The 450,944-nt window shown below is 37.7% G+C and overlaps 22 protein-coding genes and 3 non-coding genes across 40 annotated transcripts; 13 read left to right on the top strand and 12 right to left on the bottom strand.

The window, feature by feature from the left end:
* The first annotated feature begins 15,833 nt into the window (after window positions 1-15,833).
* On the top strand, window positions 15,834-31,666 carry plppr3a (phospholipid phosphatase related 3a). Its single transcript, XM_067453725.1, has 8 exons — window positions 15,834-16,292; window positions 20,396-20,499; window positions 23,563-23,748; window positions 24,033-24,162; window positions 25,211-25,406; window positions 25,867-25,924; window positions 27,718-27,891; window positions 29,652-31,666. The coding sequence occupies exons 1-8, from the start codon at window positions 16,265-16,267 to the stop codon at window positions 30,966-30,968; spliced, it is 2,193 nt and encodes a 730-aa protein (XP_067309826.1). The 5' UTR covers window positions 15,834-16,264; the 3' UTR covers window positions 30,969-31,666.
* A 16,492-nt stretch (window positions 31,667-48,158) lies between these two features.
* Window positions 48,159-68,284, top strand: palm1b (paralemmin 1b). 2 transcript variants are annotated; one of them, XM_067453724.1, is made up of 7 exons: window positions 48,159-48,571; window positions 55,303-55,348; window positions 57,110-57,190; window positions 66,191-66,312; window positions 66,401-66,473; window positions 66,590-66,611; window positions 66,931-68,284. In XM_067453724.1, exons 2-7 carry the CDS (start codon window positions 55,304-55,306, stop codon window positions 67,332-67,334), a joined length of 747 nt encoding a protein of 248 aa, XP_067309825.1. In that variant the 5' UTR covers window positions 48,159-48,571; window position 55,303; the 3' UTR covers window positions 67,335-68,284. The 2 variants fall into 2 exon arrangements, with proteins under 2 accessions (XP_067309825.1, XP_067309824.1); XM_067453723.1 differs by having other exon boundaries at window positions 48,160-48,571; window positions 66,928-68,283.
* A 2,118-nt stretch (window positions 68,285-70,402) lies between these two features.
* Window positions 70,403-81,324, top strand: ptbp1a (polypyrimidine tract binding protein 1a). Of its 2 annotated transcripts, none has more exons than XM_067453721.1 (16): window positions 70,403-70,488; window positions 71,979-72,032; window positions 73,061-73,091; window positions 74,793-74,859; window positions 76,885-77,057; window positions 77,154-77,300; window positions 77,413-77,568; window positions 77,673-77,783; window positions 77,875-78,055; window positions 78,152-78,232; window positions 78,330-78,484; window positions 79,430-79,463; window positions 80,074-80,166; window positions 80,239-80,455; window positions 80,534-80,611; window positions 80,693-81,324. In XM_067453721.1, the coding sequence occupies exons 1-16, from the start codon at window positions 70,481-70,483 to the stop codon at window positions 80,823-80,825; spliced, it is 1,719 nt and encodes a 572-aa protein (XP_067309822.1). In that variant the 5' UTR covers window positions 70,403-70,480; the 3' UTR covers window positions 80,826-81,324. The 2 variants fall into 2 exon arrangements, with proteins under 2 accessions (XP_067309822.1, XP_067309823.1); XM_067453722.1 differs by having other exon boundaries at window positions 70,449-70,488; window positions 73,064-73,091.
* A 3,371-nt stretch (window positions 81,325-84,695) lies between these two features.
* On the top strand, window positions 84,696-163,503 carry efna2a (ephrin-A2a). 2 transcript variants are annotated; one of them, XM_067453719.1, is made up of 4 exons: window positions 84,696-85,637; window positions 155,041-155,333; window positions 159,628-159,693; window positions 162,101-163,503. In XM_067453719.1, exons 1-4 carry the CDS (start codon window positions 85,528-85,530, stop codon window positions 162,220-162,222), a joined length of 591 nt encoding a protein of 196 aa, XP_067309820.1. In that variant the 5' UTR covers window positions 84,696-85,527; the 3' UTR covers window positions 162,223-163,503. The 2 variants fall into 2 exon arrangements, with proteins under 2 accessions (XP_067309820.1, XP_067309821.1); XM_067453720.1 differs by having other exon boundaries at window positions 84,697-85,637; window positions 159,628-159,695; window positions 162,106-163,503.
* Window positions 163,504-174,397: 10,894 nt separating this feature from the next.
* On the bottom strand, window positions 174,398-179,503 carry rabggtb (Rab geranylgeranyltransferase subunit beta). The gene is made up of 9 exons (XM_067453058.1): window positions 179,389-179,503; window positions 179,041-179,148; window positions 178,760-178,957; window positions 178,344-178,449; window positions 178,214-178,266; window positions 178,000-178,110; window positions 177,783-177,908; window positions 175,389-175,538; window positions 174,398-175,249 (listed from the first exon to the last, which is right to left on the bottom strand). Exons 1-9 carry the CDS (start codon window positions 179,389-179,391, stop codon window positions 175,109-175,111), a joined length of 996 nt encoding a protein of 331 aa, XP_067309159.1. The 5' UTR covers window positions 179,392-179,503; the 3' UTR covers window positions 174,398-175,108.
* Window positions 179,504-179,913: 410 nt separating this feature from the next.
* Window positions 179,914-188,510, bottom strand: acadm (acyl-CoA dehydrogenase medium chain). Its single transcript, XM_067453057.1, has 12 exons — window positions 188,378-188,510; window positions 183,162-183,273; window positions 182,956-183,053; window positions 182,800-182,869; window positions 181,991-182,091; window positions 181,668-181,748; window positions 181,428-181,558; window positions 181,250-181,358; window positions 180,993-181,133; window positions 180,801-180,896; window positions 180,426-180,674; window positions 179,914-180,346 (listed from the first exon to the last, which is right to left on the bottom strand). Exons 1-12 carry the CDS (start codon window positions 188,390-188,392, stop codon window positions 180,275-180,277), a joined length of 1,275 nt encoding a protein of 424 aa, XP_067309158.1. The 5' UTR covers window positions 188,393-188,510; the 3' UTR covers window positions 179,914-180,274.
* A 358-nt stretch (window positions 188,511-188,868) lies between these two features.
* Window positions 188,869-198,479, top strand: hectd3 (HECT domain containing 3). Of its 2 annotated transcripts, none has more exons than XM_067453056.1 (21): window positions 188,869-189,510; window positions 189,767-189,927; window positions 190,940-191,032; window positions 191,296-191,431; window positions 191,538-191,659; window positions 193,530-193,643; window positions 193,864-193,946; window positions 194,058-194,223; window positions 194,305-194,386; window positions 194,642-194,824; window positions 195,867-195,919; window positions 196,034-196,098; window positions 196,185-196,288; window positions 196,373-196,486; window positions 196,586-196,675; window positions 196,776-196,982; window positions 197,117-197,246; window positions 197,723-197,797; window positions 197,900-197,981; window positions 198,066-198,137; window positions 198,255-198,479. In XM_067453056.1, exons 1-21 carry the CDS (start codon window positions 189,163-189,165, stop codon window positions 198,337-198,339), a joined length of 2,565 nt encoding a protein of 854 aa, XP_067309157.1. In that variant the 5' UTR covers window positions 188,869-189,162; the 3' UTR covers window positions 198,340-198,479. The 2 variants fall into 2 exon arrangements, with proteins under 2 accessions (XP_067309157.1, XP_067309156.1); XM_067453055.1 differs by having other exon boundaries at window positions 196,361-196,486.
* A 1,781-nt stretch (window positions 198,480-200,260) lies between these two features.
* Window positions 200,261-202,707, top strand: rps8a (ribosomal protein S8a). Its single transcript, XM_067453718.1, has 6 exons — window positions 200,261-200,309; window positions 201,237-201,343; window positions 201,564-201,663; window positions 201,863-202,038; window positions 202,243-202,372; window positions 202,549-202,707. Exons 1-6 carry the CDS (start codon window positions 200,306-200,308, stop codon window positions 202,656-202,658), a joined length of 627 nt encoding a protein of 208 aa, XP_067309819.1. The 5' UTR covers window positions 200,261-200,305; the 3' UTR covers window positions 202,659-202,707.
* On the top strand, window positions 201,390-201,495 carry LOC137090415 (small nucleolar RNA SNORD46). Its single transcript, XR_010907852.1, has one exon. It is a non-coding gene; the product is annotated as a small nucleolar RNA SNORD46 (small nucleolar RNA).
* LOC137090414 (small nucleolar RNA SNORD38) lies at window positions 201,707-201,778 on the top strand. The gene has a single exon (XR_010907851.1). It is a non-coding gene; the product is annotated as a small nucleolar RNA SNORD38 (small nucleolar RNA).
* Window positions 202,091-202,158, top strand: LOC137090413 (small nucleolar RNA SNORD38). The gene has a single exon (XR_010907850.1). It is a non-coding gene; the product is annotated as a small nucleolar RNA SNORD38 (small nucleolar RNA).
* A 143-nt stretch (window positions 202,708-202,850) lies between the features above and the next one.
* On the bottom strand, window positions 202,851-208,676 carry best4 (bestrophin 4). Its single transcript, XM_067453717.1, has 10 exons — window positions 208,548-208,676; window positions 207,069-207,229; window positions 206,852-206,946; window positions 206,535-206,768; window positions 205,084-205,238; window positions 204,934-205,011; window positions 204,701-204,853; window positions 204,534-204,614; window positions 204,309-204,445; window positions 202,851-203,896 (listed from the first exon to the last, which is right to left on the bottom strand). Exons 1-10 carry the CDS (start codon window positions 208,551-208,553, stop codon window positions 203,617-203,619), a joined length of 1,380 nt encoding a protein of 459 aa, XP_067309818.1. The 5' UTR covers window positions 208,554-208,676; the 3' UTR covers window positions 202,851-203,616.
* A 3,836-nt stretch (window positions 208,677-212,512) lies between these two features.
* si:ch211-106k21.5 (leucine-rich repeat-containing protein 38) lies at window positions 212,513-217,071 on the bottom strand. Of its 2 annotated transcripts, none has more exons than XM_067453054.1 (2): window positions 216,888-217,071; window positions 212,513-214,170 (listed from the first exon to the last, which is right to left on the bottom strand). In XM_067453054.1, exon 2 carries the CDS (start codon window positions 214,133-214,135, stop codon window positions 212,975-212,977), a length of 1,161 nt encoding a protein of 386 aa, XP_067309155.1. In that variant the 5' UTR covers window positions 214,136-214,170; window positions 216,888-217,071; the 3' UTR covers window positions 212,513-212,974. The 2 variants fall into 2 exon arrangements, with proteins under 2 accessions (XP_067309155.1, XP_067309154.1); XM_067453053.1 differs by lacking the exon at window positions 216,888-217,071 and adding an exon at window positions 216,607-216,702.
* Window positions 217,072-218,883: 1,812 nt separating this feature from the next.
* On the bottom strand, window positions 218,884-265,264 carry LOC137090036 (zinc finger protein GLIS1). Its single transcript, XM_067453716.1, has 10 exons — window positions 265,222-265,264; window positions 239,192-239,295; window positions 238,024-239,108; window positions 234,576-234,737; window positions 231,582-231,692; window positions 230,709-230,853; window positions 224,032-224,167; window positions 219,985-220,124; window positions 219,264-219,371; window positions 218,884-219,186 (listed from the first exon to the last, which is right to left on the bottom strand). Exons 3-10 carry the CDS (start codon window positions 238,882-238,884, stop codon window positions 219,158-219,160), a joined length of 1,692 nt encoding a protein of 563 aa, XP_067309817.1. The 5' UTR covers window positions 238,885-239,108; window positions 239,192-239,295; window positions 265,222-265,264; the 3' UTR covers window positions 218,884-219,157.
* Window positions 265,265-266,168: 904 nt separating this feature from the next.
* On the bottom strand, window positions 266,169-274,447 carry ndc1 (NDC1 transmembrane nucleoporin). 2 transcript variants are annotated; one of them, XM_067453051.1, is made up of 18 exons: window positions 274,313-274,447; window positions 273,903-274,023; window positions 273,370-273,471; window positions 273,074-273,248; window positions 272,067-272,196; window positions 271,696-271,804; window positions 271,553-271,604; window positions 271,315-271,447; window positions 271,127-271,219; window positions 270,692-270,773; window positions 270,448-270,612; window positions 270,058-270,318; window positions 268,334-268,446; window positions 268,054-268,104; window positions 267,421-267,484; window positions 267,220-267,320; window positions 266,957-267,117; window positions 266,169-266,876 (listed from the first exon to the last, which is right to left on the bottom strand). In XM_067453051.1, exons 1-18 carry the CDS (start codon window positions 274,349-274,351, stop codon window positions 266,813-266,815), a joined length of 2,016 nt encoding a protein of 671 aa, XP_067309152.1. In that variant the 5' UTR covers window positions 274,352-274,447; the 3' UTR covers window positions 266,169-266,812. The 2 variants fall into 2 exon arrangements, with proteins under 2 accessions (XP_067309152.1, XP_067309153.1); XM_067453052.1 differs by lacking the exon at window positions 268,054-268,104.
* A 269-nt stretch (window positions 274,448-274,716) lies between these two features.
* zgc:113691 (uncharacterized protein LOC503529 homolog) lies at window positions 274,717-276,093 on the bottom strand. Its single transcript, XM_067453050.1, has one exon. It carries the CDS (start codon window positions 276,014-276,016, stop codon window positions 275,270-275,272), a length of 747 nt encoding a protein of 248 aa, XP_067309151.1. The 5' UTR covers window positions 276,017-276,093; the 3' UTR covers window positions 274,717-275,269.
* A 670-nt stretch (window positions 276,094-276,763) lies between these two features.
* Window positions 276,764-282,589, bottom strand: yipf1 (Yip1 domain family, member 1). The gene is made up of 10 exons (XM_067453049.1): window positions 282,465-282,589; window positions 282,300-282,355; window positions 281,916-281,965; window positions 281,595-281,749; window positions 281,435-281,515; window positions 281,060-281,147; window positions 280,870-280,986; window positions 278,642-278,808; window positions 278,320-278,502; window positions 276,764-277,661 (listed from the first exon to the last, which is right to left on the bottom strand). The coding sequence occupies exons 3-10, from the start codon at window positions 281,947-281,949 to the stop codon at window positions 277,575-277,577; spliced, it is 912 nt and encodes a 303-aa protein (XP_067309150.1). The 5' UTR covers window positions 281,950-281,965; window positions 282,300-282,355; window positions 282,465-282,589; the 3' UTR covers window positions 276,764-277,574.
* Window positions 282,590-282,983: 394 nt separating this feature from the next.
* On the top strand, window positions 282,984-286,703 carry lrrc42 (leucine rich repeat containing 42). Its single transcript, XM_067453048.1, has 7 exons — window positions 282,984-283,578; window positions 284,083-284,214; window positions 284,362-284,480; window positions 284,726-284,811; window positions 285,597-285,710; window positions 285,812-285,890; window positions 286,316-286,703. Exons 1-7 carry the CDS (start codon window positions 283,145-283,147, stop codon window positions 286,594-286,596), a joined length of 1,245 nt encoding a protein of 414 aa, XP_067309149.1. The 5' UTR covers window positions 282,984-283,144; the 3' UTR covers window positions 286,597-286,703.
* Window positions 286,704-292,393: 5,690 nt separating this feature from the next.
* Window positions 292,394-296,399, bottom strand: tmem59 (transmembrane protein 59). The gene is made up of 8 exons (XM_067453047.1): window positions 296,167-296,399; window positions 295,859-295,964; window positions 295,663-295,757; window positions 295,410-295,562; window positions 295,006-295,078; window positions 293,305-293,437; window positions 293,093-293,210; window positions 292,394-293,008 (listed from the first exon to the last, which is right to left on the bottom strand). The coding sequence occupies exons 1-8, from the start codon at window positions 296,320-296,322 to the stop codon at window positions 292,853-292,855; spliced, it is 990 nt and encodes a 329-aa protein (XP_067309148.1). The 5' UTR covers window positions 296,323-296,399; the 3' UTR covers window positions 292,394-292,852.
* Window positions 296,400-296,867: 468 nt separating this feature from the next.
* Window positions 296,868-314,993, bottom strand: u2surp (U2 snRNP-associated SURP domain containing). Of its 5 annotated transcripts, none has more exons than XM_067453711.1 (26): window positions 314,870-314,993; window positions 313,860-313,958; window positions 309,329-309,440; window positions 306,122-306,243; window positions 305,965-306,032; window positions 305,793-305,881; window positions 305,579-305,614; window positions 305,379-305,461; window positions 305,121-305,286; window positions 303,608-303,819; window positions 302,989-303,032; window positions 300,633-300,737; window positions 300,414-300,480; window positions 300,165-300,331; window positions 299,899-300,061; window positions 299,717-299,796; window positions 299,550-299,637; window positions 299,297-299,446; window positions 299,038-299,218; window positions 298,764-298,838; window positions 298,619-298,682; window positions 298,250-298,406; window positions 298,043-298,153; window positions 297,818-297,957; window positions 297,547-297,714; window positions 296,868-297,406 (listed from the first exon to the last, which is right to left on the bottom strand). In XM_067453711.1, exons 1-26 carry the CDS (start codon window positions 314,981-314,983, stop codon window positions 297,268-297,270), a joined length of 3,000 nt encoding a protein of 999 aa, XP_067309812.1. In that variant the 5' UTR covers window positions 314,984-314,993; the 3' UTR covers window positions 296,868-297,267. The 5 variants fall into 5 exon arrangements, with proteins under 5 accessions (XP_067309812.1, XP_067309813.1, XP_067309814.1 ...); XM_067453712.1 differs by having other exon boundaries at window positions 299,306-299,446; XM_067453713.1 differs by lacking the exon at window positions 305,579-305,614.
* Window positions 314,994-319,388: 4,395 nt separating this feature from the next.
* Window positions 319,389-323,623, top strand: ttpa (tocopherol (alpha) transfer protein). 2 transcript variants are annotated; one of them, XM_067453709.1, is made up of 6 exons: window positions 319,390-319,668; window positions 320,309-320,462; window positions 320,635-320,828; window positions 321,026-321,136; window positions 322,572-322,792; window positions 322,933-323,623. In XM_067453709.1, the coding sequence occupies exons 1-5, from the start codon at window positions 319,474-319,476 to the stop codon at window positions 322,779-322,781; spliced, it is 864 nt and encodes a 287-aa protein (XP_067309810.1). In that variant the 5' UTR covers window positions 319,390-319,473; the 3' UTR covers window positions 322,782-322,792; window positions 322,933-323,623. The 2 variants fall into 2 exon arrangements, with proteins under 2 accessions (XP_067309811.1, XP_067309810.1); XM_067453710.1 differs by having other exon boundaries at window positions 319,389-319,668; window positions 322,572-323,623.
* A 2,462-nt stretch (window positions 323,624-326,085) lies between these two features.
* Window positions 326,086-343,177, top strand: LOC137090033 (aspartyl/asparaginyl beta-hydroxylase-like). 3 transcript variants are annotated; one of them, XM_067453706.1, is made up of 10 exons: window positions 326,086-326,288; window positions 330,402-330,557; window positions 330,713-330,757; window positions 331,612-331,680; window positions 338,243-338,311; window positions 338,863-338,931; window positions 339,196-340,167; window positions 340,391-340,435; window positions 340,581-340,625; window positions 341,025-343,177. In XM_067453706.1, the coding sequence occupies exons 1-10, from the start codon at window positions 326,252-326,254 to the stop codon at window positions 341,030-341,032; spliced, it is 1,515 nt and encodes a 504-aa protein (XP_067309807.1). In that variant the 5' UTR covers window positions 326,086-326,251; the 3' UTR covers window positions 341,033-343,177. The 3 variants fall into 3 exon arrangements, with proteins under 3 accessions (XP_067309807.1, XP_067309808.1, XP_067309806.1); XM_067453705.1 differs by lacking the exon at window positions 326,086-326,288 and adding an exon at window positions 329,144-329,608; XM_067453707.1 differs by lacking the exons at window positions 326,086-326,288; window positions 330,713-330,757 and adding an exon at window positions 329,143-329,608.
* Window positions 343,178-347,510: 4,333 nt separating this feature from the next.
* impa1 (inositol monophosphatase 1) lies at window positions 347,511-351,059 on the top strand. 3 transcript variants are annotated; one of them, XM_067453045.1, is made up of 9 exons: window positions 347,511-347,735; window positions 348,409-348,496; window positions 348,571-348,704; window positions 348,822-348,926; window positions 349,294-349,339; window positions 349,525-349,633; window positions 349,736-349,844; window positions 349,944-350,095; window positions 350,557-351,059. In XM_067453045.1, the coding sequence occupies exons 2-9, from the start codon at window positions 348,434-348,436 to the stop codon at window positions 350,688-350,690; spliced, it is 852 nt and encodes a 283-aa protein (XP_067309146.1). In that variant the 5' UTR covers window positions 347,511-347,735; window positions 348,409-348,433; the 3' UTR covers window positions 350,691-351,059. The 3 variants fall into 3 exon arrangements, with proteins under 3 accessions (XP_067309146.1, XP_067309145.1, XP_067309147.1); XM_067453044.1 differs by having other exon boundaries at window positions 347,511-347,742; XM_067453046.1 differs by lacking the exon at window positions 347,511-347,735 and adding an exon at window positions 347,933-348,258.
* Window positions 351,060-351,317: 258 nt separating this feature from the next.
* On the bottom strand, window positions 351,318-363,481 carry LOC137090030 (E3 ubiquitin-protein ligase RNF31-like). Its single transcript, XM_067453703.1, has 14 exons — window positions 363,344-363,481; window positions 362,880-363,125; window positions 362,699-362,790; window positions 362,424-362,606; window positions 360,981-361,160; window positions 360,769-360,867; window positions 360,564-360,653; window positions 357,984-358,098; window positions 357,775-357,893; window positions 357,579-357,692; window positions 356,813-356,876; window positions 356,635-356,722; window positions 356,379-356,547; window positions 351,318-351,976 (listed from the first exon to the last, which is right to left on the bottom strand). The coding sequence occupies exons 1-14, from the start codon at window positions 363,405-363,407 to the stop codon at window positions 351,806-351,808; spliced, it is 1,794 nt and encodes a 597-aa protein (XP_067309804.1). The 5' UTR covers window positions 363,408-363,481; the 3' UTR covers window positions 351,318-351,805.
* On the bottom strand, window positions 363,427-368,637 carry LOC137089389 (tumor susceptibility gene 101 protein-like). Its single transcript, XM_067452969.1, has 8 exons — window positions 368,302-368,637; window positions 367,846-367,936; window positions 366,041-366,106; window positions 365,738-365,904; window positions 365,481-365,647; window positions 365,252-365,346; window positions 363,543-363,713; window positions 363,427-363,464 (listed from the first exon to the last, which is right to left on the bottom strand). Exons 1-8 carry the CDS (start codon window positions 368,344-368,346, stop codon window positions 363,427-363,429), a joined length of 840 nt encoding a protein of 279 aa, XP_067309070.1. The 5' UTR covers window positions 368,347-368,637.
* Window positions 368,638-450,944: the final 82,307 nt, after the last annotated feature.

Raw genomic sequence — 450,944 nt, 5'->3', positions numbered from 1 at the left:
CAGCAGAAGTCCGGGCTGGTCGTGTTAAGAGTTGATACAATGAGGAAGAACTAAACACTGGATTTGCCAAAGTTTTCAAGTTTAATAACACCAGTGTTTGACTTAAGCCAATTAGTAGCAAGTTAACTATATATACACATGAGCAGAACTATCCTTTTTGTAGGTGTTTTTTTGTGCAGCCATTGATGGAAATAGTCTGTAATAGTGCATCTGGTCGATTTCATTTTATGCAAGCGGTGGAAGTGATCTCTCGAGCGTATATCTGCACCAGATCGTTTTCGTGTTACCATTCACATGCGTTATACGACTGACAGACCTCAACGGTTGAAGTTAAAAATCTTCATTTGTGTGTTTTACTGAAGAAACAAAGTCACTTTTATCTTGGATGCCCTGGGGTAAGCAGCTAAACATCAGATTTTCATTTTTGGGGGAACTATCCCTTTAACAATTCGTTCTGACAAATTATGTTTTATTTCATTTTCTTGCCTTCTTTGTTACATGATACTCATTAGTTCCCTCATTTTAGTTCAAGTGTGGCCATGTAATTTGGCAAATTAATTAATACAACATAGCTACGATTTAAAGGTGGCGTAAGTGCTATCTGGTAACCGTTGTTGGTATTTCAAATCACCAAAATAAACACACCCCTACCCCCAAAAGGGTCTCGCCCCTATTTTGATAGCGCCGCCCCACATATACGTAACCCAGAGGCATCAACGGCTATGGCAGAATCTCTGTGTATCTAATCCAGGTCGAATATTCAATGAAAAAGTCATCCCTTCTATCACAAAAACACAAACCGTTTTCGTGAACAACTCGATAGTACACGAGCAAGACAGTGCAACTAAGGAACATATTACAATTATGACAAGATTAGAGTCATAGCGATCACAAAATCACAAACTGTTCTCATGAACAACTCGATAGTACACAAGCACACAGTCCAGCTAACGACATATTACAATTATGACCAGATTAGAGATAGCGATCAAACTGTTCTCATGAACAACTCTAACGTTATAGAACACGAGCAGGACAGTCCAGCTAACGACATATTACAGTTATGACCGGATAAGGGTTATATAGATCATGAAAAGAGTAAACAGACATATATTAGGAGTATCTTAATTGTCGGAGACTTTGTGTGCGCTGATGCTTGAAGCACACAGTGAGGAGATTCAGATGCTCCATACGGTGTGGAAATGAACGGGTCTTTATCATCGCTGAAGTGAGACACAATACGATCGCAAATGGACTAACAAGCGAACATGACACACGAGCATAGTGAAGCAGCAGATATTAGGCTAGTTCTCGGCTAATGTCCGTCATGTGTGACTCGTGTGTTTTGAATAATGACGTGCACAGAGGGAGCGCTCTTCTCACCATCAATAGTAGACACGCCCCTTACCTGCTGATTGGCTACAAGTTTGTTATTCCACTCTGTCCTTTTTCTAAAACAGTTTTGAAATAAGACTTACCCCACCTTTAACTAAAATTCTTGGCCACAATATCTTGTTTGTCCCCCTCTGCATGTCATTAGCAGAGCCTAAAAATGTTTCAGTCTTTTTATCACTATTATCATTTTCAGATAATCCTAGCCCTAAATGGCACAAAAAAACTAAAACAAACTGTGGTTGGTCACTTTAAACGTCAATCACCCGGCCTCTTCCTGTCTGAGTGGGCGGTTCTTTGCCAAAATAAGCTGCCATGGACCAAACTTTCAATCCAATTTTGATTAAGCCACTTCTTGTCTTGCTGTGGTTTACTTTTCCACACTTATAATGTTTGAATAAATATATTGTTTGCTTGTGTATTTTAATGGTGATAAAGTATGATTATGTTTGAGATGTTTGACCTTCAAATATCACAGGCCTCCTATATATATAATCTAAATGTTATAAAGTCTGAAAGAGTTATTGCATTTACTATTATTAATAAACACATTTTCAAATAATTACTTATGAGTACAATTTTATTTTTAACTGGTTGGTTCGGAAGAGAGTTATTATTTCTGCCAGATATGTGACTGTCGCATGATTAATAAACAATGTTAAACTAGGTTAGCAGTCGGTTGTAGCTGTCAAACTGTTCCACTGTTGCGAAGCGATGGTGTTCTCGCATTCGTTTTCAGAGCGAACTTCAAAGTCAGTTTTTAGAGCAAACTGTCAGAGGGAGAAACTGTCAGAGGGACTGAGGAGGAGACTGTCAGACTGATAGACAGTCAGCCTGTTTCCACTGGGAGGCTGGTGAACAATGGCCCTTATTTTGAGGGTGTTTTATTAATTATTGAATTTATTTTCAGAGAGAGTGCATGCTTGACTGAGCATTAATTGACCATCTTTAATAGTCTGCAGTTTGTTTCAGGTTAAATTATTTATTTGAATCAATAGCAGTCTTTAGTGAAAGCATTACAGAATCAGTGGTTAATTATTAACACGTTTAATTATTATGAGGAATCTGTACTTTAATAAAACAACTTAAATATTTTTGAGTAGGCTACTCAATTAATTGTTTCAATTTATTTAGACCTTCAGCTACACTGTAAAAAAATAGTTTGCAGTTGTTAATAATAAAAAAAAGATTATTGAATTACATTTTACAAGAAAATACTATTTCTCAGTACTACTAAGTTCTAAGTGAACATAGTTTTAAAATAAATCCACTATGTTGAGCTACCTTCAAAATGCTTTTCCCATAAAACAGCCAATTACATAAATGTTAGTGTACAATTGGTCAACACTATGGACATCTGTTGATGTGATCAGTGTGTCACAGATTTTGTCTTTGACCTAACCATTGTAGCGCTACAAAAATGGCACTTGTCTACAATTTTTCAGAAGTCCTCTTCTTTGGATTCAAAAAAATGTGCTGTTTATTATGTATTTTGATGTGCTGAATTCAAAAATGACAATTAAAACAACTAATATTAAATTATATTAATATAATCTAAAACAACTGGCTATATTTTCCAAGATATTTTACATTTTATGTTTATGTACACTGTCACTGGGGCGGTACCCTAAGAAGGTACTAATATGTATTAATTCACACTCTTTAAGTACTGATATGTACCTTTTAAAGGTACTAATATGTTCCATTTAGGGTTATATATGTACCAATTACGTGAAAGGTACAAAGATGTAGCCTACCTTTTCTCTATTGTACCGGCTTAGGGTACCGCCTGTATCTTTTTTTTTGAGAGTGTATAGCTTATGCTACCCGTCACCTGTCCTGTTTGTAACACACACACAAAAAAAATGGCAAAAGGGTTATAAACGAATGTATTATGAAAGAAAATGCAAAAATCTATCATGTCCTCAGTTTAGATTCAGTTTCTACTCTGTGCTTCTTGGCTTGTCTCTTGTACAACAGAGATGTGTCCCTTTGCAAAATCAAACTTACAAATAAGAGAGCATGGCATTGTATGAAGGGGGGCAAAACTCAGTTCCTGGAGGGCCACAGCCCTGCAGAGTTCATAAAACACACCTGATCTAGCTTGTCAAGTCATTCTGTCTTAAGTTGAAAACTCCAGGTGGGTTGGAACTAGGGCTGTGGCCCTTGAGTTTTGCACCCTGCCGATTTCTAGAGCTGATATAGGGCAACATGTTCAACAGGGTGATGTAAGCCTCATTATGACTGCATCATCCATAACTGCTAGGAATAACATGATGCAATTCATATCATCTATGACACAATACCAGCTTCAGATTTCCAACATTGTTTTTCCTAAAAACCAAGTAATGTCTGATCAGTCTTCAATCTGAGTAATTACTGTCTGGTTCATCTTTATCCCGACCTATATGCAGAAACTTCCAACCGTTAAGTAAATAAAGAGATGGACCAATGACGCAGAGGGGAACTGCAAGCCTGTTTCGAAGTTCACTGACTGCTGCCACCGATCTGAATGAGCTCACTGATTCTGTCACATCAGATTATGTGACGATATGCATTCCCACCAGGATCATTTAACATACAATAACGACCAACCGTGGTTCACAGCGAAAAGAAGATGCCTACAGGAATGGGGACAAAAATGTGTCAGATCTTCAGGATACAGAATACAAATAAAGCACATAGGGTGTTTCACAAGCCTGTCTAAAACCTGTGCTGTCCAGCTGGCCTTCATCTTCTCAAAGATCTTTAACAAATCACTGGAGCTGTGTGAAGTCTATTCCTGATTTAAACATTCCACACACACACACACAAATGCAGGACTTAATGACTACAGATCTGTTGCCCTTATGTCTCTGTGGTTATGAAGTCATTTGAGAGACTGGCACTGGCTTACCTGAGGGACATCACAGGACCCTTGCTGGACCCCATGCAGTTTGCTTATCGAGCGAACAGGTCAGTGGAGGATGCAGTCAACATGGAACTGCATTATATCCTGCAACATCTGAACAAACCAGGGACTTGTGTGAGGATCCTGTTCGTGGACAGTTCAGCTTTCAATACCATCATCCCTGCATTCATCTAGACTAAATCAGCCCAGCTCTGCTCTATCGGTCAATGGATCACCAGCTTTCTAAAAAAAATTTGCAACAGCTAGTAAGAATGGGGAAATTGTGGCGGGGCAGTGCATTTCCATAGATGCACTGGTGGGTTAGAAGGGATAGCTTATATTCAATCCTGGTGGAAACAGGAAGCCAGTGAAGTGAATAGAGAATGGATGTGATGTGATTGTATTTTCGAACTCTTAACAGGATCCTTGTTGCACTATTCTGAACACACTGTAGTCTCTGCAAGCTTTTGTTAGGGTTCCCGATGAGAAGTGCGTTACAGTAATCCAGTCTGGAGAAGACTAAGGCGTGGACCAGTTTTTCAGCATCTGCTAAGGTTAGTGTTGGATGGAGTTTTGCGATATTTCTGAGATGGTAGAAAAATCTTCCAGAGGTTTTTAACATAGGCTTCGAAGCTGAGTTGTGGGTCAAATCTTACACCAAGATTGGCGACAGTTGTGGAGAAGGGAATGTCCTGACCAGATATGGAGGAAGACATGTTTGATGTGGTGTGCCAACAAGTATTGTCTCAGTTTTAGAGCTGTTTAACTGGAGGAAGCTGTGCTTCATCCACACCCTTATCTTTTCCAGACAGGCAGTGAGTGTTGAAGACGGAGATGATGTTGGTGAAATTGCAGAGGTGTGTGTTTCTGATTTCATGTACAGTTGTGTGTCATTGGCATAGCAGTGAAATGAGACTCCATAGCGGCTAATGACATGGCCGAGGGAGATGATGTAAATGATGAAGAGAATGGGGCCAAGGACTGTACCCTGAGGGACCCCGCAGGTAACTGTAAATATGCGGACAACACCATCATCAACCTCATACACAATGGGGATGAGTCTTTATATAGGCAGGAGGTGTCTGATATAGTAATAACATATTAAAAATAGTGGATATGACAGTGAAACTCCCCAGCACTCCCCCCACTTACCAGTCAGTTTCCTGGGCTTTTCTCCTAGGCTTTTCTGGGTTTCTACCACCTCTCAGGACCTAAAGTGGGACAACCTAATTCTATTGTGACAAAGGCCCAGCAGTTCATTCATCAGCTGAAGAAGTTCAACTTGCCACGGGCTCTGCTGATGCACTCGGGCATCATTGAGTCTCTGTATTATTCTCTGCACTTCAATAACTGTCTAGTTCGGCTCAGCTACAAAATCAGACATCAGAAGACTTCAGAGGACGGCCCGGGCCGCTGAGAGGATTATTGGTGCTCCCCCGCCCTCCTTCCAAGAATTTATACATCTGGAGTGAGAAAAAGATCCCTCAGATCCAAGCCACCTTTTCTTTGAACATTTGCCGTCTGGTCGGCGCTACAGAGCGCAGAGCACCAGAACAGCCAAACACAAGAAAAGTTTCTTCCCTTCATTTGTATATAGCACAACTGTCCACAAAAATGTGTCTATTTTGTTTATTTAAATATATTTTTATATATTCTTATTATATCTTAGTCTTATTTAAATCTTTATTATACTGTTGTATCTGTGTAGTACCAGAAGCTTCTTCTGTCACCAAAAAAAAAAAAAGTATTTTGTATTGTGTATATAAACATACTGGCAAGCTCTCTCTGATTCTGTCCCTAACCCAGTCAGATGTATTCATAGATCCAGATAAAGATGCATTTTAGTTGGTTTCAATAAAGATCCCTTCCCTTTATTATTTACTTATCCTCCCCCATTATCAAGTCAAGGGTTGTATATAGACAACTGACCAAATACCATATCTTGAAAACTAGAGCCAATCATTAAGCATCATTCTTATTCTCTGTGAAATTTGACTACATTTCGAAGCATTTTGGCTGTGGAATCGTTGCTTGTTATTCTCACGAGCATCATGCGTTAGCCCTGAGCTGTAGTGCCACCCTGCAGCTACAGTTTACACAACGTGACCCGAGCAAGAACGGCCATATGTTGATGATTCAGACCTCAAGCAACCTGACACCGACTGCTTTCAGGAGAAAAATCTGTGTCTGTTATTAATAACCGTAGTTGCTATCTCAAATCTTAATGTACTGTCCTTAAAGGGTTACTTCAATGATTAGCATATGGCTTTATTAGTAGAAACCCTGGAGTATATTCAAATGATCATAATGATCAACTTATCATTAAAGCAGTTTTGATGCAATCACTCACATAGTGTGTGAGGTTTTTAATGTAAAAAACATTTCAAAAGTCTTCTTTATTTGATGGGAAGGGCTAGGCTCATGTTTGTGCTGATATCAGTCACATTACATCTAGGCCTACGACACTTATATATATATTTTTTCTTTTCAGAATGCATGCGGCTCCCCCAAATATTAATAGCCTAGCTAGGCCTACTTCATAAATCATAGTCTTTCGATGAAGACGGTTGCTATAAAAAAGCAACAACAAAAAAACAACGTTGCTATTGTCAGTAATTTTTTTTTTTTACTATTTGAGAATAGTAGGCTATTGTGACACTGACATTTCAACTCCAAATTTGCTTTGTAAAATGTAAATGCTGAACTAATTATTTTGTGCATGGGTCTACTAACAAGAAAAACAAATAAATAAACAGATAAAAATGCATGCAAGACAACAGAAAACGGAGGGATATCTAAACTTTATCTAACCTGTGTCACTGACGCCAAACCGCTCATAAAACAACTGGATTTTAGGCTTTGACAAATGTTTGTTAAGCGTGGCACTGCGGTAAGTTTGACATTAGGCATTTCATGTTTATATTCTAGCCCAAACAAATACATGAACAAACGCCCTTTGCATTGCACATGGCATATTCAGAAAAACATTTCATAGCACAAGACAAGATTTATGATCATTTTAAAACGTTAAATGTATGTAATATATACATTCAGTTCAGGAACACTGCATAACCGTCTTCATCAGGAACTTATGAAGTAGCTATGTCATCTATATTTGTGGGAGCAACATACATTTTGATGAGAAAAATAATATACGGCTCAGTTTTTGCTCTGTTACGCGACTGAAGTGATTCTATATAGGCTATACTGGGTTAAAGGGATAGTTCCCCCCTAAATAAAAATTTGATGATTATCTGCTTACCCACAGGGCATCCAAGATGTAGGGGACTTTGTTTTTTCAGTAGAACACAAATGAAGATTTATAACTCTAACCGTTGCAGTCTGTCAGTCGTATAATGCATGTGAATGGTAACACATAAGAGTACGAGAACTATAAGAGTAAAAAAACATGTACATACAAATCCATGGGGCTTGAATTGACACATTAATGTCTTAAGAGATCAAAACGATCCGTTCGTGTGAGAAACCAAACAGTATTTATATAAAATTTTCCCTCTAATACACCACTGTGTCCAACTGCCTTCAGTGTTCAATCACTTCCGGCTCTTGTGTAAACGTGTACAGACCTCACTTACCGGAAGTGATCATGCACTGCAACGGTAAAAATCTTCATTTGTGTTCTACTGAAGTAACAAACACACCTACATCTTGGATGCCCTGGAAGTAAGCAGATAAACATCAAATTTACATTTTTGGGTGAACTATCCTTTTAACACCATGCATTTCCAGTGTGGAGGAATGGACTCCGCCCCCACGCCACGCCCCCAGCTATGACAGGACACCAAAGTCGATATATTGGATCCGCAAATTAGGTCTTAGTGACAGCAGCCTCATAACCTACTGCTGTAAAACAACAAAGACAGAAAAATCACTCACTATTTCATATATTGAAAGCAATGGAGGGTTTTATTTAGCATTTGATTGCTTTATTAAATGTCTGCAGTTTTTTATATCATTGATCTAACAGATTTCTGTAACATTTAATGTTGCGTTGTTGGATTTACAAACACTGTTTAAAGTAGACTAAGTAGACAGGGGTTTTTCTTCTACTGCTACAGATGACATGCAGCTCTTTGTGTCGTTCTAGCTGGACAACCCCACAATGCACGGATCTCTGCTTACCTGGCAGAGTGAAAGAACACCAACTTCAACTCAACCTAGCGGAGACAGAGCTTGTCATCTTCTCAGCTATAGCTCAGTGATCCAACGTCACACAAAAGATACATAAAGGTCACACAAAAGAATGCTTTGAAAGCTTCTGCATGTGACTAGCAGCTGCATTTAGTTTTAAAATTATTTTAAAAACTACTATTTCACGGTGTCTATTCAATAACCATAAAAGAAGAGAGTAGAGCTTTTGATGTGAACCTATTATAGAGGACATTAAATATTCTTTATTCATTAAAGACATTTTTAAAAAGTTCATTGTAAATACACAAATTATTAGCCTGACAAGCCAGACCCACATCAAGATGTTTGGTCTGGAAACTCACTAGCCTGGATGCCAGCCGAACTTAGCCCCGCCCACAAATTTTTAGGTCTGGCAGTTCGGTCTGGCCTCGCTCCATAGAGGAGTAATTATCCCTGAACAGAAACTGTTTAGACCAATGAAATCATCAGGGCGGGCTTTAGACGATGATGGACAGATGATCAACAGTAACGTAATCATGCACGTCATCAAAGGGGCTTGGATTATATTTGTTTGAATCCTAAACAGAGAGATTGTTTGTATATGCATTCACCTTCACAATTTCTGTTGGGTAAGTAGTCTGTGTATCATTAAATTTTTTAAAAATTTTTACAACACCGGCAAAGATTGTGTTTTCCAGCCTGATTTCAGCGCACGTGCAGACAGGGTTGCCAAGTTTTAACAACAAAACCCAGCAACTACCTAAACAATAGAGGGAATGCATCGACGTCACTTTCCCGCCAGAACACGCCCCCTCAGCCGGGGCTGAGTGGCAGAAGAGCTGCTGTGTGACCGCAGTTAATAGAGGAAAACGCGAGGCAAGCAAACGATTATCATTTTAAATAAAGTTTGGGCTCGATATAGTGGACCTTACAACTTACCACAGATTCAGTGATCCATGGATAATGACATGCAGTTTTCCTGACATTTTTATGAGCCTGTTTTCAACATGATTATTTATAACTGATCAGTATATTTGGGGGGGGGGGGGGTAAAATGTATGTTATTTTGGCAAGGTTGGCTGCTAAAATTTGCACTCATGGGTCAATATATCACATAATAGTCTCTTCAACTCGCGGACATAGAAAACAACCCACGGAAAAAACGCGGACTTGGCAACACAGTGCAGTTGACATTTGACAATGTGTCGCTTCGTTGCTCTGATTGGTTGTAGGTCTATCCAATTGATGTCTTTCTTGGTTCAGTTGAAACACGCCCCATAATCACAGCCCAATGGAGCACTTTCAGATTCATATTCTGACTAGAATTGAGTATGACCACGTCAGGCTAGAAACTCACCATTGACAGGGCTCAATCCGAGGGGCGGATAAACGGTTGTCTTTCAACTCCCTCTGCACGCAATTGGATAGTGCTTCAATCAACCAGAGCAACGTGAAGCAGAGCTAGTTGACAGATTAAACTTTGGCCGTATTCGGTTGGCAAAACTCTGAACCCATCTTCCCTTTTTAAGAATGACTTCAGTGCCGATCTTTGTTCTTTTCTCAGCAAAAAGCTTAACTCCATGTCTTCCAGAGTCGAGGTCAAAGCTGATTCGACAGACCTCCGTTCGAGAGCTTCTGTATTTACTAGAAGCACGCAAGCGCAACTCGGCCGTCATTATGTTAAAGGTGCACTATGCAACTTTCCGTCCACTGGAGGGCGCCTATTCTAAACAAAGGCGTAGTTTGATGACACCAAGTTTGAGCACAGCATCTTGGGACATGTGGTCTTCACCTCACAGCCGGTGGAAAATAGGACTCAGGCAGAAATCACGTTCATGCATGCGGTATTTAACGTTACTGTAGTGTAAAGCAGAGCAGGACCGAGTGTTGTGGAGCTGAGCACGGCCGCTGGAGCGATTGGTAAACAAACACACAGCTCGCGAGCACCGGGACTTTTATTATGACGGGATGGGACACAGTCACTGGGCGCCCACACTTCCGCGTTTCCAGTCATGATAATAAGGTAAAGCAGCTCTGTTTATCATATTAGATAGATTTAAGTGTGTTTAAAATTATGTTGTGATGTTATGTGCGTTCGCTCGGCACTGCTGTGACATGTTCACACTGCTAAGAGAAAAGTGCTTCTGTCAAATAAAACTGAGGGTAACGCAGATTCAAACGCTATGCTGACACGTCCCGGGTCCTTGGTTAAAATAGCAATTTTCTCACAATTTACAAATAGTTGGAAACATTTGGGATATTGTAAGTACTCAACTGAACAAAATTTGCCTAGTGGTTTTTGGATATTTTACTGCAAAAATACTACATAGTGCACTTTTAAGCCCCACCCACTATTTCTATACACGATGTGATTGGCCTGACCAGAGTTTGGTTTTTACAGCTCAGAACTGTATTGAGAGTTGCTAGACGACACTCGCGGCAGATTAGAGCTGCGTCCGAAAACCAGGGTATTCTCACAAAAATGCGTATAAATAGTACGAGTGTGCAATGTCGTGGAATGTATACGCCAAAACTAATTTTGGCGTGTCTATGGCACGCTGTTTTTCGCGTGCATATGATACGCATTTTATGGCGTATTATACATGCGAACCCCCCCACCCCACCACCCTAAACCTACCCAAGCACGTGTCATATATACGCCCCACTACCCTAAACCTACCCAAGCGCGTGTCATATATACGGCATAAAGAGCGTATCATATACACGCGAAAAACAGCGTATCATATGCACGCCAAAATGAGTTTTGGCGTATACATTCCACGACATTGCACACTCGTACTATTTATACGCATGTATGTGTGATCGGGTTGCCGAAAACCTAGGCAGCTGACTCGTTGCCTCGCTGCCTCATCAGACAATAACTCTGCAGGCAGCATTTTGTGCATGAAGGCACCTCATAAAACTAATTTCTGACAGAGTTCTAAGGCAGTGTAACAGTTTAATGAGCTACAGCTAAATGAGAGAGCTTTGGTGAGAACTAAACAAATATTGAATTACTACAGTAGTGATTTCTCGCTAGAAATGACATCAGAAGTGTAATGTGTTGGTAAAAAACGTACATTTACACACAAACTGACCAGCAAACGCAAATTCTGGATGCCATCTTTTTTCCCCAGCTCAAATGTCACTGAATGGAAAGCACAGGATTGTGGGATATCAAAGGCAGCGAAGGACACATGTATGCTGCCTTCAAAAATTGATCAGATGAAGGTATCTCAGAAGACAGGAAGTGAAGCAAACATTAGATTCAGACGTGGCTTCAAATGTGTCCTCCGAAGGCAGCCTTTTATAGGTTTCGGACGCAGCCTAGATTTGCTGCCGCTAGGGTGCGTCTAACAAATTATAGTAGCATTCTATAATAAATTTCACATTGTGGCATAGAAATTTAACATCACATAATGTTCCTATTTCCAGCTTATTTCTGTAGTTCACTTTATAATTTTTTTGATTCTAAAATAATGTTGCACGCTCATCTTATCTATTTAAAACATTTGTTTGACTTTCAATAACAATAGCAGAGCATCTCTGGGGGAAAATATTAAATTATTATAATGTTGCAAATTATGATAATGGATGCAGCATGTTGCATTTGGTTTTCAGTTTTACAACTTATCTTCTCTGCTGTTAGTACGAAAACATTATGGAATGTTTGTTTTGGTTTCTCAATCACATTGACTGAATTGTTGCCTCCAGAAAACCATTTAAACGTAATTGCATCACTTCTGCATTCATCAAAAGGAAGGATTCCGCGTGAGACGAGCAGCTGTGATGGCAAGCTTGTGCCACAAGGGGTCTTCAGTGCTGTTTTGCAGTACTGTGACAAAACCCAGGAGCTTGTGAATGAAACCATTCCTTTCTTGTTTTTAGTATTTCCCAGACCAATCACAGGAATGAAGATTCAGAAGAAAACTTCTCTGTTACCTCCTGGTAATTGATAAAATGGTACTATATCTTCCATTCCAGAGACTTGTGCATGAGATGCAATAGGTCTCTTTTCCTTCCTTTTTAGTCTGTCTTCCTCAACTCAAATCTCTCCATAATCTTATCAGCAGTGGTGTCACTATGTTGTCATCCATTCTCCAAAACCGGAAACGTGCGATCTAGAAACAATTTCCACTTAGAAATTACAAAGAAACGGCAAATAACACCCTGAATTAAACATGACATTTTGAAGTAGAAACTGAGAACACACTTCAGTAATTTTTGCTTTAGTTTCAACTTGGAAAAATCATTTTTACAATGCACGGCCAGGGAGCCGTATACTCATGGAAAGAAATGGGAATGTCAGTGGACATATACCTTGATGAATGAGCTGGTCCCTCACCACACATTTAAACAGCAGTTCTTATTTCTTTTAAGTACTTGGCCATATGAGACGTGTTCTGAAGTGAGAGCTGGCAAAAATCAATCATGATACAATCATGCAACGCGAGTCCATAATGACTATGAACCTGCGAGGACCAGAGGAGCATATTTGGACACAATAATTCAGTCAGTTGTCTTAATACAAACTGATCCCAAAAGCATTCATTTGTGATTAATACACACATATCTATTAATACTCTTACACTTGAATACTGTGACTTGGAAAAGCTAGCAAGGTCTAGTAGTAACTCATTCTCCATTTTGAGTCGGCAGTGAGTGTGTATGAAATTGTTGAGAGCGTGAAACATGTTGTGAAGGCAGTCAAGCCACATAGTGTGTGCGACTAATTGGCCAGAGAGGACACGAAGAGTGAGGCTGAATGGCTGACTGATGATTTTATTAACTCCCTGCAGCTGGGCCCAATCCTGAGGTATAGGAGGGCTGCCCAAGAGGCCTCATGCAGTCTCCTGGGAAACCAACGGTAAGCGCAATGCTGAGAGGAGACCCCCCTATTCTTTTACTGTGGGAGAGGGTGGGAAATGTTTTTGCCCCTTGATTCAGTTCTCTCTGGTATGGAGAAATGTGTGCTGAGATTTTGCAGGAAAGCTTTGCATTTATATTTAGTGTCCTGCTTCTTGTCAGATAACATTGGATTTAAGTTATTCAAAAATAGATTAGATACATTTTAATTTCAAAAATAAATGTGTGTGTGTGTGTGTGTGTGTGTGTGTGTGTGTGTGTGTGTGTGTGTGTGTGTGTGTGTGTGTGTGTGTGTGTGTGTGTCCTGGTAAACCCTACATTATGAGGACAAAATGTCCCCTCAATGATGGCAATATCAGAAATCCTTTTTTAGAAAAACGGCTTATAAATCTGACTGAATTATGAAAAATATGTTTGTTTGTTTTTTTACATTTATTTATTTGAAAATACAAAGATGAAGAATGTTTTCTGTGATGGGAAGGGTTAGCTCAAGGGGATAGAATATACATTTTGTACAGTATTGTATTATTATGCCTATATGGAGAGTCCCCACAAAGATAGTGAAACTGTGTGTGTGTGTGTGTGTGTGTGTGTGTGTGTGTGTGTGTGTGTGTGTGTGTGTGTGTGTGTGTGTGTGTGTGTGTGTGTGTGTGTGTGTGTGTGTGTTCATGTTTTTCTTTCCCGGTGGTGGGGACTTCAACCTTACTCATGGAGCCTCGTGTTACTGTGGGGACCTCAAATGAATTCCCTATGATGAAACAAGCTTATAAATCATACAGGATGAGTTTTTTTGAAAATATAAAAATACATAAAGTTTTGTGTGATGGGTAGGTTTAGTGTAAGGGGACATACACAGTTTTACAGTATAAAAACTAGTCCACAAAGATAGCGAACCAGACGTGTGTGTGTGTTGCTTGTTGGCCAATACTTGTGAGGACACAAATGTCCTCACTTATATAGTGAAATATGAAAATGACTCACTAGTGAGGACATTTGACTGGTCCTCACTAGTTAAAAAGGCTTATAAATCGGCCAAAACAAGTTTTTATTTATATCTGTTGTTTTGCACGTTTCTGTGATGGGTATAGGATAGGGCTTGGGTTAGGGGATAGAAAGTATCATTAATCAGATATAAAATCAATGGAAGTCTATGTAATGTCCTCACTAATATAGTGAAACAAACGTGTGTGTGTGTGTGTGTGTGTGTGTGTGTGTGTGTGTGTGTGTGTGTGTGTGTGTGTGTGTGTGTGTGTGTGTGTGTGTGTGTGTGTGTCCGTGTGTCCGTGTGTCCGTGTGTCCGTGTGTCCGTCCAGACATAAGGTAAAGGTCACATTAGGGACCATAAGATACATTTTCCATAAAAGATACTGTTATTGTTATTTCTTTAAAATTAACTTATATAGTGAAATATTAATTATTTCTTTAAAACAACTAAAATATTAGGCTACAGTATTTACATTTTTAGTGTTTTTGTAGGTCAGTGTGGTGTCACGGAACAAGAAAATTTTAAAAGAGAAGGCCCCTTTAGGCATGTTTTGTTCAGGTCAAATAAGCAAATTGCTTGATATTCATGAATCATCATGAAATGATATTTGTAATATTGTTACCCTTGAGCATGTTGGAAATCGTTTTTGACAATAATTATTACGATTATAGCTATAGTCACCAAATCATTTCCCCAAGAAATGTATGAAACATTAACAAAGGTTATTTATTATTCATGTATTTCAAATTATGTTTTTGAAACCAGTTTATCATCTCAAACATCCTTATTTGTCATTGATTCATATTTTATTCACTACACAACAACGGATCTAATTGTGTGGCTTTACTACAGCCAAGCAGCGATTGAAAGCTCTATCAGAACACTTGCTATTTGGTTTATTCATTTTATTTACATATTCATTGAATATATAATTCAGCTCTTACGTTAACCTATTTTTATAAGATGGAGAGATGAGTAGCCTATGCTCTGTCATAGGCTACTTCAATTCTATATGTTCCATCATTCAAATAAAGACAAAGAATGGGTTTATAATGTTACAAATGAACAAAAATGCCACAGAGAACAAAAAATAACCAAATAGGCTACCAGAAACACTCATGGTCGCCTCGCCTGTGGTTCGAGGAAAATGCGAGATTCACTCAAGCGAGAAGCAGCGAGGAGCGAGCGTGCGCCTGCGATGACGCGCTGACATGTTCTCACTGGAGGCGTGCGGCGCCATGTGCTGCTGTCCGCTTGTGACGGAAACATACCTAGACACAAAGGAGCGCATGGTCTAAATGCAGCCCCACCCCGTAAAAATAAACAAAGACCCTAAGCTTCATTACTTGTCTAACGTGGGTCCACATAAGACATTCTCTCCGAGAAGATCATCTCTGTAGCCTATCTAAAAGTACAGATAACGTCCAGCATGATGGAGCAGTCGATGCACATGCACAAAGAGAGGAGCGCGCGACTTAACCCTTGCGGTCGTGAACAGAACTCTCGTCTTTATCTCATTTCTTGCACATTACGGGTTGATGACTGGAAATAAACGGGGGCTAAGATGCTCTCCGTGCGTTTGTATTAAAAAGTGAACCGCCTCCTCCCTCGTTTCTGTCCCCTCCCTCAAGAAACCCCCTTCTCAGCCTTTTGTGTTCACGGTGCCCTACACAGTCACTGCATTCCTGTTTCGATTACTATCCGCTCATCCGAGAGCTCTGTATTAGAGATCTCCATGAGAAAGTGGCCCAATTCCGAGGAAATTACTCGCATATACTTCTGGGACTTTGCGACGTTGAGGAAATACAAGTGGAGTGTCCAGTCCCATTCATACTTTTATCCGATCACTTACCTTCAGCGGACGGGGGGAAGTGAACACAAAGATATATTGTACAAGCGTGAAATGGATTAAGTCGCACCAAGGAAAGCTGGAGCACCACAGAAGAACGAAGCGACGGCGAAGGGGTCGGAGGGAGTCGATGAATTTCCAACATCAGCGAGAAAGAGGTGAGATATCAGTGTCTGTCGGATGGTGACCGAGCCTGTTCCCGGGAGCTCTTAAAGGCAGACATGCTGAAAGCTGACATATAGAATGGAGATTTCGGGTCTTGTTTGTATGTGTGTGGGTTTTTTTAAATGCACATTAAATATAAAAAGTTCCTAAGCATTACGTTGTGTGTTTCTATACAACATCCAGAATAATTAATGACACCATTTCAGGAAAGGAGATATGTGTAGCCTATGTGAGATGGTAACTGACCACGAGGACATTTTGAAATGCCAAATCAACGAAAATTGAATAAATTGTTAAATAATAATAATAATAATGAAGGAAAATCTACCTATAATTTACGTTAAATGGGTTTCACACACGATGCGCCAGCTATTATGTGCTAAAAGACAAATAGAAGATTGTCCCGTGAAATCGCTTATGATCCTTCAGCACTGATGATTCCCTTCATCTACACCTCCGGTCGCCATGTGTCAGAGCACTGCTCGGTCGGATCAGTTTCAGTACCATGTAGTGGACAGCGCAGCTGGTACAGTAGATCAGACATTCAAGGGTGGGAATTGTGGGGGGCGGGTGTGTTCGGCCAGAAGCTAACCTCACCCCGCCCCCCCACCCACACACACAACCACACAGGGGTCAAAACAAAACAAAAAGATGGACATTTTTGAAAAAAATGATAATTTTTATTAATAAGTGTAACCTACATTTAATGAGCATTTGGGTGATTCTAATTGCAGGTAAGCCTACATTTAGTGTCCAGTGTCCCTATATTTTCAATGTAAATAAATGTTTTGTTAAAAGTAAAAATAATCTTTATATATTTATTTAAAAATATAATATAATATAATATATATATATATATATATATATATATATATATATATATATATATATATATATATATATATATATATATAATAAAGTATGTAATGTGTTTGCCAAGCACTGAATTATTAAAATTGAACATGTTTTTAATAAGATATTGGAACAAATTTCTGTTAGTGAAGTTTTTTTACTTCTCCAATTATAAAATCCTTTATAAATGTTTCAGTGACCAAAAAGTCACATAAATGTAAAATCTGAGGTTCGGGATAAACGGTTGTCTTTCAAACTCCCTCTGCACACCATAGGATAGCGCTTCAACCAACCAGAGCAACGAAGGAGGTGAAGTGGAGCTAGTTTTCGCTGTATCCGGTCGGCAAAACTCCAAACACATCTTCCTTTCTTAAAAATGACTTCAGTGTCGTTCTTTGTTCTTTTCTCAAAGAAAAGCTTTACTCCAAGTCTTCCAGAGCCGTTTCTAAAGACTGCTGTTCGCCAGTTTCTTAGGGTGCTTTCACATCTCTAGTTCGGATCATTTGGTCTGAACCAAGGGCAAACAATTATAGATTGTTGCATTTTCAGGCTTTTTTGGTTCCTTTTTCACACCACACTGATTGCTTTGGTCCGAACCAGTTGAAACGAACCAAATTGCAGGCACATGACAACATCCACATGACTCATTGGCCTTTGCGTATTTCCTAAACTGCTTTTTGATTGGTCAGAATTTACGTGTGGGAAAATTCCAACAGAAGATGAAAAGCCAGCAAACTACACAACACTATGGAGAAACGACTGTGCAGGCTGGTTTTGTTCCTGGCCATAATCTACTACATTGTAGATGTCTATAATGAAGAGCGGATGCGGCTTGAAAACAATGTTCTAATACATTGCACGCTCGCCGTTTGCATCGCTCGTCACTTCAAGCGGAGGCGTGCATTAATTATCCTCAGCTCTGACATGCTCATTTTCCAAAAATATTGCCAACGATCTATCAGGTAATGTCATGCACATAATGCCAGCACAGCTGACTACGGAAGCTGGTTTAGTCCAAAAATGATTAGTACTTTTGCAGTTGGTTCTGTTCGAGGTCGGATCACGTTGTCACCACAAACAAACCGCTCCAGGGTTCGTTTGAAAGCGTACTGAGATCACCTCTTCAAGGAGTTCTTGGTACGCTTGTCTGGTCCGCTTTTGGTGCGCAAACGAGTGTGATTGCTGCTTTCACATCCGACCAAACGAACCGTACCAAAGAGGGAAATTAACTCTAGTACGATTCAGCCGAACTAAATGAGTCAGGTGTGAAAGCACCCTTAGTTTTCAAGTGCTTGCGGAAGTGTCACAACCCTGCCGTCATTGTGTTGACTCACCGACTCCCGATGTGATTGGCCTGACTAGAGTTTGGGTTTTCCAGCTCGCAAGACAACAGAGAGTTCTAGATGCCCTGGTTGCAAATTATATTTGCTGCCGGTAGGGTGCGTCTAGATTTCTATAGGCTACAGGAGTTTGCCTACGCCAGAGGAAGTAGCCATAAAAACCTACTTGTAGCCTGTCACAGGTTCGTCACATACTGGCCCATTCTCACCAGGGACTATGCCTACATTTTTAATAATCATTCTAATTGACAATAGTCGAATCCACACCAAAACGAATATTATGGTGCTAATTAGCAAATTAGTTTGTTCAAAGTATGATTTTGCTAACATTAGGCTTTGAGCAACCCTCTGGTAAATGGACTAAATGGACTGCATTTATATAGCGCTTTTATCCAAAGCGCTTTACATTTTTGCCTCACATTCACCCATTCATACACCGACGGCGATGTCAGCCATGTAAGGCGCCATCCAGCTCGTCGGGAGCAGCTGGGGTTAGGTGTCTTGCTCATGGACACTTCGACACTTGGTCAGGTGGAACCGGGGATTGAACCACCAACCTTTCGGTTTGTAGACAACCTACATGAACCACTGAGCCACTGCCGCTCTGAAGTCCCTTCTTTCACTGCAGACATTTTAGGTTATCTTAGATCTTGGGCATGGGCGCAGACTCTTGCTCAGGTTCTTTTCAAACATCTTTGTGTTGAGTAAAGCAATCAAAAAAAATGATTTAAATGATCATTCACTTTCTCTACGTTTAGCACGTATTTATTCAGTACCAACTTCCCACCAGCTCAGACATATTGCTGAAGAGGCTCACAGACCAACTTGATTGCTGCTTTATTGCTATGCTCTTTTTATTTGCAAGCCAATAGACTCCTTGACAGCACAGACTTGAGTCTGTTCATTCTCGGCCTTCTCCTTATCCCCCTCTCTCCTCAGAGACAAACAAAGTTGTGCAGGATAAATAGTCCCCTCTCCCCTGAAAAGAGCCTTCTTTGTTTGTGCAGTAAGAGGCGTGGAAGCCGATATGGTCACCATGTGTCACCCAACTTTCATTAGCTGTCCGCCTGAAGAGAGATGAGGCTATTCAGGCTTTTGCATGCTATGTCAATAGTGAATACCACAAGGCAACTTCAATAAGGGAAGCCTAACTAAGTCACTAATCAGCTGTGTGGGTGTATGCAGAACTGAGCATTTACAGTGCTAATATCGCTGTTTTAATCTAACACTAGCCAGTAGTATTAAATCCTGATATCGATTGGCTATGCAGTCTACCTCATCAAATCCCACCACAATGCTGTAATATCATCCAAAACCGTTAATGTTGCGCTGCAGTAATGTGTCTGGGTTTGAACCCCTTAAAAGTACCTTTGAATTTCATAAGATCTAGGACAGTTAAATTATGTTTTGCAGTACTGCGAAACACAAAGTACTCTCCAAGACTTTTTTTTTTTTGCCGCAAAAACCAGTGGATTTTATTACACGCATGAGGAAATGCTTGATGAGCCTTATATCACGGCATGGTTTGCTTCCTAATTGATTAGTATCCTCTCTGGAAAAAAAAAAATCCTATATCCCACAAAAATTATTCCGTTTTTCTTCCATGTAATGTTTTTTTTCTTGAGGCCAATCAAATGAAAATAAATTTACACTCTCTGAATGTGTCTACCCATTCGCATCATATTTGCATGCTTAGCAAGACAACTTGCAAACATGCCCAGTGATTCATTTACCAGACGGATTTAAACACTTAACTATTCCAAGACCATTTTATGTTGAGCCAAATAAAAGTTGCCGGCTATTTAATACCACAAGCATAGGCAAAGACGTACTTATCTTTCAGCAATGTGTATCTAAATGTCATGTGTTTGATCTTATTCTGTCTCCACTCTTTTCACTTTTAGATTTTACTCGGCCAACCCCCAAAATGATGTCTCCAAAAGACAAGCCCAAGAAGAAGCCTCCCAAAGACAGCATGACCTTACTGCCATGTTTCTATTTTGTGGAGGTATGAGACGTATTTTAGTTGCTGTGGTGAAGCTTTAACAATCTCTACAAGCCTTCTTCATCCTGCCCTTAAGCTGCCGGGAAAAAAAAAAATCGCATGACGTTACGCACCACTGCCTTATCCTGTGAGGAGAGTCATATGCATAGAATGCTATTTACACGTCACTTTGAGTTACAATATGATGATTTGATTAAACTTATGAGCATGTGCATCTTAGCTGTGCAATGAATGACATGGAATCACTTATAAATGTGAAGTTGATTTTTAAAACCATAGATGCCAATTATTTTACGTATAGTGAGTCATAAGCTGGACAAAAACTCAGCTTCTTACCATGCTAAATGAAGGCAATGTCAAATACATCTTTAACCAAGAGATTTTAACAGGATTATTTGGGCTTAAACTGCTTTATTCCTTTTTTAAGGATATAGTATTGATGTAAACATCTAAGAAAAACAATTGTGAAACATGAATGGAAAATGTAACTAGTTACTGCTAGACTTATTATTTGTCTTGGTTGATTTATTTGTCATTACAGTTGATTTAAACAAAAATCTAACCAAGTGGCATCTGCAAACAAGAGCCAGAGCTTTTCTCAGAACTAACATCACTCTTTTGCAATTAATTTAAAAGACTGGCCCCAAGTTAAGTTTTAGTGTTGTATAAAGTCAGTTTCTGTCCCACATAATGTTCATTGCATTACTGTAAACATCATTATTTGGCAGTCTGTCACGATGCAGTCTGCTGATGCAGATCTAAGAATGCAGTGTGAACTTTATTAAACAAAACAAAAGAATCCAACATGCAAACGCAACATAACGGTGTTCATGAAACACAAACAGCACCAGACAATGAACTGACAGAACTGAGGACATCATATACACAGAGAGTAATAGGGAACAGGTGTGTGTTATTAATGAACAATGAATAACCATAGCAACAAGCGTAAACATGAACACAGTATTTTCACGGGTGGATTTTGGCTTGTTACGTCAGAACCGGAACCGGAACCGGCCATTAATTTTTTCCTGGATTCTGATTGGCCAAGATGGGTTACGGTTAGGGTAATATTGCCACCTGTTTGTTTTTGCGTTTTCATGTGGAAGCATGTTTTTATTTTTTTTATTTTTTACAGATGTATGTATGGACTAGGCCTAAGAGCCTTTAAAAACAAAACAGAAAAACACAGATTTTGACAGTCCACAAGTGTTCAAATGCTTTTAGCTTAAAGGGACAGTTCATCAAAAAACTAAAATTCTGCCATCATTTACTCACCCTTAAAGCAGCACTTGGCTACTTTTGCTCTCGGGGTCCCCCTACAGTTTGGAAAAAATAATGTCCTCAACTACTGTCGTAAGATCTGTCATCCTACAACAGGGGATGCCATCGCGCGTGCATTTGTTGACATGACAACCCTGATAGCCCTGAACTAGTGATGCGTGGCTCGTCTCATAACCCGCGGACCCCGTATGTCTATTTAATGGTCGCGGGTGCGGGGCGGGTTGTAAAAATATATACAGTGGTGCGGTGCTGGCCAAATAACTTCATAAAAGTGGCGCCGTGGGTCAGTGCAGCACTAACAGTTAGCCAGAACACTCCAAGAGTTCACATGCAGGTGTTCTTCTGGCGGCGCGTGTGAAATGTCTTCATCCCAGGTAACGTTACAGTCAGTGGCATAAGTTATGTTTCAGCATGTCATATGAATATAATTTCATGGGTTTTATTTTTTTTCAAACGCCAAATAATCACCATGCTCACGTTTACAAGCCAGTGTCATTTTAGTAGTCTATTGGTTACCGTTTTACAGAATCTATATGATACTTCAGTTCAATGTTTGAGTGGTAGGTAATCACCGTAACAAGCATGACAGCATCGGTCGGGCACGCCTCCTTCAGCTCAAGCCGACGAGCAAACGCTGGTCACATGTTGCTCCTCGTGCTGGCTTTAATACTATCATTTTTTCGTTTCCTCTTATTGCTTTCCTCCAACAAAATCTTTTCTTTCTTATTTGTCTCTGCTGCTTCGGACATGACTATATTATCCGACGAACAAAGTTGGGCTCGCACATCCGAATTTAAGGAAGTGTGGGTGTTGGTGGAAGTGACGTATATGCCGTAAAGCAGTCGAATTTTGTAGTTCTTTTTGTTCTCGGGTTACTACCCGAAACCCGAAGTTTAAAAGTACGATTAAAACCGATACAGACCCCATCAAGCTATGGCAGACGTGTCATTCAACCTATTGTAAGTCGATTTATCATCACAAGAGTCTTAAAAAATATATTATGAAGGTTGAAAAGTTACCTAGTGCTGCTTTAAGTTGTTCCAAACCTGTATGCGTTTCTTTCGTCTGCTGAACACAAAAGAAGATATTTAGAAAAAAATATGGGTAACCACAGTTTGGGGCATCATTGACTTTCATGTATATATTTAAAAAAAATACTATTGAAGTGTCAATGGTGCCTCACAAACATTCTTCCTTTGTGTTAGGCTGATCAAGATTTTTTTTTTACAGGTTTGGAACAACTTGACTAAATGATGACAGAATTTACATTTATGGGTGAACTATCCTTTTGTATGAAAAATATCTACCGGTTTCACAGTCAAGGTTTAAGGTCTAATCTCAGACTAAACTGCATGTTTGATCTGTTTTAACTGAAAGCTTTAATCTTATCTTTAAATACGCCATTGTTTTGGCTCAAGATGCACACCAGTAATGTTTTGTTTTTTCTAAGGCACATTTATAAAAGCTATCTAAATGTCCTAATTCAACTAAGGCCTAATCCTGGCTTAATCTAAGCCCTGTCTGTGAAACAAGGCTTAATTTTTTAGAAAATATGCAAAGCAGATAAATAACGTGGTTTAATATTTCAAGAAATTCATAAATTTTTAAGTGTTTAAATGTTTTCGAGGCCACTGTATGCCTATTGCCTAATACTGTTGGTATTACTGCATGAATGATTCATGAATTTGTCCATGCAGTAAATTTTGACTGATTCCTCCCTCCATAATCCTCTCCTGTGCCACCTTTCCCATAACCCACCTATTCTTTCTCTATCCCTCTCAGCTGCCAATAGTGGCATCCTCCATGATCTCTCTTTACTTCTTGGAGCTGACAGACATATTACAGCCAGCCAAAGTTGGGTTCCGTTGCCATGACCGCACACTGAGCATGCCCTATGTGGAAACGGGAGACGAGCTCATCCCTCTGCTCATGCTGCTCAGCCTGGCCTTTGCTGGCCCTGCAGCGTCTGTGAGTGTTCATACTCTATTCATAAACGGCCTAACCTATTTATCTCAGTGTAGCTACTGTGAAAATGGTACAAAATCCTGTTACTCTATTCATTGATGCAATGTGGACAGTAACAGCTTACTCTATTCATTGATGCAATGTGGACAGTAACAGCATGGCCAGTGAATTGCATGATCAAGGACTGAGTTTTAGCATCTTGTGTAAAGCATAATTAAACACTTGACAGATTGCATTTCTAATGTTGCTTCAGGCAGCTCTCATTCTTCTGTGCATTTTTGGCTTAGATCATGCTGGGTGAAGCCTTGATGTACTGTATGCAGTCCAAACTGAAGGTTCGGTCTGGTTCAGAAGGGAGTATCAATGCAGGAGGCTGCAACTTCAACTCCTTCTTACGCAGAACAGTGCGTTTTGTGGGTATGTTAAAAGAAACCTCAGTCTTGTAATGGGAAACTACAATTAAACAATGTTTAGTTATGAAAAATGTTAATTTGCTGCATATTCAATATGTAACGAATGCAATTATTTAGCATAATATTTTTTTCAGGATTCTTTGATGAATAATGATAGTTCAAACGAACAGCATGTGCTTCACAAGTTCACACGTACATGAAATCATATATATATATATATATATATATATATATATATATATATATATATATATATATATATATATATATATATATATATATATATATATATAATCAATTAATATATAATATCATTATATATAATAGTAAATTATGCTTATTTGGTGTGCTGTCCACCAAGGGCTCCGAGCTGGAAAGGGTGAGGGACGGCTATATCCACCGGCTTCCTGAACGTGCTCCTCCCAAACTTTGATAAAGTAATTTAAATTAGAAATATTTTGTCCATAACCATGTATTCAAAAATGGGGTATTTTTATTTATATATTAATTGGTGGTTATGGCCCTGTTTTGACTATGAGTCAGGTATTTCTCTGTCCATCTGCATTTCTGATTTTATATCTAAGCTGGCCTGCAAATCAAGTCACAAATGACCAAATAAATATGTTCTATTGTTGTAGAAACATCTTGAAGTTGAGCTGACAACAACTGCCATAAACCAAGAAAATCTCACACAAATTTGTCAAATATACTCAACATTTGGAATAAGAAGATTAAGGGTACAGTTAAAATTAAATAATACACATTAGAATGGTACTTGTACACACAAACAGCTTTAAAGGAGAACTTGAGGAGAGCAATTTGACGGTCCACTAAATTTCTTATTCTTAGTTTTAATACTTGGGACTTGGGACCTCCTCTGACTTCTGTTCTGACATTCATTATTCATACACCCGAAAGCAGTCAGACATTTTTACAGGTTTGTCTATTTTGGAAGAAGCATATGGTCGAGTGTTGGCCATGTAAGACTCACACAGACAAACAAAAACAAGTCTGGCTCTGTTCCACACTGACAGTTTCTCTTCCCCTCACAGGTGTTCATGTGTTTGGGCTGTGCGCCACGGCATTGGTGACTGACGTTATCCAGCTGGCCACTGGCTATCATGCTCCCTTCTTCCTAACTGTGTGCAAACCTAACTACACGCTGCCGGGAGTGGCCTGCGATAAAAACCCCTACATTACCCAGGACATCTGCTCAGGCCGGGACCAGTATGCCATCCTGTCAGCAAGGTGAATGCAAAAACAACACCATTGCATTTAGGCTATTACCTGATTTGCATATTTGCATATACCTGCTAAAAAAACGCATTGCATATAAACAGCACTATCCACATGCGCAATTCCCTAGTGTTCCGCATCGAATGTGAATACTAAACAGGATGAAACATAGATATTCTTTATGTTTATTTCAAGGTTTCAGTTTCAATCCCCAATGCAATGTTTTCCAAAAAGGATTACGAATGTCAGGCGCCACATAGAACAAGGAAGATAGGGAACAGAAATGACACTGTGTTTTGCTCACTGAAGTGTGATACATTCCTCCTGCATCTCTTCCTTAGCTCATTTACATTTCTTCCTCACATGCTAAAACTCTTGGCTGTGCTATTTTTTTTTTTAAATTATTTTTTTTATTCATGTTACTGAAATCGCTGTATTTTTCCCCTCCTTTTTCTCTCTCTCGTGTTATCAGGAAAACTTTCCCCTCCCAGCACGCCACTCTGTCTGGGTTTGCAGCTGTCTATATCTCCGTAAGCATTTCTCTTTATTTCTCTCAGGGAACTTTGATTTAAAAAGGATCTGATGCAAAATACTTGTCATTTGGAAAATTGTGCCACTGTGATTATTGAGATAGCACTCCCAGCAAACAATTTTCCGTTTAAAAGACGTCTAATGGCCTTACAAATGCAGCCCTGGCATCAAGGATAAAACTAGGCAAAATTTAGGCTGTCAGTGAAAATTTAATAGACGTCTAAGAATAGACTAGTCGTCATTTGTGGCTTCACACAGGCCATGCATATTACATGTCAAATAAATTAAACCAAACACCTTGTAATCACTGCTGACTTTGCATTCATTAAGGAATATCATACATCTCGCAAGTTAGAATATCATACATCTCGCAAGTTATTTGCGACATGTAACCAATTAAAAAAGTGGATATTTTGGATAAAAGTGTGATAGTCATAACCAGACTAAATCAGGTCTATAGTTAACCAAAATGGGGAAATGACAATTGCTTGGTGAGCTGTTATTAGAAGGATCCCGCATCAGCATTAAGCAGCGTAGAACCGTGTCAACTGCTGAGTGACCTCTGATAGAGTGTAGAGTATATAGGCCACAGTCAGCTTGCTGTCTGCAGCTGTAGAGCTAGAGATGCTCATTAGTCTTCTTTTGTTAGCTATGCCTCGTTGAACTCAATGTGGGATTCCAACTGTTAATGAAGTCTCTTGACAGTAAAGAGAGACATTCAAGCTGCTGTAACTACACTTTATTTTAGTTAATTCTAATAGGAAATTAGTGTTATCCTGTAGAATCTAATTGGCTGACCATAGTTTAAAAGCATGAAAAATCGTTGTTGTAAAGAAAAAAAAATTAAAGGTCCCATTCTTCGCGTGTTTTCAAAGCTTTGATTATGTTTACAGTGTGCAATATAACGAGTTCATGTTTCGTGTGTAAAACAACTATATTTTTCACAAAATTTACTTATCTGCAGTGGCATAGCACCAAATTTTGGGCCCTGGGTACAAACCATCTTGCTGGGCCCCCGTACCATGTATGTGTATGTATAGAAAACGGACTTCCCTGCCTCGGGCCCTGGTTACTCAGTACCCTTTATCCCCCCAGTCCCACGCCCCTGCTTATCTGTACAGCGCTATTTCCTCTGTCCTAAAAACGGCCTGATGATTTCCTTGTTCTATGAAGTCCCTCCTTCAGAAATACGTAACGAGTTCTGATTGGGCCAGCGCTTCCCATGTTGTGATTGGACATCAGCTTAGCGCACTTTGCCCGGAAAGGTCCCGCCTCTTACCATAACGGGGAGATGCAAGCGCTGAATGCGCGCTCTTCTCCACGTGGGAGAGCAACAAGACCACGCCCCCTACGCCCCCTTTATTTATGCTCTAACAGCAACATTACACACTAACTAAAGTTTGAAAGATAGAATCGCGAAGAACGGGACCTTTAAATAAAACTCAGGCATTTGACTCAAGTGAAGTAGACTAGGAATTGCATGCTTCCCCGTGGAATTACAAATGTCTTCTCATTTAGCGGACTTAACCTTTTAAGGAAAATTAAGTATCTTGTAAAATCCATGATTGAAGTATCACTATTTTTCCTTATTTACTTATATTGAATTAGCTCTAAATATTATTAAAAATATAATATTATAACATATACTTTAGGGTTCACAATGTGAAAAAAACAAACTTTAAGTTAAAAAAAAAGTTTAATTTGAGAAAGTTGTTAGGGGTCATTTCATATTTTGGGGGGGTTTACTAGAGTAGTTGTCCTGTTGTTGTGACACTCATGTTTCTCTACTCAGATGTACTTCAATGCCACCATCTCAGACAGCACCAAGCTTCTGAAGCCCATGTTGGTGTTTGCTTTTGCCATAGCAGCAGCCCTGGCAAGTCTGACCCAAATCACCCAGTATCGAAGCCACCCGATTGACGTCTACGTGGGCTTTGTGATTGGGGCTGGTATCGCAGTTTATCTAGTGAGTCTTTAATTGTTTTGTAGTTTGCTTCTTTGAACAATTTTTGCTTTGACAGTTTCAATTTTAGGTTACCAGAGGATATCAAGGCTTATTTATCTTCCTTCTTTCACTCTTTTATAATCTGTCAACTGCAAGCTCTATATTTAGGATTTCTATTCTATTAGAGGAAGAGAAATCCTCCAGGATTCATCAGGGGCAATTTCACAGCTCCTTTTCACTCTCTCCATGTCATCTCTTTGCTTCGTCTCTTTCCTCTGATATGCTTTTGTGTTATAATCTCCATAACCACTCCATAAAGTGGGTTGAAACGATTTCTGAAAGTATCATTTACATTAAAATAGAACAGAAATAAAAGGAATAAATTAATAGGCAAAAAAATGAAGCATAAAACTTTAAAAGTCTTTAAACTCTGTATAACTGATGAACAGTAAGCGTTTTGTTTTTACACTACATGACCAAAAGTATGTGGATTTCTTTCTAATGGGTTTCATTTCAGCTACACCCTTTAAAAACAAATGCATAAAATCATAATACAGCCATAAAATCTTCTCAGACAAACATAGAATGGGGTACAAAGAAACTGAAAACAATACGTAGGAGTATGTGTGTGGAGTGATGAATCACAATGAAACACGAATTACACGGTGATGCTCCAGAACAATGGAGATTTCCTCAAATCTGGTGAGAAATACACTATATTGCCAAAAGTTTTGGGATGCCTGTGTTTACATGCACATGAATTTAATGTCCTCCCATTCTTAATCCATAGGGTTTCATATGGATTTGGTCGATTCGATTTGTTTAGCGACTTCTGCGCACCGTGTGCCTCAGCATGCACTGACCCCGCTCTGTGATTTTTACGTAGCCTGTTGCTGTTAAGTTGATGTTGTTCCCAATTGCTTCCACTTCGTTACAATACCACCAACAGTTGACAGTGGAATATTTAGTAGTGAGGACATTTCACAAATGGACTTCTCACCTCATCGGTGCTTGATTTTATGCACTTGTGGCTATGGAAGTGATTGGAACACCTGAATTCAATGATTTGGAGGGGTGTCCCAATACATTTGGCAATATAGTGTATAATAATAAATAGATCCTCTACCACAGTGAAGCATGAAGGAATTTAGGCTTTGGTCAGAGTCCAGATTTTAACCATATGATGAATATTTGGTCTCGCATTAAACTCAAATGAATGTGGAGACATTACTCATGAACTTTTTGAAGCCATTCAAATTGAGTAGAACAACCCTGACTGTTCTGTAAAAACCTGTCTGTAAGTTGGGGGAGGCTATTCTGTGTTAAGCTACAGTGTTTTTGTAAATCTTGCTAGTTTCCTGATCAGTGATTTGTGATTTAAAATGGTTAAGACCACTAATAGGCCGCTAAACATTTAGCCATTTTTGTCTTGGCCCTTTTTTATTTTCAATTCAGCTCTAACACACCTTTTTTTCCAGCAATCCGGAGCACCCTGATTGTCTAAATTAATCAGAAAGGTAGCAGTCTAGTAGCTGGGTTGGCTACCCCTACACTAAATATTAGGGAAACCTTCCCACAATAAAAGCTGTGATAGCAGCAACAACTAATGCCCAATGTTCTGAAATTAAATATTCAATAAGTACATATGGGTGTAGTGTTTAGGTGTCCACATATTTTGGGATATGTGCAATATAATTAATTTGTCTTCATGATGTAAAAATGTCTGATTAATTAGTGGACTCTCATTAATCTTGCAATAACAAGTGTATCTCAAATTCCAGGCACTATATGCGGTGGGGAACTTTAGGTCCAATGAAGAGGCCTCCCCTAGGCCATTGAAGCAACCCCATCCTCCACAAAAAGATCCTCTAAGAGAACTGACACAGCGTGGCCATGACTCGGTGTACCAAAAGGCCCATGCTTCTGAGAGCAACGATGAACTATCAGCTCCACCTCATGTTGCTGGTCTGAACCGTAAGGTGCGTCGAGAGAAAGCCTCAATGGGAAGCCTGAAGAGAGCTAGCGCAGATGTAGAGCTCTTGGCTCCTCGCAGCCCGATGGGGAAGGAGACCATGGTGACATTCAGTAACACACTACCCCGTGCTAACACCAACGCCATGGAGGAGCCTGCTCAACGTCACATGACATTCCACGTGCCAATGGACTCTCAGCGTTCAAAACAGCTGGTATCCGAGTGGAAGCAGAAATCAATGGAGATGCGCAGTCTCAGCCTTAGGGACGAGGAGGATGAAGAGGGAGAATCTGCTGATAGAGTTGAGGGAGTTGAGGAGGATGCTTCAGAGGAACTGGGAATGCCGTCCTCCCTTTATCCTACTGTGCAAGCCAACAGGGGGGCAACAACAGCAGCAGGTGGTGGCAGGGTGATGATGCCTCAGAGGACGGGTGCTCCGCAGCTGGTTCATATCCCAGAGGAAGCCACCAGACCACCACCAGTGTCACCTAAAAGCGCCATCACAAGGGCTAAATGGCTGTCCATGACAGAGAAAGGTGGTCCGGTACCAGCTGCCACGCCAGAGCCCCCACGGCTACCCAACCAACCAAGAGTCATGCAGGTCATTGCCATGTCAAAGCAACACGGTCCAGTAACCATTACCACACCAAAGTCCTCTGAGACTGCCTCATCCTGTGCTACCTCCAGCACTGGCTCAGAGTCTCCGTACTACCGCATCCCATCGGAGCAAGACAGAAGCAGCATTGTCACGGTAGACGCTCATGCTCCTCATCACCCAGTGGTCCGTCTGTCTTCAGGCAATGGGAACACCTGGGACTGGAGAAGCACCTCCAATGGCAGCACAGAGGTCCATGAGACTAGTCGGACACTGCCCAGGCAGGAATGTGTGCGTGATTATCGTCCCATGAAAACAGACTCCCTCTGTTCCTCTACCAGCGAGCCTGACCCAGGGATCCTGCCTCCACCTCCTCATCCAGACCTGCTCTTGGACAGCAGTCTCAGCCGAGATTCCTCACTTCACCGTAATTCCTCGATCTCAGCTAAAGACTGGGAGCCCGGACAGCCTCACCCAGAACCGGACCACTTCTTTAAAAACTTGCAAACAAACAGACAATTTAAAGACTGAGGAGATTTTTTTGGGAGGACTCCAATGTGAATATTTGTGTTTTCAGTGGATGGCGAGAGAAGACAGCCTTCTTAGCTATCTCACATTGAGCATCTGGGGTGGATTAGTGCAGTGGAGCACCAAGAGGATCACACAGACTTGAGGAGGCTGCTTGGTGTATATGCACAAACTGTGATTCACAAAATTCAGACAAATTAAATACAAAATCAAGTTGTAATTAATACATGCATTAAGGATTTCTACTCTTTTCCATGTTCACAATTTTGAATTGCAGAAATGTTATCCTCTTTCAAGCTAAATTCACATTAGCTAAGACAAAACAACCAACCATATTTACAATCTTATTTGAGGTTTCATTCATACAGAATGATTTAAATTGTATTTTACGGGAGGAAATCATGTTTCAGTTCTCTAATGACTCACTGGGGACAGATTTATTGTTGGAATAACAGGTAAGTCTAATCGCTTTGCTGTGTATGAAATCAGTTTTAAGTAGGCCTAGTCACTCTCCTTTTTATACTAAAATATGAAGTACTCTTGCTTGTTTGTGCGTGTTGCATGTGTGTTTATTTATGTGTTTTCCAGACCTTTGGATGGACTGTTACATATCAGCAGGGATGGCCTCTCATTTTGCTGCCCAATGTTAAGGTTTTTGTAACAAACTTTGAAAAATAAAATTGTAATAATATGTGCTTTTAGTCAGTGAATCTAGTGAATGCTGATAATTGTTTTGTGTCAAAATCTTTGATTCTCTCAGACATCAACTGTATGAAAAACAAGTGATTGTGTTTACTGCTTTTCTTATACACCTTCATAAATTTATATTCAGTCAGTTTTGATAAAGGGATTATAATAAACAATTAAGTTTTAAAATTGTTTCAGACCATCAACATCCCATGAATTTATGCCTTCCGCATACAGTAATGCATATAGTAATTCATGTGTGTGCAAGTACATCCAAAAAAAAAAAAAAAAAATCAAATATTTCATTCAAAAATTTGGTCTGAGAATTAAAATTTTGTGGACTCATATATACATAATGATTTTTATACTGTTTAAACTGTATATTCTATCTACTAATAAACATTAATCTATTTTTTAACAAATAATAAGATAGAACCTTTGAAAACACAAATATCATCTGGAGAAAGGATTGTCTTTATTAAACTAGTTGATGTGAACATGGTGTGAGTCAAGTGACATGCCTGTTCTAAAGACAGTGATCGAATCATATATACTCATTACAGAATAGTGCATTAAACATTCAGTGCCCTGGGCCAAGTCAGACTGTGACTCAATATTGCAGCTCTACAAGAAGAGTGAATGTTCCCTTAGTGGGTCATAAAAAGAGCTGCAGCCTAGGCTGTTCCAACAGCACAGATTTGACCTCCTTGTGGTGATTCAACATTACAAGAAGTAAAATACATTGATTGAGCTTCTGATGGCAATGGGGAAAGACATATTTCTTTTTCTATAAGGAGCTGTATGCTACGATGGAAGATTGGCAGCAAGATGACATCAAGGCTGCTGTGTTTGCCAATATCAAGTGATTGAGGAGACATATAGTATCCTAAGCATGTCAAGATCGCACTTGTTCTATCAAGAAACACCATAACTGTCCTACAGGACACACTTGTTTGGGGGTTCTGGACTAGAGATCAAGCAGCCATATCACCCTGTAGCCTAAGACCCACTGAAGCTAAGCAGGGTTGAGTCTGGTCAGCACCTAAATGTTGGACCTCCTGGGAAAACTAGGTTGCTACTGGAAAAGGTGTTATGCCAGACTGCACGATTTTCAAACTCGTCGGGTCACTCCTCTATTCACACTGCATGACTATCTGGTGTAGCATTCAGTCACTGCTGCGTTAACACTGCACGATGGATCGGTGACAGGAGGTTTCACACTGCATGACTATACAGGAGGAATGATCGCCAACAACTCTCTCTTCCCGGTGCGCAAACAACGTTTCCCAACATTCCCAACCAAACACACAAGCAAAGTAAACAGCGTGAGATTACACGTGCATCAGACTGTTCTCACACAAGACTGGAATTGTTATTAAAAATTATAAACTGCAAAAAGTTTGCAATCCAAATTGTCTGTGCACTAATTTGCAGCGAAAATTAGAAAAATAAAAATTACTATTTATGGAGGGCGCAAGGATTATGTTTTGCAAAGAGAGTTTGAGGTAAATAAATCATTTTGCAATGTATTGGTGCTGCGGCTAGACAAGCAAAAGTCTGTGCTTTGTTTCTGTTTAATAGAACTGTAAATATATCTATTAAAATACTGATATTCTGCACTATAACTCCCCCGTGGCCCTGTATCTTGCTCTTTCATTGGCTGTCGGTCATCGCCAATGTAATTTTCAGTCAGAACCAGGTCAGAACCATAGACAGTAAAAGAAATGGACACAGCGACCCCATTGACGTCAACGGCTAAATAATGAAGTCAACCTAGGGGCACTCACTTCCTGATGGCTGAGCGAACTGCGCAGGCTCAGACTGAGCTTGACGACGTAGATGTGACGTGAGCCTCCTGTCTGACAGCTGTAGGTCTTCTAGTAGATGTGGAAAGCGAAAGCTGAATCACGTTGTTTAAATATTTTCTCCCGTTGCTTTTGGCTCACTATGGGCTTCTCCCCATTCTTCCCCCTTGACTTTATCAGACTAGTCTCCAGGACATGTCTCCACGTCCCCCCGACTGTCTCATAGACAGTAAAAGATTGCCTGCGAGCGTCTCCTCAGGTCTATACGGTAATTTCTCAACTGTGCGACAGGGTCGCGTTGGTTATGACGCAATCATTAGCCTAATTTTACAAAAACAGCTTCTGCGGGGCGATAGTGTAAGATACAAGGTAATGGAGCCTTTTATACATTGTCGTGTTTCTTTAGAAATAAACAATGGACGAATGGAGTCTTTAAACGTCTCAGATGTAAAGTTATTCACTGTCAAAGTGACTCAAAAATGAATGGGAGTCAATGGGATGCTAACAGCAGGTGATGGCTTGGTTAGCAATGGCAGCCCCTAGGGGTGGTACGCTTTCCGAGCGCTAGATTACCCCCTTGGTCAGAACTCCTTTCACACAGCAGGAGTTTGAATCGCCGACAGGTCCAGATATTCAGCATGCCAAATATCTCACGGGCGTCGGTGACTCTGATCGTGTCTTTGATCGTTTACACTGCGTGAATGTCACTCACGTGCATGAGCACCGATTTGCCTATGATTTCGGGCATTTGTTCAGGCATTTGTGGGCATCAGCGAGTCAAAATTGGGGCTAAAATCGGGAAGTGTGAACTAGGTATTAGTGAGGCCAGCCGGGAGTGCTGATCCGGTGGTCTGTGAGGGTCATAACGACCCAGTATAGAGATGGGGAAACTACCGAAAAAAGTACCATCCTTCAGACGAGACATCACACCGAGGTTCTTACTCTAAGGGTTTAACCCTGGCATCCTGGCCAAATGTGCTCACTGGCCTCTGTCCATCATGGCCTCCTAATCACCCCCATATACTGACTGGCTTCATCACTCTGTCTCCTCTCCACCAATAAGCTGATGTGTGGTGGGCATTCTAGCGCAATACAGCTGCCGTCGTATCAACGAGTTGAAGGCTCCGAGTTGAGTCAGAGTTCAGAGAGGGTCGAGTCTGAGTCGAGACCGAGACCAGAGAGAGCCTGTGCAATCATAGATATATTTACATAGATTCCTTATTCGACCAATCCACGCAGGCACTAATGAGGAATGTGTATATATATATATATATATATATATATATATATATATATATATATATATATATATATATATATATATATATATAAAATCGCGCCAGGATTTTGACCTTCTTCGACGGAAACAAGCCAAAAGACACGAGCCAAAGGGTTTAATATGGGTTCGTATGTCTGTGTGTTAGAGATGTGTGCCGGAGGAAGAGAGGGCGGGCGACCTTAGACATTTTTGGTGGAGATGCTCATTTTAATATTAATTAAAATAAATATATTAAAAATAACAGTTGAGACAAATAATGTAGCAGCAATGTGACTTTCTGGAAAACAGGTGGACACAGTAAAATAGGCCTAGAAGCGTGAGCATGAGCGCGGGAGTAAAAAGTCAGACTTGCAGACTTCTACAAAGAACAAACTACTAAGCATTAGCTGTCAAAATGCTGAGATTTTATGCATATAGGTACATAAATTATTAGTTCTTAATCTTTGTGCTTTCACTCCACATGTCGATGAATATTGGACGTTGTTCCCTTTAACCGCAGAATTTACACATCGCAGTATGTTTTTGTTTTTTTAGAGTCTTACTACACATGAACTCTTTGTGGCTCTTATATGCAAACTGAATAACCGATGATGTAGCAGACATTTCCACACATAGTTGAAAGCTAGCTCACTGCACATGATCCTTCCTGACCAGTCCTGCTACCTTTGCTTTAGTCACGTGCAGTTGCGCTTAAGAAAACCACACATCATTGGAAGTGTCAAAGATCAATTATTATCTAGAAATATTAACATAGAGTAATAATCATGAATATTTTCAATGGGACTCGAGCGGACTAGGAAATGAGTCCATACATGTTCGAGTTCGAGTCAATTCCGAGTCCAAAAGCACACGAGTCCATGACGAGACAGAGACCATTAAAATATGGTCTCAAGACCAAGTCTGAGACCGAGTCGTGAGTACAAATCACTGTTTACATCCATTTCACAACCTAGGGGTAACACAACAGTTGCACTCACATGGCTGAATATTTTACTTAATTATGCCACAAAGTACCTCAAAGACACAGTATTCCTACAAGAAGAATCTCTAGAAGAAGATCATGCAGGTTGGGTTAACCACTAATCAGACAAACTGAAGCATAAGAGTTAAGAAACTGGACTTGTTAATCAACAGATTAATCCACAAATTGAAAAGCTGGCACAAATTGCATGCACACAGAAGGAAAGGCAAAAACAAGTTGTACTGTCCCTCATTCTGCTTCAATAACAAAAGCCCTCATTCAATGTTCACTATACTGGTGAATGCTAGCTTCTCAAATGCTTCCTCACATTCACTAGTACATCTTCTAACCTGATCAATTTCCTATTTCCAGAGATTGCATTGTGTGTGCATACTTCATATGAAAAGGTGATGAGAAACCTCACACTGTTTGCACTTATTCTTCAGAGCAAATAAATACAATTGTATTTAGGAGTGCCAAGCATACAACACAAAAATGAAATTACAGTGATTTGGAAAATGCAACATGACTTGGCTTACTCTCATTTACATGTGTGTGCTTACTTCCACTTCACACTTCACAGTCATAATTTGCAGTGTAGGCGATCTGAATGGTGATTTGAGCATGAGTGAAATGATTTGAATTTGCTTGCAGATGCATGACGATTCTAAAGGGTTAAGTTGCTGTGAGCATGTCCTGCAGGCTGATGCTCTGACACAGTTACACTGTTCTTAACAGATAATTGGGAAGTCTGTGTGCTTATGTGTTCATGTTGTGCGTTCACAGGCAGATATCAGCATGAATTGTTTGTTAATAGCCTAAACATCACTTGGATTACTGTCACTGCTCAAAGGCTGCCTCGATTGTCTCACCTGCAGTTCTTATTTCATTTAAATCAATCAGATTGTAAAGACTGAGGAATGTGGTCTCTACAGACTAATTTTATTGAACCGGCAAGCAGGGGAGAAAATGAGCCAGTGGGTTTCATCTATAACAATTGTGCATGGTTTTTTGTTCATTCAAAATTAGATTAAAGGTGGGGTAAGTGCTATCTGGTAACCGTTGTTGATATTTCAAATCATCGAAACAAACAAGGCCCTACCCCCAAAAAGGATCTCGCCCCTATTTTGATAGCTTCGCCCCACACATACATAACCCTTGGCAACGACTATGGCAGAATCTGTGTTACTAATCCAGGTTGAATATTCAATGAAAAAGTCACCCCTTCCATCACAAAAACACAAACCGTTCTCATGAACAATTCTATAGAATACAAGCAAAAAAGAATTTATTAGGCTAGTTCTCGGTTAATTACCATCATGTGTGACTCGTGTGTTTTGAATAATGACGTGCACAGAGCGAGGGCTCTTCTCACCCTAGACACGCCCCTTACCTGCTGATTGGCTTGAAATAACACTTACCCCACCTTTAAGTGAGTCATAACTAGCTGCCTGTGATTAAGAGCAAACACATTTTTATGCTGAAAAGGGTTAAAAAATGTATTTGCTTACATTAAAAAAAAAGCACTTTATCTATTTTTTCAGCATTTTTGTGTAGGGGCTTCAACACTACATTTAAAATGTAACAAATAGATTTTCCATTTTTCTATAACTGTATTTTTTTACATTCTCATTTAGTAGGCCTAAATTACTCTCTCATTTAGCAAATCACTTTCTCATTTAGTAAAAACTGGCTTATCTTAATTTCCCCTATGCATTGGATTGTTAAATATTATTCACACTTTTACACCTCTCTTAACCGCATGAATAAAAAAGAAAAAGAATAACGTAAATAACTATACTTCATGCAGTAAAATCTAAAATATTTTTTTCCCTCAAAATATTATTTTAAATTATTAAATAACCCAAAATGCATTAGGTTACACCAACAAAACTAAATGTAAGGGTTATTTTAGGAAGAAATACCTTTTACTGTCCTAAAATCTGCTGTTGGGTCTCCACTGAAGGATTCCTACACTCTCTTCTAACTCAGAACCCAGGTGATTAGTGTGGCACAGATGCTCTAAACGAAAATAGAAGGAAGTTGGTGAAAAAAAGTCCTACATAGGCCAACGGTTTGTGCTCTGCATGACACGCCACCTATTTTTCACAAGGAATACAGCAGCAAAGGATGTCAACTTTCATGTATCCTCTTATAGTCCAGTCTGAGTTAGAGAGAAGTGAACGCCTCCTGACTACATGATACCAAAACTTCTTAAATGACATTAATCTCTTCGTGCAGGACTTTCTGTTTTTATACAAAACAGCAGCTTCACTCACAATTACAATAACAGTAATACATCAATTATCAACCAAAATCACAATTCAATGCCCCAGAACATTTCCTTCAGCAGAAAACTCTCACATCTAAAAAGAAACCTTGAGCATTAGATTTAACTCAATTTATTCCAAAAGAAGTTAGCGTGATACTGCGCTTGTTTGATCTTTACGTGTGATAGCCCTTTGGCAAACCCCTGCTGCTGCTAACAGACTTAAGGTTGAATCTTCAGATCCTTTTTCTTCTGCCTCTACCCCTCCCATCTTAGAACGGAGACTAAATGAATTGGCCTTGTATAGTGGAGCTTGAGCATTGACCTTCAAATGCCAGAATCAGACTGGTTAAAATTGAAGTTATGACAGGGATAACTAACATCTTTATTTCCTCACATTTATGCTGGCTCATAAACACAAATATTCGTGCAGAACCAGTCAAAGGTTGCAACAGCTATGCCTTTATGAGTCATAGTCTCCCAGATGGACACATTTAAGGTGGTGTTCATTCACGTTTGGTTACATCTTCCAATGCTGCAAATACAATTTCATCAGCAGTGGCCAATGAAATGGTGTGCATTTACAAAACTGGTTTGGTCTACATGTGCAGACCATAGACGGTGCAGACAAAAGAAAATATAGTTGCGTAGGTAATTCATGTTTTTTAGAGGATGTAACAAATTGGATTTCCCCTGATGCAAGTCAAACAAATTGGTCAAGAGAGCCTTTGCCATACAAGATGGATTACATTTATGCTAATGTTCATTATTGCTTTTAATTTCACCACTGTGAACTCCTAGTTTAGGATGTATTCAACCCCAGCAAACATTGGTCCGACGGCAACGTCGTGTCCCTGGCCAAAAATAGTCGCGGTAGGACGGCATGAATCAGTAAAAATGTGTAATACAGAAACATTTCTTAAAAATGTATTCAGATACGTTTGTTCATGTCTACAGTTCTCTGGAGTTGTGTGTATAATTATTACTTTGACTTTTAGCTCCGTGTAGTTCAATATATACCCTGTTGTGATTCGGTTGTGAGAGGACGTCACCTGGCGACGTCTTTTACACGTGAAATTATAGTCCATCCTGACCCTTATGTTATGAAATCCTTGTGAAATATGCAAACGCTGTGCTTACCTTACACATTGGTTAATGCTGCAATAATTAATTTAAGTGCACCAAGTAGTTTTTAAGAGGTTGTGAATAAGACGTCCACTGACGTCAAGCGAGAAAAAAACAGGAATTATCTTTATGAAATACACAATTTGCATGCAAAATAAATATATTTACTTTATCTCATTTAATTAATTATAATCACAAAGTGCCCATGTGGTTAAGTGATTGTAAAGCTGCATTTAGTAATTTTTTCCCAATCTGTTTTAGGTATTTCGTTATTATTTTTATGTAAAACAGATACATTTCCATTCACCATTTAGGTCTGAGTTGGATGAAGATAGCCAAAACTGTGCTGCCAAGATGTAGTAACAATATATAGTAATAGTGCGTTATAAATAAAATCTATTATTATTAATACAGCCTGCGATATTACAAAATCCCGCGATAGGATATTATCTCGCGAGATATGCTCTCCCGGAAACCGGACGGGACCGTTGAACAACCACGAGGAGAGGAATTGGGGAGTTGTATCGATATATTATTAAAAATCTACTGTTGGGTAAGTACATTTTGTATTATTTGATTAAGATGCTTGAGTTTTACTTTTTTGACACGAATGAAATGGAAGAAATGATGCTACATTGTCAACTGAAATGTACTGAGTTTGGCCAAGTAGAAAAGTTATTTCGAACATATAAATAGAAAGTATGTTAAATGATACCGTCAAAATTATTACTGTAACTTATTAATGTATCCTTTATATGATGTAATTTGGGCCATATACCAATCAAAAAAATATATTGTTCCTTAATATACTTTTTATTGGTACCATTTATCTATTTAGGGGACATCTCAGCCCACCTGTCTTTCACTTTCTCACAGACACAAACCTAGTTAAGGGTCTTTCTCACAGACACACACCTAGTTAAGGGTCCTTCTCACAGACACACACCTAGTTAAGGGTCCTTCTCACAGACACACACCTAGTTACGTTTTTTTTTTTTTTTAGGGCAGCACAGTGTTATTGAAGAGGGAGCGGGCAGATGCTGATCCCCCAACTGATGGACCCATCTAACACCAATTTAAAGCAGAACATCTTTTATACAATAAAATAAAATGTAATTTTTTTATGTGTTGATTGTTTTTATTATTATATAATTGTAATATGTCATTTTTCCATGTAGCCCTTTTGAGATTCTTCGGAATGAAGTGCGTTATGAATAAAATGTATTATTATTATTATTATTATTATTATTATTATTATTATACATGTTGTTCTTCAATTTTTGTGATATCAACTTCAAATTTGGAACACAAATTAATTAGACATATGGCTTTGATTTGATAGTAATTTTAGAGTCCACATTATTTTGTAACATATATATTTTATATTAAATATTAAATATCTAGTACAGTATTTTTGATTTACAGTACATTTAAACTTCCATAACTTTTTTAAACTTAAATTTTTTGAAATGATTTCACTTGAGCAATACTCTGCTGACTGTCTTCTTTAAAATGAGACCAAACTTATGTCTATATTGCAAAGCATTCTTGAATTGCAACCATTTAAGTTTGGATAGTGAATTTTCATGTATATTTTCAAAAAGGGGGGTGACACTTAAGGGGTTAATATACTTTTTATTGGTACCATTTATCTATTTAGGGGACATCTCAGCCCACCTGTCTTTCACTTTCTCACAGACACAAACCTAGTTAAGGGTCTTTCTCACAGACACACACCTAGTTAAGGGTCCTTCTCACAGACACACACCTAGTTAAGGGTCCTTCTCACAGACACACACCTAGTTACGTTTTTTTTTTTTTTTAGGGCAGCACAGTGTTATTGAAGAGGGAGCGGGCAGATGCTGATCCCCCAACTGATGGACCCATCTAACACCAATTTAAAGCAGAACATCTTTTATACAATAAAATAAAATGTAATTTTTTTATGTGTTGATTGTTTTTATTATTATATAATTGTAATATGTCATTTTTCCATGTAGCCCTTTTGAGATTCTTCGGAATGAAGTGCGTTATGAATAAAATGTATTATTATTATTATTATTATTATTATTATTATTATTATACATGTTGTTCCATTGTTTTTAAATTTAGCTGTACTCCATTAAGCTATTTTGAGAATAAATGCATGTAATTTACCTCACATTTTCCCTTTTATTTATTAAAAATAAGATATATATTCTCTTCCCTCAGATGCTGTGAAGAGGTGGAACGCAGCGATGGAGGAACACCTGAAGCCCTATACAGGAAGAGCTGGGGTGGTGCTTACAAAAATGAGCCAAAACACTTTAATGTGTTTAAGCCAAGGATAGTTCACCCAAAAATGAAAATTCATTGTTATCCCTTTCAATGTTCTGCTGTACACAAATATATTTGGAAGCCAGTTTGTAACCAAGCAGATATAACCTCCCATTAACTAACATTATATTATTTGCCTATTTTAGTAGTTAATGTGTTTTGAGATCTCGTTCGCTTACAAACGTTCTTCCAAATATCTTTGTGTTCAGCAGAACATAGAAAGGTAAACAGGTTTGAAACATGACAGAATTTTCATTTTTGGGTGAACTATCCCTTTATATAGGCAGTAACACTTTACAATAAGGTTGTATCAGTTAACATTAGTTAATGCATTAGTTAACATGAAACGAGCAATGCATTTGTTACTGTGTATTTGTTCATCTTTGTTAACGTTAGTTAATAAAAATACAGCTGTTCATGTTAGTTCACAGTGCATTAACTAATGTTAACAAGATTTTAATAATGCATTAGTAAATGCTGAAATTAACATTAACAAAAATAAATAAATTCTTTATAAGTGCAGTTCATTATTAGTTAATGTTAACTTTGAACCTTATTGTAAAATGTTATCTTAAAGGCCAATAATTCAGTATTTTGAATTTGGTATTTTAGTTTGGTTAACAGATGTTAAACAATGATGCAAAATAAATAAAGAGGAAAAGTTGTGGCTGTTCAAAACAATAAAATGTGGTAAATCAGAACATGCTGTTTTTTTTGTTTTATGTCCACAATGTGTTCTTGTTTGTGATGCACGTGATTAAAACGTTGTATGGAGGTTCAGGTCTGACTGGACCTATTTTGGACCTTTTTTGAACCTTGTCAAGATGTGTTAAACCTCACGTCATAACTGATTGCCTTTCACGATGTTACTCAATGGGTGTGTAATTATTTTATATATGCAGGCTTATAAATACACGTAAATTATGTAGCAACACATTTAAACAGCCAGAAGACGTCGCATTTAGACGTCCAGGGACGCGCAGAAGAGACGTGCAGTTCACGGCCAGATGACGTCAAAGACGTCGGTTCAACTTTCATTTTGGAACTATTTTTCAACCGTGACGGGACGTGTAGGATTGACGTCTTTTCAACGGTCATTAAACGTCCAAATGTTTGCTGGGACATTGCAAAAAAATTACTACATTTAGTTAGCTACTCCGATATTCTCTTATTCGAAAGGGCTATATTTGAATGCACTCTTCCAGTTGAGAAAATAAGGGTTTCATGAATGGAGCCTTTACGCCCCCTACTGGAGATTTAGTCATTGTTAGCCTAGGACATTAACATATCTAAGATTCAAGATTGTTTTGAAGGATATAAAAAGAGGGAGAGATACATCAATGTTTTAGGCTACTTGAAAAAGAAATCACTAAATTGAAAAGTAGCCTACAACATTTGAATATTCTTCAGCAATGGTGTGTGTAATTTAGGCTAAACAGACAAACTTACAGGCATAGGCAAACAAGTACAATTTAAAAATACACTAAATTTGTTGTTGATTCAAACCAAATGTCACAAAATAAGCATATTTTATTTAGAAAACATGTTACCACAATTCCAGCGAAAATGGGACGTGACTCAACCAGCGTAAGAAGACATACCTTGACTTTCGAGAATCAACAAATGGCATAGGCCAACTTAAGGTTTTTTCAGGGAACGTGACGATTTGTCGTATGATATCCGATTCTAAACGCTAACAGTCACAAAAAAGCCACCGACAAAATGTGGCATCGACCATCGCCGCAGTTTTGATAAAAAATCGGGCAACTATCACATGACTTCAAATGATTATTAATCATAATTGAAAGCCCGAAATTGAAAGTAATATGTTATTACATATTTATGAATGTAGAGGTTTATAAATGTTTTATTGTCAATTGAGAAAAATGCTTGTTGCCCCAATGACAGTTCCGTATAACAGCAGGGTCTCTAAGCGGAACAACCAGCCTCACTTTGACCTCTTGTTTAAAAGTAAACACTTTCATCAGACAAAAAAAGTGTTGTGTTGCACTTTTACCTGCATATTTCTTCTGGTACTATTCATGACTAATACGATCTAACTTTTCATGTCGTTTTTGATTCCTCATTATGACCACTTTAGGGTTAGTTCACCCAAAAATGAAATTGATGACTCACCCTAATGTTGTTCCACACCTGTAAGACCTCCGTTCATCTTCGTGACACAGTTTAAGATATTTTATATTTAGTCTGACAGCGTATCTAAGTGTAGGCACCCTATAGCCTACTGTCCATGTCCAGAAAGGGAATAAAAACATCATCAAAGTAGAAGTAAAATAAAGGGTCTCAATGTGCAGTGTCACATGGTTAGTGCAAATTGTCACATGACCAGAGCAGTGTTCTTGTTTGTACCATCAGAAGATGATGGCTGCATCAAAGCTCCAAAACAAAAGGTTAGTAAATTATGTTAACATAAAGCTATGAGATAAAGTTTTTTGTACATTATCTAAGGTGAAAACAAATATTCTGCATTGTTTATCCTTTTGAGTTATCATTCAAAAAATTAGCAAAAATCTAACTTTTCATTGAAGTAAAATAATTGAAAGTGTGTGTGTTGGGGTTGGGGGAAATCACATTATGAAATAAATGTTTTTCTCCAAAACATGTTGGCCACAATTATTGGCACCCCTAGTATTTTTCTGAGTAAATTAACTCATAACAATTTCTTTGTTTTGTCTTGTTTCACAGGAATACAAATACGAGGAAACACAAAGTTCAAATTCCCTTAATCATCCATCACAATGATTAAAACCAAAGAATATAGTTCTGATGTGCAGCAAAAGATTCACAAGAGCTTCACAAAATAGAAAGTGGCTGTAAAAAATAGCCATTTTCACCATCAGGGCAATGATTAAGAAGTCCCAATCAACTAAAGACGCAACAGGTCTGCCTGGAAGAGGACTATATTGTCTACATTGTCTAAATGCACGGTGAGGAAGAAAGTTTCCGTGCCAAAGATTCCGAGGATCACAGATGGAGAATCACAGAGATTAGTTGACACAAAAAAACACACACATTTTTTTTCAAACAACCCCTATCTTCCATAAGGACAACAATCCAAAACAAACATCCAAATCAACACATAAATGTGTCACTGAGCACAAAATGAAGCTTCTATGGCCAGACCTGAACCGATAGAAAATGAGTTGGGTGAAGTGAAGAGAAGCAGCAGCAACATGGAGCTGGGAATCTGAGGGATCTGGAGAGATTCTGCATGAAGATGATCTGATGGTCTCTGATCTCTCCAAACTCATCAGGCATTATAGAACAATACTTAGAGCTGTTATCTTGGGAAAAGGAGATTGCAAAAAGTATTTAATAAAAGGATGCCAATCATTATGGCCAATGTGTTTTGGAGAAAAGCCAACCCGATCACACATAAATGCATATAAATAGTACGAGTGTGCAATGTCGTGGAATGTATACGCCAAAACTCATTTTGGCGTGCATATGATACGCTGTTTTTCGCGTGCATATGATACGCACTTTATGGCGTATATATGACACGCTCTTGGGTAGGTTTAGGGTGGTGGGGCGTAAAAATGACACGCGCTTGGGTAGGTTTAGGGTGGTGGGGTGGGGGGTTCGTATGTATAATACGCCATAAAATCCGTGTCAATGTGATCCCCCTCCCCCCCACACACACACTTCCAATTATTTTACTCCTGTCACCTGTCAAAACTTTCCATCTCTATCTTTAATCAGTCTAATCTGCTGCACATCCTTTCCATCTCTATCCCTCCGCCAACCGATACGCAACCCTCTCACCTTCCTTACTAATAACATTGCATACATGTCCTCATACGCTCTCTGTTTGGCCTTTGCCACCTCTATCTTAACCTCACGCTGCATCACCCTATATTTATGTCTACTTTCCTCTGTCCTCTCACTGTCCCACTTCTTCCTAGCTAACCTCTTTCTCTGGATACTCTCCTGGACTTCCTCATTTAGTCTCCTTGTCTTCTTTCCTCCTTCCAGATGACACACCTAGCACCTTTCTACCTGTCTCCCTGATTACTTTGGCTGTAGTAGTCATCTGGAAGCCCTTCCTGACCACCTAAAGCTTGTCTCAACTCCTCCCTGAAAACCAAACAGCACTCTTCCTTTTCCAACCTCCACCACTTTGTCTTCTGCTCTGCCTTTACTCTCTTCATCTTCCTCACCACCAGAGTCATCTTACACACCACCATCCTATGCTGTATAGCTACACTTTTTACCACTATTTTACAATCGCTAATTTCCATCAGATTACATAGTCCACTTGTGTGCTCCTGCCACCACTCTTATATGTCACCCTGTGTTCCTGCCTCTTGTGAAAGTACGTGTTCACCACAGCCATCTTCATATTTTTAGCAAAGTCTACCAACCTCTGTCCTTCTGGGTTCCTTTCCTGAAGACCAAACCTGCCCATCACTTCCTCGTCCCCACTATTCCCTTCCCCAACATGTCCATTCAAATCTGCCCCTATGATACCCTCTCACCTCTGGGACCAGTCTGCATCACTTCCTCCAACTCGCTCCAGAATCTGTCTTTCTCATTGTGCTTACAACCTTCTTGTGGAGCATAGGCACTAACAATATTCAACATCACACCTTCAATATCCAGCTTCAGACTCATCAACCTATCTGACACTCTCTTTACCTCCAGAACATTCTTCACAAACTCCTCCTTCAGCATCAATCCAACTCCATTTCTCTTTCTGTCCACACCATTATAAAACAATTTAAACCCTGCTCCAATGCTTCTAGCCTTGCTCCCTTTCCACCCGGTCTCCTGGACACACAGAATGTCAACTTTCCTCCTCTGCATCATATCTACCAGTTCTCTGCCTTTACCTGTCATTGTACCAACATTCAAAGTCCCTACTTTCAGTCCTAAACTCCTGCCCTTCCTCCTCTCCCTCTGCCTAAGGACACGTCTTCCTCCTCTAACACACTTTTCTCCTCTCCTCTTTGACTAACAGTAGCCCAATTTCCACCAGTGCCCTGAAGGTCAACGGCGGTTGTTGTTAACCCGGGACCCAACCGATCTGGTATGGAAGTCATATTCGTGATTCGCATAATGAATTTGGCAAAAAAATGTTTACGTCGGATGCCCTTCCCGACCAAGCCTGCAGCACTCCTCTCAGAAACTGAAGCTTTCGCGCCACGATCGCCCCCCGGTGGCCGGTCCCAGTATAGCCGCCTCTCTGTGTTTTCTAATGGACGCGAGGCAAACTAAACAATAAAATGACACTTCAAATATTTTTCCCCAAAATTAGTTTATGTCATTGAAGGCAGTTATCATCACAATGATATAATTTCAAGTGTTTGTTTTTAAAATAAAATTAGTTATAAGTTTAAAATAATTTCAAGTGTTCGTTTTTAAAATAAGTTTAGTTTTACTTAGTTATTTGATGTTATAAAAATGATGTCATGATTGACAGCTGAGATCAACAGCTTTTCTGATTGAAGTTGTCACTGAGGCACTAACAGACTTTTTTCAGGATTTTTGGGTGCAGATTGGAGCTTTAGCTTTGATTTCTACATTTTCATAACAGTTTATTTCACACCAACATAATTAATTGTTCTGCATCTGTGAGAATGTGGGCGGGTTTTTAATATTGCAGCTCTACTTCCTGCTCTCTACTGCACAACTCCGGTCCCGGAATCTCTACTGCACTGACCTGGTCACAAGATGTCAGCCCGGTGCAGGCCGTCTGAAAGCTTCAAATCTGCCAAGCGGAAACGGATGATTTTGCGTCGTCCATATTTTTTTACGGTTTATGTTCCTGACACAACCCTCTCTATTAATCCGGGTTTGGGACCTGGCACAAAAGGTAAACTTTTCAAAAGTACAACCTGAAATAGAAAGCTTTTGCAACATTGTACTACCGATAAAATGTTTTGGGTCATTAAGAATTTTTTATTGTTGTTTTTAGGAAAAAACTAAAAGAAATGAATGCATTTATTCAGCAAGGATGCATTCAATTGATCAAAAGGGACAGCAAAGACATTTATAATGTTACAAAGGATTCTATTCAACATATATGCTGTTCATTTGAGCTTTCTATTCATCAAAGAATCTTGAAAAAAAAATGACAGCTGCTTCCAACATTAATAATCATGTTTCTTGAGCAGCAAATCATCATATTAGAATGATTTCTGAAGGATCATGTGACACTGAAGACTGGAGTAATGATGCTGAAAATTCAGCTTTGATCACAGAAATAAATTATATTTTAAAATATATTAAAATAAGATAACAGTCATTTTACATAGGCCTAATAAAATAATTAAAATTAAATTAAATATATGCAGCCTTGGTGAGCATAAGAGACTATATATAATTATATTATATATGTGTGTGTGTGTGTGTGTGTGTGTGTGTGTGTGTGTGTGTGTGTGTGTGTGTGTGTGTGTGTGTGTGTGTGTGTGTGTGTGTGTGTGTGTGTGTGTGTGTGTCACTTATTTTATTCTTATTCTTCAAATCTTATCTTCAATCTTATATCTTATCAAATCTTAAGACTGTAGGCTATATTTTTCACACACTTTTCCTTAATTTTTTTTTCCCATAATAATTATTGATTATTTCAAGGGGTGGCTAATGACACAGCATTTTGGATATTTTCATGAACGGTAAAAGTTTGGGATCAAGGTTAATGCTAGATTAATGTTGTAAAACTACTATGTTTCGGGTCTGTGTTTACATCGTTTATACAGCCCCTCGGGTGTCCGGAGGGAGGCGTATCCAAGCATCTCTTCTCACTCTCACTAAGAGGAGGAGAAGCCAGACATTGCCCTTAACACGCTCGCGGAATAACTGTCGCGCGGGAAACAAAGGCTTGGCTGCTAGGGAGTCAGAAGTCGCGCGGCGCGCTCCATCCTGAAGCCCCATGTGAGACTGAGATCTGCTGCTGCAAAGAGACGCCAGAACACACTCACCGTCGGGTTGAGCGCCGCTCCCCGGAAAACAGACCCCACGTCTCCACCAACAGCCGTTTTTGCAACACGAGAGAATAACCGAATTAATGCCCATCACTAGATAGTAGTAGCTCAGTCATATTGATCGCCAGTATCGTTTACGCCTCCGAGCGGGGGTTTGTTTTTTTCTAAGCAGGCGCGAGAGACACATTCGCTATCGAAAGGCAACGGGTCTGACCACTGAGTAAGTATTCATTTCAGAACAATTGTTATTTTCCGGCGGGTTTTACTGTCTTTAGTTTCCTGACATCTCTGTTATGTTGTTATACTGTAGGCTTGGCATTGCAATGGCGCTTTAAATCGTCTGAATGTCTTGTATGGCTATCGTAATAACCGCGAAAATAACAGGATTGAAATGTAATGATGCAATGCGAAATAAGTGACATTTACCTCTTCGAAGAGAGTGCAGATTGTTTAATAAAATGGTTACGGTTTTCATCATTTGTTTACATAAATTATAAAGCAAGCCTTCTGTAATGGCTCAATAACACGCTGAGACATTTTGCAGCGCATCCCTTACAGCAGTACGTGCTCGGGTAAAGGAGAACCACATCTAGTAAAATACTGATGAAACTGGGTGGGATGATCCAATATGGCCGTGCAGACCTGCATTTAGCAGCATATGATGTTAAATATGTTGGTGTTTAATTGGATTTTGGTCATTTAATAGTTCGGAAATCTGAAAATAATTTCCCCGCGCGCGAAATCAAAATAGGCTTCTTCACTTCTGACAGGCTTCTGATGCGTTTTCCCTCCTGTCAAATCTCTCCACACCCACCGCGTCCATCGTGCGTTCATTCCCAGCTTGAAACGCTTTATTTTCGCCAAGGGCAAGATGAGGACCACGAAACGTTTTGTATTATACACATTTCGTAAATAGTTTGTAGTTTGTCTTTAATAACTGTGAATTGGAGAACCTCGCTTTGTGTTGAGAATAACAAGACGCACATGAAGGAGGAATGGGAGAGTGATGTCAACCCTATTACATATCCAATGCCAAAGCTTTGTCTGCCAAGTTTTCGCTTCCATGAACATTTAAGGCACTAGGTCATGGAAGCAACCAAAGCAGGATCCTGGAAAAAAAATCAATGAAGTGCTTCTGAAATTAGGGTAGGTGCTCTATAATGTGCATTATGAATTGTGCAAATAACATATGGAACATATGGAGCCTCTGTAGAAGGCTTTCTTTATTTTGTCCAGCTTTGGAAATAGAAAATTAGAATTCTGCTTGGAAGTGCTTGGAAATTTCTTATGAATAGTTTGAGAATAATTTAATTTATATATGTTTTATTAACAAATTTTAGGAGGAGCACATTCAGATAATTAACACGAGAGGAGCACATTCCGGTAATCAACCCAATTAATGAGATAAGAGGCACAGCAAACTTACCTGACAGTTTTCCAGCATCCCTCCACCTCCCCATCTCCTCAATTCCTATCCCAACCTGGGATGGGGGGATTACTCGGGGTTCGGGCCAAATTCTGAGCTTAGAGCCCTCCCCTTGGACAGCAGCACGCCAAATATGCATAAACTTTACCCTATGTAAGTGAGACCTCGTGAAAATTAAAACAAGGTCTGTTAATAACACTTGCTGAGGCATTCACATTTTTGTTTGTTGAGCAATTAAGTGTGAGAGGTATTGTTGTAATGTCTATATTGTCACGGCTAAAGGACTTCAGCGTTGCAACCTCTTGAAACTTACTCTTATCACATATTAAAAATGTTAAAGCTGACATGAAATGAAATTCCCATTTAAATCTATTGTGAATAATTCATCCATGCATATGTTTCATTTTAAAAAGCTTTTTTTGACCTTGTAATGTATAATCAGAATGCCATAAATGGACAATTTGGTGAAAATGACACGCTGAAATTTTCCCTTTTCCTTTTTCAATTTCCCCTGAAAGCTTGTGTATATTTTACTAACATCATCATTCATTCTGATTGCATTAATTCAGAAGCCAGGACAACATCTAGATGTTTTATAATGTCCAGCATAAATTGCATGTAGTCATACTTCAAACATGATTTTTGAAGCTGCTGATCTGGTTATAAAAATGCTTCTGACAGCTACTAAAACTTGCTCAAATTGTAAATGGTTCAATCAATAAGCTTCTAATAAGGGACACACAAAAATGTCTATGTCTGTTTTCCAAAACAGCAACCCTTATCTGCCTTGGCCCCCAGCCCACATTCCTTTTTAAGGAGCATTTATAATTTAAAATTAGAGACTATGTAAAATAGTATCTGATTCATTTAGATTTAGATTTAAAACCTGAGTAAACCTTTCCTTTAGCATACTCAGTGGCATGAGTGCATTAAAATATTTTGCATTGTTGCTTAAATATGGCATCTAGTATTATGCAAGTGGCTTTATGGTCACATGGGATCTGTCACTTCATGGGTGTGGCCATCTGGTCATCCAGCAGCATGGAGTCCTGACAGCTGCCCTGATCTGACACGGTTAAAACTGAACAGCTCTGGACTGTCACTGATGTTTTAACCTCTGACCTATATCTCATCCTTTCTCTATCAGAACTCTGTAGCAGATAATAGCCCATAACAGACTCTCCTCATTTACTCAAGCCCTTCCTGCTCACTCCAGCCGTTTTGAAAATATCTTAATGACTGCCACAAAACATGAGTGCACACTTAGTGACGCGCTTTTTCACAAATGGCCAATTTAGAGGAGACTTTTTACAACAGCTAATGTCCGTCTAAACATTTACGAAAGTGGTAAGTCATCTCTTACATCTCTCACTGTTAACCAGAAGGTCCAGTGAGAGAAATCATTGAAGTGTTTTGAACCAGCTATTAAGTGTGACCTACATTCTATATGCTTGAAATATATATGCATGAGCTAACATCTTTAGGAGGTATCCTCCCTTACTTTTCTTCTTCCCATGGTTGGTTGGGCTCTGGCTCATGGCATGTCTCAAGAAAAGGAGTGGATGAAACTATTGGTACCGTCCTTAACCGGCCAAGCTAGACCTTCTCAAAATCCTCATGTTGAAGTTTCTCAAGTCTCCCTCCCACATTCCTTGCAATCAAATAGCACTTAGTATGTAACACAGTCTGTGTTTCTGTCAGTCTGTGAGATGGTTTGGGTGGCCTTTTTGGCTCTTAGAGGATACGTTTTTTATAAAAAATTTAAAATTTTGTATCTTAACTGCCACTAGAAAGCTGCTAATATAGACTGTTTTCTTAAAGTGTTTTTTGCACTGCAACTGATTGAACGCCTTCCCCTTTATATGCACTGGTGGATGAAGTACAAGTCACATACCGGAGTAAAAGCACAGATACCCTAATAAAATATTACTCCAGTAAATGTATAAGTACTCATATCAGTTTCAGCACTATTCAGTAGTTAGCATTAAGAAAGATGTTCAATACATGATATAATCTATTTAAAAAATGTGGGAAAACAAAATTTGTGTAAATATGTGGCGACATTAATATATTATAAAAATACAATGTAGAGACATCACATGGGGCAAAATGTGTCAACATTTTGAGAGAAACATAGTACAAACATGCTAGTTCAATAATAATTGAAACTGCCTAATCAGAAACTGCTACATCAGGAAGATGCATATGCATTAATGTACGTCATATAACCTAAAATCACCTACCCCATACAGACAGTGATGCACAAATGTGGACAAGTACACATTTAAAGGGCACCTAAATGCCCCTTTTTACAAGATATAATATAAGGTTCAGGTGTCCTCAGAATGTATCTGCCAAGGTTCAGCTCAAATACTCCACAAATCGTTTATTATACCATGTTGTAAATGCCCATTTTTGAGTAGAAGGAAAATCATGCTGTTATGTGAAACATTGTGCTTAGTACGTTATTCGTCTTCTAACCAAACTTGGGTCTCCAGCCATCAAATCTTAAACTTGTCTGTCTAGCATGTTTACGCATTAGTTCAGTAGCCGGAGAGAAGCCGGTCTTTTGTGACTGTGCATGTCTACAAAACTAAAGCAACTAAAGCGGTCAAATGCGTTTTCACTTATCTCTGGAAGTGGTCGAAGGTGAACAAGCTCAAAATGTTTTATACCCTGTTTACATCTGTATTTAGCATCATGTGATCCAATCTACCACAATGCATCTTAATACCAGGTGTAAACAGGGCCAGTGAGTTGACTCAAGAACAGTTGCAATCGATCAGTCCAATTCGCAAATTAATTATTATTGTTAAATGTTATTTCTGATCCAATTCAGGAGGTTCAGTGTAAAGAAAAAGGACATCAATCTTTCATTTTAGGGGGGCGGCGATTTTATAATTTGAAATATGAGGAACGATATGCGTTTATAGAATGTAGAGAAGTAAAAAAGCGTGGTATTACGCTTAGGAATGAAGTTTAAAAAAAAGAAATGCTTTTTGTTCAGATGGTATGACTTGCTCAATGTTTTAGGCTATAAAATTGAGTTGTGTATCCTACTACATCCATTAAAATACCAAGAAATGACTCCCAGGAGAAATTCACATCACCATTCCTGCATTTGAGGAATGAATATGGGGTGTGTGTGTGTGTGTGTGTGATGGGTAGGTTTTGTAATTTTTTTGTAATTTGTAATTGGAACCCAATGCATAAATAGGACCTGACATTTGTCACAGCAACGTTTATTGCATATACACAAAAAGGAAGCCTTTGGTTGATGTTGTGGCATGTTTGTTATGCATTCGATTTACTCTGTAGAAATCTAGCCATGATTATCTATTGGCTGCTCTTTGTCACTTTTGGCATTTTAAACACTTTTGTTGGCTAGTCAGTGAACCAGTGAAAAGGTCACAGCATGGCTTCAGTGTGTTGCCCAGCAGTGGACTGGAGAGGGGAAACAAGCTGTTAGATAAGTGCACCCACACTGGAGAGTGGAGACTTCACAGATTGGATAAAGCTGGCCAGCGTTGTGTTTTTCCTGGATTCCCAAGTGCTTTTCCAATGCTGTCAATGAGATGTGGCGAAAGGAAATGGCTGCATGGTGTTGAAACTTTAAGTTTTTCCTCCTTCTTCCATTCCTAAAGCACTGATGCAGTGTTGTTTTAATTTGCATAGAGCTTTAGAACTAGTTAAATGTGTTGCCGATGAGTTGAAAAAATCCAGTAATGAAAGAGGATTATGAAACAATAATAACATTATCATGAGAATTATCTAAAGTGGCCAAGTTCAAAGGTGTCTGCTAGATGTTTAGTGTTAGTCATAAAAAAAATCTAGAAACATCATACAACAAGGAATTTTAACATTTGGATTTCCAGGGCTGGAAGAGTTATGGAATGTATTTCAAATATTGGTTAAAAAAAGGATTTTAACAGTAATCATTCCCTGGAAAATTAGTGGAATTTCATTGGTCAAATCGTGGGGCCCTGCTAGACCTTGAGCAAATGGTTATGCATGTTTTGTCAACTGTTATCGCTGAATCATTTGCTTATTGCTTTTGTTACAGTCCATGTTGCTCTACTTTTCATGAGTGGGCTTGCTCCATGAATCATCCTCGGCGTGATCTCAAGTGCTGCAATTGTGACTCTGCACTAGTGGTTTAAAATGCAGGTGTTAATGCAACATTGAGTGTTTCACACTGAGGAGTGGGCCTGGGGTGAGCTTGAGTTCAACAGTTATTTCATCATTCAACAGTTAATCCTTTGGTCTCAATGTACAGAAGTAAATCACTTAAGCTTTTGCTTAGATTTCATGTTCCATGTATGATCATTTCCATTGTGAGTGATTCTTTAGGTCTGTATTTAGAGAGAGATAACATATCGACAGACACTCCCTGTGAGTGAGCGAACATGTGACTGACTCTGCTCGGGTGGGCCATTGAGATCACTAATCAGCTGGATGACTCTCCCCTACAGCCATGTTCAGGAGAGAAGCTCTTTCTCTGTGGACCAGCGCAAAACCCTGCAGTAAAACAGGCTTTGACAAAAGACATCATTGTGCCAGGTTCAGCATGGCCTTCCACTGCCCATCTTCTCATTCCATGGTTGACCTCTTTTTTACCCATGTGTCCCTTTTCCTTTGATATTTTGTTCTAAGTTTCCTCAATCCTTGCATTGTATGCTTTGCCTCCCTCTCATAGGATGCCCATCAATGTAGAAAACAAGCATATAACCACCAAAATGGATGGTCATGTTTTGACTGCTTGTATTGATGTTTTTGCTCAACCTTGCAGCCATATTTTAAATGCAAAGAAGAGTTTTGGTTTCTCTTTTACAGTATTCATATACCCATATCAAAGTCATACTGAACTAGTGGAACCAATAGATTATAAAGCATTTTCTTTATAATCTCTCCAGCAACATTGGTCTTCCCTCAGCTTTATGTTAGAGTTCTGGAATCAATTTAGAGAGGAATGCAAAGGCCTGTTAACAGTTTTGAAATTTGCATGCCATTCATAACTTCTCCCTTCATCGCTGCTGGACTGGTGCGCTGGTCGCTGCTGTGAAAAAGATTTGCAATAAAAATCGTTGCATATCTGAAGTTTGATTTCTGAAAAGAGAAGAAGAGCTGCCCACTTCTTTCATCGATTCCTATCGATCTGATTTCCCTCGAAGGAGAGAAGTGCAAAGCACTATTGACAGGCTGAGGCTGCCCTCATATTTTACAGGAGCGCAGCATGTGTAGATATAAAACAGGGTCCATCTGTAATGCATTGTGAAAGTGTACAACATGTTAGTTCATTTGTGCAGGTAAAGGAACACAAAGTCTTCAATAAGAAATTATGATTGTGTGTGTCTAAAGATCAGGCAGGGTTCTGGCCATATATTATTGAACAAAAAAATATATATATTGAATGCTTTGAAGAACGGCTATGGTTTCAGGTTAATGGAAAGTGATCCTAATTACTCCATAACTTCTGTTGTGTCGTCTGGTTTATCAAAAATGTAATTTCTCTGCATTCTTTGCAGGATGTCGGAAGCTTTGTCACAGGAAGAAAGACTTCGGGCCATTTCTGTAAGTTACACTAATACACTAATTACACTAATTTGTATGTATTTATTTAAGGACAGCTATTATTATTAGAAGGAGTTATTAGGACAGCTAATTAAAAGTGATTGATGATTAAAAAAAAAAGAATTTCATTATTGATTAGTCTGTACACCAGGCATGGAAATAAGTAATAGCAGTTCTATCTGAAAATGCATTTAAAAATCACAGAACTGTGGGAAAAGTGCATGACCAAGGTTATAGTAAGTATTGGGACAGATGTGGAATAATGAATAATAATAATGAATTGAATATACACTACTATCTGATAAGTTTGATCAAAAAAGTTTTTTTCTTTTATTCGGCAAGGATGCATTAATTGTTCAAAAGTGACATTAAAGACATTTATAATGTTTCAAAAGATTTTTATTTTAAATAAATGCGTTAAAAATGCTTCAAAATTATCAATAGGATCCTGAAATCCTTTTTTTTTTTTGAATTTTAATATTTTAAATTGTAATAAGATTTCACAATATTACAATTTTATTGTATTTTGATCAAATAAATGCAGCATTGTTTAGCATAAGATACTTTTTATGCTAACGTAGGCAAACTTTGGTCTCTTTATTAGAATAAAAACATTTTGCCGACCCCAAATATTTAAACGGTAGTGTAGACCAAAAATATATCATAAAACCATCAAAATAAATTAATAAGCCTTATTACATATGATTAGCACTTTCAAAATTAAATTTTTGTGAAGAAAGTTCCTCATTATGCTGCTTGGTTGTAATAGTTCTATTATATATATTAATCGCACAGGATCAGCTTGTCAGGATACAGATCAGATGCATAGAAGGCCATAGAAGGCCTAAAGTGATGTTTGTCTCATGAGGCATTATGCTCCTACAGTATGTTAATGACCATCTATAACGGCTAATGCATGTCCAGCCATCAGCACTAAAGCACTTCTGTGTGTTAAATTATTGATGGGCTTAGCATCGTTTTCTGAACAGCCAGACTAATGTTGCCTTCAGCTGTTCCTCTTCATCCGTCTTCTGAGAAGTGAAGACTTCCTGAATGAATGTGCATGGTCAAGAGTTTTATTGGGAGTTGTGCTTTTTAGTTTAATAAAACTCTGGCCACAATATGTTCAGCAGAGAACAGCATTCTGTCCTGTTTTAAAGCTTGTCATTGGAAGGTTTTAGATCGAGTCAGTCAATGAGCTTCAGTCTTTGAGACTCTGAGCTTCACCTTTCAGTTTTGCATCACCCAAAAGCTGCACTATACATTAGTTTAAAAAACGTTCCTTGACTGGACCTGTTTATTAAATAACATTGTGATAAAGATAGAACTTTCTGGTGTTATGGAGGTCAGTATGTTTTATATTTACTTTAGTCACTGTCGCTATGGCACTATTACAGGTGTTATCTGCAGCTACTGTGAAAATAGATTATTTCAGCTAGTTGCCAAATTATTTTATGTACTAAAATAACAAAAAAATACATCTGAAAAAAAGAAAACTATATAGACATTAAAACAAATTAAAACTAATAAAAATGACAAAAGTACAACAAATGGTTAAAGCTTTAAATGAAATGGAAAACAAATTAACGTATTAATAATACTAATAATATCTCAACATAATTGTAACTATAATCCTATAATAATGGATTATTTATGTTTCTTTAAATCAGTTTTGTTAACTGAGATTTGCACAGAAGTTATTTGATTTTGTCAAGTGAAAAAATATATCTTTCAGCAGTTTCATATTCTGTCTGTTTTTAGGAGAAGAGAAAGAGGGATGCTGAGATTGAGAACAAAAGAAGACAACTGGAGGATGACCGTAGACAACTCCAGCATCTCAAGGTATTAATACATAACAGCTGATATGTTTTCAAGAGCAGAGCAGGTGTGTGTTTTCCACTGTCACTGTGCCATCATTCAGACTGCCGTCAGAAGCTTTCACCCAGAGGTTAAGGTTCAAGTTGCTGAAAGGAGAGGGGGAGTTTTAACAGCAGTTTCCTGTTGGAGGGGTCAAGGGAAAATATCTGTATCCTCCCTTTAAGTAAGGTTCTGCCTTGTTATGGCAAGTCAGGCCCTCTCACACATTTTCAGTTCATGTACATTCTCTGGAATCATGAGAGCCATTAACTTTTTATTACCATTTTTAATGAAAGCATTTAAATTAATCCTCAATCTATGTACAAGACAGTTGTCATAGCAACTGTTTGCCTTGGTAAAAAAACATTGTTAAAGCTGCAGTCTTCATTTTGTCAACCGCTATAAAGGTACCAAATGGAAGAGCATTTTTCATTGTTTCCAAAGCAAAAACACAGCTTCACTCCATTCTGTTTAGACCTAAATTTTAGTTGTCTCTGCACATTAAGCCTGAAACACATTGTAAACCCTAATTAGATGAGTCCAAGGGCGTAGGTTTGGTTTTGACATGGAGGGGACTTTAGGATGCTTTCACACTAGCACTTTTGTTTCGCACATGGGTTTGATTGACGTCAGAGTTCGGTTCGTTTGGATGATGTGAACACTGTCTTCCGAATTGGGGTGCGCACCCGCGAAACGTACCCGAGTCTGCTTAAAAAGGTGGTCTGGGGTTTGGCTAATGTGTAGTCTTGTATAGTTCGTTGCTGATGTGAATGCAATCGTACTAAATCGCGGAAGTGAACCACTATTAATGACGAATGATTTGATAAAAATGTGCATTTTGTGTGTGTTTCACTGATTTACCTGACGAGTGTCACTAACATACTGCAAACAGAGAGCTGTAGATCTAATTTCTGCTCGTCGTCTGCTTTCTTTAGAGCATTTGCACTACATTCGCAAGTACCGTATTAGGTACTGAAGCTCTGGTAACAAAACCAATGGTTTAAAAACAAAAATATAAAAGTGACGCGAGCAACGCTATGCATTTCGTCCTACGCTCGCTGTCGTTACTAAGCAAAACGGGTAAACAGCTGCTGCTTTGATGACACGAACGAACCCCGATTCTGATCCAAATAATATAATATGAACACAGTCCAGCTGGGGCAGGAGGAGGGGTGAGCGATCGAACTCGGGTTCAGTCCATGCAATTGAACCAAGTGTGAAAGCACCCTAAAAGTCCCATTCATAATAGACTTTTGACCACAATATCGTGTCATCTAAAAGCTTTATTTATATGGTAACCAACCCATTTAGTGTAATTTTGATTATGTAAACCAACAACATCACAATTTAGCTTTCTATTCTTCATGAGGGTATGTAAACAAGCATACATTCATAACTGACAAAAGTATTCAGCATTATTCAGGGATTGACATTCAAATTTTAGTAACACTTTAGAATAATGGTCATTAGTTAACATTAGTTAATGTATTAACTAACATGAACTAACCATGAGCAGTACATGTGTTACTGTATTTGTTCATCTTTGTTAACGTTACTTAAAAAAAAAAACAGCTGTACTTGGTTTGTTCATGTTAGTTCACGGTGCATTAACTAATGTTAACAAGATTTTAATAAGGTTTTAATAAAGATTTTAGTAAATGTTGAAATGAACATTAACAAAGATAAATAAATGCTTTATAAGTGCAGGTCATTATTAGTTCATGTTAAAGCGGGGGTGAAACATCCTGCCGTTTCATGCATACGGAGCTTTTTACACTGTTAAAGACTTGCATTCCCCTACTAAACATAGAAAAAGTTTCAAAAACTAAGTTGGATGTTTGATGGAGTATTTCTGTGTCAAAAATACTAGTTTCGATTTCTCACAAGTTTCAGAGAGTTTTTTTCGAGAATGAGTCCACTTGACGTCAACAGGGTGGAATGTTCTTGTATGGGCCGTACGCAGGGCCGTGTTAAGCCTTTGCGGGGCCCTGGGCTAAGCTTTTGCGGGGCCTTTGCCCCCCCCCCCCCCCCCCCCAATACACCCTTAAATGCCACAACACAATACACGTTTAAGCAACGTTTTATTCAATTAATCACTTTATATTTACTTATTATTTATTATATATTACGTTGCTCATGCAAGTGGCAAAATCAGTAAACAACACGATCGTGTATAGTTAATTTATTAATGGAGCATGCGATCTTTGGTGTGTGTTTAAATACATTTGTTTAGCTGACCTTATGTGTCTGTTTGTTTATTGAACCACACATAAACCATTTACTAAGCAAATGGGCTTTAAATACATACATACACTAAACGCATACACACAAAAATGTCAAAATGTCTTTTTGGAGAGTATTCACGTCAACACAGTGGGTTATGTCTTAAATAAATGTACACAGTTGAGAAAGAAAATGTGTGTGTAACAGTATATTGGATCCGTGCAATAGCTCTTAAAGGGACAGTACCTGCTGCAGTCATTCATGATAAAAAACAAATGACAAAGGAAAATCACTCACTGACCTTAACTGAATAACTTAAGCAGATTTAATAAGGTTAATCTATATTTAATGTGCACAGTAACTTAATTATTTTGAGGAACTTTTCTTACATTAGGTAACCTGGTATGAGTTTTTGCTGAAGATTCGATAATTGTGAAATTTCACTGATATTTAAAATGACTCATATCATGAAATAGGTTAATATCACCCACCAATAAGCTTGTTAAATAAAAATTATTTTAATATTGACCAACAATAATTGGGATTATGATTTTTGTCGTAATCGAGCCCTTTGCATCACTTTGTTTAATTTTTTTTAATGAATTGGACCAAACAAAGATGATTCTGAAAGAATACTATTATAAAATACTTCTGACATCGCTGACGAAAAATAATTAGCTGATGAAATGTGTTTACCTATTGTAGAATTAACAAATGTTACAGTCTTGATTCTTGAGTTACAGTCATGCAAACCTGATGCAAAAAAACACATGTTTTTTGCCATTTTTGAAATGTCACGGCTGGGATATAATGAAACAAAGTATGATAAAAAGTAAAACAATTTTTTACAACTAAACAACTAATAGACAACTAAACAACTAATAGACCTACCAGTCTCTGTGTAAGAATAAAATAATGATGCTTCCATCTTTCTAAAGTAATCTTTACACTCCACTAATTTGGCTCCAAATATCAGTTAAAAATGGTAATTTGACCCCCATCTACAAAATAGTGGATTATTCAGTAAATTTACATCTGTGACATTTAATATTTTGGCTTTCACTGCTATTTATGTGTGTCTTTGTATGGAAAAATCTTTAAGAAAATGAAAAATTTGAGCCGGAAAAGTTTCTAAAACTTTGACCCTATTGACTATGATAAGATTGCTTTATCAATAACAACATGGAGAAAGTATTAAAAAAAACTAATAATAATATACTATAATACTAATAAACACAAGTAGATAAATGTATTTTGACAGATCAGAACCTGCACACATCCATGAACTACAGACACTCATGCATATTTAATCATGGTCATAGATATTGTGCAATAATACATTATGTGTAATATTTATCATTTGACAGCAGCTAAACAATCAGCATGTTTTTATAAACAGTTCATTAATGAGTGTATATATAGCATATGTAATTCTTTTTATGATTATTACCATGGTTATTTTCATCATTTAGGCCAAAATATAAAAACTACTAAATTTATGCACATCCTAAAGTTCCCATGTCTGCTGCAGAGGACCCATGGTCAAAAATAGTTAGCCTGCGTGCCTATCCTCATCTCCCAAATATCCGGCAAGGCGATTGTTTCCCTTTTGTTATCTGCCACAACGTGATATTTTTTGTTTGTTAGTTTTATACCTGCTATTGTTTTTTTGCATAAGGGATTTTGCTCAATAGGGAACAATGGAACAGGCCTTAGTTTCCTACTGAGCGAGACTCAGATCCTTTGTCCTCCCCTCTGTGCTGGGATTGTATTGCGTGTGTGTGTGGATGGGTGTGAACATGTGGTGATGTCAGCATGTCTGTCACCACGCCAGAATTTGCGGTCACAAAGCCAGAGTGGAGGGTGGGGGCTGAGGGACGTGAAGGAGAGCAGCAGAGGGTCAGTTTGGACTGTTTTAAATGTGGACAGTTAAGTCACAAGATATTTTATGAAACTGAGTAACTTGCTGCCAATTCTGTGAGAAGGATTACGTTTGATACTGACTCAGTCTTTTAAGAAAGCAAAACAACTAATGTCAAAGAGTGTTTTTCCAGACTGCACACAAAAATGTCAGTAATTGCCTCGGTCTTTTTTAGTTCATGTGACTGTGCTTTTTTCAACACATGGCTCTTTTTGACATTCTGCGAATCAGTTTTTCTTGTGAATTTTTTTTTTTTTTTTTTTTGTGTGTGCATTCAGTAATATTTTTTTAGGTAATTTGCCTTTATAATAATTGCACAAATATTTTTTTTGCAACTATAATATCTTTGAGGATAGTAATGATAAAACAGGTTCCAGAAAGACTTGCTATAAGGAGCCATGTTATGTTTCCCAGTGCAATACAGTGATGGATCCTGTGCTGCTTGTGTGGGTCACTGTTACTGATCACTTCTGCTGTCTTCTTCTTTTTTTTCTTTTCTTTTTTTTACCATTCTCTTCCATCTTGTCTAGCTGATTAGGTCACTTGTTTGTCCATTGACCTTTTTCCTCATGCTTTTGTTATTTTCATGGTCTTGACCTCACCTTCCCCCTCTTTCTTTCATCCCACTCTAGTTTTTTTTCTTTCTTTTTATTTTCTCCTCCAGAGGTCTGTCTGAATTAATCTTTCAGATGTTCAGCCTTGCAGCGCTCAGACACTACTGTCTGTACAGTAGACAGTGTAAGAATGAAAGAAGGAAGAAAAAAGAACAACCTCATATAATTATACAAGTTTTTTGATCCATACTTATTGATTTATTTATTCTCATATAATGTCATTTCAACCTTCATCTCAGCCTCCTTATTTTGTTCTTTATGAAAAAACAAACAGGTGTTATCAAGCGCTCTGTGATGTTTCTCTTGGGGTTTGCTTTATCATGGGTCTTGAGTTCACTGTTTGATGTTCAGCAGATGTTGGTTTTTATCTGCTGCAGGTTTAACAGCCTCTTCTGTCTCTGCTGCACTAGAATAGAAACAGCACTGTTGGCAGTGTCAGTTTGTAATGCTAAACTAGTTTTTCTTAAATAAGTGTCTTATTCCATTGATGACTTGTGCTCAATGAGAGGGATGTTTTTGTTTTGTTTTTTACATTTTGCTTTCTTAATGTGACATTTCCTAATGAAACGTAGGGCAGTCTTTGTTTTTTATCTACAGTTACATTGAGAAATCAATGTTAAGTGGTCTCTTAAAAGGGGTGATGAATTGAGAAATCAACTTTCCCTTGAGCTTTTGTTATATAAAAGGTCATGGTAATATAAGAATATCCTGTAAGTTTCAGAGCTGAAAACTTCTTTGTTAGTAAAAGAAAAGCTTTTATAGACACCAGGCCCCGCAAACGATCAATTTCAGAATGTGCCTCATCCTTACGTAATCGTGTGGCGAAACTCCGCCTCTACAGAATAATAAGCGCGTCTAATTCAGTAGCCCCGCCCTCCGACTCATGGAGCCGTTCGGATTGCACAAGCCAGCAGCAATTAACATGCTGAAGATTACAAGATATTGTGCTATTCCTGGTTGTGGAAGAACACAGTCACTACATATAAGCTTCTTCGGATCCTTATATTAGGAATGTGCGGTTGAACTTGTTTTTAATGAAGTTCCAGCTGACGTGGGAAAGACATTATACGTGTTTTCGCTTCATTTCACTGCGGAATCATTTGTAAACATCTCAGGTCAACACTGGATTTGCAGACATATTGAGATTAAAGTACAATGCTGTTTCTTCTATATTGGATGTGACAGGAATGGCGCAGCAAACTTATGTGAGTGAAACGTGTTTTTTTATGTGATAGTATTGCATTGGTATTAGACTCGGACATGTAAGCCCGTCGGCAGGCGGTGATTCTTAAATAAGGAAATAACATTCCTTTCTTGATCTACGTACGTTGTTCACTCTCTTGACGTGATATATGAAGGGCGCACGTGTGTGTGTGTGTGTGTGTGTGTGTGTGTGTGTGTGTGTGTGTGTGTGTGTGTGTGTGTGTGTGTGTGTATCACGAACCATTCTGCTTACTACACCGCAATAAGATAATGGAATCTACAGCGCACATAATGAACGGATGCCCAGCGTTCAAAGGACTTTACATCGCGTGCCACGTTTGCATTGTAAACACAATGGCTCAAGAACTGCATAAAGTTTTTGGACAAAGTGTAATACATCCAAATAAGACTGTTCAAACCAGCTGGTTCTCAAATCTGAATGATAATAATATTAACTGTCTTCAAAGTGTCCTTAGGGAACACCCAAATACTCCAGACATTGTAGTCGTTAATGAACTTTCTAAAAACATTCTGATTCTCGAAGTGGGCTGTTGTTTTGATGCTTACATGGACTTGTGTTTTTCTGAGAAAATGTTAAAATACCAACCGTTAGCAAATGCTATGGCATTGTGTGGCTACAGGACCAAACTGTGGCTACAGGACCAAACTTATTTTGGGTAGTTTAGGACATGTGCATAGATTATGTGTCAGAGGCTTGCAGATTGCTGGACTGAGTAAAAAGAGCTCTAAGCAAATAGCCAGATATTGCTCTGTGTCAGTGATCATAGGCAGTCTGCATGTTTGGAGAAGACAATGTCATCTTTATCCATTAACTATTGATAAATTTTGCTTAGAAACGTGACTGTTTGCATTGTCTGTATTGTCAGGTTAAACATGATAAGCTCTTTGTCAATATTTGGATGCTGTGTTGGTTTAATCAGTGTTTGTCATTCCAAATAAAAAAAATAAAAGTGTGTGTGTGTGTGTGTGTGTGTGTGTGTGTGTGTGTGTGTGTGTGTGTGTGTGTGTGTGTGTGTGTGTGTGGCTGGTTCGTGCTTATATCCACCGATCAGGTGGGATAAAAATAATATTCCAATCAATTACGGCCCAGGTGGATAAGAAATAAATCATTGTGTTTGTTTGATAAAGACGTTTACGAGCCCCGTGATAGAGAGAATCATTCCGTTTGCTGCTTTCAAAACAATCCCTCCCTCGTGAACTGATGGGGGAGCAGAAACTTATTAAATATGCAAATCTTATCCAATCCTAGCCGTGGACATTTACTTTCAAGTCTCCAGTGCGGCACGCCCATCAAAACCTATCGTTCAGGAGAGAGCCTCAAAACCAGTGTAGAAAATAGCCTTAATAGCCTACTTATTATGATGTTTTTGAATGTAAAAGCCACACAAACGTCATTAGTTGACCTCAGACAACAGTATAATTTTTTTTTAGAAACCAGTTCATGACACCTTGAATTTTTTCCATTGACTGTATATGACAGGTGACTGGAATGGGTCGAGATTTCTAAGAACACACACACAATAGGCATCCAGTGTGCCAGGATGCCTTGCATTGCTAATTGTGGTCCAGTGCCATCTGTAGTGCCACCTATGCTTGTACCCGAAATATCTTCCATGCCTGTGCCAGAAAAGGTTCTTTTCAGACAGCAATGGTTTATACTGCTCCTGCCATTGTAACCCTGCTGTCTGTTTCTTACTAACTTGGGCTAGAAGCTCTGTCAGGAAGTCCTGTCTTAGCAGGCGCCTGTCAAAATGTTTCACTATCCAGAAATGTGCAGAGTGTGCATTAGCTGCCATGGAGAATGCCCTAAAGTGAAAAACTAATGGATAGATAATAGTCACGTGCTACACTAACCTTAATGGCCCAGATGTGTTTACGTGATCCGCACAATAAATCAGACTGCGATAATCTCATTTTCAAGAGCTCATTTTGTTAATATTCTGCAATCAGGAACCATTATATATATATATATATATATATATATATATATATATATATATATATATATATATATATATATATATATATATATATATATATATATATATATATATATATATATATATATATATATAATTTTTTTTTTTTACTGTTCAAAAGTTTTTACTGTTTGATAGTTTTGAAATAAGTCACTTATGCTAACCAGGGCTGCCTTTATTTGATCATAAATACAGTAAAACTGTCACTAGAAATCCTTAAGGACATCATCTATTTGAAACAAATCTTTTGTAGCAGTATAAATGTTTTACTGTTACTTTTGATTATTTAATGCGTCATTGACGATTTTTTTTATTTTTATGTTACTGACCTCAAACTTTTGAACAGTAGTATGATGTGTATCAGTAGGAAATATCAGTTTACATTTCCAAACATTCTTTTTTTGCCATTAATTGTAATAATCCAGTGAGATTGTTGTATGAACAAGGAGTCTGACAACAGCAGGTTATGCTCCACGGATTACATGAAAAAACAGAAAAGGACAGAAGAACTGCAGCAACATCTTTAAGATGTTTGAAGAAACCTGCCTGCAAAGCTCCAGTTCTGTGAAGATTTAGGCACTTGTTTAGAAATGCTGTAAAGAGAGGATGCTTTCAAAAATAGTTTTTTTATCAATAAACTTTTATTAACTAAATGAAATCAATATTTGCTGTGATCACACTTTGTGTTTAAAACAGCTTTTGTCCTAGGTACACTTGCATTTACAGTTTTTCAGGTAGCTTTGATCAGATCTCTGCGTGGATCATACCGACTGTTGTCAGACTTCATGTGCATACACAAATCTCACTGGATTATTAAAATTAATGGCAAAAGGAATGTTTGAAAATGTAAACTGATATTTCCTACTGGCACACTACAGCAAAATATATAAATTATTGGCTTAAACCCATTTTCTTGTGAGAATGCAAATGTGCCAAAGACGTTTGCAGATGTTTTGAGATTTTTTTGATGTTAGATGTTGTTTACGTGATGTTAACTTTTCTAAAAAGAAATCTGTTTTGACAGTCAAAGGCATTGAGAGAGAGATGGCTGTTGGATGGAGCGCCATCCAGTGGAGAGGACGAGGCACAGAAACAACTACAAGAGGATGAAGCCAAGACCAAACTTCTGGAACAGACCATCCTCAGGTTAAGACCAGACATTTAGCATTTTTATACTGCATGCATACATTGCTGCATATTGTTAATGTTAAGTTCTAAAATGTTTTATTAACAGACTAGAACAGGAGATTGATGAGCTTGAAAGTGGCGTTCCTTTGAATAAAGGAGATAAACAGGGCAATGAAAATGTAAGATATAAAGTTTGCTTACATTTTTTTAACTGTAACTGCATATCTGTTAAGTTTAATTAAGGTTTTAATGTCAATGATAATACTGACTTTCTATCATATGTCCTCCCTGCTAGGCACCTGATGGTCCAATGAAGGGTGAGTGTCAAAATACTTTTTATTTTAATATTTTGAGTTACACAAAATGGAGTATGAAATATGATTGCCTTGTTTCAAACAGTTCAGATCAGTTTGTTTGTAATTATGGTCACTGTGTAATTTTACTGTGGTCATGTAAAAGAGCCACCGGGTCAAACAGAATTCAGGAAACATTCATATTATAGGCTTATTAATAAATACTAAAGGGCAGCTTCTGAAAAATAAAAACTCGTATTAATTTAAACTGAATAACTGGTTATTCACACTTGGCATAAACATTAGTGAAAGCTAAATGAGTCTCGTTCTCTGTCCCCAGCAGTTGAGAATGGCATACAGCAGCCCAGCCCTAATGCAGATCAAAACAGCAAGAAACAGATCACAGGCATTGAGGCAAAGCTGCAGTGCACCAACCCTGATGTAGCCATTGAGAACGCCAGCGCAGAGCATCCCGTCACCATGGTGTTCATGGGCTACAAGAATGTAGAGGATGAGGCCGAGACCAAGAAGGCACTGGGCATAGAGGAGACAGTCAAAGCTGAATTTGTGGTCATTGAGGATGGCGAGAACAAATGTGGAAACGAAGGAGCCAAGGAGGACCAGGCCCCACCGAACGGCAGTGCCTCCAGTCCTGACAAAGCTCAGGACGAGGCCAAGAAGGAGGAATCGAAAGAAGAGGGCAATTCAAAAGAAAAGCAGCCGTGCAAGTGCTGCACGGTCATGTGAGCGCGACCGCTCACCCTGAAGTTTAGACTCTGGCAGAAAACTGACCCCCTGATCATAACGCAACAATGTATAAGTATACCCTGTATACTTTGAATTAACTTTTGTTGTCTAGTATGTATTTCTTTTTTTATTTCTATTAATATTTTTCTATATTTCTGTCTTGACATTTATATATCTATATATACATATATTTTCATTTTGTAATGAAGTCCAGTATTTTACTTGTTGAAGAACTGAAAAATGAGGACCACAACAGACTCCACTTTAGACAACGAGTTAAAAGCATATCTTTGTGGCCCTCAAGCTTATTTTGTTTTAAGAAAAAATAAGATGTACGTCTCAATATATGAACTAGCTATTTATCTTCTGTATACATTTGTGTTCCTAAGATATTACTTTATTACTGAGAAGAAATTATTATATTGATATTACAATGTTATGCTTGTAATATATATTTTAAGCATTTTGCTTTGTTTTTAATATTATTATAAAAATTGTATTTCTTTTTTTGCCAATCATCTCAGACCACTGTGAACACTGGTACATGGAGTGTAGTCTTCGTCCACAGTCATACATTCTGCATTACACCTCATAGTAGGCCAATATGTTTGTAAATATGATCCAGTTATTTATGACTCTTCATTCTATGATATAATACATTTAATAATTTTGTTTCAAATAGGCTGCTGTAATTATCCCCAAAGGCCAATTATAACCACAGCAGCTATCCGCTTTAACAGTAAATCACGTTTTATAGACCAAATACTATTTACAAGATAACCCATTTTAAACTCATTCTCTTTTCTACATGAAGGATGACATGGTTAGGTATAATTGTAATCATTTTTTTTTTTTTTTTTGAAAATGTAATAACATTGCAATGCCTCATATATGTAGTCCATACTATTAAAATGCATTCTTACAGTAAGTAAAATATATCTTAATACAATTATTTTCTTTTCTTTTGGGGGGGGGGGGGGGGGGGGGGTTGCATTGTTTGAAGTTGAGGGTTATTTGGTTAAATGGGTTTCTGTAAGTTGCCCTCAATTAAACAAGTATTTAACATCCATGTCTCAATGTTCAGGCAGATTATTCAAAATAATGAATCATTCATTGCTGTTAAATCATGCTCAATACTCTGGGGTCTAAAATTGTTTCTCATTCCAAGACCAACAGCTTTGTAAATGTAGTTTTGCCGTCTTAATGATATTTCGGTTTAATGAATTATTTCATTTCCTGTAAGACAGTATGTGTTGTGGATATCAGATAATGTCATGAGTTATAGGTGCTTTATTGATATGGCCAATGCCTGTTATGGTCCAAGTGTTTAAAACTGGAACAATGACAATAAAAAAAAAAAAAAATGTTTGTTAATAGTTATGTATTGGTAATTCTTTGGTAATTATATTTTACTCTCTTGAAAGCAATGAAGTCTGACATAGTTACAAATGTTAATCATTTGGAAAACAAATCGTTTAGACTTGCCAAGGGACATGATGACGATACTGTCAGTGATCTTTTCCAGACAAAGAGTTTCTGTGAAAAAAAGAACTCAATCCCCCAGTTTCACTGACAAGGCTTAGCCTCATCTCAGACTAAGTTTTAAATGTTGTTTTAACTGAAAGCCACATGCACTGACATATCTTAAAATATGCCATTGAGTTTTTTCACAAGATGCACACCAGTAATGTTTTTATTTATAAAAAAAATGTATAGTGTGTTTATAAAAGCTACTTAAATGTCCTGTTGAACTAAGGTCTAATCATGGCTCAATCTAAACTCTGTTTATGAAACCAGGCCAGTAAAGTTCAAATATTTGCTCTGACATTATTGCCATTGTTTACTGCCAGTGTAAAGACTTCAAATTCTGTATCAAAATCATGATTGTGCAGTATTCAATAGATATCCTACATTTCAAAGGGACCCATATGGGTCTCCAAAAAACGTTCTAATATGTAAAGGCTGCCATCTGCAGGCTGAAATCTAGTTGGGGGTGGGGACGTAACATTGTCCCAGGCCCTGTGATGAGGGGCCCCTACTGTGGTCTGGTATGGTATAGTCTATTTATTGGGGGGCTGAAGAAGGGGAGGCCCACCCATTAAACTTTTTCTAAGGCACATCAATTGTAGTGACAGTGCTGAGTATAGTAGCACTACACAAAGTTGTTAAGTGAATGACTCTGATTCTGACCTAAGTAACAGGAAAGTAACGACCTGTAATATGGTGAATTCGTCCAGGTACATTAGGCCACTTTTTGTCTCAATGACAAAAAGTAGCTTACTTTCACCCAAGAAAGAAATCATAATTTGCTCACCCTTTTGCCCTTCCTAAACAAGAAAGTGTTTTTTTTATTTTTATTTTTAAACAAATGTCATAAAGAGTTTTTATCTGAGTTTTTGTGTTTTATGTTAACACAAAATATTTGTTTTAATAAAGTTGGTAACCAAATGGTTTTGGTGACCATCAACTTCCATTATATGGACAAAACACTAAGAGGTTTCTCAAAATATTTCCTTTTGTGTTCATATTTTCATATTTGGGTGAGCTAATTAATTCACACTAAGTCATGCATAGAATAATATTTAAAGGTGCTAGATGTGGCCCAAGCTAATAAATGAATTTGCTCAGTGTATTTTAGTTTTTTACTAGTCATGTTTATGTCTTAGATTTAATAACAGCTGATATGTTTAACCATGTATAAACATCCTTGATACTTCCAAGACTACTCCACTCCACCCAACGCTTTAATTTCTCCAGACAACATTAGTTTCTACAGTTATTAGCCTATTAAATATCTTAGCAATGCGCCATGTAAAACAGTTTTTCTCTTTGGCTGAACACTGAATGGATTCGTCCTTGTCGTTGCTGATAAATGGGTTCAAGCACAGTTCACTCTTCAACTTCATTTCTCATGGTGGCAACAGGGAAAAGTTTTCGCAAACTTTTTCGACCGCCTTTCCAGACTGACAGCTCTTCTGTCCAATCCCGCTGGCCAAGAACACGTGAAGTCCCGCCCACACCCGGTGCTCCAGGGTCGATTGACTAATCAGAAAGCGGCAATCCCCCCTCCGCCATTTTGTAAGGATATAAGAAATACTAGCAGGTCTACCTCTCGTCTACGACAACCTGTAGTTTTGTGTAGTGCCATGGACGGGTAAGTTGAAAACTCCTTCATTCCTCGTATGATAACCCTTACAAACGTTGTTTTTTCTTCGGATGTTTGATTCATTTTGGTGACTTAATACGTTATGCACGTTTAAAGTGTGTTAAATGACGTAAAGTGAAGTGGAAATGGTGATTTTTGACTCGCCTCTGCCGCTCTTAATGTCTCCCGTGCCGGAAGAGCCCAAAAGTTGAACCAAACTGACCAGCAACCTGTTGCAAGTGGTCTAGTTGAGACAGCTTCACGAAACCTAAGCGAACTTAAACTAAAATGTTTTTTTAACTTAGCTGGCCAGGCGAAAAGCTCAAATGGACCTTTGTAACGTACAGAAGCGACAGCAACCACTATTTGGCAACCAACGTGTCTCAGTTTCCGCATTGTTGTTGGGTGGCTAGCTAATTACCTGCTAGCCTGCTAAACCGATATTAGTCCAACTTTATTGTAGCTTCATTCGTCGTTTGTATGTTCGATTCACGTTAAATGGTTTTTTAACGTCGTTAAGGAAGTTTGATCCACGTATAATGGTCCAATTACAGTTACTGTTTTAGATAGTGACGCGTTGAAGATATCAGCTGCGTTTACACTGGCACAGAAATCAGATTTTTTTTTGTGTCACATCTCTCACATCAGTCGAATCAAACAACAACAAACTTCGATCTGATTTTTTCCCTCCGGCGTCCTTTCTGAGCCACCAAATGCGTTTTTTAATCCGATACATTTAACAAACTATATCCGATTACCCTTGGAATTCCAAGCCACAAAATTTTTTGATTAAACGTGGTAACGTTATTATGAAGCTTCTTGTATGAGCTCGAACTATTGAAGTAGACTTTTTATTTTATTTTATAAGAGATTGCATTATATGAATATCAACAGCATTGCCACGGAAAACTACACATTTTCAGCAAGGTGATAACCTGTCTGTTTTTGTAATTAAACTCTCAGCTTCACAGTGCAAAATAATCTTTTTTTGGCGTAAATTAATATATAGACCGATGTTGTCTAAAGATCAGATCTGCATTTAGACTTGGAGTGTAAACAACACAGCCTCTTTACTCAGAATGTTAAAATATGTAACGTTTTATTGTTAAAGTATAATAATAAAATAAAAAGTTTGGTACTGAAACCTTTACATGCATTATAAATTTGCACATTATATCATCATTCCGCAAGGGATATTCCTCCTTAATGTAAACTGTCATTTGTAATAATAATAATACATTTTATTTGTAAATCCCTTTTCATAGTTAAAAACAATCCCAAAGTGCTAGTTATTTGTACTTGCTATGTTCCAAACCTGTAAGACTTTATTTTATTCCATAATGGTAGAATAGTGATGGAGGTTTTGGGCAGAATTACTCCCTACAATGAGAATGGTGACCGAGACCTGTCATTTAGCCTAATCTTGTTTAGTGAGAGAGAAAATCTTACAGGTTTAAAACATTATCGTAAATGAATAACTGTGTTTTTGTCTTCTGCAGCCGGTTAGAGACTGATCTGTATCCTCTGGGATCCAGTTACGTCACTGAAATAGAGTAAGTTTTGCATCTTTGCGTTTTTGTAATCATGAACTGGTTTTACAGCATTACCACTTAAATCAACCCAAACTAAGCATTCAAGATGTGTTCTCGAAGTTTGGAACAGATTGATGTCTTTGATAGACACCAGTGGCTTAACAGGCCAGCTTTGTTTTACTGTTTGCTTTTATATCAGGTTGCATCCTAGTAGGTGTGCCTGATTTGCAACTTTTTTTTTTGTACAAATGCAGTTGGTAGTTCCTGCTGGGCCCGTTTTCTGTCTTATAACTAATGCTGATTATTTTATTTACATGTCATTTTTGTACAACTCAGAAGTTGCACTTTCTGTACACCTATTGTTCTAAAGCCCTCTTCGTACAGAATCTCTAAATTGTTAGAGGATGTCAAGTCACTGTATCCAACTGTATCTGGCAACAGGCCACTATCTGCGCTCACACTGGTAGTTGCTGCATTGTTACTGCTTATTTGCAAGAACTTGACCTCTTGATTAGACTTCATTCATTTTCAATGAGTTACAGATTTTGTTGGCAATGCTGCAAATACGTTTATGAAATGAAGAAAATTGTTGAAATGAAACCCTAATCTATTTTCTAAATGCATGGTATATATCTTTAATCCACACACATTTCTTTGTTCTTTTATTAAATAAGTAATAAACTTAAATATTCAGATGAAATGAGACCTCTTTCTGATGATCTTTTTCTAAATTTCTACAATTGTTTAGTCTGCTGATAAACTGTCCTTTTTTAAAAATTGACCAAGCTCACATTCTGTTTTGCCTCCATCCCATCAACAATAAATTAGTAGAACTAACCTTCTGCTTTACTTTTGTTTCTTCAATAATCCGTTTCACTTGGATGCATTTCACAATACAGAAGAAAAGTCTCCGATACCATTACTTAGCAAATATACTTGAATTGTTGCATGGACATATCAGTGTCTGAATTCTCATCAAATGTGATTGGGCATATGATTTCTATTTTTTTTTTTTTTTATAATTTCTAATGCTGCTTTTTTTCTTGTAGCAGTGTCCATGATATAACGGTTGGCACAAAGGTATGTATTCTTATGTATTTTTTTTTTCTTTTCCTTTAACTTTTTACACCAGTGACCATGTCGGACTTGCAAATGTGGAGTTTTTTTCCTTTTTGGTGGTTTTGGGTGTTCTTATAGGTTGTATGAACGTTCCTCCTTCCTTTTTTTTCTTTCTAAATTGCTGAGACTGAGGGAACCGCTCTAAATTGCTGAGTCTGAAAGTTTTGTCCCGTCTGCATCTGCTCGTGCAACTGTAATTATTTCGGTCAAAGGGCACCTGCTGGTTAAACAATCATTGTGATAAGTGACCCAAAGGTGAAAAAAGTAGCCTTGGCTCACATCTTGATGCAGTTAACAAATGGCCACCTGGAGGATTTAGTGTTTTGCTTCTAAAATAGTCACACCATACAGTTATTTCTTTACAATATTGCTCTCTTCACACTCATTTGGATGTGTTTGTACATATAGAATGCCTGCTGTTTCCCCTGATGCCTTTCACACATGTGAGGAGGAGTAGAGATCTAGTAAATGAAGTTGCAGTCCTGTCGGAGTCTGAGCACTAATTACTGGGCTGGAATGTTGTGCTTGCATTCCTGTCTCCCTGACCCCCTTATTTAACACAGACTGTGCTCTCACCCAGGAGGCTTTGCACTTTGTCAATGGATGTAAACATGTTGGCACCTGCAAGTCTTGAGCTCCCAGAGACCAATGTAGGAGTCATGGTTCTCGGCTCCTTTCTTTCCCAAGCAAGCATTCAAGCTGCAATGCCCCGCAGTTAAAAATAGAGGAAGGAAATGCTGGAGTTGGGTGGATGTCTCGCTCAAACAATGGATTGTTCAACCAGAGAAGGCTTCCTGTCATAACTGTTTTATAAAAGCGACGTGTTGAAACCTGACTCCTGCAGGTTTTAGCTTGGAGGAATGTGGCGTTGTCTTTTTTGTTGTTGTTGAGGAAATGCAGTGCCACATAAACTCTTTCTGTGCAAAGTTATTGACTGCGTTTTATTGCTGTAGGCTGCTGCTTGAGCCCTTGGGCTGTATTTAAGGTAAACTTTATCCGGGGTGTGGTAAAGTGCCCTTGAGGCTGTTTGTAGTAGACCATAGGAGGGAAAATCAGCCCGAGGACCAGGCGTTCAGCTTTGTTAACAATACTTGCTTTTGGGTTGGAACAGAACACGCATTGTGGTAATGGAGTGAAAAGGCTTTGGCTTATCCAGTACATGTGACCACTTCAGCAGAGACTTGCTATTTGAAGTGGTTTATTAAGAGAGTGATGCTGAATGATTTGCTCATTGCTCCATTGGCCAGCCAAGTGGCTCCAGCTTGGCCTTGAGTGAGAGACTTTTGTGTTAGTGTTATGGCAGGACACAGCTGCCTCTGTTTGCATTTCTCTTTCTTTGTTCTGCTTTTACCAGAAGTAAATACTGTAGTGATCTCTTCATTTTTTTTTATATACAAATGCAGAGAATAGTCAATTTTTATTATTCTTTTTGGAAATGTCCCAATTGCATTTTAATGGTTGTGTTAACAGATTATGGTTTGGCGCATGCTGATCTTTCATATGACTTTCTATAACACTGTCATATTCCAATCTGTGACCTTTGTCATTCATGCGCTGATGTAGCTGATTCACATCTTGTCAGTGTTTAGGGTCTTCTGGTTTGTGTCCTATTTTGCAAACCCTGTAAATGTGTCCTGCTTAATGAAACCCTTTTCCTTTCAGAGGGGATCTGACGAACTCTTTTCCTCCTGCATAGCTAACGGACCTTATATAATGAGCTCTGGGGCAGGTAGGCATTTATGGCCATTTATACACTACTGTTCAAAAGTTTGGGGTCAGTGCGGTTTTTATTTTTTTTAGAGACAAAAGATTATAAAAAGAATATCAATATTTTATTTGGACTTAAAAATAATAGAATTTGCACAAATATTAAACTACAGCTGTTTAACATTAGTAATAAAGAATGTTTCTTGAGCACCAAATCTGTTAATGAAATGCATCCAAATTCATCTGCATGCGTAGTAGGGATGTCGACGTGTGACAACATAGATGGGGGCTTTTCAAATCACTGATTTTAAGACTAAAGTAAAATGCGCACAGACGCTCCGGCATTCATTTCTGCTAATTCGGGGCAGGTTGCTTGAGTTGTGGTTTCATTAGCCTATTATTTATTATCATTATTATTAATGAAAAATGCAACAACACCGTACTATGAAAAACTCACTTAAATGGGTGCTTTTACACTTCGCTTTGAAACAAAATCTTCCGCGATCATCTTGTCTGTCATATCTTCGCGCTTATGGTTAATGAAATCTGACTCCTGCATTTGTGCTGAGAGACTCGTTCTGCTCAGGCTATGTTGAGCAGACATGTTCGTTTTTTTTATTGTATTGTCTGTTCTAGGGATGTTAACCTATGACCGTTTGACTGATGGTTGACCGTATCAACGTTAACCGATCAAAATTGTCGGTTAAAAAAAAAGTGATCTCTAAATTAGGCTATTATAGACAGTGGACTAAACGCTACTACAGTTAGCAATCTCATTCTAAAATCTTTTTGTGTGAAGTGAACAAATTCCTCACACTCAATTTTTCATGACTCGCCTGTTTGTACTTAATAAACCAATAAAAACATTTGCCGTGAGGTCACAGTGTTTGGGTTTGCAAAAAGTAAACATACTAAAACACTCGAGGTTAGAGCCAGGGCAGACGACAGTATGAAGTGTGCATTCTGCATAAGATGGGCTTACATTTGGAAATATATTATATCTACATTTCAGTGGTAACACATGAGGTGTTGATCATCATTTTTTTTTTTTTAATTTTCTTTATTATTGTTAGCACTACCTCAAACTAAAGCGCTGTCTCTTCGGAGCTGTCTTTTTCCTAAATGAGCCGAGGCAATGTTTCAAATGAGCTGCTAACGCTAGACAAATGCCTTTATTTTCAACGCTATCACCATGTACCCGAGCCATTTGTCCTCCGTTTACAAACAAGCTCCTCCGCGCCATGTTTGCGGGACTCCTCTTTCGCGCTGTAGGGGATTTAAAAAAAAAAAAATTAACATGAGTGGAAGGGAGGCGGCGGCGCCAGGACGGTCTGTGTGTGAGCGGGAGGCAGAGCGGCAGAGATCAAAGAAAGATGCGACAGAGTTGCGAAATTGCAGGCGCGGCTCGCGGCTTTTATTTCAAATAGCGCAGCATATTTTAAACAAATAGTTTAACCAGTTTCAACCGGCTAATGAGGCTCTGTGGTTGGTCAAGAAAATGTTTAGTTTTCGCCATCCGTAGTCTGTTCCCTAACTGAACTAAATTATTTTATTACTATAAAAATCAAAACGATTGTGGGGAAAGTGTCGAGGTGGGCAAGTGATGTAACCGGTGTTTCGCCTTAACACGGGCAACACCAACTATCGCAGCAAGCCTAATAGTACATTCGCGTAAGTTAAAATATACTATAGAGTAAATCTTGGATTTTTATAATGCTGCAAAATATATGAATGTCTAATCTGCTCTAATGCATCTATAGGGGCATGAAATTATGACGGTTTTTTTGTAAAGCTGTTTGTAATATTAAAAAGTGCTTCACAAATAAAATTGACTTGAATTATCTACATTTTTAAATGGCTTTTTTTTTTAGATGGAAGTATTTAACAATCTTGCTGTTCTAACTTTTATGCTCATCAAGGAGACATTTGTGTTTTAAAAAAAGAGACTTCCTTCAAAAAAACAATCTTGTTGACCTCAAACCTTTGAAAGCTTATGTACTTCTATTTGGATTAAGTATAAAATCAAATTCTGCATTCTGTTTTTCAGCAAATGGTAATGATAGCAAGAAGTTCAAAGGGGACATCAGAAGCCCTGGCATTCCGTCAAGAGTCATACATGTACGCAAACTGCCAAATGACATAAATGAAGCAGAAGTTATTTCTTTGGGGCTTCCCTTTGGCAAAGTGACTAACCTTTTGATGCTAAAAGGAAAGAACCAGGTAAAGACCCGCTGCCTTTCATTTCCCTCAAAATATGATTACCCTGCTTTGAATGTGCATCATTGTGCCTTGCCTTATTGTGTTATCTCCTCACAGGCCTTCCTGGAGATGAACACTGAGGAGTCAGCACAGACCATGGTCAGCTACTACTCCTCTGTCACCCCTGTCATCCGCAACCATCCAATCTTCATGCAGTATTCCAATCACAAGGAGCTGAAGACTGACAACTCACCTAACCAAGTTGTAAGTACAAATTGCATAACATTAGGCATTTAAACAGGGTCACTACTCAATGTAAATAACTATTTCAAGAATATAATGCATACTTGTACTCTGCACCCTTTCTTTCCTATAGAGAGCACAGGCAGCACTGCAGGCCGTGAATGCAGTCCAGACAGGAAGCATGTCTTTGAGCGCTGTTGATGGTGGAGGCATGGGGGGCCAGAGCCCTGTGCTGAGAGTTATTGTTGAAAACCTCTTCTACCCGGTTACTCTAGATGTCCTTCACCAGGTATTGACTATCCTTCAAACTAAATAGAAAAGTGTTTATAGTCTTTTAAAAAATGTATTATTATTATTATTATTGCATTGCTTATTATTACCCCACCCTCCCAGATCTTCTCAAAGTTTGGCACAGTTTTGAAGATCATAACATTTACCAAAAACAACCAGTTCCAAGCACTGGTCCAGTACTCAGACGGAATGACTGCACAGCATGCAAAGCTGGTGAGTGGCATAGTGGATCAATATATTCATGGATGAATGGGCAGCTAAATCCCTTCTGAACCCTGTAATCATTTGGCTTAACATTCAACAGTCTTTAGATGGACAAAACATCTACAATGCCTGCTGTACCCTTCGCATCAGTTTCTCTAAACTCACCAGCCTGAATGTTAAGTACAACAATGATAAGAGTAGAGACTACACTCGTCCTGACCTACCTACGGGAGACAGTCATCCCTCCCTTGATGCACAGACGATGGCTGCAGCCGCCTTGTGTAAAACTTAATCAACTTAATTTTTTTATTTATTGCCGGTAATGCATGGTATTTACCAAATACATAATCACAAACTTTTTTTTCTTTTTTTTCCAGCTGCTCCTGGTATCATCTCTGCATCACCATATGCTGGGTCTCATGGTTTCCCACCAACATTTACCATTCAGCAGGCAGCAGGTCAGTCATATCCCTCATCATAACTCTGTGGTTTGAGCTGGCACAGTTTCCCAGCGCAGCATCCATGCTTTGTAGTAATAGCTTGTGCTTCCCACAGGTCTGTCTCTGCAGGGCATGCCTGCCAGTGCTCTCGCGTCGCTCGGTATCCCTGGCGCTGCTGCGGCCGCCGCCGCTGCTGCTGGACGCCTGAGCTTTTCCAGTCTCACTGCAGGAGGAAACAGTGTCTTGTTAGTCAGCAACCTTAACCCTGAGGTTAGTGCCTTTTTGCATAGTTTAGATTAATCCTTTAGTTCATTAGCCTGTGGTTCATGTTTCAACAAGTCAGACTCCATTTCGGAAGATAACTGTAAAAATAGAGAAATGTTGAAAGGATAAATTGGATGGCATCTGGTAAAGAATTTCCCAAATGCGTCATATGTTTGTGTAGCCCTTCAAATCATGTACTAGACGTTTATGGCAGTTTGGAGGCTCATTTGACTACTGTACAAACATGCATGTCAACCGTTTCTTAATATTTGTTGACTCTTGTCTAAAGCCATCTTAAACATTTCATTTCTAGTATTCTTTTAGAGCTATGAATATATATAGTCTCTATCTTTCCTGTATTTCATTGTTAATCTTTTCTCCTTTCTTTTTTTATGCCTTAGTGTTCCTATAGTGAAAGCATTTAATTTAGCAAGTTCTCCTGACTGGAACACTACATTTTTTTCTTTGTGTATACTGACCTTGTTTTTTACTTCCTTTTTCTTGTTTCTCTCCCTCCCCATTCCCCTTCCCCCTTTTATTATTTTAATACTTTGACCTGGAATCTTTTGCCAACTGACTGCACCACTTTTTTTTTTTTTTTTTCCTTTTTTTTTTTTGTGTGTATTGTTTGAAACTCTACCTACCCAAACAAATTGATTCCCTACACACCAATACTGGCTATATAAACAATTTGTTTTTCTACTGTGCAACCAACCAACACGCAACAACATCCCCAACCCACAACCACTACATTGTCGGATGTCCTCCTTTTACTTCTACCCCCCCCTCCCCCTCCATCATGAACAATATCACCCACCTTCATGATCCTACCACCGTTTTTCGCCATTCCTGTGGAACTGCCTCGCTGTGGACATGTTCAACCTCCACTGTCCTGCCTCCGATCTTTTCCTGTCCCTTCCTCCCTACGCTGCCTTCCTCTGCTGTCTTAAGAGCGTTACGCCCCAATGCCTCTTTATTCTTTTCGGTATGTTATCATTGGCATCTCCTTTTTTATTACCTTTTTGTTTTTCATATTTTAACTTCATCTAAGATGTGTACTTTGGTTTGTATATGTGACGTGGTGTTTTAAAGGAAATGGCAATTAGCTGTAACTTTTTGGGCTCCTTCATTTGGCGAATGCTAAAACTATTGCCAATGGGTTAATTGTTAAATATAGTAGTAATATCAGTTGTGTAGGTTAGACTTGATGACTTGCTTTTACAACTCAATTTGAGAGCCCATTTTGTTGCTGCTTTTTGATTATTTTAAATGTCATACCCTCACAATGAGCCATATTGAATACTGCATTTAATAACTTTTAGGAAGTTGTTGTATGTTTAATCAACAGTTGCAAAAATCCCAGAGTCCTTAGCGAAATTACTTCACGCAGTATGTAGCTTTTGGAAAGAGTTACTCAAAGTAATTGCACATTTATGATTGTAGAAATATAGTCGGTTTGCACCACTAATGCATGCCTTACTTATAAATTGTCTTTAGTGTATAATTATATCATTGAAACGCATTCTGCGTGTTGGATTTAGGTAATGGCAATCAATTGTCATGTCCTTATGTAGTTCCCGTTATCTTTTTGTTAGGTGTGTATGGTGACGTCATGAGAGTGAAGATCCTGTTTAACAAGAAGGAAAATGCACTGGTGCAGATGTCTGATGGAACCCAAGCCCAGCTAGGTATTTATAACTGTCTTTAACCTTTTAGCAATTCTCCCAAGAAGCAACACCAACCTCTCTTGCCCTTTTTAGCCATGAGCCACTTGAACGGCCAGAAACTGTATGGTAAGGCTTTGCGAGTCACACTATCCAAACACACCACGGTACAGCTGCCACGTGAAGGCCATGAGGATCAGGGGCTCACCAAGGATTACAGCAACTCTCCTCTTCACCGCTTCAAAAAGCCAGGCTCCAAGAACTACTCCAACATCTTCCCTCCTTCCTCTACTCTCCATCTCTCCAACATCCCGTGAGTCCACCAAACTAACACCAATATGTTTGGCTTCTTTAGTACTGCTTAATCAATGTTAATTTCTTCTCTTCTCAGTCCTGCTGTCACTGAGGATGATCTCAGGGGCTTGTTTCTAAGTTCAGGAGCTGTGGTTAAGGCCTTCAAGTTTTTCCAGTAAGACCTTTTTACTGATTTGATTTCTACAGATTGTCACAACATTTCCTGGAAGTCTTAAAATATTGTTAATCCTTTCAGGAAAGACCGTAAAATGGCACTCATCCAATTGGGCTCTGTGGACGAAGCAATCGAGTCCCTGATCAAATTTCACAATCACGACCTGGGAGAGAATCATCACCTCAGAGTGTCCTTCTCCAAGTCCACCATCTGATGGAGGTCGTTTTGTTTTAAAGAGGTTAAAAGGACTGTCACTTTAGACCAAACTTTAAGCCTTCCACAATTTATATCACTGTGGACAAATGTGTTCCACAACACACACTTCATCATTCCTTTAATTATATCTATATTCACATGTATGTCTATTTGTAATTCCACTTTAAACCAGTAGACCAGAGAAACTCTTCAACCCAATGTGATTTGGGTTTTAATAGTGCGTTGTCTCAGACGGTTTGTTTCATGATTTAGTTCATCGGTTTTGGATCATAGATGCTGCATGGTTTACACTTGTGCCTCTGCGGAAAGCCGCACCCTTTCAGGTTGCACACGCAAAGCCTTGTTTTGTTTGTTGAACATGTAATTAATCTTTTCGAGCATACTCCCCTATCTGCCTTCCCAAAAAACAACTGTGCCTTACATGGTGCTTAAAGTATATCTTCTTAATGGCCTTAGTAATATTCTGACGTTTTTGGCTTCTTTGCAGGAACTGTTAACCTCAAAAAGAGAAAAACCTGCCTTCTGTTTCCTGGTGGCCCCTGTTTAAATTTAATTAGTGAAAACACAATGTTTTCCTGTAAAAGGCAGCAATTACTTTATTAACAGGCTTTGTTTTTGTACCTGACTGTCACAGCTTATTTTGCATATAGTTGATCTGTTCCTTATATACCGTATGTAAGATATTCTATAATCTGTAGTTTCATTCCTTTTTATTTTATTTTAGTCACGCACATATTTCTATACTGTCAGCTATTTGGGCATTGGCCCTCTGTGTTCTCTGTGCCTAGACTGTTGTATTCTCAGTTTAGTTGGGGGAACAGTTTATAATTTCCCCATTTTACCCCATTGCCTTGCTTCTCTTGTGGGTTTTGTCAATCATGAAACCGCTTGGAACCAAACCAGAGCTCACCGATTTCTACATTTGATTTACGCTGCGTGAGGCAAAATAAGTCAGATTGTTTCTGTTTAATAGTTCACATGTGTTTTAATGAACATGTAAATTTGGACCTTCAGAAGCTTACGTTTTGAACTTTGTTCAAGATTTAAGCATTAGAGTCTTAAGTTCCTATGTGACGTGTGTGTGAACCGAGACACCTGTGACATGACTTCGGACTGTTTTTGGCACTTCTGTGTCGGGTGGGGGGAAAATGTAAAGGCCACGGCCTTTCCGACATTCATTTTATGTTTGTGGCAAGTTGATGCTCAGACATTCCCTTTTACCTTTGTACTATGGGGGAAATCTTTCCATTTCAGTTTTTATTTTTTTATTTTAAGCCTTTGCAATTTAGCAGAACATCTGTTTGGGTGGGTATTTTTGTTTAGTTTAGTTTCTTCCTGAAGAGTAGCATGATGGACCAAAGCATCTTCCCTGTACTGCCAGGCAGTTTTTGATATTTCTTATTGAAGTGTATCTTACTGTGCAGCAATATCTGTTTTATCAACAGCTTTGATTTCAGTAGGCAGAGGCAAGAAGTTTAGAGGCCTTATCTTTATATGATTGCCTTTTGTTTACAAGAAGCAATGGGAGACCTTGAAAAGAAAATACAAATTAGACAAAACATTGTGGGCTTTTTAAAGCATGGATCAAATCATTACTTCTGTTTTCAGAGAACAGAACCAAACGAAAGTCTTAGTAGCAGCAGAGTCATTTCTATTACGTTATATAGATACTATTTTCTATTGCGTATAGTTGTACTTGTTTTTCTCACTATGGATGTAATGTTGAGAAGCAGAGTGGGTGAGGGCTACTGTGTGTATATATATATTTTTTGTTTTGTACAAGTAATTGAAAATCAGCATCATTTGTCAAACATGTATATTTTGATATGGTAATAGCAGACATTCAGCTCATTATAGAGCTTTCCTTTTTTATTACACACTATTAAAGAGATTCCAACACGTGTCTGAACATGTACTTGCCCTCTTGAAAGCATAACCTTCTTTTGATATAGATGCCCATACTTTTCTGTCTTCAATAAATCTTTCTTTTTCTTGCTTTCATCTTTTTGTCTTTTTTAATTTCTGAAATTAAACATCTTGATCTTTTCACTTTCTACATCTGTTTGCTCTGTGAAGTCGTAGTTAACTATCTCTTTTCAGCCTTCCTATGTTTGGGAGACCTTTTAATGACTGACTGGTTTCACTAACTTGTTTCTTTCCATCTGTTTTGCAGTTAGAGGGTATAGAATGATAAATAAATGTATGAAACTATTTTATTTCTTGGAGCTGCTTTATGTGGCTCAATTAAACCATATTTTTTTTTTTTAGGATTTTAATATTGAAAAGGGAGTTATGTGAGAGAGCTGAAGATACAATCGGCCATCTAGAATGAAATAAGACAAAGAAATTTCCTGCATAAGCTGTTTCGCTACCATTGTCGCCAGAAATTGTCTTGGTATATATTTTGTTAGAATATTAATACAGATTCATATTTGGATCGCCTCAAAAGCTAGGTCTGTATGTGTGGGCTATCTTATCTATACAGTATGTATGAAAATAAGAGTGACAAACATTAATTTACATTTGATATACAGTGTGTAAAAATGTGAGGACTTAGCCTCATTTTAAAACTTTTGTACACTGGATGTCTCATGAATTAGTTATATTCTGCGCCTCATACAGCAGGTGGCGCACTAGCTTAAGAGTCAAAAGTGGGTCATTCCTACATTTTGGTGCGGAAAATATTCTTTTTATTTTTTTTATAAATGAAAATATGGCATTTTGTTTAGAAGTCATATAGGTCAAGCTCAATTATTTATAAATTGTAGATTTGGAGGGTTATGGCATTTATTTTATTTTACCTTTTTTGTAATGTTCACATGATTACACTCAGGGGTTGTTTTCTGATAAAATAGTGTCTCTCACTTTTTTCCCCCATACAGAATTTAATGTTCTTCTCTACAAATCTTTTTTCTTGCCAATCTGCCTATCTCTCCCCCATCTCTTTCCCATTTTCTAAAAGTATTGGCTCCTTTTCTCAGAGTCAGAATCCTTGGTACGTCTCTACTGCACATCTCTGCAATCAAGAAGATATACATAAAATATGCAAATGTATTTCATACCCAAATAAATAAATTCTGATCTAAAATTCAGATGTCCACCCTGCTTCACTGAGGCATCAGGACTATAAACAGACTGGGCATTGAGTGAGCAAAATTTTTAGTTAACCTTTAGATTCCATTTACATTTAAAAAAAAAAAAAAACCTTTACTAGGAACTCAGAAGTCACAGAATCATAGGAGTGTTAGTATGTTCATAGAATTTAGGGCAATAGGCAAACCATTTTTCATGCTTCAGAGGATTGCTTTATTGGATCAGGTGAAGCAGTTCCATTAAAGATGAGGCAATGCTTAGAAAGTTAGCCTAGCTAATAATCATAGGCTATACTGGTAACCAGACTCTGCTTTTCAGATATTTAAATTAATTTGCCTTGCAATTGCTATTTGCTGCTTGAAGTTTCAGTAAATTACTAGGGTAGGCTATAAGCAAGGGAAATGTAGCTCATTGAATCTTTTGAGGCATTTCAAATAGAATACAGCCTACTTCTACCAGCAAACTTTCAAGGGTGCTGAAAAGAGATGTAGGCTACAACATAAGTTGGCATTTCTTAAGTAGCCTAGTTTTTAATTGAAGGATCATATTAATCTATTTAGCCTGCAGCCTGCAGGCATATAGTTTTTAGTAACAAGTGGTAAATCTTGCAACTTTTAGGGGGCAATAATTGATTACTACTGTAATGAGACGGAAAGTATTTGATAAAAGGGCCTCTAAACTGTTTATAGACGCATATGAGCATTGCAATCTTGAGATGACAAATAGGCGAAATGGCAGAGGTGAGTTTGAAGAGAGCTCGTCCAGGCCCCGCCCCCTCCTGAAGGTACACTGATGATAACTGTCGCACACGAATCAGATTCAGGGTGAACCGATGAATTATGAAGAAGTGCGCGAGTCAAATGCATTTGGCAGCTTGCACGATTTAGTTGATCGGAACTAACGTATAGGCCTATCAGATCCGAAAAGCTGATGCAAAGTGTGAGCAAAGGCGAAGATAAGCCAGAATGGGGCAAATTGCCTTTGTTCCTCCAGGACAGAGAGGACTCGTGCAAACGGCTTGAGATGTGCGTAGGATCTCTGCTTTTCAACTGGAGCGAGCTAGAAACAACACGATTCCGCAAACAACTAACACATAAGTTGTGCGAATAAGATGGAGCACTGAAGAAACGCGAAGCAGAAAGGCGTGCGTTACAGACGGGGATGTGTTTCATGTGTGCTTCTCGTGTAGACCACATGGGGTAGAGGTATCTGGAAGTTGCAGCGCTGCAAACGGGGAGCATCACTGTAAGAGGCTCGAGAGAGACGCACATTACTGTCCCGCGTTCAGATGATGGACGGATTTCTGACAGAACGATAGAAAATGACCGTGGGCCACATTGGAGTCCTCTCGCAGTATAAGAACCTACTGTAATGGATTTTCCCATAAAAAAGCATCAACTGTGTGCCGTTTATGAAGTGAGCTACAGAAAGTGATGCTGCTGCTCTTTCTGTCTGAAGGAATGAAAATCGCTCTGGATTACCAGCCTAGTTATGATGTTCAAAACTGCGTACATACATTCACTCAAGCAAGCGGGTATTTGAAAATTTGTGTGAAATAAGCGATCGAGAATCTTCGGTTGGAGGTGAAGACTGGTATAACAACTCAAATGGAGTTGCCACTGGTGGTTTTTACGGTAGTGTGTTGGGTCTCCGTATGGTCGGACGACAGGATCATCTCAGACAGACATGCGGTCTACTGGAACAGTTCAAACTCCAGGTGAGTGTACGGCTTGCTATGGCAAGCTTTGTTAACATTTAGTCCTATAGTGTAGCATTTCCTTTACGTTAAGAGTTAGTATTTATTCACTTGCTTTTTATTTTACCATTGAATTCAAATCGGTATGTTTTTATACCTAGTCATTTTCGATTATTTCTTACTGATAGCCTACCTGTTTTTCTTTTAGCCTATTAGAGTAAAACATTTAAATATTTGAGGCAATATCTATCTCACATTGTTATAGTCACATTTTCTCACCAGCTATAATTTGCATTGTTATTCATATGTGATAACTAGTCAGAGTAGGCTGTCTGGCTAAAAAGGTTAAAACGGTAGGCTAACACTTTAGTATGGGAAGCATTCGCTATTAACTATGACTTTTGCCTTAAACTCCCAATGTACTGCTTATTACAATAGCTAGTAAGGTAGTTTTTTGTAGTGTGTATGTTTAGGTATTGAGTAGGATTAAGGGATGTAGAATAAGGTCATGCAGAATTAGGCATTAATATGTGCTTTAAAAGTACTAATAAACAGCCAATTTCCTAGTAATATGCATGCTAATAAGCAAGAATTGGACCCTAAATGAAAGTTTTACTGTTAAATCATACTAGCAAGTATTACAAAAAAGTAATGTAATGCATGTTATCATGAAAACTACTACAGTACACAAATACAAATTGTTGCCTAACCAGTAGAATAAGTAGCTAACTAAACAAGTTCTAGTACCTTTAAAAAAAACTGGAGGGCCAGCAATAATTGGAATACTCACTAATTGACATTGAATACCCTAGTTGATTTGATCCTATCCAATGGCACACCTTGCAATTAATTACTAGTAATATTGGGATAGTGACTAGTAGCAAATGACCACTAAGATCTGATAAATAAGCTTTAACAACTAATTGATTTGGTTCTAGTCATTACTGGTCATTAAAATAAGTACAACTTAGTTTTAAAGGTCCCATGGCGTGACATTTTCATTTTATGAGGTTTTTCAACATTAATATGAGTTCCCCTAGCCTGATTTTGTCCCCAAGTGGCTAGAAATTTTGATCGGTGTAAAACGAGTTCTGGCTGTCTTTCTCTGCCTTTGAGAAAATAAGAGCTCAGGTGAGCGATCTTGAATTTTCCTGTTATGACGTCATACCTGGAATGGTTACCTCTCTTTCCTCCGCCCATGCAAGCGCTATATTTGTCTGTCCTCGATAGCTCATGGCTTGTGAACAAGCAAAGCATGGCAGTTGCTCAGTTTTTGGATGTACAGATGAAAACAGAAGTCTTTTTTTCAGTTCCATCATCTGAGTCTCAGAAGAATCAGTGGGTAAATTCATTTTTCTCTGGAAATGTTCTGATCTGTGATTTCTGATATGTAACTAGTCATTCAAGTTCACACAGACTTTCTTTCTAAATCATTTAGTGCTGTTTATGCATCAGTCGATCAAGCCAGTGACTAAACTAACAACTTCACATTGTTTCTGTTATTAGCATGAAACAAATCTGTTATTTAAATTATTACCGAGAGCGATCAAAGAACACTCTCTTTATAATGTCTGAAGCTGTCAATCACACCTCGTGAGTGTATCTGCACACTTGTCCAAACTGCCGTTATAATGAATAAAGCTATTATGCCCAACAGAAGCTCTTACTGTTTTCATATTGATGCCGTGTTTGCTGTTAATTGTTGTCAAAGCATTTTGTAAGAGAAATAGTGTTGCAATGACGAGATCACTGCATTCATGCGATCAACAGACTGCCTGTGTAGGCTACTCAATGCTCAGAGGAAGAAGAATACAGGGTCGGCATGACTGGGACTTGTGTTTATCTCTCGGACACAAACAAAATAAACTTGCACTCACAGCGCTCTCAACAACTTGGTAGAATATTACTTTCTCAGCAATTTTTATCGTCTCCCTGGTCCACAAGTGCTCACAGTCCGCCTCTCTGGTTGGCAGCGCTTGCATGGAGAGGAGACCTTGCTAAATCACGCCCCCTCCACCACATATGGTAATCTAATGCTCATTTCAAATGCAAAGATGTCAGTCAATCACAACAGTGGACGTTTTCACTGAAGTCTCGCAGCAGACACACCTCTTAAAACAAAGCATTCAATCAGAGGGCTAATATCAGAAAAGAAAAATACATTTTATTTCTTAATTATGACATTCTATGATGTAAAAATCAGAAAACAGAAACATTATAAAATAATAACAAAATCCATGTTAAAATGGCTTGCCATGCTCTGTCCCCTGTTCCCCCCCCCCCCCCCCCCCCCCGGCCATGAATCATTACTGCTTTAAGGCACAGATGACTGAGATGGGCTTTTCTTTTGTTTGAAAAGTATTCCTTTCATCAATTACAAAGTTAAATTTACCAAGTAAGTTACATTTCTGTGTGTATTGTAGAATTTGCATCATCCGTAAAATATTTGTGACTAAGTATGAGTTTAACATGGCTTATCCTCTTAGAAAATTACTCAGTGTTGAAGAAAAAAGCAAGTAGGGATCATATATCTGCCAGGATTTGTTCACTACTGTTCATGCTGTCATTTTGTCATTTTCAAAATGAATAACAACAGAATAGCAAAACTGGTTAAATCTATATGATGTGGAGATGCCAAATGTAGTGAATTTCATGGTATTTATAGTCTGAACGAGCTGAATCAAAAAGTGCCCGATATTGTCATGTTGTAGGCTATTTTTGTCAATCAAGTGAGCAGCAACCCCAGACGCTTTCACAGGTTTGACAGGTTTTGAAATCATAAGTTTCATGTGAAGTTCCTTGACATTGCTCATTCCTCTTTATTTCAAGGGTATCTGTGAGCAGGGTTCTCTTGCTGGCTTGGAGGGTTTGCTCTAGGGATGTCAGCCTAATGGCTTTTGACATGCAGCTCCTCAGGTAGAGTTTGGCTAGATAAATAAACACGGCGAAGGTGCTCTCACGGCTGAATTAACAAAGTTAAGAGTGGCTGTCTTGCAGTACATCAGTAGTCTGCCGAGGTTTAAAATATTAAAGAGGCTCAGAGGAAGATTTCTTCTCGAGCTGGGTGCATGCTCTTCCACCTCAGTGAAATGTAGGGCTGGATTTGAATGTTTTGCATTGAATAAGCCACCCTGATGCATTCAATCTTCATTAATCCTTATTTAGCAGGATACGTTACCTTTTTCTACTCTTAAGACGATAAATATGCACTGTTAGAATCCATTTCCCCTGTTTATGATTTAGCTTGAATCGGCTTTGCTAACATTACGCTCTTAAAAATAAAGTATTTTGCAACCAAAATTTTGCACTTTTAGCTTTCTCTCCTTGGTGTGAAGGACTTTTATTTTATTTTTTTTTAAAAGTTTATAAAAGTAAAAAGCATATTGTTTTTTAGTATAAAGAGCTTTTGTGGAATGGAAATGTTCCATGGATATGAAAGGTTATTCATGGATGCCATTAAAAGCTTTTTTTCATATGCTATAATAGATTTCAGAACTGAAAGAAAAAGGCATTTCTTAGATGTGAATAGCCTGTAACCCTGTTGGTGCTCACAAAGAACATGTATTTCTCTTATTTTCCAGCTACACTATCAAAAAGGGCCGCATTTGCGCCCCACCAAGAGATTGTACGAGAAACAATCCCCCCAAAAAAAGAGATCTCAGGGGTCAGCTTTACTTTTTCTACCATCCTGACCTCCCTTCTAGTCCTCTTGCAGTATTGTAGTCACAATCGAGGTGGGCCTTTTGCAGGGCAATTCACCTTGAGCATTAAAAGCTTGCCATGAATCATATTTTCCCTCTCTTAAGCTCCCTGTCAGGGGTTTTCTATTGAAGCCCACACTGAAAAGAAGATGGACATCCCCTCAATGCCAATATGGTTGGCCTCTTGGGGGTCCAAATAAAAAAAGGGAAGATGCCCAGCTCTGTAACCCAAGAGGATGGACTAATCTAATCCTGTGGTTTATCCTTCAAAAGGCCCTCTCTTCTTGAAAGCTTTGAGGTTCTTAACAGAAGTCCCGGCTCATAGCCCCTCGCTCAAGTTTTGCTGCGGTTGGCTGGGGACAGCATCTCAGTGCTGGATGTTGTCTCTGCCTTCGCAAAGGAAAGAAGAAGAAAAAAAAAACAAGTGGAGCTGAGGAATCCAGTGCTCACAGTGATTCATAGATGGCTGCTGTCATTATTCCCTTGACAGCTCACACTGCTTTTTTTCTGAGACACTCTGCGGCTGCCTTTTGGGGCCTGCAGTAGTGCTTTCTGTTGAAGTCCTGGCACAGCAAAGCAACTGAGGGTTATTTGCATGCAGGTTCATCGCTAAATTGTTACCATTATGGAAACAATGAATATGTGAAAAGGTCTTTATGGCAACCACGGATAGCCCTGGCTCTGAGAAAGACTATGAATATATTAAAGTGTATTGCCCGTGCAACATACAATGTGTAGATGAGTCCAGTTTGCAAGTCATTATATGGGCTTATTGTTATTCGTGATTGAATTTAATTAAACATAACCTCTCGTCTGATTGTTTGCTGTTAGATGGAGTTGCACAACCATGTCTAATGATTTTGACGATCCACAGCTGTGTTGATGATGTAACGGCTTTGAAATACCCGTCTTTGAGCTATCCACATTGGGGAGAATCTCAAGCTCTCCGGCTCAGACGGCTCAGATGTATACGATACCCTTCAGTTGGGCTGTCATTTACATTTACATTTACATCGTTCTTAGGTGGAAATATTTTTTTTAAATGAAACTCGTTTGTATCTTCATTCTCATTTGTCCTTATACGCTGAGATTACACTCGGATACTCAGTCAGAAGTGCGTCAAATTTCCTCTCATCAGACAAAGCAGGTAGATCTCAAGTAGCTGTTCGCACAGAAACGAGGTCTCATGCTCATGTTCTGATTTTTTTTTTTTCATTAATGTCTATCTCAAGTTCACAACCTTTGTGGCTAAAAATGTATTTTCAAGATGTTTTCACCCAGCTGCTCTCTGCAGAGACTGAGCAGATGAATTACGTTTTAAAAACACAGCACAATCCTGTCAGGAAACGGGGCGTCTTTTGAAAACGGGAATGGTTGTTAAGTATTTGTAGTTTAGTGTTTTTCTTTCTCTCTCTCAGTTTGAACGTCTCTATCTGATTTTACTGCACTCACCAGGTGCTTCGCCAGTGAGTCATTGTCATATGGGAATATGTCTTGAAATATGTAGGTTCACTGGTTAAAGATTCATCCCCTTTGGTTTTATCATTTGGATGCAGCACATCAGAGTGCTCCGTTCTGTTTTTAGTTTTAGCCCTGATTATTCTGTCATTTTCATCCAATTAATTTAATATGAGCATTGATATTTATATTTGCATGATAAAAGTGTTCTAGTGCTTAAGTTTTCAAGTTCTTTTAGACCCACCTAATTAAATCTCAGTATCTGTTGTGTATTAATGTAGTTTTGTGCTTTTCCCAAGGCTTAAACAGTTCAGCGAGTGGAGCAACTGTGCATGTTTATCTGAGGAAAACAGAATAAATCATGTACTTTGAGATAGACATGGTCTAAATCATACTATTACATAAAAGTGATGCTCTTAAATGTTTAAAAATAGCACAAGGTGCAGTTTTAACCCTGGGGCTACAGTAAGACCTGTGGCAAACCACTGCATTAATGTGTGTTTTTCCACTTTCTACAAGCATTCTGGGGGGGAAAAGACTGTCCTTTTTCCAGTAAACTTTCATAAATCTTTCTCTTTAAATACACAGCTAGGGTTGTGGATGTTGCTTTTGCTGTATGTCTTGCTTTCAGTGCTTGCACAGTATGCTGTGTCTGTCTTGGGGATACAACTCAAGGAATTTTTCAAGCTGTCGGAGCACTTGCAGCACTGTGGAACAGAAGCTCTGCATTGTTTTAGGCTGTGCAGTTTCAGACCTGACACATGCTTGTTCAGCAGTCATTGAATAGACCAACTGGATGTGAAATGTGGAAATCAGATTGTAGGATTCTTGTGCTGATGGAATGAGATTTCTTTCTTTTGTGATTTAATTTTTTGTTAATTATCACTTCTCTTAGGCAGCTTTTACACCTCAGAGCACAAAAGCTAAAAAGGCAATGTACAAAACAAAAAGGTGCATTTCCTCAGTTTGTGCTGTACAAAGGATGCATGAATGCATTTGCACAGGAATCTGCAACAGCGGGATAATAATATTATAAAATATTGTTTTTCAAGTATTGAATTGTTAATGTAGAAACATGATTGGAAAAATATTAAATGAAATAAATTATACTCTTTCGTGCAATGACAAGTGGTGTAGTTTTAGGTATGATGTATCACTGATATGTAGGGTTGGGTATCTATCATTTAGCGATTCTGATTTAAATTCTGTGTCGATTCTGATTCTTAACGATTTCTTAGTTTTGATTCTAATAAGGTAAAAAAACACTTAGTTATTCTTACCATCAATATAAATCAACAGGGAACTTTGCAGGGAACTTTGAACTTATAACTAAATATTATACATTTCAAGCATTATCAAAAACAAGTAAACATGTAATTTAATAAGAACAAATACATATAACAATAAATACAATAACACAAATAAATACAATGGGGAAAAAAAGTTTGACATTTTGAATTTCACTATTTGATATTGATAGTGCTTACATGTAATTTTTTTAAAAATTTTATTTTAATGCCATATTTTGATATTAGTATTTACATGTTATGAAAAAGGCCCACTTGTTTTTGAATCAATGCCATATGTGACTCTGGACCACAAAACCAGTCATAAGGGTGTAAAAAAAAATTGAGATTCATACATCATCTGAAAGCTGATAAATAAGCTTTCCGTTGATGTATGGTTTGTTAGGATTTGACAATATTTGGCTGATATACAACTATTGAAAATCTGGAATCAGAGGGTGCAAAAAAATCTAAATATTGAGATTTTTTTTTTGCATATTTATGGTTGGATATTTACAAAATATCTTCATGGAACATGATCTTTACTTAATATTTAATGCTTTTGGCATAAAAGAAAATGTTGGCTATTGCCACAAATATACCTGTGCCACTTAAGTTCTGACTAGTTTGTGGTCCAAGGTCACATATAAGCTTGCATGATCTACTGCATTTTGTAAAACTACCTGCAACATGCAGTGGTTTGGGTGTAATTGAAATGAGATGAGTAGAACATTTTGGAAAATGTAGTTCATGAACTGTTTGTAACAAACCATGAAAGGTTTATGAAAGAAACGTGAGGGTGAAAAGAGGATGACAAAACAACAGGCTAAGATAAGCATGCTATGGCTAGAAACACAGGAGTAGGCATGTGACGATATCACACTTTTATGTTGCGATTAATTGCTAAAGCTTTTATCGTCGTATACGTTATTATCACGATATTGAAATAAGTTGCAAAAAAAGTGTTGTCATACTATAACAGGTTTAATAACTGTCTTATAACGAAAAGAACAGAACATTTAAATACTATATGAAAAAGAAGGTAACAATGTTACTTTGTATTATAACCAATAAAATAAGTATTTTTATTGTTACTATTGCTGTCTGTGAGACTTTACTTATAACTACAAATTGAGCCTAAAAAAACACTTCTATGTAATTCCAAATGTAAAATAACTACAATTTATAAATAAAATGTGCATTACAAATATAGTTACAAAAGTGATTTAGTCAAGATCAGTGAGTAGATTTTCTCTTTGTCTTTTGTTGTCTGATTAACGTTAATTACACAGACGGCAGCAGGATTATTAGGCTGCTGTCACTTTAAGAACGAATGCATGGATCCAATAAAGTTTTGCACATACGTTTTCTTTCTCAACTGTATACGTTGACTTAAGACAAACCAGACTGTGTTTACAAGGATATTTGATCGTTTTCCGTGTATTTGTCTGTTCAAGTGCAAGAAGACGCAAAAGAGAAGAGGCGGCTTTCTGTGCGCGCTTTGGATGCAAGTGCAGCAAAGAAAACAGCGCAAGTCTTCTTGCGCTTGAATGGTTTAAAATAACATTAAAATGCACACAAAGAAATCGATAAGAGGAATTTAATAAATTTTATAGCAAGAATCCTAGTCGTCGCTTTACAGTAGTGAATAACCCATTTCTAGGGACAAACAGCATATGAAAAATAGCGGAGGACACAGAGTCAGCTGCTGTGGAAAGGTACATGATCCATGTTGTCTAAAACATGAGAATGCTTTATATTTATAAGCACTTCAAACAAAGGATAAGCATTTGATGCATCTTGCCCTGTCGTGCTTTGACAGATGTGTGTGTGTGTGCTGTTTAATGCCTCTGACACGTGTTTTCCTCAGTGCATAACTTTTTACGGTTATATTCTAATCTGTAAATCTTAGAAAGTCCCGCGAGTATTTCCATTTAACATATTCTGACAACAAGCATCTTGTTAAACTTCAGCGTTCAATCAACGAGCACCGGTGGGCACGTTCACGCCAAACAGACAGAGCACAGTAGAATAGGAGTGCAATAATTCTGACTAAAATAGGCTACACATTTTGCATTTTTGTTAGAAAATAAGTGTAGGTTTAAAAATATATGTGACACAAGTAATCGTATTTATGAGAGCAGTAAGGCACTGTTAGAAAAGTAATATATTCAGAGATGAGTGTATGTGTGTTCTTCATACCTCATACAAGTTAAAAATTTGTGCTTTTGTTTATCATTTTTAATTTAATTGTTTTAATTTCTGCTTTAAAATAATAAGCAATCAGTTAATTTTAGGTTTAGAAGGTAATGTTTATATTCTTTTTTGCATATAATGTACAGCGTAGCCTACATATACACACGACATACTGATCGGTTATCAAAATAATTGTTAGTTGCAGTCCTAAAAGCATTACAATATACATAATTTGTTCCTCCAATCTAATACTTTCCCCTATCATCTTGTCAGTATAAGGCCCCATAGGGTCTTGTAGGTTTGACATCAGATGCACCTTCTTTATGACTCTTATGGTGCTTTTTTATTATTTCATTATATGCAAAAGCAGCAAGGATTTTCTTCAAAAATTCATGGTATGGAGAAAGTCATGCAGGATCGGAAGAACGACATAATGAGCATTTCGGCTGTAAGCTGAACAGTCTCTGTCTCTTTGCATTTCCAGCTAATTAAGTGCACTCAATAAATTGTGGTAATGTCCTTCACCTCGTTTTAGGTGAAGAGTGGAATTCCTGATAAGGGATCCAATCACTAAATCGGGGACTGAGTGTTTGCAGCTCATCAGACATCGCTGATTAATGACATCTTGACGACACTTTGCGCTATCTGCATCATATAATGAAGAGTCCCTATATTTCAGTAGATGCCCAGTTCTGCACTGCACACAGGAAGTGTACTTCCGTCCAGACAGTGTGTTACTTTACATGAATTAAGCAAGGTTACAACGCCGTTTTCATCCAAGAACATTTGTGATTTACAGTTTCCTGACACAGATGATCCGGTGTGAGTTAGGTAGCGTGAAGTTCTCATTTCTGTTGCCTTAAACCAAGCTATAACTCTCCATTGTGCTCAGCACCGGAAAGTGGTTGTCCTATATCAAGCCCATCGCTGTCTGTGTTTCTCAGCCCCCTCGCAGACATGCCCACAGTGGCTCTTAATTAAGAATGTTGTCACAGAATAAAACTTCAACAGATTGGTTATTGATTGAACCTCTTTTCTTGGCAACAGTCTCCAAATCCCCCATGACTTTTTGCCAGCGGCAGCTATTACACACAAGCAGTTAGGTACTGCATGTTTAACTCTACCATTATTCTCCAAAGCCGTTTTGCTTGCTATATCTCGGTTATGTGTGGTTATTTGTCAGTGCCTTCTAACTGAGGATTAAAATTGGTTGTAGCATAAATCCTAAATACATTACACACAGCTCTGCTTCGGTCTGTGCGTTTAAAGGCAGTTTAAGATATTAACTGAGATAAAAGCTAGATACTAAACCTGTTTGCAGTCCTTAGGCCTAGATTTCGGAATGTGGGATAAAATCCCTCCCTGAAGCTTGGTCTCACATATGATTAGGATATTACACTAGTGTGAGATAAGATATCATTTAACATTTGTGTTTTAGACCTCGGGTAACCCCAGATCACCTTAATGATTAGTACTTTTTGAGCAAAATTGCAAAAAAGCATAAAAGTATCATAAAAGGAGTATTTCTAACAATATTAAGTTCGATTTATATAGCGCTTTTCACACATTTATTTACTTATTTAGCTATTTATTTATGTGTATGTCTTCTGAAGCCAAACCATTTATTACTTTGATATTTTCATTACTGATTATTTTCAGTGAATAACAATTTACATTTCAGTCTGTTCCTCATACAAAACACATGGACCACTTTTATGATACTTTGTAGTAAGCTGCAGAATTTTGGATGAATTGAGAATCATTATTTATGATTCTATGGACCTGTCCCAAATGGCACCTTAAACCCTCACAGTCTTCCTCTGAGTCCGCACTTTCGTGACGTAGTAGGGTTAACGGTTGTCTTTCAAACTCCCTCTGCACGCAATTGTATAGCGCTACAACCAACCAGAGCAACGAAGGTGAAGCAGAGCTAGTTTACAGATTAAATTTTCGCCATATCCGGTCGGCAAAACTCTGAACACATCTTCCCTTCTTAAGAATGACTTCAGTGCCGTTCTTTGCTCTTTTCTCAGAGAAAAGCTTAACTCCAAGTCTTCCAGAGTCACGGTCAAAGCTGATTCGAAAGACCGCCGTTCGCCAGTTTCTGTGTTTACTAGAAGCACGCAAACGCAACTCGGCCATCATTATGATAAGCCCCGCCCCCTGACTCTATACACAGTGTGATTGGCCAGACCAGAGTTTGGCTTTTACAGCTCAGAAGTGTATTGAGAGTTGGGGTAGGGTAGTGTTTTTTTCTAGGGTAGTGTTTTTGAACAAATATCATGAATGAATGAATGAATGAATGAATGAATGAATGAATGAATGAATGAATGAATGAATTCTAATCACATTTTTATTAGTCACTTGTCGCTACCTACTGGTGTATTGATGTAATTTTTATAATCAATTATTTGACAAATTACTTTCAAAAGATGATTTACCATAGATATCAGTGTTTATCTGAAAACATTTCAATTTGAATTACTGTGACAGAAATAAAATTTAATAGAGAGGTGAATTATTCGGGAATAAGATTGTGTGGGTGTTTGAATCAACATCACCTTTTTACAATCAGTTCAGTCGTGTATTATGTTGAGGTTTTTTCACTTGTCACCAATAACCTTCATTATATGGAAACATTTATCTTTTATGTAACACAAAAGTCAGTAATGTGGGTATGTAACATGGCCAGAAATTGACTAAAGCTCAAGGTAAAATTTTCACCCAAAAAAATACAAAGACACCCCATATATCTGAAACTTGATTGTTACTTGTATTTAGAATGACTGATTTTTATCTGTTTTTTTAACATTCAATATTCAATGGGGACAGTGTTTATTTTATAATAAGAGTTTTTCTGTTGTTGGTAAATGCATTTAAAAAGACAACAGCTAAGTAAACTTTATAAAGTTTCCATGTGTGTGGGAGGAGAAACTAAAACCCGGAGCTTTCAGGCATTAAAGAAGGACAGTTTTTGGCCCCTTTTGCATCTCTTTACTATGTCATGCTCTTTTTGGTTTTAATGCCAAATGTACTGCTAGGAATATCAATGAAGTGGATGGCGTAGAGAGCGAGGGATGGCATCGCTAATTTTTAACGCCCTGAGGAATATTTTATGCATCATATCAGAAGAGCTGCATAGTACGATTGATTGGATACACTTCAAACATTACAGTGTAGAGGTTTCAAACAATGCAAGTTATGTTCATGGGTCTGTTGAAGTTTGAATCGATGTTTATTAATAGTTATTTTTGTATATTTATTATTATTAAGTCTTAGTGATTAAGGAACTAGTTCAGCAAGGAACTGTTAAGATCTCCAATTGTAGCCTGTGGTCAGAAGCGCAACGTTTTGCTGTAAAGCAACTGGACTAGAAGGTTCTCTCGGCCTCAATGCCACACAAGGTGCCAGACACATTTTCACCCATGGGACATCTTTGCCTGGGCAGATTAATGGTAGCGATGTTCTCTAATGGGCCACAAGAGCTGGTGCCTGTAATGCACTCAGTGACCAAGTAATAATTTATTCAACTTTTGCCAGACTGTTTTGAGCATTTCTCTAGCAATACATGACAACAACTCTGCAGCCATTTTTTAGGTTTCCCTCCACTAAGCATGTGTCTCTACACCCCCAGAGAACTAATTAATTTTCGGAAATCTTACTTATCTCAGTCTGCTTTCTAATATGAGGGAATAGGCGTAAGTGTGCTGTAGGAACTTTAGTAATTCTAAAATTGCTGACTTTTGAAACTGTTCTGCCAGATAGTGATTTTTAACTGTGCATCAATATTAGAATATTTATCAGTGGATTATTATTTATTTGTATCCATTTAGTTGTATCAAATGACCTATTAACCTTAAAGGGATAGTTCACCCTAAAATGAACATTCTGTCATCATTTACTCACCCTCAAGTTGTTCCAAAGCTGTATGAGTTTCTTTGTTCTGCTGAATACAAAGGAAGATAGCTGGAAGAATGTTTGTAACCAAGCAGATCTCCATTGACTACCATAGTGTGGGGGAAAGATCTGCTTGGTCAGATATCATCCTTTGTGTTCAGCAGAACGAAGAAATTCATACATGTTTGGAACAACTTGAGGGTGAGTAAATGATGACAGAAGGTTCATTTTTGGGTGAACTATCCCTTTAAGCCAAAGCATCATCCACCAATGGTTCCTGTTGTACAGTTAAGAATGCAGATTGTGTTATTTTTGTTGAGTGTATGGCATTACCAGTAATTAAAGTGCAGATGAAACCAATTAAATAGCCTTACTGGTCTCACTCAGAGGGTCGGTCAACAGCAATTAGTCAACAGCTTTTGTAAATAAACAGTTCCTGTCATTCTTTTTAGTTTTCAATGGCCTGAATCATGTTTGCTATCAAAACAGTATTCCCCTTGTGTTTTGCATCAATTTTATGTGTGTTTATGTATGTGTACCTGTGTTTGTCGCTCACAGTGTGTTGGCTCTGAGCTCCCTTGTCCCTTTCTGCTCACGTTGGGGGAGTCTCATGGTGCTCACTTTAATTCTGAAAGGCAGGCCATATAAATAATTCATTTCCCCCTTGCTTGCCTTATTTCTGCATGTGGTACAAGTGTTACTGCCAGTCTGCAGGGGAGGGTTTTGGGGAAATGCAAGAAAGCTACAAAGAAAGTAAAACAGGGGTTGGCAGTCACTTTTTTCCTCTCCTCCTGCTTCACTCTTTCTCTCTACTCCTCCTTTCTCTCGCTCCGTATGCATTTTCTTTTGTTTACACATTGTCTTTGTTCCACATATCATCAGCGTGCAGATTGTTTTTTTCCGGAGCCAAGAGCGATCAAACACTCAAATACTTTGACAAAAGAAATCATCAGAGCATTACAACCAGTGAACGTTTTAGAAACCCCATTTTTAAAGAATGCCAAGTTGACATTTCAGGAGCCATCGAGTTATTGTTGTCACACTTAGAGACTGCCCTCGACTCTTGTCCGCTTTGGTTGCCCGAAAAGTTGTGCATTAAAAAGGTCAGGAGAATTTCAGTTTAACCTTCCAGGAACAGTCCACCTAAAAATAAAAGTCATTTATTAATTCTCATGTCTGTCCAACCCTGTATGACTCTTTCTTCTGTGGAACACAAAAGGAGATACTTTGGAAAAATTGCCCGTGCTTTTTTTTTTTTTTTTTTTTTTTTTTGATTCAATGGGTTTCAATTGTTTTAGACTTCATTGACTTTCATTGAAGAGACAGTTGAAACAATCATCAAAATATCTTGTAAGTTTCACTGAAGAAAGAAAGTCATACAGGCTTTGAATTACATGATGATGCGTAATTGAAAGGAAACATTGTAAACTACTCCTTTAACAGAGAAAGTTAAATAGTTTTAATCTAAGTTTATTTTACAGAAATATCAAATTCCTTTGTATTAAATTTAGCATAACACAGCATTATGTTATGCTAGCTCTTATTGTCCCCATACAATTGTAATATTTTGAGTAGTTTTGCATGTGTTCCTGTAGCTCAGGAACTAGAAACACCAAGGTCAAGGGTTTGACTCCCAGGAAACATACGTACTGACAAAATGTATGCCCTGAATGCTCGACAAGTCACTTTGGATAAAAGCATCTGGCAGGCGAGGGAATACTGGCGCTCTTCCTCTATGGAAGGAAGCAGACACAAGTGTAGCCCCAGTCTATAAATGTCATCCCACACCTGCTTGTAAGGTTTAGTCCACCTCTGTTCCACCTCAACCTGAAATATCTCTGACAGAGAGCTCAGTTAGTACTGTACCTGCAGAAGTGTTGCTCAATACTTACTTTCCCTGTATGGGAATTGTAAAAGGCCTCTTTTTGAAAATGTATTCCCTTGAATTTTGCTTGCAGCAATATGTAATTGTAGTTTCTGTATTCTCTCTATTCTATGTCCATGCTGGCTGTTTAAAGCAGTGCTTCCCAAATGGTGGGTCACCGTGAAAAATTCTATTCTGTTATTATAGGGAAAAACTATGCATGGTAAACGCAAATAATAAAATGCAGCTAACAATATAATAGTTAAAAGGATTGGAGAACTAGCTTTCTATATCTTTTGGTGCCCAGCAAGCAATTTTGCGTTTAAAATACGTCTAACAGCCGTCGAAAATGCAGCCCTGACGTCTACGCTAAAACAAGGCCGAATTTTGGCTTTCAATGAAAATGTAAGCGATGTCTAACCATACTCCAAGAATAAACTACTCAGTGTATAGAACATGACAAATAAATAAATAAAATAAAAACACCTTGTAATCACTGTTGACTTTGCTTACATGATGGAATATCATACATTTCGCCATTTATTTAGGAAAAAACTACATGTAACCAAATTCAAGGTTATTTTGTTTGGAAGTGAGTTACTCATAGCCGGACAACATCGGGTCTATAGTTAGCTGAAATGATGTCTACTGTTTGCTGGGTGTTAACGTTATGCATCTATATTTTAAAATTTTCATCAAACTTTACGTTTATTCTCATGTAAATCCATTAGATAGTCTGCAAGTTAGACATACCAACATGGAGAGACTGTGACATGCACTCATCCTCAAAATCAACAAAATCCAAGGTAAAAAAAAATATATATATAGATATTACATTAGATAGGGGTTCACAGGAAAATCACACCTCTGCTGTTGTTTAGGCATTTATAAAATTGTCAGTTTTCCTGTTCAGCGTATGTTGGTGTGTATGGATTTGAACATTTGCAGTTAGCATTTGATTATAATAATTTTATTTGATAAACTTCATTACAGTATGAATGTTTGAGGTCAATAAAATGTTAGGGCTGTGTATTGCCAAGACTCTGGCGATACGATACGTATCACGATACAGGGGTTACGATACGATATATTGCAATATATTGCGATATTGTAAGAGAGGCAATATATTGCGATATTTCTTTTTTGTGTGTTTTTGTTTTTTATAATTTAAAAGAATAAAGAACACAACCATAAGCCTAAAACACGAGACAAAGTATTTTATTTAATTAATACAGTATAATTTATATCACTAATCATATGCAATGTGCAATCTAAGTTAAGAGGAATGTAAAGTGACTGCAGGATTATTTGTGTATATGTTTTAAAGGTTCACAGTATAGCAGTGGCTATTTAACAACAGAAAGTGCAGTCCATTTCATGACTGAATGACCGTTTGTTTTATATTTAACACAGCAGCACCGATCACACAGAATGCGTTTTTGCAGCGAGAAGCCTTTTTTCAATGGATTTCGGTTGGCAGAGAGCGTTATGCGCGCTGCTTATGCGCCCTGGGCGCCTCGCGTTTAAACCGCTTGCTGCCCCTCCCGTTTTTGAAGGAGCGCTGCGAGCGCATGAAGTTGAAAAAAAGTCAACTCTGAGCGGAAAAGCGTGCAACATCATCGCGCTTATGTTCTGTTGTCCAAACGAATGAATGAAGCGGCAGCCCTTCCGTTGTGTTGACCGTTACATTGATTTGACTGACAGTACAGGTGATTCGGGGGTTGCCTAGAAACATTAAAGCGCACTGCTCATTTTTGAATGAATAAACGCCGACCAAAAAAGGGAGTGCAGTGCGCCTAAAGCTGTTTTCTATAAAGCAGTCTATTGTATAAAGTGCTATTTCAAGTAACATCACTGAACTGCAGAGCTGGTGCATCCATATCCACATCGCTATTGTCTTTCGTTCTCCTGCCACCGCTGTCAGTTTTGGCGCGTGTTTATTTTGTTACTGAGAGGAAAGCGTGCAGTCTATTCTATCGAAATGCTTCTCAGCAGCGCGGGTGACATCAGGATGTTAAGCGAGCTCTGTTTCAGTGTGTTTCCCGAGTATTAGATTATAACTTCGCCTATTTTGCAAAAAAAAATGATTCTTGTCGATTTCCTTAGTGGCTTCTTTTTAGCTGAAGCCAACATGAGTCCTCACTTCAGCTCTGTATACTGCAGGAGCGGAATAATTCTATCCTCTTGAGAGCTGGGTTTGCTAATGTAAACACTAGCGATGCACTTTCACCTTGCGCTTCTCCGGCTCCGCGTCAGTTATACATTCTGAGATAACATTGCCATCTAGCGGTTGGGTGTTATACAGTCTGTGGTTTAAACCGAACACAAAGCCACGAATCTTGGATGTAAATAAATAAATATATAAATATCGATATGGCGTTTTTGAGAATCGATACAGTATTGCCAAACATAATATCGCGATATTCACGTGTATCGATATTTTCTTACACCCCTATAAAATGTATACTGTATTTAGCAAGAATCAATGCATAAAAAGTGACTTAAAGCTAGACTATGTAACTTTTCCGTCCGATAGAGGTCGCGGCTGGTCGCCTATTCAAAACAAAGGCGTAGCTTGATGTTTGAGCTCAGAATCTTTGGACATGTGGTCTTCACCTCACAGCCTGTGGAAAAGAATCGGGATAGGACTCGGGAAGGAAATCATGTTCATGGATGCGATTATTAACGTTACTGTAGTATAAAGCAGAGAAGACCTGAGTGTTGTGGAGCTGAGCAAGGCCGCTGGAGCGTTTATTGAGCAACACATGGCTCAAGAGCAGCAGGACTTTTATTATGACGGGACACAGTCGCCGGCGCATTTCCGCTTTTCCGGTCATGAGTATAAGGTAACGCAGCTCTGTTTATCATATTAGATACATTTAAGTGTGTTTAAAATTATGTTATTATGTTACTCTGTGCGCTTGCTCAGGGGCTGCTGTGACACTTGTTGTGCTAAGAGTAAAGCGTTTCTGGCAGATCATTTTTTTAAGGGAATTTAAGTTTATCTTGATCGTTATACCTTTGTGAGTACAGTGTATAGAGAGAAAAAAACGAACCGGATTGGTCCTTGCAACACGGAGCTATTACAGTTAAAGGTCCCGTTCTTCGTGATTCCATCTTTCAAACTTTAGTTAGTGTGTAATGTTGCTGTTAGAGCATAAATTATACCTGTAAAATTATAAAGCTCAAAGTTCAATGCCAAGCGAGATATTTAATTTAACAGAAGTTCCCTTTCAAAGCCTACAGCGAACAGCCGGTTTGGACTACAGCAGGAAGTGCAGGGATGTAATGACGTCACTCCGTCCACAAGAAAAGACACTATTGAAAGTGTCCGAAAGAAAAGGTTTTCGATTCTGTGCTGCTCATCCGAGAACATCAGCAAGTTCAATTACTCGCGCATGCTCAGTATCAGCTGCTCGTAAGTTCATCAGGTCTCTCAGCAAAACATGTCCCAGTTCAGTGAACGGTTGTAGTTACGACATATAATTCAAGATATTAGTGTATTTCTATTCGGAGGGACTGTCACTCATGTCAGAAAGTGAGCAACTAAAGTAAGTTGTGTGATCAGCGCTGATTTGAGACACGATCCGTTTAGAACGATTCAGTCTGATTTAGGGTTGGGAATCGTGAGAAATTTTCCGGTTCCGGTTCCGATTCCGGTTCCATTAAAATAATTAAACAAATAGTGGTAAAGGAAAAAGGCACAATACGCAACTTTAAACAATACTTTTTTGGGTTTATTACTTGCTCTCAAATGAATTTACAGGTTGGCAATGTCAAAAAAAAAAAGTCCTGTACTATACATATATTACAGGATTAATCGAGCCATATGGAATTTATGGAAATTAAAATAAACATGTTCAAATTTACACCTCTGAAATTGTCTTATTACATTTTCTCTCTCTGTTTTATGGATGTTAACCGATGACCGTTTGACCAATGGTTGACCGTCAACGTTAACCGATCAAAGTTGTCGGTTGTCGGTTAAAAAAAAAAAGTGATCTCTAAATTAGGCTATTATAGACAGTGGACTAAACACTACTACAGTTAGCCATCTCATTCCAAAATCTTTTTGTGTGAAGTGTACATATCCCTCGCGCTCAATTTTTCATAACCCTCCTGTTTGTACTTAATAAACCAATAAAAACATTTGGCGCGAGGTCACAGCGTTTGCGCGCTCACAAGGTTTGCAAAAAGTAAACAGTTAACTTAGAGCCAGAGCAGACAACAGTATGAAGTGTGCATTCCGCATAAGATGGGCTTACATTTGTATATATATATATATATATATATATATATATATATATATATATATATATATATATATATATATATATATATATACATTTCAGTGGTAACACATAAGGTGTTGATCGTCTTTCTTTATTATTGTTAGCACTAACTTACCTCGAACTAAAGCGGCGTCTCTTCAGAGCTGTCATTTTCTTAAATGAGCCGCGGCAATGTTTCAAATAAACTCATAACGCTAGACAAATGCCTTTATTTTCAACGCGATCACCATGTACCCAAACCATTTCGAAACTAATGAGCCATTGTCCTCGGATTACAAACAAGCTCCTCGGCGCCGCGTTTGCGGGACTCGCGCTGTGGGGGATTTTAAAAAAGTGACGTGAGGGGAAAGGAGGCGGCAGCGCTAGGACAGTGTGTGAGTGTGAGTGTGTGTGTGTGTGTGTGTGTGTGTGAGAGAGAGAGGGAGCGCGGCTCGCGGCTATGCTCCAAGCGCTTCGCACACACATTGCACCAGAACCGTTTTCGGAACCGACACTCAGGAATTTCGCGCGGTTCCGGTATTTTTCAAAAATCAGTATCGGTTCTGCATAAGAACCGGTTCTCGGTTCCCAACCCTAGTCTGATTTGGTGAACTGGTTCACCCGGTTCACTAAAAAGAACTGGTTAAAAAGAACGATTTGTTCGTGAACTGGACATCACTAGAGTTAAGAAATGGTTCACGTTTGTGCCTTTCTGAATTGTGGCAACAAAATGTGAAAATTTGCAGCGAGCACTTTGACAAGGATGACACAACACAGCGGGCCTGTTGAAGAAAAATGTAATTCTGTGGTCGAAGATGGGTCTACTGTGGAGGTAATGTAATCTTTATTTATCCTTCCATTTGGGCACACACGGCTTGAGGATGTGTAATAAAATAATCATGCTTTACACACACAACGCTCTTCCCAACTGGAGTATTTGCCTTTTTTCCGGCTACAACTGCGTTCCCACGGGACTTCAGCGCGAGATACAGCTAGCCGTCTAAAAAACAATTTAGGTGAATTTAAAGTGGCTAAACGCATCTCGTTGTCATGTAAGGGACCTGCTCATGTTGGACAGACATTTTAATTGCATTTTGAGTCAATCTGTTAAGAGGCACAAATACACCCTTTATGTTTATGCCCCCATAGCTACCGTTTTAGCTGAGGGAGGGCTCTGGTCATTAACTGTAATAGCTCTGTGTTGCAAGCACCAATCCGGTTCGTTTTTCTTTCTCTATAGACTGTTGTTGTCCTTTAAGGCGGCGCTGCGCAGACCGATGGGTGTATGACATCAAATACCACATGCAGACAGCATATTAAGTAACGCGCTTGCTTCATTTATCCATGTGTGTCTGCTGCACATTTGCTGTGTTTGCTGCATGCACCGACTTACACACTCTAATGATGACCTTCATGCACACTCATTGATTTATTTTTCCATTTGAAAACAGACATTGTAAATTTATTTTGCCTGTTGGTAATATAATGTTGTTGTAAATAAAAAGATGTAACAGCATTAATGCTAAAAAAGACTTGCACTGTATTAAAAATATTGCTCTCTTTCAGACTTTTTACTGATTTAGATGTTTGTGTTGTGTAAGAAGGGAGTGTTAGTTCAGTTCAGTTCAGTGCTGTATCTATAATTGTAAAAAACGGAAATAACAATAAATAATTATTTGTTGTATATATCGGTTATCGGATACATAAACATCCATTATAAAAAAATCAATATCTCTACTGTAAATGACAACTGCCATCGAGAAGTCACTTTCCCAAAAAACAGTCTTGGCATAGGCAATGGGATTGTTCTCTCTATGTAATGCATTTTTCCAGTGTGCTGTTTACAGCTTTTGACTTTCTAACCAAACCTCAGTTCCCTGGACACCCCTCTTTACAGACCCTGCAGTTCTTGAGGCTTGAAGAAAAGTGCTTTTTCCCCTTGAACCCACAAAATTACTGTCTCGTTATGGTCTATTTGTGTTGGATAGATTTCCTCAGCGCTAATCTCTGCCACAGAGGACATTGATGCAGCACAGTGATAGCGATGCATTATATCCTGACCCAATCCTGCACTACCTCATCTCCTTAGAGGGCTACTTCACTTGTACTACCCGAGTTTAATGTCGCTCCATACAATTACACAAGCCTCTCTCATGCACACAATGCTCTGCCCTGCAATTTCAGGCCCTTTTCTGATATGGGTTATTATGCAGGCTTAGAGGTGACTTGCAAAAATTTCTGCCGGTAAACAGGGCTTGAGAGGCAATACAACTCGCAGGTTCTTCAGTCAGCGTTGACATTCAAAAGTATAACAGGGAGTGTGGGTGGACCGCTGGGCCACAGGATATAGTTTCTATGACTGCTCAAGCTCACATTTCACAATTCAGATTTGGAAGCTGCTACATGACATGGCACTGTTTTCTCAAGCAGTGCTGCTGGGGGTTTTGATATGCGTGGGGACATCTTATGAACAAGGGTTATTGTAGAACATGGTTGTTCTGTTAGTCATCTTGAAGTTTTACAGAGCTCAAACATTCATCTTGATTACTGACTGCCACTGACTGACTTTATTGTGTTATGCTACCTGTTTCTCTTGATGTTGCAGACTGAGAGTGTGGAGAAGACCAATTAAATGTATTATTTCATTGTAATTTCGTTTGTTACAGGGGGGGTGAAATGCTGTTTCATGCATACTGAGCTTTTTACACTGTTAAAGACTTGGATTCTCATCCTAAACATAGACAAAGTTTCAAAAACTAAGTTGGACGTTTGATGGAGTATTTCTGTGTCAAAAATACTCCTCCGGTTTCTCACAAGTTTCGAAGAGTTTTTTTCCGAGTAAGAGTCCACTTGACGTCGACAGGGCGGAATGTCCTTGTATGGGCCGTACGAGCTCTTCTCCCGGTAGGGTGCGCGCGTGCGTGACTAGAGCGAGAGAGGAAATACATGCCCATTAACACTCGCTCTGAAGGTGAAGATCCACTCATCCGTGCAGATCCACTTCTGTTGCGCCGCATTCCACTTTATTCCTATGAGTGACGTCAAGCGACTTTAACGCGCCCGCATAGCATTCCGGGAAGGCAGCGCTGCATTTGAACCGATTTGAACGCAGAAATGACGGGAAGCGTCACATCACTCTTAAGTCGTGTCGCAAAAATGGATCTCCACGGTCACTGCTGTGCTGTCACAGGACTTTACAAAATCAACAATGTTACCAAAGAAGTGTGTTTTTGACGGGCCGGTCCCAGCGATAAAGGTTGACGGTTCTGCTTTGGAAGCAGCCGGGGAGTAAAACTGCTTCAAATGTCTATGTTGTTGGCTATCGTCGCGTGAGTAAACATCAGTAAACAACACGATTGTGTATAGTTAATTTATCAATGGAGCATGCGATCTATGGTGTGTGTTTAAATACATTTGTTTAGCTGACCAATATAGACCCTAGTGGACATTCACACAAAGCATGCTTCTTATTTCAAACGGTTACTCCATTGTTTTTCTATGTATAACGTTACACTAGTCTGACGTGCAAAACTGTTTTGCTTGCTACTGCTTAGGTTTAGTTACATACAATCGGCTAGTCCATAAACCAAATCATGTCCTCATAAACCACGATTAAACCCACACAAATTTTGACAGGCCACTAAATACAGTAACGTTACATACCACAGAGATGGACGTCCTGCTGTTACTGCTTCTCCTGTTCAATTTATTTCAGCCTCCAGATCTGATTCTGGATCCTATATGTATTAGTTGAATCTGATTGATAGCCATGGTTTATTAGGGTAACGTTTTCTATTCCACGCTTGAGGATGTCACAGACTTCAGTGCGCTCGTGGTTCTTTAGCTCCGCCCAAACGATACTCCAGCCGCTATACTTTTATAAATATAATAAAACTAAAGACTTTTCGGCAATATGAAGGATACAATACTACTAATCAACCACCCCTTAAATGAATACAAAGAAGTAGAAAAAAAGAAGAAAAAAAGAAAACGTATTTATATCTCGATGGCTGAAAATACAGCTTTGATATCAAAACAAATTGCATTTTGTTGAACATTTTCTACTTGTATACTAATATATATATATATATATATATATATATATATTAGTAAAATATATATAAAATTTTACTAATTTACTAATTTTACTAATTTATTTAGTTAAATGTAACAATAAAATAATATAATAATACATCAGTTTTTAACTTGACAATTAAACAAATGTTTTAAAAATTTGAATACGTTTTAAATTGTTTTAAATGTAATAAATAAATAAATTCATAAGCAAGTTTTAAAATGGAAAAATAGACTAAAATGTTTAGACAAAATGCTAGTTTTTAGTAAACTACATTTTTTAACATCAATTAAATAAGCAGTTCAAATGCGTGTATTGTTTATTGGTTTCTTGATTATTCTTCCATAATTGTATGTTCCACAACTAATTCTCCCTATACTGTAAGAGAGGTAAAATCATTTTCTACATTTTCTGTGGATAGACAGTGATTGATGATACCTCTGGATATTCAAGGTGCTTCTGGACTAACTATCTTGTCTTCAAGGATTTAAAGTTTTTTTGCACCACCTTAACAAGATCAATCCATTGCCATTTTTTCTGAAAATAAGTATTGACTCTTCTGAATTAAAGAAAGCACTCTAGTCAGCAGATTACAGGAGTCAAGTATGGTCAAGAAGGCTTGGAGAGGGTCTTTAAGGAGTGTGTATTTCAGTAGAGAATGAGCTTGATAAGTTCCTCCACTGATCTTTTTTTTTCTTTCTTTTTTTAGTGAAGGAAAAGGCAATCACTTTCTATTTGCAATGCATTCATTCTAACTGATTAAACATGAGAGGACTCACAACATCTGTCATTTCAACCAATCAGGATTTATGTTTATATAGTGTTTTTGATGTCTTTTGACAGAAAGACTGTTTGTCGTGAACCTTATTAAATCTTCTCAGCACCCTTTGCAAACGGAGCACGTTTGCCGAGTTTGTCAAAATGATCTGAGAAGATTTCAGACCACAGTGTTTGTGCTGATTCATGGCATTCATCAGTCAGCCACTGTAATGAGCTTCTCGAATCAATATCAATAAGCGGAGGATGAGAAATGTGATGAGGACGAGAAAGGCCGATTTAACACCGCCTCCTGCCTTCTCATCGCTCTCAGTCCTCCATTTATTGTATTGGATTGGAATCAGCTGTCCATCATGGCTTAGTGTATCAATGACACCAGCCTTAACGGACTCGTATCTTTTCCACAGATAAAGTAAACACGATTGAGTGTTCTTCAGCCTCATTAAATCTCCCAGAGTTTTCATACATATAAAGCAGGCGTGTTCTCTTAACAAAGACATCTCTCTGCGCTAGAAAATAGATTAAATACCCAGAATATAGAGGAGCTGATTTGTGGAAAAACTGACAAATATTTCTTCTTTCCTCTGGCCTGTCTTGCAAAATGCTGACCAATGACACTTGTGTATTATTAATAGAAAAGTAAATGTATTGATTAAAGGGCTGCGTGTGAATAATTGGCAAACGCCTCACAATATCGCTTTTCTGACATGGCCTTGATGATGATTTTTGAGTTATTTTAACCACAATTCGAGCATCGCATCACAGTTCCAAGGTTGTTTAAGTAAATGTCTGAAGTTGTTCTAGTAAAAGCAATGCTGTGTGGAAGAAGACAGCGCTACTCAACACATGGCCCTCGAGCCTTTGCTTTGGAGCCTGCTTCATGTCAACAGCAACGATCACAAACATGCCATCTTACCGTGTTAGTAAGCAGCAGGGCGGGATGACAAAATAAAAAATGGTAGATGTGTCAAGTGGCAGAGATTGTGTTGAACCATGTAATAAATTGTATTCTGCAAACTGTCGCAGGGCGAGCACTTCAAATGTAGACAGCTTTGTTTATTAGAATGGGAGCGATTTAGTTTTCACTTTCAGCCTGTGTCCAATGTAAACACAAAGAAAATGTAGGTTGTATACAGCAGGGGTTTTTAAGATGGGGTCCGCGGCCTGCTAGGGGGTACATACAAAATATTAGAGAAAAGAAAAATGTTTTACAGAATGTATTTTTGTAGGACTATCAAAGGGAACTGCATTTCTGCTCTAGGCTGATATTTATTTTGACAAGTGTTATACAAATCAATATCAAGCTTATAGGCTTTTCAAAAGTTTGGGGTCAGTCATTTATTTTAAATATTTTTTTCCAGGATGCATTAAATTGATCAACAGTGGCAGTAAAGAAGACATTTACAGAAGATGTATTTAAAATAAATGCTTTCTATTCATCTTTCTATTCTTCAATATTTTTCTACAAAAATATTAAGCAGCACAACTGTTTACAACATTCAGAAATATTTCTTGAGCATCAATTCATCAATATTAGAATGATTTCTGAAGGATCGTGATGCTGAAAATTCAGCTTTGCCATCATAGGAATAAATTAAATAAAAAAATATATAACTATTATTTCATAATATTACTGTTTTAATATATTTCTGATCAAATTAATGCAGCCTTGGTGAGCATAAGAGCATACATTCTTCCAAAAAAAAAAAAAAATGTAGCATACAATCCTTTTCAACTGTAGCATATATCTGACATTAGTGTAATAGTTGGTAGCAATAAATACATAATACACAAGTAAATGTTTCCTAGGTACAGTAACAATATAAAAATTATAAATGTTTTGTTATTCTTAAAAAAATATACGTTTTCATGTTTGAAAACCCTTGTTACAATTGCCAAGCAGTATTAGAACTTTGAGCACATATTATTTAATGATGTGCAGTTGTAGGTGTGTTTAAATATGCATTTTTGACTCACTTAATCAATGTTATAATGTATGCCACTTTTGAGTATGTTAAGTGCTACATGATGTGCATCTGTTTTTGCCCTGATGCCAAACTGTATCCATCAAGTGTATATAAAAAATGTCTCAAGATGAAGTACCATTTATATTGTGCTCCATTTAATTCCCTGGATAATCAAACAGTAGGCATTAATTAATGCTTTTATGTTTTTTGGATAAAGTCCGAGTTTTATACCTTAATATCCCTTTCAGGCAGCTTCCTCTTGCATCGACAGTTACTCCTGTTGGATGTGGTTCGTGGTGGTATGGCTACATTACCGTGGATGCCATAGCTCTCGATACACCACAAAGACTTGCTCTCCATAGTCACAGATGGAGACTCGCTCCAACAATTTGTCCTCTTTTGAACTCTGATATGTATACCTTCCATTATGTTGTGTGGATTGCAATAGTACTATTGCTCTCCTAATTCAGCCTTCACAATCTGCTCTTACTGATGGAATGTAAAATCAGTGAAGATTGACCACCAGGCCGCCTATATAGGCCTGAAACCTCCAACACTATATTGGCCAGTGTTTCAGTTTCATCAAGCATTTCTCGTCACTGGCATTAGCACAGTTACAGCACAGTCTAACCACAAGGTCTACACTTCACGCTAATGGTTAACTCAAAGAATCGACACAACATAACATTACTTTTAAATGTCAAATATAACTGTCAAATATAACATCAACCGTTAACAGGTCTTTCCCTTCACTAAAAAAAAAATTAAACAGCACTTAACTTCAGCATTTACTCTCCTGATCCATCCCTATGCAAAGCATGCTGGGAACTAGAAATACACTGCCTTGTTCAGTCAACGCAACATAAATGATTCATGTAGTCCCAATACAAATGGTTTAGGTTAACTTAACATTTTACAAATTCTCGTTCATTTATAATAATAAAATTGAGTAAAATGGCAATTAAGTAAAAAACGAAAGATTTGTGTTGTTTCAGCTTATTTAAATAAACTTAGCAAACAGCTACACTGTAAAAAAAAAAAAAATGGAAAATGTACTGGTAATTTTCTGCCAGTATTATCCGGTAATTTTACGGAAATTTCAGTTAACCCTTCAAACACAAACTAATGCAATGTGTAATTGAAAAAACAGGTAAAACACCTGTAAAAAAAAACAATATGGAAAATTCCTTCATATTTATACAGTACATTGTGCCCTATTTTTACGGACTTTGAATAATTTTTTTGACTTAATAAAAATGAGAAACTATAAAAATCAGAAGTGTGGCTCTTGAGGATAAAGACCTGCTTTTGTGGAGTTTTCCAAAGTTAAGTAACCCTGGAGTAAACTGGATATGCAAACATTTGTATTATTTTTTGGAAGGAAAGATGTTTTTCCTCCAAAGCAGGGGGCAGCAATAGTAAACACACCTCCTCTAAGCAGGCACGTGGAGGGGATCAGAGAGCACGCGGATTGCCCATTGGTGCATTGTGTGGCCAGTATATTCAGGGATCCAAAACTGGAACGAGTGGCCCCTCCTGGCGAATGGTAGGTCAGGTCCCAACAGAGACTGCTTTCCTTACTGAGTGGGCCTTGTTTCCCCTGGCAACATCACAATCCAGGAGGTCACAAAGGGCTGGGGGAAAGAGGCTTTAGGGTTCAGTTCTGATGGTTATTTCTCCCCTTGTCTGTCAGATGCTGAATGAGACAGGGAGCTGGGATTACACTGGACAATTCCTCCCTCTCTCACTCATTCCTCTTGTAATGTGCGTTAGAGCAGCACTGAGAGAAAACGTACACGATCTGCGCTTTTTGTTTCCGCCTTCTCGCTCCCTGCTGAGCATGGACCTCCACCAATTCTCAGAGCTGTTGTGTGGAAAGCGGGCGGGAGACTCTTCTGTTCTCACTCATTTCAATCCTCTCATTCACTAACACAAAATCAAATCGACACAGAACAAGATTTTATTGGCTATTAGAGGAGTTTGCATGACTCGAGACAAGATTGATGGATAAAACGATGGCAGACTGCGGAACTCCAATATAAAGTTCACCTGAAACTTTGAAGTTAAGTGAGCGTGAGCTAATGCGGCCTGAGAACAAAACAACAGATATAACAAATGATGCACCCTTTGAGGCTTTTCCGTTTGAATTCGGCAGCATGCAGGGGTGTTCATTAAGTGCAAATAAATGAAATCCTCTGAAATCTCCATCTCCGCTTTTGTGGAGACGACGAAACAGAAGCTAATGCTAAAAATTGAAAAGGAAAAATTGCAATAGAAGTTGACAATGAATAATTCATGAGACATAAAGTCACCATTTTGTGTTCCTGTTTATACTTGTTCCTCTAGAGAATGAGAAACAAACATGAATGCAAAATGCATGTCAGTTTGCTTATTGGAATCACTTACATTTATTGTTAGAGCGTTTGTTTTGGCATTTTATTTGACCTCCCTGGAGAGAGACGAGCTTGTAAATCTCTCATAACATATCACTGAACTTCACTCTCATGAGGTGTGCTCTCAATTTTCACAGTGAGCTTTTAGAGACCTTTGCATGGCAAATTAGTCATATAAAATAAAAGAATTTGATGTTTATTTGTACTGTTGTCTTGCTGACATACTTTAAGTTGACTGTGGTGTCCCTTCAGGCACTCCACACTATTTAACCATTGTTCTCAGCAAATGAAAATACTAATAATAATGATAATTGTCAAAACAGAAATGGTTGGTGGCCTGTGTAATGTTCTGTCTTAAACTAGGGCTGTGTTGAACCAGGGAAAAATTATTTAGGCGATTTAATCTCATTGTTCTGCTGATGTCTCCAGGAGGTATAGAAATAAAGCATGATGCCTGCAGGGAGAAACGACTAGAAGTTTTGGTCATAATTGTCCTTGCTTTAGATTAAAAGAGCTGCTTTTTGTAGATTTCCCACCAGCTTCTCTCTGTAGACGGGGTCTCTGTAGACATTCTTTGCTTATTGAACCATAGATCAGAGAGCTCAACCTGGATAGAGTGATGCAGTGCTGCTTTAAAACACACAACACAAACTGTGACCATTTACAAGGAAACATCAGATATAAATTGGAAATAATCCAATTTCCATAATATTACAAAATGTAACCCAACCATTTCTTTATGCTTTTTTCAGATAGATCTAAAGCTTACTGCAGGCTGTACTATTTATAATAGTCCTTTACAAATATTGCTTGTCAGACTGTACGAACATGATCCCTGCTGTAAGCCATGTCAAATTGTGGGATCTCAGTTGTCATTAATGTCAGACTGTACGGCAGTCCAAACATGTTATAAACGGACAAACACAAAAAGACTCGTCCAGAGTTTTACATCATCAATCCGTGAAACGTTTTGTGACGTGAGCTGAATTTACAGATAGTAATGATGGCTAGCAAAAGCAATCTCTAGCGTTCATTTTGGTCATCTTGAAAAGGAAACAAAGACGATGTGTGTGGAGCAAATGGTGGTTTTTTTGTTTCACTAATTGCATCATCAGGTTCAACGCTCTAATGGTTTTTGATTTGACAGTTATTGTAAGAGGTCACACTACAGGACTGTGTGTCATCTTCTGATTCTGTCTGAATTTCGCCTGAGGTAAAATTGTATTGCAATGGTCTTTAATCAGCGTATGGTGAATATGTTAATCTAAGGATCAGAGACTTCGGATTTTGGCGATGGGTCGTTGCTTGGTTGTTGATCACGCCTCTTGTGGTCTGATTGGTTGAAGGACTATCCAATTGCATACAGAGTCATTTGAATAATGCCAGTTGATCACGCCTCTTGTGCAGTAGAAAATACAGAGCAGAGTCCCCAGACCAAGGTTCAGTTTTAAATTGAGCTTGGTCTGATGATTGCCAGACAAGAAGATCTATTGACAGAAATGCAATATAAAATACATCCTTATCTAATCTAGACCTGTTGCTTTCAAAGGGGTCATATAATGCCATTTTTAATGGCAAGTTAATATGATTCTTTAGTCAAATGAAAACTTTGTAATATACTTTAATTACAAATTCTTATTAGTATTGCAAGAAAACACTAATTTTACCTGGTCAAAAACAGCTCTGTTTTCACCAAGCCATTTCAGTGAATATGGCTTTAAATGATAAATGACCCCGCCCCTCTGTTCTGTGGGCCGGCACATGGAGCTGTTGCCCTTGACAACAGTAGAGTAGAAAGAATGGCAACGAGAATCTCTGAGGACCGATCTGTGCAACTTTATCAATTTGAACCGGAGTCAGACCCGGGACAAGATGACAACAAAATTCGACAATTTAGGCTAAACAGGACGTTTCTGAATGGTAGGTTAATGTAATGTCACTTTAATCTATCTTTATGTACTGGTAGGGTAATGTTAGCATAGTGAGATACAAATGCTATGTGTTTACTGATTTAGATCATTGACAGATTAATGTTACACCTAATGCCAATTAAAAAAAAATCTGTTAATGTCGGTTTGTCAGTGATGCGTAACGTTATCTGTGCATTGTAATAAATGTTACAACACTATTTTTTTTTTACAGTAACAGACACCGTTATAAACCATCTACATAACTAAGCTTAGTGTAGTGTTACCACGTCCACGTTAAGTTTGTAATAACACAATGACCATAACGCGATGTTCATATAAACGTGGTATTATGAATTATATTGAGACCATCATACATAGAAAGCATGCCGTAGTTTAACTTGCCCACTTTAGCCGCATTCATCGTGAAGCGTTTCAAACTGTACACTCACTTCTGGAGGGGCTGCCGGAACACGAAGAGCTGGTACAGATCTGAATCCTCTATCCAGGAGCAGCTTCTTAGCAAAACCTGCTTTATAAGTTACTGACCCTCGGTTATAAAGCAGTCTGGTGAGAGATGCTTCACGGTGTGATGTCACACGGTCGAACAGCTCGATTTGAGACAGGGGAAAACATAAGGGGAAAAAAAAAACGCTTGATGGATTTTTATCATTATAGGATGGTTGTGTACAGGCACTGCCAACACACATTTCCATACAATTAGCTTGTAAAAGTGCATGTACCATTATAGGGGCTATAATGACGACGGCCGAGTTGCGTTTGCGTGCTTCTAGTAAACACAGAAACTGGCGAATGGCGGCGGTCTTTCGAATCAGCTTTGACCGCAACTCTGGAAGACTTGAGTTAAGCTTTTCTCTGAGAAAAGAACAAAGAACGGCACTGAAGTCATTCTTAAAAAGGAAAGATGTGTAGCCGACCGGATACGGTGAATGTTTAATTCACTCCGCTTTACCTTCGTTGCTCTGGTTGGTGTAGCGCTATCCTATCGCGTGCAGAGGGAGTGTGAAAGACAGCCGTTTATCCCGCCCCTCGGATTGAGCCGTCAATGGTGAGTTTCCAGACCAAACATCTTGATGTGGGTCTGGCTTGTCAGGCTACCATTTTCTAGCATGAAATGAAATTAGAGAAAAAAACGTAGGTAGCAAGACGTGACAATTATATTGCTAGATATACTGTATTTCACATGCAACTTTAAAAGTATTATGGTAATGTTAGCAATATTTATTACATGCCTTTCTGGAATATTTTATTCTGCTCGGTTCTGGCATTCTGTGGTCAAATGTTATTAAAACTGCAGATCTGTATATTTGACCATTATCTCTAGCAACCATGAAGTCTCCTAAAACTGCGCTAGTTTCATGTGTCTTGTATCACTCCACTGCCTCTTCTCATATGATGAAGTAATTGAAACTCAAATCAATATGTCATGTCCGTTTACTTATTTATTTATTTGGTAAGTAGCCATGTAAAAAGTGGGATAATGTGCATTCAGCTTGTCATGATCTCAAAATAAACCACTTCAGTATGATACAAGAACTCTCAGCTTTGTGTCAGGGTCATGGTCACCCTGTCAGGGTTTGTTTTGCGATAATGACCGGCGCACTGTACATTATCCCTTACATAACCGCTACGTGTTATGTGATCAAATTGCACGTCTTGTTGCATGAAATGTAAACTAAAGATAGACTCAACATTAAAATTCAACCGTCAATTGAAAAAAATCTCAGGGAACAAGAGTTATTATGCAGACTAGATATGTTGAATATGCTTTTTGAAAAAGTATGATAGTCGGGATTTTTTAGAAGCTAAGTGTAAACAGAAATAATACGCTTTACTAAGGATAAATAGTCTGAGCACTGTCAAACTAGTTGATCAAAATCGCCTTTAGCAACAAGGTCAGCTACTTGAACAGTGTAAATAGACTCTGCCCATTTTTTTTTAACCTTTTTGACACATTTTGCTAGGCTTATACGATGTAGCAGACATGTTCAGTCCACATGGCAGTGAGCCTGCTGGCAGAGACATATCAGAGTCTCCTGCATGGTGTTACCATCAATTGAGCTACAGTGTGTTTATCGACCAAAGATTCATGTTTTTGTATCGCAATCATCTGGACTTTTACACTTTAAAAAATGGTGTCAAGGTCACCTAAAATTCAAGTTTGACCTGATAAACGAAATGACATATTGATTTGTTTTGCATGCAACACCCGTTCTGTGCAAAACATCAGTTCTTGTGTGATTTCATCTACATTTGTTTGAGGGGCTGTCAGAAGCTTCCCACGAAGTATTTCATGTTTCTGTCGAGGGCATCAGCGCAGTGGTCTTCTAGACATGAAGTCTGACAGAATGCTGAATACCTCACATGAGTTACTGTGTCTCTCACTGATTTTATCTCACCATTACACTCTCATCCATTTTGTGGTGAAGGTTAGGGAGTTGGCTGTAGCCCCATAAAGCTGTACGGGAGCAAACAGCAATCTTTCCCGAGGCCTTTCAGACATAAAAAACAAAATGCCAGGAAGATTTGAACAGTTCTGTCAATAACCCAAGCTCCCTCTCAATTCTGTTTTGTCATTCTGCATCTACCCTTGTTCCATTACCATTAGTGCATTAAATGAGTGTGGTGTCACTTTATTGCTATTCCATTATTTTATTCGTTCAAGTGTAAAGACAAACAACACATGAACTGATACACTGAGCTGGTAATGGAAAAGAGGTCAATGCTCAATATGTTATTCTAGCATTCATAGCGCAGAAATCAGAGCCCCCGTTCAGCTTCTGCTGTTGACAGCATCCTACTTATGAGATGCAGTTGGTACAGTGACACCTGTTTGGAGTTTTCTCTCTCTCTCTCTCTCTCTCTCTCTCTCTCTCTCTCTCTCTCTCTCTCTCTCTCTCTCTCTCTCTCTCTCTCTCTCTCTCTCTCTCTCTCACTGCGTGTTTGTGTTCCCTTGAGCGTTCTAAGCCCCAGCTGGTGAGACTCTCTCATCTGAGAGATGATTAATGAACAGGCGTACAGAAGGCTGCCCAAAGAGCTCTTTAGGACCCCTCCAGACCGCACCACAGCTCTGCTTGTAAATCATCAGTTACCGGTAGCATCCTGCTGTCAGTGCTTTAGTTGTAATGTGTTTAATGTGTCATTCGTGCATGTGCATGGGGGAAATCATTGTTCGTGGAGGTGATGGATTTTTTCTGCCTTTTCAAATTATTGTTTAGAGTGATGGCTTGTGGAAGCCTGGTAAATGGATTGTTCTCCCAAAACGGATTTATTTTTTTAATGTTCAAGCTCATTTTCAATGCATGAAAGTGAATAGGGAAAGGATTTGAAACTTCAAAAATGACTAAAAAAGCCTTCATTAAATTATCTTTTGGTCCATTTTAGGGTTCAGGTTTTACTTCCTGACAGACCCTTTCCACTTTCATTATATAGAAGAAGGTAGAGCTTGGTGTTGACAAACTTTTGAATACATCAGATCTGATTGAAACTTCATTTCTGATTTGCAAGCTCTTTATCTAATTGAATTCTAATTTTAAAGGCACATTATGTAATTTTTTGCCACTAGAGGGCGCTTATTCAAAACAAAGGCATAGATTGATGACGCATTGATTTCGCAAAAATCAGGCGAGTTATCTTCACCTCAGCCGGTGGAAAAGAATCAGACGGGACTCGAGCAGAAATCATGGATGAGCTAATGTATTTAAAAAGTTGCCAGCCACCGCCAGAGTTTTTGACAATGTCCACAAAAATGTAATAGCCCATAGAATATTTAGTTTAATGAATATCTAAACATGCAATATATCAACATAAAGAGCTGATCCTCTTCTTTTACACAACAAAACATGTTTTATTCTAGCTCATGCATTCCTTTTTTATCAACACTTGAATATGGGTAAGTTTCATAAAAAAGCAACATTTTGAACAAAAAGTTTTTGTAAAAGAAGACGTTTTCCAGATCAGATTCCGAGTGATATTCAAACACAGATGGAGTAGATGGAGTCCATCAACACTCCTAATGCTTGCACAGTCCTGTAGCTCGTCCCGGGTCCACATTTTATTCACTAACATTAGATAGTTTTGATTTATATGCTGTTTAATGATGATGATCACGCTTTTTTCATATGCATATGATTACATGCGATCGCTTGTTTTACTGCGTCTTACTTGGGTGTGTTTTGATCAGGAGATTCAGTACTCATTCAAAAGATGCATAATAGGGCCCCCTAGTGTCCGACAGTGAAAACACGGACACCCGGAAAATTCTGTGTTTGGCCTTGATGCGTTTTCTCACAAATAACGGAAAATTCTGTGTTTGGCAGGGAAAGAGTTAAAGATTTATTAATGTTACTGTAGTATGAAGCAGGATGGAGCTGAAAGCTGTTGGAGCAGAACGAGGCCACTGGAGCGATTGCTAATGAGAGATAAATGTGACACGCGGCTCGAGCGCTGTGGAGCTTTTCTTATGCCTCAGACGGCCGCTTCCGCTTCTTCCGTTCATACGTATGTGGGGTAACACAGCGCTGTTTACCAAGTTTGATACACTTGAGTGTGTTGAAAGTTATGTTATAATGCCACTCTGTGCGTTTGCTCTGCGGCTACTATGAGACACTTGTTGCACACAGTAAGCTGGATTGATATTAGGCATGGTAAAACATGGTACTCACTGTAAATCAAGAAAACGAGATTTAGGCTAAACAAAAAGACTAACTGTGTTGAGCTGTATAACAATGATTCGTTTTCTGTCGATAAATGTATTCAAACAGTTACTCACCTGACTAATAAAACACATAATATATTAATGCATCTTTAGTGTTTCAAGGAAATCAAGGGTAACACGAGATGATGTCACTAAGTATTAAAATTGTTTATTTAAACATACTTGGAAACATTTGGGATAACGTAGCAACACAAGTCAACAAAATATACATTGTAGAACATTGTTCTAGTGGTTTTTGGATATTTTAATCCGAAATTCTTACATATTGTACCTTTAATTTGTTTCCATCACTAGAATAATGACTTGAAATTGATTCAGTATGTTCAATTAGTTAATGATTCGTCAGACTGATTAAAATAATAACTCTTAAGCTTGTGAGTCTTTGAATAATTCTTTAAATTCTCAAAACAGTCATTTGTTTGTGAATCGTACTACACTGATTATTTTAAAATCACTAAAAAGAACCAGTTAATAAAAGCCCATGCGTTTGTGAATCTGAAAATAAGGGTGATCTGAAATAAGAGTAAATGATGAGCCAAATTTCACTTTAGTTTGAGCTATTACTTTAAAAGTAACAGGTCTAGGTGAGATAAGGATGAAGCTCACACAGCTGGTGGAGGTGTACGCCAACAGAGACTGAGAAGCAGTGTGGATGTGCAAATAAAGTACTTGTCAGACATTCACTGTGCTAAACACAAATGTATGACTTATGCAATGACATAGTACAACATGTATTACTTAAAAGCATCCAGAATCTGCTGTCATAGATAGACTCACACATTTAACATGGTGGATTACTTTTTGAGAGCCGAATCAAGTATTATACTTGCAGAGTGCATAGAAAGAGCATAAAATGATTCTACAAAGGCAGAACAGTGAGAGCCATCCGGCAAATTCCCTCGATATAAAAGCATCTTGTTAGACATCATTAAGAGTATAAAGGTCTAAAAACATAAAAGGGCTGATATAATTCTGTATGAAGGAAGTTCAGGGGAAAGCTGGTTATGTTAACGTCATTATGCTATCCCAGTTTCATCAAATGACTACTTTGATGCATATGGTTCTTGCATAGAATCAATTTTACAGAGTTAATGCGCAAATATGAATCTGATATCTACAGTATTTATGTTTCAAACTGTTAGTGCATAGCATACAACACAAATACTGTACACATTAATCTTTTATAGGTTATGAGAAGTTGTGTACTGTGTATTGAGCATGAATATTATTTTGCCATTTATAAGCAGGTTGGCAAACTGCAGTTTCTTGGAAAAATTAAAAAGGGTAGACTATTACAAGATGTAAATTTCCGTGTGATTTGTTCACTCGCTTACTGTTTCTGTATTTCTCAAATGTTTTCCTGTGTTCTAGAGTGCAACTGTCCATCTGTTTGACTTGATCACGTGGGGGATTCAGTGAAACTCCTCTCATGCAATTTATTACAAGTGGCATTTAAAAAGCTAGAATTTAACTTGCAAGAATCCTATAAATGTTAACACAAAGTTGAGAAGAGTCACTAAAGATGCCCTACAGGAGTTATGTAAGACAGTCAAGTCCCTAATGACTCAGTAAAAGTCACTGAGTCATTGCGCATTACAATGTGTGGGTAAATGTTTAAGACCACAATGCATTCTGACTTGCAGATAGAGATTTTGTGCTTGAATATATTAGTGTGAAGGTAACTTTGTATTTAAAAGTTAGTTAATACATTTTTTAATGATATGCCTGTATGCCTGTTTTATTCTGTTTGTTTGAACAGTAGAAGACTAGAAAAGAACTTGAAACCCAAAAATTATGCTATTTTTAAGTTCAGATGTTATACAAAATTAGCTTGGTTGTTATAAACTGCATAGTTCCAGGCTGTTATATTCTGATTGGATGAACTGTATTTCAGAACTGTACAAATGTGACATTTGAATTTCTGCAAAATAATATGTTGCTTGCTTCACTTTCAAAGTGAAATATCCAGTACATGGTGCTAAAAGTATTTTATTCAAAATGAACGTAAATCTTTCAAAGTTTTATTATATTGGTTGTTTTATGTAATGCAGTAGTTTGAAAATAAAATATCCAGTGGTGCTGAAAGGTTAATAATAGGTTAATCGCATTTGAAAATAACGTACCGCTTACACTAAACCTAGCTGATACTGTTAACAAAAGCAAACTTGATTAAGAATGCATCTGAAGCAATTATGATATTTTAGAATGCTTTCAGCTCTTTTGCATGACTCGTACCCAAGTGCACCAAACTGAAGTGTAGTACTGGTATTTCAATACTACTTAGGACTAAATTGGCCCACATTTAAGTGTAACAGTAGTAAACTTTGAGTACTTAGTTTAAAGCTAAGTTTTTCATTGTACTGTGACTATGATTTAAGGTCGGGGACACACTGCAAGTGTGCCGTGAGCGTCTCGGCTGGGTGGCGTGTCCGTTTTTATTTCGGCTCCCATGTTAACCGGTTAGACCTTGCACACTGCCTCGTGACACGCACGAGCAGCGCGGAAAACGCGTGCATCAGAATCTCACCGGAAGAAGTAGGTCATTTGGGTACTTTTTACCTACTCTTTTATGAGTATTGTGAATTTGGACATACTTCTATTTTTACATGCTGCTTATTTCCTGTATAGTAGGGAAGTATTTGATTTCAGATGCAGTCAGTTGTTTCTGCTTCTTCTTCACCTATGCTTTGATCCAGGGATTCTGTACTATTTCAGAAGATGCGTAATACTGGATAGAGCTTACTGTATAACAATGAAAACTATTTCCTATTCCGGAAAATTCAGTCAATGACAAGGAAAGAGTACAATTTTCAAACAATTTAAGTTTATTAGACATCATGTAAAAATATGTGAAAAAAATTAAATAGGCTAATCAAATGAGTAAACACAACTACAAGCCAAATATACGTAGAATTCTTGATTATAATGTTAAGTATAGCTCGATCAAAAGAATGAGTACAAGCATACTCAGACTTTTCTCTCATCAATTATATTTAAGTGCACTTTTTAGTATATTTCTGAGAAGTAGCCTACATAAAGTTTATTTCCGAGAAGTACATAAAAACTAGACTTAAAGTGTACTTTCTTATTTTTAGTTTAAATTAAAGGGTTAGTTCACCCAAAAATGAAATTTCTTTCATTAATGACTCACCCTAATGTCGTTCCACACCCGTAAATTTAAGATATTTTGTATTTTAGTCCCAGAGCATATGCAGTCTATGCCCACTTTACTGTCCATGTCCAGAAAGGGAATAAAAACATCATCATAGTAGTCCATATGTGACATCAGTTAATTAGAATCTCTTGAAGCATCGAAAATACATTTTGGTCCGAAAATAACAAAAACTACGACTTTATTCAGCATTGTCTTCTCTTCTGTGTTCCTCAAAAAAAGATTCAAACGGCCATGAATCAATGAATCGATCAATGATTCGGATTGCCATTGTCTCGTGATTTCACCAGTTTGGATTGCGTGTCAAACTACTGAAATCACGTGACATTGGCGATCCGAATCATTGATCGATTCATTGATTCATGGCCGTTTAAATCTTAATTTAAAAACTACCTGTAATCATAATTTATGTATAAAGGAGTAAATGTTATTGACATTTTACCGCCCCTAGAGTTAATTTTAGCTAGAAACTGCAGTGAATTGTACTTATAAGTAGGAGGCAAATTTCCCCAATGAGCCTAGGTTGCATAAAATAGATGATGTAGTCAACTGTGACCATGCATATCCTATAGATTCTGCCACTTTTGTTGTTTTCACATTACCTGCTCTTAAATCAGTATAATGCATAGCCTTTTGTGGATTAGCGCTTTCATTAACATTCTTAAAAGAAAAAGTTACCAAGTCATGCATAGTTTAACATTTTGCCTTTATTTGAAATTCTAGTAGACCAACATACCTTTTGCCCAAAAGAACCATTAGACCATTATAGGGTGAGGCCCAAAATGGTGTCTTGGATCAGGATGACAGATTTGGTGTTACGTGCTAATGTGGAGCTCTTTGCCCCCAGCACTTAGCTCTATGAATGTGAACTCTTGGCAGCTGTTGCCAGTAATAACACTACACTCACACAACAGTAACGGGACAGTTCCCCCAAGCATAATGTCTGCAGGGGTAGAGATATATTACAGTATGTCTCATCAATGCTAATCAGGTCCAGAGGGGCTCTCAGTAACAATTAGTTTCATCATCTGATCCCTGAGCTCTGACACACTCATGAGAAACTTTGACATTGCCGTATGCCAACAACTACAGATGTGTGTGTGTGTGTGTGTGTGTGTGTGTGTGTGTGTGTGTGTGTGTGTGTGTGTGTGTGTGTGTGTGTGTGTGTATGATGTACTGGGTGAAATACCATGATCATTAGTTGGCATTAATGTTATTTTTCAGTGTCGGCAGGGTAATAAACAAGATTAATCTCATACATATTATGTGTAACCATGATGATCATTTACAGTTGTAGATAAACAACACAGTGAAGCAGAAAACATTGCATATACAATGGGGTCTAGAAGTGAGAAACCGCCAGTAAAATACTTCTATTGTGCATTTAATAAATTTGTATTACAAATATTATCAACATAACAGTCTGAGTGAAATGTTTAATCAAGCAATTGTATGGTATAATGATATTTAGTATTGTCCCTTTTTTGTTTTAATGACAACTGTGCAAAGCCTGTTTATCCGTTGTATCCAAGAATGTTTTGTGAATGGGGGGACCGACTGACTACACACACTCAGCCACAGGCCATCTCAAATGACTTCACCTTTCTGAGCAGCAGCAGGGTGAATTTTGGGTTGAAAAATCCTGCAGTTGTGTTGTGCTCCTCTGTGCTGTTGACAGGCTGGTCGGGTCTGGGAGGGTGGGAACTCTTGAGGGACAGTGCAGACACCCTGGATAACTCTAATTGGCCCCAGGTGAATAGATGTGTCAGCGGCGAAGGAGCGTGGGAGATGAAGAGGGCCTTATGGAAGATCTGCGCTGATCAGTAAAATCGAGAGAGGAGGATCGATCACAATTACAGATTCACTCGTATCCCAAGTGCTTGTTAATGTCCATGTGTGATTTTGATGGCTGAGAGGTGGATCGTAGGTGGAGAGGCTTTCAGTTACAGCCAATGATTAGTTTGACATGTCTCAGGCAATAATTCATCATGATGCAACTTCATAGGATGACTATGAGTTATGAATAGTGTGCACTGTCACAAATGAGGCATGTTTCACTCTGCATATACAATCAATGCGTAAGCAAAGCTGCAACCTAACTAGCGGCATCTTTGCTGCACAACAACAGTGCTGTGGCACCAGAGGTACCTTTACATTTACCTGAGTACTGTACTTAAGTACACTTTTTAAGTATCTGTACTTTACTTGAGTATTATTTTTTTCTGGAAACTTATGACTTTTACTTCACTACATTTGAAAGACAAATATCATACTTTTTACTCAACTACATTTCTATTTAGGTCGAAAGTAGTTTCTATAGCAGCTCTGAAAGTCGGAGGATGATTTTTTTCCTTTTTTAAAAGGTTTTTTGTTGTTGTTTCAGACAGTCTATCAGGAATAACTCTTATAGGGTCATATACATTTTCCCAACTTTTTCAAAAATAGAAAAAAATTAAAATATACACTGATCAGTTCATGCAAAATGGAAGAAGACGGCTCTTAGGCACAGTGTGTGCACCCATAGACATACTTTGAAAGTATTTTTCAGTAAAAAAAAAAAAAAAAATCAAGATTAGTTTAGTTGGCATACACTTGGCGCATGTCTTATAAAATATTAAAAATATAAACGTCTGGGAGAAAGAGAAGATTAAGTTGGGAGAATATCAGAAGTGTATCAGTGTATTGGATCCGTGCATTCGGCCTTAAAGTGACAGCAGCTTTATTAAGAGCTTTGTAACTTATATACAAGTATTTAAATGAGTTTAAGATAGTCGTATGGTAGTATGTCAGATGGAGCATCACTGACTGGCTTAAACCATGATGACAGTGTGCATTTATACAAAAATAATAAAATAATGCATTGGCATAAAAAAGGAATTTACTTTTATACTCAAGTTCTTTTGAAAACAAATACTTCTGTACTTTTACTTGAGGAAAAATCTGTTTTTACAACTTTCACTTGTAACGGAGTAATATTTGACCAGTAGTACTTTTACTTTTACTCAAGTAATAGAGTTGTGTACTTTGTCCACCTCTGTGTGGCACTAACATATCAGTTATTGGTCAAAAATGTCAACATTGATAATAAGATATTTTTCTTGAGGAGCAAATCAGCACGTTAGAATGATTTTGAAGGATCATGTGACACTGAAGACTGGAGTAATGATGCTGAAAATTCAGCTTTGCCATCACAGGAATAAATTACATTTTAAAGTATATTCAAATTAAAAACCTTTTTTTTTTTTTCCAATTGTGATATTTTACTGTTTCTACTTTATTTTCTATCAAAAAATTGCAGCTATGGTAAACATCAAACATAAAAAAAATCTTAAAGACACCAAAACTTTGAACATAAGAGTACATTATAATGTTGTGTTATTTATTTCAGATTGTAATGTCTCCCATTTTTTGTTTTACCAAATTTTCATGAAAGCATTTTGCAGGACATTGTTCATGAATAGTTTTGTAATGAATTTTCGACGTGTTTTCTCCAGGGTTTTTAGCAACGCAGAGTCACACTGCTTACGTGAACAGTGTGAAGACTGTGACCTGTTAATGTGGGTGCCAAAATGCATACACGCTGCTTATGTGTTGGTGTGAAACAGGCTTTAACCGGAGACGAGAATGAGCTTCTCGCTTGAGCATCGATTTTGGGGAGATAGTAAGCAAAATCAATTTTCCTTTTTTTCTTTTTTTTCCAAAGATCATTTATGTGCCAGAGGTGGAGTGTAAAGTTGTTAAAAGCTGTGAGAGGAGGAGGAAATGAGCAATATTGTCAAGCTGGAGGAACTTCCTGAAGGTTGGCTAAGATCAACTGACAAGTCTCGCAGGGGAATAAAATCAAAGCTCGGTTCAACATCAGCTTCAGTTAGCCTAATGTTCTTTAAAATGCGCAGAGCAGCCAGGCATCCCTTTTTTTGAGGAGAATAACCCTTCTATCTCTTTTATCAGCAAGTTTAACCTACACAACAATTAACATGCCACTTTCCTTATGATGACTAGCATCTCTGCCTGCTTTGATGTGGAAATGAGCGGAGGTCTTTTTTTTTCTTCTCTCCCCTCCTTCCCCATCGCAGAGTATGTTTACATAACGCAGAGCGCTGGGAGCCAATGAGAGGCAGCGTGCCAGTGCTGCCAAGAGGACCGATAGATCTCAGTGTCTGATCTCCGCTTAGCCATGGGCACTGAGAGGCGGTGGGAGAACCCGGGAATACATTATCCACTCAGGGAATTTTAAAGAGGGGGAGAAAGGTGGAGGATGGAAGAGAGTGAGAGATAGGTGGGGGGAGGGCGGCTGTTGGGATGGGAAGGAGAGGGAAGATTCCCACAGACCACTTGGCCGGATTCACCCACCCAACCCCCTCACTCTCCCTTTCCCTCTTCGCCTTTCACTTCCTCACTGTATGAATTGCTCCATCCAAGTGCTCACTAATGTACTGTACTTTTGTCCTCAGTCCGCAGTTTGCTTTTGCTTTTGCTTTATTTATTTACCCTAACAGGAACGCTGTTATCCGCTCAAGGTCAAACTCACTTAAGTACCTCCATCTGTATTACGTAACCCCAGTAAATATTCTCTTTGTTTCTCTTGCCTGACTCGAATACTAAAGCGTGTACTAAGTTGTGCATGCTGATTTGGAAAGTTAGGGTTGAATCTCATCTTGCACAGCTGATTGAAGTTTAGCATTGCATCTAATTAATTTGATTTAAATATTTCATAAACATAGTCTGATTACTGGTGCGGGTGAATACTTGCACAATTAGCCACAGCTTCATTAATTACCCTGCTGAGAAGACCAGCGTTCGTTTTCATTTGGCATAAGTTGGATGGTGCTGGTTTGGTGTTGGTTGTTAGTGTCTGTAGTTGTTGGCTAGTGACAATTCCTGCTTTGGTCAGGGTTTATTTGGTTAGCATAGCCAAGTTAGCCACTGGTTGTAGATCCCAACTAACATCTGGCTGCAAAAAACAAACAAACAAAAAAAAACATGTTTCTCCATTGAAGCCTACTAAGTCATGTATTCTGACAGAATATTGTATTTGCAAGCAACACATACATTTTTAATATTTCTTTCTTTCTTTCTTCTTCTTCTTCTTTTTTTTTTTTTTTTTTTTTTTGCTAGTGCATTTTTTTTCTTTTTAGTATGGTCCAGGATCAGAAATAGCACATTTTAAATCTCATACGTCCAGGGAGCTCTTTATCAGCTGAGAAACTGCCATTAAGATGAATGGGAGTGCTAACAGATAGCTTTCTTTTAGTATTATAGACCTCATTAGATAAGCTAGCATTGCATCTTGGAGAACAGTGTCCAATATAACATAAGCGGATGACCAGGGTTTTCAGTTTTATTTTTGATATGATAGTTGTTGGCTATATGAAAAGATGTTTTCATAATTTTTTTATGAAAACCTTGAGGGAATTTAGACCTTTTTCAGCCAGAAGTGTTATTTTTCATTCTTAGTTCAATACATAATATTCAGAGATTTGTGAGGAAAAGAGTTTAAAAAAAAAAATCATTAGACTGCATCCGTACACTTTAAAGGGGGGGTGAAACACTCAGTTTCAGTCAATCTCATGTCAATCTTGAGTACCTATAGAGTAGTATTGCATCCTTCATATCTCCGAAAAGTCTTTAGTTTTATCATATTTATAAAAGAAATATAGGCTGTACCGAGTCTTTCCGGAAAAAACCGAGCGCCTGGAGGCGTATCGTGTGGGCGGAGCTAAAGAATGACAAGCGCGCAAAGCGGTGACGTCCTCAAGCGTGGAGAAACCGGAGAAACCCATCTATCTCAGCTAATACAGATAATGATCCACAATCAAATCTGAGGGAGAAATAAATTGAACAGGATAAACGGCAACAGCAGGACGTCCGTCTCTGTGGTATGTAAGTTACTGTATTTAATGGCCTCTCCACATTTGTGTGTGTTTACTCGCAGTGTATGAGGACATGATTCGGTTTATGGACTATTGTATGCGACTAGACCTTAGAAGTAGCAAGCAAAACGGTTTTGCACGTCAGAGTCAGAATAGTGTAACGTTATACAGAACAATAATGGAGTAACCGTTAGCGCATTTGAATGACGAAGCACGCGATCGTGTCGTTTACTGATGTTTACTCATGCGACGGTAGCCAATAGCAGAGACATTTGAAGCAGTTTAAGTTAACTCACCGTCGAAGCTTTATCGCTGGGACCGCTCCGTCAGAAACACACTTCTTTGGTATGATTTGATAAAGTCCTGTGACAGCAGTGGCGTGTAAATCCATTTTGAGACGCGACTGAAGCGATGCCTTGAAGCTTCCCGTCATTTCTGCGTTCAAATTGGTTCAAATGGAGCGCTGCCTTCTCGGAATGCTGTGCTGAAGAGTTGAAGTCGCTTGATGTCACGCATAGGAATAAAGTGGAGCGCGGCGCCGTTCACGGACGACTGGATCTGCAGCTGAGAGACTGTTTACAGCGTGCTCTAGTCACGCGCGCGCGCACCCTACCGGGAGAAGAGCCCGTACGGCCCATACAAGGACCTTCCGCTCTTATTAACGTCAAATAGACCCATACTCGAAAAAAACTCGCCGAAACTTGTGAGAAACCGGAAGGAGTATTTTTGACACAGAAATACTCCATCAAACGTCGAACATTAGTTTTTGAAACTTTGTCTATGTTTAGGATGGGAATCCAAGTCTTTAACAGTGCAAAAAGCTCAGTATGCATGAAACAGCATTTCACCCCCCCTTTAAAAAGTATTCATAATAAAATATATATCAGCTGTAGTTTAGGCTATGACCTGGGGCCTATTGCACAAAACTAGGATAAGGGATTAAGCCAGGATATCTTGGTGATCCTGGCTCAATTTATCCGATAATATACAATTATCTTTCGTTATTGTTATCATTCGTTATGCCTTCAGGGTACGTCAGTACAGCGATGTACTAAATTTTGCATCCAGATGACAAAGATATCCCGGCTTAATCCCTTATCCTAGTTTTGTGCAATAGGCCCCTGTGGTTTACCTGTACATTGGTGTTGTTGTTTTGCACTCTTGTTGTTTGCTAAATCACTTGAAACACTGAAAAATCCTGGAGTGAGGATAGTGTGGCTAGAAAGTGCCATAGTGGGATGAAAATAAGTGGCTCAAAGTGCAATACTTATCCCAGACCCAGACCTCGATCATTTGCTGGACACAGACCAAACCTCAGACACAGCACAGTGCCAGGGACCTGGGAAATCAATCGCTGTGACAAACTGCTCGCCATCTGTTTAGAAGAGTCTTCCCCCTTTGAAACCACCTGCCGAGGGGGCGTTGATCTCAGAGACTTGGGAAGGATTATCATTAACATTATTTGTAGATTATGCAAAAAATTAGCATTATTCAAAAACATAGTCCTTTTTGGTTCTTTTCAAAGTGGGGTACCATGGTATTGTTGTATTATCATGTTTTTTTTTAAATATATACGTTTTGTTTTACCATATATAATTTAACATACACTAACAAAGAAGTATTGTGGCATTACTATGGTAAAGTGATTATTTTGTAATATATCATTGTGCTGAAATGCATACATTTTCAAAACACCATGCTAATACAATGTTATCATGTCCAAAAAATGAAACAGTTTTGGGTAATTTTTGTGAAAAGTGTGGTAAGATTTGTACAGTGATGTAACAAGCTAATACCATGGTACTTTGGTTAACACTTTATTTTACAGTGTCCTTAATACACGTTACATGTTGTTACTATAGTAATAACTAAAGTGTAACTACTTTCACTAGTTCACACTTACATCAAATTAAATAGAGTAAAGATTATGCGTATTTGGCATGCTGTCCGGGGGAGGGGCTCGGAATTTGGAATTAAGAGTTTGTTAGAATCAGAGGAGATGGGGTGGTGGAGGGATGCTAAAATGAAAATGGTCAACGAAAGAAGGTAAATCTGTTGTATATATACACACCGCTTATCGTTGATTAGCTTGATGTGCTCCACTTGTGTTTAATTAGGTTTAATTATCTGAGCGTGCTCCTCCCGAAATTTTGTTAATAAAAACTTCACTTAAAACATACCAAGCATACCTTGGTACCATATCCCAAAAAACTGATATATGCACTATATTGCCAAACGTTTTGGGACGTCTGCCTTTACATGCACATGAACTTTAATGACATCCCATTCTTAATCCATAGGGTTTCATATGGAGTTGGCCCACTCTTTGCAGCTATACAGTTTCAACTCTTCTGGGAAGGCTTTCCACAAGGTTTAGGAGTGTGCTTACATTCTCCTAGAAGTGCATTTTTGAGGTCAGGCACTGATGTTGGACGAGAAGGCCTGGCTCACAGTCTCCACTTATATTCATTCCAAAGCTGTCATCATGTTGGAACAGGAACGGGCCATCCCCAAACTGTTCCCACAAAGTTAGGAGCATGAAATTGGCAAGTCAGGCAAGTAACGTTCTCCTGGCAACTGCCAAACCCAGACTCTTCCATCGGATTGCCAGACATAGAAGTGTGATTCATCACTCCAGAGAACATGTCTCCACTCCTCTAGAGTCCATTTGTAGCGTGCTTTACACCACTGCATCCAACGCTTTGCATTGCACTTGGTGATGTAAGGCTTGGCTGCAGCTGCTCGACCATGGAAACCCATTCCGTGAAGCTTTCTACTCACTGTTCTTGAGCTAATCTGAAGACCACACAAAGAATAGAGGTCTGTAGCTATTGTCTCTGCAGAAAGTTGGTGACTTATGTGCCCTGTGCGCCTATGCATGCGCTGACCCCGCTCTGTGGTTTAACGTGGGCTGTTGTTCCAAATTTCTTCCACTTTGTTATAATGCCACTAACAGTTGACCGTGTAATATTTAGTAGTGAGGAAATTTCACAAATAGACTTATTGCACAACCTATCACGGTCCCACGCTTGAATTCACTGAGCTCCTGAGAGCGACCCATTCTTTCACAAATGTTTGTAGAAGCGTCTGGACACTAAGTGCTTGATTTTATACACCTGTGGCCATGGAAGTGATTGGAACACCTGAATTCAATGATTTAGAGGGGTGTCCCAATACTTTTGGCAAGTTATAGTATACATGGTAATGACATACCATGTCATTGCCATGATATTTTGGGAAGATTACTGTGGTATGATGATACCGTGGTAAATGTTTGTAAATCCCATCCTGCATTCCTTACCTCTAATGTAGCGGGACATACCATCAAGTTTTGACATTCTTTCAAACCAAACCAAAGCCAGTGTGTTTCTCAGTCATCTATCCATTGAGTGACAGAAGAAATGAAGAGTGAAGGAAAAGGAAACGAGCTCAGCGGGCATTATCAGAGTGTGTCGTAATTAAATCAGAGTTATTTAATGCTGTTCAGCTATCCTTCAGAGGCCACAGAGAAGTCCCGAGAATATATCAGCATTACAGTATTACCCGTCCTCCTTCCTGAGCTCTTATGCCTATCTGTCACTGTCCTGTTTTCAAGTAGCACACAGCAGCACTTCTTCCTCATAGGTGTGAGTTAGGAGATAGCAGGACACCACTTAATTCAGATGTTTCCCCTCACAGTTATCTTGCTGTGATCAATGCAACATGACAGTGCTGCTTTTATCAGGGGTATTTATAGGCCAGACCCTGGTGGTCCGTCCCTTCCCCTGACACTGCAAACTCATTAAGGGCCAATCAAAGAGCTTCCACACCTAAGATCGAGTCTCACGGTAAGTGAAAAACCGTGTCTGTATCTTTGCGAGCCTGTCTGTCACCTGACTGTCCTTCGCTGTGTGATCATGAGAAGGTTTTGGAAGGACTGAAAGGACTCAGTTCATACCCACAGAGTGTTAGTCAGGCATGAATTGCTTCGAACTGATTGAATGCTTCATTGAAGAAGATAATTTCTGACATGTCACTCTCACGGCTCATTCCTACAGAGTCAAATGTTTGTTGCTTAAACAGTTCCTGCTTTGTTTACTTAAGTCCTATTACAAATGCAGTTTTTAGAGACAACAGCTCATTCACAAACCAAGTCAACCGTTTAATTAAAAATCAACAAAAGACTGACAGTTTACATTTCGAGTTGCACGTAAAGTGCTAAACATTACATATGTTAGCTTCGGCTAATCCACACTGTACACTGAAGTGTCTGAGGGCTATTGCCACATATGTGGTTATCACAAATCGGTTGCGACGCTACTGTCACCGCATGCCAAACATCCCCTCTTTTTACGCTTCTCTTTATAGGCTGTTAAACGGGAGGAGAAGGATCGGCCCTTTTTTGAGTCTAATTAGCTAATGGCACAGAACAAGGGAGCGAGGGGCTAAAGGAAGGAAAATAGGATGAGGAAAACAGCAGAGCTAGCAGAGCTTAATTAATGAACTTCAAAAGAAAATATTAAAAAGTGAGTAAAACCAGGAGCAACAGTTTGATTAAGTGAATAATTTAGCAGGAGCTTACCCTGGTGCCTACGTTCTAATTTTCGGGGTGAAAAAAGGGAAATATATAAAGCACCAGGCTTTTTGTCTACATTGTGGTTAGCATCAGTTTTAGCCCGAGGGGCTCAATAGCCCGCAACACTCTTCTGACCGTTGGCTAAACTGTTGGGAGGGAAATTAAAATTCACACAAGCTCATGCTCGAAAGTATGTGTGCTAACTAATACAAAATTATGTTTGTCAAGCTTTATTTGAATGACTGTCTTTCGTTGACCTTGATAGAACTAGATATGAAAGTCAGCGGGTTCTTTTGTTGTTGAGTCACCTCTTTGACAGCTATTCCCCTGCGCTTGCGTGGGAAACATCAAAAATTGATGTTTGTAAGAGGACTCTTTTATTTTGAGCTGATGCCCCAAGACATAGCTCTTCATTCTGTACTTTTGGATTTCAGTAAGCAGTCCTCTCATTCAAACAAAAGGAAACAAAGCATTGAACCTTTAATGTAAGTCAAGAGGAAGCTGGTAGAGCCACTGTTAAGGTGACTGAGGTGAAGCTACTAAATGAAACTAAGAAGTGACTGATGCATTTTATTGAGGAACCTCAAAATGAAAAAAGATGTAGAGAAGATTGACAATTGAATCTTCATTACCAAATAGAACATGTAATGTAATAAAAAATAACATATAATGCATGACATAACTCTGAAAAATAGTACCTTTCAGTACATGCTGTTCATTTAGTTACGTAGTTACCTTTCTGTGTATTTTATGTTGTTTTATGTTATGTAAGGGATAATGTACTTCCAGCTGGTTGTAGAATCGCGGAAATAAACCCAGACAGGATGATCATGTCTTGCATCAACCTGAAGGGGTTTATTCTTCAATAACATTTCAGGGATACAGTACAGTCAAACCACTTATTACATAGTATTTCTCCACATAAATAATTACAAGGATAAGAGATATTGATTTGAGATGAAACATTTGAGATTTTAAAATCGTTACAAAATGGCACCAGCTGCGTTTGCATGATGCAAGAGAGCGAGTCCCAGATACCTGGATGACATAATTAAATAATTGCACACATAATATTGAGATTTGAGTTTTAATATTTGCTTTATTTACTTTACTTACCAAATGCAAAACTTCCACAAAGAAAAAAAAAATGTTTCTAGCAGTGTGGGTGAGCATGTTTTATCAGTTTTTATTGGTTGTTATCAGGGAATATCATTCCACTGCATGGCACAATTGACCAATCAGAATCAAGTATTCCACAGAGCTGTGTAGTAAATAATAATAGCATAACGTGACATAAACCTAAATGTATTCCTTCTGCTCAGAAGTACCTTTTAGCATTGGGGTAAGACAAAATATCATTAGGGCAGTTAATAAAATAAGGAGCTCTAAATAGATTTCCCTGCTCCCAGAGTCGCTACTTCATGGCTCCTCAAGGTGGCACTCAAAACATGAATGAGGGATGCATTAACATAAGTTAACTACACTGTAACTTTTTTTTTGTTGGTTTAACTTAAAAAAGTAAGTAACCTGGTTGCCTTAAAATTTTGAGTTTATTGAAATCAAAAATTTGAGTTGATACAATGAAGGAAATTAGTTTAATAAATAGAAACTCAAAATATTATTGTATCTGAACCACATAAAAAATGTGATAAATCATGAAAATAGCACTATTTGGCATGTTTTACTGCGTCATCACAAACAAAAGACACACAAGGATTTTCTAGCAATATATTGATTATCGCAGAATTGCTGTATCATGATATTATCGTATATCATGAGCAATGTATCATGTATTGTGTATATCGTATCATGAGGTACCCTGTGATTTCCACCCCTATTTTGCTTAGATTATGTCATGTTTTATGTTATGTAACATAATATAACTCTTTAGCTGTGAAACATCTTTCTGCTTAGATTATCTTGTATGTAAATAAATTATGTTATGTTTCGTAATGCTGCAATTCTCAATAATGTAGTTTTTGCATTCTGCTTGTATAAGGAGTACAAAATAAAACAAAGAAATACCATCTGGAGTCTCAAGGCAGCGATTTGTTCATTTACTTTAAAATTAGGCTGTTGCAAGAGCCTGTTTTTCCCTAGAGTTTGTACCTATTTCAAGAGCTCTACGAGGGTCAAGGTTTGGTCAGTGGAGGAGAAAAATAGCGTCCTCGTTTAAACAAGAGCAACTGCCACTTTAGAGCATTGTACTGGCAATTTAGAGATTAGTAAACCTCCCACAAACTGCTGTAGTTATTGCTCCAACACCCTAGAGACTGAGTCCCCATCTACAATAAACAGAGATAACTAGCAAAATTATTCATGCTTTAACAGGACTGTTGACATGACACGTTGCAGCAGAGTCCTGCAGTGTGACATGTTATACTTCATCTGAATCTATTTTAAACAGTACTTTTTCTTCAATTATGCCGGTTTGTGGCCTCATATTAATGCAGAGCCTACATGGAGTGTTTGTTTAGATATACTGTATATTAGGACTGTCGATTAAATGTGTTAATTTAATAAATTTGTTATGAAAAACTAATGTGTTAAGTAAGGGATAATAGCAGAATAAACCCTGACAAGGTAATTAGAGACCCAACACGGCTTAAAAACAGGACATTAAGAAAACGACCTTAAAAGGACACTTTTAAGAAAAAAGCTGTGTGGTTGGGGGGGGGGGGGGATACGGTTTGTACAGTATAAAATCCGATACGCCTATGGAAAGTCCCCATAAAACATGGAAACACTACGTGTGTGTGTCCTTGTTTATATTGCATTGTGGGGACCAAATGTCGCCATGAGGATAGTAAAACCTGACCTTACCTACTTTCCAAAAGGCTTATAAATCATACAGGATGATGTATTTTGAAAATGTAAAAATGCAGAAAGTTTCCTGTGATGGGTATATTTAGGGGCAGTGTAGGGGGATAGAATGTACGGTTTGTACGGTATAAAAATCATTACGTCTATGGAGAGTCCCTACAAAGATAGTGAACCAGATGTTTGTGTGTGTATGTGTGCGTGTGTGTGTGTGTGTGCGCACGCATATGTACACACTAAAAATGATATATAAAATTTGCATTTAAAAATGTTAAACAAAGTTATCATTATATTTTATTATATTATAGGTCCTTTATATTTGTCAACAGTGATTTAAGCTATGTTTTGTGTGTGCTTTTTGCTATTGTTGCTGCAGCAGTTGAAGGACTCTATAGGTTTAATTTAGCTGCTTAGGTCCTTAAAGCACTCAGTATTCCGATCACTTTCTATACCACCTCTCAAATTTGTAGCCCTGTGCCTCTGTGTTAAATTGACCGTTCTGTCTCAGACCAGTCATGCATTTCAGTAGTGAGGACAGCTTTCCACAGGAGCCCTCCTGATTAGAGCCAGTCAAAGGAGAGTCGATGGAGGGTGAAAGCAGAGCAAAGTACTGTTTAGAGCGTATACACATTCATCTGGATTTTTTTTTTGAAGCTGTTCGAACCGTGCCGTATGGTCGCTCTTTTATGTGTGCAGCCAGCCCGTGTTCAGCACACTCTCATTCGCTGCAGAAGGGGGGCTGGTCTGGTCAGTTGTCTCGCAAGAGATGGATCTCCCAAGAGCCCTGGTCTGAAACCGATTTTTCAGCTATGTTTATGGGACAAAAAAGAGAAATGGGGAAAGCGGTGAATTGTGTCTAACTGGCAGGACTGCTGAACACATGCTGTATTTGTTGATTAATTCTCTGAAAAGGCAACAGATGGTAATGTTTTGCATCTGTCAGAGCAATTACAGAATCAATCAACCTACCACGACCTTCACTTCAAATAGTCCTAATTTATTTATCATCAGTGGCATAGGGGTTGCATATCAAAATTTGTTATATTTATTGAAGTACATTTGCCTCATGCGAGTGATAAAGGTCTGTGTTTAGCAGATATAGCCATATCGCAGATATAGCCATATTAACTTTGTATCTCATTATCTCACCTATAAAAGGGGTTTCTGGCCATATACATTTTCAATGTTTTCAAGATAAGGTGCAAGGCAGTTACTAAATCATCTGATAGATAGTGCTGCTTTATACAATCACGCTTCAGCTGGCACATGAACTTGCACGTTTGGTCGGCTCCAGAATTCATAGCACACGTCAATTTCTGGACTTTTTTCATGCATAATTTCAGGTTTGTGTTGAATTTTGGTCTTATCATATCTTTAAAATACACTCCTGAACAAAATCTTAAGACCAGGGGATTCATTACAAGTTTTACACATTTCGCACTGGTGGATCATAACCGGGTTGTAAGTGCTGCTTCAGAAGACAAAAAATAGACAGTATAGGCAATTTATTGAAAATTGCATTTAAACTCAAACAGGCCGTTCATCAGCTGATCAAAAGTTTGAGACCATAGCCCAAAATAAACGCACAACAGTACTAAAAGTGTCAAAAAAGGACTCAGTAGTGAGTAGCCCCACCGTTCTTGTTGATCACTTCAAAAACTTGTTTCGGCATGCTTGATGCGACTGTTTCCAGGAGGCTGGTGGAAACGTTGCTCCATGTGAGATGGCTTCACCAAGGGCATCCACGGTCTGGAATTGACATCCATTTTTGTAAACTTCCCTTGCCATCCATCCCCAAATGTTCTCAATGGGATTTAGATCAGGGGAACATGCAGGATGGTCCAAAAGAGCAACGTTATTCTCCTGGAAGAAGTCCTTCGTCAGGCGGGCTTTGTGAATTGCAGCGTTGTCCTGTTGAAAGACCCAGTCATTACCGCACAGACGGGGGCCCTCGGTCAAGAGGGATGCCCGCTGCAACAGATCCACATAGCCAGTCGCCGTTTGACGCCCCTGCACAACCTGAAGCTCCATTTTCCCATTGAAGGAAAAAGCACCCCAGATCATGATGGAGCCTCCTCCACTGTGCCGTGTAGAAAACATCTCAGGTGAGATCTCCTTGTCATGCCAGTAACGTTGGAAGCCATCAGGACCGTCCAGGTTAAATTTTTTCTCGTCAGAGAATAAAACTTTCTTCCACTTTTCAGTGTCCCATGTTTGGTGCTCCCTTGCAAATTCTAAACGGGCAAGTTTGTGCCGTGGGAGGAGACGTGGCCTTTGAAGACGTTTTTTGTTCTTGAAGCCCTTCTCTAGCAGATGACATCTTATGGTTATTGGGCAGCAGTCAGTATCAGTAAGGGCCTTAATTTGGGTTGAGGATCGACCTGTGTCTTCACGGACAACCCGTCGGATCCTGCGGCTCAGTGCAGGTGAAATCTTTTTGGGTCTACCACTTGACTTTTTTGTCCCATAACTCTCAGGATTTTTTAAGAAATGTAAAATGACTGTCTTACTGCGTCCAACCTCAGCAGCGATGGCATGTTGTGAAAGGCCTTGCTTGTGCAGCTCAACAATCCTGCCACGTTCAAAGAGAGAAAGCCTTTTTGCCTTTGCCATCAGGAGATCTTGACAGTATGACTGCTTGAAGGACAATTACATGAAAGCAATATTTTTGTGCAGATTTGATGTTTTTATGGCTATGGTCTTAAACTTTTGATCAGCTGATGAACGGCCTGTTTGAGTTTAAATGCAGTTTTCAATAAATTGCCTACTCTCTATTTTTTGTCTCTTGCTCCTGTTTCTTCTTTTGGCATTTTGAAGCAGCGCTTACAACCCGGTTATGATCCACAAGTGCGAAATGTGTAAAACTTGCAATGAATCCCCTGGTCTTAAGATTTTGTTCAGGAGTGATTGTTAATAAGAAAAAATCGATTAATCGCATCTAACATAAAAGTTTTTGTTTACATAATACATCTGTATGTATTATGTACTATATGTTATATATATTTCAAATTCTGTATGTACTATATATTATATATATTTCAAACACAGACATATATTACCTTATGGGCGGGGCTTAGCGACCCAAACTTCATCTAGATTGATCTGGTATGTTGGATATATATATATATATAGTCAAACCAAATGTATTCAAACATCAGATATTTTACTAGTGGGTTCTGGACACTATAGTTGATTAAAGGGGGGGTGAAACACTCAGTTTCAGTCAGTGTCATGTCAATCTTGAGTACCTATAGAGTAGCATTGCATCCTGCATATCTCCGAAAAGTCTTTATTTTTTTAATAATTATATAAGAAAGATGCGCTGTTCCGAGTCTTTCCGAAAAAAGCCGAGCGGGTGGGGGCGTGTCGTGTGATCGGAGCTAAATAATGACGTGTGCAGCAGCGCGCTGTGTGTTGAGTCGAGTGCGTCGTAAAGCTGTCTCATCCCTAACAGCGGGAAAAAAACTTTATTCAAAATAAAAATATGGCTTTTAATCAGATACAGCCATACATCTATGATCCGGAATCAGACCCAGAGGCTGAAGTTGAACAGGAGCAGCAGCAAAAACGACTAGAGCAGGACGTCTCTATGTGGTACAAGTTATACACTAACTATATAATATGCTTAGCGGCTTGTGTTATTTACATATTTATACTTGAATTATATCGTCGTATTTTTGTCTTTGAAGGTGTACATGTGGGAAGTGCAGTTGTGCACGTGTGTTTGTGTGTTTACGCGTGGTTTGTGTAGACAGTAAGCGGACTAAAAAAAACACAGACATTTAAAGCAGTCTCACTCACCCTTCTAACGTTGGGACTGCTCCATCATTCAGCATTAGGCGATTGGGAAAAGCCGGCGTCGAGCTGGGCCTTGTTTATGAAACAGTCGGCACCGAAATGCAGCGAACAGATATAAACATTCGCGCAACTCAGTTGCTGATCCGGAAAAGCAAATTACATCCACTGTTGCCTTAACGCGGGGTTTTGGGGAATCTGTGCAGGACTGTCTTGGTCTGGCAACCAAAAACGCACTTTTTTGGTGACATTGTTATGTGCACATCACCTGTCCAGCATCCTACAAGCCAGCGCTTTGATGGGCGTAGGCTGTTGCTTTCGCTCTCTCCCTCGCTCTCTCTCACGCGCTTCCGGTAGAATTGTCCGTAAGGCCCATACAAGGAAATTCCGCCCCCATTAACGTCAAAGGGGACGCATGATCTCAAAAAACTTGCCGAAACTTATGACTAACCGGAAGTAGTATTTTTGACAAAGAAATACTCCCATCAAACGTCCACCTTAACTTTTGAAACTTTGTCTATGTTTAGTATGGGATTCCAAGTCTTTAACAGTGTAAAAAGATCAGTATGCATGAAACAGCATTTCACCCCCCCTTTAATGAGCAATAAATACGCTAAATTAAGTAAACTAGGACATATTATATCCAACAATTCTTCATACACGGTGGACTACAAACCAAAATTATTCAGACACTTTGACCTGACCATGTTTTGCTTTAAGGGATACTTCACCATTTTTTCATATTAAACTATGTTATTCCCTCACCTAAAATGAGTTGTTACATACCTCTCTCGTCTCAGTGCGTGCACTTAAATCGCTCTGACGCGCGGTGACGATCTGATAGCATTTAGCTCAGCCCACTAAGCCCAGTTCATTCACTATGGAACCAAACAGAGATCAAGTTAGAAGCGACCACACACCTCCACGTTTTCCCTATTTAAATACAGTTACACGAATGTTGTGCTGCTTTTCTAAGCGGATTTAAAAGGAGAACTATAATGTATGGCGGAATAGCACTTCTGAGAGTACTTGGACTCGGCGCAGTAAAAAGTCCCGGCTGAAAAATCCTCCCTCACATCTCCCTCTCCCTCTCTCATTTCTGTCAATAAGGGGGAGGGGGAGATGTAGAGAGCCATGTGGACCCAGTTTCTTTACGCAATATAAATTGCTATACAATGTGTGAATTGATAACCTGTTTTACCAAAAATATTGCATATTTTATTTCAGATTTGTTATTACTCTTACGTTGATTTCTGTGATTATTTCATGATTTTTACTAATTAAATTCCTCAGAAATCTTGAAAAGAGAATAATTTAGAATCACTGTATTCCTTTACAATTTCCCTCCTGCATCTCTGCATCTGGGTTTATCTTTAGAAATTTCGGAGTAATTTCGGATTCAATCTTAAAATTTGCCAGCAACAGTTTGGTCAGGTCGAGTCACTGCAGGATCTGCTTTATTGGCCATGTTCGGGCTTCAGCTCATCTGTGTGGATCAGTGCAGACTATTCAGCAGCAGTCACCTTCACAGAGCCTTCTGCGTGTAAAAGCAATCAGGATAGTCATTCTCTCTCCATCCGCACAGTCACAATCATGTTGTAAAGTGGGTGATGATGGCTGTCGGGTGAGCTGCGTGTGGGGGCACGGCCTCATTGGAGTCCTGTCAGTGGAGAGAAGAGACCCTTTCACTCAGTTTTCATCCACTGTGGGAATTCAAGAGTCTTGTCTAGTTTCAGGCACAAGTGTAAAATCCACTCCACGACAGCTCTGAGCCCAGCTCCATCTGTAGGACTCTCACGCACAGGATGAGTGTCTCCTCTGCGGACAGCTGTCCAGCATCATTAGGCTTCCTCCATCAGGGAGACACGTGCCCACTGTGGCTCACCTCTGCAGGTGAAGTGAAACGAGACTCAAAACCTCTCAGTTCCCTTCAGCAGAAAGCCTTTGTTCACACTGCACCCAAATCCGATTTGGTTTACAAATCTGATCTGATCTGTCCGCACTGTCGTTTAGCAAGTGATAAAATCTGCTTCGTTTGTTCAGACCGTGTAGTCAATATCCACTGCATCTGTCTGCTACATGTAAGCATCAGAACAAATCTAAGATTAAAGCGAGTAAAAGGAAGAGGACGTAAAACTAGAAACTGTACATCTGCTCATGCCGATCATGACATATTCCTGTGATGCTGAACTCATGAGGCACATCAGAGAGCATAAGCCATAAAAGTGTTTTATGCATATCGTGTGCCTAAAACTGCTGACTCTATTGCTTATTCACTGTTCACTACATAATGAATGTCACACAGTTCGATATATGATGAAACAGTGAGCAAAATGAGAGTGTTTTAGCTCCAGTAGTGTGTACTTTGTATTCTGTTACATGCATACTGAATAAGGAAGAAAAAAACGACTTGACACCCGATCTGACCATTGAGACCAAATTACCTAGAATCAGATTGCAAAAAATAAAAATAAAACAAAATCACATTTTAATCGGGTTTCAAACCACATATGGATCAGGTTTGTAAACATCGATTCAGAACTGGGTTTGCAAACACATTTCATATTTTGTTTCATATTTAGTTTGTATTTTTAATGCAGATCAGACTACAAAACACTAATTGACTTTATTAATAATAAAAGCATGGGCGTTGGAAGCAAATAAAAAGTGGGTGGGATTTTTTTTTTTTTTTACTGGAGTGGCATTAGGTCCCATTTACATTAAATAAAAATATACCGCTGTTTACTAAACGATTGATTGGGCCAGACAAAAGTATAGAAATTTACAGTGGCCATAGTGTAGGGGTAAGACTAGGGATGTCCCGATCAGGTTTTTTTGCCCTCGAGTCCGAGTCCGAGTCATTTGATTTTGAGTATCTGCCGATACCGAGTCCCGATCCGATACTTCTATAATACATAAAAAAAGAATAAAGAAGAGCGAAAAAACGAACCAGGATGTTCCTTATTTTTTATTTTATTCACCTTATTTTAACACTCAACAACTCTAACAAACAGCAGGGCCGTGCACAGACATTTTGAGGGGCAGTGGCCCAAACTAAAAAAGGGGCATTAAGGGGATTGAGTATCATCTTAATGTAGAGAATGAATAACAAACCTTTTACAATCATACTGTAAATACATTTGTTAGGCATTAGAGCTAATTACATTTATGTTGTTCTAATTATTCTTCCAAAAAAAAAATGATTCTAGGCTAATTTGATCTCTTTTCTATTTTACATTTTTGTTGGAGGTTTAAGTAGCAAATGAGAATCACTAAAATTATTGAATATATTTTGAGACAAAGGTATTGTTTATGGTATTTGGTGTAAAAGGCATATTTAACATGATGATAAACAGCTGACACTGACTTCCATTTGTTGACATGACATGGTTAAGATTCAGCTGGTAAGTATCTTAAGTTGGGTATCTATCTTAGAGGTAATATCCTATTTATAATAAAAATATGATAATAATCATATAATACAAATATATTTAGTTGTTACAATGATAAAACTTTATTAAATTATTATGGGATCTCAGTGTTTTCAGATTATTTACTTAAAAATTAGTTTCTGTATTTTAAAAATATTTTTATATTAACATTTTAATATTTACTGAACAATGGTTGATTATTTTATTAATCAAAATAAACAGAAAATACTGCAAGCGTTGCTAGAGATTTTTTTGAAAGCATGGACGTTTTTGAAAAATGAGCACATTTTTCTTAGGGTGTGCTTGTACCCTGATACAACTTATTTATATTTATAATAGCCTTTATTACCTTTTTTTAATTTGTGTATACAATTAATATGGTCTAACAAACAAACTACGAATTCGCGGATCAACCGCTGTCTGTATGTGGATTGTAGTTTGTAATATTCTTCGACATTCTTTAACTGCCGTCTCCACAGAGAGCGGACACCGGCAGACTTTGAGCGATGCTGCGGAGCGAGCGGGAAAACACGGAACGGATTCGCGGAATTAGTGGATTTTTAGCGGAACCGAACGCTTTTATGGGAATCCTCTGAGGGTGAGGGAGGGAAGAGGGGAAGAGGGCAAGAGGGCAAGAGGGGCACCTTAGCCAATGAGGGCAAAGGGGCAGTGGCTCTAGCCACCGGGCCACCCCCCTGTACACGGCCCTGACAAACAGAGTACTTCTGTGAGGTAGCTTGAACAATCAAGTAATAAATAAACATAAATTCTTCACTTTTGGATTTTAGTGCAACAGTAAATATAAAAAAGTCTGGGACCGGAGTTGCGCAGAGCAGGAAGTACAACGGCGATATCAAAAGCACACCCATACTCTCATAGATGCAGAACAATTAATTATGTTGGTGTGAAATAAACAGTTATGGAAATTAAATTAAATTAAATAATATGCTCCCAAAAATCCTAAAAAAATCTGTTAGTGCCTCAGTGACAACTTCACTCAGAGAAGACGTCGATCTCAGCTGTCAATCATGACATCACACAGCCGTTTTTATAGCATCAGATAACTAACTAAAACTAAACTTATTTAAAAAACAAACACTTTAAATGAAATAATTGTGATGATAACTGCCTACAATGACATAAATCAACTTTGGGGAAAAAATATTTGAAGTGTAATTTGACTGAAGTGTAATTAACAATGCTTTTCAGGTTTTTATAGGTCTAACATTAGTTTTTAGGTAGAGAAATTGAATAAAGTAGGCTAATGAAATGTAAAATAACTGCATATTTAACTGTTTAAATTAGGGCCGGGACTTTAACGCGTTAATTAAGATTAATTAATTACGTGACTTTAACGCGTTAATTAATTACGCCAAAAAAAAAAAAAAAAAATTAACCACACGCGGAACGTTTTTCAATGAATGAGTTTCGACGGACCGATTATACTGGAACACCAACTAGCGCTCCGGAGTCACGATAACAACAAACCATGGGTGCGTCTCAATCAGCTCCCTAGTTCAGTAGTCAGGGCACTGATCAGGGAGTCAGCCCATTGACTTATGTCCTGATCAGTGCCCTGACTAGTGAACTAGGGAGCTGATTGAGACGCAGGGCATGAGTGAACATGAACGAAGAAGCTGATGAGACTGCTTTGCTTGGCCCCGTGGATGGGAAATTTTGTTTTAAAAAACGAAAGAATGGAAGCGTCGCCAAGAGCATGGTTGTGTGCAAGCTAAGTTATACAACAAGGAATTTGCGTATCACCACAGCACATCGAGCCTCAAATATCACAAATATGCTATTGCTAAACATAATGGCAAACATTGCGCTGGTCTGCTGGACTGAAATAAATAAACGATATTTTGTGGATTAAGCTTATGTATTCAGTCATTATTCACTGGTATACTAAAAATACATGTGAAAAATTACTTCTCATTGTTCTCAGGTCAAATATTTATATGCAATTAAAATGTGATTAATTTCGATTAATTAATTACAAAGCCTCTAATTAATTAGATTAATTTTTTTTATCGAGTCCCGGCCCTAGTTTAAATTAAAGAATAATCCTTACAAAAGCTATTTAATCAAGAGCAGTGAGTGATTCCTTATCTTTTGTTTGACATTAAACAGACAGCAGTAAAGGCTACTGCCCCTTTTAGACCTGAAGGAAGGCTCTGCGTCGTCTTTCTCGACTGTATAAAGTCCTCTTAAGGCATATTCAGACTATATGTCTGCTTGGATACTCATCAAGATGGACATGCTGAAATACTTCTTGTGTGAGTTGGTCCGTTTAAGCGCAAGTCTTGAAAGAGAACTCAATATTTGCGCGCTGTGAGACGAGTGCGCACTTTCGATGATGCACAGAGACAGATCAGCGCGCGCACTCTCATTCGCGTCTTCTGGCGAATATACACGGGTGATATTAGCGCTGTTGTAATGTATCACCGAGGAGCCAGCACGTGTATCCATCTACAGAAACATACATAAAGCATTATTTTCAAGTTACAACCCATATTATTGATGCGTCATCATGCTCAGCTCACCCCAGAATATACATTATATCCGAGTCCTGACCGGGATGTAACGTCCGATTCCGATCGAGTCTGAAATCACGTGATCGGGCCCGATTTCCGATCATGTGATCGGATCGGGACATCCCTAGGTAAGACACATGGCATCAAGTTTTGACGCAAATCAATCAGAGGTTCGAATCTGCCTTTTGCCAAACTCGCTCTATTCCCTTTTCGCATCACATTTCAGATCGGAAAGGCATTTATTTTTAATAAAAAATATTAGAAAAGTGTAAATAAAGCATCTAACATGCTTAATAATACGTGTTTATAGGTTAGGGGATAGGTAAACAGACATGTGCTGAATTAGAGACGATAAAATTGAGTGGGTCCAATATCATCCAATATTTCTTTTCAGTCTTTTTTCGCAAATAGAAAGTTCAAAAAACAACTTCAATTTAAAAACCGGTATAAAGCTTTTGTAACAATCATAGATGTAGTGTCTCCGTGACGTCACCTATAGGTTTCTGAAGAGAGTTGGCATCACCATCTTGGCAGGGCGTCACCGCAGGTCACTCCCGGATAACTGAAAATGGGCAAAGAGGCGGGAAGGGGGGCGGAGCTGAGGTGACGTGAGGAGTAACAGACAAGCGGCAATCCATCTGTCACTGAAAGTGGCCACGCCCTTAATTATGCAGAATTTTAAGGCTTTATATAATATAAACGAATGAGTTATAAAAAAAATCACCCCCACACAGTTGTCATGAAGGGCAAAATTAGCCGTATAAACCAAAAGCACAATTTGTACCAGGCTGTAAACATGTTTTTTTTTCTGCTGTAAAGCTGGCCATTTTAACATGTGGGAGATACAGATTTGACTCCCTTTCGGAGCCTGTCTCTAGCGGCCAGTTGATGAATTGCAGTTAAGTCACTTAAACTGTCACCGTAAGTCACCGTGGCGTTGAGTCACCGTATTGGCTTCAAGAGAAACTGGGGGAGGTCTTTCCTGTCACTTTTGATCAATTTAATGAATCCTTGCTGAATAAAACAAACAAACAAAACATCTTACTGACAGCAAACATTTAAATAATAGTGTATAAAACATAGACATAGCTTTGGATGGCAGTAATTTGCTTTGTTCTATTTTTCCGTTGATGGACATTCTTATCCATTATTACTGTATCCTCTTAAAGTGTTCACCATTAATGACCCAAATAACTCTTGGTAATTTACAGACAAAAAGTACTATAATTGTCACTCTTCATGTCATAATCCATTTTGTAGTCTAACAATAAGACACTCTTGGACTGCTTCTGTTTGACTTGATGCTCTAAAATTCCTTCCAGTAGAAAATAATTTGAAAAAAAAAATGCATTTTTCATGTCCTGCCCTCTGTAATAAGTCACAAAGGAGCCAAAGCTTCGGGTCCTGCCTCCAGTATCATGCAAAAGAGCGGACAAATCTCCTCGTTGTGACTTCCATACGTGAAAGCTCATAATTTCACGTTTAAAATGATTACGGCCCCTGCGAGGCTGCACAGGCTCCCCGCTGGCATGTCACTCCCCTATTCGGTGCAGTAGCTAGCCGTGCAAACTGAGCTGCTTAACAATGAGTCAGATATTAGGACCGACACTGCCTGTGGTATGATGCCATACTCCCGATCCGGTAATTGTATCCAAAAGTATTATTTCTTCCCATGGAGATGCTGCAGTATCCCTGCTGTGTTTCTGTCTGAGCGGAGGGGAATAATGAGGCTGGCTGTATGCTGCAAGGAGGCTGTGGACGGCCTTCATCATCAGGATGGGTCGCTCCCTCCAGAGCCCAGGAGCCTGGCTGCAGATCTCTGCCATTGTGTCCAGAGGCAGAGTTACGATCCAGACGCCATTTATCATACAGCAGCTTGCTAAAGCAGTCAATGGCCCTGATTAATCACCTCGGCCGAACATTGCTATAGGAGGACTGATTGAGTCTGGATATTAGGGCTTTATTTTTTCTTGTCTTTTTTTACGCCCTCCATCACTGCCACGTAATAGATTAGATTGCATAGTGCCTGAATTCAGTCACTCGCTGCTGTGATGTGTGTTGCAAAGTCATTGAGAATCGTGCTAGAAAATGTCAGAATTTGGCCAATGAAATATTAAGTGTCCACAATGAAATAAATTAAAAATTAATAAATTAAAAATCTTAATGCACACTTGCCAAGTTCGTTGAAATGCTCACTATGTGTTCATGTTGGTTTCGCAAACTTTTGAAAAGCATTTACACCATTTTCTAGAAAAGCATCAATTAACGACTTTAAATAATGGTGTGATCAACTAAAGACAAGAGTAATAGCATATTTTCCTTAAACCTTGAGTACATGACACATTTTAAAGACTATTGAAAAAAAAAAAAAAAAAAAAAAAAAAATATATATATATATATATATATATATATATATATATATATATATATATATATATATATATGTATATTATATATATATATATATATATATATATATATATATATATATATATATTAATATTAAATATATAAATCTTTGTTTTTAATTATTTTATATTTGAAAGTATTTTTTTCTTTACAAATGTCATTACCTATTCATAAATATAATTTAGCCTTTGCCTTGTCATATTAGGTCAAAAGATTGATGATTTTTTTTTTTTTAATCATTGAAGCAGTTTTGTTAAAATATTTTTTCTAAGAAATAATAATAAAATATTATGCCAAACCACTTAATTTACTTTTCAAGAATTTCCTTCTTTTGAGACTTCTTTTTCATACTGAAGAAAGCATTTCTTTTTCTTCATTCTTCATCATCTCAGTGGTGTACGAAAGTCAGTGTGTATGATTTGACATTCAATTGTTCAGTCAGTCAGTGTTTTGACTGTGCAGATTTAAAATGATGTATCAACCTTATGAAGTACCCTTGAAACAGCAGCCGTGTTGACATCATGAAGGCTAGATTTGGCTCGTTCATCCAGCATGGCTGTCATTTGGGGAAACTTGTTAAGAATGGCAGCACTCTCTCTCTCTCTCGCTGTCCCTTTCTTTTTCTCTTTTGGCAGCGTCGGTACATCCTCGCTCCTCTTGACATAACAAGGTCCGGTTCCCAAGCCCCTGCATCAGATGCGGGCAGCAGATAGCCCCAGCGATAAGTGGCTTTTCTCCTCTCTTTTATCTTGCATGGAAGAGCTTTGCCTTGGAGCTTTGCATTCACAACATTGTGGCAGCCCTTTGCTTTTCCATATCATTAAAAGCCCCCAGTGTCTAGCAGGGCTGGCATGATGGCAAAAGGCCTGCTTGTGGCAAGAACACAATAAGTGGGGCTGGAAAGCCTCCAGAATCACATCGTACCGAGCCGCGGCAATGCCTCACAATGTGTAACGCAAGTGTGTGTAATGCCAGAGTTTCCGATCCACCACCTTTGGATTTACAGCAGTGTGTGCGTGCATGTGCCTAAAGTGATCCTTTGGTACAAAGACTCGGGGAAAAAAATATGCAAGACTTCCTGTGAGGCTTAAAGAAATGCTCACATGCTGCCATCTTGACTATTAATAGCAAAATCTGCAAATGTACTGAACTCTGCCATAGAAAATATGCATTTGTATTTGTGTGTGTGTGTGTGTGTGTGTGTGTGTTCATGTTTTTCTATCCCAATGAGGACTTCAACCTGAATGCACAGTCACACCGACTTATGAGGATACACTGACACACTGACTTATGTCACTGTGGGGACATAAATTGAGGCCCCAGTGAGAAAACAAACTTATAATTCATACAGAATGGAGTGTGTGTGTGTGTGTGTGTGTGTGTGTGTGTGTGTGTGTGTGTGTGTGTGTGTGTGTGTGTGTGTGTGTGTGTGTGTGTGTGTGTGTGTGTGTGTGTGTGTGTGTGTGTGTGTGTGTGTGTGTGTGTGTGTGTGTGTGTGTGTGTCTGCATATATGAAATGTTTATAGAAATACATTCTTTCTGTTTTATTTTGACCAAACAAAATTGCTTTGAGTTGTCAAATGTAATTTACATAGAAATATATCATGCCTGGAGTCTACTTTTGTGGAAATCATTCATGTGCAAACCACCATAGATGATGACCTTTGGCCCTTTCCTATAACTCTATGGGCCCTAACAATCTTAAGCGCATGCAAGTCTAAAACAGGGCACTTAGACCACCGCATGGTCTAAAAGGTTGGTCCCGATTGTCTTAATAACATTCTCTGAGTGTGCTTACATTAAGGACCCACCTATAGCCACAAATTACTAAAGTGCTCTTTAAATAACATGACTTTAGACCAGGTTTAAGTTGGTCAGTGGCGCTGCCTATTTCATTTGCCTCAAAATAACACACTTCGTTTTCAGACCAGCATGGGTGCGCATGCAAATGCATTTACTATTTAAACAACGTGGGCGTGGCACAGGTCCTGAAAATGATAAGTACTTCAGACTTAAACAAACAAAACACACTTGTGTTGTGCCGAGTGTGTGATCGGGCCCTATGTGTCTGTCTGTCTTTATGTCATTTTGTATTGGCAGCAACTTAAATTCAGCAGGATTGATGAAAGTGGTGAAGTACCTCAAAAACCAAAAATAATTTATAAAATCTTCTATTACACTGAAATCTCTCAAAACACGTTATATTGATAAAAGAAGAAGAAATTTGAGAATAATTTTCATGTTTTGAAATAAAAAGAACAATCAAGATGTTCCTTTGGGATTTAATTATTTATCCATTAGAGGGTGTGTTTTTTTTTTTGTGTTTTTTTGCATTTATGTCCTTCACAAAGCTTGTGTGCAACGTTTCAAATTTTCTCAAATGATGTTTCCCAGAATATCAATGTTCTGCTCCGGTATTGTTGCCTATTTTCTTCAGTTATGACAGTTTAGATCCATCGAGTTCTCTACATTCAAAGATGCTTGAATGTGAAGATCTTCTGAATATCAAAGTTGTAAGAGACAAAGGGAAGACGACAGCAGGTGGATGAGGAGCGGCATGCTGTGAGGAACTAAAGGGTGTTTGTTTAGAATTCTCCATGATGCTCCGCCTATTTGGGAAAGCAGGAAGGTGTGCGTGAGTGCGTGTATGTATTTACATGAGAGAGAGAGATCTTTTGATATTTCTGAGCACGAGCGTCAGTCTGTTTATGATTCAGCTGTCTCCTCATCATGTCTGTTAACACTCGCACCGCCACCCACCCGAACCACCGTCAGAAAGAAAAAAAATCCCTTTATTGTGCAATCTCGTGTTTGGCATTGGAACCAATCAGCGGTTATTTTTAATGAGGTTATGGAAGCCACTGTAAATTCACAGATCGATATTTCACCATGAACCATAAACAAGTTCCTGATGTGCTTTGGGAGAGTTTGAGAAGGTCAGACTCAACAGGAGAAATGTGTTCCCGGAAAGATAGTGAAGGATGGGTTTCACGCACACACACACAAGGTTGTGATCCCTCAACATATGCTGGGATGTTCTGCTCAAACTGATATATGTCCCCTCTGTAATCTGTTCATGCTTGATTAGAAAGAAATATCTCCACAGCGTTTACGTTGAAGGTCAGGAGCTCCAAACTTTCAGGAGATTTATTCCTTTTGATAGTATAAACAAGTGATTAGACAAACAAGTCGCTTGGACTTGTTTGAAAGGCCCTAAAATACATTTGTCCGCTTAATGTAAACGTGGCTGTAGAGAGATGGAATTGAGGTAACAGTTTGGGAGTGTGGCTAATCTACAACAGGTGGACCCGATTTAGACTGTGAGAGCTGAATTACAGTAACATATCCAGAGATGTTCCGCAGCATGGAAGTAATTTACGGCACGTTTTATGGTGCATGGGTATTTGTGTGTGTGTGAATGCGACTGCAAACATCTGAAAGAGCCATTAACCGAGGGCAAAACAAGCAGGCTTTAAGAAAGCACTTGATGTGGGCTCCACTGTGAGGAAACCACCGTGCCAATAGTTTGTCTAGTTAAAGGACAGACAGGCAGGTGCTGGAGAGGGCAGCTTGTCTAGATGAGAGGACAGGACCTCATTCTGAACACTGAAGGCTTACATAGGTGTGAGTGCTTTCTGCTATTTTCACTTAGATGCATGTTGTTCTATAAACTAAAGGAAAGTTTATAGAGCAGTTCACGTATGGCACAAGGACGCTTTAAAACAAATTGTATGCTGTTATGTTATTCAATGCAGTTTGAAATTTAGATTTTCTTACAAAAACGCATCGCTTAGTTTCAGAAGGCCTTTATTAACCCCCTGGAGCCGTGTGGAGTACTTTTAGAATGGATGGATGTGCTTTTTTGACCTTTCAAATCAAATATACCATTCACTGACATTTTAAAGCTTGGAAGAGCCAGGGCATTTTTTATATAACTCTGATTTTGTTTATCTGAAAAAAGAAAGTCATATACACCTAGGATGGCTTAAGGATGGGTAAATTATGGGTTCATTTTTGGGTGAACTATCCCTTAAAAGCTACACTATGTAACTTTTCCGTCCGCTAGAGGTCGCCTATTCAAAACAAAGGCGTAGCTTGATGTTGCCAAGTTTGAGCTCAGAAACTTGGGACATGTGGTCTTAAACTCACAGCCTGTGGAAAAGAATCGGGATAGGACTCGGGAAGAAATCATGTTCATGAATGTGATTATTAACGTTACTGTAGTATAAAGCAGAACAGAACCGAGTGTTGTCGGGGCTGAGCAAAGCCGCTGGAGCGATTGTTAGAAAATGTACGGCTCACGAGCAGCAGGACTTTTATTATGAAGGGACACAGTCGCCGGCGCCATTTACGCTTTTTCGGTCATGAGTATGAGGTAACGCAGCTCTGTTTATCATATTAGATACATTTAAGAGTGTTGAAAATTATGTAATGACGTTACTCTGTGCGTTCGCTCAGCGGCTGCTGTGACACTTGTTGTGCTAAGAGTAAAATAAAACCGGAAACCGAGTAACGCAGATATGACACAATTGACAGTTGACTCCCTCAGACGTCCCGGCGTATAAGTTCCATTTTAAAGTAAAAACAAAATCCTTTCTTGTTTATTTCCATTTCAATATAAAAGTCTTTGCTACTCACTACAGACAGTCTTTGCTGCCATAATGGTGTAAAAATGTAGCAAACATTCACTGGTCAATAGCAAATATGGCATGTTATTCATATAAAAGATTAATTATTGATCAATAATGCTTAAACAAAATTAGCCACTATAAAAGTATAAGTTTGTACAATAGAAAATAAACACAAACTTTTTTTTTTTCACAAACTTTTCGTTTTATATTGGCTAATATTGTTTATAATAAGACCAAATAAGACCAAAATATCAACCAGTATAAGACCAAAATATAAGAAGACCAAAGAGTTCTCATTTGATATACCCTAATTTAATGATCTCATGTTCTCATGTTCAGCAGAAAATCCCGAAGGACTGGCCGAGATGAAGCTTGTTCTCCATGGGTGCATGAGCGTTGTTGAATGGCCGGTGGCGGTCGGGAGCCGTATATGTGAAAGTGTCTAAACAAATTATAAAATAGGCGCTATTTATACGAGTCAAAGGACTAAACCAAATTCTCACCTAAAAAAGTCTTAAAAACTACATTACGTGGCACAACAACAGCTGTATATATATCATTGCATTAATGAAATGTGTTACATTATAATAATAATAATGTAATAATTCTTGATGGTACAATAATTTCTATTGTTTTTATCGTTTTTATCATGCTAATTTCTTTTCTATTTTTCCCCCGATAAAAATGACCCTAACATATCCTTGACAGGCTTTCTGAGATTCACCCACAAATATGCCAAACAAAAGTGCTTTAAGGCAGTGAGACATGTTTTTAGAAAATATATCTTTTCAAGTGTCTTATCTTATTCCGGTTGGCACATTTGCTGCTTGTTTTAAACATAACAGCCTCAATACATTTATTATTTCATTTTTTATTTCGTCAACAGCCATTTGTTTTACAGTCAAAGTCATATACTCACAGGACTCTGACAACACCGTACTGTCACACATATTTGCAGCCTCTGTAGGTCAAACTGACTTTCAAACTGATTCACTCATGCTATCTTTTGCCTCTTCTCTCTCTCCCTCTCCCTTTCCTTTTCTTATGCTCTGAGAGCTGCATTCTCATGAAACGCACACTATATAGAGAGAAAATCAAATGCGAAGCATGAAAAATTCTTTTATGGTTCCAGTGGTTCAAAGCTTGGATTAAGGGTGGAATTTAATATGAAGTTGATGATTTATATGACAAGCTCACTGGAATCATCTCACTGACTACATTTGTGTTTTTTTGTGAACATAATCAAAATTTTCATTGATAAATGTTGCTACTGCACTAATCCAAAGAAATGAACAAAGGCAAAACTAAATTGTTTTTAAGAGATCTATTAAGTCAAAGATTTTAATTTTTTTCTCAAACATTCCCCTTCTCATCACAGTATTACAGTGAGAGTTTGGTTTTCCGTGTGTTCTGGTTTGCCATTCTCTCTCTGCATAATGGTGACCTAGATAGAAAATATGCATTGTGGTTATTCATTTCAGCTTATTCTGTTGTGTTCCCTGTGATTTTCTGCCCAACAGATTTAGCCTTTGTGTGTTTAACAACGTTCTTTGCTGATGTATGGTTTGAATGGAGGCCAAATAAAAAAAACTGGACTAAAGAATATTTCAATTGTCACTCTTACATGAGTTATGTCAGTCATTCCCAATCTAATTCTCTGACTCTCCGATGCAGGTTCTGGCAGGGCGAATACACGGTGGCCGTGAGCATCAACGACTACCTGGACGTGTACTGTCCGTACTACGAGAGCCCCCAGCCTCACAGTCGCATGGAGCGCTACATCCTTTTCATGGTGAACCATGATGGTTACCTCACCTGTGAACACCGCATGAGAGGCTTCAAACGGTGGGAGTGTAACCGGCCCCAGAGTCCTGACGGACCCCTGCGCTTCTCTGAGAAGTTTCAGCTCTTTACCCCCTTCTCACTTGGTTTTGAGTTCCGACCTGGACACGAGTACTATTACATATGTAAGTGTGTGCATTTTCTCATTGGGTGAACCGTTTCAGAAGTGGCATGTGGTAAACTTATAAAATGAGAAGTCAAAGTCGACTCAATGTTGCAGTGGTTCTCAACCTTTTTGACTCCCCATTGACCACAACAGTATTTAAAGGCCTAACACTTCATTTCATTTTAGGATTCCAGAAAAACGAAATGCTCTCCAAGGATCCTACTTTTTTTTAAACCAATGAAACCATGAAGGTTCACTGGATAAGACTAAGCATAAGGATTTTTCTACTCCCAATTTCTACACTTACGTGACTAAATCCATGTCTATAAATCTTTTAAAATTAGGCCACCACATATCAGTTATTTTAGTACTAATTTAACTTTTAATTTGTAATCATTTTAAGTGCTTTGCTAATTTTTATTAGTTTTTATTTACTTATTTTCAATTTGTTTAATTTCACTTAGTTACTTATTTCAGTTATTTTCCCAGGCAACATTTCTAGTTATCTAATATTTTTGTTTTATTTTATAAAAAAACAAAAAAACATTTTAATAGTTTTACTTTTAATTCATTATTAAAACAATGCCTCATATATCCAAGTTTCCCAAGACAGTGAGAGCCTTGGTTCTTCAAAGAGGCAGTAGAGGAAGTGAATCAAAATAAGAAATAGCTTGATTTTCAGTTGTTTATGCTCTTGTTTGTGCATGTTTTGTCTTATTTTAAATAATTTAGTCATCATGAAACACTTTTGACGTTTTCTGTGGGTCCCTGGTTGAGAACCACTGCTCTGGGACTTATTTGTTTAGTACAATAAAGCTCCATTTACATTCGATGTTTACACAGTTTTGAGGTTAAAGGCATATGAAACAACTTCATATTATACATTTTATACAATGCTATTATAATTTGTATTGATATCATAATAATACATAAAATATCACTCATAAAGTTTATGAATTAAAAATGAATCAACACAACAAAACATAAGCATATTTGGCTTCATCTTGCTGTTATTTATTATTTATATACATTTTTCGGACCAATAGTCAACAAAGGCTTGGTAAATAGGTTTAATTATGGTCTCATCTGAGTGGCTACTATACGTCAATTCGAATTTATTTTGATTCGAGTTGTTTTCTTTGTAATTATTTTGTTTCCACCCATTCATGGTGATTTGTGGACCAGCTGTGAACATGACAGGCAGGCATTATCGCATCGACAGGGTCAAGCAGCCAATCACAGAGGCTTTCTGTGACTTTTCAGACTCTTTTCACATTCCGCACTCTTTAGAATCTTTAAGAACACAATGAGCTGCAGGGAAGCAACAGAGACACTGGCGAACTCTGAAATCTCATCCGCTGGTGGACCTGAAATAAATGAGTGTTTTACACACAGTTTGAGCTTGTATTTCACACTATTTGTTTTGTTGTTTCTTTTATGTCATTTGTATTTTTTCTTGCGTCCTCTGGCAAAATGCCCCAGAGTTACAGGACATTTAAAAAGACGCAGATGGTTTGTGAGAGAAATAGAAATGGAGAAATAGAGATGCTTTAATCTCAAATGAGATCCTAAATGAGAAACATCCAATAGCTCATTCCCATTATCCTCAAAGCTTTAAACTGGTGTGTTCAAATGGAAAACTTGTCCTTCAAGTATTTGTTTTACTGTCCTCCAGTGAGGACATTTTGGTATGGCTAAACCAAATTAAAAATAGACATTAAACAAAAAAAAAATCTTTTTTTTACTTAAACCGCCTCGCTGTTTTAATAAGATAACATGAAAGACTTGTATCAGGAAGATGCCGGGAGAAAACAGGGAGCGGCAAGCAAATCAATAATTTATATGGTAATTACAATTCCTGACATGGGAGGCTGTGGCGTGGGCAGATGTGGCTGGGCCGGGAGCCACCTGTGTACAGTACAGAGAGCACGGTGACTTTGAGCTCTCGTCGGCTTTGTGTCGCAGAGCCGCGCTGTTCATCAGCAGCCATACGCACAGCGGCCGGGCGGCCCTTTCTTTCTCCCATGGAGATTGCCACAGATCCTACATGCTTTTCATTTGACTGCTGATTATTCCCTGATTGACAGCTCAGACTGAAAGAGAGCGAAGCAGCCGCGGAGGGGGCGTCGTTCTGAGTCAACATCCCCTCCACCCAAGCCCCCCTAAATCAGCAGGGCGTAGCGCTGCTTATCATACACGCCGCAGCGTTGTCTCCGTGCGCGGGAGAGAGAGGGAGAGATGCCACAATAAGCAGGCAAAAAAGTTCAAAGATACCCTTCAACTCTGTGTTTCTGCCCCCAAACTGATTTTTTATGCATCTGGCTCACAGCTCCCAGCCAGGTCTTGCATTGTGACGGCTTTTGTTTCAGGCTGAAGGGGGAGGACTGGAAAAGGCCTTCGGACACCCCCGCTCCCCCACCAAGACGGCCCCATTCAGCACCCGAGCCGCTCCCTGAGAGGATTGTGTGGATGCCGGCAGCTCTATGGGCGTCACGGTCCCTTGGGGGATTGATGCTTTGAGGCAGGGTCGGTGGGGTCAGCGATGAGAGATGGATCTGAGAGGTTATCACGGAGGAAGTGGGGGCTGATCTCGATTGTCTGCTGGTAAAAGAACACGTCCATCAGACCTGGTCAGACTTAACCCCCGGACTTCCATCTCTCCGCCCGTATTGATCGGCTGTGATGACATCTTGACAGGCGTCTTCTACACAGCTGCCGGCGGTTGAGGTTGGGTGCTCTCCAATGAACCTGGGATCCGGTGTAGTGGACATGCCAAAAGAATACACAATGACCTGAGCTGGGCCATGGGGTAGCGGAGCGGGGGGAGGGTTGTTCAGGTTGAAGATGACAAACTCTAGACCAGGGTTGGATTTTTTTCAGGGATCCACAGAAAATTTGAATGGAAATCCAACAGACATCTAGAAACTAATCTAGAAATCCAAAAAACTAATCGTTTTTAGACAAAGAAAATACATACATATTTTGTACACATAAAATATAGGATTTTCCAGATAATATTTTAATACTTTTTAATGAGGTTTCGGCTTTAATATGGTGATAAAGCTAATAATATGCTAAATAAAAAGCCATGCAGTTTCTCTATCACATTTAATTAGTTATAGTATGTATGTGTGTGTGTATATATATATATATATATATATATATATATATATATATATATATATATATATATATATATATATATATATATATATATATATATATATATATATACATACATACAGAGAGAGAGAGTGTGTTTGGGGTCAGTAAGATTTTTTCCTGTTTTGGAAAGTCTTTCACTAAGGCTGTATTTATTTTATCAAAAATACTAATATAAAAATTTAAAACTTTTTACACGCATGCAAATGAATTGTATCATCAGAAGAGTAAACGCGCACATGCGTTTGCAGTATTTACATGGGTTGTAACTCATTTTGTGGCGAAAGATTGCTCAAAACTGCGCATGTGTTGAACACCTGTGTACACGTACAGCTCAAAAGAAGCATACTTTGCAAGGCTGTGTGTTTGATTGTGCGCATATGCTTGCGTACACGTAAAAAAAAAATATATATATATATATATATATATATATATATATATATATATATATATATATATATATATATATATATATATATATTGACAGCTCAGATATATATATACTTTTGGCATTTCTTGTCTGTATTCAGACTGTGACTCGTACCACAGCAGGTTAAGCCTGACATTAAATATATGCTGTTTTCTTCGTGTGCTTGGTTCTCTTTGTGGACATTAGATTGGCTGCCCAAGTTCAAATAAATGTTTTCACTCCCCCATTCTTTCACACAAGACCCTTATAAGGAAATAAGTTGGAGATGTGTTGTGTCTGGAGTACAGAGATGAATGAAGTAATCTGTCAGTAAAGCTTGTGTCTGGGGAGCAGAGATGAACGGTGTTGCTGATGTTCTGGTGGAGCTGATCTGATGGTAGACTGCTGGCTGACTCAATTGTGACTCTTTGCTCTCAGGTCACTGAGTGCTATGTGGGGTAATTTGCTATGGGAACACTGTGTGTCGCAGGCCATTGTATGTGACGACGCCAAGCTGGTGAAGGTCATAGCAATTTCCCAGAAATGAAGCAAATCTCAGACTTTGTTCTTGATTTGGTTCTCAAGGGGTTAACCTCACTCTCAGGCTTGAGAGACAGTCACAAGTGTCACCTCACAACAGCAGGAAGGTCTTAAAACAAAATCATTCAGCGAGCAAATAACTCAATCTGTTTGTCACAAGCACATTTAGCTCATTATTTCTCTTCTACTTCCTTTTCAACAGCCTCTCCTCATCCTAACCACGCTGGCAAGCCGTGTTTAAAGTTGAAGGTGTACGTGAAGCCTACAAGTAAGTCATGCTCTAACTGTTTCGCCCTGTCGCTGTAGAAAATAATATCCCTTCATGTCTACTGGCCAGCCTTCTGTTAGGCATAACAGGAATGCAAATAAGCAGTTGACACATTTTCCAGGAACATTTAGTTAATGAGATGTCATATTTATTTTCAAGCTGTGAGAATGTATTCAAATGCAGTCTACATCCATCCAAACAGCAGCTGAGGTCTAATGGGAACGATTAGGACTATTGTGGATTATTTGTTCTCAGGTTTTTACCTTCATCACTCACCAATGAAAATTCAATATTAAAGGGACAGTTCTCCCAATATTTTAAATTCAGTCATTTACATATGATGTATGACTTTCTTTTTTATGTGGAACAGAGAGTAAAATAAGTTATTTTGAGATGTCTCAGTGGGTTTGTTGTTTATTTTTGTTCATACGATGCAAGTCATTGGTCACCAAAGCCAAAGTCTAGTTACCAACATTATTCTAAAGAAATTATTTTGTGTAATGCAGAAGAAAGAAAATCATACTATCCCATTTATTTTTCAGCAAATGCAAAGTTCAAGGGTATCAGATATTGATATTGCATTCATAGTCTAACCTTTATTGGTTTTACTCTTTTAAAAATAACAGATCAAATAACATTTTAACTTGTCAGGGTTGTTCACACTCATAATCGCTGGTGGTCAGTTGCTGTACTGTTGATATAGGGATTTTTACCCGACTATAGTACATAGTATAATTCTATAGTGAGACTACAGTATACAGTAAAAATGAAATCAAATAAAGTATGATGGAAACACATTTACTAAATTCTTAGATATACATAGAAAAAGACTGAATAATTGACTGAATAAATCACTGTTTTTCCATTTTTTGTGTCTGCCAATTTCCCCAGATATGACACATTTGTTCTTTTGAACACTAGATAAAAACACTGCCTTGTTCTTAAATATTTTTTTATGAAATTCTGGATTTGCAGTTTGCATCAAAATATACACTACTGATTAAAGTGTTAGTTCACCCAAAGTTTTTCGTTTCACGAGAGCACCATGAAGTATGCGTGTTGTGAGAGCAGATATTATTGCGTGGACACACGTTGCAGAGTAATATTTTGTAAAAAAAAAAAAAAAAGTGGTAAATGGTGTGTTTTTGCGCAAATAAATCACTCGCACCACTGGAGTTACATGGATTTCTTGTCTTTACTATACCTCTCTGGGGCTTGAAAGTGGTAGTTGCGTAGCTGTCAATGGAAGGACAGAAAGAGATCTTTCTTTAAAAAGATGTTTATTTGTGTTCTAAAGATGAACGAAAGTCTTATGGGTTATGGAATGACATGAGGGTGACTAAATGATTACAGAATTTTGGGGTATGCTATCCCTAACTATTTTAAAAGTTCAGTCAGTCGTTTTTTAAAAGAAATTAAATAGTTTTATTCAGCAAGGACATGTTAAATTAGTACGGTAAAAAATTTTTTTTACATTGTTTAAAAAATCTGTTTTAACCCTTGTACAGCTTTCAAATTCACTACCCTTCCGTTACCCTCGTGCCACTAAATTTATTAAACTGCTGTAAAAATGTATCAGATTATTTATTTTTATTTTTTGCATAAGTCTATTAATCAACCTCAAAAAAATTATCCTGAAAAAAATATTGTATCACATTTTCCACTAAAATATTTGGCAAAACAACTGTTTTCAACACTGATAATAATAAGAACATTTTCTTGTGCACAAAATCTACATATTAAAATAATTTTCTGAAGGATCATGTGACGTTGAAGACTGGAGTAATTTGTCATCACAGGTATAAATTTACATTTACATAATACATAAAAGACATTTAAACAGAAAACAGTTATTTTAAATGGCAATCATTTCACAACATTACTGTTTTTACTGTATGTTCAATCAATAAATGTAGCCTTGGTGAGCATAAGAGACTTCTTTTAGAAACCTTTGAAAACAATCTAACCGACCCCAAACTTTTGAACAGTATTCCGGAGGTCCTGGAGGGCCACTGTCCTGCAGAGTTTAGCTCCGACTTGCCTCACCACACCTGCCTGGAAGTTTCTAGCATGTCTAGCAAGACCGTGATTAGCTGCTTCAGGTGTGTTTAGAGCTAAACTCTGCTAGACAGTGGCCCTCCAGGAGCAGGATTGGACACCCGTGGTTTAAAACAACAGCGTTCAAGCTCCAATAGGAAATCCAGTGTTTATTTGAAATTCATTGGCACAGATATGTCAGTTTCATGTAATCTATGAAAACCGTGTGTGAAATGTGAACCAGAACCTCTGCCTCAGTAATTAAACTCTAATTAGGTCAGTGCTGTGGGCCCCTGCTGCTTTGAGTAAAGGTATGCATTTCCTAGCGCTTCCTCTCCGTGTGCTGTCTCTCTGTGTTTGTGTGTTTCAGATGGTTCGGGCTACGAGTCTCCAGAGCCCTTCCTGACTGATCAGAGCCAGCGCTGCAGGGCCGACGGCCCGTGCCTAGCTGTGCTGCTGCTGCTGCTGGCCTTTCTCCTGGCCCGCGTTTAAGAAGCTCCGCCGCTGCCCAGACTGCCTACCGCTCTCCCTCCATCCATACTCCCTCAGGGAAGCCCTCTCATCCAGCTCCCCAGGCCCACCGGCTAGCGCGCAGTCATCCTCTTTTTTTACCGAACGAGATCCTCGCAGCTGATCCGAGGACAGAGACGTTCGCCCTGCTTAGCGGCTGATGTAAAGCAATTGTGAGACTTAAACACCTGGAGTCTGTCGTGGAATGTGACTTTTTATATATATGCTGTCATGTAATCGAGGCTTGTATTCATGTGCCATTTTGTCACATTTCAGGACATTGCGGTTTACAAAAGATTTCAGACACTTATTTGGTAAGCTATAATACCCCCCACATCATCTTTACACCCTACTCAGCCCCTGTTTACCCAGAAATAAAGGGACCCCCCCCCCCCCCCCCCCCAATAACAAATGACACCAAAGGACTCTCTTCAGAGTTTTAGTTTTATTTTCCTTTTGAAGGGAGAGAAAAAACGTGTTTTGTGGTAGCCAGCAGCTAGGGACTTAGTTTTAGACATTCACATGCATGTGAAACACTGTGAATCAGAAACTGATCTTCTTACAATAGTAACGATATATTTTTATTAGCAAAAACGAAAAAAAACGTAGACCTTCAAGCCACTCTTCTAGTGTACGGCTCAGCTGGTGGAGTTTGGAGATGCAGCCAAATGTCAGTGCTCACTGCTGGCCCTCGCCTCAAAATTATGTGTCTACTGGCCGGACAAGGACACGGAATCTCCGAGATGAGAAGAATTGCTTTGGTGCAAACCCAAATGCCGCTTAATAAAACTGCATTGGTTTTTCTTTCCAGCTCTGTGGGACAAACAAGCAATGAAACGCAGTGTGTGTTTCAAAAAATGATCTGTGAGGATCAGGGACTAGCCACTTTTAATTCACCAACGCACACACTGCGGGCATGGACAAAAAGGAAATGGATTTTTTGTATTCTATTTCATGTTATTTTTGTAGCATTTAAAAGCAACATTAATTATTCATGTGATATGAGGATTGGTTTTAGTGGCGATACAGTGTGAGTCAGCAGTCGGACGTATTCAGATGGGCCCACTCTCTCACTCTTACTGTTGTTATTGTGATCTTGTCAAACTGTATTCAGTATTTAAAGAGACAGAAAGCATTTCTTTCCATCTGATTTGATTGTGTCCTCTTTTTCATGTGACGTTTTGTACAGCCAACATGTTCTGTCGAACTGAAGAAACATGCAGAAATGAAAAACAAAAAATAAAGCATTTTTTGTCTACGAGATGCACCAATGTGAGAAAAGATGCATTGTCTGGAGTTGACAAGTGACATTTTGACTCAGCTTTCTAGAGCATAGATGTTATATGAAATATTTTAGAATGAGATGATCTCTGCAGACATTAATCCTAAAATATTTTTTTATTTTTTCTCCTCCCAAAACTAAATGAAGACAAAAGCCACTTACCTAAAAACATTTTTGTTTCTCTGTACACTGCTAAATTGTCCTGATCCGTAAAGTTTCTTTATGTACACTATGTAAAGATTGATTTTCAAGTAACTTTATGTAATTAAATTGTGCAACATTATGTGCTTATGAGAATACTTGATATTATGACATATATTTTGAGATAAAAAAAACTACTTTAGACACCTTGTGTATGATTTTCACATTTGTTGGTGTTTAAATCTGCAAATTATCAGTAGCAAATTATAAGAAACAAATACTTTTATTAAACAAGAATGCATTTAATCAATCAAAAGTGACATACATTTATAATTTTACAAAAGAATTCTGTTTCAAATAAATGCTTTTCTTTTTATTAATAAAAATTAATCACAAAAATAGTAAGAAACTGTTTAAAAATAATAATAAGAAGAAGAAATGTTTCTTGAGAATGATTTCTGATGGATCATGTGACTGAAGACGAGTAATCATGCTGAAAATTACATTTTACAGTTTTAAATTTTAAATAGTATTACTATTTCACAATATTCCTGTTTTACTGTATTTTTTTGTTTAACTGTATTTATTATAACATTTATTTTGGTGACTTGTGTTTTAGTCATTCATAAACTAAATAAATATAGATTTTACTATTATAAATCTAATTAAACATATAATAATAATAATGATAAGAGATACATCAAATAAATTCTGCCTCCGTGAGCATAAGAGACTTCTTTCAAAAACAAAAGTGTTACAGCCTTATTCCAAAATGGTTTCAAATCAATATTTTCCGCAAAATTCTACAAAAAATACCCCATTAATGGCATTTTAGCACATTAATGAAGTTTGTTAAATTGTATTAAAAATAAAAAAGCGAAAAAATCACTTGTATATTATGTATTCACAGCCTTTGTCATCATAATCAAAATTTAGCTCAGGTGCATCCTGTTTCCACTGATCACTCTGACAGAGCTCCAGCATTTCACTGTGTATAGAGGAGAACCTTCTAGAAAAAGGCAGCACTCCACCAATCAGGCCTGTATGGTAGAGTGGTCAGATGGAGGCCACTCAGTGAAAGGCACATCATAGCCCATTTTAATACTCCACCAGAACAGAGAAAAAAGTTCTCGCTCCCAGAGCTGCAAGAACAAAAAGATGACATTTTGTTCTCGCAGCCCTGGTTTGGGAGTTCTCACAGCTTGTTCTCGACACATTGCCTAAGCAGAACTTTTTTCTTGCAGTGTCCGAGAACTATTGTGTGACTGGTCATACATTTAAAGTGAGTGTAGTTAATGCGGAAAAAAGCAGATGTTCGGCACCTGCTTTTCTCCGGACGTATGGAATGTAATGGCCATAACGAACTTTGTTCTTGTTCTTGCCACCTCGAGAAAACAAACAAATGTATTTGTTCCTGCAGAGTATGCCCCAAGCTTAAAAATAAAAATAAGCCTTTTTTTTTTTTTTTTTTTACAATTTTTAATAAGCTTAAAAATAAAAATAATACTGTCATTAATTACCTACCTCGTTCGACACCCGTAAGATCTCTGTTCATCTTCGGAACACAAATGAAGATATTTTTTGTTGAAATCCGATGCTCAGAAAGACATTCATTGGCGCTAATGTCATTTCCGCTCTCAAGACCCATAAAAGGCACTAAAGACGTCGTTACAAAGTCTATCTCACTGCAGTGATTCTACAATCATTTGAAGAAACAATGAGAATAGTTTTTGTGTGCAAAAACAACAACTAAATTAAAGCTGCGAGCAGCGATGACGGGCCCAAGCCGGTGGCACCGCCACCCCGGCGGCATCAGCTTAACTGTGCGCAGCAGGCCAATAGGCATTTAATATGGGAAAAAATAAATAAAGGGACTATGTCAAAGTCATTTGAATTCACCTCATTAACTGCAGCAACTGGTGCTGCTATGACCAGGAACCACAACACTCACATCTCTGAGATCAATTACATTTTATTCATTAATTTTATGTCAGATGATTTCAAATGTCAATTTCAAATGAGTGCAGAATACTGTCCAAATGCTGAAGTTGTATTATCCTTACACTTCTCTTAAAAATAAATTAAGCCAAATCACAGAGACCGTAACAATGATTTTAATATCAGTGTCAGGTAGAGTAATATGCGTGCATATAATTTATGGAAGTTTATTATAAACAGCCACTTTTATAAATTAATGTGAAATTAAATTTGTTTAATCCATTTGAATTTTATCAATAAATAATTAGTTTAAAGAGGTGTCATACGTGATCGTTGCAAACACAGCACATGACCTTCTTTAAAGCCCATGTTACAGAAAACAATTAAAAGAATTTTCAATTATGTGCAAATGTATTTTTTGCAGCTCAAAATTTTGTAAGTTCAGAAGACCAGTATTTAATTAAAGATATAATATATGTTTTAGTTTTTTACTTATTTTTCACAATAAAGTGATAGATATTTGTGATAGCCTATGATATGAAAGGGTTAAATTATGAAAAAACAAGAGACAAGATGACACACAGAGTGAGAGAGACCCCCTCCACACACACACACACACACACACACACACACACACACACACACACACACACACACACACACACACACACACACACACACACACACACACACACACACACACACAGAGTGATCCTGAGAGAGGGAGAGTGAGGGGGGAGGGGAATGACAGACACAAAATCTAAACAGTGAGAGATCATTGTTTTTATTTCACTGTCTGAAAACACTGTTTTGCAATAACAACAATAGTTTTATCTTCAAAACAGTGTTCCCTAGGACATATCCAACCTGGTTACTAAATAAGGCTACACTTCCACCTTCTGGTTATTCTATATACCGGTAGCTCATTGGTTCTCATTTTTGTCCTTAAACAAAAGGCATTAATCTTCTCATTGTTTAAGTTACACACACTACTTATTTTTATTTTATTTTTTTAAAGACAATAAAATGTGTTTTTTCTTTTGTTAGTAATGTTTTTTTTATATTTATATATTTTTATTAATAATTATTTGTATTAACACAATTATTTAACTAATTATATAAAACAATATTGTCAATGCCCTACAAATAAACTGGTTTTACACATTAATTTTTTTATTCAAACCCAGAATAATATGTTTAATCCTTTAATGCAGGCCAAAGCACAGTATTGAGAGGTAATCTTTTTAGACAGAAGAGTGGCTCACACACACACACACACTGTAGAAATCAGTGACACGTGTCCCCATGAGTCTGTGTGCATTCAGGTTGAAGTCCCCACCAGGCTAAAAAGAACACACACACACACACACACACACACACACACACACAGTAGTAATGCTGAAGTATGCTACAGGCAACTCTTATCAGTTAAGCCAATCCACCATCCCCCATCCACAACACAGACACACACACACACACACAAACCCACCCCCCCACACACACATACACACACACTCATGTCTGGTTCACTATCTTTTTGGGGACTCACCATAGACGTAATGGTTTTTATGCTGTACAAACCATATATTCTGTCCTCCTACACTGCTCCTACCCCTAAACCAACCCATCACACAAAACTTTCTGCATTTTCACATTTTCAAAGTAACTCATTCTGTATGATTTATAAGCTTTTGTACCCATTAGGAAGTCCCCATGAGTCTGTGTGCATTCAGGTTTAAGTCCCCACCAGGCTAGAAAACCATTCACACACACACACAGAGGCAAGGTTTTTTGCTTGAAAACTTATACAATATTGCCCTCTACTGGTCATTTAAGGGAGAGCATAAGTATTGAAAAAAAAAAAAAAAAAAACACAGTGTGAATATAAAGAATAACCAGCAGGTGGGAGTATAGCCTTATTTATGAACCATTACTAGTGTCCCAATTTGGTCTTTTTTAGGCTTTTACTAAGGGAAAACCGTTTGAGATATCCAATATCCGTTCGCATTTTAGCATCTTCTGTATATTTACTTCATGTTGTCTGAGTTTGGAGGAGATTGAATGAATCGCTTTTGAGGAGAAGGTAAAAACTCAGAGCTCGCTTTCCACTTTGTGTTATCTTCCAACCAAATTATCTGACTTCCTGTTGGTCAGAGCTAATGACTGTAAATTAGAAAGTTGTCCGGCTCGAAAAGTACAATATATATTCCGAGTTTGGTGACTGCAGATAAAACTAACCCCCCACTTTGGACAAAAGTGACACTTCCTGCTGCCAGTTGGTGGCGCTATAACTTTGACTCACAAAAGTCATATCCATGTGATCGTCCTCTTACAACGAACACACAGCTGAAGTTTCATCAAAATGAATTAATGTATGCAAAAGTTATAACACACTTCCTGTTTCCTTTTTCTCGCTATAAATTCGTCTCTTCGCCACGGCCAAACCGTTTGAGAAATCAGAAAGTTGCTCGCAATTTAGCATCCTCAGTGTCTTGACTTCATGCTGACCGAGTTTGGTGCTGATCGGGTGAATCGTCTAGGAGGAGTATCGCAAATTCCACAGCATGCGTTTTCCGAACAACCCATAATAGCTCACTTCCTGTTGGGCTGACACATAACTTAGAGCACGAAAGTTGTTCGGCCCGATGAGTTCTATATGTGTACCGAGTTTCATATATGTACGTGCAAGTGTGTTTGATTTATAGACCCCGTTTTCAGACCCCACTTTAGGGGGCGCTGTCGAGCCCCCCTGCCACGCCCGGGTCCCAGCCTCAGCCCGGCCCTGATGGCCGCGCATTCTGATGCGTGTGCAAAGTTTCAAGAGTTTTCGAGCATGGGAAGGGCCCCAAAAATGCCCAAATAGTCGGGTTAAAATAATAATAATAATAATAATAATCCTTAGAAGAACAATAGGGCTCTGCGCCCTTTCAGGGCTTGGGCCCTAATAACAACTTATATAGTGATGGGCCGATTTCAAAACAAGTTTCGAACGGTTATGAATCCACGTATCGATTCATGATTCGCATCGTGTGTCAAACGACTGAAATCATGTGACATTAGCGATCCGAATCAGAAATCGATACGCTGATTCATAACAGTTCAAATCTTTTTGATTTTTTTAATTTTTGATTTCAACAAAAATATCTTCATTTGTGTTCGGAAGATAAACTGACGTCTTACGGGTGTCGAACGACATTAGGGTAAGTAATTATTGACAGAATTTTCATTTTTGGGTGAACTAACCCTTTAAAGGACTCTCAGACCACGAGAAACAAAATTGAACTGATGAAACAAAGATTGAACACTTTGGCCTCAGTAGCAAGCATCATGTCTGGAGGAAACTAGGCCAATACCATCCCTACACTGGTGGTGGTGGCAGCATCATGCTGTGGGGATGTTTTTCAGTGTCAGGAACTAAGAGACTAGTTAGGATCGAGGGAAAGATAAATGCAGCAATTTACCGAGACATCCTTGATGAAAATCTGCTCCAGAGCACTCTGTACCTCAGATTGAGGTGAAGGTTCATCACAACGACCCTAAGCACACAGCCAAGATAAAAAAGAAATGGCTACGGGACAACTCGGTGAATCTCCTTGAGTGGCCCAGCCCAAGCCCAGACTTAAAGACAATTGAACATTTAAATCATTAAGCGCTGTGAATACTTTCCGGATGCACTCTATTATCAACCCCAGACTTATGAAAAGTAATAAATGTCATATTGTAGGCTACTAAAACCACAATAATGTTGGCTATTAGATTTTAAAATAAATAAATACTTAATGTTATGAAAGTAGATAAAACAGAAACTTGTAATTCCAGTATTATTATCGGAAGCTTTTAGCCCTGCTGTACCCTGCACATTTTTATTATTTTGTTTAATGCCCTGAAAAAGCAGCCTCGAGAAGTCTCTTACTTAAACCATGAAAAATGGTGAAACATGTTTAATACTTTAGCAGCAGCGATTCAGCTTATTTTTACAGAGACATTTAGAGATATGATTGCTTTGACGTTGTGTTTTCGGAATGCGGGACGGCTGGAATAAGTCACGGTCATATATGACTTGACATTCAGGCGGGTGTCTGCTCATATTGGCTCGAGGCTTTGGCCTGGATGCTCATCCAACTATTAGGTGAGGGATCAGTAGCCTGACTGGGCTCAGAAAAGTGAATGTCCTATCTGAATATTTTATGCAATGTAGACTATGATAAAAAATACATGCGCTAGAAAAGCATCAGTGCAGGATCTGCAGACTTGGAGATGGCAATGCAGATGCAAACCAAAGTGCCAGTTAGAGGCGCATATTAGAGGCATTGAGAATGATTACCAATGATTAAAATGGCTAGTATAAACGGTGAGCCAAAGATTTATGTCTTACATCTTCGGTCTGTGTCACAGCATGATACGCCTTATGCTGTCATTTGTACTTAAAATTTTACATAATTTTAATGAAATGTTAGACTCAATATAAGTAACACAGCATGCGTTACTTGCTGATTTCCCCAAGAAAAATAGACGTTTGCTGCCCCCTTGTGAATGAGACCATTAGTACCATCTGTTTATTGTTTTTTTTCCATATTTGCCTTTTCATCAATTATTTTATGCCACATAATAGCGTCACACTAATATCTCACAGATCTTTACTTTTGATTCATATTTAAACATATATAGTCCACTCCTGTCAATGTAAATATTGTCGTAATTTACTCATCATCATTAGCATGCCTTTTCAAACCTGTTTGCATTCTAGTGAACACAAAAAAGATATTCTGAAGGAACAGTTTCAGTTCCCATTGACTTATGTTGCCATTTTTGTCCATATAATAGAAGTCAATTGGATCTAAAATTTGTAGAATCAACATTTTTCTAAATATCTGTCATAATTTAATCATAGGGTTTACATTTTATTTTTGATTGGACTGGGCCCATTTCCTTTTAACCAATGCCTCTATCTCTGCAGCACAAACAGCCTCCAACAGTTCCCTGAGGTAAACCTGAGGTACAAACACACGTCTCATAGGGCTCCGTTCATTACATGTTGAATCTATTTGACATGAGCTCTTTGAAAGCAAGAAAAGCGAGCACATTGAGAGTTGAATATCTACAGAGAGCACACTTCAAAAACTATTATGAAATGAAAAGGTTTGTGGATGAGCAGGATATTCTGTGCAGAGATCACAGGAGATCGATGTTTTTGATCAACAAAGAAATACAAGAGCTTCAAAAGACCTTGATGGACATAAACGTGATAAGCGGATATTGTCATGAAGCCTACGCTGCTCATGTGAGATCGGTGAGTATTGCCTTTTCAACTTGTAAAGAATCCAAGAAAGAAAACACACATGGTAATATTGACATCAGTGTTGAAAGCGGTGACTCAGTGAAGTCCAAACACACGTTCAGCCAGAAGCATGATGGTTTGGGTGATGAAACCTCTGATGATTGTGAGAGGGATCTGTTAGAAGTCAAACAGCATACACTGACTCTACAAACGTATAAAAAATGCAGCACTAATACTTACATTTCACCACATAAGGATGTAGAAAACAATAAGGTTTACTTGAAAGCCTCGTCGTTTCAGGAGTTATTCTCAAGGGAATGCAATGAAAAAGCTAGGGATAAAAGTGATGGATGTCCTCAGAAGACTTTGACCAAGAGCCCTTCATACATCGCAAAGACAGATCTGAAGAACAGTTCCTCGACTCCTAGACATTTCAGAGCAAAACAAGCGCATCAAAGACGACAAAAAGCCACTCTTCATAAGAGTCCTGCTCCAGGAATGAGGAACCCTTTGCATGAACAGGATTGTTGTTATTATATGGGTATACAGCAGCAAGACCAAGACAGCAAGACATTGTCAAAATACTTACAAAATAAAGACGGTATGGACAAAAGCAGAAGTCACATATCTAAAGCAGCCATTAAACACAGCCTTGATCTGCTTATCAAAGAATACAAACATTCTCAAAATGCTGACGTAGTGAACAACAAGCAGAGGGGTTTGCAGGAAAAGGTGTCTAACTTTGTGTCAGAGCTTTCAGAGTTCAGTTGTGATGATCAGTAGTTTGGTTCTTCTGTTTGGACTTATACACAAACATTTTAATGTTTTATTTTAATATTAGAGGATACTCAAAAGTACATAAAGACCCACTTAATGTCATATAACGATGAAAACCATCATGCTAAAGTAGAATAATCCATTCCTTGTTTAATTTGTTATAGCGTCTTGAATTTTAATTGATTGGTAGAGCTTTATTATATGAAACTAATCATCCTCCGAGGGATTCGATTCCTTTCTATCTGAGTCACAGTTCATGCACAGCTAGACATACTGCCCTACTTTCAGTTCATCAATATACAGACATCAATATCATTCTGCAATGTTTCCAGGCTTGAAAAAGTTGCACAGACATGGAAAAGATTGTTTTATCTACTTCAACAAGGTGTCGTGTGGAGGGAGGCACGCTAATGGGATGTCTTTTAATGTGGCTTGCTTTTCTTATTTTGTTAAAAAAGTGTGAGTGCAGAGCTGTTTTTTTTTCTTTTTCTAGATGAACAAAATGGTTCAAAGAAAAGACTGTGTTTGAAGATAATGTAGCTAGTGTACTGATTTCACCATGTTTTATGAATTTATCATAAATCTCGTATTCTTATAAAGCAAGCCAAATATTTACAGGCGAGTAAACATTAGCTATGAATTACCTCCAGTGCAAACTTATTTCCAAACAGATGAAATCTTGGCTAATGCATTTTAAGCACATCTTTGTATCCCTGTCACATAACCCAGACCAAAGTCTTTTTCCAAGACAATATTTGAAGGTTCTCCTATCTAAGCAGATTTGTATCTCAGGTAAAAAATAAACTCAAAAATAAAATGTCAGTTTAATGTAATCTTTATTTATAGTGTACATTTCTCTAATCATCCTTTACATTTATAAAACAAAAACTTTATGAATGTACCTAAGCAAATGAGAAATTGCTTTTATGATGTGCACGAGTGAAGATAGGTGATGTGAAGGCTGAACAAGCAGAGAATGTGAAGCAGAGAATGGCACATCTAAAAAATGTGCCAGTGCAACTGAGAGAAACTGTGATATAACTTGATATGCCCCCCTGGAAGTTTGCTGAGGCCCCTCTGGATGAAAAATACTATTCCAAATCTTTGATCTAATGTCTTATGAGCAAATGCATAAAAAAACACCTTGGAATTATAAGGTTCTATTGAGCTTCAAAATGTTTGTATTCCATTGAGCAAAGATTATATGGGGAACAAGTCTCTTTATACATGAAAATGAAAGAGACCCTAAATGTATTCTAAATATACAATATCAAAATATTGAAAATATATCAAAATCCTCTCAAATTTGTAAACAGGGATTGTCAGAACAGATCAAATGCAGATGGGATCTTCTAATTCTTTTTTTTAAGTTAACATTGAAATTTAATTCATATTTTAGGATGAATACTTATTTTCTTATGCATAAAAAGAAGTGCTAAATATTTTTTCCAGTGCAAATGTTAATTTTAGGCATAAAAATATGGTGGGTAATTAAACACATCATTGCAGGAACCGTTGGTTTAAGTTTCTTTTGGTTTAGACAGAAAGCAGCTACTGTAATACACATGAACAGCACTTTATTCCACAGAAAGTGGGGCAGGTAAAATGGATCTCTCGAGAGATCAGTATGGATTGAACACGGCTCGTAGACAAACTTTGATGTTGGCTTGAGAAAGCCTAGCCAGGAAGTTTGAAGAAGTTTTAACAGCTTTAAGTGTAAAGGTTTTAAGTTTTAAATAGTTTTAAGTTTTAAAAGGATGGATGGATGGATGGATGGATGGATGGATGGATGGATGGATGGAAAAACAAACATTACATGATGTAAATGAGTTTTCACATAAGAACGTGAATTACTCAATTTTGACAAAAATATCAGATAGAGCCTTGTAATTCCAAGGTTATAAAATGTATATTGTGCCTGTCTTACTTTTTTACAAAGTAAAAATGTTAATCACACATTTTGAATGAGTCGAACTGGCTAGTGAAGATATAAAGCAACCAATACATGCAAAAGATATTTGACTAGAATAAATACCTAATTTTTGTTACTAAGAACAAAAACTTACAAAAATCCCTTTAACTTCATATTTTTGCCACAAAAAAAAAGATTACATTTACATTGGTTTATGCTGTTTTATGTGTTAAGTTTCTTATGTTAAAACTGATCCTAATGTCTTTAAAAAACTAACAGGGGCAGTAGATGGTGTTGTGTAACAACGACATGAGTGCCAGGAAACAGCGGTGACATGTGGCCCATCTCTGGCACTCTGAACGGGTTGTAATGAGAACCAGTGGGGTTTCAGCGTAGCTTAACAACCCTTGTGTTTGTTTCTGCAGATCAGTCAGGGGTCTGTAGATTGCTGCTCTCCTGATGAATTCACACACTCGGAATTGATTGCCTTTTCACTTTTCCAACTACATGCTCATATACTTAAACGTTTTACAGATTTTTTTTATACTAATAGCAGAAATTTAGTAAACAAATTGTCTTAAGACATTCAAAGCTTGATTAAATAAAACTAGTAATCAGTTCAGCTCAATGGTTTTTATATATGACACACATTTCTAGCCTACAGTGTGTGAAGAAATGTACGAGCACTACCGAGGAACATCACGTATAACAGCAAGCCCCCGAAATCTCATCACAATCAGTGTCAGAAGCTCTAGGGGTGATGAACGTCAACAGATTAACACCTGACAATGATTTATCCAAATTACACTAATGAAGGAAAATCACTTGGGTTTTTGATATTAACATCACTTTTATTCCATCCCACACCACAGGCATGTTCACACACTGGTATCAGTGCCAGAATGAAAGAATAATTCATTACTCATACCATAACAGCAAAATTATCTCCTAAAACTCGCTGATAACAGCAGCTGCGAAACAAACATGACTTTTAAAAAAGTTCAAGAATGCTTTGAAAATGCTTAACAAAACTTTGACGTTTGATGTGAGTAAACTAGAGAATTTGGGCACAAAATTATTCTCATGCATGAAAAGAGTGATGTAACATGTAAATGTTAGTCTTGCATACTCACTTTGGAAAAGCCATCAGAGATGAGTGAGTGATCTCTCCCCTCATTGACTAAATGTTCTTGGTTGATACCAAAAAGTGACCTGCTGAATTAGTCAATATATATAAAGGTTTTTTTTTTTTTTCAGTGAAAGCTGTAGTAATACCAGTTGTACCTCTTTGACCAGCATCTTTAAAGAAAGAAAGCCAACTAACAAAAGAAAGTTGTGTAATATTGTGCCTACATGATGACCGGAACAAATCTCTGAACAAAAGCACACAATGTCTTTCTAAAGTCCTTGGTCCCTCTAAGCGGTATGCCGATCGTTATTTGAAACTGACAGCTCTCCACGGTTTGCTAGTTTCAAAACTGGGCTGGCTGGCTGTGCAGGTGAAGTAGAAGAGTAAAATGGCCATGCTGAAAATTTGAACTCAGCTCAGCAAGTCTGGTTGGAGGCCAATTCTCTGAAGCACATCCTCGGGCATGCAAAACACAGGGTTCACCGGTTTGATCTGCTCATCTCCCAGCAAAGACAGACCAGCTACACCAAACAGAGTGTGGAAAGGATCCACCTGGACAGAAAGACAAAAGAAAAATATATATTAAACTCATAACAATGAACTGCAGAGACTGATAAGATCTTTTTGAAGAATGGTAAGTCCTATAGAAATAACATGCAAAATATTTATGCATATGTAAAATTTAGCTTACCATGTCTCCAGGCCTGTCAGCGAAGCCTCCGGTCTCTTCATCCTGGCAAGCAAGAATAAAATTGCGCAGTTTTGCTTTGTCAATCCAGTGAATTCTGCCAATGATCTTCAAAGATGCAAGAACCCACCAGGAATAGCAGACATCAGGCAGCTGAAATCACAAAAAAAATCATCCAGTTTTCTCTTTTAGATATAAAAAACAGTATCTTGACTTGAACATAGTTGAAGAAATTACATATACAGGACCTTCTCAAAAAATTAGCATATTGTGATAAAGTTCATTATTTTCCATAATGTAAGGATACAAATTAAACTTTCATATATTTTAGATTCATTGCACACCAACTGAAATATTTCAGGTCTTTTATTGTTTTAATACTGATGATTTTGGCATACAGCTCATGAAAAACCCAATCTTCCTCAGGGTCCGGTCACCTCTTCTCATTGTGCAGTGTTTTTTGCCACACTTCCCACAGACTTCCCACTGAGGTGTCTTGATACAGCACTCTGGGAACAGCCTATTCGTTCAGAAATTTCTTTCTGTATCTTACCCTCTCGCTTGAGGGTGTCAATGATGGCCTTCTGGACAGCAGTCAGGTCGGCAGTCTTACCCATGATTGCGGTTTTGAGTATTGAACCAGGCTGGGAGTTTTTAAAAGCCTCAGGAATCTTTTGCAGGTGTTTAGAGTGAATTAGTTGATTCAGATGATTAGGTTAATATCTCACTTAGAGAACCTTTTCATGATATGCTAATTTTTTGAGATAGGAATTTGGGGATTTCATGAGCTGTATGCCAAAATCATCAGTTTTAAAACAATAAAAGACATGAAATATTTCAGTTGGTGTGCAATGAATCTAAAATATATGAAAGTTTAATTTTTATCATTACATTATAGAAAATAATGAACTTTATCACTATGCAAATTTTCTTAGATGGACCCGTATATATAGTTTCACTAGGCTATCCACCTTACTCCTACACCCCATGACGCTTTGCGCAAATTATGGGTGTAACTTCTGTTATGTTGTAAACAATCAGTGTAAGGCTTGCTCTATGAATGCAGTAATAAACTGGGTACAATGAAATTACATTATTTAATTCTTGCATTATTCTTCTCACCCTTCAACCATTGAATATTAAAAACACATTTAAAAGTGTAAAAGCCTCAACAAGGTACTTCTAAAAGTCCATGAATAACCCCCAAAACACGATTCTTTCTACAGCAATAATGGACAGGATCAATATAACTCTAATAATATATATATATATATATATGTATTGTGTAACATACGTTGCCTTAGTCAAAAATGTTCATTTAAATGTGTATTGTAATACTAGTTCAAAGTGATTTCCATCATTTTGACAGATAATACATGTTATTTACCTGTGAAAACAAAACGGAAAAGAGACTTGAGGATTTGAGGGGAAAAAAAAGATTCTTTGTTCATTCCAGTGAATTATTAATGGGATATTTTGTAAATTACCTTAGGAGGATGCACCAAAAATGTGCTGTATCCTTTTTCATACTGTTACAGCGGAATACAAAGGGGAAATAATCACGAGGAAAAGAATGCAGCGGCTGAAAAGAGCTCTTTCCATAGATATTCTCGTTATAACATCAAGTTCAAATAGCAAGCTATTCTCATGATGTCTGAAAATAAAGCATAAAGGAAAACTGACAGCTAATTCAGTCAAACTGTTGGATCAGCTTTATTTGTAGGGCAACCTCATGATTTGAAATGATTCATAAGTCTTTTTGAATGGAAATTCCCCAAACTGGAAGTGCCACCCATATTATATATTAATTCTAAAGTGCTACTATAAAAAGGTAATGTTTAAATGTTAGTTCAATTCAAATATATGTATTTATTTATAATCATGTTACACATGGATCTGCATTCAATTAATTAGCATCAAACAAACATATGAGATGACTTACTAAACCAAAAGATTGAAAATATTATTGCACAGCCACCAAATAGGTGGCGATAAGTAGATTATGCAAATCAAACAAAAGAATGACACGCTTTTTTGTAGTGTCTGTTTCCATAGGGAATCATAATTGTGTGTTAACTGGAAGTGTGTATACTTGAGTTGTCTGAACTTGCCATAACCAGTTGTCTGGAACCAGCATACCTTAAATAAGTAAGGTTTGGGTTAATCAATCAGTTCAAGGTATATATGAGGGTAAATTAACCTTTCTTTCTGGAATACACCCATGATGTTCTCTTCCTGAACAGGATGCACTAATAGTCAAAAGTCAGACTTGAGATACAATTAAATCCTTCTATCCAGTACTGATTGAAAATAAGAGAACTAATGTCATCTGTAATACCATTTAGATTTTAATACTTTTATTTTTCATTAATACCCATGATCTACAAGACATCTTACCTTCTCTGGTCTTCCATTCAGGCCTCCCGATGGCAACTGTCTTTCACAGAGCCACCAGCCCAACAGATCTGCATTTACTTGATGAAGCTGCCCGGTGACGGACAAGAAACCTGTGCAGCAGTAAATCTGGAGACAGGATGAAAAAAACATTACTGAGAGACAGAGCACCACTTACGAAATACACTAAAAGGGCATTAAAAAAGCTCAAATATCTCACCTGACCAGCGTGGGACTCTGAACCAGGCCTACAACCAAACCCACCATCAAAGTTCATACAGGACAGCACAAACTCAACAGCCTTGTCCATGTTTATCGCATCCAACTTGCCCTACACAGAATATTTGTTTTATGTATTAAAACCTTCACAGACTGCAGGGAACACACTAAAAGTATATAAATATATATAATATTGAACGCAAAAGAATTCAGACCAGTAGTGCCAACGTTGCAACCGCACAAAAGGAGAATCGTGTATCTATTTCACCTGTTAAGGAAAAAAAGAAGCCTTTATGTAGTCATGTATCATTTAAATGTTTACAAAAAAATAAAAAATAAACATACCCCATTTGTCCCCGGCGAATGAGCCGTCCTCCTGCTGCAGTCCTCTAACATAGTCCACCACTTTGTCCACATCAATGACATTAATGCTATCATACAAGGACAGGATCTAAAGGGGGTAACAACCGTTTTTTCCCAATGAATTTCCACTTCTGTGTAGTAATTTTAAACAGCATTATGGTCACCTTGTATGGAATATTGCAGCATTTATTAGAAATTATCTGTGCACTTCATTTTTATTTTTTTATTTTTTATGTATGTGCTCTAATAATCATAAATAAAAATAACTCCCCCTCCCTCTTGCAGGAAAATCTCTTCTCTGGTGACGTGTTTACTGGGACAACCTGTCACTCACATGAGAGCGAAACGCAGCAAACCAGTAATGAAAAAAATTCCCTTTCATGCCGATTCCTACTGACCTGTACAGCACTGAGGGTGTAGAGGAGATGAGGGTCGTGTCCGATGCTGGCGCTGATGCCTCCACAGTCATGCTGGCAGGACTTGATGAAGTCTATGATCTCCTCACGGTTCATTCGAGAGAGCTGACCCATCAGGTCCATCACTGTCAGACCCCAGTAGATGCCACTCATTCTCAAGTACTCTGACAGCGTGTACTCCTGCAAAACACATTAGGAATTAGCTTTCAATATAATGTACTTATTAAAGGCCATTTTTGCATTTTTATTAGCCATCAACTTACATAATCATCCTTCTTGGTGCCATAGGCTGCAATATAGTCTGCATGCTTGTCTAGGAGGAGAGTGTTTGGAGCATCAGGTTTAATGATCACGTCTTTAACCTGGGTTCCCTGCGAAATAAAGTAGGTTTCAGTACTTTCTGAAAATAGGCTCAAAGGCTACAGTCTGATACATTTATTTGAGCTAAAACTGTGCTGAATTGACTGGGCGGATGACATGACATGTTGCAATCGTTCTCCTCTTTTAATCTGCGTGGTTTCCTCACAATCGCATGCCGTTTCTTTATGGGTAAATCTTATTTGATACATAATTAAATAACTATAAAAGCAAAGTACTGTGTTTTACATTACCATCCTGGCGGAGAAGCAAGAGTGGACTACAGGCTTACTTCAGCAGTCACATACATTTTACATCATCACGTTATTCGTCATTCCTACGGGTCCTCGTGAAGGACAAAACGCATTTAATGGTGGGCGTTGTGCGATTCTGTATTCACATCTAATCTAGACGTACTGTATTTTTTTTTTCACTTGTCACAAAGAAAGCAGAGAAAACATGATATGTCGTGTTTATAATGTCTCCCACACCCACATTATTGTCACGATCGAGAGAGAGAGAGAGAGAGAGAGAGAGAGAGAGATAGAGAGATAGATTTAGGTATTTGTGGTCCATTCATTTTCTTAGGGGGTTGCAATGCCGTTTGTGGATTTTTTTTTTTTTTTTGCAGAATGTAGATTTTGGGGGGATTACAAAATGTATTTAACAAAAAAAGTTTGTAAAAATATGTTACATTCTTACTTGTTTATCCAGCATTACTTCTTGAGTATCACAACATTTAACGGGCAAATCCATGGTCACATAGTCAGGGTCACGGATACAGTAAAATATAGTTTTTATTAATTAAATATCAAAAATACAGTTTCTACCACTGGCAAGAAAATGACTAACAATTTTGTCAAAGCTGATTATTTTTATTTTGAGCACATAATCAGTTAAAAAAAATAATGAGAAAGAGCACTGTGGTAACAATTTTGTTCAACTTAACATTTGATCAACTTAGATGTTCAGCACTACAAACACAAAGGTGGCAAGGCATGCAGATATGACATAAGGCAACTGACAATTTACAATCTGTTAGATACAATCCTGAGTTCTATTGATCAAATACATTATTGTGTACAGAAGACGCTAAATCAAATGATTAGCTCTTGGCATGGAAGTCCTGGGTTTAGAGGTTCACTGTTTGAATCTTCCAAGATGTTCTCTTGAGATGATGAGCCTTTGGATTTGAGCAGTCCCTTCATAAATCTGTGGATTCACATAAGCCATTAATCAGATTTGAGTGTCTTTAAAAATGAACAAATCAGTAAAGGTCTACAATCAGTACCTGGTAAATTTTAGCGTCTCTCATCAGCTTCTCCACAGGATATTCACTATTGAAACCATTCCCACCAAAGATCTGGACGGCATCAGTGGCACACTGGTTTGCAATGTCTCCAGCAAAGGCTTTGGCAATCGAAGCATAGTAGGTGTTCCTGCGGCCCTCATCCACTTCCCAAGCTGCTCTCTGATAGGCCATCCTGGCAAGCTCCACTTTCATGGCCATTTCAGCCAGAAGGAATGACACTGCCTGGTGCTGAAGGTCAGAAAAAAGAAGCAGCGTATTCATTATTTATACTGTAGAATTACATTTATTTTAGAATTGACTGTATTAACTTCATAGTATCAGTTTAGGTTGTCAGACATGTCTTTTGAAACTTACCTCTGCAATAAACTTGCCAAAAGTCTTTCTTTCCAAAGCATACTTTGTGGCCTCTTCCAGTGCTCTCTGTGCAAGTCCCACTGCACCAGCAGCCACCTGAAAAGCATCAAGATATTGTTGACAAGTCATGAAACTATGACTTAGACAACTGCAATTTGTTAGCAGCAGTAATAACTGCAAATGGACACTTACTGGTGGTCTGGTCTTGTCAAATGCACCCATGGCAATCTTAAAGCCAGCTCCTTCTCCAATCAAAACATTCTCCTTCGGGATTCTTACATCCTCAAAGGTGATGCCCCTGGTGTCTGAGCATCTCTGGCCCATGTTAATTTCCTGTCAGACAGGAGAATTGTAGACCTAAGCAAATAGTGCAGAATCTCATAGCGGTATTAATATAGTGCTTAAGTATCGTCTGAGTGCATCAGACTGCGGTTGTCAGCAGCTCTTACCTTTCTTCCAGGCTGGAGTCCTGGGGTGTCAGCTTCAACAATAAAGCCTGTGAAAGCCTTACTGGCAGGACATTTGGGATCGGAATCTGTGCGGGCCAGCAGGAAGTACCTTTAAATGCAAACAAAGAGGTTTATAATCTCCCCCAAAACAGTTATGAATCTGAAGCCGTTCACCTACCAGTTTGCTTTTCCTCCATTGGTGATCCACATTTTCTGACCGTTGACTACATACTCATCTCCTTTCTTCACAGCTCGGGTCTTTATCGCAGCCACGTCAGAGCCTGCTCCCGGCTCGGTTACACAGTATGCCTGTCAACATGGTCACATGCAAAAGCGTGTGTCTGTGTACTTATTACTGCTTTGGGAAGGATTCATAACTCATAAATATTGATGGTTAGAAAAATGATGGCACACTTACACACATTAGTGGTTCTTCCGTCATTCTGCCCAAATATTTCTTCTTCTGGGCATCATTACCAGCAATAATGACTGGCATTTGCTACAAGGAAAAAAAAAACGTTTTTAAACTTGCTACAGCACGTATTGCCATTTTATAATAGCTGTTAATTTAAAAAGGCAAAAAAATAAATAAACACAAACAAAAACTATTTATTGACCAAGAACCCTCTGTTCAAACTAACAAATGAGTCATGTGAACATGAGTCCTATGCACAAATTATCATTTAATATAATTATTAAATGAATCACACTCAAAAAATAAGATCATAAAACTCCACTTACTCCCAGAGAGTTTGCCTCAATGGCTGTCTGTACACCAGTGCAGCCAAAGGCTAGCTCCTCTGTGATAAGACAGGCATCAAATATGCCCAAACCCATTCCACCTGGAACATATTGCAATATCCAACATGGTCAGAATTAAATAAATATTTGTCTTCATGTTGATTCAAACTCCTATTGCTTAATTTCCTCCATGGAACATTTCCCCCCACAGAATATCCTGGGTACTTATACAGGCCTGAGGCTGCCAAGCTCTAAAACGACATTAAAAAAGTACTATAAAAACTGGGGTCTTCAATCTTTTAGATGCCACTTACCCGCAAACATTGTCATCGTGTCAAGCAAGGGACCCCCATCCTAGGATTTAAAAGGCATCTATAAAGTTTCTTGACTCTAAGACTATATTACATATATTTAAAATATTTTGTTTTTATTAAGTTACAGTACTAGATTTTAAATACTCATAGTACTGTAATGTTATATTTATTTTTTTATTCAATCATTTACTTATTTTAAAATTTCACAGACCTCACTTTGAAAACCCCTGCGATAAAAGTATCATAAAAGGATTCCATATGACTTTTGTGCAGCATTTCAGCTAATTTCATCTTAAATGTCAGGATGTTCTTTACACAAAGCTTTCGTATGGCTCCACAAATATCTATGTTTATGGTGATTTTATGGTATAACTGCATGGAAATGAGCAATCTGTAGATTATTAAAATATCTCCTATGTTTACTGGGAAAATTACTGTTTGGATTTGGAATGACATGAAGGTCACAGAATAAGGCTAGAACCTTAAATTACCTACCACAGTCCTCTGGAATATGTCCATTCATTAGACCCAGCTCCCATGCTCTCTTAATGAGAGGAAATGGATACTGCCAGGAAGAAAATCACAGATTATTAAAAATATTGCTAATCAAAAATATGTTATATTGTGGACAGGTAGATTTAAATAACTTACTTCACCGCTCCTGTCATACGATGAGGCAGCTGGGACAATCTCCTCTCGTGCAAACTTCCTTGCCACCTCCTGGAATTCTTTCTGCTGGTCAGTTAATTCTGTTCAATTTGAGGAATAGTGTGTTGAAATGGTGTAATGGTGCCTTGGAATTTCTGAAAACACAGTGAGCATAATCAACACTATACTCAGAGGATGATCATACATACCAAAGCTGAAGCCTCCATGAGCTCCTTTCAAGGTGGCAGTCGCTGCTTTGGCACTAGCTTGAGGGCCAGAACTTTGAAACCTGAGTCCAGCCTGAACACCTGCCCTTAAAACCTGTTGGACAATCATTAAATACTGAGCATTACACATTTCTGTACCGAACATACAATTTTAAAGATTTCGTTACCACAGTCAAATTAGCAGTATAACATTAAAATACATGGCATCTGACGCACAGAAGCCAAATGGCGCAGGATGTCACTATGCGTATTTGCACATCCGGTCTTCATTGGCATGTGCCAGGCATGTCACTGACATTGACAGCTAGTTAGTGACACACTGACACACTTGACGGACAGAGTCGCGGAACATGTCGCCGTGAGTTCACCTCCAGTAGTGACTGACAGATTAATCGAGCAGATATTGACGTAATTGTGACAAAATCCTAAATAAATAGCATACTTTTGTGATATTTTAAGTATCAATTAAAGTCAGTAATATTTTTTTAACTTGTTTGTATCAGGTGTGTATTTGATTGGCATTTTTGAGTGCCACTGAATGATTTGTAATAAGTCACAAACTGCCAATTCGAGGAAAGACACGACATAAATCAATAATGGTCCGTTACTGTAAACGTCTCTCCGTTTATTTTTGCGTGATGCTACACGGACACACACCAACAGGTGTCGGAATTAAGTGTGTGTAACACTGCCCAGCGCAAGATTTTTATCTGGCTTTAGTGTCATGTCAGTGTGTCGCGATAATGTCACTACTGATCTACTGGCACATGCCAAAGAAGACTGTCCCGAATTTCGACCCCCCGCCAAATTATTACCCCCTCGTTTAAATCACTACCTGGTTGTCTAATCCTAACCCCACCCCTAAGCCATGGATGACGTCCCATTGGCGTCTGTGCGTCAGATGCCATAATGTAAATATTACTGCGTTAATGTTGTTCGACATTAAGGAGAGTTACGTGCCAACGATTCGAATAATGCACAAATTAACCAATATACAATATCATTGCATTTAATCACAATTATCTTAATGCGATACATTCCAATTAAATTAATTATAATATATGTAGCATGGCGGCTCGATTGTAACGACTACGCCACCCCGTATTAATGGGGAAAACCTTCGAAATAAAGCACGCAAGTGCGTTCCACCAAGAGAGGCAAGAGGCATGGGTTCCGTACAAAATATAATTTATTTATTTCTAAGAAAGTTGGCCAACAATTATTTAAAACTAAAAGGACAAGTGTCATGGACTGAAAGTAAGGAAACAGAAGAAATTAAGTCACAATAAATCTTAACGGGCTGAGGCTTCCTCTGGAGAGCAGGCTCGTGTAACCGCAACAGGCATACAATGGAAACCACGCCAATCAGAATCACACCCACCAAGTTCACTGTAAAGACACAACACTAGTGACACTGCAATAAAGGACACAGCAAGAATGACACCCTTTAGTGATGTAAAGCCTGTAATGCCCTAAAGAACCTGCCCGCTCCAGGAAGCCCACAGCTCCTAAAGAAGAAAATACAAAAGTAAAATTAATAAATTATACAATTGTAAAGAAAACAATCAATTTACAAAATCAAATGACCAAAAGAAAGGAAGCAACGGGTTACAATACACTCAGAATAAACCAAGTATAAATACCGACAGCTCACATTAAAGAAAGAAAACTAATGTACCAAACCGTTGCAGTTAAACTCAGAATAACTCATACAAACAAATCTACAAAGAAAAACAAGAATATTAACACTAAACAAATACATAAAACATCCAGCCCACTTAATGGTAAGTATGCTTGACACAGATGTACCCGGACGCCAAAAGCAGCAGCGTGGCTCAGAGCCAAAGGTGAAGAAAAAGACTGTTGAGGGGAAACATCAAGAAACCTGCTTAACGTCCACAAACAGACTCAATGATCCAGTGAAGTAATACTTTGACGGCATCTACAAGTCACTCAATATCCTTATTAAACAGCAACAGCTGGCACTCCAATCAGGGTTACGTTAAGCAGCAATGCCATACCAATGGGAGCCCTGAAGGCACACCGCACTGGAAGTAAGCAGGACATCGCACACTCAAATTTACAATTACTCATCACCCTCCATAGTCTGTGACAACACAAAAGGGGCGGGGTTGACCATGATGCCCTACAGGAGGCATGGACCACAAGTTTATATATGCCCATGGGGCAATAACTGATTGGCCACATCTTAACTGATAGTGTATTAATTAACCAGTCACCTGATCTCACTACATTCTACCCCCCACTTTTGTGTCGTCGTCCCGACGATAACCCCACAATACGACCTCCTCATGCCACCTGGGAATATGACATGGTCTACAACCTCAGCCTATGAAGACTGGTCACTCTTTCAATACACTGGTTCCTCATGCCACCTGGGAATATGACACGGTCTGCAACCTCAGCCTACCATGACTCATGAAGACTGGTCACTCATTCAATACACTGGTTCCTCATGCCACCTGGGAATATGACACGGTCTGCAACCTCAGCCTACCATGACTCATGAAGACTGGTCACTCATTCAATACACTGGTTCCTCATGCCACCTGGGAATATGACACGGTCTGCAACCTCAGCCTACCATGACTCATGAAGACTGGTTACTCATTCAATACACTGGTTCCTCATGCCACCTGGGAATATGACACGGTCTGCAACCTCAGCCTACCATGACTCATGAAGACTGGTCACTCATTCAATACACTGGTTCCTCATGCCACCTGGGAATATGACACGGTCTGAAACCTCGGCCTACCATGACTCATGAAGACTGGTCACTCATTCAATACACTGGTTCCTCATGCCACCTGGGAATATGACACGGTCTGAAACCTCGGCCTACCATGACTCATGAAGACTGGTCACTCATTCAATACACTGGTTCCTCATGCCACCTGGGAATATGACACGGTCTGAAACCTCGGCCTACCATGACTCATGAAGACTGGTCACTCATTCAATACACTGGTTCCTCATGCCACCTGGGAATATGACACGGTCTGCAACCTCAGCCTACCATGACTCATGAAGACTGGTCACTCTCTGGCATCCCCCCTCAAGCACCCATTGAAGAGCTTTGCTCCGCACGTCTAAATATGGAATTGAACTGTCGGCACACCAGCTGTTTAAGCTCTCATCTCCAATACTATAATTAATATATTTGACAAATTAATCATGTAACATTTCATTGTTTTCCATCGTATCAGACAACTGCCACTCAACCTTCTCCAGGAGGCTCATTAAGGTGAGGGAAAACTCCAAAAGGATTCCCCCCCCCCCTCTTGCCACCTCCTGGAAAAGAAAGCTTCCTGTAAGGCTATAGACGAGCATCCCCGCAACCTACATAATGGTTTAACTCTCCCCTTTCGTGTCGACTCTAAATTGAGCAACAAGCTCTAAATTCCTGTCATTCTCTCCCCCTTATTAAGAAATATATATACCTTATTTTTTTATACTTGACACAATGGACGTCACCTAAGGGAGTCAAACAAGAACACGTCAGTCTCCAGAACACACGCTGCTGCTTTTGTTTCCTAAAAAGAAAAAAATAAACCACGACACAAACATTAAAAATATATATGTACACACACGGTCCCACACCTCTGCCAAATATCCTGTGGACCCTGCCGACTACGCCACGTGTAGCATGGCGGCTCGATTGTAACGACTACGCCACCCCGTATTAATGGGGAAAACCTTCGAAATAAAGCACGCAAGTGCGTTCCACCAAGAGAGGCAAGAGGCATGGGTTCCGTACAAAATATAATTTATTTATTTCTAAGAAAGTTGGCCAACAATTATTTAAAACTAAAAGGACAAGTGTCATGGACTGAAAGTAAGGAAACAGAAGAAATTAAGTCACAATAAATCTTAACGGGCTGAGGCTTCCTCTGGAGAGCAGGCTCGTGTAACCGCAACAGGCATACAATGGAAACCACGCCAATCAGAATCACACCCACCAAGTTCACTGTAAAGACACAACACTAGTGACACTGCAATAAAGGACACAGCAAGAATGACACCCTTTAGTGATGTAAAGCCTGTAATGCCCTAAAGAACCTGCCCGCTCCAGGAAGCCCACAGCTCCTAAAGAAGAAAATACAAAAGTAAAATTAATAAATTATACAATTGTAAAGAAAACAATCAATTTACAAAATCAAATGACCAAAAGAAAGGAAGCAACGGGTTACAATACACTCAGAATAAACCAAGTATAAATACCGACAGCTCACATTAAAGAAAGAAAACTAATGTACCAAACCGTTGCAGTTAAACTCAGAATAACTCATACAAACAAATCTACAAAGAAAAACAAGAATATTAACACTAAACAAATACATAAAACATCCAGCCCACTTAATGGTAAGTATGCTTGACACAGATGTACCCGGACGCCAAAAGCAGCAGCGTGGCTCAGAGCCAAAGGTGAAGAAAAAGACTGTTGAGGGGAAACATCAAGAAACCTGCTTAACGTCCACAAACAGACTCAATGATCCAGTGAAGTAATACTTTGACGGCATCTACAAGTCACTCAATATCCTTATTAAACAGCAACAGCTGGCACTCCAATCAGGGTTACGTTAAGCAGCAATGCCATACCAATGGGAGCCCTGAAGGCACACCGCACTGGAAGTAAGCAGGACATCGCACACTCAAATTTACAATTACTCATCACCCTCCATAGTCTGTGACAACACAAAAGGGGCGGGGTTGACCATGATGCACTACAGGAGGCATGGACCACAAGTTTATATATGCCCATGGGGCAATAACTGATTGGCCACATCTTAACTGATAGTGTATTAATTAACCAGTCACCTGATCTCACTACATATAGAATGAGTAAGGCTACAGTATGGCAAGATAAGGTTACCCTGCCAGGCACTTTGTTTATAGGCAGGGTTACAAAGGTCAACGTGAAACTACGAGTAGAAGAGCAGAAACTTCACTACATTAATCAATAAATATGAGATTTGTGAGACCTTCACGATCCAAGATGTAACGTTAATTATATTATCTCTAAATGTGTAACTAGGAATTCAGTTAATCAAACTGCCTAGCGATGGGCTAACGAAGCTATCTCTCAAATTCACCAGATTTTAGACTTAAAACAAACAAACCGGCATGCAAAATAGTTACTTTTCGCAAATACGTCAAGAGAAATGCGTATATACCTTATTAAAAAGCATCGCTATTTCTCAGTGGCAGCGCTCAGATCCTTCAATGCCCTCACAGATATGTGTTCACCACACAGAAGTAAAGTGCGACCAATCAAGGACCTGTTTTATCACGTGATTAAGCACCGTCGCTCCAGTGACTTTTGCCCTACTTTTATTATATAACCCCCATACAAAATATTGGATTCATTTATCAAGATTTGTTTTTTAAAATGCCCAAGACCATTAGTAAAATTGAGGAAAATCGTGTCCTCAATCATTTGATTAATATTATGTAAAATGAATAACTTAAGTCATCAATTAATTTATTCATATGCTTTATTTATATACAACGTATAGAGGAATTTAAAAGTATGAGACTTACATTAATTGTATGATCTTTATCCTAATTCTTATTTTAAATAAATAAAATAAAATCAATTACATAAAATATAAAAATAATTGAGGGGAGTGTTGCAGGCAGTGTATCCGGTAGGGGGAATGAGTAAACACCATAGACTGTACATGATGGGCGGGTCGCCCTTTAGACCGGTGAAGACTCATAGCTGTCTTGACAGATGCCAGTATCCGTGAGAAGGAAAGCTTTGGCGGTAGTAAAAATGCTTAACTGTATCTAGTCTTTTGTCATACTGGTCGTTTATTATATCGGATCTCAATAAAAGCGGACAAACAGGTAAATAAATGAAACGCATGTGTGAGTGGAATGCTTGCTGACGGCCGAACTGCTCAGTTTTGACACATCCTCAGCTAGCGCCCCTGCTAGCGCTCTCTAACTTGAGGAGATGTCTCCGGACGTCAATCCCAACACCCTCCTGGGGAGAATACGCTTTTTAAACAAGTGTATTGAATGCTTCCGAAAAAGCGAGCCTCTGCCGGAGTCCTTGTGTTACGTGCCGAAAGAGGTTTGCTACAAAATCTGTAAGGATTCGTCGTCGGGCTCCGTTTCCGCGTCCTCGTCAACAGCTGGCAACTCGGGTGGCAAAAGCGTGGTGTCGGTATGGGAGAGTCCTCATCAGGCGCCACACAAGAAATCATGCAAGTGTAACATCGAGCCCAAGAAATGGACATGTATACGGACAACAGGGGAGGAGTACTGCAACAGCCATGGCCTGTGGGTCAAAATAAGCAAGGTAGAACATATATGTGCATGATGTGTTGTCTGGAACTGCTGTGAGACTATTCTGATTAATCTGCTGTATCATTATGGATCTGCTGTATCATTATTGATATCAGAATACATGGGACTTCCTGGTTCATGACGTCACTGCATGTGATGTGTTGGTGTGGCTCCTAGAATCTTCCACTTTTCAGCTCAGTGGACATTCAAATGAGAGTCAGCCTATTTTGTTTGTCACTTTGATTGTTTGAGTGCTCTGCCCATCACAGGAGCAGCTGGAGGACTATCGTGCTGGTCTGGACATTGAGGAGGGCTGGATCCTGGTGTGTAAACACACAGAAGGTGGAGACAGACTTGTGCCGGTGGAATCTCCCGACACTATCAGCCGCCAACAGCAGCTGTTTGGCTATGACCACAAGCCTTGTAGCAGGTTTGTGGCTTTTTAAATGTCCACTGTTTACTATTTCCCTTTCGACTCGAGGTTGCCAGATAGGCTGCAGGATCAGCAGGAACTGCTGACTTCGTGATTGGTAGATAAGTAGAGGGCAGAGCTTCAGGCCAAAACATCAACATCAGTTGAGGGCTGCAACAACAACTTTTAAATGACAATATCCTGGCCGGACTACTGTTGTCAGTGATATAAGCATTTGAAATTAACATGATTTCTTAATGTCTAGTGACATATCAGGACCATTTTTTGATTAATTGAAATACATTTTTTACATACAGTTGCTTTAAAATTGTGAGCAAAATTTTGACATTTAAAAGTTTGGGGTCAATAAATGTATTTAAAGATAAACACTTGTATTCAGCAATGATGGAGACACTGAGCAAACGTGAGAGTATATAAGACTTTTTTTTTATGATACTTTTTTCAGGAATATTTGATGAAAAGAAAGTTTATTAGAACATTTAAAGATGGAACTCTTTTGTTATATTATAATATAATAATATAACAAACGAGTTCAATTTTTAAATGTTTTAATAAACTTTCTTTTCATCAAATATTCCTGAAAAAAGTATCATATAAAAAAAGTATATGATATAAGTATCATTATAAAAGTAAATTATTAAACTCTTTACAACATAGATAATATGAAATGTTTCTTGAGCAGCAAAATCATCATATTAGAATGATTTCTGAAGGATCATGTGACACTGAAGAGTGGAGTAATGATGCTGAAAAACATAAATCTTACCAACTTTTGAACGGTACTATGGTTGGTTTATTTTATTTTTTAATAGCATAAAATGTTTTTTGCTCTCAGAGTAACACCTCAGTCAACTATTATAAAATAAGCTTCCATTAACGGTTCAGTACTTAAATTAACTGTCAATATGAAACCCACATATTAACATATAAAACTGTTTATAGTAAATGCATGCATCCTGACAATTCAATGGATATAAATTACCAAAAATTTTCCTAAATGGCTTTGTAGGTGGGAACAGGTGGTGGATGTGGAAAACTCCTTACACATGGGTGCCAAACCCAAGGTGGCAGAGCCGGACGAGACTGCTGTACGAAAGCTGAGGTGAATGGATGCTCTGACACACAAAAAAAATCTCTATTATATAATTAAAGAAAACTCTGCCATATCTTGTTTTATGTTATTTTTTTCTACAAGTTAGCACCATGTGGTGTCAGTTTAATTAATATTTTCTATGTACTGAAAATCATATGTACTGTTTTAATTACATTTTTTAAATAAATCAATAGATCCAGAAAAAAGCATCATGTTATTGACCCAGATCTGCCTAATTCTGTGAGGGCCTGCATGCAATCGTTGTCTTCCAGGTATGTCCCACCTACGTGGACGTTTGAATGTGATGAGGACCTCGTACACTACTTTTACGACCACATTGGGAAGGAAGATGAAAATCTTGGCAGCGTGAAGCAATGCGTGACGAGCATTGATGTGTCTTCTAGTTCGGTATGTGAGGGCTTTGTACAATTTTGTGTAATAGTGAAGGGCAGAGGGCTGTGAGTGTGAACATGTCAGATGTTCTAGACTAGTAAGTCAGTTTTCATGATTGAAGGAGGACCCCAGTGGTGGTGCAAGCTGCCTGACAGATGGAGACACGGAGACATTCTGGGAGAGCGATGGCATGCAGGGACAGCACTGGATCCGTCTGCACATGAAGAGAGGCACCGTGGTCAAGTAAGGACAACTGATTTGCTACTCTAATTATCAGAGACTTTGTTCACAATGCATTTAAATCTGATTTGGTTATCAAATCCAAATGTTTGAGACTGACTGTCTGTCAGATCAGGTTGTTCAGAGATTGTTGCCAATGTTTGGTGTGTGATCATTAAGACTAGGACGCATCAAGGTTATTTTCGTAAACGAAAACTGAAACTAAGACTAAAACTATTGGTCAAAAAACATTTTCGTAAACTGAAATAAAATTAAAAAATCTGAATAAATAAAAAACTAAAACTAAACGAAACTAACTACTCTTACTAAAAAACTAACTGAAATAAAATAATAATTAGCAAAAATAAATATTCGTTTTCGTTATTAATAAGCTTTCTTTAATGTGGTGGAAAATCTGACTGTGGCGGTTGAGGGAGTGTCTGCATATTGCGCAACTGCGCATGAAGTGATCTGAGGAAATTAACCGCTGCCCTGACGGACGCGTGCAGACAGTCAACACATCGCTAGTCCTAAACGGGAGTTCACAAAGAATCAATGCGTCCGTGGCAGTGAAATGGGAAATAACACGAGGTAATGAGATGCACGTTGAACTTCTTTTAACTTAAGCTCACTGTTTTAGAATGCCGTTTCTTACACGACGAGAGACGCAGGCACAAATGTCAGCAACTAGTAGCAAGTACTAGCCTACAGTGCGTTTGAGATTTCATGTTTGCATAATATTGACAGGCTCAAAGGTGTTATCATAATCATTTACTACTAATAATATTATTATCTGTGTGGAGACATTTCCCCACAAAGTAGGGAATACCAGGACACACACACACACACACACACGTTTGTTTCACTATATAAGTGAGGACATTGCGTGGACTTCCATTGATTTTATATCAGGTTAATGATATTTTATATCCCCTAACCCAATCCCTATCCCTAAACCTACCCATCCCAAGAACGTGCAAAACAATAGATTTAAATAAAAACATGTTTTGGCCGATTTATAAGCCTTTTTAACTAGTGAGGACCAGTCAAATGTCCTTACTAGTCAGTTATCATAATATTTTACTAGATAAGTGAAGACATTGGTCCCCTTTACAATTATAGCACAACACACACACACACCAGTGTGTGTTGGCTGTATTCAGATGACTTTAGCTGTGGTCTTACACTGCTAGCCTACATTGTACTACTGAAGAAATTAAAATAAGCTTTTAATTGTTTAACAATATTTCATCTTTGTTATGAATGAGTTTGTCTGGAATTTATAATTTTTACTTTTATATTTTACGTTGCATTTATTTTTTTGCATAGGTCATAGTTTGCCTCAAGCTTTTTTGCTCAAAGGTGAAGACCCAACTTTATGCATGTTTTGTAAGACCGTCCTGGGTTTAAACAATAATGCTCGTTTATCAAGTTATTTCACTTAAGGATGTTTAGCAAGATTAAACTCTAATCTGTGCAAACATTAAACTTTGCTGAAATTAAAAACCTTGATTTGGTCTCTACACTTCATTATGGTAACTCTGCTAAACTATAATTACTAAAACTAAAACTGAAACTAAATAAATAAAAACTAAATAGAAATGTATTTGCAAAATAAAAACTAAACTAAAACTAGCAAAACCATTTGTAAAACTAACTAAAACTAAACTGAAATTTGTAGCAAAATTGAAAACGATAATAAAATAAAAACTAATTTCAAAAAGCAAAACTATAATAACCTTGGGACGCATACCAAAAAAATCTGATCTTTATTGGGTTAAAACATCATGTGTTTGTAAGCATCATATTTTATCTGTTTTTTCTGCTCCCCAGATTTCAGGAAACAAATTGTATTTGAGTCAGATTAAAAACTTTTCTTTTTCTCTTCCTTTAGCAAACTGATATTAACAGTGGACTCAACAGATGACAACTACATGCCCAAAAGAGTGACTGTATATGGTGGGGAGGGAGATAATCTCAAGAAATACAGTGATGTTACAATAGACGAGTAAGTCATTATTTAAAGTCCAACTACTTTCTTTGGTGCAAATTGTAGTTTGGAAAGTTTATTATTGGCGCAATAACTCATACATTCTAAGTGGGGTTTAAAAGTCCTATTTTGGGGGGCCAATATAATTTTATATGTAGAAGCTATATAGCACTATTTTCAGTTTCTAAATATGTAAAAGATTTTGAATATTGAATAAATGGCTTAATTTCTCTTATAGCAACTTAATAGGAGAGGTTTGTGTTCTGGAGGACATGACATCACATTTGCCTGTTATAGAGGTCAGGATTGAGGAATGCAGAGGTAAGATTCATCTGATATGACATGTGCTGTCATCTGAAAGAGAAAGCCAGACTAGTGACTGTTCATCTCGATTCATAAGATTTATTTCTTGTCATTTTTATTCTGCTGTAGATGAGGGAATCGATGTACGGATCAGGGGTCTAAAAATCAAATCGTCCTGTGAGCGGGACTTGGGCCTCAACGCAGACGTGTTCCAGTCTCCCAACCTAGTGCGGTACCCGAGATTGGAGGGCACACCTCCAGATGTCCTTTATCGCCGTGCTCTGGTGATTCAGAGGTAACACGCAGCAATATAAGACTTGGTAAGGCCTGTATGTGAGGGTTTGTCAACTCTCAGCATTGTGTTTTGTGTCTTTAGGTTCATCACACTCCTGGACAGTCTATTGCCACATATGGTGCCTGCATGGGACTACAGCCTTGGAACATTCAACCAGATCAAAGTTTGTACTCTTACCTAGGACAAGTGTGTCTTGTTTGTATATTAGAAGTTTAAACTGGCAAGGCTTTAAATTGCATGCGAATAATAAACTTTCGTGATGACAAAAAACATCACAGGAGATTAGCCACGATAATCATAAAAACTCTAACTAATGTGTAGCATAAGGCAGATCGTGGAGACATTTGAATCATTCACAGTCTAATATTGTTATATCACACACCCCATACCTTTTTTTCTCTTTTGTGCTGCTCTGTAGAGCATAAAACAGTTCCTTCTGTTGTCCAAGCGTCGCTCTGCCCTCATCACCCAGTGCCTGAAGGACTCTGAGACCAGTAAGCCTAACTTCATGCCCCGCCTTTACATCAACCGTCGCCTTGCCATGGAGCACCGTGACAGCCCCACTCTGGACCCCACGTGTAAAAATGCAGTCTTCACTCAGGTAGTCCACAAAACAAGTGCCAAATACATTTAAAAGATATTTCTTCTGTGTTTGCGTAAAACATACACTACCGTCTAAAAGTTTTGAACTTTTTTTGGGAAAGAAATTAATGCTGCATTTAGCAAAACTGCAAAATGCAAAATGCAAAAATTTAGCAAAAAAAAAAAGTAGAGTAATGGCATTTTAAAATGTTACAAACGATTTCTATTTCAAATAAATGCTGTGCATTTTAACTTTCTATTCGTCATGTAATCATGAAAAATTGTTTAAAAAATATTAAACGCAGTTCATAGACAGTGTTGGAAACTCAGAAGTGAAGACCAGGAGAACTTGGGTATACCTTTCGGGCAGGCGTTGCTCTTTATTGAGAAACACACGTGCTGTCTGTGGCTGCAGTCGTCCAAGTCTAATTCTAAACAGTACACATTGTACTTTATCCACATTTCAGGGGGAGGGATTTACACAATAGAGTAGGAGGCAATCTAAACAAAGAAATGCAAATGTTGATAGGTAAAAGAGACACACCCCATACAGTTCAGTGTCACCAGTCCTAATCCTATCTGCGTAACAGTGCCAATCAGACCATCAGTCCAAATTCTATCAGCGTAACAGTGCCAATCAGACGCATAGATGCAAATCGAATCACTCAACCTGTACCTCCAAACTGTAAAGCATTATGCACAAAACAAACTGTTTGTATACTATTACATTTGAACCTTATAACAATTTATAATTTTGTAATTACAAAACAGTAATCAGAAATGTCTTGAACAGCAAATCAGTATATCAGAATGATTTCTGAAGGGTCATGCAACTCTGAATTTTCAGCATTATTATGCCAGTCTTCAGTTTTGCTATCACATGAAGATATTCCTTTTTTAAAATACAGTTATTTTAAATTGTAATATTATATTTCAATATTTTTTTTATCAAATAAATTCAGCCTTGGTGATACTTTTAAAGAGATTTTGATCTTACAGAGATCAAAAGTCCACAGTCTTTTGAATGCTAGTGTTAGTGAATACTGTTTATTGTTATGTAGGTGTATGAGGGTCTGAAGCCGTCTGACAAGTATGAAAAAACTCTGGACTACAGGTAGTCTCTCTATTGTACTTAATGTTTTAAAATAGTCACAACAAACTAGTTATGATAAACTATCACTTTATTATACTTTATACACACAAATATACATTTTTGTCTGTCTTGCAGGTGGCCAGCACGATATGACCAGTGGTGGGAGTGTAAATTCATTGCAGAAGGCATCATCGATCAAGGTCATGTAGTGATAAGCTTCCTCACACTCACAATAATTCACGTCTGAAATAAAACCGTATCCTCATCTGAGATTTCTTTCTTGCAGGCGGTGGATTTCGAGACAGCCTGGCAGATATGTCTGAAGAGCTTTGTCCCAGCTCATCAGAGTGCACTATGCCACTTCCATTCTTCACTCGAACCTCTAACCAGGTTACAACCAAGTTATTGCATGTATAACTGACATGGTATTTATGAATCTCTCATTATATAAATATTAAACAGTTTTTGTATCAGGGAGCTGGAGAGGCCAGAGACTTCTATGTGCCAAACCCTTCATGCAGAGAATTCCACAAGTTTGAGTGGATTGGACAACTAATGGGCGCAGCTCTTCGCGGAAAAGACTTTCTGGTCAGTTTTGTTGTGTCCGTGCATTGGGACCTTGTCTGGCTTGCAAGATCAATTTGAGATAAAAGTAGAAAATGGAATTTCATAATATTTATCCTTTAGGTTCTGGCTTTGCCAGGGCTGGTGTGGAAGCAGATGATTGGAGAAACGGTCAGCTGGACGAAAGATTTTCCTGCAGTAGATTCAGTACTGGTAAGAAGCCAATATATCTCTCCCTCAGTCTTTTACCTTACTTTCCTAACCATCATGGAATCAGTGGAACAGATGGAACATGTTTGGTGTAATTCCTTAGGTGAAGTTGTTGGAGGCTATGGAGCATATGGACAAGGACACGTTTGACTTTAAGTTTGGCCAGGAGCTTGTGTACACCACTCCTCTGAGTGACGGGAGGCTGGTGGAGCTGATTCCAGGAGGAAGTGGAGTGGTGGTCCGATATGAAGATCGCATGGAATTCATACGCCTGGTTCAGAAATCGAGACTAGAAGAGAGCCGAGAACAGGTAAAAGAAAAAGTCTATTAGACTATTTGGAATAAACAGAAAGAACAACATCCTTTTTGAGGACATACTAAACATATATTTCTTGATGAGTCCATGAAATCTTACTTGATCCAAGTTTTGTTCCTGCACTACAGATAGCTGCCATGCAGGCAGGACTGGTGAAAGTGGTGCCGCAAGCTGTGCTTGATCTCCTAACGTGGCAGGAAGTGGAGAAGAAAGTGTGTGGAGACCCAGAGATCACAGTGGAGGCCCTTAAACGCCTCAGTGAGTCATACAGCAGCTGACATGGACATTCAATAATTGATATTCTCTGCCTTGGCATGGATTCCTGAAGGCGCTGAAGCAAATAGTGGATAAAAATATTTCAGCTCTGTACAGCAGTCACTCTCAACTGGTTTTATTTTCAATTCACATTTATTTGTATAGCGCATTTCACGTTTCAAAGCAGCTTTTCAGAAAATGCATGTGTCTACATTACAATTTAGAGTGATGTGTTATCAGAGGTGGCTGTCCAAGAATTCTACTTCAGAAATGTACGTGTACAAATGATGCAGTTAGCTAACAATGTATTAATTTATGGCAGAAACAATGAGGAACCAAGTTTTATATAGAAAGTGGCATAATAACAAAATTGTTTGTTTTTCTAGAATTATATCTGAATATTTGTTAATATAATGGGAATTTTCATGTTATATTACATTACAATACTTACATTATAGATTTTATTTACTTTCTATCAGCACGCTATGAAGACTTGGAACAAACAGATGTCAGAGTACAGTACTTATGGGAAGCCCTGATGAACTTCACCAATGGTTAGTAAGATTTCTTATTGTACGTGAAACAACGATTTCTAGTAATAGCAAAAGGAAGTATCTGCATTTCTAATTTTGTTGCTTTATTTACACTTTTACCAGAGGATCGTAGCAGGTTTTTGAGATTTGTGACTGGCAGAAGTCGTCTTCCTGCTCCAATTTACATCTTCCCAGACAAGCAAGGGTAAGTTGTAAAGAAAATAACAAGAGATCATGTTCATTTAGGTAGTTATCTAAATAAACATTGAATACAATTTTTTTTTTCTAGGTCTGAAACCACAGATGCGCTTCCTCAATCTTCCACATGTTCCAGCACCCTTTATCTACCCAAATACCCAAGGTGTGTTTATGTAAAATAATATATGGATGATGTTTTGTTTTGTTTTTTAATAATAAATAAAAATCTTTATATAATAAAAATATTTTTGACTGCATTTTAAATGTGTTTAATCTGCAGTGCTAAAGTTTGTGAAGAGAAGCTTCGCTATGCTGCATATAACTGTGTGGCCATCGACACAGACATGAGTCCTTGGGAGGAGTGACCTGATTTTGCCATGTTTACGAATTTTACACAGCAGGGTTTTGGCATAAATGAACTGTAGCCTTCAGCACCGTGCACATGACCATGTCTACACTATTGCCAATTACATCTGTATATTATAAATAAATGTTATAAACCATACCTGGTTTGCAGTTCTTATTCATTATATCAGCTTATTGATTAAACTGTTTAGAAATTGTGAGGAAATAATTAAAGACCACTCATGACTCATTTTCTGTTTTGTATTTTGTAATTTTATTTAAAAAAAAAAAAATTACAAAATATATTACTGAAAAAACAAAAACAAACATTGGACTTCAAGAACACCATAATCCAACAGAACAGCTTGTGCTTCAATTAGAGTCAGAACATCTGACATGCTCGCAAGAGTGAGGTCACATTTGACTGGTAAAATTGTACAGAATTGAATTTCCTAGCTTCACACACTTGAAATACCTAAAATGTTGCATAGTACTTTATTAAAAATCAGATTTTTGACTCTATTTTGTTCATTAGTTCTGTGCCCCCCCCCCCCCCCCCATTAAAATATGTACTTAAAGTCCCCAGTGCTTAAAGTTAAAGCCATAAATGTTTATAAAAATGAATTCTGTTTCTTCAAGGCCTGATATCAGTTAATTGACATACTTTTATGTAGGCTACTTTTCTCAAAAGAACCACAATGAGTTTTTTCCTCTACATAATAAATTATGCAATACAACTATTTGTCAGAAGAATATAATTTACAAAGAAGTTGTAATGCAAAACGATACTATTGTTGCCAGGTTGTACGTGTTAAATAAAATTGAATGTATACTACAAGTACAGTACAGTACATTACACCATGTCGCACACCTGATTCACTGCGTAAGTTCATAAATTAGTTCGAAAACTAAATATGTTGTGCAGGGTTGCCAGGTTTTCGCAACAAAACCAGCCCAATGGCCAATCAAAAATAGCCCAAAAGTAGCCCAATTGCCAATCCAACTAGCACAAAACTAGCCCAATACCAAAAAAATCTAAATATAACACTCCAATACACATTTTATGGTAGTGTTATGCACTACACACCATTTATACTAAAATATAATTGTATAAGTATAAGTAAGTAACTGTATAAGTAATTATAAACAGTCTATTTTCATAAATAAAATCATCTCACCTTAAGATTGACAGCTGATGAACGTAATGATGAGCTGATGAGCTTAAAAACGTAATGGATGCGGGCGGGAAAATGCAGAATTACAACTCCAGTGGAAGTGAACCACAAACTTGTGAAATTCATTTCAAATTAAAAATAATGTAAAATAAACATTGCAAGATATTCCTCATTATTAAATGTTAATTTACAGAAAATTCTTCTGTGTATGACATTTATTTTTTAAATGATTCTTTACCAGCAACAACCCTGGAGCATTCGGTTACCATGGAAACGAAAACAGCCGGTGCGCGCAGCGCGCCGCAGCACACACACACACACATTAGCGAACAAGCCCAGCAGTGGTACCTCACAAAGTGTGCGCTTATCAGCACAGTTATGGTGATACGATATTGCTTATGTCATCATCCTAGAATCCTTGTTATCATTGGTGGAATATGAATTGGCTAAAGTAAAATATTTATTTCAACACAACCATTTCAGCTAAATATAACTGATGCAATATGTTAAACCTTTAACCCGCGGAATAAAAAATCAACCCGCGGCAAGTGGTTAAAAGTAGCCCAATTCCGCGGGAAAACCGCGGACTTGGCAACACTGATGTTGTGTGTGGTATAAATTACTTTTTCTTTGACTGAAACACAGGAAGTGCTTGGAGTTATGACCTACCAACGCGTGGTGGCAGTCAAATGTTTTCGCATTGAACTCGAAGGGCTACTCTCGCGAGTTCTCCAGGTATTATCGCGATATGTGGTTGCTTGAAACCCGCCCATGAGCATTTGCTAGCCCTCTTTCTAGCCGGCGCCTGAGAATGGGTACGTGTTTTCAGATTCTCATCGCTGGGACAATCCGTCATCATCTGCTCTATCCGAGAACGCGCTTGTTTAAATTTGTTGTGTGCTATATCACAAAGGTAGATTTCAAGCAATATAGGCGTAAATTAGACGATCCAATGCAATTTCAGATATTTTGACGAGAAAAGATGTAAAAGTGGCTAGAGCAGTTACCCAAGATGGCCGCGCTCATTCAGTATATGCTCTCAAACAGCCTTTACAGTGCAGTTAGGACTGTACTTGTATTCCGAGACGTGTACAAGGTGGGTTTATTCTTAGATAAAGCATTTTTGTGTTTAAGAAATCCATCTTAAACAAGAAACCAGTTAGCACGACAGGCTAAACGGCAGGAGATGCATGTGTCAACCGCTGGAGGCTGCATGGCCATCTAACGTGAGCTGAGGTCGTTTGTAAATGTTAACTAGCTATCGTTTGCTTCATATTTCTCGTCATAAACGGGGTGCACCTTTTACCAGTGTGTTATTCGGGAGGTTAGAGCTAGAGACGTTCAAACTGTTAGCATAGTGCCAATGTGACTTGACTGCAGTTTATGTGAGACCAGACTTCGTTCTTCGAGAGCACACTTAAACGAAAAATAAACATGTCTAATACTAACGTTACATGTCGTTACAAGCCTGTATGACTTTCTTCCATAGAGCACGAAAGGAGAATTTAGGCAGGATGGCTGAGTTGTGTTCTGTGTAGAAAGTCATACAGGCGTGGAACGACACGAGGGTGCGTAAATCACTTTTCTTTTCCTCTTTGAGTGTACATGATGAATCCAATAGCGGAATCCGATTTTTCATGCGGATAAACACCTTGGAGAACTGAACACTCAAGCGTGCAATAGAAGTGAATGCTCCGTTATTGGTTTGTTTGTAATGCATCTCAATCTCATTTACTCTTAAGGTATCTCAAGGGACAACTGGCACAAACGCCGCAAGACCGGTGGCAAACGCAAGCCCGTCCACAAGAAAAGGAAATATGAGCTCGGGCGTCCTCCCGCAAACACCAAGGTGAACCCATCCTAAATTTGTTGCTATCAGAAAGTATCACTTTGCCAATGTGGGTGATGAAAACACTTCCTTAGGTTGGTCATTTTTGGCCGTTTTGGTCAAAATCTTTGACCTTCCAATGTTAGGATTCGTCATAGTTACACTGACACATGGCTTAGCTCAAAGTATGCATTCATTGGCCTTTGTCAGTTTATATTAACACATTTCTTTTTCTCTATAGATTGGACCTCGCCGCATTCACACAATAAGAGTCCGTGGTGGAAACAAGAAATACCGTGCCTTGAGGCTTGACGTGGGCAACTTCTCATGGGGCTCAGAATGTGAGTTTATTAATGTTTAGTGCTGCGTATACAGGTGTAACACTTTCAATGAAGATAATCTGTCCAGTTCTGCTACTGAATGTTTGTGATGGATAACATTTTTAACTCTGAGAAAGACCCATTCAACCTGATATTTTGTGTATTTTGAGCTTTTGTTGGGTGTTTATTTTTATGTATTAATGTTTTAATGACATTTCAGGCTGTACCCGCAAGACCAGGATCATTGATGTGGTCTACAATGCCTCTAACAATGAGCTGGTGAGAACCAAGACCCTGGTGAAGAACTGCGTGGTCCTTGTGGACAGCACTCCTTACAGACAGTGGTACGAGTCTCACTACGCTCTCCCACTTGGCAGGAAGAAGGGTGCCAAGCTGGTAAGTCCAATCAATTTTCCTAATTCAGAGGGTTTCAAGTTAAGTGATGGTCTTTCTTTGATGATAACATTGTCCAGTTCTGCTACTGAATTAGTGATGCAGTTTAAGACTCTGAGGAAGGCTTGTAGCAAATAAACCCTCTTAAATATAAAAGGAATTCACGTCATATCAGCGTATTGCTAATTGTTTGATTTGTCGATCCAGACCCCCGAGGAAGAAGAGATCCTGAATAAAAAGAGGTCGAAAAAGGTCCAAAAGAAGTTTGATGTGCGCAGAAAGAACAGCAAAATCAGTCCACTGTTGGAGGAGCAGTTCCTGCAGGGGAAGCTTCTTGGTAAGTTGTGTTGAGACGCCTAAAGTTATACTGATGTGATCATGATGAAACTTTAACCAGTTCTGCTACTGATAAAACAGTGCTGATGTTTATACCATTTCTGATATCCACTGAAGTGTTTGAAGCAACACTACCTTTCAGTTCAAGTGTTTAATCTATGGGTTGTTTCTCTCCAGCCTGCATTGCCTCCAGACCAGGACAGTGTGGCAGGGCCGATGGCTATGTCCTTGAGGGCAAAGAACTGGAGTTTTACCTGAGGAAGATTAAAGCCAAGAAAGGCAAATAAATGTACAGCTCTCTTTGATACGACCATTAAAGAAAAATTCCCCAACTCAGCATGTTGCAGCCGTTCTCATTTCACACAACACGATTAGTTGCCTTTGCCAAAAGGAGACTTATGATGTATTGCAATATTTCTGGTGCAAGTTGACATGGCTCAGATCTTACATCACGTTACACATTTTATTAAAAGGAGTATTGAGAAAGTTAAGCAGCTGGTCTTGTACTGCATTAACTGGTTGTAAACTCCTAGAAAAACCACAAGTGTTGAAGTGCTCTTTTAGTTTACTGTATTAAAGTAGTCATTTGCAATACTTGTGTACATTTCTTATTCTTCATTAAATCTTAAAGTGTGATTGTGTCTAACAAGTTATCAGAGTCATGAAACTTATATAAATTAATTTTATAATAACTTGTAATATTGGGAAGATTTTTTTTAAATATTTGCTTAAATATTCTTATCTCCAAGAACTGCACAACCTATTTGCTTTGAAATGACAGCATTTATATTAAATCATTTTATAATTTGTTAAAGCCATTTTAAACCTTATTTACAAATTAATCTTTAGATACTTTCATCACTGGAAAAGTTGACGCACATTACTGTTTTTGTAGTCACATGCTCACTGTAAGAATGATCATACATTTTCTAAATGTAATTTGCCTGTGCTGACACTGAATTTCCAGCATCATTACTGGTGCTCAATATGGAAAGACTTGTGCTGCTTGATACTTTTGTAAAACTTTTTCCCAGGATTCTTTCATTAATAGGCAACATTTCTATGAAAACCAATTTAATGCATCCTTGAATTGAATTTCATAATTTTAGCCCAAACTTTTGAGCAGTAGTTTACATTTGTCAAGAAATGATGAGGGTTCAAATATTGCAGCAAGTACACAATCAAATACATAAATGCATGATTAATAAAATCTGAGGGGAAGGAGTTTTTCCCCCTTTTAACTATCTATGGGTCTTGGTTTGCTTGTCCAGTAGTATCAGGTGACTCCAAGAGTTTTTCCTGGCAGATGTGTTGAATGATCGTATGTTGCTGTGGTGGTGATGGGATGCTCTTGGAAGGCTGTTCTAGACTAGAGCGCTTGCATTTAGCTCTGCAGCAAAGACAAAACTGCTGCAAGCTCTTGCTCTTCTGCCTTTTTACTTTGTGTGTAGTCGGCCACACATTGATGGCAAGCATTTGTGTCTTGGGGGTTGGTACCGATTCCTCATTATCATCCTCGAGTATCCTAATAAATACAGAATTACAACCGTCAATAATGTAAGAAAACTTTGAGAGTAAATTGTGTTTTCAAGGATTAAATGCATAAATACTGACAACATACACATTTCAAATATATCAGTTTCCGGTTGCTAAGAGCTGCTCAGCATCTGTTTCTGTAACTATTTGAACACCAATAACTTGTTAATTAATTGTGTTTGATAACAGGTAGCATTCACATTTAAACAAGAATTGCATACATGGCCAATGCATTCCATAGTTAAGTGATTAAATGAGTTCACATGATTGAATAATGATATTTTTGTGTGTTGGGAGTAATAAGTTAGGCTTTTGTGGGCAAAAAGAACTATCGTCTCTCCTTACGTATAATTCTGCCCCTTTGATATTTATAAATTTCAAGTAGGTGTTTCAGTTTTCACCTCATGTCATGTGTAGAACCCATGAAGACAGGTTTCATAGAAGCTGATGGATATGTAAGACCTTTATCGACCCAATATTTGTCCTTCTCAAGGGGAGGAAGATTTTGATGCATGTCATCTACAGCTAGCATAGAAACCTAGATACAAATAAAAACATTGCCATAAGTTGTTATGCTCAAACATGTGTCCTTTGAAATGCGGTAGAGTATTTATCAATTTACTGACCTGAATGTTTCGATCTATGAGTTGGTTGGTTTCAAAATCATCATCGTCTTCTCCAAATGGGTTGATAATAAGTTCGCCTACCTTTAAGAATGAATACACCCTTGATTTTAGAGAAATAGAATCAATTTTGTAGAATAAAATGTGTTGTTGCAGGCTACCCATAGTACCTTTAACCAGCCAGCGTAAAAGAAGAACTCCAGTAGAGTGAAAATCGGGATATACAGGTCCAGAAACTTTTCCTCCTCAGATTTCTCAGGTTTCACAAACTGCCGCCCAATTAAGCAAAATGTAAAGAAGGAATACACGGCCACGGTCACTACCTGCATCCAAACAGAAGTGAGATGGCCTGAAGTACATACTGTGAGCTACACCAATGAAAGATCAGTTAGATGAGCTTCACCTGTGTGTAGACCAAGGGAATGCTGATCCAGTCATAGTGAAAAAGCATGCTGCATTTGGACCTATAGTTATTCAGCTCCTAACAAAAGGAAGGAATTGGTGTGCTTTTATTGTGCCTATGTATTATCTTGACATGTTTAAACGCACTTACATCCATAAGCAGTCGCAAGGCAATATCATCTTTCACACGCCCTTCTTTTCTCGCTTGTGATGCCAGGTTTGCAAACCATGCGAGTGGCATCCAGTATTTGTTAAAGTCGGAGTACAGATGGTTTAGTTTTTTGAGCTCCTCTGCGGTCATGAATCCTGCAAAATAAAAGAAAATAAGGGGATTTCAATCTTAGAGGCCATGGAGCAAGAAATAAAAAGCAAGTATACATATTTTTTAAGACCGATTTAAAGTATTATCTAGAAAATATTTAGTATCTATTGAGGAAAAAAAAATCTCACTAGTTTTGTACTGTTAAATATATTTTTATTTATTTTATCAACATTTTTATATTAAATTCATTTAATCATCCATTCAATATTAATCTAATATGTATTATTAAAATATTGTCTAATTAATTTTAAATAAATTCTGTATTTTAACCATTTTAATTATTATTTAAAATCTTTTTATACATTTTTACACAGTTTTTCTCCCAAAAAATGTACCTGTGGGTCCCCCGACCCCAGTCTGAAAACCCCTGTGCCATAGGAAACAACTCAGTAGATGTTTACTTCATTAGATATAATGAAGATATGGAAAACACCTTAAAATCAGAGGTGGAAAGTAACTTAGTACATTTACTTAAGTACACTTTTTGAGTATCTGTACTTTACTTTAATATTATTATTTTTTATGGAAACTTATGACTTTAAGTTCACTACATTTGAAAGACAAATATCATTACATTTTACTACCTCTACATTTTTATCAAGGTCCTCAAAGTCAAAAATTATAATACCCGCAAAAAAAGTTATAAGTAATTTCTATAGCAGCTTTAAAAGTCAGTGGACAATTTTTTTCTTCTGCTTTAAAAGGTGTTTGGGTTTTTGCAGCAAGCTTATCAGGAATCACTCTTGTAGGGTCATGGGAAGTTCAATGATTTCCCAGAATATAGCAAAATGGAAGAAGACTAATGTCAAAATGTTCATTTGTATAACATGATTATGTCTTTAGTGAACGTAAACAGTTGGGAAAATATCAGATGTGTATCAGTTTATAGGATCCGTGCATTCAGCCTTAAAGTGACAGCAGCCTTGTTGAGGGCTTTTTAACTTTTATACAATTATTTAAATTAGTCTAATGCAGTATGTCGGATTGGAGCATCACTGACTGGCTTAAACTAATAATGGCATAGTGTGCATTTGTACAACAATAATAAAATAATGTGTTGGCATAAAAAGGGAAATTTACTTTTGAAAACAAATACCTGTACTTCTGTACATTTACTTAAGTAAAAATCTGTTTTTACAACTTTCACTTAAAACGGAGTAACATTTGACCAGTAGTACTTTTACTCAAGTAATGAAGTTGTGTACTTTGTCCACTTCTGCTTAAAAGTACTTCTATTCATATTCCTCCAAAACATTATCAGATGCAAATGTAGATCTTACCTGCCTCAACAATGTCATCCAGAGCTGGGAATCTCTTGCGTACTCGTGTACTGATGGAGCGCAGGATGAGGACCGATGATAGGTTTGCGTATCTCATCAGAGTTCTCCTCAGCAGACGGCCTCTTTCATCTGTGCCATGAACATTCCCAGACACGACCATCATCAGGTTATCTGGCAGGGGAAAGCTTGTATATTGACCCCACCATCGTTGAAATGCCTGTGTGACATAGAACCCTAACAAGGACCCCAGAGCGGTTTAATTTATTACAAGGAATACAAGAGGTAGCAAGTGCAATGGTCAGAACATTTATGCTCACCAAGAACAAATGACATAGGGATGAGTTTAGCAAACTTGTTGCAATGACGTGCAAGTCGCTCAAACATCTGCTGTTGTTCGATATTGAGGACACACCTGTAAGATGCAATATGGATTGTACTAATGCTTATTTGTTATTTGCTTTAGATAACAGCACCTTCTTAACGATCGATAATTGTAAATATGGATTATTAGAATGTTTGGAAATGTCACAATACCTGTATATAACACTGATGAAGCTGTACAGTAAGCAGAAGACCAGGAATTCTCTGTATAGAAGCTTGTAAATGCTTCCTTTCCATCGGAAGAGCAACTTTGTGAAGCCTCCAAACTTAGCATTGGCCACCTTGAGTGTGTAGGACACCGTCATGGTGAAATACTAGGAAAAACCCAAGGACTTTAGCAATTATCACAATTCTGTCACTGGAACAGTATTGTTTTAGTTCTTACCTCAAGCTTGTTTCAAGCCCGTCTTCTTTTAGAGAGAAAACACACCTCTTTCTTTCACCTTTATATCTGACTTTAACGTGGACCTATCAATCCATCTTGAGATTTATGGTTTGGGAACCCAGTTTAAAAGAACATGTTTGTGGTCAAAGTCAGTTTTACACAGGTCTCATCATTATGAATGATTACCATGGAAAACAGTCTAATTTATGACTAGCTACATGTATTACTTGATCATGCATTTGCTGAATTATCTTTTGATCAAGATTTAGCTTTTTGTTTATAATAGTGTTATATGCATTATATATATATATATATATATATATATATATATATATATATATATATATATATATATATATATATATATATATATATATATATATATATATGAAGAACAATGACAAAAGTTAGAAAAGCCTTAAACTCCATTAATGGTTGGGAATCCAATCCAGTTCTCTGATGCATTCTAATATTAATTTTAAATAGCAGCAAGTATAAAAGATGTAGTAATTCTTAGTTACAGCATATGTAATTAAAACCTGAATTCCCTGAAAGGTCTTAGTAATATTTACATAAGTTATAAATCCTCTTTCATGTCACTGCTGTAAAGCCATTCTCGTGTGAACTGCTCATCGACAAACACACCCAAAAGAACAGCAATTTTAAAACCACTTAATGCTTTATATCCAAACAATCTAAATAAGGAGAGAGAAGTATTGTTAACACGGAATGCGGTTATTGGGTTATATCCTATTTCTGCTTTTGTGGTCTTTATTAGACCTTTCTCATGATTATAAAGTTCAAGATATTCTTGAACATGCTTCAAAAGGCTTAAAATTAAGAATTAAACCTAAAAGCCTAGAAAGTCTGTTGTTCGTGTCCATATATTTTTAGTCATTTATTTAGGCTAAACATTAATAGTTACACAGATTTTCATCCAAGGAGCATATGCAGTCTTTTTCATGCAGATGGCAATCTCACAATGTAAAAACTAAGCATAATAATAATACAACAATTATTTCAAACTATATCGCCAGAGAGGGAGCTTATCTTTTGGCTATCAGCTCGTGCACTGGGTGTGAGGGGTGAACACTAGGGGGTGGTATATACTAAGAAATAAAATACACTTACTGAGCTACACCAGTTATCTCCAACAAAGCACAGTTCACAGTTCACTTCATTCAAGCAGAACAGCCATTTCACCCAAAAATGTAAAAAAATATATATATATATTATGAATTAATCACCCTCATGTCGTTCCAAACCGGTGAGACCGTTCAACTTCGTAACATAAATAAAGATCATTTTGATGAAGTCCGAGAGCTCTCGCATCTGTTGTGCTCACATGAACAACATCAGCCAACAGTGAGCCGGCGGTCTGCCGTAGAACCCGGAAGCGATGAACTGTGTTTACTACATGAACAGCATAGGCTAACATGAAAGAGAAGAAATGGATGAATAAAGCACTTGTGTTGTTTTTTGCGCACAAAAAGTTATTGTCTCTTCATAACATTGAGGTTGAAGCACTGGTCACATGGACTATTTTAACGATGTCTTTACCTTTCTGGACCTTGAAAGTGGTAATTACGTTACAGTCTATTGAGGATCAGAAAGCACTAAAAAATCTTTATTTGTGTTCCGAAGATGAACGAATATCTTACAAGTTTGGAGCTACATGAAGGTGAGCAATTAAGGACAGAAATGTAATTTTGGGGTGAACTAACCCTTTTATACACCAAAAGCTTGAACTTGGGTTTTTTCTAAGGCAGGAAGAAGTAGGCCAACATTATTCCTTTTTTAAATAATAAATGAATTTGTTAAAAAAAATATTGTTGAAAAATGTTTTCTCTTAAATAAACATTACATGCATTTTCATTATTAAAAAATCTCAGTTGTAGGGCATCTTATTCAGCTGTGTGTGTGTGCGTGTGCGTGTGCGTGTGTGTGTGAGCCTGTTTATGTGGTTTATGAGGACACAAATTTGTATAACTACATGGGTATTACACTGGTATTACTCTATAAATGTGGTTTATTAAATATCAAATGTCCTCATAATTCAAATGGCCTTAAAAACATACTAAATTATGTTTTTTTTTTTGAGAAAGTAAAAATGCAGAATGTTTCCTGTGATGAAACAGGAACCTAAAAAAATCAATCTATGTATGTATTATACTCCTAAAATCCATTAGGAGTATAATACATACATAGATTGATTTTTTTAGGTCTCATAAAACGTTGATAATATTTGGGGGTTCTTGGCATAGTTTGAAAACCCCTGACTTAGCAAATAGCATTATGTATAATGTAAGCAGCCAGTGTGCGAGATAAAGGGGACTATGGTGAGAAAAAACTCACTAGAAAGATACAAAGCAAAATTCTGTAATGTAATATACAGCAAGAAAGTAGACTTTAACCATTTTTTCTTTGTCTTTGTATTCTCAGGAATTTTCCGGGGACTCCTTTGAACCCCTGGGGGTCCGCGGACCCTAGTTTGAAAACCCCCATGCTAAGCAATACTATGGCAATAATGTGATGAATTGTATAATAGTATGTTCATTTGCAATATAATTGCACTGTAAAATGATGCTTCTAAATAAAAGAACACACTTTTCTTCTGGGAGCTATAATCTTGAGTGCTTAAAAATAAAGATTCACACACAGAGCCCACAAAATAACACTCTCTCCGGCAGCAGGGCAGGTATAGGTGCCATTAGAGCGCTGCAGGTTTTACTGGGACTGAGTAACCCAATGCTATAATTACAAACTCCCACACAGGAGGAAATCAGAGCTAGCTTTTTATTACTGCTGAGTGATTTCAGCCACTAATGAATGGGCTGGGTCATTATGGGGATACAGAAGCAGGTAAATGGCATATTGTGAAGGCCAATGCGAGAGTCTGATGGGCTATATTCATTTCTTACTTGCTCCCTTAGGACTATATATATATAATTAACACATTTCAATTAAATTCAAATTAAAAAACGTTCACCATTTCAGTTAAACAGCCAAATTAACAGAAAAAGTCAACAATAGAGCATTTATTTGAAGCCAAGAAAGAAATATAATTTCCAATTTTCAGGAATCTTTGTTAAAGCCACAAGCTCTCATTAAAAACATACAGAATGTCATATCCAGTGTAACTCATGCACACAAGATTACAAAAACTGTGATTTGTTCAGTTTTGTCAACATCTATGTGTTGTTGCACCTTCACTCGTTAGAGATTTTTTCTGCCATTTTGTCGAGATTGGCAGTGTAATTATAATATATATATATATATATATATATATATATATATATATATATATATATATATATATATATATATATATATACATATATATATATATATACATTTACATCAAATTGAAAAGTCCATACATATTATTTATTTTATGAATTAAATGTAAAAATAAAATAATAAAATAGAGCTTAGTAAAATATTTTGTATAAAAATGAATGTCACTCAGAGTGACTTCTGCAGGATCATGTAACACTTGTGCAGCTCGTGAGCAAGGGAATGGACCATTTCAGTTTATGCAATTCATATTCATAAATGTAAAATATGATTATGAATCACACACACTAAAATTGTGCATTCCTTTGTTCCATTAGGATTTATACCAAATATTTGTCCCCACTTTATATTTGGTGGCCTTAAGTACTATGTACTTACATCAAAAAATAAGTACAATGTACTTACGATGCCCATATTGTATTGCAAAGCACCTTTGCTGATATTGAGGTGGGATACGGGTAGGGTTAGGGACAGGTGTGGTGGTGTGGGTCAATTTAAGGGAAGGGTAAGGTGTAAGGGAAGTGTCAACTGTGTACTTACAAATGTAACTACAAAAATTAATTACAGATGTAATTACATGCAGGTATTTTTAAAAATGTAAGTACAATGTAAAAACATGTACACTGTAAAAAAAATTGTTGATTTTTGTTGGTTTAACTGATAAAAGTAAGTAACCTGGTTGCCTTAAAACGTCGTGTTTATCGAACTTAAAAATGTGAGTTGATACAATGAAGGAAATTTGTTCAATAAATAGAAACTCAAAATATTTTGGTATCTGAACCACATAAAAAATGTGATAAATCATGAAAAAGCACTATTTGGCATGCTTCACTGCGTCATCGGAAATAAAACACACACAATTACCCAATATGCTTACAAAATCTTTTAATAATATTTTAATAAAGGTTGTCAAATCTCCAAAAATGTTCATTGTATTAACTCAAAATTTTGAGTTCATTATAATTAAAATTTTAAGGCAACCAGGTAACTTTTTTCTAAATAATTTTTTACAGTGTATGTACACAATAAGTGCATTGTATCAAATGATTAATTACAATGTTAGTACATAGTAGTTAAGGCCACCTAATATAAAGCGGGTCCAAATATTTTACTATGCTCTTTAAAAATTCTTAATTCATAACATTTAAGGATTATTTGAAATTTGAGAAGTTTGAAATCACTATCATTTTTATATTTTAATTTCAATTTTAGTTTGTTTTTTATATTTGCTTTGTACTTTTTTTTCACATTTTATTTTGTTTTCTCTCATTTAATTAAAATTTTCATCAGATTTTTTTCTTCATATCAATTACCGAATACTATCGCAATGTGTAATGTTTTAGTTTTAGTTAACAATAACAACACTGGGCAAAAGTTGAGTGTTTTTTGTTCTGTATGGTGTACATACTCGACCTCTTGCTTTTAGTTTTTCCATTGAAATCTGCTTATGTTACATTTTACTCTCTGAGTCAGCCTGATATTATCTGAAAGCCACTTCATTTGACTAGCTGTTTCTGTTGATTTGATTATGCACATTTTAAAGAGTAAATTAATTATTAACAAGGCTGAAAATAATGATTATATTAGCTGTGGCCAAATGTGGTGCAGATGCAGGATAAATATTAAATAAATGGTCATGTTTTCAACATATATAGTTACACAAAAAAAAAACAACAACAGTGAGTCTCCATACTTCTCCATACTTTTAGCAAAGCACTGTTTTCAATTATAGTTACAATAGCAGATTTAGTTGCAAATGATACATTCTAAAAAATGCTGGGTTAAAAACAACTCAAGTTGGGTTGAAAATGGACAAACCCAGAAACTGGGTTGTTTGAATGGGTCCATGGGTTCAAACAACCCAATTTCTGGGTTTGTCCATTTTCAACCCAGCATTTTTTTTAGCGTGTAAGGATCAGAGGCTTGACTGTGGTTCTGACTAATGTTCTCTTCATAATATGACACATAAATTACATGCGACATCAAATACATTGTACATTGACACTAAACACTAACTGAATTTAACACAGTAATATTACAGTAATAAAAAACTTCCCATCTAAATTACAGTAGAAGACAAAGATATAATAAACTCTCAATATAATGAAAATATCCAGGCGACAGCTATATGATAGCTTATCTTGACACCAGACTGATTGAGTCTGCAAACAGCTTCGTTTGACACTTTATCAGTGCAGTAATTCATTCACGTTGTATTCAAAAGTTATGGTTTTGCACTGGCACAACGACTTCCTTTATCACCAACATCATGGATAACGTAATGACCAGTGATCCAAATCATTTCATAGACACAAAACTCCAGTGTACTTAATAGGATCTCTGAGTATTTCAACCTAATGCAGCATGTCCTGTTATGTCACGAGAGGTCCACACTTTCATACTCTCCATGATCTGAGTCTTCGATTTCTATCCCAGGGACCAGGCTGTAGTATTCAGTGGACTGGGTCAAGTACGCCTTCTCCCGATCGGCCGAGTCCTTCATCACCTCGCTCACACTCACCGTATCCAGGTCCGGCTTTCCTGTGGTCGCTTCTGTGGAGCAAGTGGACGGCGGAGGAGCCAGCGAGTCCACTGAACCCAGTTTGATCTCCACCTCCTCATAAATATCCCGAGTGCTGCCTAACAGGGTGGATGAGGGCTGAAGCATCAGCTGGTTCCTAAGAATGACCTCTTTTCCGCCATCGACCGACACTGCCGACTCCACGGTGGGCAGTTTGGCATGTGGCCACCGTCCATTGCAATGGGAGGTGCTGGCCCTTTTGCGATTTGGGCTGAACGAGGGGGTCTTTTTCCTTTTCTTCTTTCTGCCACAGCACCAGCACAGCACCAAAATAAGGAGGAAGAGCAGGGGGAGCAGGATAAAGAGAGCAGTCAGGTTGGCCAAATGACACACCTCATTGTTCTGCAAAGACCAAAGCGTCTGTCCAGCAAGACTTTGAGGCGAGGCACAGGTCAGATTACCTACGAGGTCCTGAAGGCTGCTGGAGTTGTCATGCAGGCCACCTTGAAGCCCCTCCCACAGCGAGCATGTACAGTCCCAGGCGTTTCCAATGAGCTCCAGACGCTGTAGCGAAGGCTGAAGCGCTGAATGAGGCAGAGCGCTCAGCTGGTTCCATCCCAGGATCAGCACTCGCAGTTTGTCCGAGTTCTGCAGAAATCGCTCGGGCAGATCCTTCAGATGATTCTCTCCCAAATCCAGCACTTCCAAACTATAAGCTTTAGCGAGGAAGTCCGTTGGGAGAGATGTCAGTCTGTTCTGGCTGAGATACAGCTCTCTCAGTGCACTTACAGCATCACCGACTTCACTGTGACTAATGTGACTGATATTACAGTTAGTTAGGTCCAAAACCCGCAGGTGTGTATGTGACAAAAAAGCCGGCCAGGACACCTGGTTAAATGTGGATCCTGAATAGTTCAAGCAGCATGTGTCATTGGGTACCTTAGATGGAAAGTCCGACAAAATGCTGGCCGCTGGACACCCACATTCCCCAGTGCTTCCTTCAGTCACACGCAGCATTTGAAGAATCCCAAACCCGCATAAAAAGACAAGCCCTACAACAACAAAAACTTCAAGGATTAGACAAAACTTCAAAACGTATAATATTTAAAAAGTGAAGTATGCAGTTTCTTTACCATGTGTGACACCAAATGGAATGACAAAAATAATGATCGTTTCCAAAGGGGTTTCCTAAACACTCCTAACACTGAAACATATTAATCTAAAGACAGCATTAAAAAAAAACTTTTAGAGATGTACAAATGCTCATGAAATACTGAACTAACAGGATGATTTTGTCATATTATTATATCACAATGAATTATTGCATTCATTGTATTTAATTATATATATATATATATATATATATATATATATATATATATATATATATATATATATTTGAATTTGAATAAAATGACAACTGTACCTACGAATATTAACGAAACCCCGCCGGATCACTAAAACAAACACCTTTGAAAGTGCTACAGCACAACAACTTTGCAGTCAATCAAAAAAATGACAGTATAATGCTTTCTGATTCTAGATGAGTGAAATATCACGATTGCCGATTCTCTCTTTCTGTTATGTTCTAGCTTGACCCCCAGGGATCTGCTTGCTCAGGTTGAGCAGAGAGGATCCCATGTGCATAGCAACACTGCAGGGCTTCAGCACTGTTGTCATTAGTGTGGGAGTTGGCATGGTGATGAGGTGAGTCTGGGATCAGGAGTCCACGCTTCAGAGAAACATCTTATCTGGCAACCATGCAGCTCACGGTCGGTTGGGAACCGAACAAATATATCACACACACATCCTTTGATGGCTGAGGTGCAAGACAATAAGCTTTCCTGTTCACGTTCATTAAACAAAAGTGTGTAATATAATTTCCTAAGCTATGAAAACTTAAATTGCTTGCATGTGATTTATTGACAGTGATCACTGCATATAACAGTATGCAAATGTTTATTTTATAAGTGAAAACAAAATGAGTAATATGAGTTTTTTATGAGTAGTTTTATTTTCAGTTCTTCTCTTATCTTTAAGAAAACTTTACTCCAGTATCTTTTTCCCTGCTGTGCAGAGGACTGTACATGTTTTTTGCTCTCCCACAAGTATAGGCCTGGCATCAGACTTTCCTGATGTAAACAATGGGAGTGGAATGTGCAAACCCCCTGACAACACAGGCTATCCACATCAGGAACGAGGGGTGAGGAACCCGGCCAATCCAGCCTTGCATTGACTACTGCTGTGCTGAATCACTCTTTTTAGTTTAGATATCATCAACAGATATTTGTTTACCCAACACCAGCCCAGGATTTTCTGTCTCACTGAAACGATAAGGCTGTCATCTGAACAAACGTCATACATCAGAAAATCAACTAATACTATTAATTTGTATAATGAAGTAATAATAGGTACTAGATTGGCACAATTTCGATTTTGCAGATTTAAGATGTCCAAACCCACATTAAGTCCTCTAAATTATTTATTTAAGCGCTTATTGGAGAGAATCAATCTAGGCTTAAGTTCAGCAAGCAAGCCCAACAAAACAATCACTTAAATTTTGATCTAAGCAGCAGATAAGTGCTGATCTCTCATGCACACAGGTTTGGTTTTCCTCATGGCCGAGACTTTCCATTGACTATTGTTTTATACTGACCTAATGATATTTTATATCCTGTAAGCCTAAACCGTCTGTCTTGTGGTGGTTTCCAATTTTTTCCAATTTCCAAAAACTACATCCAAACAAACAACTAGATCCTTTCAGCTATAACTGTTTATTTGATGGTTTAACTAAATTTTAATATAACAAATCCGGTCTTTGTTTTCCCCAATTTCCTTGGGTGTAACTGTCCTCATAATATGAGCTCACTTAGAAATAGAAATGAATATTTAGGCCAGCAAAAAGGAGACAACTTATATTAAAGAAACATTGACGGCCTTTCTTTAAAATCATGACAGTTATTGTGACTGATTGAGTTATCAATACATTGTGCAAGGAAGATCAATTCTGTGAGGTTAAAGGTAGGCTACAAGTATTCTGAGCGCACGGTTTGTTAACTAAACATTAAGGAACTAGGTACATTTTGCAAATGACATGCATACTAAAAAGTTTTCTTCCTAATGTAGTATATTCCTACCTATCCCTACATGATCTCATGGCAGAACAATGCGCGCTGTTACACCCTGTCCAGCACTTTCCTCTCAGATAGCGGATCTTTTATTTTACTCAAGCGTAACTTCACAGTGCGTCTGTTTAACACTGATAAAACAGTAACAAATCAATACAAAGCACAACCCGCTTAAATCTGCAAAGCTGAAACTGTCAATATAAAACGTTTCTAATTAATATATGAACTTATTTTACTGGCCAAAACCACTGTCTCTATATCCATTGCATATTATCGGAGCAATTCTAACTTTACTAAACAAATACGGGAAAATACGTGTGTGCGTAACAGAGCAAGTGTTAAAAAAGACGCTTAACTTACCTTCACGTGTCATTATTGTGAGTTGTTGGTATAACTGTCATTCATTCAGATGACCGCAACACAAAGCGCTAGAGCAGCCGTCCCATCGCGTCTCTACTGTACAGTGTGTGTGTGTGTGTGTGTGTGTGTGTGTGTGTGTGTGTGTGTGTGTGAGAGAGAGAGAGAGCGCTGGGTGTGTCCTGATCTACACAACACCGGCTGGAATGTGGAAATTCTGCTTCCTGTGTGTGTGATGCGGAGGAAGTGTGTGAGTGAGTGAACACAGCGAGAGGGAAACTTACCTGGCAGGGCAGAAATCCCTCATCTGCGAATTTCAGTCTGTCTGAGTTTGTGGTGGGTTTGTATGAGGCTCTTAAATAGCCTTATTTTTCTAACATGAAACTATTCGTTTAAAGAGCATTTTCAAACAACGTTTCAGTAATCCCAAGAGTTGGGTAAAAGTACACAAACCATAAAAGACCATTAAAAAACAGAAGCTCTCAATCAATTGCGTTCGCCTGAGGTGGTAACCATAGCAACAACACACGCCGCTCGCGCTCTTTCAGTTAACACAGAATAGTACATTGCTAAAAAAAAAAAAAAAATACTGTCAATATTTATTACTTTACATTTGATTTTCATATCGAAAATATACAGGCTATTTGTATGTTAGTTAACGTTAACTCTCTGGTTGACGTTTATCCACTGCGCCGAAACTTGCTTTTCATAATCCTTGAATAGCAACTTTACAGAAAATATTGCATAATTATTTTTAAAATGCTGATAATCAACGTTAGAATAATATAAATAAGAGCTAGGGAAGGGTGATCATACGTCTGTTTTCCGGGACAATTACGTTATTTTTTATTTATTTATTGAGTTTAGTCTCCGAGAGATCGCGCTGTCCACGAAAATGTCTCTGTTTTACAAAATAACTCGAAAATACATGTAAAAGCCCGACCAACAGTCACTCAATGATTATTTTCGCCAACAGGGGCTGCAAGTTACACTGCTGATCACACTGGCACCAATACTTTAGCAATCAAGAATTTACGACGAGACATGAGCAATCAGTGTTATCATTAGCAGAGACAACGTTATCGGTTGCAAGGTAGTCAAATTCACATAGACTATAACAGGGTCTGAACATGGCGTGGTATTTATAGCTTATAGTTCGCCAAAGTTTCGTAGTCATAATGCAGTAATTCCTGAACACATCTTAAATATAGCACGTGGGTGAAAATACACTCCGATAGAAAAAAATGACTATAACCATTTAACCACCAAAAAAATTAAATAAATACCACCCCGTATCCCCTCACCCTACCCCCAAATGTATTTTCCCCGGGTTTTAATTAATAATACATTTTAATTAGCTCTATATATTTTGACCACTTAACTAGAAAATTTCCCCAGTTTTCATTTCAGAAAACTGATCCTCTTATTAGCTGAACATTAAACTACAGTTCGAGTAAAAGGAGAACAACCTTTTAGGCGTTATATTCAAGTTAACCGCAAGATGGAAGCATTCTATTTGGTAATAGGCTACCTCCTTCTGTTAGCCTGCAGACGAGCATTTCATGGTCAAACTGAAACAATCAGGATAAACTGATTTCAGAACTCAGACAAATAGACGGATATACTGACTGACAGACAGACAGACAGACAGACAGACAGAGATAGATAGATAGATAGATAGATAGATAGATAGATAGATAGATAGATAGATAGATAGATAGATAGATAGATAGATAGATAGATAGATAGATAGATAGATAGATAGATAGATAGATAGATAGATAGATAGATAGATAGATAGATGGACGGACGGACGGACGGATGGACTGATAGTCACAGAAAGAGACAGACAGGTAGACAGACAGACTGATAGATGGACAGATAGTTACATACAGATAGACAGACAGACTGATAGATGGACAGTTAGTCACAGACAGGCAGGCAGACAGATATAGGCTATATATTTTTTTTATCTGTAATTTATTTCAGAAAGAAGGCATTTGATACACCATATGATGTAATACTGGCATCACAAAACTAATGTTTGAAAATACAACAAAACATTATATAAAGAATTGTTATGCCAACAACTCAATGTAAACAGCATATCTCCTAACATTCTCTGTGCACACTCAAACAAAAAATTACAGTGTCTATTCAGCATCAAAGCATAAGGCTGCATCATCATCTCTCATCACCATCCTCATCATCATCCATCATCATCATCATCATCATCATCATCATCATCATCATCATCATCATCATCATCATGTGTCATCATCATCATCATCATCATCATCATCATCATCATCATGTGTCATCATTGCCCAAGCCAAGGAGTTTCTCTTTTCTTTAACACAATCCTCAAGGAAGCTCACATGGACTGTTGCTCCACATGCTCAAAACCCATGCTTGTCTTGTTCTTACGCAGCTGCTCTCACGTGCAGTGGGCCAAAGATGTGTATCAAGTCTACAGAGCACAGATCTGACTGAGGCAGTCCTCATATAGATCCCGACCGGAGCAGGACAGGGAGGAGGGCCGATTCCCACACACCTACTGTATGTCCTGAGTTGGGCTGTAGCCTGCCAACAAAGAGGGAGGTTGCAGAACTGAACCAGAGATGAAGGTTAGGAGCTGACTGACACAGACTGACACTTACCAAAGGAATTTATACAGATAAAAGGAAATCCATTTTGGTCAAAATTATGCAGATCATCTCTTCGATTACTGGAATTCTGCTCAACTTGATTAAACGTGGCTTGAAAAACTAGACAAAGACACAGAAAGTACAGAAATGAGCTAACACCTTTTCATTCCAACAATAAATAAGGTAAAAGATCTTTTTAAAATTAAACCACCTCAATTTTTAATTAAAGGATTTATGGAGCATCCTAAAAATTCGCATTTAGTTTATAAAGGGGTCTAATCATCTTTTCAGCCTAGTCTTGGTTAACAAGCATATGGATCAGATTAAATGATCTAATTTAGTGGTTTTCAAGCTGTCGTTGAACACTGATTTAACAAAGCCAGATTTTAATCATTGCCACTTGTTATTATAAACTAACCACGTAGACAATGGGAAACAAGCAAATGCAACTATAAATCTTTAACTGCAACAATGACCCTCTTCATGAAATGCTCTGTGTTCCCGTAAATGAAGGCCTTCCTGAAACAGGCTGTAAAATCAGAAGGAGGTTTTTGTCCTAGACTTGCTTTGCTGACTAACACCGCTGTGTTTTGTAAAGTTAATTCATATTCCAACACTGGTGCCAACAAGTTGTCAGTTTGCGGAAATATCGAGAGTATAAAACCCGTAAAGTTAAGAATGCCTTTCACCATTTTTTTACATTAATGAAGGTAATACAGAATAGCTTTCTTACCATGTTGATTTATTGGTACTTCATTACACATCTGGTTGAGTTTTTGATGTGGGTGTAGGAAGGGGCTGTGTTTCTCAGAGACAGACTGGAGCTCATTGGTACCACTGACCAGGTTGATTCCGCAAACCAGTGGAGAAAGTCTGAAAGGACACAGAAGTTGCTTTTAAATTCATACATGCTTAACTTCTCTCAAAATGTCTTTAATGGCCTTCAAATTATTTACTTAGAGAATTCAAGTCACATGATTCATGCATGAATGTTATCATTATGCTTTCTATATTTATAGATCAGGAGTATATCAGTATATAAATAAATACATTACAAAAAGTATTGTTTTCATTCATTCAATTCTAGTGCATGCCAAAATCAGCCAAGATTCAAGTGCTGCTTTAAAAAAATCTCAGAAGATTGACATGACACAAAAAACATATATTTTACATGCAGTACTAAGAGTCATGGGCATGTCTAATACATTAATCCATCCATGTAGAGATCAGTAACTGATGAAAGAATATTTCTAATACATTCCTCTAGTCTGGAGAGCCCAGCATAGTCTTTAACTCAGAGGGACTCAGAGCTAGCCTGCAAAGAACCATCATGATGTATTTTATGTGGCGCACAGAGTTCATTTAAATGATGTGGTCCCTTACAGAGAGGCCCGAGGGTGTTTGGTCCAAGCATCTTCATTGTTATTCATCAACAAGATTCTTTTGTCAATATAACGCAAAGCTGAGTGAAGTATGTGTGTGCGCTTCAATGAAAACAGCACATTAATATAGAATGGTGATTCAACTGACTTGAAACTACCTTCCAGCCAATCAGGATCGATTGTTCAGACAGACCATGGTATATATATATATATATATATATATATATATATATATATATATATATATATATATATATATATATATATATATATATATATATATATATATATATATATATATTGAGGAAAATAAGTATTTGAATACCCTGCTATTTTGCAAGTTCTCCCACTTGGAAATCATGGAGGGGTCTGAAATTGTTATCGTAGGTGCATGTCCATTGAAAAAAATATCCAGAAATCACAATGTATGATTTTTTTTAACTGTATGATACAGCTGCAAATGTTAGAACACCTGAGAAGATCAATGTTAATATTTGGTACAGTAGCCTTTGTTTGCAATTACAGAGGTCAAACGTTTCCTGTAGTTTTTCACCAGGTTTGCACACACTGCAGGAGGAAATTTTGGCCCACTCCTCCACACAGATCTTCTCTAGATCAGTCGGGTTTCTGGCCTGTTGCTGAGAAACACAGAGTTTGAGCTCCCTCCAAAGATTCTCTATTGGGTTTAGGTCTGGAGACTGGCTAGGCCACCCCAGAACCTTGATATGCTTCTTACAGAGCCACTCCTTGGTTATCCTGGCTGTGTGCTTTGGGTCATTGTCATGTTGGAAGACCCAGCCTCGACCCATCTTCAATACTCTAACTGAGGGAAGGAGGTTGTACCCCAAAATCTCGCAATACATGGCCCTGGTCATCCTCTCCTTAATACAGTGCAGTCGCCCTGTCCTATGTGCAGAATTTTTTAATACACTAATATTTGGGCTGGATGTTTCTGAATATATATTTTACTGGTCTGAATTTAACTAATTTATTCACCACTATATTACCAACAACATTTGATCAAACTTAAACTTTAATTTATAAACCTTGTTTAGGGATTTTAACTGGCTTTGGTCAAATGAACACTGAATACGAGATGTCTATCCATCCATCATGTTACTGGTTTGTGGTGCTGTGTCCTGTCACTAGGCTCCAGAGTATTAGAGAGGAAGAGAAACAGTGAGAGTGTGTGTGTGTGTGTGTGTGTGTGTGTGTGTGTGTGTGTGGTGGGGGGGAGCATAGCCCTGCAGCACTGCCATGTGTGTGGAGCAGAGGGCCGAGTCCCAATGGAGTGGCTGTCAGCACAAAACTCAAAAAAACAGCTCCACTCTCTATATTTTTACAGCGAGCCTCTCTATATGAATTAATCACAGCCAGCTGCCCATACGCACCCTTAGGCTGGAATGAGAGGAATCTTTCATGCAGCGTTAAAAAAAAAAAAATTCACAATTTACCCATCACATTGATCCTCCACTTAGTCGACAGTGCGTTATTTTCAGCCACACTGTAGTGAAAGACTTGCTTAAAGACATTTAGGTAATGTTTCCTGTCCTGCTTGAGGAGGTCATTAAACAAGTGAATGAAATGACTCAACTTTACAGGGCAGTAACTTTCATCTCAGAAAGGATTTTATGGATCCAACAGTCCTAAACATGCAGGTGAACGAATAATTATTACTACTACCAAACATTGCTCTGACTACTAAAGGAGCTCCAAAAGCACAAAAACTGCATTTATTTTATTAGAAATAAAGTTAAAAAAATAATATTGTGAAATATTTTTTCACAATATTATTTTAAACTGTGTTTAAACTGTCAGTTATTCCTGTTAGCAAATATGAATAATTATTTGTTAAAAGTACACAAAGTCCTTGTAGTCTCATTTAATATGAGGTCATAAACAGCATGCATATTATTGATAAAATCATGTGGAACATGGTCAAATAGTTTTAGATGAACTAAAGCTTGTCAAAATGCAGGACATAACATCTTTAGAGTATTTCATATAGCTAATAACTGATCAAAAGATCAAATATCCAGAGGAACTCTAAATGATACAGTCTTTACCAAAAATCTTTTAATCTGATACCTGCTTTAAAATAAAGTCTATCAACATACACCCACACTCACACAAAAATGAACCACAAGTCACTCAAAATCTCCCATTTCATAACAGGGTTTTGAAATAACAACAATACTCAGTAAGCAAAGTCTTCTAAATGCTTATTTTTTTGCCAAACGAAACACATTTTGCAATGGGATCACATTCTGATGACGAGTTAGAAAATATAATTTAGTTATAAATTGTTTAATATCATTTAAAACCCATTTGGGGAAAAATGAGCTTTCTGTTTTGGGACCACAAACCCAAGCCTTCAATGTTTCTGTCGAATAGTCAATGGCAACAAAGTGATAGCTGGCAACAAATAGTGTGCGTGAGGTGTTAAGTAGGTTCTGCTGATATGTTTTGTTATTTGATAAAACCCATTTCCTGTTTACAGCCACAGAGTTTGTTGCACAGTGCTTTTGTCACATCTCCTCAAGAGTGATTGCTGTTTACATAAAGCAAGTCATGGCATGTGTTCCCTTTCCGGACACGTCTGGATAAGCAAACGTTCAGAAACAAGCACTGCCTGTTTGTGGTGAGTGACAGCATAACAATATGCTTCTTTAAAAACAATAATAAAAAAAAAATAATGAGAAGATTTATTAAAGCCTTTTCTAAGAACCAACATTTATGCAAGACATAGTAGTGGCCGCAGTGACCAAAAAATAAATAAATCCCTATGATCTCTAAATTTGTCCATATGGCATAAGATTGTATAAAGAGCTTAATGCAAGACATCCAGATCAGATCAAATCCCTTCACAATCGGCACATATTTGCGTGACAGCGCAGCAGTAAAATTGAGAGAACAGGTCATAGGTTAACTGTGTATTGTAAAAAGACCCATGCGAATGCATAATGATAATATTTTTCTACTGAAGAAACATGTGTTTCCACACTTCATAATGTCTTCGTTCTCAGGGCAGGGACGATTTGCTCCCCATCGCAAAGGCTGTGCTGTTTTAATGTTTCGCATCATAAGCAAATGTTGCTAACTGCTGTGGTTGACGCACATGAATGCACTGCAGATGGAGTCCTCCAGTCAGTGACAAATAGCCAATTAGACTCAAGTAAAATTGTTCCCATATGTATCAGAGAAGCAAACTGGATGTTTCCATGCTGTATGTATGCAAAAATGTATATTCTGCCATGTTCTGAGGCAGTGCCATTACTAGGATGCCATCCTGGGGTGGGGAGAAAGTTTGCCACCAAAATTATCACTATCCTCACAATACAAAATACATGGACATCACTTTGTTCATAAAAGAATCATCAAAGATTGCTGATCCTCACCTCAGCTGATTGAGCTTGTTATTGTGCAGATGGTTGTGAAGGCTGATGCTGCTGTGCTCCATGCTGGGCTGCTCCAGAGTTACATCGGAGAATCCTGACAAGACTGTGTTACATGAATCCTCCTCCTCTGTGTATGCTGTGAAACCAACAGGAACAAAAAAAAGTTACATTACAGTTGCTTCTTCAAGAGAGACTTTGCGTCCACTAAGATTTCAGTATGAACTTGAACAACTCTGATAATAATAAGACATATTTCTTTGGCACCTTTGGCAGCTGAAAATCCATAAGAACCCACAGTGACACACAGGTGTCACAAACACTGGTGATAATCTGGAAGGGTCTTTTTAAAGCATTATTCCTCCATTTCAACTCAGAAAGTCCCTAAGTGACACATAAGATAACACCCCGGTTCAGTCATATGACAATATGTGCATTTTTTATTGCCATGGCAGCGTTTCCAAAATGGTGGTCTGTCTGGTTAGCATATGTTGCAGTGTCAGCAATTTTTTTAAACACTTGTTTTTGTTACTAAAGATATGTTTCAACTCATGCAACAATTCTAATGTTTTAATAACATATAGATTACACCTAACATGATTTGAAGGCATTTCTTAAACAAATTGATATAAAATAAGTTAAAAAATATTGTGGTGATATTTATGTCACATCAAGCGGTTAACCTTAAACACTAGGTGGAATTTTGATGAGATGTATTTGTTATTAAATTGTTAATGAGCAGCTCAATTGATTTAGCTGATTCAATTATTTTTGTGTTATATACTTTTTCTATGTTTTATATAAAATCTGGAATTTAGAAGAATGTTAACAGCACTGTTAAAGAAATGGACATATTGATCTGAGCATGTGTCTGCACCAAATGCCAGGAATTAATGCATACCTGGAAAAATGACACAAGATGTCCCATGGCTGACAACATGTCACACAACCGTTTTCAGAACCTGCTAGCATGTCTACATTTCACTGACAACAATAATTTGTAAAATCGGCAAGCAGGGGCTAAGTGTTGGAAGATCCATCCATGGCTGGATATGTTTCATTAATAATTTTGAATAATATGCATACTTTTGATATATATTGTGAAAAAGAAAATAAACAGAGTAAAACATTTATATTTTTACATTATATTTTTTAGCACAAAAAAATGATAAAATGTTGTTGTTGTTTTTTTAAATTAGAAATAAATGCCCATTGTAACATACGAAATGTATCATAAACGCCCAATGTCACATATATGTAACATTACAGATCTTTCAGAAGGAGGGGTTGTATTCAGAAACAACTGCAGAAACATATAACAAGTGGTCTATTAAGTCTGTTTTATATGCCCCATCATTTTCCTATAAGAAGAAATTCAATAATATTTGAAAATTGAAAATATAATATTTAAAAATTATAATGTTTTTATTGTAATTTTGATCAAATAAATGCAGCCTTGGTGAGGACAAGGCCTCTTTTTTTTTCTTTTTGCCTTTTTTAGAAAAAAGGAAATCCTTGTACTGCAAAAACAGTCCAAGCTGATGAGAAAGGGAGGGCAGGGCTCTGGAGAACGAGGAGCAGCAGGCAGAAGAAGACAACAAGAAAATGATGACCAGGGCAAACATGAAGCTGTGAGAAGCCAGAGCAGAGACAGAAGGAGCAGGAGGATAACCCAGAGCCATGATAGAAAGGTCCACGGTGGAGCTAATGGAGGGACCATGGTGGAGCCTTGGTTGAGATACTTGATGGAACCAGGAAAACGACTGACTGAAGTAAAGATGGTGCAAGTGGAGACCAAGGCAGAGCTAAAGTGTCAGGGTGACACCGAAGGCCTGGAGGATCAGGCAGAGGTGCGACAGAGGGGCAGATATGTTGGAAGTGAGGACAATGGATAGACCGGAGAAAAGGAGGAGCCCGGCAGAATAAGAGAGATGGAGGGCTGAGACAAAGCTGCTGATTCTGAAATCCGAGGCGGAGCCTGAGCGATGATGGACCAAGGTTAAGCCAAAGAGAAGATGTTGCCCAGTGGAGCTTGAGCGATGGCAGTCCATGGTGGAGCCGATGAGTCGGAGAGCCAAGGTGGAGTCCAGTAGACCCTGCATTTCACCCCAAGCCTGATGCCCCTAGGGCCCGCTTCTGGCCAATTTTAACTACATGAAAGTCGGCCCCAGGCCAGCAGCAAGCGTTCCTTCAGCTCAGCTGGAAAAGTTATGGCTTTTTTAACATCTGGTCACTTGATTCATTTTCTCTGATCGAATATCTATCCGATTGTGAAAAAGCCAGGAGTAAATGCCTTCCGAAATTCTTTCAAGATGGATTTAAATCCAATCACTCAAATAAACCAATTCAGAAGGCCGGTGTGGGAAGCATTTCAGACGAAACTGGACAAGTGTAAATGCATCTGGTTGTTTAAACCAGTGGTTCTCAAACCTGTCCTAGGGACCCCTCACCATTGCACATTTTGCATGTTCCCTCATCAAACAAACCCAATTCGACCCTGCGTCCCAATTCGCATACTATCCATCCTAAATAGTATTCGAAAATAGAATTAGTATGTCCCAAATCATAGTATGTTGAAAAGAGTATTCCAAAGGTACCCTATATTATATTATATTTCACCTGCAGCAGCATTGTGAACTTTTGTAATGACATGTTTGGCCATTAACTTTTAAATGCATCATTTTATTTAAACTGCAAACACATGAGGAGAGTCTCTGCAATAAAGACCCACAAATGGCAGATCAATGAGCGGCTACATTTCTCTCCAGTACGGTAGGAGATTAATCTGCATGTGGAGGATTTGAACTGTAACGAATCTGACGATGATTGACAGGGCAGTTAAACGGTGACGAGATGCACGTAACGAAGCGACAGAGTCCGTTAAAGATGGCGAAGTAGTATGTCCTGAAGCTTGCATACTTTTCTGCTACACACTCAAAAGTATATACTTTTTCTTCACAAAAAGAGTACATACTTTTAGGACGTAGTATAAGTAGGCGAATTGGGACGCAGCACAAGTCTTGCAGTCTCTACTAATGAGCTGATGATTTGAATCAGGTGTGTTAGATGAGGGAGACATGCAAAATGTGCACTGGTTGGGGGTCCCCAGGACAGGTTTGAGAACCACTGGTTTAAACCACATATGTTAATTTGACTCCTGGCAAATTGTTAAAAAACAAACGTGTGAGAGCATGTTAAAGGCTATATATGATGTTGTAGTCAGATATGATAGCACGACTGCAACACGCATCGGCGCAAATGAGTAAAGCACTGCCGCAAGTGAAACTGAAAATAAGTCTCAGATGCTCAAAAACACAATCATCTTCATTAAAACGAATTGGATTAAACGATCTTACCAGTGCTTAGGCCACTCTTTCTCCTAAAAAAAATTCCAACTCTTCTTCCTCTTTTCTCTTTTCCCTCTCTATTCTAGCTTTTGCTACTCTGAGTAATATCCAAAACTTTGTATTTAAGACACTTTTTGCATTGCTTCACCTCTTCATGACAGATCGCTTTCTGTACTCCTGAGTTGGAAGTCGCTTTGGATAAAAGTGTCTGCTAAATGCATAAATGTAAATGTATTACAGTCTTTCATCTTGAAATTAGCTAAAGGAACTAAACAAAACATATCTACTTTGACATTAAAAACAAAACTGAACTATTTTAATGGCTTCAACAGTGTAGGAAAAGGGAAAAAGGGCTCCAGTCAGACTCAGGCCGAGAATTGTGATAAGCTGTCGGACAAGGGCCAGGCTAGGGCCTGAGTCTGCAGGGTCTAGAGTCCGGGGTTTGGATGCTTGAGGCGGAGCTGAGGGATCCATGACTCAAGGTAGCGCTGATGGCTGGGAAGTTCCTGGCGGATCTGTGCAGCACAGCTGAAAAACTGAGGAGCCGAGGGGCTGAAGGGAGACAGCAGAGGTGAGGAGGGGGGAGATGGAGGCTGGCCAGGACCACCTAAAGGAGACTTGGTACTGGATGATGAAGGCTTGGAGCTGGGCTTAACCAGCGAAGACTTGGATGATTTCGAATTAGTCTTATCTAGTGATGACTTTGACAACTTGAAACTGGATGGGACCAGCGGCGACTGCAGTACAGCAAACACTTCCTGTTCTAGCTCATCATACAATAAATACTCAACAACCCAGCTCTGTTTCTGGACTTCAGCGGTGGGAGTGTGGGCAGGGCTCTAATACATACCCTCAAACTCCACTAAAATGCCCTCAGTGAAGACTCCACGTCGAGCTCTGGGTCTTGGACATAAAAAGATTTTGTGGCAGGCTCGGGCTCCAAGTCAGCTCCAGATCTGGGCCTGCTGCTGTCCTCATTCGTGAGGCAGACTGTTTTATACTAGCACCAATTCCACAAACTGCGAAACTCGCTCAATGGCCATCCAAAGGCAGGCGTGCCTTTGTACAAATAGTAGTTGAGGGAGTGAGTGAGGCAAGATTGAGAAAGTGTGGTCCTTGAGGGAGTGATTCTACAGCTCCAGCAGGAGGAGGTGTAAAGTGATGATATGCATATCAATGTTTGCCATATTAATCCAATCTCGGGGTCTTACTTTCTGTCAGGGGTGGCTTTATATAAAGATCGAATAAAGAACTGAGGAAGACAGAAGGCTTAAATACACAGAGGACAGAACTCAACGGAACAAATGATAACTATACAGAAAGTATAAAGCCACAAATGGTGGCAATGAAAACGTAGATAATAAACAAGACAGAGGATCAGAACATAACAGCTCTTGGTATCCACATCCTATTTTATAGTTCTATATTGTCTCATTTGTTTCTATTTCTACTAAACTCAAAACTTAAACAAAATTTCCAAAATAGAACAACAAAATTTTGCTGTGGGAAAAAGAGACACATGAGATCATATCCAGCCATATAATGTCAAATGTGTACTGTAAAATACATGAATATATCACATGACGTGTTGTAAATTCATTGTGTTAATTGGAAAAATGACTACAAGTTTGTGCGATTTAAAATTTGAGGAACAAAAGAGTAAACAACATTCATGTTTAATTTATCTTGTATATTGTCATGGTATGGCATTTACCTGGTCTATTTGTTTGTTTTGTTTTTTTACAGTGATTAATGTGTTTTATGTGATTTTTACTATGTGACAGTGTGGATGTATAAGCATTGTCATGCGTCAAAGATGCATTTCTGTCCAGGAAACTGAACAGACAATAAAGTTTATCTAACCTAACCTAACCTTATTCTTCCTAATTGGTCAGAATTTAATAATGTAGTCAGTTTGGCTAGTTGATGTTACTATCTTTCACAGACATTCTTCAATCGAGAAACAGAGTTTCTTCTTTCTTATTATGCAGAATTAGACGAGGCTTCTGTCTGCCAGTCACATATTTTATAAAAGTCGTCTAAGGCAATTAGTGTGGACTGCCCTCATGGATTTTCACGTCAGGTGTTGACTAAAAGAGCCTTGCGCTTGACATCTTCTTGAATCAATCTCAAGCATCTCAAGGAAAACAGCTGGAATGGAAAAGATTCTGTAGTGTGAGAGACATGCGTGGGGTGGCCGTTTGCCCACGCTGGGAGCCCAGTGACTGCGCAAACACTGGTCTTTTGAGCTTGTCGGAGCAGCTGATGTCAGAAATAGTACGCAGTGTAAATGATGGGTATAGGGAAATGAGGAAGGGAGTGGACAGGGCTCTGAGCACATTCTCCCCTCGACACATCTGTAATGCTGAATGGCATGCACATATAAACTTTTTTCCTGTGTACCGGTTAAAAATGGATAGTGGCTGGATTTATACAGACTGCTTGTGTGCAGAGTTACACAATGTCATCTTTTACTTGCATTATTCGGTTCTTTTACACTAGCTTTCAAAAGTGTGGAGTCAGTACTATTTTTTTTAAAGAACTGAATACTTATATTCAGCAAGCATTAAAGTATTTCAGCATTAAAAAATTAAAGGCATTTTTCCTACCCTGATTTTAGCTCTTTTGATTTGTTTTAAGGTGAGTGTAAACACCCATTGCTTTGATCTTTACATATGAAATAGATAGTTTTACATATGGAACTCTCTCGAAAACCTTTAGCATGTTTTTACTATTACAGCTCTCAAGGTTAAACAGTATTTATTATAGCATTATACTTAGACTTATGATATTATATTTAGATTGCGGCATTACAGGTTGCAGTAATGAGCATTGTATCTGATCACAGACATGTTGAGTGCATGAACGTCATTTCAATTTGTTTTCTGCACGTTCACAAATGCTTTCATCATAACTAACAGTGCAAACACAATGTAAATAAGAGATGTGTTAATGATTATGGGAATTTTTGGTGAGAGTCCAAAACTTAGTCACTGATAAACTCACGCTTTTTGGTAATCATAATAAATACTGCATAGAATTATAATGTAAAAATTACAATTCAAAAATTTAACAAAACATGGGGCCTTTCACAAATTATGGGGGCCTTTCATGCAGAAAAGATCAGCTAAAGACCAGCATGAATTTCCAACCAAATACTGGCGTCTTTCTGTGGAAGCTAATTATTTAGGATGCCAAGACAAGAAGATGCCAGGACCAGCATTAAAACACAACATGCTGGTCATTTCTATCAGGCACACTTTCCATCCTTCAGTTTTACAGCACAAGCATAAAAATGTTCCTCAGGCCTTTGGTAGTCAAAAGCACACCTACCAGTAAAGCCTTCCTGATGAATCTTAGTGAGGGAGGTGGGACACCTGTAGTTTGGGCTGTGTCCTGAAGGAGTTGAGCCATGGAGGTGCTGCAAGCCAAGGCACACATCCACAACTTCCTGCTCCACCTTACTGTGTAGCTGGACCTGTCAAGATAAAGGAAACATATCTATAAAATATACAGAACTGATGTCCAAATCTGAAACACAATCACTAGATGTCAAAAACAGGTCATGGCCAGTATGGAGCCTTTAGACTAGGATCTGTCCTGTGACATGACTTTGGCTCACCTAAAGTCAAAAACTGTCAAAACTGATTTAAAATGGAAGATATTCAATAAAAAATGAAATAAAGGCAATTTCTCCTGTTCCAGCGTATATGCAATGCATTAACTGCTTTTTGCCTTCATTTTTTTGCAAAATGAGACACTGAGAGTGGCAAAGTCTTGAGGCTGAAAAAAATTCTGTTGTTGATTCATCTGAGCATTCAGTGGAACTGGTGAGCATGTTTGCTATTTGCATGTCACATCTGGACTCTTGAGGAATAGCACTGCACTGCTTATTAACTGTATTACGGGAACACATGTGTTCTTGTTTAGAATGCCAAAGCCATGGGAATACACAAAGATCTCCTTCATTCTCTTTTGTTTGGAAAGCAGGAACAGCCCATAAAACAATAGGCATTTTCATCAAAGATCTCCGGGATGACAATTACAGATGAAGTTAATGCAGTAAACAATGTGACATAATTTATCAGGTAATTAAGTTCATCTAACTAGTTTGATGTTTTGTGTGTGCATATTTTTAGGTTATTAAGTTATGGTTGTTACAAGAGTTTCCTGACAAAAAAATAAACAAATACTTGAAACTGTTACCTTGTCCTGTGCCTGCAGGAATTTAGTGGAGTGGACCTTGACGTGTTTGCGCAACGAGCTGGGGTCGGTGTACCGTTTGGTGCATCCTGGGAGCTGACATGCATACGGTTTCTATGAAGAGTGTTACATAAAATAATAAAGCAAGAGGCATGGCAGAAGAGAAGGACAAATAAGTAATTCAAAAGCTTAATTTAATTATTTATGAACAATGCATAAAAAATCATTATATTTCTAGAGTGGTAAAATCCCATGACATTTTAAATCCATTTTTGCTATCCCAAGAATAAATCACATTTTTAATGTATTCCGATAGAAAACAAGTTGTTTTAAATTGTAATATTTTACAAAATTACAGTTTTTACTGTATATTTCATCAAATAAATGCAGCCTTGGGAAGTATAAGAGACTTGGGAAGTATAAGAGTTTAGAAAAAAATCTATGTATATGCCAAACTAGTAAATAAAAGGTTGTTTTTTTGTTGTTCGCAGCTATATTAATTTTAATTGCAAAATTAAAAAATATTCTTTGTAATGAAAATGTATAAATACTTAACCTTCTAATCTCAAAGTATAGGACAGACTTTCTGCGGGAAAAAAAGGTTTTCAGATTCTTCATGACAACATATATTAAAAAAAACCCTCCAGAGGCTGTTGCACAGGTGCTGAGTGATACACACAAAACGATTCAGTAAATATTATGACATCTCTGCATCTGTCCACTTTAAATATTAACCACACACGTCACCTTGCTTGTGCTACACAAATTCTGAAACCAGCACCGACTAATCAATAATGTTGTCTCTAGCAATGCACTTCTTACATCATGTGTTTCATCTGCACATTTAAAGAGTGCGATGGAGGGTGAGAAGACAAAATGAATGCTTTATTGGATAATGTTCTGCATTAATATAACACATTACAGATTGACAATGATAACAGCCCTAAACAATCACCTACACAGATGTGCTCCACTCATCTACATGACAAATTACAATATTTGCATTTCTTTAATTAGAAGTCTTACAGCTGCCATCAAAACCTGGCAAATTAAACCTCGCTATTTAGAATAAATCAGCTCTGTTGACTTAAGTGTAAGTGAGGAAACAGATATCACTTGCAAGCTGGTTGCAACACAGCTTTAGAGACTGGCATGAGGGAGAGCTGCGGGGAGAGATGTGCAGCCAGGGCTAGTCACTGAAGTGGCTTAAGTCATTAGAGTAAAATGAGATCTCTCAACTGTTCCAGAATATAATTCCTTACTCTGAATTGAGTGTAAATAAAACCCTGTTATTTTGGGGGACTACTATGTCTGGAAAAAGTGACAAGTAAGCTTTCCTCGCCTGTTTGTTTTCATTATTGGTGTAGGCCTGCACTTTTCAGACTGGGCAAGAATGTCATGGCGAAACCTAACTTCATATATACACAGTGAGGTTTATTAACAGAACTTTTAGAATATCTTATGTGTTTACGTAATAAGTGACTGATTCAAGCTGATAGAAGAGCAACTTTGACTGAAATAATTACTCGTTACAACCAAGGTATTCAGCAAAGCATTTGTAAAGCCACAACACGCACAACCTTGAGGCGGATGGGCTAAAACAGCAGAAGACCCCACCGGGTACCACTCATCTCCACTACAAATAGGAAAAAGAGAACACAATTTGCACAAGCTCACTAAAATTGGACAGTTGAAGACTGGAAAAATGTCCATGCCCCTTAGTGCCAACTGGGCATCGTTTAAATGCCACAGCCTACTGAGCATTGTTTCTGACCATGCCCATCCATTTATGACCACCATGTACCCATCCTCTGATGGCTACTTCCTGGATAATGCACCATATCAGAAAGCTTGAATTATTTTAAATTGGTGTCTTGAACATGACAATGAGGTCACTGTACTAAAATGGCCCCACAGTCCCCAGATCTCAACCCAATAGAGCATCTTTGGGATGTGGTGGAACGGGAGCTTCATGCCCTGAATGTGCATCCCACAAATCTCCATCAACTGCAAGATGCTATCCTATCAATATGGGCCAACATTTCTAAAGAATGCTTTCAGCACCTTGTTGAATCAATTCCATGTATAATTAAGGCAGTTCGGAAGGCAGAAGGGGGTCAAAACACAGTATTAGTATGGTGTTCCTAATAATACTTTAGGTGCTCTCAGTCTCCGCTCTTATTCATCCCAAAGGTGTTCTATGGGGTTGGTCAAGACCCCTCCACATCAAGTTCCTCCACACCAAACTCATTCATCCATGTCTTTATGGACCTTTCTTTGCACACTTGTAGTGTTGAAACAAGAAGGGGCCATCCCTTAACTGTTCCCACAAAGTTAGGGGCATGAAACTGTCCAAAATGTCTTGGTATACTGAAGCATTAAGAGTTCCTCTCACTGGAACTAAGGGCCCAACCCCTAAACATCCCAAACCATAATTTCCCCTCCACCACACTTTACACTTGGCACAATGCAGTCAGGCGAGTACCATTCTCCTGGCAACCGCCAAAACACAGAGGCATCCACAGAGAAGCATGAAATGTCACTCCTAAGAGCACGTCTCCTGCTCTACAGTCCAGTGGTGATTTGCTTTGCTAATGCTTTGCATTGCATTTGGTGATGTAAGGCTTGGATGCAGCTGCTCGGCCATGGAACCAGTTGACTGGTCACTACCAGTTGACTGTGGAATATTTAGTAGTCAGAACATTGACAAATGGTCTTATTGCACAGGTAACAACCTATGACGGTACCACACTTGAGTTCACTGAGCTCCTGAGAGTGACCAATCTTTCACAAATGGGGTCTCCCAAATACTTTTGCAATATAGTGTATATATAGCCTATACTGTATGTATGTATGTATGTATGTATGTATGTATATAACAAAAAACAAAAAAAATCTTCCCAGTATTTGAACCCCACTGTTTAAATTTTTGTAGTGCACTTTTTAAAAAGTTATTTTTTCTTTACCTAATAGAGCAATAAGAATGGTCATGCTTACCGTGTCCAGGTGTGTGCGCTGGTGTTTGGCTCGATCACTGGAGTTGCTGAAGGCCTTGAGACAGCCAGGATGCTGACATATGTAGGGCTTCTCTCCGGTGTGGCTGCGCAGGTGGATCTTCAGGTTCTCCAGACGGGAAAATGCCTTATTGCAGCCTTCAAACTATAAGATAGCACCCAAACACATATGTAAATATGAAGAAAAATGTAAGAAAAATTTAAAATCTTTCAAGTTCACTGTATGACAAATAGACATGCAAATTATACTGTATACTCTAGCGGCGGAGAGCTCAACATGCTTTGCACTGTAAGCAGGGATTAATATTAATTAGAAGATGATATTAAACAGAAGGCAGATGGTTTTGGTGAGACTATTTGTTGCTTACTACCATTCCACCTCCTCCTCAAAAAAAAAGACCAAGACATTTTTTGTCTGATACCAAGAAAAAACTCACATTGATACCAGGTTTGGAACAGGAAATGTTTTTGCCACAGTGACAGTTATATAATATAAAATTCACAAAAATGCACATTTCTGGGTGGAGCAAGAGTTTGGATGGAAGAGTCCTCCCAAAAAATGAACATCCTGGCATCATTTACTCACCCTGTTGTAGAAAACAAACCCATATGACATATGACTTTTTTCCATGGAACACAAAAGGAGAACCTCTGAAGAAAGTTCAAGCTGTTCTCTTTCATTCAATGAAAGTGGATGGGGGGTGCCAAGCTCCAAAATGACAAAAAAACAACAACAAAAAAAAAAAAACACATTAAAGCATCATGAAAGAAGTCTGTGCAACTTATATTTGTGTGTTAAAGTTCTTCTGAAAAGACTGAAATTTAATCCATTATTCATTAAAAATTTTTATTGAGAGCTGTGGTCACCATTCACTTTCATTGTATTAGAATTGAATGTTCAAGTTATCAGTCTAGCAAGAATAAAGAAAGTCAAGGGGGTTTCAAAAGATGTGGGTAACTGCTTTAAGTTGAAAAATTATGTTGGGAAATTATAGATATCAAGCCACATAAAACTGTAAAGTTCCTTTAGTTGTAAATTGCAATAAGTGCGATTTGTGTTGTCAATTCATGCATGAGGCCTGTTCTGAAGATCCACGCACAAGCTGCACATGCCACTCTACACAGTTTATTAAACAGACATATTCAAAGCTGGTTCCTGTTAGAACAAGGCTCTGCTAAGATGTTTGAGTTGGAGAGAGGCCAGTGAGGGAGTCAGTAATAAGCCCAGCTGATTCAAGGTGGCAGCCGCAGTCATGCAGACTTTTGGTTGGAGCAATTCTGCAAAATTATAAAACACATTTTGGCGGTCACTGATGTGATGTCATGATGAGGTTATATGAAAAATGAACAGGGTTTCATTGAGCATCCTTATATCTATGCATGTATGACTATTACATTTAAATTAAGTTGACTTTACATTTATTAATTTAGCAGGCACATTTATCCAAACTAAATATACTTTTGGTGAATTACACTTGTGAACAAATGTGAATGGACAAAAAGCACCTGTGTCTTAAAGCAGACAATTTATGCATAATGTATAATATACTCTTTTAAAAAAATACGTTTGATATTGATAAAAATATTAAAAAGATGTTTTTTTTTTTTTACAAAATCCATATGACAGTTCATTAAATATTAATAGCTGTTTACATTAAAAATGTACATTAAATATCACAAATAATACATTTTATAATAATCGAGTTTAAATGTGTCTATCAGGATCAAACTGACAACAGTTCCAATGATAGTCCTCCGGCAACCACAGTTTAAAGAGAAAAATAAAACAAAAATAAAAACAACAAATAGATCAAATATCCCATGGCTATCTTATATCACTAAAAAGAAACACATTTCCTTTGTGGCTCATTGTGAAGGAAATGAAACACAGCTTCATTAAAGCATTAAATTATTATAGTTTATCCATGCCTACAATAATATCTTTAAGCATGTAATGGATATAACTGCTGACAGTTACTGTATTCTGTGTATTATATTTTGTGCATTATATATATATATATTTCTGCAAATCTCTCTTCTTATTCTTCTTATTATAATTCAATATCAGGTAACCGAGCATAAGGTAACAGAGATATAACATTTTGCTGTTTCCTCACATTGCATGAGGGTACTTACAAGTCACACTTGTTTAAAAGAACAATCAGGCAATGAATAAATACAAACATATTCTTAGGTTAAAAAGCCTTCGTTAAAGTTGTCCTGGAAGGAGTTGACTAAATTTATCATTGCATATTATCAGTCTTCAAGCAACTTGAACAAAGTCAATTTGTACAGGAACTATAATCAACTCTAAAATGTCTTAACCTAAAGACATTTAAATGTCTCTAAAAGAGAGATTGAGTCCACATGTCAGTCTTTCTACTTTATCACATGTCTAACTTCAAAGAATTGCCATGGTTTCAAAGAAATTCTTTTGAATTTTTACTGATTGATACAAACTATGTATCAGTAAAACAACACCTAAGTTTAGTGTCTGACACAATTCAATAGATGTAAAACATTGTATAAGCATAGAGGGTAAAAAAGACATCAGAATATTATGTTTGCAGCTCAGGAAATATAATTTATATATATTTTTATATTACCAACAACTGTCTAAATATAGTTTACCACACATATCTAAATATAGTTTAAAATACTCACTGACTATTGTGATGCAGTTGTATGTATAAACATGCAATAAACATGATCTAGTTTGGGACAAAAATGTTTGGGTGTAGGTATAAATTCAGATTTTCAATCTTTTATCTTTGATTGATTACTTTGGTAACAGGGTTGATGTGTTTTAGCTCAACTGAAGTCAAAACAATATTTTAGATACTTTTCCACCATCAGGCCAAACGGTCCTAAGAGCGCTAAGAAGCCGTTCCAGTTATATTTGCACTTGAGCTTGGTTCGGCACGACTACAAACCATTCTCGGCTAACCGTGCTGGTAGTATTAGGATTTATCACTTGTCTGCTGCCTGGCTGCCAGTTTCTCTGTAGCTGGCCAAGTGTGCTATTTCAGCGAAGTTAACAGAAGTTAATAATGAAATTAAATATCACAGCATCCTCCATAACGTGGTCACTATTTACATCTCATTTGGTCTGTAAACTGTTGCTTGCCGTGGCAACACTGTCGCATTTGACAGAGCTCTGTTATCAGCCCCACAGTGGAAATTGAAACCATATCTGTACTCGCTGGGCCGGAAAAACATGTAATGGAGCTGTTAAGAAATGAAAACGGTTTGGCCTGACAGTGGAAAAGTGTTTTTGTGTAAAAACTAAGAAAAAGGAATGAGATTATTTACTTGTCTTCCTAATATGTAGATAAAGATCTCACAAGTTTGTGGAATTTTGGGACTGCTCCTAAAACTGCTGTGGAATTTTGGGGAATAGCCTACTGCAAAAAAATGAAAACTGAGCTCACCATGCATTTGTTGGGCTTCTCACCAGAATGGACTCTCATGTGAATGAGCAGCTTGTATCGAGCATTGAAGGGCTTGTGCCGACGGACACATCCTGCCCAAAAGCAGGTAAATTCCTCCCCTTTTCGCTGATCTATGTGAACTTTCTCTATGTGTCTCACCAGTTCTTCTTTCTGCTCGTAGGTAGCCCTGCAATCCATCCATTTACATGGCTGTTCTTCACTCAGATGTCCATTAATTCCCTCAACTCTAGGCGTGCCACTCAGTGCCAAACCATTCCTGAACAGCTGCTGTGTGGGAAGCTCTTCAGACACTTCCGTTGACTGAGTACTGTGAACATTACTCAGTAATGTTTGTTCCTTGGCTGCGTCCGAGTCAGTGCAGAGATACTGAAGCAGTTCTTCCTTGTGTAAAAGCTTCTTGTTGCAAAGATGAAATTCAACAACAGGTTCTTGCTTAGGAGACTTAGGATACAAACATCCTTCTGGAGGATGTTTTTCCTGTGGCGTGCAACTGTAGAGAAGGTCCTGGGCCTCGGGTGGACCGCAGAAAGTTGAAAAAGACGGGGAAGTCAAACATAGCTCTGACATTGAGCCAGATGAGTGGCTGGAGGAAGGGGAAGAGAAGGATGGAGAGAAGGCACTGAAAGATGGCGTGGACAGGGAAGAGCAGAATAAGGAAGGGGACAATGTGTCGCTAACGTGCGATAGGTTATCTCCAACCGAGAGAGTGCAGGATGAGTCACTCTTTACCCCGCTGAAATACGACACAAGGGCTCTTTCTGTGGGATAGACCAAATCGAGATCATCTGTTCTTATCGACACAGGCGACTCAGACAGGCCATACATCTTCAGACCTTCCATGTGAATCGCTTGGTTTAAAGAGGACAGGTACTTTTCATCACTGTTTAACAAAGTCACACCCTTCCAGCTGTGAAACCGCTGGGCTGAGACCAGCAGGTCTCATTATGTTCTTTAAGTTACTGTACTTTCTCTTTGAATGTGGATCATAAAATGTCCACCTTAGAAATTATTCAGGGCTCCTACAAATGTTTTTTAATGTGATGAACCTCTGTTGATTTCCAAGCCTGAAGAAAAAAAGAAAAATGAACGTATTTGGACAGTGAATTCACATAAGAGATATCAGATTAGTTATCAGTTTTTGGAAGACCTTAAGAGGAACTGGTGCATGTTAAAGCTGAGTTTGGTGGTTCCATCTTCTAAACTGTTCCAGAATGCAAAGCACTGTTCAGCCCTTTCACCAATCACTGTTTACTACAAAAGGTAAAACAATTACAGGGTATTAATTATAATAATTATACTAATTTAAAAAAGAAAGAAATGACTACTCTCATTCAGTAGATGCATTATATTTATCAAAAGTGACAGTAAAAGATAAATACTGTAAAATAACTTTAAAACAGATTTCTATTTCAAATAAATGCTGGTCATAATCAAACAACCCTGAAAAAGTATAATGGTATTCACAAAACAAATTAAGCAGCACAACTGTGACACAGAAGACTGAGTAATGATGCTGAAAATTTAGATTTACCATCACAGGAATAAATTACATTTTAAAAACTAATATTTTAAACTGTAATAATATTTAACAGTATTTTTGATCAAATAAATGTACAATGTAAAAAATGATTTAGAAAAAAAGTTACCTGGTTGCCTTAAAAATTTGAGTTCATTGAAATTAAAATTTTGAGTTAATACAATGAACATTTTTTGAGATTCGACAACCTTTATTAAATGATTATTAAAAGATTTTGTAAGCATATTGGGTAATTTTGTGTTATTTCTGATGACGCAGTGAAACATGCCAAATTGTGCTATTTTCATGATTTATCACATTTTTTATGTGGTTCAAATACAAAAATATTTTGAGTTTCTATTTATTAAACTAATTTCCTTCATTGTATCAACTCAAATTTTTAATTTCAATAAACTCAAAATTTTAAGGCAACCAGGTTACTTACTTTTTTAAGTTAAACCAACAAAAACCACCACAAATTTTTTACAGTGTAGCCTCAATGAGCATAAGAGACTTATTCCAAAAACATTTTTAAAAAATCTTATCAACCCCAAATGGTGGTCTTTTTCTAGTATTTTAGAATCCTGAAGTGACAATACATCAATTCACTGCCATGTCACCTTACAGTAAATATTTTCTGTAAATGAAGAGATGTGGGTCACTGATTTTCTCTCACAGAGTAGAAAGAAATCTAATTTGAAAATCGTAAATGATTAAAATGTCTGTTGGAATATGCAAAACTATATGATATTACTTCTGATAAGCTCAACTCAGTATTACAAAATGAACAGATTTTAATCATTTTAATGTAGTACTTTTATGCTGGATTATGCTGTTCACAATGACAGTGATTAAATAGGTGGAGATCACAGAGTCTTCAGCCAGTTTAGGAGTTCCTGCTTGGTCTCACATATTAAAAAGAAAATAAATAATTTTTCATAGTGAATCTCAGTCAGCGTGGACTTCCCTTTTAAACCTAGTCTTAACTGTACAAGAATGCCTTTGTTACGGCAGTTCCTCTTGGCAGGGGTGACATACACGATAACTGAGGTCAGAATCACTGCTCATGACATGGTAGAATGCATTAGCAGCCAATATGGTTCAATAAAAAAAAACTCTCAGACCTCTGAATTGAACTTGGTCATGGAGTGTGTTTTGCTTCTCTTTGGGTGTGCAAGTTGTTCAGACACACTGGCCCAGAGAAACAGAGAGACATTTGTGCCCTGACAAGTTAGTTGGAACCTCTGGCAGTAGAAGATACAGAGATCTGGTACCAAAGGCAGAGATTCTAATGTACCACATCCCTCAGCTAATGAGAAGCAGGCCTGGAACAGTTGGGAATGGTCTTCAAAAGGTCTCTCCTGTCCAACAGTCAAACTACTGTGCACACTTTAACACGCCGCACACATCCGATCCGCTCAAGTGATCCAGTGATGTGCTGCCATGATTGGACTGGCAGGGGGATTTTAAGTGAAAATTAAAGCTGCGAGCAGCGATGACGGGCTCAAGCCGGGGGCACCGCCACCCCGGTGGCATCAGCTTAACTGTGCACAGCAGGCCAATAGGCATTTAATATGGGAAAAAATAAATAAAGGGACTATGTCAAAGTCATTTGAATTCACCTCATTAACTGCAGCAACTGGTGCTGCTATGACCAGGAACCACAACACTCACATCTATGAGATCAATTACATTTTATTCATTAATTTTATGTCAGATGATTTCAAATGTCAATTTCAAAATGAGTGCAGAATACTGTCCAAATGCTGAAGTTGTATTATCCTTACACTTCTCTTAAAAATAAATTAAGCCAAATCACAGAGACCACAACAATGATTTTAATATCAGTGTCAGGGAAGAGTAATATGCGTGCATAAAATTTATGGAAGTTTATTATAAACAGCCACTTTTATAAATTCATGTGAAATTTAATTTTTTTATTCATTTGAATTCTATCAATAAATAATTAGTTTAAAGAGGTGTCATGCGTGATCTTTGCAAACACAGCACATGACCTTCTTTAAAGCCCATGTTATAGAAAACAATTAAAAGTATTAGGATATCACTTTCAATTATGTGCAAATGTATTTTTTGCAGCTCAAAATTTTGTAAGTTCAAAAGACCAGTATTTAATTAAAGATATAATATATGTTTTAGTTTTTTACTTATTTTTCACAATAAAGTGATAGATATTTGTGATAGCCTATGATATGAAAGGGTTAAATTATTAAAAAAACAAGAGACAAGGTGACACACAGAGTGAGAGAGACCCCCTCCACACACACACACACACACACACACACACACACACACACACACACACACACACACACACACACACACACACACACACACACAGAGTGATCCTGAGGAGGGGGGGGGGGGGTAACTAATTATATAAAACAATATTGTCAATGCCCTACAAATAAACTGGTTTTATACATTTATTTTTTTATTCAAACCCAGAATAATATGTTTAATCCTTTAATGCAGGCCAAAGCACAGCATTGACAGGTAATTGTTTTAGACAGAAGAGTGGCTCACACACACACACACACACACACACACACACACACAGTAGAAATCAGTGACACGTGTCCCCATGAGTCTGTGTGCATTCAGGTTGAAGTCCCCACCAGGCTAGAAAAAATAACACACACACACACACACACACACACACACACACACACACACACACACACACACACACACACACACACTAGTAATGCTGAAGTATGCTGCAGGCAACCCTTATCAGCTAAGCTCAGCCCATCCCCCCCCTCCCAACACACACACACACACACACAGACACACACAGACACACACAGACACACACACACACACACACACACACACACACACACACACACACACACACACACACACACACACACACACACACACACTCATGTCTGGTTCACCATCTTTTTGGGGACTCAGCATAGATATAATGGTTTTTATGCTGTACAAACCATATATTCTGTCCTACACTGCCTCTGCCCATCACAGGAAACTTTCTGCATTTTCACATTTTCAAAGTAACTCATTCTGTCTGATTTATTAGCTTTTGTACCCATTGGGACGTCCCCATGAGTCTGTGTGCATTCAGGTTTAAGTCCCCACCAGGTTAGAAAACCATTCACACACACAAACAGAGGCACGTTTTTCTGCTTGAAAACTTATACAATATTGCCCTCTACTGGTCATTTAAGGGAGAGCATAAGTTTTGAAAAAAAAAAAAAAAAAACAGTGTGATATATAGAATAACCAGCAGGTGGGAGTATAGCCTTATTTATGAACCAGGTACTTGTGTCCATATTTTGTATTTTTTTGGCTTTTGCTACGGGAACACCGTTTGAGATATCCAATAACCGTTCGCATTTTAGCATCTTCTGTATATTTACTTCATGTTGTCCGAGTTTGGAGGAGATTCAATGAATCGCTTTTGAGGAGAAGGTAAAAACTCAGAGCTCGCTTTCGACTTCTTGTTATCTTCCAACCAAATTATCTGACTTTCTGTTGGTCAGAGCTAATGACTTTAAATTAGAAAGTTGTCCGGCTCGAAATGTACAATATATATACCGAGTTTGGTGAATGTACATAAAACTAACCCCCCACTTTGGACAAAAGATGGCGCTACTGAGCCCCTCTACCACGCCCGTTTCTGAATCTTTGCTTGCATCTTCTGGACAGCATGTCAGATGTGTGTGTTGAGTTTCATGCAATTTCAAGCATGCTAAGTGTCTCAAAAACACCTAAAAAGATTATTGGACTTTGACACGTTGCCATGACAACAGTATTTCAAGAATCAGGAATCCATTTATATGTCTATATCTGCCATGTTTTGACATTATACTGATGAAGTTTGAAGTAAATCGGGTGAAAATAAGATGGGGATTTAAAGCATTTTTGAAAGTGACACACTTCCTGCTGCCAGTTGGTGGCGCTATAACTTTGACTCACAAAAGTCATATCCATGTGATCGTCCTCTTACAACGAACACACAGCTGAAGTTTCATCAAAATGAATTAATGTATGCAGAAGTTATAATACACTTCCTGTTTGCCTTTTCTCGCCATAAATTCGTCTCTTCGCCACGGCCAAACCGTTTGAGATATCAAAAAGTTGCTCGCAATCTAGCATCCTCAGTGTCTTGACTTCATGCTGACCGAGTTTGGTGCTGATCGGGTGAATCGTCTAGGAGGAGTATCGCAAATTCCACAGCATGCGTTTTCCGAACAACCCATAATAGCTCACTTCCTGTTGGGCTGACGCATAACTTAGAGCACGAAAGTTGTTCGGCCCGATGAGCTCTATATGTGTACCGAGTTTCATATGTGTACGTGCAAGTGTGTTTGATTTATAGACCCCGTTTTCAGACCCCACTTTAGGGGGCGCTGTCGAGCCCCCCTGCCACGCCCGGGTCCCAGCCTCAGCCCGGCCCTGATGGCCGCGCATTCTGATGCGTGTGCAAAGTTTCAAGAGTTTTCGAGCATGGGAAGGGCCCCAAAAATGCCCAAATAGTCGCGTAAAAAAATAATAAATAATAATAATAACAAAAAAAAATTAAAGCTGCGAGCAGCGATGACGGGCCCAAGCCGGGGGCACCGCCACCCCGGTGGCATCAGTTTAACTGTGCACAGCAGGCAATAGGCATTTAATATGGGAAAAAATAAATAAAGGGACTATGTCAAAGTCATTTGAATTCACCTCATTAACTGCAGCAACTGGTGCTGCTATGATCAGGAACCACAACACTCACATCTATGAGATCAATAACATTTTATTCATTAATTTTATGTCAGATGATGTCAAATGTCAATTTCAAAATGAGTGCAGAATACTTTCCAAATGCTGATGTTGTATTATCCTTACACTTCTCTTTATGTGTTTTTGACCTACCATAGCTTGTGATTGTTCACCAATTTTATGCAGCAAAAAGCATGCTTGTTTTTATTTCAATATGTTTGGCATTCAATATTTTTTTTAAATAAAAAATAATAAAGAATAAAGCCAAATCACAGAAACTGCAAAAATTATTTTAATATCAGTGTCTGGTAAGAGGAATATGCCTGCATACATTTTATGGAAGTGTATTATAAACAGCCACTTTTAAATGTTTAAATGTAATTAAATTTAAAATAACGATATCAAAGTCATCTGAATATGCCATATTTACTGGTCAAAGTCGACCTCTCTAAAACATGCAGCATGTTTTTATACCGCTGAGAATGTGCACGACAGGCAATATGCATTTAAACAGGAGAATATTTGAAAATTGCTCTAATATGCCACATGTATCACAGCAGCTGGTACCCCTATGACCACAAGCCACACCTATTATGAAATTTAAATATAGATTTTTTTTTTTTTTTATGTATTAGGATATAATGGGTCACTTTCAATTATGTGCAAATGTATATTTTGCAGCTCAAAATGTTGTAAGTTCAGAAGGACAGTATTTAATTAAAGATATAGTATATATATATATTTTTTTTAAAACTTATTTTTCACACTAAAGTGATAGTTATTTGTGATATGAAGGTTTAAATTATGACAATCAAGAGACAAGGTGATACACACAAAGAGTGAGACCCCCTCCACACACACACACACACACACACACACACACACACACACACACACACACACACACACACACACACACACACACACACACACACACACACACACACACACACACACAAACAACCTAAACAGAGTGAAACTCAGAGAGGGAGAGGGAGGGGGGAGGGGAACGACAGACAGAGAGGCAGAGTCTAATTCCGAAAGAAACAAGATTTGAAACAAACAAAAAAATAATAATCTAAACAGTGGGAGAAAGTTTTTTTTTTTTTTCACTGTCTGGAAACACTGTTTTGCAATAACAATAGTTTTATCTTCAAAACGGTGTTCTCAAGGACATATCCAAGCTGGTTCATAACTAAGGCTATACTCCCACCTTCTTGTTATTCTCTATCATTTGCTCTCATTTTCGTCCACAAATAAAAGGCATTAATCTGCTTATTTTTAGGTTACACAAACTTCATTGTTTGAAAAGGAAACTCAAATGTGTTTTTTCTATTGTTACAAATTAACTGGTTCTATAATTTTATTGTAACCCAGAATAATATATTTTTTTATCCTTTAATGCTTGCCAAAGCACACAGCAATGAGCTAATCTTTTCACAATCAAAATGAAGCTGGCACCATCCCCCTACAAACACACACACACACAGAGAGAGAGAGAGAGAGAGAGAGAGAGAGAGAGAGAGAGAGAGAGAGAGAGAGAGAGAGAGAGAGAGAGAGAGAGAGAGAGAGAGAGAGAGAGAGAGAGAGGCAAAGTGAGATTTAGATTAAACATATTTTTCAGCAAAACAATAATAGTAAAGTCTAAACGGTGGGGAAAAGTTTCAAGCCACACCTATGATGTAATTTAATTATAGAGGAATTCTAATGTAATAGGATATAATAGGTCATTTTCAAATATGTGCAAAGTTATCTTTTGCAGGGCAATATTTTGTAAGTCCAGGAAACCTGTATTTAATTCAAAGTATTTTTTTATTTTTTTAACTTATTTTTTACATTTGTATTAGCCTATGTTATGTAACGGTTTAATTATTACCATCGAGAGAAAGTGACTCACACATACACACACACACACACACTGTAACGCTGCAAGTATAAACCGGCCCACACCCCCACACACACACACACACACACACACACACACACACACACACACACACACACACACACACACACACACACACACTGTAGTAAGCTGCAGGTATAAAGCAGCCCATCCCCCCTCCACACACACACACACACACACACACACACACACACACACACACTCATGTCTGGTTCGCTATCTTTCTGGGGACTCAGCATAGACGTAATGGTTTTTATGCTGTACAAACCATATATTCTGTCCTCCTACACTGCTCCTACCCCAAAACCTTCCCATCACACAACTTTCTGCATTTTCACCTTTTCAAAAGAACTCATTCTGTTTGATTTATAAGCTTTTGTACCCATTGGGAAGTCCCCATGAGTCTGTGTGCATTCAGGTTTAAGTCTCCAGCAGGCTAGAAAACCATTCACACACACACACAGAGGCAAGGTTTTTTGCTTGAAAACTTATACAATATTGCCCTCTACTGGTCATTTAAGTGAGAGCATAAGTGTTGAAAAAACAACAACAAAAAAAAAACAGTGTGATTATATAGAATAACCAGCAGGTGGGAGTATAGCCTTATTTATGAACCAGGCACTTGTGTGCTTATTTTGTCTTTTTTAGGCTTTTACTAAGGGAAAACCGTTTGAGATATCCAATAACCGTTCACATTTTAGCATCTTCTGTATATTTACTTCATGTTGTCCGAGTTTGGAGGAGATTGAATGAATCGCTTTTGAGGAGAAGGTAAAAACTCAGCGCTTGTTTTTATGATTTATTAAGATTGAAACCAGATTATCTGATTCCCTGTTGGTCACAGCTAATGACTGTAAATTAGAAAGTTGTCCGGCTCGAAATGTACAATATATATACCGAGTTTGGTGAATGTACATAAAACTAACCCACACACTTTGGACAAAAGATGGCGCTACTGAGCCCCTCTACCACGCCCGTTTCTGAATCTTTGCTTGCATCTTCTGGACAGCATGTCTGATGTGTGTGTTGAGTTTCATGCAATTTCAAGCATGTGAAGAGTCTCAAAAACACCAAAAAAGATTATTAGACTTTGACACGTTGCCATGACAACAGTTTTTCTAGAATCAGGAATCCATTCATATGTCTATATCTGCTATGTTTTGACATAATACTGATGAAGTTTGAAGTAAATCGGGTGAAAATAAGATGGGGATTTAAAGCAATTTTGAAAGTGACACACTTCCTGCTGCCAGTTGGTGGCGCTATAACTTTGTCTCACAAAAGTCATATCCATGTGATCGGCCTCTTACAACGAACACACAGCTGAAGTTTCATCAAAATGAATTAATGTATGCAAAAGTTATAACTCACTTCCTGTTTCCTTTTTCTCGCCATAAATTTGTCTCTTCGCCACGGCCTAACCGTTTGAGATATCAAAAAGTTGCTCGCAATTTGGCATCCTCAGTGTCTTGACTTCATGCAGACCGAGTTTGGTGCTGATCGGGTGAATCGTCTAGGAGGAGTATCGCAAATTTCAGAGCATGCGTTTTCCGAACAACTCATAATAGCTCACTTCCTGTTGGGCTGACGCATAAGTTAGAGCACGAAAGTTGTTCGGCCCGATGAGCTCTATATGTGTACCGAGTTTCATATATGTACGTGCAAGTGTGTTTGATTTATAGACCCCGTTTTCAGAGCCCACTTTAGGGGGCGCTGTTGAGCCCCCCTGCCACGCCCGGGTCCCAGCCTCAGCCCGGCCCTGATGGCCGCGCATTCTGATGCGTGTGCAAAGTTTCAAGAGTTTTCGAGCATGGGAAGGGCCTCAAAAATGCCCAAATAGTCGGTAAAAAAAATAATAATAAATTAAAGCTGCGAGCAGCGATGACGGGCCCAAGCCGGGGGCACCGCCACCCCGGTGGCATCAGCTTAACTGTGCACAGCATGCAATAGGCATTTAATATGGGAAAAAAATAAATAATGGGACTATGTCAAATTCATTTGAATTCACCTCATTAACTGCAGCAACTGGTGCTGCTATGACCAGGAACCACAACACTCACATCTCTGAGATCAATTACATTTTATTCTTTAATTTTATGTCAGGTGATGTCAAATGTCAATTTCAAATGAGTGCAGAATACTGTCCAAATGCTGAAGTTGTATTATCCTTACACTTCTCTTAAAAATAAATTAAGCCAAATCACAGAGACCGCAACAATGATTTTAATATCAGTGTCAGGTAAGAGTAATATGCGTGCATAAAATTTATGGAAGTTTATTATAAACAGCCACTTTTATAAGATCATGTGAATTTTTTTTTTTTATCCATTTGAATTTTATCAATAAATAATTAGTTTAAAGAGGTGTCATACATGATCTTTGCAAACACAGCGCATGACTTTCTTTAAAGCCCATGTTATAGAAAACAATTAAAAGTATTAGGACATCACTTTCAATTATGTGCAAATGTATTTTTTGCAGCTCAATATATATATAATACATTTTTTAAAACTTATTTTTCACAATAAAGTGATAGATATTGCTGATAGCCTATGATATGAAATGGTTAAATTATGAAAAACAAGAAACAAGGCGACACACAGAGTGAGAGAGACCCCCTCCACACACACACACACACACACACACACACACACACACACACACACACACACACACACACACACACACACACACACACACACACACACACACACATATAGAGTGATCCTGAGAGAGGGAGAGTGAGGGGGAAGGGGAATGACAGACACAAAATCTAAACAGTGAGAGATCATTGTTTTTATTTCACTGTTTTGCAATAACAACAATAGTTTTATCTTCAAAACAGTGTTCCTAGGACATATCCAACCTGGTTACCAAATAAGGCTACACTCTCACCTTCTGGTTATTCTATATGCCGGTAGCTCATTGGTTCTCATTTTTGTCCTTAAACAAAAGGCATTATTCTTCTCATTTTTAAGTTACACACACTACTTATTTTTTCCTTTTCTTTTTAAAGACAATTAAATGTGTTTTTTCTTTTGTTAGTAATGTTTTTTTATATTTATATATTTTTATTAATAATTATTGGTATTAACACAATTATTTAACTAATTATATAAAACAATATTGTCAATGCCCTACAAATAAACTGGTTTTATACATGATTTTTTTTATTCAAACCCAGAATAATATGTTTAATCCTTTAATGCAGGCCAAAGCACAGCATTGAGAGGTAATCTTTTCAGACAGAAGAGTGGCTCTCTCTCTCACACACACACACACACACACACACACACACACACACACACACACACACACACACACACACACACACACACACACACACACACACACACACACTAGTAATGCTAAAGTATGCTGCAGGCAACTCTTATCAGTTCAGCCCATCCCCCCCACCCCCCCACCCCACCCCACACACACACACACACACACACACACACACACACACACTCATGTCTGGTTCACTATCTATTTGGGGACTCACCATAGACATAATGGTTTTTATGCTGTACAAACCATATTCTGTCCTCCTACACTGCCCCTGCCCATCACACAAAACTTTCTGCATTTTTACATTTTCAAAATAACTCATTCTGTCTGATTTATAAGCTTTTGTACCCATTGGGAAGTCCCCATGAGTCTGTGTGCATTCAGGTTTAAGTCCCCACCAGGCTAGAAAACCATTCACACACACACACAGAGGCAAGGTTTTTTGCTTGAAAACTTATACAATATTGCCCTCTACTGGTCATTTAAGTGAGAGCATAAGTGTTGAAAAAAAAACAAAAAAAACTGTGTGCTATATAGAATAACCAGCAGGTGGGAGTATAGCCTTATTAATGAACCAGGCACTTGTGTGCTTATTTTATCTTTTTTAGGCTTTTGCTACGGGAACACCGTTTGAGATATCCAATAACCGTTCGCATTTTAGCATCTTCTGTATATTTACTTTATGTTGTCCGAGTTTGGAGGAGATTGAATGAATCGCTTTTGAGGAGAAGGTAAAAACTCAGTGCTCGCTTTCGACTTCTTGTTATCTTCCAACCAAATTATCTGACTTCCTGTTGGTCAGAGCTAATGACTGTAAATTAGAAAGTTGTCCGGCTCGAAATGTACAATATATATACCGAGTTTGGTGAATGTAGATAAAACTAACCCCCCACTTTGGACAAAAGATGGCGCTACGGAGCCCCTCTACCACGCCCGTTTCTGAATCTTTGCTTGCATCTTCTGGACAGCATGTCTGATGTGTGTGTTGAGTTTCATGCAATTTCAAGCATGTGAAGAGTCTCAAAAACACCAAAAAAGATTATTAGACTTTGACACGTTGCCATGACAACAGTTTTTCTAGAATCAGGAATCCATTTATATGTCTATATCTGCCATGTTTTGACATAATACTGATGAAGTTTGAAGTAAATCGGGTGAAAATAAGATGGGGATTTAAAGCAATTTTGAAAGTGACACACTTCCTGCTGCCAGTTGGTGGCGCTATAACTTTGACTCACAAAAGTCATATCCATGTGATCGTCCTCTTACAACGAACACACAGCTGAAGTTTCATCAAAATGAATTAATGTATGCAAAAGTTATAACACACTTCCTGTTTCCCTTTTCTCGCCATAAATTTGTCTCTTCGCCACGGCCAAACCGTTTGAGATATCAAAAAGTTGCTCGCAATTTAGCATCCTCAGTGTCTTGACTTTAGGCTGACCGAGTTTGGTGCTGATCGGGTCAATCGTCTAGGAGGAGTATCGCAAATTCCACAGCATGCGTTTTCCGAACAACCCATAATAGCTCACTTCCTGTTGGGCTGACGCATAACTTAGAGCACGAAAGTTGTTCGGCCCGATGAGCTCCATATGTGTACCGAGTTTCATATATGTACGTGCAAGTGTGTTTGATTTATAGACCCCGTTTTCAGACCCCACTTTAGGGGGCGCTGTCGAGCCTCCTTGCCACGCCCGGGTCCCAGCCTTAGCCCGGCCCTGATGGCCGCGCATTCTGATGCGTGTGCAAAGTTTCAAGAGTTTTCGAGCATGGGAAAGGCCCCAAAAATGCCCAAATAGTCGGTAAAAAAAATAATAATAAATTAAAGCTGCGAGCAGCGATGACGGGCCCAAGCCGGTGGAACCACCACCCCGGTGGCTTCAGGCAAATTGTGCAAGACAGGCAATATGCATTTAAACAGGAGAGTATTTTAAAATCGCTCAAATATGCCACATTTACCGCAGCATCTGGTGCCGCTATGACCACAAGCCACACCCATGATGTAATTTAAATATAGATGAATTCTAATGTAATATGATATAATAGGTAATTTTCAAATATCTGCAAAGTTATCTTTTGCAGCTCAAAATTTTGTAAGTCCAGAAGGCCAGTATTTAATTCATGGTCTTTTTATTGTATTAACACAATTGTTAAACGAATTATATAAAACTATATTGTTAGTGCCCTACAAATGAAAATGGATTCACCACATTAACTGCAGCAGTTGGTGCTGCTATGACTACGAACCACAACAGTCACATCTATGAGATCAATTCAATTTAATGAATCAGTTTCATGTCAGATGATGTCACATCAATTTTAAATGAGCGCAGAATACCGTCCGAATGGTGATATTGTATTATCCTAACACTTCTCTACATGTGTTTTTGACCTACCTTAGCTATTTACAATCTTATGCAATTAAGCATGCTTTCATTTCAATATTTGTAGCATCCAATAAAAAAAATGTTAATTACAAAATTACCAATTGGAGCCAAATCACAGAAACTGCAGCAATGATTTTAATATTAGTGTCAGGTAAGAGTAAGATGCGCGTCTAAATTTTATGGAAGTTTATTATAAACTTTATTATAAAATTTACTTAGACTGACTGGGTAAACCCAGCCTGATCTGCCAGCGATTTGACTTCGCCCTGCAACACAGTCTGAAAACCTGTACATTCATTTCTACTGCTTCTGTTACACTTTTGCGGGAACAAATCACAGACTAACTTATTCACCTGGCACACTATTGGCGAGTTTAGTAGTCTGTTTAGTTGACTATCCAATTGCATACAGAGTCATTCAAATAATGCTCATTGATCAAATCTTAAATTGAGCTTGGTCTGGTGATACCCAGACAACTTATAAACTAGAAAATCATGTGAAATTTACTTTTTAAATCAATTTGATTTTTATCAGTAAATAATTAATTTTAAGACGTGTCTTTTCAAAAACAGAATGACCTTCTGTAAAGCCCATGTATAGAAAACACGCGCACGCGCACGCGCACACACACACACACACACACACACACACACACACACACACAAACACAAACACACACACACACACAATTTCAAGCATGCTAAGTCTCAAAAACGCCCCAAAAAATAATTAAAATGACACTTTGCCATAGCAACAGTTTATAAAATATCAGGAATCCATTCGTATGTCTATATCTGTCATGTTTTCACATTATACTGATGAAGTTTGAAGTAAATCGGGTGAAAGTAAGACAGTGATTTAATTTTTTTTCAAAAAGTGACACATCCTGCTGCCAGTTGGTGGCGCTATAACTTTGACTGAATATTGGAATGTAGATGTCTTCAGGCCAGGACTCTTGTCAAACATGTGAAGTTTGAGGCAGATCGGACATTGTATGCCTGAGGCACAACAAATTCCTGTGTCATGGCGAAACATCAACATTTGTGAGGCCGCCACAGACACACCCTTCAGGGAAAACTCAAGATCTTCCCAATTTAACGCCACAAAGGCCTTTAGATTAGACTGTGCAGATATGATGTTGATATGATTAAATCTCTAGGAGGAGTTTGTTAAAATACAACGTCTGGCAATGGCAAAAACTGCACCAATTTACCAAAGAAAATTCAAAATATCTCACTTCCTGTTGGTTTTTCAGATTTGGCGCCTTGGGTCTTTTTTGTAGGTATTGGGCTGCTGAATGCGTCTACTGAATTTTCATACTCATACATGAAACGTAGCGCGAATGATGCTTAATTTAAATTTTGTAGGTGGCGCTATCGAACCATTTTGCCACACCTAATTCTGAAACCCATTTCAGATGTATGTTTTCACCACTTCTGATGCGTGTGCAAAGTTTCATGAGTTTTCATGTGTGTTTAGGCCATCAAAAATGTAATTCATTTGGGAAAAGAAAAATGATGGTTTTAGCAATTACAATAAGGTCCTCACACCTTAAGCCTTAAATATCTGAGTTCCTGTTCGTCGGAGCTAATGACTGTAAATTAGAAAGTTGTTCGGCTCAAAGAGAACAATATATATACAGAGTTTGGTGACTGAAGATAAAACTAACCCCCCCACTTTTGACAAAAGATTGCATTACTTTTGTTAAAAGATGGCGCTACTGAGCTCCTCCACCATGCCCGTTTTTAAGTCTTTGCCCATATCTACTGGACAGCATGTCTGATGTGTGTGTTGAGTTTCATGTAATTTGAAGCATTTTAAGAATCTCAAAAGGAGCGAAAAAGAATGTTATAGTTTGATGTGTTGCCGTGGCAACAGTATATACAATATCAGGAAGTGCTTACCAGCTTTATATCTGCTATGTTTTGACATTATACTGATGAAGTTTGAAGTAAATCGGGTAAAAATAAGATGGTGATTTCAAAGCATTTTGAAAGTGACACACTTCCTGCTGCCAGTTGGTGGCGCTATAACTTTGACTCACAAAAGTCATATCCATGTGATCAGCCTCTTACAACGAACACACAGCTGAAGTTTCATCAAAATGAATTAATGAATGCAGATGTTATAACACACTTCCTGTTTCCCTTTTCTCGCCATAAATTCGCCTCCTCGCCACAGCCTAACCGTTTGAGATATCAAAAAGTTGCTTGCAATTTAGCATCCTCAGTGTCTTGACTTCATGCTGACCGAGTTTGGTGCTGATTGGGTGAATCGTCTAGGAGGAGTATCGCAAATTCCAGAGCTTGCGTTTTCCGAACAACCCATAATAGCTCACTTCCTGTTGGGCTGACACATAACTTAGAGCACGAAAGTTGTTCGGCCCCATGAGCTCTATATGTGTACCGAGTTTCATACATGTGCGTGCAAGTGTGTTTGATTTATAGACCATGTTTTCAGACCCCACTTTAGGGGGCGCTGTCGAGCCCCCCTGCCACGCCCAGGTACCAGCCTCAGCCCGGCCCTGATGGCCCCAGATTCCAATGTGTGTGCAAAGTTTCAAGAGTTTTCGAGCATGATAAGGGCCCCGAAAGTGCCCGAATAGTCGAAAAAGCTAAATTGTCCTTAGAAGAACAATAGGGCTCTGCGCCCTTTCAGGGCTTGGGCCCTAATAATAATAATCCTTAGAAGAACAATAGGGCTCTTCGCCCTTTCAGGGCTTGGGCCCTAAAAAAAAAAATCCTTAGAAGAACAATAGGGCTCTGCGCCCTTTCAGGGCTTGGGCCCTAATGAGTCCTCATGGGCACGGCGCCACACTACTGCTTTGACTAAACACATTAAAAGGGCTATGTAAAATCCTTTTTCCACATTGTATATTAATACTATTATAAATGAGGATAAACATTTAGATACAATATCACAAGTTTATTACTCACTCTTACAAGCATGCTTATCCATCATTTAAATGGAAACATATGTAGCAATGTGTCAGAGTGGTTTTCTCTTGCAGAATAAGTCTTTCAGTGAATCATAAATATAAAATATATCATACATACTAAACCTGTGATAACGACGACAACAACAACAACTCAGAATTAGATCATAATTCATTACAAATAATAAAAAAAAAACTCAAATTAAAGAACAATAAATAACACGTATCAAATTTATGACACATATTTAGAAAAGTAGTAGAAAATTCCATGGTTCATTGCACAAATGTGGTCGGTTACCCACAGAAAATAAAGAAAATAATCTAGCACAATAAAATAATAAGAACCTCTACATACTCATGAGAACACGCAAGTTACATCACAGCATGACTAATGGATTGATTCAGTGTAATTGGCCTAATAAGATTCCCTGTGCACACATCATTTTCACCTTTTGCTCTCAATAATCCTTTTTATCAGACTGTTTTCTCAAGTAGAGCTTCACTAATGTGTTTTTGTCCATTACGCTCTCATCCCTACAAAACTAAATGGAGAATCACCATGTCACTTGAAGTCGTTCAGTTCTGTTCAGGCTTTACCAGAGGTCTTTAAAATTATTTATAAGTGTTAGGTGAAGGATGATTTAACTCAATTCTAGCTATAAATTTAGTTTTATACAAGACATTCAATAATATTTAAATAACGTTGTTTTTTTGAAGCATGGCAGCTGGTTTTAGCTGGTTTAAGCTGGCCCTGAGCTGAAGCTACTTTCTTAGAACCAGCACTTGACCAGCTTAAACCAGCTCAAACCAGCTGCCATGCTTCAAAACATACATAACCAGCATATGCTATATACAAACCCGATTCCAAAAAAGTTGGGACACTAGCTGTATAAATTGTGAATAAAAACAGAATGTAACGCGGAAGTTTTCAAATTTCAATATTTTATTCAGAATACAACATAGATGACATATCAAATGTTTAAACTGAGAAAATATATAATTTTATTATATATTTAGAAAATAATTTATTATATATTTAGAAAATAAGTTGATTTCAAATTTCATGACATCAAAAACACATCTAAAAAAGTTGTGACAAGGCCATGTTTACCACTGTGTGGCATCGCCTCTTCATTTTATAACAGTCTGCAACGTCTGGGGAAGTTGCTCAACTTTAGGAATAGGAATGTTGTCTCATTCTTAACTAATACAGGTTTCTAGTTGCTCAACTGTATTAGGTCTTCTTTGTCGCATCTTCTCTTTATGACACGCCTAATGTTTTCTATGGGTGAAAGATCTGGACTGCAGACTGGCCATTCAGTACCCGGATCCTTCTTCTACGCAGCCATGATGTTGGCATTGTCATGTTGGAAAAGGTCTTCCCTTAAAGAGACAATGTATGCATGGGAGCAAATGTTGTTCTAAAACTTGAATGTACCTTTCAGCATTGATGATGCTTTTCCAGATGGTTAAACTGCCCATGCCATGCACTCATGCAACCCCATACCATCAAGATGCAGGTTTCTGAGCGCTAATAACAACTTGGGTTGTCCTTGTCCTCTTTAGTCCAGATGACATGGCGTCCCAGTTTTCAAAAAGAACTTCAAATTTTGATTAGTCTCACAGAAAAGTTTTCCACTTTGCCACAGTCCATTTGAAATAAGCTTTGGCCTAGAGAAAACGCCTGCGCTTCTGGATCATGTTCAGATATGGCTTCTTTTTTGACCTAGAGTTTTAGCCATGCAGCAACAGCGAATGGCATGGTGGATTGTGTTCACCGACAATGTTTTCTAGAAGTATTCCTGAGCCCATGTTGTGATTTCCATTACAGTAGCATTCCTGTATGTTATGCAGTGCCGTGTAAGGGCCAGAAAATCATGGGTATTGAGTGTGGTTTTCTGGCCTTTACCCTTATGCACAGATATTGTTCCAGATTCTCTAAATCTTTGGATGATATTATGCACTGTAGATGATGACAACTTTAAACTCTTTGCAATTTTTCTCTGAGAAACTCCTTTCTGATATTGCGCCACTATTTTTCGCCACCGCACTGAGAGGCTCTTTTTATACCCAATCATTTTGCCAAATGACCTAATAAGTTGCAAATTGGTCCTCCAGCTGTTCCTTATATGTACATTTAATTTGCCCGGCCTCTTATTGCTCCCTGTCACAACATTTTGGAATTAGTATCTCTCATGAAATCCAAAATGAGCCAATATTTGGCATGCTATTTTAAAATGTCTCACTTTTAACATTTGATATGTTATCTATATTCTATTGTGAATAAAATACAAGTTTATGGGATTTGTAAATTATTGCATTTCTTTTTTATTCACAAGTTGTACAGTGTCCAAACTTTTTTGTAATCAGCTTCGTACCATTTTCTCATCATATATTTTAAGAATGATGCTGAATGAAATGACCTGCCAATAATGGTCTTAAAAACAAACTATGGTAAGTTTTAAAGGAAATTACAAAGTGATAATGTTACAAATTCAAGACTGAGAACAATATGACTTAATTTAAGAATGTTTTTTTTTCTTTTTAATATAACCACAGATTGCTAAAGATAGCTGTGTAATACTAGGAAAGGAGAACGTATTTAGCAATAAATACTTCTGTCTTTATTTTCAGAGCATTTCTATGCTAGAACAAACATTATTATCATATAAAATGTGCCATGCGACAGATGCATTGAACAAATGCAAGTTATTTTCATATAGCCTATGCCTTGTTTCATTTTTTATTATGCTGTGTAATGTGTAAACTGTGGGATAAACTTGTGGCTGGCATGTTTATTGTCTAGAGAACGGGTATGAAAAGGTGACCAACGAATCTGCTTTGAATCTGCTCTAATTTATTAGTTCGCAGCAGGTGCCAGGCAGCTGTTAACTGAACAGAGGGAAAAAAACATAATTAACTGTGATGTTAAGGTTTAGAAAGTATTGTGTCATTTTCAACTCTGCCATTTTCAACAAGCCAGAAATCTTTGAAGTGAATTCAAAGAAATGATTTAGGCTAAACTAGCAGCACTATCCAGCTCTCATTACAGGGCATAAAATAATGAATGAGGAGACACATGGACTTGAAGGGAGGAATAAATACCAAATTTACATTTATGTATACATCAGATACTTTTATTGTGTGAGAGAGAGAGAGCTAAAAATGAGAAACAATCACACAATTAATTTATCATAAGAGCCAACAATGTGATGCAGAAATGGCAAGGTTCAAGAATTTGTGAAATCAGCGCACAATAAAGTAATAAAGAACTATTAATCTATATAAGAGCCAACAATAACTGCATTTCTATGTTCTTCTAATTTTCACATTTACAGTTTTCTGTTCTCTATTCAATGAAAGCCATTTATTACATGTCAACATGCAAGTATTCATTATGTGAAATTTTCAGTGACTAGCCTATATGTTTAAACTGCTGTGACAAATCCCAGACAGTTATTTTATTCAATCTAAAATATCCGTTTCAGAATCGGTCATGATGCTCTTATAAAGCATTACTCACATCAAACAGCATTGCTATAACACTGAATGTAAAAAAAAGGCGCCTGTCTGCCGAGAGATAGTTAAATTTGCTGTCAAATATTCTTTGTAAAGTCAAGTTGGTTATATGTAATTCTGATGCAATTCTATTTATTAATTTTTCTGTTTATTAAAATCAAGTATAAATCTAATCAAGTTTGTGTTTTTATTTATTTCAAGTTAATACCTAAAGGCAGTAATAAGCTAAACAATGTTTTATTTGGGAGCTAAAGTTCAACTGTTCTTTTTCATAATCATCTTATTTTTAGATCAGCAGTCATCAACCTTGCTAAACATTGGCCAGAGACACAACGATGTACATTTAATTTCCCCAAGCTGATTGCTCAACCTCCCCATAGTCATGCTTTCAGGCCATTACAAGTTTAATTTTGATGTGACAATGCAGTGATAGTGGGTGAGCTGCTTACTTACAGTGCATCAGGAAAGTATTTCGAGCACTTTATTTTTTCTACATTTTGTTATGTTACAGCCCTATTCCAAAATGGATTGAATTATTATTATTTTTTACCTCAGTTCTACAAACAATACCCCCCTATGACAATGTGAAAGAAGTTTGTTTGGAATCTTAGCAAATTTAATTAATGTCCATATGTATTCACAGCCTTTGCTCAATACTTTGGTGAAGCCCCTTTGGCACCAATTACAGCCCCAAGCCTCTTTAAGTGTGACACTATAAGCTTGGCACACCTATTTTTGGGCCGTTTCTTCCATTCTTCTTTGCAGGACCTCTCAAGAGATGTTCAATCGTGTTCAAGTCTGCTCTGGCTGGGCCACTCAAGGACATTCACAGAGTTGTCCTGTAGCCATTCCTTTGTCATCTTTGCTGTGTGCTTAGGGTCATTGTCCTGTTGGAAGATGAACCTTTGCTCCAGTCTGAGGTCCAGAGCAGGTTTTCATCAAAATGTATCTGTTCATTGCTGCATTCTTATTTTCCTCAATCCTGACTAGTCTCCCAATAACTTCCGCTTAAAAACATCCCCACAGCATGATGCTGCCACCACCATGCTTCACTCTAGGGGTGGTATTGGCCAGGTGATGAGTGGTGCCTGGTTTCCTCAGACATGATGCTTGCCATTCAGGACAAAGAGTTCAATCTTTGTTTCAGCAGACCAGAGTATTTTGTTTCTCATGGTCTGAGAGTCCTACGGGTGCCTTTTGGCAAATTACAGGCGGTCTGTCATGTGCCTTTTACTGAGGAGTGGCTTCCATCTGGCCACTATACCATATAGGCCTGACTGGTGGAGTGATGCAGAGATTCTCCTCTCTTCAGAGAAATACTGGAGCTCTGTCAGAGTGACCATTGGGTTCTTGGGTCACCTCACTGACTGGGGCCCTTCTCCCACGATCGCTTAGTTTGGCCGGGCAGTCTGCTCTAGAAACCTAGTTCCAAACTTCTTCCATTTATGGATGATGGAGGCCACTGTGCTCATTGGGACCATCAATGTAGAAATTGTTCTATACCCTTCCCCAGATCTGTGCCTCAATACAATACTCTCTCAGAGGTCTACAGAAAATTCCTTGGACTTCTTGGTTTGTGCTCTGACATGCACTTTTAACTGAAGCACCTTATATAGACAGGTGTGTACCTTTCCAAATGATGTCCAGTCAATTGAATTTACCACAGGTGGACTCCAATCAAGTTGTAAAAACATCTCACGGATGATCTGTGGAAACAGGATGCACCTGAGCTCAATTTTAAGTGTCATGGCAAAGGCTGTGAATGCTTATGTGATTTTTAATTTGTAATTAATGTACAAATATTTCAAACAAACTTCATTCACGTTGTCATTATGGGGTATTGTTTGTAGAATTGGGGGGGGGGGGTGCACTGTACATTTAAAATATTTTGTAATGTTTGCATTGTTTTATTTTTGTATTTTTTTTAAGAAGCACTGCCTCCATTGTCTCTTGTTTTTGCATGCATGTTTTTTCAACTTGATTTGAAGTGGAAGAGACAATTTTCACTCTGCGCTGCCGCTGGACTGAGACTACAGCGATCTGTTATGACATCGAAACGCCCTTTATTGTTTAAATCTCTTCAGTGGGTTGTGCTGTTTAATGTGTTTTGGATTGTTCTGCTGATGAAATATCCTTCCAAGAAATTTCAGTAGACAAAAAAAACAACAAAAAAAAACTACCTCCGGACAGCATAGGCTTGTGTAAAATTATATGTGCTCTAAGAGCGTTATACAGTGGATGCCATAGAAAACACGGTAAGACACGGTAATACAGTAATAGTACAGCAATAGTGCTTCTTATGTAATTCAAGAAATGTCTCATATGAGGCAGGGAGAAAAGCAAATAAAAAAATACTAAAAATAACTGTGATGTCAATTCAACTAAAAACTGCTTGCCAGCAAGATTTGCACTGGCTGTTAAACACCTTTGAACTTATCAGTGCATATCTAATACATACATTATTATTTCATAGTCTTATTCAGCAAGGACTCAACAAATTGCCATTAAAAACATTTAAAATGTTAAAAATAAACCTTCTTATTTTGAATTTACTATTCATCAAAGAATCCTGGAAAAAAAATTATGGTTTCCACAAAAATTACCTGTTTTTAACATTGATAAGAAATATTTCTTGAACAGCAAATCAGCATATTAGAATGATTTCTGAATAATTTCATGATCATTGGACTGAAGACTGGAGTAATGATGCTGAAAATTTAGCTTTGCCAAAACAGGAATAAATTACGATAGAAAAGTTATTTTAAATTGTAACCATGGCGAGTACAGGATACTTCTTTCAAAAACATTTAAAAACCCAACGGACTCCAAACCCTTGAAAGGCAATTTGATGTTAGAAATGTAGAAAAGGTGGCCATATTGTGCTGCCAGGACATTATTTTTCCTGTGTTACTGGGAACATAAATGAACAATATAGAGAACAATATAAAAGGATCCTGGTGTCTCACATTACCCACTGTTATTAAAGCACTGACAGAAGGACGCATCGCCGACCGCACTGCCACCTCCCCAGTCCAAACATTTACAAGCAAGTGCAAATCTGTGAGAAAACTCAGCTGAACTCTAAAGCCGGGAAATTCCACTGAAATGACAGTGGTTGAATCCAAACCACCAGACATGGACAGAGCTTCTCTACGGAATACGGTGGGTGGACAGTGCGTGGAGCCAGTGCTTACACACTCCACGCATCTGCCAATGGCCTGGCGTTTAAGGATACAAGATCTCTTCAAATTGCATGCGGCTAATTGGTTGTGACTTGTATTTCATATTTCAATAAAACTATTCTCGTTCTGGTTGAGTAAATGTCTATGATTATGGATTTACAAAATGAAATGTTTAAATGAGGAGTAACTTGAGACCTGAAGAGCAACAAACAAATGAAAATGATTTAATGTAAAGCTATACTCTGGGTGAAATACAAGTTATGCTCAATCCATTTAAATTGTTTGTGCAATGTTGATTTTTACCACAAAAAGGAAGGGGTGGAATATCCAATATTTCTTCTGCAGGGTGGAACTGAATCTCATGGCCATTGGACAACCTTATTGCCCAGCCCTCGAGCCACTATACACATCATCAGAGAGGAGATGTGAGTGTTTTTGATGAAATATTACAGACAATTCTTTATTGATTATATTGATGTGCATGGATAAGCCAACATTCCTATTATTCCATTGACTAATTAATAAATAAATTATATATATATTTATATATAAATTATTTATATATATATATATATATATATATATATATATATATATATATATATATATATATATATATATATATATATATATATATATATATATATGTAATGGTGAGGTACTTAAAAGGGAAGTGCACTGTAAAATATGCTTTTAAATTTATTGTTGGGGGAAAAAAAGCAAAAAAAAGACAGCTGTGGTTGCCAGATTTTTACTGTAAAAACGGTTGACAAAGTTTCAGATATTATGTGATGGCATATTGGTGCCTGTATTGCTTATATTTTAATAAAATATACAGCAACAGTTACAACAATTTACTTCCACAATAAAATTCGACTTTTTACTTTAAATGCTTATTGTGCGACTGGTATTATTAGTGGTTATTAATGATTATAGGGTACAATACTTTGTATTGTACATTGTATTGTACAATACTTTGTATGAAAAACATGACATTAAAATAATGTAATGAATATTAAGTAATGAAAAATTTAATAAAAGACCTTAATGCACCCATTACTGATAACAAAATGAGTCCTAAATCCTATATGAGATCACAAAATCCTAATCAAGTGATGCGTCACACGGAGATATATGGGATTTTTTTTAATTAATAGTTTTTACATTCTAAAATCCAAAATTCTACAGAAAAGTGTTATTCAATCATTTACATTTTTTCCCCACTGTACAATGTACACATTTTTACAGTAGCAATTTACTGTACTTTCTTTCCTTCTCGCTCTCAAAAAAGTTACAGTATGAAGGCTGATATTGGGATGAACATCCAATCTGTAGCTCCAGCATCAACCATAGCCCTGTACGCCTCTGTTAAAACCCTTCAACCATATATAAAAAAATTCCCATCCTGTATTTCCAAACAGGTTTCCAAACCTCAGCTCCTTTAAGTTTTCATAATGTAAACAAATACTTGAAACGTAAACGTGCACACAAGGATGTAGAGAAAGAGAAGTGTATAAAAAAACAGATCTGACACCACACAAAAAATAAAACTGCATTCAGAAGTGTACCGTTTTTTAGGCTTGTTGCAGAGAAAATATCTGATGATCCCCCACAGTGTTCTGGTTGGTCTCATATCGTATTACCGAGCATTCCATAAAAGTTTATGGAATCTTGGCTTTTAGGCAAGATGGCCCAATATGTGAGGTCGGTTCTTTTTAAACAGTTTCAGCCACAGTCAACGGGAAACTTAAAGTCCTATTTTACGGTCCCTGTCAACACGATCATCATCACATTCAATTAACTTTAAGAGCAGACTTAAACCGCAGCAATACAAATAGCATGAGCGCTATAATGCTTTCAAGGCATCTACATCGACATGAAAATGGATTTGACAGTCATTGAAGCATTTGTTTAAAGGAACTTTTTGAAATATTAAATGGCCAATAAAAATAGCATGGTTATTGCAGTGATTTACAGCACTGCAACAATACTGGCAACATATAATGGAGCACCAAAAAATCATCACAGAGAACATATTATGAACAAATTAGGTCAAAAATATATGTGAGCGTAACACCCGAGGGCATCATAAAGTAATGATGCGTAGGACATCAAGATGGCCAGCGGCATTACTGGCTACAACAGAAGAAGACCCCACCAGGTACCACTCATCTCCACTACAAATAGGAAAAAGAGGCTACAATTTGCAGAAGCACACCAAAATTGGACAGTTGAACACTGGAAAAATGTTGCCTGGTCTGATGAGTCTCGATTTCTGCTGAGACATTCGGATGGTAGAGTCAGAATTTGGCATAAACAGAATGAGAACATGGATCCATCATGCCTTGTTACCACTGTGCCGGCTGGTGCTGGTGTAATGGTGTGGGGGATGTTTTCTTTACACACTTTAGGACCCTTAGTGCCAATTGGGCATCGTTTAAATGCCCCGGCCTACCTGAGCATTGTTTCTGACCATGTCCATCCCTTTATGACCACCATGTACCAATCCTCTGATAACTACTTTCAGCAGGATAATAAACCATGTCACAATCTTTTCAAATTGGTTTCTTGAATATGACAATGAGTTCACTGTACTAAAATGGCCCCCACATTCACCAGTTCTCAACCCAATAGAGCATCTTTCGGATGTGGTGGAACGGGAGCTTCGTGCCCTGAATGTGCATCCCACAAATCTCCATCAACTGTAAGATGCTATCCTATGGGCCAACATTTCTAAAGAAAGCTTTCAGCACCTTGTTGAATCAATGCCACGTAGAATTAAGGCAGTTCTGAAGGCGAAAGTATGTAAATTAGTATTGTGTTCCTAATAATCCTTTAGGTGAGTGTTATAAACCTACATTTAAGATCAGAATCAACTAGACCCTAGAACTTTTTTTAAAGGTAAAGACAGCCTAATATTATACTTTAAAAACTGACATTAGTAAGAAGTGTTCATGAGGGCTTCAGATTTTTCCAGTTCCTGGTAAATGTAAAAACATTAGCTTTCCATTTATGTCTAATATCTTTATTGCACCCTGAAGAAATCCACTCCAAGTAAAATTATCCTCTGCTTGACATAGTTACAATGCAAGACTAAGAATTGGCTTTTACTGTAAACCGATCAATTTGTTTTCAATTTCTGGCCAATTTTTATATTGTGAAACACAATCTTAACTGTTACTTCTCCAACCACACTGTAAAAGTCAATATTGCAGGAAAACGGAATCTTCTTTTATGAGAAGTATTATTATTATTTTTTAAAATTAAACAACCTGAGTTTTCCCCATATTTACAGACGTTTTAAACAATCAGATATAGTAATTCATCATTAAAAACCCTTAATGAAACACATTAATTCTAAATATTTTTCCAAACTGAACCACTAAAACTGCCAATGAAGGAGTAGTAGGACGAATTCAAGGAATAAAAAATAGAACATTTTGGTCAGTGGGAAAACGCGCTCATGAAATAAACAGAAAAGTCTAAAACAAACATTTTTTTAAGGAACTGGACTTAAAGTGATCGTTTCTCAAAAATAAAATCAATTTAACCACGTTAAACGCTTTCATTTTTTGAGGTGAACTATTTATTTTAACAGATAGCCATAAACTAAACTTCATAATTTATCTGTAATGTAGCCTAACCAAGAGTGAAATCAAGTGTGTCTTTAGTCAGAAGGGGGAAAAAATTACCTTGTTGCGAGTGGTTTCCAGGACCTACAATCAAGCCATACATTTCATAAAAATCCTGCATTACTGAAACGAGTGTTTATCTAAAAATAATAAGAAAAAAACTTGTTCTGCAAGTAGCTACACGCTTCGGCATGGACATTATAAAAAAAAATTGGGTGAAAATATCATGCTCATCTTTAGTATTAGCAAGAAACAAAATAATACTGAAAAATTTACCCGAAAGACAAGATCCCAAAATACGACACTGACGTCTTAAAATCAAATTCAGGGGCAGATTAGTGTCACTTTCGTCTACTTGGTTAAAACTGTAAAGTAAACTTACCCGAAGTCGAATGTCACGGAGTCCACTGCTGCAGAAAGAGACACTGGTGTTTAAGACTCATCCATCCTTCCCCTCAAGAGTAAGACCAAACCCATAACCTTGAAATTGTTTAATCTCTTCCTCTAAAAAGCGGTTGAAAGTGAGACCGCGTTCTCTTTCTTAAAGCATGTAATCCGGTAAAGTAACAATGACAAAACTAATAAGACAGGCGCTCATTAAGGATATCAGCGTTGTGGTCCATAAAAGTAAATATACGACTTAATGGAACATGCTGCCGACTCATACTTAAGCACTAAACTTTACGAACTACGAAACTATAAAGTCATTAATCTTTAATCGATATTTAACCAAACTGACGTTTAAGAAACCACTAAACATTTGTCATTAGTGTTTGGTACTACAAATGACTTTGTGGAGATGTACCGAGGAAAACAATCCAGACGTTTCCCTGCATGGTAGCCTAGCTTATGTAATATTCATTGAGAAAACTTAATTAACTACGTCATTAAATACTTAAAATGTAATACTAAATATAACTTAAGAGCAGCACAGAATACACACAGCGACATCTGCTGTATATCGGAGGAACCATTTAGAAACGATCTGCAAAACTTATCTGCAGCCATTTACATGACATTTTAGAAAAGTTTATTTAATTATATGAATGTTTCAAAAAGTTCATTTCTGACATTAACCAAATAACTCAATCGATGATCTCTTGGTAAACAAATACCCAAAACATGTTTACGGATACCAGATTGACAAATGGATGACCCTGGGAATGATCCATGTAACATATGCTGCCTTGAAAATTTACCATACAACCAGTGCGCTATTAAAATCACAAACATATAACTGGAACAATGAATGATTCAAAAGGAAAAAATGTTGACCCCCTCATTTTCAATAAAGCGAGCGTAATAAAATTTAAATATTTCTTGAAATCTCCACCATGATATTGACATTTACCAGACTTGAACCCTAATGACATTCTAGTACACAGGTACATGTACACAAACAAAATTCCCAGATTTTTGAATTGTATATGAAAGATGTAAATGTTAATTATAAAGTGACTGGGATTTCAAGGGGAAATACAGTGCAGCATCCGTCTGTAAAGCAATACTTAAAGGCCTTGAGTGATGTACAGTGCTAATCCCCCAAATATCAGAACTTTTCAAAGCAGCACATTGTCTCTTTTCTCTCCTGACAAACACACACACACACACACATCTAAAGACATCTGAGAGGAAGAGGTTGTTTGGTGCACTATTCCTTGAATTCCAAGAACTGCTGAAGCCTTTTTCTATGTTCTGATGAAATATTCACAGCACTGTAAACAAAGAAAATTGAGTGTAAACATGCATGTTTATGTTTCTCAGTGATATTACTGCAAGGAATGATGCGACTTACTTCAAGTGCTCTCCAAAAGTGGTAGTTATCTTGTAGATGGCTGTCTTTAGCGCAGCCCTCAGTGCAAACCTTAGAGTTTTGTAAGTGGAATCACCCATACTGCAGATAGACCTTGCAGGTTTGCTGGAGGCATGAGGCAGTTTAAAGTGTCTGTCAACAGCCTACAAATTAAAAGATTAACTAAATGAATTAGAATGTCCCCATTTGAATTCATAGGCTCATCACTTTTAACACTTTAATGGCCACAATGACTTTTGTTTTACCTCTAACAAGACTACCAAGCAGCTAAGAATACTAGGTAATGTAGTCTGCACCACTCCAAACTGATCCTCAGAGAAAGAGGCAGCCACCAGATGTGATAGTCCTTGAAGACAGAAATAACAAAACACTCAATCTAAATAAATCAGTCAAACAAATAAGCATGTAAGGTGGTGTCTCTTAAAAATGAATCGCTACTTTCTGACCTTGGAGAGCCCAGATATGAGCCTGGCTGTCAGCAAACAAAGCTTGGCTAGAGGCTTCTGGAAGCTGTTCAATACAATAAACTTTTACTATGGATAAAGCATGAATCAGACAACTTCACCAAGCATAATTTTAAAAAGCATAATAAATGAATTCATTAATTTTTAGTATGAAATACATTTCTATGTAAAATACATTTTGATTTGATGCATGCGAGAAGGTATATGCACTACACAGATTCAAATGAGAGAAACAAGTGAGAGAAACAACACAGGACATGACTACACCCCAACATACAGACCCAGTTTATCTACAGTTGCTCTAAATACAATTGATAGATATAGATTCAACTGATTTTGTATAAAATAAAACTTTTAAAGGATAAACTGTAATATGCCATGCTTTTATTTATTTAAAACTGTGTATAAACTGGGTCACTATAATCTAACACTACAACCTTAGACAAAACACAACTAGAAGGACAGGGGAGACTAATGGTGTTAGTGTTAATTTAAACATGGGCAGAATCTAGACGCATGCATTAATAATCCTTGTAACTAAAAATCTGTTGTGGGCATATTCAACATGCTGCTGCAGGCAGATCCTCCATTCAAGTAATCCATGCTTAACCTTACCTTGTTAAATAAATACACTATCAGCACCCGCTTTGCCAAAAAGCTTTTAACCTGAGCAGAACAATTGAGAGTATGACAGGAACATGAGTTAACAGGTGTCTCTGGGTCATGTAATGGTATCACACTGTAATGTGAACTGGCTTTTTTTTCAGCAACTGAACTGGACACTCAAAAGCTTGTCTGTTTTGGTTCCTATGGAGACACGCTTGGATACCAAAAAACCTGATAAAATAATCGAGGCTTCATTTACAGGTCAGGTAGGATTAGATGAAGATGCTACCTGCTCTCTCCTGTTCTGCAGCCACTGGGCCAGGAAGCTGGGTTTCTGATTGGCTGCAGGTGGACTACAAACGTTGGCAGGGGAGGCCAGAGGACTGCCATTGGTTTGCGACTCTGAAATGAGAAGAAAGAAACAAGCTGGGCTATATTACATTATGATAAAGAGTTATTGTCTACACGTGTGTACATTACTTCTCACAAACCCAGTAATAAGTTTTGTTGTGATATACTCACAAGTAAGTGACATACCGGTACTCAATTTCAGCTCATAGCTTTGCACATCATTCAAAAATATATATTATTGTAGACAATACATCTATAATATTTACAAATACAGAAGTCTCGTCCAATCAGCAGTCAGTATTCCATTCACAGTATTTCCGTTTGGTCAAGAGAAACGCAGTCCAATAAGTCCAATAACATAACACACAATACAAATGTCTTTTATATTACTATATTACTTCTTATAAAATACTTTATAAATATATTTTTCCATTATGTTAAATAATGAAGGAATATATCGGTAATTTCAAGCAATTGAGTAAAATGTATTTAAAATAATTTTAATATTTAGTTATAATTCCATATGAATTAAATTATAATTATGTAAACAATTTGTATTGTTAAATATTAGCTAATTAACAAAAAAGGTATACAATGAATTTATTCACTAAAACAAAAAGTTTTGGGATGCCTCCATTAAATACACATGAATCTTAATGACATCCCATTCTTAATCTCTTCTGTGAAGGCTTTCCACAAGGTTTAGGAGTGTGTTTATGAGAATTTTTGACCATTCTTCTAGAAGTGCATTTGTGAGGTCAGGCACTGATGTCGAACGAGAAGGCCTGGCTCACAGTCTCTGCTCTAATTCAACCCAAAAGTTGTTCTATCAGGTTGAGGTCAGGACTTTATGTAGGCCAGTCAAGTTTCCAAACACCAAACTTGCTCATCCATGTTATGGACCTTGCTTTGTGCACTGGTGCAGTCATGTTGAAACAGGAAGGGGGCATCCTCAAACTGTTCCGACAAAGTTGGAAGCATAAAATGGTCTAAACTGTCTTGGTATGTTGAAGCATTAAGAGTTCCTTTCCCTAGAACTAAGGGGCCAAGGCCAACCCCTGAAAAACAATCCCATAATTCCCCTCCAACAAACTTAAACTTGGCAAAATGCAGTCAGGCAAGTACCATTCTCCTGGCAACCATCAAACCCAGACTCATCCATTAGATTGCCACATAGAGAAACATGATTTGTCACTCCCCAGAACACATCTCCACTACTCTAGAATCTAGTGGTGGCGTGCTTATCACCACTGCATCCGACGCTTTGAATTGCACTTGGAGATGCAAGGCTTGGATGCAGCTGCTGAGCCATGGAATCCCATTTAATTAAGCTCTTTGTTATAATATCACTAACAGTTGACCGTGGAATTTCACGAATGAACTTATTGCACAGGTGGCTGGCAACCCATCACAGTACTGCACTTGAATTCACTGAGCTCCTGAGAGCGACCCATTCTTTCACAAATGTTTGTAGAAGTGTCTGCACGCCTAGGTGCACCTGTGGCCATGGAAGTGATTGAAACACCTGAATTCAATGATTTGGCGGGGTGTCCCAATACTTATGGCAATACAGTGTAATATACACATCACACAAACCAAGGTTCAATTTTGTTTTAATCATTTGATAAATACACTGTGATATTTATAGTCCGTCTGCCTTACCTGTGGAGGCACTCCAAAGCTTGGGGCCCCTCCTCATGACGTGGGGGCTTTGTACAGTACCACCCCAGGGAGAATGGGGTTCCTGTTGGCCAACCAGACGTCGAATAGCAGGGGAAGAGAAGGGGCTGTCTACATCTGGGGTGAAAGGAGCCGTCAGAGCGCTGTGCACACCCCCCACCGATGACTTAAAGACTGAACCAGGGGTCCTTAGCGGGACACTGAGTCGAGGAGTCTCAGGAATGTCCTCGGTTCCTGACATCACTACAGATAAAAGGAAAAAATTAAATCACCCTCTCTAGAGCAGCTCAATTCATCTAGTATGTCACCAAGAGCAGTGCTGGACTCACTGTTCAGTTTTGCCTTTAATGGATATTATCCAAGCGATCTTACTTGAGCTGCTTGAAGAGGCTGATCTGGTGTCACTGCTGGCAGATTGAGATTTGACTCGGCCATTAGATGCAACTGCATCCTGATGAGCCACCAGTCTGTGTGTCAGCTCACTCAGCAAAGACAGACATTCCTTACTGATGGCATTCCAGTTATGAGGGTGACCACCTACATGTACATGTTGCATTAGTTTACCAGGGATGAAAAGGAATGACTTCAGAGTTCTTTGAAAGTTTTTAGTTTGTACCTGGCTGACTCAGACTAAAGACTTCCAGTCTACGTGAGAGAGAATGTTGTGATAATAAAGCCAGGTCTTGCAGAGCCAAAAACTGTGAAACAGTCAGTCAGTTAATCAGTTAAGGATCTATAACATCAGCAAAAAAGTGCCTATAATTACATTTAGGGTCCATTTTGACTTTTCAAATTGTTACATTTGTAACCAATAACTAATTTGAAATCAATAATTTAAATTTAAATAATAGTTTTACAGAGGTTGTACTCACAAAAATAAATAATCAACAAATTATAGCTAGCAACAAAAAAGTGCACAATTCACTATAGATATTTCCATGAGCCTTGAAAAATCACAATTTTATATTCTCTGACCCTGGAAACTGCAAGTTTTTCTGAAAATGAAGAGAAGAAGAAGAAGAAGAAGAAGAAGAAACAGAAAAAAACTGACCTTCATGACTGAAGTATCCTTCTCAACCAAAACTTTGGGCAAACACTGCTCTGCATCCTCAGTAAAAGTAGACTGCACTGGAAAACTGTAGGCCTGAAGATACACAGCAAGCCATCAGAATAATTTTTAAAACAGGTACTAGAGTAACGCTAATTGCTTTGATATGTACAAGACTTCAAACTCTGTACCTCTGTGACATAAATCCTGAAGAGAAGCACAGTAAGGTACCAGGTTAGGTACAGGAAAGTGCCACTGATCGCCAGGTGGTAGAGAAGGGAGAAGTCTAGAAGTCCAGTTAATGAATCCAATGGTTGAACAGAACTATAAAAGTAGCAAAAAGGGATAAAAAGATTCATTAATATTTACTTTAGATTATATTAGTTAATAAATATTCCAGTTCTGGTAGGCTGAGGTCCAAAATCTGACCTGTCTATTTGTAGATTAAGTGTGCTGGAAATCCAGGTCTTAGGAACATACCCTAAGAAATGTAAAATAACATTTAAAGAGAATTCTGAAAGGAAAATAGATGAATTTTATATTATATATCTCTGATCATCAATTTAACTTACCAAAAAAGAAGTAGAGAGCAGCAAAGTTCCTGGCTGAATATAAGGATTGAATAACACTGCACTTCACCACCGCTGGTAGACTGCCCTTGAACCGTGGATATTTGTATTGCTTGAAGACCAATGTGGGAGGGACAAAGAGTTTTGCATTGATAACTTATTGATGAATGCATTAATGATTCTGGTTATTCTTATTCAATCCTTTAACAAGATTTTTGCCACTATTACATCTTTAATAGATATGTGACATTAGAAATAGTGGTTGACCAATATACATCAAAGGCTGATATGTTGGCGCCCTTCTTCTCAATTCAAAAATGTATATCCGTCGACGCATGACATTTAGCAAATGATCTGAGTAAACAAATACTTACTTGTATGGGTTGAAACGACACATAGTACATATTTTGAACCACTCCCAAAAAACTATGACTGTATCCCATGAAGGCCCCAGCCAGGAGAAGAAAGAGATGATACTCATTCAGACAGGTGACGAGTTCATCACTAGAAAAACCCACATAAAATAAAGGACGGTTATTCCAGTTATTGGTGGAAATTGTAACAAAAACACTTGTCATTAAAAACCAAACACAGACAGAGAATGCATTTAATTTGCATCGTAGAGGTGCACTTGGCCTAGCCTGACAAGCCAGACCCACATCAAGATGTTTGGTCTGGAAACTCACCATAGACAGGGCTCAATCCGAGGGGAGGGATAAACGGTTGTCTTTCAAACTCCCTCTGCACGCGATAGGATAGCGCTACCAACCAGAGCAACGAAGGTGAAACAGAGCTTGTTGATAGATTAAACATTCACCGTATCCGGTCGGCTAAACTCCGAACACATCTCCCCTTTTTAAGAATGACTTCAGTGCCGTTCTTTGTTCTTTTCTCAGAGAAAAGCTTAACTCCAAGTCTTCCAGAGTCGCGGTCAAAGCTGATTCGAAAGACGCCGCCGTTCGCCAGTTTCTGTGTTTACTAGAAGCACGCAAACGCAACTCGGCCATCGTCGTCATTATGGCCCCGCCTGCCGACTGTATACACGACGTGATTGGCCTGTCCAGATTGTGAGGAATACAGCTCAGAAGGGTATTGAGAGTTCCTAGACGACACTTGCGGGCAGATTAAATTTGCTTCCGCTAGGGTGCGTCTAGATTTCTAGGTTACACTTGGCCTATATTAGGGTAAGAATGACCTCCTGGTAATTTTGAGATAAAATTACTCACAGTGGTAATTAAAAGCTTAAAATAACTGTATGCGTGTCAATCTTTTCGTCTGGGTACTAGAAGAACCGCCTAGAATGCAATTATTGAAACATGATCCTCTGAGGATGTCGACAGATCAGTGTATGTGAGACGAACAGAATCAGGTCATAACCCACCTCTCAGTTTGCCTGCAGGGAGTTCCAAGAGTGCTATAACGTCCACTGATGGTAACAGAAGCACACCACATTACCAGCATGCCCATGGTGCAATAGACCAAAGAATGGACACACTGTCGCGGGTGGAGCACTGTCCCCAGAAGAGCCACACGTGAACACGGAATGGAAGGAACCACTTAAAGAAACACGAAGAGTGAAATAAATAATCAGCATCTCAAGTAATTTAATGAAAACATAGCCAATAAAATCATTCTGAACATTAATGAAAGACAAATCTATTTAGTCAGTTTGCTCACAAGTGTAGAACTCCAGGTTGAAAAAGCCAGTCATCACAATTACTCCACACAGCACGACAAGGGAAAAGATGGTGCTTGAGGCTGTAAGAAGACTTGTGCATTCTGAAAGCAATGTTTGAGATGCTGATTAAAAGGCAATTCAGATATTAACCAATTAAAGCCAAAAAGGCCTCTTAAGAAATGACATGACCAAAACATTGCTGAAAACCTGTTGCACACAATCTACTACATGAATTCGGTCAATTGATTAAAAATGCATACTTGTTTGGCATTGTAGTATGTGTATTGTGTAAAATGCTATACAAATAAATGTGAACTGCATATTTTTTCAATTCGTTTTCAGGAGTGCGAGCTCCATTTCCTCACTTTACCATACTATATGGGCCTTTAAATCCTGTTGGACAAAATAGTATACAAAACATAAAACTTAAAAAAAAAAAAAAAGTTTTTTAACATTTAATATTGTCAGCACTTCTCAGAATCAGCAACTTGTAATTATGCATTTTGTAAGACAGCCTTGCTGTTTTCCTCACCTGAAATCCATTGGATGGGGTGAAACAGGCTGAATCTACTCAAAAGCACAAATAGTGCAGTTGTCACTGGCAAGAGAAGCACTGACCATGCAATACTCGCCACCGCCCTCCATATTACAACCTGAAAAAACATGAGAATTTGGTGCATTTCATACACCGTTGCTTGTCAGCCTGTCTCAAACACAATTTGTCTACGATTACAGCTTTAAAATTAAACACCAATTTATTACAAATAACTAATATAATTAAATACTCTATCAACTTCTCAGAAACAGACAATAGAGCACACAAAATATGTCGCTATAACAATACATGATTTCCAGATGTCACTGCCGACTTAATACAAACTTCCTAGTTGGTTGGTTACCATACAGTTCTTTAAACTCGGTTTATATTTAACCAGTCCTTACCTTTTTTATGAACCAACAATTCTGTTTTAGCGAAAACATTTTGTCATGCTTGTTTCAGTTCTGCATCACTTGAGTAAAATCCATATCAACATGGCAAAAGTGAGGATAGTACCCGCGCCACACATTCGAAGGACCTCATAACTCGCTGGTAGGGCGTCTGACATACTGCCTGAATACAATCACACTTAAAGAGATAGTTCACCCCAAAATTAAACCTGTCTTTATTTACTCACCCTCATGTAGTTCCAGACCTGAATATGACTTACTTTCTTCTGTGGAACATAAAAGAAGATATTCAGATAAATGCGTCCATATTCTATTGTTCTTATAACGGACTTCAAACAAAAACAGTTTGCTCATCAACATTCTTCAGAATATCTTCCTTTGTATGCAGCAAAGAAATAACGAAAGTCACACAGGTTTGGAACGACATGAGGGCGTGTAAATGATGACAGAATGTACATTTTGAGCAGATTTTCCCTTTAAACATAGCCCGCAATCTCGCACATATTTTATAGCTAGTAGTTAACTTGTTTTACTTAAGTAAAACTTGATTTTAAAATATAATATGCATAGCCTAGGTGGAGCATATTTTTTATCATTATAAATTAATGACACATATTCATTAACTACACCTATCAGTTGCATTATCCTAATTAAAGAGAGGAAAGCTGAATATTTTGTAGTATTTTATATTTTATCTATTTAATGTTAAACAGTTATACAGTGTTTTCTGGGCATTACATCAAACAGCAGTCTAAAAATGTAATAATGAGCCATAACATATGAAATAACTGATAATTACAGTAGCAGTCTTCAAATGTTTCTATCACGTTGTTTCTTATTTATTTAAACATTTTAAAAAATAGATTTGATTTATAGTAGCTATTATAATGCTGTATATTAGGCATGGAGCAGCCTATACAAATAGACACAAAAATGTTTAATGGAGTATTGTCAGTTGTGTATTCCTTTCGCTTCATTCGGAATTAACCCGTTTTTCTCTCGATGAGTGCCGTTTGTTAATGTGATGCTGCGTCTCTCCAGATTAGTTCTGCTTTTATCCATCTCTCGGCGGGTCTTTGTCTCAAACGCATTAGTGGGCAATATCTGGGTTGAACTGATGGACATCTCCGTCTGGACGCCTTTATGCACCACCGGCTTTTGTCCGGGTCTCTGCGGTATCGCAGGCAGTGACAGCTGATCTCGCTGAGCTTTCTTATCCTCCCAGAGCTTCAGAAGACGTCGCTGGTTGTTGGTCATGTCCTTCAGGTTCTGTTGCAGGGACTGGACTTGGTCCTCCAGCAGAGTCTTTGAGGTGACGGTGTTCGCCAGTTCAGATGTTAGTTCATCAATAGTCAAACTCAATTTGCCCGCCTTTTCAACAAGTGAATTGCACTCGCGCTCCTTCTCATGCAGGTCGTTGATTATGTCCTTGGTGGTTTTACCGTGAAATTTGGGATTTGACTCTAAACCAATTTCAGCCCTCAGGATCTTCACTTGTTTCCGCAGCTCCTTGTTGTCCAAGGTCAATTGCTTGAGTTTCTGTTTGAGCGCTTCGGTCGATCTCATTCGAGACTCATATTGCCTCATTTTCTCCCTCATCACATTCTCGCGGTGCAAAGCATCGTCTCTTTCCTTGCGGCACTTTTCTAAAAGCTTTAAAGTTTCGTATTTAGACACCTTTTCCACTTTCCCAGCCATCCTTCATCTGCAGTCTTAAATGCACAATTGAAACTGCATGTTGCTTGACACAGGTTGAAGGGTTAAAATCTCTTTAAATCGGGTTTCCATTTGCAGGTCATTAAAATCACAATGTCAGCGAATAGCCTACGTTTGAATTCAGTGATCCAAATATAAAGCCTCCTTATTTTTAATCCACCCTGTAAAGGGAAACAGTGACTTGTGAAGCTGACATTCCTCCACAAAGGTTATAGGTTTGGGAGGCAGCTTCGGTGTAACTCTAAGCTAAGGCTAGAATGACCATTAATTAGGACACACACACCACACATTGGCACAGTTTCAAGTGACACATATTTTTTAGTTTGTTAATTTGGAAAATGTAGCTCAGCCATTTTATAACGCCAGTGCCAACTTAATTTTTTTGTTATCTAATTAATCTAATGATCGTGATGAATAAAGGTTAAAAGTGCACTGCTGATGGTACTCGGGAGATATACGAAACTTTGCACTGTATCAAATCCTGACATCAAAGACAAGATAGATTTGATCTGTGACAATAAACCTTTGTTCGTGAATCTTGATGATGCAGAGAATGAAATTCTGCTGAAAAAACACTTGGCTATCAGTATCACCATCAATCACTAAAACATTATAAATGGAAAAACAAAACACACTTAACATACGCTCACCGTTTTGGTCTATATCTGTATGCGTTTTATCATTTTAAATGGGACAAAAAACAGCTAAATATTTATTTATAACATGACATCATGGAATAGATTTTATTGTTAATTATCTCATTTAAAGAAAACAGACAGATCTTTTTACAAATATATTGTAAAAAAGAAAATCAATGACCATTGTAGAAAACTAAACGTTTTTTTAATATTTAATTAAACTCTAGCTTTGACTTCCAACTTCATTGTATGTGTAATTATACACATTTATATTGCATATACATGGGTGTTTTCAGCTGGCACTGTAGTGTTTTAAAGTGTAAAAACATTTTAAGTACATGTACATGTCTCGAAGTGGTAGAAACAGAAGAGTGACCCTTTTGAAAACCATCTCAAGCTCAATTATCACATAAATATTTAAACAACAGTAACACAGTATATACAGGTCCCCTGCTTTGTAACAGTAACGTGTCTGAACCTCAAATCAGAAAACTTCAGACATGTTGTAGATGATTATCTCAAGGTTTCGCTCCTCACCTACAAACATAAACCCTTTAAAATGAAGACTTCACCTTCACAGCATATACGATGAAGAAATCCAGACACCCCACAATCTCATTATCAAGATACCCGATTCTCTCTAATAAGGCAAGAGGAGACGCTGCAATTACAGAAGAATAACGGTCTCTCGAGGAGCACAGATTATGTACAGGAAGTCTTGTCTCATGTTAACATCAACGTCTTATTTTCCCATTAGCAGCTACAATCAAATGACTTGGCTCATTTAAAAGTGCTGGCATTTCTAGGCAATTTCATCATTATTAAAACAGTTCAGCAGTCAGTGCATGAGAGTGCCACATCACTGTAGTCCTGTATTTACCCAAGGCTGTAACTCAGCTTGCCTATGTGGATGATAAAGTGCTGGTCGATTTCAATGGCTCATTGTGTTCCTCTGATGGATTCATCTCATATGTACTGAAGAAACATGCCTGAAAAAAAGAGAGAGGACACAAATCTTTCACACTTTGACAGCACTTTTGTTCCTTAAACTCCGCTAACATGGCATTCGCTAATTAAATGAATGTAATTGAAGGCACATGATAGCCATAATGTATGGCACGTTTCCAAGCCAGTCAATGTCTGTTGCCAGTGTTTCCAAGAACACACCCCTCCACTGGGAAAACACATTTGACACCAACCTGTTTGATCCTTTAACGCTGCAAAAAAGCAGTGTTGAGCTGCTAGTGCTACAAACTTTACTGTTATAAAAACTCTAGCATTTTTGCAACACTCAAAAGATGCAATTTTAATTAAATCCATCAAAGTTTAATGTAATATGTTTGGCTTGTATCATTCTAAGGAGTGCAGAATCATATGCATACATATTAGGGATGCAGTGATACATATAAGGCAGTAATTATTATCATGTTATGGCTAATATTACAACTCTATTATATTTTGTCTAAATAAATTAGACAACATATAATAGAATTAGGATATTAAAAAAAAGAACTATTATGTGACAGCAAAGGTAAAAATAAATGTAAAAATAAGGAAAAAGAGTTGATACACAATTACATATCCAATATATATATATATAGTAAGAATCACATTCATTAATAATGTTTAAAGATTATTAAAACGTACCTTGCAACCAACAGCAAGTAAGACGTGAAGAATCACAATGGTGGCTATAATTGCTATGGTAATCCTTGGTTTATCGTCCCTGATGGCTGGCCAGAATGTCAATACCAGCACAGATCCTGAGAGACACAACGCTACCACGATGGAGAACCACCTCAACCCTTCACTTGGTATTATCCAAAGTATCTGTTTTCACAAAGACACACAAACTAGTAAATGAACTGTATCTGTATGATAATTAGAGAGAATGCTTGAAAACAAACTATCAGATGTGTTGATCATGCACAGATTAATGCATATTATATCAATGCATATTAGTACTCACCACAGCGGGGATGTAGATGGAGAGCGAGTAACCATACACACAGACTATCTGCATGAAGGAGTAGGACACCAGGCTTGTGATCTTCCTATTTCGCCAGGTGAGAAAACCCCATAGCGCTAAAGGCACTAACCATGCATAGCTGTAGATTGCTGTGGCTGCCATGGTTACTGGAAAACAATCAAGAGAACCAGGGTCTTTATGTTTGGTTCATTTTGGTAGAAAGAATATGAGAATAAAGACATTTAAATTCTATTTCAAATAAATGCAGTTTTTTTAACTTTCTGAATGAATCCTGAAAAAATGGTCATGATATAAAATTAAGCAGCATCTTTTTTTCAACATTGATAATAAGAAATGTTTCTTGAGCATCAAATTAGCTTATAAAATATTTAAAGAGACTTCTTTCAAAAACAATACAACTGTCTTATCAACTGCAAATTTTGGAAAGATAGTAGTGTATATTTAAACATTTAATATTAAAGGCGGGGTGAAATGCTGTTTCATGCATACTGAGCTTTTTACACTGTTAAAGACTTGGATTCCCATCCTAAACATAGACAAAGTTTCAAAAACTAATGTTGGGCGTTTGATGCAGTATTTCTGTGTCAAAAATACTCCTTCCGGTTTCTCACAAGTTTCGGAGAGTTTTTTTCGAGTATGGGTCTACTTGACGTTAAAAAGAGCGGAAGGTCCTTGTATGGGCCGTACGGGCTCTTCTCCCGGTAGGGTGCGCGCGCGTGACTAGAGCACGCTGTAAACAGTCTCTTAGATGCAGATCCAGTCGTCCGTGAACACTTATGTGGCGCGCCGCGCTCCACTTTATTCCTATGGGTGACGTCGAGCGACTTCAACGCTTCAGCACAGCATTCCGGGAAGGCAGCGCTGCATTTGAACCGATTTGAACGCAGAAATGACGGGAAGCTTCACAACATCGTTTCAGTTCCGTCTCAAAATGGATTTACACGCCACTGCTGTCACAGAACTTCACCAAATCAGACCAAAGAAGTGTGTTTTTGACGGAGCAGTCCCAGCGATAAAGGTCCTGCTTTGGAAGCAGCCGGTGAGTTAACTTAAACTGCTTCAAATGTCTGTGCTGTCGGCTACGGACGCATGAGTAAACATCAGTAAATGACACGATCGCGTGCTTCGTCATTCAAATGCTCTAACGGTTACTCCATTGTTGTTCTGTATAACGTTACAGTATTCTGACGTGCAAAACCGTTTTGCTTGCTACTTCTAAGGTCTAGTCGCATACAATAGTCCATAAACCGAATCATGTCCTCATACACTGCGAGTAAAGACACAGAAATGTGGAGAGGCCATTAAATACAGTAACTTACATACCACAGAGGCGGACGTCCTGATGTTGCCGTTTCTCCTGTTCAATTTATTTCTCCCTCAGATTTGATTCTGGATCATTATCTGTATTAGCTGACATAGCGATGGGTTCCTCCACGCTTGAGGACGTCACCGCTTTGCGCGCTTGTCATTCTTTTCGCTTTTTTCCGGAAAGACTCGGTACAGCCTATATTTCTTTTATAAATATGATAAAACTAAAGACTTTTCGGAGATATGAAGGATGCAATACTACTCTATAGGTACTCAAGATTGACATGAGATTGACTGAAACTGGGTGTTTCACCCCCCCTTTAAAGCTACACTGTGTGATATTTTCCACCATCTAGGGGTGTAAAGGTAAATGACAATCCAGTGAATATTAGTTTCTGTTCCTCTCAATTCCGATTTCGTTTTAACTCCTACGGTGGCCGATTTAGTCCAAGATTAACATGGCTTCCAGTTAGACCTCGTTCATGACTGCCATCGAGTGTTAAAACGCGAAAAGTGAAGCTTGAATTTACGGGTATGTCCCTCTTTGGCTAATGTACTTTCAAGATGGAGGGGCAACATGGCGACCAGCATTCAAACCCCTCACCCGTATGTATTTTCAATGGTATATTATAAACTTATGAGAATACTTTATTACTTGAAAGAAGTAAATATACATTAATGAGCACATATATTTTTGAAAGAACTAAATGTTTTTAGCTAAGAATAAACTAGAAAAGTTACAGTGTAGCTTTAAACATTTCACATGTGGTATGTAATTTCTTAATTTCTGTTAAAAATGTAACAGTGTATTCATATTTTTGTTACAGTTAAAACTATTGAAAATGCTGCTTACTTTCCTGGTTATAACACAAGATTATTTCAAACAGCATATCTCTTACCTTTTCTGAAGTCTGGCACATATTTGTACTTCGGCTGACCATGGTGCACCAGAAAACTGGAGATATTTCCACTAATAGCGATGGCAAAAACAAGAGTCGCACAGATCCAGAAAGGTCCTAGAATAACAACATATTCAGCCTTTTAACAACTTCTTTGTCTTTAATTCCATTTTAGTTTAATTTTGCTTACCATACAGGTCCGGGTTACTCCGTAAATAGACCTCAACAAAGTTTTTCCCAGGCCAAGGCAGAATTGAACCAACTATTCTGTCCTTTACCTATAAATAAACAAATACAAGTTATTTCTGTCTCGTCTTGACAGCATATTGCTGCCGTCTTTTGAGTCACTTCACAAAACAATCATTCCATCTGCATGAGTACTGCTTGGATTTAAATAACTAAAATGGGAAAACCGCAGTAATTCATCTTTTATATTTTAATAGGATTAGAAAGACCTGAAAACGTATTTCTGAAATACACAATGAATGCTTTTTAACTGTTTGAAATGATGACAATGGCGGTAGTGTGAGTGGTGAATCATACAGTAAAGATTCAGCTGGCTGACCTGATGGCTGTCCACATCGAATAATGTTTGGTAGAACTCAAACGACCAGAAGGGTGCACTTTTTCTTTCACCTGACAGAAGCTGTTGGACAAAGGAACATATATTTTGAGTCAATGACCTATTTTGGGAAATTGTGTTTCAATGATTGCGTTCCACTGACCTCAGTTTTGTCATTGCTGTCCAATGGATCAATCTCTTCTTCTTCAAGAGCAATTCCAGTAGCTTTTCGTTGTTTTCGTGATTTAATGGGGTCATCGATGGTCACTGTTGTGGCACCTTGGTTACGTTCAATGAATCCTTGATCATCTTCAAATTCTAGCACAATATAGAAAATATTTTTGGACAAATTTCAAGAACAATATCCACAATATCCTATTATGCTACATTAACCGATTTCTTTAATTCATAAATAAATACAATTTATTTGGGGGGATATTTTGGTGTTCCTTTTAAATATGTTGTTAAATGTTAAGGGACTCACCTTGAAATTGCAGATGAAAATCAGTATTTGCCATCACTTGCTTATGTGCTCTGTAAATGAAGGCATGAATAGAAGGCCGATAAGTAGACAAGCTTTAGTTTATGTTGCTTATTAATTGAGTTACTTCACCCAAAATGACGATCATTTACTATTCTGTTTTAAAGCAGATTTTCTTTATTCTGGTGAACACAAGGGGCTTTATTAGGCAGAATGTAAGGGATTGACAGCCTCAGTCACCATTAACTTCCACTGTACAGCGAATGTAAATAATGACTGAGGCTGTCGATATTTCTAACGTTTTTCGTTCGGTGAGAACGAGATGACAGAACTGTTATCCCTTTAAGTACTAAGATTTACAGACCATATGAACCATAGATGACTTACTGCTGTAACTGAAGTGTCCTGATCACATGTATAGCAGGAGTAAGATAATGTACAACCTGTTGACAATCAGACGTATGCGGATATTATAAATCAAAAACACAAATCTGCAGTTAGAACAAATTGTGTTTAGACGATGCAGTCTCTCAGATATCGTACTTAACATACATGTAACTATAGCAAAATAGTACTTCTAATGTTGTCGTCGTGTTAAATAAACTTCTTGAAGGTTTCAGGTTTACTCTGGTTTGAAGTTGTGGAAATGGAAACGCGGATTCGCGGAAATAAATAATGACAGTGACGCGTAGCAAAATAAAAGTTGCACATAATAAGGCCCTTAAAATTATTTTTAAACCTGGTGTTATATAAAATTAAAAACATTTTAAAATAATAGCAAAATAATAACATAATAATAATAATAATAATAATAATAATAATAATAATAATAATAATAATAATAATAATAATAATAATAATAATAATAATAACAACACGGAGAAAAAAAATAAGTAAGTAAATAATAAGGTAAAATAATATGGGGAAAATAAAAACGTGCACAATATATAATAATATATAATAATAAGATATAAGTGATAAGATACAGCAGAAAAAAGGATGGTAAAAGACTCAGGAAGTCACTTGTGTAAAGATTTCAGTAAAGACTTTTATTTTGGAATGCTTGTGAAACTCGAAGCAGAAGAGGGATGTTACTTCAAGAGCCCGTCGCTTTTAAATCTTTACGTTTTATACAAAATTCTCGACATTTCCGTCACGATACCCTTGAATTCGGAAAGACAACCGAACATATTGGACAATAAACGCTTTGTTTGTGTAGAGAGGTGGTAAGGATGTATTTAAGTGAGGACTGCGGCTCTGTGTATGTCAGGGAAAAAGGAGAACTGCGATATGTCAGTGCAGAAAAGAATGATGCTCCGCAGCACAGACTCTTCACCAGAGACTTCTCATTTCAACTCTGCATCGACACTTTACCCTCCTCGAGCCATACAAAGAGAAGAGACCACTTCATATTTACCTACAACAAGGAGGGGAGTCTGCGGTACACGGTGAAGCCTTTATTTGACATATCTTTACAGTTCATCGCTGACCATATTGAGCATGTGGACTCGCTGGTCGGTTTTCCTGAGCAAATGGCTGATAAGCTGTTCTCAGCCGCCGAAGAGAGACACAAATTCACTGAGCCTCGCACTGCCCCCAGAGCACTGCAGGTCTTCTGTGAGGCCTATGGAGAACTGGTGCTGAAATCCCTGTGTTTGAGAAACAGGTGAGAAGTGTCAATCAACTTTTAAATGCCACAGACCTCCAAAATATGATCTTTTCCCCATCCTAACATTTTAAAATTAGTTTCTTGTTTAAAAGCTCACATTATATTGTGAAAAGTTTATATTATAAATATGTCAATATTTAACATTTCGTTTCTATTAAGTTAATAAATACATTTGTTTTACTCATAGCTCTGTACTGTTTGATGCATTATTTATTTGCTAACTTATTGGCAAATTATTTTTCATATAGATTTATTTTTTTATTGTAATCAAATTTTGATGTATTTTTAATTATTATTATAATAATACATTTTTTACACCTTTTTTTACTTCCTTGTGGCCCCCTGGGGGTCCAGGGACCTTGATTTGAAGTTTGAAAACAACTGAAGCAATGGAATGGTTGATGTAAGGTTTTAAGATGCCTAGCAAAATGCCTAGGTAGGCCTTTATACTCCTTCTAATCCGAAACTAGAGCATTTACAGCATTGTTATTGTCTTTTCAGGTACCTTTTGATATCTGAAAGGTTGGAAGAGATCAGACAGTTTCAGAGTCTGGAGTGCCTGGACCTCTATGGGTGTAGATTAGGTGACAACCATGAGGTTTTTAAATACATAACCTCTGAAGCCCTGGCAAGGTATGGAAAACACATAATTGTGTACATTGCAAAAAAACAACAGCAACCTTTCAAATGATTCCTGGGTGTACAATTTGCTTCGCTTGTGATGAATAGCAAAATCCCTTTCTTGCCCCCTCCCACCTCACATTTCCCCTTTTTCTGTAGTCTTGTGAAACTTTTCATAGGTTCAAACTGCCTTTCTGATGCAGGCCTGCAGAGACTGACTGCACCAGTGAGGGTGATGAAGAAAGGCCTAGAAAGCCTGCAGCTTTTGGACCTCTCTGGTTAGTTAATGGATTTGTTTTGTATAGTCACACAATACCTTTGAAAAGTAATCAAAGAATCCTGAAATAAAGTATCATGGCTTCCCCAAAAATATTAGGCAGAACAACTGTTCTGAACACTGATAATATGAAATGTCCATATATTTTTGAATAGTAGTGTTACATAAATATGTTCAAGTGTTTTGTACATAACAGGTTGAATGTAATTATTATGCTAATTTAAAGTCTTGCTCTTTTTTTAACAGAGAATCCCATCTCTGAGAAAGGTCTCGGATATCTAACATGCTTTAAAACCCTACAGAAACTAGACATATCCAGGACAAATGTGACGGTAACACAATTAAAAAGATAACATCAATGAGTTTCATTAAAGAGATAGTTTACCCAAAAATTAAAATTTGATGTTTATCTGCATCCAAGATGTAGGTGTATTTGTTTCTTCAGTAGAACACAAATGAAGATTTTTAACTCCAACCGTTGCTCATATAATGCATGTTAATGGGGTGTTTTTCTATGAGAGTAAAAAACACAGACATATGAATTCATATTAAACAAAGTGGCTCTTGAATACAAATTCATGTCTTAAAGGGTTACTTTGGCAATTAGCATATGGCTTTGTATGAGTACAAAGCTGGAGTATATTCAAATGATTGTGCTTTCCCCCCTCATATCCCCCTGAGACAAGAGATTTATGCAATTTATTTATGTAAAAATTCCTCTGATGACGCAAATTGACAAGATCGCACTCATAGTTAGGTGCATAGTTGCGTAGATGCACATAGTGTTGTATTTGTTTGGTTTCTCACACAAATCAATCGTTTCGTGTCTTAAGACATCAATGTGTCTTCACAAGCCGCTGTGTTTAATATGAATTCGTATGTCTGTGTGTTTTTTACTCTCATAGTGGCTTTCACAGAAAAACACCCCATTGACATGCATTACACGGCAACGGTTAAAAATCTTCATTTGTGTTCTACTGAAGAACACACATCTTGTATGCACTGGGTTTAAGAAGATAAACATCAAATTTTCCTTTTTGGGTGAACTATCCCTTTATTTGTATGAACTGCTGAAGTTATAAATGAGGTCTTGAATATTATTAACCATCGCTTTTAGGTGAATGTGTCTTTGAAAGGATTCTTCAGAAAGAAGATGAGAATGGTCCTCTCTGAGGCCCCTTTGAAGGAGTTTGGACACTCGGATTGCGAAACAGAAGGCTGGGCTGAACAGGTAACACGTATAAGGTTTTATTGTATCCATGATGGATAGGTAATGTTGAATTTAAAGTTGTGCATGTAGAGGTTTTTTACTGTGGCCTCTCTTTTAATCAGGTAATAAACCAATGGGAAAATACAGCTTCAGAAATACCAAAGAAAGACTTTAAACCAAGAACAAATGCTCTCCGTTTCTGTAAGTTTATTCATATTATCTACATGTTCACTTTCACACAAAAATCAATTATAAAATATCACAAAATAATTTGAATATTATTAAAGCGATAGTTCACCCAAAAATGAAACTTCTGTCATCATTTACTTACCCTCATGTTGTTCCAAACCTGTATGAGTTTCTTTCTTCTGCTGAACACAAAAGAAGATATTTGGAAGAATGTTTGTAACTAAGCAGAGAGAGCAACCATTGACTACCATAGTTGCTTTCTCTGCTTAGTTACAAACATTCTTCCAAATATCTATTGTGTTAAGCAGAACAAATAAACTCATACAGGTTTGGAACAACATGAGGGTGAGTAAATGACGACATCATTTTCATTTTTGGATAAACTATCCCTTTAATAATAATTTAAATGTTGTAATGATTTTTACTTTGTTCTGTAGACGGAAGAGAAAAGTTTGTTCGAGAGACATTGAACTCCTTGTCTGGGACAAGTGCCACCACAAACAAAGACAAATTTGTGCCGATTCACTTTAATACGGTTGATCTCTGTGGCACGAGCTCAACAGCAGAACATGGCACACATTCATCAACAGTGGCAGCCACACACAAGGGAAAGAAGAGGAGGCTATCAGAGGAAGAGCAAAGTTCAGCTCCTCTCGCAAAACGCCAGTCTTTGTCAGCTCTTTCCGCGGAGGACTTAGATCTGTTAAATAGCTACTGAGTGGACACACACGTGTGACATGTATGCAGTGCATTCCTCTGTGAGGAACGTGACGCTGAATTGCTTTTAGGTTGGATTATTTACAATTAAAAACAGCTCCCTTTTTATTTTTTGTACTGTAATTATTTATTTTCTCAAACTGACTGGCTGCCAAACATTGCCATATTTATACAAAATAAAAATCCACTTAGTCGACATGAAATAATCCATGACTTTTGGATTATTACAAAAAAAGGTTTGTGACAAAAGCTTATGATTCTTATGCGTTTTGTTCATTGTTCAAAATTTGAAGCGTAAACTCAAACAGCAGAAGTCTATAAAACACGGTCGCATGACTTCGGCACCATCACTAAGCTTCCGGCAACTCTTAAGAACATTTTCATTGAAAGTCTTATTAGTTTACAAAAGCATGATTACAAACGCAACAAGGCTGTAACTAGTGAGTAGATTTTATGTCTACGTTTATCTGTTCGGCTGATGGCTTTTAATGTTCCCAACAAATGTAGTCCCAGTTAGCCACTTGTTAGCAACTGCCTTTTACAAGACAAGTAGAAGTTAAATTTTTTTTTAAACTACTGATGCATTTTATGTCATAATAAAATGTAAAATTATTTTGAGCTTGTTCATCAGACCTTACTAACCAAAAACCTATAAAATAAAATAAAACATTGACTTCAGGACGATTGAACCAGAAGTGCTGAAATGCTAACTTGTTTCTGGCTGTTGGCCTCCAAGATGCCATCTAATCTACTGACGACAGTTTGCCCCAATTCATAATAAATAGCGCAATATTTTATAAAGAAATTTGTAAAAAAAATAATAATTCCATTTTGATTTCTCCTTTAAACACGGAGACATAAAAAATGTAAACAAGTCGGTCAAAAATATCAAACATGTCCATCATACATTATTACTTTTTCTGACAAATCTGCCAACTTAAAACTAAACATTAGCTCTGAGTTATGCCAACTAGTATTAATTAGTTCAGAATGCAAAAAAGGGGGGAAATGTGGACCAAATTTGTGTAGTTTATTACAGCTTTAAGAGAACAAATATGTCACAAAATAGGACAAACAGTAGTGTGAAAGCATGCCCAGAATGATATCAGACAGTACATCTGACCTGGAAAGCGATACAAAATGTCCTATCTATTTTCGTATTACTTCATCTTCGGAAATCCTGGTATTTTTGGCCTCTGATGTATTCATCAGTCCAGTCAAAGCAGTACGGTTTGCTGTCCCGATACAGACTGCGGGGTAAACTACAGTCTCGGTACTGAAAGTACACGAGGGTGCAGGACCACCACTCTATTCCACAGGACAGGCAGCTGGCAAATACACAGAAACACAGTATAAATAAAACTGAGTAAGAATACATTAGGACAGAATGATAAAATGCTCTAAAATATTACTGTTTATTAATTCCTCTATATAGGCCATTCAAATGACAAATTCCAGTTTCATCTGAGCAGTCTCCACAACCATTATTATGGTTACTTTTTTTGTCAACGAAGATCCAAAAGCGTGGGTTGGCACAACATAAAACAAGGTTACCCTCTATAAAGATCTAAAATATTTACATTACAGCTTTAGTAAAAACCAGGACATAGCATGAGGATTAATGTCCATGTTCTTACTACACATATGCTGATCTTCATCTGCTCCATTTTCAAAAAGTGGGATGCAGGTTACTTTATCATTACAAAAATCCTGACCCATTTTGTGGCGTCCTACAATCATGATTTGGCAAAAATAAGTGTAAAAGTCTGAAATAAAATACAGATTCAATATCGGACGCTTGAATAACAGTTAGATGTAGATCAATCACAAGAAATATCATAATTGGAGGCGCCAAAGCTGTAAAACTAGCACCACTGCCACGGTACTGAAGATTAGACAAGACAGAATGATGCCAGAGATGCATATGCTGTTCTTATAGTGCAGCACCTGCAGTGCTCGCCACAACAATCTGAAATATTCATTCTGTTACATATGCCTCATAGCTAGATAACACTCTGTATTGTGATGTTTACTAATAAAAATATATTTGCACATTACAGTTTACATAACATTGTAAGAACAAAAATGTATCTGGTTAATAAAAGCACAGTAGTTCACTACCAGTCAAATGTATTAAAACATTAAAAATGATCTGAAAGACGTCTAATGCTCACTAAGGATACACTTGTTTGATCAAAAATCCGTGGAAAACAGTTGAGATATATATACAATCACCTAAAGGATTATTAGGAACACCATACTAATGCTGTATTTGACCCCCTTTCGCCTTCAGAACGTCCTTAATTCTACGTGCCATTGATTCGACAAGGTGCTGAAAGCATTCTTTAGAAATGTTGGCCCATATTGATAGGATAGCATCTTACAGTTGATGGAGATTTGTGGGATGCACATTCAGGGCACGAAGCTCCCGTTCCACCACATCCCAAAGATGCTCCATTAGGTTGAGATCTGGTGACTGTGGGGGCCATTTTAGTACAGTGAACTCATTGTCATGTTCAAGAAGCCAATTTGAAATGATTTGAGCTTTGTGACATGGTGCATTATCCTGCTGGAAGTAGCCATCAGAGGATGGGTACATGGTGTTTATAAAGGGATGGACATGGTCAGAAACAATGCTCAGGTAGGCCGGGGCATTTAAATGATGCCCAATTGGCAATGAGGGGCCTAAAGTGTGCCAAGAAAACATCCCCCACACCATTAGGCTACATGACACTCCCACAGGAAACAGTACGTAGTAGTTGATGGTGCAAAATCTTTGTGCTTAGACTGCGATGTTAGTGCGCCTCAGGGGTCTATCCTTGGGCCGATTTTATTTTCCCTTTTTATTAATGAATTACCAAATGCTTGTCCAAATGTTTTCTCCCAGATGTATGCAGATGACAGTCATCTACACTCAAGCCAAAACCTTTCAGCAAGCTGCTGACAATCTCACAATTGCATTGTCGTCTGTGCACAGCTGGCTCAAGGATTCATGCCTCTTGTTAAACACAAGTTACAAGTAATTAAATTCAATAATCGCAATTTTAAACATATTCAAAATAATCTAACCATGAGTGCTGGTAAAACTTACTTTTACTCCATGATCATTACTCATATGGACTATTGTATGACTAGTTGGTCTCTTGCTTGTCCCACAACACTTAAAACCATTGAAAATCTTTATTAAAAAAAGTTTTAAAATAATTGATAAAAAAACAATTTCTTATCACTGTACACACTGTACAACATCACTGTAATATCTTGAAAAAGCATAGGTTACTGGATCTTAATAACATGATTAACCTTAAAAGAGCTTGTCTGATCTACAAGGTCCTACACTCCCTCGCACCACCACCATTGAATGATTTTATTAAATATAAAGATGGTTCAGAAAGGATCACGCGAGCTAATACTAGAGGTGACCTGGTAATACCACACAGACATGGGACAGACTGTGTTGTCTGTTCATGGTGAGAATCTGTGGAATAGCCTTCAATTAGCTTTGAGAGAAAGTTCTACTTATGATTCTTATGAAGCTCAGATGAAGAATCGACTCTGCTTCTAAAAATGAGTGCAAGTTTGGTTTAACCAATCTACATTTCCATTTAATTTTTTTATTAAAACATAACTGCATGTTACAGGGAGAAGAGGTAAAGAAGGTGCAGGATTTTAAGTACTTAGGGTCAACAGTCCAGAGCAATAGGGAGTGTGGAAAAGAGGTGAAGAAGCGTGTGCAGGCAGGTTGGAATGGGTGGAGAAAAGTGCCAGGTCTGTTGTATGATAAAAGTGTACCAGCAAGAATGAAAGGAAAGGTTTACAGGACAGTAGTGAAACCAGCGATGTTGTATGTTTTGGAGACAGTTGCACTGAGGAAAAGACAGGAGGAAGAGCTAGAGGTAGCAGAGCTGAAGATGTTGAGGTTCTCTTTGGGAGTGACGAGGATGGATAGGATCAGGAATGAGTACATCAGAGGGACAGCAAATGTGAGATGTTTTGGAGACAAAGCTAGAGAGGCCAGGCTGAGATAGTTTGGACATGTTCAGAGGAGGGAGAGTGAATACATCGGTAAAATGATGCTGAGGTTAGAGCTGCCAGACAGGAGGTCAAGAGGAAGACTAAAGAGGAGGTTTATGGATGTAGTGAAGGAGGACATGAAGGTAGTTCGTCTGAGAGAAGAGGATACAGAGGATAGAAATAGATGGAGGCAGATGATTCGCTGTGGCGACCCCTGAAGGGAACAGCCGAAAGAAGAAGATGAAAACATAACTGCATGTATGGGCTTTGTGTGTGTGTGTGTGAGTGTGAGTGTGAGTGTGAGTGTGAGTGAGAGAGAGAGAGAGAGAGAGAGAGAGAGAGAGAGAGAGAGAGAGAGAGAGAGAGAGAGAGAGAGAGAGAGAGAGAGAGAGAGAGAGAGAGAGAGCTGGTAATCCCTACGTTATGGGGACAAAATGTCCCCACAAAGATGGCAATAGCCGAAATCCTTGTCCTTGTGGGGACATTTTTACATGTGTAGAAATTGTATATTATTTGAATTTTGGTATTATTCTAACTGCATTATATGTGATTGAGCAATAATTACGATTTGTACTATAATAATGGGTTATGACTGTAATCTAACGAGTGGATTGTGTAATATTGTGCAATGTGAGTCTGTAATGTGAAGTGTGTGCAATAATGTTGATCGTGTAGTTTAAGGATATGCAATAATGTTTGATGATGCAGTGGCCCTCTGTGACCCCAGCGCCTGGGACAACAGATGGAAACTAGCCTTTTGCTACAATTCGGTGTGTTTACATTCATGTATAATCATGTCTGTTCATTAACACACACTGTCCCTAATAATAATAATGTCCCTAGAAAAAAAATAAAAAAATTACACCACCACCACCACCTGCCTGCTCAGTGGTAACAAGGCATGATGGATCCATGTTCTCATTCTGTGTACGCCAAGTTCTGACTCTACCATCTGAATGTCTCAACAGAAATCGAGACTCATCAGACCAGGCAACATTTTTCCAGTCTTCAACTGTCCAATTTTGGTGAGTTCATGCAAATTTTAGCCTCTTGTTCCTATTCTTTTGCTGTTGTAGCCCATCCGCCTCAAGGTTGTGCGTGTTCTGGCTTCACAAATGCTTTGCTGCATACCTCGGTTCTAACGAGTGGTTATTTCAGTCAAAGTTGCTCTTCTATCAGCTTGAATCAGTCGGCCCATTCTCCTCTGACCTCTAGCATCAGCAAGGCATTTTCGCCCACAGGACTGCCGCATACTGGATGTTTTTCCCTTTTCACACCATTCTTTGTAAACCCTAGAAATGGTTGTGCGTGAAAATCCCAGTAACTGAGCAGATTGTGAAATACTCAGACCGGCCCGTCTGGCACCAACAACCATGTCCCTCTTAAAATTGCTTAAATCACCTTTCTTTTCCATTCTGACATTCAGTTTGGAGTTCAGGAGATTGTCTTGACCAGGACCACACCCCTAAATACATTGAAGCAACTGCCAGTTTCTGTCTAGAGAAGAAACTCTCAGGTAGAGAAGTATGTTTTATCTTCTTTTTGTGTTTCAGTTCTCTCTAAGGTTGTTATCAGACTGTCTTAATAAAGTAACACTCGATATCAAATAAACTATTGGCTTAAAAATAGAATGTATAACATTCTCAAGCAATGCAGAAGAAAAGTGTTATGTAGCCTAACTTCCTCACCTGAGGTTGTGTCTTGTTGGGCTTCATTGCATTTATTTAAAAGACAGTTTTTAACTCTTTTTAGCTTTTAAAAAAAGTAGAGAATGAACTTGTGAACAATTTTTATAGGTTTGTTTATTAATATCAAGATGGCAAATCTGAGGTTGCAAAATATTTTAATATACAATGCTTTCATGACTCTTCAAGTTCAAGAAGTTCACCCAATGCAACTGAGATATCCTGTACTAAAGCATACATCTAAATATTAATGTTTTATTGTTCAACACATGTACCTCAAATCACAAGCTGTTATTGATCACACACACAAAAAAAAATCATCTCTACCAATGGGTAGTAACCCTGAAAACTGAGACCCTACAGAGCTTTCTTTCTGATAGGTAATGCCTTTAAAGTGCCAGAATATCTACAAAATATATTCCCCATAGTCCACGCTCTTCAAATTCGACAAAAATGATAAACAAAATAACCCAATAGTAAATGTTTGAAGCAATAATCACCACTTTAACAGAGAAAACTATCTATCCGAGACTCCAATTCCTTTGGATGTTGGACTGATTAAATGTTAGACTGATCCAGATTGACCTTTGACGGAAGGGGTCCTGCTTCCTGCTCCTCCACCGCAGGAGATCTGATGATCACTAGAGAAGACTGCAGATAAGGGGTCAGTTTATGGTCCTTCATGTACTCCATATCCCCATTTATGCTTAGCTTCTGTTAAAAGGAGAATGTGTGGAAATGTTGGTTAAACGTGATTGGCTAAGAAATGTGAAGTTCACTAAATGTGAAGCAGTTTACCTCAGCAGGGACATACTGCTCAGCAGCAGTGGACACTGTGGCACAACAGATCCAGATCAGAACAAAGACAGACAGAACCAGAGTGGTGGTCAGGATCCAGTTAGGCAACCACGGGTTCCTACCAGTACACAAGATCATGATGGTTTATATTCAGCAAAGTCAACAGATTGCAAATAATGAGAGATCAAGATCCAGATCAGGATGTGCCCAACCTTGAGAGGCAGTTGAAGAGGTTGTAATCGTCCTCAGAGTTGCTTCTTTCAATGAACATGTCTCTGTCTCTCTCCTGAATGAAGCTCCTTGGGTAGTCTTTATAAATGGGGCTTTTCATTCCTTGATCTACAACTATTAAAAAACAAGGGGTCCGATATTAGTATTGCGATCTTAAGAATTTGTATTAACCTCGTAAAGCCTGATATATTAAATAATAGTCCGAAAAACTAAAAGATTTGCAGTGGAACAGTTTACAAAATGTACAAAACCAATTCCACTCATATATAATAATACTGGAAAAAAGGGATTCTCATACTTGGGGGAAAAAATTAAATAAATAATCACCTCAATTTTATTCAAAGGCCCAAAATGATGATTACAGGAAAACTCCACCGTTTTTAGAAATAGGGCTTATTTAACTTCTTTCCTACATTTAGACAAGCGGGCAAATGTTTTTTTGTCTCAGTGCATGCATTGTTTTAGTTTGGCAGGGTCGCCGCTAGCTTAGCTTAGCATAATGAATGGAATCCTATGTTGCCAGCTAGCATGTCCTGAGTGACGCTAACATGTGATGCTGGACAACAAGACCAATCATAAGTCACATGGGTATATTTTTGGCAATAGCCAACATTACACTGTGTAAGTCAAAATTATTGTTCATGTTCCAAGAAGATATTTTGTAAATTTCCTACCGTAAATATATCAAAATTTTATTATTAGTAGCAATATGCCTTGCTAAGGACTTCAATAGGACAACTTTAAAGGCAATTTTCTCAATATTTAGATTTTTTTTTGCACCCTTTAAAAAAACAACAACTGACTGGTAGTGTGACAATCAAAACATTTAAATCCTCTTAAAATCTACATCTAAGTCTCAGCCATAGCATTCTGCCCTTGTAGCTTACAACTGGACGTGCTACTGAGATACTAAATGTGAGGCCGAGTGACAGTGATTTTTCTTGCTTATTGACAATAGACAAGTGTGGATGGAGAGGGACAAAGTCATGTAAGCACTTCTAGAGTCAGTTAAAGGATAGGGACAACAATTGGCTTCCTGACTGGCTCGTGAAGTGGCCGATAAAATAAACAGATGATGTTTTTCAAATGTACTCAAACACAAATCACCCTTAGATTCAAGATTTTCAAGCAGTTGCATCTCGGCTAAATATAGTCCTATCCTAACAAACCAAAAAGCAAAATGACTGGTTTTGTGGTCCAGGGTCACATACTATATATCTTCAAAGATTTTTGCAATGATTGAACTTGTACTGACATATCAAGATTTTCTTTATTTAAGGTATTTTTTTGCCCTAAGGCACACTTATAAAAGCTACTTATGGCCTGTTTCACAGACAGGGTTTAGTTTAAGCCCGGATTAGGCCTTAATTCAATTAAGACATTTAAGTAACATTTATGAACATAGATGAAACATTACCGGTGTGTATCTTATACTGACATATTTTAAGATAGATATTTCAGTTAAAAGTTCACTTGTTTAGTCTGGGACTAGACCTAATCCTGCCTTAATCTGAGACCTATCTGTGAAACCAGGCCATAAGTAGCTGTTATTGTAATTGTTCCTTAGAAGAAAAAAAAAACATAACTTTTGTGAATCTTGAGACAGAAAAATGTGACACTTTCTAATTTTACGCATTAAGGAGCGAGGAAAGCATAAGTGTGTAAGTATGTAAAATGCTCACAAGTGCTCTGTGACTCTTCGATCTCGTCTGTCTGGAATTCAAACTGAGGGATAAACTGGATTTGCGGCTCAGACTAGAAAAAAGAGAAAGAGCAAATATTGATCAGTCACTTTACTACTTTATAACAGAGATGCCCAAACTTTTTACTATGAAGGGTAAACAAACTTAATAGAAGGCTGGTGACTGAAATTTAAAGCAAATTCATGTATATATGACTAATATTTCAGTACAAATATAAAACAAAAATATAGATTAGAAATTAAGATGCTTCAATGGTATGATTTTCTTCCTTATGATGTGGCATGGCAGACCAACCTGGTTTGGACAAACCTCAATACCTTCTTATGAATTATCTAATAATAATAATAATAAAAAAGTTTCATATAACATTATCACCACATTACTTGGAAAATTACTACTTTGCCATCATCGGCCTGGAGATAAAATGTCCAGGATGAGGTGATGAAGCTGTGGGCTTGGCTCATCATGTCTTCCCAGAAACCCCTCACCAAAGTTAGCGGGTATAAGAGATGGATTCTGGGCATCATCTTCAACAACTTCATACACCCCCAAAAAAAGAAGAAATATAGTTACTATAGCAGAATCATGGAATGACTGAGCATCCAAAGAAATTATTCGCATATGTTCTTCACACACCTGCTCCATCCTTTGTTCTGCAAATGGCTGTTGGCTCTGACATCCTAGATTGCACGCGTACTGCTCATCTGATTGGGTGTAGGCTTCACGACAGGCTGCAGGAAGTCAAAGGCACACAACTGGTTACATAACAAATACACCTAGAGCAAAGCGAATGATTTTCGGATTCAGAGTCAGACAATTACTTTAATAGTACCTGACTCGCATTCAGACTTGGTTTCGTTGAGATCCTTGCTGTCACCCACAAACTGACAGATGGAGAAGAGACGACACCCTCTCTGACAGGCGTACAGCGCCTCCTCCTAGAACAAAAACAAACAGGCCAAATCAAGGAAATATTCCAGTTCCGCTTAGAACCTTGTAACACAGCACACACTATTTAACTTTACAAACATAAGCTACAATGCTCACGCTGCTGATAACACATTAACGAATGGCTGAAATTATGAATTTATTTTCTTTGTTTGTAAACAAACAGAAACTGGTTGAATGTATCGCACTCACCCGTGGATAAGTGTGCAAACTGTAAGTCATCTGACATGTTTTATGACAAGACGCCGTGTTTCCCAAAACACCATCGAAGACGTCGGAAGATGCAGAGGTGCTCGTAAGTATGTAGCAAAAGCTCATCAAAATCCCGCAGGACTTTATAGCACTCATTTTTGTGAATAACCAAACATCGACGGGAAGATTCTTCCTTGTTTGTGAAACGTTACTCGCGGAAATGTCGCGAGAACGTGTATGCACTTCCTAGTTAACGTGAGTTACAAAGCGCAAGCGCAGTGAAGGCATTTCATGAGCCGCAAGGGAGCGCTTTTAAAATAATAACAATTGAAAAAAAAATACAATTCATGTACACCAAGTAAATAAAAATGTATTAAAATATAGATTCAAAATTAAGAAAACATTAAAATAAATAGAAATAAAATGTAAAATACTACAGAATTTACAATATAGTAACCTTTTTCACAAAACGAAATATTTTACCAATGTTTACAATAATTTAGCACAGTATAAATTGGGTCTTTATACATAAAAATACATACAGTAGCTACATTTTATGTTTTTTTGAGCAACAATGATAAATATGAAAAATATTTAGAATTAAATGTTTTCACAATAGCCGGAAATTTGTAATTTTAATACACTAAGTTTAAGACTTAGATGTTTATTTGGGATGCATGCAAGAATAAGTACTAAGGCAGTTCAGAGAGAAGTCACATAAATTGTCTTTATTGAAAAGCAAACATCTATACAACTGAAACTTACACAACTTTAATTTAAGTCAGTTTCAAGGGATCTAAAAACAATGAAAAAAAAGAAAAAAGAAAAAAAAAAGGAATAAGACAATAGTTTTTATGTTGAAGGGAGATTGCCCCAACCACTGCAGTTATTTTCTGTTCGGACATTTGGAACATCAAATGAAGCTCCTAAATGACATTATAAAACACCCAATAAATGACCCTTGAACACTGTTCTTGTGCCAATGTGAGTGAGCTTCAAAACAAGGATGGGTTAAAGAGGGAATGTCCCTCACACTGATTTACAGGACAAATTTGAGGCACAAAAGACAAGCCAGGCATATTTTCATAATAGCCAGATGTCTCAGTGTTTGCTTTTTTTGGATTTCTTGTGAGAACGGTGAGGTGATCGTGACCGAGATCTGGATTTTTTTGAGGATTTTTTGGGCGTTCTTGATCTGGACCTACGCGACCTCTTAGGTGTTCTTGGGGGTGAAGGAGACCTAAAATATTTTTTAAAAACGAGACAGATTATTACCCTTAGCTTAGTTCCATAGATATGCACATACATTTACAAAGACAAACCAACCCATAGGATTGAGTTTCATATTGCGACGATAAAGTGATGAAATAATTTGTTTACCTTTTAGAAGACTTGCGGTTACTGTCTCTCGGAGAGTCTTTATATGACAATCGAGAGCTGTCTTTTGTATAGGATCTATCAGAGCGCTCTGATCTTGGTGAGGGCGACCTGCCGCGCCTACTGCTGCTACTTCGGGTGGGGCTGGGGGAGGGACTGTGTCTCCGTTTTCTGTAAATAAACATGCAATCTTAACGCATTCAGAGTTCCCCATTTCTGAAAGACATTCACTCATTTGCAGAAAGAGTTTCACGGTCTCATGTAGGTATCTTACTTTTCTTTTCTGCCCGGTGTGGAGTCATCTTTGTCTTTCTCTTTGTGGGACACATCAGATTTATCTTTGTCTTTTCTTTCTTTTTCTTTCTCCTTCTCCTTCTCTTTCTCTTTGTCTTTCTCCATCTCCTTCTCCTTCTCCTGAACACGGTCCAAAAAAAAATAGTGGTTTCAATCTAAATAGAAGGACTGAATGAATGTCAAAAGAAATTAAGCTGATACTAACCCGCTGTAGTAACTTATCCCGGTAAAGCTCTACTTGCTCTTGAATACTCTGCCCAGATTTTTTGGGCCGTTTTCCAGATTCAAGCTCGTCTTGAAACTTCATAACTTTAAGCTGTAACACAGACAAAGAAAAACATGACTGAGATCTTTAAACTGTTTAAGAATGGGAAGCATCATGTTTAAAACACTTATTAGCATTCAGGCACACCTCAATTTCTCTGAGTTTGGCACGTTTCTCTTCACTCATCTCAAAAAACTTTGCAGACTTTGAATCATATTCTTCTCTAACAGGATTACTGTAGGACTGCTGCTCTGCCGCACTGGAACTTCTGAGAGAGTCTTTACTTTCAGTTTCACGTGTTGAACTATGAGAAGAAAGTGAAATTGAGATCAAAACTGCATGACGAATGCATTTCATCATGCACAAACCAACATTTAGGTACCAACATCAATTTATAGAGATTAAATTGAATATTTTATAACAAGAAAAAATTATTTTTATATACATTTCCAAGACGTTTGCATGCCCTTTAACATTTAATAATCACGAGTTTCCAAGCCTAGAAGAACAACTTACCTTGTTTTACTTTTCTCAGAATCATCTGGCAGATCAAAGATTTCCCATTTTGATGTGGTTACAGCTAAAAATGGAGAAAAATTGCATGATGTGTACATAAGGAGGAAACAAATCTTTAAATGTGATAAATGTCATCTGAATTAACCTTGTGCTTCCAAAGCAGCACCATCCACTGCCTCCCATTTTGATGGAGCGACCTTAAAACCTGGTTTTTGATCAACTATAGAAAAAAATAAAAGAAAATAAAAAACACTGAATTTTTTCCACAACAAATTTCTTTTAGAATATCTACCATGACATTCAGCAATTCTAATGTACTTATAAAGTATATTTGTTTCAATCTTTGAATAGAGTGATGTGTTAAGTGTACTAAGTGTGAGTTGAGTGTATAAAAAAAACAATGTAGTCAGCATTCTTACAAGGAACACCATCCAGATCATCATCTGATCCTTTGATGGGCATTCCATCCAGGTCATCGAGTGGAGCGCCATCAATTGGAGCTCCATCAATGGGCATGCCGTCAACATCATCCAAAGGAGCGCCATCCAGCTCCTCTTCGACGATAGGAGCACCATCAATGTCCTCAGTTCTTTCTGGGAGCTAAGTGAAAATGCAATTAATGTTTAGACTCGACTCAAATTTTACCATTGAAAATCCATGAATCACTCAAATCTATACCAAGCTAACCTCTGGCACCAGCTCTTCAGGCTCAGTCTTTTCAGGATCGAGACTGACAAGACCCAGGAAAATGTTTTGAAGTTTAATCAGGAACGGATCAGGATACACTGCCCAGTCTTCCCACGCACGGAAACAGGACATTACTCGTTGCTGTGAGGACCAAAATTAAAAAACGTCAAATCCAGATAGTTAACTTTGTTATAAAACCAGTGTGGGTTAAAGAGAGATAAAAGCCGGATGAGAGATGGAGCACCTTGAAATTTTCTGATTGTAAATGGCCCTGTATTGTCTTATAAGTGGCATTTAGGTCAGAAAATATCTGACAAAGTTTTGTTTCAAAGCTGTAAAAGAATAAAAGACAAACACATTAAAAACAGACAAAGAGAACTAATGCTTTGATTGCACAATTGTACAACTTACAATTTTCTGTAATAGGAGGCATTAGCAACTTTTGCTGAGGAGTTATACAGCACATCTGACACCAAATATAACCTTGCAATCTGAGGGAGGACAGGAATGCAGATGTAAACAAAAAGTAAAGAATGAAACGTAAAAAAATCTATCGTAATTATAGTTAATATTAATTCTACAGTATAAGTAACCTTCTTTGGCAGAGGTGTTTTAAGTATGGACAGAGACTCAGCAATGCATTCCACTATTTCCTCAGCTGCATCGGCATGCGTGAGGCAGAAAAACATGCCATCAGCTATGTCGCTCTTCCTCGGCGTGAGACCTCGGAGTAACTCCTCCAGTTTATCCCTTTCGCTGCAGCAGACAAGAATATTTACTTCACACAACTAGCAATAAAGCATACAACCAAAAGCCTGGTAGCACCAAACAATATCTCCATTAAAACAGATTGACATACTCGTCTTTTAAGCTGCCCTTCTTTCCACTTTCTTCATCATCTTCCTCATCATGTTCCTCATCTTCAGGAGTGCCATGTAAATATGGGTTTAGAGGTGGCGGTCTCCAGAAAGATCCATTCTTAAACATCCTGAAGTCTTCCGATTTCCATTTTGTTGGAGATTCACCCTATGAGTGGAGATTTTTACATTTTATGTCTGGACTCATTTCAAGTTTTTTGTAAAAAGATAATAATAAAAATAAGACTAACCTGTAATATGGTGTATAACTTCCACCGGTAATAGACATGAGCTGGACTTTGATTTTCAAATAAAAATCTGTTGAATACCGGAAAAAAAGGGGCATTTCATTGGAAGTTCTGGTTATGACAAATATTTTAAATTTTATTTTACATGCATTTTGGAAATAAAGTGAATTTTATTTTCATGCCTTGGGAAAAAAAGTAGCCCATTCATAAAAATGCACTCACCTGTAGAGCGGATTATTGATCTCTCTGTTCATGATCATGGCTTCAAACATGGGACCCTCACGCACCACAAACTCGATCATTCGATGGATGAGAGAGAGCAAATTCCTACGAGAAAAACACAGTTAAAGCGAAACAGATTCAGCGCCATCAACAGCCACACCTAAACAACTGCTACAGCTACATTATGACATTTGATGAAATGCAACATCCTTGCACTTACTATCCATGAGTCAATTGACAAGTTTGAACTTTTAACATTTTAAACTGACTGGCAGTGTGACAATCAAAACATTTAAATCCTCTCAAAATCTACATCTAAGTCTCAGCCATAGCATTCTGCCCTTGTAGCTTACAACTGGACGTGCTACTGAGATACTAAATGTGAGGCCGAGTGACAGTGATTTTTCTTGCTTATTGACAATAGACAGGTGTGGATGGAGAGGGACAAAGTCATGTAAGCACTTCTAGAGTCAGTTAAAGGATAGGGACAACAATTGGCTTCCTGACTGGCTCGTGAAGTGGCCGATAAAATAAACAGATGATGTTTTTCAAATGTACTCAAACACAAATCACAAGTATTGGAGCCGATCATACCAATGTCAGGCAATCATTCTGTATACTTTCCCCAATCCATCCTGTGACGCTTTTCTGGTCCCTCGCTGCTGCAGACAGTTCAACTTGTGCTGCTCACCAAGGCCAATGTCAAAGGTCACTGAGACTATGGGGATTGGGTGTCGCTTTTGTACCATGCTACTGGGGGCAGTTGAAGGGAGCAATAGCCAGAGGGCTGTTTTGTGTGTGTGTGTGTGTGTGTGTGTAACTGACACTTAGGTGAATGTGTATTGTGTAATGTTTTAGTTGCTAAATTAGTAGTGCTTTAATGAATCACATCTGATGTAGTATGTCCGATTAAACCTGAACTCTCTTTTAAAATCTAGTGGAACAACCCATCAAGCATGCTGTAACGCTGACATCTGCAATAATTCTGTCTAAAAGGAGGCTCTACAAACACAAAACAGCATTAATTCATAACGTACACTACTGTTCAAAAGTTTCAAGCTGGTTAGATTGTTCAATATTTTTGAAAGAAGTCTCTTAAGCTCACCAAAGCCCCTTTCACACTGCACGTCGGACCCGCAATATTCTCGGAACATTGCCGGGTCGCCTTCTGTGTGAAAGCAACCACGTCCCGGGATTGATTACCGAATTCGACCCGGGTCGGGGACCTAGTAATATTGCGGTATTCGACCCGGGACGAGCGCTGTGTGAACAAAAGCCGAAACTAATGCCGCAACGTGTACGTAGTTATCGTGCGACTCCTAGAGCTTGTTTTTTCAATAACACAACCCTGCAGTCCCAGAAGAGCTAGTCGGTGTTTTAAACGCAGAGAGTGTTTGTATACAAAAGAAACTAAAATTAAACAAGCAGAAATGTGCGCAAACTGGACACAAGTCGAGACCACGGAGCTCCTTACTATCCGCGCTGAAGCTGAGATCGCTCGCCATTATACGTCACATCCGGATGTCACATGTCAACTCGACCCGGGACCGTTACGGGTTGTGTGTGAAAGCGCACATATTACGGTATTTCGCTGGCAGTGTGAATGGACCAAATCTAGCGACCCGGGAACAAATGCCGGGTCGCATTATCCGTGTATTTGCCGGAATTGCAGTGTGAAAGGGGCTCAAGGCTTGTATTTACTTGATCAAAAATACAGTAAACAGTAATATTGGGAAATAATACCATTTCAAATAATTTTTCCATGTGGATCTATTTCTAAACGAATTTACAGCATCAGTAATCTGGTTTTCAGTGTTACATGATCCTTCAGGAATCATTCTAATATGCCAATTTGCAGCACAATAATAATTTATAACAATGTTAATCTCAGTTATGCTGCTTAATACTTTAGTGGCATTTTCTTTAGGATTCTTTGACAATTGGAGGATTCAAAAGAACACACATTTTTCAAAACAAATCTCTGTAACTTTATAAAGGCATTTAACACTATTAAACAACTTAAGTCCTTCCTGAATTTAATTATTTTATTCTTTCAAAAAAATAAAAAAAATAACTGACCTCAAACTTCTGAACAGAAATGTGTAGGACAGAGAACTCTCTCTACTAATATGACCTTCGTTATCTGAGCAGTATGATGCAAACCCTTTGTAGAAAAATGCAATGCATGTGTGTGACTTGTATTGTTAGTGGCTGCTCCTGATTTTCATGCAAGGCCTCAACTATTGCTCACTCAAACCAGCCTCTGGTAGCATGGATATGGCCAATCTTTCAATCTACAGAGATGGGATAAGTTCTCTACATTTCATAAGAATTTGGAAAAAAAGAAAACATGTACCTTTCTGTTGGGATAACCACTTTGACTATGGCTTGCGACAGAGTCTGGATATGAAGTCACATCAGATAATAAACATAGAATATATGTGAGTATTGTTAAAAAGAAACAGTCATAACACTAAATGCAACATATACTCCTACAACAACAAATGTGTTCTACGATGTCAGTTTTAAAACTTGACTGAACACAATCCTTAGAGAAAGAGGCAGTGAAATCATACACAATCTGCATACAAAAAATTTATATTTTTAAAAAGTCTCTTTACATTTTTTTCAAACTGAGTATCAAAGGGGTAGTTTTATCTTAACTTGCATTTAAAACCTATAATTTGTCTTGTGCAATGAGTAATCTACACTCCAAAACACTTACCGGTACAATCAGCATGGTACATGTAATTTATAGGATTATTTACAAAAATTGCTAATTTAGTAAAATTGCACAATTCTATGAGCAAAAACTTTTTCACAAAGAAAAGCAAGATGAAAAAAAAAATTCTGCACCTCTTCCATACACACAAATAAAATGCATATAAACAAACATTACTAAGAAAGCAGTTTAGCCTAACTACATTTATAACCATGCTAACCAAAAAAATGTTGTCCCACGTATGCCAAGTTACCTTCTCAAACTCCTCTTTGCACTTTGGAGGGGGAGGCATTGCAGCATTGGGGTTCTTTAGCCTCTCTTTGGGCTGGGCATTGAAGGGCAGTCCAGAGGGTGGAGGTGGGAGGGTGTGCTCCATCATTGAAGGTGGAATGTATATTGGGTGAGGAGGAATTGGTACACCTTTGCCCCATCCCAGTTTCATTTCAAAATTCATTATCATTTTGCCTGAAATGAACAGCATTTGCCAAATTAATCATTGGTGTCAAGAGGGAAACAAACACTAAGTGATTGTAAAGAATGAAGATTTTAGTGGTTGACCGATTCGGTTGATTTTTGATGGCCGATGGCAATATATCAAGCCACTAGCATTAAGTCAAACATTCTTAAAGGATTAGTTCACTTCAAGATGAAAATTGCCTGATAATTTACTCACTCCCATCTCATTCAAGATGTTCATGTCTTTCCTTCTTCATTTGAAAAGAAATTAAGTTTGAGGAAAATATTCCAGGATATAAAGGGCTTCAAAGGGCTTTTTGTCTTTTTTTTTTTTTAAATGACCGATCATTTAATTAGATAAGACCCTTTTCCTCAGCTGGGATAGTGCAGAGCCCTCTTAACCTACATTGATCTGTACTTTCAACCTGTTGGTTGCTACTGAAGTCCAATACATGGAGAAAAATCCTGCCTGGAATGTTTTCCTTAAAAAACTGAATTTCTTTTGGACTGAAGACAGCCAGCCAAGAACATCTTTGATGAAATGGGGGTGAGTAAATGATCAGTTCGTTTTCATTTTGAAGTTAACTAATTCTTTAAGAACAGTAAGTAATGGTTATAGTTATAATTGCACTTAAGCTTGGTTCGGCATGTCACGATTACAAACTGCTCTTGGCTAACTGTGCTGGTAGAATGCATATAGTGACATCGCCACTCAGGATTTATCACTTGTCTGCTGCCAAGTGTGTTATTTGAGCGAAGTAAACACAAGTTAATAATAGAAATATCCGATCATTCTTCATAACAGCGTTGCTATTTACATCTCATATGATCTGTAAACTCTAGTGTAACAAAGGCAACAACTGATGCATTTGTATTACATTCCAAAGAGCTCAGTTATCAGTCCCACAGTGGAAAACGAAACCATATACGACAGTGCCGGATTGGCATGGAATAGAATGGTTAAGCAACAAGAACGGTTTGGCCTGATGGTGGAAAGGTGGCAGATGGCCAACATAAAGCTGATATAGGGATATAGATGATATATATATATATAAATAAAAAAATCTTCCTATTTAAAGGTAGTAAATAACAAGCATTATTTCTGCAAATACAGTGATTTTACATAAATATTTAAAAAAAGGTTTTGATAAATTTATACTTCAGAAAGCAACTTCTTGACTCTATATTGCTAGTATTATTTTTTTTTACAATACCTTTGTTAAAAAATGAATGTGTATTTGCTCAATATTGGCCAATTTACCTTATTATATTGGTCAGCCACTAATAGATCTGAAGAAAATTATATTTACCATTTAAATGTTTAAGCGCGCGTTCAGCATCTCTTCTCGTCATGAAGGCTACAAAACCACAATTCCTTTCTCTGGCCCTCTCCTCATCAGTCCTGGGCCACATAATTTTCACACTGGCTAATGGACCATAGCGACCAAATTCCTGACAGAGCATCTCTTCGTTCATCTGGAGGATGAAAGAGTTAGCTTTAGAATGGGGATTTTCGGGTTTGAGACATTACGTAACAACAATTACCAGGAACAAAAATGATAATTTACCTGAGGATTTATGTTGCCCAAATACAGATTTGTAGTTGTGGGATCACCAACATCATGTGAGCCAGGAGCCGAATCATCCAAGACTGAAAAAAAAAAAGAGCTCTAAATAACAACTGATGTTTTGCAATGTCTTCCTCCATGATGGGATACATAAACAGCAAAATGGCCATTGCATTACACAGTATATAAAACAAAATTACCACTGGACGGACGGTTTCTTCGTGAAGAACCATCCGCTAAAAGCAGAAGAAAAGCAGTGTGAATTTTGTTTCCTTAATCTGATAGCGTATACACTGCTGAATTGTGGCAGTGGCCAAGACATGTGGGAGGGGCAAAAACTTGACTGGGTCTGACACCATGAGTGAACAGGGTAAACCAACTATTTAGGGTGGGGGGAAAAACATGATAACTTACAGGATCGCCTTCCTTCCGTTGTGGGAAGGGGCTCAAACCGACTGACACGGCCCTTTAACCTGTGGCGCTCATCACGCTCCTCCTGTATCCTACAAAAACAGCAGTATTACATCTGAGATCACCATATTAAGGATGCTGTTGTTGGTTAAATAAGAATGTAAAGAACACCTACTGTTTCAGTTCTTCTTTAAAGAGTTCAAGGTTGCTCTTTTTCTTTTCTTTATCCACTTTCTTCGATGTCTAGGTAATATAATAGAAAAAAATGGCCAATAACACAAAATCGATTTTTTTTTAAAAAAGTTTATGAAAATAAATGACAAGAAACTCACACTGCGTTTATCTAATGCTAAAAACTGTGGTGGAGTTTCCAATGGTAAAAAACTTTTCGCCTCCATAATCCTTGACTTCGGTTTGTAGAGCTTTCCTTTCTTTTCATCGACTGCTGCTTCCTCTATAATGGATATGTAACAGATATTAAAGCAGGGACAATTAAGAGGAATGTATATACAAATTTGCCATTTTGCATAATTTATAACAAAATAAAAAGTAACTATTATCATTCATAACAAATGAATACTTTTATTCAAGATATATCAAGACAGAAATTCCTAATTTTACAAAACTAAACAATACCATTTCTATTTCAAATTAATGCTGCTCTTTTGACCTTTCCATTCATCAAATAATCCTGAAAAATATCTCTAACAGTAAAAATAAATAAATAACAATAATAATTTAACCACACAGCTGGTTTCAATACTGATAATAAGAATTTTTATTGAACACTAAATCAGAACATTAGAATGATTTCTGAAAGATCATGTGGCACTGAAGACTGGAGAAAATATGCTGAAAATGTAGCTTTACCGTCACAGGAATAAATTACATTTTAATATATATTTAAATAGAAAATTAGTCATTTTAAATAGCAATAATATTTTACAATATTATTGTTTTTACTGTATTTAGATCAAACAGGTACAGCCTTGGTGAGCACAAAAACATTTTTAAAAAGTCTTATATTTATGTCTTATAATAACCTTATACAGAAGTATAATCTAAAAGGGAAAATAACATTTTTGGAAATACCTACAAATTAGAAATTGTGTTTCTATAAAAATCTACAAAAATAAAATCTACAAAAATGGAAATGAATTGTGTCAAATAAAAGTAAATACGCAAGAGAAGCTAGATGGCAAGTACACAGTACAAAATCATATACAGGTTCTATCCGACAACTCTTAGAATGGGTGGGTCTAACAAATAATGTTTGTTGGAAATGTCAAAAGGACAGAAGTACTTGTATTCACTGTATCTGGGAGTGTCCACTTATGGAACCTTTAAGGCACCAGCAATTTTGTTTTAAATTGCGCAAATGGTTTGGAACAACAATACCATTATCACCAAAATGATGTCTATTGGGTGACAGGGTGCAGCAGATGCCAAATAGTTCAAGTGTAGAGTTCGCAGTGAACATTGTGGGTGTCTCTGTGATGGCTAGAGTCATTTTGAAACACTGAAAAACTCCCAAAACCGAGTTAAAAGAATGGGTCAACATAATGACAAAAACAGCCTTGTATGAACATTTGCTTTACAAACTACAACAGAGCATGTGTCCTAGTGTGTATCCCTCTCTGGGTAGATTTTTGGTCTTAAGTGACGTTGTCTGTCCATGTGACACAATAACTCTTGACTTATTATTTTGCACATCATAAGCCACGTTTCCACCACAGGAACTTTACCCAGGAACCAGGAACTTTGGGGTGGTAATCGGTGTGTTTTGACCGCAGGAACCAGGATCTAAATGAAGTTCCAGGTAAATATTTCCCCCTCCAAATGGCCCTGCTCGCGAGGTAGTACTTTTTCAAAGTTCAGGAACTTTGGAGGGCGGGACTTGGGCGCTGAACATACTGATTGGTTTAGCATTTTATTTCAACCGGCATTTTTAAAAGTCTTTTGCGAGGTTCGTTCTGCGTTCAGTAAATATCAGTCTTGCTCTCTGTCTGATGGCGTGCGTTCGTCTCAGCCATCTCACGTGCAATGTCCGTAATAGCTGATAATAATATACATTGTCATTTTAAATCTAGCTTTACAAGCTTTCTGAATATGCTGCATGCTGCTGAATCTGCATATTAGTGCACTTTTCTGTCGTTGTTAATCACCTCTTTAGTAAACCTATACATAAGCAGCAAAAGCAGCACAGCTTGAATCTCTTCCATACTCGTTATTCATTTTTTTACAGTCTATTTCTCACCATGTAAACGACCTGACCAATTACTTTTAAGTGTGCGTCCTTGCATGACGTGACAGCGCGCGCCGCGCTCATGTTGACAAGAGAGGAAAGTTCAATTTTCAAGTTATGAAGATAATGTTTGAATAATGACACAGCGTATATTGCCCCAGGCAGTTTTTACTTTAACTGCGCCTGACAGAAGAATTATTTTTTTTCTGAGATGATTATTACACTTTACAACAAATAAATAGCTTATATAATACTGTATTAGTCCTGGTGGCCGTTAAGATTTGCTATGGCTACAGTTAACACATTCCAGCTGCTGGAGAAAACAGCGTTGACATTTTTGATGCGGCAGACAAACTGCATGTCACAAAATGATTACGATTAAAAGTCATCACATGTAAACACCAGATCGGTTTAGATAACGTCTCATGTAAACAATCCACTAAATCTTTAAAATCTTTAAAAATGATTACTGTACGTCACTGACTTGGAGAATCAGTCGCACGTAGTCCTACATCACCGGACTAATTTGCCTAATCTTCACGGAACTTTAGATCGTGATGGAAACGCAGACAGTTGCAGGTCTGGGGGGAGAAAAGTTCCTGTAAAAAAAGTTCCTGGTACAAATTGTTCCGGAAAATTTAGGTGGAAACGGGGCTATAGATGCAAGATCATGCAATTATTTATTTTTCAAAATTTTTATCTGTCCGGTTTCCCTCATTTTGTATTCTGTTTAATTTAGTTAATTACAACCACTGTCTATATTTTGGCATTATATGTAGCATTTGTATATATCTGTAAACTGTGTTTTGTATGATATTGTCTTGTACTGGATAAAAACAATAAAAACTTGAATTATATATTAAAGTTTATATATATATATATACTGTGTTTCCTCAAATAAAAGCCTGTAGTCAATTAAACGCCGGGCCTCTGATAGTGTACGGGGGCGTGGTCAGCACAAACAAATAAAGGCCGGTCTCAAATAAAGGCCGGGGGAAAATGAGTGGATGATCTCCTAAATGCTGTTAATTTAATGTGCATTCAAGTTCATTCGTAGATTCGCTGAGAACTCGTTCATCTTCGGATGCGGAGCTGAGCGCGGAGTTACAAAAAAAGCGGTATATATATATATATATATATATATATATATATATATATATATATATTGCGCATTTATGGCATTTCCTTGATATGGTTATATGGAGGTCTTTAAATAATGGGGGGAAAAACTTTGATCCTAGATAAAGAGATTCACCTTATGGTCACTGCAGCAACAGTCACACGATAACCCTACCTTTAGTGGCATTAGCAATCCCACCACGTACAAAAGTCTTCACTTTGCCTTCACCTCCCTCAAAGGCAGCAAGAAATTCTTCGTAGATCTCCGCAGCTGCCCTTTCGTCCTCCTGTGAAAAATCACAGATTGCAGAATAATGTGGAATTTTGCTAAACTTGTGAGCTTCATGGAAATGTAACAGTAACCATATATGTATGTTCTGTGCATTGAAAATACTACTTTTTATTTTGGTCTATCTGTAATATTAACTGTAAATTGTACTACTGTGACTATGAACAAGATAACTGACTAAATGCAGTGTGATTCTAGCCTGATTCTACAAGACTCTTGTACATTTCATTTGTACAGAGTCTGGCCACTCTCCATTGACAAAGCTTGAAGTTTAAAACTATTGGATCTGCCCAGAGCCACTCTGGATCTACCATAACCGATCACTAACGTTTGGTCGTGACTTATGTCATCTCAAACTAACACACGACTAAGGCTGGGGCAAAAAATACGTCGACGCAAAATATGCGCGTCGATTCGTCAGACTCAAAATAAAGATGGCGGCGCCGGAGAGTAGTAGCAACCATAGATGTACATAATAAAGTATATTATGTAATTAAGTATATTATTTATTATGTATATCTATGGTAGCAACACGAGTGGCTCCTCAGGCTTTCAGAAGTGCAAGGCTTGCGGGTTGGCCACAGTCTATGGGGTTGGCGCGCGGTGCGCACGGAGCATCACAGGCATGCGCGCACGCGTTTTGTTGTCACGGCTACATAAACAAATTTCTGCACACAGGAAGACAGATGTTTTGGTAATATTTGATGTATTTTAATCACAAAAACAAACGTTTGCATCAAGTGAAAGCATCGGACACATTGGCTACGTTACCTACATAATAAGCTGTTTTAAATTTAAAATGTTCAATGTCTAATCGCGCTGATGTGACCGAGGGTATCAATCCTCTAAGTGAGCAGTTTCATCCCAGGACTATTCCGGTTTTAAACGGAATATTGGCGCCCATAATGCACTCTACATGTAACTGTTTTCACTGTCATGCCGCGGATGCGCGTGGCGTTTCTGTTGCGGGTCAGCCACGGGGCTGCGTGGCGTTTTCTCTGCCTTTGCACACTAGAAGCGTGTCTGACGCGGCGCTGCTGCTGCTATTGATGCGGAGGGAAGACCTATTCCTAATGTTAAACATAAATAGCCTACTGATACAGCAAAGAAAACGTCGGCAGTAGCCACATATCTATGGTATTGAGGGCAAAATAGGCTACAGAATATTTCGTTCTGTATTGACAGTTGCAATATTTCAAAATCGATAATTGACGTTTTTTATTATTACAATTAGGCCTATATCTGCATTTATGTAAACCTACAGACTTTCAAACATGAAAATGTAATTTAATAATATGTATTCGTGTCAAAATGATATATAAACATCTTTTCCTATTCTATTTTGCCTGGAGACGCTCCCAACACGTGAAAAATAGGCGCTCTTCTATTTCTAGCATGCACGCGTTTTCAGCGCGTCACAGGCAGTGTGCAAACTCCAACCTGTTAACATGTGAGCCGAAACAAAAACGGACACGCCACGCAGCCGAGACGCTCACGCTTGCAGTGTCCCCGGATTTGATTAACCAACTTGTTGATATTTAATCGATGGGCATAGCCTGTAGGCTGAGTTGCATACATAGAAAAATCGTATAATATGTTTCTTTGTTGTAGGTTAATACTTATTTATTTGTGTGTGTGTGTGTGTGTGTGTGTGTAGCCTACTTTATGTTTTCAAGGTTTTATTGAATGCATTGCTCTTGTATAGTCTTACTTTGGAATTTTAAGAGCAATAAACATATATTGCAATGTTAAGGAATTCGTTTTTTCATTCAGATAATTAAATCAACATGTATAAATTGCTATTAGGCAATTAATGGGGAGATAATCGGTAATCGAATCGAATCGTAACCGAATCGGACAGGAAAAATTAATCGTTAGATTAATCGATGCATCGAAAAATAATCGCTAGATTAATCGTTTAAAAAATAATCGTTTATCCCAGCCCTACACACGACATTAATGGCATCGTTCTCAGCCACTCGCCACTCCCTCTGTTTGCTGATTGGACCAGTTAAAATTTTCATAAATGAAGACTTGTAGAGCATTAGTAAGGAAAATACCTATGGGTAAGAACACACTGCAAGCGTAACTTCAAGCAAAGTTTCTCACAGTGCATATCCTGCGCAATTAAGCCTGTAAAATGTCATTATGATTTGCTTCAACCTTTCCGAACGTTATGAAATATTTTATGGTTCGAGTGTTGTGTGTGAGTGTGAGTGAAGAAGCAAGCAGAATATGGGTGTTTCTAAAAATCACACAGCGCCATTGCACACATGCAGTTAAAATCTAAGCTCAGACTCGATCCAGAATCATTGGAGAGAGGATCTTTTCTCCCACCTCTATATTGTATAGTATGACCAACACAATATTAGATAGATGAAACAAACTGTTCTATCCTGTAGAGGCCGGTAGGCATAATGAGCCAAGTTGATGCTGCTTCTGCAGACTGCTTTTTGCTCACCTGTGAGGTGACCAGGCTGTAATCACATCCTTTGCGGTTACAAAATAGTGTTTTATCAGTGCAATATTTTCACAAATGCAATTAATTGTTCAGCCCTACTTTAGCTCTGCAGTTCACTTCCTCTTGCCCAGAAAAGGCAATACAAATTGTGAGAAATCCAGATTAACAAAAACACCACAAGAATTTCAACCCATGTACCTTTTTCTCTGAGGTGAATATCTGTTGTGTTTATCGTAACAAGTTTTTGCGTACACATCTGTCAACTGTCATTCTGACGGCCATCTGAAAACATTCCATATTATACTCTAAGAAGAAAGTATGCTGGCACATTCTTGCAATTTCAAGTTGTATTTCATGTTGCATTTCAAACTTGATTTTTTTCTTGCAAGCTTTTTTTCTGGGGCAGTCGTAGTGAACAGAGCAAGACGACAGCCAAGGTCAGGATTTTTGTTAAATAATACACATTTCTACAATATAATACACACAACTACATTTGAGTTTGTTTTTCACCAAACCCTTTTCTATACCCCCAGAATACTTGGAATATAAAACATGTCTCATCAAACAATTAATTTGTGTCTTTTTTAAAGAGCTTGGTCGCTATTCAATGTCATTATATGGATGAGGGTGAGCTAGCCAATTTTTTTAACTCTCCTTTTGTGGTCAATAAAAGAAACCACCAGGTTGAGTAAAGCACTTTTCCGAAAGTAATTGTTTCTCATAGGGTCGTACGGTATTTTCATTATTTACAGGGGCTAGTCTGTTTGTCTTCCACTACCCGCATAAAAATCCCTGGCAGAATTACCTACTGTTTTTGGACAAACACTATGGACGTGTTGTAATTTAGGGTTATTTCGGACTTGGTTTAATTGCCTGGATGGAGCCTGGGTTCGATTGATCCCTGCTCCCCCTGCACTCACAGGACTGTGTTCATATTATATTATTTGGGTCCAAAGCAGCAGCTGTTTACTTGCTTGGTAACGACGACGAGCGAGAAGGTGGCGAAATGAATAGGTTGCTCACCTCACTCTTATATTTTTTGTTTTTGAACTGCTGGTTTTGTTACCAAACCTTCAGTACGTAAACTTGAGTCTATCTGCGTGAATGTACTGCATATGCTCTTAAGAATGCTGAAGATGAGCAGAAATTAGATCTACAGCTCTCTATTTTGTATGCAGTCACTGTCGTAAGGAAAATGAATAAAACACACATTTTTATCAAATCATGTCATTAATAGCGCTTCACTTCCGTGATTTAGTACAACAGCGTTCACATCAGCAGCGAACTGTACCAGAGTTCAAATGAACTGAACCCCAGATCCCCTTTTTAAACAGACTCTGGTACGGTTTGTGGGAGCGCACCCAAGTTCGGAAGACAATGTTCACGTCATCCAAACTAACAGAACTCTGATGTACATTGAACCTGGGTGCCTCAAGTCCTAGCGTCAAAGTACCTTTAACTACCATGTGAATCCACCTCTGAGTTTACAAAAAGAGATTGCTTCAAAATACACTGTTTATATCCTTGATTTAAATTAATATAAATTAAAATATTAATATTATTAAATTAAATATAAATGTATTCTTATTAGATTCATATGATCACAAAACCTACTCCTCCACCCGGTGAATAAATCGGCATCCGAATGCACGAGTTTTAGCACTGAGGTGGCATGATAATTTATTTGTATGGACGTCCACATGAGAAACAACTACAGTCCGAATAGTCCGTAAATTTCGCATGTCTTCTTCATCGAATACGACTGACTCAAATCTTTAGCTCATTAGTAGAGACTCAAGACCTAAAATATAGGAGTGTTGGACAAAGGAGACTAGCAATGAGCTGTACATTTGTGTGTGAGTTTGTAGTTTTCGGAATGACTTGAAAAGTCTCGAAGCGTGTAATCCTCAGTCTTAATGTGTAGTATTAGTCTGGTATTGGACCACATCTACTTACCTTCTTCTTTAGTTCATCCTGCTCTTTCTTACTTAGTGTTCTTTTTGCAACCGCCATCTTGCCGATACTGAAGGCCTTTAACTTACTTTCCAATAAAGCCTGCATGAAAATATGAAAAGATTTTGTTATACAAGTGAGACATGACATCCTCTTCCAGAATACACAGACAGACCTTTAGTTTTCTTGACTAGGGAAAACATAGATGCTAATGCATTCCTCATATGCTGTCCAAAACGCATAAAAACAAAACCACACTAACGAAAGGAAAAACAGGAAATAAAAATAATAATGTATCCTATCTATTTTTGCAATGGTTTGTTTAGCTTCTTTGAAGTAAAGATGTAAATGTTGTACCGCGCATTAGATGCACTTTGGCAGTAATAACAGATCACTGAAAACATCAGGACAGATGTGCCGGTGTGGGTATAACACAAGTACAGAAAATATGTTTATGGCAGGTGTCTCTCCCTTTTCTGTTTAGTCTTTCACGTGGCTTTAAAGATGAGCATGATTATATTAGCTAATCAAAGCAAATGATCAAGTTAGCACAACTTTAAACGCGCACATGAGATGTTCACCGCACTACATCAAACCCATCTTCTCTATATAGAAGTACAACGTCCTGAAATCAATGTAATACAGTAAATAATGAATGTAAAGATACGTTCATGTTAGCTCTGTCAGCCACAATAAACACATTTACTTATTTCATGTTCGGTGGTGATGTCAAGAGAATAACAAAAACACAACAGGGTCAAATGCCACAAATATGCCAAACTGATTTTAGCCCGGGGGTTTGCTTTATTAAAAAAAAATCTCTGCAGCCGCCGGTTTCTAGCTAACTAGACTGCTAGCGAGTTAGCATCACAACCAAGCAGTTCAGTGGACCTTTTTCTTAGCACAGAGCTACACACTACTGAGTCAAACACAATATTATTCCGCTTTTCTTGTCATAAACAAGTAAGGTCGGCTTTAACATACTGATATGAAGTGGAAAACTCATGAAATACCTTAGAGTTGGCTTTCTGCGCCCCACCTGGCGTTTTGTCCGCCATTTTGCCCAACACTGTGCAAGCAAGCGCGTGCAGCGCGTTCACTCTCTCACACAGTGTGAACGAGTCCATTTGACGTAATACTGAAGACCGATCTGTATGAGCCTGTAAATGTCCTGTCGTCTGTGCACAATCTGTGTGCTCTTAACGTTATATACATTATGTGTTCTGTTATTAATGCACGATACATTGAAATATTACAAGATTTTTTTAAAGATTTGTTTTTGTATAGTGTATACCACATGCACCATACAAAAACAATTCTTTAAAAACAAAAAATACAAATAGGCTGAGTCTGAATATTACTGGTTGTAGCTGATATGCTGGTCTTAGGTGGTTTAAGATTTTGTCCAGTTGTTAAACTGGTCTCAGCCTGACCAAGACCAGAAAAACCGTCAAAGTGACTGCCACCTGCTGTGCTAAACTGGCTTGCATAAGATGCTATGAGTGAACCGATATATTTTTTGTCACTGTACATTTACAGTATAGGCCAATCCGAACTTTCAGTGATTAGCCAGTTCCAGCAATCCAAGTAGTTTCTCACTAGCTATAGCCTAATAACAGCTCTGACCCACTAGTGTGTTACTCTAAAAAAGTAATTAATTACTAATTAAATCTTCAACAATGTTTTAAGTGCAGTAAAGTTTATGTAGCCTACTTACTCTCTCTAAAAAGTACTGCACTAATTATTCTCTCTAAATCCCATGTCAACCTTCAACAGTAAAACACATGAATAGAGATGAAACTGCACATTTAATTCTTTCAAATAAATAATATATTGCATAAATTATTCTTGAACTGACCAAGGGGACAAGTTTACATTAAAAACATGCATTTTAACATTAGACGTTAAATTTGGATACAACTGTTGTATTGAGAACTGTTCTATAATATATGCAGTATTTAATGCAATTGCAACAGAAGTAAATTAATTAAAGAAAAATAATAACTTTTTATTATCCTTTATCTATACTTTAAATTAGAGTATTTAATTACTTAGTAGGAATTTACAGCAAACACTGCTCCCACTTTAATAGGCCTATACCCATATGAAAGATGACTCTGGTGCAGCCCTTGTTCAGTGATTTACATTATTTGTTGTTTGGAATTATGTATTTTCACTCATTTCATGTTTAAATATTTTTTTAAAAAACTTTAATTTTTATTTCTGGAACTGAATTTATTTCTTGATTTTTTGGAACTGAAATTATAAATTCCTGCCACCCCTGTGCAGCATTAAACAGTGGAAATAATGCAAATTTACACATCACTTCTTATGCAGCTTCTATGCTATTTGGTTTGTATATGATATTTTTAAGACAAACACTTTAATGTTGATGCAAATATATTAATCATTTCTTCAGACAATAAATGCAATTTAATTCAAGTAGACAAGGAGGTATGTACTGTATTTTTTCTTGCCATTGCCATATTTTATTAAGAAAATACATAATAAGCAGCATCAAAAATAATGAATCCAATAACCGTTGAAATAAGCATGCTGAATTGCTGACATGAAATAACTCCCTATAGTGCAGTACATTTTACACATAAGTAAAACAGAAGTAGCCCATGAAGAAATATGTTGCAAGGACAACAACATTTTGTTGAGGTGTCATGACATTTTTTTTTACAACATCACTTCAGAATAACTAGATTTTAACCATATTGAAAACTATGTATTCTATATAGGACAACAAAGATATTTAATTGAGATGCATTGACCATTGTAATCAACATTTTGAAACAATTTAGCTAACATTTCATATTTTGTTTGAAATTTCACAAAATTGTGAATACCGGTACTTGCATTGCCAATGCAATTGCATAAACACTGTAAGCCTATATAGGCTGTAACATGTATTTAAATAAACACTATTAGAATAGTCACAAACAGGCAATTTCAGATTTTTTGAAGATATGTGGCTGCGCTCTTGGCATTCACCGCGTGCCTTAATTGAAATACATTAAATCAAGGTCCACTGTGAACACGTACAGCGAGAGCCAAAAGTGCAAAAAGAGATTCTTCAGTGCCTGATGAACAGCTAAACATGTTTTAGATTTAGGATATTCATTATGACTTAGTCTGCGCACCATAGGCCAGACAAATTGGATTCTGCCAGCAGGTGTATTTACTCAAAAGCATACTTAAGGCCTATTTAGATGTGAATCTCATCCTGGTAGCTGAATGTTTCCTTATCCGGTGAGCCTGCTGATACTGGAAGCCTATGTCCTGATGGACAAAGCACCTAGTCGGAAGCAATGGATTCAGAATGCCTGCACATCCAGGGCATTAAATACAGCGTTCCATCCCTGTAACCTAAAATATCAAAATCATAACAGTTAAACCACGATGGCAACCAGGCCTATTTGAAATGCAATACACAGAAGAATAACGTCGAACATTAGACAACATTCGCAAATGAAGCCCAAATGCCTCAAATGTAAAATTAGAAGAAAAGAAAGCATCACTGATCCGAAATATCCGCAAATTAAATTGTACCAAAATACGCAGAACATACATAAGGTTAATATTCTTTAATCCCAATGTCGTCGGCAGGCAGCATCCGTTTAATGCCCAGCATCATCACTGCATCATCCTACAAGGTGGAAGAGACTGATTTGTTATCCATGTTCGTTTTAGGATGTAGGTGTTCATGTACATACCTCCGTGAAGCCATGCAAAAGTGTTTATATCGCTGCTTAATATTAAAGAGGAGGACTTTCAAATAAATGACGAGTCAACGACATAAATATGGAAACTGCGCCGAGCGCTACATTGCAGGGGAGGCGCGTGACGTCACCATGCAGACAGATGTTCAATTCCTGCGTCCTTGAGCTTAGCTATACAGGGCAAGCTATGTTAGCCAACAAATGACGATCCAAACGATTGATTTATTATGTATTACCCTGTATGACAACAACGGTATGCGAACAGCGAAGATCTTAAAAAAAAAAAAAGCTATTCGATCATAAGTTATAGCCTAAAAATTGGCTTTCTGGGAAGATGACAAACAAAGCCCAAACGTGAAATTGCTATTATCATGAGTTTCATCAAAAAAAAAAAAAAAAAAAAAAAAAAAAAAAAAAAAAAATATATATATATATATATATATATATATATATATATATATATATAATATTATATATATATATATTTTAATTGTTTCATATAGGCCTACTAGTTTATAGCCTACACAAAATTAAAAACAGAACAGAACCGAAAAGAAAAAAACATAATCTGATTATGTAATGCATGTTAGGCTACTTGTAGGCTAATGCATTAATTGTTTTAAAAATCAATAATCAGTTATCAAAAAAGTAATCTGATAGGCTACGTAATACGTGTTATTTAATTACTTTACTCATTACATCAAAAAAGTAATCTGATTACGTAATGCATGTTACTTTTTTATTTTTTATTTCACTTTTTTTTACTTTAAAGTTAAAGTAAATTAAAAATATATATTTTTTACTTATTACCTCAAAAAAGTAATCTGATTTTGCACATTACTTGTAATAAATTACTTGTTACATCAAAAAAGTAATCTGATTATGTAATGCATGTGGTTTGTTATCCTCACCACTTGGATAATGTTAATTTCAGATGAGATTGAAAACATGCTCGCTTTTCCCACAGTCTGAAAACACCAATAGATGAATGTAGACATCTGTGCTATGTTATTTTCTTAGAGAGGAGAGCTATGGAAATTCATGCATTTTGGACAAAATCAGAATCATCACAAAAAACAAAAAACAAAAAAAAAAAAAACAGGAAAATGGACACTTGACTTGAGCATTTTCTATTTAGTCTGAGTTGGGTTTCCACAAAGTTGTACCTCCACCAGACCTTTGATGGAACAAATTCAACTGCTTTGCAATAATTGAAGCTGTATTATCATAGTATTAATAGTTTTCACATGATTTTATGTCATAACATCATATAGCTTCATTGTATTAATTGGTATATTAACACACAGGCTATTACTGTGCTATTATTGTATTTTGTTTAATACAGCTCTTTCAGTTAAAACCCAAAAACGCATAGGCTATACTGTCCACTCAAGTGGACATCTGAAAATCTCTTTGAAAAGATAAAAAAAAAGTTCAGACTTTGTTTTTGTATGCCCTACAAGCAAAACGTATAGGGAAAACAAATATTGACTGATGTTGTGACTCATGGTTAATAAACTGGCTATCAAATCGGTTGTTAACAGAAATCAAATAGCTGTATACAATTGATTAAATTTTAGTTAAACCAATTTAAAAAATAATAATAACATTCTTTTTAGCCTATCCGGGGTTTTTTGGGTGGGGGTGGGGGGCTACTTGCTACACAAGTTGTTATCAACAGTTAGTTTATCTCAGTTTTGAATCTGGGTCGTGGGTCTTGTCTGTTTAATTCAGTTCTCAAAGTTGGCCTGGTTAATGTTTCACGAAACTTGACTTGTACAAAGGTGAAAAAACATTAGGCTATTTCTCATGTGAGGGGCTCATTCCCTGCCCCCTTTTATGTGAGACCGCTGCCCTGAGAAAATGACACTCGATCGGCTCGCGCAAATATGAAGTCTGAAGAAGTTAACAACATCGAAGAATTAAATAATTTACCCGTCGATTCTGTTCGGATTGCGCCGTATTTGTCAGAGCTGAAGCAAAAAGCAGAAGCAGACATAAGCATTCGACACTTGGATTTGTCTAAAACATTTCTGATACGTTTTTTGCAGGCGAGAGACTTTGATGTGGCACTGGCGTTCAAGGTATGGAACACTCTTTTGCCTAAACTCTGACTGAACTGTAAATGAGTACTGTGTAAACGGATGCGCATGCTTTCTGTAGTGATAGTCACACCGTTGGTGATGCGTGATTTGATTAGCAATAACATTTAGGCTACGGGCTGAAATTGCACAACACCTCACATGTATGCATACAGGCCATCATTTCAGAAGTGAGAGAGACAGCATTATAGAGTACTACCAGTTTATTCTGACAGGTTTTCTTTTTTTCTTTTCTTGTTTTGAACTGGCTTAGATCTTCAAATGCACTGCTGAAATAATAATACATTTTATTCAATAATATTGTCCCTATACTGATAATTATGTACTACAAACACTTGTGTGGTAAGTCATCATGGATTTTATGTAAACAAGAAAAGTAAAATAATAATAATTATATATAATTTAAAAAAAAAGATTTATTTGTGAGCAGAACTCTTTAATCAAATCGTTCACTAAAAGTTTCCAACTTTGAAAATTACCAGAATTTTGCAACACTAATGTGAACACACTTCCCCCAAAATGCATCCTACACATTATCTACACCCATATCCGAATGTATGCAAAAAATAATGCATAGTGCAAACTGAGATTAATATATCATTGGCCTTGTGTTTTTCAACAGCTGTTAATTAACTATAATAAATGGAGACAAGAATGTCCAGAAATAACAGCTGATCTGCGGCCATCATCCATCAGAGGACTTCTCCAAAACAATTACCATGGAGTTTTGAGATCACGAGATGAGGCTGGAAGTCGAGTTTTAATCTATCGCATTGGCAAGTACACACACACACACACACACACACACACACACACACACACACACACACACACACACACACACACACACACACACACACACACACATACATATATATATATTTGTTTTTGTTTTTTTGTTTCTGCAATTATAAGGGGGAAAATCACATTTTAAAACACTGTTTTCAGGTCAGTGGAACCCCAAAGAATTCACAGCTTACGAGGTTTTTCGTGCAAGCCTCATTACGTCAGAACTGATTGTTCGAGAGTGGGAGACTCAAAGAAATGGACTCAAAGTTATTTTTGATCTCCAAGACTGGTGCTTTGCTCATGCTCTGCAGATAAATCCTTCCTTGGCAAAAAAGATATCTTCAGTACTCACGGTAGGTATCAATTAACATTTTCACGACAGATTATATTTCAGTGAAGAAAACCTTGGTTATCATCTGTATATATTTGTCATTTGTGAGTTTCTCTTATAGCCAGCTTTTAATTCATTTTAAAAATGGAAAAATTGTATGAATACATTATGGAGTCATTTAAAATAAATCCAACAAATACCAAAAAATCTGTTTCACAGGATTCCTTTCCTTTGAAAGTACGCGGCATCCATTTGATAAACGAGCCCATTTTTTTCCGCCCTGTCTTTGCCATGATCCGTCCATTTCTTCCAGACAAAATCAAACAACGGGTTAGTAACATTGAAATAAACTCTCTCTCTTTCTCTCTATACACTCACCTAAAGGATTATTAAGAACACCTGTTCAATTTCTCATTAATGCAATGATCTTATCAACCAATCACATGGCAGTTGCTTCAATGTATTTAGGGGTGTGGTCCTGGTCGAGACAATCTCCTGAACTCCAAACTAAATGTCAGAATGGGAAAGAAAGGTGATTTAAGCAATTTTGAGTGTGACATGGTTGTTGGTGCCAGACGGGCCGGTCTGAGTATTTCACAATCTGCTCAGTTACTGGGATTTTCACACACAACCATTTCTAGGGTTTACAAAGAATGGTGTGAAAAGAAAAAAACATCCAGTATGCGGCAGTCCTGTGGGCAAAAAGCCTTGTTGATGCTAGAGGTCAGAGGAGAATGGGCCGAATGATTCAAGCTGATAGAAGAGCAACTTTGACTGAAATAATCACTCGTTACAACCAATGTATGCAGCAAAGCATTTGTGAAGCCACAACACACACAACCTTGAGGCGGATGGGCTACAACAGCAGAAGACCCCACCGGGTACCACTCATCTCCACTACAAATAGGAAAAAGAGGCTACAATTTGCACAAGCTCACCAAAATTGGACAGTTGAAGACTGGAAAAATGTTGACTGATCTGATGAGTCTCGATTTCTGTTGAGATTCAGATGGTAGAGTCAGAACTTGGCGTACACAGAATGAGAACATGGACCCATCATGCCTTGTTACCACTGTGCGGGCTGCTGGTGGTGGTGTAATGGTGTGGGGGATGTTTTCTTGGTACACTTTAGGCCCCTTAGTGCCAATTGGGCATTGTTTAAATGTCACGGCCTACCTGAGCATTGTTTCTGACTTTGTCCATCCCTTTATGACCACCATGTACCCATCCTCTGATGGCTACATCCAGCAGGATAATGCACCATATCACAAACTTGAATAATTTCAAATTGGTTTCTTGAACATGACAATGAGTTCACTGTACTAAAATGGCCCCACAGTCACCAGATCTCAACCCAATAGAGCATCTTTGGGATGTGGTGGAACGGGAGCTTCGTGCCCTGGATGTGCATCCCACAAATCTCCATCAACTGCAAGATGCTATCCTATCAATATGGGCCAACATTTCTAAAGAATGCTTTCAGCACCTTGTTGAATCAATGCCACGTACAATTAAGGCAGTTCTGAAGGCGAAAGGCGGTCAAACACTATTAGTATGGTGTTCCTAATAATCCTTTAGGTGAGTGTATATATATATATATATATATATATATATATATATATATATATATATATATATATATATATATATATATATATATATATATATTTGTATATTATATATTTGTATATTATATATATATATGTATACATACACATAATCGTTTTAATCAGTTTAATATCTATGGCAATGCTTTTCCTTATAGATTCATATGCATGGCTGTTCATATCTCCGAAGTCTCTGCAGTTACTTCCCGAAGGAAATCCTCCCTCCTGTGTATGGAGGAACCGGACCCAGCATAGATGAAGTGTGCCAAGAGTGGAATGAGTTCATCATGCAGTCTGAAGACTATCTCTATAGGCTCTCTATAGACTTAGGTGGAGGAGATGCTTCCCAGTCACCCGCCTATGACTGATTAAAATGAAGGTACATCTCACCATGTGCTCTTTGTGTTCTGCTGTGGCAGGTTAAATACTTTCTATGAAATTAAGGATAATATTGCTGACTTAAATTGTAAAGCATATTAGTGTAAACTTTTACTGAATAGGATTTTTTTTTTATTCCAGACTGGAAAAAAATTGACATTCCCAGTTGTCACATTTGGATAATGTGATTTTATTGAATTCTATATCTCACAGATATTCACTGCAAGTATTTGATATACCTCTGAAGATACAATATAGCATTACATTTAAGATGTGTTGCTTTTAGAAGGATTTTGTAGTCACTTTAAAATAACACAACTAATGTATAATGTTGTATGTGACTGAAATACCAAAGTGCCTTTGTTCCTTTTACTTGTGAATTGTCATTGTTTCTACTGTATTATTTTGTATAAAAATAGACATAACTCAGGATTCTGTGTTTCTGAAAGTTACATATCAAGGATCATGAACTGTTTCATTATAATAAAGCTCTATATAAATTCAATATATAAAATAAATAATAAAGTCAAATTATCTGTAATGTATTGGTAATCTGCAGCATTCTGTAACCTTTGATGTATTTTGGTTTGCTCAGTTGGGGACACCTACATTTCAACTATATTATGATCTGCCCGCATTGGCACTATATGATCATTGAAATTAGCTGGATAACATCACAGTTTTCACCAGAGTGGCTGTACAGCTGAATCAAATGATGTTGCATTATCTTCCTGTTAACACTGTGAAGCGGCTTTAAAACAATCGGACTTGTAAGCACTATGTAAATAAAGGTGATTTTATTTTATTTATTTTAAATAAAAAGCTGAATGGATGTATGTACTCTTTCATCTACTCTAAGTGGGACTGTAAAGTGGCACTTTGGTCTATTGCCTTTTGCTCTGGCTCGTAAACAAATATAACCAGAGACTAATGACCTTACTAGAGCTCTTCATGTTTACAGATTTCCTTAATATGAATTTCTGAAACCATGTATATACCTCTTGTTTTGTTTAATGCTGTCAGACAATGTATCTAATAATGACAGACAAAAAAATCTCTTTTACATTAGTGGCTTATTTAATTAATTGTGTTGTCATCACTTGTTAACCAACTGTAGATTTTTTTTCCACATAAAAATGATTACAATAATAATACACAATGTGCTACTCAAATAAACTTGGGAACTGGACAATCACAAAGGTCGTTGTGAAGATTTTTTTAGCTGATTTTTGCAATCTTCCACAGCCTTCAGTATTCAGTTCAGTTAAGCTGCCAAATCCAGTTGGGTGTTCTGCAGAGGCTCCAGGCTGTGTACTACATTCCTGCCAAATTCTTATTATCTTCCATTATCTTGCCTGTCAATTTGGATTGTAAGATTTAAACAACAACAACAATAATAATAGCACAAATAAATAATTATAAACCCATAGCTTTGTAGTCTAGCAGTGGTAAGGGACATAACAATGAAATGTCTCCATGGGAAACGTAGGAGATACTAAGATAACAAACCCTTCCTATCACCATTGTGTTATTGGGTAAGGGCTGTAATGCTGTGTTGTTCCAGGGGGACAATAGGTGTACTAAAAGTTTTCCAAAGGAAAAAAACATCAACTGCAACAAACTTATAATGTTATTTCTTGCATAGCATATATGAGGTACTTTAATCTAAAACATTATTTGTGCATATTAACCATCAAATCACACTTTTGTGCCACAACATTATACCCTGTCCTGTACTGTAAGAATATGGTTGATTAGACAAGAATTGCATGCCCTCTGCTGGTAAAAACAAAACAAAACAAAAAAACATAATGTACAACAGGTCATACCTCCAATTGTTTTGTGAACTTTGTACATGGCATACTACCAACCAGTAATATCCAAAGCAAACTGCGAAACATTATGTGGTGGTGACAACAACCACTTTAGGATGGATAGGCGAAAGTATCCTGAAGATTTGCACTGTGAATTAAGTAAACTACACTTCCTCACACATACCAAATGGCGGGAAAGGCCCAAATAGTTCCCATACCTCTTTTATTCCAGCAAAACATGCACACAGCAAGAGTATTGTGGTAGATTAATATTTTAAGTTGGAGCATTGAATACATATATTACTCAAGTTACAATTAGTCTTGTGCACATACTTTCAATCTTTAATCCTGCCTCTTATTACAATATTATAACTTTCTTGATTTTTCTTTTCTTTCTTAGAAAACATGCATGCGGGACAGATCAAGTGGCAATTGTCGTTTGAAATAATAAAAATAGCATTTTTGCATTTACATTGATTTATTTAAGTTAAAAATATTCCTTTTTCTTATCTTTCCGTTTCTTTGATTGACCTGCATATCGAGTATGTCAATATTCAGATCTGCCAAACAAGCACAGGTCTCAACAAAAGCTTTTGACAAATAATTTTAAAATAGTTCCACTTTCCTAGGTTACTTGTCCAATTGTACAGTAAGATCTGGGTGTTATTTTCAGCTGAATGATTGTAACAATCATTAAATCTGAAAAGCAAATTGCTAATTCATTCTTTGTTTTAAACTGAGCGATTACAACACTTAATAATGACATTTTCCAAAGCACAAGAAACAAAAAGCTTTTCCAATATAAATGTCAAAATCAGAGTGATAACATAATTTTCCAACACATTTTAAGCTACTGTGAGTAAAGTTACACTGCTTCATTTTAGGATGAGGTGGACAAAAGGGGGGTGGGGCGCGACAATAGAACAATTTGTACCAACAAGAAAGTAAGTTTTCGTTGTTAGTTTCAACCGCTCACAATATAGACTATAGCACTAGGACAAGTCCGACTTATTCAGTTAGTTTAATTTAAAGTATGTTCGTATAACTGTGAAACCAAACTTAGTTCCCCGCAGCGTGTGCTTCTTATTTACAGGCAACGTTTACAAATGAATTTGAGGCAGTAAGTTGCAGACCTCACTTTCCAGGCTCTAAACTGCAGTAGTTTTGCAAATAACCACATATTCAAGCAGAAGCTCATACATCACACAACGAAATAAGTCCAGTTATATACATCAATAAGATTTATAATGTCGTGAAGTGTTTCGCATTCACAGGACAGCATTATGGTGTAAACAGATCAATGATCTCGCGATAAGTGCAACCTTCCATCTTGCCACGTTCCAGTGCTGTAGAAAAAAACAGGGACGAACTGGGCGGTCTTACCTCGCAGGTATCCACACGATTGAATAAGTCATCGACCACTGTTCGGCGATTGGATGATATTTTCATTTTCCCCGCCCACAGCGGCTTTGTTTGAACAGCATTGGTCGAACGCTCAGTCGCTCAAAAGGGGGACGGGTCGCTTTGGGCCTCAGTGTATGAAAGCATAGGGATTTGATTTTGCAGGGCATCACTAGAACTGAGGCTGGAATTAGAGCAATTTCGTTGTGTACTTAATAAGAAACGTCGAAGAACTACCACTTGCAATGGCTAAGAAAAATGCAAAAGGAACAGTTAAAAAAGGTATGTTTGTTTACATTCCCCCCGTCAAAATGCGTGTATTTCTGCGAAGGCCTGAAAGTTAATCAGGCGGCAAGATTGATTTTGTTTATCTAATTTAAAACGCAGTAGGGATTATCAGCCACTACTCTAAAACAAACAGGTCAGAAAATAAGAATATACCCAGTGCACTGTATCAACTACAGTCGTACTCTACAGACTAGGCTACATGAATTGTGACACTGTAACCGCAAATAGTTGCCGCTACAATCAGAGCGAGTAATAACTTTTGTGTCGGAATGGGTTGCAATAAATCTCCCACCCGGATAAAATCTGTGCACTTAGAAAATGGGAAGAAATGGTTGCTGAACTTCTGCATGCTTTTGGTCTCATTTGCACGAGAGCCCAAAGGCCTGGTTTATTGTAGCCTACTGTCTTGTTGATTCCAACTGCAGCAAATGACCTATATTTTCACAAATATTTGCTCATCGTTGGAGTCTAGAGTTACCCCAGTGCCAACTCCTAAATGCTCACGTGTCAATATTGGAAGAGCGTGGGAGGGGTTACACGTGGCCTATAGGGTCCCATGTCCCCATAGACTGTAATTAAAAAGAAAGTTTGCCACACTGCAGGACCCCACTGCTGCTGCTTAACTTCCGGGTGTGGCGTTCAGCTATGTAGCTACTAGTATTGACATTAGTAACTGCGTGGTTATTACGTAAGAGTGATTAGATTGACTATTGGACTTTTGAAGCTAAACGAAACTTTTCAGTTAAATTTTATACACGTATGTATAGATTTCACCAGATTGACCTTACACTGTAAAAAAAGGTTAATTTGAACTATTAAAACTATATAAAATGTTACTGTAAAACCCTAATAATAGATATAACTGCTTCCTCACCTTATACGATAATGTAGTACATTTACAGGACAATACATGGTTATAAAGAAGTGTTTTTAGTCATGCACATGTATAATTTTGCATTATTTGGTGTTCTCCATGTTTTTTGGTACCACTGTGCACATTCTATTTATGTTTATTAGCTACTGTTCATGCTAAAGGTAGTCTTTTTCTCATCTTTTTTTACAACCTGTTTCATAATGGTGGTTACCTCTATATTTAAGTTATTAAAGCAGATCAAGTAGGTTGATCATTTTATTTTAAATGGAAAAAAATGCACAAATTAAAATACGTGTACCTTTTTTCATATATCTTTATAAAATAATGTGCATGGGTGACATGTTGATGTTAGTGTCATTGAGTTGCCACTAGAACCACAATTTCTCATTCCTATTTCTATGTGAAAACTGTAAAATAGGTTTTCATCCATTATGGAAAACTTTTCCTGTAATGATATTTATCCAGACTAGAGCCACACCCATTTAAATGCTGCAAAGTTGGTTTGCAAAACAATGCACTATAAATGCAACAAAGTGAAGCTGTTAATGCCTTCTTTTATCAAATGTGGAAATCATTCCTTTCAGGGATCTTTTCATCTGCGCAGAATAACTTGCAGAGTTCCAAAGAAATGGTAAAGAAATGACTCCTCCAATGATTGCAAGGTTCTGTTCAAATAACCTTGCATGTTTTTTTCAAGGGCATTTCATCTAATACAATTGTCTGTCATGTATGGTTTGTGCAGTAAATATTTTATTTGCTTTTGGTGAATGCAGTGTGAATCTCACGATGTTCAATCTTCTCTTTAATGCAAAGATTGAAGAATGCATTTGTGTGTAATTTAACACTGTTCAGTCCTGATATTCTTATGAATTACTATTTAAATGTGTAACAATAAAAACATGTTATATAATTTAATGTCTTACGTAATCTGACATGTTTAACTACTGTTGTGACACCAGACAACCCACTGTAGCAGTGTATGAACTATTATTGTAAAGAAGTGGAGGTTTACTGGTCATTCAGAATTCCAGTCAGGGGTGTATTCTGATAAGATCACATAAGGGGTTAATGTCCAGGGTTTGATCCTGTGACCAGACAAAAAAACTGCTTGCTTTAAACAGTAGGGTGTGTAGGTACGAATGAAGAAATGGTATTTCAAGGCACACATTCCACTACAGTCTTATGCAAACTGTACTATGAACATTTTGTACCGCAACAGCAAAAACAGTACACAAGTAAAAAAAAAAAAAAAAGTTTGAATCACTGTTTTACATTTCAGCTTAAATGGGGGGAGAGGAAGGTGTTGATTAGGAAACAATGGCAGCCATTTGACTATCTGTAGATTTAGAGACAAGTTGAGCATGTGTGTTTTCAGGGGTGTGTCTAGTTACTTCCAAACATTGCATCTATCTGAAAGATTCAAATGCTCTTGATGCAGTTTTCACTATTACAAGTCCAAACTTTAAGCTTTACCTTCAATGCACATGAAAAGTTACACTGCTGTTCAAAAATGTTGGGGTCATTTAAGATGTTCCAAATCAGCAGAATCCTAAAAACAAATTAACACAAAAATATTAAGCAGCATGATGGTTTTCGATAATAATAAGAAATGTTGACTGTTGAAAATTTAGCTTTTTCACCACAGCATTTTAAAATCTATTAAGGAAAAAGTAATAATTTTAAATTGTTATAAAAATAATTAATAACGACAGTATTTCTGTTTTTAGTGTTTAAATAAATGCAGCCTTGCTGAGTTGTCTTTTTAACAGTAGTGTATCTGAAAGCATATTCTTCTTTTGAGACATTTAGGGGGAGCTTGCTATACAGGATTATTTAAGTACGTTACGATGCATGTTTTTCTGTTCCAGTTACATGGCTGGTTTGTTTTTTGACAAACCAGCCGAAACCACCATGAACATGTTTATTATTTCATCAAGAAACTCGGGAGACCAGTCCTTGTATGGAAAATAAATAGCTCTGTGGCAGGAGAGTCACTGAGTTTGCCAAGATTTACATGCTCCTCTGCCTGGAGGCTTAAAAAAGCCTGGCATGTCATTAAAAAGCATGTATGTAACAAAGCATTGTAGCGTCCATTCTGTGCCGCTCTATGATAAGTATATTAATTTGGATGACCAATCAGTGATTTCAGCTTTCATGTGTGACTAAGAACAGCAGGATGGAGTGGGATTTGCCTCTACCCTTTCCTAAGAGTGCTTGAGATTTTCTGGCTTTCAAGCGGACGGTTCTAAAAATAATCCATTTGCTGGTCAGGTTCCATATTAAGTTCCGGCTCAATTCACCAGGAACAAAAGGCAGAAGACCTGCTGCTGTACGGGGGTTCAGGGTAGGATTGGGGTGAAAGAAGCTCTTTTCTTCCCCACTTTGCCTGGAGGGATGGGGGAGCCTAACGCAGAGGTCAAGGTGGTGAACGAAGAAACCGGTATTTAAGTGTTTTGGAATAAGCTTTTATTATGAGAGACTTTAATGAATCACAGGGATCTGAGACAAAGCCTTATCAATTGAAAATGTATTTAATCATACTGCCTAATTTGTCGTTAATTTGTATTATGTGTATATGAGCAGGAGGAATTAGATTTTCTCTTTCTTTTTTGGAGGCTGTTGGAATGTTTTGGGTGTGAAGTCATATACTATAACACCTGTACAAAGCATAAGATTTTTTTTTTTTCTTTGTAAAACTTATTACTGTCTGTATACGTGTTACTAACGTTTGTAGTGTGCATGTGTGGTTTGACCTAGCAGAACGTAGCGGACAAAACACCTGTTCATTCTTCCCATTAGAGCTCTGAATGCAGATGTATTTATACCACGGTTCCATGAGTGTCAACAGCCCTCAGAATAACTGCACTCTTTTAGACTTTTGTCACCTTGTGATTACTATAGATTTCAAATGAAATATTTCAACATTTTAAAGGGAATCAATCACCTGAAACAGATATCCCTTGAATCGTATACATGCATTTAAATAGAGAAAAAATAGATTGGTCTACAATGGATTTACAGCTTTAAAGCTAATTGTACATGCATATTCTGTCAACCAGTGGCCTTTTAATGCTTATGCTCACAGTAATACTAAAAGCATGTATTCCTCATTTATACATGTAAAAGGGAATTGCTGTGCTTCATTTGCTGTGTTTCATGGATTAATTGGTTCTTTTTATTGATTTTTTTATTATCTTGACATTGTGTATAATCTTCCTTTTTCTGTCCTTCAGAGGCCAAGCCACAGCTGGCGAATAGGAATGGGAAGAAGGCAGAGGTTGGAGGAGGAACCTCGTTCTTCACCTGGTTCATGGTTTTGGCTCTCCTGGGTGTCTGGACCTCTGTAGCTGTGGTGTATTTTGACCTTGTTGACTATCAGGGTGTAATTGGTAAGTCTTTGGTTTCTCTCTCTCCCTCTCTCTCTCTCTCTTTTTTGTTTTTTTCTTCTTCCAGATTTTGTGTATATATCTTGACTGTAGTTTTAAAAATACTATTATATGTGTGTAATTGTTTTTTTGTATATCTGGCCTTAATTTGCATGCAGCCAAAGCAAAGGACTTTCGATATAATCTTTCAGAGGTATTACAAGGTATGACATCTTAACCAGTGATTGTCACCAGTGAATCACCACCATACATAAACCTAATTTCTTTGACACAATCCTCTTCAATTACAAATTAGGGAAGTGAAAGTGTCATTACATTTTAGTGTCATTTTTTTCATATCGTAATACATATATAAATGTATATGCCTATCAACTTGCACTACTGTTAAAATGTTTGGGGGTCAGTGAGATTAAAAAGAAGAAATATACATATTTTATTCAGCAAGAATGCATTCAATTGATCAAAAGTGCCAGTACACTTTTTAACTTTCTGTTCACCAAAGAATCCTAATAAAACGTTCCTTAACATTCATAATAAGGATTGTTTCTTTAGCAGAAAATCATCATATTAGAATGATTCTGGAGGATCGTGTGACACTGACGACTGGAGTAATGATGCTAAAAATTCAGCTTTGCCATCACAGAAATCAATAACATTTATAAAGATATTCAAATAGAATATTTCTTTCAAATTCTATCAATTTAACAGTATTACTGTATTTTTAATCAAATAAATGCAGTCTTGCTGAGTATGAGCAAAACCTTTTGAACAGTACTTTGTATGTTTCAACCATTTGAATATGTATGAAATGATAAATGCTAATGTTAATGACTTCCTAAGGAAAGTTGTAATAGTGTTTTTATTGCTGTGCAATTATTTATTTTAGGATCTATTCATTTTTATATATTTTAATATTAAGCACATTTCTTTTAAAGTATCCCAAAAGAGACCCAGAACTTTGAAATAAGACAAATAAAAGCACTATATTGGTGCCATTTGTTGGACTTTTTGTTCTATATATGGCAATAACTCAACTAAATCGGATTTACATTACTAGGTAAACTTGTGTCCTATGATGCTGATGGTGATGGAGACTTTGATGTGGAAGATGCTAAAGTACTACTAGGCAAGTGCACTGATTTCATTGAGATTCTTACCAAATTATGTTTTGCATGACTGACTTTGGTTCACTTTTGTGCAATGATATATTAAATCAGACTGATGCACGTGCATGGTATTTTTTTCATGCTTTTGTAATCAAAATTTTGTTCAAACCACATGATGAAACTAGAGATTATTGCATTTTTGCATGATTTTGTGAATAAGACCAGCTTGGCAATATTACATTTGACGCCGACAACATGTCATAAGGAGAGAAAATAATTTTCTAATTTTCCAGGTAGTTTAAATGATTTCACAAATAACTGAGGCAATAATGACTTAAAAACAGCCTCATTGGTACTTCCCATGCATGCTCCTTTTTTCCTTTATCTAATTTTATGCTTTTAATGGCATATTTACCCACTTTTTTAAAGCTCTGAATCCTTATCTACTAAACCTTGCAAACCAAACCACCTCCACCCTCTCTCTGTTTTCTTGCTCTCCCACTGTTCTTTCTTTCCCTCTCTCTTTCTCTTTTTCCTTATTTTCCCATTTGCGTAGGGCTGACCAAAGATGGCAGCAAAGAAAACTCAGACTCACTTGAGGAAGTCCTCGATATTTTAGCAGAAGAGGGCACTGATTGGTTTCAAGGTTTCTTCACCTTCCTTTATGACGTTATGAGTCCTTTTGAAACACTAGAGGATGAAGAAACAGAGGCAGCAGCGGAAGATGTTGCTGGCGCGTCACAGACTGAAGGGGTTCAGGGCCAAAAGACATGCGTTATTTTAGGCCTTCAAAACCAGTAGTTGTGTTTTCTTCCGCGATTGTGACAGAAGCACTTTATTAGAGGAGGACTTACTCCCTAGACGACTTAAATCTGTTCCTAACACTTGAAGAAATAGTTTGTTGGGAAGATTGCCAACAGTCACTTTGGAACCTGTGAACTCTTGAGATGATGTCATTATGAACATTTACACCTTTGTAAATATTGGACTTGTGTAGTATATGCTTTGTTGCAGCTCTTTTGCAAGCACTATTTTCAACTACTAATATACTACTTACCTTTTGCATATGACCTTATTGCTGAAAGCTGAACATATCACCTTTGCTGCATGCCTCAGTTCTCTTATATCCTGAAAAAAATAGTATGTATTTCTGAGTCTTGCAATTGAACACTGTACATTTGACATTCTTATTTGTAAACTGATTTTATTTTGTGAATACTTCATTTTGAGACATTTTATATTATACAATAATTGCATTTTGGGATGATTTGCATCCCCAGCAACTCAGTGGAGATTTATCTTTTTGTGTTTTGTATTTCCTTTTAACCTTTTTTTTGGTACTGCAACAAAATGGGCAGTTTTAATTTAAATTGTCAGTTGTTACATTGTTGTTTCTTTATCCTTATACAAGTTGCCTTTTCTCTCCTTCATCAAAGCTGTAGAGAATATTGATAGGCTTGGATATAAAGTATGCATTTATCCCACCTTAAAATCACCATCTTAACCCTCTTACAGTATTACCTCAATTAAATTCAGACAGGAAACTTGTACTATTGCCTATACCAGTCTTTCCCAAACTTTTTTTGCCAGGTCCCCCTTTTGTAGAGAGAAATATTTTGAAGCCCCCTGACGTACATGCACCTACATAAAGACACTCTCAGACTTCTCAACTTCAACGGCTTCTCTTTATGTTCATGATGTGTGAAGTCTCTAATTGACATCTTAACTTCATGCTTCTTGCTGTCAGAAGTTAATATTTTGAGGCATGCAACACAGTTGGTCTATCTCTTTATTACCCATCATTGTACTGTTGAATCCAGGGCGAAATATGCCATGTCATATTTTCTTGTCTTGAGGCTGGCTACACTGATCGAGACAAAGCGATCGTTACAAATCCATTTGTTCTTTGTGTTAGAACAGAAGTTGCACAAGTGCTTGAAGTACTTCAGAAATAGAGCAGAGCATCAGTGTAAAGTCGGGAATTTGTCATGTGGTGCCACATTCAGTGGAGATAATGGCATTGATTACAGTAGGTTTGAATTGCTTTGGTCGCATTGTGACGCTCACCACTGGTGTCAAGTCAACTTTATTTATATAGCGCTTTTACAGTGACGATTGTTTCAAAGCAGCGTCACATTGTTAAATAGGACAATACTACAACAATATATTAGATTTGGCTGTACAGTCGTTCTGGAGAAAACAGTGATGTTATCAGCTTATTTTAATTTATCATATAGCGACAATGTTGGCAGATCAGTATTATAGTTTATGCAATTAATTAAGACCTATTAAATACATTTTATTTGTATATTTAGTTGAATAACTTAGATAATAATTTTACTGTCCCCAACTGAGCAAGCCAAGCCAAAGGCGACAGTGGCAAGGAACCAAAACTCCATCAGGGCATGATGGAGAAAAATAAAACTTGGGAGAAACCAGACTCAGTCGGGGTGCCAGCTCTCCTCTGGCCTATTAACAAACAGTGTATGATTATTATCCTGGCAACCTTATAGTTCAGAAATCACATTAGATCGGAATATTAGAAATTTCTGGGTATCACACAAGAGACGGGTTTATTGAGGATGACACGTCGATTATACAAGAATATGAATATTTGAAGGATCGGCGTCCTCGCGCTGGAGACGGGTGTAGACATGTTGTTTTAATAGTTAATGTTTGACGAATATTCATTGTCTGGGCATCACGCAAGAGACTGGTTTATTGAGGATGACGTGTTGATTATACAAGAATATGAATATTTGAAGGATCGACGTCATCGTGCCGGAGACGGGTGTAGACATGTTGTTTTAATATTGATTCTTCAATCACGCAATGTAGTGGTCTGCTGTGCTATTCCATAAAAACAACCGCTACAAATGATAATAAATCTCAAGAGGGTACTTGGAGTTATCTTGAGGTGATAAAATGTCAAATTACCATTTTGTGTTCAATTTACTTGTGGCCTCATAAGCCAATAATTTCTTCACCCTGAATAACATAACATAATCTGCTGACTATACACTATCCCTTTAGCGACCCCCTTTTATAACTAGTTTGGGAACCGCTGGTCTATACTCTTATCTAAACGAGATTGCACATGGCTATCAATTTAGGAATTTTATCAGTTCTAGACATGAATTAGGTCAGTGGCCTTGCGTAGGAGACGTCACCTGAACCCCAGAGTACTGTAACCGTCAACAATCAGTTCCTACCTGCCAATCTAAAGCACCTGAAATATTGTGCCTGATAAGTAATGCAGTGTTTTATACGGCTTCTGTATTACTAGGTGGGACTTGAGTGGACTATAATAAGTGGCAATAACTTAAATGGTACAAAAAGTACATTTACTGCAGGATTTATTTAAAAAAATGTCTTGTGTCTGTAAGCGTATTCTACGAGAATTAATTGTGTAGAATTTAGGTTAGATTGAGGGATAGTTAGTATTTATCTTTCTTAAGTAATTATATCTTAGTTCAAACAATTTAAGCAAGGTTTTGTTTAATTTGAGAAATCCGCAATTCAGATCATTCGGTTTAATTATTTTACCATTGTTGCCATATTTTTGTTTGGCTTTTGTATTTGTGTTAATAAGCATATTCTCAAATGTTGAAAAAAATAGCCATCACTTGCAAATGTTATTTGTATGATGCACATTGTAAGGTGTTTCTCGATAGCGTATGTCTACTATTTACAAATAATTTTTCTCAGCATTTGTTTTAAAGTACGCATTACCAATCATTACATGAGTCATCATGTGCAGTGTTTTGTAACACAAAAATCTATGAAGATATCAAAAGCAGGATTTGCATGAGACGACTGTTTTGAGTAGCGTTGCTGACTTTAATTTGCACCGTCTCATTTGCACTAGATGAAAAGTCTAAAGATGTTTCCAGGAGAAAAGGTATTTGGCACACGTGGTTTGAGTGCATGCAGCTGACAAGCCTCTTGTGTGATTTGGGATTTAAAGTTTACTTGATCGGCTTGTCTCTGTTTGCATGACTGAGTTGACATCAAATACGTTAGGCTACATATTATTTTTATGTTTAACCGAGGAGTGTTTAACAATAAGACCTCTTGTAGTCGACATTTATGAGCCTGCATGTACAATGACATTGTCCAGTCTATTTGCAAATAATATTAGCTAAGTGTGGGCAAATGTATCCTAAATACATAATCTTCTAACGTAATGTAGACTAGAGCAGTGGTTCTCATCTCAACTGGGAAGCAAAGTTCCAAGGGGGCCACTGGATGACTGAAAGAGTTACTTCAGCGATTAGCATATGGCTTTGTATCAATAGAAACCCTGGAGTATATTCGAATGATAACATCCCCCATCCCCCCACCTTGCCCCCGCATGTTTACCTCAGCTCTCATTACGAGAGCTCATTCAGCTCATTCATCACGGTGAATGTAATCTGAATCCTGCTGAGTTTGGGCTGTGACACTCCCTCAGCGGCTAAATCACATATTGAACAGACACATCCAGTTTTTAATTGTAGGGTCTGTTCTCTAACTGAACTGATTTTATGAAAATGAATGCTGTCATGGTGGGAAAGTGATCCAGTAATCTAGTAGCGGTGGCTTTGGGAGTGGCCTCGTAGGGCAGCAAAGCATTCTGAGAATTGTTGTCTTTCATCTCCATGAGACAAATACATTTTCTGTCTTTTCTCAGTCTAGAAAGCATCAAATGAAATAATTTTAAATTTCTACTACATTAATGACCCCTTTTAAATACAGATCCATCTTCCCAGCGCTGAAGTACCCCTTTAAATAATGTCCATTAGGTTTGTTATATATCTTATTTAATCAAATTTATTGTATCAAATAATTTAGCCTATATGAGTGGCCTTTGAATATTGTGTTGGACAATTGGGAAGCCTTCTAGTTAAATCAGTTGAGTGTAACGTTGTACAACCACGATTGGCTGAATCCCAAATGGCAGAGTTTATATGCACTTGTGGATTTGCAATAGCTGCCGCGTGTGCGTGTCAGTTAAGTCCACGAGATCGTAGGGTGTCCCATCCATCATTTTAGGTTTCAGAAGTGTGCTCTCAAGTGCCCCCCTTAGCAGTCGTTATGCAACCCTTGATGTGCACTTCAACCGAGCCTGCAAGTTCGCGAGCTACACAGAGGACTTTACCCGGCAGTCAAATCGGCATACCGTAACGAAAGTGCTCTGAGGAAGACCATGGGGTTTTAGGTTGCCATTTGGGATCCAGCTGTTGTAGAGGATATCCTAACATACTAATGAGGGAGTTCTGATGTGAAATGATTTGCATCTTTTCAACTAATTGCGTTATGGGTTGAGGTGTGCATAGTGTTAGAAATTAAGTTACCATGATTGCATCATCAAACAAAGTTTCTCCCCAGAGCTTTCCCATGCCAAAGATGTTGGTTTGAAGCTAAGGGAAGCTCTAAAACAGCAACTCACCATCATCCATGAAAGAGTGGAAGCCAGGAAGATAGCTAAATTGGCACTGGCAGAAGTGAGAAACATCCTAGCCAAAGAGGAGGAAGAGAGGACCTTGAACCACATCAGAGAGGAATCTGAAGCCAAAGCTTGGGAGAGGGCTGAGGCTCGGCTGAAAGAGGAAGGGGAGAGAATAGAGAAAGAGGATGTTGAAAAGGCCATGGAAAGAATTAGAAAGGAGAAGGAGGCGAGAGAGAAACTGGCAGAAAGTGAAGAAGGAAAGAAGACTAAGAAGGTGGAAAATGATGAGGTGAAAGAAAAACCAGGGGTTGAAAAGAAATCTCATGAGAAACCTGTTAATGATTATGATGATGTTAAAAAAGTTGAGAAAGACGCAAAGAAATCCAAGAAGGCTGCAGCTAAAAAGAAACTGTAAGGCATTCAATGGCAGATCATTGTTTGTGTACATGACTTGATCTCAGCCCGTTAAGAGCAGTTTTCAGAGACCACCCCATATAGACCTTTTGTCTCTGTTATGAGATAAACATCACTGATTATCTCTCATTGAGATTACTAGGAGCAGAATCAGAACCAGGTGCTAAATGCTGATCGTCAGGTGGAAATTCTTTTATTTATCTTAATGTTTGTTTTGTTTGAGGGTAGGATCTTGGTTTACTCTTAAATACTAGCTATAGTGTGAGATTTCAACATTGATGTTTTTCTGATTTTGTTCGTTTATAATAAATAAGTTGCACTACTTGACTAAGAGCGAAAATTCTTGTCATCAATAAAATATATGAGTACCCTGATTTGCTTTTTTGGTGCTTTGAGTGTTTTCTTTTCAGTGTTAATTGATATAAGAGCAACACAGTTGCACAGCATTGAAACTGGTCTTTTTCTTCACAAGAATGCTTGTATGTCTCTTGATAATATCTATAAACCTTTCTATAAATATTCCTTTTTCCTCTCCTGTTTCCCTGTTCGTCTGTTTTTAACATCTCAAACACATACATTTGTGTCTGTAAAACAAAGAAAAACAATATCTGTACAAAAGTAAACCAAACTGCATGTAAAGGTTATTTAATGCATTTTATAGATTAGTCATGTGCTTTTTTTTGTGTGTGTATTTTACACTTGCCTCATATATGCACATCCACATGTAAAATCCTTAGGACTGAAAGATAAGCCCACCATTGAGAACCGTGAACCAGTTAAGGCAGCCTCTGAACCTGTGGAAGAAGGTAAAGTAGAATCATACACAAGAGTTTTATGCAATAGATCAAGGCACAATGCAGTGAGAATGTATTGATGCATAGATCATAGAAATATTTAAAATAAAATTTGGAAATTTGCAAGTTGCTGCTGTTTTTTTTTTGTGGCAACAAACCTTACATTTTTAAACTATATGGGGAAAAAAGATTAATATGGGCATTAAAACACTTGACTGCAGAAGAGTGAACTTTTATTTTTTATAAGTATATATATGGATTAAATATTATCATAGTGTTATACATATGCACCACCTGTGCACTATCTAGAAATTATTTTGCTGGTCAACTATGAACACTTGTATCTGAAATGCCGACCATTGATAAACTAGTCTACCACATAAAGCATTTATGTAACATGACATGAGAGTAATCACATTGACCTGTAATGAATAGTAGACATTGATTGAACTCTTTTAAATCTTAGTAAAGTATTATTATACAAGCATATTTTATGACAGATAAACAAAGGCTTTCAATAATAATAAAATAGTTCAAGTTGAATAGTTGTGTTTCCTAATTAGCTCCAGAACCTATTGTGGAGGAAGAGATCCAAGCCAGTAAAGTTGAAGAAGCAGCTCGGCCACCTCCAGGTACAGCTTATGATGTCCTTTGAAGTTAGTTTGTAACTGTTGCTATTTTTGACTCATAAGTATTGTGCTGTATTAGTGTATGCATATAGTGTATATACTTCACAACATGTATATAACTATACTATACTATAGCACTTATACTATAACTTGTCCTAACCACTGAATTTGATCATGTATGAAATATACTCACACCAAGAGGAGCATAGTATATTAGATTTTACTAATTTACTAGAACTATATAATAGATTATTTTTCTCCTTGCAGAACCAGAGACTGTAGAGGAGGAGCCAGTTGCTGAGGATGAACCTCTGGAAGTAGATGAAGAGCCCTCTGCTGTAGAAGAGGAAGTAGATGAGGAGGAACCAGAGGTTGAAGAAGAGCAAGAAGTTCCTGAGGAAGAACCTGAAGTTGTGGAGGAAGTGCCTGAGGTTACAGAGAGCGTTTCAGTTGAGGAGGAGGCAGAGGAAGGGCTTACAACAGAGGAAGAGGTCATACCAGTTGAAGAACTGGTTGAGGAAGAGGCTGCAACATTGGAAAAAGATTCACCAGTTGAAGAGACAATAGAAGTAGAAGAAGATACACCAGAGAAGGAGGAAGTAGTTGAAGAGATTGCACCGGTGGAAGAAGCAACTGAGGAAGTGGATGCACCTGTGGAAGAGTCAGTAGAAGAGAATGCACCAGTGGAAGAAACTGTAGAGGAAACCGCACCAGTTGAAGAAGCTGTTGAGGAGATTGTACCAGTAGAAGAAGCGGTGGAGGAGCTTAAGCCAGTAGAAGAAGTGGTGGAGGAGCTTGAGCCTGTAGAAGAAGCGGTGGAGGAGCTTGAGCCAGTAGAAGAAGCGGTGGAGGAGCTTGAGCCAGTAGAAGAAGCGGTGGAGGAGCTTCAACCAGTAGAAGAAGCTGTTGAGGAGCTTGAACCAGAAGAAGAAGCTGTAGAAGAGCTTAAACCAGTAGAAGAAGCTGCTGAGGAGCTTGAACCAGTAGAAGAAGCTGTTGAGGAGCTTGAACCAGTAGAAAATGTGGAAAAATATGTAGAACAGGAGGAACCTCAAAAGGCAGAACCAGTGGAAGAAGTAGAAACACAGGAAGAGACCACTGAGGAGTCAGATCCTGTAGAAGAAATTGAAACAGAAGAGGAACTTATAGAGGAAACAGATGAGACCATTCAGGAAGATGAGGACTTAGAAGACTCCACAGTGGAGGAAACAGAGCTTGAGGATGAGAATATGGAAGAGGGTGAGTTTTCTTGTTTTACAAGTTCACCCAGGTGGTGATTATACAGCAACAAGGAATAATACACAAAATGTATTTTCTATATTAAAATAGTACATTTATGTGGATGCAAACATTACCTGTTAACATCAGATACTGCACAATCAGATACAAAAGAGGAAGTGTAAAATGTATTGACAATTTCTTTTTTAAATGTTTACTTGTTGTAAAATGTGTCTTTTTACAGAGGATGCAGCTGCTGAGGAAGAGCAGCCAGAGGAAGACTTTGAAGGTTGGTAATTTAATGTCATGTTTATACAAAAAAATCCAAAGAAGGTGAAGACTTTCTAATGTGGAAAATCTGTACAGAAAAATACAGATTCATACAGTCTTGTCTAAGAAGTAATTATATTTTCTTCTTGCTTATTTATTTACAGAGGAAATTAACCAAACGGAAGAACAACTCGAAGAAGAGCCTACAGGTAATCAAATTTTGCAATTTATATTCCTTTTCATAATGGTTTAATAAGATTTAATCAATTTCTTTAACTTTTCCCCTCTTTACTTCTCCTGTCTACTTGTGTGTAGAAAAACACACAAGTAGTCAGCTCTCTTCAAAAAGAAAATATTTCAGAAAGATATTTTAAATTCGGAATAAAATGTAACTACATGGCAGATTTTTAAATGATGCGTCTTAACAGTTCATTAATTTTAGAATAAATAAAGGACTTTCATTCCTAAAGCTGCCATTTGAGAGTTGCGATGCTTTTTCTTTTCCTCTAGTTCACATATTGTTCAAACTGTCTCTGCCTAATACAGTGTGTGCTTTAACTAAAACACATCACCTTAAGTGTATTTAATGTCAATCATTTGTTTTACAGAAACATAAAACATTAGGCAGTATGTAAGATGCGAAGAGGACCAGCACCACATGGCATTCCACTGGAAGTGTGCAGCTGCCAAATCCCACCATGGAGTAAAAAAAAAAGAGAATGCTACTATATTATCCTGTCATTTTCCTGGATTTTTTTTTTTTAACACTCAAGCCTTTTTGTTAATTGATAATGCAGTCTCTTGTGTACAAGTACACATTTATTTGAATGTTTTGTCAACTTTTTGTTTGGTGGTTTGACCCCCCCATTCCCTTTCCCTTTTTTAATTACAGTCAAAGCTTTTTTTCCCCTATCCTCTAACAGATGTGAAGTAGCCATTTTTTTAATGATCATGAATGATAGTTTGGTTATAGTTTCCCATTTGTGTACAAACACCTTCATGTTGCTTTGTAGCTCGGAGATCTTCACATTCATCAGTGTCTCTCTTTGTTAAATCTGACTATTTGCTTTAATGTGAAGGTACTATGCAAAGCTGCACTGATCTTTTGCTCTTTTACCCTTAGGTTTTGTACTACCGATATGTATTGAGTCTACATTTCCAATGTTGCATATCAAGGACAAGTTTATGCTGGCAGGTTAACCAAGATAATTGCTATGTGAACTGTGTATGAATGGGCGTGCATGTGCATGTTTTTTTGTGTGTCAATTTGAAAAAATTAATGTTTAACTTTATGCGAAGCAATCGTTTGAGCCATTATTTTCTCACTAGTATGTGTTTATGGTGTTTTCCTATGTGTTTTTCAGTGTATGGTCAACATTTAAGTACCTCCGTGGATAATTTCCTTAATACTGTAACTGTTTTGCTCAGAGCTCCGAGAGCAGAGAACCTGTTTTTGCATTTCTTCATTTAGGAAATGTCACTCTTTTAAATTCAGAAGCATAAGTCTGCCCCATCAAGCTTTTTATTTATACTCATGCTTTTTTCAGCAAGTCGTGTTTCCTAGGCTCATGATTTGACTAGCTCGATTTCAGGCAGACACTCCAGCTGCTGTGCAGTATGCGTATGAGAAACAGTGTTGTTTAATAGGATTGTCATCTTCTTATCTAATAACTGGTGAAGGATGCCCGCATAAATATGGCACAGCCTACTTTTCAAAATGTTTTATTTTTGTAGCAGGGTAAAGATTTTTCCTAGAGCTTTTTGTGGGACGTCACAAGTCGGTATGCGAATTCATTTGTCAAATGTAATGCACTGCCTGTGTTGGCAGTGCCAATGTGTTGATTTCTCTGTGCATTTATTCTGGCCCTTTCAACTGTTGCAGGCACATCTGTAAGAATACAATATAGAAACAATACAATTTTCTTGTTCTACATTCAGAAAGAAAGATGAATATGGTATTTTGTCTATCTCGGCAAGACAAAATTTGTATTTACTATTAATGTTGTCATGTTTATTATTACAACAATCTAGCTTTTACACTTGATGCAGAGTAAATGGTTAAGAAACTGAAAACAGGTTTGATCTTTTAAAGGAAACCCAATTTTGGCTCCTGAATTGTTTCACTGTGGATGCATTTTTTTCCTTGTAATGTTGTATGTTACACTGTGGTTTTATGGAGCCTGCCAGAATAGATGTTGTTTTTGTGCTAGACTTTAGGAAATGCTGCAAATCTCTTCAACAGTTTCATAACATAAACAAGTGGCTGCAATGTAGTTTTTAGGGGTTGCTTTTTCTACAACACTAATGGGTGTTTTTCGACCTCTAACACTTTTTTGAAGTCAATGTGAATTTTAAAGTGGTATTAATTTCTTGTTTAGGATTTTTAAGGATTTCTTTTCTTTAGGATTTGACTCTTTATAGTCAAAATGAATTAATTCTACAAAAGTGTTAACTTCTCAAAGCCATATGTGAAATTTTGGGTATAGCAGCCTTAGGTATGGGTCAAGCTCCAAGGGACAGACACCTCACAACCAGCAATAACACCATTTGTATAGGGGGTATTTTTTATTGAAATCCACATACAGATGTTTACTCAAGGCTTTCTATTCAGAGGTTTACATGAAATCCTGCTGTGCTGTATAGGCTAACTCATTTTAAGTTATTGAGGCATTGCAATTATAGGGAGTTTTGGGTGACACAAATCTGTAAACAACTGTAAATGTTTGTTTGAGTGCTGCAATAAAGATTGGGACAACAAAGTCACAAAGTATTCTTTTTTTGTTTTGTTTACAAGATTCCATTCCTGGGTCCTATTGCAAAAACCTAGGATAAGGGATCCTGGCTAAATGTATCCACTTAATAGAGTTATTTTCCCGTTATCGTTCTTGGTGTGAGTGCCTTCAGAGTACGTTTACACCACAGCGGTGTACTAAATTTTGCATACAGATGACAAGATCACCAAGACATCCCTGCTAAATCCCTTACCCTAGTTTTGTGCAGTAGGCCCCAGGGGCCCGTTGTTTGTATGTCGCTAACTCAGTTGGCTGGATTTGATTGTTGACGATTAGGCTCGATCTCTGATTGTTTGGTTCTTCGACGCTCATCCTGGACTTGTTGTCATAGGTCCGTAAGGTTAAACCTGCTCAGGAGCATCTTATTTCATGTAAACAGGATTAGACTGCATCTTGAGGTGATACTTAAAATCTGTCCCAGCCACTGCTACTTTATACAAGAGTTCCTTACTGAACCAGGGGCCATAATAATAATAATAATAAAAGTAATTTAGTAGTTTATTTGAAAATAATATAATGTTGTGTAAAAGGTGCGTATAATACTATAGACATAGTCACTTGATTGACAGATTTATTTGTGATGGGAAAATGACTTTAGTTGTATTGGAGGTTTACACACGTTGTACAGTTAATCTGCATCATGCATGCAGCGCAAGATGCAGATCATTTGATCTTGACCATTAAGAAAGTTCTAGATAGGCCATCTTGTACACAAAGAATTGGACAAAATGTTATTTAATTTTGTATGGAGGAATACACACTTATTTGAGAAAGGAAATTTTATGTAAACCAAAGCATAAAGGTGGATTATCTGTGCTTAGTTTTGAAATGTTAAACAATACATTCAAGCTTAAGTGGTTAATTAAATTCATGAAAGAAAAGGATAGTACAGTCTTGTTCAAAATAATAGCAGTACAATGTGACTAACCAGAATAATCAAGGTTTTTAGTATATTTTTTATTGCTACGTGGCAAACAAGTTACCAGTAGGTTCAGTAGATTCTCAGAAAACAAATGAGACCCAGCATTCATGATATGCACGCTCTTAAGGCTGTGCAATTAAGCAATTAGTTGAATTAGTTGAAAGGGGTGTGTTAAAAAAAATAGCAGTGTGGCATTCAATCACTGAGGTCATCAATTTTGTGAAGAAACAGGTGTGAATCAGGTGGCCCCTATTTAAGGATGAAGCCAACACTTGTTGAACATGCATTTGAAAGCTGAGGAAAATGGGTCGTTCAAGACATTGTTCAGAAGAACAGCGTACTTTGATTAAAAAGTTGATTAGAGAGGGGAAAACCTATAAAGAGGTGCAAAAAATGATAGGCTGTTCAGCTAAAATGATCTCCAATGCCTTAAAATGGAGAGCAAAACCAGAGAGACGTGGAAGAAAACGGAAGACAACCATCAAAATGGATAGAAGAATAACCAGAATGGCAAAGGCTCAGCCAATGATCACCTCCAGGATGATCAAAGACAGTCTGGAGTTACCTGTAAGTACTGTGACAGTTAGAAGACGTCTGTGTGAAGCTAATCTATTTTCAAGAATCCCCCGCAAAGTCCCTCTGTTAAAAAAAAGGCATGTGCAGAAGAGGTTACAATTTGCCAAAGAACACATCAACTGGCCTAAAGAGAAATGGAGGAACATTTTGTGGACTGATGAGAGTAAAATTGTTCTTTTTGGGTCCAAGGGCCACAGGCAGTTTGTGAGACTACCCCCAAACTCTGAATTTAAGCCACAGTACACAGTGAAGACAGTGAAGCATGGAGGTGCAAGCATCATGATATGGGCATGTTTCTCCTACTATGGTGTTGGGCCTATTTATCGCATACCAGGGATCATGGATCAGTTTGCATATGTTAAAATACTTGAAGAGGTCATGTTGCCCTATGCTGAAGAGGACATGCCCTTGAAACGGTTGTTTCAACAAGACAATGACCCAAAACACACTAGTAAACGGGCAAAGTCTTGGTTCCAAACCAACAAAATTAATGTTATGGAGTGGCCAGCCCAATCTCCAGACCTTAATCCAATTGAGAACTTGTGGGGTGATATCAAAAATGCTGTTTCTGAAGCAAAACCAAGAAATGTGAATGAATTGTGGAATGTTGTTAAAGAATCATGGAGTGGAATAACAGCTGAGAGGTGCCACAAGTTGGTTGACTCCATGCCACACAGATGTCAAGCAGTTTTAAAAAACTGTGGTCATACAACAAAATATTAGTTTAGTGATTCACAGGATTGCTAAATCCCAGAAAAAAAAAAATGTTTGTACAAAATAGTTTTGAGTTTGTACAGTCAAAGGTAGACACTGCTATTTTTTTGAACACACCCCTTTCAACTAATTGCCCAATTGCACAGCCTTAAGAGCGTGCATATCATGAATGCTGGGTCTCATTTGTTTTCTGACAATCTACTGAACCTACTGGTAACTTGTTTGCCACGTAGCAATAAAAAATATACTAAAAACCTTGATTATTCTGGTTAGTCACATTGTACTGCTATTATTTTGAACAAGACTGTATGTGGTATCCATTTCCAAAACACGTGTTAAATATGTTAGGTGGCATAGATCTTCTGTTGAAATGTGATTTTAAAATTGATAAACTGCCTGTGAAGTTAGCTAGATTTCACAAATAAGCTTTATTGGCCTGCATGCTGGTGTTTAAGCACAACCCCCAAAATAAATATATTATTTGGAATAATAGATGCATTCAATATAAAAAATAGATCTCTATTCTATAGTAGTTCGTACGAAAATAATATTGTGTTAGTTAAACAACTATTACATTCCAATGGTTTCGTATCTTATAGTGAAATTTTGAATAAATGTGGGTTTCCAGTTACACCAAAAGAGTACGCTGTTGTATTTGATGCCATACCTCAACAAGTTATACAATTTGTAAGAGCGTGTGGAAGTGATTCTTCTGAGGCAGTATATGTTAAAGACAGCATGTTTTTAGGAGACTTTGATATTCTAAAAACACAGTTGTTCTAAGTCAAAGAAGTTACATTTAAAATGTACATGGTATATATCCAACTAAAAGTGTGTTAGAGAGGTTTAATTTAGATTATTCAAATTATTTAAATTATTATTAGATTTTTCATGTGATTTTGTTAATAATAATAAAAAAATGTATTCATCTATTTTGTGATTGTATATAGGCTACACAAAGGTTTTTTGGGTGGACGTGGAAAATTTAATAAGAAGGAAAACAAATGTTATATTTAAATTAAATATATTTAATATAGGCTATGTATGTTTTATTCTGGTGAATGTTATAATAATAATAATAATAATAATAATAATAATTAATAATTTCACCTTTATTGTACAAATTTGTATTATTTGGGGAAAATTTCATATACACAAGAAGAAATGGTCAGGATCCAAGCCACATTTTCTTCAGGAGACTAAGGACCAGTCTAGATAACATTTTGAATAATAATATTAATAAAAAAACAATAAAGAATTATTATATTCTTAATGAATATACTTTTTTTGATCAATGTATTACATTTTTGTACAATCTGGCATTTTTGTACATTATTGATTTTTTTTGTATATAGTATTCACATAACAAATCTGCTTCAAAATTAATTTAAAATTGAATTAAAACATTGAAATAATCGTGAATATAAATTACTGGCAATCATGTTCATCATTTATGTTGGATTGGTGGTTTCTTTATAAAGGTCCAGAAATTCTTTTTTTCCTTTTTTTTCAGGTGGCTTTTTTAATTATATGATGTCATTACGTTGTCTTGATGCCAGCCAATCGCTGCATTGCTTATCGTGGTTTCGAGTATCGAATATCGATCGTATTGATCTATGGTATCGATGCATCTGCTCTCTCCAGGGAGCACAAGAACGCGCAGCAATTTATGGGCGCGTCTCAATCAGCTTCCTAGTCAGGGCACTGATTAGGACGGCAATGGGCTGACTCCCTTATCAGTGCCCTTACTACTGAAGTAGGAAGCTGATTGAGACGCGCCCTTAGATAACGTAATCCAGATATTTTATTCCAATCCGCAAATTCGTTTGAAGAACCAAATTAGCCAGAGATCAGTTATCACGATTAGACGATCTGGGATCTGTCAAAACATCTCAGATGTATTAAGCGAGGTACGAAGAACGGACCCCCAGACCAACTATTTTCTTTTTATTTGTTTTTAAAATATATGTATAAAAAAAAAAAAAAAAAAAAATACGGGTTCATAGCAAATTCTACAGGGAAATATGCCCGGTTCAAAGGGTCAGGCGTTTGCTGTCATCAGCATCCTGAAAGTAAGACATTTGGCGCATGCGCATCAGTAACTTAAGAAAAGTATTGAATCTGAAGCACTTACGTGCTAAACAGTATATTTAAACGTAGAGTGTTTATCTATGTTAAAGAAGAACTAGAATATTTCATTGTACTAAATGCCTAGGCAGTTATTTGAAAATAACACGATTGTTTAGGGATAATCTCGTCGGTTCCTCCAAGAACCCGGAAACACAACAATCTGACCGCAGTCGCCGCAGTAGCCGGTAATTGGTATGAATTTTGTGTTCTTATTGTGTTATTGGGTAACTTCGATTTTGAAATGTCGTTATATATGCGCATAGAGTTTATAATGCATTGTTTGTACCGATGTTTATATTTTAAGTAATTAACTATAAATGGCTCAGTAATGAAAGGAAACAGATTTGTACAGTACCTTCATTAAGTTAAATATGAGCTAGAACGCATCTGTCATTTCGTGAATTGTGTTTGTGCCGTTTTGGGATGAACACGTATGCTCATCCCAATTATTATTTATTAACAATTTAATAAATTATTCATTATTTTCATTTTTTATTTGGTTATTTTCATTTTTTTCTCCTAATTATAAAGTATGTTTAATTCATCAATTTTAAGGTGCTATATAAAATCTTTTCTTCTTAGAGTGTGTTGTAAGTGTGTGTTTTTTTAGGCTTTTAAAGAGAGCCAGAGACACAGTTGGTGGCCTATTTATAGGAAGAACACTATATAAGGAGTGTGTGTAGGGATTAAGGGACTTCCAGAAAAGTGGTAAAAATATGGAATTAATCAGTAACATAAAATTCCTAATCAGAAAAAAATAAAAATGCAGCTTTTATCAAGTGTGATTCCTGAATCGATTTACATTACATATTGATATACATCTGATATTGATGAGAGTGTGTTTTTATGTCTAATCAGAAAGGAGGTCTTTCATAAAGGCACAATGCCTGACCTTTGGCAGGATGCTATGGACCATGCTGTGACTGTGGCCAGGAAATCAGGAGAAGTGAGATAGCATCATTCTTTTAAATAATGACATTTTTTTTTCTGTACTGAAACCTTGTTATACGTTGTTCTCAGATTGTGAGGGATGCTTTGCAGAATGACCTAATGATCATGTGTAAAAGCTCTTCTGTTGACCTGGTCACTAAAACAGACCAGAATGTGGAGCAGCTTATTATTACGTCAGTGAAGGAAAAGTTTCCTGGGCACAGGTATTGAGTCCTTTATGCAAACAGGGTCAGAAGACCTTTTACACTATAGTTTCCAAGATAGAGCATATTGAATCTTAAGTAAAGATAATAGGTTGTGTCTGCTCCTGTTTGTTTCAGTTTCATTGGTGAAGAGTCAGTGGCTGCAGGAGAACCTTGTGTTTTGACTGAAAACCCAACATGGATTGTTGACCCTGTGGATGGGACCACTAACTTTGTGCATGGGTAATGTATTACAATTGTAGTCACTGATACAGGTGGGTAAATGTAAAAAAAGAATTAAAAAAAAGAATTAAAAAAAAAGTTATATTTTAATTATTTTTCATTACTAATGACAAATCAGCATAACTATTTGAGAAGGAAAAAAAACCAAAAAACTTTTCAGTTCATTTCCAGATTTAAATAGGATTTTAAACCCCAGATTTTCAATGCAGCCTCAATTTATGCCACTGGCATATATTCAAGAAAGTTAAATTAATTTGATCACTATGAGAAACCCTTTGTGAGACATGATCTGATCAATTACTTATTTGACTTAAACTTTGAGACGTTTCAAACATGAGCTACACTAATTATGCTTTCCTTTGTCCAGATATCCATTTGTTGCTATATCCATTGGCTTTGCTGTCAACAAAACGGTAAGCATCATTTGCTTTCAAATGCACTTTTAATATAACAAAGGGACAGCACTGGTAATGGGTCTTTGCAACTGTGGTAAGATTAAATTGGAAATTAATGTTCTTGCTCATTTATCATGGCTTTAAAAGGATATAAGTTTATCCAGTAGTAAGAGTCTGTCAAACTCACCATTCTTCTATTGCAGTTAGAGTTTGGCGTGGTATATAGCTGCATAGAAGACAAGATGTACACTGCTCGAAAAGGGAAGGGTGCATTTTGCAACGGACAGCCGCTGCAAGTGTCGGACCAAAAAGGTAACCGTTCATCAAACCGTGCATGTTTATCAGCATACGTTCCATGTTTGTTTTTTTGGCAGTCATGTGAATTCTCTCCATTATTTCCATATCATATAACAGACATAAACCAATCAATCATCGCTACAGAGTTTGGGTCTAATAGAGATGCTGAAATCGTTGATAAGATTTTCTCTAGTATGAGGAAGATCTTGTGTCTTCCAGTTCATGGGTATGTGCCAGGTTTCTTTCATACAGCTTATGTGTATATGATTATACTGTAATGTGCATCAACAAATACCTCTTGAATAAGTGGCATTTTCTTCCTAAGGATACGTGGTGTTGGGTCTGCTGCCATCAACATGTGCTTGGTTGCATCTGGTTGTGTAGAGGCCTATTATGAGATTGGGATCCACTGTTGGGATATAGCAGCTGCGGCAGTCATAGTCTCAGAGGCAGGAGGAGTTCTAATGGATGTTGAAGGTAAAGAGAGATCTAGTTAGAGTTCATGTATTTTTAATTCAGTGCTTCAATTTAAATGTATTTTATTTCAGTTAGTTGCCAAGGCAACATTTATCATTTACATTTTTTGACGTTTAAAAGGGATAGTTCACCTAAAAATGAAAATGATTCCACAATTTACTCACCCTCAAGCCATCCTAGGTGTATATGACATTCTTCTTTCAGATTAATACAATCAGAGTTATATTAAAAAATGTCCTGGCTAATATCTAGCTTCCGGCGGACCGCCTTCCGTATTCAACTTAAGAAGAAAGTGTAAAGCCTTTCGCAGTTCAGAACATTTGCGCTACTTCGCGTCAGTTATTTTTCCCCTCTCATTTCTCTATTTTTCCCAGTAGATTGTTTTTCAAAATATGTATTTTTTTAATTACTTTGTTCTATTGAATTTAAATATGATCGATGTGTTTCCCCCTTGTCTTCAGGTGGATCGATGGACCTGATGTCTAGAAGAGTCTTAGCAGCTAATAACAACATAATTGGAGAAAGAATCATTAAAGAGATCGAGGCATTTTCAGCTGTTAGAGATGATGCACCCGTGGACCCGAGTATCAAATAAAACTGATTTTGAAGAAAGCTCCTATGCTATTGAAGTATGATATTATTAGTACTTTTTAAATTCAGTGCAGTTCATCATGTTTTTTATGGTGTGTAAATGATATTGGTCTCACAGTTGTGAAAAATGTATTGTTTAAAGCACTGTGCAATTGTTGGATTATAAATGTTATCCCTTGTTTAGCTACTGAAAGTGTAATTCATTGCCATTTAATATATTTTACTTGTATATTTTATACACCAGTTTATTAAACAGTAAGTAAATGAGTAACTTACCTTTGAGTCACAATTTTTGAGATAGGAATTTGGGGTTTTCATGAGCTGTATGCCAAAATCATCAGTATTAAAACAATAAAAGACCTGAAATATTTAATTTGGTGTGCAATGAATCTAATATATATGAAAGTTTAATTTTTATCATTACATTGATGATACTTGCTTAAAGAGCGGCTGTCTGGAGCATGCAACCCTCTAATACAAAAAAAAAGAAGAATAAAAACAATACACACATATTTTTGGCAGCTGAAAATACACACACAAAAACTTGTTAGGCTTTGGTTTTAATGGCGATTTTGTTTCACCATTCGTAAACAGAAAAAAATTTGACTGTGAGAAAATAAATGTTTTATTCACACCGTAAAATACTCACATCTGCAACAAATAACCTCTCGCACTTATTATTACAGACCATGCTAATACCCATTTCACAGGGGCCAAAAGTGCAAACTTGTGCTCAGTATAAAGCATATACTGTAGGCTGACTTAATATAAAATTAATATAAAACAGTTAAAACAAGTATGAGAACTGCCAACAATCGTAGAACATGAGTATTTTTGAAAGCCACAAGCTTAAACAGAAGTAAGGTTATGTGTAGTGACTAAGTATGATACAGAAACTTCAGTGCTCCTATTGTAAAAATGGATAAAAATCCATCATTGCTGGTTGCTCTGGTCATTTTAAGGCATAATTTCCCACTGATATTATATTAAACTTTTGTAAGGGTAAGAAAGACCTTCTTTTTTTCTCCATAATAATGTATTGACAAACAATTTGTCTGGATCCAGAGATTTGTCAATTTATTAGTTAATAGTGACAGTCAATGTGCTCTGATATGTTCTTCAATCAGTCAGCAGTAGCAGTTGCTGGGAATCCTCAGGCACGCCACGGCTCAAGATGGAGTACCATGGAGCTCCAGCCACAGGAGGAGAAGTGGGGGACGGTGTAGGAGGAACCGCTGTCTTCAATCCAGGAGCTGCACCGCTGCTCAGACCCACCCTCTCTTTTAAGATCTGAGAGCATACAACACTTGATAAGTTACAATCATACAACTTTGCCTAACTGACTTAATTGCTGGTAGCTGCATCTTATGGTTTTATTCAGGTCACTGTGTGAGCTTGAATATACTGTTAGTATGATTGTATTTCTTTTAAGAATTTGCAAACAAATACCGCTAGATAGAATGACTAATATATATATTTATACATTTGTTAATTATATATATATATATATATATATATATATATATATATATATATATATATATATATATATAAAATTAACAAATGTATAAATTATTAAAGGGATTCCATAGTGTTGAGACTTGTATGGCTTAATATAACATAAACAATGTCTCTTACTGAAATATGTAGTAGAAAACCCATGAAAGATCTACGTTATTTAAAAAAATGATTTTATATTTGGACCATGGGCGGCGCCATTTTGTTTGCGTTCTAGGTTGATGACGTAGAATGGTTGCACTCCTCAATCTGCTGGCGTTACCCGTAGCTATTTTTACCACAATGCAACTCGAAAATTGTTTCAGAGTTAAACAAAACCAATGAATTGCTTTGTAATTGTACTTAAAACACACTCAAACATACATGTGCACACAATCTCACCTACACAAGTCACAAACAGATCGGCGGGCGGGCACACACACCTGAAAGACTGCGCTGTCTCAATCGAGATGTTGGGCTGCTCAGTCTCCACGACAGGGGCTGAATCTGAAATCGACCCCCTATACCCTGAAATCGGGCATTATTTGAAGGGATGGCCATTTGTAGTGTTGTCCGACACCATAGTGGACATGTTCATTCAGTCTCACGTTGCACCGCAATAACGAGTGTACAGCCGATTTACAAACAGCTGTCCGACTTCACACACTCGTCTTCATTCACTCCTTCAAATTGTATTAGTGAACAAAAGTAGCGAATGTTATTTGTGTCTTAAAAATGAAAGTTTAAAGATTGAGGTTAATTCACTGAGCTTGTGCTCAAACTTTAATGCACAAACCAATCCCATGCATCATCACCAAAACATCCTGCCTCTCTTCCTCACGTTATCCTATCCCATTGTCCTACCTAGATATTTCCTTCTGCTGGATACATTAGGCATTACAGTTAATCTACTGCATATCAACAGTCTATATATACAGTCTCAGTGCGCGCGTGTGTGTGTGTGTGTTCGCGCCGATCTGTTGGGGTGAGTGTGAGTCTGTGTGAGAGAGAGAGTTTGTGTGCACATGTATGTTTGAGTGTGTGAAGTCGGACAGCTGTTTGTAAATCGGCTGTACACTCGTTATTGCGGTGCAACGTGAGACTGAATGAACATGTCCACTATGGTGTCGGACAACACTACAAATGGCCATCCCTTCAAATAATGCCCTATTTCAGGGTATAGGAGGTCGATTTCAGATTCAGCCCCTTTCGTGGAGACTGAGCAGCCCAACATCTCGATTGAGACAGCGCAGTCTTTCAGGTGTGTGTGCGCGCCCGCCGATCTGTTTGTGACTTGTGTAGGTGAGTTTGTGTGCACATGTATGTTTGAGTGTGTTTTAAGTACAATTACAAAGCAATTCATTGGTTTTGTTTAACTCTGAAACAATTTTCGAGTTGCGTTGTGGTAAAAATAGCTACGGGTAACGCCAGCTGATTGAGTTTTGAATTTGTGCCTTCTAGACTGAGAAAAGACAGAAAATGTATTTTTTTCTCATAGGGATGAAAAACAACAATTCCCAGAATGCTTCACTGCCCTACGAGGCCACTCCCAAAGCCACTGCTACTGGCTTACTGTGACACTACAATTAAATACGGAACTTGTCTGTTCAATATGAGTGAGTCGCCACGTTAGTCTCACAGCACTAACACTGCAGGAGTCAGATTATATTTACCGTCATGAATGAGCTCTCCTAATGAGAGCTGAGGTAATCGCATCCTCGCTCGTGGGTACTCCAGGGTTCTTACTCATACAAAGCCATAATCGCTGAAGTAAGGGGACATGCAAAATATGTGTCTAAGTAGTGATGTGTGAATTATGGATCAGTGACGTGTGGCTTGTTTGTATCTGTCCCTACCATAGACTGTAAAAAAATTCAATAGAACTAAGTAATAAAAAAAAAAAAATACATATAAAAAACAAACTAATGGCAAAAATAGAGAAATGAGAGGGGAAAAAAGTTAAGAAAAAGGAGATGGAAAAAGTAACTGACGCTTGTGATTTATGAGGTGTGTTGTGTGTTAGTGAAGCACTCGCATTCAGCGTGTTACATAGACAAGACTGTGGTGGAGGATTCATTGCGCAGCAGAAGCACCAGATTTATATTTTTAACTGTGGGCTCAGCACCACAGCTCCCTAATCACAGAGTATACACACGATCGCGAAAGTGAAAGTACAGGGGAACGCGGATTCAAACGCAATTTTAATAAGTTACCGCTGTTTGAAAGAGGCTCCCTGAAGCATGAGAGTTTCTCCCAATATTAAAGCTATCTAGTTGTAACCATCTATTAGCTCTGTATCATGCTTGAAGAAAAAATGTGTCTATTTACACTTTGAATATTGAGTACTTTGATTATGGTCATTGTTTGCATTTAATATCTACGATAAATTAGTAGGAAGGAGTTTAGTTAGGAGGTCAAAAGAAGCTTGTGCAGAACTAAGGTCTGAAGTGACAATCATTTTGATAGCTCCGCCCCACACATACAAAACCAGTCAATGACTATGGCAGGATCTGTGTGTTACTAATCCAGGTCAAATACTCAATGAAAAAGTCACCCCTTCCATCACAAAAACACAAACCCGTCTCATGAACAATAGTTATTCGTCTCGATAGTCCAGCTATTGACATATTACAATTATGACCGGATAAAGGTTAAATAGATAATGAAAAGAGGAAACAAACATGTTTTAGGAGTATAGTATCTTAATTGTCGGACACATTTTGTGAGCTGACCCTTGAAACAGACAGTGAGGAGGTCTAGATGCTCCCTACGGTGTGGAAATGAACGGCTCTTTATCGTCGCTGAAGTGAAAAAATTTGAAATAGTTTTTCAAAAAAAATTGTTCTGCATTAGGGTCATCAATGTAGCTTTTTTATGGCATTACTATTTTCACTTAGAATACACTTATTTAAAATGTCAAAATCTGATTATGTACAATAATCATTATCTCAAATAACAGGATATGACAGTTTAACTCCACAGTGCACAAATGATGTTTTGGTCTACTACATAGAGCACGTGAGCGGAGTGGAGCGCGAGCAGAGTACATTTCCTCCAGAGCTGAGAACGCATTTCTGACGATTTTGTTCAGCCTGCTCAGGTCGGCTTAACCCAGAATGCCCTTTGTGATAAGCTGGTTCGAGAATCTGTTAAATAAAATCAATAGATCTAAGTTTATGGAGTTCAAATATTGTTTTAATTAAGTTGTGAACCTTATACATGCATGCAAAGTAACCATCAAAGTTAAGAACAAAGAAGGAGACCTAATTAAAAGATAAGTGTGGAGAGTTAGTAAAGATTAATTTTGTGATGTACTTGCAACCAAGTTCTAGTTCATTCTTAGCTTTGGGATAAAATAAGTTTAAAATACCTTTGCACCGATAGGCTATACTGTTAATGAACACCGTCCATTCTGCTGAGAGTGTCAGTTAGATGTATATCTTAAATATGTGCAGCACGCTTTCAATAACAAAAACACACAAATATGTAATAAGTAATATACAGTAATAAAGAAAGCCGCTTTATTAAATATACCACATTATACCACTCTATACAATATAGCATATTGCTTTTAAGCAAAAAAAAAACATAACTATCCATAGACCTACTGTAATTGAGACATTAAAAACAAAGACATAGCTATAAGTAAGGCTGAAGCCTTCCTCAAACGCCGCGGAAACATGGTACGTTTTTTTTTGTTATGTACTTCCATACATCCCACACCCAACATTCTTGGGTTGTTTCTTATTTATTAAATCCAGGCAATTGGTTGATGAAACAATGAAATTAAGACACAATTTAAACAAAACAAAATTCAATTTAAAGAAACAAAACTAAATGAAGTGGTCAAAATCATGTCTGACCCACTCCATGCCTCCCCGAAACATCTTATGATGTAACCCATCTTACTCATGCTGTTCACTTTTCATTAAAAAATCAAATAAAATCCTATTTAAACATAAAAGTTCAACTAAATACATTTTCTATAATGGCTAAAAACCTATAGTACAGTAGCCCTACAGAGAAATATCATGATGGAGTGGGATTTGAGCGAACATTGTTTTACCAGGAGCGTTCGTTTGGGCCATGAACGATTGAGTGAAGCCTGTTGGCATAGCAAGTCACACAGCTCCGCTTCGCTCAGATGTTTGGCTACATACTATACATGATTTATTTAAATCCTGTAAGCACTAACCTGCCGAAGTCTGTCCTCGTACCGGTGATCTGGCTCTAAAGGTTGTTTGTCTGGGACTGGCACCTTCCAGCGGTCCATTTCTGCTCTCAACTCTGCTCCATCAAACAGTACCACAGGATCCAGTGAATTGTTGTTTATTAGCTCCACCAGACACTCTTTATAATGTAACCTAAAAATGAGCATAACAATTAAGAAAATCTCTGGTGTACTGTATTTATGATAGAAAATATTTCACAGAATTGTAAAGATTTCTTACGTGCAGTAACCATTGTACTCGACTTGTCGTCCACATGGCTCCTCTTTCACAGCTCCTGTTTCTTGGAACTCCATTACACCACAAATGCCTACAAGGACCACATTTGAATATACACCGAAATGTGACATCTAAACATATGGTATTCACACGTAGGCTTATTTCAAACCAAAAGATGTACCTTTAGAGTGTCTACCCACAGAATCTTTGGTGCTGAACATGAGGGGATGGGATATCCCATAGTGCTGAGAAGAAAAATAAATGAAGATTAGCCAATTTGATCTGTGGCAGGGAATGATAGGCCCAGATAAACTCACTATCAAGTTCTTTTTCGTTCTTCACTTAGGGGTAAAAAGACGTTTAAAATACGTGGGCAGTGATATACTACATAGCGAACATTTGTAAATATCTACTTTCAATTTTAATAACAAAATAAACAATAAAAATTACAACAGTGAGAAAACAGCAGTTAAGAAAGCACCTGATCAACAGATATGTTTGCACAAGCTCTACAATTCAGCATTCCAGTCAAGTCACGTCTGGTTATATACCATTTTTTACAATGTACTGAAAGCAGCTTTACAGTATTAAACATGAAAAACAGTATCAATGTATTTTTCAATTAGAATTACAACTTAATTTTGTACTATAAAGCAGCTCTCCAGTGTGTTCATGTTTTACTTTAGTCTGACCTCAGCGGATTGAACAGAAGAAATGAACCAAAGAATATTTCCACATCAAACAAGGCTCAGGGCAAAACTTCCAGTTATGTAATTGCCATGGTAGTTTGAAGGTGTTTACCAGCTTTGGTGAGCTGTTTTGAACTCCTGAAATGAACTTAATGTTGGCCTGATTTAAATCGAAATTACATCACACCAGTTTGCACTTTGATTTCGCTTGAAGTATATCGGGCCTTTATGCTAGATTACAGTAGAGACGTCTGTCACCTGCAGCATGGTCTGTAGTCTCGGGACACTCCAGTCTCTCAGATGGTATAGGCAGTTTCGAGGATGGTGAGCATGTAACCCTTTAGCTGTGCACTCGATAGAAAATTTACAGGCCTGCAAGGACAACAGACACTAATTAATTGATCCAGAGCTCTGTGGCTGCTACACTGACAACTGCTAAGAGAACTAAACTTACAGAGCCTTGTTTAAATGGCTGACTGCAGCCTCCACAGAATTCGTGCTGGCACTGAGTGCATCTGAAATGCAAACAGCCTCCTCTAGCCAGGAAGAAGCGAAATTTGCATTTTGGACAGTCTGAAAGAGGCACAAAGAATGTTACAACCTGAGAAAGTTCCAACAGGAAACTTTGCACCAAGAACCTTGATTGAGAGTTTTTTGTTTTACCTATTTTGTTCCTGCTGAGGAGCTGCTCCAGCCTTGAATTTTGGTACTCGGGGCTGTTGAGCTGCTCCCACTCTTTGAACTTCTCGCATGAGATTCCTTCATGCTGTGGAGCCCACTAGAAAACAAGCATCCACATCTACAGAATTCATAAATTTGAGATTACAAGGGAAGGGACTCAATAGTAAGGCTTTTTCACAATCTAAGACCACACTTGCTAGGCTATCTTGAAAGAACAATCTCGGAAGAACACAGAACGCATCTTTTTTTAGCACGTGGGACAGCATCATCCAATACACAATAAATAAAATATAACATCACAGATGTCATAACCTAAAAAATATGTACTTACATTTGTGTTATTATTTGATATGTTTGAAGTATTTGTGTAAATGAGTGTGTATATTTAATGTTACGCTTTGCCAACTTTGTCATTTAATATGCCAATTAAAAAGTACAGGCTTTCTCCAGATGTTTACCAATAAAATGATGGCAAACAAAAAATATGTTTGCTTTCACAAGCCGCCACATTTTTGCGAGCTTTCAACAGGAATCTCGAGTGAGAACAAGATTACAGGCTTCCATACGTCATCTGCCTGGGATGACTTCTGGGATTTTTAATGGTTTGATTCACTTATGCACCTGATGCATCCTCAATATTAAAATCTGCGTGAAACAGAAGTTCTGTGACATATTTCCAAGTGAAACAAAATATTGAATAGAGGGCAAGGTTTTATTTTAGCGCACATCCTCTCCATCTCTTGCATGTTCTACCCAAGCCACCAAACTGACATCATGAGATGTAGTACAAAGTTGTGGTAATCTTTTCTCTGTGCATTAACCTGCATGGTTTAATTGTTCACCAACAAGTCCAGTAATGTGCACAAAATAAATAATGTCACCTCTAATAAAAACTTTAAGAACACACAAAGTCTGGGCACTTTAATGCATGAATGTTAATACTAGGTTTTTAATTTGAAGTAATACCTGGAAAGTATACAGAACACATTTTAAAGCCTCATGACTAAAAAAAAATAATACTTTGGTTAGAAGACTAAAGGCCCATTGACACCAAGGATGATATCTATAAAGATAACCTTAAAGGTATAGTTCACCAAAAAATGAAATTGATGTTGATCTGCTTACCACCAGTGCATCCAACATGTAGGTGTCTTCGTTTCTTCAGTAGAACACAAATGAAGTTTTTTAACTCTTGCTGTGTGCCAGTCATATAATGCATGTGAATGGGTAACAATTCTATGAGAGCAAAAAAAAAAAATGCTTAGACAACATGCACAAAGAGCCCTGTGGCTCATGACGACACATTTAATATCTTAAGACATAAAATGATCAGTTTGTGTGAGAAATCGAGCCGTATTTATATAATTTTTTACCTCAAATAGACCTCTATATCCAACAGCCCGGAAGAACGTGCTTCACTTCCAGTCAATATACTCTCCAGGTCAATATACTCTGGCGTCATGCACAAGATTCACTTCTGCCGTTGGCTTAAACTACGCCAGATTGTGTATACCGGAAGTGATGTCTTTACACGTACACGATGCCAGAGCGTGTATATTGACCTTACCGGAAGTGAAGTGCGTTCCAGGCTGTTGGATATAGCGTTCTATTTGAGGTAAAAAATGATATAAAAACGGCTCGATTTCTCACACAAACTGATCATTTTGTGTCTTAAGATATTAAATGTGTCGTCGTGAGCCACAGGGCTCTTTGTGCATGTTGTTAAAGAATGTTATTTTTTGCTCTCATAGAATTGTTACCCATTCACATGCATTATGACTGGCATTCAGCAACATCTTAATTTGTTGCTTTTATTAAATTTTTAATAAAAAATCTTAATTTGTGTTTTACTGAAGAAACAAAGACATCTACATGTTGGATGCACTGGTGGTAAGCAGATAAACATCACATTTTCATTTTTGGGTGAACTATCCCTTTAAAGATATAGTTCTAAAAATTGTTGTTTAAAGTCATCGTTGTTGGTGTGAATTGGTCTTAAGGCTGTGTTTATACTGCAAGCCTCAATTCTGATCTTTTTTTTCAGCCTGATTGATTTTATTTATTTTTTAAATGTGGCCAATATCAGCTTTGAGCATGAACAGGTCACAATCCTGAAAGGACATGTGCGTGCAAAAGAACAATAACAAAGACTACGGCACACAGCACAGAGTCATATGGAAGTAAACACAGTGGTCACTGAAGTCAGAATTTACATGTTCCTTTATAAGGTGAAGTGCTGCGAAAGCTAGGGAATTTGTACAAATGCATACTAGGAAGAGTTTTTCTTGTACAGTTTTTCCAAGTTTGCTTGTATAAAGCTATCACTGTTAAACTGACCAAATTTGTTGTCGTCTTCTATATTCACTTCCATATTCGCATTGCAAAACATCAGACCTGTATTGGATTTAGATGTGGATTGTGCTGTTAACACTGTTAACAACACTCAAGATCTGAGTCACAGATGAACAACAAAATTGTATTTGGGCTACATTTGCCTGCAGTCTGAGCATAGCCTAAAGCATATGATGCAAAACATTACATTTTGGTTTATGCAAAACATACCGGCCTTTTACATTTAAAGCATGTGCTTTTCCCACAGCTAGGGCAGTCCATCCTCAGCCTATCTGCTTCATGAAGGAGCCCAAAGCAACACTAAAAAAACAACAACAGTGAGAGTTTACAAATATATAAACAGAGATAAATTGCTATCAATGTCAGACTTGACATTTTACAGCAAAAAAACACATTTGCAAATAATGGAACTTACATGTGCACACCAGCGGAAGTTGGGCATTTCCTGTAGTGCCTGGTCTCTGAGCTTCCTCTGGAAGAGCTCGTGGATCTGGGGGTCCAAATAATACCTGATCTACACATACAAAACCATTTACAGTTAGTCATAATTTAACGTAATTACGTATTTGCGTCATAATGTAATTCACTTCACGGTAAAGGCCAAAAAACGCATTTGGAGCTTCACACCTGTGTGTCGAGTAGACTAAAATACTCCATAGAGTCCTCCCTGCGGCCTCCTCGCACATCGGGAAGATTACAGAGGGGACACACAGCATGAACTATATTCTTCTCCTTAATGACAGAGGAGAAGTACTTCTTAAAACAGCTCTCACAGAATGTGCAAGAGCAGTGTGTCATGGTGACCATCTGAGAAAAAAAAAAAAAAAAAAAGAGTTAAACTGACAAAATTTGAGTTAAACTGACAAAATTTGTCTAAAATATGAGCCATATTTTAGAAACTAATTTAAGGATCATGAAAGAGATATATCCTACAGTGTATTATCCACATGTGTACAATAATATGATACAACTAATATCATGGCTCAATAATAAGGATGGTCAGATGTCTTAGTGCTAGAGTGAGAGTTTTTATGCTAAAATTAAATGTCCTGTAAAATTAAGTCCTGGATAAGCATGAATCAAAATCTTTGAATTATATTATTAAATATTATAATAATCATATGATTATTACAATAAGTAAATAATAATAATTAATAGACAAATATTTTACGATTCAAAAGGGTGTTTTTAATGTTTTTTCAAAGAAATCTCTTGCTCAGGAAAGCTACATTTATTTTATTGAAAATAGAGTAAAAATAATTAAATATTACCATTTAATATTTTAAAATGTAATTTATTCCTGTGATGGCAAAGCTGAATTTTCAGCATCCTTACTCTAGTCTTCAACATCACATGATCCTTCGTAAATCATTCTAATATGCTGATTTGGCACTCAGTCATTTCTTATTGTCTATGTTGAGAACAGGTTTGCTGCTTACTATTTTAACCCTGGTGCATTTTTATAGAAAGTTAAAATGACCAGTATTTCCTTGAAATATAAATCTTTTCTAACATAAATGTCTTCATTTCTGATCAATTGAATGCATCCTTGCGAAACAAAATTATTCATTTATTTTAAAAAAAGAAATGCATTACCAGCCCCAAACTTTGAACAGTAGTATATTGATTAGAATCATTAAAGGTGCAGTGTGTAGTATTTATAAGGATGTATTAGCAGGAATGCAATATAATATGCATAGCTATGTTTTCAGTGGTGTATAAAGACCTTACATAATGAACCGTTATGTTTTTATAACCTTAGAATGAGCCATTTCTATCTCCATACACCACAGGTCCCCTTACAATGAAGTCACCATTTTGTGCAGTCATGTTTCTACAGTAGCCCTAAATGGACAACCTGCTCTACAGAGCGCTAGCTACTACTGTGTCAGCCACCATAGCTTCTCTATGTGCTTTAAAGAAAAGGGTGAGCGGTTGGCTCGCTGTTAGATGCCGCTAAAATGTACATCTTTAAAAGTCAATAAAATGCATAATGATCATTTGAGGTAAATATCAATTTCACGCTGGCTCTATATTTTTAGGTCAAGAACACAATTAATTTGTTCTCACCCTGTTGAAGGAAACTTGCTCCTGGCATATAGGGCAATCATGGCAGAGATATTTCAGAGCAGACGGGAGGTCTCGGCATGACTGCACTGCTTCCAGTACATCTGTGGAGCTGAAACTGCACCCCTCCAGGCTCAAGATGCTCTTAAACATTTCGGCTTTCTCACCTTGGACACCACCTGGGATCTGACAGGAAGTTCTTTGTGTAATGGAATCCTGTACAAAGTGGGTGAGTGAAAAATAGATGAAAAGGCTATCTTGATTTGGCTTCCTCTTACCTCCATGTCTTCAAACCTCTTCAGCTGAATAAGAAATCTTTGCTCATTAATGGTAAGCACCCTGTCAGGCTGCTTCAGAACATGCTCTGCATCTGGGAAGACACAAAAATGAACATTAAAACCTTTCATTTGAATAGTAACCTTTTCTTTAACAGAGGTTAGCAGTTATGTCCCACAGTACCTCTCTTATGTCTGAAGAGCACCCAGGCCTGGTCTGGCTGTGCTGCAGGGTATTTGACATCCAGAACTTCTCCTCCTGCATTCTGCTTCCTCTGGAAGTAGATGGTGAGCTTGTTCTTCATCTTAATGGGAGAGATGCCCACAGGAAGCCTGCTAACCACTACCTTGTGATGGTCGTCCACTAATTCTGGGTGAACCCTGGGGCTATTAGCACAATCTTTCCACGCTCCTCCAGGATAAAGAACATCTTCATGGAAAAATTAAAGTCTATTTTAATTCTGTGTAACGTTAGCATTATTTTACAAAATGGTTGTGTAAGAGGCACCAGTACAAACAGGAAAGTTACAATCACTTGCATGTTACATTGAACATACGTTCAATACATGTTTTAAATCCAGATAATGAATGTCCAGTTCAAGCTCAATTATAATCCAGTAAAACACTGTTAAATTATGCATTATTTACCTCTCTCCATGTTGCTTAACTGGTACATGTTGACAACTCTTTTTAATTGAAGGCTTTTGAACATGTTGTCTATGTCATCTACATTAGAAGTGCTGCTGGTGGGAGCTGAGGTAGAGATAATCTTTAATTAATTCAAAAATGTACAAAGGTTTGAAAATATCACTGCTGAATAGTTTCATTAATATTCAAATAAAATTACCTGAGGCAGGAGAAATGAATGGGTTTGTTTGGTGGTTGGTCTCCAAAGCTTGCACACCAAATGTGATTCCAAAATCCAGCAACTCTTGCGTGTATGATCTCCTTACCCCACTCATCTCTGTTTCACTGACTTGATTTGGGTTCACCTGGGACTTTGTACTCTTGGGTAGGGCTAGTGAAGAAAACCTTACGGTTAGCCAGGAATGGAAAATGAAAGTCTGAAACATTCATTTAAAGCACTAAACCAGGGCTATTCAAATCTTACCCTGGAGGGCCAATGCGGTTCAGAGTTTAGCTCCAACCCTGATCAAACACACCTGAACATGCTAATCAATGTCTTTAGGATCATTAGAAAATCACAGGTGGGTGTGTTTGATTAGGGTTGGAGCTAAAGTCTGCAGTGCATTGGCCCTCCAGGGTAAGATTTGAATAGCCCTGCACTAAACCAATAATTAATCTCAGGAAACTATAATGGATCAACATGCTGCCTACTTTCTGCTTCCAATATGGAGATTTCAGCTTTATTTACCAACCCACCAAAGATCACGTGCTCTGACACACTGAACTGTGGTGATCAAATGGACAATGCAAATAACAACCCGGCTGTCATTTTGACATATGGTGCAAATGCCTCACATCCCGTTTGGATTATTGCAATGCTCTCTTTCTTGGTCTAGCCATTATTAGGTTTATCTAGGTTACAGTATGTTCAGAACTCTGTAGCCAGAGTTCTCACCTCTGCCAGGTGCTCTGCTCACATAACTCCTTTACTGCGTCATCTTCATTGGCTACATGTAGCATCACATATTAAATTTAAGGTACTACTTCTAAAATTTAAGGCATTAAATGATCTCGCACCTCCATATCTGGCTGACTTACTACACCACCACTCTCCTGCCCGGTCCTTCAGATTATCTGAGCTTGGTCTTTTGCCCACTGCTCGTTTCAGGTTGTCCTACCACCTACAGTGGGCATTTAGTATCAATGCACCTAAATTATAAATTATGGAATCGCTTCCCTTACCATTGCGTAATTTATCATCTCTGTCTACCTTCAAGACCCAGCTAAAAAATATCTATTTATTTTGTATTTTGAATAATGTGGCTATAGAAGACCTGTGCTTGTCTTGTGTATGTGAGTATGCTAATGGTTTATTGTGCAAATGTATTGTCTAACACTATGTAAAAGTGACCTTGAGCTTTGAAAAGGCGCTATATAAATAAAACGTATTCTTCTTCTAACTGTGAATTACTTGAGTTAACTAAAACAAAACCATAAGAAAATAATTTTGTTACTTGAAATTTTAAACTTAACTGATATATATATATTATATATATATATATATATATATATATATATATATATATATATATATATATATATATATATATATATATATATATATATATATAAAACTAGTTGCTAAGGCAACATTTTTTCATGTTCATTAAATTTAACTTTGGTTATAAAATAACTAAAACTGAAAAGGACATTAAAAGTCATTAGAAAATAATGAAAACCAATAATTGTTTTTTTTTTAAGAACTAAAATTAAAATGAAAACAGGTAATATAAAATTAAACTAATAGAAATATTAATAAAAAATATAATAGTACCTTAATAAAGTTAAAATAACACTGATATATAGAGTAAAAACTGAAAATCCAAAGTAGTGAACAATCCATGCAAACTAATATAAATCAATGTTTACTGTTGCTGGCATGCTGGGGCACAGATGAGATGGACGCTCCGTGTGGAGCTGTTGACGTCTTCTGCATTGAACTGCTGCCTGTATGTGGCCAGCTGCTGCACAAACAAACAAAAAAGAAGATTAAAGACAACATCAGTACCACTGATCATTAATAAGGTGATCAATTGAGAGACTGAGGCCAAATGCTTTTGATAAGAATGGCTAAACTGAAACTAAAACAAGCACTGACCTGCCATAGGATGAAACGGCATTCGGTTGAACTACCAGTTCAGCTGGTTGGTGTTTTGCTTGAGAATGTGGTGGAGAGGTTCGGACGGGATAGGAGGCAAATAGAGGAGTTTCACGCTGAAAGGCAGCAATCATCTCCTCCAGAACTATGGACAAGTTTGACCACCCCTAGAAATGAAACATTTAAATTCAAAGTGACATGTATAAAATGAATAACTTCAAATAAGTAATGGTGAAATAACTACATAACTGGCTTACAATCTTCCAGTTGTTGAGACAGTGGAGAAGAATGCGACCATGGGCATCAACATTGCTGCTTTTAGCATTGATAACCATGGAGGGTGAAGGGCAGACATAACACCTGGGTGGATTTTTGGGATGGGTCTCGTGGATCCAGATGCAAACCGGAATATTGTATTTGGAGCCTTTATAACAACATGATATACACAACATGAGTTTCAGTTGTTGTAAAGCCAATACAATAAATAAAGAACAAAGAACAATATAAACATTGGAAATGATGAATTATATGCTACAGTAGAGCTTCTGGAAACCAGTTACCTTCATATGTTACAGGAACAGTGCCACCCAAATAAACCAACTTCTTCTTATCATTGTTGGGATAGACTGTAAAAAGAGAAGAGAACCGAACTCAGCAAAAACACACGCAAGAAAATGTGCACAGCAAGCAAGCATTCTACATAGCTGTTATTGTTTTTTAAAAGAGTTTTCAGATTATATAGGAGAAGACAGAGACAATCTGTACTCCAGTGAATACTTCTCAGTGTACATTACTTTAGTCAAGGATCATGTGAAACTGAAGGCTGGAGTAATGATGCTGAAATTTGCTATCACAGGAATAAATTGCATTTTAAATTGCAATAATATTCCACAATATTACTGTTGGGAGGTACCATCCTAGGTGTATATGACTTTCTTCTTTCAGCCAAACACAATCAAAGTTATATTAAAGAAATATCCTGGCTCTTCCAAGCTTTATTATGAGGAGTATATAGTAACCTAGATTTTGAAGCCCCAAAATAGTGCATCCATTATAAAAGTAATCCATATGACTCCAGGGGGTTAATAATGGCTATCTGAAGCAAAGCAATGCATTTTTGTAAGAAAACATCCATATTTGTCTTTATAAACTGGCTTCCTATAAAGTCTAGTTCTGGCTGAATTTGTAAGGAGAAACGTAGGCCTAGCCCTATTTGTTTTGAACTGCGAGAGGTGTCTACTCTCACCTGAGAGAGTTCCAAACTTCATAAATGGCAATGGCTCACGAGTTTGAAGCTCAAAAAAGTGCATCCATCAATCCATTATAAACGTACTCCATACGACTGGGGTTAATAAAGGCCTTCTGAAGCGAAGCGATGCATTTGTGTAAAGAAAACGTCCATATTTAACAAATTAAAAATCTTTCGCTGCGAGAGATGTTACACTTTCTTCGTAAGTTGAATACAGAAGGTGATCTGGTGGAAGCTAGATATTTTACTTTATAAAGTTGATCAAATATGAACCCGATATTTTTCTTACCCAAATGCATTGCTTCGCTTTAGAAGGCCTTTATTAACTCCCTGGAGCCATGTGGAATATGTTTATGATGGATGGATGCACTTTTTCGAGCTGCAAACTTGTGAGCCCCATTCCCTGCCATTGTAAAGCTTGGAAAAATCAGTAAATGCATTAATATAACTCTTGATTTTGTTCATCAGAAAGAATTAAGTCATACACCTAGGATGTCTTGAGGGTGAGAAAGTAATGGGGCAATTTTCATTTTAAAGGTAACTAATAATTTAAGGGTTTTTTTTCTTTTCAATTTGATATAAAATAAAGAATTTACACTTTTATTCACAAATAAACAGATTGGTGAACATTAACATAAGTTCAACTGTACTTGCTTTGAGGCACGAGAACAAACCTAGTTGTTTTTTGCGGAGACTCAAACATATTGCACAGGAGAATGATGTTCTCGAACATCAAGCGAACACACGCTTGAGTTTCACATTTAGGTGTAAAAATAACTGTAATTTAAGCCTTAAATTAAATATTTTCATTTTATAAAGTGATCGTGTCTTCAGTAAATTTGGCCTAAACCACTCAATTTATATGGATTAGTTTTATGATCTCTTTATGAACATTTTTAAGGTAGTTGCATGGTAGGTAGTCATCAAGGTAGTTGCGTGAACTGTCAATGACAGAAATCTCTCAGATTTTATCCAAAATATCGTCATTTATGTTTCGAAGATGTTCAGAACGACATGAGAGGGTGAATAAAAGATTTAAATTTTTGGGCGAACTGTAAAAAATTCCTACATGTTGAAATTATTAGACCACCGGTGTTCTTTCAAAGATTAACTTACAATAATAGTCCACGTATAGCTGCAGGTTTGGGAAACCTGCCGACACATCTTTGATGTCATCAAGCACCTCATCTGGGTAGCAGTAATTACACTATTGAAAAAAATGTCAAGATAGTGATCAGTAAACAAGAGGATCCTGATGCACAAGACACATTTTACTAATACAAAATACTATGGTTACCAATACCATAGTTACAACAGCCACTGTTTTACAGCTGCCATATTCACCACTATCAAACGCTGTAAACAAAATGACAGAAGATTCTTAAAGGAGATCCCTAAGGGAGTTTATCATGAACTCTGACCGGACGGCTGCTCATATATTAAATATATAGCTGATATCATCTGTTTTAGTTCTAATCTTGATGCACTACCGGCAATTAGCTTGTTAGCTCACTAACCATTACAATCTGGTAAACCATAGCTGCATCGCTAGTGTTGACAGTATAAACATACCTCGAGAAGTGTTTGAAAATTCACGTCAGCTGTAACGCGCGACATCCTCTAAATGCACGAGCACCGCTCATGCATTCAGCGTCAAGTAATATTAAAACCAGAACGGGAAATCATATCTGTTGCTTCTTCCATCGCTTAAGTTTACATGTCATTCAGGCAGTTTTGGTTTCTTTTGCCCGTAGACGTCACTACGTCTCGTTGATACCGAAAGTTTATCCGGCAGTAGTTGTCTGCCATATTGAGTGTGGCAGAAATGTAGCTGTTCGAGTTTTTTCTGTATTTTTCTTTCTCTCTCTTTCTCACTATTCAACCAAACAGAATTTGTGTTTACATAATGACATGGAGAGAGAGGCAAAAGTCGAGCACAGATTAAAACGACATTCTTGTTTGACGAGCCTAATATTGTCAGTAAACAACGTCCATTGTTGAAATACCACTGGGTGTCAGTATAACACATACAATCTCTGAGAGCAGTGCACTGCATCCTAATACAACGAGAGAGCAGTTTTTAAAACATAGCCTATATATAATTTTACTATAAAGCATTTTTTTTTTTTTTTTTTTTTTTACTCAGCTAACACCTCCCACCCCACACCAAATGTATACAATTTTAAATATCACATTTCATTAATGAAATAGCCTACAAAAAAAGTAAAAGTCCAAATTCTTGATGCATACGTGTGTATTAGTTTGCAGCATATGAAAAATACAGAAAGCTTGTCTATTAGGGAATTATTTTGATGTTTTCTTTAAATAGGCTATGACAATGCTGAGAGAGAGAGAGAGAGAGAGAGAGAGAGAGAGAGAGAGAGAGAGAGAGAGAGAGAGAGAGAGAGAGAGAGAGAGAGAGAGATTAAAAAAACAAAGAAAAAAAATCAAGTTGCAGTAGGACATGGTTTATCCCAAGAATCAATGAATAAGCTATCACACATTTTAAAACCCATGTAATTGTATTTCCAAACTGGTCTTCCTTCATAAAAACTTTTTAAATATTATGAGAAAGAAAAAGCTGGATTCCCTGGCCATCTCATGGTTTTTTAGTGACAGGCAGCATCCAGAATTTAAGCTCCGAATGTTGTCCGAAACAATCTTGCGCTATCCTACAGAGATAACACTGACTAATTCTCTGACTTATTTCCCATCATCCTCCAAGTTAAAAATTTTTTTTCTGAACCCATGAGGTGACCAGAACATAGGACTGAGTGGGTGGATAGACAGGCCACAGAAAGGACAGTGATTTATGATGGAAAGGTAGAGATAAGAGAAGCGGTGAAACGAATGTAGTTGTCACTCAATTGTGATGGCATGACCCGGGTTTCTACTGATGACAATGTCTTCCTGCCATGTGTGATTATCCCATAGTGTGAAGGTGACCCCCAAGAGAATGCTATATGAGCAAGCCTACTAGCTGAAAGTGGGCCAGTGCATCAGGGAAACAGGAATTCTGATGGATGTTATCTTTTGATTTTCTAATAGCCCATCCATTCAAATTAATTAAATTATTTCACCAGATGTTTTAAATATAGATTAAATGTCTATCATAAATTTGAATTATACTCTATGTTCCCATATATTATTATGTTTGTCAAAATGTAAGAATATAGGGAACATGCATAACATGCACGTTTATCGTCATAGACATTTTCTTTGGGATAATCAGTGATGGATGAAATACACACTTGAGTAAAAGTAGGCCTCTTATGAGAAAATGACTTTGGTAAGTCATGAGTTAAACAGCTAAACGTGAGATTGACAATATTGCTGTATCTTTGGTGACCAGATTTCTCAGGAATATGGGACGGGATGGACAGGCACCCACACATTAACTATCGCTTGACAAAAAATTCACTGAAACTGTGTAGCACACTTAAGCAGCATCCACTAGGGGTGGGTAATATTAACAAAAACTTTCCTGATGATATGAGAAATTTTATTTCTTGATAATGCATATATTATCATGTAGTTATTATTTTGTATTATTATTTTATATTTGTTCAGATAAAAAAGAACAAAGGAGCAAATTACAAACGATAAGATACAAATCCATCCATTATAAAAGTAATCCATACGGCTACAGGGGATTAATAAAGGCTTTGTGAAGTGGAACCATGGGTTTGTGTGAAAAATATAAATTTTAAAACTGTACTCAATTAATTTTTTTCCGTAGCTAGGTGGCGCCTGTCAGCAGTACTCTCGGGACTACTCAGCACCCGTTAAAGGCACAATATGTAAGATTTTAATAAACTATCCATGAACCACTTGCACAGTGTGATATATTTCAAGCAGTTGTGTAGACCTACTTAGGCCGACATTATCCCAAAAGTTCCCAAGGACTTTTAAATCCAAAGAAATTCCAATTTTAAATGTCTCATCCCTTGTCGTTGTCGCCTATCAATGATGTAATATCCGTGCTAAACTCTGACTCCGCTTGTAGAAATTAAACCATGGCAACACATGTCGACAAATGCATAAGTGGTGCAGTGGCGTAACTTTGTTTTAAAAAGTGGGTGGGACATAAATTGCTTATCATATGCACGTGAAAAACTGCGCACTGTATGCACGCCAATTATAATCTGCCCTCGTGGTCTATTTTTTCTCTCATCAAAACCGTATACCATCAGTGGTTGTACATCAAGAGCAGGGACAGTTTTTGTGCATTTTGTTTCGTGATCTGACCGGAACAAATAGAAAGTCTCTGCAACGGTGTTAAGCGTTAGATTAAAGCTCACTGATAACAGCGGCAACGAGTGCCAGATCGCCTCTTATTTAACAAACGAACAAAATGATGCTCTTCTAGTTAACCAGAGATATTTTCTTTGTATTAGTTAGGTTCATCCATGAAGCAAGATGTTTTAAAAAAGTGGTGGGGACATGTACCACCAGTCCCACCCGTCCCACCCGCAAATTACGCCTATGAAGTGGTGGTTATAACCTACTACAGCAGTTAGCATGGATCGCGATTATTCATTGGCGAATACAGAAAATCCTCCTCCCCAAAAAACTTAAATGTAGATCAACTAGCAAGCAGGCTTTGGGACAACTGGAGAAATAAAACAAAGATTAATATCGTTGGGGCGTTTTCGAGATAGAGAGAGCTTTGCAACAAACTTGGACTTGACAGAGACTGTGCTCTTGCATGTTTAATAGAAAGGTAAGTAAAAATATACTTTTTATCAAGTCTTGTGACCAGGTCTATGGTAGTGAAATTAAATAGAGTATGTGTTGCACAAAAATACTTAGCCATTACTTGCAAATACTGTGGGTTTGTTCGAATGTACTTGTTTTAAAGACGTTTTGACAAATAGTCATCAGTAACAGGCTAATATAATGTTACATTTCACGTTCCTTGCAATGAAAATAGTATGATCAAACATACAGGTAATACAAAAACTAATTCAATACCTCATCCGTGAACATGATGGTGAAAATTAAATCTTCCATCGTTTTACTCGGCTTCATCGCATCATCAAACTTCACCTTTGTTAATGCTTTGAAAATGTGTCCTCTGGTGGCAAAAACGTACATATTGTGCCTTTAAGAGTTGATCCAAATAGTTAGATGCATTAAACAGCTGATTGCTAAATTTCTACGCTTTTTAGTTTTGAGTTGTTTCATTCACTGGTTGCTTAGTAATTTTGCAATAAATGGGGTGGGGGATGAGGGGGGTGATCAATTGTAATGTGAAAATGTTGCAGGACTTCCATATTAATATTACTTGAATGTTGTTGCAGTGTTCGTCTTGATGCAGTATTTTTTATTAGTGGAAGCTTGAAGATTACGACAATTATAATTATAAAATATTTCATGTTTTCATTTTTTGAGGGAATAGGCACCGTTCAGTTCATTATCGCAAAATAAATTTCTTCAGGCAGAAATAACACCCATCCCCTCTGTGTCAGAGTGTATTTTGTGATAATGACCAACTGACTGTACATTGTCCCTTACATATTTCAGCAAATTAAAAATGTCAGTGAGCCTACTAACAAGATTACTTTTTGCAAGGCGTTTCAGGACGCCATAAATGTAATAGTTTCCCAGACACACTCTCGAAATCTTTGTGTGAATCGAATGGTTGTAACATAACAGCTTTCTCCAGCCAAGGTGAGATGGTCTCCCAGGTCCAGTCCTCATTGTGCCACTGCCCTACTTCTAGACAATGGAAGCACACTTCATTGCACAGGCTCTCCATGCATTTCACTTTGGCAACAGCAGGCCTTTTCGCTATTGCCCCTGGAGTAAATTTACCCCAGCTGTGCATTAAACCTCGCAAGTCCCCCCTCTCAACACATACACACACACGCACGCACAAACCACAAAGTGCACAGACAAGGCTTCACTGACTTGATTGGTTCAGGGTTAGGCTCTACACAGCTGCCACGCACACTTGAAGCCAGGCTCAAACAGACCGATGCTGTCTGAGGGCCCATTTGAAAAACTCTCTGAGGTTCAATAATGCCGACATTACTAGCAGCTAAGTCTCTTTGTCACATGCAAAGTTTTCCACATGAAAGTGGGCATGCGTTGCACACTTCTGCCTGGAAGGATATAAAAAGTCCCGCAGGCATCAAGGTCCCTTTAAATTAGTAGGCGTGCAATACTTTGTGGGGACTAAGAAGCAATGCTATTGGTCCCAACCAAATACCTCTAATTAAAACCTGGTGCAGGGTGGAGGGCTGTCAGGGTGGGACTGTGAAGTAAAAGCTATCCAAATGGAAACGTGGAAAAGACCCCAAAACTCCTCATAACAAGGCTTTCAATCTACAAGCTTTAAAATAAAGAAGATAGATAGATAGATAGATAGATAGATAGATAGATAGATAGATAGATAGATAGATAGATAGATAGATAGATAGATAGATAGATAGATAGATAGATAGATAGATAGATAGATAGATAGATAGATAGATAGATAGATAGATAGATAGATAGATAGATAGATAGATAGCATTTTGATTTATTACGTATTACACAAGGACAAATTTAAAATCCACTCCTAAAGACTATACCCCTTGCCATGCCAACTTTTGTGGAAAAGGAATTTAAAGCTATAGTGCCAAAAATGGAATAAAAGAAACAAGCCATATAAAACAAGCCCACTAAAATGATGTAGGCTTGTTCCTGTGTATGTCAAGGCTATGTGCATATGTGATATCGTGGAAATATCTGCATGTTGTTGAGTTTCTGTATGCTTGTATTTGCCAAAATGATTTTTAATGCATTTTTTTTATGCTTTTGAACTGGTTGAAGGCTAAAGAGGGCTTGTCAGATCCACTCCAGCCCAGAGAGGGGGCACTCTAATGGGGTTTGTCATCTGCTAATGATAGCTCACAGCCGTGAGCCGCCAGAGGTTTAGGGGAGCTTTGCAGGAAGGGAAGGGATCCATAATGATTTGGCATCTCTTAATGAGAGCCAGTGGGCATCCCTGACCAGTGCTCGGCATGCTTTACTACAGGGAAAAGGCAAGAGAGAAACCCCCCACTGGAAAAGAGCAGTCGGCCGTTAACCCTTCAGCCTGCCACAGCACATTTTCCATCAGCACCTCTCTAAAGCTATCCACGTCTGCATGAACTCTTTAACCATCTGCAAGTGCACATTTAACACAAGCTATGTTATTAGGTCAAAGAAACATGGCATCCAGCCTGAAAACCCCACAGCAGTCATATTTACTGCCTGAAAAACATCTACTTTATGTTTCAATTAACAAATGGTCAACAGCAACACCTGATTCGAACAGGTAGTGTATTACGAATTTTAGAAATAGAACAACCACATAGCTCTCTAGATATTTTGCTCTCTATTTGGACCCTCATGAACAAAATGGCAATAATTAGATTTAAATAAAAATATGTTGATTTGTAATTAATTAGTTCCATATTTTCTTTGTTTTAGTTCTTGGTTCATTGGTTCTCATGTCCAGTTTTGTCTATGCCATTATGTATGTTCCATATGTTGTATCATGCGCAGTGTCCGGAATCGCCTCCAATAAATAGGCAAGTGTTTGAGGGGACATCCATGATGTCCAAAACCATGGGTGTTATTGAGTACTTGATGTACACTCAACGGCTATACCCATAATGCACCGTGAGAGTTCTCTGCTGATTCTGAATGGATTCCCGCATCTTGGCAGGAGATGGCTCCCGTCGCTGAATCAATCACTCATCCATTTTCCAAACTGTGCTGGTCCAGCATAATATCATACAGGTAGGCCTAGAAATTCCTTTTCATTTGATTATAAAATTGTTTACTTATGGTTTGCTATGTTTCAAAATAATTACAGCAAGCAAAAACTATGCAAAAGTGACTGAATTCACTTACTCATTTTCATTCACTCCTTCAAGTGGACGATATTAGTGGAGTAATGTGGGGAACAGTGAATGAGGGTATATGGAGTGATTTTGAACTCAGCAGGTGAAATTCGTGGCTCCTCTGGCTCTGGATGGTGCTGTGAATCCAGACACATCAGCGTTGGTCTTTCCAGAGTATTTAGGACTTCCACAACATAGCAGCAATAGTAGTCATCTCCAACATGGTTTATGATGGAAAAATTGCTGAAAGATATGTTGTTGTTGATGTGTTGACGTAACATTTCTTTTATTCGTACGAGTGACATGAAGAACAAGTAATCCTGCCTGGGAGTAATCTAGAGTAACGCGACACACACAATTAAGCAATATCACACAAGCAATAGTGTATGCTGATGTTTCGAATTTTAACAGTTCAATAAAAAACAAGCTATTAATGAGATTTACCCTTTAGATGAAAATAATGTGTGTGCACACTTGCAGTGTTTTGTTCACAAATGATTCAGTGTTGAATCAAATCAATGAGTGAATGATTCATCGACTCACTCAGACAAGACACTGTGGACATGCACTGAACCACCTTTCATTTACATTATGTATTTCCTGTAGTTGACCCAAGCCGGACAAATGTGGTGCTTTTGATTAAGTGAAATTTACAAAATACTCACACACTCTGCACTTTACATTTCCTATTAAATGACATGTAATGTAAAAGTACGGTAATTTAATTTACATTGGAAAGGGCCCTCTCCCAAATGGCACACTACATGTGTGTCCGTTATGTTCATAAGACTACTGAGTGTAATATTCTCTTTCATAAGCTCAGAAACAGAACAGATTGTGAAACTGAGGTTGTGCTGAGGTTTAGGTTGGTACTTTTGTTAGTTTGTAAGGGTACAAACAAAAGTTGAATGACAGCAAATTACAGTAGTTGTCAATGCATTCGCTTCTTAGTTGCGCAATTGGACAAAAATGGTCCAATTATAAAATAACCAATTTTTCTGGCCAAAAATGGGCCAAAATAAAGGGTGTTATTCCTGCAGATGGATAAGAAATGAGTAAAGAAGTAACCCCTTTTTCTGGCAAATCAAAAGCCACCACAATGCAGGAAACCATTCAGGGACTATGCCGTCCAGTGCTGCCCATCAAGTTCAAACACTGTTATCAAGCTTTCAGCATGGCAGTGGACTATTGTATCCCTGACATCATGTGGCAATGATTTTGGATGTACAGTATCTCCTCTCTTGCTCTGAGGGTTTTGTATGAGGAATCAGACTCTAAGTGGGTTTCTACAGTCACCTGAGAGTTGAATGAATAAAATATTCTAGACGTTGTACAAACTAGGCTACAGACAATATTGCCTCACACTTTACAGCAAGGTTTCACACATAGCGCTGCTGAAACAAAGGAGAGTTGCACCACTGCCATTTGTTAAAATATAGTAATCATGATTTGAACTCAGGCCACCCCAGGCCATTTGTAGGTTAATTATAGGCGGGTGAAATTAAAATTCTGTTCTGTTGACCAAATGAGGATTGTTGCTCCACTGGTGCCCTTACAATGAATGCAGTCTGCTGTGCTGATTACATAAAACACCCTAATAATAAGGAAACTGGTGTCACAAGGCTGTAATGCCTTGATAAACTCTACCTGATAGCAGTTTATCAGACTATTATTAATGGTGAATGAAGAAATATGTAGATTATGTATGTGTGATATGATTCACCTCATTAATTGTTTTCATATGTTTTTGTTTCAGTTGTGTTAATTATACTAATCATTTTATTAATTTAATTTGATCATGTATTGCGCTTCGTTAATTTGTTCTATTTTAGGGAGCATGTGCCATAATAATGTTCAAGATCAAGTTGAGCTTGTGACGTTTTTGCCATGCAAATGCATGATGTAGTATCCAGTATCTGGGCTTCTTCTCTTGAGATGCTTTGGCTAGAGCCCTCTCTTTTTAGTGATTTGTGAGATATATCTCATTCATTTTACTTTTTACCATCTTTTTTTATTTGCTTTAGCAAGTAATGATTGATTAAACTCATTACACATTTTATCAACAACTTTTACTGTCCATTTTTATTGTCTGCTGATTCTACTTGCATCAACTAACAAGAAAAATGACTTTACTAGATATTAAGAAGATATGAGGAAATAAAAACAGCAATATAAACAAACTACCTGCTGTAAAAACAAAATGAATGCTGAATTAGCAAAACATCTGATGGTATAAATACGACAGCTGTCTTTTCATGACATTCAGCTTGTACAAAACTGTGAAAAGAGTGTTAAAGCTGATTTGACGCATGTTCCCCTATACGTGAGATTACATAGGACTACATCATAAATCATAGTTCAATTTGGTGGTCCACCAATAAAACTGAAAGAATCTTTGCAGAACTTGTGATGGACAGGTTCAATTTATTTGTACGTGCAGGGGTGACATGCATCCTACATAGAACATCTAGGTTCGCAAGAGTATATTTTTGGTAAATCTTTATTGTGAATTAGATGCTTGCATGTCAGCAGACACGTTCATGAAAATGCTGTTAAATGCATTTATTGGGAAGATTGTTTGGAAATTTCTCTAAAGTATCAAGGTTGTACCAAGGTAACACAAAGAATGTACTGTAAATCTCATCAAGAATTTCAACTGCTTTACCCTTATAAGTGTGTTAAAGGGTTAGTTCACCCAAAAATGAATTACTCAACCTTATGTCATTCCAAACCTGCAAGTCTTTCACTCATCTTCTGTACACACATGAAGAACTTTTTGATAAAATCTGAGAGCTATCTATTTCTCCTTAGACAGCTATGTAACTTTCACACTTCAAAAAGTTCATAAAGAGATTGTAAATCTAATCTATATGAATGGTTTAGTCAAAATTTGATAAACTTGATCTCTTTTTATGATTGAATTTAAGCTTTTATATCAGCGAACATAAACAGAAGTTTAAGCAAACCTGCTTGACACACAAGGACAAACCTCACGTGAAAGCTCATATGTGCTGCATAACACAAGAGAATGAACCTCATTGATTTTTGATGAAGCTCAAACATGCTGCGTAACAAACAAGAATAAATCTCATTGGTTTTTGAGGAAGCTCAAACATTAATGAAGCGCAAAGGTGTTGCATAACACAAGAATGCACCTCATCGGTTCTTGATGAAGATCAAACGTGCTGCGTAACTCAATAATTAACCTCATCGGTTCTTGATGAAGCTCAAACGTGCTGCGTAACTCAATAATTAACCTCATCGGTTCTTGATGAAGATCAAACGTGCTGCGTAACTCACTAATTAACCTCATCGGTTCTTGATGAAGCTCAAACGTGCTGCGTAACTCAATAATTAACCTCATCGGTTCTTGAGGAAGCTCAAACGTGCTGCGTAACTCAATAATTAACCTCATCGTTTCTTGATGAAGCTCAAACGTGCTGCGTAACTCAATAATTAACCTCATCGGTTCTTGAGGAAGCTCAAACGTGCTGTGTAACTCAACAATTAACCTCATCGGTTCTTGAGGAAGCTCAAACGTGCTGCGTAACTCAATAATTAACCTCATCGGTTCTTGAGGAAGCTCAAACGTGCTGCGTAACTCAATAATTAACCTCATCGGTCCTTGAGGAAGCTCAAACGTGCTGCGTAACTCAATAATTAACCTCATCGGTTCTTGATGAAGCTCAAACGTGCTGCGTAACTCAATAATTAACCTCATCGGTTCTTGATGAAGCTCAAACGTGCTGCGTAACTCAATAATTAACCTCGTCGGTTCTTGATGAAGCTCAAACGTGCTGCGTAACTCAATAATTAACCTCGTCGGTTCTTGATGAAGCTCAAACGTGCTGCGTAACTCAATAATTAACCTCGTCGGTTCTTGATGAAGATCAAACGTGCTGCGTAACTCAACAATTAACCTCGTCGGTTCTTGATGAAGCTCAAACGTGCTGCGTAACTCAATAATTAACCTCGTCGGTTCTTGAGGAAGCTCAAACGTGCTGCGTAACTCAATAATTAACCTCGTCGGTTCTTGAGGAAGCTCAAACGTGCTGCGTAACTCAATAATTAACCTCGTCGGTTCTTGAGGAAGCTCAAACGTGCTGCGTAACTCAATAATTAACCTCGTCGGTTCTTGAGGAAGCTCAAACGTGCTGCGTAACTCAATAATTAACCTCGTCGGTTCTTGAGGAAGCTCAAACGTGCTGCGTAACTCAATAATTAACCTCGTCGGTTCTTGAGGAAGCTCAAACGTGCTGCGTAACTCAATAATTAACCTCGTCGGTTCTTGATGAAGCTCAAACGTGCTGCGTAACTCAACAATTAACCTCATCGGTTCTTGATGAAGCTCAAACGTGCTGCGTAACTCAATAATTAACCTCATCGGTTCTTGAGGAAGCTCAAACGTGCTGCGTAACTCAATAATTAACCTCATCGGTTCTTGATGAAGCTCAAACGTGCTGCGTAACTCAATAATTAACCTCATTGGTTCTCACACCTCAAGCAAACATGCTTGAGCTTCCGCTGGTTTACCACAACTGATGTGTGAGTTGATGAATGTTTGGGAATAAAAGCCTATATTCAATCAGTTTCAGTTTCAGTTTCAGTTTCATCAGCGATCATGTCACTTTAGAAAATTTTGGACTAAACTCAAATCATATGGATTAATTTTCAATCTCTTTGTTAAATTTTTGTAGCATCAAAGTTTCGGTTGCATATGGAGGGACAGAAATCTGAAATTTCAACAAAAATATCTAAATTTATTATAAAGATAAATGAAAGTCTTATGGCTTTGGAACGACAACAGGGTGAGTAATTAATGACAGAATTTTCCTTTTTGGGTATCTCTTTAATCCTGCAGATGAAGAAGAAATGAGAGAAAAGGCTGGAATTGACTTTGAGAAATAAGAACACTTGAGAAATCAAATGTGTGCATTAGTGTTATTAATGTTTCCATTTGTTCCTAGCATGTAGATGCTCAATGCATGATCAAGAATCTATATGGCTTCAATTAAAATGATAGATCACCTCTTTATTAGATAGTCTGCCTTTTTTCTATACACACTGTATGCTTTGCTGTAGTCCAGCAAGCCTAAAACTGATCAGGATTGAATAAAAACAAATTATAATGAGCAAATTTCTGGCCCACTGTTATTTCTTCCCATATGAGGAAGTTGCATTTGCAGCAGCTTTTTGGAGAAGCGTTGATATTTATAGTTCATTTATGTTGTATACAATATCAAAACTTCATTCTGTTCCTCCAATTGTGGTGTATGAGGAAAAAGAGACACAAAGGTCAATAAAATTAGGACTCATAGTACTGTGGTAATATGAAGGAGGTGTTTCCCTGTGTTTTGAATTACGTATTATTACCTTTTGTTGTGTTTAAGGGTTAAAGGAAATACTAGCTCAGGCATGAAACACTAAACAAGTGCTTGCAATGCCGTGGCACCAGCCAATCAGATACATCCTATTCCATGTCACAATATCGTATCATGTGCGATTATGAAAACTTCTCATCCCGCCTCCTCCCCAGCCCAGTGCTAGCTGTAGAGATTTGCTATATGGAGGGTCTACCATTTTTTTCAGCAGCCTCATTTTGTCATTTGGTGTGTTATTTTGACTAAATGCTGGTTGCTGGCAATAATCCACTCTGAGAGTTGTCATGACTGATATGTCCGTAAACAATAATGTCCTGACATAAAATTAATAGTAGCCCCCCCACACACACACACAGATCCTTTTCTTTTACAGCACATGAAATCACCTGAAACATTTATGAATTTTAAGTTGTTTTAACTGTAATGAATTTTAAGACATTGCTTAACTGAAATCCAGCTGATTGGATTATGATTACAGCATAGCTGCAAGCACAATGTGTTAATCCAGCTTTAGTATTTAGTTTGAATTGATGTCTTCTCCCAACAGGAATACCTTCAGTTAATGTAGTTCCACACTAATCAATCTATCCTCCTTGGTCAGGGTAATAAGAATGGATTGTCTTTTTGGAATCTATTTTAATTTAAGATGATTGCATTCATACATGGTCAGCAGACTCTCTTTCCTCACGGTTGTAAAAAACAACAAAGGAAAGGCATTTTTTTATGTTGCTTAAATGAGATAAAAGCACAACATGACATTATGTGTATCAGGATCAAATACGTGTATGTTAAAAAGGAAATTACTGCATTGACTTACACTCACATTTTGTCTTCTAATCGTCATGTAGGATGATCAGCAGAATAACGAAGTTGCACAGTTTTCCCTCAGAGATCAATAAAGTTTCGTTCTCTTTTCTCTCTTTTTTGTGTAACTACAAACTATTGCAGCTATAGAGCACTGGCTAGAAGTTGGAATACTATTAATACCCTTAGTTGTTGAATGGTCTTTGAGTTTAATATTTCATTGATCCCTAGGTGGCTTACAGACATGAAATATCCTGGGTTTCCATGGTGACCTACCACCCTCTTTCCTGCAGATCTCTATGACAGAAACTGGGCAAGTCAGCTGCAACTTCTGCAAAGTATGAGCAGACCCTACTTGAACTAAGGCGAGGTGGCTGAGGTGTCATTTAAAGCAATAGTCTTTTAGAAAAATAATAACTACAACATTAAAAATAAATACTTTCCTGCTGTATACTGAGAGTTTATTCATCTCTCTCTCTCTCTCTCTCTCTCTCTCTCTCTCTCTCTCTCTCTCTCTCTCTCTCTCTCTCTCTCTCTCTCTCTCTCTCTCTCTCTCTCAGGCATTAGGATACAATCTCTTTTTTCACCTAGTACATGTAGAAGTTGTGCTTCATTGTTTAATTTGATGAAGTCAAGACAAATTATTTTGAATTTAGGATAGAATGTGTTTCTGATTTGTTCATATTTGTGATATATTGTGTGTCTCTGTCTCCACTTCTCCACACAGTACATATGGGCAGATGCGGCTCTCTCTGGGCAGCCAGTTCTGTCTGTATCTGCCCGTCTCTACGGTCAGTGTGTGCTCAGTCTGTACCTCTTCATTCTTCTTCTGAACTCACTGTCTTTCACTGCGCTCAGGTATTCTGCTGCTGTGTAGTTTCTGTTTAGGGCCAAATAACATTCCAGTTAACTTTGTTTTTGTGTTGTTTCAGACCAACAGGTCAGGTAATTTTCTTTTTGTGCTTTAATCATTTGGTTGGGCCGGATTGTGTGGATGAGGGTGTCAGTGTTCTGAGGCTGATTATTGTTAGTCGTGTTAGTTTGTTTTTGCAGCCTCAGGACCAGCTGAATAAGGGTACTCTTCTCAGCGCTCACTTCATGGTTTTTAAGAGCTTTACAATGGTAAGAGCCAGATTCTAAATGGTATTTCAAATTGGATTGATTTTTTGATGGCATAGAAAGCCCTTATTGCGTTCTCTTTCAGTTCATTAATGGCCAAGCTGAAGTTTCCGTTTGCACAGAATTTCAACCTGAGGTATGTGTAGTCGGTGGCATGATCAATTTTGGTCATACCAAGGGTGAAATTGTTTTTCTTTCCCTGACATCTGGGTCTCTTCTGAGATGTTAGTACTTTAGTTGTAGTTGGGTTAAAAGTCACGGCCCAGGTCTGACGGTACTGATGCAGTTCTGCTGTAGACCCTCTTCTGTTGGAGACAGCAGCACCAGGTCATCCACATACAGGAGGAACTTTATAGAAGAGTCATGTAGTGTGCGGATTGTTCTACATCAATTCATCGATGTAAATATTGAAGAGGATCTCTCTCTCTCTCTCTCTCTCTCTCTCTCTCTCTCTCTCTCTCTCTCTCTCTCTCTCTCTCTCTCTCTCTCTCTCTCTCGATAACCCATCGTTCTCTGGGTTCTGCTGGTCTCTGCTGGTCTCTCTTATCTTATCACTACTTACTTCATTTTATGATCACTAAAGAAAACATTTTCTCTGTTTGCATTTTATTCTTAAATCAGCACAGTGCAAATCCAAAAGATGACCAATAGGAAATTGTGGTTAGGAAATCTTACTTTGAATGTTGCTCTTTTCAAAAACATCATTATTTTAGTTAATTGTTGTTAATTGTGCTGGAAAAAACAAACAAACAAACAAACACATCTCTGAGTTCAAATGAAAGTAGGAAACAATCATTGTAGATAACAATCTAGCAACATTTGAAACATTCATCTATCAATGAGAAAAAAAAAAATTCTAAATATTTTAAGTGTTTTCTGGAGATGCTGTTCTTTTCTGAATGCATTAAAATGCTCAAAATGGGCAGAGGCATTTATAAAAATATTTTTTATTTTATAAAAGCTCTCTCTTTTTACTGTCTATAAATCAGAATCCTGAAACAAATGTTAGTTTCCACAAAAATATTAAGCAGCACAACATTTACCAGCAGCATTACACCTTTTTCAACATTGATAATAATAAGGAATGTTTCTTGAGCACCAAATCAGCATATCGGATTGATTTCTGAAGAATCATGTGACTCTGAAGACTTGAGTAATGATGCTGAAAATTGAGCTGTATATCATCACACGAATAAATTACATTTTAAAACGTACTCATATAACATAAGTGCAAACCAAGCATAATTAATTTTTTTTTTACTTAAATGACAAAACTTGCACAGTTTGCTAGATTTAAGGGTATAGCCACTGACATCTTTACCCCACTCCCCCGCACATGGTCTCAACGATGGCACAGTTTTCTTTGGTTTTTTTTGCATGAAATTATGATCCCAGAGAATATTAGCTACAGGGCTTTCTCTCCCACCTCTAATCAGCATATCCTATGAACAATCCTGAAAGAAATGCCCTGTGGATATTCTTCATTACTAGGCAAAACTGCTTTGTAGATGTTGTGCGAGACATGTTCTTCATTTTCGTGTGTGAAAATTCTCTGTAAGCCCTGCCCATGGGTTTCTTCTTGGTTTGTAAAATGTGGTGTAAACCGATCGCTGACACCTTCCAGAAGCTGTTAGTGCAGCTAAGATCCCGTCACCAGCACTGTTAGTTTCCATAAACACGTTCATGGTGATGTACCTCACAGACGTCATGTTGTTTTGCTTTACAGAATTGATCCCCCCCCCCCCCCCCCCCCAGAAGCATTAATCACCACAGGCAAACGCTGCTTGTTTGTTTTTTTGTGCTTTTAATTTCCAGCACATAACACAAACCTGCCTTCCCTGATGGAGTGGTTTTGGTGAAAGGTGATTAAAACTTTTCTTCTCCTCCAGCTTCCATCATCCGTACAGTCTCCCGTGCCGTCCGGACCGTTTCTTGAGGCCTGGCCCTGCCCACCTCAGGGAATCTGCCATAATGAGATTTTACTCACAGGCCAGCGCAGGGATATGTGAGAGGGGGGAAAGCTTCATGGAAGGTGAAAACAAGAGCATTATGAATTTCTAATCCCTGATACATTATTCATTCATATTACAAGCCCAGAACACAAAGGCGGGCAGGAGAGCACTCACTTCAAACGTTTCTCTGATATCTCGGTGTGGGTAACCGTTGCATTCTTCAAATGAAGGCAAAGACTTTAAAATGCATATATTAACGTCTGAAAATAACCGGCGCATGCCATGTAGCTCTACTCCTGTAAGGGCGATGAATGGAGTGAAACAAAAAGGGGATGAAGAACAAGAGGTAACACATCTGTCAGGAATGTGATTTTGCTGGAGAGGGATAGATTCAAGGAGATTTTTATTGAGTCCTTTTATCTCCTCTTTCAAAAACGGACAGATGAAAGAACTCTCATTTTTACCTCTGCCACAGTCCTGACTTAGCATGGCACACATTGCTATGATTCCTGTCTTTTCCCCCACATCAACTACACCGGGAATGTAAAAAAGACTCACTTTTGGATGGGAATGGTTTTTGAAGAGCTCATAGATATTGCAGTCAAAAGAAAATGTTTGTATATTTTATTTTGTATGATTGTAATACAGTACACCAGATATGTTTGAAAGACATTGCAGACTTTGTATAAATGCTGACAAGTTGAAGGGGCAATGCGGTGGAGATATGGAAAAACAGAAATTTCAGGCAAACAAGAATGGTCTGAATTATGATTAGATTAGATTTCATTATTAGATTACAGCTTCTAACTATAATAAATGAATACATCTCTTAGCTGGATCTCGAATCAGTCAGTCTTTACCTCGTTTTCTCTCTTGCCAAAAATCTTTAGTTTCAAAACTGAAGCAAACTAATTCTGTTTAATTTATATTTCATTGCATGCTTTAAAAATGGAAAGAGTGAAACATTGTTTAAGTACAGAGATGAAAAAGGTTGAACCTTTAATGAGAAGGACGAACTGGAACTCTTTGAGGTAGGCTATCTTTCTAAACAAGTGAGCAACAAATCGAATAGCTTTCTCTCATATTTGATGAGAAAAAAGTTTTAGAGATCGCAGTTATTGATTCTAAGAAAACCCCAATATTTTAATCACCTGAGGTTATAATGAATAAGCTTTTGATGTCCAACATCATACCACCTAGTTTGGACAAAGTATTCTGAAATAAGTAAGTAGAACTAAATTATAAATGAAATTTGTACTAAACAGCTCCATTAAAATCATATAGTAATGTAATTATATAATTAAATCAAATGTACACATAGTTTACTTTTAAATTCTGTTGTGACAAAGACTGTTAAATTGATTATATTACTCTTTACTTTTCACTGATTGTATCATTTGGCTGAGACATCATTATTGATGGGATTTTTAAGTGACTCTTACAGATTACACCGCTACACCAGTATGTGTACAAGTGAGTGTCTATGAATCTTTTTAATCCAATTAATTCAAAACACTGATTCATTCATGAATGAAACTCCAATAATGTGTGCTGCTCAGAGATAACAGTTCTTTCCCCTTTACCGTCTTTGAAACAATTTTTTGTTGCTGGATAATAGACATTATTGGCATTAACTGGCATTATTGAGACTAAAATGTAAGTTAGTCACAATTAAATGCCTGTTCATTAAACTGTTTTATGAAAGCAATATACACTCGCAGTCATTATATTAGCTGGCCTGCAGCCAAAGGCTTTTTGGATATTAAAATATCCAGAAAACCAACAGAATAATGCTATATATTTTTGTGGACTTATGTCCTTGCATTATCACAAATGTTTCCAAGAATGTTGAAATCCAGAGAAATAAGCAACTTTAACCAGGACACGGAACCTGTCCGTGCGTTGCCTATCAATGACATCATACCCCTTGATTTACATATTATGCAATATGCTGTGTTTTATTAGACAGGTGAACAACTGTTTTAATACAATCGTCAACAGAAAAATACAAATTGTTATACAGCTCTTATTGTTTATACCTAGTTTTCTTGATATACTGCGAATAACATGTTTTACCATGCCTAATATCGATCTAGCTTACCGAAGTGTGCAACAAGTTTCTAATTCGCCAAGGCAAATGAGAGACAACGGGTTCCTATGCATCACGCTGGCCTGTATAAGCGGATGGAATGAATCAGCCCTCGTTACCACCTTCCGCCACGGCCTCCTCGCTGAAATCAAACAACTCATTGTGGTCTACAAGGATGCCATGGGCTTTGAAGCCCTCATCCAAAAAAAACATCCTCGTGTCTCAATGGTTATCTGCCTGTGGCCTCTCCTCACCCGCTGCCGATCCTCCGCCCGCTCAAACATATGTCGCACCTCCAGCACCTGAACCCATGCAGATCGACTCATACCATCTAACAACCACCAAACGCCAACGCAGGATCTCATTACATCTGTGTAATTGTGGGGGAGATGGACATGGCTACGACCTGCCCCGTGCGACCTACTCGGCCAGGGGTGAGTACCATCCAGTTACCTCCTTTAACGGCAAACCTTACTAAGACGCCAGTATTCGTTTGTAATTCCCACTCATCTGTTGCAGCACAAGCCCTCATCGACTCCGGGTCGGTGGGAAACTTCATCAGTCAGCAAACCCATGAAAAGCTAACTGCCCAACATCAACGTTGTCCCGTCGACATCAGAATCACCACCATTCAGGGAAAACCACTGGGCCGAGGTCGTGTCCGCCATTTCTCCCCCACACTTGCGTTGGTCATCTGCACGAGGAAACAATCACGTTTCAAGTCAACCGTGGACATCATCCTGGGATGCCCCTGGCTCATCTTGCACCAGCCGCATATCCACTAGTCCACCGGAGAGATCCTACAATGGGGTGAGAAATGCTTTGATCGTTGAATTCATCGTCCTCGCCGAAAAGGTCCATCATCATCGTCAGTTCCTCCATCATTACCTGTCCAGTCCACCTCAGTAGAAAGTCCTGAAACTCAAGTCAACGTGGCCATTGTCCCCCCCATACAGAACAATACAGATTATTGTCAGCATTACAATACACCCTTTAAATGTCACGTTTAAACAATGTTTTATTCAATTCATCCCTTTATATTTACTTTATATTTATCATATATTACGTTGCTCATGCAAGTGGCAAAATATTTAAACTAGACCTATGTTAAAATCAAAAACGTTTTACAATAAAACTTACAATAGACCAAAAATCTAGTCTAGTTTCTTTCATTTTTTAAATCTTTTTAGAAATCCTGCAGGTCATAAAGAACTTTATTTCTCCACCTTCAAGAAAGGACGAAAGCTCTCCATTATGTCTCCCTATTTACCTAAATGTGTCTGTTTTCTTGCTTTACTCGAGGCAAAAAGTCATTGAAACAGATTAGACTTTAAAATACATGAATCTGTGGTGAAATAACGAGATTTTCACTTCAATGCATGTTTATTTGAATGCGAACAACATTCTTTCACTTTAATTCAGCGCATCCAGCACAAAATAGACTCTGTGCAGAAACGATTGTTGCGCTGCTGCAGGCGCACCGCTCCTGGAAAGCATTGCCGGACTGCATCCGTGTGCAGTGAGAAAGCTGAAATCTGTTAACATTGGGACGTATAACAGGCGATCTATTCGTGATCAAACTATTTGTGCTGCAGATCTAAGCAGTTCATCGGAGCCATTTGTTGGACTACTACACAATAATAGAAAGACGTGTGTAAATCGGAACAATTTATATTTTATGCATAGGGAATTTGGGATACACAAGCTGACTGCTGGGGTGGCAATGGTCTTTCTTTTAGGGTGGCAGTTGAAACCCCGGTAGATCTGCCCCTGACTGCAGTGCCACTGTCATATTTTCTTACATTTTCGTTCGACATGTTGAGGTGACGATGTAGTGGGTGTCCGCTGTGACTCGATTCGGGTGTGTGACAACGATGCTCAACGTACGCATAATTACCTCGATCCAAAAAAAAAAAAAAATTGTCTCGGGGGCCAATTTAGACAATTTAGAAAATTGTCTCGGGGGCCCTGGGCTGCAGCCCATGTTGCCCATTAGGCTAACGCGCCCCTGCTTGGGAGTAAGAATGGGTTGAAAATGCTCAGTATGCATGAAAAGGCATTTCACCCCCCTTTAAACAGTACAAACAAAACAAAACAAAAAAGATGGGGCAAATCAACTCTTGAAATATTATTATGGTAGGCCTGCCCTACATAGTGCATCAAAATACAGTGTCATCAGTTTGCCTAAATTAGAACACAGAACGTTCAAATGTTTTACGGACGGTAAGGAGCAGGTGTCAATTTTTTTCGTACAAACTAACATTTTGAAAATATGTTCGTGAATCCGTATTTACTACAGAGCGGCTTTACGAGTGATTTACACACAAATTCGTTCTGCTTGTGTTTCATGAATGAGGCCCATTGTGTGTATTCAAATTACAAAAATGTAGTATTGCAAGTCATTGACGCCTGCCGACCGGCAACTGTACATTGCAAAATTAACTGCAATAGGTTATGATTGCCCTTATTTAGTTAAAAACTGGGTCAATGACCCAACCAAATAGCCAGAGGTGTCGTTTCCAGACATATTTTGTTATCTGGTTGAAAGACATTGCGTTAGCTATAGCAGTAACATTAGCATATAACTAATTTGTCCCATTCGTCATTTTAGGTCTCAGAAGGGTGCTCGCGAGCCCTACCTTTGCGCCAGTTATGCGCCCTCGATCCGCATTTCTGCCGAGCCCGCACTGGTGCGGGTTACACAGCGGACTTCTTCCTGGCAGTCAAAGTGGCATTACGTGGTGAAAATGCGGACTCAGAGGAAGACCGTGAGGGTTTAGGGTGCCATTTGGTACAGGGCCAAAGTCTTTCACCGTGCCGAACGTAGTGTGAGGACATCACCGTTTCACAAAATATCCGGACTGGCAATACACATGAAAATGCAAGAATGTAATTTTCACATTTATCCACTATGGGACCTGCTTTCAGAAAATATTGGATCCATGCTTCCAAAACGCCAGATCCGGGTGGACAAAATGCTGATATGGTACAAAATGTATACACATACAGCTAAATGCGTCTCTGTGTGGACGTGGCCTTAGTTTTTTTTAATGAAACAGCATTACGTGAAAGCACTATTACATTCATCTGACAGTACTGCCATTTTACTTGTTTGTGTTTGCAAAGGGAGCGTCCATCAATTGCTCTTCCCCATTTCAAATGCATCATTTCCATTTTTATAGGTTTTATTTAGAGCATTAGCCATTATAGTGGGATTTAGAAAACAAGCAATCACACAAAATTAACAACAATAACTAATAAAAAAACAACACAAACAATTTTGAAAGTAGTACATCGACAATTAATGAAGCATGTAAAGACTTCCATGTTCGGCAAAGTCCCCTAATCGCATTTTGTTATAAGATGTTTACAGTTTGACGGCTAATTGTGACCATCCTTTGAGTTAATCTCCCTGGTTATTGCTGTCTGTCTGTTAATCCCTTGAAGGAGGACGGTAGATGAGGCGTGCTCACAGAAGCCTCTCAGGGCCTGCTAATGCATGCTGATGACTGCACCTTGACAACACCTCCACAGGACCCTTCTCCTGTTTGGCCTGATTTAATTCTATTAGTAGACAACGGAGAATGGGTGAAAAAAATCAATTACCTTCAGACTCTCTCAGTGGATGCCGTTGCACACTGTCAAATGACTCTGAGGCAAAAGCGTCCCTTTTTGTGAGTGATGGGTCTTTTGTTCTTCACTTCTGCAATCTTATTTGCCTGAGTGAGACATTAAGTCAGGTCATTGGATGCAGATGTGTTGTGCAGCAAAGTGTGAAAAGAGAATCTTAAGGGAGGAAAGGCCTCCAAGAATACTGCTGAAAATATGCTTACACACAAACACACACACACACACACACACACACACACACACACACACACACACACACACACACACACACACACACACACACACACACACACACACACACACACACACACACACACACACACACACACACACACACACACACACACATCGTCATGTCATTTCAGGAGGTTGTTATATTGTGCACACACACACACACACGCGCGGGCGCGCACACACACGTGCGCACACATGCAAACATCTTCAGATTTCACATACACACATGCATTTTCTTGCCACGCTGACAGAGAAGTGTGTTCACATCTGTTCCCTGTGGCTGTCAGTCATCATGTCAGGCCTCCGAGTTGCCTCATCCATCCAGACCGCCTGGCACCCACAGGCTTCCTCTAGAGCAAGAGAAGGTTGGTCAACTGTCATAGGGATTGAAAACACTCAACTCCTTAAAACACTCAACTCCTTCCTTAACATTGCCTTTAAAAAGTGCAATGCGGGAGATTGTGTAAAAATTACAATAATGTGAGTACAAAATTGTGTGCAATCTAATATTGTCTTATTCTGATTCACTGCAGGTCTAGAATTATGATATTTTGATTGGCCATGTCCGTTTTTCAGATTGTCAGCATTTGTTCTTGTATGTCTTGTCCAGTGTTGTTGTCAAATACAAACTAAAACTATTAAAAATCATTTTTGTTTATTGAAATTAAGCTGAAATAAAATTAACACACTAAAAAACAGGCAGGACAAAATCACATTAATTTTAGTTTTACTAGAACTGAAACTAAAGTAAAATGAAAATTGAAAACATAAAAATAAAAGCTAATCTAAAATATTATAAATATTATGGAAGCTCATTTCTGAAAAAAAAAAACATGCTTTGGTAAATTGTGGAAGTTGTAATTATAATATATATATATAAAAAAATTATGACTTGGAAAAAAAATCTAATAATATATAAAAATCTAACATCTAAAAGTCTTAGTCTAACTATAACTTTCTTCCCTGGTTTCCTAGACTAAAATGCATGTTTGAGTTGTTTTAACCGAAAGCAACTTAAAATTCTAAGGCACATTAATTGAACTAAGGCTTAAGGTGCTGTATGTAAGTTTTTTTTTACTGTACTAAAGCATAAAAATACCATGATATGTTTGCAGATATTTGCTGAAACATGCTGAGTACTAGCCTAGAAATCTAGACGCATCCTAGCGGCAGCAAATTTAATTTGCCCGCAAGTGTCGTCTAGGAACTCTCAATACCCATCTGAGCTGTATTCCTCAAAATCTGGACGGGCCAATCACGTCGTGTATAGAGTCGGCGGGTGGGGCCATAATGACGACGGCCGAGTTGTGTTTGCGTGCTTTTAGTAAACACAGAAACTGGCGAACGGCGGCGGCCTTTCGAATCAGCTTTGACTGCGACTCTGGAAGACTTGGAGTTAAGCTTTTCTCTGAGAAAAGAACAAAGAGCGGCACTGAAGTCATTCTTAAAAAGGGAAGATGTGTTCGGAGTTTAGCCGACCGGATACGGCGAATGTTTAATCAGTCAGCGAGCTCTGCCTCACCTTCGTTGGTGTAGCGCTATCCTATCGCGTGCAGAGGGAGTTTGAAAGACAACCGTTTATCCCGCCCCTCGGATTGAGCCCTGTCTATGGTGAGTTTCCAGACCAACCATCTTGATGTGGGTCTGGCTTGTCAGGCTAGCTGAGTACACATCTCAGAAACAATTCTCAGAAAAACAATGTTACATGTTCCTTGTTGGGTCGTCTGTTTTCCCAATATTCTGACACCACAGGTTGCCAGTTGGCGCAAAATAAAGCGCATTGCTGCCATGGAAGCCAGCAAACAAACTGTGTCAGAGATCACAGATTCTAGTTGATCTAAAAAGCCTCGGCCCAATCTAACAATCTCTATGCACGGAAGCACATTAAAACGCTGTTAAATCAACTCATCAACTTGCCTTCCATTGTCAATTGCGCTCATTCCTTTTGAGTGTCCTTAAACTGGCAGTCTGAGGAGGAGGGGTGGGGTTAGTATAAATAATACCAAAATAACAGTGGTCTTGTCCATAAGTAATATGATAGATATGCTATTTACTTGTTTAGACAACAAGTCTTTCAGGTTTAGCCTAAGCTTTGATGGACTTATAGCTGTCAACCCTCCTGTTGTCTCATGTATTTTAGCTCTTTTCCCGCTGTCTTCCCGTTTTAGTATTTTCCCGTAATATATCTGTATTTTACCACACACACACACACACACACACACACACACACACACACACACACACACACACACACACACACACACACACACACACACACACACACACACACACACACACACACACACACACACACACACACACACACACACACACACACACACACACACACTCAATTGCGAGTGACAATCGCGTGTTTCCATCTCACACATAAACCAAGCGGCAACCTCCCGCATCTCTCATGAAGCCAATACAGAAGTAATGTAAACTGCAATTCCTCAACTGGCCACTAGGGACAGGCTCCAGAAGGGAGCAGAATCTCATTGAGCCCCATGTTAAAATGCCCAACTTTACAACGGAAAAAAAAACTTGTTTACAGACTGGTACAAATTGTGGTTTTTGCCTATACGGCTAAATTTGACCTTAATGACAATTGTGAGGGGGGTGAATTTTTTTATAACTCACTTGTTTATGTTATTTAAAGCCTTAAATTTCTGCATAATTAAGGGCGTGGTAACAGGTGGATAGCCATTTATCTGCCGTCTATAGTCATTGCGTTACCTAAGCTCCTGCCAGATCCCACCTATTTGCCCATTTTCTGTTATCCGGGAGTGACACGCGATGACTCGCTCGCAAGATGGCAATGCCCAGCTCGACCCTACTTTAAGCTTCAGAACGGCTTATCGGAATCTTATGAGTGACGTCACGTCCATATTTTTTTTTACAGTCTATGACATAAACGCATGTCCGTCATCTCCAGAGCCGCTCTTGGAGTTTGGTAATTTGATTACCAGAAAATACACAACACAGAATTTGTGAAAAATGTTTTCATAGAAATTGAATTAAAAAGAAAAAATAGGCCTAATAATATGGTTGTTTTTATGAATTCAAGTAATTAAGTAGCTATAACCCTTTTCTGGTAAATATTACAGTAAACAAACACCACAGGCAATGGCAGACCAAGGCAACTCTTGCCTAATGTCAATAATACTTCTATAAATTACTCACAGTTTCTTTACAGTTATTGCTGTATCTCTTAAGTACCGAAAAATGGTACCGTTAGGTAGGCTACCGATTAAAATGCGAAAGGTTTTCAAAATTACAAAAATGATTTTTAGAAAAATTAGATTTTTACTTTGTTCATAAAGAACTTTAAACATATCATTGGTTTGTCATTCTATAATATATATTGTGTAGTTATAAACTCTTTAGACTGTTATGATTAGTGCTTTTTATTTTTTACAGTTTGTGGGTAAGAATGGTGTAAAAAAGAAAATCCCCTATTTTGTGGATGGATTCCGGGAAATCTCCCTTATTTTCAATGTTCAATGTTGACAGCTATGACTTACTGTCAGTGGGTCTTGTGTAGTGTAGGTCAGTGGGTCTTGTGTTCATCCACAGATGGCGATAGAGAAACTAAAGTGCCATAATGCAGTTTTATATATATTTACAAAACTGCTGTGGCTGTCCATTAACATTTATTATGTCTAAATAGAACACTGTGCTGTTTAGTGTTGCTCTTTTACATATATCAGTAGATTATTTTCCAGTTTTCTTGGCCTGCTCTTTACATTCTATTAGTGTTGAGGGTTAGTGTTTTATCAGGCAGGGGTAAAGGGCAGGGCAGGGTTGAATGCAGGCTGGCGGGATGATTATTTTGTATTTTTTTATTTTGTTTCAAGGAGTTGACAGCACTGCAGCAGGTTGGAGTGGTTTGTCAAACAGTTGGGAGTCATTTGCTGGGAGGACTTGTGACTAACAGGCACAGATCCCTCAAGGTAAAAGTCACAAGTGATGCTGCCAACATGAAGTGACAAGTGGGAGCCCACCCATAAATCTGCTTTTCGTTTTAATTAGCCTCAAAAAGCAAGGAGGGCAGAGGAGAGAGAGATCAACAGGGATGAGCCCCTTCTCTCATGTCCAGCTCACCCTAAATGTGATCAAAATGAGAGTTTTGTGACTCGTAGTCCATGTGCTCTGAGGTCATTTATGTTAGTGTGATCCTAAATATTCACTTTTAATAGATTTGTATTTAAAATGTAAAATCTTTATCTTTTAGGAAAATGAACGTCTCTGTTACACCCTCGTTCCCCGAGGAGGGGACGGAGATGGAGAAGTTATGTCAGGAACTGACAAAATGGGGGTTTCGCTTAGAAGCCTATCTCCTTTGAGTTCCTACAAAGCGAGCCAATGGCAAGGAATTGCTATGGGTCTTTGGAATAGCATAACTCTGCCCCAGCGTGTGGGTATATGAGGAAGGACGTTGCGGTCTCGCATTATGTTACTTGCTGAGGAGATACAGCAGAACAGCGGAAGTGGCAGAGGGACGTAACATCAAATGTAACCAAGACGTTCCCTTTCGTTCAGTCACTCCGAGTTACTTTAGTGTTCAAACTTCCTGTTTCAATCTGCCAAGTTTTTGCTAGTCTGTGGCTCTTACAAATTCATATATAATTTCTTGGCTTAGAACATCTAGACTAATTTATTATTAAACCAAGAAGGAAATTCAGTGCGCTTTATAGGGAAAATTCATGGAGTAAACTCTTAAATCACAATCACTAGATGTGGTTTGTAAATTGTTTCATTGTACTATTATTTAATAGTAAATAGTTTAATACTTGAAATGCATATTATTGCAAGTACAGATATTTGTTTTGCTCCTAACTAGTGCACAGCAATTCTGTAAGCTTAAAAAGCCATAATGGAATGATTTAGTCAATATTAATAATACAAAAGTTTAAAAAGCACCAAACGAATGCAGCACATAATGTAGGTTCTGGTGTAATAATCATCATAACTGGTCTTATGCATAAAAAAAACTCTCTCTCAAATTCTTTGTCCTAATGAATAAAAATTATATTCTGGCTGTGGGAATAAGGTGCACAGAGAGAGGATAATTTATTGTGTGCTTTAAAAACAACCTCGATTTGAGCTTGCTTATGAAAACAACAAATCAAGTGAGACATTAAACAGGAATATATTTAAATATGAGAAATGAAAATGTTTTTTAGCAATGTGCAAAACTGTGAATGTTTTTCATGTTTATAAACATCCAACCATTACAAATCTTCAATAATTTTAGAAGTATTCAGTTTTGTAACTGTAAATTATTTAGTAATAATCCAGTGTTTGTATGCCTTATTAATATCACCTTTAATATCTGCATGAAATCAAAATTGACATTTTCTTATTGAATGTTTCAGTCTTATTGTGAAGGATTCATCAGTGCATATATAAATAGAAACACCCATTTAGATCATCTGCATAGTACTGGCTTGTAATTGCATATTAAAGAAGTTATTTCTACACTGATTTTAGTGTTATGGACGTACAATTACCTATTAAAATACAGCAAACATATATGCTCTCCATCAATGTGTCTTATAACAGAATGAAATACTTTAGTTACTCTTTATCAGTCCTTTTAACTGAATATGTTGCAACAATTATATTTACAAATAATATGTTATGCTATGATACGTGATGGTTCTACAAATATGACCATGGAGGTCCACTGTCCTGTAGAGTTTAGCTCCAACTCTAATCAAACTCATCTGATATTTTAGTAATATCTGAAATTTAGTAATAGCTTGTGCAGGTGAGATTGATTAGGTATGAAGTTAACCTCTGCAGGACATTAAACCTCCAGGGTCAGATTCTAAGAACTTGAATAATTCACATCTGACTACACCTAAGTGCAGACAGACAGATTTTCTAAATACAGTCCAATACATACATTTTATTTAACCTACATTTAAAGTGCCCCTGTTGTGCTATTTTAAATCATCTTAATTTTGTTTCAAAGGTCTCCTACAATAGATTTACATGCATTCAAGAGCAAAAAACAAAACAAAAAAAGTGTTCATTTTCTCATAACATTGCAACATCAGCTCTTGTGATTCTGTCTCTCTAAACCGAGAGTCTACTCTAATGGGTCATTTTTCTGATTTTGGGTCTGTTGTGATTAGTCTACAGCTTGCAGTGTGTGTGTGTTGGAAACAAAATTAATTTTAGCTCCATATCTGAATTTCAACTCTGGTGGCTTCCTCAGCACTTGGATACACAGTGATTAACTGCAGCGATGGTGTAGGTTTTACAGAATCAATTTGCGCCAGAGTCCACCTTCTCTGGAAGTGCATGCTAAGTGAACTTGCTTTCGCAGTGCAGAAAATGCCATCTTCTTGACATGTCAACAGCACGAACCAAACTCCTCCAGGTTTCAGCTATAACTACAGTGTTTGAGGACAGGTCAATAGATGATGTTTACAGGCAGCCAAGTCCATAGACTGGCATTATGCAAATTTGATACAACAGGTTTGAGTATGAACATGTTTCAGGTAGTTTAGAATTAGTTCTTTCTTTTGGAGACAGTAACTCTGTTTATCATGCACTTTAATCTATAAAAATGTGCATACCTTTTACATTCACAAAAAACAATATTATATACTACATGTAAGGTAATATCCAAAAAAGTATAATAGGGCACTTTAATCTATATTTTTAAAGGAACAATAAGAAATATATTTCAATGAATCATAAAATGGTCCTGATATGGTCAAAAAGACATTAAGAAATCATGTTAATTTCAAATACTTATATAACGGATATCAGTAGTCCAGCCAGGATATTGTCATTTAAAAGTTGTTGTCAACTTTAAACTGATGTTGATGTTGGCATGTTGTGTTTGGTCCTGAAGCTCCACCCGTTACCTATCGACCAATCACAAAGTCAGTAGTGTTTGGTCATCCGGGTTGCCAGCTCTGCTCTAGTTACCACAGCTGCAAAAACATTCCTGTTGTCAGGGGGGAGGGGATAGTGATTGCAGTACAAGTTTTGGCCACAATCTTACATACACTTCCTTTAAAGGGATAGTTCAACCAAAAATAAAAATTCTGTCAATAATGACTTACCCTAATGTCGTTCGACACTCGTAAGGCCTTGTAATGAAGATGTTTTTTGTTGAAATCCGATGGCTCAGACAGGCTTTCATTGACACCAATGTAATTTCCTCTCTCAAGACCCATAAAGGCACTAAAGACGTCGTTACAAATCCCATCTCACTACAGTTGCTCTACAATAATTTTATGAAGCGACGAGAATTAGTTTTTGTGTGCAAAAAAACTAAATAACACAACTAAATTGTATGTACAACTACATAAGTCTTACTGGTATGCACAACAAAAAAACGACTTATAGTCCATACAGTGATGGGCTGATTTCAAAGCAAAGTTTCAAACCGTTATGTGTTATGAGCCCCTGCTCTTTCTCTTGTTTTCTCTTTCCTGTCTGAGGATATTCAATTGGATGGGGGCGGAGCCTGATTATTCCTAACATCTGAGGCCTCTGCCTATTTCAGAGCTGCTGGTGAACCTTCAGTTTTGGGGGCCTACCTCAGGAAACCTGTTGTTTGTGATTTTGAAGTTTGTGTTTCTGGTTTCATTTGTAGAGGATGGTGAGTTTTGTTTGTTTAGTTATATTAGTTTAGAGGGAAAGCATAGGTAAGTAAGCTAACACGGAAGATTCTTTTGTGTATATTCTTTTCTCGGGAGTTAGGAAAGCATTAACTCTGAGTTGTAGTTTATATTAGTTAGCTCACCAGTCCTTACTCAAATTTTGTATGTTTGTATGTTTATATGTTTGTTTTGTTAATTTGTTGCAAACAAAGCTTATAGTTTTACTACCATGGCCTTTGCGATTCAGGGCTTCCTACCTTTCTGAATGGCTCTTATGTTTGTCCCTATTTTGGGTTGTAACATAAATTAGGGGCTGGTCCGGGATATTGCAGCCTGGTCTCATTGTTAATACGTAGGTATTAATACGTTACTTTCAAAGAGACTAAACGTACGTCTTAGTACGTTTGGAGAAGTGCTAAAATGTAAAATATAGACAACATTTAAATGTAGTATTATTACATTTTTACAGCTAAAAAACGTAAAATATTTACAAATCCATCATGAAATCTTTTTTTTTTTAAGAATACAAAACTTTATACTGGTAAAAACATTTTTTTTTGTTATATCATAAAGATATCTATATAATTTCCCTTTGACCATTTTATTGATTAATGTACGATCCCTTAACACTACCCCAAACCTAAACCTACCAATTTAATACAGACTATAAAGAAAATTAAAGGTAAAACATTGGAAAATTACGATTTTGATAACAATATAGCATTAAAAAAAATATTTTGAATGGCTAATCCTACACTTACCCCTAAACCTACCCACTAGCATTTATTAAAACAACGTACTGTTATAAATCAAAGCATAACAGACAGACCAGTGTAATCACAATAATTTATTTATTGCAAAAATGTCAAAAGCGGTACCAAAAGTCGTTCAAATGAAGATGTGTTGCAGTCGCAGTCCTCTCTGGTGGTATATAACGTTAATAGTTTTGTATGAGGTACAGAGCAGAATGTTAGCTATTAATCAATGAAAATATTAATCCGGCTTCTCTCCGTGAAGTTGCGCGTTTCCCATTTCAAATACAAATCGACTGAAACACGACATGTCAAAAATCTGTGACGAAGCAGGCGAGAGCCAATGAGCGTTCGATGCCACTGCCGTAAAACATGTCGTAACGCTTCATGAGGGCGCGTTTTTAAATTTGAATTCATAACGAGCGTGAGATTTGATGTTTACCGTCGCGCTACTGAGAGGAGATGAAGATCACCGGGCTCAATTTGGATTTGTTTCTCGCAAACATATGGATTCTAACGATTTGGATTACAGCGAACAAATAAAGTGTTGTGTTTTGTGAATTGATGTTGTGTTTTGGTGTATCTTGTGATCGCCAGTTGCTGAATAGGAGAAAATGCCTTTTTATGTCTCACAGCAAACAACAAGCTAAATACTACAAAATGGTTGGCAAGAATGTTATTTGTCGGTTTAAAAATTCAGTCTTGTTTTAACATTATCTAGTCATCCGAAATGAGTTTGTAGCAGAAGTCACGAGAGCAAAATGTTATTTTATATTTCTGTTATTTTATATTAGGTTGATTAACTTAGTAAAATGCATTTAATAAATGTGACTGAAAACATGTATTGATGTGACTATTGGATATAAAATAAACAATATTAATGCCACGATTTATGGGAGGCGGTGGCTGGTAACTTACACGTTCACACTTGGATACGTAGATAATTTACATTTTAGTGCTGTCAATACGTCAATATTGTACATTTTAGTGCTGTTAATAAGTCAGTATTGTACGTTTTATTGTGTGTGAAAACGTTAGTAAATGTACGTGTAGTAGAATCACACTTTACGTAAAAATACTCACGTATTTTCATGAGATCACGTTGGATATTTATGTTATGAACCAAAATAGGGAGCAACATATGAACCATTCAGTGTAACAATTCATGATTCGGATATCCAATGTCACGTAATTTTAGCAGATTGACACGTGATCCGAATCATGAATCATTACGCTGATTCATAATGGTTTGACACTTTGTTTTGAAATCGGGCCATCACTAGATAAGTCATTATTTTGTTTTTTTTGCATACAAAAACTATTCTCGTCACTTCATAAAATGATTGTAGATCAACTGTAGTGAGATGGGCTTTGTAGCAGCGTATTTAGTGCCTTTTATGGGTCCTGAGAAAGGAAATGACATTGGTGTCAATGAAAACCTTTCTGAGCCATTGGATTTCAACAAAAATATCTTCATTTGTGTTCTGAAGATGAACGGAGGTCTTGCGGGTGTCGAACGACATTAGGGTAAGTAATTAATGACAGCATTTTCATTTTTGGGTGAACTAACCCTTTAATGTTAAATTTTCTGTGGTTTTCAACTCCTCTTTTATTCAGTAATATTTCAATGGTGATGAATATGTGTGTTAGAGAGCCATTTACAAAAAATACAATAAAATACTTTTATTTCCAATTTTAGTAGAGAGCCTAATTTGGTCTAAAATGAGTCTTATTCTATATAGTGTGTCTTTTCCTTTGCCCCTATACCACCATCAGAAGGTGTAGGGGGTATTTGACTTTGTTCCTGGCTCACCCCAGGAGTGCTCAGCTGTAGAGCCTTGCAGGTGTGACTCAGAGAAACAGTCCTGCTGAGGACCTACAGGCTGATCCAGCCGATCCAGAGCATGGTGCTCGCCAACTCGCTAATCTCACCAATGCCCCCTGGTGCTGTTGCCTGGTAACAGAGCAAGCTTGGCTGCCTCTAATTAGCTGAATGGGTGAGTCACATGAGCGACAAGTAGATGCCAAGATAACGCCGTCCAGCCCTGTTCCCTGACTTTAGACCACCTTCAGCAAAGGGCCTGATACATACTGTACCTGCATTTCTTTTGTTTATAACATTTGTGGAGATTAAGAGAGATTTAGAGAGACTGAATTCATATATACCTTGGGAATTAAACTTTGTTTAAATTGATCTAAGTCAAGATTAATTTCAACAATGAAAAATTTAAATAAAAAATAAAAATATATAATTGAAGAATCATATATAATATTGCATTAAGAGAGATGACTTAGAGACACTACAAAAGATAAAAGTTCAGAAGAATATCACTGGAAAATGAAATGGAAGGGTTATGATCAAGCGAGAGCTTTTGACCTACATCATTTTTGACCAATTTTATTATTATAAAAGCTTTCCAGTTCTGGATAGAAAGTGAGAAGGCCTGAAAATGGACGCTGAGATTATTTCGCTTCACTTCAGCTATGATAAAGATTGTTTATGTAAAGATTGTATTTTGGGGTGGAGCAATGAAAGGAGGGATGTGTTGGTTCGGGTTGATTTCAAATATCACAGTGCGTCTCAGAAATCCCTTACTGCATACATTTACACCCTGGCTAATACCAATAAGCTGATCATTATTTTCTTTTTATGACTGATAACTGAAAAATGGATGATATTAAAGTCATCATGAAATTAATTTTGCATTATTTTGTTTATTACAAGTGATTTAACTGTGCACATCGTCATCAATATTTTTTGGTATAAATGTAATCTTTAATGAAAAAAAAAAACTCAGGTTCCCTTTCAGCAACGTTCTCTTCATGATGCGTGTCTCAGCGAAGGGTGTGACTGAATATGTAAGAATCGTCAGGAGGAGTCAACACAGGAATTTAGGCTGAACAGAAGTAAGAGATTTAACTGGTAACTTAACTCAACATAACAGACAGCAGATCTGAGGAAGGTGAAGATCATGATGATTGCCACAGGGAGAAGGTAAGTGAGTCAGGTAAGTCATAAACTTGTAAATGTGATGAGACCAGACAATGGAGAATAAGTTTAGACAGGCTTTGTAGGAGTTCTTAATGACCAGAGACAGGTGGAGGTGATTAACATTCTGGGAATGAGTGGGAGGAGCTGAGGAAACTGGCGAGTTTGTGAGAGTATTCCCCTTCCATTAACAGCTCCTGAGGACTGGTAATCTCCATGACATATACATAGGTTGGCATGAATCTCAGTGAGTAAGGCCGGGTCTGGGACATCATCTCACGGAACCCATCGTCAGGCCTGTATCCCTCTCAGTCAATGAGGTATTCTAGTCGACCATCCAATTTTTGAGAGTCCAGGATGGAATGAATACGGTACACACCAGTAGAGGGAGATAATCTGCAGAGTCAGACCCTGAGGGAAGAAGGACAGGAGAAGGATTGTAAGGTTTAAAGAGAGAGACATGAAGGGTAGGTGCAATATGGTAGTGAGATGACATTTTTTTTGATGGTAAGTGACAATTTATTTGTTTCTGGATAATAAAAGGGCTAATATATATAGTCAGGGGTGGTTATCCCTGGTCAAGAGCCAGACCTTCTGCCTTTGGCGGTACATGAGTATCTCATATCTGGTCCACAGCTGGAAATTGAGGACTCTCCTGACCAGGGAAATAGGGGCGGTTGTAAACAGAGTACCTATTGGAATGGGTACATGTGGTGGCCAGGCAGAGGGACTTTGTGTACTCAGCCTAGGTTATGTACCGTCTACAGCTGTGTTGATGGTCATGGCAGTATGACCCCAAGAAGTGGTTGAGCTCCTGAATCTTCCATTCTGTTTGCCCATTTGATTGGGGATGGTAGCCGGAAGACAAGCTCACTGACACGCATAGCAGTTGAAAGAATTATTTCCATACCATTGAGGTGAATTGTGGCCCCAATCCAATATCTTTAGGCAAGCAATTTAGTTGGTTAAGAGTACGTGATTAAAGAGGGCTTCAGTGGTTTCCATGGCACTAGGCAGGTCTTTCATAGGAATTAGGTGTCAAGCCTTTGAAAATCATTTCACAGTTACTAGGGCACAGGTGAATGGATCTGATGCATAATGGTCTGTGATGAAATCTACTCCCAGGTGTGACCAGGGTTGGCAGGGAATGGACAGGAAACAAGAAAAAAACGAGGAGATGGTGCAAGTGATATCCTTGGACATAATGTTGCACTTCCTGGGTCATACGAGGCCACCAGTAATGGTTATGGAAGAGAGATAGGGTTTGCTGGCTGCCGAGGTAACCAGAGCAAAGTGAAGAGTGAACTAAGTCCACGGGGGTAAGGCATAGAACAGATGGTACATCATTTTCCCCCTCAGGACCTCCCAGCTGAGCAGGTTCCAGATGTGTAGCTTCAGCAATTAGCTTGTCCAACGCACACTGAATGGGATTGATAATAGTAGCTGGAGGGAGGATGGATTCTGGTGGTCCAGTGGCCATGTCTGAGACCGGGCATTGGCCCTTAGGTACTTAGTATCAGGTAGATGAGTTAGAGTGAAATTTAACCTTGTGAAAGACAATGCCCAGCGGGCCTGAGAAGGGTTGAGACTGCGAGCCTCACGGAAATATTCCAAATTACGATGCTTGATTACCTCAAAAGGATGTTTGAAGTAACATCATCTATCTTCCAACATGTGTCTGGAGTTTGACCAGAAGTTTGGTATTCCCGATATAATAATTCTGCTCTGTCGGAGAAAGTTTTTTGGAATTGAAGGCATGTGGATGGAGTTGAGGTGAATCCCCTTACCGCTGTGAGAGTACCGCTCCAACTCTAGATGTCGATGTGTCCACCTCTATAATGAATGGTTATTCTAGATTCTGTTGGATGAGCATTGGAGCAGATGTAAATACCTTGAGTTGTTGGAATGCAGATGTAGTATTCTAGGATTCCAGGAAAGAGATTTTGGCTTATGGCAAAGGATGGAAGTTAATGGACAGGTTATCTGGCTGAAGTGTTGAGATAAACCAGCAATAGAAGTTGGCAAATCCAAGGAATCTTTGTAATTCTTTGATAGCAGTGGGCAGTGACCAATCTTTCACTGCTTGCACTTTCCTCTGGTCCATTTGTGACACTAAGCATCAATTATATAACCCAGAAACTGAACTGATGACTGATGAAAGTCACATTTCTCTAGCTTGAGGTAGGTACAGGTGGTGTTCTCTGAATTTCTGAAGGACCTGCGTAACATGGAGATGATGGACGGTCTGTGGCGAGTGTGTATGGAGCCACAGGTCTCCTAGGATGACATCGGTGGTTGGAATGTTCCTGAGATTAAGTTCCCAGCAGAAAGAGGAGATCTTTGCTCTGTTGGTGGTGAATTGCTGCAGCTACATTTCAAACAGCAGGGAGTATTAGAGTAGAAAGCCACTGCACACCTGAGTATGTCACTGGATGGGCCATGGGACTGGTGCGTGTGTCTGACGAAGAATTGGTGGATGGCGACAGAAGTGTCTGATGGAGCTGAAGAACAAACTCAGCAAATGGGTCTGCTGGAACGGAAGAGCCAGCCGCTGCATCCATCCTTATCCATATTTTGTTTTTCTGGTCTTCTGTGCCAAAAAGTAGATCACAGACATGAGGAATCTTCAAGACTCGACTTTACTGAAGAATCATCAGAAGGAGACAACTCGGGAACATAAAGAGATTCAACTGGTAACTTAAATCAACATAACAGTCTTTGTTCTCTTTTTTTTCCAGGATAGGGGATGGATATAGAATGACTGGCAGCGGAATAAGGAGGTGAAGGTGATGATTGCTGTGAGGAGAAGGTAAGTGAGTCAGGTAAGTCATAAATGTGATGAGACCAGACAACAGAGTGTAGGTGTACACAGGCTTTATGTGAGTTCTTAATGACCGGAGACAGGTGCAGGTTGTTAATATTCCAGGATTGGGAACAAGTAGGAGGAGTTGAGGAATCTGGCACTGGCATAAAAGATGACTTTGTGAAAAATTCAAGTTCCTCTCTACATTTTTCCCTCATTCCAGAAGCCATTTCACTTAGATGTACGTCACAATATGGAAGACTATTGCAATATTACAATATTTTGTCATAAATAAATACATTGAATACAGTGCTTCAGTGAATCTAGGCATCACAACATTATAATGTATAATTTAATATATATTTATTAATTTGCTTAAAACCACTTTTAACAGAGTTAATTATAAATTATTGTTTTTTTTTTTAAAATTAATGTTAAGTCAGTGTTATGATGGCAGAGGTACACTAAAAAAAACTATTATCTCCAAAACGTGTTTTTGTTTTGTAATGTAAATGTTAAAATAATTAGAATAAATCACAATTAAATATCCAGTATTGTCCAATACTGATTTATTGACTGATTATAGTATTTGGGGGGTTTGTTGCCCTTATCCAGTGTCCATTTAATTTGCACTTCAGAATCTCGCTGGAAGTAGTAGGTCATCTCTTTACTTTCTATGAATACTGTGAATTCAGACTTTTTTGTCACATACTGTTTTTCACCTACTGCGATTTCAGATGCAGCATTTGTGTAGTCTGAACCTTGTGTAACAGACGCCAACTAGTAGTCACTGTGCAAGTAAACCTCACTCCTCTGACCTCAAGAGATGTTCTAGCGACTGACGCTAGAGGTTGCAGCTTTCAGCCTCCTTGTTAGAGCGTCCGACTCTCATGCCGGCGGACCTAGGTTTGAGTCCCGCTTGGAGCGGGTGGTTCGAACAGGAGGGGTTACAACGGCGTAAATTACACGTCATTATTGGAGCAAATATATATATGAGAGAGAGAGAGAGATGCCTTCACATGCAATTGGAATTATTGTAAATACTAGGTCAAAAATTGGACATGAACGCCTTCTCAAGTCAAAATTTGATGAATGCAAAATGCGATGAGCTCATAATCATCACTTCAGAAGTGGGAAGTAGTACATTTCTGAAATCATGTGAAGACAGCATTTAGACGGCAGAAAAAAAGTGATGGCGAAACAGGTATAGCCTAGCCTGACAAGCCAGACACAACCTAGATGTTTGGTCTGGAAACTCACCATAGTCAGGGCTCAATCCGAGGGGCGGGATAAACGGTTGTCTTTCAAACTCCCTCTGCACGCGATAGGATAGTGCTACACCAACCAGAGCAACGAAGGTGAAGCAGAGCTTGTTGATAGATTAAACATTAGATTTCTAGGCTAGGTATAGCCTAATTGTGCACTGTAACACAGTGATATGGGAAGAAGAGGCGGGAACCAGTGAATGTTTAAAAAAGACTTTAATAAATAAACAAACTGAAAGTAAAAATGCAGGCATCCCCTCACGGATGACTGCAGCACGCGGCGCACACATAATAAAACATAAACAAAACACTGTAAAATCCAGAGTAGCCTGGTCCTCTCTCGTCCTTTACTGTCATCACTCCTCTTATGTTCCCGTCACTCCTCCGTGAGATCCGAGACCGGCGTGAGCGTCGCTCTTCACACCCCCATCGGCCCTCGCAGGCCTAGGGGTACCCACGAGACTGTGCTTTACTTACAGATAGCTCATGACATACCGGTAGGAAATACGTTTGTGAATATTTTGAAGAAAAAAAAAAATCAAGATAAGGATGTTATTTATATTATAGGTTATTTTATTTGAGTTCTGACCTCAGAAAAGTTAATGAGATGTTTGACTTATCTGCTAATAGCTTAAATGACGACTATTATTTGACTAGGAAAGCCGACTTTATTAGGGGGCATCCCTAATTATGTGGCTCCGAAATGATTAGGTTGTACAGTCATATACTCGGAGCAATATGCAATGTACAGTTACAATGAAACGACACATTGTGTAACTGGTAGCTTCTTTTCAGCGCTGAAAGGGTTGGGGGCTAATTATTGAAAGTTACACCCTTCAATACTTGGGACTGATTGTGCAGCCACTAATTGCATGTGAATGGCTAGAATAGCTACAAATAGCTTGATTGTGTTTAATTGGTGGCCAGTGAATTGGATGGCATGTTTTTATTTTAACCTGTTAACAGCCAAGAAATTCCATTCACTTTATAGCAATGCATGAAAAATTATTCGGATAGAAAAATCTCTGGAAAAATCTCTAGAAAGAATATCTGAAATACCTTTTTTCTTTCTTTCATAGACCTGTTCATCTTCCTAACTTTGGAGGTTATTAGCTCAGAATAACCAAAAGTAAACAAACAGCTCCTCCCCTTCAGATCATTTGCATTGTTAGGTTAAGTTTATGTAAAGTATATGCAACACAAGAAACTAATTCTCAGTGGTGACAAAGGAATGACAGCTTTTTAAATGCTAGATGTCATTAACAAACACATCCCTTTGTGGCACAAGCTTTAATTGCTCGCACAAAAGCATCAGGAGAGAGAAAGAAAGTGTCCAGGCTCAAACTGTGCGCCGTGTGATATTCAAATAATGGGGTGGTGCAGCCATGTGCAAAAACAACATCAAAGAATGGTTTCTCTCTCTCTTGTCTTTCTCCACAGTTCTCTCTGTCAATCTATTGTAAACTTTTTAAAGAGCAGATGTATAAAAACAAGAGCATGGTTAACTGCTGCTGGAATAGCAGTCTTTCTGAGCAACAGCCATGGTGAATGTCACAAATCATCTGCAAGAAAAAGTTACTTACATTCCTTGTATTCTGGTGGAAAAATAACATAACTGGGTCATTCCTAGTATGCAGTATATATTTTTTGTACCTGTTATAGAAGCCACAATTTTAGATACAAAGTCTGAAAAATGAAAAATTGTCTTTTATCACAATAAATAATTTTAAGCACTTTTTTAATTAAATGTTGCTACTGACCCTGTTATAACAAAAAAAAAGTTTATATATATATATAATATAAACAGAAATGTGTAAAGAGTCCAGTGGGTGAGTTGGTTGCTCTCTCTATATAAAACAACCTCTCTCTCTATATAGAGGTTGTTTTAAAATATATATATATATATATATATATATATATATATATATATATATATATATATATATATATATATATATATATATATATATATATATATATATATATATATATATATATATATATATATATATATATATATATAATATATATTTAAACTAAGCAACCAACTCACCCACTGGACCCTTAACACATTTATGGGGATCTCAGAAGCGGTGTTATGGATCAACTTGATATTGTCTCATTGGGAACATGAACATGCACGCAGATATGGATGTTAGATGGCGACAAATTGCTATTTAAAGACATTTTGTAAAAAGATTTATAAGACGTTTTGCAATATTTGCGCTCGCTGCTTTAAGTCATGGCACCAGATGCTCCCAAGTCTTGCTGGTCCCACAAGACGCTAAGGCCTAAGTGGAGGGATGGAAAGGCCACTCATGTCAGCCAGCCAGGCACAAAGCTGACTGAAGACTGAGAACAACAGGGTGGCTGTGACAGGAGTTGTTTGCTGATGTTCTCTATCTTACTCCCAGGTTGCCAGCTCTCACACATTTGGTGTGAGACACATGCTTTCAGGCTCTGCCCCACGCTCTCGCTTTGCCTAAGTAATTCTCACACTAAATTGCCAAACTTGCTTTTGATATGAAAGAAAGTCTAAGCTTTTAATTTTGAATTAAGTTATGGGGTCCTATTTTAACGATCTGAAACGCAAGTGTCAAAGCGCGAAACGCAAGTAACTTTGTGGGCGGGTCTCGGCGCTGTTGCTATTTTCCCGGTGGGATCAATGGCTCTTGTGCCCGGCGCAAATCTAAAATGGCTTGGTCTGAAGTAGCTTCATTATTCATAGGTGTGGTTTGGGCGTAACGTGAATAAACCAATCAGAGCGTCATCCAACATTCCCTTTAAAAGCAGGTGCGCAAGCTCCATTATGGATTGCTATTATTATGGCGTATTTACCAGGCGCACGCCAGGAGCGGTTCACAGCGGAGGAGACTGATGTTCTTGTAAGAGCAGTGAAAGACAGAGAAGTTGTGTTGTATGGGGATGGGAGAAACCCACCCAAAATTGCGTCGGTTAAAGAGTTGTTTCAGTTTTTCAGTCGATATTTTTTTTTTTTTTTCCTGTTTCTTTTTCCTATTGGGCAAACAGGTCTGATCCCTAATTACTACAATTAGCCTGAATAATTTGTAAGCTAGATTTATGCCTATTTTTTCACATCTTCGTGGCACACCGCAATGATTTCCGTCATCTCATGTGTTAATATTTTTTTTGTGTAAAAATTTGTGATTTGCAAAAATAACTTGCATCTGTGTAGATTACATGAGCATAATGTATGCGCGTTGTGCACGCTATACATTATATTCAAGCATGCGCCCTTAAAGCATAATGAACAACGCGCAACACGCCACTGACTTTAGACTAGGTTTTTTCTGGTCAGTGGCGCAATTGTTTAATGGAACAGCAAAATAGCACCAGGGATTGTTTGTGCCTGAACACGCCTCCTTTTTTGCGTTGAACCACCCAGGGAGCGCAAGTTCATTCACTAGTTTAGCGACGTGGTTCTGTGGAGGGAAAAAAATACAAAACAAACAGTTCTATTCAGTTTTTGTTACAGTTTAAGTAATGTTTATTTATTTCACTTGAAAAATATTCAACATTAAATGTAATTTGAACAAAAAATTTAAATACAAACAAAAACAGAGAGGACTTTGCTCATCATTACCGAACACCAAAGGTTGTGGTCTAAATTGGTTTGTCTCACTGTAAAATATTCCATACTGTCTAACAAAATTACAGAATATTACAGTATCAACATTTCATAAGAGGTTTATATAAATATAATTAACTTGAAGTTAACCCCTCATGTAAGTGTTATTCCCTCACTGATCTAAAGATAACTTTAGCTCTTCATTTCAATCCCGTTAAGCCCCCTGCTAATTTTCTGTCATTTTGAAAACAAGTGATAATGGTGTTAAAGTGTTTGAGCTTTCTGAAAACTTCCTTTTATACAGTAATTTAAAAAGCAAAACTGGAAGGCTCATTTCCTTTGCGCAGATCAAAAGGAGCATTAGCAACAGAAACGTACATTTCTTCATGACCAGAGATTAAATTGATGTGTGCCAATGCAGTCAGTTTGTCTCAAAAGCTCTGAGATGCTGTATTTAATATTTGTTGATCAAATTTTCAGAATAACAAATGCATCTTCAGAACATTTTAGATCACACAGCAGAACAGGAAGACAAGTGGAAGTTTGACAGAATGAAAAATAAAAAAAAAGAAGCAGACAAGGAGAAGATGAAGGGGAAGCGGGGGATCTGATGAAGAAGGTGGAGGATGGAGAGGTAGATGGGGAGCAGGTGCACACACTGGGATGACAGGTGATCCTCCCTTCCTCTGTGAAGAAGAGCAGACGGGGTAGACGCTGGGGACCGAGCCCTATTTGATCTGAACCAAACTTTTTGGTCCGAGCAGAGGAGGAGAAGCTGCAAGGAGAGTGATGCATTATCTATCGCATGTGCTCTCTGGAAATCACTCTCTGATCCACGCTGCTTTTAACGCGTTTCAAAAGCTACATTAAAAGAATGTTCTGGGTTATTTTCAAGACAGAGACTTTAAAGCACATCTGTGGCTTGTCGATTACCACAGAAAATGTCTTGTCTCGTTTGCAATAAACAAGAAATATATGTACAGTATTACACTTACAATGAAAGCTGCGGCTGCACCATAGGTCAAAAAGTCATATTGCTTTTAAATGATCCACTTAACCATCATCTGAGACAAAATCTTCAGGAATTGTGTTGCATTAGCTCATTGTAATTAAGGTCGTAGATCACACTAAAATGAAAATGATATCATTATTTATTCACCCTCATTTTATTCCAGCATCTCTTTTTTTCTGAAGAACACAAACAACATTTTCAAACAGCATTTAGCCCCATTGAATTTCACTGTAAAGTCAATACTAACTCCCCCCCCTCCAGAAAATATTCTTTAAAATATTTCCTTTACTGTAAATACATTTCCCATTTGTTTTTACAAACTGAAGAACAAATTAAATGTATTTTCTGTGGTAAAAAGCATGCTGCATTTGCGGTCCATAGATATTAATTTGAAAATATCCTGAAATATTTCTTAAATGGTTTAATTTATACAGATTTGTGTACTGTGCGATATATGAAAAAAAAGAAAAAACAGTCTGTCTCTTCATTTGGTTCATTAAGAGAGTGGCCTCCATGGCTAAAACAGCCGACACCAGTAATGATGTTTACTTTGGGAAGTTTAGTGCAATTAGCTTATGGCTATTATCAGTTGAAGAGAGAAAGTTGCCAAGGTAATGAAGGTCAGTCATAATAGTGTCTTTAGGAGTGCCCCATATTCCCTGTTTTTGATGGTTGCAGTTTGTTTGATATATGGACCTTATTATAATTTAGACATCTGATACATCTGGGGAAGAGAATGTTTTATGCTTCACTTGATCAGTCTACGGCATCTGTTATAGGGGACAAAAAGTGCACCGTCCTTCTCTTAGAAATGTTGGGTCATAATGTGCGAGGCTTTAGGCTTCCGTACAGGCCATGCAGTTTAACAGTTTAGACACGTTTGAATACCAAATCTGGAATCTTTTCTGATCACTTAGTTTAATATGTAACCATCTACCTTAAACATTTTGTTCCCTTTCTAATTAAACAGCCCCAGGATGGCTAGAAAGGACACAAAAGATAAAGTTTGGAAACATTACTATATGTTTGATAAAAAAAATGACCTAATGCTCATCAAGCCTGGATTTATTTGATCGAAAATACAGATAAATACACACACACACACACACACACACACACACACACACACACACACACACACACACACACACACACACACACACACACACACACACACACACACACACACACACACACACACACACGTGTGTGTGAGTGGGTGTAACAAATGGTATGAACAAAGGAAGAGAATGTTATCAATTGTAATTATATAAGACTGTAATTATAGCTGTAAACCCACAGAATATTTTTTCGTTTAGTGTGTTATAGAGTTGAGAGTATCTACGCTCTTATTGGCAACTGAAGCATTATTAAAGTAACCATCATATTAAAAAAAAAAAAAAAAAAAAAAACGAACTACATTTTTACTGTTTGTCAAATTTACATGAGCTACAGTAACCCCATTCTTGAACATTTTGTCACTTGAATTTTTCATTATATTATTATTATTTTCCCCTGTGTGTTTATGAGCTGATTATTTCATAACATTGAGTCAAAAGAAATAAAAAAGAAATAAAACAAAATTAACCCTCTTCTCCTCTTTGGTCACAAATGACAGAAACATTTTACGTTTAGAAATTTTTACTTTTTTTGCTTAATGGGAATGGGATGACACTTGGTGACTTTTGTTGCATTATATATATGTGTGAACTAATGCTGTCAAAATTAACGTGTTAATAACGCGTTAACACAAAATAATTTTACCGGCACAAAATTTATTAATGCGCACATTTTCTGTTTGATCCGAGGCCTAGGCTGTAGTTGGAGAAATTGAAATAAGCCATAGATGTTAATACGGTGGCCCAGTAGTGCAGCTGTACTAAATTAAACCACAACACAACGGAATTAAACAACAACACAATGGAATAAAACCACAACACAACGGAATAAAACCACAACACAACAAAATCCCCACAACACAACGAAATCCCCACAACACAACGGAATTAAACCACAACACAACAAAATCCCCACAACACAACGAAATCCCCACAACACAACGGAATTAAACCACAACACAACAAAATCCCCACAACACAACGGAATTAAACCACAACGCAATGAAATCCCCACAACACAACGGAATTAAACCACAACACAAAAAAACCCCACAACACAACAGAATTAAACCAAAACACAACGAAATCCCCACAACACGACGGAATTAAACCACAACACAACGAAATCCCTCAACACGACGGAATTAAACCACAACATAACGAAATCCTCACAACACGACGGAATTAAACCACAACACAACAAAATCCCCACAACACGACGGAATTAAACCACAACACAACAAAATCCCCACAACACAACGCAATCCCCACAACACAACGGAATTAAACCACAACACAAAAAAACCCCACAACACAACGGAACTAAACCAAAAACACAACGAAATCGCCACAACACGACGGAATTAAACCACAACACAACGAAATCCCCACAACACAACGGAATTAAACCACAACACAAAAAAACCCCACAACACAACGGAATTAAACCAAAACACAAAAAAAAATCCCCACAACACAACGGAATTAAACCACAACACAAAAACCCCCCACAACACAACAGAATTAAACCACAACACAACAAAATCCCCACAACACAACGGAACTAAACCACAACATAACGAAATCCTCACAACATGACGGAAATAAACCACAACACAACAAAATCCCCACAACACGACGGAATTAAACCACAACACAACGGAATTAAACCAAAACACAACGAAATCCCCACAACATGACGGAATTAAACCACAACACAACAAAATCCCCACAACACGACGGAATTAAACCACAACACAACGGAATTAAACCACAGCACAACGGAATTAAACCACAACACAACGGAATTAAACCAAAACACAACGAAATCCCCACAACAGAACGGAATTAAACCACAACACAACAAAATCCCCACAACACGACGGAATTAAACCACAACACAACGAAATCCCCACAACACAACGAAATTAAACCACAACACAACAAAATCCCCACAACACAATGGAATTAAACCACAACACAACGAAATCCCCACAACACGATGGAATTAAACCACAACACAACAAAATCCCCACAACACGACGGAATTAAACCACAACACAACGAAATCCCCACAACACGACGGAATTAAACCACAACACAACAAAATCCCCACAACACGACGGAATTAAACCACAACACAACAAAATCCCCACAACACGACGGAATTAAACCACAACACAACGGAATTAAACCACAACACAACGGAATTAAACCACAACACAATGAAATCCCCACAACACGACGGAATTAAACCACAAGACAACAAAATCCCCACAACACGACGGAATTAAACCACAACACAACGAAATCCCCACAACACGACGGAATTAAACCACAACACAACAAAATCCCCACAACACGACGGAATTAAACCACAACACAACAAAATCCCCACAACACGACGGAATTAAACCACAACACAACAAAATCCCCACAACACAACGGAATTAAACCACAACACAACGAAATCCCCACAACACGACGGAATTAAACCACAACACAACGAAATCCCCACAACACGACGGAATTAAACCACAAGACAACAAAATCCACACAACACGACGGAATTAAACCACAACACAACGAAATCCCCACAACACGACGGAATTAAACCACAACACAACAAAATCCCCACAACACGACGGAATTAAACCACAACACAACAAAATCCCCACAACACGACAGAATTAAACCACAACACAACGGAATTAAACCACAACACAACAAAATCCCCACAACACAACGGAATTAAACCACAACACAACGGAATTAAACCACAACACAACGGAATTAAACCACAACACAACGGAATTAAACCACAACACAACGGAATTAAACCACAACACAACGAAATCCCCACAACACAACGGAATTAAACCACAACACAACAAAATCCCCACAACACAACGGAATTAAACCACAACACAACAAAATCCCCACAACACAATGGAATTAAACCACAACACGACGGAATTAAACCACAACACAACGGATTTAAACCACAACACAACGAAAACCCCACAACACAACGGAATTAAACCACAACACAACAAAATCCCCACAACACAACGGAATTAAACCACAACACAACAAAATCCCCACAACACAACGGAATTAAACCACAACACAACAAAATCCCCACAACACAACGGAATTAAACCACAACACAACGGAATTAAACCACAACACAACGGAATTAAACCACAACACGACGGAATTAAACCACAACACAACGGATTTAAACCACAACACAACGGAATTAAACCACAACACAACGGATTTAAACCACAACGAAATCCCCACAACACAACGGAATTAAACCACAACACAACGAATTCCCCACAACACAACGGAATTAAACAACAACACAACGAAATCCCCACAACACGACGGAATTAAACCACAACACAACGAAATCCCCACAACACAACGGAATTAAACCACAACACAAAAATCCCCACAACACAACGGAATTAAACCACAACACAACGGAATTAAACCACAACACAACAGAATTAAACCACAGCACAACGGAATTAAACCACAACACAACGAAATCCCCACAACACAACGGAATTAAACCACAACACAACGGAATTAAACCACAACACAACGAAATCCCCACAACACAACGGAATTAAACCACAACACAACAAAATCCCCACAACACAACAAAATCCCCACAACACAACGGAATTAAACTACAACACAACGAAATCCCCACAACACAATGGAATTAAACCACAACACAACGGAATTAAACCACAACTCAACGGAATTAAACAACAACACAACGAAATCCCCACAACACGACGGAATTAAACCACAACACAACGAAATCCCCACAACACAACGGAATTAAACCACAACAATAAAATCCCCACAACACAACGAAATCCCCACAACACAACGGAATTAAACCACAACACAACGAAATCCCCACAACACAACGGAATTAAACCACAACAATAAAATCCCCACAACACAACGAAATCCCCACAACACAACGGAATTAAACCACAACACAACGGAATTAAACCACAACACAACGAAATCCCCACAACACGACGGAATTAAACCACAACACAACAGAATTAAACCACAACACAACGAAATTTAACCACAACACAAAAATCCCCACAACACAACGGAATTAAACCACAACACAACGGAATTAAACCACAACACAACGGAATTAAACCACAACACAACGGAATTAAACGACAACACAACGAAATCCCCACAACACAACGGAATTAAACCACAACACAACAGAATTAAACCACAACACAATGGAATTAAACCACAACACAACGAAATCCCCACAACACAACGGAATTAAACCACAACACAACGGAATTAAACCACAACACAACGGAATTAAACCACAACACAACGAAATCCCCACAACACAACGGAAATAAACCACAACACAACGGAATTAAACCACAACACAACGGAGTTAAACCACAACACAACGGAATTAAACCACAACACAACAAAATCCCCACAACACAACAAAATCCCCACAACACGACAGAATTAAACCACAACACAATGAAATCCCCACAACACAACAGAATTAAACCACAACACAACGAAATCCCCACAACACAATGGAATTAAACCACAACTCAATGAAAACGCCACAACACAATGGAATTAAACCACAACTCAATGAAAACGCCACAACACAATGGAATTAAACCACAACTCAATGAAAACGCCACAACACAAAGGAAACACTTGGACAAAATCAATAATTCAGCTACAAAACTGTAAAAATCAATCAAACAAACAAACAAACAAACAAACAAACAAACAAACAAACAAACAAATAAAAAATAAAACTGCAAGGAAGCGGTTACACTATAAAACATCAAGACGTTCAAAACAGACACAAACACTCAAACACTCAAACTCATGTAAACACATTCAGAGACACACACAAACCACAATATTATACACATACAACTGAACTGGAGTAGCTGTATCAATGTGGTAAAATTGGTCAAAAGTCTCAAATAGGTTAAAATCAGATCTGTTATGCTATGATAACAGATTTAAAATTTAAAAATTACCTTTTAATTTTTGTTACATTTTTATTGAATTTTGCTGTTATATGTTCAAAATGTTCTCCTCTCTGCTCAGGTTTCAATGTAAAACTAATCATACAAAAATGACACTTCAAATCAACATAAAAAATAAATAAAAACCTAAACCTTGACAAAAAGTAGTTTTTAAGAAAGTCTAAGTATAAATCCTAATCCACAACTTAATAAAGTATTTATGTCTAAAAACACTAGATCATTTAAAAGCCACCTTATAGAGTTATACAGGAATCTAGTGGTCATAGTGGTGGATTTTGAATGCCTTGTCTCTAGTTTAACATGACCGTTTTAATTGAAAAATAATAGAAATATATATATCTTCCATCTTCCCTCACATCTCCCTATTGACAGAAATGAGAGAGTGAGGGGGAGGTGTGAGGGAAGATGTTTCGGGCCGGGACTTTTTACTGTGCCGAGCCGAAGTACTCTCAGAAGTGCTAATCCGCCATGCATTATAGTTCTCCTTTTTAATCCGATTAGAGAAGTACCACGTTTTATTTTGTCACCATACTTGATCGTTCAACTACTCGTGTAACTGTATTTAAATAGGGAAAAGATGGAGGTGTTTGGTACTTCTTACTTGATCTCTGTTTGGTACCATAGTGAATGAACTGGGGTTAGTAGGCTAAGCTAAATGCTATCAGATCATCACCGCGCGTCAGAGAGATTAAGTGCACGCACTGAGACGAGAAAGGTGTGTATCAACTCGTTTTAGTTAAGGGAATAACATAGTTTAATATGAAAAAGCGGTGACGTAACCCTTTAAACGAAGAGGACCAGAGGGTTAAAACTAAATCCAAAATCATTTAAGTTACTATCTTTTCTTCTAAGAATGTTGTTTCAAATCCACAGAAATCCACTGATTTCCTGCCAAATTCAGAGCAGAAAACAATTCAGTGGAGAAATAAAAAACAAACCAAAAAAAAAAAAAAACATTCTAGGCCTTTAATGATCTTCAAGGAAGAGTTTTTCTAACTAGTTCATCTAAAAACCTAATATGCAGACGAGCAATCCAGATGTGTTTTGCGCTGAGGAGAAAGGCTAACACAAAGGTTTGAAACAGTTTCGTGGGAATCTCTTGCTCTTCAGCCTCCATTAAACTCATCCCCCGCTTCCTCAAGTCTTTCTCTAACCCCCACCAGCATTTACCCCCACCCCTCTCCTTCCCTCCAGTCATTCCACCATCACGTTTTCTGCTTGGTTATTGGAGCTGAACATGATTCAATCAGAGTTGCTGATGAAGAAAACATTTTTTATTGAAAGGGGGAAAGTGGAAACAAAGGAACGCATAGATTGAAAAAGTGCATCTGGAAAACAAAAGCCCAGATTTCCACCAAGGGATGCTAAGAGAGACCGCTGGGGTTTGCTAGACTCAAAGAGTGTACTTTATATTAAATCTGTGAGTGAAAGGACTTATGTTCCCAGTTTACAATATACAGTCTCTCTTGCATTTACACGTCTTGTTTTCACCATTTACCACCAGTCTCTCTCTCTCTCTCTCTCTCTCTCTCTCTCTCTCTCTCTCTCTCTCTCTCTCTCTCTCTCTCTCTCTCTCTCTCTCTCTCTCTATTTTTTTTTTTTTTTTGCAGGGAAGAAAGAAAAACTAAACAGACTTTCTTAGGTAACCTTTGTGGAAACTTTCGGCCTTTAGAAATACACAATTACAACTACACAGTAGCACAGTGTCATAGACAATAGACATGAGGGACAATATATAAATTATGTATATATGGCAAATGGCATATGCCACATTCTGTAACAATGCAGAGATCTTTTAATTTTTAGAAACTCCTGCATCAGTGGGCTCCACCATCCTGGATTCTGACTTTATTATATATATATATATATATATATATATATATATATATATATATATATATATATATATATATATATATATATATATATCATGCATATTGTAATCGACATGTTAACTCATTATAAAAGGTAATAACACCAAAAATGTATTTGCTGAACAGTGAGTTTTAATACAAAAGGACAAAAGGCAAGAATTTGGTTAGAATTCATCATCGACATATCTTAATGAGGGGCATTAATAAATGAGCGGAAGCGGCAGAGTTCAACAATCTCTGTATAATGATACGAAGAGCAAAGAGCTTTCTTGCATTCCCATTTGAAAAATTAAACCTCGCCAAAATCGCTATTTTCCTTCAGGCGGCTCATTAAACGTGTTGCTGTCCACCTTGCTCGCTTTTTTAATCAACCTCCCTCTGTTACCGACTCCCAACAAAGGGGGGTGGATTTAAGAGGGCACCATCAATGAGCGGCCCTCCCCTTCAGCAAGGAGTTTCACTGGATGAAACGTCTGAGTGCCGAGGTAATTAAGACTCTTCTTACAACTGCAGACTTTAGTGGACTCTTCAGTCATCTCAGGAGAAGTGTTACAGAAGTCAGGAGAACAAATTAATCATGGTCAATGTCAAAAACTGGCCTTGCTTTTAAAGTTGAGTCATCAAATATGTGATGTAACTCTCCATTTTGACAATGGATGCTCAACACTGCAAGGTGGTTTCTAAAAAGATAACAGGGAATATTTCTAGTTCAATGATCAATATAGCTTTGAAATATGCTGTTATTCAAAAGTGGGATAATTCCCAGTTTTGTACTGTGCACCATGCATGTTTCTTCAAGCATCTTGAAGATGTTGCCACAGTTCTTCTGGATTTAGTCTGTGTCAGTTTTTCTGTTTCTTCATGTAATCACAGACAGGCTCAATGGTGAGATCAGTTCTTCATGTGGATCATAAATGACTGTTGTCAGACTCCTTGTGCATACAAAAATATAACTGGATTATTACAATTAATGGCAAAATTTATGTTTGGATATTTCCTACTGACAATACAGCAAAAGATAAAATAATAAATGTCTTAAAACCATTTTCGTGCCAGTTCTATTTGCCTTATTACTTCATTTTAATTTTAAAGACGCAGTAAAAAAAGATTCTAGTTAGTAGTCAAGTTAGAAGTAGTGTGGCTTGACAAAATGCTGTATTATTACTGTTGTTTATGGGATCATGTCTGCTGTAAAAAGAGACATAGAAGAGCAAGAAGCATCAAGCACACTCAGCTTTAGGATGCGCAATTTATCTTAAGCAATCTGGTTCGATAAACTGATTTGTGACTTCCCAAAAGTTCCTGTACTATTGTTCAGTATATGGTTGATTTGTGGTGGAATGAATGAAAAACTGAAAATTATTCCAGACATCCAGATCTGTGTGGCTTTTTTTTTTGTTCTAGAGAACACAAACTAAGATATTTTTAAACATTTTTGGTTTTCATTGACTTCCATTATATCTTTAAAAAAAAAAAAAATCCAATTAATAGTAGCCAGTGGGAACCAAAACTGACAGAATAAAACAGAACAGAATTTTAATTTTTGGGTGACTTTTTCATTCAAGTGTATTAAAGGGTTAGTTCACCCCCAAATTTAAATTATCCCATGATTTATTGCCCTTTTTAATGGCAGTAACTGTTGGGTCATTTCTGAAGTCCATAAAAGTGCATATATCCATCATATAACTGCTCTACACGGCTCCGGGGGGTTAATAAAGGCCTTCTGAAGCAAAGCAATGCGTTTGTCAACTTACACCTCTCGCAGTTCTAACCGCTTACACTACGCCTGATGACATTGCACACCAGTTACGCTCGTCAGACGCAGCGTAAGCGTTTTGAACTGCAAAAGGTACTATACTTTTCCCATAAGTTGACAAACGCATCGCTTCGCTTAAGAAGGCCTTTATTAACCTCCCGGAGCTGTGTGGATCTGTTTTATGATGGACAGTTTTATGCAATTCAAAAATGACCCAACACTCACTGCCATGATAAAGCTGGGAAGAGCCAAAACATTTTCAAAATAACTCTGATTGAGTTCGTCTCAGAGAAGAATGTCATGCACAGCTTGAGGGTGAGTAAATCATGGGCTAATTTTCATTTCTGTATGAACTAACCCTATAATTGCAAACCTGTTTGGTCTGGTTTGGATGTAATTGAGATTCTCACTGTGATTTGGCCAGTTAAAACCCACTCTTTCTTGACTCATTGATCTATACAGGGGTGTTTAGACCCAAAGGACAAGCACACCCTGCTGGCCTCACTAACACTCATCCAACAGTAACCTCAGATTTCCCAGGAGTTCTCCCAATACTGATCCGGCTCAAACCTTCTTAGCTTCAGAGGGTGTGAAGAAAATAGCTACAGGTTGATAGTTAATGGCTTGTAGTGAAAGGCTGCTTAATTTTTATTCGAAACGTTTTGTGTGAACGGAATAGTAAATTGTTTTACTATTTACATTTGTGGAAAAGTCTATAATATGGCAACTTCCATATAGTTTGACAAAAGGTCAACGTGTGTTCAATGTTTTTGAACTACATTAAACAATTGCTTATAACTTGGCAAGCTATATTTTCAAAGAAGCTTCCCCAACACTGTTCAACAAACACAGTGTCCTGGGACATAATTCTGAAAAATTGTGTGCATTTCCCCAAATGTGTATTGCATTCATAACACACACAGAGAAAAATAAAAGAAATGCTTTACACATTACGTGTAATGCATTGTTAAGAGATGCTTAACAAGAAAAGGCCTTATGAATGATAAAGTAGGCGGATCACATTATACATGCAGAAGTGGTCAAAAGTGTCAACAGTGAGATTTATATTACATTCTATTCATGTGCTAGATTGAGTATTCCCTATACTAGTAGGCGAAAAACTGTTTAAAAGAGAATGTCCTACACATTTATAAAAAAAATTCCAATATGGGTAACACAAAAAATAATACTTTCATTAATAAATCAACAAACATTATATATTGCTTAACAGATCATTAGTTGATATATATTCACATATGAGATGTTTAATGTTCACTAATAAACTTATGACATGTTGATTGATTTACAGATCATTTTTACACGTAAATTGAAATGCTTACTAAACTTGAAAGTTATTAAACTTTCAGTTCATGTAATCATGCACTTCTTGAAAATCTACAAATGTAGAAACATACAAACTCAGTTCATATATTACCTATCACACCTTTTTAAAATGTACAAATGCAGACAAGTAGTTTCTTGAAATTTGTATCCGTTTTCTCCTGTGTTGATTCAAGGGATATACTATTTAAGTTGTTGTGAATTTTTTTTTCACCCAAATTATAAATGCAGTTAGTTGACGAATTGCGACCAAAATTACAGAGGCCAATTCATTTAGGGAGCATCTGCCATTCTTCAAGAGACTAGTGCCTTACTTTTCTTTTTTTGTGTGCAAAAGATGATTCATAAAATAGGCTTTACATTTTTAACAGAGCTTATACAAATTTCAATCTCTGCCACACTGAAATTAAAAGCACGCCGTTGTTTCACCATTTTGATTTTAGGTTTACCTCAGAAGCAGTTTGCGCGTTGTTGAATAAAGTGAGTGTTGGCAAAAACGGTTGTCATTTCTATGTTGAGGCGGCTGGGGTGTTGTCGGCAACTGCTGAATGTAACTAATAAAGTAACTTGTAATATTACTTAGTTACTTTTAAAATCAAGACATCTGTAAAGTAACTAAGTTACTTTTTAAAGGAGTAATCAGTAATCAGATTACTTTTTCAAAGTAACTGTGGCAACACTGATTACAACAGACTAAGCCGTTTCGCCAATCAGAGAAAAAAAGTTTACAGAAAATAGAGATTTAGATGAATCCGTCGAGCCATTTGAGAATCATTGAAAATGTGGTGATGAGAATAAATTATGAGAAAATGAAAGCGTTTTGTTTCTTGATGCATGCAAACCTGTTGTAGGAGACCTCCAAAACAAAATGTAATAATTAAACTATTTTGCACAACATTTGTAAATGTCAAAAAAGTGCATTAGGTAATATATTAATAAAATTTGAAAGAGATTTAAATATTTAAATAGCATTTAATATACACAGACACTGGTATTCGGCTACAGTCTGGAGCCCTGCGTGACGCGACTGAACGCAGCTGCGGGACCGAATATAGTCTACTTGTGAGTCGATGCTATACAGATCATACTATCATCACATTTTTAACATTTCAGTATGTACTTGGTACAGAAGTACCGGTACTTGTGACATCCCTACATAAAACCATGTTTAATTTTCGTAAGGGGATCATGGTTCTGTGTAATCACAAACTGTATTAATCTATCGTCTCACATGCCTACCTAAACTCGAGTCTGTACATTGCATCGGATTGTGAGGTAAAACTTTTGTCGTCTTAAAGTCATGTAAGCTTAAGAATTGTTGCCACGAAGAAGAAAAAGAAGAAGAAGAAAAAAAAGCTAATTAAAATGAAAACATTTCAACTTATCTTAAAACATCTGCAACCAGTGGCTTTGACTTTTGCACTGTCCTTTCAAAATGACAGTTTGGGAGCGAATTTAAACGAATCAAGGCAGGAAGCACGTGAAACAACCAAGCGCTGGGTAGAATCAACCACTTCCCAACGATTGGAAATTTGAAACTACCCAATGGTGTTTAAAATGTGATCAAATAAACCAACAAAAATTACCCAACAGTCTTAACCCAGCATTTTGGGTTAAAAAATAACCCAGCATTATTTAGAATGTACTTCTGGATTACATTCATATTACAGCCATCCTTTTTATGTTGTCAGAAAGTATGCTTATTTCAAAGAAGTGCCTCCTCGATTTTGGACATAGCATGTGTAGGCTATCTTATAATGAATGGCTTTAAATCTGTCCCAGGTAGCAGAGACACAACGCTCTGTGCAGCCAAGCACGCAGGTGCAGCGTGAGGGAGTTATTGCAGTTAATTAAGGCAGGAACAGATGAACCCTGTGTGTGTGTACAAATGTAAGTGTGTATGTGAGTGAAGACACAGAGGAGTGAGCACTAATTAATTAAGTCAGGTTTTTGCAGAGTTGTAATCAGATGGACCTCATTGCGTATTCACTGCCCACATTCAGAGTCAATCATGATATCCTGTACTGAGGCTTGTGGCCTGTGATGTCCAAACCATCTATTAAAGGAAGCTCCATGAGTATGATCCTGGACAACATCAAACAGCAGTGCTAAACGATGGGAGAAGCGCTCTTTCAAAAGCTCTCATGTTATAGTAATTATTTTATTCTGCCACTACAATTATTAATATTATGTTGACTGCAGGGTAAAAAATGGAAACACTTAAAGGGTTAGTTCACCCAAAAATGAAATTTATGTCATTAATGACTCACCCTAATGCCGTTCCTCACCCGTAAGACCTCTGTTCATCTTCAGAACACAGTTTAAGATATTTTATATTTAGTCCGAGAGCGTATCCAAGTGTATGCACACTTATTGATTCATGATTAGGATCGTGTCTCAAACTGCCAAACTGCTGAAATCATGTGACACTGGCGAACCGTTTTAATCTTTATTTGAGGATTGAAAACAAACGCGGAAGAGAAGACAATGCTGAATAAAGTCCTCGTTTTTGTTATTTTTGGACCAAAATGTATTTTCAATGCTTCAAGAGATTCTAATTAACTAACTGATGTCACATATGGACTACTTTGATGATGTTTTTATTCCCTTTCTGGAAATGGACAGTAAAGTGTGCATACACTTGGATTCGCTGTCGGACTAAATATAAAATATCTTAAACTGTGTTCTGAAGATGAACGGAGGTCTTACGGACATGGAACGACATTAGGGAGAGACATTAATGACATAAATTTCATTTTTGGGTAAACTAACCCTTTAACAAAGAGTCACTTAAGGCATTTTTAGAGTCACTTGTTTTTGTAATATTTAAATTTTTTCAAGCCTTCCATATGTTTATATTTTATTCAGTAAATATTGACCATATCAATAACTAGTATTTCATATATTCATTTCACTAGGGGTTTTCAAGTTACAGACTGCGAGACTTTCAGCTAATCCAGTGACGCTTTGTTTAAAAAAAAAAAGTTGTTCCACGGCACTCAAGAAATCTGCATTTTTGGTAAACGCTGGCTGCTTCTCAAATGGAAGGCTGCATCCAAGGAAGGCTTTATATCATGACATCAAGCTCTGTTGAAGGCCATCTCAATCTGAAGGATCCTTGGAAGGCAGCCTTCATTTTACATCTTTCATTCAGTATGTTTTCAAGGATGCATTGTGTTTATTCTTCGTGTCCTCCAGTCACCTCCAATCCTTTGAACAATTCCAATTCAGGAAAAAGATTAAGCAGAAAATTGGCACTGAGCTCATCCAATTTTCTTATACAGCTTTTTGACTTTCTCAGTTTGTGTAAATCCACTTGTGGTTCAGAGTATTTATTTTCCCCCACATTAATTGCACACATGTCTAGTACAATTATGTGGCTTTGTTTCATTAATAAAGCGTATACTTCTTTCTTGATTTACCCTGAAAGAATGGAAGTGAAATGTGACAACATGCCCCATAGTTGGGGTACACTGTAACATGTGAGGGGCAAAATGTAACATAATCCAATTACAGGTGAAAATTACAGAGGAATCAAGCATTCTGTGTTAGTTCAGGCAAGCCATGTAGTCAAGCTCTTCTTTCAGCTGATTGGCAAAATTCCCACACCGCCCGTATCAGCTGATCCGATTCCCATGCACTCAGTTGGCAACTCTCAGACAGCTTAAGTTTCAGTCAGTCTGCCTGCTTGGCTGATTCCACTGCACTCTGCTTTGCAACCCACCTCCTCCCCAGCTCCCCATTAAACTTATGTTTAACTTAATCAATGTCATTCTGTTGTCACTCTTGCTCTCCCATTTATAAATGGTAGGTTGTCCCCAGTAGCTGCTGCTGTTCCCTGTCTTGGCTTTTTATGGAGCTTATGAAATGGATAGGGAATTTATAACAGAGCCAAATCTAACTTTTACAAAATATGCCAATAAAAACTGACTGAAAGTCAGCTGAAAGTTGTCTATAGTGTTTTTAACTTAAGCGGTTCTGACTGAACTACACTTTAATTATTGTTGTAATACAGCTGGCTATTATTGCAGCCCTGTCAGCATTTATATAGCGATAAGGTTTATGGCTTACCCCCTGATAGTAACGTTTTTTGTGTGTCTGTGTACAATTTTAACTCATTCATATTAGAGGTGCTGTGTCTTGCTCAGAGTAAAAGGACAGATGTGTTTTTATATGTCTATAATGTTGTTTGGTGCGGTGCCTTAAAACACCTGGTGTGAACATAACAGTGTGTGACAGAAGGGACCGGAAAATCAGTTGGCAGAGGGATTCTTTATTTCATCTGAAATCCTCTGAGATTATTGGCATGTGTAAAAAAATCATTATAAATTTACAATCTCTTTCCATACTTACATGCAATGACACTCAGACTCAGACGGAACCGATGACAGTTAACAACGTGATTAATCCAACAACAGTGAACAAATTAGGCAGGTGAGTATTGAGGATGGCAATTCAATGGAGAATAGTGATATTGAATGAATATATCACAGTCCTTTCTTTATGTGAAGCAGACACTAAGGATGGATGGGATGATGGATAGCACACACCTCAGTTGCCGGTGTCACGTGTTATCCACGGTGGTAAAGGACGTGCACAGTGATGAGGGAGAGGATGGCTGGAGAGATGATCTTGAAACAGAGGAGCAGGAACTAGAATCTTCTCAGTTAAGTTGCAACACGGTCTCACTCCCAACTCGTCAACATATTGACGCTTGGTCAGGACATTTTAACGCACGGGTTACCCCTTTAGCATAATTTTTCTACGAGCAGTTTGCGCCGTTCATTTCAACGAGAAACCTTTGGCATCATACACAGACACATTGGGCATATCATCATAATGAAATAATATATTGGATTATGGTTTTTCCATTATGACATACTGGAGTATATTTTTATTTATTGTTATTTATGCTAGTCAGACAGTGTTAAAGGGTTAGTTCACTCAAAAAGGAAATTTATGTCATTAATGACTCCGTTCATCTTCAGACACAGTTTAAGATATTTTATATTTAGTCAGAGAGCGTATGCAAGTGTATGCACACTTTACCGTCCATGTCTAGAAAGGTAATAAAAACATCATCAAAGTAGTCCATATGTGACATCAGTTAGTTAGTTAGAATCTCTTGAAGCATCGAAAATACATTTTGGTCCAAAAATAACAAAAACTACGACTTTATTCAGCATTGTCTTCTCTTCCCTGTTTGTTTTCAATCCTCTAAAAAAGATTCGAGCGGTCATGAATCAGCGTATTGATTCGTGATTCGGATCGCGTGTCAAACTGTCAAACTGCTGAAATGACGTGACATTGGCGATCTGAATCATGAATCAATACGCTAATTTCATAACCGCTTGAATCTTTATTTGAGGATTGAAAACAAACAGGACTGCAAAAAGAATTCAACATGCTAGTCTTTCTGTCGTGACGTTGTGAACTATTGCAGAGGTGGATCCGGTTGTCGTATACTATGACACACTATACGAGATTAAACGATCGATTCATGCGTCCCGACGTCCATTATCGTTTACGAATCCCTACGACACCTTACGTCAAACGGATCGTGCCAAATTCTGGCTAATATTGTGTAGTCTGAACCAGGCATATGGGAGACCAGACAAAGACTGAGACTGAGGTGTGTGCCTAAACAGTTTTTAAATAGTAATTAAATGACAACTGCATTGGACATCTTATGTATAGGCTAACTACAGTAGCGCTGTTTTTATATGTGTTATATTTAATGCTTTAGATTAAAAAAAGTTGTCTAAATTTGTTTGTTGACTATCCCCATGTTGAATTTTGTATGCAGTATGTTATGTTTGGCATTATGTATTGGCATATTTTATCCACCCAAATAATGTCCAAGTACCCTAAAGAGAAAACAGCTTATAAATCAAACAAAGTAATGTCTTTCAAAAATGTAAAACTGCAGAAAGTTTTCTGTGATGGTTTGGGTTAGGATATAGAATATACAGTTTGTACTGTATAAAAATCATTATGCGTACGGAACGTCCTCACAGTGATAGGAATACCAGCGTGTGTGTGTCCCTAGAAACTCTTTCACTCCACAGACTCGTCACATAACTTTTCCTCCTGACATCCCTCCTGACTCTCGCTCCTGACACTCATCTCAGGTTGAGCTCCTGTGAGGTGGAGGTCCTCTGCTGGGTCGACTGCCTCTCACTCATCTTTTTCTACCTACAGCATCTCTCCCAGTCTCTCAGAGAAACATATGCAGATTTCACGTTATTTATGAAACATGGGATAGGGTCCCATTTTGCTTCAAAGCCTTTTGTCAGCACTTCTTTCTCATTCTTTTCTGCTCCCACATCTCAGTCCAGAAACCTTTTGTGGATCAAACGCACCTACTGCAAAAATGATGTAAACAGCTAATTTTCTAAAACTGCAGAAAAATATTAGCGAATTCAATTGAATTTAAGCCTAAGCCCACTCATTTAATACTTTATATGATCCCACAAGCACAAAAAGTTTTCACATTCACAGCAATGCATTTTTTTCCGTACATTACTCTGTTAAATGCTGTAACTATCAATTACAAATAAAACATGCAGCCACCCTAAAGACAATCTCTATAGTATATTCTCTTATAAGCCACATCTGAATATATAACATGCTGCTAATTTCATACAGTGTTTTTCCAAATTCAAATATGGTTTAGCAGTATAGTGCTCAGCATTAATCTGTTGGCACATATCATTGGCCTTCTGCCACGCTGTCATTTTGAAAATGGCACACAGCCCCTAATTGTGACACTTCAAAAATAATTTCTGCCAGGGATTTCATACTGCTGTCAATTAAATGCCAATTTTAAATGTATGCCTAAATATATAGCTCACTCTAGTCTGAAGATTTATGTAATGTTACTTACATAGTACATTATGTAAGGTGGTTTCACTCCAACACAGAAATGACTGAAGAAACAGCATGATGGCATAAAACTGCACACATTTTTGTCTGTTACCACCCTCTGACACTTGAACCACAGATAGAAATAAGCACAAAAATATGTGAGAAAGCAAAGTGAAACATTACATCAAAAGTCTGGGTTTCATATAGTTTGTAAGAGAGTTCGGTAACACTTTACAATAAGTTTCATAAGTTAACTGCATTAGTTAACTTGAACTAATCATGAACTAAAAAAGCACTTATAAAGCATTGATTTAACTTTGCTAATGTTAATTTCAACACTTACTTATACTTTATTAAAATATTGTTAACATTACTTCATGCACTGTGAACTAACATGAAGTAATCATGAACATCTGTATTTTTATTAACTAACGTTAACAAAGATGAACAAATACTGCAACAAATGTACTGTTCAGGATTAGTTAATACATTAACTAACATTAACTATTGAAACCTTATTGTAAAGTATTATCGAGAATTATTTTTTATGGTTACACTTGAAACAGTGATATATGCATTTATTCATGCAATAAATGCATAAAATAGTTATCAATTTGAGAAACATATGAAATTGGTTGGGGGGGGGGTGAGGGTCCACTGAATACGTAGAATATTACCTGAGCATATAATGAAATGCAGATAAGGCGAAAAAAGGGAAGTGAAATAGAGAGATGGCACTGAGTGCTTGAATCAGTGTTATTTTAGTATTATTTTTGTACTATTATAAGATTTATTGGCCCCACTTTATATTAGGTGGCCTTAAGTACTATGTACTTACATCAACAAACAGGTGTTTAGTTGTGTTAGTACATAGTAGTTAAGGCCACCTAATATAAAGTGGGTCTTATTTATTAATATTTGGAATAATTTTTTTTTTTTTTAAATATTAATATTTGATTTAAATTTTATAAATCATTACTTCTAATAGTTTTAGTTAATAATAAAAATCTGCAATATCTGGTTTATAGAGGACCATCTAGATTACAATTGTCTTTATCGTGACCATGTCACATTTAAATTAATCAATTACTATCTGCAGCTAGCTAAAACTAGCAACACTACTAATGGCTACATTTTTCAGTAGCTTGACAGTATGTCGGCTGTTTTCAAAACAGTGTACCTTTCTCACTAATAGGCAAATATTTCCACTAAGTAGCAATGTAGCATGACAAAATGACACATTACTGTTTTTGTCACATTGTAGCTGTTAGTGGGTGGGATTTTAGGAGATATTAGGTAGCAAGTGAACATTTTTTTGAGCAGGAAAAATGGGCAAGTGGAAGGATATGAGTGAATTTGACAAGAGCCAAATTGTGATGGCTAGACGACTGGGTCAGAGCATCTCCAAAACTGCAGCTTTTGTGGGGTGTTCTCAGTCTGTAGTGGTCAGTATCTATCAAAAGTGCTCCAACTAAGTAACAGGGGTGCACCGGCAACAGGATCATGGGCGGCCAAGGCTCATTGATGCACGTGTGAAGCAAAGGCTGGCCCGTGTGTTCAGAACAATGGAAGAAGGTGGCCTGGTCTTTTTCTTTTACATCAAATTGATGGCCGGGTGCATGTTTATAAAGTGTGTGTCAGCCTCCAAATTTCCCAGATCTCAATCCAATCGAGCATCTGTGGGATGTGCTGAACAAACAAGTCTGATTAATGGCGGCCCCATCTCGCAACTTCCAGGACTTTGGTGGTATTGCTGCTAACCTCTTGATGCCATATACCACAGCAAACCTTCAAGGGTATAGTGGAGGACATGCTTTAATGGGTTAGGGCTGTTTTGACAGCAAAAGGGAGACCAACACGATAATATGAAGGTGGTCATAATGTTATGCCTAATCGTGCATGTCCATTAATAAACATATGCACATTACATGATAATTATTTTAGATTTTAAGTTTTAAATGAATAAAAATCCCCAGCACAGTGTCATTCCCAGTTCATATCACATGAAGAATTATGTTTAATAGGATGTGGTGGAACTGATGGAGATTCATTTTGTTTTTGTTCATAAAATGGATATCAAGGTGAAAAACAAGAAAGTAACCTATTGACTGGGCATTTTTTATACATATACCATAGGCCAATATTAGCATATACACTCACCTAAAGGATTATTAGGAACACCTGTTCAAATTCTCATTAATGCAACTATCTAATCAACCAATCACTTGGCAGTTGCTTCAATGTATTTAGGGGTGTGGTCCTGGTCAAGACAATCTCCTGAACTCCAAACTGAATTTCAGAATGGGAAAGAAAGGTGATTTAAGCAATTTTGAGTGCGGTATGGTTGTTGGTGCCAGACGGGCCGAGCTGAGTATTTCACAATCTGCTCAGTTACTGGGATTTTCACACACAACCATTTCTAGGGTTTACAAAGAATAGTGTGAAAAGGGAAAAACATCCAGTATGCGGCAGTCCTGTGGGTGAAAATGCCTTGCTGATGCTAGAGGTCAGAGGAGAATGGGCTGACTGATTAAAGCTGACAGAAGAGCAACTTTGACTGAAATAACCACTCATTTGTGAAGCCACAACACACACAACCTTGAGGCGGATGGGCTACAAGAGCAGAAGACCCCACCAGGTACCACTCATCTCCACTACAAATAGGAAAAAGAGGCTACAATTTGCACAAGCTCACCAAAATGGGACAGTTGAAAATGGGAAAAATGTTGCCTGGTCTGATGAGTCTCGATTTCTGACATTCAGATGATAATCATAATTTGGCGTGAAAAGAATGAGAATATGGATCCATCATGCCTTGTTACCACTGTGCAGGCTGCTGCTGGTGGTGTAATGGTGTGGGGAATGTTTTCTTGGTACACTTTAGGCCCCTTAATACCAATTGGGCATCGTTTAAATGCCACGGCCTACCTGAGCATTGTTTCTGACCATGTCCATCCCTTTATGACCACCATGTACCCATCCTCTGATGGCTATTTCCAGCAGGATAATGCACCATGTCACAAAGCTTGAATAATTTCAAATTGGTTTCTTGAACATGACAATGAGTTCACTGAACTAAAATGGCCCCCACAGTCACCAGATCTCAACCCAATAGAGCATCTTTGGGATGTGGTGGAACGGGAGCTTCGTGCCCTGGATGTGCATCCCACAAATCTCCATCAACTGTAAGATGCTATCCTATCAATATGGGCCAACATTTCTAAAGAATGCTTTCAGCACCTTGTTGAATCAATGCCATGTAGAATTAAGGCAGTTCTGAAGGCGAAAGGCGGTGAAAAACAGTATTAGTATGGTGTTCCTAATTATCTTTGTGAGTGTATATTTTTGCTGAACTATCACTTTAAGTACATGTGAAGCCATCTTTTCTATTAATGTCATCAATCCAGGAACAGGCTCAGGAACAGGCTCTCAGAGTGGTGATTCTTTTTCCACTGCTGCTTTTTAGAATTCATTAATGTAAAACTGTGTCTATAAATCTGATGCACTAATACCTGTAAGATACATAATCTCTAATAGCCCAGCGTTACGTTGGCACATAGTTCTGAGCAGCGTATTCAGAGGCCTAATATTCTTAGATACTAATTCATAATACCCAACACACAGTGTCTGCATAACTTCCCTGTTAATATGACTACCTTGTTAGTTCGGAAAAATGTCCCCCTTTAGAAATACGCTCAGGGACTGCTCTTAATTAACATCAGGACATTTTGTTACCATTGATGGTTTAGAGAAAAATAATTACCTAAAGATCAATTTATGTGTCATTCCAATTAATAAGAGCTGCAGTTATAACTGGCCGACTATATCTTTACCCATGTACTTCTTTCCGGTTTAATTAAGAGAATGCGCTTGCTGTGGTTTCCAGTGCGCCATAAGTCACACGTGAACATGACGAGTGCTTGACAGCCTGTGGCCTTGGATGTGTTTAACATGGATTAATGGATACCTGAACACATGTGCTGCGAAAAAGCACTGCAAATCAGATGACAGCCCATGTGAAACGTGTCTTAGTGGAAAAGCTACTTGTGATAAGCTTCAATTCTTAATTTGGGACTTTTTCTGCACCACCTGTGTGTTTTGGCGGTTGTCAGTGTATAGTAAATATACAAAAAAAGATTTTAGTACTTGAACTAACTTTAACAGGAAGTTGGTATATATCAGTTAATCCTGAAATGGAGTGTCTATTCACACCAAGTGCGAAGAGTGTGCCTTGATGGCAAGTGCTATTTGCATTAGCTCCGCCTAACAATGCCTGGTTGAAACAAACAAGGTTAAAAAAAGACACATATATTCAACGTCTTCAGTAAAGTGAAGGCTCAAGAAACTAGGTTGTGACGCAATCGACCCGGGTTTCGAATACGCCTTTTGCAGAGCTCGCTCTTCTCCCTTCATCCATCATATATCACATCGGAAAGGAATTTAATTTCAATAAAAAATCTAATTAAAAAAAGTTCTAAAAATGGAAATAAAGTGCCTAATGAAATGTTAAATAATAATAAAAGCATTTGTTGGTATAGGTGCAGGGAGTGATTTTTTTTTTGTCTCATTAAGGCGGCATCAATTTAATCCATTTAATTCTATTTGCACTTAGTGTAAATGACATCTCCCACTATTTGCACATAGTTTAAATAACATTTATCGCTGTTAATGTTGGAAAGATCACATCTGTGATGGAGGTGGAAGTACCAACCCAGTGCACAAAAATCTCATGATCTTATTGTAAATGTGGTCTTATTGTGGTCTTATTATAGGTTCCAACTTGTCCGACATCATTGTTTTACCTTTAATTTTGTAAAGGGCATTTGATTTAATCTTTGAACTTTTGTTTTAACACTGAGATGTACGTTACGCGTATGATCTTTCCGACGTGATGGCATTATACGACATGAAAATGTCGCCCATTTGAGGTTAAAAATACGGAGGCCCGCACATGACATGCAAGTAAAAAAAAGGTAAACCGTGTGCACAATTTACTATTTGGTTCTCTTGATTTATAAATCATGTGCACGATTTAGCAAATCGAGGGAACAAACTAGTTAAATGTGCACGTTTTAGCAAATCGAGGGAACGAATAAGTAAAACGTGCGCACGATTTATAAATCGAGGGAACTAAATAGTAAATTGTGCGCACGATTTATAAATCGAGGGAACTAAATAGTAAATTGTGCGCACGATTTATAAATCGAGGGAACTAAATAGTAAATTGTGCGCACGATTTTGCCTACTAGTTTTTTACTGCATTTCATGTGCGGGGCTCCGTATAAAAATAAGATAAAATGTGTAGGCCTATTTTTTATTTTTTTTGTAAAAAAGGCAGATGGTTTTGCTAGATAAGACCCTATTTGTAGGCTGGGATCATACAGAGCCCTCTGAAGCACTTTGAAGCTCTTTGAAACTTCCTTTATTTGGACCTTCAACCCATTTGTTGCCATTGAAATCCATTAAATGGAGAAAAATGGTGGTATGTTTTACTAAAAAAAAAGCTTTTTCAGCTGAAGAAAGACATGAGCATCTTGGATGAAATGGGAGTGAGTACATTTTAATTTAGAAAAGAACTAATCCTTTAAGTTCAATCCGTAAAACATAAAATGTTGCAATAGTATGTTTTAGAGTAAAGGTCTGGTAACCACAGCTGCTTTAAAAATGTGTGTTTTTTTTACCGTGTAACATGTACCAAATGATAAAATGCTTACTGGATAAATTATAAAATATTTTTTTTGATGGTTTCCAGAAATAGTAAAAAATGTGCAACATTGACACCTGTCAACAACCAAATGCTGGAAAACCGGGAGCAGGACTGCTTAACAGACAGCTATAACACTTGGCAGTCTAACAAAGTGTAAGGCTGACTACTAAACATGAACTACTGTGAGATCTACCCAGGAGAATTTAAGGCAGTCACACATTATATTACTGCTGCAAAGTGCGAAATTTGACAGAGACGCACACACGCACAGATGCGCGCACACAGTGTGTATATGGTGGGTCAACAGCTGCAGAAGTTGAACACTTGTGAAGGCTGAGAGGAGATAAGGATGAGGGATATTATAGCTGTGTTTGCATCCTCTAAGGTTATCGTTCATGATTTAGAGTCACAGCATATTCATCTGTACTAACAAAGGTTCAAATGCCACCCTGCTCAGTCATCACGATGACATTTCACACGCAGAGACCTTTTTTTTCATGTGCCTCTCCATCCGTATGGCTAATCCTATTCCAATTCCCTTGTGTTATTGTTGCTTCATTTACACATTTTGTCTGGATGATCAGTCTGAGCATCATTGTCACCTATGCTGGGCAAGTCACATTTGCAGACTGATGACATTTCCTTTGTACTGTGATTATTTGCATGTTTATGTGGTCAAATGGCATGACTAAGGCTAACAGAAATGAAGTGTGCAATCAATGATGATGAAATATATAAAACCACATGTATTCTAACCTGACTGTTTCAAGCTGAAGTCACAATGTTGAAAATCAGTTTAGAATCTTATTTATTTCCACATATTGGGCCCAATAGAAATTGAGCATGCTAATATTAAATTCACATGCTTAAATCAAGGAGCATATACAGTAATATTGATGGAAATATTGATATGATAAAATGTGTTTAGGGCAGTTTAGAGTTAAGGATAAGGACTGTATGGAAGCTTGTTTCTGCCTCAAAGTATTACAAAATAAATAATACAAAATAAACAATAGCAATAATAACTAAATAAAATGATGGTAATTCAAACTTGTAATTTCAACTTTATATCTCACAGTGTGCTTTGTTTCTCACAATTTAAATAGTTTTTCGCATAACTGCATCTTTATACCTCACAATGGACTATTCTTATATTTTAAGATTTATATCACAATTAACTCTTGTATTTTTTTTACTCTGAGGCAGACTTTAATAGGACAGTGAATTCTGGTTAGAATTGAAAACAAATAAAATAATTCACATTGCAAATATGCGGATGCCTGAGCGCCATTCTCATTGAGCATTTAATGACAAAACCATGAACATTAATAAGAAGTTGGTATAGGACTTCAATAACAGCTTCAGCTCTTCTGAGAGGCTTACAATTACACGCCGAACATGGCTGGAGGGATTTGCTCCCATTCAGACACAAGGCCAGGCACTGATATTAAGCTTATTTAATCAAAAATATTAATTTTTGAAACGTGTTTGCCGTGAATAACAAAAACACTTTAAACAAAATCACATATAATAATCGGACAGACAGCGAGAGCAGCATAAAGGCCAGCCAATAATGTATAACTCTCCAATGCCTCTGGGATGGAAACGTCCTTCAGTTAAGTCACATGATCAGGCGCTGGACCTTGACAAGTTTCTATCTGGCGCTGATAACTTTCATATACTCTCTGACAAACTCTGTCACCGTAACCTCGGAGACCACACGAAGAGAAGGGGCGTAGAACAAAAGGCTTGAACTCAGACATCACAGACAGGCAATGCAATGAAATGTCTGCCTAGACACTGTGATGTTCTGTCAGAGAGCGACATGTCTCCCTCTCCTCCTTCATTTGGCTCCCGATACCTCTAGCCCTCTCTTCCGCTTTTGCTTCCTCTCCTTGCTCTTTTGCCGTATACCCCAGAGCAGGCTGTCCTTCAAACTTATCAACGGGCGGCACTGTAGTGAGCGAGGTAATTAAAAGTCAGCTGTATATCTGGGGAGAGATAAGTGCATCGCGAGCAATGTGTAAAAATGTGGGGTCGGGATAATGAGGGGTTGGGGACTGTTGGGCTGGTTTTAATCAGGGGGACATTCGCAGCTAATTGGAGATGAGCTGAACTGGCTCAACCTGGAGAGACACATCAAAATGCTGGAGCTAACTGTCCCTCAGGACACATGGGGACGTCACCAGCCTCTCTGCCCTTTCTTCTATCTTAATTGCCATATTGAGTTATGTTAATCATTTTCTTTTCTTGTTAAAAGGTAGTTTTTCCCAACTAATTCAAAGTTGGCAGATGCTGTGCACGGTGTTGCAAGTTTCAAGACTCAGAGAGAAAATATGGCTAATTTATAGCAGCCCCACTGACGCAGGCACAATAACACAGTGGCAGGGTTGGAGTCGATTGGCCCTAATGAGAAAGCCGAGGACAGATAATAAACAAAACTACAAAATGCAAATAACCAACTCAGATCTTAGTCAATTAGTTACAAACGCGGGTCTTTGGTGTTTTGCCTTTCCATGCTGGTCCCTTTGCTAAGGTAAATCTTTACAGGGATATACAGCTCCTCTGAACAGGTATATTTTTATCCCAACACGATCACATACGCCAAAATGTATAGCCAAAATGAGTTTTGGCATGCATATGCTACGCAGTTTTTCGCGTGCATATGATATCACCTTTATGGTGTGCATATGATATCCCCTTTATGGTGTGCATATGATATCCCCTTTATGGTGGGCATATGACGTGCTCTTGGGTAGGATGGGGGTGGTGGGGTGGGTGGTTCATATGTATAATACGCCATAAAGTGCGTATCATATGCACGCAAAAAACTGCTTACCATAAGCACGCCAAACTCATTTTGGCTAAACATTCCACGAGATTGCACACTTGTACTATTTATACGCATATTCGTGAGATCGGGCTCTTTTATCCCCAATGCAAAACCATAAATTGTAAAAAAATATGGACGTAGTGTCTGTGACGTCACCTATAGGATTCCGATAAGCCATTCTGAAGCGTAAAGTAGAGACGAGCTGGCGCGTCACACCTGGATAACAGAGAGGCGAGATGTGGATGGAGCTTAGGTGACGCAATTACTATAGACAGCCTATAAATGGCTATCCACCTGTCAATCAAAGTAACCATACCCTTAATTATGCAGAACTTTAAGGCTTTATATAATGTAAACGAATTAATTATAAAAAAATTAACCCCCCTCACAGTTGTCATGAAGGGCAAAATTAGCCGTATAGCTCAAAACCACAATTTGTACCAGGCTGTAAACATGTTTTTTTCCTGCTGTAAAATTGTGCATTTTAACATGGGGCTCAATGAGATTCTGCTCCTTTCTGGAGCCTGTCCCTAGTGGCCAGTCGATGAATTGCAGTTTAAATTACTTACGTATTGGCTTCAAGAGAGACCGCGGGAGGTTGCCGCTTGTGCAAAACATACATTTAGCTGTACTGTTACGACTCCAAATAACTTACCTTTTTATTATTTGCACTTCCCTCTTTCTCAGATACATAACACACTGTAATTGTCCTTCATGTGACTTATGCCAAGAGAATCACAAGCATTTGGACGTGTTGCAAATGTGGAGTCCAGCTTCAGTGCGCTTTTCATTGGCCAGGAGACAGATCTTTGCGTGAGCCGAGAGAATATTTAGAGGCGTCCAGACATGGCCAAAGCTCTAATGATCACTCTGGAGCTCACCTTGCCTGCGGTCTGACAAATAAACGTCACCCTTATTATTCTGACAAATGTCCTTTGTCATCTCTCTCTGACACACGCTCCTTCTGCAGGCAAAGAACGATAGATAGCGTTTGAAAACATGTCACTACATGTCATTCAGTGTTTGGTTGGCAGGGACAGGATGGATTGACTCATATGCTGTATAAATTAGTCTGCTTTGCAAATTAGGGGAAGTCTCTTGTGGTCACGCTAACGGAATAGTTTCTTCTATGGTGCCTTTTCTTTCTCAAATCCATCTGCCATTGTTTATTCACCTTTTTTGAACCCGTAGTTGTCTTGTATCGCCCTGAAGGGGATTATTTCATGATAATGGCCTGCTAATTCTACATTATCCAGCTTATTACTCACCAAATTGACATTAAAGGCACAATATGACAATGTTATACATTTTGTTGACTTGTGTCAACATCAATGGCAATGACATCATACCCTCAATACCCTCAACCCTCAATATGATTATCAACTGTTTGAATAAATTCATAGACAGAAAACTAATGATTGTCATACAGCTTAACACTGTTAGTCTTATCGTTTAAATCTAGTTTTCTTGATTTACCACGAGTACCATGTTTTACCATGCCTAATATCGATAGCTTACTGCAGTGTGCAACAATTGTTTCATAGTAGCTGCTGAGCAAACGTTCAGTGTAGCATTATAACATAACTTTCAACACACTCAAATATGATAAAATAAATTTGCCTTTAAACATATCTTTGATTTTAAATTCATTTATATTTTTATAAAACCATTGTCCTGTATATCAGTAATATTAAAGTCAATGTGAACCGAATTTTATTATTGACTTCTCTATTGTGACATATTTCCAAGTGAAACTGGATATTGAATAGATAGGGATCACATCAGACTTACAGAATAACGTCATAAGAAGGAATGCCAATACAGAGGTTAAGCATATGTTCAGATTTTGACTAAAGATTATGAAGAAAACCTTTATTCATCTTGTGGATTAACTTGCATGGATGAATTGTTCACCACAAGTCAATAGGCTCAATTTTAGACTTTAATATACTGAAGTAATCCAAGGTAATTTTGATTAATAAGTGAGGTGCAATAATAAAACAACATATGAATAGATGTTTCAGTTACCCGGATGAGTGGTAACTGCACTATATGGACAGTTGTTTCCAGTTGAACCATTGTTTCATACTGTTGTCTTACTTTGTGTGAATGCAAAAATTAAAAAGTACCATAGTTTTTTAGAAAATACCTTTGAGCTGGCAAAAGTCTATCGGGTGACAAAAATAGACACATGGACAAATGGACAAAATAGTTGGCTAGATCTGGGTGTAGGTAACATATAGAAAGAGCACACACTGTTCATTTACATATACTACTGACATGTAACAATACAATTCTGCTTTGAAAATAGGCAAACTTTAACAAGCCAAATTTTGGGACTTTAGCTTATTCACCGTATCCCCCAGAGTTAGATAAGTCCACACATACCATTCTCATTTCCATGCGTTCCATAACTCTGTCTGACGCACTACCGCTAGCCTAGCTTAGCACAAAGACTGGAGGTAAACCAACACCTTCTCACACCAAACTCATCACATATGGACGCTTTACCCGGACCCCTTGTCGTCACTTTTCAACGAACTGGGCGTACCTTTATCGTCAATTTTCGACGGGCTGGGTGCTCCATTCATTTCAATGATAAACCTTTGGCGTCATACACAGACGCGTTTAATTCTTTGCGTTTGTAAAAGCAGACATGATTTTATTAATATTTAAAGGCTACTTTTATATTTTGGAGCAACTAACCCAACTCCTACCCTAAACCTACCCACATCTTAACACACATACCAGACAAATAAATGTACAGTCACAAGTATTTATTGCAAAATCTGACCAAAACAGTATAAAAGAATTAGCTCATGTTGCATTCCAAGTCTTCTGAAGTCATACGATGTCTTCATGTGAAGAACAGAGTTGATCTTGATGTTTTAATCGCTGAAATGATGATCCCGCTACCCCGTGAACGAACTCATTCATATCTCATTCAAATAATTCAAAAGACTCCTGAGCATGACGCAATCGGTCACAAGACACAGGAGAGCCAATGACATTTTAGAATCAATGCTGACATAATGACGCAATCGGTCACAAGACATATGAAAGCCAATGCCGTTTCACTATGAAATCTGAAGTACGGGCGGCAATACTTGAAATTTGATGTGTTCATGATCTTCGGCGGATGGAGATGCTGATCGATTTGGGGGATTTTCTTCATGCAAATCAATCGTTTGGCCTCGGAAAACTTGGATTATTTAACTTTTTTGAATAACTTGTGGATGCAGTCGTATGTTATATCCTGTGTTTTATATCATGTTCACACAAATGGGTAGGTTTAGGGATGGGGTGGGGTTGGGTTACATGTTAAAATGTGTCTAAATAGCGTAAATAAAATGAATGTAAATGAAATCATGTTAAAATGTGTCTAAATAGCGTAAATAAAATAAATGAAATTATGCTTGCTGATTTAATTGAGACGCACACTCCAACATGTCATAATGGCAAAATTATAAACCAATAAATAATTTCAATAAATAAATCAAAAAATAAATTTCACCATGACGATAATATTCCCATTCCCAGTGCGTCTGTGTATGACGCCAAAGGTTTCTCATTGAAATGAATGGAGCACCCAGCGCGTCGAAAATTGACGATAAAGGTACGCCCAGTTCGTTGAAAAGTGACGACAAGGGGTCCGGGTCAAGCGTCCATATGTGACGAGTTGGGTGTGAGAATGTGTTGGGTAAACGGCTTCATCGACACTATTAAAAATAAAGAATCTTAAATGGTTCTTTGGCAGTGTTTATGGTTCCATGAAGAACCTTAAATATCCAAAGAACCTTTCCATTGTGCAAAAGGTTCTTTGAAGTGGTTCTTTAGACGATAAAATGGTTAGAAAAAAATGGTTCTTTAAAGAACATTTCACAAAACGTTTTTTGGGGAACCAAAAATGGTTCTTCTATGGCATCACTGTGAACCCCCATTTGTGGTTCTTCCTGGCAACTTTATTTTTAAAGGTGTAGCCTACTGCTCAATAAGTGACAAAATAACTCCAAAATTTTCCTGTTTACATGTGATGTACATGTTAACAGGTGATGTACATGTAAATAGGGCGGCAGTGGCTCAGTGGTTCATGTAGATTGTCTACAAACTGAAAGTTTGGTGGTTCATTCCCCGGTTCCACCTGACCAAGTGTCGAGGTGTCCATGAGCAAGACGCCTAACCCCAGCTGCTCCCGATGAGCTGGATGGTGCCTTACATGGCTGAGATTGCCGTCGTGTGTGAATGGGTGAATGTGAGGCAAAATGTAAAGTGCTTTAGATGACCATAGGGTCTGTTAAAAGCGCTAAATAAATGCAGTCCATTTACCATTTACCATGTGTAGTTACATCGTGTACTAAGACCGAGGGAAAAATTAAAAGTTGTGATTTTCTAGACCGATATGGCTAGGGACTATACTCTTATTCTTGCGTAATAATCAAATAACTTTTCTGCCGTACCATGGGTGCAGAGGCGCAATGATATTACACAGCGCCTCAAAAATAGTCGCCAGCACACTTTCAATTCAAGCAGGTCGACACGATGGTTATGTTGACGGAAGTTAGCCTATTTTCAGGTGCTGCGTAATATCATTGCGCCACTGTACCCATGGTACTGCAGTGTGTATAGATGTGTGTTTCTATACACATCACAACATGTAAATAGGAAAATGTTGGCATTATTTTGTCACTTATTGAGCATTAGGCTAGATGGAGCCGTTTAGCTCCAGTCTTTGTGCTAAGCTAGGCTAGCGATGGGCGCGTCAGACAGATTTATGGCTCGCACAGAGATGAGAATGGTATGTGTGGACTTATCTAACTCTGGGGGATACAGTGAATAAGCTAAAGTCCCCAAAAGTCAGTGTGTTCATTTAAGTTAAGTAAAAATTAGCTTCTGAACAAGTTTTTTTTTTTTAAATGTAGCAACCTGTTCTAAACAAAGAACGATTGAACGATTCCCTTTGGCATCAGAAGAAGTAGTAAATGTGGTGAGATGAAATTGACAAGCCTGTACTCTTTTCCTCAGACTTGTGTGTTTGGTGGCTGAAAGCTCATGGGCAGGTTATTTAAGCACACTGCTCTGCATTGATGTTTAATTTCCTCTCATTAGAACTATCCCTGTGTCTGGCTGCTGCAGTGGTTTTATTTGACTGCAGGCACTGTTTGATGGGATAGAGTGTCTTGCCAAAATTGCCATTCATTAGTAAACAAACTATTTACCCTGAGCACATAAAAGACACCAGTTAAAGCCACAGCCGATGGCATGAATCAAAATCCGATAGGGTAGATCTATCAAAAGCGCACTGGCTTCCTTTAATCAGTGGTGTTTTCAGTGTGAAAGCAATCAAGCCTTTACACACTCCACCACTGGTAATTAAAATAAACAGACTGTACACAAACCGATCCACTGACAGAAAAAGCAGGGACAGATGAGTTCTGCCTAAATGAGTATGAGTACCGCCTTCAGCTTCTTTTTTTAATAAAGCTAAATAAGTTTTTTTCTCTCTCAATTGTATTACTTTTTTAAGCATAAAATGTAAGCAAGCTGCAGATTCTCACACAAGTCAGCTTTTTTTTTTCTCTCACAGAAAACAGTGTGCTTTAAAATGCATGATTTTTAAATGATAAATGCACGGATCCAAACTCATTTTTAATGTTGCCGTGAATAATATTGGAAGGTTTGAAAGCATGTGACTGCATTCAATCTTGGTGAAAGGCCTAAAAAAATATTTTACTCTATGATAAGCATCATTGTGCTACAGGGCCATAATTCATGATCAGAAACAACCATTTTAGAAAGGAATGGGTTGAAAAACACAGAATCTGTCATTTAACCTTCGCCAATCTCCTCCAGTCAACACTGATTTAATTCCCGCTCCATCAAGCACACGTTTGCAGCCGACTGACCGTCAAAATCAATGAGGCCTACTTGTAAAGTCTACATCGGTTTTCCACTGTCTACCTATGTTTTATTTATTTTTCTGCCATTTGTTATGCATCAAACAGGAGAATGCTGAAGGAGCCGATGTCTGAAAACAAACTCTCCAGTGTCTATCAACATCGACATCATGCTTACATGACCTAAGCTACTCTATATTGCTCTGACACTTCAGTTCATGAGCACAGTGAACGGTTTTAACTGACTCTTTGATAGTTGTTGATTTGGAGCAACATTACTTCGGGTCAGAAGTGTCTTGGTCTATTAACCCAAGAGTCAGCCGTTCAATTCTGGGAAAATCTGTTAAGTAACAGTTCAGTGATTCAGAGACTTCTCTCGTTCTCTGCTCCATGAATCTGTCATGTCTGAGCCAATAGAAGCTTGACATTTTTATTTTTTTTACTTGCAGCAAGACAGAAGAGTTTTAAAGCGTCATTGAGTGAAGATACGCATTTTGCATGGTTCTAGATTAATTTGGGTGAGCGAAAGTGATGCCAAAAATATCAAATACCACGGGCAATAAAACGGCATGGGTTCTTCATCCTGTCTCCGTAGAAGAATGCAAAGCATATCTTCTAATTATTTTACTGTCTCTAGTTATTTACAGGTCAGTTTGGACATTGCTGTCATGTAGCTGCATTAAACTCACAATAATGAATAATTAATGGATATTGCACATGGATACTGCCTAAACATCACCTATTACTTGCAAATTACATCATTAGTCTTTCAAAAACATGCTATGGGATTTTCCGAAAGGGTATCATTGACATTTACAAAGATTCCTCCAGGAATTACTGGGGTGCAGGAGTGGAGATTCGGATGTGAATTTAAATGTTCTCATACATATCACCATGCCAATTATTATGGAATATTACATGTGTTGCTGCTGTTCGAACAAGCTTATTTATCATTCACCACAGCCTTACGGATAAATCTCCCAAGCAATGTTTTGTTAAAATCATCAGGCTGTTTTTAATTACTTATATGATATGATGTTTTTCAGCTTTAAGTACAGCTAGGATTTTTTGTATGATGTCAACAAGCTAATTACAGAGAGAACATTGAAATATGAAAATAAGTAGTCACCAACAATTATCACCCCAGTGTTGCTGTTTCTGAGCTGCTGTTAATTATGGCCAAGAATAACGCACCGGACAGATCAAAATGATGTGGGTGTTGAATGAATTTCCTCCCGATTAAACGTCAATCATTGTGTCATCTGCTCTTATGATAATGACAGACATAATGAATGAAGACATTCATCTGTACAATTCTCATAGGGTTGTGAAAATTGCATGACAAAATATTTGCGTCTGAATTTTTATATCTGTAGTCTTCATCATGATATTAGAAGTGCTGATAAAGATTGAAAATAAATGAAAGTAAAACAAGCTATACTAGAAAAAGGAAAAAATTCAAAACAAGCAATAAACATATCAAAATCAATAAACTAAAAGCAAATAAAAGGTCATGGGGAGGAAGATTAATTGATTTAAAGGTGTCATGAACCGGCAAAATACATTTTTTTTATATTGTTGTCTGAGCTGAATGATTTTACATTCAAAAACATCATAACTAATAAGTAATGCGCTATTTTCTACACTGGTTTGAGGCTCTCTCCAAAGCGCTGTGTTCTTCCACAATATCTTATCTTCTTCAGCATGTTTATTGCTGCTGGCTAGCGCAGTCCGAACAGCTCCATGGGTTGGTGGGCGTGGCTACTGAATTACACATGCTTATTATTCTGTAGAGGCGGAGTTTCGTCAGTCGATGACTTCAAGATGCGAACACGATCGTTTTCTGGGCCTGGTGTCTATAAAAGTTTTCTTTGATTAACAAGGATATTTTCAGCTCTTAAACTTACAGGATGATCTTATATTACCATGACCTTTTATCTCATCTTTACTTTTAAAAACTCATCTTTACATTTTTTTTTCATTTGACATTTTTTTGATTGGGTGGAAATGCTGGCCAGCTGCTAGATTGTTTTAATTACAATTGGTGATTCATGCACTTACATCCTGGCTGCATTACTGCAGTTCCTTATATGTGGGTTTGTCTCAGTCCTCTTTTCAACATTTGCAAATTTAGTTTAAGCCCTCTAAAGGCTCTTTGACAGACATATTACACACCGATCAGGCATAACATTATGACCACTGACAGTTGAAGTGAATAACACTGATTATCAAAGTTGATGTGTTGAAAGCAGGAAAATTTGAGCGAGTTTGACAACGGCCAGATTCTGATGGCTAGACGACTGGGTCAGAGCATTTCCAAAACTGCAGCTCTTGTGGGGTGTTCCCAGTCTGCAGTTGTCAGTATCTATCAAAAGTGGTCTAAGGAAGGAACAGTGGTGAACTCACGACGGGCGGCCAAGGCTCATTGATGCACATGGAGAGCGAAGGATGGCTATGTAGTCCGATCAAACAGACAAGATACTGTAGCTCAGATTGCTCAAGAAGTTAATGCTGGTTCTGACAGAGAGGTCAGGGTGCCCATGCTGACCCCTACCGAAAGCGGCAACAGTGGGCACGTGAGCATCAGATGCATCACCAGGATGCACTGTGAAAGAAGACAAGCTGGTGGAGGCAGTGTGATGCTTTGGGAAATGTTCCGCTGGGAAACCTTGGGTCCTGCCATCCATGTTGACGTTACTTTGAGATTTACCACCTACCTAAGCACTGTTGCAGACATGTTCACCCTTTCATGCAAACCAAAAATGGTTCTGGAATTTTTTGAGGCGCACAACGAGTTTGAGTTGTTGACTTGGCCTCCAAATTCCCCAGATCTCAATCCAATCGAGCATCTGTGAGATGTGTTGAACAAACAAGTCTGATCCATGGAGGCCCCACGTCGCAACTTACAGGGCTTAAAGGATCTGCTGCTAAAATTTGGGCCAGATACCACAGCACACCTTCAGAGGTCTAGTGGAGTCCATGTCTCGATGGGTCAGGGCTTAATGTGTCCCTCACAAAAATAAATAAAAATTGAAACCCGTTAGTTTGAATTGAAATCAACCGTGAGACAGAAGTAACAACAACAACAACAACAAAAGCATTAATGCTGAAGAAAAAAACTAAATCTTCACCTCAGTTCGGCAGCATGTTACCCATTCTTAGTGTAGTGGTTGTAATCAGCGGTGTGAAACCAGAGGAGGCCTGATGAATTCTGTCCCCCATGGCTGAAGGAACTTCTAGGAAGGCTTCATTAGCATGTTGATTGCACACAGAACAGTGGTTAGGCAGCTACTGAGCCGTAATGAAGCCAGGTTATGGTGAAGGCATTGCACTGCCCGGTCTAGAGGCGACCCACAGATCCGTTGAGCTGCTTGGTGGAATCTGATCAAAACAGGCCCACAGGTCATTCACATCATCCTTTTAATTAATTAGGCTCTCACTTACATTTATTTACTGCTAACAGTCTCTAGATGTTACAGTGTGAAAAAAGGAACATGCTTTGTTGTGAGCCCAAGTAGTATTAATGCAGTAATGTGGATTATGTGAAAAAAAGCAGTTTGTTGGCACTTCAAAATGGAATAAGTTTATGATTATAAGCCACTGTGGCATTTTGTTTATTTATACTTCCACCCATATAATTTTTTCCATTGACACTCTTTGGCAAAAGAGAGACATAATATTAAAAATTGACAAACAAAAAGCAAAATGTCTTTGAAAAGGTGAGACAAGTCACCATGAATAGTTGTAATGACTATAATCACATGTCTAATAGATGACGGCTGCTTGGCAGGGGCTTTGTATTAAAAGACTACAGAGGATTTTGTTTTATAGCCTCTATAATGCCAGAAAAATTCATGATTCAGTCAATCAGGCTTAAAATAGAGAAGAACAGTTCATCACCAATGACTAAACGCTAATGTGTGATCCTTTCCAGAAAAAAAGTCCTTATGATACTGGAAATAAAACATGTGTAAAATAAAAAAAAACATTTTTTTTAAAATAAATACTAGAAAGAAAGAGGAAAAAAATTGGTTAAATCCATGGATTACAGATGGATTTTCGTATTTGAAATCTGCATAAGGCATTGTCAACAAGTTTGATTCCTTTTTTTTTTTTTTTTTTTTTAACAGATCACAGACCCCTAACTGAATCCTTGATAGAACGAAGCACTGTAATTCGGTGTTACATAGCAACAGACACACACGACCACTTTAGGAAAATAGAAATTCAAAGAGCTATAATCTATACCACGGCACTTCCAAAGAGTTCTTCGCATGCGAGATGACAAAAGATGAAAATATGCCGCCACGGTGCACACTCTGACAGCAGTTGTTTACTTAGGAGAGGTCATGTGTAATGCATGATCTTAGATGAATACCCAATTGTCCTCCTCATCTGCATTCAGCATCACTTGTCTAACTCTCAGTTTCTATCATGGTGTGGATACAACAATGCGTGCATGTTTCATGTTTCCTGCAATTAACGCAAAATAAATCTAAAGGCACCCCGTGCTATTCAAAATTGCAGCCATTGAGCACAGTTTTTTTTCTAATAAAGCTGTGCTGAAAATAAAGATCAGCAGAGAGATATCAAAGCAGATGCCTACTGTGAGAGCTGCATGAATTATTTTTTCACTAATTACCGTGGTGAAGACTGGCTCTTGTTTCCCTATTGTTTAATTTACAGTAACAGCGAGGAGTCTATTGAGACCCAAAATCTCCCTTAGAAAAGACATGCAAAGGATAACCTTTTTTTGGGAGTTTGTTCTTCTTATATCATTACTTCATGATGGGCCTGTAGGGAGCTAATCTAATTAAATATTTTTTCTCTTCTTCCCTATATGGTGAATCAGTGAAGGTAAGCGCTTCGTTAAATATGACCCATCGCTTCATACATCATTTAGATAGCCATCAGGAGTGGATGAAATCAATAAAAAAGTATTCATGTTTTTGAACGTATGCTTACAGAGCTGTTTTTGAGAAAAGCATTTTAAAAAGAACTGCTTGCAGATCATATATTTTACAGAAATACACACTGCAGTCTACAAAAAAGACAAACAAAGGTAAATGTAGATCCCACTCTGCAAACCCGTACAATGTTAATATTAAACTGATTTTATGCAGGTAAACTATTATTACGGTTGAAATTGGATGAAAAATGATATTCTGTGTGTCATTGAGGCAGTTGCGTAAGTGGCCGTAGTCCCCATGTGGCACAGAACCGGAGTCAAATTTATTATTACCATCACACAGCATGTCCTTTCCCTTGTACTTTAGCTGATCCTTGGCCTGTATTTGCATTGCTAATTCTGCTCTTGTCTCTCTCTCGGCTCCTCTGTGATAAATCAGCTGAAGCAGATGGTCTTTAATTCCGCTGTTGAGTCACTTGCTTGTTTTGAGGCTTTTTCTCATTCAAGTCCTGCGCTGTAACTTTCACGACTGTGCATCCGTTGCTTTATAAGCAAAGGGTACAGACTAGTGTGGTATAATGCCAGCTGAAAACAATAAAAATAATGCAAAGGTCTGATTGAACTTTGGAAAAAAAGCTTAATTAAACTAAATAAATAAGCTAAAATAAGTAGTCAGAAATATTATTTAATATGATGTTAATTGAATTAATTGTTACACTAATAAGAATACTTTCACGGGTCAGGTAAAACAGCAAAAAAAAAAAAAAGAAAAAGAAAAAAATACATACATATATATATATATATATATATATATATATATATATATATATATATATATATATATATATATATATATATATATATATTAAATATTTTGAAGAATGTTGGTAACTAAGCTTCCAATGTATGTATGTATGTATATGATCTTTCTTTTTATATATAAATATTTTTTTATGTTGCACAGGAGAAAGTCAAACCATTTTGATGTGATCCGTAAGTATAACAAAATATTTTTCCCAGATCAAATTCTAAATCATGCACAAAAGTTTCTAAATCATTGAAATAAATGTAATTATATAATTTAAATTTAACTGATCAGTAAGAATTAATTAATGAATAAAAATTAATGAACTTCATACAAATTAAATTTATTTCAAGTTCAACTTCCAATCTGAAACTGATTGAATTGAATTATTGATCCATAATCAAATTATAAAACATACCGTGATGCAGTTAAAAATGGAATCAATTAATTAATTAACCATTAAAACAATTTAATAAAATATTAAATAAACAAACAGAAATGAATAAAAAGGTGAGGAATACGTCTGACAGTAATGAGACTGTAATAAAAATGTAAGAAACCGCACCATCAGTCATCAGTCTAACAAAGAAAGACACACAGCTGGTGATGCTCACCCAGAGCTTTGTATCCAGAGAAACAGAGACAGAGAGAGAGACAGAGAAATTAACTTCAGCTTAGCATAAGACACTAAGCGAAGCAAGGGGGTAACAAAAACACGTCCAGAAGAACATCTTGAGGTCAGAGGGGATTTCGACCTGCGAAACAGCAAGTAAGACAAGATGTTAAACATTTATTCTGAAACGGCGCAGTAACAGAGCAGATTTATTCTGACATCAAGGGACAGGCACAAAGACAGAACACTTCTGTATTTTGCATGGATCAAAAAGCAAGAGCCGGAATCAGTCTAGGGAGGTCTGGATTACGGGTTTGAGCATTGTTGTGATACCTTATCGCTCTGACACATTCTCTCCGAGTGAACACTTTGCCAGGCTTTTAGTGCACTTCCCTCAGTGGTAGAGTGTAATTGCACAGTAGACTCCTCAAAGCAGTAAACTTGCTCTTGCTCTGCTCTGCCTGTTTCTCAAAGTTCTGCCACTTTACTTTCTCCATGACGCCATCATTTCTGCATCTACGTCTCACCGGTGAAGAGATGTAATGTAATGTGCGCCACAGACACGCTCCAGCGATTAATGATGCAATGTGTTGAAGGCTGATTTACTGTGATAGCAGGGGTAGGTGCGCTGACTTCCAGAGCGGTACAAATCAGGGCCAGTAGGTCACTCTGTGACCATGGTGTGTTCACATAAGATTCGTTTCCAATTCCATACGAGTTTCTTTCTGCCATGAAGCCGCAAACAGTGACCAATGAATATAACGCTCGAAAAACCCCTACGAAATGAAAATATATTTACCAATATATTATTTTGAAATATATTATAATATATTGTAAATACATGGAATAATATATTGATGGTATTATACAATATTATATATTCCTGGAATATATTGCAAAATATACAAATGATTGCCGCTTTCATATATTGTAATATTTTGGAGAATATAAATATTAAATCCCATATATGTGAATATATTGCCTAATGTATTACATGATATTTTCCAATATACTGCAACATATTTTTGTTTCGTTAGGGAAGGACATAAAAAGAGAACTGCTTTTAAACAGTACTGCACCAGTCAAAAGTTTGGTGTCAGTTTTGAAACAAATTCATATTTCTAAGCAGCACAGATGCCTTTAATTGATCAAATGTGACAGTAAAAACATTTATAAACACTTCTATCAATTACAAATTAATCGGAATTGAAATCGGAATCAAACCAAATCGAGAGGTTGCGAATAGGAATCAGCAAATCAGTTTTGACATCCAGCCCTAAAGAACAACATTACATTTCAGTCTGTCGCAGTTCTGTCAGTCTGGAACACCACGATGGTGTATAAATCCTGGCAGAACTGGATGAACCATCCCTTCAAACAGGTGAGGAAGGCAAAATTCAAGTGACTGTGTACTTGAGGAATCCTTCTAGCTTGCCTTGGATTACCAAACTGTCACATGCCCGTTGTCGGTTTTCATTTCCCTTTTATTGAATCTTGTTCAGCCAAATTTATTACCTCCACATATGCAGTAGCAGTGACGAGGACTTGTGGTCTCTGGCTGAGGGACATATGAAGTAATACACCTCTCCAGCGGGGTTTGGGGAAATGTTCGTAGACATCAGCAAAACAACCAGCAACATGTCACTGGACCTGCCATGTCAGTTTAATATCATAAACGCTGACATTTTCTCCTCAGGGTAAAGGGGGATGACATGTTATTTCCCCTGAAATAATGTCGAAGATGTCTCATTTTGAAAGAGGGCTGGCACAATATTGTGCATGCGTAACAAAGATGATTTTTTTTTTTTTGGCATGCGTTTACAATAAATATACCCATAATACCCATAAATACGTTTCGTAATATATCATTCCAGTTTTATTTGCATGTGGGGCTTCATAAAAAAATAAATAAAGAAATCACCCCGGAGAGGTTGTTTTGCTACGTTTATTACTGTGATATTGCGCTCACCGTAGTGTTACCCTCACCTTCCGCGTGTATGGGATTTGGCCCATGAGGTAAAGCAGGAGCCCACGAGCCTGTTAATTATTCATTTTCGAATCACTGGTTTCTCCATGACATATTAAGTTATTAAAATCGTATTATTCATTTTCATCTGCAGCGAATATGTATATATGGGGCCTGAAGGAGGGAAATTACTTCTTTCCCCCCCCTCTTAATTAAGATAACAGAAAGAAACTGCTGAATTTTGTGTTTTGTGGGCACAAAATATTTATTCATCACTAAATTAAATATTAATGTCCTTTTTTGAGTATATGT

Source organism: Pseudorasbora parva, chromosome 9 (genome assembly GCF_024679245.1).
Source record: "Pseudorasbora parva isolate DD20220531a chromosome 9, ASM2467924v1, whole genome shotgun sequence".
Classification (NCBI taxonomy): Eukaryota; Metazoa; Chordata; class Actinopteri; order Cypriniformes; family Gobionidae; genus Pseudorasbora; species Pseudorasbora parva.
This window is presented reverse-complemented; position numbering and strand designations above follow the sequence as displayed.

Bases quoted from the DNA above. Each gene is read 5' to 3' on its own strand.
- plppr3a (XM_067453725.1), top strand. From the start codon at position 16,265: ATGAATTTCCAACATCAGCGAGAAAGAG. The intron at 16,293-20,395 runs GTGAGATATCAG...TTTCACTTTTAG, and splicing joins CCAACATCAGCGAGAAAGAG to ATTTTACTCGGCCAACCCCC. The intron at 25,925-27,717 runs GTAAGCATTTCT...TTCTCTACTCAG, and splicing joins TTGCAGCTGTCTATATCTCC to ATGTACTTCAATGCCACCAT.
- palm1b (XM_067453723.1), top strand. From the start codon at position 55,304: ATGTCGGAAGCTTTGTCACAGGAAGAAAGACTTCGGGCCATTTCT. The intron at 57,191-66,190 runs GTATTAATACAT...CTGTTTTGACAG, and splicing joins GACAACTCCAGCATCTCAAG to TCAAAGGCATTGAGAGAGAG. The intron at 66,313-66,400 runs GTTAAGACCAGA...TTTTATTAACAG, and splicing joins CTGGAACAGACCATCCTCAG to ACTAGAACAGGAGATTGATG.
- ptbp1a (XM_067453721.1), top strand. The intron at 77,569-77,672 runs GTATTGACTATC...CCACCCTCCCAG, and splicing joins CTCTAGATGTCCTTCACCAG to ATCTTCTCAAAGTTTGGCAC. The intron at 80,167-80,238 runs GTATTTATAACT...TGCCCTTTTTAG, and splicing joins TGGAACCCAAGCCCAGCTAG to CCATGAGCCACTTGAACGGC.
- efna2a (XM_067453719.1), top strand. From the start codon at position 85,528: ATGGAGTTGCCACTGGTGGTTTTTACGGTAGTGTGTTGGGTCTCCGTA. The intron at 85,638-155,040 runs GTGAGTGTACGG...TCTCCGATGCAG, and splicing joins TGGAACAGTTCAAACTCCAG to GTTCTGGCAGGGCGAATACA. The intron at 155,334-159,627 runs GTAAGTGTGTGC...CCTTTTCAACAG, and splicing joins ACACGAGTACTATTACATAT to CCTCTCCTCATCCTAACCAC.
- rabggtb (XM_067453058.1), bottom strand. The intron at 178,450-178,759 runs GTCAGTAGGAAT...TACCCCCTTTAG, and splicing joins ACACCCTCAGTGCTGTACAG to ATCCTGTCCTTGTATGATAG. The intron at 177,909-177,999 runs GTGAGATATTTG...TCCTGTCTCCAG, and splicing joins CAGAGTCCCACGCTGGTCAG to ATTTACTGCTGCACAGGTTT.
- acadm (XM_067453057.1), bottom strand. The intron at 183,054-183,161 runs GTATGTATGATC...CAAATTGAACAG, and splicing joins TCATGGAGGCTTCAGCTTTG to AATTAACTGACCAGCAGAAA. The intron at 181,134-181,249 runs GTAAGAGCTGCT...CCTGTCTGACAG, and splicing joins GACTCCAGCCTGGAAGAAAG to GAAATTAACATGGGCCAGAG.
- hectd3 (XM_067453055.1), top strand. From the start codon at position 189,163: ATGTCTCCGGACGTCAATCCCAACACCCTCCTGGGGAGAATACGCTTT. The intron at 194,224-194,304 runs GTAACACGCAGC...TTGTGTCTTTAG, and splicing joins CGTGCTCTGGTGATTCAGAG to GTTCATCACACTCCTGGACA. The intron at 197,247-197,722 runs GTGAGTCATACA...ACTTTCTATCAG, and splicing joins GGAGGCCCTTAAACGCCTCA to CACGCTATGAAGACTTGGAA.
- rps8a (XM_067453718.1), top strand. The intron at 201,664-201,862 runs GTGAGTTTATTA...ATGACATTTCAG, and splicing joins CTTCTCATGGGGCTCAGAAT to GCTGTACCCGCAAGACCAGG. The intron at 202,039-202,242 runs GTAAGTCCAATC...TTGTCGATCCAG, and splicing joins GGAAGAAGGGTGCCAAGCTG to ACCCCCGAGGAAGAAGAGAT.
- best4 (XM_067453717.1), bottom strand. The intron at 206,769-206,851 runs GTGAGCATAAAT...GGTCCTTGTTAG, and splicing joins CCCTATGTCATTTGTTCTTG to GGTTCTATGTCACACAGGCA. The intron at 204,854-204,933 runs GTGAAGCTCATC...GTTTGGATGCAG, and splicing joins TTCCCTTGGTCTACACACAG to GTAGTGACCGTGGCCGTGTA.
- LOC137090036 (XM_067453716.1), bottom strand. From the start codon at position 238,884: ATGGAAGGTCTGAAGATGTATGGCCTGTCTGAGTCGCCTGTGTCGATA. The intron at 219,372-219,984 runs GTAAGAAAGCTA...GTCTTTGTCTAG, and splicing joins AGTACCAATAAATCAACATG to TTTTTCAAGCCACGTTTAAT. The intron at 219,187-219,263 runs GTAAGTGTCAGT...CTTTGTTGGCAG, and splicing joins TATCTGTATAAATTCCTTTG to GCTACAGCCCAACTCAGGAC.
- ndc1 (XM_067453051.1), bottom strand. From the start codon at position 274,351: ATGTTTTCGCTAAAACAGAATTGTTGGTTCATAAAAAAG. The intron at 270,613-270,691 runs GTACAAACTAAA...ATGTACATGTAG, and splicing joins CTTTAGTCTGAGTCAGCCAG to GTGGTCACCCTCATAACTGG. The intron at 268,105-268,333 runs GTAGCATCTTCA...TGTTCTGCTCAG, and splicing joins TGCAGAACAGGAGAGAGCAG to GTTAAAAGCTTTTTGGCAAA.
- zgc:113691 (XM_067453050.1), bottom strand. From the start codon at position 276,016: ATGGCTGGGAAAGTGGAAAAGGTGTCTAAATACGAAACTTTAAAGCTT.
- yipf1 (XM_067453049.1), bottom strand. From the start codon at position 281,949: ATGGCAAATACTGATTTTCATCTGCAATTTCAAG. The intron at 281,148-281,434 runs GTCAGCCAGCTG...GTTTATTTATAG, and splicing joins TCGATGTGGACAGCCATCAG to GTAAAGGACAGAATAGTTGG. The intron at 278,809-280,869 runs GTAAGAGATATG...ATTGTTTTCCAG, and splicing joins TGTGCCAGACTTCAGAAAAG to TAACCATGGCAGCCACAGCA.
- lrrc42 (XM_067453048.1), top strand. From the start codon at position 283,145: ATGTATTTAAGTGAGGACTGCGGCTCTGTGTATGTCAGGGAAAAAGGA. The intron at 283,579-284,082 runs GTGAGAAGTGTC...TTGTCTTTTCAG, and splicing joins TCCCTGTGTTTGAGAAACAG to GTACCTTTTGATATCTGAAA. The intron at 284,812-285,596 runs GTAACACAATTA...CATCGCTTTTAG, and splicing joins TATCCAGGACAAATGTGACG to GTGAATGTGTCTTTGAAAGG.
- tmem59 (XM_067453047.1), bottom strand. From the start codon at position 296,322: ATGAGTGCTATAAAGTCCTGCGGGATTTTGATGAGCTTTTGCTACATA. The intron at 295,965-296,166 runs GTGAGTGCGATA...TTTTTGTTCTAG, and splicing joins GTTTGCACACTTATCCACGG to GAGGAGGCGCTGTACGCCTG. The intron at 295,079-295,409 runs GTAATGTGGTGA...TCTTTTTTCTAG, and splicing joins GCAAAGTAGTAATTTTCCAA to TCTGAGCCGCAAATCCAGTT.
- u2surp (XM_067453711.1), bottom strand. From the start codon at position 314,983: ATGGACTCGTTCACACTGTGTGAGAGAGTGAACGCGCTGCACGCGCTT. The intron at 305,882-305,964 runs GTAGGTGTTCTT...CTGTTTTTGTAG, and splicing joins TTTAAAGAAGAACTGAAACA to GATACAGGAGGAGCGTGATG. The intron at 300,738-302,988 runs GTACATGTTTTC...TTTTTCTCGTAG, and splicing joins GTGGTTATCCCAACAGAAAG to GAATTTGCTCTCTCTCATCC.
- ttpa (XM_067453710.1), top strand. From the start codon at position 319,474: ATGAAGTCTGAAGAAGTTAACAACATCGAAGAATTAAATAATTTACCC. The intron at 319,669-320,308 runs GTATGGAACACT...GTTTTTCAACAG, and splicing joins ATGTGGCACTGGCGTTCAAG to CTGTTAATTAACTATAATAA. The intron at 320,463-320,634 runs GCAAGTACACAC...CACTGTTTTCAG, and splicing joins AGTTTTAATCTATCGCATTG to GTCAGTGGAACCCCAAAGAA.
- LOC137090033 (XM_067453705.1), top strand. From the start codon at position 329,563: ATGGGGGAGCCTAACGCAGAGGTCAAGGTGGTGAACGAAGAAACCG. The intron at 330,558-330,712 runs GTAAGTCTTTGG...ATTTGCATGCAG, and splicing joins TGACTATCAGGGTGTAATTG to CCAAAGCAAAGGACTTTCGA. The intron at 340,436-340,580 runs GTTGGTAATTTA...ATTTATTTACAG, and splicing joins GCCAGAGGAAGACTTTGAAG to AGGAAATTAACCAAACGGAA.
- impa1 (XM_067453045.1), top strand. From the start codon at position 348,434: ATGCCTGACCTTTGGCAGGATGCTATGGACCATGCTGTGACTGTGGCC. The intron at 348,927-349,293 runs GTAATGTATTAC...TCCTTTGTCCAG, and splicing joins ACCACTAACTTTGTGCATGG to ATATCCATTTGTTGCTATAT. The intron at 350,096-350,556 runs GTAAAGAGAGAT...CCTTGTCTTCAG, and splicing joins AGTTCTAATGGATGTTGAAG to GTGGATCGATGGACCTGATG.
- LOC137090030 (XM_067453703.1), bottom strand. From the start codon at position 363,407: ATGTTCAAAAGCCTTCAATTAAAAAGAGTTGTCAACATGTACCAGTTA. The intron at 362,607-362,698 runs GTAAGAGGAAGC...ACTTCCTGTCAG, and splicing joins AGAGGTTTGAAGACATGGAG to ATCCCAGGTGGTGTCCAAGG. The intron at 356,877-357,578 runs GTGACAGACGTC...TTTTCTTCTCAG, and splicing joins GACTACAGACCATGCTGCAG to CACTATGGGATATCCCATCC.
- LOC137089389 (XM_067452969.1), bottom strand. From the start codon at position 368,346: ATGTCGCGCGTTACAGCTGACGTGAATTTTCAAACACTTCTCGAG. The intron at 366,107-367,845 runs GTAAGTTAATCT...CTCTTTTTACAG, and splicing joins GCTATACGTGGACTATTATT to TCTATCCCAACAATGATAAG. The intron at 363,714-365,251 runs GTAAACATTGAT...TTTCTTCACTAG, and splicing joins GCCCCAGCATGCCAGCAACA to CCCTACCCAAGAGTACAAAG.